This window comes from Zeugodacus cucurbitae, chromosome 5 (genome assembly GCF_028554725.1).
Source record: "Zeugodacus cucurbitae isolate PBARC_wt_2022May chromosome 5, idZeuCucr1.2, whole genome shotgun sequence".
In the NCBI taxonomy this organism is placed as follows: domain Eukaryota; kingdom Metazoa; phylum Arthropoda; class Insecta; order Diptera; family Tephritidae; genus Zeugodacus; species Zeugodacus cucurbitae.
Genome location: NC_071670.1, coordinates 12,822,121 through 13,347,788, shown reverse-complemented (window position 1 = coordinate 13,347,788; position 525,668 = coordinate 12,822,121). Strand labels below are relative to the sequence as shown.

General features: G+C 33.1%; 14 protein-coding genes and 2 pseudogenes across 24 annotated transcripts; 9 read left to right on the top strand and 7 right to left on the bottom strand.

Moving 5' to 3' along the window:
- Positions 1–16,086: 16,086 nt before the first annotated feature.
- Positions 16,087–109,254, bottom strand: LOC128919772 (uncharacterized; annotated as a pseudogene).
- LOC128922378 (serine protease persephone-like) lies at positions 41,257–44,936 on the top strand. The gene is made up of 6 exons (XM_054232667.1): positions 41,257–41,395; positions 43,347–43,559; positions 43,970–44,010; positions 44,126–44,343; positions 44,402–44,543; positions 44,600–44,936. The coding sequence occupies exons 2-6, from the start codon at positions 43,369–43,371 to the stop codon at positions 44,860–44,862; spliced, it is 855 nt and encodes a 284-aa protein (XP_054088642.1). The 5' UTR covers positions 41,257–41,395; positions 43,347–43,368; the 3' UTR covers positions 44,863–44,936.
- LOC128922376 (serine protease persephone-like) lies at positions 46,828–153,707 on the top strand. Of its 2 annotated transcripts, none has more exons than XM_054232655.1 (10): positions 46,828–47,391; positions 151,514–151,744; positions 151,814–151,846; positions 151,927–151,980; positions 152,070–152,102; positions 152,190–152,255; positions 152,708–152,748; positions 152,865–153,079; positions 153,138–153,279; positions 153,336–153,707. In XM_054232655.1, exons 2-10 carry the CDS (start codon positions 151,536–151,538, stop codon positions 153,623–153,625), a joined length of 1,083 nt encoding a protein of 360 aa, XP_054088630.1. In that variant the 5' UTR covers positions 46,828–47,391; positions 151,514–151,535; the 3' UTR covers positions 153,626–153,707. The 2 variants fall into 2 exon arrangements, with proteins under 2 accessions (XP_054088630.1, XP_054088631.1); XM_054232656.1 differs by lacking the exon at positions 46,828–47,391 and adding an exon at positions 150,323–150,380.
- On the bottom strand, positions 118,176–140,567 carry LOC128921943 (arrestin homolog; annotated as a pseudogene).
- LOC105218042 (serine protease persephone-like) lies at positions 141,589–146,527 on the top strand. 6 transcript variants are annotated; one of them, XM_054232659.1, is made up of 11 exons: positions 141,589–143,093; positions 143,200–144,470; positions 144,538–144,570; positions 144,677–144,721; positions 144,817–144,861; positions 144,949–144,981; positions 145,058–145,123; positions 145,579–145,619; positions 145,723–145,940; positions 145,999–146,140; positions 146,197–146,527. In XM_054232659.1, exons 2-11 carry the CDS (start codon positions 144,283–144,285, stop codon positions 146,280–146,282), a joined length of 897 nt encoding a protein of 298 aa, XP_054088634.1. In that variant the 5' UTR covers positions 141,589–143,093; positions 143,200–144,282; the 3' UTR covers positions 146,283–146,527. The 6 variants fall into 6 exon arrangements, with proteins under 6 accessions (XP_054088634.1, XP_054088635.1, XP_054088636.1 ...); XM_054232660.1 differs by having other exon boundaries at positions 141,589–144,470; positions 145,999–146,137; XM_054232661.1 differs by lacking the exon at positions 144,538–144,570 and having other exon boundaries at positions 141,589–144,470.
- A 7,594-nt stretch (positions 153,708–161,301) lies between the features above and the next one.
- LOC128922379 (serine protease persephone-like) lies at positions 161,302–163,265 on the top strand. Its single transcript, XM_054232668.1, has 9 exons — positions 161,302–161,330; positions 161,437–161,481; positions 161,577–161,621; positions 161,709–161,741; positions 161,818–161,883; positions 162,339–162,379; positions 162,481–162,698; positions 162,757–162,898; positions 162,955–163,265. Exons 2-9 carry the CDS (start codon positions 161,438–161,440, stop codon positions 163,044–163,046), a joined length of 681 nt encoding a protein of 226 aa, XP_054088643.1. The 5' UTR covers positions 161,302–161,330; position 161,437; the 3' UTR covers positions 163,047–163,265.
- A 20,223-nt stretch (positions 163,266–183,488) lies between these two features.
- On the top strand, positions 183,489–186,847 carry LOC105218043 (serine protease persephone-like). Its single transcript, XM_011193377.3, has 10 exons — positions 183,489–183,515; positions 184,652–184,882; positions 184,952–184,984; positions 185,074–185,118; positions 185,208–185,240; positions 185,328–185,393; positions 185,848–185,888; positions 186,005–186,219; positions 186,278–186,419; positions 186,476–186,847. The coding sequence occupies exons 2-10, from the start codon at positions 184,674–184,676 to the stop codon at positions 186,763–186,765; spliced, it is 1,074 nt and encodes a 357-aa protein (XP_011191679.2). The 5' UTR covers positions 183,489–183,515; positions 184,652–184,673; the 3' UTR covers positions 186,766–186,847.
- Positions 186,848–192,468: 5,621 nt separating this feature from the next.
- LOC128919740 (ovochymase-2-like) lies at positions 192,469–200,123 on the top strand. Of its 2 annotated transcripts, XM_054232657.1 has the most exons (9): positions 192,469–192,511; positions 198,045–198,269; positions 198,338–198,370; positions 198,474–198,518; positions 198,607–198,639; positions 199,103–199,143; positions 199,260–199,477; positions 199,536–199,677; positions 199,737–200,122. In XM_054232657.1, the coding sequence occupies exons 2-9, from the start codon at positions 198,067–198,069 to the stop codon at positions 200,018–200,020; spliced, it is 999 nt and encodes a 332-aa protein (XP_054088632.1). In that variant the 5' UTR covers positions 192,469–192,511; positions 198,045–198,066; the 3' UTR covers positions 200,021–200,122. The 2 variants fall into 2 exon arrangements, with proteins under 2 accessions (XP_054088632.1, XP_054088633.1); XM_054232658.1 differs by lacking the exon at positions 198,607–198,639 and having other exon boundaries at positions 199,737–200,123.
- Positions 200,124–203,543: 3,420 nt separating this feature from the next.
- On the bottom strand, positions 203,544–205,904 carry LOC105218044 (uncharacterized). The gene is made up of 4 exons (XM_011193378.3): positions 205,751–205,904; positions 205,539–205,662; positions 203,843–205,415; positions 203,544–203,780 (listed from the first exon to the last, which is right to left on the bottom strand). The coding sequence occupies exons 1-3, from the start codon at positions 205,902–205,904 to the stop codon at positions 205,313–205,315; spliced, it is 381 nt and encodes a 126-aa protein (XP_011191680.3). The 3' UTR covers positions 203,544–203,780; positions 203,843–205,312.
- Positions 205,905–214,788: 8,884 nt separating this feature from the next.
- On the top strand, positions 214,789–215,552 carry LOC128919712 (uncharacterized). Its single transcript, XM_029043916.2, has 3 exons — positions 214,789–215,031; positions 215,090–215,213; positions 215,307–215,552. Exons 1-3 carry the CDS (start codon positions 214,926–214,928, stop codon positions 215,410–215,412), a joined length of 336 nt encoding a protein of 111 aa, XP_028899749.1. The 5' UTR covers positions 214,789–214,925; the 3' UTR covers positions 215,413–215,552.
- Positions 215,553–220,465: 4,913 nt separating this feature from the next.
- Positions 220,466–221,415, top strand: LOC105218046 (uncharacterized). The gene is made up of 3 exons (XM_011193380.3): positions 220,466–220,685; positions 220,754–220,877; positions 220,952–221,415. The coding sequence occupies exons 1-3, from the start codon at positions 220,580–220,582 to the stop codon at positions 221,160–221,162; spliced, it is 441 nt and encodes a 146-aa protein (XP_011191682.2). The 5' UTR covers positions 220,466–220,579; the 3' UTR covers positions 221,163–221,415.
- Positions 221,416–221,833: 418 nt separating this feature from the next.
- Positions 221,834–336,066, top strand: LOC105218040 (putative GPI-anchor transamidase). Of its 4 annotated transcripts, none has more exons than XM_054231932.1 (9): positions 221,834–222,025; positions 222,090–222,601; positions 222,676–222,793; positions 222,902–223,012; positions 223,071–223,231; positions 223,306–223,554; positions 223,624–223,720; positions 277,755–277,889; positions 335,763–336,066. In XM_054231932.1, exons 1-6 carry the CDS (start codon positions 221,951–221,953, stop codon positions 223,406–223,408), a joined length of 1,080 nt encoding a protein of 359 aa, XP_054087907.1. In that variant the 5' UTR covers positions 221,834–221,950; the 3' UTR covers positions 223,409–223,554; positions 223,624–223,720; positions 277,755–277,889; positions 335,763–336,066. The 4 variants fall into 4 exon arrangements, with proteins under 4 accessions (XP_054087907.1, XP_054087906.1, XP_011191678.2 ...); XM_054231931.1 differs by adding an exon at positions 301,345–301,649 and having other exon boundaries at positions 223,306–223,720; XM_011193376.3 differs by having other exon boundaries at positions 223,306–223,720.
- Tx11_3 (Venom toxin OcyC11) lies at positions 225,868–228,741 on the bottom strand. Its single transcript, XM_011193375.3, has 3 exons — positions 228,505–228,741; positions 226,718–226,841; positions 225,868–226,612 (listed from the first exon to the last, which is right to left on the bottom strand). The coding sequence occupies exons 1-3, from the start codon at positions 228,605–228,607 to the stop codon at positions 226,501–226,503; spliced, it is 339 nt and encodes a 112-aa protein (XP_011191677.1). The 5' UTR covers positions 228,608–228,741; the 3' UTR covers positions 225,868–226,500.
- On the bottom strand, positions 231,513–233,359 carry LOC105218038 (putative nuclease HARBI1). Its single transcript, XM_011193374.3, has 4 exons — positions 233,019–233,359; positions 232,807–232,949; positions 232,552–232,732; positions 231,513–232,493 (listed from the first exon to the last, which is right to left on the bottom strand). Exons 1-4 carry the CDS (start codon positions 233,187–233,189, stop codon positions 231,828–231,830), a joined length of 1,161 nt encoding a protein of 386 aa, XP_011191676.2. The 5' UTR covers positions 233,190–233,359; the 3' UTR covers positions 231,513–231,827.
- On the bottom strand, positions 250,119–285,397 carry LOC105218037 (hormone receptor 4). The gene is given in 7 exon segments (XM_054231930.1): positions 250,119–255,849; positions 256,555–256,676; positions 256,760–258,394; positions 258,483–258,631; positions 258,701–261,491; positions 282,049–283,528; positions 284,043–285,397. Coding segments are annotated over 6 exon segments (7,761 nt in total). The 5' UTR covers positions 283,178–283,528; positions 284,043–285,397; the 3' UTR covers positions 250,119–253,914.
- Positions 317,550–525,419, bottom strand: LOC128919790 (putative uncharacterized protein DDB_G0285031). Its single transcript, XM_054231934.1, has 6 exons — positions 522,321–525,419; positions 520,956–521,995; positions 462,716–463,123; positions 422,692–422,716; positions 379,271–379,316; positions 317,550–323,869 (listed from the first exon to the last, which is right to left on the bottom strand). The coding sequence occupies exons 2-6, from the start codon at positions 520,979–520,981 to the stop codon at positions 323,808–323,810; spliced, it is 567 nt and encodes a 188-aa protein (XP_054087909.1). The 5' UTR covers positions 520,982–521,995; positions 522,321–525,419; the 3' UTR covers positions 317,550–323,807.
- Between the last annotated feature and the right edge of the window lie 249 nt (positions 525,420–525,668).

Genomic DNA, 525,668 nt, shown 5'->3' with positions numbered 1-525,668 from the left:
CGCGCTGTGTAAAAGGTCACACCTTTTGTAAATAATTGTTCTCTTTCTTTTAACCGCTTCACCTCAGGCATTTGCACTGTCTGTGCGCCACACAAAGTTCACGTCTACAAAAGTTTATAAAAGTATTTGCTTTTAATTCATTTGTTAAGACTTCAACGGAATACATTTCATTACATGCTATGCTTTAGACAAGAATTTTTAAATGAAGGACAAGATGGTGTTGTGTGTTTAAAGATAAAATATTTCAAGAGAAGTCATTGCTTCTGCTCACGTCGAATACCATAAAAGCCGTCCGAATAGTTTTTTTGTGGTTTGTTATCAATATTGATTTACCACCACATTCGACCTGGATAACGGAATACGGAGTGAAATACCATGTAACTAATAATTACAGATAAAAGACAATACTTTAAGCAAGATCCTTTTTAATCCAACCCAGTACTAAACATAATATACAAAAAGTCTTGAGATCGATTGACAAATTATTTTTGATTTCTGCTAGTAAATCCCTAGTCCTAGAGATGTTCACAAATTCTCAATCTTCGTCTGGGAAGAATTATATAGCAAGATACCAATAGCTTCCTAAAATTAACGCCACGGTAATCGATTCTTGAGAACTTTTTATTCCTAAATAACGATCCATAAACTATGATTTTAAAGTTTATCTATCGCACGGTTTCCGACCATATTTTTCATAATTGACTTTTCTCCTGCAACGTAGAATTGAATTCAGTTTGTGTCTTCAAATAGAGACTTTGAGGGTTCAAAAGGTACCCAGAAAGCTAATATATGTTTTCAACGTTGTAAACCGCAAATCGTCCTATTGTCTATATAAGTTGCAATAAAAAAATTTCATTTAATTGACACTCATGCTTGAAATTCTCAAGAAGTTTATATCAAAAAGGTTTTTCAAATCTACAAATTTGTATATTATATTAACCTTTTCGATAACAGTGAAAATTAAATTATTTACTCCATTCTCATGTATGCTTGGAATTCTCAACAGGTTTATGTCTAAAAATAGTATACCACTATAGTTTATCTCTATATGGAATACAAAATGTGGTTGCTCTCTACAGATGAAATCGCCTACCAAATAGAAAATTTGATGCCAAAGGGTTTATAGAGTGACATACTATTTTTATATTCATCAAGTAAGCATAAAATGTAAAAATCTTTACTTTTATTATACATTTTTTTATTTAAATTGCCTTAAAAACTATATTGAATTCTAAAAAATGTAGAATTGAATTGAGTACACTCTATGTGCCTTGGAAAAAAATAAAATATGTAAATATAAGTGTTTTCAATGATTTTGCTATTTGCCGTGTCTGAAGCTAATAAACATAAAGCAACATAGAAATTGGTCTACCAAGTGGCTAATTATTTTGTAATCTATTAAAATTATATGTAAAATTGAAAACCTTCCGTTCATCAGATGTCTGTAGGTTAAGTCACTTTAGACACTTTGATGAACTTAAATCTCTACGACCCATCTCTTTCTATTAAAAGGATTGAAAAGTTTTGAAATATGATATTTGTTTTTTTTTTAACTTTCCTTTCTTGTTTTTATTTGCTTCTAATACTTTTTTCCCGTAGCTTTGCAAATTAGTTTTCAACTTTTCCTCGCAAGTTTCATTTCACAAATTCCTACTTATTATTTAAAATATCTAACCACGACTTTGTTGTTATTGCTTTCAATGTTTTTCTTATTTTTTATTGTTGTTATTATACTTATGGTTATTGGCAATAAAATTTTTTATAAAATGTACCGCACTCTAGACATTTCCTGCTCTGTGGTGAGTAAACTTTGCAATAGGCGGAGTGTAGATGGGTTGGTATGAGTGTATATACGAAAGTGTTTGGATATGTGTCTATGATTTAAATTCTGTTTTACACGCGTACAGACAAGTTTCTGTTAATAGTCACACTTTTTAACATTTTAAAATGACTAACGAGACTCTTAGTAACTGTCATTCAGCTTCTACACATTGCTCCCTATATATTTAGGTATGTACTCTTGTGTACTTTTTGTAGTCATAAATGCGTTAAATGACGCTTAAGATGGTTAAAAATGGAGTAAATAACTCGCCACTTCATAAATATTCACACATATTGTTATTTGCATTGCTTTTTATAGTTGTTGTTGTATATTATTTGGATTATGTACATATGTATGTACCCACGCAGTTGCAAATTGCCCATTCACGTAATTCGTTTAACAGAAAAATAGAATTTTACATACATGATTTCAAAAAAATTGGGAAAAGCTTAGATTACAATATAATAGAGTTGTGGACTTAAGCTCTCATATATGCTTCCTTCGTGCTTTATTCGCAGTAACTATACGGAGAAGTGAAACTTTAAACCAACTTTCTAGACGAAACCAACATAATAACGCCCGTTTTAACTCATAACCCTTACAGTGTTTTCAGTGAGCTCTAGGTACATGCTTCTATCTGACAAAGTTTATCTGTCAGCAGCTTTTTAAAGTTTATCAAAATCAGGAATGTTTCTAAATAAAGTGGTTTGTGTCATAGATATTTTTTATCCAAATCTTATGAACACATTCAGTCTAAATCATGTAGGATCTCAGAAGAGGTTGGACTGATACACGATGTACTTTAGTTTAAACAATTTGAAAGCTACTTGTTGAGTTAAGTATTTAGAAAGGAACACCGAACTTAATTGCTATAAATCTACACACCTTTACAAGTGTACTCATACTTTCATCACACACTGTTCATAAATGCATTTGCGTGCATTCGCCAATGTGTTATATTGTAAACACAGAAGAGTACTTAATTTCGAGATAATCACTTCAAATTAACGAGTTTTCATAATCAACGGCCACATAAATGTGCGCATTTAATATTATTAACTTACAACAGTACATACTATACATCATCAATCATTTGTATTCACCTTTAGAGTTAAGATAGATATACATATTATGTGTATATATGTATATGTCCACTCGTTTTCTTATATTAAACGTCCACTAAGAAGATATTAAATCAATAAACTGGCAGGAAGTCGTAACAAAGATTGAATTAAACCAGATCACGTTCCAAGAGTTTCTTGTTTGAAGCTAAGAAACTGTATGTCTAAACCTCAGTGAGGTAAGACAGTTGAAGCACCATTGCTCTGAAAATTATTTCTAGGGAATATAACGTTATGATTAGATCGTTACAGTACGAGTATAAACTAAGACTAAGTTCCTAGAAAGTCATCAGCCTGAATTTGAACACGAACTCATATTTCTACCGGTCTGAAAAACTCGTTTTCAAATCAGTAACTGACCGCTTCTTAACACCAGCTATTAATTGATCGATTTAAAGCTCAAAATTAATAGAACTAATATGATCGCTTAGAATCCTCTATCTGAGTGGTTTGGAGTAACGATTGCGAAGCCGTAGTTACTTAAACAACGTTTCCTATTGTTGACTCTTCAGCGAACAAATGGTAGATATGGTAGATTGAACTTCTCCATTCGACAGCTGGATGATGTATCCACAGTGAAAGTAATTTTTACTTGGTGTCGGAAGTCCACTAAATGGTTTATACTGTCTTTTAAGTAACGTCGATCATAAGTAGATATTATTTCAAGCATTTCGGATTTTTTCATGGCTGTTATTGAACTACGAATGGCTAACTTCGAGTTCGAGTCGAGTAAATTTCGAATTCTATTCTAACTACAGTTGAACTTCCATAACTCAATCAACATAATCTAAAGAAGCCTCAAATTGGAGAGACTTCGAGTTATGTAAAGCAAGTTGTATGAAATTTGACTTCTATTGCCGATTCAAGCGTTAGAGTTATGGAGAATTTCGAGTTATAGAAGTTTGAGTTATGGAAGTTCAACTCTATTTACTAAGGACACTATGTTTTTCGAGCACTGGGGTCGCATTTGCTGCGGATAGCGAACAAAAATTGAAATCGTAGCTGCTGTTCTCTTATTCTTCTACTCTCTCTTCAATATTTTAGCTTTATAATGACTTGATCCGTTATAATTTCGTAGTCGTGTGAGAAAATATGCGAGTTAGAAGAGTACTTAGGATCAACAGACAAAACAAATGGCGATTCATTCTAAACAACATTGTCTAGACTATAATTTTACTCGATATGATACTCGCTGTGGTCACATAATTTACTAAAAGACATAAAACAGGCAACGCTAAAATAAAATGTGTAATCAAAAGCGAGCGAAAAAATGATTTGTGCTTCACAGAAACACGAGAGAAGGCAAACAACTAAAAGACCCAAATATTTCAACAACAATAAATGTTTTCGGGTTCTTTTCTATGTAAAATAACAAAAAGGAATTACACATAAAAATTATTTAAAAACAATAAGAACAAAAAGTGGAAACATTGAGCGTGTAATAATAAAAACAAAAGCTTGGGTGCTCGTAAAAGCCACAAAACTCAAAACAAAACAAGCAACAACAATTACAACGCTCAGATCACCACGCTTAAACTACATAACTTTCTACTTTCACTTATCTAGCAACATACTACCACCTGCTGCCACCGCTTACACCACACACCGCTAGGTGGGGGTGTTTTGCGGCGCAGAACTTCATTTATTGCCATACTGTGGCAACGTTGCGCTTATTTATTGTCTATTTTGGCTTTTATTGCTGCCACGGTTTGCGTTAAGTTTTGCATATTATAATTTCCTTCCTTCCTTCCTTCATGCGCGCCATACATGTATTTATATTATGGGTACTCATATGCATAATGAACGTGTGCGGTATGCTCGTAAAGTTATGTAGAATTTTGATTATTATATTTAGCTCAGAGTTTAATTTGGAAGAATTAAACTGAGAATACTAAATAAAATTAAGAAAGCTTATGAAACGGACGGTCACTTAAGTTAACTCGACGTAACTTAACTAAACTTACCCCAATGAAACTGAAAATACTTTAGGAAGTTAAATTAATTTATCACAATTTATTTAATTGAACTTAACGTTACTTAACTTAACTAAATCACTGAAATAACTCAACAATAATTTCGAAGTATTTCCTATAATTCTTTTTTGTTTGACTTAACTTAACTTGACTGAACGTAATTGAATATAACTTAATGTAACTTAACTTGACATAACGTAATTTAACTGAAAAGAACATAAGTAAGCTAAATTTAAAGGTCTGGGTCATTTTTTATTAGCTTAACTTAACTTAACTTGACTTAACTTAACTTAACTTGACTTAACTTAACTTAACATGACATGACTGAAAAAACTCAATAATTCAAAAACAAGTTTAAATAATTTATTATATTTAACTTCATGTAATTTCACTTAACTTTTTATCATAAAATAACATAACTCAATATAACTGCAACGAATGAAACTGATAGTTTGAGCCGAACGGATTTACGTTTTCAACGAACGGATATATTCAAAGATATTATTTGTTTCAATGTACTCTAGCTTAACCTTCTACTCAGTAATCCGCACCACTAAGGACGTCTTATCTAAAATATCTTTACAAACTGACGCAGCAAATATGTACTTTCAAATTGCGTGATAACAACAAACGCCCACTCCTTGTCTAATCGTCATGCCTTATGCTTTGTTGTCGTTACTTATCTTCTTCATGCATGTCCGTTAAATTTTTTCAAAATTTCTGAGCACTTATAATGCTCAAAAATATATATATATCAGATTTATTTGTGTATGTTCGTGTGTTCAAACTCGCTTTACTTAATCGCTTCCTGTTCATTGTGTCCTTCCTGTGATCGGATAAACTACACAAACAATCAAAAGGTGTGGTTTGGAGGTCTTCACATATACGAGTACGAGTGTATATTGTTAGTCTGGTAGCGTGGCTTTGTGTTGGTGTACTACAAATTAAGCTGTTGCTGTTTACTATACTCTCTACTGGTGATATACACCTGTCTACCACGCCTTTACGCCCACAATATGCAGATTGGTCCATGGTCATTCCAAGTCAACGCCTGACATATTGTTGCTGTGGCTTTCAATGTTGATTGAGTCTAAATATTTCTAGTATCTCTGTTATGCTTTTGTTGCTGTTGTTGTTTTATTTACATTCCGTAGATGTGCTTTAAGTCATTATTGTGGAATTATTTTGTTGTGATTTTTGCTTTTTTTAATTTTTGTAATTTTTTAAAATTATTACGTACTTGAATCTAATCTACGTAATAATTTTAAATAAAAAACAAAAACCAAAAAAACAAAAAAACAAAAAAAAAATTAAAAGTTGAAAAATACAAAAAAATTAAAAAAAAAAATATTAAAAAATAAAAAAACAAAAAGGGATTAAATGTATGCTACGTCCACGTCGTCAAAGATGACATGATACGAAACTCTTTATTCTGAGAGAGCGCTGTAAAAATCCACATTTGTTATAACATTTGACAATGATCCCACTATATAAAAAAAATAAATTGGGCATTTTAGAAATAACTTTTGGGTATTTTAACTTTTAGATATTATTTTTAAATGATTTGTTCCTATTAGACTTATATCATATAATATATATTTCATATATATTTTTGCTATGAAATATTATTTAAAAAAAAAAGTCACACGGTGTTTTAAAATCTGTTCATTAGTTTTAAAGTTATGGCGGTTCGAAAATTTGTTTACAAAAAACTTTGGCCTCTTACAGTATGGCAACCCCGCGTTACACAGACCTAACACCATATGTTTTATTTTAGGTTTTACATATACTATAAGATATATCATTGCCAAAGAAAATAAAGAACTTTTTTTTCAAGTGGCTTTTTTCCAGAGAATGCCTCATATATAAGAATACAAGAATATCAGTCCATTTTATTTTATTTTATTTTATATTATATTTTTTATACATACACATACAACAATGTGTATAAAACATATAAACAAATAAATTGTGCACGATTGTAAAATAAATTAACACACACTCAGTCGCACTTGACGCCAACAAAGTTTACGTTCTAACTTAACACATGGCTTTTCGATATGGAACTGATTATACGTTATTTATTTACCTTTTGCTTTGAAACAAACTGAAAATTTTTGCTACCGAAAATTATTTCATGACGAAAATATATTGATGAGTACAGCCCTATATATACATATGTACATACATATTTACCGTTATCAGTGGCTATAAATTCTGTGCACTATCTAAGCGCTGATTAAACGGCTAATTGCCACACTAATTAATATGAAAATCAGTTATGTATGTATGTACACGCATTCGCACTTCAAAATAAACAAACACACGAAAAAAAGCTGAGAGTTAGACTCGCTTGAGAGCAGCTGGTGGATTAATGTTTTTCTGCTCGTCGCTTGAGAAAAGTTGAACTGAAGTAATTTTACACTAACAACTACTGGTGGTCAAGCATTTGAAATACTCCCGCTTGTTGCTTCATATTTTGAAAGCTTTCTTTAAATGTGCTCTCTTCTACACTTTCACTTGTTTATATTACACATTTGCTGTCGCCGCAGCCTTTTCATGAACCACTTTTATTTTTATTTAGACTTTTTTTCCTTTTTTTCTCAGATATTCAAAAAACCACAAGCGTTCGTTCTCCGTTGTACAACCGTTACCGGCGCGAGTTTAACAGCAACTGAGTTCGGAAAATCGGCGATGTTGTTATTTATGGCCAGACCGACTGTTGAACTAACATTTCGCTGTTACGATATGAGATATGCAACAGCGCTAGGTTGATAATTGGATGTTCGTCGGTGGCGGCGATGTTTTCGTACGACACTGTGAGGTCAAACGGCGGTTGGGAAACAACATACTTCGTGGTGTGGGAGCTCGCGAACTCAGCAGTGCAGGTATTAATATACATATATATTCATATATATATTAGGTAGATATATTCATATATATATTCTATGTTTCCACGTATACCAGCTGAAGAGCAGTCCAATCAATGCAACTATTTGTTAAGAGCGAATTAAAGAGTTACGCTGGTTAGTAGGTTAGTAGTTAAGCATTTAGTAGCGGTTGTTTTAACAGAAAACAGTATGGAAAGAGCACGCAATATACCTTATCTATGGAAGATGCCGTTCAGTCTTTGACTACACTTTTATTTCAACCTCCAATAAATTAGTAAAGCTGGCATCTCTGAAAAACTACCAATACTAAGTAAGAAACTTTTTCATTTATGAAATACACTCAAGTCTCAAAAACGACCGATCGAAGAGACACAAAGCAATAACAACTTTTTAAGCGGTTTTATCCGAATTTCGGTTCTTATGCTCATGCTTTAGTATATATGTATTAGTCCTAAATGATTCGTCTGAACTCATGGCTTTGCGAATACACTAGAATTCGTACACTGGATCCATATCTCGCTATATAATATGATGTATATACTCCTTCATCCGTTCGAGCTTATGTTTTTTTGAACACAATGAAATCCAATTTTTAGATTCACACCTTACTCTCTAATCAGATCCAAATCCGTGCTAATACAAGCGCAATACAATTCCGAGTATACCATTCCGACTCTTACGAGCATCACGGTTCATAGAAGGAAATAGTTAATAAGTGAGCACGAGACATTGAGCTCGCTTAAGGCTTTATTCGCTTTACACGATCCCTTCAGCTGTCAAACCAAAGATAATTTAATTGGAGAATGAGTAGGACAACATCTCAATTTATCAAGTGACCCACTAAGATGCCAGAAATAATATCAAAACCGAGTTTATGTCAAAAACTATTGGACCGATGTCTCTACCTATACAATCTAGCTGAGTGGTGGCCAGCGAACTTTAAAAGCTGATATCTAATATTAAAACAATTGACAGATATGATTTGAGAGGACTATATGGTTGAGAATTCGCTCACATAGTCCAAGTCCATTTTGATTATGTAGACCCGACATTCGCTGGAAAAGTTAGTTTATGCTCATAGTCAAAGATCCAAAGCAAATATTCCTGATCTCCAACGTACATACTTTAATTTCTGAATCATAACTTAAGCAGCCATTCTCTGCTGGTCCACGAAAAACAGCTGGTAAACAAACTAACATGCCACTGTTAACGAAAAATGTTATCAACAGCAGTAAACAGCGGCCGAAAATCGCCGAATGTAAACACTGTTAACAGTTTGCAGACGCTCTGTTAATGAGTCGATTTCACTAATAGTAATTTGTTTGCGCCGGGACATTTATAAAACTTCTCAAATGTAAAAAAATGCTTTCTATATAAAGAGAACCAGTCCATAAGTTTGTAACTAATTCTACTATATATGCTCCCAAAAATACCACTTCCATATATAACACACTAAAATTTAAACACAAAACCGTTTATGATGTCCGAATACGAGAATGTAGAAAGAAAATTATGGATAATATCCAGTATTCGATGAACCCATTTTGGGTATAACGTGAGATATGATCTATGCGAGCAACCATCTTTTGAGGCTAAAAACTAGCTGTTATGTGGACTATGGAATTTATTTTGGGTGAATGCAAACTCTACAACTCTGAGGAGTTTTCATTGTGACCCTAGCTAGTTTATGTATGGTCACAGATTGTATCATGAAGACCAAATGGAGACTTACCTGCTAATTCGTACTCTAAGATGACTACCACGGTTTGGTAGGTTAGAAACAGGTCTTTTACACCAAATGTTGCCATCAACCAAAGTATGAAGAACAAACCTACCAAAAAATTTTTCCCATGCAACACTTTGATTTTTTAGCGTAATATCGAGTAGAACTAAATCTAATCGTATACGTGAATTTTGAACGATCAAACATAACTGAAATCGATAAGTTGTCGGTGTTTAAGCTACTCTCAAATCTTTTGTAAAATAAATCAGTGTAACGTTCACAAATGGTTTAGCCTTATTACAGTTTCTAAGATAAAAAAAAATCAAATGACGGAGGGGTTTGATTTAATTGTTGGAAAATGGATGGTTCTCGGAGGAACACAACTGTTTTGGACACACGCTATTTTTCTCAAAAAATTACGACTAGGGTGAAATTCTTAGTTTCTGCAGGGTATGTTGTGAGAAACCATGTTGGCACTGATCACATTAAAGTCTCCAAAGACGTCCATTATTATGAGAAGGTATTAGGTCTACAACTTTGCTTCCGCCGTTTTCCAATAGATGTCTCTAGGGTCAAGCACTGGTCGATTAAATCGATTAAATTGTTTTATATCGATCTTGGAAATTTGTGTCAACATTAACCCAGCAAAATATTTGTAGAGATCTGTTTGCATCCCAAACTTATTCTCAACTGAAAATGTCACTTTTTGAGCCGAATTCTCGACATTCTCGAGTAGCTAGCGATGGCCAATATTTTGAATAACATTTTTGTAACCATTTTATACAAAAACAGCCTTAAATTTACAAAAAAAAAAAAAAACGACGGAAGCAAAGTTGTAGACCGCATGTGTCATTCCAATATTTTGTGAGCAGTGTGGTTTAGCGGAGACATAACTGCGAATGATTTGTTAAGCTAAAAGTTCTACTGAACTCTTTCAGGTATCGAATTTATCAACTTTCGTAACAGATGTATGAGAAAATGGAGCTACATACAACAATAGATTGTGGGTAAGAAGAGCAAACTTTGATTAAAAACGTGAAGAAGTAATTAGAGATTATTTGTTGAACTGCATGACTCGATTAGCTGTGTCCTGTGATATACGATACGATACATATTAATATACAAAGAAGTGTATGAATGTACAAACATGAAACAAGAATGTCGCGGCCTTTGCGTAGGTGACATTAAGTATCGACTATTGCAAAAGTTGCTAACAAATTGTTTAACTTAGCTAAAGCTCTTCAAAAGATATTGATGACGATAACCAGAAGACTAGAAGACGAACTAAGATGCTGCGTTTATACTTATAGACGGAATATTTTAGTGCTAAAAATATGTAAGTGAATTTATAGATATGGCTTGTGTTTGTTAAGCTCATCTGAGTGTTAATTAAAAATGAAGATGGATAGAAATTAATAGTGAAAGAACTTTGTTGCACTCAAATTTTGATAAACAGTTGCTTTTCAAATGGTTGCTTTAATTGGACTTCAGAGGATAAAATTAATTTTCACAAGTTAATGGTATAAAAATATTGGCTAGCTGATTAAAGAACTAAATACTTAGAAGGTTATTATGAATATGCGTATGAGTATAAAGATGAGTGTAAATACAAGTCTGAGCATTTGTTGGTTGAAGGCTAAAAATATGGAAAAAAGAAGAATATCTCGAATATAAACGATAGTTCAAATATGAATATGTGTACTAAAATGAATTATAACTGCGAGTATGAGTATTTGTATTACTTACTGGATACTAACTATATTTCAATAGCTGCGAAATAGTGCACAAGAAAGAGCTTTTGATAGTACCAGTTGTAATAGTGTCTCATTAGCCTTAATGAATCCTTCAATTAGTTGGTTTGTGTATTTTTAAAAGCGCAAAGAGGAGTGTATGTAAATAACTCATAAACAAAGACAATTCCGAAAGCGCCTTCGTTTTACTCTCAAACGAAGTGCTGGCATAAGCGCCTATTTTAAAGGCGACAACATTAATGTAGACGAATGACTTTTTTTTTTTTAATAAAATTATTAAGCTCCACCTCGCTCCTCTAATCGTGTTTAGTAGAACCTGCTCACCTACTTGGCGTTTCAGCTTCTGGTGTCATAACATTACACATAATGGCACATAATGGATATTAAATTTTCAAACTAAAAAGCTAAAGTGAAAATATTTTTATTTATTTGATATTATTATTATTTTTGATTAATAACAGGCAAAATTCAAAACTCAAAGCAGGTGACCTCTTTAATATTTAGTGTTACACGCTTTCGCTTTAACAACGTTAATTGTAACTAACACCGTTTGCTTATTATAATCTCTCTTCTTTGTAGAATTCCCTTTTTTAGCTTTCGCAATTAGTTTAGATTATTAAAAATTTATTTAGCTTCAATTCAACTTACCGGTTTGCCTCAGATATTTTATAAAACATATACACACACCTTTTCTCTACACAAAGAAAACTGTATAACAACAGTTGGTAGGATTAACTTGAATAAGCGCTGTCAAACAAAAGAATGTGCAACAAAGAGCGTTAAGCGTAAAATTTTAATTGCGATAACCTGATTAAAATTGTAAAATATAACACTGGTTAAAAAATATTTAGCTTTTTTTGTCACATGAAAAATCATATCAAATTTTGAATGTACTAAGGTCACCAAGCAATAATAATTGAACGAAAAAGTATTGACACGTCAAAGTTTCTCTTGACATCGAAACATACTTTTTCTTAAAAATTATAAATGTTGGCTACATTTAGGGAATTATTGCTTAATATTATTTAAATTATGATTATTAAGTCTTAAGATTTTCGTGAATATTTGGCTGCTGAAAGGTTTTTTCAAGTCTCCAGCAATTGTCTGCTAGTATTCCCTTGATAGTGCTTCTCCATTGAGAAATTGTTCTGATGGTCTTGTTCGTCATTTACAGAGCACACAAATTTGCCGGAAAGAAATCCAGATGAGATTGTGGCAGTTCAGCATTTCATATACTATTTTTATACCCTCGCAACATGTTGCACGGAGTATTATAGTTTTGTTCGCACGGTTGTTTGTGTCACCAAGAAATAAGAGTTAGATATGGGGTTATATATATATAAATGATCAGGATGACGAGTGAAATTGAAATCCGGATGTCTGTCCGTCCGTCTGTCCGTGCAAGCGATAACTTGAGTAAAAATTAATATATCTTAATGAAACTTGGAACACATATTCTTTGGCACCCTGAGGGGGTTGCTTTCGAAGATCGGCAAAATCGGTTCACTGCCACGCCCACAAAATGGCGAAAACCGAAAACCTATACAGTGTCATAACTAAGCAATAAATAAAGTTATGAAAATAAAATTAGAACATAGGATCGCATTAGGGAGGGGCACATTAGGATGTAATTGTTTTTGAAAAGTGGGCGTGACCCCGCCCCAAATAGATTTTTTCTCTACAGTCGTTTCTTTTAGCCATTTCCTTATACAGTCCAAAAATGAAAGAAATCGGATAATAACTACGCCCACTTCTCATACAAAGGTTAGGTTGAAAATTACTAAAAGTTGGTTAACTCACTAACGAAAAACGTCAGATACACTAAATTTTACAGAAGAAATAGCAAAAGGTAGCTTCACTCCGATTTTTTTACAAAATGAAAAATGGGCTTGGCGTCGCCCATTTATGATTTTCGAAATCGCACTATAACTTTTCAAGGCCCCGGATATCTACATGAGAACTCAGTGCTTATGGGTAATTTTTCACAGAAAATATCAGCAAATCTTTCAGATATTTTAATTTAATTCAGAGGAAATTGTTTTATTCTAATAGTGTTTCTCAATTCCAAAAATTATTAAAATCGCGTCATAACATCTCCGAAGTAGCTCCCGTATACCTAATTACAGGTTTTTCAAAATTACGGCGGGCTTTATACCGCATATATCAGTTAATCTGTGAAATATATTAGCATGGATATAGTGTATCTTGCTGGTGAAAATGAATAAAAACGGCTCAGGAATTATCTCAGCCCGCATATCTATATATAACGATTTTCGTTATTCTATTAAACTTTATGCCGAATTTATGGGGAAATTTGTGTGTTATCTTAATAAAATTTCTGCAATAAATTGCGAGAGTATTATATGTTTGGTTACAACCGAACTTAGCCTTTCCTTACTTGTTCCTTTGTTAAATTATAGAATATGTAACGTATATATATATGTATGTACGTGTTCAATGTAATTTTCCATAACAGAAAAATTAATTTTTTTGGAACCGCCTTTAGTTTCCCATATACCAAAATAATACACACATATTTTTCTAACAAGTATTTACTTCCGCAGACTAGTGTACAGCTGCCTTCACTATCGTAGACAAACAAAACATAATGATAACCTTTATAACCATTGCTCACAAATTCTTATCAAACTCTCGATGTGTTTACCAGTATTTTACCTGCCTCAACTTGACATTGAAATATGCTGTCAGCTCAATGCGACATTTTGTCGCGCACACACACACTTATCGGTTTTTAACGCCTCCTTCAGTGCATGCGCCTCAATGTATACTACACTTTGGAGTATTCAAGGTATGACATTTGTTGTTGGTTATTTTCCGCCTCGTACAATTGTTGATTCGCAGATTTTACAATTTACCGTTCGCTTGAATATGTCAAGGAAATTGAATTTTGCAAACTTTCCAATTCTACAGCTGTTGAGTTTATGCGATTTGCCATTTCTATTTTACATACATACTTACTAACAGAGTGTAGGTAGCTGTTTGCATATAATAGATTTTAAGGCTCTTTTCCTCACCCACTCGTACTTGTGTGGAACAAACAAGTAAATGTGATTTATGGTTAACCACAGCCTGTGTGAACAAGCTATTGGCAAGGTTAAGGTGATTTGGTTCAGATTAACATACTTCTTACTTTTGATGAAATATTACACTTTGTATGAGATATAGATTAAAGGTGAAGCAGTGTGAAACATTATGTCACAATATATCCTTTACAGCGCCATTTACGTATGTAATTCGATTATGGAGTTCAAATCTAGTAAGGAAAATTATATCTGAAATAGTGGTTGTCTTCGAATTATGATATTAACTAAATCGAAATATCAGCACCATATTATACCCTGCATAGTAAAGCCTTTGGCCGCCTTTTAATGCCAGATGGCGTTTATATTTGCTTTCACGTGATCCCAATATTGAAGATATTAAAAATACTTTACCTTACTCGACCAGAATTAGACTTGCAATCCACAGAGTGTGGGTATCCAGCTCTCTAGATACTATATGGAAAATCTTTAATATTTGTCTCGTTTTCTTTCTTATCATGGTTATCATGTTGACTTCTAATGTAGGGTTCATTGTGCTTGCATAAATCTGCGCATAAATCTGCGATTTATTAAAACAATTAAAAAGAAATCGTAAACAATGTCCTCCCATTTTCTGACTCCAGTGGATCTTACTGTAGTGTTTGCTCATATTTCGTTCGAAATTGGCAGTTGTTCGTATTATTGTCAGATTTTCTCGAATCGCTGTGATCTTAGCTTTTCAGCTACAGAAACTACTGATTGTTGTTGTTTAACGTTCCCTATTTGTCCACCAAACTCAGTGGTGTAGTATAAATATTTGTGGAGTAGCCAGGTTAAAATTCGTGCAAGATGCATCCAATATGCACCAAACTATATTCTTTATCGGCTTAATTTGCTTATTTTTACGCCATTAAACACTTTCAAAGAATTCCAAACCATTTTGACGATTTATTTATATATCTTTTTTTTTAATTTTCGCCATTAACTTAACTTTTTATTTATTTAAAAACAACAAGTTACAATCTCCAATTCTTAACAACAATAATAAATTATCATTTTTTTCAACAAATAGAATATATATAAAATCTTGTCATTACTTTAACATTACATTAAATAAATTAAAAGTACTACCATTACGTTCCTAACTCATTTATAGCATTTTTCGAACTGCATGAAAACATGTCCCAATTGTTTTATTGATAAAGAAGAGTCTCATCCGTCAAGCCACTTTCACGACACGCAACCGGGCCACATTACTGCAAAGGTGCATCCAGAAGAGCATATATACTGAATCTTCAACTCTCTGCTACACAAAGCGCCACCACTAAAAAGAGAAAGCGAAAAATTTAGTTAATTATTTTCAAACACTTCTTTAAATGTATTTGAAATATGGATTTGAAATATTTAATATTTGAGTATGCAATAGTTACCTGGCGATATTCAAGACTCCATCAGCGGTCCAGCAGCAAGAAATAGCAGCCTTGTGTAATACATTTTGTAGTCTGCGCGTGCGATCTTTTTCGGCGACTGACATGCATCAATAGATTGCTGCTCATTTCAGAATCACGGCGCCTACGAAATAAGTATATATATAATAATAATATTATACTTATCTCACATCGAAATTCAGTTCTTAAAACGCAGGTAGATGTATTGAAGAAGCAGATATTATTGAAGAATCAATATTTATATGAAATATTAAATATTTACTTACTGAAACTCAACTTTTTTCTTTTGTTTCATACCAATTCAATTTCATTGAAGTGACCTATGTGCTTATATCTCTATTATATAGATTAGATGAATTGAGATCGAGCATCCTATCGTCCTATGGCTTTTCCGGCTGTACAGTTTCCTTCACTTATTTTTCAGTCTCCTTTTGCTGACATTTCACCGCTTCTTTTTCAGTGCCCTCCGCTACATGAGATTGTATTTGCACAATGTGAACTTGTTCCAGCTCTAGACTTTTATTCGCAAAATTTTACTCGTTACGAAGCGGAGCTGTACGCGTTTCCGCCTCTGTTTGCTCTTCTATATCGTCATCCACATTTTTAGCTAAAGTTTCACTTTGCACCAGCTTAGGTTTTCCGGTGGCAGCCGGAACAGTAGTTAGCATGGCAGTCTCCGGTTTCGACAATCGTAACTCATCGTCCACCAATTCGATGTGATCGAGGCGTTGCGAATGCGGACATCCGCTTCCATCTTTGCGTGCTGTAGTCCCTGTTACGCTGGATGCCGACGTGGCTACACCACCGTTTGTTTTGTAGCCATTAAGTTTGCCAGTCGGCACATATTTCATAGCCAGCCGCTCCAATTTGTGCTCCTCGTTTGGTTCTTCGACATGCACGAGCACCAAGGGACACATAGGACACATAAATGGCAAAGGCGTTACCCTCCATAACCGCTCGATTGCGGTATGTCCACAGCAGGACTAAGGCAGTGGTTCATGATCTGCCCGGGCGCTAGTATAAGATTTGGTGAGCGTATCGCCGAGGCAGCAATGACGTCTGTGATCACTTCAGGCTCCGTGTTGCGCTGCAGCGCGTCTTCCAGCGCAATCTAGTTTTTCGTTTGACCGCGTTGTGGCTTGAGTATGATTGTGGTGTTTAATATGTACGTTCCCGGGCGAGCTGGTGTCCGAGTCGGCGACGATATTTTTCAATTTGCCATTGTTGAACATGCAGACGTCGACAAGTTGAATGGCGCACACCTGGAAATAAAAGAGAATGGAAGTTGGTGGTTAAGTAAAATGTTTGGGACCTGTAAATCGCAGCTTAAAACTAAATTTCAAAATAGGAGAACGGATTGCTTTATAAGAATGATACAGATTTAAATTTATTTGTAAGTTCTTAGAGAAAAGCTTTTTATTGATAACCAAGCGTTTCAGATATTCACCGATATTTATGGAGACCTTGAATAGATAAGTTACTGTTCCACAGTCTAAATTTCTGGCTAAGTCTACTTTGTAAACCCAGAAGCTTGAGTTTAGTTACTTGCTTATGAAATCGGTGGATAAGGAATATATTGTGGAAAATATCTAAGAATTAGAAGGTTCTTATAGAGACGGATTTGGGTTTGCTTGATGCTTCGTTGAAATAAACCGAAAGACCCTTTATGCTTATGTGAACACGATCTTATTGGCCAGATGATTATTCTTGTGAAACATAATTATATGTATTATACACATGCAAGTAGTGGTTGATGCTTCCGACAGTGTGTCTAATACATGCGATTTTGTTACTGGAATGCTTGTTTTTCAAAGGAAATCATCTGTTTGATCTCAAATCATGTGCTGAAACAACAACATTTAGTGAAAACAAATGTTCTGAGGGTTCTGACAACAAACCTAATCTCAAAATTCAAACATAACCTCTATATTCATTTGGAACAAATATCATATTGTGATGAAACTACATGAATTAATCCTCCAAAATGACCATAACTTCAAAATTGATCAACAATAATAACAACAAAGCCGCAAATGCAAGAGTAAGTCAAACCAATATTGATGAAAATAATATATTTTTAAATACAAAAACCAACAACAATACTCAACAACAAACTCCTGTCAACAAAAGGATTCAATCACAAAATGATATAACATGCGGTTAAATATCACTAAATCAACAGTCACATAAAAGTCCTGGTCACAAAAACAATATAAATGTATAGGAAACTACGTTGGTCTACAATATAACCACATATGCGAGCGCTCAATGCAAGCCTGTGTGTGTGTGCTTAACATGTTACAGAAATAAATGCGAGATGGAAGAAAAAGAAAAGAATTTGCAAATCAACAAACATCAACGACAAGCTCAATTTCGGTTTGCCCACTTAGTTTTGCGGAATTCCGAATGATTCAATAAATAAGGCAAATGACCCGACAGGAAATTTACTGCATCTAACTTTTATATGGCGATAGAGTTAATTATGTGGATGACTGATACTTGAACTGTCATAGGTTCAAAATCTTGCTGAAATATAGTATTTTAGAAAAATATTTATTCTAGGAGCGATCGAAGTCAATGATTTCAAAGAAATTTTAACAAGGATGAACTATAGAAATTTTCGACGTCGAATACAAAAATATACTCTATTGGCTATGGCTGAGGAATCTTCAAGTGACCATATTTTTTCATCTCAGCACCAAATTTCTAGTACTTAAAGGTAAATTAAATATCATTCCAGTAAAACCTTATGCTGAGCTCAGAGTGGAGTGAAGCAACAATTAAAAAAAAAATTAGAAGTGAATTCATATAAAATACCATAAAAAAAGCACGTGCACTCATACAATAAAAATAGTTAAACTCATTATTTCATGTTCAACTATGTGCTTAGCCCAATGTGGCCATGAGAATTTGGTTTGAACTAACATATTTTTTGAGAGTTTCGATATAATTTGATCTAATATAAGCAGTCAATTTGTTCAGATCAAGAAACTTTGACTTTGCTTAAAACTTGGTAAACTTTGCAAATCTTAGTATAATATTAGTTAAAATTTTAGGCTAACCACATAGTGAAGTGAAACTTTATTATACAATGAAATCAAAGGTTCAGTTCTTTTTTTCCAATCTTTTAATATATGTATATGTATCTGTCGATGTAATTCAATTGTGATTCTATGTGTTGTTTCAGTTTACACTCTATACTTAATCTTAGACTATGAGAGTATTGCACTGAAATAACCTATTGTTAGTAGCAGTAGATGTTGTAGACATTTTTCTCACCGTTTGAATTTTCTGCACAGGGAATAGACTGCGAGCCATATTTATCGTTGTATTTATTTATTTATTTTTATTGCTTTCGCCGTGTTGCTACATTTATTACATACACGATTTGTCTTCCTAAATTACTTTTACGCCATTGCCAACTCATGCATAGCTTATGAGTAAAGGCATACAAAAATAATAAAAATAGGAAAATGAAATATCGCATGATATTGATTTGATTTGTGTTTTGACTTGAATGCCATATGCAGGCTGTACTATTGTTGTTTTTGTTGCGCTTAGTGAAAATACGTCGAAATTGACTCAGGTGCTTTGTGCAATCAGAAAATTTTAATGCCGCTGGTTTCTATATATTCTCTACAGTCCTAGGTGGGCATTATATTCAGAAATCCATCTGTCTTGAGGAATCCTGTAAACAACTGTATAAATTCAAAAAATTTCAAAGCCTAATGTAAAAGCTTCTAGTCGAAAAAGCCAATCCTCAGAAATCAGTTTAGATATTTGCTTTATCTTTATCTTTGAATTTTCCTTATACAATCTCTCCACAGAATCCTAAAAATTATTGGGTGACTATTTTAAGTTATAACAGCAATAACAACAAAAGCTAATAAGCACATATCTTTGCTTGCTCTACTTATAATTTGTTTGTTTCTCATGTTCGTGCCAACACACGGCATACACATACCCAAGCACTTACAGCCGGACATGTATTGTTTTTTCTATTTTTCGTTTCCGTTTTTCATTGGTGTCAATCAATGAATTAGAAATCATTGTTTTGTTACATCCATGTTTTGCTATGTGCTTTCGGCAAACAACAAACTACAAATGAGAAATGAAAACGAGAAGCAATAATTTTCACTACGAATAATAAAGAAATGTCTGTGGCGTCGAAAGTTATGCTACACATGGTTTCAATATTCGTATGGGTTTAATGGAATTATGGGGGGGATAATTATGAAAGCATGTTGCCAACTTAAAATTATATTTCAATATAGGGATTTGAATAAAAAAAATATATATGAAAATAATCTTAATTTATAAAATATTATTAATTTTTCATATTATAATTATTTTCCTTAGATATGGTTAAAAATATTTTTGGAATATTGGGTTGCCACCTGTATACAAATAATTAAGTAAAATTTCGCGAAATGGGTTGCAAAGGTATACTCTAGTATATTTTATACAATTGTTGATTTTAGATTAGAATTAACAATTAATAAAAATTAAGTTAAGTTTACAAATGTTAAGAAATTCACTATATATAAGAACTTGTGAAAATCTTATAACAATTAGTTTAAACATATTTATTCAGACATATTTTTTGTCCATTTTTAATTTTATTTTCAAGAGATCTGGAACCATATTTGGCAAACTGTCTTATTTTCCATATTTAAATTTATTATATTTCCTTAAATTTCCATTCGTTTTTCCTTCTTTTTTATTTATTTTCCCAACTTCCTATCTTCGCTCGTTGTCAAACATCACAATGCCCGAAAGCAGTAAAATTTTAAAGAAACAAAAACAACATCAAACTTAGCGAAGAAAGTTGTAACAATAAGAGCACTTGCCCTCACCAAGTTTTCGCATACCTTGGCACACAGAAACTATATTGGAGTACTTTCAAGTGGCGGAAAGAGTGTGGAAAACTATGCAATAATGGCAACAAGAATATTTTCGAAGTACAACAAGTTTGGAAGGTGGAAAAAAGTATGTTTTTTTGTGAAAAAAACTAAGGGCGAACAAAAAAAATGGCGAAGATAAAAAAAGCAAAATGTGAAAAATAAAAATTCGTAATGCTCATATATTATATGGCGTAATTAGTGGAACAAAATACTGCTATAATAAAAAAAATATATTTTTTAATATAACAAAGAAATTAAAAGTTTGTGATAGAGTCTGTTATAATTTCATTAATACGCTTAATGATGGTAGAGCAATATAAAGTATTTTCTAAAAAGTGTATATAAAAAAAAAAATTGTAAACATATTTAACCGAAAGACATTCTAAAAAATTATGCTTTTTAATTGTTTTTTCTGTGAACCATTGCATTGCTTAAAAACTAACTTAGCAGGTGCACTTCAATAAGCTGAAATATGAAATATAAAGTGTTTGAAAGCCAAAAAATGAAGAAAATTACCCGCCAACAAATGTTACATATTTAAAAAAACTGTGTAAAAACTGTGTTGTGCAATAGTTAATTTGTAAAAGCTATTTGAAGGAAATTTAAAATATTCATCATACGCCCTGGCGCCGTAATTATACTAGTAAATATAAATTATAACAAACAATTATTTAAATATTCATTTTTTTTTCTGAAAACTGATATAAGTATATATAATAATAATGATATAAATGAATTAATTTCAATAAAACTAAGATTAATAACTTTATTATTGCTCTATAAGAGAGAACTATGATTTATATAAAAGCCTTAAAAAAACAGAAAGTATGATTTACTTAGAATTGCTATTTAATTTGCATTCAACAAATATTTTCTACGTTTTTGCTAAGGGTGAATAACCCAAAAATTTTATTTCGAATCCCGAAATTTCTGAATTTTGTAATAGTAGTCAATTGATTTTTGAGTTTTGAACAATCACACCATATGCGTAAATAAATGCTTCCTATGCGTGTTTCAGCGGCATGCGGCTATTTAATGAGCGCCATTTCTGAGCGGTTCATTCTTAAAGGGGTTTATTTCTGAGCGGCGCCGCTATGTCTCTCAAAAATGTCGCTCACATAGCGTTTCATATGTTTTAATCGCAGCGGCTCACCATTCAGCTACTCGCTGCTTTGCCGCTCATTGCGTGGCCGAGGCCAACGTTTTATGATATTATGATTTAATACTATTTTTTCTTGGTCTAATGTAATATTTTTTACAAAGGGTACAGTTTATTAATGCCGAGACTTTTTTCGCGAACCCAACATTTCGCGATTTTAAAATACATAGTCTACAGCTAGTTATAATATTCCACATCCCGAAAGTTCAAAAGCGAATTCTAAGGTTAAAAAGAGAAAATTAATTACTTTCCTCCATATCAGTGAAGTAATGCTCTGAAAACATTTTTCTTCTACTGTATGGTTATATATTTTATATACAAATATAGAATTTGTTTTCGATAAAAATACTTAATTTATTTCTTAATCAATTAAGCTATATAAACTAACATACTTTTAGGGTGAAATTAATATAATTAAATATATTTGAAGTCTAGTAGTACCACACTAATCATACTTCAGCTTTTATTCCATGCGAAAAATAAATTGAGCATTTTACTTGCCAGTGAAATGTAAATTCTAATCAGTTTCGAAGTATTTATAAGACGTTTGAGATTACAATACAAAGAAGCCAGAGGAAGCAATTAATTTAAGTGAAATCAATACTTAGAATGCTCCAAAACTACTCGTTAATTCCAAAAAATGGTTTTTCTATTTATAGAAATCCAAAGAAGATAGAAAGCGTCCAGTGGATTAATACCATTTAATTTCTTTGCTACCTGTCAATGCAATGCCACCCTGCGCCTTTAAATAAATAAGTGTTTCTCACGCCACTCAGCGCGTTTAAGGCGTTCCAAAATGGCGTATGCGTAAATTGGGAGTGAGACAGTGTTTTATGTTTCAGCAAACTTTCTGCTGACACGCATTGGCTAACTAATAAACTCAACTCACACCATAATGTTGAATGAAATGCGTTTCACTTAAAGTTCTCGCCAACGTTGTGAAAGTTCTTTTAAATTTCATTGCGTGAAACTCAAGGAAACCAACGTCACGCAGTTTATAGCATATGATGAGGCGCTACAGCTCGAACATTTGCTTGAGTAATAGGTAAACGGACCAAAAGGAAGTGCGTGAATTTAATTAAAACTTCTACGACGAAATATTAGTTTAGCATATGTTTGGGCGGTTAGATATAGTTATCGTTATGGTTCTACACATCACGCAGGAGTGATTTGTGCCTTTTTGCGTTAGTATGCTTTTATATAATTGTGTGTTTCATACTACGCGGATATGCCTACTTATGGGAGTAATTATTTTAATAAATGGTGGTAGAAGATAATAATATTTCATACAAATTGCATATTCTGATATTATTTTTGTAACCCTAAAGGTGTGCAACAAAAATCTTTGACAGGAGCTGAATTATTGCATACTTTTAGGACTTTAACTGCATGGCATCACAATAACAACCTAATAAACTTTTTGGACCCTCTACTACTAGAATAATTTATACTGCATATTTTCGATCGGAAATATATTTTTTTTATTTTCTTTAATTACCTTCTGTTTTTGTTGTGAAATGTAATGTGTTATGAGTGCACTCCTATGCATACTGAACAAAAATTAGTATAGTAATGCTGAGTCTTTGTAGCACACATAATAAATCAAACAACGGAAACTTCTAAATGATGAAAGAGCATGGATGCCAACAATATGAATTTATATATTGCTAGCAGCATCATTTCCAACTTCTATAAATGCGATTAAAATATGGAAGTAAAATTATGTTAGCGCGCTTAAAAGTATGCAAAGAAATGTTGAAATTTAATGTTAAAATAGGAAATGTTTGATTTTTTAAATATATTTTGACATTAATGCAGGGTTTATAAAAATAAAAATGTTTTAAATGTTTAATGTATTAAAAGTGTGTAAAACAGGTGTTTAAAATGCCTATGATTGTACTTTTGTATAATACTTATACAGACATATTTTCAAGCGCAAAGACCATAAAATATAAAATTTTGTGAGAATTTACTTTTAAAAATTGCAAATTCTAGGATTTTTTAAGACAACATGCTCTGCTGGTAGGAACTTGTTATAGCCTTTTCGCACAGCCAATTAATTGATCAATTAAAATTTTAAATGAGAACCAGATTTTGCACTTCGCACTGCCGGCTACTCAACAAATGATCAGCTGTTACACATTTTTGTTTTTGCTTTCCATAAGAATTTGTTAAGTTTTCGATAGCCACCAAAATTATTTCCAGCAGCGACATCTACCGTCGAGTAGTATTGCTGCAATTTTATCAAAAAGGTAGCCAAAATTACAGTGTGAACAAAAACTAGCAGACATAGAACGTATGTATATGTAATTACAAATAAGTTCTTTCTCGTAAAGTTGCATTTCATTATCAACTCAATTAAATTTCTATTTAAAATCAATATAAAAAATTTGATTATTATTTTGTTTGGTAAATCGATCTAAATCAGTGCTTTAATTGAGCAAAATCCGGTTAATTGATCAATTAGCTCCTGTGCGAAAAGGCTATTATGCTAAAGTAATATTAATATTAGTGTGCTCTGCCCAATCCATAAGAAGGGAGACCCCACAATCTGCGCCAACTACCGTGGTATAAGTCTCTTCAATATCGCATATAAGGTTTTGTCGAGCGTATTGTGTGAAAGACTAAAGCCCACCGTCAACGAACTGATTGGACCTTATCAGTGTGGCTTTAGACCTAGAAAATCGACAATGGACCAGATATTCACCATGCGCCAAATCTTGGAAAAGACCCGAGAGAGAAGAATCGCTACTCACCATCTTTTTGTCGATTTTAAAGCTGCCTTCGATAGCACGAAAAGGAGCTGCCTTTATGCCGCGATGTCTAAATTTGGTATCCCTGCAAAACTAATACGGCTATGTAAGCTGACGTTGAGCAACACCAAAAGCTCCGTCAGGATCGGGAAGGACCTCTCCGAGCCGTTCGATACCAAACGAGGCTTGAGACAGGGTGACTCACTATCGTGCGACTTCTTCAATCTATTGCTGGGAAAAATAATACGAGCTGCAGAACTAAATAGAGAAGGTACAATCTTCTACAAGAGTGTACAGCTCCTGGCGTATGCCAGTCAATATCATCGGAAGCAACAACCGCGTCGTTTGTTTGCGTTTTCCAGACTAGATAAAGAAGCGAAGCGTGGTGAATGAGGACAAGACGAAATATCTCCTGTCATAAAACAAACAGTTAGCGCACTCGCGTCTTGGCTCCCACGTCACTGTTGACAGTCATAACTTTGAAGTTGTAGATAATTTCGTTTATCTGGGAACCAGCATTAACAACACCAACAATGTCAGCCTTGAAATCCAACGCAGAATCACTCTTGCCAACAGGTGCTACTTTGACTTAGTAGGCAATTGAAAAGTAAAGTCCTCTCTCGACGAACCAAAATCAAACTCTATAAGTCTCTCATTATTCTCGTCCTGGTGTATGGCGCTGAAGCGTGGACGATGACAACATTCGATGAGACGACACTTGGGGTTTTCGAGAGAAAGGTTTTGCGCAAGATTTATGGACCTCTAAACATTGGCAACGGCGAATACCGCAGACGATGGAACGATGAGCTGTACGATTTATACGACGACATTGACATAGTTCAGCGAATAAAAAGACAGCGGCTACGCTGGCTAGGTCATGCTGTACGGATGGAAGAAAACACTCCAGCTCTGAAAGTATTCGATGCAGTACCCGCTGGAGGAAGCCGCGGAAAAGGACGACCTCCACTCCGGTGGAAAGACCAAGTGCAAAGTGACCTGGCTTCACTTGGTGTTTCCAGTTGGCGCCAAAAAGCAAAAAGGAGGAATGAGTGGCGCGCTCTGGTGGATTCGTCTATAATCGCTTAAACGCCAAATATATCTTCCTACGCCAAATATATATAATATTAACTAATTTTTGAGATATATTTCGGCTGATTTAGATTTTAATTTATGCAATGGAGTTCAGTTCAGTGGGATTGTACTAGAATCTTCCACTATAAATGAACCATTTTCAAACAATATAAAGAAGAATAAATGTGTGTTGCAAAGCATATATGAAGTAAATTGTATAATTCAAAGTCATTAAAATCAATTTTAAGCTAAAGAGGATGCAAAAATAAATAAGTTGTTAAATAAGTTGAGGGAAAAACATGCATAAGCTTGTTTCAAAAGTTTCTAAATGCAAAATTAATAAATAAAACTATTTTGTTGCTACCACGCGTCTTGTGAGCTGTTTTGTATGAGGTATATTTACAGAGGCATATGAAATAATTTTATGATTTTAAAGCAATTAGAAATAAATATTTATGGAAAACTGCATTTATAACTAATAAATATATTATATATTTATAAAAAAAATATTCGATAATTGTACAATCTTTTAGTGATAAGTTGTCACACAAATTCACTTTATATTTATGATTTATCTCCGTTTTAAGGTAATATAATATAAACTGTGGCATACTTTGTGCCGCCTGTTGTGCTAAATCTTTAAATATCACATGTTACTTAAAAAATTATAAGACTATTTGAATTCTTTGTATCAGCATACTTGGCGAAAAAGCAGTTCGAGAGTGAGAGCGTGAGTTAAAGAGAGGGTGTGAGATTTTAGTAACAAAAAATTTTGTGAAAGTGAAAGAAAGAATATAAGTGAGCGAGTGCGTGCGAAAGTGTGGCTGCGGCATAAAAATATTAATGAACAACTTTCGCATTTTAGTGCTAAGTCGAACGCGTAAATCTCACTTTTTTATCGTCACACTTGCTGTGAAAATAATTTTTGTGTCGCTGCAGCTCTCTTTCCTTAGCGCAGTTGGGAATTTTAATAAATTTCTAGATTTTTAATAGCGACGAGAGTGGTTGTAAAACTTTTACCAGCTATAACATTGCAAATGTGAGAAGAGCTTCGGTAATTATCATTCAAATATTTCCCAAACAATTACGGAGAACACAAATTTTCATAAAATTTTTATAAAAAGTCAAAAATCATTTTTCACAAGTGTAAGTTCAACATTAGATTAATGCTGTATGTCAGTCAAGGGTTTATTTTAAAATAATTACTTTGGTTCTGTATCGCTTATTGTATAAAATGATGATTTTATATGAAAATAGTTAGACTGGACAGAGTATTAAGCACTCAGCTACACATCCCTTTAACTGGAAGTCATTTTGAAGAATCATACAATTTCAAAAATTTCCTTTAAATATAAAAATATGCACATAACAGCGATTAATGCCATAAAGAATTTTAAATATATATTATACCTTAGAATTCACTTTTTGATTCTTTTTCCACTGCGTTAACGAGCACTTCACCTGTCTTCAGCAACAATTACAACAAAAATAGCCAGCAACACAATGCCAACTACAACAATTGACTGTCACAATAGTATAACATCTCAAGTTTTACGCACCATTAAATTTTACTGAAGTCACACTGTCAGAGCGAGTGCTCTGCTGCGAGTGTGTCATGCCAGCTGTGGCGTATACGTAACATTTGTTCAATACAAGCAAATCGATGTGGTATGGTGGTGAGGACTTCGCAAGCAGTTTGACATCTTCGAAGGAATGCGTGAATATGTGTGCGTATGTATGTATATGTATGTATATGTGGTTAAGTGTGTATTTCTGTAAATATTTTAAGCCGATTCAATAAATTGAAATTAAAGTCATATAAGTTAAATGTAGCCAAGTAACAATATAATGTGGCAACACTGACAATTTCATAAGGTCTGTTCGATTGCTGTTGTCTAACGTAAATAAATTGTTAAGGCTTTTAATCAAGCGAAGTGGTAAACTTGAATATAGATAAATCAAATGAAATTGATAAGTGTTGGGAAAATTAAAGGATTCCATTCATGCTTACGCCCTTTTCCTTCCAAGCAGGTGCTGTATATGAAGGTGCGTGCAGTAACATGTACTTTTATTTAATTAAACCTAAATAATGAAGCAGATTGTAGTGAATATACTATCTTTATTGAGCTAGTCCAAATGCGTTCCATGTTAACTAAATACAGCGATATCGGTATTAAAATAGTAAAAGAGAACTGAACATCAATACAATTGTAGATTACAAATGGCTTGTGAGTGAATTTATGCTTTTAGTTTAAATATTTTGAAGTATTTTGGCGACAATGAAAACAAATAAAATAAAAAATTTCAATAAAAAATCATTACTGCAGCAACAATTTTGCATGAAAACCCAGCATGAAACCCTAAAAAGATAACTAAAAATATTTATATGACTACTCCTATTAAATTCCATTAGTGAAAAAGTGGTTTAAAGTAAACTAATTGCACTGTAGCAAGTGAATTGTGCGTTCAATGCATCAAAAAAGTTTTTATAAAGCTAAAAAGTGTGGATAAAAATCTTAAATTATCAAAATATGCACAAAGTATTATATTATGTGGGACGACTAAATGTTTAGTTACCGCACATGAAGAAAGTAATGTGTGACTAAAGCACTCGAAATGAAAATTTGGTTGATTTTAGTGCGTAGTCATTTTAATGCAAATTTAAATAATTTAATTTTTTTTAAATGCATTTTGCGCTTTTATTTTTAAATAATACGATTTCGGCATGTTCCATTCCAACTCGTTCCGTGTCATTTCAATATAAGCCGTTCCATTCCACATCGTTTTTTCACTATTCTTTTTATGCGCTCATTTCACAGGTATATTCTATAGTGCTTTTTTGCCATTGTTGTTGTTTACAAACATCCATCCATAGCATTCAATTCAATATTATGCATGTTACTCATACGCCATGGTGTACTTCATTTTCTTTTTTGCATTAAGTTGCGAAGCAAAATATTTATAAGCATTTTTTTTTTGCAAAAAATTAGTTATAAGAAGCCCGCTAATGCTGTTTGTGTAAACTTACAAAGCCAGCGAAAGTTTATTTAAGAAAGTAAGCAGTTAACTATGTATATGGCATCTATCCTAAGTTCCTAAGTGAAGTGAGATATTCCAAAGTTCGCCGCGCTGCAAAAGTTTTTGAAACTTTTACTAAAATAGACTAAAGTGAACTCAAGTAAGCGCTAAGTAGACACAAAAGTGCCCTGTTACTAGACGATATACATGTGGCTACTCAAGTGCTGCTGTGAGTCCTTCAATGCGAAACGCAAGCACATTAACTATTCATACCTGTGTGTATACATACATTGTACACAGGAAAGTTCGTATTGATTTTCAATTTAACTCTACGCTTTTATTGTGTTTACACGAAAAATAGCCAACAATGTGCAGAACGCTGGCTTGTCAGGTGTGTACATACACATGCGTATGTGTGTGTGAGAATATGTAAAATTTACACTTTCTTAGTTGCATTTCTGCTACTGTTACATTCATGACAAACTTTAAGGTTATGCCTTGACGCTTTGGCGAGCAAATCAACTTGTCATTCGGTCGCTTGAAAGCTCGTAATGCAATTTTATGTCTATATATTTGCTATTTTTGTACCCATTGGCTTTCAATATAATACACGCACACACACACATACCTAATTGATAGTGTTCTTCTACAAATACAAGCAATACACAGCTAATGCTTGCTCTTGATAAGCAAACACTCACAAAAGCGGCACTTATGAGCGATTTCCTTAATGAAAGTGTAGAATTATTTCTGCTAACATGATTATGTGCATGTATGGGGATTCTAGTTCACTTAAATATGTGGGTGTATGTTTTGTATACTGTCTAGCCATTAAATACCATTGTTGCTGCTGACAAATGTCGATTATTATAGTGGTTAAATCGCAATCGATAAGTGGTTAACAAAGTGTGCAAACAGAAATAAAACCAAACTTTTGTATACGAAAAGTATCAAGTATCGATATATGTATGCATGTGTGAGTATGTGTATATACACTATCAGTCATTTCAGAAAAAAAAATAATACGATTAGTATCTTAATAAAAAAGTTAAAAATATAAAAACTAGTATGTAAAACAATGAAATATAAACATATCAAAAGAAACGAAACGTAATGGAATGGACCGGAAAAATGGAAACGGAACGGAACGAAATGGATAAAAACTAATATGTAAAACAATGAAATATAAACATATCAAATGAAAGGAATCGAAAGGAAATGGAATGGACTGGAACAAAATGAAAATGAAACGGAACGAAATGGAATTGAAATGAATTAAGCGAAAATGAATTGAGCACAATATAGTGAATGCGAATTGTATGAAAGTCATGTTATAAGGTTATAAAACTTAATCCAAACTCAATTATTCCTTTTTGAATGTTCTCTTTTTCTTACCATTCGAAAACTATTAAGAGTTGTATGTATGCTAATAATAGCATATTCGAGAACCCCTGCGACTTGAAGGACTGGCATAGTGCCCATAGTATTTCGTCCGCATAAAATATAAGTAGATCGTTCAGGCAACAAGATCGTAAGGAGTTCTTTTGCTTCTAAGATGAGATATTCTTACCCTTGTGGGTTCAATTTTAATCTTCGAAAAGTTGCATAACCATTAAAAAACGGTAAAAAGTTAACATATAACTGAAATTATAAAATACAGCAAAATATGAGCTCTCCGTTATGTACCAATGCGATTCGTTTAGATTATTTCCAAACATATGCCCGTTAGGTATAATTTTTGCAACGTTTTTCATGTACTGTATTTGACAAGTGTGTTAGTATGTGAATCACATTTCGCTTTGTGTCATAATAATTCAGTAAAGAAAGACTTTATGCAACTTCTACATCAAAGAATCGAAAATATTTCAACAAACTTTCAAATTGAGTATATGATAATAGGTTTGCCTTAGAAACCCATGTTTTGGTTGTTCCTAAATCATACAAGTAGAAAAAGAAGTTTATGAAAATTAAGAAAATACCTTTTAGAGCATAAAAGTTTGTTAGAGATATAGAACAAAACTGCAATTGCTAGAGAGAGAACAATAAAAAATTTAGTTCATAAACAATAAATAATAAAGGGTTATGAAGGATTTATAAGAAGTCCCTTTGAGTATTGAACATCAATCTAGTGGCTCAAATATTTATAAAGTGAACAAAAAACGTCCCTAATATCTTATTAGAGATCACATGACATCATCACATCACAATCACATCCTGAGTATCTGAAGTGTGTATAAAATAAAACCATACATTTAACTCTTTAGAAAGCATAAATCAACCGAAGGTAAAAAATCGTAGTTAACTACGGCTAAGGTGAGTCTGAGTTTAATGGAGTAATTGTGTACATATACTAACACGCTCTATAAATAATTTACATGGACAACTAGTTGACTTACGGTGCGCACACCACCGGGCATATACGCAACATTCAATATGAAATCAATGCTGACTACAAGACACACCACGACATATTATAGGATTGCTGCAATTGTAGCAATTACTACAAAGCTTCCACCACCGTAGACATGCACACTCACATATATACATACATACAATGTAATTTTCACTTTTGCGAATCAATGTCACTCATACGCCACGTACAACAGCTGCTCCTTTTCTACAATTGTAAGTGCTAGCGCTTTATCAGCACAAATATTGTTGGCATTTTGAATTTTTTTCACATTTAACTTTTTTGTACTGCTTAACATTTATTGGCATTGTTAGTGCCATACTGTGGAATGTCAAACGTCGAGCAGCGTTGCGGAATAATTGCGAAGTGCGCTTTTTATGCAATATTCATATATAACTGACAGTTAGTTATGTTCTAGCACATATGCATATGTACTAGTTGATCCATTATGCAGATATAAAGCATTCCCCAGGAATGTATGCACACAAAGACACCGTCTAGTAATATCTCTTTGCTGACAAGCTGATGAATTGCGCCAGTTGACTGCTGTCTGGAAGTCAATTGTAGATAGTAAGGCGGTCGTTTTATGGAAATGAAGCGCTCTTCTTGTACACAAATTTCAATTTTTTGCCTTGAATAAATGCATTAACTTGCCGGTGTGCACATCCATACATATTGAAAGCATAATTTAGCAAGCATTTTTTATTCAAAAATGTATCTATTAAGGTGTAGTGTGCAGAGATTTGCGAATTTAAAGGGAAATTAAGTAGCTTACTGCATCACACCAAAGCACTAGTAGAAAATAGTATTAGTTGAGATAAATAGTAGCAGATTGTCATTTCCAATAATTTAAAATTAATATTTTATAACAATTTCGTACAAAAATTTGAAACCTTGCTCAATGTATGAAGTGAGTCATTTCTGTCAAAATTTTTCAATGTGCTATGCCACCAAGCACTCCCTTCGACTATATATATTAGCAATGAAGTTTCAACTAATGACTGTCCCAATAAGCGCTTTCCTGATTAACTTCACAACTGAAGGCTCTAACAACAAAAATGCAATAACTGCTGACGGCAAAAATTAGCTGAAAGTTTCCATTCAAATTCATTACACATTGCTATTAGCTTTAGTACTCACCCGCACTTTGCGCACCGTCCTCACCGTGTGTATACCAAGCCTTATCGAGGCTAGCCCGCAAGCCGACACGTCCGTCCTGCAAAAGAAATGGCTTGTCCACGGCACGCTGTGATCCACCGCCGACCGTACAGCCTCCGCCGCCACCAGGCGAGACAATGTGTGGTGCGCCACTAATGTCCACCAACGCTGACAGCGCCGATGCCGCCGGCAATAGCAGTACACTCGTACTGTGAGCGAGCGATTGTTGTCGGTTGGATTTGTGAGATTTCATTTTATTATGAAGTGTTGTTGCGGAAGAGAAATAGAAAATGGAAAAGGAAATTCGATTAATTGCTCAGTATTAGTATGCCTCACTGGTCGTTTATCTGTTTATTATTTATTATTTATTCTCATTTTTCAACTTGTACGCATCCTAAACTGTTTACACTCCCTCCTCTGTCTGTACGACATACTGTCGAGAGTCCACGGTCCGCTCTCCTTTTCCAGTGATATTTGGTGTTTGCTGACAACAGATAAATACATGAAAGTTGACTTAGTACTAGGTTGGTTTACTTTTGATTTTTTATTGGCTCTCATTCTTATGTCGGCAAATATTGGCTCGGTTCAACTGCGATTGGCACTTTTGTTAGCCTCTCATCCGCTCTGGGCTCTATCTTCATTATTTGCTTTATGTGTTGATGCTTGTGTTTTCTTATTTATTAGCGCTTGCAAGTGTACTTACATGGTGCTGCTGCCCTAGTCAAGAGATTTAGATTAGTTATATATATACAGATATAGATTTTAAAATATACAGGGGGACCCAGCAATGTTGAATTTATTGAGAGAAAAAAACTCAAACCAATAAGCGCCCCTTCATCTACACATAACCTCTATTTCCTTTCAATAATATAAAATGCTTTTTCATTTACAAACAAATTTAAATAAGTGAGGTTAAGATGTAAACAGCTTGCTACTATGAACACAGTTTTAACAGGCTAATCTGTTCATTATATTGTTTATGGTAAACGTTGTAAAGCTCCGTTGTAACACTTTTGCCGATAGAGACTAGATTTTAAAGTTTGCTGCAGGGTGTCCTCAATAGAAATGGAATTAATGTGAGGCAAAAAAAATCAAACCATATGTGTTATACGGTGAGCCAGAAGTAAAACGCCACTTCGTTTATAATCACCTTTTCTATAATGTTGTTAAATATCCTGACCACAATTTAAGATCTTCAAGCAATCAAGAAGAGATTTATAAATCTCAAAACACTACTGAAAGATTTGAATTGTTATTTAGTGAGGTCTGCCGGTCAAAATAACCCCAACACGAGTAATATTGAAACAGTTACCAAGGATTTTTGTTAATTACCACTCATTATGACATGAAAATTAACTTTAACAATGAGTACTGCGAATCCTGAGATCCCTTAATCCATTATTTTCTTTCGTTTTGGACAAGATTCTGCACTCATGGATACTCAGGAAACCTTTCATTAATGAGATTAAGTCTAAAGTGGGGAATCCGTTTTTATATTGGCCGCACTTCGAAAAAGTATCTGCCCTATTAGTTTCATCTCCAAGAATTACAGCAAACCTGCGTTAGTTACACAAAATCGTCATACTTCCAGACGTTATTTAATTTCGATTGTAGATTGAATGCATACAGTGAATGCCAAACAATTTCCAACAAAATCTCGAAAATAATAACTTTGAATACCTCGCTCGAGGACTAGGACAATACTCCAGGTGTGTCAGTATGAAACAACCATTTGGTTAGTTCGACATTCGGTCGCTCTTGAATGTGAGGCTATAGATGGCCATCGCACTCTTTTCAGACTATATAAAATTTCCTAACGTCAGAAAATATCCGTAGATGGGTACAGAGCTGTATGAGTACAGATTAGCCAAACGGGGAGACTATAAAGTTTCTAAAGCGGCAAGTCCAACTAGAGACCACGTTCATACGTTTAGTTCTGCTGAGTTCTTCGGTGAGTTAAGAAATGTATTCAAAAGTGTTTAACCTCGATAAAAGATTTAAGGTCAAGTTAAAGTTTGATCGGAGACATATGGAGGCTCTTAGATATTTTGCATAACATTTGTAGAACTCTTTCAAAGTCCATTTCAAGTTCCATTTGTAGAAAACAACTACAACTGCAAATTATATTCTATTCGAGTGTGTTTCTCATGTTAAGTTCAAGGGCAGTTATTTGGCACACGAGATGACTCTGCTACCCGAGTTCTCGACAGAGCAAGATATAGGGAAAGATGTATTAAGCAATCTCAAACCATTTGCTGTTCAAAGATCATTCAAATATAGATCATTTGATTAAAGAGAATCAACAATCTGTGTACTGGGACTTAAGGTCCATTTATTTACATAATGATCCTCATGAATTCTGCAGAATATTTTCAATCACGACGAGATTATAGTCGTCGTGGCGTTTTGAGTTGAACATAATGAATTAACAAAGCTCGTACTAGAGCATCGTACAACAAAAAACCGTGATCAAACACCTTGCCATGGACTCGATTTCAAAATACATTTATAGGCTCTTAGCTCTGAACTTTCATATCCGACCGAAATTTAACTTATTAACCGTCGCAGTTTTGTAGTCTTCGTACGTTAGTTTAATTTTGTGATAATAGCATACTGTCATCTTTCTATTTTTACTCACCTCCTGTAACGATTTACTATAATTGTAGACGGATCACTGGGACACTTCTCAATTTCGCTTTTACTACGTTCAAAACGACCGTTAAAGCGGAGAGACTTCGGCGAGAGGCGCAGTTTGGGAAACGAATCACCACGTTCCGATTTACGCGACTTGGCGTGGCTCTGTGTGGTTGATGGTATGCGTTTACCACCACCAACAGCAGCTCCCCGCCAGCACCAGACGTTGACGGCACCGTCAAAACTCGCATTACTATCTGCGCTGCCACCACCGCCCAGCATCGTTTACAACGCCGATGTTGTATTGCCATCGTGGGCATTAGGTACGCCAGCTGGCGGCGAAGTGAGCGCAGCGGTCGATGGATGTGAGGCTCCCTGATTGTTGATGAGCGTGGCGAAATTCTCCGGCCCGTTGGACTGCTTATACACATCGGTGCGATAGATAACGTGTACGCCCATTTTAATCTTCATTCATTCATTTCTCATCTGTTTTACCCGCTGAAAGAAAACAAAAAAATAATTTTGTAAAATGTCTGCGCTATAAATAGGTTAAGTGCAGCGTGTTGGGTGTAAGTCGAAAGTAATCGATAAGTGTAAATCAATTGCTGCGCTGCAAAGTTACTCCAGCGCCTTGGGGAACACAAGAGGGTGTTTGTTTAAGATAATGATAGTTGAAAAAGTAAAATTAAATTAATGGGGTTTTAAACGGCTTGCGTCTACACACCGTAGCCGTTCTCCCTTTACTTTTCTATCCACCAACCTACCCAAGCATTAATGCGTTACAGGAACCATAAATATCTGTACCACTCGAACATTTGCGGTCTTCGGCCACCTGAGCTCTGGCATTTCGTTACTTTGGCGGACGCACACTGCATGCCACCACAGCGCCGACGACAATTTCGTGTTTCTTTGTAGTCGTTTTCAACACTTTTTGCACAATATTGCTAGGGAGTCGTTTCAACCATACTGGTTGTAATAGTGTGCTTGTATCCTGTATAATTGCCGGTAAATCGGCAAGATGTTCTCATGTACTAAATTTGAAGTTTGTTTTCCCCAGAGTGCAATTTGGTTAATTACCCATTTTTTATGCTTTGGACCTTAATTCAGAGATAAACCGTGGTGCTAACTATTATTTCAAAGGGTAGTAAGGTTTGATATTGGAATCTATTATTTGGGAAATACTTGGTTAACTTGGTTTAGGACTAGCCTAGTTGTTCATTTTAGGTGAGATGGACTAAGCTTGAGTAAGTTCGAGCTTGGTATGGTTAAGTTAGGTTAAAAAGATCTAAGAGATTTAAGAGATCTAAGACTTTTGATATCTACTTCCAAAGTTGAGACAATTTCAGTCATAGATAACGGTACTTTTATAATTAGAGGGGGAAAGTTTATCAAACCGTTCAAACTGTGACGGAAAGCTCATCAACCAATATTTGACGGGTATTGAGGTGGAAAAAGAAATATAACAAACTGTGACCCGTTCGTAAGCTAAAGTTTAAGACGTCTTAGAACTCTAAAATTGAAGTCTAAAGCAAACATAGGTAACGATACTTGGAAACATTAATCAAAAAGCTCATAACCCTTTCGGAAGCTCTTGTGGGCGGATTATATACATACTTGAAAACCAAAACAAATTCGCGGTTGTCTATGTCTGGGCCGAATTTAAAAGACAAATCGCTCATTTACTTGAATAGTGTCACAACTCAAAAAACACGATTTTTGAGCTGAGTATGCAGAAATGTGCGCAATTTCAGCGTCCATATTGTATAAAAATTTCATTTCGATGCGTAGAAAAATAAACCGTGAAATAGGAATGTGCCGTTAATAAACTTGTTATATTGGATTATTTTTTAACTACAATAACGACACTTCTCAGTTGTGCCAGAATTATGCATGGATTTTTATCTGAAAGAGAGACATATTTTGTGTTACAACACATATTGTCATAGAGTTAATTTGGTTTTCTTTTCAGAAAGAACGACATATTTTGTATTACATCGATATTGGGGAAAAGTAGTTAAATTTTTCGTATTGATTTTTTTCAACAAAAACGACACATTTGACTTATGATGGCGGAAAAGAAATTGAATATCTCTGGCAATGCACATTTTTTTACTTGTGGCAAAGAGTTCACTTTATAATTTCAATTTTCTATGGCAAATACCAAAAAATGGCAACCCTATTCGAAAAGTATTTAAAATCTTTTATTTTGATAACTGTGATACAATAATTCTTAACTATTTCGATTATTTTATATATTTTTAGACCAGTGACAACTCTACACAAAACTTATTTCTTATCCTAACAGCCTTCCTTAAATAAAAGCGTTGGCGGAACTTTTTTTACCGCCCCCCCATTAACGTCGATGCGCCATCCCCAAATAAAAGCTGCAACTTTACGTCAAATATCAAGATTTTTACTTGAATTGTTGTTGTGAAATTTTATTGTACAGAGAAACTTCGTTTTTCACAGCCAAATTGAAATTTTCAACCGCTCAGCCTCGCCGTCACGTTTTTTAGGTATGCGCCATACAAATTATATGGGCTTGAGAATTTTTTGACATTAATTTGCCGCTACCGCTTTTATTTAGGGAAGACAGTAAAGTTGTCGGAATCTCTTTAGTCTAATATCTGTAGTGTAGTACTTGGTTTATCTAATTTCTTTAATTTACGATTATTTATTATTTTCAGAGCAAACATTATTTTTAGTCTCTTACATATGTATTTAATTTAAACACTCTTTTAATAGTTAGTAGGGCCGCCAATAAAAAATATTTACTCTAACCACATTTTTAGCCTTCGCTCGTTCTCTTTTAGTTATATTTAACTGTATTGCAATAGTTTTTATAAATTTCATTTAATTAATAATTTTTAAGTAAGTGGCAACACTCTTCAAGCACTCCTCTTTTATTTCTAACTATTTAATTTCATATTGAAGACAACAACAAATCCTCTTTCGAACTCAATTTTAAGAGCAAATTTAAATAAAATTAAGGTTTTATTTATTTATTTTATTGTGTTCGACTCACCTGCAATGGACTAAGTGACTCACGCGCCGGCTCCTCATTCCTTGGCCAAACTTGATGTAACGACATTATAGCCTCATTACAGAAACGCAAACCCATCACTTCTCCATCCTCGCGACCGTAACTATAAAATGAAGAGGAGAAACAAAAGAAGATTAACAAATTTTTATAGAATTCTTAAATGAAGAACGGCTATTATAATTTATAAGAATGAACGTCCGAGCTTGAGGCAATTTTAGGAAGAAGAAATCAAATTCGGAGGGATTTCTGTATAATTAAGGTCTGGGTATTGTAAGAATCTTGAAAGTCTTCAAATGGGTCACAGAGCATCGGTAGTTGTAAAATTTCACATTCTGTACCTGAAATAAACGTCATCAACGCTGAAGCAACAATGAAATGCTTTCTCAATGGAAAGACATTCTTCTGAAAAACTTTTACACAAGATACCTACAATCTACTCAAGCCTCTCTGCTCTGTCGTCAATAAATTGCCTTTGCAGTTGTTGTCCATCAATAAATTAATGATCAAAAAGAGATATATTAGAATCTGAGTACTGATTTATTCAATGAGGTTTTATCTCTTGAGCACTTGTCAAATAAAGAAGCCTCCCAAGATCAAATAAATCGGCTTTGTGAAAAATGAAACATCTACACTATAAAAGAATGCAGGGTAATTAAGTACCGTTAGCTCTCCGACTCTCCGACTTTCTGAATCCTAATCTATCTACTCCTCTCTGATACTAGCATATTGTATGTGAAATTCTTTGTGCGTTACACATGCATGTGTATAGAATAGCATAGTACTCACCGAAATGTCAATGTCAATTGAGCATACACCCTGTAACCTTGTATCGCCTTTGGATCCACATAGATTATACCACGCAATATGGCCAAATTATTGCCGGAGAGTGTGATCTCACGCGAGGGTAGATACAGTGTGAGCACACAATTGGGTGAAGTCTTTTTGTACACACGTTGCGTGCCGAACTCATCCTTGTAAGCGCATCTAATTAGGAAGAGAAGCGAAATTAAATACATGAAACTCAAGTGTACTTGGAAATTGGTTTTTTTAAGGTTGGATTATGAATTCTCAAGTACTTAGCATATTCTAACTAATTCTTACAAATCAACAGTGATATCAATTGTTAGCTAGACAGTAAATATAAGTTGTTAGCTGGCGAAAAAAGATAGATTCATGGAAATTTTATTGAGTATTTTATTTTTATTTATTTATTTTTATTTTTTGGTTTTTGTGTTTTTATTTATTTAATTGAATAAAACTAAATTAATATTTTTTATTTTTATTAATTATAATTTTTTAATTTCTAAATCAATGTGAATGCTGAGAGAAGAAATAAATGATGTATGAAATAAAATGTCATTTTTTTTACTTAAACGAACCCACAGTACCTCCACGAAGCTATTAAAGCTTAATATCAGTCGCTATATATAAACTACTTTGGATCCATACGAAGCGCACAAAAGAAGGCGGTACTGAGCCTCCTCCCTTTTTGTTTCTTACAAGTGTTTGTTATGTAGTGAGCTAACTAATTCTTAGTAAACGAATGCTTTCTATATCTATATCAATGTTCGTATGTATGTACAAGAGCAAACCATCCAATGAGAAGTGTCAGCGCTAAAATATGCTCATTCATTATCTAAGGATAGAAGTATACATGTCCATTTGCCCACTAGATTGTTGCTTCCAAAATTTGAGTGAACACACATTTGCGAGTGGGTATGGGCGGAGCCTTATTATATGCTTGGAGAACGTAAGTGATCGCACCTACAGAGATAGTCTCTCTCACGAGTGTACAGAGTGCGAGAAAAGAGCATTCAACATGGGAGAAAGCGATATTAAGCTCTTCGGAGAGCATGTGTACGCAATCTCCGCAGCATCGGAAATGTCAACAAAGAACATAAAATCATGTTTGATGTCAATAGGTTATCTATATATTCAATTCAACCGAAATTTCAAAATATATTTTATTATTATATACAGTGGTGTTCATATTAATAGCATTGTGTGATGGAATTACTTGAATGCAAAATGCCATTCCATTCGCTATAGCGTTTGTATTTCCTCTAAAATAACTATTTACTTACCAATATATTACCAATATTACGAAACTGTGCTAAATCTCTTTAGTATTTGAAGTATTCTGAATACATTTTCCATCTAAATTCAAGGTCCTATCGTTAACCATTTCTTTGGTCAAATTTACACATTATTTAGGACAACGTAATATATTTATAAGAGATCGACTTTACTATCAACTGCACTGTGGGTTCAATAAACTTTCAGTATAAATTATTTTTCATTCACAGCAATTATACACACAAGTTGATAATTTAAAACAACATAAATTCTTCTGAATTTTACAGTATTATTCTCCGTCATAACTATAGTCGGGACTGGCTTGTTTCTGAATTTATTGTCTGAGTGAGAGATAATACAAAACGTGCTGATAATATATATTTAATTGAAATATTATCATGGAATATACATAAGCGCACCAACGTAATGACTGATCCTTGTTGCATAACTTTTGGCCGACTCCATTGCTATATTAGTATTACCATAAATTCTTGTGTAATTTTCCTCAGACACTCTTACGATGGGAGACATTTAGCAGTGTGTTCTTTGTGTGGTACACTGTTAATATTCGTAGTTAACAGTTATATGCAGTTAAACACACGATTTTGCCTTAAAGCATATTCCAGCACGCAGTGCTATTTATTTGAACGCAACTGTATATAATGAATTAATTAGAATGGATTGGCAATTTCAGTTGAATTGAATATAAAGGTAAGGCAGAAGCATTCAACCGCCACATGCCAAACATATTGACAACAGCGATGCTATGAACCATGGCACTGATGCTCTCTGAAGAATTTGTTGTCACTTTGTCCCATGGTAACGGCGCATTTTCGCTTAACGTTTCCTGTTGAAAGAGAAAGTACGTGTGATCGCTTACGCTCTTGAAACACATATTGCTTAAATTTTATTTTAAGCAACAATTTCATTGGCAAATATTCAACACATATAATGAGATGAGAGAACATACTTCGCGCAACTCACTCTGCTCAGATCCCGTGACAGAGAGGCCGCAAAGAAATTGTGGTGATCTACATTCTTATCTTTCATGGATTTTTATGTTCTCTTTTTTGCTGGGAATATATTTGAATGAACATATGTATGTGTGCGTGCATGACTGCCCTGACGCAACCATATTTCTATTTCAGTATTTCTTCTACAATTTCTCTCAGTTGCCTAGCATTTTCTTTGTTGTTTGGGAGAGTTAAATTTTCTCATGCTTTGCGTGAGAACGGTAATATTAGCTTTCCAAATACTATCGCTAGAATGGCTGTGATGCTCTTGCTCTTCTCTTAATATATAAGCATTTCGTGATCAGTGACTGAATATAAAGCGAAGCAGAAATTAATTCAGTATCATTTCTGTGCTGCGTCTCTTTGGAGAAGGACTAAGGAAGAAGGTGAGTGCAGAATTTAATATATTATAATTTAATTATAATAATTACTGTTGGTCAAATAAGGAATAAGGATGTGAAAAAATAAATAGTGAAGCTATTTATTTTGACTATGCGGTTATCTCATAAAAATTTATATTTTATTGTATTATTATTTTATTAATTCAACAGGCTCGTACAGCCAATAAAAAAATATAATCAAAGCTGCGATTCACCACCTTCGGGGGGGGCTTATAAATAATAAAATTCTCTGCGATTCACCACCCATGGGACCCTCCAGAGAATTATAAATTCAAAATATAAATAAATATAGGCTTGTACAGCCAATTACTTACTAAAAACAAGAACCGCGATTCACCATCTTCGGGGGGGACCCTCCGGTTCTTTATAATTAAAGTTCAACTCTGCGATTCACCACCCAAAGGACCCTCCAGAGTAAAAGGACAACTAACATAAATATAAAAAGCAAGCAATGGCTATGCGATTTCTCAGGTAATCCACCTGAGAGAAACGTCGAAACACTACGGCAACCTTAAAGATCATTAATTTGCTTTATTATTATTTATTTCTTGAATATTTGAAAGGGTTGACCATTTCAAGTATGCGGACTGTCTCGCACGTAAACCACCGCGATAGTTCAAATTTAATATAGTAAAAGATTACGGTTTGTGCCACAAAAAAATAATTAATTTTTTCTAATATTTATGGTTTTTTTTAATAAAAATCGTTCAAGGGGGTATTCTGGTCTAGACGCATGAATTTTAGGCATTTTTTATACGAAGATAAAAAAAAATTAAAAACATTTTTACTATCCACTTTTGTATATGGTTTTTATTGAGATTTTAATAATATAAAAAAATTGTCGAAATACGGGCCGGTGGAGTGGGGGCTTCAGAAAAAGGTGCGTCCTGGTTGACCAGAACACCCCCTTAAAATTATATATATCTGTGTATATTTCAGTACATAAAAGCAGTAATGCATAAAATAACTTTGTTGGAGAATTTCGTTCGCAGTAAATATATTAAGCACAAATTCAAACAAAATTTCAATTAATTTACAATACTTTTAAGCCTGTACCTAGGGAAGGTACTTATGTATTTGAGTTTACCAATTCCTGGCATCTTCTTAACTGGCGTAGAAACCGCTTACGCGGTTATAGCCGAGTCCACAACAGTGCGCCACGCATCTCTCCTTTTGGCGGTTTGGCGCCAATTGGTAATACCAAGTGAAGACAGGTCCTTCTCCACCTGGTCCTTCCACCGGAGTGGAGGTCTCCCTCTTCCTCGGCTTCCACCAGCGGGTACTGCATCGAAAACTTTCAGAGCTGGGGCACATAGAGGCACATTATTACCAGTGAAACACGCCATCTGAATTCCTTTAGGATATTTTGTGAGAGATTTGCCGATATTTTCGATAAAAGAAATAGTTGCATACACTGTGGTCCTCATGTTCGACATATAGGGTTTTTGTAAACTGTGATCCGATTTTGTCTATGTCAAGAGTGATGCTACACTCTGAATAAATTATTTTCCTTAAGCTTCATTTCAATATCTTTTTTTATTGTAAAGCGAGGAATCGGATGATATTTCAAATAGCGTTATTTTTAAAGTTGGCGTGGTAACATCAATATACCAACGAAATGTTTCATAACACTTTTCGTTCAAACTGGTCAAGTTATAAGTGTACACCTAAGATATTGTGATTCTGTGGTTTTGCGTGAGGGAGTTATGAACAGGTAGGTTTTAGGTAAAGAAACAACAAGTTGCGAGAATATTAAAATAAAATTATGCTAAACGGCAAGATTTTCGTGATATTCGCTAAAGTGCGTCCATAATGGACTTACTGCTCAAATATAATGTAGGCGACATTTTTATGGGAGTCAGATATTGGAGTGTACTCCGGTTATAACAATATTAAATATATTAAGAACACTTCTTTCTATTTTTTCTATTCACAGCTATTTGAAGTTATTCTGAAAAATGAAAAATAAACCGATATTATTTGGACTTTTCTTCGCGCTACTCCACGCAACGAGCACGAAGGGGGCTGACCCTGATGATGGGTCTTTAACAATTAATGTGGACGCGGTAAAGGATACAGACAGTTTTTTAAGTTTATCCAAAGCAATCGAAGGAAAGCAAAGTCTAATAGATGACCAGCTTGCCAAAAGGTAATATAATAAGCATTTTAATTTAATCATAAAGTCGACTAATTCTTTTAACTCGGATCGATTAACTGTTAAGTCAGTGAGTCAGTAGTTTTCGAAGCTTAAGCAGGTAATAACACTTGCAATTGAATTATGAAAATAACACGATGACACTTTAGAATTTCGAAACTTTTTCGATATTCCAGTGCCACAGATTTTATTAGAATGTTTGAGTATATAATTAGAATATATTCTTTATTCACAGGTAGTTGAGAATAGCGGGATCATAATGTCCGTACGTCCAAAAATGGTTAATCGAACTTCGCTTAGTGTTGACCTCTTTAAATTAAGAGTTCTTTGCAAGAAACTACTACTCACGCACTCGTATCGCCATTTCTTTCGTTAACATTTGTTTCATTTCTCTTTACTTACAGTACAGCTGTTGCCACACCTCAGAAACGCTCAGCAGAACTTGGTAAGTTTCGCATTGTTTTGAATTGCATGCTTTATATTGTAAACAAAGATCTTATGAACGGTGTCTAAAACATACTTTTGTTGCTAATTGTTAATGGAATTTTACTTTTTTTAAGCTTGTGAAAAAATAACTAATGATTTGCGATCGATTGGAGAGAGCACATTTGATGACTTACCCTACTCCGTCCTCGGCCTTCATTCTGATAACCAATCTAAATTTTGCAGAGGCGCTTTGATTGACAAACGTTTTATAATAATGGGAGCAAGTTGCGTATCAACTCACAATGTTGAGGGAGTATCATTCGACTTCGATTTAGAATCGAAGAAAATAAAGGTAGTTATGAAGTTAGAAACTTTAACAAATTATCTTTAAACTTATTTCGACTTTTCAGGCAGTTCACATACATCCCGATTTCTCTTCAGAAACACCTTTCCTTAACAATATTGCCTTGATTGAACTGGAGAGTGATGTGGCTTACACTTCCAAATGGTATCCAGTGTGCTTATATACATCTCAAGTGAATTCAGAGCGTTGTGAGTTTTGTATTTGATTTGCATCTACTTTTATTTTATTGTACATATTTTAATAGATTTTATGGGATTAAATGGGGGAATTCAGATTGTAGCAGACACTGAATGTTTTAATAAGACCGGTACTCACCTGAAGCCTTTGAAATATCATCGCATTTTGTCTGGTAGATCAATATTCGTAGTTCAAGAAAATTTTCCCAAACGCAAATTGTTCGGACGTATAGCAACGGATTCTGTCAATGTTGAATCTTTTGTGATAACAAAAGTGTTTGATCACTTGGATTTTATAGAAAGCATTGTATGGCCGAAGAGTGGCAATTGAATTTCGAATGTAGTAATTTTCAATAATCAAATATACAAATAAAGTTAAACCGCTTATTCAACATATTTACGAATATGTAAAAGTTGTGCGTTGTTATTATTGTTGTTTTTTGCTTCGTTTAGAAAACAAATCACGATGGCGTATACGCAACTTCGCTTATATTGATTATCGTTTATTGTTGTTGTATTTTCGATAAATGGTATATTTTCTCCAGTTTACTGGAGCTGTTAACACAATCACCCCTCTTGCGTGGGTCTCTTATATAAATACAAATGATATTAGGTCTACAACTTTGCTTCCCCTGTTTTTTTTGCAAATTTTAGGCTTTTTTTGTATAAAAACGGTTACAAAAATGTTATGCAAAATATTGGTCGTCGCTAGCTACTACTTTTGACCATCTTTCTGGCAGCAAGCGTATTCCGTGCAAATGTCGAGAATTCGGCTCAAAAAGTGACATTTTCAGTTGAGAATAAGTTTGGGATGCAAACAGATCTCTACAAATATTTTGTTGGGTTAATGTTGACACAAATGTCCAAGATCGATATAAAATGATTTGCTTGATCAAGATCATATTTGGCCGATTCTTAGCCGATTCTTTCTACTTCTTTCGGAATATACTAAAATACATTATTTTCTTTTTTGATTTCTTTAGAGCATAAAATTTTAATTCTTCTGTTTACCATATAAAATACAGTGAATCACATTTGACTAAACTAACAATTCATCATGGTGATAATTTAAGTCTAGTATAAAGAAATTCAACAACACTGCTAGAAACATCCGATGTATGTCAAATATGTACAGTTTTGTTTAAAGTTGTTGAGATTTTGAAGATAATGTCATAAAGTCACTATTATAGAAGCATTCGTAACTAGGTTAATTTATTTTTAAAAGTTTGCCATAGACAGGGTCACGTAATAATCACATGGTGCTGGCCTGGACTATAATAAGGTGCATGGAAAAGAACCTCCCAAACAAGCTTTCGAAGTTTCTATTGAGTCACTATCATTATTTGCCGCCTTTGTGAGATATAAATGGCAAAAGTCATCTCTTTGAAAATAACGGATTCTTTATACTAGACCTACTATTTTCGAAAGGGGTAACCCAGTGTAACCCATGAAAAATTGGCGATTTTAGTGAATTTTTTTTAAAGAAAGTACTCGGTCGAATGTTTTGAAGTTGGACATAATAAGGTGTACTTTCAACTATATTTTAACATTTTTATTTTACAAAAATTTTGAAAAATAAAGGAGTTATGGGTTGTCTTGGGGGGTGCCAAAAAAAAAGTTGCTGACATGATTTTTTTGTGAAAAGTATTTTCGAGAAAAACGCGTTTAAAGTTTCGACTATAGCGGCTAATACATGAGAGCGATTGCTCTTTAGAACGTTGCCATTCAAAAACTATTCAAGATACGACCTTACCTTTCACAGGATATTTTTGAAATTATAATCTTTCGAATAAGCAAAAAAATAAAAAATCGATTTTTTGAAAATGTCACACCGGTATACCCCCTTAAAGGAAAAAAGCTATATTGCTGATTGCAGATTCGCTTTGAGAAAACGCTAATAACTTATTTGTTATAATATATAATAATAATTTATTTAGTTTTGAATATTAATTAAATCACTAAACAACTTCATATTTACATATGAATTGAGTTGTTTACCTATTTTGTGATGTTATTTGTTTTTGTTTTTATTTTGTTATCATACTAATTTACTAAATAATGTGGTTGATGAAAGAATCGGCATCGGCATCGGCATCGGCCAAAATTTTGGTATCGGTCGGACACTAACGTCAAGTCTATGGTCTAAATATATGTATATATATACCTATACGTAAAGGTGAGTGAAGCATTCACTGGTAATTACTTGGTTAACTCACTAGATAACAAACACTGAAAAACAAATACGAGAAACACTCACTCTTTGTTGTATACAAAGAAAGTTGTCTTATATATACATATAATTTCTGAAACTGATTATCTATTGTTTTCAATTAATTCGTCCTTTTGAACACTTTTCAGCTAATAACTATCATCAAAACTAAGTATGGGAGGTATATGTGTATATATGTATATGTACATATGTACAATTTTTGAGCAACATGTTGCGAGAGAATAAAACTGTGGTGATCTCTGTTCTGATCATTCGTAGAATTATATGGATTTTTATATTTTATAAGCAACAACAAAGCAAGAGTGCCACAAATAATTGAAAACAAATGTGCTGAGTGTTATTTTAAATAACATGTATGTATGTGTTTCATTGCTCTAACAATACTAAATTTCCATTACAGAGTTTCCCCTCCTTGATTTCGCCCAGCTTTCTATACGTTCTTTGTGTGCGATTGGGAGAATTCCAATTCAGAATACTGTCGTTAGAGTGACTATGCCTCTCTATTCATTGTATTTTTAATTTCATGTCAATATATGAGTAAATCACTCTCAATTATTAAATATAAAGGGTTTCAGAGATGAACCCAATTTGATTTCTGCGCTGTGCACCGAAAGATTCGCTTCCAATTATGTAAGTACACTTGCAGATGTCAGCTAAATTACATGTAAATATTAAGGCAAAATTTTTATAAATTCGTGAAGTAAACTCTTTTGATTATTGTATAATGAAAAAGTGAAAAGACTCGAATAATGTGACGCGAAAATATCCGAGTGTTTTTTATATAAATAATCGGATCGTTTATCAACAAAGTTGAATATGAACTGAATGAGATAGGGCTGTGTTGTGATTACTTCAAGTCGTAATTGCTTTTGTTGGTGTCCTAGGTTTTGTGAAAATCCATCGTGGAAACCAAAAAAAAATGTAAAAGTGTGACGTAATATTTTGTTATGCAACAACCTGGTTGGCAAATACTTATATATGTATATGTATGAAAATCAAATGAATCAGCATTTTTCCGGCCGATCACTCTGTTCATTCGTGTTCTACTGAGTGTATGTATATACGTACCTAATTACTCATATATACAGTTGAGTTCAAAATAGTAACAGTGTCCATATAGAAATGCGAAGAACAAATGCGTTTTCATAAATAAGTGCAATTCAGTTTTGAATATATTTGTTTGTGGTTTCATACTCTCAAGCAATCAGCGGTACGGATTGGTTAACCGCCCTCATTAATTGAGCTTAGACACTCTTTCTCTCTCAACTCAGTCTCGCTCTCCTCTTAAATGTAGACGCGAATCCAGCATTTGTCTCAATTTAAAATTCAAAAGAACGCATTACATGTAGAAAAATTATTTAGGTAATATTGTGGAGCAGAGAGTCGACGGGCGCATATAATCAGCGGCATTTCTTGAGCGCGCGGAAAATTATCATTGTCAATGTCAATGTGGCTGTTCGTTGATAATTTAATAGCTGGAGACCGCGCCCATGTGCAACATAAGATTCGTTACATTGGACGATCACTGTATTTTAATAAATTAACGTAAACTATAAATAAAAATAAAAAAGTTCTTGTTGGCAAGACTAATAGAGCAACTGCTACATATCAATCTGAGTAAAAAATTCATTCTTATAAAACACATCCACTATTTGCAGCTGCTCCTTAAATGTAGAATCATTTCTATAAGAATGTTCATACACTACATATCATAAATTTAAGAAAAAGGATCACATACATACGTTAAGAATATTCCAACTTTTTTATTCCCAGCCAATTAAAGTTGTTTTGTAAAATGAGAGAGAAATAAAGCTGTGGTGATTCGATACAGAGTTTCTTTCCCCTCCTTGATTTCGCCCAGATTTGTATATGTTCTTTGTGTGTGATTGGTAGAATTCAGATTCAAAATACTGTCGTTAGAGTGAGCTAGAGCTACTAAACACATCCAATACCTAGCCGTTTTTTTACAAATGGTAGAGAAAAGCTGTACTAAGATTGATGTACTCGTAAAAATTGGACGATGGGTGTGACGTCGCCCAATTATGGGTCAAAATCCATATCTCAGGAACTACTCCACAAATTTCAACGGTTCATGCCATCTCATTGACATTCCAATGGTATAGTTTGAAAATGGGCGAAATCGGTTAACAATCACGCCTGCTTTATATATAACAAAACCCTATCACGGTCCCAAGGAACATGTGTTCCAGGTTTCATTAAGATATCTCAATTTTTACTCAAGTTATCGCTTGCACGCACAGACGGACGGACAGACATCCGGATTTCAACTCCACTCGTCATCCTGATCATTTATATATATATAACCCCATATCTAACTCTTTTATATTTTGGTGACACAAACAACCGTTATGTGAACAAAACTATAATACTCTCTTTAGCAACTTTTGTTGTGAGAGTATAATATTGATATTTTATGAAAATTCCGAGAGAATTTTTTTTCTAATAGTGAGTCACTGTACAAAATGGTCAGAACTTCGCCTAACTCCCATATATCTACAATTAGGACTTTCAAACATCCGGTGGGCTCTGTACGTATATGTATATCGGTTAGTAGGTGAAATAACTTATCAACATTAGGTGTGTGTATAGTCTTGGTACACACGTATTCAATTTTATGTGAGAGTTGTGCGTAATTTGAAGAGCATCCCATTCATCACCCACTGCCAACTGAGCATTGCATTCCGACGCATTACTATTTAATGGGCGTCATTTCGTAAATGCGTGCTAATTTGCGCACACAAAAGTATGCTAGGCATTTTGTGCGATAATGATGTTGATTACACATTGCAATTGTCATTGCCACACGCGCGTATAATTTACATTACTCCATACACAGAGTTGAGCGGTGATGAGCTAAAGCACAACTCATTTGTGTTTTGATATGTTACATTCGGTTTAAGCGCCTAAAAGCATGCCAATGACAATTACGTAAGTCGATACGTTGACATTTGTGATATTGCATTCATTGCAAATATATTTGGTAAGTGCAGAGGAGAGGTGATTTTTGTGGTAAGTTGATAATTGATTTAAATGCTTAGTATTATCAAGTAACCACAAATTTAAATTGAGGTGCTTTTAGACGTGATTGAAGTAAGTAATGGAATTGTGGTTAGTATAGCTAAACATATGACAGATTCAGAAGACCACTGAGAACTTTATTGGTATAAATAACTAACATATCTCTAAGATTAGCTAGAAGGGCACTCCGACAATTCAAATAAATCATCCGTAAAAAGTGACAGAAGCCGAGGAAGGGGAAGGCCTCCACTCCGTTGGAGGGACCAGGTGGAGAGCGACCTGGTTACACTTGGAATCTCCAACTGGCGCCGAACTGCGAAGGAAAGAGAGGAGTGGCGCGCTCTCATCGATTCGGCTATAAGCGGCTAAATAGTTGAACGCCAATCACATAAGCTAATAAAGATCCCACGGAAATTGGTTCCATGTTACCGGAACCAATCTGGATTTACAACAAAAAGTAATAAGCATAAGTACTGAAATGAGTCTCGGATACGTAACCTCAAAAAAGAGAGAAGTTAGTTTTCAACCTTCCTACAGAGACTGCACTTGTTCTGAGGGTTCTTTGAAGTTCTCTAGACATATTTATATAGTTTTCAGCGATAAAACGATCAGTTTAGATAAAAAGCTAAGACTGACCACAAGACAATACAAGAAGCACTATTTCATGTACGCAGCAATATCGTCTTCTTACTGTTCAAAATGGTGATATGAATAGCGTATTGTCAGGGTAGAGACATATATATAAAGAAAATATTAGGTGGAAGTCAACCAGCGGAACTACTGGGATTGATCTCGATATAAAGTAAAATGTTCAGAAGAAATGCAAAAGGCCATACATTGAAGAAAAGGAAAACTGTCAAGACAATGAGTTCGTCTCATGGAATCAAAATCAAAATTTTAATGAATTATGATTTATTTTCGATTTATCGAAGCCAATAAAGCATAGCAAATTATATAGATATTTAAAAGAGAAGCTGAGTCAAATGAAATCAACAGTTAATTGACACAATAAAATAAGACACTTTCGAGGAAAAATACGCTGGATCACCGCTGTAATTAATAGACAACTTAGAAATTGATTTTCAACTTCTTATGTACAATAATGTTTCTTATACATATCACTATTTTGTATTTTCGATCAGATGGCAACACCATTAAGTCATAATTTGTTAATAATTGCGGCTAAAATAAGAAATGCATAAATATACTTTTTTTTTGAATTTTTGAATTAATTATCGTGTTCTTATTCAATAAGTGTGGCAACCTTGTACTAACTTTTATTTCATTTTAAGTCTCAGATAATATTTAAGTACTTGTGCCCAACCTCAACCTATATTTTCTGTTTGCTATTTTTTACTATATTTATTTCATATTTTCTTAATCAGGTGGCAACTCCTTAAAAATTAGTTTTGCAGTAAAGCAAATTTTTAAAGTTTATTAAAATTTTATATTACTTAACATTTTTTAATTAAAAGCATGTGGCAACCTTTTAGAGTTTTTCTTAAATTTAGTAAGGAAATCGAGAAAAGGTGAAGTTGAAGGTATTTCAAAATTTTATGTTTTTATTTTATATCGATTAGTTGTTGTTATGACAGCCTTTAGTTGACTGTAAAGATGGCATAAGTGCTGGTCAGTGCGTTGAACTTCTCCCAATTAGTGTTCTTAGGTCGTAAAAAGAGAGGTAGTGAGATCCTAACATTAGTTTGGCTATAATCCAGATAGAGGATGACTGAATATTGCAGGTTCTTCATTTCGTGATTACTGTACCAGTGATAGAGTACCAGTGCTCCGATTATAGTCCCCTATTCAATATAAATTCGAGTTCTCGCAAGTTAGCGAATACTTGTCTCTCCTGGAAAACATTCACGATATATGAACCGAGATTAAGTAGTTTTATTCAAAATTTGCATCACATATTCCTCTAAATATTTATATCATTTCGGATTATTCCTTTGTCTTCTGAAAAGAGAAAGTGCTTAAAGGTTTTTTTATTTTTAAATATTTTAGGATTGGTTTAAGTACTTTGCAGAGTATGAAATTCGGTGCTACAATAGTTTGACCTTCCGTTAATTTTAAGGTTAAACTGCGACAAAATATATTTCTATTTTCATATATTAGAGAAACATGTTAGTACACGATTTGAAGCTTTGTCAAGTAGTTTAATAGTTTTAAGCGTTCTAAGCTTCTAGATCCCTATCTATCATGTGTTTGACTTCTTGTTTATGGTAGTTGCCACCCGGCTTATATACGTTAAGTAAATGGTAAAACATCGTGAATATTTCAATGTCAAGACCTCCGCATTAATTAGTTTCCGCGACTTCTCGTATAACTTCTCCTTATAACTAATTAGCGCACTGTCCACAACCTCATTATTTCAACAGTACAGATTGATTTATATTTTGTAAAGAGCCATTAACATTCACCATTAGTTCTCGCGCACCTTCCACCTCCCTACTAAAACACAATTAAGTCACATTTTAATTGCAACACTACTCTCAATTAATTTCAATTAAACGCTGCAAAAACGTAAATAGCATCCACAAACCATGTAAACAAAGTGCTTGAGGGACTCACATAAGAATATGCCATAATAAAGTAGACGAAGAAATGAGGGTGAGGGGGAAAAAGAGCGCCATTAAAACAATGTACATAATTGGTTGCGAGTGGAGGCTGGCGTTGGTAAGAAACCGTGACGTAGAAGTCAAAAGATGGACAGAAGGCGTTTGTGAGCGTAGTATGAGAGGAGAGTAAATAAGTATTTATATGTATACACGTATGATAGATGAAATGACAATAGATATACAAAAAAAAAAGAAAACAAAGAAGGAAACCAAAACAAATAAGCCCACAATTGAATTACTTGGACAGCGCTGTGGCTTATATAAGAATTTAAATGGGAGAGAGAGAGTGTATAAAGTGAAGGTGCGTCAATTACAGCACGAGTTACTAAGTGGCATTGAGATTTAAAAATAGCATGAAAGAAATGAAAATATTTACAACAACAGCAACAATAGTTGTCATATCTGTCGTTTCGCACTTATCTCAACGCCACTTATCTGCAGAACCCACAAGCATAGAACAGAGAAGCTTTTTGATGGATAGATCTAACTGGTCCATGAGGGTTCATTTTTTTCTATCTGTTGCAGCTTCCTTAGGTCCTACATTAGCTTGAAGTATCGTAAGGCCTCAATTTCTGCTTTCCTGAGTTTCGATCTGCCTCATAGTTCATTTCATTCCAGCTTTATTGGCTGCAAGTTCAGCCGAAGAATTTTTGTTGGACGTCCTCACTCTCAGCTCTAATCTAGTCTGGTTCTTTGTTGTTTTCTATAGAGTCGATTCAACTAACTGTGAACCTTTCATGATCTCTAATGAATTGTTCAATTTTAGTCCAATGTTCTCAAATGTAATCAAGTCTTTCGAAGTTTGTAAAGATTGACACTCACCGACAGAGAAGTTCAATTTAGATTGCTGTGGCTGAACTCTGTATGCTTTATGACCTCGGTCGTATTATATGGCTCCATTTGTAAGCAGCTATAAGGCATCTTATGAAACTTGCATTGGATTTGCCACTTTTTGGCGAAAGGATTCATCCGTGCTTGTACATCGCTTTAATTGTATGTTTCATTTGAATGTTTTTGAGTACTATTCCGGCAATGGTTTCACATGTTCAATTTCGGTATCTCGTAATCTAGGCAGAATCTGCCGTTTTTCGAGTTTATATCAATATACAATTAGTTTCATATATTTATTTTGGTCCACAGATGGTTATTTTTAGATAGCTTAGCTTGTGTAGTCCAATTTTTGGTATTTTGTTTAATCTCCAGCAAGACAAGTCATCATTGCTCAATCAATATGTTGGATCAATATTTGGACGGCAGTTACTTTAACCAATAAAAATCATTATTTTCGATTTTTCGCTTTGAACTATTTTGCTTTGCGTTGTTTTCATGAGTATGGAGTACTCCTATTGCGGCTTGCCTCAATGTCTTATCGAACACCCCTCGTATTGCCTACTAAAGCTTAACAATGTGAAGTGCTAATCCGATTATCTTAGCTAACAAACACAATACTCAGTTCAATAGCAGCAAAATACAGACGTCACTGAGGCATGCAACACCCAAATTACCTCCTGATTCGACGTGGTCTTGAACACATATAAATATTTATATATGTACATATATGTATATATGTGAAAATGATTTGTGTATTTTGTGTCATTTGCAGTTGATTTGCCACTATCGTGGACCGTGCTTCTATTGACCCATAACTTGATAATCAAAATTATACTATAACTCTGTTGTAGTGGAGGCAAGAGTGGTGTGCTGAGTTCGCCATTAATGTCACTCACTCTTGACGTTGTTCAAATAGTCGGAAAATTAACACTTTTGCAAATAGTGTTGGTAAACAGTGTGTGGCATGTGGCACTTTGTGGTAGTCGATTAAGTGGGGTTATATAGTATCGATAGTTTATGCACTACACATACAACTTCTGATCGTCAACAGAGTCAGTTGAAATAGGGAATTTTAAATTGATTCTTTTGCACTATTCTTTATAAGTTTATGTATTTTAAGTCTCTTTTTTTCGGACACGAACGCGATAAATTGAGTAGGTTTCGATGATTAGCAGTAACCCCAAGGTGGTATGGCCGGTGTTGATAAATTTTGCTTAAAATTGCTCAAATATTTTCGACAAAATTTAGTCATCTGGTGGGTTTTTTTTTTAATTTGGTAACCATTGAAGAAAGTGGAGCTAAATTTCGTTTGAAATAATTTTTGGTAAATCATATTTTTGTAATTATCTAAGAATTTTTCAAATTTTGCTCAATTAAGTACGCAATTTATTCGCACAATTATTTACACAGCAAATAGCGCCATATACATACTTATGTAAATAATAATGACATTCACCTGGAAATGAATTTCTAATGATATACGCCGGAGTGAAATCAAAAATTCAATAAATAATTGTATTCCAATGTTTATAGAATTTTAGTATGTTTAACTGGTAATTATAAATACATTCTAACCTCATATTCGATGTATTTTAAGAAACTCCTACGAAATTTAACGCGTGTTCCACAGTTGTGCCTTTGTTTGTCTATCTTTGTACCCACATATCCCCTTAATTACCACCTAACTCTCCTAAACAGTTCTATTTGTTTGTCGAACGCTCGCTTTAGTCATTTAATAAAGAAGTTTTGTAGCATGAACCTCAACCACTTTGTGATATACATACTGGTGGCAACTAAAAAGTTTTGACAGTAAAACTAGCTAACCAAGGAAAGTGTCTAAAAATACACCGAAAAAGAGTGTTAAACATAAATGCATTGTGGGGAAGGGGGAACACACACTCGGGTAAAACAAAGTACAGCTGACGCACTTGGAAGAAATCCTGTTTGCTGTTAACGCGGGATTCAGCGACGAACCGAGCAACACAGATTGACTGCCTGGTTGCTGCGTGGCTCTCGTTGTTGGTACTTGATTCTACTGACTTTTCTTTTTACTTTCAAAGTTCGTCTGTCTTCCACAGTTGTTGGCGTTTGTGCCAGCCATGCAGCCAGGTGTATCGATTTTATATTTATGTACGTTGGTAATATATTTTTATTTGAAAGAAAGTAATACATTTTCGAGCAGAAAATATGTTGGCAAGTCTGTATTATTTTGATGCTTGAAATAGTGGAGAAACATATTTAAAGGTATTTGTATAGCGACGGTAGCGTCTAAAATCAAATATTTTTTTAAAATCGATTAAATCGTTTTATATCGATCTTGGACATTTGTGTCAACATTAACCCAACAAAATATTTGTAGAGATCTATTCGCATCCCAAACTTATTCTCAACTGAAAATGTCACTTTTTGAGCCGAATTCTCGACATTTGCACGGAATACGCATGCTGCCAGAAAGATGGTCAAAAGTAGTAGCTAGCGGCGGCCAATATTTTGAATAACATTTTTGTAACCATTTTTATACTTAAAAAAACCCTTAAAAAAAACCCTTGAAAAAAAAATGATTTTTTTTTAAATAAAAAAATTTAATTTTAAATAAAATATTGGTTTTTCTAATAAAAAATAAAAAAATTAAATTTTTAAATGTGAATTTAAATTTTACAAATAATACAAATTTAATAATAGCCTAAGCACTTATTGAAGGCAATCCGCAACAAAAATAATTTAAAACTTTTAATATTAGTGACAGTTTTCCAAAAAAATTTTCAATCATATAGTTGTAATTATCTGAGAATTTTCCAAATTTTGTTCAATTAAATACGCAATTTATTTGCACAATTATTTATATATGTACATACATATGTTATAGCGACATTCACCTGGAAATGAATTTCTCATGAATATACGCCGGAGTAAAATCAAAAATTCAATAAATATTTGTATTCCAATATTTATAGAATTTCAGTATGTGTGCAATTCACACATTCATTAAGGCGATAGAAATGCCACGCAAAACTCGCTGTTCATAATTGGTTGATTGGTTTGCAGAAGCGGAGCTGCAGCCGACGGGACACAATTTGATAATTAATTTTAAAAATATTATTTGTCCTACAGAAATTTTCAAATATTATAATAATTGACGACAATTTCATTATTTAATTAAAAATATTATTATATTTTATTTCTACACAGGTGGCAATCATGTAATTTGGCAGGCACTAAAAATGTGTTACCTATTATATACAAAATTTGAAATACTTTAAATTTTTATTCGATTCAGACTCAGGGCCGCCTTTTATATCATTGTAGTATTAGACGTAGAGACGTAGTTGACGTAGAGACGTCTAATACGTGCGTAATCTGTTTTAGGGTATGTCGTGGTAAAGACAACTTTTTTTCAGAGTACTCATACTTCTATTAATTCCTTTCGAAACCTCTAGATGTAGATAGAAGCAGTTTAAATGTTTGTAGATGGCTTAAATAACTACGAATTTCTAAAACACAGGAAAGTCTATAACAACATCAATCAGCTAATGAAGCCCAGATTTAATAATAATTTGGAACGGACGAAATTATTTACATATTAGGAAACTGAATAAAACTTGAAACTTTTGAATGACTGAGGCTTTGATATGTTCGTTTCTTTCTTACAAGTGTTTTTGCAGAATACTAATATGGTAGATGTAGGATCTTGCAATGGTTCCCTACCGGATTCCCCTACCGGAGTTCGATCGAAGGAATGATTTTGTATATAGAGAGACTTTAATAGCTTAGCGTTTTCTTAAGCAATCCAGTTCGCTGTTCGCTTTTTGTGATATTTAGCTTAATCCTCAGCTAAACTCGGACAAAATGTTGAATATCTACAAGGACTGTTCCTACTAAATTTACTAATAATTTCAAAAAATTAGTCCCTAAATTGATTTTTGTCTCACAAAGCCTCTTGAGCATACAAGTTAGTATGTTTAACTGGTAATTATAAATACATTCTAACCTCATATTCGATGTATTTTAAGAAACTCCTACGAAATTTAACGCGTGTTCCACAGCTGTGCCTTTGTTTGTCTATATTTGTACCCACATACCCTCTTAATTACCTCCCAACTCTCCTAAACAGTTCTATTTGTTTGCCCAACGCTCGCTTTAGTCGTTTAATAAAGAAGTTTTGTAGCATGAACCTCAACCACTTTGTGACATACACACTGGCGGTAGCTGAAAAGTTTTGACATTAAAAATAGCTAACCAAGGAAAGTGTCTCAAAATACACCGAAAAAGAGTGTTAAACATAAATGCGTTGTGAGGAAAGGGGAACACACACTCGGGGAAAACGAAGAACAGCTGACGCACTTGAAAGAAATCTTGCTGGCTGTTAACGCGGGATTCAGCGAACCGAGCAACCCAGATTGACTGTATGGTTGCGGTGTTGCTGTGTTGTTGTTGGTATTTGATTTTACAGATTTTTCTAATTCTGTTTCTTTCAAAGTTCGCCTGTCTTCCACAGTTGTTGGCGTTTGTGTGGTGCGTGCGAGGTGGCAGTCAGCCATGCAGCCAGGGGTAACGATTTTATATTTATGTACGTTCTCGGAAATTACGTCAGGTAGAAGTTTTGAAACAAAAAAACATGTAGGATATACATGGAAACTGCTAAGCTCAAGTAAGTTGCAGTTAAAGTTGAGAATTTACATTAAAACTTTCGAGGAATCTCTGTTCTTATTAAGTTGTAATGTATGGGCCTTTGCATTCATTGAGGAAGAGCTTCCGAAGCATTTGTGATTTGAGCAAATCACCGAGTTGACGTGAATTCGCAATGGCTTGCTTTTTGAGCATTATTTGGGACTAGGAACAGAGTTTTAACCCAAGTGTTAAGTACGTAGTTCTAAGTGTAGAAAACGGATCTCTAAAAATCTTTCCAGCTCACATAATTGGGGTTGTGCCTTGAAAGTAGCTTTAAAGGGAGTTCCACAACCATTTGTGGAGAAGACTCTCTATCTATCAATACTATTAGCCGAAACTTCGGATCCCATGTTCATTCTATTCTCGTTCTGTTCTATTCACAGCATAAGTGCGAGTGTTCGTCAGAAGATACGATGAATAATCTGATTTAATATTTATCAGGAATAAACGATTTTACTTGATTTTCTCTAACCAAGATTGTAACAGTTGAAATAACTAATATATTTTGCAGTTACTTGAGTGGCTTTAACAAATCGTATGAAGCCAGAGTTCGAACAATGAATATATATTCTAAGTGGGGAAGAACCAATGTTATGAATGCCACCGACAGTCTGTCTTACAGGTTTGATTTAACAAGTCTGTGAAGGGCTTTTACTATTTTCATGAACCTATAACTAAGCGCTATTTCTGTAGATAGAGAAGCATATTCAAGTTCGAAGTATACTCGAAAGACTTGAGATCATTTCTCTGGAGAGGATTCTTTCCGGAACTATACTTTTGTTTAAAATATTGATTGGAAAGTTTATAATCAAAGCCAGTATACTCAGCTGCTCGATAACGGTATTAACAACATTGTTGTGAATTGTTAATTTGAGAGAGGGCGTACATCACTGGTACATGTATTTGACTCTCATTCCACCGCTGTTTTTATCGATACAAAATTCAATCAACATTTCCACTTTACAAATACTCACTTTTGCTCTCTTTATTAACGCAGGAGATACGAATTGATTGGGGAATACGTGCAAAAGCGCAGCGGACAGACAACATGACAAAATATAAAAACGCGATATGCTTGAATGGATACTTGAGTACTTAGGGAAAGTGAATAAGAGCCGAAAAAGAACTTGGAATAATAATAAAAATAAAATGGAAAATAATTTTAGAAATCTTGAAAGAAAAGTTAAGTGAGAATTGTAGAAAGAGAAACACAAGTGACAAGTAAAATAAAAGTCGCTGTCAGCAATAAGTGCGTTTAATAGTGACAAAATGAAAGACGAAACAAAAAATTAAAAAAAAATAAAAAATGAATAGATAATCGTATGGGTAGCTGTAGCTTTGAGACAAAAACCAAATAAGTTTATGAAAAGTGAAATAAAAATGGAGAAGTAAGAGAAGTGGTGAAGAAAACAATAAATAATAAAGACGAAATTCTTAGTCTAAATAAAATAATTTTGGAAGGAAAATTTTGGGGGAAAAAATTAAAAGAAATAACAACCCCGAGGGAATATTTAATTTGTATGAATATGCCAGACTACAACGCATTAGCAAACTTTACAAGATGAGAAATAATATTGAAAACCCGGCAACATTGTCTGTCATTGCGAGTAGTAGAAAGTGAGCTTACGTGATTTTCGGGGAAGCTGAAGCACACGACCCTCATATCAAGTTCTGAAAGAATAATCCAAAATTCTCATAAAATTGTGCTAAAAATGAAATTTTGAGACAGTAAAAGGAAGTAAATAAAATATAGAGAGTGAGAACGAGAGAACTAAAACATGAGTGTATGAAGCATTTACATGCGAATACTTGACATACAGAACGTCAGTGACAGCGTCCTTTCATAAATTGCCACACGCGGCAGTTAAACTTTTTATGCTTAACCATTTTTCTTAAGAGTAAAAATAATAAGTTATTACAAAAAAAAATATTTACTCCCTTGGTTATGCTGAAAATTTTCTTGTGGTATTTATTAAATGCCTTAATTTTTTATAAAGAAACTTTATTTAATACTAATTATGTAAACACAATTTTCTAAGATCCTATAGGGTCCGGAAAGAAAAATATCAGCTGTTCGAATTTATTCGATAGAGTTTGTTGTAGTTCAGATATTCAATAATTATGTTCGTGGAAAGGAGCTGAATCAAATTTGGTAGTAACGATTTATATATCTAAAGTTTTCTATATTTTTTTGAAAGCCATTGTTACACTAAGATATAAAAGATAATAAACTTTCTTGATCAGCATCCATAACTGGTATATCTTCTTTCGAAGCAGCAACAGTACTCGACATTTATGTAACAAAAATTAGACCAAAAATACAGCCCGACACTCATTTGTGGCCAACTTAATGGAATAATTAAAATAATTATTTAATTACTTAATTAGCTTGTTAGATATCTGAAGGTGACGTGAAAATTAAAGAGGCACCGCTGTTTGTATTTCCATTATAATGCGTTTAATTTGCTGGTGTGGAAGTGTCAGTCATACTCACAAAAATGCAGAACATTTCAGTTTTTCGCGTAACACTGCTTGGTTTCACACAATTTTCGCTTATTACACATTTGCATTATACTTTTAATTCTTCTTTTCGTATAAAATTGCTTCTTCTCTTTTGTGTTTTTCGCACTACAATATTCTTGCGCTGTCAAGGTAATGTGACTGCTCTAGGGACTGCCAGCGAAGGCTACTCTCAATTCCGTTTTTGATCAGATAAGTTGAGAAATTTGAGAAATGAAGATAGAAAGTTATTTAAGTGGTGGGCGGAAGAGACAGATGGGCAAGCAATATCTAAGGTATTGTAGCGAAGTGCAAAATTATGTAGCAAAGCGATTAGTTTGACTAACTTCGAATAACTGTACTTAGACTTCTATATATTCATAATTCAAAATTAAGAAGATTCCAAATAGCTTTTAATTAAGTTTGACATACATATCTACTTCGTTTGTCCGCTGTAGTTATTACAGCTGCGAGCTCCCGAATTCCTTTTATACATAATGAAGACCGGGATGTGTCGGTAGTTGACGTTAGCAAATAGACACATCAGCAGTTTTGTATGGATTCAGGTTACATGTATTATTTCAGTTTGTAAGAGACGTCCATTAGTCTGAAGCTCTGGATCTCAAACCAGTATTTAAACTTACTTTCACGACATACTTACTTTCAGACATAACTTTAGTTTGAGGTTGGGGGACACGGAACTGGTCTTGTCCCCGGTATCACATTGGAATAGAGGATACAGAAGGAGAGGGGGAAGAATATCGATCACCATACTCTAATAACTAATAAGAGCTCAACTGAATATTGCTCTAATATATTGCGACTGACACTCCTACTTGAGCTTATATTCTTCGGGCGCAATATTTCTTTTAGCAAATTGTGGATTATTTTTTTGGAGGTGTTTTATTGATGTTCCCCTCTCTCTTGAGCCATTGGTAGATATGTACTTGGTCTTGCTACGAGACTCTAAATCAATAGCAATATCAATCTGCTTGAGTTCAAAGTTGCATGCGAGAGTTGTCTATAACAGTAGGTTGTTAAATCGAAAAAGAGATTGGGTTTATGAAGGATTGGATAATGATTTTACAAACATTTATGTATCCTCAGACTTTAGTACTTTATTTTAGGAGGGTTTAAGTATTGGATTCAATATTTTAAGCCCTCGATAGGGTCCGAAGTGGCATTACCTTTCTTCTTCTTGAACTTTTAGAGCTTTAGCATCGGTGAGGCGAGCCTGATGTGCTAGAAATTCCTTAATGACGTGGTATATTAAGTATTGGGAAGTCTTAAGATGTTCTACTAATGCGACAAGTGACAGTGGAAATTGGTTGGTAAAAACGAATGACTGGCTCTACAGTAGCTTCAGATCAAATATAGTCTTTCGTTACGTCGCTATTGTGAAGACGAATAAGAGAGCTGGAACGTGAAGAAGAGTAACATCCTTTCTGTCCGAGAGGAGGAGGACTGTTTTTGAACTCGCTGAGTGTGTTCCACGTGAGATCAGCTAAAAATAATTATTCCTCACTGCTGTGCCGGTTTTTGATAACAGAGAAGTAGGGATGTCAGTCTACGTTTGGAACTATGACATGTCTGAATTATTCTCTGAAGACTGTCGAAGTCTTTCTAGTGGTTTCAGCGGCAACAAGGCAGATATATTATGGAGAGAAAACAATCGTTGCAGGATAGTACAGGTTCGGGTGCTTGTTATTCAGAATGTGTGAATAGTATTCAAATTTGTTGGATTTTCTTAAGTTTAGGATCGCTTTTATAATTTGATGTGAACTATTTTTAATATTTGTTGTTACACCTTAGCTCTTTAAAGCCTCTCTTTCGATTGTGTAGCCCTGCAAACCGACTCACATTTAAATACACACACAACATGCAAGGGCATGCATTACACCAGCTGATCTGACCTTTCATTGTAGTCGCTTATTTCCCCAGTGTCCATGTCCAGCAGCAGTATGGCGCTCTGAAAGCTCGCGCACACCGTGCGATAAAATGTGTTGCGACGCAACTCCTCGCTGGCCAACAGCTGTTTTTGTTGCTGCTGTAATTGTTGTTGCAGGTGCGTAGCTGACGACAGTGTTGTTGCCGTGGCTGACGCTGAGGATGAAGAGGCCGATGAGGCGATCGAGGGCGTCGGTGTTGTAGCCGACGTGGTGGGACTGAAGAGGCCAGTCGCACTGGCGGCCAGCGGCATAATGGGCGTGGTCGCTAGTGGCGTGGCGGTGGGTGGTGTCACCGATGGCGAGTGCGCAGTTGAGTGCGTGGATGTTGGATGCAGCCAGTGACGCGCATTAATTTTGGCCATCATGCCACCGCTGCCAGCTGGTGAGGCAACATTCATCACGGCCGCATCTGAGGTGCTGCCAACTGCTGCCACTGTGTGTTGCGTGTGATGCGTGGCCCATTTATCCGTTAGCAAACGTGTCAGTCGCCGGATTCTGTGACTGGAATTTAATATTCAATGAAAGCAAATGTAATGAAATATTTCAGTACCCAAACTCATTTGGAAATTCACTTTTTGACTGTATTTGTGTCTCGTGCACACACATACACACATATGTTGTAATGTACGTGTGGCAGCGTGCAAATCTCTATGTCTGTTTAGATTTCAAATGCGTGTGTGATTTATTTTCAATTTCAAATTCACCATTTGCATTCCATACAAGTCCTCGTAACGAGCTCAATCACAATTTCCGTATATATATGTGTATATATACATATATTATTTTCTTTAAGCTAATGTACATAAGTTTGTATGTTGATGTTTCTTACGCATGCCAGGCAATAATTCAAGTAACATACATATTTATTTGAAATTTATGATTTTTTACAAAATGAAATAAGACTTTTGCCAAAATTTCAAAGATTTGTTGGTCTATTTTCACTCTTAGCTTGCAGAAAAACGGCTTGAAAATATTTTCATAAAATACCAAAAAAATTCATCTTTGTATTATATATATATCTCTTTATACATTTACAAGAAACAATATATTTTTTTTTATTATTTAGGAAAAGTAGTTATATTCGTAAAAGGGAAATTTCTAAATAATATGTATACCGAAGAAAAGAATAATTCCTTATTAAATAAAGGAATGACAAAATGCTTAAAGTAGAGTACATTCATATAGTGATCGTATTAACGCTAAACAAAAAAAATCGCCAAGAGACCGATTGAATTTATGTATATTTTAGGGTGATCCTAAAAAAATTAAAAATAATCGAACTAACCACTTAATCTGTATCCAATGGTAAAACGCACTAAATTTGGCGAATTCAGTGGACACAACTTCTTAAAAGATTCAGTGTCCAAATACAATACACACTAAGAATACTTAGAATTGTCAGTTGAAAAAGTTTTTTAAGCGCCAAAATAAACAAAAAGTTTAAAATATGGTACCTTAAAAATACTAGTGTTGACTCGAGGTTTGAAATTACAAAGAAAATTGCGACAAAAATATTCAGCTTGGAGTTACGAACAACCTTTATTTTATACACAAACACTTTTATCGCTTATCCTACTTTTCTTTTATGGCTGTTATCATACATTATATTTACATTTCCTTTAATATTTATCACATTTAAGTACAATAAGTTAATATACAAATGCGTACAGATATCATTTCCCATTACAAACAGACATAAACAGGCACAATGGAGTAAAATGATTATTATTCTTCACTTGTATGCCTTTCTTCTCGCTGCAATCAAAAACAAATGCACTCAGCTCTGAATTGTAAAGTGTAAAGCTCCGAGCGTCTACGCCTATACAGATTAAGTTTTTACATATGTGAAGGTAATAAAATTGTCCTGGGAGAAATGCCTAAAAATATGCTACATTAAATTAATAGCTACAAACGCTTCAATGCAGACAGCAATTTAGATACAAAACAATACAATTTGTTATGGCAGACGAAAGACTCTGCGAAAGGCTATTAGTCTCAAAGCATTTATAAGGGTATATATGCCAAAAATATATATTATATTCACAAAATACACAAGAATTTGCTGTAAATTTTGATGAAACATTTTTTGAGGTTAGGTTCGAAAAACTGGCACTAGTAGCACGACAGCTGCTGCACACGCTTAAGGCAGAATCGCAAAGAAAAATATATTAACTGAAATTAAATGAAACTGAAATTGCGCTTTTCGCAGCCAACGAAAGGTAAATAAAAGTCTTTTCATTGCCTACCTTCAGGCGCTATGCTAATATTTTTCTGAGCACAGCATGAGATGGGTATTCAAAGGTAACATTTCGTGCGAATTGAAGGAAACTGAAATTGAAAGTTTTAAAAATTGTGTTTATATCTTGCAGCAGTCAAATTTGAATGACAAAACATATTTAATTTTGCTACACAAACTGGCTTCAAGTATTTTTACGTTTCGTTTGCTTTGCACACAAAACACCCACACATATGCACATAGAAAATCGGCAAAATTTACGCTTCAACTTTTATGATTTCTTATAAAGACGCAAGCATGCGAATGAGTGGATATATGTAGATCAGGACATAGTATATACAAACATAGACACATTTGTTCATATAGCCGCTTTCTTTAAGTGTGCATGTGTGTGTGTGAGCAATGTATCATTTGCTGCTTGCTCAGTCAACATTGCTTTGTGTGTTGTCATTGTTTTAGCTGGGTTATGGGCAGCAACATTAAATGTAAATCCATCCCATTAAACGCCTATGGGTATGCTTTGTTTACACGGGTATGGGTATGCTTTGCATACACGCCTGTACATTTACTTGTAGCACAAAGTACATATATACGAAGAAATAAAGAGAAGTGTGGTGAAAAATAAACGCAAATATGTATTTTCAAAATAAAGTAAATTAATGAAATCAATAATATGTTCATATAATTTAATTTAAAGGCATTGAATTTATTCTTAGCACTTGTCATATGTCACTTGTCAGCTGTCAACACTCAGCAGCTTTAGTTTTTAGACGAGTTCTAAACTCTATAACAACTTACTTAGAAGTTTTTGTGTGTTTTTTGTTTGTTTACCAACCCCATACATTATATTTTGTTTTGTCATCTGTCATTAGTCAGCTGTCGTGAAAACCAATTTCTTTAAACCACTATGATTTCTCACTACTATATCTAATTATATAATATATATATTACTCTCTATTATTAATTCATTATTACTTGCGTCTGCTAATTTGTAGCTGTTATCAATCAAGTATCAGCTGTCAGCTGCATTTTCACTGTTGCTACTTTACTTCAATGCCGTTTATTGATTTTATCAAGAAATTTTCATTTACTTTATTTTGTGTTCATTTCAGCTCCTAACACTTTGTTTATATGTATCTTCTAAGACTGTTGTCATTAGTCATGTGTCAGCTGTCATGACCATTAAATTTAACTATACACCTTTTGATCAATTTTCAAGCCACATGAGTTATAAAATATCAATATATACTACCCGAAATGGCTGAAAAAAACAAATGTATACTTTAGTTTGGTATAACAATTCTAGAATAATATAAGTATCAACTTAACACTAATGTTTGTAAATAAATATCTTGTCAGCATTGTTGTGATTAGGAAGCATATAATTATGAATTTTTATGCGACATATGTGACTTGTCTGCCTTCAGTCTTAAATTACTATGTCTTTCATATAAATTATGAATACACTGCCTTGCCATTTGTCTACTTAGTTATTAGTTATTCTATATCATCCCAAGATTGGCCCTGTCGCATTAAATTATAAACAGTTTAATGTCAAGTAATAACATGTATAAGTTATTTATTTACATCAAGTATTTAGTATGCACTGCAAATTGTATATAAAATAACTCTACTTCGCCTAAAGGTATACTAAACTTTTTGTACGATCTTCGTTCTCAAGGCTTACGCAAACAAAATATGTATCTTCATGTCAACTATTTGCCACTTTAAGGCTCTTGAAGTTTAACTAAAACTTATGCTAACAACTGTTGAGCGCCTAAAAGTATGCCAATAGTTGTTGTGCGGCGGACGTTCTATTTATAACAAACAAAAGCTAGACAAACAAAGTGCAGAAAAATATAACAAATTTATCAAAAGCCATGCTACTTGTAGCTGGTTAGTCAAAGTACATTGATTGTGAACATAAGTTGACACTTACAAGAAGATGAAATTGTGCTCGTAATTATGATGTGCTTGGTGAAAATCTAAGTGATGAAATGTATGACATTTTACTAGTATTAGTAATATTTAAGTAGCCTTTGATAATATTTAATCAAGCTGACAGCTAATAGCTGTTGACTTATTAAGGGCGGCGCCTTAATGTAGTGATTAGTTACGAAAACAAGGTATACTTCCGATTGAAATGCTGTATTGTTATGTTAGCTGTTCACGGCCACATAATTTCATATTTAAAATTCAAATATTTATTCACTTTGCAAGTTTATTTGAATTTAAATTTATTGCGCCTAAAATGATGCTACTAAAATGTATATAAACTTTGATTTGAGCACGAAAGGAAACCGTAATATTTTGTAGCTCTTTCAACTATCTTTCATACTCACTAAAAATATATATTTATACACATCTTAATGACATTTCAAAGACATCGACCCGCCAACAATGTTTACTTCAGTAAATCAATAAAATTTCCATTGCCGCTGCCAATGGCAACACCGCGGTATAACAGGACTACTTCGCCTGCACTTTGTAGTCTCGTAAAACTAAATATTTTCGGAAATTTATAAATTACTCAGTCGCAATCGTAAATTGGTTGTTAGCGCGCCTTAAGTTATGCAATGAGACAATTTGACCATTGAGTAGGTGCAGCTAAGGATAATAGTACATGTATGAATTACGTGCATAGAAACCTGCAGGCTACGGACGCAGATTTTAAGAAATGTTTTATAAAAGGATATTGAAGCTGGAATATTGAATATAATAATTTTGCGCTTGTCAGATACTTAGTTATTTGTGCATGAGGTGCTGCTGTTAATAAAATTAATATGAATAATTCCTGTTATGTCTATCGACAGCTAACAGTTGACAGATGGTATAATTTTAATTTTAGCGATATATCAAGTTACAGTAATCATATGACAGTAAGTATTATACAGAAAATGACTTCTGATTACTGAATCCAACAGATGAGAGGTGACAACTGACGATATATAAAGCCTAAAAGACAGCAACAATAACTTAAAATAATTTATCCAAGGATTGATGTGTCTGAGAACTTTATTAAATAAACAAAATATTTAAGTATTAATGTATATGACAGCTGACAATTGACAATTGACAATTAACAGAAGATTGACCGAAGGACTAAACATTTTTTGACACTATCGGAATGCAACTTTTTACTAAAATTTATAGAAGCTGTCTTCTATCATTTATTGGTCATGATTCTATCAAAAAACATTTAGGTTGCAAACAACTGTTATTTATCATTCAAAAGAAACAAAATGGATTGGAGGTATATTCGTGAATAACTATGAATAGCTACCTTGGAAATTACAAAGGGTAAAAACTAAATCAATTGTCACGAGTAATTTTGTGTTCATAAATTTTTAAAAATAAAGTCAGCTGTCATTTATCACCTTTCATATATATTCTCATTGAGATATATCTAAATGTTTAAATATTATACAAGTTGTCATGCGTCATGTATCACATATAAGTTTCAGCCGTTTAGTTGTCAAATGTCACTTACGGTTATATAAAGTTTTATAATATTTTGTTGCTTATCAGAACTAATTGAGCTAAGATAATTCAATTAATCGTCAGAGAATGCTATAGCGTTATACCATATGTGAGTTATAATATTTAAAGTCTGTGAACGAAAGTTCTCATCTCTCAACTAATGCTCGTAACATGGCCGAATGATTTGATGAATACATGAAGTAAAACTGTCATAAAAGTACATGAAATAAAAATGTCACATGTCAATTACAAGATTCGACATAGTTAAAGATTATGTCACTTAGATTATAGAGAAGTATATCAGCTGTCACCTGTCACAGTTATCACCGTCGGTGTTTAGCACTGTGGTTTTTTAAATAATGAAGAAATGTTGTACATTTATTAATGAAGAAATTATAATATTTTTTGGTATTATAAAAATATTGTCACAATTAATTCTAAGTGATTATGCCAGCTGTCATATGTCACTTGTCATTTTCCTCTGTCACTTATCACTATTGACATGTAGTAGTTATTGTTTTTGCCTAAAATGTTGTTAAGTTAAAAAGATATGACAATATTTTTGATGCTGTAAAATTATTGTGACAATTACTTAAAGGTAATAAAATACGAACAAATTAAAAGAGATTTATATTCTTCTATTCTTAATTCAGGACTAAAGCTACACACCAAAAATCAAATTGCATATATTGTCAGCTACTTAAGCAAATTAGTATGATATAAGCAGGCCGATTATGTGACAACTTGTCAATTAAGTTATGCGTACACGTTTTCTAAACATAGACAACTACATGTCGAATCGAAGTTTTGGGTATGTTTAGTGTATGTATATCAGATTTATAGTCATATGTGTTATGAGCCACCGGCATATGGTCGAAAACTATCAAATTATCCTGCACACTGAAGTATGTAGCTGTGTGTATGACAAGGTTATTACAAGTGGCAGGCAATGACAGTGTATATGTGGAAATATATGTAGCTTGAAGACATTAATGCTGATAAAACCAATTTGACAAAACAGCGTTTTGAGGTGCCGCAAGAAATACGCCAGTGTGGGTATTTGAATATAGTTGTATGTATATATATTTAGATATATATATACTTCTGATATGCAATTGCAAGGAAAGTGGTATGCGGACACAAGATTTTGACTGGCTTTACCAGATGGGCTGTGACAGGCTCGTGAGTAGCGCACAAACTGATACATATATGAACACACACCATAACATATCTTCTTCTTCTTCTTCTTCTTCTTGACTGGCGTAGACACCGCTTACGCGGTTATAGCCGAGTCCAAAACAGCACGCCACGTATCCCTCCTTCTGGCAGTTTGGCGCCAATGTTTGTTTGGCTGTTTTTTTATTCGCTGGACTATGTCTATGTCGTCGAATAACACATACAGCTCATCGTTCCATCGTCTGCGGTATTAGTCGTTGCCAATTCTTAAGGGACCATAAATCTTCCGCAAAACCTTTCTCTCGAAAACTCCTAGTGCCGTCTCATCGGATGTTGACACCGTCCACGCTTCTGCACCGTAAAGTAGGACGGGAATGATGAGAGACTTGTAGAGTTTGGTTTTTGTTCGTCGAGAGAGAACTTTACTTTTCAATTGCCTACTTAGTCCATAGTAGCACCTGTTGGCAAGAGTGATTCTGCGTTGGATTTCCAGGCTGACATTGTTATTGCTGTTAATGCTGGTTCCCAGGTAGACGAAATTATCTACAACTTCAAAGTTATGACTGTCAACAGTGACGTGGGAGCCAAGACGCGAATGCGCTGACTGTTTGTTTGACGACAGGAGATATTTCGTCTTGTCCTCGTTCACCACAAGACCCATATGCTTCGCTTCCTTATCCAGTCTGGAGAAAGCAGAACTAACGGCGCGGGTGTTGTTTCCAATGATATCGATATCATCGCCGTACGCCAGTAGCTGCACACTCTTATAGAAAATTGTACCTTCTCTGTTTAGCTCTGCAGCTCTTATAATTTTTTTCAGAATCAAGTTAAAGAAGTCGCACGATAGTGAGTCACCTTGTCTGAAACCTCGTCTAGAACGGTTCGGAGAGGTCCTTCCCGATCCTGACGGAGATTTTGGTGTTGCTCAACGTCAGCTTACACAGCCGTATTAGTTTTGCGGGTATACCAAATTCAGACATCGCGGCATAAAGGCAGCTCCTTTTCGTGCTGTCGAAAGCAGCTTTAAAGTCGACAAAGAGATGGTGTCTGTCGATCCTATTTTCACGGGTCTTCTAAAAAATTTGGCGCATGGTGAATATCTGGTCTGTTGTTGATTTTCCAGGTCTAAAGCCACACTGATAAGGTCCAATCAGTTTGTTGACGGTGGGCTTTAGTCTTTCACACAATACGCTCGATAGAACCTTATACGCGATGTTGAGGAGGCTTATCCCACGGTAATTGGCACGGATTGTGGGGTCTCCCTTTTTATGGATTGGGCAGAGCACACTGAGATTCCAATCGTCAGGCATGCTTTCTTCCGACCATTCTTCAAAGAAGCTGATGCAAGCACCTTATCAACTCTTCGCCGCCGTATTTGAATAGCTCGGCCGGTAATCCATCGGCACCCGCCACCTTATTGTTCTTCAAGCGGGTAATTGCTATTCGAATTTCTTCACGGTCGGGCAATGGAACATCTGCTCCATCGTCGTCGATTGGGGAATCGGGTTCGCCATCTCCTGGTGTTGTACTTTCACTGTCATTCAGTTAGTCGCCGGATCTTTTCGTAAAATTTTCGAGCATTACCCCTTTCGACCAGCTTGTCAAGCTCTTCATACTCACGCATTTCGGCCTCTTTCTTTTTTTGTCTGCAAATGCGTCTCGCTTCCCTCTTCAGCTCTCGGTATCTTTCCCATCCCGCTCGTGTTGCGGTCGATCGCAACATTGCGAGGTAGGCAGTCTGTTTTCTCTCCACTGCGAGACGACAATCCTCATCATACCAGCTGTTTTTTTGGCTTTCCCGAAAACCAATGGTTTCGGTTGAAGCTGTACGTAAGGAGTTTGATATGCCGTCCCACAGCTCCCTTATACCGAGATGCTGATGAGTGCTCTCAGAGAGCAGGAGTGCAAGTCGAGTAGAAAATTGTTCGGCTGTCGGTTGTGATTGCAGCTTCTCGATGTCGAACCTTCCTTGTGTTTGTTGGCATATACTTTATATATCACATGTAAGTAATGACATATTATATAATAAGTTGTCATGTTCACAATATTGCAAGCGCCTTATTAGCTGTCGAAATTGTCAGATACACGTGTGCGTCAGTCGACATTGCATAACATACGAAATATGTGCGTTATAGCGGTTTGTTGCCAGTAAGCAAACATTTGATTAGTTAAAAAGATAACAAGTTTATGATGCAGATAAGTGACGGCTTCGAATGAATTATAAGCGCGCGAAATATGAAAAGAAAATCTTGGAGGACTTATATAGGAGTTAGAGGAGTGAATGAAGGGTTGAGAGGGGGAATGAGCGGTGAGAAATTAAAAAAACTCTTTGCAACAGCCAGAATTCAACCAAAGTGAGCTTGTAAAAAAATGAAACATAAAAATAAGAAAGGTAGGGAAGCGAAAGAGAAGTGAAAGCGAAGCTTGGATACAATCTAAATTTATAATAAATTGAAGATCCCTGTAAAGGGTGTGAATTTACCGCTCATTACTAATTAAAATTTTGAATCATTTCCAATAATTCTTACAGTAGAACTAATTAACATTATTACTCATATGCTTACTTAATTTCACATTTCATTAAAATATCTGAGTAAACATTCGAAATATTAACTTTAAATTCGATCAAACTCACTTTAAAGTCGACCTAACTGAATGAAATCCATATGGTGAGTAAATGAAAATATGAAATCATTAATATATCTTGGGAAAAATGCGAAACGCTCACTTTAAAGTCGACAAAACTAAAGAAATAAGTAAATTCACCACATGGTGAATAAGTGAAAATGTGAAATCATTAACATATCTTAGTAATTATTCGATATATTTTTTTAAAGTCGACCAAACTGGATGAAATCAGTATGCTCACCGTATGGTGGCTAAGTGAAAATTTGAATTAATTTCAACAATTTTTATTTCCTTCAAATAATCAATATATCTGTTATATGGGTACGAAGAAAATGTCTTCACCAATTTTAGCAATTTTTAACAAAAAGGTAGAAAATGTTAAAAATAAATATGTTCATTTAATTTGAATCAGACATCCCTTGTATTGTTCGAAATATAGGGTGTTAAGACAACCGAAAGTTGTCGACAAAACTAAAGAAATAAGTAAATTCACCACATGGTGAATAAGTGAAAATATGAAATCATTAACATATCTTAGTAATTATTCGATATATTTTTTTAAAGTCGACCAAACTGGATGAAATCAGTATGCTCACCGTATGGTGGCTAAGTGAAAATTTGAATTAATTTCAACAATTTTTATTTCCTTCAAATAATCAATATATCTGTTATATGGGTACGAAGAAAATGTCTTCACCAATTTTAGCAATTTTTAACAAAAAGGTAGAAAATGTTAAAAATAAATATGTTCATTTAATTTGAATCAGACATCCCTTGTATTGTTCGAAATATAGGGTGTTAAGACAACCGAAAGTTCTATATCCATGCTATTAGCTGTATTAGGTCTAGAAAAGATGTGCAACTAATTCACTCTTTTTAGATACTATGTCGTGTTATACATATCAAAATGTTGTAACCAAATATTATTAACCACAACTCCACCACTAACCGATATTTATGGTATAAAGTGAGTCAGTAGTTCGAAAATCATTATATTGGATATATGAAAGCTAAAATAATCTCTTGATCGACTTAAATTATTTGAGTCAATAATACCGCTATATGGATGATGGGCTTTGTAAAGAGTTAATATTGGCACATAAATAATAATTAAATTTTTAAGCATTCTTTCTGTCTATCTCTTAATATATATTAAATTATTGCATTTTTTAATTGTGATCTCTATTGAACTCTTAAAGACAACGAACTGCTCCAAAGCCAATGACATTAACCACTATTCATTAATCGTAAGTAATGATAAAAGAAATTAAAGCAGACGACAACTTGAGTCTAATGAATGCACATAACTAAAGTGTCTAACTCGGTCAAACAAAGCCAAAGCAACTTGTGCCCATTGAGTCACAAAGCAAAAAGCCACAAAGCTGAATAAAGCTGAGTAAAGGCAACTGCGTACTAAAACGAGCAACAACAACAGCAACACATTTTGAACCATAAATTATGCAATGCGCTGTGTTTAAGCCAACAGGCGTTTATCGGCGCACATCAAAGGGAGCAGGTGACTGGAAAAGCTATATGTGTGTTGTTATTGTTTGTGCGTTAGCAAATGGCAAAGCAAGCAACGCAAATACAAAAAACAAACTTGACCGCCTCAACGTCACTTTCAACCAAGTTGAGTAGTGTGCTGAAGCGGAGCATGTGTGCCAGTGAGCGCCTATGGGTCACGTATACGCCATGTTGACCCAGCAAAGGGAGCACATGGGTACGCATTAAAATGCCGTCGAAGCCACAAAGCGGCAAATGGTGTATGAGTATAAGCATGGAAAAGCGGATTTCATCCAAAGTGAAGCATCTCTACGGCAAATGTTTCAACAAAATCAATAAATATATGTGTGTGCTAAGGAGCGTATGAGAGACGAAGTGGTGTGTAAAATCATTAGCTGAATAACATTATTTACATATTGGTTGGCGATTAGAGGCATAGCAGACCTTTGTTGCTTCGCAAATGACGGCAGTAAAGTAGAAAAAGGCAAGGCAAATCAAAGTCAGGCGAGCAATTCCATTTGAGTTATGCAATCTATGAAAAGGAAATGAGAGATTTCGGTCCCCAAATAGTCGAAGTTGTGTGTGGAGAACAGCAGCAGTTGCGCGTAAGTATTTCACAAATGGAAATGGTAATCAAAGCGCATACAGATAATTACTTATGTATTGGACAATATTTATGCGGGAATAAGTAAGAACTTTGCGATTTATTAATGATGATGACTTGTTTGACGAGTATTTGTTAAATTTGTTGGTGAAGCAAGTGGCAGAATAGATATTACATATTACGTAACGAGTGATTAAATTGGACGATATAATGATGTTCTTTTAGTTACGGAATTTAGTAATAATTTTCTTCCTGAGTTCGCCACTCGCTAAAAGTAAACAAAGGTTAACTTACTCACACCTCGTAGAGTCTATTATTTCATCTGTGCATAGATGTATAAGTGGAACTAGTTGGTAGAGTCGAAAGTCGTAAGTCGTCCTAGACCGTCCCACCGACAGTTCGACCTTTCAACATATCGATATCCCTGCCTGTCCACTAAATCCGGTGTTACTAGCTGATTGTTATATCAAAGGAGGTCTCATGCTTTTAGAATCACAAGTTATCGGACTAGTTTAGCTCTGTAAGAGTACCTCTTCTTTGTTCGCTAAATCCGTAATATATTTAAGTAGACCGTTGCAATGACAGTAGTATATGGAAAGATTCGCTGACTGAGAGTTCGGCCCTGTAACCATTCATCTATCTCTTTGACTGTTCCCCAAAATCCATAGAAATTCCGCTATACCCTTCCAACAACTGCATCTGCACCATCTCGGTTTGATTTCCCATCAATGATAGTCAAGCCCGACAGAAACTATTTGGCGACCGTTTTATGACACTACATTTACAAAACAAAAATATCCGACAAATAGCAAATAAGAAGCCTTCAGGCCACTCCACTGAGCGTGTCACAATCCGTGAAAACCTACAGTTGCTGCTGTTGAAGATCAAGAATAAGTTCTGGCTGTCAACATTGATAACACGCAATTCGAAATGACCAGTAGCTGTGATAGATCACGAGCAAGCTATATTCTAAAAGCCGATCATTGTGTAAGCTGGTTCAGTTCACTTCTAGCTGGTTCGTTATGAAGGTACACATTATAATTATAGCTAAAGGACATGGCAGTAAGCTTTTATATCCAGTTCAGGTTCTGGTCCAAAACACGGTTATAAGGTTTTCCTTCAAAGTTATCAGTCCAAAATAACTATATAGACGACTTTCGAACGAACGGATTTTAGTATTGAGCTCATCTGGTGCAAACTCGAGGAACTTATTCTTGTTTTTCTTGACTTGAAGTCAAGTCAAGTCTTCTCTTTCATCTCTGTGCTGTTCGGTGAGAGTCTCAAAGTAAAGGCTTTAATAATGGTAGATCAGGAAGGAGGTTTATTTAGAAGCTGTAAGAAGCTCTACCTACTGTTTGGGAGCTGAGTTCATCTTTGACTCATCTGCACAACCAGAACGCATCAGTAATGGACTTTTGTGTTACGGAAATGGAATAGAAGTCATCAGCAACAGTCTTTTGTGTAAAGAATTCTACACCGTTCAATATTTATACATTTGGGATTTGTGATCTCATATCCATCACAGGAATATCACAAGATCTTTATGTTTTTCTAGACAAACAAAATATCACATATTCTATCGCTCTGGTGTCAGGGTCTGTCTCTTACTTATTTTGCAAAAACACAAATTATTTTGTTGTTATTTTTCTTCTCAAGAATACACAAAACATACACTGATACATATTAAATTGCCTTCAGACTGGCGAGTGCCGGAAAAATGCCACAAATCACATGGGGCACAGCTGCGAAATGCCAAACGCAACAAAAACCAGTGGTGCGAACCGTATATGCATACAATATCGCAAAACATAACGGACATGTGCATGTGTTGCAACAATATGTGAGCAACATGTGGCATGCAAATTTTACGTAGCAGTTACCTAACAGTATTTAATACCATAAGCATACTTACCATTTGCTCATATTCGTGTGTGAATGTGTAGGTGCTTTCGAATTCCTACTGCGCTTAAGTGTTATCTTATATGTTTGAGTGAACTGTGAGTATTTTATTAATGTTGAATTTTCCACGAGCAACTTGACAAAAACAAATATTTCCACTGCTAAGTTGCAGTTACGGTTGCAGGCAACAACTGTGTTGTGCCCTACATTCACGCCCATATCTAGATGCTGCTGTATTATACTTCGCTTTGGTTGCTGCTTCGGTTGGTAGCTTAGAAAATACTCGTTTTCTGCTATCATGAGCTTAAGCACATTAAACAATGCCACGCAAGCAAGCTTTGTGAGCAGCGAGTGCAAGTGAGTCTGCAGTCGAACGTGTTGGGGACCCAACTGCCAGTTGACTTCCTGTGGGTTCGCTTACCAGTTGGGAAAAGTAAACTCTTTCGGTTTTTATGTGGTTTATTATCACATATTTTTTATTCCAAAAACCTTTTTTCATAAAATCCAACAATGCGTGGAAAGCTGAATAATTTCAAGGTCGATACCACAACTTGCTTCTACTGTATCTCTCAGTAGCGAGATCGAGCCGTCTTTATAATGTAAAAAAATGTTATATTTAAAATGTAAAAAACCTTCTTCCCTTACTTCAACTGGCTGTAGATGACTGCACAGAGAACCAAAAATTCATATAATACTTAGAAAATGCCCATTTTCGTTGGTTTTTATAAGTGAGAACACGCTATCAACAAGTCTCCATTAGGGAGCTCCACATAAATAATTTGAGAATAACAGCGCAGGTTTTACTTTTTTCCACAACCTTTGCGACTTAAAAACAATCAACGGCAGCAGTTTTGTTAATTTTTTATTTCAAAATCAAGCCAAAATTCCATCACAGAATTCATTAGAGAACCTTTATTTCGTTTTACCTCGATACATTTCGAAGAAGCACTTCATTGCTACGACTGTTCGGGTTGAGGAACTACCGTCGCACATTTAGAAAAACTTGGAACAAGTAATCTTTGCTGTTAGTTTATTTTGTTATGTTAATACGATTTTTCTCAGTCTTCGTCTGGAATTTGCATTTCGAGAAGAGCGGAAGGAGTTGAGAGATGGAGATAGATAATTTGCGAATCCGATACCAGAGGTTGTGCAGAGCTGATGCATTTGGAGCTCTGTTTAAATTACGATAATGATTCAAGATGACTCAACGTCCATAGACGTTCGAAGAAATTCGAAGAAGGGTATATTCAGAACTCTTTAGTCAGAAAAAGAAAGCAATAAAGCTTCAAGAGTTCTATGAGACAGTTTGAGTGTTGTACTTCCTATACAAATACAACAATTTATTTTTCAAAGATTTTAGCACCGATACTTCAAGATTGAATCTCTCGAAGAAACCAGTCTTCTTCTACTTACTTTACCGGCTCGAACAATGAAGTTTTGTATTTTAACGAAACTAACTAGTTCTTGAGTGCCAGATAGTGTACGATAGCAAACAACAAATTCGACAACAACAATTATTGATATGACTGAGTCTAAAGTGAGTATTCTTATAAAGCACGAAATGCCGTAAGTTGACAAAGGCTATTATATAACTTACTAAGTGTCCAAAACACATGAGTGCGTTGGTTTTTGAGAACTTTTGCTACAACAACAACAACAATAAATTATTTTGCGTTAACCACATTCTGAAAATCGTATCAAGCATTTGTAAATGTTGACAATATTTACCGCACTCATCTTTATACTATCACTCTTCTCTTCTTTATTACCATACTTCTCACATATTTTTGCCGTAATGATTATGTTCTCTCACTCGCTACAAGTTTATCTGGATATGGGATACATTAATACTTACTCCCCAGCAACAATTTGCATTTTAATGCACATACACCTGCCTTGATGAGTGCCCATACGCCCTGGTGCGTCATAACCGGCATACATACATACATACAAACACAATGTGAAACAAATATAGATGTGTAAACAATGTATGAAGGAAAAGTGAATGTCAAATGGCTGTAAGGACGATGAGTATAAGTTACGAATAGTAGTATGTGTTGTTGTTGTGGTGCAAGGTTCTATTTATTATTATTGTGCGGTGTTGTTTTTTGTATTGTTGTTTTTGTAGTAGGTAGCAGTGAGTAATAAATGACACTTAACCGGAGTGAGTGGAAAAGCGCAATTACAAATACTATGAAGCATACTTTAAGGCGCATAAAGCACATGAATATGCGATTCACGTGGAAGTGGCTGCAGCATACAAAAACTAAATACACTTATGTGTGTATATTAGTGACCGGTATGTCTATTTGCACACCTTTAACCATAAGGATATTACTACTAATAACACAAAGGCGCTTGAAGCTTTAAAAGCACTTTGGACAGCACTTCAGGTTACTCTTAGTATCAAAGTATCAAAGTTGTATTTTTAGTTTAGAAAATGTGCGAGAGTCTTATTCTAACGCACTCAAACTCTCACACCCTTACTCCTTCACTTATATTACAGGTATGCTTGTCGGAATGATTTGTATAATCCTTGAGGGTGCTATGGATAGTCTTGCAGATACGAGTTGAACCAAAGATTTTTTTTTTTAATTTGGGTTTTTTAAGACCAATTAACTGTTGATTTTTTCCCGAAAAGCTAGAAAAAAATTTCCTGAGGCCGCCATTATTTTTGAAAAAAAAACTTCCATCAGGCCCAGGATTATCTATTTATAAAACTAATATTTTTTATCCGATTGATTTTAGATGAATCTCCAAGGACTTATGATTGTCACCAAAGACCTTTTTTTAAAACTGGGTCAACACAGACAGCTATAACTTTGGAAATTATAATTTTTTTTTTACAAATTTGCGTGACTTTAAGTCCAAACATTTTATAATAATGCCATATTATCACTTTTGCAAAATAACATGATTTAATAGCAAAAAAAATTCTCATTTTTTCGTGTAACTGACCACCCCTAACTCCTTAAGTAAAGGTTGGAGTCTTTTAAAGACGTATATTACTACTATAGCTTTGAGGATGTAAAATATACTCAAATAGTATAGTATTTGCTAGAATAAAAATACCTGAATTCTAGTTTTCAATGAAAATTGGGTGCGAACTCTGAATTAATTTCTTTCACTCTACCGCTTTTTATTGGACTGCGGTACTTAAAAATAATATACAACAAAAAGCAAGCTTTTGTCTTCGCCTCTCGCAGACTCGCTCACAGTAATTCATGAATTTTAAAATTCATCTGAAAATTTTCATTTCCATATGTGGTACTTTTAGTTTTCTTTTACACGGAATTCAGCGAGGACATTCAAGGGCGATCAGAGCTGGGAATTGTATTAATACACGTTGCGGACGGAGCATCACGTAGAATTGTTGGCAATGTCAATAAGCGCAGCAATGCATGAAAAGCAACTTTATTTACAGCTGTGTGTATTAGGGTGGTACTTAAGTGCAGAAAGGAAATTGCATGAGACAATTTAATCATTTTAGGGCAATATAAGAGTTTATATGGGTCTTGGACTATAGTAGTGTATTTTAAACAAACAAAATTATTTTTTTCTCATATATAGGGTGCTGTTAAAATACGAAATAGAAATCGTGCGAGGCAGATTAAGCATATTGGGGCAATATAAGACATATAGCAGTGTCGATTCTTTCATATTTGAAATTAAGAAATTATTTTTATTTAGAAAATAAGCTGTGCGAAGCAGGTTAAACATCTTAAAGCAGGAGAACAGCTTATATAGGTTGTCATCTGTTTTATTAGTGGCAATTTTTTTATAATTTAAGCAAGTCACGTGTTTCTTATATTTTTTAGGGTCATCTAAGGGCCGCCTTAACTATCCCCAAGTGGTAAAAAATGTTTTTCTTTTTATCTTGAACATGAATAATACGTGATGTTAGTAATATCAAATATATTTAATTTTAAGTCTTGAGTACCACCCTAATGCATGTAAATATGCGTATTGTAAGTATACGTTTGCACATCTGTTTACTTTGCGTGTTTCTGGAGTATTGTTTCATATTTTTTACGCTTATGGCAACATCCATACTACCTCTGGCTCATAAAAACCGCAATGCTCGCAAAAAATTTCATATGTATTGTATATATTGCATAGAAATTGCATTGTATGTATTGGATATGCCCGATTTCGCATGAATTCTTGTACGTATGCAGCGTTTTTTCTCAAACACATGTCCTTAAGCTTGCTGGCTTACTAATATCAATGAATGAAAATGCGAATGAGACCATGGATTTTGAGCTTTCCTCTTTGATTTATGTTTTAATTCATTATTTTTTTATGTTTTCGTGTCCAACATATTTGGTTTTCTTTCTCAGGCAAACATTTACATATGTACCGCTATATTTTTGTACACAACCTCAAAAAACTATTTACTCAGCAAACCCAATTTGAAATTTTTAAAATGGTGATTTCGTGGAAATGCCTCAATTTTGTTTGAATAATTTTTTATTTTCTCCAAGGAAATCGGCACATAGGCATTAAAAATATATATGTTACGGACATCTTCGACTGGTGCACATTACTTTTTGCGGGAGTAAGTTTTCTCTTACTTGATACATAAAAGACCACCCTAATGGTTAGATAGTTATATGAAATTTCCAAAATTAAAAAGAAACTCCACTCATATATTATGCAATAAGATCTCAAAACACACGTCGATATCCCCGAATTAAATTTCATACAACCCTAATATTTTTTCTATATTTCGAAACGGAACTCAAAAGCTGAACATTTTCTAAGCCATATTGTTGTTGTAGTGGCTGGTTTCATAGTTATCAATAGGTTATCTTGTGCATACATATAAATATGTTTGTTTATTAATAGTTGAGTGCATGCGTGTTGCATATAGATGCATGCATGCCTCATATAAATGTATGTGTGTTGCATATATGCGTGCCACATATAATTGTATGTTTGTTGCATATTAATGTATATATATTTATGTGTTTATTTATATATACATATTTATGTTTCATAGCACCTCGGATTTGCCAAGGTTTAAAGGGAATGCATGTTCAATGATATTTGAACATATTGCCGAGGGAAAGAAATTATTATTTAAGATTAGTGGACTGTATCTGTTCTTACATATTTCTATTCTTATTCTTTATATGTAGTATAATAAAAAACTAAATATATATATAATATATTATTATACCTGAAAAAATAATAAAAAAGTATAAAAAAGCTATATGAAAACTAGAGCTGATAGAACGGATTTTTTAATTTTGTCGGGCTGTGTTATAATCGAGTTGAAAATGCAAGCAACCCTGCACAAAGAACGTATTCTTAATTACATTTTTGTTTCTTAATACTCGACGGTTGATATCGCTGCTGGGAATAAATAATAAAATAGCAATCATCTGAAGAAACTTACCACCTTCTTATGAAAAACAAAACAAAAATTTATATTAGCTGATCGATTATCGATCAATTAAATTGGCTGTGCGAAAAGGCTATTAGTGATATTTAATGAAGTTAAGTTTAGACCAGTCAATTTAAATTGTATGCATGTGATTGGCGTTGCAACCGTTAAGCCGGTTATAGCCGAATCGATGATAGTGCGCCACTTCTCTCTCTCCTTCGTAGTTCGGCGCCAGTTGGAGATCCCATGTGTAACCAGGTCGCTCTCTACCTAGTCCCTCCAAATTAAGTTTAGTTTAGTAAAATTGAACGTTCGTTCTAAATTAAGTCTCAATTAACTTACTATGGCATTAATTTAATTTTGGATTTGTGAAAAAAATTTTCTAGGCAGTTTACTCATAAAAATTATATAAATTAGTTTCAATTTAATTATTATGTTGCTTATGTATGCTTTATTAAGTTTGTTCGAACTACTTGAAGACGTCTTGACACAGAGCGTTCCATGGCAGTATTAACTATCGCACTTAAAGAATTTCTTATGGTACCTAAAGATCTTTTAGCGTCGGTTATACTTCCAGATGTTTGTAATTAGGAAGAATGAATCAGAATTTCATTCAGTTTTAATAAATTTGGTCTAGATTTCTTCCGATTTTATGTGCTCAGCAGGTTCTAAGAGAGTACTAATTTGTTTTTAAATAGATCATGTGCAATCTAAAACATCTTTATGGACGTTTGTAATAGTTAATTGCGGTTTCAATATTGATTTGAACTTTTCTCGAATTTTTTGCTTACATTAACCTGAGTTTACTTCCATTTTTTCATACAGAAGTCTATCCTTTCCTTTCTATATCCTCTAACTCATTTTCATTCACCACAATATATTTAACTTTAATAGAGCAACTTCTTCATGGTTTACGGCTTGAAGAATTAAAATTTCCTCAAATAATTTAAAATTTATATTCTTTAAACTCTCCCAAATTGCATGCACAACACTATGTGTAACACCCTCGTAAAAGCTAATCCTTCAAAGAATAATTTATGAACCCGGTGTTTGGTCAACACATCACGCCGCAGGACAAAGGTACACACCCACACACTGACGCATACACAGCGAAAATAAATACAAATTTGATTATGCCCACATGCACAACAAACGCTGCGAATACCCTATGGTGACGTAGCTTAGCCAGCAAAATGTTATTTTTAATCAAGTTTTCTAATTTACGGCAACGTACGAGAATTTGTGTTTGTTTTTCAGCATTTTGATGAGCTGAGCTCGCTGCGTTAAACGATGGCAGACTGATTATTCAATTTTATTTTCTTTTACAAACACACGTTTCCTACACTCAACAATGTAAATTTCATTTATCAGCTGCGTGTATGTGTGTGGAAGATTAGAAGTGCATAATAAACGGGATCGGTTGCTTAGTGGGCTAATAATTCCATAGCTTTGAGGCACGTCTTTATCTTTACTTAGCTGTGGGAGTTTGCGGTTGACGGGCTGCCTTTGTTTTGATAAACAGTAAGTTACAGAAGAGAGAGTTGCCAACTTGTTTTATGAAACCAATCTTGTCTTCAATATTTTAATCACGGAATTCGCATATTATCATGCCTACAAAGTATATTTTACTAAATAGGGTTGCCAAATATTTTAACAAAGAAATTGAATTGAATAAATCTGTAGAAATATTTCAATAAAAATTTTATGAATTCTTTTTCATTCCTTTCCTTCCAATAAAGTTGGCGAAGCCTCTGGCTAACAGTGGTTTACTGTGTGTTTCATGAATACATTTTTTGTGTCTGCCTTCTTTACAATACAGTGGTAGGACAACTATGAGTACAATTATCCCAGCTGAACATTCGGCGCCTGACAGGGATTACATTTTTTTTCTCATACTTTATTTTCTTTCTTCTCTTTACAAAGGTGTATTTTTGTACTCTTGTGTATATGTATACACCGTCGTATAAACACAGTCAGATGTATGCCACCTGAGAGGTTACTATTGTTGTATTTTGTATATATATCCAAATATGTGTGTATTCACCAGTGGCATGCAGATAATAGATGCGCTAAGGCGCATACGCTAGCGACATTTTTTTTTTGGCAATATTCCAGCTTGTATGACAAACACGGATTAGTTTTTTATGCAATCTGGATGTCCAATTTCAACCTTTGAAACAACATTATTGCTTTTACTTTACTTCCACTACTTTTGTAGTGCTAAAGAAATTGCTGATGAATGCAACTTCAAGTGCAATGAATTTGAGAAATGACAAACTTGACAAATTAAAATCAAAAAGTGGAAATCAAATTATATTTGTGGATGCTGATTCTAAATCTGTTATGAAAAGGCAAATTCAGTTGCAGAAAAATGATGGAATAATAAGGAGAATTATTGGATATAGCATTTGTAGTTAGTTAGTTTGTGTATATGTCTTTTAAAGGTTTTCATATTTTACATTATTCTCACATATCATGCTGTTCATCTGCTTAAAGAAAAGAGGTCACTCATACGCCCGGTACACCTTTATATATTACAGGTATGAAAAATAACATTGCTCATACGCCTAGTACGCCTTCACAATAAGCATGTTTTTTAAATAAAATAAAATAAAATAAAATAAAATAAAATAAAATAAAATAAAATAAAATAAAGTATAAATAAAATAAAATAAAATTAAATTAAATAAAATTAAATTAAATTAAATTAAATTAAATTAAATTAAATTAAATTAAATTAAATGCAATAAATAAGAATTAATGCAATAATAGAATGCAATAATTTATTAATTACCTTTGTGTATGAGATTCTATTAGATTTCTATTAATTTATTACAAATACATATATTTCATGACATAATTAAAAAAATATAAGTTTAATTAAACCTTCTGAAAAAGTTAGGATAACCTAATATTTGTGCTTTTATTGAATTGAGTAAATAAAAAGCTTTTCTAAAGACTTTATCGTCGACAAAATAAATAATTTTTTTGTAATGTACACCGAACCACTTTATTTTATTTTTAGAAAAAATTATAAATTTCAAAATTAGCTTCACAATATTTGATTTTTTGACATCTGTCAGAAACAAATAGATTCGTAAAAACCAATTGCGATATTGAAAACAGGAAAATATTAAATAGAATAAAATAATTTATAAAATTTTATCCATTACTGCAAACCAGCGTGAAACTGCTATTTATGATCCCAACTAAACTATTTTCAGTAAAAACTACAGAACAAAGATTTATTTCCGTTCAGTAGAGCATAGTAAAATAAAATTTTGATTTTTTACACTTCCCAATTTGTGGCTTGATGCTTTATGAACAGACATTAAATGCTTCCCTCATATCTGCTGAAGACAGCTAAATAAAAACGATAAACGAGCTGCAAATTTTATAATCCTCCTCCTTCCACATAACTACCCACTGTCGTACTAAATCCCATTACACCCCTGCGACAAAGCGCCACTATTTATTAACAAGCTACTAAAGGCACCGCTGCTGGCGATAATGTCTCTTTTTCCATGTTTAATGAACGGCGCAGTGGGAAACATGCTTAATATCCCTGTAAACTTTGGCAGTCGAAGCAAAAAATGCAGATATATTAAAAATAAAAATACCGACAACAACAATGTGCTCTCTTATTTGTCTGTGTATTTGTTTGTGTTTATAACTAAAGTAACAACAAAGACAACGACAGTATAAACGCGCACTAACTAACGCAGTTAAATCACTGCACGCAGCGGAAATCAAGCAAAACATTAAATGTCACAGCAGCAGTTCACTCGTGAAGCAACTATTCATACATACACACATACATACATACACATAGATATAAATAAATACACGCTCATTGCCACACGTTGACTTCCTCGCTCAATCACTATTTATGCTCATTACTATGCAGTGCTTGACACTCATATTAGAAGCGCACAGTAATCATACGCCCTGTTGAGCCAAGTAAGCATTCGGTGATCGGTCGGTGGTCTGCGCGCAATTCCAACACAGATGCACATAGTTGTTTTTGTTAAGTGCTTCAAAGTGTTAGCGTTAGTGGTGGATAGCGAACAATTTATATGGCAAGTTGGAATGTGAATACGCCTTATATAACGATACTTTATAATGAAAATTAATAATATAAAAATAAATGCAATTTTCAAATAAAGTGAAACATTAAAAAATAACTTTTAAAAATTATAAAAGAAGGTAAAGATATTGAAAATATTAATTAGAATATAAATTATTTATATAAAAGCAGAAAATAATAAACTTCACCAAACACAAAATATGCTTAAATTAGAAAATTAAAAACTGGGAAAATTCTGTGAATTATAAAAATATATAATGATAAGGAAACAAGTATTATATAAAATTAGATATTTTACATGATAAAAAGTAAAAGCGATTATTTCAAATAAATAAACAAAATGTATGGAATCATATAAACTGTTTTACTAATAGGCCATTATCGAAAGGAGCTCAGACAAATTATAAAAAAAAATATTTATCAAAAATATAAATATAAAATATAAAAGAAATTATTATTATTATTAATAATTAAAGAATAAAAATTATTTAAATAAATATTTTTTTTAATCTAAAATAATTGTTTGTTTCAAAAAATAACCAATGTTATAATTATGTTTCCGAAAAAAAAGCAAATATAGTATATCAGAATTTATAATTTAAATAAAATAGAAATAAATAGTTCAATTACTAATACTATTAAAATGATAAAAAACATAAACTAAATAAGTAAAACTTCAAAAAAAAAATGAATTATAGGCAATAAAAAATAAAAGTAATAATTTCTACATTAAAAGCATTTCCATCCGCAAACCATATGTTGACATCGACGCACACATACTATTCAATAAGGCGATAACCATTTACTGCTTCTTCTCCAATTGATCAATGCAATTTATCAGTTTTTCTTCATCAAGTGCAGTCAATTTAACAATGCAACGCCATAAACCATGCAATAACCGAAACACATTTGTATGTGATTGGCGTTGCAACCGTTTAGCCGGTTATAGCCGAATCGACGATAGTGCGCCACCTGTCTCTCTCCTTCGCAGTTCGGCGCCAGTTGGAGATCCCAAGTGTAACCAGGTCGCTCTCCACCTGGTCCCTCCAACGGAGTGGAGGCCTTCCCCTTCCTCGGCTTCCTCCGGCGGGTACTGCATCGAACACTTTCAGGGCTGGAGTGTTTTCGTCCATTCGGACAACATGACCTAGCCAGCGTAGCCGCTGTCTTTTTATTCGCTGAACTATGTCAATGTCGTCGTATAACTCGTACAGCTCATGGTTCCATCGTCTGCGGTATTCGCCGTTGCCAATGTTCTGAGGACCATAAATCTTGCGCAAAATTTTCCTCTCGAAAACTCCTAGTGTCGTCTCATCTGATGTTGACATCGTCCAAGCTTCTGCACCGTAAAGCAGGACGGGAATGATAAGCGACTTGTAGAGCTTGATTTTGGTTCGTCGAGAGAGGACTTTACTGTTCAATTGCCTACTCAGTCCAAAGTAGCACCTGTTGGCAAGAGTTATTCTGCGCTGGATTTCGAGGCTGACATTGTTCGTGTTGTTGATGCTGGTTCCCAGGTATACGAAATTATCTACGACCTCGAAGTTATGACTGTCAACAGTGACGTGGGAGCCAAGACGCGAATGCGCCGACTGTTTGTTTGATGACAGGAGATATTTCGTCTTGTCCTCATTCACCTCCAGACCCATTCGCTTCGCCTCCTTATCCATGCGGGAAAAAGCAGAACAAACGGCGCGGTTGTTGCTTCCGATGATATCAATATCATCGGCGTACGCCAGGAGCTGTACACTCTTGTAGAAGATTGTACCTTCTCGGTTTAGCTCTGCAGCTCTTATAATTTTTTCCAGCATCAGGTTAAAGAAGTCGCACGATAGTGAGTCACCTTGTCTGAAACCTCGTTTGGTATCGAACGGCTCGGAGAGGTCCTTCCCAATCATGACGGAGCTTTTGGTGTTGCTCAACGTCAATTTACACAGCCGTATTAGTTTTGCGGGGATACCAAATTCAGACATCGCGGCGTAAAGGCAGCTCCTTTTCGTGCTGTCGAAAGCAGCTTTAAAATCGACAAAAAGGTGGTGTGTGTCGATCCTCTTTTCTCGGGTCTTTTCCAAGATTTGGCGCATGGTGAATATCTGGTCAGTTGTCGATTTTCCAGGTCTAAAGCCACACTGATAAGGTCCAATCAGTTTGTTGACGGTGGGCTTTAGTCTTTCACACAATACGCTCGATAGAACCTTGTATGCGATATTTAGGAGGCTGATCCCACGGTAATTGGCGCAGATTGTGGGATCTCCCTTTTTATGGATTGGGCAGAGCACACTGAGATTCCAATCGTCAGGCATGCTTTCTTCCGACCATATTCTGCAAAGAAGCTGATGCATGCACCTTATCAGTTCTTCGCCGCCGTATTTGAATAGTTCTGCCGGTAATCTATCGGCCCCCGCTGCTTTGTTGTTCTTCAAGCGGGTAATTGCTATTCGAATTTCTTCATGGTCGGGTAATGGAACATCTGTTCCATCGTCATCGATTGGGGGATCGGGTTCGCCATCTCCTGGTGTTGTACTCTCACTGCCATTCAGCAGGTCGGAGAAGTGTTCCTTCCATAATCCCAGTATGCCCTGGACATCGGTTACCAGATTACCACCTTGGTCTCTACATGAGGATGCTCCGGTCTTGAAACCTTCGTTAAGTCGCTTCATTTTTTCATAAAATTTTCGAGCATTCCCTCTGTCTGCCAGCTTCTCAAGCTCTTCGTACTCACGCATTTCGGCCTCTTTCTTTTTTTGTCTGCAAATGCGTCTCGCTTCCCTCTTCAGCTCTCGGTATCTATCCCATCCCGCACGTGTTGTGGTCGTTTGCAATGTTGCGAGGTAGGCAGTCTGTTTTCTCTCCGCTGCGAGACGGCACTCCTCATCGTACCAGCTTGTTTTTTGTCGTTGCCGAAAACCAATTGTTTCGGCTGCAGCGGTACGCAGTGAGTTTGAGATGCCGTTCCACAGTTCCCTTATACCGAGATGCTGATGAGTGCTCTCAGAGAGCAGGAGTGCAAGTCGAGTAGAGTATTTCGTGGCTGTCTGTTGCGATTGCAGCTTTTCGACGTCGAACCTTCCTTGTGTTTGTTGACGGGCATTCTTTGCTGCACAGAGGCGGGTGCGTATCTTCGCTGCGACCAGATAATGGTCCGAGTCTATATTTGGTCCTCGGAGCGTACGCACGTCTAAAACACAGGAGACATGTCTTCCGTCTATCACAACGTGATCGATTTGGTTCCGCGTGTTTCGATCAGGAGACAGCCAAGTAGCTTGATGTATTTTCTTATGCTGGAATCTGGTACTACAGACGACCATATTTCGGGCCCCAGCGAAGTCGATCAGCCTCAGGCCGTTTGGCGATGTTTCGTCATGGAGGCTGAATTTTCCGACTGTTGTGCCAAAGACACCTTCTTTACCCAACACATTTATTGTCCACAAAATGGAGCACAACAAAAACCGCAGAAGCTTATTATTGGAGAAGTGAATGAAGTGAAAGAGAATCAGCGCAGTGGTGCTAGTTATAAGAATATATTTTGTGCTATAAATTGCAACAATGTAAGCTGTTGTTATTGTTGTACAGTATCAAGTATGGCTCGCGGCAAAAGCACTTAAATAAGATGATGCTCAAAGTGGAACAAGCACTTGTCGTAGTAACAGCTGTGAGAAATTAAGTGTTCAAGGCGAAACTACAAAGGTGAAAAGTGGCAAATAATGAGAAAAATTATGTTAATATTGCATAACACTTCAATAAAGAGAGATAGGAAATAGTAAGAAGACATTATCACCGCGATGGAGCTTTCTGTGATTGATCTCACATGTGTAGACTTTGAAATGTATTTTGGACGTAATAGTTTGGTCAGATATTTCAATCACCTCCAAAACAATTAATAAGTTTAAAAATAAAATAAAATAAAATTTGAAAAAAACACGTATATAGTCCCGAAAAGTCTCACAACTCATGTTTAAAGCGAAGTTGAAAATTAACTAAGTGTAAGAAAAAATTTTAAGTCTCATTAAATCGGAAAAAATATCAAAATTTCGTAATAATAAAATTCCGACGTAGTGCCGAAAGAATTACGTATAAGATTTGTTAAATAATATTTAAAAACGACTAAATTGTTTTCAAACTAATTTCATTAAATATAAACAGAACAAATAATAAATTCAAAACGCCGGTATTGTACCGAAATGAATTACAAATTAAACATGAAACATGAAAATGGCTAAAAATCGTTAAAATATTTACAAGAAAACGTTCTAAAAATGTGGGAATTATAAAATTTCAAAATCATGAAACAGTCCCTAAATAACACCGTGACAAATTTATTAAGTTGTGGAAAGGTTAATATTTCCAAACCCGTTGTAGTCTCGAAATAAAACCGTAATATGACCAGAGGTTGATGAAAAGCATTAACGGATAATTATCAAATAAATCACCTAAAATGTGGGTAAAATTACAAAATCCAAAACAATACAGAAAATCCCGAAATTATGAACTATCCACTCTTTTTGCACGTCACAACTTTCGTCCTTAGTTATATATGTATATTATTCAAGAAGTCCACTCATGTCGTCCTCAACATTTCCATCCTCTAATTAACTGTGAAAAAAGTTTTCATATCCAAACACCCAAAGGATAATTAATGCATAATTTGCACGCCATTAGACCATAACTTTCTGAGTGTCAAGGGAAGAAGAAGGAAAAAAACAAATTAACTAAGAAATTTGTGTCGAAGTGATAATTTAATTAACATTTGTAGCAATATATACGTATTTACTTAAATGGATATACATAGGTAGGGAAAAGGCGAAATATATTAAATAAAAGTGAGAGTCAAAGCTTAAGTGAACAGTGAGAAAGAAAGTTAACGAAAAAACTATAATTGTTTTACGAAATTGCGTTTTCTTAAGATTTTCTTTATCACTCCTCCTCTTTCCTCAATCTGCATTTTATACTTTTGTAACCTTCGTTCACACAAAACCAAAAGCAATAAAGACGCCATCCTTTCTTCCAACGCTTATCACCATGGACAACAACCGTCATCATCAATTCACCGCAATCCTTTTGCGCATTTTCCTTCCGCTTTCCATCCTGCCAATGACGTTAACAAGCTAATTAAATAAAATAAAATATTTTTCTCACACAATTCACTTATTAACAAGCCTGTGTATTTGTTAGCCAGTAGAGGGACTCGACTCAGCTCAGAGCCGCTCAATTCAATTGAATTCCTTTCCACACAATAGTTGTCTCTCCTTGTGTCTGACACGTTTAACCCGTTTTCATCCATTCCTTTAGCCACACGGCGCGAGTCCATCTTATCACTTCATTGTCTGCACCATTTATCTTCGGCATGCTTTTGACTTTCCTTTTGTTCTAACACAATCCTTTGGAGAGCATTCATTGGCACTAAGAAATTACCACACCCGTGACTAATGAGTACATCAGATATAGGTATATAGTATAGTATGTGCCCGCCTTGCTCACGAAAATAAAAAACTTTTCAAGTGTTTTCCTTTTCTCCCACAATTTACAAGTTACTGGATTTTGCACTCAGTGCTTTGTGTGTACATTTTCACATCACTGCCTGCTTATAAGCCCTTTTGTTTGTACTCATAATTTTTCTTGGTCCGGTTATATGTTCGCTAGAGCTTTCACTAGTTTTGGTCCTTCATTTGCAGGCTTAGCGGTAAAGTCTACGCACCGCTTTCGTCTTCCACTCTAATATTCCTAGATTCATCTCCCTGCAATTTTAGCTGTCAAAACCCTTCATTGGCAGACCCTTCACCATCTCTTTCTGTAACGGCTCGTCTCGATTTCCTTGAATTTCACTACCCTTTACGCTACTGGAATTTATAATCGCATTTCCTTGCATTTATTATACCCTCGTCTATTTACCGTGCATTAAGCAAATTTGTCAATAATTTTAACATCCTCTTTCGGTATTCAGCCGGCAACATGCTTAGTGAGTTGTTAAGTGCTTTGCTAGACTTTATAGGTTCTTTTAGGTTTAAATTTTACTGCTCAGCAATGTAGTACCACTTTTTGTTGTCAACAGCCAGCTTTTGCTGTCATTTCAAACTGAGTTTGAGTTTATAATTCCTTTGACTTTCTTTTACCAATAAGCCTTCATGAGCACGCCGCAGCATCCATTTTCTCATTGCTTAAATTTTACTTATCAATTGCACATATCATCAGACCTTTGTTCTTGAATCTTCCTCAATTTACCGTAACTAATTTATATGCTAAGCTCATGCCGACCTTCTTGTAATCATATATTCTTTTTTTACTTTTGCCAAATATCCCTTCGTGGTGACTTTTGTTTCCATTTTAAAGTATATGTTCCTAGCATTAAAGTGAAACTCATTCACATAATCACAGTTAAAGTTTTTTCTAAAACAACTTATTTTTGCTTAGATACTCAGTGACCTACGACAAGCTTTAAGGTTCTGTTAGTGTAATCTGCCGAATTTTTATACAGTAATCCCCGCTGTCGCAAAATATGCTCACTTAAGCGGGAAAGGTACTTAAACGGGGGCACTTAAGCGGGAATCACTGAACTAACCATAATAAAACCGAAAAAATGTCATACCCAGAGAGTGGGAAAGAGCTTGCAGGCAGATCAGCAAAGTCATCTTTAGAAACAAATGAAATCTAGGAGGAGTAGTAGAAAATTAAAATTCTCAGAAAGAACTTCCTCAAGGCAAGAATTTGTCATCCGATAAATAAATCATCAAAATCCTCACTGTGCTTACTTTCAGGGAACACCTATTAGATAAAAAGATACAGCAGTGACCACGATGTGCAATTCCGCTTTATAAAACTCTAATGTATAGAAGTCAGTTGGAGACTTACAATAATAACCCATAAACAATTCGATAGCCTAACATACTCTAAACAGACGGTTCTACGTAAGCGGAACAGATCTTGATACTTCTCCGGAAAGACTGTCAATACGGCACTACTTTCTCATAAGAAAGGAGGGACACCTTATATCGCAACATAGTTATCACATTCATGCCATCAAAACCTTAGCACAACCGGAAACAACATAAAGACATCTATTAACTTTACTATAGAGGCACGCTCGAGACTTATTTTTTCTTTGAGGTCGATAGACTGGCGGCATAATTTTGTTGGGTCTTCTCAACTCCTGTTCATTATAGCCTTGGTAGGTGCTTTGTCACTAAGAAAAACGATCGTTTTTGTAACCTCTAATGGTAGCTTCCTCTTTCTACTATGTCAAACAAGTTCAACAGATAAACTTTTGACTTAACTCAACTCGACTTTTCACTTAGCTACCAAGCCTTACCTTACTAATTTAAAACTAGTTGAATCAGGGTTAATTACTTTAAAAGATTAATTCCTTTTGTACCGTAACCTTACCATCTGGTGTACTATTCAAATTTAATTTTTCTGATTTTTGTATTTCTCATTTTTCGCTGTTACAACCCTGAGTAGACTTCAATCAGCACGTTATTTACATTCGTTCCATTATATTCACGCTTTCTGTTGTTACAGCATTTGTAGTCATTAAAAAGTTGTTAGTTTTCATTTCTTGTCGATTTCGTATTTCATCACTCATCTGTACGTACATTGATTATGCCAGTATACTGAGAGCTCTAAAGTGCTCGGACAGGAAAGGAAATGATTCCGTATGAGAAACTCAACTAATTCGAAGGGTTGAGTAGGGAAATGAACGAAACTTCTGAAAATATAAGCTCAACTACACTTTCAGTGTTAATTAAAAGCTCATCGAATCCTACAATTTCTTGGAAACATTCGTTCAAAGAATAATCTCAGTAGAATTCTGAAATTTATCGGAAAGAAAGAGGATTTATGAAAAGTGTTTTCTGTTCGACTATACTAAGAGATGGCCTCAAGGAAATTTATCCGCTTCACGTCATAAGTTTGCTTTCTAAGACGTGATCCCAAGAAACCAGTGAAATGTTTACCTTCGAATAGTTGACATCTTATTCATCTCTCGAAGAAATGAAACTATCTTAATATATTTCTTTCGAGTATACTTGCAGAGGATCTGTGCATATTAGATATAGGTGTTACTTCGTCTAGAGCGAAGAGGTCTTACAAAAGCAATTCAACAATTCAAAACATGATGGTTACGGCTAACGTTCAACAGTAAAATTTATTTAAAAAGTTCCGAGAGCATTTTATAAATAATCTCACTTGATTCAGATGTAACTCGATATTGATAATGAGGTAATAAAGATTCGATAAAATATTACAAATACTTGTATGTATAATTTCACCTCAAGAGCTCATTTATTTTGAACGCAAGGAGGATGCTCTTTCGAGGTAGTGGCGCCAAAAGAAGGTAATTAGTCTTTTCCATAAATAAAATATCTACGGTAATAAAGTCCACTGGTGTCCACTAAGGTGCCAAACTGACAGTACCAATGGTTGGAGTTCAATTGGCCTCTCTATATGATCAACAGACTTATTACTGCATTTCACATAAGTTAGTAAATTAGCTCGAAGATAGCCCACGATATCGAAAATGCTAGAAGGGTGATATAATAGGCGTGTTTTATTTGACCACCACAAGCTAATAGCTAAATCATGGACCAATAAAACGCATTTAGCTTATTTCATATCTTCGCTTAAAAATGAATTGTGTTGGCAATGCGGGCCCGAACTCTCAGCTGAAATGTAATTTATTTGAAAAAAAAAAAAGTTGAATTTATAATTCAAATTTCCTTTTGTTTACCGCTTTTGTATAATATTCTGAGCTTTTAAGGAATCTACAATCATTATTAGATCCGGGATGGTCTAAATAAATATGGATAAAGTTCGATAGAATTTAAAATTTTGGTTTGTTTACATTTTTATCTGTCAAAATGGGGTTTCTCGCTATTGCCAACTACATTTTTTTGGAAAAACCCCAACTATTGTGAATGAAAAAAAACGATGAACTGGCAATGCCTCTAGTTCAATATACAAGCTATGATAGCTTATGACAAGCCAACATAATTATGTTGGCTAAGTCTTCCATACAAAATAAGCTAATAGCTTAATTTGCTGGTCAAATAAAACACGCCTAATATTAATCTGGAAGGAAAATGGTACTTCGAAGAAACTCGAGTGGATTTACAAAAGAAAGTTTGTTGAAGTTCTTGTTCAATCGTCCACTGTAAAAAGTATATTTTTGCAATATCTCAGCTGAGGATTGATAGATTGCTTTCACAAAAAATAATGTGAACTGTTAAAAGAAATTTAGAAATGTTATTTCGAGTTTGTTGCTTCAATTGAAATAGATAAGGATGAATAGGTAGTGATAGATGGATCTCTAAAAACATCTTCTCCTCTCGGTTTGCTAGGAACTGAGTTCGATTTAATACAACAGTTCTTCGACATATCGAGATTCAGTAGCTGTTCCCTTAAAAATTGTTTTTCTATTATTGTTGTAACTCTAATATGATCTTGTGATGTGGACTTCTGACTGTGACGTGTCAAGTAGATTTATTATTTCGAGAAATCATATCGTATTCTACTTCTGTCTCATTCTTGGGTGTATAATCACTGGATATATTTCCTACAGGGCTTTTCGCATTTCGAAAGCTTCGATACACGGAAGCCAGCAAACTTTGGCTGATTATGATTAATCACGCAGCTGATTTGTGGAGTAAAAGTTCTTCTCGCACATACAGAAAGAGCAAAGTTACAGTTTAAAGCGAAATAAAACGTAAAGCTTTAGTGCGCTGCGCTGTAAGTGCAGCTATGCGGATTATATGCTTTGTATTCTCATGTAACTGTGTGTGTCTATTGTAGTTGAGATCCATTTTAAGTGGGTGAAGAAATTTATAAAATTCTGTAATACTGCTTCATAAGTCTCTTTTTAGACGAGCAAATCCATTTTGCTTTCATAAATATTATTGAATTTTAAATGAAGCTTTTGTATCGAAAATCATTTTTTATTAAAAATAACTTTCTGTCTTTGACTCGCCTATAAGTTTGAGCATTAAAGAGCATATTTAATGGGTTCAGGGAAAAAGTGAACATAATGTATGCAATTGGGTATTGGAAAGCGTTAATAAAAGGAGTATGGGTTTAGGGCAATTAAAATAACTGTGATACATTTATTATTTATAATTTATTATCAAAAAATAATAAAGTGATGTAAACTTGAGTGGGAAATTAAAGCAAAAGAGCGAATTTTAAAATTATTACTAAGGCTGGGTACATATTGGAGCAGCAAACAAGACAATACGTAATCTGAAGTGAAAGCTTAAACAAAATTGCATATTTTAGAATAAGAATGGGCACATAGCGGATTAACAAATAAGACAAAGAACAATATCGAGAGAAAAGAAAAATTAAATTGTTAAATTAGCACTAAGGCTAGAGACAAAGTAAAATAACAATAAATCTATATACTATATATATGTAAGTTCAGTAGCATATATAAGTTCAGAGCAGAATAATTCAATTGAACGAATTGTTACTTTCTGAATATTGATTATGCTTTTCTGTTCTTCATACGCTCATCTTTGCTTTTCGCATCAATCCACTGTGTACAATACCTTCGAGATGTTCATTTGGAACGGTTAGTAAACACTTTTACAAGATTTCAATGAAATGTCTAGAGAAACGTGCATAAGGGTATGTCTAAAATAATTCTAGACCTAATTAAATATACGAAATGACTAGAAATTTTAAACTTAGTTTTCCAACGAAGAATTTATTAAATATAATTATCGATGTACTGATTTCTATAAAATATAATATATAAGTGTCAGTGCGGTTATATATTTTATGCTCAGTGCTCAGTTAAGCTTTCCCGATTTCCATATTTTACTACAATTAACCATATAAGTTATGAATATCTTAATAATATAGGACTAGAATGATGATACAAATAGCTTTTTCAGACTTATGTATGAAGTCAGTACGAAGGGCGCCATATATCATATTATATGGTAGTTAGTAGTTAGGCCAGTATTTAGAATTGTAAATTGCAGGTGATAACCTTTTCATCGCAAAAATATATATAATTGAAAGGTCCACGAGTAATTTCTAGGACGCTCAAATGGAATATTTTAGAGTCTTAATTAAGTCACCCTAGAAAACCTTCTATCGAGTATTATCTGAAAATAAATTTAGACACATTTTGGAGCATGGTTGCCACATATCGTTAAAATACTGCAAATGTGCTTTCAAAGTAAGAGGCTTAATAAAGTTTTTGATTAAAGCATTTAGGACAATTAATTCATAAATAAATAGAAACAGAGTTGTCATTCATTGAAAAATTTTAAAATGTGTAAAATGATTAGAAACGTATAGCTTCAATGTCATCGAAATAGTATTGGTGACTGCCAATAGATTTAAACAAATTTTGCCAGATGCCAAAGACGTAAGACAACTTTTTCTTACTATCCTCATGTATATTCCAATGTATTGTATATACGAGTATATGTATGTAATTCCTCAGAAATTGATTACTGACTCTCCATTAACTAAATTTAGCCAACCATTTGTTGAGTTTATGTTAATTTTCCAGCATTTTTGGCTTTATGACATTAGCAGCTATTAATTTCCACTCATGAAAATATTGCTAATGCCGAGGGGATTAGGCGACTTAAGCACAAACTACAAATGTAAGCCGATAGTGTGGGTAGTTTGTATAAATTTAGAATTGAATTTATAAATGATATATGTATGTAGATATACAAATGTATAATCATTTGAACATGAATAAACATGTATGTAAAGATTGTTTATGCATAAGTATATCACAAATAAACGCATAAACGGAACTGAAATTACTAATTATTGGATATTGACGCTAATTTAGGATGCCTAATTATGTGTGTGAGCGTATATTTCAGAGTGTATATCATTTTATATCAAGGGTATAATATTGCTGGTACAGTTACCTACTAGAAATTTTATAATTTAAACCCAAATTGGTATAAAAAATTACTCATCAATAAATAAATAAATTTTCATTAAAACCAATTTGAATTTCATAAAACTTTAAATGCGAAATTGTTCAAATATTTGCTGAAATATGCTAAAAATATAATTTCCTGTGTTTGCTGTTTAAATCACGTCATATTTACCATAATACATACTATATTCTATAATTTATAATTTCTTTTTATATTTTTTTTTGTCGCATTCTACTCTCTACTTCACCACAATAATTGCGTAATTGCCTTTTTATTGCTCAACTATATTATTTTATTTCACTGAAATGCCAAGCAGTAAATTATTGCGTACTAATTAAACAATTTCATTAATTAAATGACAACAGCACTCAGCAATGAAGCAATTATATAAAAACTGAAATTTAATATGAATGCTATGCATTTCTGGCTATTAATTATAATTATATTTAGTATTTATATACTAAATAGTATTTAATTTTTTTTTCAAGATTTTAGTGAATAGTCGAGGTATTAAATTTTAATTAAGCAATTAAATCTTAGTTAATGCTAAATTTAATAAGAAGTAAAAACATTTCGGTATTTCGTATGCAAACTAAAACACATTATTTGCTAATATCGCTTTATGTATGTGACATTGGTAAATGCGCCTGAATGTAGGCAACGTTTCACTGTCATTGTTTAATTGCGGTTGAGATTGAAAACCAAATATATGTAGACTCCTATGTACACAGTGTGATTTAGGACATTTCAGAAAAAGTAGTAGCAGAATAGGCTTGTTAATTTGATAGAAATTAAATTGTATTTCAGAAAAATATTAATTTACTGACAATTAAATACTATTTGTGAGCAATAGTTTCTCTTTGATCAGATTTTACATACTTTCGGGTTTGCTATAACTGTGTCGATTAAACAATAGAGTAACGATTTTAATATCGATTTAGGTATGTGACTTCGCTAAAATTTAGCCTAAATGTAGGCAATGTTTTACTATTATATAAGTGAGTATAGTATAATAAAGCTTAATAAAAACCCAATTAAAATGTTAGCTTCCGAAAAGGCCATAAGCAACATAATTTCTTAAAGTTCAAACAAGGCGAAGTTTTATACTCCTATAAATAACTACATGTTTCTGAGCAATAGCAGTCTAACCTTGTACAATGTTTGTGTTTTTTTTACATAATGAGTAGAACCGAAAGCTGGTCATACAAAATGTTGGCCATATGTTAAACAGAGGATATATCTAACATGTAATATAGACTTTCTTTCCACATTTGGTTTATTTTAGGTATGCGAGTTTGCAAAATGAACCCTAAATGTAGGCAACGTTTTAATGTTTAAAAGTTTTTGTGCTGTCATTTGAAATTATTTGGAACTAAACAATTAAAATATAATATTTTGATTCAAAAAATAGGAAAAATATGATTTATGAAATCCATAAGTGTAATATTATATTTTTTGTTCGCCACCATACGGTATAGAGTGACTCTTTTGAAATTCTGCCTCGATAGTGAAATTTTAAATTTTGTATTATGTTCTGGTATGAAATTTAACTTCTATTGCCAATTCAATAGTTCGAGTTATGGAGAACTTCAAGTTAAGGAAGTTTGGGTTATGGAAGTTCCACTGTATATTTGAAATTAACGCTTTTAATGTTCTGCTATTGTACCAAAAATGTATGTTACTATATTACACAGTAAGTTTGGCGCAAGCACCATGCTACACAAACAAACTGAAATTTTAATATCAAATATAATTACTATGGGCCCCACAACAACCATTTCCATTTAGAATATAATTTTTATCAATTTTATTTATTTCCTTTATCAATTTACGCTCGACTGTGTGTCCTTGCCCTTGTATTTATTTTCAGTGCCGCTACTTAATGTCAACCAAGGTTAATCCACTTAGACGACGAACTATAGTCGCATGCCTGTAAACAATTTTCTTTTAAATTTTGCGAGTCAACGCGGATAAAAAAGGCACAACGCGAAATTGAGGTGAAGTTAAATGAAAAAAGGTTCTCTCAGCTATAAATCTTCTACATACAATATATGTACATCTTCTTAATGTAATATATCTATGTAGACTTAGATAATATATACATAAAATAAAGCCACTCACGCAGATAAGTTTATTAAAACGTATCACTTGGCTTAGACAAAGCAGTCATTTGTCTTTTCTTGACGGTTACACATATGTACTCGTAATATATATAAATATGTATACGATTTCCCCCAACTTGTATAAACAACAACGTGCAGTCAGGCGGCAGGCCAACATACACACTTTCAATTTTGTATGTATAGACAGAGCTTGAGCACTTTGTAAATATATATTTTTCATATTTATATACACACAACATGGTTTAAATATTTATCAAATACAGTTATGTTTATATGTGTGTCTCGTGCTATACATAGTCATTTTTTATTGCGTTCTCTCTCATTTGCCACACTTTCACACTCACCTGTCATGCGGCGCTTTATCCTTTTCTCCTTCATGTTGCGTATCCGCCAGCGCGACTGTCGTTTCGCTGACATTTTTCTTATCCTTCGGTTTGATGTTGTTACCATCGCCGCCGGCAGTTGTGCTCTGGCCTTGTGCGTTGTTGTTGTGACTGCTGGCAATTTCTGTGCTGTCGCCACTGCTGACGGCGTGTTTATCCTTGTTCTCGGTCATGCTGTCGATCGCTAGACGCTTAAGCTGTTTGCTGTTGTTGTTGTTTTGGTATAAAATTTCTTGTTGTGTATTTTTTATGCACCTATTTTTATTTAATTACGTTTAAGCCACACTCACGCACTTGCACAAATTAGCTTCATTTAATTAGTTGGCGCTGTTGCGCTTATATAATCACTTTAATAATTCGCAATCACTCTTTGAACTGGTATTTCAGGTGTATGCTGTGGCCTATAGCCAATATAGATAACACTCAATCACTTTTTGTAGTTTTTATGCCTTCGCTGCTGTTGGTAATTTATCATATGTATACCGCTGGTTGGGTGGGGCGTATGAGCAACGCATTTCAATGCATTTGAAAGGTTTTCAGAAATTTCAGCTCACATTATTCTTTATTAATTATATAGTGATTAATTATTTTTCTCAAAGACGATGTATCACTTGTTGGTCGAATTTCAAAAGTCTGCCTTTGAATGCCTGTAAAAAAAATAAAATAATAAAATGCTAAATTTTTTTGTAGAATTTTTCGACATTTATTTATTTCTTTTTATCTTTTCTATAACTCCAAACTATGCTTCTAATTAATTAGTTCGAAAAAATTAAGTTCAATATCTTTTCGTCGAATTATTAAATAATTATTTATTAAAATATTTTAATTTATCAAATAAAAATATCAAATAAATTAATTGTTTAAAGTACACTTTTCTGCTTTTAATCCTTCCCACAATCAGAGTGATTGCTACCCACTCACTACCTACTCTCATTTACTAATTTATTTCGCGCTATATAAAAGGTCACACCTTTCGCAATTCATTACTCGTTATTTTGCTTTTAACCGGTACACTTCGGGCATTTACACTGTCTGTGCGCCACCCAAAGTTCACGTCTACAAAAGTCTATAAAAGTATTTGCTTTCAATTCATTTGCTCCGACTTCAACGGAATACATTTCATTACATGCTTTAGACAACAATTTTTAAATGAAGGACAAGATGGTGTGGTGTGCTTAAAGGTAAAATATTTCAAGAGAAGTCATTGCTTCTGCTCACGTCGAATATCATAAAAGCCGTCCGAATAGTTTTTGTGTGGTTTGTTATCAATATTGATTTACCACCACATTCGACCTAGATAACGGAGAGTTAAATACCATGTAACTAAAAATTACAGATAAAAGACAATACTTTTAGAAAAACCTTTTTTAATCCAATCCAGTATTAAACATAATATATAAAATCTTGAGATCGATTGATAAATTATATTTGATTTCCCTAGAGATGTTCACAAATTACAATCTTCGTCTGGGAAGAATTATACAACAAGGTACCATTAGCTTCCTAAAATTAACGCCGCGGTAATCGATTCTTGAGAATTTTTTATACCTAAATAACGATCCATAAACTATGATTTTAAAGTTTATCTATCGCACGGTTTCCGACCATATTTTTCATAATTGACTTTTCTCCTGCAACGTAGAATTGAATTCAGTTTGTGCCTTCAAATAGAGACTTTGAAGGTTCAAAAGGTACCCAGAAAGCTAATATATATTTTCAACGTTGTAATATTGAATAATATTGTCCACATAAGTTGTAATAATACGTTTTCATTTAATATCCACTCATGCTTGGAATTCTAAAGAAGTTTATATGAAAAAGGTTTTCCAAATTTACAAATTTGTTTATTATATGAACTTTTTCGATAACAGTAATTAAATTAATTTGTTAGTTCCATTCTCATGCATGCTTGGAATTCTCAACAGGTTTATAGCTAAAAAATATTATATACCGCTATAGTTTATCTTTATATGGAATACAAAATATAGTTTCTCACTAAAAATGAAATGGCATACCAAATAGAAAATTTGATGCCAAAGGGTTTATAGAGTGACATACTATTTTTATATTCATGAAGTCAGCATAAAATGTAAAAATATTTACTTTTATTATACCTTTTATTATTTAAATTATCTTAAAAACTGAACTGAATTCTTAAAAATGTAGTATACTCTATGCGCTTTGGAAAACAAAATATATAAATGAATATATTTAATTATTTTACTATTTGTCGTGTCTGAAGCTAATAATATCAAATAAAAATATAACATTGACCCACCCTAATGTATCATATTTTGTACTCTATTAAAATGATATATATAATTGAGGGTCTTCCGTTCATCAGGTGTATGTGGGTTAAGTCACTTTCGACACTTTGATGAACTTAAATCTCTACGACCCATCTCTTTCTATTTAAAGAGTAGACAAGTTTTGAAATTTGTTTTTATATATTTTTCTACTTTGTTCTTCTTGTTTTTATATGCTTTTAATACTTTTTTCCCCGTAGCTTTGCAAATTAGTTTGCAACTTTTCCATGCATTTTCATTTCACTAATTGCATTTATTTTTTAATATATCTGGCTAAATGAGTCTCAATCGGCTAACAAGACAACACATTACACGTAAACACCATACCAACACCAACACCTGAGAAGCTCTAATCACCCTGGACACACACCATTTCCACATGCAAATACACATCACTAACACGCTACATTCAGCACACTCACCACATCACCACTTACCATCCACAACACTCAAGAGCGCGCTACACATCAATACTACACATCGATACACCAATACACACACATACATCAAACCGATAACAGCACACACGAGGACACCACACCGGCCACACAATCTCATACAAAAGGGATCGCAACAGGAGATCTCGCCCCTTCTTTTCGATACGCCGTCGAGTACAAGTTGTCACGTGACGCTGTTCTAAATCGCAATTTTATTCCATCCCTCCTCATAATTGTACTAATTGCCTATTAATTTAAAATCTGTTGAATAAAGATCCTAAGTTTGAAAAAACCAGAAATTACGAAGTGAATACTCGTTTGAATAATTGGTTAGTGTGAGTGCAAAGCTAAAAGGTGAGTGCGGAACAAATAAAGTGTCTAATATCTAAACTCGATTTTTTATTAAAATTTTCATTGTTTTTCTTATTGTTGTTATTATATTTATGGTTATTAGCAATAAAACTATTTTATAAAATGAACCGCACTCTTGCCATTTCCTGCTCTGTGGTAAGTAAACTTTGCAGAAGGCGGAGTGTAGATGGGATGATATGTGTGTATAAGTGTTTCGATATGTGTCTATGATTTAAATTCTGTTTTACACGCGTACAGACAAGTTTCTGTGAATAGTCACACATCTATTTATTGAGATGTTTATACACAAATATATGGATATATAACCGTAATGCGTAATGTAAAAATAAAATAACTAACGGGACTCTTAGTAACTCTTCTTCAGCTTCTATACGTTCCTCCTTGTGTATGTATATATGTATATACCCTTGTGTACTTTTGGTGGTCATAATTGCTTTTAATGTCATTTAAAGGAGGTAAAAATGTAGTAAATAACTCGCCACTTCATAAATATTCACACATATGTGTGTGTACATGTTTTAATTGGTTTTTATTGATGTTGTTATATATTGTATGTGCGGAATATATATATGTACGCACGCAACTGCAACTTGCCCATTCACGTAATTCGTTTAATGCTGCAAATACTTGAACACGCGAAAACAAGTTCATAACAGAGTGAGTGAAAAAAATCGTATAGAAGAAGAGAATTTAACATAAATGATTTCAAAAAAAAATTGGGAAAAGCTTAGATTACAATATTAGGTCTACAACTTTGCTTCCGCCGTTGCATCCGAGAGCATTCGATAAGCCTCAGCCGCATTTTTCTTGGAATTAAAAATAAGGCAAAATTTGCCGCAAATGTCATGTATCCGGCTGAAAAAGTGACATTTTCAGTTGAGAATAAGTTTGGGATGCAAACAGATCTCTACAAAATTTTGTAGGGTAAATGTTGACACAAATGTCCAAGATCGATTAAAAACGATTTAATCGACCAGTGCCTGAACCTAGAGACATCTATTGGAAAACGGCGGAAGCAAGGTTTCATATATACTTACTTCGAGCTTTATCCTAAGTATTTAAGTGAAACTTTAAACCAACTTTCTAGACGAAACCAACATAATAACTCCCGTTTTAACTCGTAGACCTTACAGTATTTTCAGTAAGCTCTAGGTGCATGCTTCTATCTGACTAAGTTTATCTGTCTACAGTTCTATCATTTATGGAGGAAGCAGCTTCTTAAAGTTTATCAAAATGTAAAGGTATGTTTCTAAATAAAGTGGTTTCTGTCATAGCTATTTGTTATCCAAATCTTATGGCACACTCAGTCTAAATCATGTAGGATCTCGGAAGAGGTTGGATGTACTTTAGTTTAAACAATTTGAAAGCTACTTGTTGAGTGAAGTATTTAGAACACCGAACTTAATTGCTATAAATCAAGACACTTTTACGAGTGTATTCATTCCTTTATCACACACTGTTCATAAATGCATTTGCGTGCTTTCGCCAATGTGTTATATTGTAAACACAGAAGAGTACTTAATTTCGAGATAATCACTTGATATTAATGAGTTTTCAAAATGAACGTGTGCAATTTAAAATTACTTACATACAACAGTACATACATCGAGCATTTTAATTGACTTGCAGAACTAAGATAGATATATCACTACTTTCCTTATATTAAACGTCCACTAAGAAGATATTAAATCAATAAACTTTCAGGAAGTCGTAACAAAGATTGAATCAAACCAGATCACATTCCAACAGAAGAGAGTTAGTGAGGTAAGTCAGTTGAAGCACCATTGTACAGTACGATACAGTACGAATATAAACTAAGACTAAATTCCTAGAAAGTCATAAGCCTGAAATTGAACACGAACTCATATTTCTACCGGTCTGAAAAACTCGTTTTCAAATCAGTAACTGATGGCTTCTTAACACCAGATATAAATCGATCGGTTTAAAGCTCTAAATTAAAAGAACCAAAATGATCACTTACAATCCTCTACCTGAGTGGTTTCGGAGTAACGATTGCGAAGCCGTAGTTGCTTAAACAACGTTTCCTACTGTTGACTCTTCAGCGAACAGATGGTAGATACGGTAGATTGAACTTCTCCATTCGACAGCTGGATGATGTATCCACAGTGAAAGTAATTTTTACTTGGTGTCGGAAGTCCACTAAATGGTTTATTCTGTCTTTTAAGTAACGTCGGTCATAAGTAGATATTATATCAAGCATTTCGGATTTTTTCATGGCTGTTATTGTACAACGGATGGCTAACTTCGAGTTCTTCGAGTAAATTTCGAATTCTATTCTAACTACAGTTGAACTTCCATAACTCTAATCACCATAATCCACAAAAACACTTCGAATTGGGGAGACTTCGAGTTATGGCAGGTAATTTGTATGATATTTGACTTCTATTGCCGATTCAAGGGTTCGAGTTATGGAGAATTTCGATTTATAGTAGTTCGAGTTATGGAAGTTCAACTGTATTTACTAAGCACACTATGGTTTTCGAGCACTGGGGTCGCAGTTGCTGCGGATAGCGAACAACAATTGAAATATTAGCCGCTGTTCTCTTATTCTCCAACTCTCTCTTTAATATTTTAGATTTCTAACGACTTGTACCGTTATAATTTCATAGTCGTATGAGAAAATATGCGAGTTGGAAGAGTACTTAGGAGGCTACGCTTTATTCAAAAATACGAATAAGTGGCGATTCCTTCTAAACAACATTGTCTAGACTATTATTTTACTCGATATGATAGTCGCTGTGGTCACATAATTTACTGAAAGACATAAACCAGGCAACGCTAAAATAAAATGTGTAATCAAAAGCGTGCTAAAAATGATTTGTGCTTCACAGAAACACGAGAGAAGGTAAACAACTAAAAGACCCAAATATTTCAACAACAATAAATGCTTTCGGGTTCTTTTCTATGTAAAACAACAAAAAAGAATTACACATAAAAATTATTAAAAAAAAAAAATGCCGTTACTAACAGAAATAAAAACAATAACAACATAAAGTGGAAAAAATTAGCATGTAATAATAAAAACAAAAGCTTGGGTGCTCGTAGAAGGCACAAAACTCGTAACAAAACAAGCAATAACAACAATTACAACGCTCAGATCACCACGCTTAAACTACATAACTTTCTACTTTCACTTATCTAGCAACATACTACCACCTGCTGCCACCGCTTACACCACACACCGTTAGGTGGGGGTGTTTTGCGGTGCAGAACTTTATTTATTGCCATACTGTGGCAACGTTGCGCTTATTTATTGTCTATTTTGGCTTTTATTGCTGCTACGGTTTGCGTTAATTTTTGCATATTATAATTTCCTTCCTTCCTTCCTTCATGCGCGCCATACATGTATTTATATTATGGGTACTCATATGCATAATGAACGTGTGCGGTATGCTCGTAAAGTTATGTAGAATTTTGATTATTATATTTAGCTCAGAGTTTAATTTGGAAGAATTAAACTGAGAATACTAAATAAAATTAAGAAAGCTTATGAAACGGACGGTCACTTAAGTTAACTCGACGTAACTTAACTAAACTTACCCCAATGAAACTGAAAATACTTTAGGAAGTTAAATTAATTTATCACAATTTATTTAATTGAACTTAACGTTACTTAACTTAACTAAATCACTGAAATAACTCAACAATAATTTCGAAGTATTTCCTATAATTCTTTTTTGTTTGACTTAACTTAACTTGACTTAACGTAATTGAATATAACTTAATGTAACTTAACTTGACATAACCTAATTTAACTCAAAAGTACACAAGTAAGCTAAATTTAAAGGTCTCGGTCATTTTTTATTAGCTTAGCTTAACTTAACTTGACTTAACTTAACTTAACTTAACTTAACATGACATGACTGAAAAAACTCAATAACTCAAAAACAAGCTTAAATAATTTATTATATTTAACTTCATGTAATTTCACTTAACTTTTTAACATAAAATAACATAACTCAATATAACTGCAACGAATGAAACTGATAGTTTGAGCCGAACGGATTTTCGTTTTGCTCAGTCGATATTCAAAGATATTATTTGTTTCAATGTACTCTAGCTTAACCTTCTACTCAGTGATCCGCACCACTAAGGACGTCTTATCTAAAATATCTTTACAAACTGACGCAGCAAATATGTACTTTCAAATTGCGTGATAACAACAAACGCCCACTCCTTGTCTAATCGTCATGCCTTATGCTTTGTTGTCGTTACTTATCTTCTTCATGCATGTCCGCTAAATTTTTTCAAAGTTTCTGAGCACTTATAATGCTCAAAAATATATATATATCAGATTTATTTGTGTATGTTCGTGTGTTCAAACTCGCTTTACTTAATCGCTTCCTGTTCATTGTGTCCTTCCTGTGATCGGATAAACTACACAAACAATCAAAAGGTGTGGTTTGGAAGTCTTCACATATACAAGTACGAGTGTATATTGTTGGTCTGGTAGCATGGCTTTGTGTTGGTGTAATACAAATTAAGCTGTTGCTGTTTATTATACTCTATACTGTTGTTGTTGCTCTCATTCACAAAATAAAATGATATACACCTGTCTACTACGCCTTTACGCCCACAATATGCAGATTGGTCCATGGACATTCCAAGTCAACGCCTGACATATTGTTGCTGTGGCTTTCAATGTTGATTGAGTCTAAATATTTCTAGTTTCTCCGTTATGCTTTTGTTGCTATTCTTGTTTTATTTACATTCTGTAGATGTGCTTTTAGTCAGTATTGTGGAAGTATATATATTTTGTTGTGATTTTCGCATTGGGTGCTGATGGTTATTGTAGATTTGTGAATTTGAAAATTCTCTGAAAATATTTATTTATTTTTGTCTCCATTTAATTTTATTGCATAAATAGTTGCTTGTCATTGATATACTCTTCAGACTATTAATTATGGTTTTCTGTGTAAACGGAAGCTGTCAGAATGTATTAATAATAAATACAATAATCAAAAAATTCAATCAAGTAGATTTAACTACGCATTGAATCCATGGCAACTAAAAATTAATTCCGATTTCCACATAAAATTTATATAATTGTGGCATAGTGTTGCAATTTAATATTGAATTGCATTTAAATGCGGTATTTATTATTGAAATACGAGATTTTTTAATGAAAGAATGCAATATCAATAAGACGTTTTCAATAAATGGCAAATATTCCCTAAAAAATTTAAAAAAAAAATTAAAAAAAAAATTAATTCTAATTAATTCAAATAACGTATTTTTATACTATACTTGATTTTGTTTCAGTTTTTTAGATTTAAAGCCTAATATATTCTAACGTTATAGAAGTTTTATGATTTAAAATAATTTCTCTATCTCTAATGAAGCCAAGCGAAAAGACTTTCGTTTTGTATTATAGCACCCAACTTCCTTTCAATACTTTAATGTTTCCGAAGATTAAATCAGTCTAGCATATCATTATATTTTATTTTATATTTTATTTTATTTTATTTTATTTTATTTTATTTTATTTTATTTTATTTTATTTTATATTATTTTATTTTATTTTATTTTATTTTATTTTATTTTATTTTATTTTATTTTATTTTATTTTATTTTATTTTATTTTATTTTATTTTATTTTATTTTATTTTATTTTATTTTATTTTATTTTATTTTATTTTATTTTACATTACATTATTTTATTTTATTTGAGTCGCACTCGACGCCAACAAAGTTTACGTTCTAATTTAACACATGGCCTTCCGATGTGGAACTGATTACACATTATTTATTTACCTTTTGCCCTGAATCATGCTAGCTTCCATAAACACGCGTACACAGATAATTCGTTTTTTTTTTGCTACTGAAAATTATTTCATGCCGAAAATATATTGATGATTATAGCCATATACATATGTACATACATATATACCGTTATCAGTGGCAATTAATACTGTGCACTATCTAAGCGCTGATTAAACGGCTAATTGCCACACTAATTGATATGATGTATGTACACGCATTCGCACTTCAAAATAAACAAAAACCCGAAAAAAGCTGAGAGTTAGACTCGCTTGAGAGCAGCTGGTGGATTAATGTTTTTCTGCTCGTCGCTTGGGAAAAATTGCACTGAAATATTTTTACACTAACAACTAGTGGTGGTCAAGTATTTGAAATACTCCCGCTTGTTGCTTCATATTTTGAAAGCTTTCTTCAAATGTGCTCTCTTCCACACTTTCACTTGTTTATATTACACATTCGTTGCCGCCGCAGCCTTTCCATAGACCACTTTTATTTTTATTTAGACCTTTTTATTTCTTTTTTTCTCAAATATTAAAAAAACCACAAGCGTTCGTTCTCCGTTGTGGAACCATTACCGGCGCGAGTTTAACAGCAACTGAGTTCGGCCAAACGGCGATATTGTTATTTATGGCATGACCGACTGTTGAGTTAACATTTCGCTGTTACGAAGTAAGATGCGCAACAGCGCTGGGTGGGTAACTGGATCTTCGTTGGTGGCGGCGATGTTTTCGTGCGACACTGTGGAGGTCAAACGGCGGTTGGGAAACAACATGCTTCGTGGTGTTGGAGCTCGCGAGCTCAGCAGTGCAGGATGGATAGATATATGCATATATATATTCCATGTTTCCACGTAAACCAGCTGGAGAGCAGTCCAATCCATGCAACAGTTTGTTAAGAGCGAATTAAAGAGTTAGGCTGGTTAGTAGTTAAGCATTTAGTAGCGGTAGGTTTAACAGTGGACAGTATGAAAAGAGTACATACTATCCTTTATCAACCTCCATTAAATTAATAAAGCTGTCATCTCTGAAAAACTACCAATACTAAGTAAGAAACCTTTTCATTTAAGAAATAGACTAAGACTAAAAACCGGTTGAAGAGACACAAAGCAATAATAACTTTTAAGGCGGTTATGTCCGAATTTTCGTTCTATTAGAGTACACTGCATCCACATCTTACTATATAATATCAAGTAGGCACTCCACCATCCATCCGAGCTTGTGTTTTTTTGACCACAATGGCATGCAGATTGCAGATTCACATCTCACTCTTTGATCAGATCTAAATCTGTGACGATACGAACGTAATACAATTCCGAGTATACCATTCCGACTCTTTTGAACTTCAAGATTCATAGAAGGAAATACTTAAAACTTGAGTACGAGAGATTGAGCTCGCTTAAGGCTTTATGCGCTTTACATGATTCCTTTAGCTGTCTAACTAAATGTAATTTAATTGGAGAAAGAGTGAGACAACATCTCAATATGTCGAGTGACCCGCTGAGATCCCTGAAATACCATCCAAATCGAGTTTATGTCAAATTCTAGTGTTGGAGTTGATGTTTCTACTTAAACAGTACAATCAAGTGGTTTCCAGCGATTTATAAAAGCTAATATCTAATATTAAAACAATTGACAGATATTTTTTCTGAGGATAATATGGTTGAGAATTCGCTCACATAGTGAAAAAGAGATATTTGTTTATTTAACTAATTTGTAAATGGTACTCTCTCTAACGGTAAAATCCAAGTCCGTTTTGATTATGTAGACGCGGCATTCGCTGAAAAAGTTAGTATAAGCTCATAGTCAAAGAGTCAAAGCATATATTCATGATCTCTAACGTACATCCTTTAATTTCTAAATCATAACTTGAGCAGCTATTCTCTGCTGGTCCACGGAAAACAGCTGTTAAACAAACTAACATGTTGCTGTTAACGAAAAGTGTTATCAACAGCAGTAAACAGCGGTTGTTAATGCTATTCAGGAATTACAAGGACACGTATGTCACAGATAGAGGTTCAATGTTGACAGCATAGAGACGTATATTTATATATGCATGTACCAATATGTTAATGGCTATATGTAAAGTGTGCTTGGGGAGTATTATACGTGCACGCATAGTAGAGAGTCTGCAAATTTACGAAACTGCTAATCAGACATAACAGTATGCGAGTGGAATGTATACACATTGTTTGGAAAAATATTTTTTGTTTTTATTGAGAGTTTTTAAGTGTAAAAAATTTAAAACAATAATTTATTTGATTTTGTGATATGATAATGCTAAAACAAAAAAAATATAGACTTATGTATTTATTAAAAAAAAAGTATTTGGAAATTTTTTTAACTGAACAAATTATTTTTTTTGTATTTAACCTTTGTCTTATTTTAATAACCACTCAAATATATGTACAGACGTACATACAAATGTACATATGCAGGTATGTGTAACACCCATCACTGGCTAACCTCTTATCAATTATCAAAGCGCTAAGATGTGTTTGTCTCTAACACATGAACCAGATAATGAAGTGATTCACTTAATTAACCAATTAATTAGTTTGATTAGAGGCATAGAAGCATGTGTCGGTAAATTATCTAATTATGTACTGTTATATTTCATATGTACAGAAACTTACATATGCGTATGTTTGTATATGAAGACAAAATTAAACAAATTAATCCAAAAGGGGTTGAAAACATATACATACATATGTAAGTATACACACTTCAGTTAAAAAGGAATAGTTAATCTTGTACGTGATGCTATTGGCATTATGTAGTTGTTGCGGTTTCTTGTCTCGCAATAATTCGACGAAAATAGAACAAGTTATTTAAGGTAAACCAGCAGATAGATAAGGCTTGAGGGAATTTAAGAGAATTTCGTTTGACTTAGTAATAAGATCCTTTATGATATTTCAGCTGACGAATTCTACAGTATTGTGCACCGAAATGGGGAAATCTAAATTTTAACTAACGGAACATCGATTTCACTAATAGTAATTTGTTTGCGCCAGGACATTTATAAAACTTCTCAAATGTAAAAAAAATGCTTTCTATATAAAGAGAACCAGTCCATAAGTTTGTAACTAATTCTACTATATATGGTCATAAAAATACCACTTCCATACATAACACAGTAAAATTGAAACAGAAAACCGTTTATGATGTCCGAATACGAGAATGTAGAAAGAAAATTATGGATAATATCCAGTATTCGATGAACCCATTTTGGGTATAACGAGAGATATGATCTATGCGAGCAACCACGTTTTGGGACTAAAAAACCAGTGCTTATGTGGACTATGGAATTTATTTTGAGTGAATGCAAACTCTACAACTCTGAGGAGTTTTCACTGTGACCCTAGCTAGTTTAAGTATAGTCACAGATTGAATCATGAAGACAAATAATACGTACTCAAAGACGACAAGCACAGTTTGGTAGGTTAGAAACACGTCTTTTACACCAAATGTTGCCATCAACCAAAGTATGAAGAACAAACCTACCAAAAAATTTTTACCATCCAACACTTTAATTTTTTAGCGTAATATCGAGTAGAACTAAATCTAATCGTATACGTGAATTTTGAACGATCAAACATAACTGAAATTGATAAGTTGTCGGTGTTTAAGCTACTCTCAAATCTTTTGTAAAATAAATCAGTGTAACGTTCACAAATGGTTTAGCCTTATTACAGTTTCTAAGATAAAAAAAAATCAAATGACGGAGGGGTTTGATTTAATTGTTGGAAAATGAATGGTTCTCGGAGGAACACACCTGTTTTGGACACACGCTATTTTTCTCAAAAAATTACGACTAGGGTGAAATTCCTAGTTTCTGCAGGGTATGTTGTGAGAAACCATGTTGGCACTGATCACATTAAAGTCTCCAAAGACGTCCATTATTATGAGAAGGTATTAGGTCTACAACTTTGCTTCCGCCGTTTTCCAATAGATGTCTCTAGGGTCAAGCACTGGTCGATTAAATCGATTAAATTGTTTTATATCGATCTTGGACATTTGTGTCAACATTAACCCAGCAAAATATTTGTAGAGATCTGTTTGCATCCCAAACTTATTCTCAACTGAAAATGTCACTTTTTGAGCCGAATTCTCGACATTCTCGAGTAGCTAGCGATGGCCAATATTTTGAATAACATTTTTGTAACCATTTTATACAAAAAAAGCCTTAAATTTACAAAAAGAAAAAAACGACGGAAGCAAAGTTGTAGACCGCATGTGTCATTCCAATATTTTGTGAGCAGTTTGGTTTAGCAGAGACATAACTGCGAATGATTTGTTAAGCTAAAAGTTCTACTCAACTCTTTCAGGCATCGAATTTATCAACTTTCGTAACAGATGTATGAGAAAATGGAGCTACATACAACAATAGATTGTGGGTAAGAAGAGCAAACTTTGATTAAAAACGTGAAGAAGTAATTAGAGATTATATGTTGAACTGCATGACTCGATTAGCTGTGCGCTGTGACATACGATACGATACATATTTATGTACAAAGAAGTGTATGAATGTACTAACATGAAACAAGAATGTCGCGGCCTTTGCGTAGGTGACATTAAGTATCGACTATTGCAAAAGTTGCTAACAAATTGTTTAACTTAGCTAAAGCTCTTCAAGAGATATTGATGACGATAACCAGAAGACTAGAAGACGAACTAAGATGCTGCGTTTATACTTATAGACGGAATATTTTAGTGCTAAAAATATGTAAGTGAATTTATAAATATGGCTTGTGTTTGTTAAGCTCATCTGAGTGTTAATTAAAAATGAAGATGGATAGAAATTAATAGTGAAAGAACTTTGTTGCAATCAAATTTTGATAAATAGTTGCTTTTCAAATGGTTGCTTTAATTGGACTTCAGAGGATAAAATTAATTTTCACAAGTTAATGGTATAAAAATATTGGCTAGCTGATTAAAGAACTACATACTTAGAAGGTTATTATGAATATGCGTATAAGTATAAAGATGAGTGTAAATACAAGTCTGAGCATTTGTTTGTTGAAGGCTAAAAATATGGAAAAAAGAAGAATATCTCGAATATAAACGATAGTTCAAATATGAATATGTGTACTAAAATGAATTATAACTGCGAGTATGAGTATTTGTATTACTTACTGGATACTAACTATATTTCAATAGCTGCGAAATAGTGCACAAGAAAGAGCTTTTGATAGTACCAGTTGTAATAGTGTCTCATTAGCCTTAATGAATCCTTCAATTAGTTGGTTTGTGTATTTTTAAAAGCGCAAAGAGGAGTGTATGTAAATAACTCATAAACAAAGAGAATTCCGAAAGCGCCTTCGTTTTACTCTCAAACTAAGTGCTGGCATAAGCGCCTATTTTAAAGGCGACAACATTAATGTAGACGAATGAATTTTTTTTTTTTTTTTTCAATGAAATTATTAAGCTCCACCTCGCTCCTCTAATCGTGTTTAGTAGAACCTGCTCACCTACTTGGCGTTTCAGCTTCTGGTGTCATAACATTACACATAATGGCACATAATGGATATTAAATTTTCAAACTAAAAAGCTAAAGTGAAAATATTTTTATTTATTTGATATTATTATTATTTTTGATTAATAACAGGCAAAATTCAAAACTCAAAGCAGGTGACCTCTTTAATATTTAGTGTTACACGCTTTCGCTTTAACAACGTTAATTGTAACTAAAACCGTTTGCTTATTATAATCTCTCTTCTTTGTAGAATTCCATTTTTTAGCTTTCGCAATTAGTTTAGATTATTAAAAATTTATTTAGCTTCAATTCAACTTACCGGTTTGCCTCAGATATTTTATAAAACATATACACACACCTTTTCTCTACACAAAGAAAACTGTATAACAACAGTTGGTAGGATTAACTTGAATAAGCGGTGTCAAACAAAAGAATGTGCAACAAAGAGCGTTAAGCGTTAAATTTTAATTGCGATAACCTGATTAAAATTGTAAAATATAACACTGGTTAAAAAATATTTAGCTTTTTTTGTCACATGAAAAATCATATCAAATTTTGAATGTACTAAGGTCACCAAGCAATAATAATTGAACGAAAAAGTATTGAAATAATTGAACGAAAAAGAAAGAAATTTTCTCTTGACATCGAAACATACATTTTCTTAAAAATTATAAATGTTGGCTACATTTAGGGAATTATTGCTTAATATTATTTAAATTATGATTATTAAGTCTTAAGATTTTCGTGAATATTTGGCTGCTGAAAGGTTTTTTCAAGTATCCAGCAATTGTCTGCTAGTATTCCCTTGATAGTGCTTCTCCATTGAGAAATTGTTCTGATGGTCTTGTTCGTCATTCACAGAGCACACAAATTTGCCGGAAAGAAATCCAGATGAGATTGTGGCAGTTCAGCATTTCAAATACTATTTTTATACCCTCGCAATATGTTGCACGGAGTATTATAGTTTTGTTCACATAACGGTTGTTTGTGTCACCAAGAAATAAAAGAGTTAGATATGGGGTTATATATATATAAATGATCAGGATGACGAGTGAAGTTGAAATCCGGATGTCTGTCCGTCCGTCTGTCCGTGCAAGCGATAACTTGAGTAAAAATTAATATATTTTAATGAAATTTGGAACACATATTCTTTGGCACCCTGAGGGGGTTGCTTTCGAAGATCGGCAAAATCGGTTCACTGCCACGCCCACAAAATGCGAAAACCGAAAACCTATACAGTGTCACACCTAAGCCATAAATAAAGTTATAAAAGTAAAATTTGGAATAGAGGATCACACTAGGAGGGGCATATTTAGATGTAATTTTTTTTGGGAAGTGGGCGTGGCCCCGCCCACACATCGGTTATTTGTATTTAACTCGCAAACCAATAAAGCTATATAAACCAAACTTTCTGCAGTCGTTTCTCTTATGTACCCCACCACACACCATGAAAATAGTTGAAATCTGATAATAACCACGCCCACCTCCCATACAAAGGTTAGGTTGAAAATTAAACAAAGTGAGTTAACTCACTAACGAAAAACGTCAGAAACACTAAATTTCAATGAAATTCGGTATATAATATTTTCTTGACACCCTGATAATACGGATAAAAAATGGGCGAAATCGGTTTACAACCACGACTATAACTCAATTTTGAATACCATCTTCTTCCTTCACTTTATAATGTAAACATAAGAAAAAAATTGTCGAAAACGGACTAAAACTTTTCAAGGCCCCAGATATCGAACATGTTGAACTCAGCGCCTAAGGGTAAATTTTAACCGAAAATATGGGTAAATCTCTCAGAAAATTTAATGTAATTCAGAGGAAATTGTTTTCTTCTAATAGTGTGTCTCTGTTCCAAAAATTATTAAAATCGCGTCATAACATCTCCTAAGTAGCTCCCGTATACCTAATTATAGGTTTTTCACAATTACGGCGGGCTTTATACCGCATATATCAGTTAATCTGTGAAATATATTAGCATGGATATAGTGTACCTTGCTGGTGAAAAGGAATAAAAACGGTTTAGGAATTATCTCAGCCCGCATATATATATATAACGATTTTCGTTATTCTATTAAACTTTATGCCGAATTTATGGGGAAATTTGTGTGTTATCTTAATAAAATTTCTGCAATAAATTGCGAGAGTATTATATGTTTGGTTACAACCGAACTTAGCCTTTCCTTACTTGTTCCTTTGTTAAATTATAGAATATGTAACGTATATATGTATGTACGTGTTCAATGTAATTTTCCATAACAAAAAAATTTATTTCTCTGGAACCGCCTTTAGTTTCCCATATACCAAAATAATACACACATATTTTTCTAACAAGAATTTACTTCCGCAGACTAGTGTACAGCTGCCTTCACTATCGTAGACAAACAAAACATAATGACAACCTTTATAACCATTGCTCACAAGTGTATTGAATTCTTATCAAACTCTCGATGTGTTTACCAGTTTTGACTTGCCTCAACTTGACATTGAAATATGCTGTCAGCTCAATGCGACATTTTATCGCACACGCACACACTTATCGGTTTTTAACGCCTCCTTCAGTTCATGCGCCTCAGTGTATACTACACTTTGGAGTATTCAAGGTATGACATTTGTTGTTGGTTATTTTCCGCCACGTACAATTGTTGATTCGTAGATTTCACAATTTACCGTTCGCTTGAATATGTCAAGGAAATTGAATTTTGCAAATTTTCCAATTGTACAGCTGTTGAGTTTATGCGATTTGTCATTTCTATTTTACATACATACTTACTAACAGAGCGTAGGTAGCTGTTTGCATATAATAGATTTTAAGGCTCTTTTCCTCACCCACTCGTACTTGTGTGGAACAAACAAGTAAATGTGATTTATGGTTAACCACAGCCTGTGTGAACAAGCTATTGGCAAGGTTAAGGTGATTTGGTTCAGATTAACATACTTCTTACTTTTGATGAAATATTGCACTTTGTATGAGATATAGATTAAAGGTGAAGCAGTGTGAAACATTATGTCACAATATATCTTTTACAGCGCCATTTACGTATGCAATTCGATTATGGAGTTCAAATATTGTAGGGAAAATGATATCTGAAATAGTGGTCGTCTTCGAATTATGATACATTGCAGACAGCTCAAGGATTGGCCTCATATATTCAAATTATATATGAACTAAAATAGTTCATCGATGAGTCCAACGAATTCTCACAATCCATAATAGTCGATTGAGATCATATGATATTTTTATAGAAGGGATACCTGATACCATATGCAGTTTAAAAGTATCGCTCGGGCTATTTCAGTAAAAATTATAATAGTAATAATAGTAAGTTTTATCCAACATAGGACTGTCAATTCGGCAGCATTATTTACAATTATTTTTATTGAGGACATCCGTTCGAGTGATTAAGGATATTATATAAATCGAAATATCAGCACCAGCTATTATACACTGCGTAGTAAAGCCTTTAACCGGCTTGTAATGCCAGATGGCGTTTATATTTGCTTTTCTCTAACAGATATACACAAAAAGCTTTCACGTGATCCCAATATTGAAGATATTAAAAATACTTTACCTTACTCGACCAGAATTAGACTTGCAATCCACAGAGTGTGGGTATCCAGCTCTCTAGATACTATATGGAAAATCTTTAATATTTTTCTCGTTTTCTTTCTTATCATGGTTATCACGTTGACTTCTAAAGCAGGGTTCAGTGGGCTTATACGCATAAATCTGCGATTTATTAAAACAATTAAAAAGAAATCGTAAACAATGTCCTGCCATTTTCTGACTCCAATAAATCTTACTGTAGTGTTCGCTCATATTTCGTTCGAAATTGTCAGATGTTCGTTTTATCGTCAGATTTTCTCGAATCGCTGTGATCTCAGTTTTTCAGCTACAGAAACTACTGATTGTTGTTGTTTAACGTTCCCAATTTGTCTACCAAACTCAGTGGTGTAGTATAAATATTTGTGGAGTAGCCAGGTTAAAGTTCGTGCAAGATATATCGGGCCAATATGTACCAAACTATACTCTTTATCGGCTTAATTTGCTTATTTTTGCGCCATTAAACACGTTCTATGAATTCAAAACAATTTTGACGATTTATTTATGTTTTTTTTTAATTTTCGCTTTTATTTAATCAATTAGCTAAAATTTTTATTTATTTAAAAAGAACAATTTACAATCTCAAATTCGTAACAACAATAATAAATGATCACATTTTTAAATAGGCAATACAATTTCTTCATTACTTTACCATTACCCCTCTTCAACTTTTTCAAGTTCACTTTTCGAACTCCATGAAAACATGTCCCAAATGTTTTGTTGATAAAGGCGAGTTTCATCCGTCAAGCCACTTTCACGGATCAAGGACCGGGCAACATTCCTGCAAAGGGGCAACCACATTCACATATACATCTGCAACTCTCTGCTACACAAAGCGCCGCCACTAAAAAAAGAAAGCGAAAAATTTAGTTAATAATTTTCACAAAGTTCTTTAAAGTTATTTGAATTAAGGAATTATTTCAAGTTGCACTCAATACCAGAAGGCATTTTTTACAAAATTTATTGTTAACGTTTTTGAAATATTTAAGATTTGCGTATGCAATAGTTACCTGTCGATATCAAAGCCTCCCTCAGCGGTTCAGCAGCAAGAAATATCAGTCTTGTGTATAGCCAAAAGATAGCGTACTTCATTATGTAGTCTGCTTGTGTACTCCTTTTCGTCGACTAAGCTTCATCGATAGATTGCTGCTCATTTAAGAGTCATGGCGCCTTCGAAATTAGTATATAAATAATACTATATATTATTGTTATCATACATCAAAAGTCAGTCCTTTAAACACAAGTACATTTATTGAAGTAGCGGATATCAGAAGCACGATCTCTTTCAAAAACCGCGACAGCATGCTAAATATCGAACTACCCAAGAGATCTTGAACCTTGAAATCCTTCTCCGAAATATTTACTTGTCGAACGACATCGATAGATACACCGGATTACCCACTTGACCTACCACATAGTAAATATTTAAATATGGGTGCTAGTTTCAGTTCTATCTAACTTGCGCAACTCTCTTCATATATTTCTATGAAATATTAAATGTCCACTTACCGAGCTAACATTCACTATATCTTCCAAGTCACCTACCTAAGAGTCCAAATTTGAAGTGATCTATGTGCTTGTATCTATATTATCTGTATCAGTTGATTTGATTTGAACTCATATCTTCCAGTTATCTTTACCTAACATCAAGTTTTGTTATTGTAACGCGAAATAAATTTTATGAGATCTTCCTGGAAATCATTTACTTACTTGCGTTAGATAGCTTGAACTGAACAACTATAGTAATTATTTTATTCTAATCTTAATATGACTATTTATATGTGGAATTCTTAGAATGTGAATTTGTTTTCAAAGCTTCTTATCGTATCTTACTTTTAGAATCAGCTTTCATATACAGGTATTTTCTATTACTGATCCTTCTTGATGACTCAAAAACATTGCTTTCTTACGTTCACTTCTAACCATCTACGTTTCTCTTCTTCTCTTTTAAAACATACTTTCTCTATATTTTCATTTTAAATAACGACTAATTTACTTAGGATCTAATTTCTGATGAACCATACCGCTCAGAAACCCGCATCACATATAGGAGAGGCGAAGGTGCTACTGAACGATTTTAGGGGTCTTTACCGCGATCGGCTTCACCTCCATCTCCACAGCGGCAGCTTCATCATCATTTGCTGGTTCACCTTGTGGCTTCAAATCATCCTATGACTTTTCCGGCTGTACAGATTTCTTCACTCTTGCTGACATTCCAACGCTTCTTCCTCAGTACTCTCCGCTACATGTGAGTATATTTGCACCATATGTACTTGTTCCAGTTCCACACCTTCATTCGTCAAACTCTGCTCGGTACTAAGAGTAGTTTTACTCACTTCTGCCTCTTCTTGTTCTTCGATTTCATCATCCAAATCTTTCGCTAAAGTCTCGCTTCTCACCAACTTATCGTATTTCATCGTCCACCGATTCGATGCGATCGAGGTGCTGCGACTGCGGATGTCCGCTTCCATCTTTGCGTGCTATAGTTCCAGTTACGCCGTTCGCTGACATGGCCGCGCCACCTTTTGTTTTATCGCCATTACGTTTGCCAACCGGCACATCGCACAAAGCCACCCGCTCCAGTTTGTGTTCCACTTTTGGTTCTTCGACCGGTAGCTTTAGTGATAGTTTCCCACGCATGCCACTCAAAGTTAATTTAACCTTCATATAGTAGGACACATAAATGGCAAAGACGTTACGTTTGTCACTCTCCACGCCGGACACGCCGTGTCCATGATAACCGCTCGATTGCGGTATGTCCTCAGTGGGCGCTAGTATAAGATTTGGTGAGCGTATCGCCGAGCCAGCAATGACGTCTGTGATCTCTTGGGGTTCCGTGTTGCGCTGCAGCGTGTCTTCCAGCGCAATCTAGTTTTTCGTTTGACCGCGTTGTGGCTTGAACATGATTTTGGTGTTTAATATGCTACCGGGCGCTACTGTACGATCCACGGGCGAGCTGGTGGTATTTCTTAATTGCCATTGTTGATCATGCAGACGTCGACATGTTGAATGGCGCACACCTGGAAATAGAAGATAATTAAAGTTGGTGGTTAAATAAAATGCTCGGGACCAGTAAATCGTAGCTTAAAGCTTAAATGTCAAAATATGAGAGCGGATTGTTTTATAAGAAGAACTTTAGACTTAAATTTATTTTTAAGTTCTTAGAGAAAAGTTTTTACTAATGACCAAGCGTTTCAGATATTCACCGATATTTATGGAGACTTTAAATAGATAAGTTACTGTTTTACAGTCTAAATTTCTGGATAAGTCTCCTTTGTAAACCCTGAAGCTTAAGTTTAGATGCCTGCTTATGGAACCGGTGGATAAGAAATGGATTGTGGATAATATCTTATTATTGGATGCTTCTTATAGAGTCGGATTCGGGTTAGCTCTACGTTTTGTTATAATAAATGATAAAAATATCCATTATGCTTATGGGAACTCTATTTTATCGGCCAGATGGTTATTGTTGAGAAACATAGGAAGTATAATACATGCAAGTAGTGGTTGAAGCTTTAGACTGTGTGTCTAATGCATGTGACTTTATTACTGTAATATGCTTGTTTTACCAAGGAAATCATTTGTTTGATCTCAAACCATGTGCTGAAACAACAACATTTAGTGAAAACAAATGTTCTGAGGGTTCTGACAACAAACCTTATCTCAAAATTCAAACATAACCTCAATATTCATTTGGAACAATATAATATTGTGATGAAACTTCATGAATTAATCCTCAAAAATGAGCATAACCTCAAAATTGATCAAATAGCAGCAAAGCCACAAATGCAAGAATAAGTCAGATAATAAATAAAGAGTATTCAAACCAATACTGATGAAAATCATATATTTTTAAATATAAAAACCAACAACAATAAATTGAAGTCAACAAAACGATTCAATCACAAAATGCCATAACATGCCGGTAAATGTCACTCGAACAACAGTCACATAAAAGGTCGTGGTCACAAAAAACACAAATGCTGTAGAAAACCACACTGGTCTGCAATCTCACCACATATGCCAGCGCTCAATGCAAGCCTGTATGTGTGCTTGACATGTTAGGGAAATAAATGCGAGATAGAAGAAAATAAAATAATTTGCAAATCAACAAACTTCAACGACAAGCTCAATTTCGGTTTGCCCGCTTAGTTTGGCGGAATTCCGTATGATTCAATAAATAAGGCAAATGACCCGACAGGAAATTTACTGCATCTAACTTTTATACGGCGATAGAGTTAATTATGTGGATAACTGATACTTGAGCTGTCATAGGTTCAAAATCTTGCTGAAATATAGAATTTTATAAAAATATTTATTCTAGGAGCGATCGAAGTCAATGATTTCAAAGAAATTTTAACAAGGATGAACTATAGAAATTTTCGACGTCGAATACAAAAATATACTCTATTGGCTATGGCTGAGGAATCTTCAAGTAACCACATTTTTTCATCTCAGCACCAAATTTCTAGTACTTAAAGGTTATCAGTATTAAATATCATTCAAGTAAATACTTTCACAAGATTTGCTTAGGAAAAACAATGACTTTGGAACGTATATTTTTGGTGAAAACCTTATGCTGAGCACAGAGTGGAGTGAAGCACAATTTCAAAAAAAAAAAAAAACTATAAGAAGTGAATTCACATGGTATTTTAAACACGTAGACTTATACAATAAAATTAGTTAAACTCATTATTTCATGTTCTACTATGTACTAGTGCAAGAAGGCAAGGAGAGATTGTTTTGAACCAACATAGTTTTTGAGAGTTTCGATATAATAAATCGATATATCTAATATTAGCAGACAATTGTTTAGATCAAAAAACTTTGACTTTGCTTAAAACTTACAATGAAATCAAAGGTTGAGTTCTTTTTTTCCAATCTTTGTTGTTTCACTTTACACTCTATACTTAATCTTAGACTATGAGAGTATTGCAGTGAAATAACCTATTGTTAGTAGCAGTAGATGTTGTAGACATTTTTCTCACCGTTTGAATTTTCTGCACAGGGAATAGACTGCGAGCCATATTTATCGTTGTATTTATTTATTTATTTTTATTGCTTTCGCCGTGTTGCTACATTTATTACATACACGATTTGTCTTCCTAAATTACTTTTACGCCATTGCCAACTCATGCATAGCTTATGAGTAAAGGCATACAAAAATAATAAAAATAGGAAAATGAAATATCGCATGATATTGATTTGATTTGTGTTTTGACTTGAATGCCATATGCAGGCTGTACTATTGTTGTTTTTGTTGCGCTTAATGAAAATACGTCGAAATTGACTCAGGTGCTTTGTGCAATCAGAAAATTTTAATGCCGCTGGTTTCTATATATTCTCAAAAGTCCTAGGTGGGTATTATATTCAGAAATCCATCTGTCTTGAGGAATCCTGTAAACAACTGTATAAATTCAAAAAATTTCAAAGCATAATGTAAAAGCTTCTAGTCGAAAAAGCCAATCCTCAGAAATCAGTTTAGATATTTCCTTTACCTTTATCTTTGAATTTTCCTTAGACAATCTCTCCACTGAATCCTAAAAATTATTGTCTACTTTAAGTTGTAACAGCAATAACAACAAAAGCTAATATCCACATATCTTTGCTTGCTCTACTTATAAATAATTTGTTTGCTTCTCATGTTCGTGCCAACACACGGCATACACATACCCAAGCACTTACAGCCGGACATGTATTGTTTTTTTCTATTTTTCGTTGCCGTTTTTCATTGGTGTCAATCAATAAATTAGAAATCATTGTTTTGTTATATCCTTGTTGTGTTGTGTGCTTTCGGCAAACAACAAACTACAAATGAGAAATGAAAACGAGAAGCAATAATTTTCACTACGAATAATAAAGAAATGTCTGTGGCGTCGAAAGTTATGCTACACATGGTTTCAATATTCGTATGGGTTTAATGGAATAATTGGGGGATAATTATGAAAGCATGTTGCCAACTTAAAATTATATTTCAATATAGGGATTTGAATAAAAAAATATATATGAAAATAATCTTAATTTATAAAATATTATTAATTTTGATTATGATTTTATGATTAAAAATATTTTTGGAATATTGGGTTGCCACCTGTATACAAATAATTAAGTAAAATTTTGCGAAATGGATTGCAAAAGTATACTCTAGTATATTTTATACAATTGTTGATTTTAGATTAGAATTAACAATTAATAAAAATTAAGTTAAGTTTACAAATGTTAAGAAATTCACTATATAAAAGAACTTGTGAAAATCTTATAACAATTAGTTTAAACATATTTATTCAGACATATTTTTTGTCCATTTTTAATTTTATTTTCAAGAGATCTGGAACCATATCTGGCAAACTGTCTTATTTTCCATATTTAAATTTATTATATTTCCTTAAATTTCCATTCGTTTTTCCTTCTTTTTTATTTATTTTCCCAACTTCCTATCTTCGCTCGTTGTCAAACATCACAATGCCCGAAAGCAGTAAAATTTTAAAGAAACAAAAACAACATCAAACTTAGCGAAGAAAGTTGTAACAATAAGAGCACTTGTCCTCACCAAGTTTTCGCATACTTTGGGCACACAGAAACTACATTGGAGCACTTTCAAGTGGCGGAAAGAGTGTGGAAAACTATGCAATAATGGCAACAAGAATATTTTCGAAGTACAACAAGTTTGGAAGGTGGAAAAAAGTATGTTTTTTTGTAAAAAAAAACTAAGGGCGAACAAAAAAAAAAGATAAAAAAAGCAAAATGTGAAAAGTAAAATTTCGTAATACTTATATCAAGTGGCGTAATTAGTGGAACAAAATACTGTTATAATAAAAAAAAAATTTTTTAATATAACAACAAATTTAAAGTTTGTGATAGAGCCTGTGGTAATTTCATTAACGCTTAACCGAAAGACATTCTAAGAAAGTACGCTTTTTAATTGCTTTTTCAGTGAAGAACTAACTTAGCAGGTGTACTTTAATAAACTGAAATATGAAAAGTAAAGTGTGTGAAAGGCAAAAAGTTAATTCCAAAAAAGTGTTATATGTGTAGAAATCTAATGTAGGTTGAAAGCGTCTAATGGATTTATACTATTTAATTTCCAAGCTAGCTACCGACTTTGCAATGCCACCCAGCGCTTTCAAATTAAGTTTAAGTGTTCTGTTGACACGCATTGTCTAACTAATAAACTCAACTCACACCGTAATGTTGAATGAAATGAGTTTCATTTAAAGTTTCTGCAAACGTTGTGTAAATTGCATTGTGTGAAACTCAAGGAAACCAACGATTCATACAGTTTATAGCATATCATGAGGCGCTACAGCTCGAACATTTGCTTGAGTGATAGGTAAACGAGCCAAAGAGGAAGTGCGTGTATTTAATTAAAACTTCAAGGGCGCAAAAATTAGTTTAGCATATGTTTGGGCGGTTAGATATAGTTATCGTTATGCCTCTGCACATCAAGCAGGAGTGATATATAACCTATTGAGTTAGTATGCATTGCTGTGACTGTGTGTTTCATACTCCGTAATTATTTTAATAAATGGTGGTGGAAGATAATAATATTTCATAGAATGCCGTTCGAATTGCATATTCTGATATTATTTTTGTCAAATTAAAGGTACGCAACAAAAATCTTTGAGAAGCGCTGAATTATTGCATACTTTTAGGACTTTAACTCATTAAACGCTAGTGTTACATATATGTAACGCTCCGATCTTTCACATAAATCTACGACTTTTTCGAAATGCAATTTTAAATGTTCCATATTATAAATTAGAATTGAAGTGAAGTGAACAAATCAAAGAATAAGTGTTCGCTATATTTTGCCTTTTCCGTTTAGTGTAGCAAAATTAGTAGCGCAGTGAACACGAAGACGATTTCATACACCTAAAAAAACTATCGAAATGGGAACACGTTGTCGGTAAGTACGATTTTTAATAAAGTGTCACCGATTTATGTGAAAAGAGTGTTTTGTATATTTTGATAGTGTTTGAAATGTTATGCTAAATAAAAAAAAATGTAAAATGACTGTATTTGTAGCTTTTTTTTTCGTCTTGTGTAGCTGTGACATATATGTCACGTTCACGGGTTCACCTTATGAATTGTATAACTATATATAATATACATATTTATGTGCGTGTTCTTCCGTTATTAGGGCAGAAGTTTGCGCAGCTTTGGACGAATTGACAAATAATGAAGAAGAAGAGGTGGAAGCTATATATATAGAGGCTCCTGACGCGGGTGCTCTTTCAGGTGATGTTTCGTCAGATGAAGACGGCGGTACTTTGGAAAACTTGTCACATACACAGCTTGTCGAGGATTGTAAAATTGTTACAAGAAAAAATACCGACTTTGATATGGACACGGTTGTAAACAATTTATTAGAGGCAAACCGTTGAGATTTGGTTATAAAATGTGGTGTCTAAATACGCCTTCCCGTTATCTTCTAAACTTCGAGATGTATCAGGGAAAAAACCCTAGGACGAACGAAGAGTACGCTGCAAACTATGGAAAGAACGCTGCTCTGTTGTTTTCAATGATCGATGAATTCGATGAAACGTGGAAGCCACTTCCATTTAAATTTTTTTCGATAATCTCTTCACTTCAATACCTGTTTTGGTTGGATTAAAAAAAATGGGATATAAGGGAACTGGAACAATTCGGTAAAATTCAATACCAATCTCTTGCCCTTTGCCACTGAAGGATAAGTTGAAAAAAAAGGAACGTGGTTATATGGTTAGTTCCCGGATTTCTGAATGCGATATTACAGTCACGAAATGGGTAGACAATGCAGTAGTTTCCGTTGCATCAACTTTATTTGGGAATGAACCGGTAGGGACAGCTGGAAGATACTCTAGGGCAGAACATGCTCGAATTCAGGTTCAAGTTCCCAATGCTATCGTAATGTATAATAAGAATATGGGCGGAACAGACCGTATGGACCAAAACGTTATCGCTTACAGGATTGGAGCTAGAGGGACGAAGTGGTGGTTCTCAATTTTTACCTGGTTGGTTGATGTCTCCATTCAAAATGCTTGGCTCTTACATAGAAAAGGCGGACACGGGCTAACCCAGCTACAGTTTAGAAGAACCATTGCTAATCACTTTTGTCGTACTTATGGACAAGTCCGAGGACCATGGGGATTTAGACGTCCGGATTCGCAAATTGAGCTTGATGCTAGATATGACCTAATTGGCCATTTCATAGTTAGAAATCCTACCAGGAGACGCTGAGGGAAACAACTGCCAGCGATCAACAAACACCAAATGTATAAGGGTGACGTAGGTTTGTGTGTGGATTGTTTCTACAACTTTCACTTTAGACCAGTTTGAGTTTTCTTTCTCAACCAAAAATTGATGAATTTTCATACGTTTGTACTTGTTTCGTTTTCTTTTTGTAAACTTTATAATTAAAATAATAAAATTGATGAATTAAATCCAATGGAAATATTTATTTACATGTTAGTATCAAACATTGTATTACATAACAGAAACCCACCAGCGTTACATATATGTCACGGGTCGTGCAGACCCCCCGGATAGGGGTCGAAACTTTTGTTTGTAGTTTTGTGTACGTATCAACCCTTGTAGTATCCACACAAAGTTTGGTTCCTCTATCTTTGCTATTTAGCTTTCGCGTTTAATGGGTTAATTGCATGACATCACAATAACAAACGAATTAACTTTTTTGAGCTTCCACTACTATAATAATTTATGCTGCGCACTTTCCAGCGGAAATATATATTTTTTTATTTTCTTTAATTACCTTCTGTTTTTGTTGTGAAATGTAATGAGTTCTAGGTGCACTCCTCTGCACACTACGCAAAAATAACTATAGTACATAGAACTAACTCTTCCTGGCACACATAATATATCAAACAACAGAACCTTCTAATTAATGAAAGGCTGCCTAAATGAAAGAGCATGGATGCCAAAAATATAAATTTATATATTGCTGGCAGCAGCATTTCCAACTTCGGTAAAGCGATTAAAATATGATTAATTAAATTATGTTAGCGCGCCTAAAAGTATGCAGTGAAATGTTTAAATTTAATGTTAAAATTGAAAATATGTGATTTTTAAAATATATTTTTACATTAATGCAGAGTTTATAAAAATTAAAATAGTATTAAAAGTGTGTAAAACAGGAAAAAAGGTGTTTGAAATGACTATGATTGTACTTTTCTAATATATACAGGCATATTTTCAGCCGCTAAGACCATAAAATATAAAATTTACTGAGAATTTGTGTTTAAAAATTGCAAATTCTAGGATTTTTTAAGACACATGCTCTGCTGGTAGGAACTTGTTATAGCCTTTTCGCACAGTCAAATTAATTGATGAATTAAAATTTTAATTGAGAACCAGATTTTGGACTTCGCACTGCCGGCTACTCGGTAAACGATCAGCTGTTACACATTTCTATTTTTGCTTCTCATAAGAATTTATTAAGTTTTAACAGCTGATTGCTATTTTCTAGATAACCACCACAATTATTTCCAGCAGCGACATCTATCGTCGAGTAGTATTACTGCTATTTTATCAAAAAGGTAGCCAAATTTACAGTGTGAACAAAACTAGTAGACACAGAACGTATGTATATGTAATTACGAATAAGTTCTTTGTCGTAGAGTTTTTTTCATTTTCAACTCGATTAAAATTCTATTTAAAATCAATATAAAAAATTTGATTTTTATTTTGTTTGGTAAACTGATCTAAATCAGTGCTTGAAACGAGCAAAATCCGTTTAATTGATCAATTATCTCCTGTGCCAAAAGTCTATTAATTTAAAGTAAAATAACTAATTTTTGAGATATACATTTAGGCTGATTTAGATTTTAATTTATGCAATGAAGTTCAGTTCAGTGGGATTGTACTAGAATCTTCCACTATAAATGAACCATTTTCAAATAATATAAAGAAGATTAAATATGTGTTGCATAGCATATATGAAGTAAACTATATAATTCAAAGTCATTAAAATCAATTTTAAGCTAAAGAGGATGCAAAAATAAATAAGTTGCTAAATAAGTTGAGGAAAAAAACATGCATAAGCTTGTTTCAAAGGTTTCTAAATGCAAAATTAATAACTAAAAATATTTTGTTGCTACCATTTGTCTTGTAAGCTGTTTGTATGAGGTATACTTACAGGCGCATTTGAAAAAATGTAAAGATATGAAAGCAATTAGAAATAAATATTTATGGAAATATTAATATATGACAAAATTTATATATTTTATAATTATAGTAGGGTTTTAAGATGCTTCTACAATTTTTAAGTTAGAATTTGTCACACAAATTTTGTTTATATTTTTGATTTCTCTCAGTTTTTAAGGTAATATAATATAAACTGTGGCATACTTTGTGCCGCCTGTTGTGCTAAATCTTTAAATATCACATGTTACTTAGAAAATTATAAGACTTTTTGAATTCTTTGTATCAGCATACTTGGCGAAAAACAGTTCGAGAGTGAGAGCGTGAGTTAAAGAGAGGGTGTGAGATTTTAGCAACAAAAATTTTGTGAAAGTGAAAGAATGAATATAAGTGAGCGAGTGCGTGCGAAAGTGTGGCTGCGGCATTAAAATGTTAATAAAAAATATTCTCATGTTAGTGCTTAGTCAAATGCGTAAACCTCACTTTTTTATAACCTCACTTGCTGCGAAAATAATTTTTGTGTCGCCGCAGCTCTCTTTCCTTAGCGCAGTTGGGAATTTTAATAAATTTCTAGATTTTTAATAGCGACGAGAGTGGTTGTAAAACTTTTACCAGCTATAACATTGCAAATGTGAGAAGAGCTTCGGTAATTTTCATTCAAATATTTCCCAAACAATTACGGAGAACACAAATTTTCATAAAATTTTTATAAGAAGTCAAAAATCATTTTTTACAAGTGTAAGTTCAACATTAGATAATGCTGTATGTCAGTCAAGGGTTTATTTTAAAGTAATTACTTTGGTTCTGTATCGCTTATTGTATAAAATGATGGTTTTATATGAAAATAGTTAGACTGGACAGAGTATTAAGCACTAAGCTACACATCCCTTTAACTAGAAGTCATTTTGAAGAATCATACAATTTCAAAAATTTCCTTTAAATATAAAAATATGCACATAACAGCGATTAATGCCATAAAGAATTTTAAATATATATTATACCTTAGAATTCACTTTTTGATTCCTTTTCCACAGCATTTACGAGCACTTCACCTGTCTTCAGCAACAATTACAACAAAAATAGGCAGCAACACAATGTCAACTACAACAATTGATTGTCACAATCGTATAACTTCTCAAGTTTTACGCACCATTAAATTTTACTGAAGTCACACTGTCAGAGCGAGTGCTTCTGCTGCGAGTGTGTCATGCCAGCTGTGGCGTATACGTAACATTTGTTCAATACAAGCAAATAGATGTGGTATGGTGGTGAGGACTTCGCAAGCAGTTTGACATCTTCGAAGGAATGCGTGAATATGTATGCGTATGTATGTATATGTATGTATATGTGATTAAGTGTGTATTTCGGTATATATTTTAAGCAGATTCAATAAATTGAAATGAAAGTCATATAAGTTAAATGTAGCCAAGTAACAATATAATGTGGCAACACTGACAATTTCGTAAGGTCTGTTCGATTACTGTTGTCTAACGTAAATAAATTGTTATGGCTTTTAATGAAGCGAAGTGGTAAACTTGAATATAGATAAATCAAATGAAATTGATAAGTCTTGGGAAAATTAAAGGATTCCATTCATGCTTACGCTCTTTTCCTTCCAAGCAGGTGCTGTATATGAAGGTGCGTGCAGTAAAATGTACTTTTATTTAATTAAACCTAAATAATGAAGCAGATTGTAGTGAATATACTATCTTTTTAAGCTAGTCCAAATATCATTATTTAAAATTTTTATTGCAGTCCACACTTTTTTTTCAATATTATAACATATCGATATGTTTCATTCCCATTCGTTTCTTTTCATTTCAATATATTCCGTTCCATTCCATGTCGTTTTTCCACTATTCTTTATATGCCCTATTTTCACAGATGCATTCCATACTGTTTTTTGCCATTGTTGCTACAAACACCTATGTATCTATATGTAGCATTAACCTCATTAATGTGCACGTTACTCATACGCCATGGTGCACCACATTTTACTCCATTAAGTGGTGAAGCAAAATATTTCCAAGCAATTATTTTCAACACTAGTTATAAGAAACCCGCTAATGCTGTTTGTGTAAACTTGCAAAGCCAGCGAAAGTTTATTTAAGAAAGCAAGCAGTTAACTATATGGCATCTATGCGGATCTAAGTTCCTATAGTGAGATATTTCAAAGTTTGCCTCTCTACAAAACTTCATGAAACTTAAGTAAACTTAGCTAGCGCTGACTCAACTAAGCGCTAAGTAGACACAAAAGTGTCCTGTTACTAGGCGATATTTATGTCGCTCCTCAAGTGCTGTTGTGAGTCCTTCAATGCAAAACTCAAGCACATTAACTATTCATACCTGTGTGTATACATACATTGTACACAGGTAAGTGAGTATAAATATATTGATTTTCAATTTTACTCAACGCTTTTATTGTGTTTACACGCAAAATAGCCAATAATGTGCTTAACGCTGGGTTGTCAGGTGGGTATATACACATGCGTATGTGTGTGTGAGAATATGTAAAAATTTATGTTTGTTTGTGTGTTTGAATATGTACAATGAGTAAGCGGTTACACTTTCTCAGTTGCATTTCTGCTACTGCTACGTTCATGAGAAACTCTATGGTTATGCCTTGACGCTTTGGCGAGCAAATCAACTTGTCATTCGGTCGCTTGAAAGCTCGTAATGCAATTATATGACTATATATTTGCTTTATGTCTGTATATTTCCTATGATTGTACCCATTGGCTCTCAATATAATACACGCACACACACACAAACTTAGTTGATGGTGTTCTTCTACCAATACAAGCAATACACAGCTAATGCTTGCTCTTGATAAGCAAACACTCACAAAAGCGGCACTTATAAGCGATTTCCTTAATGAAAGAGTAGAATTATTTCTGCTAACATGATTATGTGCATGTATGGGGATTCTAGTTCACTTAAATATGTGGGTGTATGTTTTGTATACTGTCTAACCATTAAATACCATTGTTGCTGCTGACAAATGTCGATTATTATAGTGGTTAAATCGCAATCGATAAGTGGTTAACAAAGTGTGCAAACAGAAATAAAACCAAACTTTTGTATACGAAAAGTATCAAGTATCGATATATGTATGCATGTGTGAGTATGTGTATATACACTATCAGTCATTTCAGAAAAAAAAATAATACAATTAGTATCTTAATAAAAAAGTTAAAAATATAAAAACTAGTATGTAAAACAATGAAATATAAACATATCAAAAGAAACGAAACGTAATGGAATGGACCGGAAAAAATGGAAACGGAACGGAACGAAATGGATAAAAACTAATATGTAAAACAATGAAATATAAACATATCAAATGAAAGGAATCGAAAGGAAATGGAATGGACCGGAACAAAATGAAAATGAAACGGAACGAAATGGAATTGAAATGAATTAAGCGAAAATGAATTGAGCACAATATAGTGAATGCGAATTGTATGAAAGTCATGTTATAAGGTTATAAAACTTAATCCAAACTCAATTATTCCTTTTTGAATGTTCTCTTTTTCTTACCATTCGAAAACTATTAAGAGTTGTATGTATGCTAATAATAGCATATTCGAGAACAACTGCGACTTGAAGGACTGGCATAATGCCCATAGTATTTCGTCCGCATAAAATATAAGTAGATCGTTCAGGCTACAAGATCGTAAGGAGTTCTTTTGCTTCTAAGATGAGATATTCTTACCCTTGTGGGTTCAATTTTAATCTTCGAAAAGTTGCATAACCATTAAAAAACAGTAAAAAGTTAACATATAACTCAAATTATAAAATACAGCAAAATATGAGCTCTCCGTTATGTACCAATGCGATTCGTTTAGATTATTTCCAAACATATGCCCGTTAAGTATAATTTTTGCAACGTTTTTCATGTACTGTATTTGACAAGTGTGTCAGTATGTGAATCACATTTCGCTTTGTGTCATAATAATTCAGTAAAGAAAGACTTTATGCAACTTCTACATCAAAGAATCGAAAATATTTCAACAAATATTTCAACAATATTTCAAATTGAGTATATGATAATAGGTTTGCCTTAGAAACCCATGTTTTGGTTGTTCCTAAATCATACAAGTAGAAAAGGAAGTTTATGAAAATTAAGAAAATACCTTTTAGAGCATAAAAGTTTGTTAGAGATATAGAACAAAACTGCAATTGCTAGAGAGAGAACAATAAAAAATTTAGTTCATAAACAATAAATAATAAAGGGTTATGAAGGATTTATAAGAAGTCCCTTTGAGTATTGAACATCAATCTAGTGGCTCAAATATTTATAAAGTGAACAAAAAACGTCCCTAATATCTTATTAGAGATCACATGACATCATCACATCACAATCACATCCTCAGTACCTGAAGTGTGTATAAAATAAAACCATACATTTAACTCTTTAGAAAGCATAAATCAACCATTAGGTAAAAAATCGTAGTTAACTACGGCTAAGGTGAGTCTGAGTTTAATGGAGTAATTGTGTACATATACTAACACCCTCTATAAATAATTTATATGGACAACTAGTTGACTTAAGGTGCGCACATCACCGGGCATATACGCAACATTCAATATGAAATCAATGCTGACTACAAGGCACACCACGACATATTATAGGATTGCTGCAATTGTAGCAATTACTACAAAGCTTCCACCACCGTAGACATGCACACTCACATATATACATACATACAATGTAATTTTCACTTTTGCGAATCAATGTCACTCATACGCCACGTACAACAGCTGCTCCTTTTCTACAATTGTACGTGCTAGCGCTTTATCAGCACAAATATTGTTGGCATTTTGAATTTTTTTCACATTTAACTTTTTTGTACTGCTTAACATTTATTGGCATTGTTAGTGCCATACTGTGGAATGTCAAACGTCGAGCAGCGTTGCGGAATAATTGCGAAGTGCGCTTTTTATGCAATATTCATATAAAACTGGCAGTTCGTTATGTTTTAGCACATGCATATGAATTAGTTGATCTAAAATGCAAATATAAAGCATTCCCCAGGAAGATGTGCACACAGAGACACCTTCTAGTAATCTCTCTTTTCTGACAAGCTGATGAATTGCGGCAGTTGACTGCTGTCTGGAAGTCAGTTGTCAATTGTGAGGCGGCCATTAAGTGAATTCACAGCTTGCAAGTGCTTGCAATTTCTTGTATATAAATTTCAATTTATTCATTTGAATAAGTGCGGTATCTTACCGATGTGTACATCTATACATATTGAAAGCATAATTTAGCAAACTTTTTTTATTTAGTCGAAGAACGCAGAGATTTGCGAATTTAAACGAAAATTAAGTAGCTTACTCCACCACACAAAAGCACTAGTAGAAAATAGTATCAGTTGAGATAAATAGTAGCAGATTGGCATTTCCAATCATTTAAAATTAATATTTAACAACAATTTCGTACAAAAATTTAAAAACTTGCTCAATGTATGAAGTGAAGCATTTCTGTCAAAATCTTTCAATGTGCTATGCCACCAAGCACTCCCTTCGACTATATATAAAAGGGATTAGCAATGAAGTTTCAACCAATGACTGTCCCCATTAGCGCTTTCCTGATTAACTTCCACAACTGAAGCCTCTAACAACAAAAACGCAATAACTGCTGACGGCAAAAATTAGCTGAAAGTTTCCATTCAAATTAATTACACATTGCTATTAGCTTTGGAACTCACCCGCACTTTGCGCACCGTCCTCACCGTGTGTATACCAAGCCTTATCGAGGCTAGCCCGCAAGCCGACACGTCCGTCCTGCAAAAGAAATGGCTTGTCCACCGCACCCTGTGATCCACCGCCGACCGTACAGCCTCCGCCGCCACCAGGCGAGACAATGTGTGGTGCGCCACTAATGCCGCCAACGCTGACAGCCCCGATGCCGCCGGCAATAGCAGGCAGTCGTATTGTGAGCGAGTGATTGTTGTCGATTGGATTTGTGAGATTTCATTTTATTATTTTGTTTTTGCAGCCATGAAGTGTTGTGTAGAAATAGTAAAATCGATTAGTTGCTAAGTATAAGTATGCCTCACTGATCGTTTATTTGTTTATTAGTTCTCATTTTTCAATTTGTATACATCCTGAACTGTTTACACTCCCGCCTCTATCTATACGACATACTGTCGAGAGTCCACGGTCCGCTCTCCTTTTCCAGTGATATTTGGTATTTGCTGACAACAGATAAATACATGAAAGTTGACTTAGTACTATGTTGGTTTACTTTTGATTTTTTATTGGCTCTCATTCTTATGTCGTCAAATATTGGCTCAGTTCAACTGCGATTGGCACTTTTGTTAGCCTCTCAACCGCTCTGGGCTCTATCTTCATTATTTGTGTACAAGAGTACTTACTTGTTGCTGCTGCCCTTGCTAAGAGATTTAGAGGCTAGATTTTAAAATATACAGGGTGACCCAAGAATGTTGAGTTTATTGAGAAAAAAAATCAAACCGATAAGCGCCACTTCATCTACACATAACCTATATTTCGTTTCAAAAACATAAAATGCTTTTTCATTTACAAACAAATTTAAATAAGTGAGGTTAAGCTTGCTACTATGAATACAGTTTTAACAGGCTAGTCTATTCATTATATTGTTTATGGTAAACGCTGTAAAGCTCCGTTGTACCACTTTTGCCGATAGAGGCTAGATTTTTAAGTTTGCTGCAGGGTGTCCTCAATAGAAGTGTAGTTAATGTGAGGCAAAAAAAAAATCAAACCATAAATGTTATACAGAGAAGCAGAAGTAAAACGTCACTTCATTTATAATCTCTCTTTCTATAATGTTGTTATTGAAACAGTTACCAAGGATTTTTCTTAAGTACCACTCATCATATTATGATATGAACCTTAACCATGAGTGCTGCGAATCCTGAGATCCCTTAATCGAGTTCAACAAGGTCCAGCTCTCATGGATACCCAAGAAACCTTTCATTGATGAGATTAAGCCTAAAGTGGGGAATTCGTTCTCATATTTTTCGCACTTCTGCTGTATTAGTTTCATCTCCAAAAATTACAGCAAACCTGCGCTAGTTACACAAAATCGTCATTCTTCCAGACGTTATTTAATTTCGATTGTAGATTTTATGAATACAGTGAATGCCAAACAATTTCCAAAAAATTCTCGAAAATAATAATTTTGAATACCTCGCTGGAGGACTAGCACAATTTGATTAAAGAAAACAACAATCTATGCACTGTGGCTTAAGGTCCATTTGTTTTACATAGTTATATTCATGAATTCTGCAGATTATTTTCAATCATGGTGGGGTTACAGCCGCTGTGTCCTTTGAGCTGAACAGAATGAATTAACAAAGCTCATACTAGAGCATCGTACAACAAAAAACTTTGACCGAACACCTTGTCATGGACTCGATTCACCGAGTTCTTAGCTATGAAGTTTCATATCCAACTTTGATTGAGAAAGCAAAAATCAAGCCGTAAAAGTAGTTTCTTAGCAGCATTTTTAATTAAAAAATAAAATTGTAGTTGTTTCTGGTCTGTCACGTGTCAGCTGTCACTTACCAAATTCAAAATATGTATGATTTCAAAGACCAATAAACAGCATGAAAAAGTACAGTTATTGAAAAAAATAAACAATCCTAAAAAAAATCAAATTTTTTGGGCTGTCACTTGTCAGCTGTCACGCGTCAAAGTTCGTATTTATTGCTATTTAATGAAAAACAGCTGTATAAGTAATTAAGAAACAACAGTTTATATAAAAAAAACAAAAACATAAAGATGTTTGGTCGTCACTTGTCAGCTGTCACGCTTCAAGTTCTGAATTCGTTTATAAAAACAATTTAAAATACGTATATTAGTGATTAGGTATTACAAATAAATAATTCAGTTATTTTATTTTACAAATTGAATTTTGTTGAATTAAACACCGATTAGATGCTCCTCTTACATAATCGCTTTTGTTGTCAAATTGTTATTTTAACCAAAAGTATTTTATATGCAAATGATTTTACCGTTGCCAACAATAATGCGAAAAAGCAATCAACAGCTGCACTCAAAAACATTGTTCATATGTTACTTAACTTTACTACTTTAACTAGTGTTTAACTAACACATACAACAACAAAAACAACATTTAACAATAACATAACAGGGTCGTGAACAAATTATATTATGTTTACTGACAGCAAAATGTCAGTGTTGACGCAAATGCCACGCGTGAGCACACAACAACAACACACACACATATTTGGAACACTTTGTAAGGTGTGGAACGTACGCGTGTGTGTGTGTTAGCGGTGCAGTTAAACGCATTTTCGCATAAATATTGCATACAACTAGGCGCATATGAAATTGTGGTGGCGCGAAGAAATGGGCTCGCCTAGATGCACCGTTATGAGATACCAACGCGCAGGATATTCAATTTCCGGTTTAATGGAATTGCGCTAAGGAAAAACCAATAGAAAATGTTTAAGTGTTGGTGAGTGCGTGAGTGTGAACGCGAAAAAGAAATTGAATATCTCTGGCAATGCACATATGTTTGCTTGTGGCAAAGAGTGCACTTTTTAATTTCAATTTTCTATGGCACATACCTCACAACGTAGCAAGCCTATGATTCAGTTAGCGTTGCGCGTATTTTTAATATGATTAGCGTGTATGAAATGGTCTATGCGTGTCCTTGCAATAAGTGGGCAATAATAACTTTTGCAATTATATCCTCGAGAATGTTTTTTCATTAAAAAAAAATTTCTGACAACTCAAACGTTTCGAAATTCTCTAAAGCATTTCTGCGCACAATTCTTCTTTATTTTGCTTCTTAATGCCGCTTTCAATAACACTTTCTCTCTTTGCCTTCCACACTTTTTGTTTTCTGTTTTTAATTCATGTTTCTGGTCTCATCATTATTGTTTGCTGTTTTTAATATTTTCCACTTACCTATAAAGCAGCGCACATCATAGCTGGTGCCGAACGGTGCGCCGTAGTAACGTTTGGCCGGCACTAATTGTACGCTCGGCGGCGCTTGTGGCGTTAAGGTGAGTGTGAATGGGTGTGCACCAACGCCAAGGCGTTTCACTAAGGCTTCCTGCAATGAGAAATGGTAGACAGATTTTTAGTATTATTTATGTACGAAAATTTGCCTTACAGTTCATACATCAAATGTTTAGCAAACTTCTGGGCTTTCAAAGAAATCTAACGGTACAAATCAACAGTTATACCAGTTGAATGTGAATAGTTGATAATAGCAATTGTTGCGAAATTATTCTTAGATATTCTGTGCAATTAATATATTTTTTAGTAGATGGCAATCTCTTTTTTGGCTTTCTGGATTTATTTAGTTTAAGTGGTATTGTAGTAAATGTTATTCATTTACACATTTCGTTAATTACATTTAACCTGGTGTCAACACTGCTCGCAAATTCTTTTGGGTTCTTATTAGTTTGATATCTGTCACTCAATAATAATTAAACGTTATTATACCCTGAACAGGGTATATTAAGTTTGTCATGAAGTTTGTAACACCCAGAAGGAAGCGCCGGAGGCCCTATAAAGTATATATATAAATGATCAGTATGCTGAACAGAGTCGACTTAGCTATGTCCGTCTGTCTGTCTGTCCGTCTGTCTATCTGTCTGTCTGTATATATAGTATACTAACTAGTCCTTCAATTTTTAAGATATCGTTTTGAAATTTTGCAGATGTTATTTTCTCTTCAAGAAGCTGCCCATTTGGCGAACTGCCAAACTATACCACGGACCACTATATCATATAGCTGCCATACAAACTGAACGATCGGAATCAAGGGCCTTGTATGGAAAACTTCCGCATTTTCCTACATATCTTCACGAAATTTGGTGTAAGTGTTCATAGAAATAATTTAAGCTCCGAAAAAATTGTTCAGATCGGTTCACTGTAGCATATAGCTGCCATACAAACCGTACGATCGGAATCTATGGCTTGTATGGAAAATTATCGCATTTGACGTGGTATCTTCACGAAATTTGACATGGATTACTGCTTAAGGTAATAATATAATATCCGAAGAAATTGTTCAGATCGGTTAACTATTTAACCTTAATGTTTCAAGCAAACAACCCGGCTAAAAATAATTAGTAAAATGTTTTCTTTTTTTTGTCAAAATTGAAATTTCAACCGCTCAGCGTCGCCGTCATTATTTAGGTATGCGCCATACAAATTGTATGGGCTTGACAATTTTTTGACATTAATTTGCCACTACCCCTTTTATTTAGGGAAGACAGTAATGTTGTCGAAATCTCTTTAGTCAAATATAATTTATTTAATTTACGATTATTTATTATTTTCAAAGCAAACTTTTTTTAGTTTATTACTTATGGATTTAATTTAAATACTATTTTAGTAATTGGCAACCCCACTCATAGTAAATATTTACTCTAACCATATTTTTCGACTTCGCTCATTCTCTTTTAGTTATATTTAACTGTATTGCAATAGTTTTTATAAATTTCATTTAATTAATAATTTCTAAATAAGTGGCAACACTCTTCAAAAACACCGCTTTTATTTCTAACTATTTAATTTGATATTGAAGACACCCACAAATTCTTCTTCAAACTCAATTTGAAGAGCAAATTTAAATAAAATTAAGGTTTTATTTATTTATTTTATTGTGTTCGACTCACCTGCAATGGACTAAGTGGCTCACGCGCCGGCTCCTCATTCCGTGGCCAAACTTGATGTAACGACGTTATAGCCTCATTACAGAAACGCAAACCCATCACTTCTTCATCCTCGCGACCGTAACTATAAAATGAAGAGGATAAACAATAGAATATTAATAAATTTTTATAGGATTTTTAAATGTAGAACGGCTATAATAATTTATAAGGATGAACGCCCGAGCTTGAGGGATTTTTAGGTAGAAGAAATCAAATTCGGAGGGACGTCTGTATAATTAACGTCTGGGTATTGTAAGAATACATCGAGAGCTTATCTTGAAAGTCTTCAAATAGGTCACAGAGCATCGGTACTTCCAAAATGGCACATTCTGTACCTGAAATAAACGTCATCAACGCTGAAGCAACGATGAAATGCTTTCTCAATGGAAAGACATTCTTCTGGAAAACTTTTACACAAGATCCCTACAATCTACTCGAGCCTCTCTGCTCTGTCGTCAATAAATTGCCTTTGCAGTTGATGTCCATCAATAAATTAATGACGAAAAAGAGCTATATTAGAATCTGAGGACAGATTTATTCAATGAGGTTTTATCTCTTGAGCACTTGTGAAATAAAGAAGCTTCGTACGATATAATAAATCGGCTTTGTGAAAAATGAAACATCTACACTATAAAATAATGCAGGGTAATTAAGTACCGTTAGCTCTCAAAATAGTAGTAGTTTACCTGACTTTCTGAATCCAAATCTATCTACTCCTCTCGTGATACGAGCATATTGTATGTGAAATTCTTTTTGCGTTACACATGCATGTGTATAGAATAGCATAGTACTCACCGAAATGTCAATGTCAATTGAGCATACACCCTGTAACCTTGTATCGCCTTTGGATCCACATAGATTATACCACGCAATATGGCCGGATTATTGCCGGAGAGTGTGATCTCACGCGACGGTAGATAGAGTGTGAGCACACAGTTGGGTGAAGTCTTCTTGTACACACGTTGCGTGCCGAACTCATCCTTGTGAGCGCATCAAATTGGGAAGAGAAGCGAAATTAAATACATGAAACTCAAGTGTAATTGGAAATTGGTTTTTTTAAGGTTGGCTAGTGAATTCTCAAGCACTTAGCATATTTTAACTAATTCTTACAAATCAACAGTGATATCAGTTGTTAGCTAGACAGTAAATATAAGTTGTTAGCTGGCGAAAAAATTTAGATTCATGGAAATTTTATTGAGTATTTTATTTTTATTTATTTATTTTTATTTTTTGGTTTTTGTGTTTTTATTTATTTAATTGAATAAAACTAAATTGATATTTTTTATTTTTATTAATTATAATTTTTTTAATTTCTAAATCAATGTGAATGCTGAGAGAAGAAATAAATGATGCATGAAATAAAATGTCATTTTTTTTACTTAAACGAACCCACAGTACCTCCACGAAGCCACATCTACTTGTCTCTATTAAAGCTTAATATCAGTCGCTATATATAAACTACTTTTGATCCATACGAAGCGCACAAAAGAAGGCGGTACTGAGCCTCCTCCCTTTTTGTTTCTTACAAGTGTTTGTTATGTAGTGAGCTAACTAATTCTTAGTAAGCGAATGCTTCATATATCTATATCAATGTTCGTATGTATGTACAAGAACAAATCATCCAATGAGAAGTGTCAGCGCTAAAATATGCTCATTCATTATGTATGTATAGAAGTATACATGTCCATTTGCCCACTAGATTGTTGCTTACAAAATTTGAGTGAACACACATTTGCGAGTGGGTATGGACGAAGCCTTATTATATGCTTGGAGAACGTAAGTGAACGCACCTACAGACACAGTCTCTCTCACGAGTGAACAGAGTGCGAGAAAAGAGCATTAAACATGGGAGAAAGCGATATTAAGCTCTTCGGAGAGCATGCGTACGCAATCTCCGCAGCATCGGAAATGTCAACAAATAACATAAAAACATGTCTGATGTCAATAGGTTATCTATATATTCAATTCAACCGAAATTTCAAAATATATTTTAGTATACAGTGGTGTTCATATTAATAGCAGTGTGTGATGGAATTACTTGAATGCAAAATGCCATTCCATTCGCAATACCGTTTGTATTTCCACTAAAATAACTATTTACGATATTACCAATATTACGAAACTGTGCTAAATCTCTTTAGTATTTGAAGTATTCTGAATACATTTTCCATCTAAATTCAAGGTCCCATCGTTACCCATTTGCGTTACCCATTTCTTTGGTAAAAATTACACATTATTTAAGACAACGTAATTTATTTACAACAGATCGACTTTACTATCAACTGCAGGGAGGGTTTAATAAACTTCCAGTATAAATTATTTTTCATTCACAGCAATTATACACACAAGTTGATAATTTAAAACAACATAAATTCTTCTGGATTTAACAGTCTTATTCTCCGTCATAACTATAGTCGGGATTGGCTTGTTTCTGAATTTCTTGTCTGAGTGAGAGATAATACAAAACGTGCTGATAATATATTTAATTGAAATATTATCATGGAATATGTATGCACCAATGTACTGACTGATCCTACTTTCATTACTTTTGGCCGACTCCATATTAAATTCTTGTGTAATTTTCCTCAGACACTCTTACGATGGGAGACATTTAGCAGTGTGTTCTTTGTGTGGTACACTGTTATTTTGAAAAAAATCCGTATTAATATTCGTAGTTAACAGTTATATGCAGTTAAACACACGATTTTGCCTTAAAGCATATTCCAGCACGCAGTGCTATTTATTTGAACGCAACTGTATATAATGAATTAATTAGAATGGATTGGCAATTTCAGTTGAATTGAATATAAAGGTAAGGCAGAAGCATTCAACCGCCACATGCCAAACATATTGAGGACAGCGATGCTATGAACCATGGCACTGATGCTCTCTGAAGAGTTTGTTGTCACTTTGTCCCATTGTAACGGCGCATTTTCGCTCTCCGTTTGCTGGAGAAAGAGACAATACGTGTGATCGCTTACGCTATTGTAGCACGAAGACTTCGCCTAACCTCGCTCAATGATTGTTGATTACTTAAATTTTATTTTAAGCAACAATTTCATTGGCAAGTAATCAACACATATAATGAGATGAGAGAACATACTTCGCGCAACTCACTCTGCTCAGTTGCCGTGACAGAGAGGCCGCAAAGAAATTGTGGTGATCTACATTCTTATCTTTCATGTTCTCTTTTTTGCTGAGAATATATTTTAATGAACATATGTATGGGTGAGTTCATGACTACCCTGACGCAACCAAATTTCTATTTCAGTATTTCTTCTACAATTTCTCTCAGTTTGCCCAGCATTTTCTTGTTGTTTGGGAGAGTTAAATTTTCTCTTTTTTTTGCGTGAGAACGGAAATATTAGCTTTCCAAATACAATCGCTAGAGTGGCTGTGATTCTCTTGCTCGTTTCTCAATATATAAGCAATTCACTATCAGTGACTGAATATAAAGCAAAGCAGAAATTAATTCAGTTTCATTTCTGTGCTGCGTCTCTTGTATACGGATTAAGGTGAGTGCTTTTTATTAAGTGTATAATATAATAATTACTGCGAGTGAAATAAGGAATAAAGATGTGAAAAAATTAGTTAATTACTATTATTTTATTAATTCAACAGGCTCCTATAAAACTAAAAATTGCCGCAACAGGAATTGCCTGTGTGAAAGGGCTCTTAAGAGTGTGTACATCATCAATATTTATAACAGCGTGTACTGGGTAGGCGTATGAGTAACAATATTTTGTATGGAAATGTAAAGACAGAAGAACTAAAGTGAATATCAGAAAATAATAAATCTGAATGAGAAATTAACAATCTTTTTAATAAATCGTTTAAAATTCAAATCATTAAATACACATTTATAAATACCTGTGTATAGTTATAAATATATTTTATACAATGTTTGAGTACATTTTTATTCTAACTCTTATTAAAAACGTAATGCAGTAAATGTATTAAGCACAAATTCAAACAAAATTTTATTTAATTTACAATACTTTTAATCTAAAATACTTCTAGGTGTACCTAGGGAAAGTACTTATGTACTTGAGTTTACCAATTTCTGGCACGGTGTCACACTACTATCAGTGAAAGACGCAATCTGAATTCCCTTAGAATATTTTTTGAGAGATTTACCGCAAAGAAATAGTTGCATGCAGTGTGGTCCTCATGTTCGACATCTTGGGTTTTGTAAACTGTGATCCGATTTTGACTATGTCTAGAGTGATGCTACACCTTGAATAAATTATTTTTGTTAAGCATCATTTCAATATTTTTATTGCTAATTCATTAAAATATATTGTAAAGCGAGGAATCGGATCAAATTCAAAATAGCGTTATATGCAAAGTAGGCGTGTTAGCATCAATATATCATGGAAATATTTCGTAGCATTTTTAGTTCAAACTGGTCAAGTAGTTCCTCAGATATGGGTTTACACCTAAAATGTTGTGCTTCTGGGGTTTTGGGTTAGGGAGATAGGCTTTAGATGAAACAACAAGTTGCGAGAATATTAAAATAAAATTATGCTAAGCGGCAAGTTTTCGTGATTTTCGCTAAAGTCGCCCGTAATGGACTTACTGCTCAAATATAATGTACTCGACATACTTATGGGAGCCAGAAATTAGAAAGTACTTCGATTGTAATAATATTAAATATATTAAAAATACTTCTCTATTCACATATATTTGAAGTTATTCTGTAAAATGAAAAATAAACTCATATTATTTGTACTTTTCTTCGCGCTACTCCTCGCAACGAGCACGAAAGGGGCTGACCCTGATGAAGGGTCTTTGACAATTTACGTGGACGCGGGAAAGGATATAGATAGTTTTCTAAGTTTTGCCAAAACAATCGAAGGAAAGCAAAGTCTAATAGATGATGCACTGAAAAGGTAAATAGAACCAATCTGAAATAAAAAATAGTACATATATCACTAAGAAAAATTTCAAAAATTTCAGCCTGTCTTCGGAAATAAAAGCATTAAAAGAAAGGTAAAATTAAACACGAATAATAACTTACTTAAAATTTAATGTTAAACTACTATTTTCATATGATCTACTACTAACATTTGTTTTACAAAAATATCGAAATTTTCAGAATGACCGCGGAAGCCAAAGCAACCGAGGAGAGATGGACTCAACGGTAATTAATACTTTATTTTCAACCTTTATATGTATCTCCAACTATTTTCATTAGACTAACTAACCTTTGTTTTACAAAAATATTGAAATTTCCAGAATGACCGCGGAAGCCAAAGCATCCGAGGAAAGGTGGAATCAACGGTAAATAATACTTTATTTTGAACTTGAGTATCACCAACTATTCATGAGCTCTACTACTAACTCTTGTTTTATTTTGGAAAATTTCAGAATGTCAGAGAAGAAAAAAACAGCGCAAGGAAGGTAGCATTAATCATGAATACGATTTGGTTTTTAATATTATTATAACAAAATTTGTTAATTTTTCCTTATTTTTTAGAATGCCTGCGGAACTCACACGGTTGAATCCAAAAGAAGTTGAGTTAAGCAACCAGCTTGCCAAAAGGTAGTATAATAAGTATTTTAATGTAATCATAAAGTAGACAAACACTTTTAATGAAGACCGAATTATTGTAAAGACTGTAGTTTTCTAAGCTTAAGGCACTCTAAGTACGCTCTAAGTAAAATCACTTGCAATTAAATATTAAATATAACGCAGTAAACTTAAGAATTTCGATGTTCCAGTGCCACAGCAATTTTCGGCAGTAAATAAAGCTTATAAACCGTTAGATTAATTCTGTGGAATGGTTTCGTGAATAATTAAGAGAGATTGTGTATAAATTGGTAGTTTCGAAAGCAGGATTCTAATGGATCTTGGATGTGCGCGCCAAAAAATGGTTAATTGAACCTCGCTTACTGTAGACTGCTTTTAATTTAAGAGTACTTGCAAGAAACTACTATTCACGCACTCTTATCGCCATTTCTTTCGTTACTATTTGTTTAATTTCTCTCTACTTACAGTACCGATGTTGCTACACCTCACAAACGTCCAGCAGAGCTTGGTAAGTTTCGCATTGTTTTGAATAAACTTAGATCTTATGAGCGGTGGCTCATTTGTTATTAAATGTTAATAGGATTTTATATTTTTTTTTTTGTTTTTTTAAGCTTGTGAAAAAATAACTAATGATTTGCGATCGATTGGAGAGACCACATTTAATGACATCGCGTACTACTCATTGAGGCTTTATACTTCTAACATCCTAGCTGGCCTCTGCAGCGGCAATTTGATTGACAAACGTTTTTTATTAATTGCAGCAGAATGCGTATCAACTGGTAGTTTTACGAAAGTATCGTGGGACAATTCAACGTCGATTAAAATAAAAGTAGTAATGAAGTTAAGTTCTTTAACAAATTATCTTTAAACTTATTTCGACTTTTCAGGCAATTCACATACATCCCGATTTCTCTTCAAAAACACCTTCCCTTAACAATATTGCTTTGATTGAACTGGAGAGTGATGTGGCTTACAATTCCGATTGGTATCCAGTGTGCTTATACGCATCCGAAGTGATTCCAGAGAGTGGTGATTTTTATATTTGATTGTTATCTACTTTTATTTTATTGTATATATTTTTATAGATTTGATGGGAGCATACGGAAAAGTTCAGATTGTGACAGACGCTGAATGTTTTAATAAGACCGGTACACACCTAAAGCCATCATAAATATGTGCACAAAATTTGCAATTTGAGCGCACTCAGACTGGCTGGGCAATATACGAAGTTCAAAACAATTTCCCCAAATTTTTTTTTTTTGGAATTGTAGCAAGGATTCTTACAATTTTGAACCCTTTGTGATAACAGAAGTGTTTGATCACTTGAACTTTATAGAAAGCATTCTATGGCCGAAGGGTGGTAATTGAATTTCGAATGTAATAATTTTCGATGATAAAATATGCAAATAAAGTTAAACCGCTATTTTAACATATTTACGAATATGTAAAGGTTGTGTGTTGTTATTATTGTTGCTTTTTGCTTCGTTTAGGATATTAACCACGATGGCGTATACGCAACAAAGTAAGATTGCCTCAAATAATTGAAAACAAATGTGCTGAGTATATATTTCAATTGGCATCTGAGTATGTATTTCATTGCTCTGATACTACTAAACTTCCATTACAGAATTTCTTTCCTCTCCTTGATTTCGCCACGCTTTCTATATGTTCTTTGTTCCGATTCAGAATACCGTCGTTAGAGTGGATAAGCCTCTATATTAATTATTTTTTTAATTTCCTGTCAATATATGAGTAAATCACTCTCAATGATCAAATATAAAGGGATTCAGAGATGAACTCAATTTCATTTCTGCGCTGTGCACCGAAAGATTAGCTTCAAATTAGGTAAGTACACTTGAAGATCTCAGCTAAATTCCTTGTAAATATTAAGAAAAAAAACTTTATAAATCCAAGAACTAAACTCTTTTGATTATTTTATAATGAAAAAGTGAAGAAACTCGAAGAATGTGTCGTGAAAATATTCGAGTATTTTTTATAGAAATAATCGTATCGTTTATCAACCTGAAGTGAAGTGAATTATATGGATGTGATGTGATTACTTCAAGTCGTAATTGCTTTTGTTGGTGTCCTAGGTTTCGTGAAAATCCATCGTGGAAACCAAAAAAAAATGTTGAAGTGTGTTGCAATAGTTTGTTATGCAACAATTTGGTTAACAAATACTTATATACATACATATGTATGTGTATGTGCGCATATGTATATCTATATGCATACACAACTAAATCAGAATCATTCCGAATTACTCTGTTCCTTTGTAGCTGCGTGTTCATACATACGTATCTAATTACTGATATATATACAGTTGTGTCCATAATAGTAGCACTACCCGAGAAGAACAAACAGCTGTTTATCTCAAATTGAAATTCGAAAGAACGCATTTCATGTAGCAAAGTGAGTAATGTAATGATGTGGAGCAGAGGTTAGGGGGCGGATAGTATCAACGTCATTTAATGAGAGGGTGAAGAGTAATCGTTTGCAGCAATGTGAGCTGGAGACCGAAACTAGAGAAACAACTGCAAAATATCAATTTGAGGATGAAAACTAAATTCTTATAAAAAACATCCACTTTTTATAGTTCCCCTGAAAGTTGAAACATTCATTATTAGAAGAATGTTCACATTACATATAATAAATTCAAGAAAAAACATCGCATATATTATGCATATTTAAACATTCGGTTACATTCTCGAAATGTTTCCACTGTGCTTATACGTTTCTCAAATGAATCCAGAGAGTGGTGAGTTTTGTGTTTGTATTAATAAGAGCGGTAGTGACCTGAAACCATCTCAAAAATGTGCAAAGTATTTAGAAGATGTATGTATGCAGTTTTCTTGGTGACCCTTTATTTGCAGTCGTAGAACAGATTCCCAATTAATTAATAAAATTTATTATACTTTCCAGCAACATTTTTGTTCGCATATATGCAACATATATATATATACTGTTATATGTACATATGTACATGAAAAAGCCTACTTCGCAGGCTCACTCTGCTTAGTTGTTGTGAGAAAGATGCTGTGAGAGCACCAAATAAATATAAGAGAAAAATTGTGGTGATCAAAATTCTTACTGTTCCTAGAATTTATACCGAATTTCATGCTTTTATATTTTGCTGAGAATATATTTCAATGAACATATATGTGAGTGTTTGACTGCACCGATACTACTAAATTTCTATTTTTGAATTTCTTCTACAATTTCTCTTATTATGCTCCGCTCTCTCTTTGTTGTTTGGAATAGTTAAACCTAGCTTATGTTGCTTGTGTGAGATCGGGAAAATTCGGAAAGAAAAAAGTAACAAATTAGAGTGCATATTATGTTCGGCGTACATTCAATTCACACAAAACTTGGAAAGTGGAAAATAAACAAAATAAAAATCAAAATAGAGAAATCATGTAGCAAAGTGAGTGATAAAATATTGTGGAGCGGAGGGTTTGTAGATGATTTTTAATTTGATTAAATTTTATTTAAAATATAACGGTAATTTTTATAAAATATTTTTAAAGGTGATAAACTTAAACTTGGTGAATCTTTCTTAACTACAAAAGTACTTTTATAATGTTTTATTCCAAAATGGCGGTGGTGCCATACTGCTCAATTTATTACTCATCATTGAAACGAAACCAAAAAAAATTAAAATGGTGTTTTTTAGTATATATTAACGAAAAGGATAAACCAATAACATTAAAAAAGTGTACAACTGAATCAAAAATAAGCCTTAAGTCAGAATTAAATTTGAACCCCAAACATGTACGCGAAAATCATCTAAAGTAAAGGCTTCGGCAATTATTAGCCAAATTGGTCAATATCTTTTTGAGTTACAATTTTTTGGTTTTGGAAAAATTTTGTAATCGTTTGAACTCCCATATTAAGGTCTTTTCTTCCTCTGCATGTTGCAGCATCACCTTCTCCTTTTTATTATATCAGACCAACTCCCGAGGCGGAAAAGCATCCCCATAACAAATAACAAGACATAGCTTACACCATATTTGACTGTTTTTATGCTGTGTTTATGATCGAAGGCAGTGTTTTCCCATCAGATCCAAATAATATATCAGAGGGACAGTCTTTTAACGATGTATTTTTTTTAACTTACTTCAAAATAAACTCGGGAGAAAAAATAGCAGAACCTCTTACTCTTAGTTTGGATCCAAAGAATGTTGCTCCACTTATATACTATATATGTATGCATATAATTTCTGAAACTGATTATCTACTGTTTTCACTTATTTCTTCCTATTTTCATTAAAAGTTTTAATCCAAAACTTTATTTTTTGAACACTCTTCCGTTAATAACAAACATCAGAACTAAGTATACTAAATATGTACATTTTTTTAGCAACATGTTGCGAGAGAATAAAACTGTGGTGAGCTCTGTTCTGCTCATTCGTAAAATTTATATGGAATTTTATATTCTATATACAACAACAAAGTAAGAGTGCCACAAATAATTGAAAACCAATGTGATAAGTGTTATTTTAAATAACATACATGTATGTGTTTCATTGCTCTGACAATACCAAATTTCTATTAGAGCCCTTTCACACAGGCAATTCCTGTTGGGGCAATTATTAGTTTTATAGGAGAGGGGGCGACGAGGAGAGGAGAATCGCGCCGAGTCCGCTGTGTCTTCTTATTCGTAACAGTTCGCTACTACGTAACAGTGTTGCATTTGCGCACATTTTAAAATTAATGTATACAATATATTTGAAAATTTGAATTATATAGTTTAGTTTTTGTATGTAATTTGCAAATATATATAGAAATTTGCATAATATAATTAAAGTATGTTAGAAATTGGAGAATAACGATAAAAATTAGTTAATAAAATATATTTTTTTGTTTGAAAACGATGCGTACAAGAAGTTGAGAAAATGATATGAAAGAGTATGGGAGAAAAACACGAACAGAGTTGTCGAACAAGAATTGCTCGTGTGAACGCAATGGGCACCAGCAAAAGAGAATTGCCCGAGAATTAGCAACAGGCGTTGCCTGTGTGAAAGTGGTCTTACAGAGTGTCCCCTCCTTGATTTCGCCCAGCTTTCTATATGTTCTTCGTGTGCGATTGGGAGAATCCCGATTCAGAGTACTGTCGTTAGAGTGGCTAAGCCTCTCTATTAATTATATTTTTAATTTCCTGTCAATATATGAGTAAATCACTCTCAATGACTAAATATAAAGGGATTCAGAGATGAACTTAATTTCATTTCTGCGTGCGCTGTGCACCAAAAGATTCGCTTCCAATTAGGTAAGTACACTTGAAGATCTTAGCTAAATTTCTTGTAAATATTAAGAAAAAAGTTTTATAAATTCGTGCACTAAACTCTTTTGATTATTGCATAATGAAAAAGTGAAAAGACTCGAAGAATGCGTCGCGAAAATATCCGAGTCTTTTTTATATAAATAATCGTATCATTCATCAACATAGGTGAAAATGAAGTGAATAAGATAGGGATGTGATGTCATTACTTCAAGTCGTAATTGCTTTTGTTGGTGTCCTAGGTTTTGTGAAAATCCATTGTGGAAACCAAAAAAAAAAAACTGTTGAAGTGTGATGCAATAGTTTGTTATGCAATAATTTGGTTGACAAATACTTATATATGTATATGTATGAAAATCAAATGAATCAGCATATTTCCGACGATCACTGTGTTCATTCGTGTTCTGCTGCGTGTTCATACATATCTAATTACTCATATACATACAGTTGTGTTCATAATAGTAGCAGTGTCCATATAGAAATGAGAAGAGCAAATGCCTTTTCATAAAAAGTCAATTCGATTTGTTTGTGGTTTCATACTCTCAAGCAATTAGCGCTACGGATTGGTTAACCGCGCTCATTAAAATTCATAATTTAGCCAAGACACTCTTTCTCTCTCAACTCATTCTCACTCTCCTCTTAAATGTGGACGCGAATCCAGCGTTTATCTCAATTTAAAATTCAAAAGAACGCATTACATGTGGAAAAATTATTTAGGTAATATTGTGGAACAGTGCGTCGGTAGGCGCATATATTCAGCGGCATTTCTTGAGAGCGTGGAAAATTATCATTGTCAATGTCAATGTGGCTGTTCGTTTGACAATTTAAGAGCTGGAGACCGCGCCCATGTGCAACATAAGATTCGTTATATTGGACGGTCACTGTATTTTAATAAGTTAACTTAAACTATAAATCAAATTCTTGTTGGCAATACTAATTGAGCAACTGCTACATATCAATCTGAGTATGAAATTCATTTCATATAAAACATATCCACTATTTGCAGCTGCTCCTCAAATGTAGAATCATTTCTATAAGAATGTTCATACACTACATATTATAAATTTAAGAAAAAGGATCACATACATACATTAAGAATATTCCAACTTTTTTATTCCCAGCCAATTAAAGTTGTTTTGTAAAATGGAAAATAAACTGTATTATAAAATACTGTTTGGACTCTTCTTCGCGCTCTTTCAAACGTATAGTGTGGAGGGTGCTGACTCTGACCATTCCGCTGATGATGGGTCTTTGACCATTTTCGTGGACGCGGGTAAGGACATAGAGAGTTTCTTAACTTTGGCTAAATCAATCGAAAGAAAGCAAAGTCTTATAGATGACGCCTTGAAAAGGTAAATAAAACCAGACCGAAAAAAAATTTCAAATTACTAACGCCTTATTTATTTTTTTTTAATTGGCAGAATGTCAGCGAAAATCGGTGCGTTGGAAGAAAGGTAGGATAAAGAAGAATAATATTTAATTTTGAACTTAATACAAGATCTACTAACATCCCTTTGTTTAATACAAAAATCGGAATTTCCAGAATGGCCACGGAAGCCAAAGCAACAGAGGAGAGATGGGCCCAACGGTAAATAATATTTTTTTTTAACCTATATGTCACAAACTATTTTCATACGATCTATTATAAAACTTTATTTTATTTTTGGAAACTTTCAGATTGACAGAGGGGATAAAAACTGCGGAAGGAAGGTAGTATTAAACATAAATATGATTTTATTTTAAACTTTTTATAACATGTACAACTAAAATTAGTTAATGTTTTCCCTTACTTTTAAGAATGCCAGCGGAATTTCAACGGTTGAATCAGAAAGTAGTTGGGTTAAGCAACCAGCTTGCCAAAAGGTAGTATAATAAGCATTTTAATGTAATCATAAAGTAGACTAACTTTTTTAAGTAAGATCAATTTATTGGAAAGTCTTTAGTTTTCTAAACTTAAAGCACTCTAAGTAAGCTCTAAGTAAAATCACTTGCAATTAAATACTGAATATAACGCGGTAAACTTAAGAATTTCGATGTTCTAGGCCACAGCAATTTTCAGCAGTGAATAGAATTCATTTACCGTTAGATTAATTCTGTGGAATGGTTTAGTGGATAATTTAGAGTGATTGTGTTTACATAGGTAGTTTCGAATAGCAGGATTCTAATGGTCCATACTTCCAAAAAATGGTTAATCAAACCTCGCTTAATGTATACTTCTTTTAAATTAAGAGTTCTTGCAAGAAAGTACTATGTACTCATCCAATTTGATCGTTCTTTCTATCATTACTATGTGTTTAATTTCTCTCTTCTTACAGTCGAGACATTGCCACCCCGCAGAAACGGCCTGCAGAACTTGGTGAGTTTCGCATTGTTTTGCATTGTCTGCTTTATTTTGTAAACCCAGATCTTATGAGCGGTTTCTAAAACACACTGTTGTTGCTAATTGTTAATGAAATTTTAATTTGATTTAAGCTTGTGATAAAATAACTAATGATTTGCGATCGATTGGAGAGACCACATTTGATGGCATGCCCTACTCCGCCCTCAGGCTTTATTGTTCTGATAACCAACCTAAATTTTGCAGAGGCGCTTTGATTGACAAACGTTTTTTAATAACGGCAGCAAGTTGCGTATCAACTGACAAATATGCGAAGGTAGAAGTGGATTCAGTGATGAGAGGAGTAAAGGTAATTAATAAGTTAAGAACTTCAACAAATTATCTTTAAACTGATTTCGACTTTTCAGGCTATTCACATTCATTCCAACTACTCTTCAAAAACAGCCTCCCTTAACAACATTGCCTTGATTGAACTGGAAAGTGATGTGGGTTACACTCCCGAAAGGTATCCAGTGTGCTTATATACATCACAAGTGAATCCAGAGAGTGGTGAGTTTTCAATTTGATTTGCATCTACTTTTATTTTATTGTATATGTTTTTATAGATTTGATGGGAATATACGGGAAAGTTCAGATTGTAACAGACGCTGAGTGTTTTAATAAGATCGGTACTCACCTGAAAATATCACAAATATGTTTAAAGAATTTGCAATTTGGACTCACTTTCTCTGGCTGGCCAATATACGAGGTTCAAGAAAATTTCCCCAAATTTAAATTGTTTGCAATTGTAGCGAACGAAACGAAATCTGACCATTTTGAACCTTATGTGATAACGAAAGTGTTTGATCACTTGAACTTTATAGAAAGCATTGTATGGCCGAAGAGAGGCAAATGAATTTCGAATGTAATAATTTTCAATAATCAAATATACAAATAAAGTAAAACCGTTTATTCAACATATTTACGAATATGTAAAAGTTGTGCGTTGTTATTATTCTCGCTTTTTGATTCGTTTAGAAAATGAACCACGATGGCGTATACGCAACTTCACTTATATTGATTATCGTTTATTGTTGTTGTATTTTCGTTAAATAGCATCGATGTGATTGATTTCCCAATGACCCTTTTTTCGTGCGTCTCTTATATTAATAGAGAACAATTATTCTTCTAGCCTCCAGATGTGACTATGGCTGGTTTCATACCAAACTCATTTATGTTGGTTTTCCCCGAAGTGTGATGGGTTTTGGAACTGGTTCGACAGGTAATGCAAACTGTTGGAAAATACGACAGTTCGGTCGTGAATTTTCGCAGGATAAAACTATAGCGTCAGACAAGTGTTTAGTGTAAGCAGAAAGTAACTGTTTTAATTTGAGTGTCCGGTTGTAAGCTGCTAATCATATTTGTATTTGAACGGCAATTTCTTTCAACAAAATTAACAAATCTTTGACTTGTTTCACAATTTTTAATTTAATTAGGTTTTTTTTTTTGTGAAAATAAAAGATTAGAATTGTATGAAAATTTTTATTTCTACGCAGAAATAAAAAATGTTCAATCGTTTAAAGAAATTTATCATAATTTTATATTTTTCTTGTGTCGAAAATATATTTTCTCTTTGCCGTAAATTTTCTCTTATTAAAAAAAATATTTTAACAGAAATTTTATACAAAATGTGGCTGCTAGGCAATTAAGTAGGTTCTGCGTATTTAAATGCAACATTTGAAAAAGAAAGGAAATTTAGAAATCTTAAATATTTCGTAATTGAAAATTGAGCATCTCAAAGGGATTTTTCAAATTCTGATTTAATGGCAACTACAAAATTAATTCTCTTATTTTTGAAATGGGCCATTGCAGTTCGTTTGAATGAATTAAATTTTTACTATAAAATTGTGTGCATTGATGGGTGTGTTAATTGTAAATATTTTCTTTTTGAATGGGATTTTGGAGAATTTATTATCTATACTACTATTATAAAGCGGAAAGATTTGTATGTATGTTTGTAACGAATAAACTTGAAAACTACTGTGCCGATTTCGAAAATTCTTTCAGCATTGGAAAGCTACATTCATCCCTAGTAACATAACCTATATTTATTGCTAGAATCTCAATTTTCTGGAAATAGTTCCCAGGTGAGAGTGAGGGTGTCACAAAGACTCCGTACAAGTCAATCTCTTCGCATCTTATAACTTTTGAAATGTTTGTTTAAGCCCGTGCGAAGACGGAGTGGTCTGCTAGTTACCGAAGTAAAAACAAAAAAAATATTTTAAAAATGGTACAAAGCCCTTAAATAAAATAAATACAGTTATAAAAATATATAATATAATATTTAATAATATAATATAATTATTGAATTAATTTTAAATCTAAAATTCTAGGTTCTTTCAGTAAAATAATAAAGCAAATCTATATAAACATACGTTTCATATCATACTAGACACACTCCTCAACTACTGAACCCATTTCACTGAGATTTTGTACAATGGAGCTGTCTTATTAAACTTGAGAGATAGCATGGTTTATATCTGAAACATAAGCCGCGATGGCTAATGTCCATTCGTGCTAGCGATGACTTAAGTAAAATCTAAATGTCTTGACAAAACTTGATTAACCCTTGGTACTATGGAAGGATTGGTGGTGGGACGAAATCGAGGTATTGCAATGACCTCAAAGTGCAGTTAAGCAAAATCCAAAGCAGTGAAAACTAAGCCAAAAATTAAACTCAAATCAAATCCAATTTGATGATACTGAGAATTTTAGTACGGAAGCGCATCATGGGTGTAGTGTCGGCCTATATGTGAACCATATTTCACCGAATTGAGCAAACAGACGAATGCTCAAACATAGACTACACGGCAATGTAATGTAATTTAGTTATTGTTGATCGAGAATTTAGTTTTTAATATCAAGTTTACTACACAACTATAATGGTAAGCCAGCAGCTGTTCGGTTGTCCACCGTCTTTGTTAACAATGATTCAAAATCAGAAAAAAACAGTGGGACTATATGTTTGAATTGAATTTATCGTTGATCCTTGCAAAGATTCGGTCGATATACAATATTAAATTTTTTTAAGATTCTAAATATTTTCTAAGAATGAAGGTCAAAAATTGACAGGCGCATGGCAAGAGTACAGCTGCTGATTTTACCGAATAAAATTATTAAAGGAAAACAATTTTAAATACAAAGTATGTATATACCTACTAAAAATCAGTTATATTATTACACAAATAGCATAATGCGTCGAATATTTCGCCTTTGATCAAATGTTTCTAATTAACTGTCTCACCTTATGCGCCTTGTACTCAGTAACGCTTGTAATGTGCTGGAAAATATTAAAAGTATTTCAATTGCACAACTACAAAATTAGGCACATTTAGTAGCAAATCGAGTAGCAAAAATTTTGATTTGATTTGATTTAGAAGGTTTGAATCTCATATATTTGAAAAATAGTAGTTCTAATAGAAAAAAACCGTTAATTTTCAAAGAGATGAATTCAGTAATTTGTATCTCGTGCTGAATAAGTGCGATCGATATTTTTTATGATGAAGCATTGATGGGTGTCACACCAGTTTACGCAAAACTTCATCAACCGATTTTCCATCTGCGACTAGCGGCAGAATCGTAACCAAATCAATACATTTCTTAAGTAACCATCTACTGTTGATGAAAAGTGGTGCATTAACGAAAACGTCAAGTAGTAGAATCGCGGCGAGACTGCGCAAACGGTGGCCAAGTGGTCAGACAATAGGAGAAGAGATATTGATAAAGATTTCGGGAGCTTGTTTGGAGGGTTTTTTTACATGCACCTTATGTTCCAGACCAATCATTTAGTGTTTATTAACTGTTCCATTCCACGGCGAATGATGTTGCTTGTGAAAAATTCGTTTCAAGAGAAACTTTTAAAAATCGACTATCCAAGATTTCTATAGCAGTAGCATTATAAAAGTATTTTCAACCTCTTCACATTTCATTTTAATGCAAATATAATAATTTCTTTATACTAAAATTTATATTATTATCGCAAGGTATGATTGGTTCACTCAAATACCAATCAAAATGTGCCTTAACAGGTGAAAATAGCATAAATTCAAAAATTCACATTTCAAGCTTTAAAGAAATAAAATAAGCAAATAACAAAACTTAGATTTTAGTGACATTCGAAAGAAGTACATGAGCCAATACCGAAATTTTTTATGACGACCATGCACACATACACATACAAACATACAAATAATCAATCATTCAGAGATATTTTTTTGAATTATTTTATTTTATTTGCTTTTTCTAACTTAATTGAATTAAACTGAATAAATTCTTAATTTTCTTGTAATTTAAATCGTGAGTGAGAATTTAAATCGTGATAATCTAAATAAGTTAGTAAATTTTCCATATAAAATAAAATCTTAATTTTTATACTTAAACGAACCCACTGTACTTCCACGAAGCCAATTCAACTATTGTCTTTAATAAAGTTTGGGAGCAGAAACATAAAAGTCTTTATATAAAATATGTTTTGGATCCACACGAAGCGCACAATAGAAAACGGCAACGATCTTCTTCTCTCTTTGTTTCTTCCAAGTGTTTGTTATGTAGTGAGCAAACTAATTCATAATAAGTGAATGCTTTCTATATCGATAATATAGATTCTATATTAATGTTCGTATGTGTGTACAAGAACAATACATCCAATTAGCAGTGTCAGCGCTGAAATATGCTCATTTATGTATGTATAGAAGTATGCATGAGTATTTGCCCTCTAGGTTGTTGCTTACAAAATTTGAAAGAACACACATTTGTGAGCGGCATGGGCGGAGCATTCATATATGCTTCGAGAGCGTAAGTGATCGTACGCACAGATATTGTCTCTCTCACGAGTGAGAGAGTATGTGAAAAGAGAGTTTAGTATGGAAGAAAGCGACATTAAGCTCTTCGGAGAGCATGTGTACGCAATATCCGCAGCATCGGAAACAGAGGACATAAAAACGTGTCTGATGTCAATAGGTTACCATTATATTCAGTTCTACTGAAATTTCAAAATATATTTTAATTAATATATTATATACAGTTATGTTCATATTAATAGCAGTGTGTGATGGAATTACTTGAATGCAAAATGCTATTCCATTCTCAATAGCGTTTGTATTTCCGCTAACATAACTGTTTACGATATTACAAATATGACGAAACTAAATCTCTTTAGTATTTGAAGTATTCTGAATTTAGGGTACATAAACATCTTTTAGGTGATCTTAACCAAATTCAAGCTTCTATCGTTACCCATTTCTTTGGTAAAAATTACACATTATTTAAGACAACGTAATTTATTTCCAACAGATCGACTTTACTATCAACTCGGTGGAGGGGCCATTGATATATCAGTATAGATTCTTAGATTAAATAAATCAAGGGCCCAACAATCACCACAAACAACATAATTCTTGTGAATTTTACAGTATTATTTTCCGTTATCAGCATAGTCAGGACTGGCTTGATTCTGAATTTCTTGTCTGAGTGAGAGATAATACAAAACGTGCTGATAATATATTTAATTGAAATATTATTATGGAATATACATAAGCGCACCAATGTAATGACTGATCCTTGATTCTTTATTTTGTGCCCACTCCATTGCTATATTAGAATTACCATAAAGTCTTGTGCAATTTTCCTCAGACACTCTTACGATGGGAGACATTTAGCAGTGTGTTCTTTGTGTGGTACACTGTTATTTTGAAAAAAAAATCCGTATTAATATTCGTAGTTAACAGTTGAATGCAGTTAAACACACGGTTTTGCCTTAAAGTATATTCCGCACGCAGTTCTATTTATATGAACGCAACTGTATCTACAGCATTAATTAGAATGAATTTGCATTTGCAGTTGAATTGAATATAAAGGTAAGGCAGAAGCATTCAACCGCCACATGCCAAACATATTGACGACAGCGATGCTATGAACCATGGCACTGATGCTCTCTGAAGAGAAAGAGACAATACGTGTGATCGCTTACACTATTGTAGCACGAAGACTTCGCCTAACCTCGCTCAATGATTGTTGATTACTTAAATTTTATTTTAAGCAACAATTTCATTGGCAAGTATTGAACACATATAATGAGATGAGAGAACATACATCGCGCAACTCACTCTGCTCAGTTGCCGTGACAGAGAGGCCGCAAAGAAATGTGGTGATCTACATTCTTATCTTTCATGTTCTCTTTTTTGCTGAGAATATATTTTAATGAACATATGAGTTCATGACTGCCCTGACGCAACTAAATTTCTATTTCAGTATTTCTTCTACAATTTTTCTCAGTTGCCTAGCATTTTTTTCTTTGTTGTTTGGGAGAGTTAAATTTTCTCTTTTTTTGCGTGAGAACGGAAATATTAGCTTTCCAAATACAATCGCTAGAGTGGCTGTGATTCTCTTGCTCGTTTCTCAATATATAAGCAATTCACTATCAGTGACTGAATATAAAGCGAAGCAGAAATTAATTCAGTTTCATTTCTGTGCTGCGTCTCTTGTATACGGATTAAGGTGAGTGCTTTTTATTAAGTGTATAATATAATAATTACTGCGAGTGAAATAAGGAATAAAGATGTGAAAAAATTAGTTAATTATTATTATTTTATTAATTCAACAGGATCGCACAGCCAAGCACTACGGCATCCTTAAAGATTAATCATTCATTTATTTAAGTAATATTTATTTATTTAAAATTTAAAAGTCTTGGTTATTTCAGGTAGGCTCTCTCGTCCCGTGTAAATCACACTGAAATATCACAATATATATATATTTATAAATACCATAGTCGGCTACTTAGACCACTTTCAGACATGTCAACTCCTGTTGCTAGTTCTCGGGCGATTCTCTCTTGCTGTCGCCTATTGCGTTCACACGTGCGATTCTTGTTCGACAACTTTGTTCGTGTTTTTCTCTCATTCTCTTTCATATAATTTTCTCAACTTCTTGTACGCATCGTTTTCAAACAAAAAAATATATTTCATTAACTAATTTTTATCGTTATTCTCCTTTTTCGATAATAACATATTTTAATTATATTATGCATATTTTTATATGTAATTGCAAATTACATACAAAATTTAATGATTAAATTCAAATTTTCAAATATATTGTATACATTAATTTTAAAATGTGCGCAAATGTAACACTGTTACGTAGCAGCGAACTGTTACGAATTAAAACTCAATGCGTGTTGCCCGACTTCTCCTCTCCTATAAAACTAAAAATAGCCGCAACAGGAATTGCCTGTGTGAAAGGGCTCTTAAGAGTGTGTACATCATCAATATTTATAACAGCGTGTACTGGGTAGGCGTATGAGTAACAATATTTTGTATGGAAATGTAAAGACAGAAGAACTAAAGTGAATATCAGAAAATAATAAATCTGAATGAGAAATTAACAATCTTTTTAATAAATCGTTTAAAATTCAAATCATTAAATACACATTTATAAATACCTGTGTATAGTTATAAATATATTTTATACAATGTTTGAGTACATTTTTATTCTATCTCTTATTAAAAACGTAATGCAGTAAATATATTAAGCACAAATTCAAACAAAATTTTATTTAATTTACAATACTTTTAATCTAAAATACTTCTAGGTGTACCTAGGGAAAGTACTTATGTACTTGAGTTTACCAATTTCTGGCACGGTGTCACACTACTATCAGTGAAAGACGCCATCTGAATTCCATTAGAATATTTTTTGAGAGATTTACCGAAAAGAAATAGTTGCATGCAGTGTGGTCCTCATGTTCGACATCTTGGGTTTTGTAAACTGTGATCCGATTTTGACTATGTCTAGAGTGATGCTACACCTTGAATAAATTATTTTTGTTAAGCATCATTTCAATATTTTTATTTGCTAATTCATTAAAATATATTGTAAAGCGAGGAATCGGATCAAATTCAAAATAGCGTTATATGCAAAGTAGGCGTGTTAGAATCAAGATATCATGGAAATATTTCGTAGCACTTTTCGTTCAAACTGGTCAAGTAGTTCCTCAGATATGGGTTTACACCTAAAATGTTGTGCTTCTGGGGTTTTGGGTTAGGGAGATAGGCTTTAGATGAAACAACAAGTTGCGAGAATATTAAAATAAAATTATGCTAAGCGGCAAGATTTTCGTGATTTTCGCTAAAGTCGCCCGTAATGGACTTACTGCTCAAATATAATGTACTCGACATACTTACGGGAGCCAGAAATTAGAAAGTACTTCGATTGTAATAATATTAAATATATTAAAAATACTTCTCTATTTACAGTTATTTGAAGTTACTCTGTAAAATGAAAAATAGTCTGATATTATTTGTACTTTTCTTCGCGCTACTCCTCGCAACGAGCACGAAGGGGGCTGACCCTGATGAAGGGTCTTTGACAATTTACGTGGACGCGGGAAAGGATATAGATAGTTTTCTAAGTTTTGACAAAACAATCGAAGGAAAGCAAAGTCTAAAAGATGATGCACGGAAAGGTAAATAGAACCAATCTGAAATAAAAAATAGTACATATATCACTAAGAAAAATTTCAAAAATTTCAGCCTGTCTTCGGAAATAAAAGCATTAAAAGAAAGGTAAAATTAAACACGAATAATAACTTACTTAAAATTTAATGTTAAACTACTATTTTCATATGATCTACTACTAACATTTGTTTTACAAAAATATCGAAATTTTCAGAATGACCGCGGAAGCCAAAGCAACCGAGGAGAGATGGACTCAACGGTAATTAATACTTTATTTTCAACCTTTATATGTATCTCCAACTATTTTCATTAGACTAACTAACCTTTGTTTTACAAAAATATTGAAATTTCCAGAATGACCGCGGAAGCCAAAGCATCCGAGGAAAGGTGGAATCAACGGTAAATAATACTTTATTTTGAACTAGAGTATCACCAACTATTCATGAGCTCTACTACTAACTCTTGTTTTATTTTGGAAAATTTCAGAATGTCAGAGAAGATAAAAACAGCGCAAGGAAGGTAGCATTAATCATGAATACGATTTGGTTTTTAATATTATTATAACAAAATTTGTTAATTTTTCCTTATTTTTTAGAATGCCTGCGGAACTCACACGGTTGAATCCAAAAGAAGTTGAGTTAAGCAACCAGCTTGCCAAAAGGTAGTATAATAAGTATTTTAATGTAATCATAAAGTAGACAAACACTTTTAATGAAGACCGAATTATTGTAAAGACTGTAGTTTTCTAAGCTTAAGGCACTCTAAGTACGCTCTAAGTAAAATCACTTGCAATTAAATATTAAATATAACGCAGTAAACTTAAGAATTTCGATGTTCCAGTGCCACAGCAATTTTCGGCAGTAAATAAAGCTTATAAACCGTTAGATTAATTCTGTGGAATGGTTTCGTGAATAATTAAGAGAGATTGTGTATACATTGGTAGTTTCGAAAGCAGGATTCTAATGGATCTTGGATGTGCGCGCCAAAAAATGGTTAATTGAACCTCGCTTACTGTAGACTGCTTTTAATTTAAGAGTACTTGCAAGAAACTACTATTCACGCACTCTTATCGCCATTTCTTTCGTTACTATTTGTTTAATTTCTCTCTACTTACAGTACCGATGTTGCTACACCTCACAAACGTCCAGCAGAGCTTGGTAAGTTTCGCATTGTTTTGAATAAACTTAGATCTTATGAGCGGTGGCTCATTTGTTATTAAATGTTAATAGGATTTTATATTTTTTTTTGTTTTTTTAAGCTTGTGAAAAAATAACTAATGATTTGCGATCGATTGGAGAGACCACATTTAATGACATCGCGTACTACTCATTGAGGCTTTATACTTCTAACGTCCTAGCTGGCCTCTGCAGCGGCAATTTGATTGACAAACGTTTTTTATTAATTGCAGCAGAATGCGTATCAACTGGTAGTTTTACGAAAGTATCGTGGGACAATTCAACGTCGATTAAAATAAAAGTAGTAATGAAGTTAAGTTCTTTAACAAATTATCTTTAAACTTATTTCGACTTTTCAGGCAATTCACATACATCCCGATTTCTCTTCAAAAACACCTTCCCTTAACAATATTGCTTTGATTGAACTGGAGAGTGATGTGGCTTACAATTCCGATTGGTATCCAGTGTGCTTATACGCATCCGAAGTGATTCCAGAGAGTGGTGATTTTTATATTTGATTGTTATCTACTTTTATTTTATTGTATATATTTTTATAGATTTGATGGGAGCATACGGAAAAGTTCAGATTGTGACAGACCGGTACACACCTAAAGCCATCACAAATATGTGCACAAAATTTGCAATTTGAGCGCACTCAGACTGGCTGGGCAATATACGAAGTTCAAAACAATTTCCCCAAATTTATTTTTTTTGGAATTGTAGCAACGGATTCTTACAATTTTGAACCCTTTGTGATAACAAAAGTGTTTGATCACTTGAACTTTATAGAAAGCATTGTATGGCCGAAGGGTGGCAATTGAATTTCGAATGTAATAATTTTCGATGATAAAATATGCAAATAAAGTTAAACCGCTATTTTAACATATTTACGAATATGTAAAGGTTGTGTGTTGTTATTATTGTTGCTTTTTGCTTCGTTTAGGATATTAACCACGATGGCGTATACGCAACAAAGTAAGATTGCCTCAAATAATTGAAAACAAATGTGCTGAGTATATATTTCAATTGGCATCTGAGTATGTATTTCATTGCTCTGATACTACTAAACTTCCATTACAGAATTTCTTTCCTCTCCTTGATTTCGCCACGCTTTCTATATGTTCTTTGTGGGCGATTGGGAGAATTCCGATTCAGAATACCGTCGTTAGAGTGGATAAGCCTCTATATTAATTATTTTTTTAATTTCCTGTCAATATATGAGTAAATCACTCTCAATGATTAAATATAAAGGGATTCAGAGATGAACTCAATTTCATTTCTGCGCTGTACACCGAAATTTTCGCTTCAAATTAGGTAAGTACACTTTAAGATCTCAGATAAATTCCTTGTAAATATTAAGAAAAAAAAACTTTATAAATCCAAGAACTAAACTCTTTTGATTATTTTATAATGAAAAAGTGAAGAACCTCGAAGAATGTGTCGTGAAAATATTCGAGTATTTTTTATAGAAATAATCGTATCGTTTATCAACCTGAAGTGAAGTGAATTATATGGATGTGATATGATTACTTCAAGTCGTAATTGCTTTTGTTGGTGTCCTAGGTTTTATGAAAATCCATCGTGGAAACCAAAAAAAAATGTTGAAGTGTGTTGCAATACTTTGTTATGCAACAATTTGGTTAACAAATACTTATATACATACATATGTATGTGTATGTGCGCATATGTATATCTATATGCATACACAACTAAATCAGAATCATTCCGAATTACTCTGTTCCTTTGTAGCTGCGTGTTCATACATACGTATCTAATTACTGATATATATACAGTTGTGTCCATAATAGTAGCACTACCCGAGAAGAACAAGCAGCTGTTTATCTCAAATTGAAATTCGAAAGAACGCATTTCATGTAGCAAAGTGAGTAATGTAATGATGTGGAGCAGAGGTTAGGGGGGCGGATAGTATCAACGTCATTTAATGAGAGGGTGAAGAGTAATCGTTTGCAGCAATGTGAGCTGGAGACCGAAACTAGAGAAACAACTGCAAAATATCAATTTGAGGATGAAAACTAATCTCTTATAAAAAACATCCACCTTTTATAGTTCCCCTAAAAGTTGAAACATTCATTATTAGCAGAATGTTCACATTACATATAATAAATTCAAGAAAAAACATCGCATACATTATGCATATTTAAACATTCGGTTACATTCTCGAAATGTTTCCACTGTGCTTATACGTTTCTCAAATGAATCCAGAGAGTGGTGAGTTTTGTGTTTGTATTAATAAGAGCGGTAGTGACCTGAAACCATCTCAAAAATGTGCAAAGTATTTAGAAGATGTATGTATGCACTTTTCTTGGTGACCCTTTATTTGCAGTCGAAGAACAGATTCCCAATTAATTAATAAAATTTACTATACTTTCCAGAAACATTTTTGTTCGCATATATGCAACATGTGTATGTACATATGTACATCAAAGAGCCCACTTCGCAGGCTCACTCTGCTTAGTTGTTGTGAGAAAGATGCTGTGAGAGAACCAAATAAATATAAGAGAAAAATTGTGGTGATCAAAATTCTTATTGTTCCTAGAATTTATACCGAATTTCATGCTTTTATATTTTGCTGAGAATATATTTCAATGAACATATGTGTGAGTGTTTGACTGCACCGATACTACTAAATTTCTATTTTTGAATTTCTTCTACAATTTCTCTTATTATGCTCCGCTCTCTCTTTGTTGTTTGGAATAGTTAAACCTAGCTTATGTTGCTTGTGTGAGATCGGGAAAATTCGGAAAGAAAAAAGTAACAAATTAGAGTGCATATTATGTTCGGCGTACATTCAATTCACACAAAACTTGGAAAGTGGAAAATAAACAAAATAAAAATCAAAATAGAGAAATCATGTAGCAAAGTGAGTGATAAAATATTGTGGAGCGGAGGGTTTGTAGATGATTTTTAATTTGATTAAATTTTATTTAAAATATAACGGTAATTTTTATAAAATATTTTTAAAGGTGATAAACTTAAACTTGGTGAATCTTTCTTAACTACAAAAGTACTTTTATAATGTTTTATTCCAAAATGGCGGTGGTGCCATACTGCTCAATTTATTACTCATCATTGAAACGAAACCAAAAAAAATTAAAATGGTGTTTTTTTAGTATATATTAACGAAAAGGATAAACCAATAACATTAAAAAAGTGTACAACTGAATCAAAAATAAGCCTTAAGTCAGAATTAAATTTGAACCCCAAACATGTACGCGAAAATCATCTAAAGTAAAGGCTTCGGCAATTATTAGCCAAATTGGTCAATATCTTTTTGAGTTACAATTTTTTGGTTTTGGAAAACTTGAACTCCCATATTAAGGCCATTTCTTCCTCTGCATGTTGCAGCATCACCTTCTCCGTTATATTATTATATATCAGACCAACTCTCGGGGCGGAAAGCATCCCAATAACAAATAACAAGATATAGCTTCCACCATATTTGACTGTTTTTATGCTGTGTTTACGATCGTAGGTGTCATATTTTCATATTTATTAAGTTTTAAATAATTAATTGATGTTGCATTTTGATTAATATTCAAAAACACGATTTGGAATCGAGTTCACTAAATGTTTCAGTTTCGAATGATCAAAATCTTTCAATTTGAGCTCTTATACAGTCCAATAAACGTGTCCTTGGACTTTTTGATCATAGATTTTGCGCGATATGTTCCCCTAAATGTTCTCCACTGAATTCTAATTAGGTCTGCACTCTGGGATATTGCGCTCCTCAAATCATTTTAAAGACTTCTTAGAAACGTGAATGGCTGCGTTATCCTGTTGAGAAATGGTATCTTCATCCATTTTGTCATCCAAAAATTAAATGAGAGGATGGTCCACCACTTTGGTGTATGTTTTGAGTCCATTTTCGGCGACATAAAGCATAATTTTACTTTACCTCTCGATTAAAATGCCTCCCAAACCATAACGCTGCCTCCACCAAAGTTTTTTTTTTGACAAATCGCGTCAGCAACAACTGTAAGAGTCTGGACCATCTAAATTTAATATTTTTTCATCGGAAAACACACCATCATTCATCTCAGTTGTCCTCTGCATGGGTTTCCGGGTGAAATCTAAGTGCACTTGTTTGTGATTAGGCTTCAACCAGACTTGCACACGGGTTTCTTCCATTTTCTGTAATGTAAAATGTGAGCAGTATGCCTGGTTGTCACTGGAAAACCCAAATTATCTTTTATTTTTTTTTTGCAGTTAAAATTTTTTTTTAGTGATTTGATGTTTAATTTGATTTATCTGGCGAATATTCAGTTTTACATTGTCCTTCATTGGATTTTTCACACCATAATTTTAACATTTCTTTTTTAAAATGCTCACGACTGCATCTGATCTGTCAATTTTGTGTCCGATCCATAGATTTCTATAACCTTCCTTATTGCAAATATTGATTTGAACTTTTTTGAGTCATCGAGGTATTTTCCCTCTAGAATCGTGATATAATCTTAAACATGTATATAATGATAAAACAATTTTAGTCTTAATTTACCTAAAGACCCAATTATTTAATTTACGTAGCCATGCAGGAGTTTTTTCCAATCAAAACAATGTTTTCGCCTTCTTAGCCAAGGTGCGTTTAAACGAATGTCTACCCCTTTTTTATCAGATTATTAAAAAAATTTGCATTAAAATAACAACAACAACGAACCTATGTTTTTGAACTACAAACAAATTCCCGTTAGCCTAGCAAGCAATATAACATAGAAGGCTAAGGCTAAGTTCGGGTACAACCGCACATTTTATACTCTCGCAATTTATTGATGTAATTTTATAAAGATAACACAGTTCGACCCATATATTCGGCATAAAGTTCAATAGAATAACGAAAATCATCCTAAATAGCATATGGGGACTGAGGTAATTCCTAAACCGATTTCGCTAGTTTTCACCACCAAGATACAAAATATCGAAGACTATACGCTCACTTAATTTTATATTACCTATAATTAGGTATATTGGATCTGGGGAAGTTATGCCCCGATTTCAATTATTTTTGGTACAGAGACAAATTGTTATAAGAAAAAAATTCAGAGGGCATAAATTATATTAAAATATCAGAGAGATTTACCGATATTTTCGATGAAAAATTACCATTAGGCACTTAGTTCTTCATGTTCGATATCCGGGGTCTTGAAAAGTTGTAATCCAAATTCTACAAATCTTCCACAAGTGAAGCCACAGATGATATGCAGTATTTATATCAAATTTTATGCCGCTATCTTCATTGGTTCCTAATGTATATATTATAAAGTGAACGAACCAGATGAATTCAAAATTGAATTATATGGGAAGTAGACGTGATTGGGAACCGATTTCACCCATATTCCACCCGTGTCATCAGGGTGTCAAGAAAGTATTATACACCGAATTTCATTGAAATCGGTTGAGTAGTTCTTGAGATATGGTTTTTGACCCATAAGTGGCCGACGCCACGCCCATTTTCCATTTTGTAAAAAAAACTCAGTGCATCTTCTTTCTGATATTTCTTCTGTAAAATTTTGCGTTTCTGACGTTCTTCGTTAGTTAGTCAATGCACTTTTAGTAATTTTCAAACTAGTTATTTTCTCAGGAGCCTTTCCTTTAGGAAAACACTTACCACTTGGCGACCGTTTAAACAAGTATGAAATGGAGGGTATTTTTGATTTCACAACACTTGGTTTGAATCCTTTATTAAGGGATATATAAAAGATGTGGCTTGACAATATTTTAAAATGTTTTGGTATAAAACCGTAAAGAAGGAAAACGCGCGGAAAACTGCCTTATGTTCTCGACGATGTGTGACGAACTGATGAAAAAAAAAATGACTGTCTTCTTCCTTCGCTTTCTGTGTCCTCATGTGTACAGTTATGGGTTTGTTGTGTAGATGTGTATCGGTGTGTAGTGTTGATGAGTAGTGTGCTCTTGAGTGGTGTGGATGATAATCGGTGGTGTGGTGAGTATGGTGGATGTAGCGTGTTAGTGATGCGAGTTTGAATATGGTGAGTGTTGTGTCCGGGATGATTAGAGTTTTTTCGGGTTTAAGTGCTGCTGTGATGTTTGTGTGTGATATGTATGTTAGTTGTTTGTAAGAGGACAAGGCTCATTTAGCCATCCCGGCCCCCCTAGGCGAATATTCAGCCTAGCAATCGCTGGAGTTGTTGCAACGTGGCTACCACATTGCTGAGGCCGGTTGGGCGGCGGAATGGTGACCTAGTCCTGTGACGCCGAGTGTTTGTCGAGTTGTGACGGTGCCTCGAATAGGGTTCCTCTATATGGGTAACTTGCCTTCGTGGTTGCTGTCGGTGAGGTCGTACGTTACCCCCGTGGTTGCGTGGAGTAGGGTGTCGCCTGGCTTCGTGGCTGGTGGTGCGGTGCAGCATCGTGTGATGCGGTAGCATACATATCTGGCACAGACAGCCGGACGTACACTCCTGCGTGGTGTGTGTAGGTGCGAGGCAACTCAGGCAATGGCCATGGGCCTGGGCGACTCGCTGACGTTGCGGGGGTGGCATACCCTTAAAGATGCTACAGTGTGACAAGCGGTGTGGTCGACAACAGAGGGGACATCGTGTGCGTTGTGTTGGTGTTTCATTCGGTTGGGATGCCGTAGTTGGTCGTGTTGCATTTCGTGCAACGATTGGCTGCGGTGTCGCTGTGATGTTTCGGGGAGCTGGAGTAGGACCAGTGCGTGGCACGGTGATGGCCGAACGAATAGTTGGCACTGGTGCTGCAGGCATATCCGCGTCCATATCAATCTGTATTGGAGAGAGTTATTAATATAATAAATTTCTGGCATGTATATGAATGCCTCGGAATGTGGCAAGAGTGGATCGTCATATGATCGATCAATTATGACACTTTGTTGGTGTTCGCAGATATTCATTATTTATTTATTTTCGTTATTTATTTATTATTTTGTTATTTATTGATTTTCGTTCGGTTTTTCTTCGGTTTTTTTTGAGTTTTGTGCGGTTTATTTGTTGCGATTTTACGTTTCGATGTTATCGGCGGTCGGCAAAAAGCATAGTTTAACGAGCGGTCTCGTTAGTATTCCGGTTTGTGTACGCAGATCGACTACGCGAATATGACCGTCGGAGCCGTAGTGAAGCTTCTCTATGCGACCAAGCCGCCATTCTGTGGGGGGAAGACAATCGTCATTTATCAAGACACAATCCCCAAGCTGTGGCGCCTTTTCTGGGGTTTTCCACCGGTACCTTCTGTGGAGGTCCTTTAAATAATCTTCTTTCCATCGGCGACTGAATTCATGATGGAGAATTTTAATTCTTTCCCATCTGTTTAATAAGGAGAGCGTCTCCACGTCTGGCTCAGGTGTGGCCAGAATGGGCGCTCCTTTAAGAAAATGCCCTGGAGTGAGGGCAGTGAAGTCTGAGGGATCTTGCGAGAGTGCTGCGAGAGGCCGTGAGTTGAGGACGCCTTCGATTCTAGTTAATAATGTGGTGAATTCTTCATAATTAAATTTGTAGTTTCCAGCTAGCTTCTTGAAATGAGATTTGAAGCTTTTAACGGCTGATTCCCATAAACCACCCATATGAGGAGCGCTTGGGGGGATAAATTGCCAATTAATACCTTGAGGAGCGTATTTTTGGACAATGTCCGGTGAGACTTGTTTTATAAAATCCACAAATTGTTTTTCTGTAGCTCTTTGAGCTCCGATGAAGGTTTTGCCATTATCGCTCATGATCTTTGATGGGAAGCCCCGTCGTCCGACGAAGCGTGCAAATGCCGCGAGAAAAGCCTCCGTTGTCAGATTAGTACATAACTCTAGGTGTACCGCTTTTGTCGTGAAACAGACAAAGACAGCCACGTAGCCTTTCATAAGGGTAGGAGATCTTAGCATGGACGCCTTTATCTGAAAAGGCCCAGCAAAATCAACACCTGTTGTGGTGAAAGGCAGAGCGAAATTGCAGCGTTCAGGTGGAAGTGCTGCCATAATCTGCTTTCGCATTTTCTGCTTATGCATGGTGCAGATCTTGCACATGAAAATACACTTCTTTATTTGGGGCTTAAGTCGGGGTATGTACAACTCTTGGCGGACCATATGTTGCACGAGGCGATTTTCGGCATGGAGCATTAGAATGTGGATGTAAGTGATAAATAGGGTGGCAAATGCAGACCTCTCGGGTATTATTATAGGGTGGCGCTCATTATAAGTTAGGCTTGAATTAGCAAGCCGACCATTTGCACGAAGGAGACCTTTCGAGTCTAGAAATGGGTTTAATACTAAGAGTGAGCTCTTTTTATCAATCGGTTTCGAGTCTTTTAATAATGATATGTCGCGGCTGAAGTAGCGCGTTTGGGTTGATGCGATAAGAGCGACCTTTGCCTTTTGTAAGTCTTGGTGCCCCAATGTATCGCATTGGAGATATGATGCTCCTTTAACCTTGAGTTTAAGTCGCTCTATAAATTTGAGCATATAGGCGACTACCCTGAGTGCTCGGGGGTACGAAGAAAATCGTTCAAGGATGTCAGTATCATCCAATGTTGTATGATAAGTGTCGATTTTTCGACTTTCTGGTGCAATTATGTTGCGCATAGGCGATTGTGGCCAAGAATCAGGCGATTCTGTTAACCATCGGGGACCATTCCACCAGAGTGTGGTGGTGGCGAGATGTAGGGGTTTGCATCCTCTTGTACCTAGATCAGCAGGATTATCAGCACTGGCTACGTGTCGCCAAGTAGCTGATCCCACTAGGTCAAGTATTTGAGACGTTCTGTTTGAGATATACGTTTTCCACGCATGTGGTGGTTTTTCTAACCAGGCTAAAACTATTTCGGAATCGGACCAGAGATATAGTTTATATTTCGTCATGTTTAAATTAGACTGCACCATGGATACTAGTTTGGCTAGTAGCAATGCGCCACAGAGTTCAAGTCGTGGTAGACTTAGCGTTTTTAGAGGAGCAACTTTTGCTTTTGCTACTAGTAAGTAACTTGTAGTTGCTGTATCGCTTTGTGTGCGCAGATATACAGTGGCACAGTATGCCTTTTCAGAGGCGTCGCAGAAGCCGTGTAGTTCGACTTTGTATTCGGGGGAATAGTTTACCCACCGTGGAATTTGTATCTGCGAAATATCGTTCAGATTATTAGCGAACTGGGACCATTTTTCTAAGCGAAGAGGTTTCACTTGTTCGTCCCAGTCGGTTCCGTCTAGCCATAATTCTTGGATCAGGATTTTCGCTTGTATCATAATTGGCGAAAGCCATCCTGCGGGGTCGAAAAGTTTTGCCACAGAGGATAAAATTTGTCTTTTTGTTGTAGCTGATAATGCGGATATTGACTCTGTAGTGTATGAAAACTGGTCAGTTATCGCATTCCATTGTATGCCTAGTGTTTTTGTTGTACTTTCCTTTTCGAATACAAGGAAATTGGTATCCAACAAATTGGCTTTTGGTATATTTTTTAGAATATTTGGGTGATTAGCAGTGATCTTTTTTAAAGGAAACCCTGCGGTGTTGAGGGCCTTTATTACCTGTGATAAAGATTCGTATGCTAGTGGAAGACTGTGGCTTCCAGACAAGATATCGTCTACATACGTTTGTGTTTTTAATACTTGTGTTGCCAGAGGAAATTCTGACTTTGTGTCTTCTGCCAGTTCGTGGAGTGTACGAATGGCTAAGTATGGAGCACAGTTTACGCCAAAGGTAACTGTTTTTAATTTGAAGTCGTGTAGTGGACTATTAGGAAATTTTCGGAAAATAATTCGCTGAAAATCTTGATCATCTTTATGTATAACTATTTGTCGATACATTTTTTCTACGTCCCCATTGAATACGTATTTGTATATACGCCAATTTAATATGAGGAGCATTAGATCTGGTTGGAGTGTGGGTCCCGTAAATAGAATATCATTTAGGGAATTCCCCGAACTAGTTGATTTTGAGGCATTGAAAACCACTCTAACTTTTGTTGTTTTTTTATCAGGTTTTACCACTGCATGATGGGGCAAGTAGAATGAGTGATATTTGCCTTTAATTATTTTTTCGCAGGGGCATACCTCCTCCATGTGATCTAAATGGAGGTATTCTTCTAAGACACCATCATAATCTTTTTTAAGCTCACCTTTTCTAAGTAGGTTTTTTTCCATGCTTAGAAACTGCTGTATTGCAGAGGTGCGGGAGTGACCTAAGGCGAGTGTGTCAGGAAATTGTTGTTTTCGTGGTAATCGTACGACGTACCGACCATTTTCTGATCGAGTAGTTGTGGCTTTGTAAAAGTCTTCACAATACTGATCTTCTGGTGTTGTAATCGATATGGGGGGGAGTTCTTCTAACTCCCAAAATTTCTTTAATTGTGTATTAAGGTATTCATTCGATATTTCTGCAACTTCAGTTGTCATGGTGGAAACTGTTTCAGTAAATAGTCCACTTAGTATCCAACCGAATATTGTGTTTTGAGCTAAAAGGGTGTTTGAAATTTTTTCAACACCTTCTAGTATAATTTGCGGTATAAGGTCGCTGCCTAATAGAATGTCTATTTGAGCTGGGGTGTGGCAGTTGGGATCTGCTAGGTTGAGGTGTGAAACCTTATCCCAATGCTTGCTCTTTATTTGATAGCTGGGAAGCATGTTTGTGAGTTGCGGTAAGACTATAGCTTCTGCTTGGATACGCTTATCCGCTTGGGGGGAAATTAGGGTAATGTGGCAGATTTTGTTGGAGTTTTGGATTACTCTTCCGCCCATTCCCGTAATTTCAAATTTAGCTTGCTTTGTGGGCAGTTTTAGTTTATTTTGTGCCTTAGACGCTATGAATGATCGTTGTGATCCTTGGTCTATTAAGGCTCTAAGTTTGAACAGTTCTCCTCGATGTTCGATGGAAATGACTGCTGTGGGTAGTAAAACCCTACTTTGAATTTCGCTGTGTAGCGTTTGTGTCTTTTGTGCCTTTGAGCAACATGGTGTCTCTTGGCTAATTTCGGGATTTTGTATTTCGGGAGTTGCTGTTGCAACTAAACCCGTGGCTCTATTTGTATAAGAGCTACTCTGGGGTGAGTTGGGAGATATGTTATAATGTAACATAGAATGATGTCTTTTATGACAATATACGCAATTGAATTTGCTTTCACAATTATTAAGATTGTGTGCGTGGGACAAGCAGTTTGTGCAGAGCCTTTTTGACCTGACAAAGTTGTTCCTTTCATTAATATTTAATTTTTTAAACTTCTCGCAAGTTTTAAGTTTATGCCCTCCTGTACATAGTTCGCATGACGTATGCTTGTTCTGTTCAGATGTGAACGATTGTGTTTTGACAAAACTCTTATTTAAATTGTTGTTGCTATTGGCTTGGGGTCTAATGAAGCTTCTATTCAGGTCGTGTTGAACGTTTTTTGTTCTGACTACTTTTTTATCTACCCTTTCCGCAATTTCATATTGGGTAGTTAAGAAGTCTTTCATTTGCTGCCATGTTGGGCAGTTTCTTCTTGATGAGAGCGATTGCTCCCAGAAAATTACTGAGTTTTCTGGTAATGCTGTGGTGCATATATTTACCAGAATAGGGTCCCAATTGTCTGTGGGAATATTTTGCGTCGATAGAACCGACAAACAATTTGAAACAGTGGATTCTAGTTTTATGAACTCTTCACTCGTTTCTTTGTGAATTTTCGGTAAATTCATAAGTATTGATACTTGCTTGTCGACCAGTATTCTTTTGTTTTCATATCTTGCTTTCAGAGCTTCCCAAGCCAAATTGAAATTGTCGTCATTTAAAGCGAACTGCTTGACTATTACGCCTGCTTGACCTTGAGTTTTGTATCTGAGGTGATACAATTTTTGCGCTTGCGATAATTTTGGATGGTTTATGTACACGGCTGTAAACATATCCCGAAAGGACGGCCATTGTTCATAACCTCCATAAAATATTTCTGTATCGCATGCTGGCACATTGAGATGAATGCCTGAACTTGCTTCTTGAGTTTGTATTTGTAGCAGCTCTACTGGCGACTTAGGAGTCGGTGCTTTCATAAGTTTTAATTGGTCTGAGATCATAATTTTTATGTCTTCATACTGGTCTAAGCAGTTTATAAATTTGGCGTAAGCCGAAGATTTAAAATTGTCTGGTAGATCTGAATCGTCAGTTTCTACTATTGTGTCATATACACCTTGGAGACGTGTCCAAAAATGTTCCATTGTCTGACTTTTTACTTCTAGTGCCGATTCAGAATTGTCTTGCATTGGCGAAGCAGCAAATCGAGTGAAGTATCTAATTAGATTGTCACTCTCTGAAATAAATTTGGTATATAAAATGTCTTTCCCCCTCTTTTGTTTGGTAGCACCTTGCTTAGAGCGTGTAGCTTCTGCAGGTGCACATGGACTCTTATCGTCAGAAAGCATTTTGGGAATTTTTAAAAATTGAGTAGCTTCAGAATATTTTGAGTCTATGTTCATTTAGAAATGTTATTTAATAGAAAAAGTGTATATTTACTTTCCGAATAAACTGAGAATTATCGTAACCGCAAACTCTTTTTAAATAAATAAGAGTGTTTTTTATTTTTTTTTCGAAAAATTATAAAATACCGCGATATTACGTATTTATTTATCACGTTTTTATTTACTTGCGTTTTTTTTTTTTTTTTTTTTTTTTTTTTTTATTACGGAATTATCCGTATGACCTTGTATATGAGCGCGCTCGTAAGTAAAGGGGTCAATGCCTTTTGTACATATGTGTGCACGATATGTGCTTATTTATCTGAATATAGTTATGCTCTTAATTTTGTATGCAGTCCTGCTTGTTTTTGTAAGACAAAGAACAAGGGGAACAACGTGAAAATCGCCAATAAGGACTTTGAATATATATATAAATATATGTACGTAGAGGTTATTACGCCAAATATGAATATTGTGTTAAACCGATTTTTATTTTATTAATTTAAAAATTTGTAACCGTGTTTTAATTATCCCGTAACGTTTGTTGATCTTCGATGGTAGAAGTATGATTCTTCGAAATTAAAAATATTTTAGGATTTATAAATATTAAAATGTCTCCTATGACTAATTGTAGGGTACTTAAGCATAGGCAGAGAGAAAGGCAGAGCGCGGCCAATGTATGTATAAATGTTCTTTTGTTTGCGCTATAAGAAGAGCACGAAAACGAAAAACAATTAAGTGCAGGTGATTCGTCGACCACACTTGTGTATATGTATGTATATCGTTCTTTTGTACCGTATAAGATATTGTGGAAAAGAATAAAATATGGAAACGAAATTGACAGAGTGCAGGTATTTCACCACTGCACTTGTATATCGGAAGATATGTGAGTGTGAAAACTTTTTTATGTTATGGTGATTGTGATGTAGTATGTAACTAGCAATATTAAGAAAATATGTATGTTTAGAAATAAAATAAGCATGAAAATTATATTAAGCAATATGTATGTTAATAAATGAAAATGCAAAAAATTAGGTAAGTATGTATATGTATTTATATTTATTTCTCTTCCTGATAATTCCTTTATTTTTGTTTTTATGTTTTTTTTTTTTGTTTTTTTTTTTTAGCTGAATTTTAAGCACACATAGGCGAATGATGCTTTATTTATCGATATATATATAAGTAGATATATATAATAGGTGTATATGTATATAATGGGTGTAAATTATAAATATATATAATTTTTTTTTTTTTTTTTTTTTTTTTTTTATATATTGCAAAACTGTTTTCCATTACCGGTATCTTTAAATTTACCGTAGTTTAAGATTTTGATGTATCCGTTTTAATAAAATCCTTTTTTTTTTTTTTTTGTTTTACCGCTTATATTGGGCCACCTCGTATTTACATAAATATGTACATATACGTAATAATAATAAGGAATGGATACACTCACTTTATTCCTCTCAAGGGTTTAAAGGGGGGAGATATTTGTGTGGCTTTCTTTTACTGTCTGCTCCTACTCCTGTTCGAATGCTACTTCTTGGTTGTTGTACGATTGTTGTTGTGTTGATTAGTCCTTTTGGCAATTTGTTTCGCACTTTTTGTTGTGTTGTAATTAGTTTCGCGCCCGTTGGTTTTTTATGTATTTTTTGTTTTTGGGTCTCGCGCACGTTTTGTTATTTTTGTTAGTAGAATTTTGTATGTATTTTTAGTTTAGCCTGTTGTGTTTTATGTTTCACATATGTATATATCCATAACTGCACTTTGCCACTTATTTAGGTCACCAATTTTAATATTTTTTTTTTTTTTTTTTGATATGTACTTTTTCTTGAGTTATTTGGTGGTTATGTATGTTTTATTTGTTCACTGCACTATTTGTTTTTTATGCATCTTTTATAGCATTATTTGCTATGTATTGTTTCCAGTGGTGCCTGTCTCTTAGGCTCGAAGGACCATAGTTATTTTCTCAGGAGCCTTTCCTTTAGGAAAACACTTACCACTTGGCGACCGTTTAAACAAGTATGAAATGGAGGGTATTTTTGATTTCACAACACTTGGTTTGAATCCTTTATTAAGGGATATATAAAAGATGTGGCTTGACAATATTTTAAAATGTTTTGGTATAAAACCGTAAAGAAGGAAAACGCGCGGAAAACTGCCTTATGTTCTCGACGATGTGTGACGAACTGATGAAAAAAAAAATGACTGTCTTCTTCCTTCGCTTTCTGTGTCCTCATGTGTACAGTTATGGGTTTGTTGTGTAGATGTGTATCGGTGTGTAGTGTTGATGAGTAGTGTGCTCTTGAGTGGTGTGGATGATAATCGGTGGTGTGGTGAGTATGGTGGATGTAGCGTGTTAGTGATGCGAGTTTGAATATGGTGAGTGTTGTGTCCGGGATGATTAGAGTTTTTTCGGGTTTAAGTGCTGCTGTGATGTTTGTGTGTGATATGTATGTTAGTTGTTTGTAAGAGGACAAGGCTCATTTAGCCACAAACTAACCTTTGTATGGAAGGTGGGCGTGGTTATTATCCGATTTCTTTCATTTTTGGACTGTATAAGGATATGGCTAAAAGAAACGACTGCAGAAAGTTTGGCTTATACAGTTTTTTTGGTATGCGAGATATATAAAAAAACCCTATTTGGGGGCGAGGTCACGCCCACTTTTCAAAAAACAATTACATCCAAATGTGCCTCTCCCTAATGTGATCCTATGTTCCAAATTTTATTTTCATAGTTTTATTTATGGCTTGACACTGTATAGGTTTTCGGTTTTCGCCATTTTGTGGGCGTGACAGTGAACCGATCGCCCATCTTCGTAAGCACCCTCCTCAGGGTGCCAAGGAATATGTGTTCCAAGTTTCATTAAGATATCTTAATTTTTACTCAAGTTATCGCTTGCACGGATAGAGGACAGATGGACGGTCAGACATCCGGATTTCAACTCCACTGATCATATATATATACTGTATATAACCCCATATCTAACTCTTTTATTTATTGGTGACACAGACAACCGTTATGTGAACAAAACTATAATACTCTGTGCAACATGTTGTGAGAGTATAAAAATAGTGCAATCAGCTCTATACCCAAACGCTGATTTTTCAAACATAACGGATGTGATTATTGACACAAGCCCTTCTAACAGTATAACGGAACTTAGCAAAATAACGGACATTGCAAGACTATATAGACTAGGCGATTTCTCAATTATTTACTTTTTTAATTGTCGGCGACTCAAAAGTGTGAACATCATCAATATTTATAACAGCGTGCACTGGGTAGGAGTTACACCAACCAAATCCCTGTTGTTATATGTAGCTAGGGATGCAAACGATGCATCGATATTTTTGAAACATCGCTGTTTTTAGATGCGAGACATCGATGTCTCTATTTGGATACGCTTGGACAATACTGCGGTTACTTTTATGAATTAGTTCTACAATTTAATTCTGGCGTAGGCTACTACGTTAGACCAGAGATTCAAATTACTGCATTTTAAAGAAGCTATGGCTAAAAGAAATACTTTTTTTGTTTCATAAAAAATTCAAAGAATCGCGCTGATACAACAGAATCTTCGGATGAGTGTGAAACAGAATACTCGTTTGATATTTGAAACCAGAATAAACATTTGGTCCACCAAAAGGTGAAATGTAAACTGTCAAATTTATCTACAATTACAGGGACGGAAGGTTGAAGAAAAAATGTATCACGGCTGTTACCCCTACCAATCAGAAGCCAATAGAGTTTGGGTTGCCATGAATACTGTGTTTCCGGAGTTGTATAAATAGGCTTATTAATATTTACACATTGTGGCCACTTCAGTGCCCAGTAAACGACCGTTTTCTAAACCCACGGCAACTATCACGCGGAAGTAAAATCGAAAAGAAATAACAGTGAAAAAACTTTCTATGTAGTTGTTTTGAAATTCTGTTATTTATTGAGAAAATACATTAACAGACATATAATGCTAAGTGAAATAAAATGTATAAACTTAAGACGTACTACATTTCATTTATTTAGGCTTCTGCTTCTGTATCACTTAGCTTTTCACACTAAATTTAGAATAAGTTAAAAAAGTTCAAAAATACATTGATGTTTCGATGTATCGATGTTTTAATGGACGATGTTTTTGATTTCGATGGGTTTTGAAGAAACATCGATACATCGAACCATCGATGTTTCCTTTCACGATGTTTGCATCCCTATATGTAGTACGACGTGACGTATGAGTAACAATATTTTATATGGAAATGTTAAGACAGAGCTAAAGTGAATATCAGAAAATAATAAATCTGAATGAAAAACATAACAATATATTTAAGAAACATAACAATATATTTAATTGAAAATTCGAATCATTAAATACACATTTATAAATACCTGTGTATATAGTTATAATATATTTTGGTACATTTTTATTCTATAAAGTAATGCATATAAGAACTTTGTTTGAGAATTTCGATCGCAGTCAATATATTAAGCACAAAGTCAAACAAAATTTCAATTAATTTACAATACTTTTAATATAAAATACTTCTAGGTGTACCTAGGGAAAGTACTTATGTACTTGAGTTTAGCAATTCCTGGCACAGAGACACTTTACTTTCAATGAAAGAGGCCTTCTTAATTTATTTAGGATATTTTGTGAGAGATTTCCCGATATTTTCGATAGATGATCCTCGTGTTCGGCATCTTGTGGTTTGTAAAGCTATGATCCGAATTTGACTAGGTCTAGAGTGATGCTATACTTTGAATACATTATGTTTGTTAGATTACATTTCAATATTTTTATTTATTGTAAGAACCAGATAATAGAGTGTACTCCGGTTATAACAATATTAAATGTATTAAGAATACTTCTTCCTACTTTTTCTATTCACAGCTATTTGAAGTTATTCTGTAAAATGAAAAATAATCTAATATTATTTGGACTTTTCTTCGCGCTACTCCACGCAATGAGCACGGAGGAGGCTGACGCTGATGATGCGTCTTTAACTATTTATGTGGACGCGGGAAAGGATATAAATAATTTCCTAAGATTGGCCAAAACAATCGAAGAAAAGCAAAGTCTAATAGATGATGCACTGAAAAGGTAAATAGAACCAATCCGAAATCAAAAAAAAATATTATATCACTAAGAAAATTTTCAAAAATTTCAACCTGTCTTCTGAAATAAAAGAATGGAAGGAGAGGTAAAATTAAACACGAATAATAACTTACTTAAATTTTAAAGTTAAACCACAATTGTTACAAAATCTACTGCCACCCTTTGGTTTAAAAAAAAATCGTAATTTACAGAATGATCGAGGAAATCAAAGCAACAGAGGAGAGGTGGAATCAACGGTAATTAATACTTTATTTTGAACTTAAATATCTCCAACTATTTTCATAAGATCTACTACAAAACTTATTTATTTTTGGAAACTTTCAGAATTTCAGAGGAAATAAGAACAGCGGAAGGAAGGTAGCATTCATCATGAAAACGATTTGGTTTTTAACATTATTATAACAAAACTTGTTAATTTCTCCTTATTTTTTAGAATTTCTGCGGAAATTACAAAGCTGAATAAGAAAGTAGTTGAGTTAAGCAGCCAGCTTGCCAAAAGGTAGGATAAAAAGCATTTTAATGTAATCATAAAGTCGATTAATTATTTTAACTCAGATCGATTAACTGTTAAGTCAGTGAGTCAGTAGTTTTCGAAGCTTATGCAGGTAAACAATTGCAATGGGATTATGAAAATAACACGATGAGACTTTAGAATTTTGAAACTTTTTCGATTTTCCTGTGCCACAAGATAGTGAATAGAATGCATTTGCCGTTAGATGAATTCTGTGCAATATTTTAAAGGACAATTAGAACAGACCATTATTCACAAGTAGTTGAACAATGCGGGATCATAATGGTCCGTACGTCCTAAAAATGGTTAACGGGCGAACAGCTTAGTGTTGACCTCTTTTAAATTAAGAATACTTGCAAGAAACTACTACTCACGCACTTTTTTCGCCATTTCTATGGTTACTATTTGTTTAATTTCACTCTACTTACAGTTCAGACGTTGCCACACCTCAGAAACGTCCAACAGAACTTGGTGAGTTTCGCATTGTTTTGCATTGCCTGCTTTTTCTTGTGAACTTAGATCTTATGAACGGTGTCTAAAACATACTGTTGTTGCTAATTGTTAATTGTATTTTAATTTGATTTAAGCTTGTGAAAAGATAACTAATGATTTGCGATCGATTGGGGAGACCAAATTTAAGGACATTCCCAACCCCGTCATCTGGCTGTATACACCTGAAAACGAAATAATTGGGTGCTATGGCGCTTTGATTGACAAACGTTTTTTTATAACTGTAGCAAGTTGCGTATCAACTGACAAATATACGAAGGTAGAAGTGGATTCAGAGCCGAATAAAATAAAGGTAATTAAGAAGTTATGAACTTAAACATATTATTTTTAAACTGATTTCAACATTTCAGATTTCATCCCGATTTTTCTTTCAAAACACCTTCCCTTAACAATATTGCCTTGATTGAACTGGAAAGTGATGTGGGTTACACCTCCAATTGGTATCCAGTGTGCTTATATACATCCCAAGTGAATTCAGAGTGAGTTTTGTATATGATTTGTATCTACTTTAATTTTATTGTATAATTGTTTATAGATTTGATGGGATTAAACGGGAAAATTCAGATTGTAGCAGACGCTGAATGTTTTAATAAGACCGGTACTGTCTTGAAGACATCACAAATATGTGCGAAGAATTTGGTATATCATCGCACTTACTTTGGCTGGCCAATATACGAAGTTCAGGAAAACTTCATCAAACATAAATTGTTTGGAATTGTAGCAACGGATTCGAAAAATTTTGAACCTTATGTATGTGTTTGATCACTTGAACTTTATAGAAAGCATTGTATGGCCGAAGAGTGGCAATTGAATTTCGAATGTAATCATTTTCAATAATCAAATATACAAATAAAGTTCAACCGTTTATTCAACATATTTACGATTATGTAAAGGTTGTGCTTTGTTATTATTGTTGTTTTTTGCTTCGTTTAGAAAACAAATCACGATGGCGTATACTCAACTTCACTTATATTGATTATCGTTTATTGTTGTTGTATTTTCGATAAATAGTATCGATGTGATAGATTTTCCTCAGATTACTGGAGATGTTAATCTAACGCAATAGCACCTCTTGTGTGTATCAATATCTTTAGAAGTTTTTAGAACAGTTAATGGCCGATACAATGACATTCGATAGAAGACAATAACCATTGGGACTGGTAAAACTTTTCTAAAATCCTCCTTTTATGATCCTTGGTAAGATGCGGTCAAAACGGAAAAAGCCTTGGCAGTTGAATCTTCGGGCAATGCACCCAAGCACATTACAAAATGTTCTGGTGCCATCAATTGAGGAAGACCCAAATCAGTCTCTCACACGTCGTTCTCAAGCGTTGGGCATCTCTGTGACGTCGTTGTGAAAAAGTTTGCGAAAAGATCTTAGCCTAAATCCTTTCAAGATTAAATTGACGCAAGAACTGAAGGCGCTTGAACATATATTTTTGGCCCGAATTGGATGATATGGACTTGGAGAATATTTGGTTCCAACAGGATGGTGCCACAAGCCACACAGCGAATTTCACAATCGATTTATTGAAAACCATGTTTGGTGAACGTGTTATCTCACGAAATGGTCTAGCCAATTGGCCGCCTCTGTTGTGAGATTTGACGCTGTTAGATCATTTCCTGTGGGGCAACGTCAAGTCTATGGTCTATGCCAACAAGGCAGCGACGATTGATGAACTTCGTACGAATATTAAACGTGAAATTGCAGCAATATCGTGCCCGTGGTGAGCATGCAAAAGAAATTTCATGAGAATAAAAGCGCTCTTATTGAAACAAAATTTAAATGAGCATAGTTCTCTCGCGGTCTGGGTGGGGGAGCTGTGCGGTTATGAGGGCTGGCCGTATTCGGGAATATCACTGAATATACTATACATATGTAACTAGATATACCTTTGCGTAAAGATGAGTGAAGCATTCGCTGGTAATGACTTGGTAAACTCACTAGATAACAAACACGTACGAAACAAAGAGGAGAAACACTCACTCTTTATTGGATACAAAGAAAGTTGCTCCTCGTATGTACTTTATATGTTTACATATAATTTCTAAAATTGATTATGTTCTGTTTTCACTTATTTCGTGCTTTTGAATATGCTTCCATTAATAACTATCATCAAAGCTATATATGGGAGGTATATGTAAATATATATGTATATATTTCTGAGCAACATGTTGCGAGAGAATAAAACTGTGGTCTCTGTTCTGATCATTCGTAGAATTTATATGGAATCTTATATTTTATATACAACAACAAAGTAAGAGTGCCACAAATAATTGAAAACAAATGTGCTGAGTGTATATTTTAATTGACATCTGAGTATATATTTCATTGCTCTGATACTATTAAATTTCCATTACAGAGTTTCTTTCCCCTCCTTGATATCGCCCAGCTTTCTATAAGTTCTTTGTGTGCGATTGGGAGAATTCCGATTCAGAGTACTGTCGTTACAGTGGCTAAGCCTCTGTATTAATTACATTTTTTAATTTCCTGTCAATATATATGTAAATCACTCTCATTGATTAAATATAAAGGGATTCAGAGATGAACCCAATTTCATTTCTGCGCTGTACACCGAAAGATTCGCTTTCATTTATGTAAGTATACTGGAAGATCTCAGCTAAATTCCTTGTAAATATTAAGGAAAAAGTTTTATAAATTCGTGCACTAACCTCTTTTGATTATTGTATAATGAAAAAGTGAAAAAGACTCGAAGAATGTGTCGCGAAAATATCCGAGTGTTTTTTATATAAATAATCGTATGGTTTATTAACGTAGGTGAATACGAATTGAATGAGATAGGGATGTGATGTGATTACTTCTAGTCACAATTGCTTTTGTTAGTGTCCTAGGTTTTGTGAAAATCCATCGTGGAAACCAAAAAAAACAGTTGAAGTGTGATGCAATATTTTGTTATGCAACAACCTAGTTGGCAAATACTTGTATATGTATGTATATGTATGAAAATAAAATAAATCAACATATTTCCGACTCTCACTCTGCTCATTCGTATTCTGCTGCATATATGTATATACGTACCTAATTACTCATATATACAGTTGAGTTCAAAATAGTAGCAATGAGAAGAACAAATGCGTTTTCATAAATAAGTGCAATTCAGTTTTGAATCGATTTGTTTGTGGTTTCATACTCTCAAGCAATCAGCGGTACAGATTAGTTAACTGCGCTCATTAAAATTCATAATTTAGCTAAGACAGTCTTTCTCTCTGAACTCATTCTCACTCTCCTATTAAATGATGACGCGAATCCAGCTGTTTGTCTCAATTCAAAATTCAAAAGAACGCATTACATGTAGAAAAATTATTTAGGTAATATTGTGGAGCAGAGAGTCGGTAGGCGCATATATTCAGCGGCATTTCTTGAGAGCGTGGAAAATTATCATTGTCAATGTCAATGTGGCTGTTCGTTTGACAATTTAAGAGCTGGAGACCGCGCCCATGTGCAACATAAGATTCGTTATATTGGACGGTCACTGTATTTTAATAAGTTAACTTAAACTATAAATCAAATTCTTGTTGGCAATACTAATTGAGCAACTGCTACATATCAATCTGAGTATGAAATTCATTTCATATAAAACATATCCACTATTTGCAGCTGCTCCTCAAATGTAGAATCATTTCTATAAGAATGTTCATACACTACATATTATAAATTTAAGAAAAAGGATCACATACATACATTAAGAATATTCCAACTTTTTTATTCCCAGCCAATTAAAGTTGTTTTGTAAAATGGAAAATAAACTGTATTATAAAATACTGTTTGGACTCTTCTTCGCGCTCTTTCAAACGTATAGTGTGGAGGGTGCTGACTCTGACCATTCCGCTGATGATGGGTCTTTGACCATTTTCGTGGACGCGGGTAAGGACATAGAGAGTTTCTTAACTTTGGCTAAATCAATCGAAAGAAAGCAAAGTCTTATAGATGACGCCTTGAAAAGGTAAATAAAACCAGACCGAAAAAAAATTTCAAATTACTAACGCCTTATTTATTTTTTTTTAATTGGCAGAATGTCAGCGAAAATCGGTGCGTTGGAAGAAAGGTAGGATAAAGAAGAATAATATTTAATTTTGAACTTAATACAAGATCTACTAACATCCCTTTGTTTAATACAAAAATCGGAATTTCCAGAATGGCCACGGAAGCCAAAGCAACAGAGGAGAGATGGGCCCAACGGTAAATAATATTTTTTTTTAACCTATATGTCACAAACTATTTTCATACGATCTATTATAAAACTTTATTTTATTTTTGGAAACTTTCAGATTGACAGAGGGGATAAAAACTGCGGAAGGAAGGTAGTATTAAACATAAATATGATTTTATTTTAAACTTTTTATAACATGTACAACTAAAATTATTTAATGTTTTCCCTTACTTTTAAGAATGCCAGCGGAATTTCAACGGTTGAATCAGAAAGTAGTTGGGTTAAGCAACCAGCTTGCCAAAAGGTAGTATAATAAGCATTTTAATGTAATCATAAAGTAGACTAACTTTTTTAAGTAAGATCAATTTATTGGAAAGTCTTTAGTTTTCTAAACTTAAAGCACTCTAAGTAAGCTCTAAGTAAAATCACTTGCAATTAAATACTGAATATAACGCGGTAAACTTAAGAATTTCGATGTTCTAGGCCACAGCAATTTTCAGCAGTGAATAGAATTCATTTACCGTTAGATTAATTCTGTGGAATGGTTTAGTGGATAATTTAGAGAGATTGTGTTTACATAGGTAGTTTCGAATAGCAGGATTCTAATGGTCCATACTTCCAAAAAAAATGGTTAATCAAACCTCGCTTAATGTATACTTCTTTTAAATTAAGAGTTCTTGCAAGAAAGTACTATGTACTCATCCAATTTGATCGTTCTTTCTATCATTACTATGTGTTTAATTTCTCTCTTCTTACAGTCGAGACATTGCCACCCCGCAGAAACGGCCTGCAGAACTTGGTGAGTTTCGCATTGTTTTGCATTGTCTGCTTTATTTTGTAAACCCAGATCTTATGAGCGGTTTCTAAAACACACTGTTGTTGCTAATTGTTAATGAAATTTTAATTTGATTTAAGCTTGTGATAAAATAACTAATGATTTGCGATCGATTGGAGAGACCACATTTGATGGCATGCCCTACTCCGCCCTCAGGCTTTATTGTTCTGATAACCAACCTAAATTTTGCAGAGGCGCTTTGATTGACAAACGTTTTTTAATAACGGCAGCAAGTTGCGTATCAACTGACAAATATGCGAAGGTAGAAGTGGATTCAGTGATGAGAGGAATAAAGGTAATTAATAAGTTAAGAACTTCAACAAATTATCTTTAAACTGATTTCGACTTTTCAGGCTATTCACATTCATTCCAACTACTCTTCAAAAACGCCCTCCCTTAACAACATTGCCTTGATTGAACTGGAAAGTGATGTGGGTTACACTCCCGAAAGGTATCCAGTGTGCTTATATACATCACAAGTGAATCCAGAGAGTGGTGAGTTTTCAATTTGATTTGCATCTACTTTTATTTTATTGTATATGTTTTTATAGATTTGATGGGAATATACGGGAAAGCTCAGATTGTAACAGACGCTGAGTGTTTTAATAAGATCGGTACTCACCTGAAAATATCACAAATATGTTTAAAGAATTTGCAATTTGGACTCACTTTCTCTGGCTGGCCAATATACGAGGTTCAAGAAAATTTCCCCAAATTTAAATTGTTTGCAATTGTAGCGAACGAAACGAAATCTGACCATTTTGAACCTTATGTGATAACGAAAGTGTTTGATCACTTGAACTTTATAGAAAGCATTGTATGGCCGAAGAGAGGCAAATGAATTTCGAATGTAATAATTTTCAATAATCAAATATACAAATAAAGTAAAACCGTTTATTCAACATATTTACGAATATGTAAAAGTTGTGCGTTGTTATTATTCTCGCTTTTTGATTCGTTTAGAAAATGAACCACGATGGCGTATACGCAACTTCACTTATATTGATTATCGTTTATTGTTGTTGTATTTTCGTTAAATAGCATCGATGTGATTGATTTCCCAATGACCCTTTTTTCGTGCGTCTCTTATATTAATAGAGAACAATTATTCTTCTAGCCTCCAGATGTGACTATGGCTGGTTTCATACCAAACTCATTTATGTTGGTTTTCCCCGAAGTGTGATGGGTTTTGGAACTGGTTCGACAGGTAATGCAAACTGTTGGAAAATACGACAGTTCGGTCGTGAATTTTCGCAGGATAAAACTATAGCGTCAGACAAGTGTTTAGTGCAAGTATAGTGTAACTGTTTTAATTTGAGTGTTCGGTTGTAAATTAGCTGCTAATCATATTTGTATTTGAACGGCAATTTCTTTCAACAAAATTAACAAATCTTTGACTTGTTTCACAATTTTTAATTTAATTAAGTTTTTTTTTGTGAAAATAAAAGATTAGAATTGTATGAAAATTTTTATTTCTACGCAGAAATAAAAAATGTTCAATCGTTTAAAGAAATTTATCATAATTTTATATTTTTCTTGTGTCGAAAATATATTTTCTCTTTGCCGTAAATTTTCTCTTATTAAAAAAAATATTTTAACAGAAATTTTATACAAAATGTGGCTGCTAGGCAATTAAGTAGGTTCTGCGTATTTAAATGCAACATTTGAAAAAGAAAGGAAATTTAGAAATCTTAAATATTTCGTAATTGAAAATTGAGCATCTCAAAGGGATTTTTCAAATTCTGATTTAATGGCAACTACAAAATTAATTCTCTTATTTTTGAAATGGGCCATTGCAGTTCGTTTGAATGAATTAAATTTTTACTATAAAATTGTGTGCATTGATGGGTGTGTTAATTGTAAATATTTTCTTTTTGAATGGGATTTTGGAGAATTTATTATCTATACTACTATTATAAAGCGGAAAGATTTGTATGTATGTTTGTATCGAATAAACTTGAAAACTACTGTGCCGATTTCGAAAATTCTTTCAGCATTGGAAAGCTACATTCATCCCTAGTAACATAACCTATATTTATTGCTAGAATCTCAATTTTCTGGAAATAGTTCCCAGGTGAGAGTGAGGGTGTCACAAAGACTCCGTACAAGTCAATCTCTTCGCATCTTATAACTTTTGAAATGTTTGTTTAAGCCCGTGCGAAGACGGAGTGGTCTGCTAGTTACCGAAGTAAAAACAAAAAAAATATTTAAAAAATGGTACAAAGCCCTTAAATAAAATAAATACAGTTATAAAAATATATAATATAATATTTAATAATATAATATAATTATTGAATTAATTTTAAATCTAAAATTCTAGGTTCTTTCAGTAAAATAATAAAGCAAATCTATATAAACATACGTTTCATATCATACTAGACACACTCCTCAACTACTGAACCCATTTCACTGAGATTTTGTACAATGGAGCTGTCTTATTAAACTTGAGAGATAGCATGGTTTATATCTGAAACATAAGCCGCGATGGCTAATGTCCATTCGTGCTAGCGATGACTTAAGTAAAATCTAAATGTCTTGACAAAACTTGATTAACCCTTGGTACTATGGAAGGATTGGTGGTGGGACGAAATCGAGGTATTGCAATGACCTCAAAGTGCAGTTAAGCAAAATCCAAAGCAGTGAAAACTAAGCCAAAAATTAAACTCAAATCAAATCCAATTTGATGATACTGAGAATTTTAGTACGGAAGCGCATCATGGGTGTGGTGTCGGCCTATATGTGAACCATATTTCACCGAATTGGGCAAACAGACGAATGCTCAAACATAGACTACACGGCAATGTAATGTAATTTAGTTATTGTTGATCGAGAATTTAGTTTTTAATATCAAGTTTACTACACAACTATAATGGTAAGCCAGCAGCTGTTCGGTTGTCCACCGTCTTTGTTAACAATGATTCAAAATCAGAAAAAAACAGTGGGACTATATGTTTGAATTGAATTTATTGTTGATCCTTGCAAAGATTCGGTCGATATACAATATTAAATTTTTTTAAGATTCTAAATATTTTCTAAGAATGAAGGTCAAAAATTGACAGGCGCATGGCAAGAGTACAGCTGCTGATTTTACCGAATAAAATTATTAAAGGAAAAAAAATTTAAATACAAAGTATGTATATACCTACTAAAAATCAGTTATATTATTACACAAATAGCATAATGAGTCGAATATTTCGCCTTTGATCAAATGTTTCTAATTAACTGTCTCACCTTATGCGCCTTGTACTCAGTAACGCTTGTAATGTGCTGGAAAATATTAAAAGTATTTCAATTGCACAACTACAAAATTAGGCACATTTAGTAGCAAATAGAGTAGCAAAAATTTTGATTTGATTTGATTTAGAAGGTTTGAATCTCATATATTTGAAAAATAGTAGTTCTAATAGAAAAAAACCGTTAATTTTCAAAGAGATGAATTCAGTAATTTGTATCTCGTGTTGAATAAGTGCGATCGATATTTTTTATGATGAAGCATTGATGGGTGTCACACCAGTTTACGCAAAACTTCATCAACCGATTTTCCATCTGCGACTAGCGGCAGAATCGTAACCAAATCAATACATTTCTTAAGTAACCATCTACTGTTGATGAAAAGTGGTGCATTAACGAAAACGTCAAGTAGTAGAATCGCGGCGAGACTGCGCAAACGGTGGCCAAGTGGTCAGACAATAGGAGAAGAGATATTGATAAAGATTTCGGGAGCTTGTTTGGAGGGTTCTTTTACATGCACCTTATGTTCCAGACCAATCATTTAGTGTTTATTAACTGTTCCATTCCACGGCGAATGATGTTGCTTGTGAAAAATTCGTTTCAAGAGAAACTTTTAAAAATCGACTATCCAAGATTTCTATAGCAGTAGCATTATAAAAGTATTTTCAACCTCTTCACATTTCATTTTAATGCAAATATAATAATTTCTTTATACTAAAATTTATATTATTATCGCAAGGTATGATTGGTTCACTCAAATATCAATCAAAATGTGCCTTAACAGGTGAAAATAGCATAAATTCAAAAATTCACATTTCAAGCTTTAAAGAAATAAAATAAGCAAATAACAAAACTTTGATTTAAGTGACATTCGAAAGAAGTACATGAGCCAATACCGAAATTTTTTATGACGACCATGCACACATACACATACAAACATACAAATAATCAATCATTCAGAGATATTTTTTTGAATTATTTTATTTTATTTGCTTTTTCTAACTTAATTGAATTAAACTGAATAAATTCTAAATTTTCTTGTAATTTAAATCGTGAGTGAGAATTTAAATCGTGATAATCTAAATAAGTTAGTAAATTTTCCATATAAAATAAAATCTTAATTTTTTTACTTAAACGAACCCACTGTACTTCCACGAAGCCAATTCAACTATTGTCTTTAATAAAGTTTGGGAGCAGAAACATAAAAGTCTTTATATAAAATATGTTTTGGATCCACACAAAGCGCACAAGATAAAGCGGCAACGATCTTCTTCTCTCTTTGTTTCTTACAAGTGTTTGTTATGTAGTGAGCAAACTAATTCATAATAAGTGAATGCTTTCTATATCGATAATATAGATTCTATATTAATGTTCGTATGTGTGTACAAGAACAATACATCCAATTAGCAGTGTCAGCGCTGAAATATGCTCATTTATGTATGTATAGAAGTATGCATGAGTATTTGCCCTCTAGGTTGTTGTTTACAAAATTTGAAAGAACACACATTTGTGAGCGGCATGGGCGGAGCATTCATATATGCTTCGAGAGCGTAAGTGATCGTACGCACAGATATTGTCTCTCTCACGAGTGAGAGAGTATGTGAAAAGAGAGTTTAGTATGGAAGAAAGCGACATTAAGCTCTTCGGAGAGCATGTGTACGCAATATCCGCAGCATCGGAAACAGAGGACATAAAAACGTGTCTGATGTCAATAGGTTACCATTATATTCAGTTCTACTGAAATTTCAAAATATATTTTAATTAATATATTATATACAGTTATGTTCATATTAATAGCAGTGTGTGATGGAATTACTTGAATGCAAAATGCTATTCCATTCTCAATAGCGTTTGTATTTCCGCTAACATAACTGTTTACGATATTACAAATATGACGAAACTAAATCTCTTTAGTATTTGAAGTATTCTGAATTTAGGGTACATAAACATCTTTTAGGTGATCTTAACCAAATTCAAGCTTCTATCGTTACCCATTTCTTTGGTAAAAATTACACATTATTTAAGACAACGTAATTTATTTCCAACAGATCGACTTTACTATCAACTCGGTGGAGGGGCCATTGATATATCAGTATAGATTCTTAGATTAAATAAATCAAGGGCCCAACAATCACCACAAATGCACACAGAAGTTGATAATTTAAAACAACATAAATTCTTGTGAATTTTACAGTATTATTTTCCGTTATCAGCATAGTCAGGACTGGCTTGATTCTGAATTTCTTGTCTGAGTGAGAGATAATACAAAACGTGCTGATAATATATTTAATTGAAATATTATTATGGAATATACATAAGCGCACCAATGTAATGACTGATCCTTGATTCTTTATTTTGTGCCCACTCCATTGCTATATTAGAATTACCATAAAGTCTTGTGCAATTTTCCTCAGACACTCTTACGATGGGAGACATTTAGCAGTGTGTTCTTTGTGTGGTACACTGTTATTTTGAAAAAAAAATCCGTATTAATATTCGTAGTTAACAGTTGAATGCAGTTAAACACACGGTTTTGCCTTAAAGTATATTCCGCACGCAGTTCTATTTATATGAACGCAACTGTATCTACAGCATTAATTAGAATGAATTTGCAATTTCAGTTGAATTGAATATAAAGATACGGCAGAAGCATTCAACCGCCACATGCCAAACATATTGACGACAGCGATGTTATGAACCATGGCACTGATGCTCTCTGAAGAGTTTGCTGTCACTTTGTCCCATGGTAACAGCGCATTTTCGCTTTACGTTTGCTGTTGAAAGAGAAAGTACGTGTGATCGCTTACGCTCTTGAAACACATATACTCCGCCCATCCTCGCTCAATGATTGTTGATTACTTAAATTTTAGTTTAAGCAACCATTTCATTGGCAAATATTTAACACATAAAATGAGATGAGAGAACATACTTCGCGCCAATCACTTTGCTCAGTTGCCGTGACAGAGAGACCTCAAAGAAATTGTGGTGATCTACATTCTAATCATTCGTGGAATTTTATGTACTCAATTTTGCTGATAATATATTTGAATGAACATATGTATGTGTGAGTGCATGACTGCCCTGACTCAACCAAATTTCTATTTCACTATTTCTTCTACAATTTCTCTCAGTTGCCTAGCATTTTATTTGTTGTTTGGGAGAGTTAAATTTTTTTTCTTTTCGTGAGAACGGTAATATTAGCTTTCCAAATACTATCGCTAGAGTGGCTGTGATTCTCTTACTCTTCTCTCAATATATTAGCAATTCGCGATCAGTGACTGAATATAAAGCGAAGCAGAAATTAATTCAGTATCATTTCTGTGCTGCGTCTCTTTGGAGAAGGACTAAGGAAGAAGGTGAGTGCAGAATTTAATATATTATAATTTAATTATAATAATTACTGTTGGTCAAATAAGGAATAAGGATGTGAAAAAATAAATAGTGAAGCTATTTATTTTGACTATGCGGTTATCTCATAAAAATTTATATTTTATTGTATTATTATTTTATTAATTCAACAGGCTCGTACAGCCAATAAAAAAATATAATCAAAGCAGCGATTCACCACCTTCGGGGGGACCCTCCAGCTTATAAATAATAAAATTCTCTGCGATTCACCACCCATGGGACCCTCCAGAGAATTATAAATCCGAAATATAAATAAATATAGGCTTGTACAGGCAATAACTTACTAAAAACAAGAACCGCGATTCATCACCTTCGGGGGGACCCTCCGGTTCTTTATAATTAAAGTTCAACTCTGCGATTCACCACCCAAGGGACCCTCCAGAGTAAAAGGACAACTAACATAAATATAAAAAAGTAAGCAATGCCTACGCGATTTCTCAGGTAATCCACCTGAGAGAAACGCCGAAACACTACGGCAACCTTAAAGATTAATCATTAATTTACTTTATTATTATTTATTTCTTGAATATTTGAAAGTGTTGACCATTTCAAGTATGCGGACTGTCTCGCACGTAAACCACCGTGAAATATCACAATATATACATATTTATAAATACCGTAGTCGGCAACTTCATCATTGACATCGTTAATATTTATAACAGCGTGCACTGGGTAGGTCTCTGTTATTATAGTTCGCCATGTCGTATGAGTAATAATATTTTTTATGGATAAAGATTTATACAAATTTAATATAGCAAAAGATTGCGGTTTGTGCCACAAAAAAATAATTAATTTTTTCTAATATTTATTTTTATAATAAAAGTCGTTTAAGGGGGTTTTCTGGTCTAGACGCATGAATTTTAGGCATTTTTTAAACTAAGATACAAAAAAGGGGCGTCCTGGTTGACGTGATTTCAACCCTTGTAGAGTTCTAAAACACAAAAAAACAAGAAGATTCTTCATTAGTAAGGATGTCGTTATCGTTTTTTTTTGACCCGATTTTTTCGAATTTTTTTAAAATACTTCAAATCACAATTTTTGGAAATCCCAGGCAGACACGATAGAGCATTGTATAAAGAAGATATATACCAAATTTCAAGGAATCGGTTAAGTAGAACTTGAGATATCATGTCAACCATATCAAAAAAAAGTAGTTTCGAGAAAAACACGTTTAAAGTTTAGGAGACCGCTCGGCCAGCTCGGACGCCACGTCACAAAATCGGCTGTATCTCCGAAAATAAGTCTAATTTTGAAAAATCCTTCCAAGGTCATATTTTTAAAAGTCTAAACTTTCAAAATATGCAAAAAAAACTCGATTTTTTCAGAATCCTAGACCAGAATACCCCCTTAAAATTAAAATTAAATATATATTTAAGAATATCTGCGTATATTTCAGTACATTTTTGAATATCTCTTATAAAAGCAGTAATGCATAAAAGAATTTTGTTTGAGAATTTCGCTCGCAGTCCATATATTAGGCACATATTCAAACAAAATTTCAATTAATTTACAATACTTTTATTCTAAAATACTTCTAAGTGTACCTAGGAAAAATACTTATGTACTTGGGTTTAACAATTCCTGACACAGAGGAAAGACGTTATCTGTCACTGTGATCCTCATGTTCGACATCATGGTTTTTTAAACTGTGATCCGATTTGGACTATGTCTAGAGTGATGCCACACTTTGAATACATTATTTTTGTTAAACTTAATTACAATGTTTTTATTGCTACTTAATTTACATATTGTAAAACGAGGAACCAGATGATATTCAAAATAATGTTAAATGCAAAGTTGGCGTCGTAACATCAATATATCACCGAAATATTTCGTAGCACTTTTCGTTCAAATTGGTCAAGTAGTTCCTCAGATATGGGTTTACTCCTAAAATGTTGTGTTTCTGGGATTTTGCATTAGGGAGTTACGAACATATAGGTTTTAGGTGAAGAAACAAAAAGTTGCGAGAATGTTAAAATAAAACAAGTAAGGAAGGGCTAAGTTCGGGTGTAACCGAACATTTTATACTCTCGCAATTTATTTATATTATATAATACACAATTTTACCCACATATGCGTCATATATATTGTATAAAGTCCATTGAAAGTTGGACACCCTAATATTAGGTTAGAAGCACCGAGGTCCTCATGTTCGATATATGGGGCCTTGAAAACCTATGGTCCGATTTCGGCGATTTTTAGAATGGGGCTGCCACACTATAAACATAGTATTTGTGCAAAGTTCTGCACCGATATCTTCACTAGTGCTTACTTTATATATTGTAAAGTAAACGATTCAGGTCGTCTTAAAATTCTGGTATATAGGAAGTAGGCGTGGTTGTGAAGCGATTTAGCCTATTTTCACAACATATCATTGGGATGTAAAGAAACTATTACAAACCAAGTTTCATTGAAATCGGTCGAGTAGTTCTTGAGATATGGTTTTTGACCCAGAAGTGGGCGATACCACGCCCATTTTCCATTTTGTAAAAAAATCTGAGTGCATCTTCCATCTGCCATTTCTTATGTGAAATTTAGTGTTTCTAGCGTTTTTCGTTACTGAGTTAACTCACTTTTAGTAATTTTCAACGGACGATGTGGCCAAATCAAAATCATGCTTGGCGATTTTAACGACAGAGTGGGTAAAGAAGGTGTCTTTGGCACAACAGTCGGAAAATTCAGCCTCCATGACTTAACATCGCCAAACGGCCTGAGGCCGATCGACTTCGCTGGTCGTCTGTAGTACCAGATTCCAGCACAAGAAAATTCACCAAGCAACATCGCTGTCTTCTGATCGAAACACGCGTAACCAAATCGATCATGTTGTGATAGACGGAAGACATGTCTCCAGTGTTTTAGACGTGCGTACGCTCCGAGGACCAAATGTAGACTCGGACCATTATCTGGTTGCAGCGAAGATACGCACCCGCCTCTGTGCAGCAAAGAACGCCCGCCAACAAACACTAGGAAGGTTCGACGTCGAAATCGCAACAGACAGCCACGAAATACTCTACTCGACTTGCATTCCTACTCTCTGAGAGCACTCATCAGCATCTCTATATAAGGGAACTGTGGGACGGCATCTCAAACTCACTGCGTACCGCTGCAACCGAAACCATTGGCTTTCGGAAAAGTCAAAAAACAGCTGGTACGATGAGGAATGCCGTCTCGCACCGTAGAGAAAACAGACCGCATACCTCGCAACGTTGCAAACGACCACAACACGTGCGGGATGGGATAGATACCGAGAGCTGAAGAGGGAAGCGAGACGCATCTGCAGACAAAAAGAGAAAGAGGCCGAAATGCGTGAGTACGAAGAGCTTGAGAAGTTGGCCGACAGGGGTAATGCTCGAAAATTTTATGAAAAAATGAAGCGACTTAACGAAGGTTTCAAGACCGGAGCATCCTCATGTAGAGACCAAGGTGGTAATCTGGTAACCGATGTCCAGGGCATACTGGGATTATGGAGGGAACACTTCTCCGACCTGCTGAATGGCAGTGAAAGTACAACACCAGGGGTTGGCGAACCCGATTCCCCAATCGATGACGATGGAATAGACTTTCCATTACCCGACCAGGAGGAAATTCGAATAGCAATTACCCGCTTGAAGAGCAAAGCAGCGGGGGCCGATGGATTGCCGGCCGAGCTATTCAAATACGGCTTCGAAGAGCTGATAAGGTGCATGCAAAAGCTTCTTTGCAAAATATGTGTTCTCTACCCAATCCATAAAAAGGGAGATCCCACAAACTGTGCCAATTACCGTGGGATAAACCTCCTAAATATCGCCTATAAGGTTCTATCGAGCGTACTGTGTGAAAGACTTAAGCCCACCGTCAACAAACTGATTGGACCTTATCAGTGTGGCTTCAGACTTGGAAAGTCCACCATGGACCAGATATTCACCATGCGCCAAATCTTGGAGAAGACCCGTGAAAAGAAGATCGACACACACCATCTGTTTGTCGACTTTAAAGCTGATTTCGACAGCACCAAAAGGAGCTGCCTTTATGCCGCGATGTCTGAATTTGGTATCCCCGCTAAACTAATACTGCTGTGTAAGTTGACGTTGAGCAACACCAAAAGCTCCGTCATGATTGGGAAGAACCTCTCCGAGCCGTTCGATACTAAACGAGGTTTCAGACAAGGTGACTCACTATCGCGCGACTTCTTTAATTTGATGTTGGAAAAAATAATACGAGCTGCAGAGCTAAATAGAGAAGGTACAATCTTCTACAAGAGTGTACAGCTGCTGGCGTACGCCGATGATATTGTTATCATCGGAAGCAACAACCGCGCCGTTAGTTCTGCTTGGATAAGGAGGCGAAGCGAATGGGTCTGGAGGCGCACTCGCGTCTTGGCTCCCACGTCACTGTTGACAGTCATAACTTCGAAGTTGTAGATAATTTCGTATACCTGGGAACCAGTATCAACAACACCAACAATGTCAGCCTCGAAATCCAGTGCAGAATCACTCTTGCCAACAGTACTGAGTAGGCAATTGAACAGTAAAGTCCTCTCTCGACGAAGCATCAAACTCTACAAGTCGCTTATCATTCCCGTCCTGCTTTATGGTGCAGAAGCTTGGACGATGTCAACATCAGAAGAGACGAGACTAGGAGTTTTCGAGAGGAAAATTTTGCGCAAGATTTATGGGCCTCAGAACATTGGCAACGGCGAATACCGCCGACGATGGAACGATGAGCTGTACGAGTTATACGACGACATTGACGTAGTTCAGCGAATAAAAAGACAGCGGCTACGCTGGCTAGGTCATGTTGTCCGAATGGACGAAAACACTCCAGCTCTGAAAGTGTTCGATGCAGTACCCGCCGGAGGAAGCCGAGGAAGGCGAAGGCCTCCACTCCGTTGGAGGGACCAGGTGGAGAGCGACCTGGTCACACTTGGAATCTCCAACTGGCGACGAACTGCGAAGGAAAGAGAGGAGTGGCGCGCTCTCATCGATTCGGCTATAACCGGCTAAACGGTTGAACGCCAATCACATACATACAGTTATGACACTTTATGTGTTTTCGTCTTTCGCCATTTTGTGGGCGTTGCAGTGGTCTGATTTTGCCTCAACCCTCTCACGGTCCCAAGGAACATGTGTTCCAAGTTTCATCAAGATATCTCAATTTTTACTCAAGTTATCCGTTGCACGGACGCACGGACGGACAGACAGACATTCGGAATTTGACTCGTCGCGTCACCCTGATCATTTTGATATATATAGCCCTATATCTAACTCGTTTAGTTTTATGAAACTATAATACTCTATTAGCAACATTTGTTGCGAGAGTATAATTATGCTAAGCGGCAAGAATTTCGTTAAAGTGCGTCCATAATGGACTTGTTGCTCAAATATAATGTGGGCGACAAACTTATGGGAGCTAGATATTCCAGATATATATAGTGTACTCTGGTTATAATAATATTAAATAAATATATTAAGAATACTTCTTTCTGCTTTTTTCTATTTACAGTTATTTGAAGTTATTCTGTGAAATGAAAAATAAACTCATATTATTTGGACTTTTCTTCGCGCTGCTCCTAGCGACAGTGTATGGAAAACGGAATGAGCCTGATCCCTCTATAATCGATGAGCCATTGAAAATTAACGTAGATGCCGGAAAAGAGGGAGACAGTTTCACAAGTTTGGCTAAAACAATCGAAGGAAAGCAAAGTCTAATATATGATGCACTGAAAAGGTAAGTAGAACCAATCCGAAATCAAATATTATATCACTAACACTTGATTTATTTTTCGAAAATTTCAGAACGTCAGCGAAAATCGAAGCATTGGAAGAAAGGTAGAAATAAACGAAAACAATATTATATTTAGAGCTTAAATATCGCCAACTATTACAAGATCTACTAACATTCACTTGTTTTATAAAAAAATCCAAATTTCAGAATAACCGCTGAAGCCAAAGCAACCGAGGAGAGGTGGAATCAACGGTAAATAATACTTTATTTTGAACTTGAGTATCACAAACTATTCATGAGCTCTACTACTATCTCTTGTTTTATTTTTGGAAATATTTAGATTTGCAGAGGCGATAAAAACAACAGAAGGAAGGTAGCATTAATCATGAATAATAATAAGTATTTTAATGTGATCTTAAAGTAGACAAACGCTTTTAATGAAGACCGAATTATTGTAAAGTCTGTAGTTTTCTAAGCTTAAAGCATTATAAGTAAGCACTAAGTAAAAACACTCGCAAATAAATTATGAAAATAACGCGGTAAACTTAAGAATTTAGATGTTTTAGTGCCACAGCAATTTTCGGCAGTTAATAGAACACATTTACCGTTAGATTAATTCTGTGGAATGGTTTCGTGGATAGTTAAGACAGATTGTGTATACATTGGTAGTTTCGAATAGAAGGATCCTAATGGTCCGTACTTCCAAAAAATGGTTAAACAAACCTCGCTTGGTGTATACTTCATGTAAAATAACAGTACTTGCAAGAAACTACTATTCACAACCTCTTATCGCCATTTCTTTCATTACTATTTGTAAAATATCTCTTTACTTACCTTACAGATGTTGCCACACTTCACAAACGTCCAGCAGAACTTGGTGAGTTTTGCATTGTTTTGCACTGCCTGCTTTACCGTGTAAACGCAAATCTTATGAGCGGTGTCTAAAACATACTTTTATTGCTAATTGTTAACGGAATTTTACTTTGGTTAAAGCTTGTGATAAAATTGCTAATGATTTGCGATCGATGGGAGAGACCACATTTAATAACATGCCCTACTCCGGCTATTGGCGTTATATATCTGAATACGAACATAAATGGTGTTATGGCGCTTTGATTGACAAACGGTTTTTAACAACTGCAACAGGTTGCGTATCAACTGACAATTTTACGAAAGTATCATTATACGATTCAGAGCCGAAGAAAATAAAGGTAGTTCTGAAGTTAAGATATATAACAAATTATTCCTAAGCTGATTTCAACATTTTAGGCAGTTCACGTACATCCCGATTTCACTTCAGAAACACCTTCCCTTAACAATATAGCGTTGATTGAACTAGAAAATGATATGGGTTACACTTCGCACGTTTATCCAGTGTGTTTATATTCATCACAAGTGAAACCAGGGAGTGGTGAGATTTTTATTTGATTTGCATCTACTTTTATTTTATTGTATAATTTTTTTTTATAGACTTGATGGGAGTTACAAGGAAAGTTCAGATTGTAACAGACGCTGAATGTTTTAGTAAGACCGGTACTCACCTAAAGCCATCACAAATATGTGCAAATGATTTGCAAATTGGGCGCACTTTCTCTGGCAGACCAATATATGAAGTTCAGGAAAATTACCCCAAACATAAATTGTTTGGAATTGCTGCAACAGATTCTAGCAATTTTGAACCCTTTGTGATAACAAAAGTTTTTGATCACTTAGACTTTATAGAAAGCATTGCATGGCCGAAAAGTGGAAATTGAATTTCGGTTGTAAACAATAATTTTCAATATTCAAATATACAAATAAAAAAATAAAGTTAAACCGTTTTTTAACGAATATGTAAAAGTTACATGCTGTTATTATTGTTGCTTTTTGATTCGTCTAGAAAATGGACCATATACTCTCACAACAATTTGGAAAATACTCTTTTTTATTTTTCCTTTCTGTAGTTTTGTTGTAAATAGTTGTCACTAAATGACTTAGATATGGAGTTATATATATGAAAATGATCAGGATGACGAGTAGAGTGACTTCTTTTAGCTGTTTCCTTATACATACAAAGGTTATGTTGAAATCGACAAAAAATTCAATATGAAAAAACACCAGAAACCTTAAATCTCATGGTAAAGATGACACACAAGGGCTGCACTCAAATTTGTTTACAAAATTTGAAATGGACATGGCTTCACCCACTTATGGGTCAATAACCATATCTCAGAAAATACTGGACCAAGTTCAACTAAATTCGGTTCAAACCATTTCCTTGACAACCCAATTCTATAGTTTGAAAATGGGCGAAATCGATTCACAACCACGTTTACTTCCTACATACCACAATTTGAAGTCCAACTTATTCGTTCATAAATACTGTTATTCTAGTGTAACATAGCCAGTATAAAAATCACCGAAATGGGACAATAAGTTTTCAAGGCCCCACTAATCGGACATGAGGACCTCATAGCCTTTGTCTAATTTTTTATCGAATATATCGGGCAAATTCAAAGGAGATGTGTTTCTTTTCATAGTGTGCCTCTGTACCAAAAATGGGCAACATCGCACCAATATTTCCTCTAGCCTCCATATACCTTTTATACGCATTTTCAAACTTCCGCTGGACTTTATACCGCATATATCGGTTAATATGTGAGATATCATAGCATTAAAAAGTGACCGTATAATGATGGATATACTGTAGCTCAATGATGAAAATGAGTGAAACCGGTCCAGGAATTACCCGAGCCCCATAACGATTTTCCGCATAACTACTAAGCATACATAAATGTTTAAACACACAAGGTGAATAACATTTTATATAAATTTAAGTAAACGAAAAGATCGGTATGCTGTTCTTATTTGTACTTTTATATACAGTAAAACTCTTTATTCGCGGGGTATATGTTCCATAAATATGCCGCGAATACAGAAACCGTGAATACGGAATGGTAATTTATATGGGATTATAGGGGATATGTTCCTGTGTGACAAAAAAAAAAACAAATAGGTATATAAAATAATGGTTTAATTGAAGTTTTTGAACATTTTAACTAATTATCTTAAGGCTTAGGCAATGGTTTGAAGAATTTTGTAATTTTTTCTTGTTCGCAGTTTTCAAAAGCTTCTTTAATTCAGACTGATACACAGCAGTCGCATTAGCAATTTGTCTCTTAAAAATTATACTTCGTTCCATAGACGGATCAATGTTCATAAAGAAATCGCAAAGGTCATTTGCCATTCTTAAACCTTCACTAAGATTTTTCAAATTGAATGTCACGTTTCCAGTGCTTGTTAAAGCCTCTTCTTCAATAGGTTGTGTTCAGCTTCATGTGATCCCCTTCTATATGGAAATATTACCAAAAGTTCAAAAATATTGCGAAAATATGGAATATTTAACATTTTCTTGTAATAAGATCTATTTTACTTTTTTATTAGTCCATTTGACAAGAATATTGGGTTGGATACCTATTGGAATAATTTTATTATTATGTATTTGCTTATTAGATCCGCGAATAAAAAAATTTTTAGTCGCGAATATAGAAATTAGGTCTCATTTTTTTAATCCGCGAATAAAGGAAGCGCGAATAAGGAGCTTTTACTGTACAAACTCAGACACATCTCCCAACACTTGCATAGCATTACTAATTAACAATTTGTCAAGCCTGCGACACCAACGCTAACTTCTTATCTGGAAAAGAAATCGCAAACTTCGATTGTGCAGACTGCACCTACAATATCTCTACAACGAGAAATACCATACAACCAGCCTTTGCAGTTATATAAATATGTATGTACATGCGACTACGCTGTCTTAATCGCTGCCTATGACTGGTTATTGGTTATCCACAAGAAGTTCCACTTTGCACGTCTGCTGTGCTTAGTAGAACCTGCTCACATGCAAAATTACAATAACTGACTTCATAGCTTTATTTAACACTTGCACTTAATTAATATCAAATCACAATATTTAACACTTATTTTTCATGTTTTGTTTAATATATTAAGTAATTACTTTATTTGAATATCAAAATTTATAGCTTCAATTCACAAATTCAAATTAGTTTCCGCTTTGACAGCTCCGGTGATCAGGTGTTGCTTAAGTGAGGAGGCGCACAGGGTGCTTCAAATGCATGTGTTAATTTTTGCAAACAGTAAAAGTAAAAAGAAAATATCTTAATTTATATTCAATTATTTTTTATTATTAATTAATAATGGATCTAATTCACAATAAAAATCAGATTGCCACATTTACGTAAGTTATTATTTGCGTTTGGTCAAGTTATATTAATTATAACTAATACCGTTACATATTAACATAACTGCTGGAGTGATTAACTTGAATAACCGCTGTCAAAGAAAAGAATGTGAAGCAGACATCATCAAGTGGAAAATTTTAATTAATTTGTATACTATATTTATATTTAAAATTAAATAAAAAATAAATAAATAAGTTCATAAATCAAAAAAATAAAAATAAAACAGTAATATCCCAGCAAGTCATGGGTACTGAAACTCCAACACATTCAAAGAAATTTTAATAACACCACTACATACACACATACACAACAAAGGGTAAAATGTGCATAAACATTTAACTCAACTCTTCTCTCATACAGCACCCTGAATGATAGAAAGAAACAACCAAAGTTCTGGTGTTTGAACAAGTTTTGTTTTGAGCTATATCATGGCTGCTTGTGAAGTATTATTTTGCGTGTTTTATTTAATTCAGTGATCTGCAGCCTAATTAAAGTTTAAATTTTTCTAAAGTTTTCTAAAGCCAAATATGGAATTGAAGAGGGTGATACAGAAATACTTCATTGCATTGTCAATTCGAAGCACGCAATAGAAGCTACGCCAACAATGGTCAACATAAATGGCGAAACCATCTAATACGTAAATAATTGTTGATTATAATAATATTATCTTGCCTTAAATTCTAATTAATTTTCCACACAGATATTTCAAACCACATATGGCGCGTTAAAGGTTCGCAAACTTATTGGCTACAATAAGTGAGCAGCGTAGAACTTTCGAAGCGATGGAATATGTGCTGCAAGCAAATCCAAAAATATGGACGCAAACGCTGCTACATGGAACACAAATCATTCACACACCAGATATTACGTTTAATGTCACTTTTTTGCGTGCAATTAAACCTTTTGTTCAACACAAGCACGAGAATTGGAACGACATGGCGTGTGTCAACTGGGTTTTGCCAATGAGCTAGAGGGCAAAGCAGTTTCAGTATCTTTGAACTTACCGGCACTTGGCCGTGCCATTAGCAGCTAAAACACAGAAATTAAAGGGTAAATTTAAGTGAATGTTTGTGCTCATAGAAATTTAAAAACTTTTTGTATGTTTAATTAGGAGGACTTTTTTGATTGATTTTCACCTTGTATTGAGGAACCATAACGTTGTAGTATCGCTTTACAAGGACATAAATTCACCGAAATTAGTTCAATGGAAATACTACAGCAAGAGCATGGATGTTAAGACTTGAACGGTGCCGTGTTAGATTTAGAATTCCTGAAACATAAGGAAATTATTACCAACTTTTATTACAAACTTTATAAAAATTCAAATTTTACTTTATATTTTATAGAAACCCTCCTCCCAGATGAATCTAGTACTCGTGAAATTAATGAAAGAACAGATCTTATAAAAACTCCGAAAGAAACCAAAAGAGACCTCACATAATGTGCGCAGCTTACACTTCCAGACCGCACGGGGTATTTGACATTTTCCACTCTTCCTCCAGCCTTTGTCCGATAACAAAATTTGTTCAAATATTTATTTTCACCTACTTTATACATATGTATATAGTGTAGTACGATAATATATATATAAAGTAAACATAATAAACAACTAAATTGCATGATATTTTCAATAAATATGTAATATAATTAATGATTTTGTTATTAAATTCTCATTTGGGATTTTGGTAGAACTAACCGAAAACAGAGGGTATAGTTTCTAGGCTTTTGTGGGTCGCAGTACTGAAAGTGCACGTGGAGTTTTGGTTCGCAGTATTGGGTCTTTCATCAGTGATTGTACCAATACCATTCCCCAAATTGTGCAAGAGGTATATATACATTGCTAGATGATGAATGTAATGTGCAAGAAAGGGATGAACGATCACACGTACACAACAGTTTCGGGTACTTTTGTCAATTCGCCCTTAAGCATGGCATAGAAACTTTCATTGAAACTGCGGGTACCGCTCCCTGGCATTTCACCGGTGAATTCGCCGGTACCTGTCTTGTCGGGATGTTTCCACTTTGAGCACCCTGTGAATTTGATGTTGCGCAGCTAATAACACTTTGACATTTACTTTGGAAGTGAATTGTGAGCAATTGCAATAAATAAATTCAAAGCTATAATACATTTATAATGTGTTAAGTGCTTATTGAATGAATATTGTCAAATAGATTTAGAAAATAGTTATAAGACAGTATGTGTGTAAATTGTGAAAAAAGAGCCAAAGAAAAAATTTCGCAGAAGAAGGCTAGAAGTCACTTCTCACTTGGCACTTTAGTCAATGCAGGATTGTAATTGCATTCCTTATAATTGTAAAATCGCAGAGGATCTGGTAAGTAACTCTTGATTTCAAATTTGTAGTGTTAGAGATGACTTTACATATGATCGTATTATACTCGTGCTTGTCGTCGTACAGCTTACATTTCCGGCAAAGCTTTCAATTCCATAGACGTTGCTTTATTTCTCTGAAATAGCATTCCAGTTTTGCAATTATGTAAAAGTGGCTTTCCGCTCTTAACACTGCTCTGATATTTTTTAGGAATACAGAAGAATATATGGTTGAATATTGCTTCAGGGTGCTCTAGAAAAAAAAACAGCTAAAGGTTAACTTAAACCGGATGTGAGCTTAACGGAAATCTGCTTTGTATTAAGGCCTGCTTCGTGTTCGATAAAAATCAATGTACGATATTTGCGATAAATTGTTGCTAGTTATACAAAGTCTTATATTGCTATGAACAAAAAACGTAAAAATAACTTTATCACATTTAATTAACCAAATATCAATGTCATTCTTTTGCTTCCTAGTTGCAGATCAACTGACGCTCACAACATTCCGGGTACGTTGCTTTCTCCTTCACAGGATCACCCCATTCGCAGCCATCTGGTGTATCAACAGCGCCGCAACTAAAAATGAGTATGAGAAAATTATTATTAAAATTCTACCTCAATGGGATTATGCTAATCTATATAATTTATATCATTCGAACTAAAAGAACATTAGTTGTAAAATTAGAATTTTGTACTCACCTGGAAATTTGGGTAAGACCCTTCTCGTTTTCACATGTAAGTCTCCCACAAATGTCTGGCGAATGCGCTGTCTCACCTGGTGATATTATAATTTTCTCACTGATCGTACATTTTCCGGGATGCGCTGAACGCGTTTGGAAGAAAGGTAATAATATATTTAATATGATTTTTAACTTCTTTAATCTATATACATATGTATTGAATTGACTCACCATCGTCATAATAGTCGACATACCCCACGGAGGCCTCTGTCAATGACCCACCAACAAGTAATAGCAACCCTGAGCATAGTCCAAAAATGCCGTAATGCATTTTGTATTCTACATGTGCACTTTTTTCGAAGCAAATGCGACGACTGTTGCTCATTTTATAGGTAAGATGTCTATAAATCACTTTTATAATTATACATAAACTTTATACAGAATATGATACTATGTAATGTTTATATAAGATCAACAGTTAGCATTTAACGAGTGAACGATGGCGTAGACATAGATGAGAGTCTAACGATGATGAGTGCTAATCGCGCATTCAAATTAAATCAGAAATTCGCGAGAGAGAGAAAATGTTTAATTGAGTTTAGAGTGGCTTACCATTTACAGCTGTTAATTATAGGCTCTACAGCGCACTAATATATTTAATAATATATTTAATAATATTTTAGATTTTTGCATTTGAAGTTAAGTTATAATATTTAATAACGATTAATTATATATAACCCTTTGTTTTTCATATTTATAGCTACTTGACGCATATATCTAAGGTTTACTGTCTTTCTAGCTGTGTAATTCTGTTAATATTTGTTGGATCCGGTAAATTTTCAAACTTTTTTTTCTTCCACAAGGGACTTACGACCCACAATATCGAGCTACATAATCAAAACATTCCACTGTAGCATTAATTATTTTCTTTATCAGCTTCAAACGTATTCCTTAAACATTAAAACTGTCCTAAAATTTTTAATTTTTTTTCAACAATCATCTCTCATATTAATTTTATCGAAATATGTTATTCACCATTTTAATAAGTAGAAAACTTTGATTATACCCGTATTTTGAATTTTTTTTGGTAAGTCACACTTCGTCGAAATTCGAAATTTTTTGAAATTTCTATTAATAATAAAATTGTAATTTGAAATATTAATTTATATTTGAATTTGTGTATACTTCAGAAAACTTTTTAAAATAAAAATATTAAAAGTTATCTGATAAAATGATTTGACCCACCCTAATGCATATTAACTTGATAGCTTTCTGGTGTAGTATTTCTTGATTTTTCTCGTTTTAGTAGTTGAAATTTATTTTATTTTTGCATATTAAAAAGTGTATTTTTTCAGATTTTTTTTTTAATTTTGACAGCAAACTGTATTTTTATAATTTATACAAAACAGTTGCAAATCGTGAATGCAATTGGCAAGACAAAGACATTGTTATGTAAATTTATGCACATACGTGTTTGGAAAATAACGCTCTTCAAAGCTTTCAAATGACAATTTTTACGTCTAGTATATTTTTATTTTATTCATAGATATATTCTCTCGTCTTGTCATATACTTATATATACTTATATAGTATAGTATAAAATATTCAATACTACATATGTACAAACATATATGTATGCGTATACATGAATAATTATACCCTGCCAGCCAAAAGTGGTGAAAAAACTGGTTAAACCGAAGCTTTTCAAACCCACAAAAGTTAAAAAAGTGAGTCTGTCATAGGCCAGCATAGCTGCTTGTGCAGCTTTTAACCACTATTCCTCTCACGGGTACGTATACATGTGATCATAGAACGTCTCTGTTGCGCTCATGTAGCAGTATCATATAAATTATATACATAACAAGTAAGGAAAGGCTAAGTTCGGGTGCAACCGAACATTTTATAATCTCGCGATTTATTGAAGAAATTTTATCAAGATAACATACAAATTTACCCATAAATTCGGCATAAAGTTTGATAGAATAACGAAAATCGTCATATATAGTATATGAGGGCTGAGGAAATTCCTGAACCGATTTCATTCATTTTCACCGCAAGGTAAACAATATCCAAGACTATACGCGCACTTAATTTTGCTAAGATATCTCACATATTGACGAAACTTGGCACAAATATTCCTTGGCACCATAAGAAGATCAAGTTCGAAAATGGGCAGAATCGGACCATTGCCACGCCCACAAAATGGCGAAAACCAAAAACACATAAAGGGTCATAACTAAGCCATAAATGAAGTTATAAAAGTAAAATTTGGAATAAAGGATCACACTAGGAGGGGCATATTTGGATGTAATTTTTTTGGGGAAGTGGGCGTGGCCCCGGCCACACATCGGTTATTTGTATTTAACTCGCAAATCAATAAAGCTATATAAACCAAACTTTCTGCAGTCGTTTCTCTTATGTACCCCACCACACACCATGAAAATAGTTGAAATCGGATAATAACCACGCCCACCTCCCATACAAAGGTTAGGTTGAAAATTACTAAGAGTGGGTTAACTAACTAACGAAAAACGTCAGAAACACTAAATTTTGCAGAAGAAATAGCAGAAGGGAGCTGTACTCAGATTTTTCTACAAAATGGAAAATGGGCGTGGCATCGCCCACTTATGGGTCAAAAACCATATCTCAAGAACTACTCGACCGATTCGAATGAAATTCGGTATATAATATTTTCTTGACACCCTGATAACACGGACAAAAAATGGGCGAAATCGGTTTACAACCACGACTACTTTCCTTATAACTCAATTATTAATTCCATCTTATTCCTTCACTTTATAATGCAAACATAAGGAACCAATAAAGATAGCGGAATAAAACTTTACACAAATAGTGCAAATCATCTCTGGCTTCACTTGCGAAAAAATTGTCGAAAACGGATCATAACTTTTCAATGCCCCAGATATCGAACATGTTGAACTCAGCGCCTAAGGATAAATTTTAACCGAAAATATGGGTCAATCCCTCAGATATCTCAATTTAATTCAGAGGAAATTGTTTTTTTCTAATAGTGTGTCTCTTTTCCAAAAATTATTAAAATCGGGTCATGACATCTCCAAATACCTCATTGTAGGTTTTTCAAAAGTATCTTCTCCTAGCTCCCATATACCTAATTATAGGTTTTTCAAAAATACGGTCAGCTTTATTCCGCATATATGTATGGGTTAATATGTGAGCTATCTTAGCAAAATTAAGTGAGCGTATCGTCTTGGATATAGTGTACCTTGCTGATGAAAATGAATGAAATCGGTTCAGGAATTATCTCAGCCCTCATATAATATATATGACGACTTATGGGTTAATTTGTATGTTATCTTAATAAAATTTCTTCAATAAATTGCGAGAGTATAAAATGTTCGGTTGCACCCGAACTTAGCCTTTCCTTACTTGTTTATTTTGTAAATAATCTGTGTGCAGCTTCCTTCTGCTATTTCTTCTGTAAAATTTAGTGTTTCTGACGTTTTTCGTTAGTAACGAACTTTTAGTAATTTTCAACCTAACCTTTGTATGGGAGGTGGTTATTATCCGCAAATTTGGTGTTGGATTTGTGGTGGGAGAGATACACCGTCGTCGGGTCCTGGCATTTACCCCGGTGAATGAACGTCTAACCACAATCCGCATAAAAGCGAGGTTCTTCAACATATCGCTTATTTGCGCCCAAGCCCCAACGGAAGAGAAGGACGATGTGACCAAAGATACTTTCTTTGATCGCCTAGAACGCACCTACGAGCGCTGCCCCCGCCACGATGTCAAAATTGTGCTTGGCGAATTTAACGCTAAGGTGGGTAAAGAAGGTGTCTTTGGCACAACAGTCAGAAAATTCAGCCTCCATGACGAAACATCGCCAAACGGCCTGAGGCTCATCGACTTCACTGGGGCCCGAAATATGGTCGTCTGTAGTACCAGATTTCAGTACAAGAAAACACATAAAGCAACATGGCTGTCTTCTGATCGAAACACGCGTAACCAAATCGATCACTTTGTGATAGACGGAAGACATGTCTCCAGTGTTTTAGACGTGCGTACGCTCCGAGGACCAAATGTAGACTCGAACCATTATCTGGTTGCAGCGAAGATACGCACCCGCCTCTGTGCAGCAGAGAATGCCCGTCAACAAACACAAGGAAGGTTGAGGATTGCCGTTTCGCAGCGGAGAGAAAACAGACTGCCTACCTCGCAACGTTACAAACGACCACAACACGTGCTGGATGGGATAAATACCGAGAGCTGAAGAGGGATACGAGACGCATTTGAGAAGCTGGCAGACTGAGGTAATGCTCGAAAATTTTATAAAAATGAAGCGAATTAAAGAAGGTTTCAAGACCGGATCATCCTCATGTAGAGACCAAGGTGGTAATCTGGTAACCGATGTCCACGGCATACTGGGATTATGGAGGGAACACTTCTCCGACCTGCTGAATGGCAGTGAAAGTACAACACCAGGAGATGGCGAACCCGATTCCCCAAATAATGTCGATGGAAGATGTTCCATTACCCAACCAGGAGGAAATTCGAATAGCAATTACCCCCTTGAAGAACAAATCAGCGAGAGCCGATAGATTACCGGCGGAGCTATTCAAATACGGCGGCGAAAAACTGATAAGGTGCATGCATCAGCTTCTTTGCAGAATATGGTCGGAAGAAGGGATGCCTGACGATTGGAATGTCAGTGTGCTCTGCCCAATCCATAAAAAGGGAGATCCGACAATCTGTGCCAATTACCTTGGTATAAGCTTCCTAAATATCGCCTATAAGGTTCTATCGAGCGTACTGTGTGAAAGACTAGAGCTAAATAGAGAAGGTACAATCTTCTATGAGAGTGTACAGCTTCTGGCGTACGTCGATTATATTGATATCATCGGAAGCAACAACCACGCCGTTAGTTCTGCTTTTTCCCGCCTGGATAGGGAAGCGAAGCGAATGGGTCTGGAGGTGAATGAGGACAAGACGAAATATCTACTGTCATCAAACCACGTCACTGTTGACAGTCATAACTTCGAAGTCTTAGATAATTTCGTATACCTGGGAACCAGCATCAACAACACCAACAATATCAGCCTCGAAATCCAGCGCAGAATCACTCTTGCCAACCAACACTCGACGATTTTTAGAAGAGTCACACTATAAATTCACTAATGCTTACTTTATACATTGTAAAGTAAACGCCTCAGATCTACTTGGAGTTCTGGTATATAGGAAGTAGACGTGGTTGTGAACCGATTGGGCCTTGTTTCTCAACATATCATTGGGATGCAAGGAAAATATCACGAACCAATTTCCATTGGAATTTGTCGAGTAGTTTCTGAGATATGATTTTTGACCCATAAGTGGGCGGAGCTACTGAATACCAATTTGAGTGCAGCTCTTCCGTACCTTATTAATAATGAAAGTTAAGGTTAATGAAATTTAATCTGGTGTTTTCTCTTACTGAATTAAAGCATTTTTAGTAGTTTTCAACATAACCTTTGTATCGGGGGTAGGCGTGGTTATAATTTGATTTCCTCCATTTTTGGACTATATAAGGAAGTACTTGATATAGCTTTAGTAGTATACGAGATATAGTAGTATAGTAGTAGTATAGTTTAGTAGTATACGAGATATGGCCCTCGCTCTCTAAAAAAATTACATCCACATATGCCCCTTCATAGTGCGTCCTTTGTACTAAATTTTACTTTCATAACTTTATTTATGACTTAGTTACGGCGTTTTTTGTGTTTCCGGTTTTCGCCATTTTATGGGCGTGGCAGTGGTCTGATTTTGGCCATCTTCGAAACAACCTTCCAATGATGCCAGGAAAAACGTGTACGAAGTTTCATCAAGATATCTTAATTTTTACTCAAGTACAGCTTGCACAGACGGACGGACAGACATATGTACATCCGGATATGAACTCCACTTTTCACCCTGATAACTTTGGTATATATAACCCTATAATAACTCGTTTAGTTTTGGGTGTTACAATTAACCGTTATGTGTACAAAACTATAATACTCTCTTAGCAACTTTTGTACGAGAGTATAAAAAGTGAAAATAAGATTAATATCTGGAATAAAATATATAATTTATTAAAATAAAGATTAATATCTTAAAAAAGAATTAAGAATTAAATTAAAATAATTATTATATTGGAAAAATTAAAATATTAATAATAGCCGAAAATCCTTTTGCGGTGTCATATGCGCGCATAATATACCCTCACAACCAACAGCCGACGTAGGTAATCTTACGATATTGACGCCATACGGGAGCTTTGAAGCGATGTCTTGTATGGTCTCCAAAGTTTCACGCTTCTCCTTGCAAGGAGTTAACAGCGATATCGCGCAGCATTTATCGCTCCTACGAAAATATGTTAAAAATGGTGGTCACACCACAAAGCGCTGATCGATTGGACGGCATTCAAAGAGCTCTTGCAGAGGCTCAACAATATCACATATTTTGCTATAGATAATATCACTGATGGGTTGATGCGCACAGCCACATCGTATACGCCTTTCGCACGCCAAGCGTCCAATAGTTGTGATTGCGATTACGTACATGATTATTTTCGACGCAAGTTGCTTGAAATCTATTGCGTAGCAATGCTGCAGAATACTATTACTAAATGAATTAATTAAATATAAATCATATTAAAAATAACAATAAATCCATTCGACTTACCTGTTTTGTTGACCGCAAATGAGGGTTTTTCAATATATTTTTTTTATTTCACATTTTGGGATTTTTTGGCAATAATGACAATCGAGTTTTCTTATTCGTACTCATTCAATAAGAACAAGAAATGAGATAACCAGTTTTCTTTTGTTTGGGAATCGCGTTTGGCTCATCCGCTCAGCTATTAATAACAAATATTCTCTTTAGATAGGGTTGCCAACAGACAATTGCGCATACATTACATATCAAACAAGTCTAATGGATTTTGGGATATAGTTGAATACAACTCTAAACCTATAAATAGGGTATAAAGGGTATTTAATTCTTTTTTTTAATATTATATATAATCTATATATCATTTAAACAGTATTTTGTGTTATTTTTTATTTACTAATTCCGAAAACTTTTACTAATTTTTTTTACTAATTCCAGAAACAGCTCATCATAATTCATGATTGGTTTATCTAAAAACAATAAATCAAAAATATTTCGATAAAAAATAAATAAATCTAGTTTGGAACGAAGGAAAAAAGAATATATTAATTTAAAATTTTACATTCATACTGTTGGCCTGATGGGCTTCCAAGGGGTATATATCTCTTAGAATATTACTTGGATTGATTTGATATATTCTGATAATATTTTAAACATATTGCGCTATTTACTAAACAAATAGACCTAACCGCTTAAGCGAGTTGAAAAAATGTTTGAAAAATAAAACTAACTTTTTAACAAACATAAACTTATCCGCGTAGAAACCCAAACTCACTGGAATTTAAATTCTCAAACGTTGAAGAAAATATTAATTTTCAATTTGAAGTTCAACATTTATGCAATTTGAAAGACAACATTTTCTCAAAGGTTATTTCTCAAATCTGTTTCCAACATTTTACAATTCGAAAGCCAACATTTTCTCAAATATATGACATGCCGCTACATTCCTTTCAATAATCAGTCAATCATTTTTCAAAAAGCGTTCATAACAAAACAAACGTGGTCGTGGAATGCAACAATTTTTGGTGATAAAAGTGAAAAGAAGTATATTATTATAAATTTTGATTATTATTGTGATATTTCGGATATAATATACATACAACAAAGAAAATAAAAAGTGAAGTGAGGCAGATTTTGTTGACATGATCACAGAAAGTGTTGTAGAAGGGAAATATAAAAATCTGGAGATGTTTTTATATTTTGCACTGAAATGAACTTTTTGTTTGTTTTGTTCTCGTTAATTTAAGTTAGAAAATTGATTTTAGTTGTATTACTGTGTTATTTACTGGTTAATAAAATATATGTATATACATACAAATGTACAATTTTATAAATTTCAAAACTTCAAAACTTAATTTGAACAAGTTCTTATTTTTAAATCAGTGGCAACTTCATTAAATCCATTCTCATATTGAGAACAAGGCAAATTTCATATTAAAAATGTACCTTTTTGTTTGAGAATGGCTTTGTTTTCAAATTAAAATGCATTTGAGAACAAACGTGTGAGGTTTCAGTTTTAGGTTGATTCTATAACTCATCTTAATTTGAGAATCAACGAAAATGATCATTGGGAAATTACATAATTTTGAGCGTTTATAGAGTTTTAATGCAGACATATAGAATTATTTTGACTCTCAATCTATATGCATATGTACTAGAGCTCTTGGTATTCGACTAATCGACTAACCGAATTAACCGGATAGGTCATTATTCGAATAATAATATTCAGTTTGCACTATTCGGATAGTCGTAAGTTGTTAACTATTTGATTAACCGCTCATTTGCGAATATCTGGTTAATTTTTCGTTGGCGACTATTCGAATAGTGCAAGTTCATTAAATTTCTATTTTTGTTGAAAAAAGTGAAAATCACGAAAAATGAGCTCAATTGACATTTTCGCAAATAAAAACAAACAAAAATCAAAAGCTGCTTCGATTTCAAACATTTTTCATTTATTCAAATGCTCGCAGCAGAGCAACTATTCGAATAATCGTAGTAGAACGACTATTCGAATAGTCGCAATGTTATGACTACTCGAATAGTATTAATCGGTTAATATTCATACAAACGTTTACAAACCGGATACTCGAATAATTTTAGGAGCCCTAATATGTACCTATATAAAACTAGAAGCTGATTTCAAACTAAACACAGATTTGATGCGATTATAAAGCTTTGTAAGATATATAATAGTAAATCAGTGATAATTAGTTCTGAAGATTAGTTCTAATACACAAGCTTTTTAAATATTTTTGATAAAAAACAAGTGAGCATTCGGAAGATAATGCTGTGGAGATGGAACTCATACAAATATAACATGTATAGCCTTTCCGATTTGTTTGAACAAAAAAACTGTAATGAATTATATGTTTCATAACAAAAACTCAACTGATCTCTATATATGTATAATAATCCTGTATTATATTCAAAGCATTGAAGTGTAAGTTGTGAAGACACAAAATTTGGGTATTTTCAAGGTATTTGTGCCGCAATGCTGGCAACCCAGCTAAATTACACATGTTGCTCACAAACCGTCGTGCTCCACAGCTGCATGTATGTATTAAATATATTTTTACCAATTTTGTATGCTATTTGTTGCTTGACGCATGGGATTCACACAATTTTGGTAGTAGAGATAGAAAAAAATTGAGATTTATAAGGTATGCTCCAACTGGTCGCTTTCAGTCGCTGCCAGCGCGTTATTAGAGAAGCATTAATTGGTGATATTGAATATTGAATAATGTGTTGGCACCTGAAAACTTTACTGTTATTTACGTTGCTAGTCTGCCTAGGCAGTGTGCGTCAGGTGGCAGCATGGCAGGGGTTCGGAAATTACCATGATCCCGGTAAGTCTTGCATTTTGTTCCAGTTACCGTTATTAAATAATTTTTTTTTTCTGAACAGCTAATTCCGGTAAATGCACAATCAGCAAAACAATCATAATTTCGCCCGGAAAGAAAGTGAAATCACCGGGTATGTGTGCAGAAATACATTGCAGCAATAAAAATGGTGACGCCACGATCACTGGGTGAGTGTGTTGGTGATTAGTTTTAGCCATTTATTTACTCATCCACTTTCAATACATCACCATTAATTGTTTCTTCGCACATTTAAATTTTAGTTGTGGCGCCATTGGTCCTCCGAATGGTTGCAAATGGGGCGATTATGTAAATAAAAATGCCGACTTCCCCGCGTGTTGTAAGCGCAATTTGAAGTGTGTTGGATAGTTATTAACTAATTCAACATAACGTATGTTTTTATTTAAAATATTTGTTTTTAAAATATTAGATAATGACACATTATAATAACAATAACGTACTAATTAAAATATTATGCACATAAATCTGTAATTATCATAAAAACAAAAAATAACAAGTAAGGAAGGGCTAAGTTCGGGTGTAACCGAACATTTTATACTCTCGCAATTTATTTATTTAACTTTATTAATATTAATAATACACAATTTGACCCACATATTCGTCATATATTCCATTGGAAGTTGGAAACCCTAATATTAGGTTAGAAGCACCGAGATTCTCATGTTTGATAAATGGGGCCTTGACAACCTAAGTCCGATTTCGGTGATTTTTAGAGAAGTAGGCGTGGTTGTGAAGCGATTTGGTCTATTTTCACAACCTATCATTGGGATGTAAAGAAACTATTACAAACCAAGGGCTAGCTCCGTCTTCTAGGGAACACTTAGACATTTACATTGGAAGTGAATTGTATTATAATTATTATATAATGTGTTAAGTGCTTATTGGTAGGTGTGTAAATTGTGAAAAAAGAACTAAAGAAACAAGTAAGGAAAGGCTAAGTTCGGGTGCAACCGAACATTTTAGACTCTCGCAATTTATTTAGAGACTTACCTTTATATGAAAAAATACCCTTAGGCACTGAGTTCTTCATGTTTGATATCAGGGGCCTTGAAAAGTCATGGTTCGATTTCGATACTAAACGAGGTTGCAGACAAGATGACTCACTATCGTGCGACTTCCTTAACTTGATGCTGGAAAAAATTATAAGAGCTACAGAGCTAAATAAAGAAGGTACAATCTTCTACAAGAGTGTACAGCTCCTGGCGTACGCCGATGATATTGATATCATCGAAAGCAACAACCGCGCTGTTAGTTCTGCTTTTTTCCGCCTGGATAAGGAAGCGAAGCGAATGGGTCTGGAGGTGAATGAGGGCAAGACAAAATATCTCCTGTCATCAAGCAAACAGTCGGCGCATTCGCGTCTTGGCTCCCACGTCACTGTTGACAGTCATAACTTCGAGGTCGTAGATAATTTCGTATACCTGGGAACCAGTATCAACAACACGAACAATGTCAGCCTCGAAATCCAGCGCAGAATCACTCTTGCCAACAAGTGCTACTTTGGACTGAGTAGGCAATTGAACAGTAAAGTCCTCTCTCGACGAACCAAAATCAAACTCTACAAGTCGCTTATCATTCCCGTCCTGCTTTATGGTGCAGAAGGTTGGCACCATAGGAAGCGATGTCAACATCAGAAAAGACGACACTAGGAGTTTTCGAAAAGAAAATTTTGCGCAAGATTTATGGTCCTCAGAACATTGGCGACGGCGAATGGAACGATGAGCTGAAAATTGACATAGACAGCGGCTACGCTGGCTAGGTCATGTTGTCCGAATGGACGAAAACACTCCAGCCCTGAAAGTGTTCGATGCAGTACCCGCCGGAGGAAGCCGAGGAAGAGGAAGGCCTCCACTCCGTTGGAGGGACCAGGTGGAGAGCGACCTGGTTACACTTGGGATCTCCAACTGGCGCCGAACTGCGAAGGAGAGAGAGAGGTGGCGCACTATCGTCGATTCGCCTATAACCGGCTAAACGGTTGCAACGCCAATCACATACATACATACATATGATTTATATTATTCGAACTAAAAGAACATTGGTTGTAAAATTAGAATTTTGTACTCACCTGGAAATTTGGGTAAAACCCTTCTCGTTTTCACACGTAAGTCTCCCACAAATGTCTGGCGAATGCGCTGTCTCACCTGGTGATATTATAATTGTCTCACTGATCGTACATTTTCCGGGATGCGCTGAACGCGTTTGGAAGAAAGGTAATAATATATTTAATATGATTTTTAACTTCTTTAATCTATATACATATGTATTGATTTGACTCACCCTCGTCATAATAATCGACATATCCCACGGAGACCTCTGTCAATGATCCACCAACAAGTAATAGCAACCCTGAGCATAGTCCAAAAATGCCGTAATGCATTTTGTATTCTACGTGTGCACTTTTTTCGAAACAAATACGACGACTGAGCTGCTGCTTTTATCGATAAATGTTATTCACCATTTTAATAAGTAGAAAACTTTGATTATACCCTTATTTTAAATTTTTTTGGTAAGTTACACTTCGTCGAAATTCGATGGAAAAATGAATTTTTTTTTCGAAATTTCTATTAATAATAAAATTGTAATTTGAAATATTAATTTATATTTGAATTTGCGTATACTTCAGAAAACTTTTTAAAATAAAAATATTAAAAGTTATCTGATAAAATGATTTGACCCACCCTAATGCATATGAAATTGATAGCTTTCTATTGTAGTATTTCTTGATTTTTCTCATTTTAGTAGTTGAAATTTATTTAATTTTTGCATATTAAAATATTATTGGACCAATAGTCTTCCTTTCCTGTCTGATATTAATATATATTATTCCAAATGCTTCGAAATTTTTGCAATTATTTACAAACCTGTATTTCTTCGCCATGTATTAATTCGGCTACGCAGCTCGTCCGGTGTCAGGGAAACTCCGTGCTCCTTTCCCAGCTGTGTGCACATGTTAGCGTAAATGTAGCTATTTTTTTGAATGCCACGCAATTTTGGGTTAAATTGTGCCCACACTTCAATTATTTTTTTATTCCAGCGTTTCCAACGTATTTTTTCCTATTTTTTTCCATGTTTCAATTTTCTTTGGTTTTGAATTTAAATTTGTTTGTTAATGTCCAAATGACAGAAAACATATGATTACAAGAAAAGAGCTTAAAGCTTTCGGTGTGTTCAATGCATTCCTTTGTAGTACATTTCACAACACCATAAAATTTCAATGGTTTCTAGAATTCTATTGTAGTACGGAACACCATTTGCTTTCAAACAAAATTCGGAAAACCGGTGATACACATATGGTTTCTGAAGCATACTACAATAGATACTACATGTCTGTCTCAGGTATTAGGCATTATGTAAATTTATGCACATATGTGTTTCGAAATAATGCAAAAAGTACTTTTTAAAAATCTCCAAAGCTTTCAAATGACAATGTTTACATTTATATATTTTATTTTATTCATAGATATATTCTCTCGTCTTGTCATATGTCGAAAAAGTCACTTATAAAGTAATATAAAATATTCAAATCTACATATGTATGTACAAATATATACGCGCATACTTATGTACATACCGACAATTCATTTATTTGTTTATATTAAAATGTTAGAAATACTGCTGCATAGTCTTTTTATACTCATATATTTTGAGCATGTTTGTATGCACGCGTAAGCGTAACTGACCGCCCACACTTTTCAATTTTGTCATTGGCGCTAACCGCGCTTGACTCATCCACTCAGCTATTCAATAGCACAAATATGCTCTTTAGTTAGGGTTGCCAACAGACAATTGCGCAATTCATATCAAACAAGTTTAATGGATTTTGGGATATAGTTGAGCACAACTCACAGCCTATAAGTTTTTAAAGCAAAATCTCCGTTTTGAATCTCAATGAAATGTCATTGAACAATCAATTAAGAGGGAGCAAAAAAGGTCTTCCAGTGTACATCCATAACTTATGGTTGGTTCATCTAGAAACAATAAATCAAAAATATTTCGATAATAAATAGATAAATCTAGTTAGTGAACGAAGGAAAGAAGAATATATTAAAATTTGAATTTTGGCAGAACTTTAATCAAAAAACTTGCTGTTTTGTTCAAAATTTCAGCATATATTGGCTCGATAAAAATAGTTGTAATAAAAATAACTAAAACTCCTTCGTTTATTAACTAGCTAGCAATGCTGTTTTAAAGATGTGTGCAAAATTGTAAGAAAATCGATTCATAACTTGTCGAAAAATCGTGTCCTCCGACTTGAAAAATTCAGTTTTGAAATAAACGCGTTTAAAGTTTTACATTCATACTGTTGTGGCCTCATGGACGACATTTCCAAAGGGTACATCTCTTCGAATATTACTCGAATTGATTTGATAATTTTTTAACATATTGCACTATTTACTTGACAAATTTTATTTTTTTTTTTTTAATTTAAAACCCACCTAATCCCTTAAGCGATTTAAAAAAAAATTAAACATTTTGATCCGCAATCTACATGAATATATAAATTTCAATCAAAATTCACATTCAATTCGATTATATTGTAAGCACTGTAGTGTAAGTTGTGAATACACAAAACTTGGGTATTTCCAAGGTATTTGTGCCTCATTGCTGGCAACCCAGCCAAATTACACATGTTGCTCACAAACCGTCGTGCTCCACAGCTGCATGTACGAGGGCTGCTATATATATTTCTGGCCTAGGCAACACTAAGTCTTGCCAGGTGCAATCTGACATTTCCATTGGAAAGTTTGACATTTTTTAGCATAACATCACTCAGAACGTTTTTTAATCGTGAATTGTTTTATTTACAGGGAATTCAAAAATTCATCTCGACCAAAAAATGGAATTAACTCGTGAACATTTTCGTGCGATCATTTTTCACAACTTTCGACGTGGATTATCGCGACAAGAGTGCATCGATGAACTAAAATCTTTGTATGGCTATGAAGCACCATCCGCTCAAAGACGAATTCCGTGAAGGTCGTCCAAAAACAGCCGTTGTGCCAGAAAACATCGATGCCGTACGTGAACTGATAATGCAAGACCGTCATGTAACATACCTTCAGATAGAGGCGTGCCTATGCATTTCTCCCACCAGCATACATTCGATATTGCATGAACACCTGGCCGTAAAAAAGGTTTGTTCTCGTTGGATCCCGCACAATTTGACAATCGCTCAAAAAAAGGCTCAAAAAAAGTGCTTCGAAAATTGGTTTGAGCGCATGCAAAAGTGTATAAATCTTGATAGAGAATATTTTGAAAAACAATAAAAACCATTTTCGTTGATAAATATTCCTATTTTCTTTATTAGTACAGAAATATATGAAGCAGCCTTTGTATGCTTATATTTTTACCAATTTTGTATGCTATTTGTTGCTTGACGCATGGGATTCACACAATTTTGGTAGTAGAGATAGAGAAAAATTGAGCTTTTTAAGGTATGCTCCAACGGACCGCTTTCATTCGCTGCCAGCGCGTTATTAGAGGTGCATTAATTGGTGATATTGAATATTGAATAATGTGTTGGCGTCTGAAAACTTTACTGTTATTTACGTTTCTACTCTGCCTAGGCGATGTGCGTCAGGTGGCAGCATGGATGGCGTTCGGAAATTACCATAATACCGGTAAGTCTAGCATTTTTTTCCAGTTACCGTTATTAAATAATATACTATATATATATTTTTCTAAACAGCTAATCCCGGTAAATGCACAATCAGCGAAACGATTATCATTTCGCCCGGCGATAAAGTGAAATCGCCGGATTCGTGTGCAGAAATACATTGCGGCAATGAAAATGGTGACGCCACGATCAGTGGGTGAGTGTGGTGGTGATTAGTTTTAGCCATTTATTTACTCATCCACTTTGTTTCTTCACACATTTAATTTTTAGTTGTGGCACCATTGGTGCTCCAGATGGTTGCGAATGGGGCGATTATGTGAATGAAAATGCTGACTTCCCCGCGTGTTGTGCGCGATATTTGAACTGTGTTGGTGGTTTGAATAATGAAACGCGTAGTTATCAGGAAAATGTTTGGGAAATGTTTTCGCCTAATCTGAAAATTACAGGTTTAGAGGGTGCCTCAGCAGCGAAGCAGCAATAACTGGCGCAATGTGGCTGTTGTATTGTTATAAAAAACATTAGAAAAAGAGATTTTAAAGAACTATTAATACATTTTAATTCAAATAGACAATAACTTGCTGATTTTCTACTAATAACCTCTAAAATATCACACGATGTTCGACATGACATTGTGTTGACTTATCATATGATGTGATGTTGTGATTAGCTTTGTAATGCACTAGTGACAATATTTGTGTTTTGAAATCGCAAATTATCTATATTTTAATGCTCAAGTACACTAAAGTAAGTTTAATTTTAGAGAATAAATAATTATGAAAAAAACATGCATGCCATTGATTCAGCATAGTTCCAGAAGTGATGAGATGCGATATCATATCATATGCTGGGTTGTAAAGTGATGTAAATTTGATGAAATAGAATGCGACAACTTGGAACAATTTAGCAATAATTGAATTGTTTTCTTTAAAATCTTAGATATAGAAATGCAACAAAAAATTATTGTATTAGCAAAAGATTTGGTACGATTTTTTTTAATTTTATTTTAACCATAAGCAATTTTATAATATAATAATATGATATAATTTAATATAATAATACATATTAATGTGCACCCTGCAACTTGTTTGCACATCCATATTAATTGTGACACTCTGTACCGCAACAGCATACGTTCTACATTTTACGTTCATCGCAAACAGCTGAGCGCCAAAACAGCTGGGCGTGTGTGCTGTCACAAAAGTTTTCTAAGAATTTTTCCAATTTGTTTGACGCTATCATTTTCCGAATTTTCGCAAAACAAATATAAAAATGAGCAAAATGCGGCAGGCGCTGCTTGTGATCTGCATGCTCTTTTGCATTTTCTCCCAGATAACTAGTCAAGAGGTAAGTTTATTGCTTAATTAAAAGAAATCAGAATTTTTTCTCAGTAAATATGCTATGTTGACAGGTTAATACTCAGTTACCCGAAAAATATGTGGAATCCGTGCAACGTTCAACACACACCAACAATTGGGCGGTGCTGGTCGATGCATCACGCTTTTGGTTCAATTATCGGCATGTTGCCAATGTGTTGAGCATATATCGTTCCGTGAAGCGTCTTGGCATACCCGATTCACAAATCATACTAATGCTGGCCGATGATATGGCGTGCAATGCACGCAATCCACGCCCCGGTCAAGTGTATAATAATGCAAAACAACATATTAATGTGTATGGTGATGATGTGGAAGTCGATTATCGTGGTTATGAAGTGACAGTGGAAAATTTCGTACGTCTGCTGACGGGGCGTACGCAAAATGGTACAGCACGCTCAAAGAAGTTGCTTACTGATGCGGGTAGTAATGTGCTAATCTACTTAACGGGACATGGTGGTGATGGTTTTCTAAAATTTCAAGATTCCGAAGAGATTACCAGCCAAGAATTAGCCGATGCTGTTGAGCAAATGTGGGAAAAGAAACGGTTGGTATAAGCAGTGAAATATATACGAGTATAAATATATTAATTAATACATGTTTATTTTTTATATTTTCCAGTTATAATGAGCTCTTTTTCATGGTTGATACATGCCAAGCTGCATCGCTGTATGAGAAATTCACTTCACCTAATGTATTAGCGGTGGCAAGTAGTTTGGTGGGCGAAGATTCGCTGTCGGTGAGTATCTTCTTAATTTGTTAGTTTATAATAATATAATTATAATGAACGAGACATTTCAAATGTCTCCTAACCTAACTTTACAACTATTATTTGTTTATTACTTAGCATCACGTTGATCAGTCCATTGGTGTATATATGATCGATCGCTACACTTATTATGCTTTAGAGTTTCTGGAGCGCGTACAACCAAACAGTAAAAAGACAATGGGCGAATTCGTAAGTCAAATAGTATAAATATGCTAACCTACATTATAATTATTTATACCACTTTCAGCTACAAGTGTGTCCCAAACGCGTTTGCATTTCAACAGTTGGCGTGCGTAAAGATCTTTATAGGCGTGATCCCAATAAAGTGCCCATTACTGACTTTTTTGGTTCGATACGTCCCACACAAATTTCAACTGGGCGTGTCAATATCACCTTAGAAGATGAAGAGTAAGTTTTGATATTTCTAGCCAAGTTATAAAAGCTTTTAGCTCATTTTGTATTTCTTTTATTTTTTTGTTTAGAGATTTCATTAATGCCGCTATTGCCGCGGAAGAGGAGGCAGCGAAGCGTAGCACATTTAAAGTCGAATTTCCATCGCAATTTCCAACAGAATTGTTTAAATGAATTGTACGCACTGCTGTTTTAGACTGAAAAGTATTACATAACTAATTAACGCTGCTTATTTTAAAATCTACTCCACGTATTTTTAAGACTTTTTGGGCAATATAAGCTAAATTTCTACGACAAAGAAAAAATGGAAAAAGGAAAATGTATGCACCATAATTTTTATTTTTTTACATATAATATTTAAATTTTTTCTATTCTGCTTATATTCATAGGCATTTTAAAATGAAATCAAGTATTCCATTCAAAATAAAACGGAGTGTGAAGTAAATATATGAAATATGATTGAATGTGTGAAACAACTTTGTATGTGTAAGTTTACCTTTTCCGTTTTTTAAATAGTAGTGCTTAGATATATTTAGTATGAATGTGTGATACATATGTAGATAATATTTTTTGTTTTACACATAACTTAAACTTTATTTCATGCTATCTGAATGGCGCTGGGAGTAAGGGTGTCGATGCGCCCCTCAGTTGGTATATGTGCCAGAATTTTGCTCGTGCTTTTGTGAAGTGCTATAGATTCTAGTAGTAGGTGTAGGAGAGATCAGCTTCCATGTCACAGTTGCGACAGATTTGTGATGAGACCAAGTCCAGATTGTGTAGATGTTTCCTGAGTTTACAGTGGCCCGTGTATAGTCCAACCAGTACCCTTAGTTTGCTTGTTGGCAGGTTTCTTTCTCTTTCATGTTTTGTTGTTTTAGCCCCCCCAATAAGCATTTTGATTGTCGTAATACTGCCGCCAGTTACTCTCAAGGCAACATGAGACTCCCGGAGCGCGTCATTCACGTGGAGAGAATTGATAAAGGTTTCTAGGACCGTAGTCATCCTCAGGGAATCCAGATAACGTTCAATTTTTTAATAATCTTGTTGTTGTAACGGTTACCCAGGCCTGCCTGAAACGACAAGCCTAGCCTAATTGTCATAGAAGTCATCTAACGGGAGGTCCATGAAACGAGCTGTTTCGATGAGGTGGTTAGTGTCATGCGGGGACTCTTTGCATACAGGACATATGTTGAGTATGTGAGGGTCTAGTCTGGATAGGGAGGAGTTTAGTCTGCTACAATATCCAGAACAAAGTTGCGCAAGGGTCACTCTAGTTTCGCGAGGCAACTCGAGCTCGGTGTCTGCAACGGTGGGTTTTGTTTCTCCAAGTACGCCATTCGCGTATAGGGAGTCAATGAAGGTGTTAATAGCTCCTCTGTGAATAGCGTTCAGTGCTTGTCTATAGTTTGTCGCGGCCGAAGTCCTGTCGGTATAGTATTTTAAGTCGTCGACATATTTAAGGAAAGTACTCCTGATGGCTCTGGGAGGCAGCTCGGCTTCTAGCAGGTAACTGCAGGGATGATTTCTGCATCCTAACAAAAACTGCTTGGTAAGCATTATGCTATGCTCCTTAACAGGTTGCTTGCGGGCCTCATTGGGAAAGTGCTCGACCGGAGTCATCAAGAGGCAACCTGTGGCTGTTCGGAAGGCGGTATTTTGACAAGTCTGAAGCTTCCCCATCTGTATTGGTAAGTTCTTTTAATGATCTCTTTCTGTTTGGTATAACTGTTTGCTATTGGTTGTTTAACGGTAGTTTATAGTCTTTTGCCTAATACGAATTGTGGATATTCCGATAAACATAAAAAATTTCATTAAACAGTGCTGACGAATCTCTCTTGGGAAAGGATTTGATATAGTTTTAAAGGCAGTTTACAGACTTTGAATAGGTTTTAAAAATTTGATTGTGTTTCGGATTCGTAGAACCGCTTGTCGATCGTCATAGGTATGAACCTGTGGAATGATGGTTTATACTTCTCTACTTAAATGGCGGCCACACTTTTATTCTCGATCTGTATCTTTATTAGGTTATAGCTCTACTATATTCTAGAGATCTTTAAAAGAAGTGGTAAAGAGATTTCCTAGTAAGAGTAGACAAGTTTGAAAAGCAACTGAGCTTCCTTCGTTCTTGTTGTTGTTGTTGTAGCGACATAAAACATTCATCAAACAATTTGTGAGGATTTAATTTTGACAAAAGCTGCCCATTTGACAGTCTTTGGTCGGATAAAAATCCGGGTCCATTACGTAGAACCGACAGTCGTGGGAACGGCCTTTCTTCTCTGTCTTTAGTGCATATAAATTGAAACAAATATTTTTTCTTTTACTTGAACAATGTTTTATAAACTTTTATTTTTATTCTTATGAAAGTGTGTGGTTATGTAACAACAAAAAAATAAATAAAAAGTACAATGAGTATAACATAAAATACAAGAACAAAAGTGAACAACAAAATAAAATAAAATATAAATAAAAATAATTAAAAAAAAAGAAAAAAAAATAAAAAATAAAATAAAATAAATAAAAAAGTTATGCAAAATTATTAACTAATAAATTGTGAATAAAAAAATCAAAACATGAGTGCGAAATAAACGTTAAAAATAAATAAAAACCCAGAACCAAACAGTGCGCGCTATGAGTGTGACAATAATAAATAAAAAAGATGTGTAAAAAGAAAACGAAAAAAAAAAAATTAAAATTAAAATCTTAAATTATTATACTAAAATGACTGGCGACTGCGTAGCTATACGCCGCCACGGAAGTCACCAGAAAGAATGGCAGGGATATGCTGGTTCTCTAGCCGGTTGCGCTAAGCTGAACTGGGCTGGGCGTGAGCACAAGCAGAACAGCTGAAACTGGCGGCCGGTATTGCATGTTGTACTTTAAAAGATGAGCGTGTGACTGACTAAATGGATTTGTGCGTGTGTGTGTGCATGTGGCGTGTGTTGAGCTGACGCCGCACAAGGCAAGGCGTGTTTGCGACTCGACGCACACCTCAACGGCAATGAGGAAGCAAATGGCTAAATGACTATGATGACACTATGTAATTGCCGATGAAGAAGTATGATAAAATACGAAGTAAAAAATATGACGATGCAGGTATTCCGTTGCTGATGATTGTGGTGTGTAATAATGCCATGTGTGTGTGTGTGTAGATATGTGGATGATCTGCTATTCGCAAGAATTTTTGTTTTTTGCTTTTAGTATTATTCCTGTGATTTGTTGTTGTTGTTGTTGTTAAGCTTATTGTTATTCACCGGCATTCTTCGCACTTAAAAGCTGCGCGTACATTCGTAGGCGCGTTCACAGCATGCCGGATAGGGCCGATTGGCGTTGACGAAGTCACGTTGCTTGCAGCCTTTAGGTGGCGCCACAGCAGGACAGCTAAAATGAAATAAAATGGCATAAACAATCATATAATTTGGTATTTGTCAGTGCGTCAAAAATATGGCATGCGTTTATTTCCGCAAAAATAAGCAGATTACTCACGTTGTGAATTCCACGGTGCCATTGTCCAAGCACTTGATGTTGGCGCAGGGATTGTTCGGTGCCTTGCCGCTTTGACCGGGCGAGAGTATTAGATCGCTGCTGATGTAGCATTTGCCGGGGTAAGCTGTGTGGTGGGAGGAGGAATGGTTTAATTATTATTTTTTTTTAATTTAATTATTATTTTTTTTTATTTAATTATTATTTTTTTTAATTTGATTATTTTTTTATAATATGTAATTTTTAATTTTTTTTAATATAAAAATGTTTAAAATAAAATTTAAAAAAGTATTACATAATTGAATAAATAAATGAAATTTTATAAAACTTATCAAGTAAATGCATTTTATAATATTTAATACAGCGGAACTTCCATAACTCGAAGATCTCTTGAATTGGCAATAGCGTTTAGAAATCAAATTTAATACAAATTTCCTTCCCTAACTCGCAGTTTTTTTTGTGGATTATGGTGATTCGAGTTAGAGCAGTTCCACTGTATATTGAAAAAAGTATGAAGAAATTAAAAATAATAACTAAAAGAAATATTAATTCTTAAATCTATATTATTTGTTGAAAATCGCTTCAACAAATTCTTAATAAAATCAAATATAAAATGCGAAATTAAAAGTCTTAAAAAAATTTAAATTAAAATAATTTACGGAAAATTTAATTATACTGAATAGCAAATAACAAAACTTAATTTTTTTCAAATTTATAATACAATTGAACTTCCATAACTCGAACTGCTCTAACTCGAAGTTCCCCATACTTGGAACTATTGAATTGGCAATAGAAATCAAAATTGATACAAATTACCTTCTGTAACTCAGAAGTCTCTCTAAGTCGAAGTTTTCTTGTTGATTATGGTGATTCGAGTTAGAGAAGTTCGAGTTATGGATTTCTTTAAAATTTGAATTTTTTACTAAAAATTTTCTAATAAATTGTTATTATCTACATTTATTAATTTTTTTAAACACTAGAATCATTTTAAATTTATTTAATCAGTTAAAGGTATTTCTTTATTTGATTTATTTTCATAATTTTTTATTTAAATATTTAATAAAATAAGTAATTTTAATTATTATTCGAAAACTTTACGCTGTCTCAAATGAATGCGTTTTATCTAAATTTTCCTTGAAATTTGTTATTACAATGTATTTGTTTAAAATTTGCATGAAATATTTTATTTCCACTTTTTCAAAATTCTTTTCTATTTTTTATTTTAATTTTTGGGTTTTATTTTTTTTTACCAGAAAATTTTTTTATAATTATTTGTCATATTGTAAAAATGTTGTGCCAAATAATCGCTTTATTCTTATCATTTCAAATGTTTCATTTTTTATTGTTTTATGATATTTTCTTCAAATATTCTAATAAAAATGTCTTGCCATTAAATTTTTTTTTATAAATTTATACTTTACAAAAGAATTTAAATTATTTTTTTTATGTAATAAAAATGTTGCATCATTTCAACACTTTATTGAAATCACAATATTTAATCTGTTAAAAAGTATTTTTTAATATTTTTTTTTTTTTTTATTTTAAGATTTTTGAATTTTGAATTTTTATTTTATTTAATTTTTATTTTATTTTTTTTTTATTATATTTAATTTTTTTATTATATTTATTTTTTTTATTTTATTTTATATTTTAATTTATTTTATTTTTTTATTTTATTTTATTTTTTATTATATTTTATTTTTTTTTATTTTCTTTTATTTTTTTTTTTTTAATTTTGAGACAGTTTTTTTTTCTTGTCCGTTCATCACCTTTGACCCTCGCACACTCACCTGAGTTCTTGTATTGGGCGCGTGCCACCAACGCCTCGCTCATCGCGCACAAGCTGGCGAAGACAACAGCAAAAACAGCAATAACACACACGTAGAATTTCATTTTGTTTACGTTTATTGTTTGTCGGACGAAATGTAGCTTTTAAGCAAAATATCTGTTTTCAATTGATTCACTTTAAATTACCAATGTGTACGCACAACGGAGAGTGTTCGACTGATGTGGAATCCAGCTGCGTTCAGCACTTTTTATACAATGCCAAAGCGCATCGGAAGTGCCTGGCATCCGGTTGTTCTTAGGCATTTTTTTTTGCTGTTGTTGTGATGTGATTCTGTAGCACTCCCGCACCGCAAACACGCTGTGCCCGCGTTTTTTGTTGGGCGAGCCAGTAAATTAGCTACGTCTTCTCATCATGTCTCATTGTTGTTATTGTTGTTGTGTTCTTGCCAGTCGAATTTCGCGTCTTCGTATTTGCTTCGGCAAGCAGCGCGTATTTACTTTTGTGTTGTTGTTGTGGTTCGTGTTCTCACTGTCGTTGGTCAATCAGTTTTAATTTTTGCTTCAGATGCTGTTGACTTTTGAGTCCATTGTTTGTCGGTAATCGGTCATTGACAACGATTTTGCTTTCACTTTCGTTTGCGGGGAAAGCGGGCGGTGAGCGTGTACTGATACTAAGAAATTCAAGTGCAAGACCAAGCTTATCGTTAGCGTTGTTTTACTTTTGCCGATTAAAAAATTATTTAATCTATGGCCCACATTCGTTATTTATTTATATTTTGTAGCGAAAGGTCAGCGGGTTACTTAGTAGAGAGATATATTTTCGAAGCTCAACTTGAAGATTCTAATAAATTTGAAAGATAGAAATGATTCTTGAAACTTCAATGTTTAAAATAATGCGAAGAATACCTACTTTATCCTATTGAGACCTTATGAGTTGCATAAAATTTTATGCTAAATTACTGATTAAGAATAGTGCTCCAGTCGAAAGCCGCCGCCAAAATGAGTATCCAACTACACTTTCAGAGCAAATCAACAACAAGACAACGGCCAGTCGAGTTCTTTATTTGGGCACTGTTGTTCTCAATACCTTATCTTACAATGAATAGGTCTCAGTACAAGAGCCAATCGGTTTATTTATTTGGGCAGTTTTGTTCTCAAAACCTTAGCTTACAATGCATAGACTTCAGTCGTCTACCGATGTCAATTTGATTCTATGAAGTTCTCGGATTAACATTTGAGGGCCGTTGAGCGACTTTTTTTAATTAAATATACCATAGCGTTTTCTTTTCTCGTTGAAAATAGTGCCTCATTATGTGGTAAAAATTTTTATATTTTTAGATGAACAAAAAACAAATGCTACCAAATCATGGATCAGCTGTTCGGTTATTTTCGTTTATTCAGAAAAAATATATAGAAAAGACAAATAGATAAAAATAAAAATTAAACAAGTAAGGAGGTACTAAGTTCGAGTGCAACCGAGCATTTTATACTCTCGCAATTTATTGATATAGTTTTATTTAGATAACACACAATTTGACACATATATTCGGCATAAACTGCATTAGAATGACGAAAATCATCATAAATAGTATATGGGGACTGAGGTAATTCGTAAACCGATTTCACTCATTTTCACCACCAACTTACACTGTATCGATGACTACACGCTCACTTAATTTGGCTAAGATATTTCACATATTAACTGATTATATACTCAGTCCATCATATTTTTGAAAAACCTATAATTATGTATATGGGAGCTGGGGGAGGTTATAACCCGATTTTAATAATTTTTGGTACAGAGACACACTATTAGAAGAGTAAGATTTCCTCTGAATTACATAAAAATATCTGAGAAATTCACTGATATTATCGGTAAAAAAATACCGTTAGGTACTGAGCTCTTCACGTTCAATATCCGGGGTCTGAAAAAGTTATACTCCGATTTTTACAAATTTTCCGTAAGTGATGCCACACCTCATTTGTGTAAAGTTTTATTGCGCTATCTTCATTGGTTTCTAATGTACATATATGTATATATATTATAAAGTGAAGGAATCAGCTGAAATACAAAATACAGTTATATGGGAAGTAGGCTGTGAACGAATTTCTTATATTGCATGGTTAATATAAGGTTGTCAAAAAATATTAAGTACCGCATTTTATTGAGATGGCCGAGCAGTTTCAAAGATATTGGTTTTTACCCTTAAATTGGCGACGCCACAACCAATTATATTTAAAAAAACGCCTAAAAAATTACATCCAATTATGCCGCTCCTTAGCATGATCCTCTGTACTAAATACTACTTTTATAACTTGATTTATGTGCCAATGCTTCGATTGCGCCCCATTCCACTGGTTCGAGGAACATGTGTACCAAGTTTCGTCAAGATATACAATTGAACTTCCATAACTTGAACTCCTATAACTTGAAGTACTCCATAACTCGAACCCTTGAATTGGCAATAAAAGTCAAAGTTCATACAAATTACCTTCCATAACTCGAAGGCTCTGTAACTCGAATTTGTTTGTGGATTATGATGATTCGATTTAATGAAATTCAACTGTATGAACAGACGAACTGATGAGAGTCAGACAGACATCTGGATCTCAACTCATTTCGTCACTCTGATCATTTGGATATACAGTTAAACTTCCAATCAACATAATCCACAAAAAAACTTCGAGTTAGATAGACTTTCGAGTTACGGAAGAAATTTGTATGAAATGTGACTTCTATTGTCAATTCATGAGGTCGAGTTATGGAGAACTTCGAGTTACAGAAGTTTGAGTTATGGAAGTATGTTATGAGTTATTTATATCTAACTATAAACAACACAGGACAACACTCAATTTGCTTCTTTGAATTTATCAACTGATTCTAGTTAATTTGGGTGCGCTGAATTCAAATCTGTAATCATTATGGTTATACTAAGTACCCTTGCTCTGGGATAGCAGATCCAAGCAACAACATTACAGCAAATAAAAAATTTTGATGAAAAAAAAATTGGAGAACATAAGTGGAGGGTATAAAAAAGCTATATCATGAAAACTAGAGCTGAACTGAGCTAGAACTGATTACAGATTTGAATTCAGCGCTCCCAAATTAACTAGAATCAGTTGATAAATTCAAAAAATTCAATTTTGTCGGGCTGTCTAATCTATATCTAACTCGTTTTTTTAATGAGATACAAACAACCGTTATGTGAACAAAACTATAATACTCTCTTAGCAACATGTTGCGAGAGTATAAAAAAAATGAAATCTGACGAAATGGTAGTTGGGTTTAAGTACGTATATTAATTAATTTAAAATGAAAATAAAGTTAATTATCTTTACTTTCGGCGTACAGCTGCTCCTTAACAGCAATGCGCTTAAACTGACCCATTTCTGAAAGTGATTGTTCACCACTGTCGTCTACTTCCATGGCAATGTTTGCCACCTCCGCACAAGTAAGGCTTTGGTCCAGCAAGTCCTCCTCACCGCTATCGATGCAAAGATTGTGCAGCACACAACAGGCTAAAACAAATTTCACTATCGCCTGTACATTGTGGAAATCTAAACGGTTTAGCTGACGAAATCTTGATTTCAACGCTGCAAAAGCATGTACAATTTGCACCCGAGTCTGTTGAAATTTCGTGTTGTACAACATTTCAGCGGCTGTCAAAGTGCCAACATCACGGTATGGTGTTAATAAGTATTCACTCAGTGGATATGTTGCATCTCCCAATAAATGGTATTGGTTTGGTGCGCATACGCACGACAATTCCTTACCAACGTCGGATAAGCCGTACACGCTGTCATCATGCATTTTGCTAGACATCCCTGTGTATACGTGCAAAAAGCGTAATTTTGCATCGCACACACCCTGTAAAGTAATATAGACACAATCGTGTCGCTGGTTGTCTTTAGCGCCTGTTTTATGTTTCGGTTTACGGCTTGTGATGTGACATGCACCAATGCAGCCCAAAACATTCGGAAACCCGGCCAACTGCAAAATCATAAATAATTTATATTACTTACATTCAATATATACAAATAATACTCACATTGGCGAACTCATTAGCGTTAACTACTTGCTCATTGTGTTCTTTTGGAAAGCGTATTGCCGCAGGCGCGACATCTTTGACGAGAAAATTCAAAACCGCATTAAAGGTGTTGTGAAAATTTGACAAAGACATATCGTATAAGTTTGCCACTTCTCTAAAACCGGTTTTATTTGCAGCGAACCTAAATTGTAGAGGACGAAAGAGTTTCTTATTAACATTTTGCTTATAAAAATTTCATTTACAGTTATAGCATACCACAGAAATGCAAGCACGTGCGTTTCGGCTGGTCTTTGCATTCTACCGCCCTTATAGCTTCTTTTGATATACCATGTACTTGCGGCGTATTTCTGCACGAGTTCCTTATAGAGTACACGACTGATACGAAATTGCTTTTTAAACTGTAATTGAAGTTTATAATGAAAATGGCCAGACATATTTTTTGAAATAATTTCTATAATTTCTTTTACCTCGGTTTCTGTGTAAGCGTTCACAACGTCTTCTACGAAACTTTTCTTTTTCGGTTGAGCAACTCTTTTAGGCTGTAGTATTTCCATTTCATTTTCTGTTGAGGACGAGCTTGAATCCACCAGCTGCTGTGCAATTTCCAATATTGTGCTTAATAAAATTGAGCGTTCCATTATATTTAGTGCAATGGAAATAGTTTATTAAAAAAAAAAATACTATCAAACAATAATTAAAAAAAAAAAAATATTTTCTGCTGTGCAACTCTCACGCTTACTTTCGTTCAACAGGAGTGTTGAACATGTTGCACTGTTTTCTGTTTAGAATGTAACATTTCGAGAAAAGAACAAACGCACACATAAAAAAATATTGAGAAAAGAACACGCTGAATTTGACAGCCCAAGTACAGGGTAGCAAAAATGAAAAATTTTTGTGAGAAAAAAAGTCTTAAATAAACATAAATGAGGGGTGTCTTTTCAAAAGTGGATATCTACAACTTAACTTTTTTTCACAAAATAAGAAAACGTTATAAGGAAATATATGCAAATCTACTGAAAAATGGTATTTAAGTTCATTACAGAATTCTAACTACACAGTTTGACAAAAATTGGACCTTACCATTTCGAGCTACAGAATTCTAAAAATAAAACAGAACATTCCCTTTTGACACGTAATTTTAATAATATGTCCATTTGTTGTATAATAATAACAATATAATTGTAAATATCCCCTTTAAGTTAGGTTAGGTTAATTTGGTAGGCTAAAAAGCCACACATAGACCAGTTTTGATCCTTTGCAATACCAGTTGGAGTGCTGCCACGTAGTTAATAAGGAGTAATCATCCTTTAGGATGCCTCCGTTTGATGCGAATTTCAAAAGGCTTTGTGGCTTCACTAACGAAATCTCTTCCAGATTAAAGTATTGTGTAGCCCCCAAATGCTGAAGCCGTTGTCTTGATAATGCAGAACACACACACAAGAGGTGACCAGTGAGTATGCCGACCATATTCCTACATTTGCTTCTATCGAGCGGCAATAGAACTCTCGTGTCGTTCTTATCTACCGCCCTACTTATAACTTTTACGGTTTTGCATCCTGGTAGATTCTTCCAGCGCCCTTTGAACTTTTTTTTATCAAGTTTCTGTCTAGGTCATCATATAGACAGTGCATAGGTTTATCTACGTTGATCATGCTTTCAGATGGCAGTTTTACGTCTCTTTCGCAATCTCGTCCACTACCTCGTTACCCTCTATACCCTTCTGGCCTGTGGCCCCCAGTGTAATTGAAGTCGCCTATTTCTCGCGACATCCTCCACCGCTGTCGTACCACACAACACCTCCGCTTGAAATATACTGCCGTGATCCGGTAGTTTGAATGGTTGCTCCGGACAGTATATCCTCGAGCCATCCGTAAATATGTTTAAATTGCTGCGTGCAGGTGATATGCCTTTACGCCAGACTTTTCTTTCTAAGTTTACTTTGAACCTTCTTTCCCATTTGAAAATTGGAGTCAGGTAGTCGGTGTCCACCAAACTGCCATTACCCACTCAGCTATGCCCGAAGCCCATAAGGCGTCCCACCTATTTTGCCGCGCTGTCTTCAGCAAAGCAATCTATAGGCGGGCAGGTTTAGTATTATTTCAAGAGCCGCCGTTGGCGTGCTCCCGTTATGGAAAGCGCCGCAAGCCGCTGAAGCCTTTCCATTGGCTTTCGATACGCCTCGCCACCACACTAGAGCACCGTAGAGCAGAATCGGTATTACCACTGCTGTGTAGCACCAGTGCATAAGAGAGAGAGAGAGAAAGCCCCCAGGTAGTGCCAAGCATCTACCTGCACGCATATTAAGCATTGCCTGCCTTTCTTACTCTCTCCTCTACATTGTACTTCCACAGCCACAGGTTCCACAGATACTTAACGTGGTCCTTGAGAGGGAGTTCTGTCTTAATTTAGCGAGGGGTGTCTCCATGTGTGAATTTTGTACTTCTTCGTAAAAAGAAGCAAGTCAGTTTTCCCCCCCAAACTTGCTTGCGTTGCCCAATTCTGTACAGTAAATATTCCCTTTAGTTTTGTACTATGTTATAAATACGGTTGAACTTCCATAACTCGAACTCTTGAATTGGCAATAGAAGGTATATTTCATACAAATTACCTTCAGTCTCTCTAACATGATTTTTTTTGTGGATATGGGTTGGATTAAAGTTGTCGAAAAGTGCCTATTATATTAAACTGCCTTACAGAGACGAGGCATATATATGATTAGGCCTTAATAACGGTTTTTAGGTATTTCTTCCTTCACTATTAAAGTTCGCGATTATTACCTTGTTTGGCTTTTCTGAATATCACCCCATAGCACAGGCCAGGGCATAACCTTAATCCCTATGATACGTAACCACTTCTTGACAGACTTGTATGTTTCGGGTCATTATCCTGCTGGAAGGCCTATTTCAGAGGTATTTCGTATTGAGTATAAGGTAACAGGATGCTATTCAAAATATCAACTTAAACATATTGATCTATGACAGTGTAGATACGATATATGGGCCTAGCATCGTCAAAATAAAGACAAGCCCAAACTATTATTTTTGTTCCTCCATGTTTTACCGTTATCGTAGTGTGTCTAGTGGTATTCAGTCGTCAGTGGACGATGCACATACTGTTCATAATATATATTTTTTTACTACATCCAAATTATCTATAATCAAAGGAGTTCATTAGGCCTTTTTAGTAATGAAATAGGTTGTTCTGTACCAGATTCAAATCTATAGTTTTCATAAGCCTTCAATTTGACTGTGGTTGACCGACGAACCACTTTTAGAACCAGTCTTCTCCTGGTACTTTCTTCATAATATGTAACCGTAGTATGTACACCTTCTATGTTATGAAATGAAGAAAGCTACATATTTCTTTATGTGTCAAAATATCCCCTTTTGAAATGACGAAATTTTGCATATTAGAACAAAGAAAAACACTGCATACGTACGGCCCTATTCTGTGCACTTGAAAAAATGAAAAAAAAAAAATGAAAATGTATTCAGATTTTTATCAAGTAAGAAAGACTAGATGTGAAGTTCCTGAGAATTCGCAAATATTCCATGCTCCGAATCGGGCATTATTGTTCATGTTAAAGTTCGTTATTTTGATTAGTGTTTATTTTAACCGAGTCTTTTTAATGTGGCTTCGTGGTTAAGTGTGGTTTTTATACAGATGATAAGGTTATAACGCTTTATTCGGTCGCCAGAACCTCATTTGCTAACCATACAGAGGGTGCCGCGCGTAGATAAGGTTGATAATCGGATGGCAGTGCTATATCTGCGTTTTTCAATCCCACATCACCCGTCATCATCTTTTGCTCCCACGCGGAGTTCTGTCGAAATCTTTCAGTAGTGCTCTTGACTTCGTAGCCTATATGATGAATTACACGTAGCGTTTGTTATTTAATTTCTCCTTACAATTAATTGTGCTAAAACTATAGACAAGCCGTAATATGGTTCCCAAATTCGAACGCTTGAGTTTAACTGCCAGGTTGTAGGGTTGTGCTGAAGTTTGGTAGCCACTGCAAGTCAGTATATAAGGTTATAGGGTTTGCGTTATCTTTCAACAAACGTCATTCTTAGCATGTGACTAGCTATATTTTCTTATCTATAAAGACTCTTCAAGCATGTTTGTGGTCGCCAAATGCGAAAAAACTAGTGTTGAAGCCTCATAAATCGCATAGTTGGTTGTGGGGTCAATGTAGAAGTTTTACGTTTTGAGTATTTCGTCGCAGTTTCACATAATTTCTTTGAGTTTTAACATATCGTTGACTCAGTGACGAGTATCGAGTTTGCATATGATCCCAAAATGTAAACATATGACATGTAGCGCCTCAAGCAGAGTTCAAAATCCTGCACTTGCGCGAAATAACATTCACACCTGCAGTGAAAAAAAATATCGAAAACGATCGGCGATTGGCCTGTGAACCCACGCAACAACGAAAACGGTTGTTTCAAAACAAAAAAAAAAATGTTTTTTATAAAAATTTCTGAACTGTTGACATCAAAATGTTATTAACCAAAATTTTTGTCAATATTTTTTTTTTTATTTATTTAAAAAAAAAAATATTTTTTCACTTAAAATTTTTTTTATATTATTTATTCCCGTTTGCGTAAAACGTGTGTGCATTACTCATTTTTACACGAAATTCGCGCGATGAAAAAAAAAATGCCAAAAATTGCGAGCAGTTCTAAATACCGGAATAAGGTGCACTGATTAATCAGAAATCATTACGAAATTTTTATTGTTGTTGTTGTGTGGCGGTAGAACTAGTTTTTTATTTTATTTGCTTTTGTTTTTGCTTTACAACACAGCGCGCTGCTTGCTTGTGTGCATATTTGCTGTTGTTAATGTTATTATTATTTTTTGTTGTTGGTACAATTGAAAAAAGTTGAAATGTATCGATGACAGCTGATCTGGCTAGTAAAGCAGACGGCAAGTTCGTTGCAGCGCCGCAGAGAGTGCAACAACGTGTGAGAGTGCAACTTACTTAATTGTAGATGTACATGAGTATTTGGGAATTTTGTATACTATATTTCTTGGTTAATGTCATTTAACCAAGTTTAATTGCTTCCGAAAGTATGACAAATACTTTTTGTGTGAATTCTTTGGTGCAAATGAGCCGTTTGATGGAAAGGCCTACTCAGTGATTTGTTGTAATTTGGTTTGCGTAGGTTATAGTCAGTAGCGAGGCGGAAGTAGTTGCGATGATGAGTAACGGATAGTACAAAATAGAGTATATCAAATAGAGAGAGAGAGAGAGAGAGAGAGAGGAAAAAGAAAGAGACGAATCTGCTTACTTGAAAATAAGTGAGAAAAAAAGAATGCGAAGAGCGTAAATTGGGGAATTGGAGAGAGTAAGAAAAAGAAAGAGATAGAGATAATACTCGAGAGAGTATTTCTTCTGATCATTAGACTGGAAGGGCGTATTTTATGTATGTATATTGTATTTTAGCACTATACATCATGAAAATTCAGTAGTTTTCCGAAATAACGAACACATTAATTGTCAGACCTGTTCGTATTATCGAATTTTTCGTTAATTCGAGTACTCACTTAGACGTATGTTTTTCAATAAAAATGAGTTAAATATCCGTAAATTGCAGTTTAATAAATTGTTTTATTAATTAGTTGTTAAAAAATGTAAAATCCTAACAAAACAATTTAAATCAAATAAATTCTTTACTTATACTTCCATTTGGTACTGATCAATAATTTTAAGCTTTTTTATAAAATTCAACATTTTTTCAATTTGCACATTTCTTTTGATTTTTTTCAAGTTTTATTTTTAATTCTGGTTCGATGCCATATGCTTTTTTTCTCTTTCTTCATATGTCTTCGTCATGTTGTTCGTTAAACCGAGTACTTACAAATCTCCGATGTTCGTTATTTAAGGTACTCAATGTAATAAATTTGCATGTTCGTTATAAGCGGTTTTCGTTAAAGCGAATATTCGTTATTTCGAAAAACTACTGTAGTTGAAATCGTATAATAACCACGGCCACGTCCCATACAAAGGTTAGGTTGAAAATTGCTATAAGTGCGTTAACTCACTAACGAAAATCGTCAGAAACACTAAATTTCTCAGATTTTTTGTACAAAATGGAAAATGGGCGTGGCATCGCAGGAACTACCCGACAGATTTCAATGAAATTCGGTATATGATATTTTCTTGACACCCTAATAAGACGGATGAAAATGAGAGAAATCGGTTCACAACCACGACTACTTTCTATATAAGTAAATTTGGGTTCCATCTGATTTCTTCACTTTATAAAATATACATAAGGAACCAATGAAGATAGCGAAATAAAACTTTACACAATTACTGTATATCGCCTTTGGCTTCACTTGTGAAAAAAATAACTTTTCAAGGCCCCGGATGTCGAACATGAAGAACTCAGTACCTAAGGGTACTTTTTCACCGAAAATATCGGTAAATCTCTCAGATATTTTAATGTAATTCAGAGGGATTTTATTTCTTCTAATAAGGTTTGTTTCGTCGAAAAAAGACCTTTTTTCATGACTTTTTTAGGAAAAAATTATTGCTGTAGGTTTATTTTACTTATTATTATATGAAAGTACAACAAATTGAAATTTTTTATCGAAAAATAGCGAGGAATAACGGATTTATCGTCGATCTCTGCAGGCACCTCGAAAAAAAGTGTTTGTGCGGTGACCAGCCTACAGCATCGCTGGATCATCCGAAACCAAAAAATCAAAATGCTTTCTTTAGTTTATTAGTTTATCTTTTAATTGAAGTCGAGTTTTTTTTAATTTTTAATTTTTTAAATTTTTGGTACCATTTTCATTGGTGACTAGCCTACAGCATCGCTGGATCATCCGAAACCAAAAAATCAAAATGCTTTATTTAGTTTATCTTTCAATTGACGTCGAGTTTTTTTTAATTTTTCAATTTTTGGTACCATTTTCAAGCCAAAATGACGATTTTAGACGAAAAAATCGACCTATTTGTTATTGTAAAATTGTTAGTGATTAAAATTTTTGGAAAAACTCGACGTCATTCGAGAGCTATATATACATATGTAGAATATTTGTTCAAAATTTCAAAACGATCGATGCAGTCGTTTTTTCTGTAGGCTGGTCACCGACTTTAAAAATGACATATTTGGGAAAATCGATTAAAAGTTTTGTACACTCAGCGCAGGTAGCTGGAATGACCTAAAACTTTAACACAATATTCTTGAGATATTGATGGTTCAGAAAAAAAATAATAAAAAATGAAAAACAAAGTTGTCAAACCTTACCCTCTCCTTAAGAAATATAAAATGTTTTGCACCCTTACTTATTCATCTTCAAATTATATAAATTCTCTTGCCTTGATAATTCTTGTTGCGATTAAAATCGACTAAAAATCGTTTTCTTTACGATTTGATAATTTTACCACTAACAGTCGCTTAATATCGCAACTTGTTGCAATTTTCAATCAACCTAATTGGATGACAATAATAGCCGATTGAAAGTTTGTAATTGATTTTCGATACTTTTCGAATAAATAAATTTATATGTACTGGAAATTTTGCATATTTAGTTTAATTGCACAAAATATTAAATTTATTTTGAATAAATATTCAAAAAACCGATATTTTCTGGTGACGACACATTTTGTTTCGATATAAATCGTTTAAATTGAACCGATTAAGAATTTTGATTTTCGTTATTTTTCAAAGAAAAATTTTTGAAATATTTTTTCTCTACGGAGTGGCATTATTTTCTGTTAGCGATATATTTTATTTTGATACAAATCAAAAAAAAAATTTTTAAATATGGCATTTCAACATTTACACAGCCGAAACTCAATTCAATTCTTGTAGTTATAATAAACAAAACTATTAACTGCTCTTTTTTATTAAATCTTTATTTATTTCATCATTTTTTCTCATTATAATAATAATAATAATAAATGTCATAATAATATATTAATATTAATACAATTCAATAATAAATTTAATCATATCATTCTCTTGCGTAAATACATTTTCCAGCTTAATTCATATTTCTTAAATGTTATGCTTTATATATATATATAATTTTATAATAACTTTTTCTTTATTTCATTATTTCATTTAAATATTTCTTAAATTATTTTTAATTTTTTTTTGGATTTATTATTTGCTTATAACTAACAAACGTACTACTCTGCGCAGTTGCATTACAAAATTGTTTGTTTCTTTTTTTAATTTAATTAATTTATACTTTTTATTCCATTATTTACTTTTTTGCTACTATCTTTAAATGTGTGTGTGTGTGCAAACATTTTCTAGCACTTATCATATATTATTTTGTTTAATATTGTTTTTACTTAACATATTTTATTTATTTTTTTAATAATTTATGTTGTTTATTTTTTATTTTTTTTTTGTTTTTTCTCAATTTTTTTGTTTGTGTAATTTCTTAAATAAAGTTGCATATTTTTGTTTAAAAAATTAGTATTAACGTTTACTTACATACATATTAATAATTATTTATTTATTTAATGGCTAGTTAAAACGAAAAAGCATAAAGTAAATTATATATAAATTTAAAATTATTTTATATAAAGTAGAGAAAATTTTGTTTTATATTATTTATTAATTTAATATTATTTTATATTTTTTATTATTTATATATTTTATAAATATATATTATAATTTTATGTATTTATATAATATTTTATACTTACTTATATTGTGTTATTTTATAATTATTTATATTCTTTTGTTATATAATATTTTTTAAATTTTATTATATTATTTAAATTTATTTTTTTCTATGAGTTTTTTATTTTTTCTTTCAACTATTTTCAAGATTTTTTCTTTTATTATTTAATAATATTAATTTTGTATTTTTATAAATTACTTTTTTACTGTTTGAATTTGTCATTTTATTTATTAATTTTAAAAATATACTTTTTTTATCTTCTATTGATTTGTTATATTTTTTTCATCAATTTATCATAAAATTTTCTTTTTATAATATTTTTATATTTGTTATATTATATTATTTTATATTTTTCATATAATTTTATATATTTTATTTTATTATATTTTTTCCATTAATTTATCAAAAAATTGTTTATTACATTATTTTATATTATTTATAGTTTTTTTTAGATTTTTTATATTTTATTTTATCTTATATTATTTAATTATATTTTTCCATTAATTTATCAAAAAAAAAATTATTATGTTATAATATTTTTATATTTTTTATTTTATTTTATTATATTTTTCCATTAATTTATCAAAAAAAAAAATTATAATATTATTTTTATATTTTTTATATAATTTTATATATTTTTTATATTTTTCTATACCATTAAATTTTATTTTTTACATGTATATATTATTTTTTATTTATTTTAAAATTAAACACTTACACACTTTTAAGCTCTGTCGACACCATTTTTGCCAATTTTTAATACAAATATTTGCTTTTATGCATACTGTACTTGCACGCGCGATTTGTTCTTTTAAAAATTTAATATATTTGCACTAAAACGGTTTTCGTTAGACATACATATTTTTTTCCCCCAATATTGCAAAAAACGCCTTAATTAACAATAAAATTACTTTAACAAATGTTTAAATGCGTTTTGATGTAAATTTACTTAAATTTTGTAAATAAATTTATAAGTAAATATTTTTAAAAATTGCTATTAATTAGTTGTTATTTTATTAATTATATTTTTAAAATAATTTTAAATTTTATTAATACTTTTTGCTACCACTCACCACTTATTTACAAATTACCATTGCACTTACAAACATAGGTACTCAAATATATTATTTAGCTTACAAATTTTTATATTTTATTTTAGTATTATATTTATTTATTTAATATTTATTTATTTATTTTTTATTTATTTATTTTTTATGTTATTCAAATAATGTTTTTCAAATAATCAAACATTTGTATAAATGCATTGTGATAGTTTAAGTGAGACTTACAAATTTGCCGCATATTTTCGTTCAGTGTAGTGCATTTCTCTATAAACTCTAGTGCGCTTATATCACCATATTTCATATTATGCAGGGTTGTATTTATATATATTTTTAGCATAATTTTTCCCCTTTAATTTAGACTATATATTGCGTACATATCGCACATTATCATCAGTCATATGAGTGATCTCTTATTATTTCCATGTACTTTGAGTAGCTACATTATAATGCCCCATTTGCAGCAATTAAATTATAGTTAATTATTAATGTTATTATTTAATATATTTTTAGTTACTAACTGTAATATTTTTGCTATTGCTAATTTATTTTTGACAGTGTGGTGTATGTCTATGTGTATGGTTAGGTGTGTGTCTCTGCTAAATGAGTAGCATTGAGTGAATTTAGCGCTCAATGAGAGCTCCGAGAGAGATTGTTAAATGTAAATGAAGCGTTAAATGAGATACTAAGTATTTTAAGTAAAGTAAAGTAATAAAATAAAGTGTTGTCTATATTTTCTGAAAAAAATAACATTCGGTAAAAATATGCATAAAAGTCTAATCATACAAAATTTCATTTATCTCATTCATATATAGTTCATCCTGATTGAAATGCTCCACTCTCAGTTAAGAGGTTAGATGAACTTCAAATGTTGAAAACAAGAGCAATTTTACAATTTTTTTTTGATATATACAATAATATATTTCAATTAAACAATTCAGCATATCAAAGATACTACATATTTGAAAAGTATTTTGTGATATTTTTATTTAAAAATTCCAAAAACTCAGTCGATGTCTAAAAAAAATGATTTTGCCGTGAACAGCATAGCTCATTATTGGTTCATCTAAAATCTATGACTCAAATATATTTCGGTAGTAAATGGATAAAACTAGTTAATGAACAAATGAAAAAATATATATTAAAATTTGAATTTTGGACAAACTTTGCACAAACAAACAAATTTTTGTTGTCATATTTTTGCCATATGTTGGCTCAAATAAATTAGTTTAAATAAAAATAAAATCCTTCATGCAATAACTATATAATATTACTATTATTTAAACAAAATCGCTTCACAACTTTTCGAGAAATCGTCTTCAACAACATAAACAAATTGAGTTTTGAGATAAACACGTTTAAAGTTTTAAATAAAAACTGACGTGGCCTGTTGGTCGGAACTTCGTAAGCGTCTACCTCTTAGAATTGTACTCGTATTAATTTGAAATTTTTGTATAATATTTTAAACATATTGTATTATTTAACAAAATAATGAATTTTTTTCCAATATTGAAATTTCGAAACCCACCTAACCCCTTAAACACCGCTTAAAGAGCACTGCTGCACGCGCATTGGTCAGCTAGCTTTTCGTTAGCGCGCAAAGAGTTTTAAAGCGCGCTCATTGGTCAGTACATTTTAAAAGCGCATCTCTACGCTCAGTTGCGTTGTTGTGTGAGTTTTATTATTCACATTGTTAACATTTATTTTCAGTCAGTAACAAAAGCTTGCAGCTTGTAAATTACGTAAAGTTCTCAAAAATTAATTATATATTAATTTTTAACTAAAGAAAAAATTCTCCTCTTTGCTACTCATTTGACTTTCGCGATTGCTTTCAATGACCAAGGAAATTATCTGTGGTGTTGTTGTGTTATTAACTAGTTGGCTAAAACTGTATTTATACAAAAATCTACAGTTGTTGTGTATTTACTTCAGTCCTATGCGTAGTGCTTAGCAATTAACTGTATATATATAATTATAATTTTAGTTGCGCTTAAATATTATATTATATCAATATTTTTTTTATTTATTATTAGTAAGTATTTTTTATTTAATTTTTTTAATTTTTTTTTTAATAATTATTTTTTCTTTATTTATAATTTAATTTTCTTTTATTATTAATATTTATTTATTTTTTTATTTTTTCTTAATAATTACTTTTAATATCGCGAGCACCAATTCGTTTAATGTCTTAAATCTATAAGTAAACTTATAACCGAGCTTGTTTGAATGCATTTACTATTTGCTTATAATAAACTTGCGCTATGTTAACTAATTTTTTTTTATACAAATATTTTTCCTCTGTTCTCTTCAATTTTGTTTATAAATAAAATCATTACTATGCTAAAATTTTGCTATCTATTTTGCTTAAATTTACTTATTTTAATGCAATTTTATATTTATTTTATTGTATATTATTTACACATTTCAAATTGTTTATAATTTTTATAAATTTCTCTAATTTTTTTTTTTACATTTTATGCTTAATTTTTTTTTACATTTTATGCTTAATTTTTAAAATTTTTGTTCTTAAATTTTTTTTTTTAATTTTATTCTTATTTTTTTCTTTATAAATATTTCTTAGTGTTATTTTTTTATATATGTGATTTTTCTAATTTGTTTCTTTGCCAATAACACTTGACGCACGTTTTGGTGGTAATCTACAGTAAATTTTACACAAACAATTAAATGCAAGAAATTGTTTTAATTAAAGTGATTTACAAATATTTATTTCTAATTACAATTTACACACTCTCAACGTTTGTTGTTTTGTTCTTTCAATGTACTTCAGGTGCGTGCGCCGATAATGGGTTCATGTCTATGCTAATAATGAGTAAAATAGAGGAACTTAAATGTTCTCAAATGTTGGTGTAGTGCGTAAATTGAGTGTGATTGGTATTTATGCAATTTAGATTTCGTATTAAAACCATATTTGAAGTAAAATGCTGATAATTTAGCGCAGAAATAAATATACTTATTTAATGCCATAAATATATTATATTATTATAGGTACTAAACACACTTGTGCACAAATAAACGCTGAAATGCCGTTAGATGTATGCAGTTATATGTACATATGTAGTAGAGCGTTATTGCTGCCACAAATGCTTTGCTGGCAGTTAACAATTACTTGCTTTTAATTATAGTTGTATTTTACATATTTATTTAAATTTTTTTATACTAATTTTTTGCTAATAAATATTTGTTCTGCATATATTTTTATGTTCCGTGCCTAATATCCTTAAATACAGTGCTAAATTCATATTTTTTTGGTTTCCAATTCACATGTTTTCTACTATTTTCTCAGTGTATTCGAATTATGTTGGTGCTTTTATTTAAAAACTTGTCAAGGCATTTATATATCAGACTCTTGCTTTTACTGTGTTCATTATATACATACATACGTAATTTATTGTATGCTTTTATGTAATTTCTGTTTTAATATATATTTTTTATATTATATAATCTGTTTCTCAGTTTATTGCATATTAAATATATAATTTTATTTGCTTTTTATTATTTTTTTCCAAGTAATTTTTATTTTTTTAATTTAATATTTAAAAAGTGAGAGTGGGAGATATTTTACTGTTAGAAGCACATACATTCTAAGAGAAAAATTAGAAATTAGTTAGCTGTCATTGCTTAATATGTAAGCTACTAAAGAGAGAAACTGGTTGTGAGCTGCGCTAATTTTTGCTTATGCTCAGTTGATGAGCACGTTGAAATAAATTTTATGTAACTCTTTTTCTTAGAGGTTGAGAAAATTTAAGTAGAAGTATATACATAATAGAAACTTTAGTTTTTATTATATATTTTTTTAGAATTGCCACCTGTTTTGAAATAAAAATAATTAAAAATAAAGAAGCTAGATTTAAAAGTAAAAAAAAATAACGTGACTGATTTTTAGCATATCTTCCATTTTAAGCATATCGCCTTTACGAATTAAAAAAAAAAAACATTTTTAATTAATTAAAACATTATTGACATCCAAGAAAATATTTGTACAAAAATTATTATTTATTGGCGTTGCCACAATTTTGAACATAATAATAGCCCAACTAGATAGATATACTATAAATAAATGTATGAAATTATCACTGAAACTAGCGCAAAATACTTTACTTGATAAAAGCGAAAAAGAGAGAGTGAGGGTTACAGTGAAAGTGACATAAATAGAGATAGAGATAGGTAGAGAAGTTTAGACAATGACCGCTCGCGGTAGTTAGAAAGTGATATAAAAAGAGCGTTAAAATGAGCGAGATGTAATGTTGGCTAGAAAGAGAGAGAGAGAGAGAGAGAAAGGGAGTGCGTAGCAGTTGTAGGGATTTAAGAATAAGATTTAAAAGAGAAACAAGACATTAATTTGCATATGAAGTACATGAAATTCATTAAAATAAATTATTAAAAAAAATATAATATTAAAAAAGTAATTACAAAGAATCGTAATTTTGATTTAAAAATTATTTTTCATTTGTATATTTACTACAACAATTTTTCTATATTAAATGAGGTTTAGAAAATTGCAGTACGGTAGTTAGAAAGAGATATATGGTGAGTAAGAATTAGAGAGAGGAAGTGAGGGCTAGAAAGGGAGTGTGTAACAGTGGTAGAGATTAAATATTAAGATTGAAGAGAGAAGCGAAACATAAATTGAATATGAAGTACACGAAATTCATTGAAATAAATTATTTCAAAAAATTATAGTGTTGAAAAAGTAATTACAAAGAATCGTAATTTTGATTTAAAAATTATTTTTCATTTGTATATTTTCTACAACAATTTTTCTATATTAAATGAGGTTTAGAAAATGGAAGAGCGGTCGTTAGAAAGAGATATATAGAGCGTTAGCATTACCGAGATGAAGTAGGATATAGAAAGAGAGGGAATGTGCAACGGCGATAAAGAATGGAGTGATAATTTAATAGAGAGGCGAAACTTAAAAAGCGTTCATAAACTTCATATGAAATAGATGCAATTCAATCAAAAAAATTTTGATTTTGAAAATTGGTTCTCAATAGATTTTTTTCTTCTACAGTTCTTCTATTAAATAAAGTTTAGAAAATGGGATGGTAGTTAGAAAGAATATGCATATACGGAAAGAATATATATATATGGGAGTACGAATGAGAGAGATGAAGTGGGATCTAGAAAGGGAGAGGCAGTGTGTAACAGTGGTGGAGAAATGAGTGAGAATTTATGAGAGAGGCGAAATATAAAAAAACGTTCATAACCTTCTTTTTTCATTAAAATAAATTTGGTATAAATAAGCATTAAATGGTGTAAGAAATGCACTTTCGTTGTTAATGTTTTTTTTTTTTTATGACCTTGCAACATGTTGCTCAGCAACTAAACTTTCACTCACTGCTTCTTTCGAAAAAAAACCAAATAAAAAGTTATAAAACTACTTTTTGAGCTGAAATGAAGGTTTTTCATTATATTTGCTCGAAACACATATTAAAAAAATAAATAAAAAAAATCATAATTTTGATTAAAAAAATTGGTTTTCATTTGTATCTACTACATTTCAAAAATAAAAACACAATGCAAATAAACTTTGTAAAAAGTACATTTATTATTTTTTCACTTCAATTTTTTTATTATTGTTGTGATTGTTTTTTTTGTAAAATTTATAGAAATTAAAATACATACACACAATAATCAGCATAGAGTGGAAACATAATTGAAAACATAATATTTTTACAAAATACAGTAAAAACTTAAAATAATAATTCAAAATATAATATTTTAAATACAGTACAAACTTAAGGCGTGGCTAAAACAGCTACCACAGTAGCAGATTTTAGTAGAGTTTTAGAGTTTTATAGTAAATAGTAAGTGTCGGCTGCTCTGGGGCGCTGGGTGTAGCGAAAGCGTTGAAAATGAGTAACGTAAGAATTATTTGTAGAATGCGGACTAGTGTTGTAGTGAAAATGGCTTTCAAAAATTTTATAAACTAGCTTGGTCGAGAGTGAGTGGCGTAAAAATGATTTGTGCTTGCACTAAAGAGTGTTAATTATGACGTTTGGAGGTTGTGACATTGATTCATTAGGAGCGTAGTATGTTTGAGCGCTGAGTGTATGACAAGCTATGAGATGAGCGTTTAATTGAAATTAAAATTAGTTGCTTGAAATGGGTTTCAAAGGTTTATCGTGTTATATGAAAATTATGAGAGTATATGCGAGGCAGCTTACGTTAGACAGACTTGTAATGATAGTCAGACTTTATAAATTTGAGATAGAAATCAAAGGTGTGCACTAGTATAATTGTAAGCCAATGAGTTTTCATTAACAATTTGTTATAATACTGTATTTATTGAATTTTGTTAAACTTCCATGCTTCTGTGGAAGCTTTTGATTTTTTTTTATTCGAAAAAAGTTAGAATTTTTCACTTGGTTTCATGTTTCAAAATTTTCAACGAATGCAAAAACAAAATTTTATGAATTACTATATTACTATTCAAGTATTATTCCATATCTAGAGCTTTCATATAGTTAAAGCTTTGCATTTGTTCTATCTGCTCTTCTTTTCACTCAACATAATTTGGTTTTGGTTTTAAAAGCTTTCGTAATATTTTCAATTTGAGCTTTCATAAAGCTTTCATGTTTTATAATTTTCTTGTGCTTTCATCACTCCAGCTGTGTAAAAAGCTCCTTGTGAAAGCAACGAATAATAAAAGCACATATATTTTAAATTTGAGCTTTCATAAAATTGTAAGCTTTCAATATTGAGTATTGATTTAAAATGCAAGAAAATTTTTAAAATATCTAATATGGTAAAAATTAATTTCAAATGCAAGAAAATTCTCGAAAAAATCGGTCTTTAGAAAAAGCTTAGATAAATATATATATTTTTTTAGTTCGAAGAAATTTATTTTGTTTTAACGAAATTGAGTATTATTTAATATTTAGATAAACTTTCTAAGCAAAGTTATAACAACATTATATTAAAACAAAAGGCGTAAAATATTTTATAACGCCAGTGAAAGTGAAAGTCCGAAAAGCTCTAAGCGTAAAAATGTTTGCATATATTCGAAATTTTAAATCCTGCTGAATTGATTGTTAAATATGTTCATCAAATTGAAAATACAACAACAACCAAAAGCGAAGGCTCAATATTACCAAAAGCTTTCACAAGCGGTTTTTTGTAGACAAGACAAGGAAAATCATGAATGTAATGAAATCTTCTTAACAGTGTTGAAACTTTTAAACAGCAATGAAAGTTTCTTAAAAGCGCTGAAACTGTTTAACAGTAATGAAAACTTCTTAAGAGCGCTGAGACTGTTTAACAGTAATGTAAGCTTCTTAACAGCGTTGAAATTTTTAAACAGTAATGAAAACGTTTTAACCGTGAAAGTTTTTTGGCAGCTGTGAACACTTTCTAACATAAGTGAAAGCTTTCTAGCAGTAGTGAAAGCTTTCTAGCGGCGGTGAAAAGTTTCAAGCTTCAGCGAAAGTTTTCTTCTAGCTGCAGTGAAAACTCTTTGGCGGTTCCTAACAATAATGAAAGCTTCTCAATAATAATGAAAGCTTACTAACAACAATGAAAGCTCTAGCACTATTTTAGAATTCAGTGAAAGCTTGCAAGCTTACTAGTTTATGGCAAATTTTGTTTTAGCGCACTAATACACCCACCCCGACACCGTTGTTTAATTAGACAAATGAAGTGCTTAAGCAAAGTTTTGGTCATTAGGAAGGACAAATCTATAAAGACTAAACGTAGTACATAGCTAAGTATAAGCACATGTACATATATGATAAGTATGCAATTTATATGTATGTATGTATGTAATGTATAGTGACAGAAAAAAATGCTTGAATGCAATAGGTTTTTGTTTCTTTTTTTTCTCATATAATATGTATGTATTTAGTATGTATTTAGTATGTATTTTATGTATGTAGGTATGCACATGTACTATGTATTTCTATGTATGTAAGTAATGACAGACATTTAAACAATTAAAAAATACAATAATTTTAATTAAAAGCAAACACTTAATTAACTACAACACTTTACACAAGAATACAACATAGGCGGCATTTCATCAGCTTAAATTTGTTTGTTTTTTTTTTGTTTTAATCTTAATTTGCTTTTGTTTACTTAATAAAAGGTATATATGGTAATTCTTTATGTTCATATGTTTGTATGTATGTATATATAATATAACATAGTATGTATATGCTTCAACACAATTAACGGTTAGCTTAAATACATATATATATTAATAATTAAATATAATTATAATTACAATTAAAATGCATGTTTGTATGTATATATGTGTGTGTTTGTAAATTTCTATGTATATATATGCATAATTTTTGCTTACATATGTTAATATCTATATATGCACGCTTATGTTTATGTAAATATGCGCTTACATGTATGTATGTATGTATGTTTATGCAATTATTAATTAATTCATTTTCTTTTTGTATGTGTGTGTGTGTGTGTGTTTGTAGGCATTTACTTAATATTATATGCGCTTTATGTATGTTTGTATAGTTTATTCTTTACACTAAATGCTATAGATGCATATTGGTGTATAATGTGTATGCATGTGTGTGTGTGCATTTAGTAAATAGGAAAGAAACACGCTTAACACACTAAATTTATCAGATGAATTACATTGCTATGTATATATAATTACAATTGGCATACACACACAACAACAACTACATACATACATATGTAATATTATAATTAAATGTATATGCCAGCATACATACACTTACTCTATGTACATATATGCAGTTACTTATATACATACATTTATGTACAAACATATATAACGGCTTGTGTATGCATACATTTAGGCATGTGGGCGTGGTTTAGCTGGTTCTAGCTTACGGCTCTGCACTTTCGCTCTCCAATAAACAAAAAACAAAAACCAAAAAAAAAAAAACGAAACAACGACAAACGCTTAGTGAAAAGAAACGCTCAAGTAGTATTGTACAAATGCTTAGGTTACAAATACAACGTTTTTTGCTTAATTATTTATTTGCTTTTAAATATGCATGTATGGTATTTATATATGCTTGCAATGCTTACTGGCTAATAATTTTCCATTTACTTTCTCACCTAACGTACATACAAATAACAAATGACAGTGTACAGCATTTAATTGCATACATTTGGGCGCTAAGTGCTTTTTAAACGTTTATTTTTTTACATAAATCAATTTTTTTTAATACATAATTTATTTTTAAAACAAATATTACATTTACAATTGTTATTTATAATTTTTTATGTAAATCAGATTTTTTTTTCATATATTTTTTTAACAAAAATTTCAACATTTTTTTATAAAAAAATTTTAAACTTATTATTTATTTTTATTTGAATTCACATAATTTTTGTTGAACATTATATTTTATAGTATTTTTTTGCATAAATTTTCTTACTTAAAAGTAAATTATTTTTTTCTTAAAATTATTTTAATTTTTTCTTAAAATTTAATTACAAATTTAATTAATTTTTTCTTAATAATTATTTTAATTTTTCCTTAATTGTTCTTAAATTTATCATTTTTAACACTAACAATTTTCTGCACATAATCAATTTTTTTCACTTTCACATATTTAAAAACTAACACAAGTACATTTTTTATGCGTTCTGCTAGTTTTTATTAAATTATAATAATTGCAAGTCACTAAAAATGAATTTTTTTTCTTCATTATAATTTTAACTCCGCTTATGCAACTGCTTTTCTTAATTATACTTTTACTACATTAATTAACATTGTTTTACTTAGCAACTATTTTCTATGCTAAATAGACATAATTTACTGTTATATTTATTTTATTTCTTCCTACAAAAAGTGAAAAAAAGCTTTTTTCTGAAAATTTAAAATATTTTCCAAAATTTTGTTTTTATTTTTTTTCCACTTTTTCCACCGATACTCTTGGCATTTACATATGCATTTATGTATATATTTAGTATAAAAATTACACACTATTTTCTTATTAACATTTAAAAAGTCCATCTGTCCTTCACCGCAAAGCCTGTGTGGTAGTTTGCCACGACTTTGCGGTTTTATTTGTTTTATGCTTAAATATTATTTTTAAAAATAATTACACTGAAAAGTCCATAAATTGCTATTTTTTTTTTTTGTAAAAAAAGCATTAGAATATACTAAAAGTCAAAGTTTTGCGCAATTTCCAGCTGTTTATGTGAGCCAGCAAGCAGATTTGTAATTGTTTTTTGTATTTCAAAATGAGGAAAATATTTTATTTTGACTTAACCAGAAGCAAAAACTCAATTTTATGTCTATAAGATTTTCTTTCGTTCCGAAAAATAAAAATTTATAAATTATAATTTTTAGAGTCTGGAGCATAAATTAGTTTGCAATATTACAAAAAAAAAATATTAATGGTGCATTAAAGGGAAAATAATTAAAATTTTTCGAAAAAAATAATATATTCTATTAAATTATAGAAATTAAATAAAAATAAATATATAAAATAATATAAAAAATAATTAATAAATATATATTAAAAAATATAAATAAAAAAATTATAATATATAATAAAAATAATAAAAATTAAAAAAGTTTCAGAAAATAATAATGATGACGGTTTAAAATAATTAAAGAAATTAAAAGAAACTCAAATTAATTTTTTCAATAACATAAAATAAATAAAAATATTAAAAAAAAGGTTTAAAACAATTATTAAAAAATTAAAATATTAAAAAAATTAATATTTAAATAATTAAAAAAAAATTGGAAATACCTACATTAATAAATAAAATATCTCCAAATAACTTGTTTTTTAATAATTAAAATAAAATAAAAATAAATTTAAACTTAACAAACAAAATAATAAATGTAATTATAAACACTCAAAAGAATTTTTTATTTTAATAAATATATTTTTTTTAATAAAATTAATTTTTAAAATAAAAAACATAAAAAATTATAAAACTAAAAAAAAATTTTAAAACAAACTCCAAAAGCTCTCTATAATCTCTCTCTCAATTTGAAAGTAATTTTTACCTTAAAAAGCTTTGAGAACAGCTGTATATAAAATTTCAAAAACTAACTTTTCAAAAGAAAAAGAAAAAAAGTCAAAAATTAATTTTTTTTTTAATTTTGTTGCAAGAGACTTTGAAAAGATTTTTGTGCAGCTTTCATGCAATATTTTGAAACTTTCTATTTCAAAATTTATTTTAAATATGTTAAAAAAACTGCCGGCATGAATTTAATAATAATTTCAGATACATACAAAAACTAAGAAAGCTTCGGTTAAACTACTTTGCTGCTTTCACTTGAAACTTTCATCTATATCGCAAAGCTTTCTCAATGCTATTATGAGACACATTTTCTTTCCATGAGAGAGAGTTTTGCAGTTCCAATAATAGTGCAAACGAAATTTCGCTCCAAACCCAATTGCAAATCCCCTAAATACATCAAATAATAGGTATATGGATTCTTTAAGCTTTCATTACTAATGTGCATGCATTAGAGAAGGACTTTCAATAGGAGCTGTGGTGATGCTTAAACGCTACAACATATATGACAATTATCTATAATTTTCGTAAACAAAATGGTTAACGCGATATTACGAATGAAAAATCTTACTTCGTATGTGGTGAGCTTTCTGCAAATAAAAAGCTGTTTCTCTTTTGCTTTGCTAATAATTAAAAAAAGTTAATTAATTCAGTCATCAGGTAACAATGTTTTAAAAACAACAACAGTAACAGCTGTGGAGGGCGGGGCAGCGGTGGCAGTGACTGTGGCAGTAGTTGTGGGCGGAGCGGCACTAATCGTGTGCGCATTCGTTGTGTTGGCAGTAACTAATGTGGTTTGGCGTTGTGGCGAGACGCGGCGCGTCGCAATCGACGCTTGCGGCGGCAGTGAGAGCAATGTTGTTGCTGGCGCGCTTGTCATTGCTTGTTGTTGTTGTTGTAGAGCAGAGCTTAGCTTGCGCGTGATTACATGGCTGCTTGCCGTTAATGCGTGCAACGTTGTCTGTGCACCGCTTGTTGTTGCTGTTGCAGCAGTGGCGGCATGCATTTCGTCGGTTTGCGTTTGCGTCGTCACCGTCGCTGTGCGCACTGTTGGTATTTTTATGGTTTGTGTGGCGATCGCTTGACAGCTGTTGGCAGCATTTTTCGTATTATTGTTCTTGCTTGCGGTATCTGTGGCGCATGCGCTTCGTCGCATGTTGTTTACAAAAGTGGCAGTGGAGCGTGTAGTCGTCGCTGTTGTTGTGGCTGTTGCTGTTGAAGTGCAACGCAATACGCTAGCGCCACTCGCGCCCGCGCTTATATTATTTAATACGAACTTTGTTGTGGTTGCAGCGGCATTTGCGGCTGAATTGGCAGTGTGGTTGTTGTTGCTGGCTTCCACTGGCAGTATAGTGATTGTATTCGGGTGCTGCTGCTGTTGTTGTTGTTGCAGTAACGTAGCCGCTGTCGTCAACATGCTGCATGTTGCAGTTAGCTTTTGTTGCAGAAAACTCTTCTTCTTCTTCAATGGCAGTGTTTGTTGTAACAATAAATGCTTTTGCTGTTGTTGCTCGCGCAAACGGCGCTCTTCCTCCTCCTGCTGCTGACGCGCTGCCGCAATTTCACTGAGACTTGCTAGCGTAACTGCGGTTTTCAAAACATGCGGTGGCGGAGCGGTTTGTATGCCTGATGCGCGCATAAATTTCGGCGGCAGCGGCGTCGGTGGCGTTTGTGACTGTGGCGGCCGCTCACCCATAAGCGCCGTTTGCAATATGGACTTATAAGGCATTGTGGGTTTGGGCTCTTGCTGTTGTTGCTGTACTTGTTGTTGTTGTATTTGTGGTTGCTGTTGTGCTTGCAGTCTTTTACTCTCTGTCAGACTATTATCCGCCACCGGCGTTTGCCGTCCAGTCAATGCCCGCGCGCTCACTCTACCACCATGCGATTGCGGCGATTGCGCCTTACGATTTACCTGCTCAGCGGCTGCCGTCAGCGTTGCCAGTGTTGCGGCCGCGCCTGCCAGCAATGAGGTCTTCAGTATCGATGTGGTTGGCTCCATCAAATGCGTTATTGTTGGTGATTTCATAGGTGTAAACTCGTTGGCGCTTTGCTTCTGCTGTCGTTGTTGTTGTTGCCTTTGTTCCATATTGCGTAACTCCTCTTCTTCCCCATCCGTATCGGCTTCGTCCTCATCCATTGAGTAGCTCGGTTGCTGTTGCACGTTGTTCTCCACTTTGATTCTGGGTAACTCCAACATGGGTAGGCAAAATCTTGCTGGTTGTTGTTGTTGTTGCTGTTCCGTTGCTGACTTTTGGTTTTGCTCTCGTTGTTGCTTTTGTAAATCCTCTTGCTGTCTTTGCTGGCGCTCAGCCATTTCGGTTGCAGCACGTCTACGCGCTTTCATTAAATTACTCGAATGTTGTTGTTGTTCTACTTTTGGCTCTCCTTGCTCATCTTCATTCTGCTGTTCTCGTTCTTGTTGCTGTTGTTGTTGTATAATCATCAATCGCTTCGGTTTAGGCGGATCATCATCGATCGGCAGTAGTCCACGTTCAAGCATTTGCTACCTTATGCTGGCCGAATTCAAAACGAAGGGAACGTAGAACATCTTACTTTCGAGCAATAGACTAGCAGCAGCTTGAATCTAGTGGGGTTAAGAACAAGAAAGAAAGGGGTTAAATAAAAATGTGCTATTTAAGGTGCGTATATCGAGTTTATAAAGGGTCTCGCTAGTACGATCAGAATAACATTCCCAAAAGAGAAGGATGTTTAGACATGCAAGCTTTGTATGAACCAAAAGAAATAGATCAACGATTAGACTACGTATCATCAGCGGATAGTCCATAAGGAGCTGAATAATACTTCAAAATACTAGATTTGGGAAGCTTGTTTGAGGGATTAGCCCCAACAGTCACTGTTTCTGCAATACTGGACAACCCCCTGCGTTGTAGAGCTGAAAAATTTTTCTAAGGGCTCGACATCTAAAGTATCTATAAATGTGCCTGTTCTGCAGCATGGGACAAAACCTTTGGGTCTAGAGTTCTTGTCTGAGGGGTCGACATCTCAGAAGTCCCTATCCTAAAGCCTCCCGCTAGAAGTGATTTTTACTTCGCTTTTGGATCCATGGATATACCAACTGAGCCCTAGATTTATGAAGCTTGTTTAAAGAATATAATAGAAATAGAAGAATAATATAATATAACTGCTAAAGCATCAGAAGGAATCAACCTCTCACTAATGTCTACAAGGAGATGGACGGCTCCCGCTAAACGCGGCATAATTTCTGATTCATAAGACCATTGACATCGGTATGCATGGGTATTGCAATGGCTTCTTGCACTCAACTCACCTCTGGTATGTGCGACAACAGTTCCGTGAGACGGGCTTGTGGATTCTGCGGTGAAGAGTGTTGTAAATACGTGCGTAATACCTGCACATAACGCTCCTGTATGCTCTCCAATTCCACTTCTGCTAAAAATGGAAAAATATGAGTTAAGTTGTTATTGTAGTACCTCTGATGCAATTCAAGAGAAAATCTCACCACTACAACTCACCTTTATTCAACAAAATGTACACTTTCAAACACACATATTCCTCCATTTTGAGTTTAATACGCCGAAACATGATGGTGATCTGTGTCATTTTATCCACCATATGACCGACGTCCAACTTAAGCTGTTCCATAGCAATGGGCTGACCCATCAGTGTGGTGAGGCACGTTTGCAGCGTCAGCAGATGAGCATTCACCTCATCCACAAATTCGGGATCCTCCTTCTGTAGCGGTGGCGTTGTAGTCTGCATTTGATGATGATGATGCAGCTGGTGTGGCAAATTCAGACTACTGCTCGTGGCATGCGGTGAGCCGCTCATATGATGCGTGTGATGGTGATTGTGATGATGATTGGCTGAGGCGGGCGAATGTGGTGTCGCACCTACGCTAGACCGACCACCGCTCGAGCTGGTGGTGGAAGAAGCATGCGCTGTGGTTGACCCACCGCCACCGGGCGTCGTTGTGCTGGGTGTCGTGCGCTTGCCGTGCAACGCCTGGTACGCCGCTGTGGTGAGTATGAGTATCTCATGCCATTTATCCGTCAGCAATTTGGTGTGTATCTCAACGGGTATCTCCAAGTAGAAAGGCAATTTCTTCGTCCACGATACCAGCTTATGTACGATGGAGTCACCGATATTGCATAATTTTTCGCTAATCTCCGATTTATCCTCGAGAAATTCGGAGAAATGTGGCAATGTGGCGATATCTTCCATGGCATCACAGTCGATCAGCGTTTGGATCATGGAGAGCGCATGCTCATACGAGATCTGGCGATCCTTTGACGAGCTCACGGCGGAATCGAGCCGATGTCGTAAATGCACGATTTCGCTGGGATTCGTTAGGGCAGTCTTAAGTATTGTACCGTTAACCAAATGCGAGGGCAATTTGATGGCAGTCTCCTGTAGCTGCGTCGCCTGCACATGCTGCTGCTGTTGTTGCTGATGCAACTGTTGTGAGTGCGGCGGCGCATGTGACGCGTTCGCTTGCAGATGATGCGCATGCGCTAGAGCATGATGTGGCGAGTGCAGCGCATGGTGTGATTGTTGCTGTGAGCTGCTGTTGCTGCCTCCCGATGAAGCCGACGACGAGGATGAGGATGAAGAGGAGGTGTGTGGCGGTAGAGAGGGTGGTCCATGAGAAAGCGGGCTGTGCAGCGCGCTGGCCGCTGAGTGCGGCGGTAACGCGCCATGTGGCGAGCCGTGCAACGTGTGGTGTGGCGAATGCAGCTGCTGCTGATGTGGCGAATGGAGTTGGGCAGCCTGCTGTTGCTGCTGCTGCTGTTGTAGGTGCTCCTGCTTGATGGATGGACCCAAGAACATTGGCTTCAACTCACCCTGTCCCAGCGTGGCGCTCATAAGCTTCGAGTGTTGATGCTGCGCGGCGGCAGCGACTGCGGCGGCTGCAGCCAACTGTTGCTGATGCTGATGCAGATGCTGTTGCGGCGAGAGCAGATGCTGTTGATGATGTGGTGAGAGCGGCGATTGATGGTGTGGTGAATGCATATGCTGTTGCTGTGATTGCTGCTGTTGTTGTTGCTGTTGTTGCTGCTTGGACTTTTTGTGTTTCTTATACTTGACCTTGTAGAGGTTGTAGACGGCGCCGCTATTGCGTCCGCCCGGCATGCGATCCTCGCGCACGGCTATGTGAAGAGAAATAAGAAATATTTTTAATTTTTTTTTTTAATTTTATTTACAGTTAGATGTATGTAAGTATGTAGGCGCACGTACCTTGCAACACCATGCCCTGTTCGATGCACTTCTTAAATCGACAATACTGACACCGGTTGCGCTGCGCTTTGGTTATTTCGCACGTGCCATCGGCTACGCAGGTATAGACGCGTCTGTTCTGCACGGTGCGCTTAAAGAAGCCCTTGCAACTGTGAGGAAGAAAATATAACAGTAATATTATTTAAAGAACTGCAACTCATTGAGTTAATACTACGCACCCTTCACACGTGATGATGCCATAATGCAAGCCGGTCGCCTTGTCCTCACAGATCATACAGACCAGCGGCTGATCATCCTCGTCCGTAGGCTCGTGCGGCACATCTAAGCCGCGATTCATGCCCGTCGCATTCGTGCTACCCCACTGCTGTTGCGCGCTCAAGTTGAGCGCGTGTATCTGGCCGGGTGGCAACTGCGAGTAATCGCCCGCCCACAGTCGCTCCATATTGAGCGCATGTGGCGTACGAAACTGGTGCGGTCGCGGGCGCACATCCTGTATGCGCGTCTGACCCAGTGAAAGCAATAGTTGCGCGGCCTCCTCATTATTTTGCGGCGACGGTCCGGGCGTATGCGTTGGCGTTATGGAGCCCGCCGATGGTGAGGAGGCCGACTGCAGTGATGACTGTGATGAGTGATGTGACTGTTGTGAGAGCGATGACATAGAGGAGGGCGGTTGCTGATGTTGCTGCTGTCCGTGTGGATGTTGTGGCGTTGAGGGTGGCGTCTGATGCAGACCACCACTACCACTATTGCTGTTGCCGCCATGTGTAGGCGATGGACCGGCTGTTGGTGCCGCGGGCTCGTATCCCCACACCATGGTGCGCACCCCACAACTTTCGCCCATGATAACTGTGGGTGTACCGCGTGGCGGTGTTTGTGAAGGCGTTTGCGGCGACAGCTGTGAAGACGAGGAGGATGAAGAGTGATGCGGCGACGGCGATTGCGCTGGTCCACCCGGACGTAAACCGCCCAGTGGACCGCCGATAACCTCCGGTTTAACGCCGTTTATGCGCGCATTCGAGACCCAGACCATGCGTTGTGCCGCAGCGGCTGCGGCAGCAGCAGCGCCGGGTTGCATAAGCTGCGCGGCGGCCACTTTCTGATGCACTTCGTTCTTCACATGAAAAAGTATGGCCGCTTCGCGGTTGGGATGGCGTAACTGCAGCGAAGCGGGATGTATCAGCTGTGCAATATTACCTAGCGCTTGTGGCGGCAACTGTGGTGGCGGCTGTTGTTGTTGCTGTTGTGGCGATGATGGGTGATGGTGATGTGGCGAGTGTAAATGACGTTGCGCACCACCGCTGTTGCCCAATAAACTGCCCGCGGCGGCGGCTAACAGTTGCGCTGGCTCTTTTTTAATGCGTAAATGCTGTTGCTGTTGCTGTTGTTGTTGCTGTTGCTGGTGATGATGATGCTGCTGTAACAAATGTTGATGTGGCGATGAAGCGCTCGACTGATGCCGCGCGCCTGGCGATGAGCTAATGGCATTCGGCGACATCTGCGTCGGGCGCTGTGACATGGCGGCCGCCTGTTGTAACAGCTGCAATTGCTGCTGTTGTGTCAAATGCTGCATGGATTGGTTGAGTAAATGCTGCTGCGGCAGTCCCAGACCAGTTGGCGGACTGCTCTTACGCAACTGCGGTTGTGTGAGCTGTTGATGTAGGTGATGCGTCTGCACGATGGGCGGTGGCGGGTGATGCAGGTGTGGATGATGTGCCGCTGCGGCGGCCACCGCTGCTGCTGCCGCTGCCGCCGATGTTGGCAATGATGTCGGCGATGGCGAACTTGCGTGCAATGCTGCGGCACTGGAGCTAGTTGTGGTAGTCACCGCGCCGGATGTCGATGTCGCTGAACTGGTCGCACTCGATACAGACGTTGAGTAAGCCGGGTGGTGCGCAAGATGTTGCAGCGATGTTGGCGGCATTTGCTGCGCATGCTGTTGCTGTTGTGGTGATAGCTCAGACTTAATGCGTGATGGCGTCACCAGCACGCTAACATGCTGCTGCGACTGCGTGTGACCTTTGGATTGCGTTGGAGATGGCGCGGACTGTTCGTGCTGCTGATACTGCATTTGCTGTTGATGTTGGTGATAGGAGAGCATTTTCGTAGGCGAGGCGGCGATGCGCTCCTCCTTCACAGAGCGTATGACACTTAAATTGCTAACGCCACACTCGGAGCTTGCAGTATTTTGTATACAGTCACCACCAGCGCTGCTGTGTATACCATTTGTGGACATCTGTGTGCCACCCGTTGTGGTTGTGGTCGTTGTAGACGGACGCTCATCCATCGAGTCCGGTGAGGCGCGACTGCTGCCACCACCATTACTGGTGCCGCAACTACTGCTCGCATTGCCATTATTATGCGGTGGTGTAGGTGTAGCGCGTGTTGGCGTCGCATTGCTGGGTGTACGACGCCCTGCCGGTAGGCTCAGATCAGTCGCGGGCGCTGGTGACATGCGCACTGTTGTTGTTGGCGGCGGTGACATCACAGACGAGGCGGCTGCTGCGCTCACAGTGCCGCTGGACGAGTGAATTTCAGTCTGTTGTTGGTGTTTCTGTTCAGCTTTTATGGCTGCCGCTTTGCCAGCGGACACAACCACCGTAGTGGTGGCATTTGGTGGTGTTGCTGTGCACACATTGTGACCGGAGTTGCTGCTGGGGACAGTTGGCGCACTGCTGCTCGAGCAGACAGTGCCAGCTGCGGCAACAGAGACGGGCGCAATGGTAGATGTTGCCGTCAAGGTGACGACGGCGGTGGGCAACGGTAGGGAGGAAAGCGCACCGCCGACGCCACCTCCATGACCACCACCACCGCCAGCGCCTGCACCGCCGGTATCGCACATTTTCGGCGACATCGGTGCTAGTAGATCGGGCGAGGAGGTGGAGGTATCGGCTACTGATTCGCCATCACTGCTGCATCTTGAATCGAGTTTTCGTCGTTTCAGTTTTAGATCCTGAAAAAGGCTCATTTTATCGAGCTCGCTGTACGGGCCACGGCTCAGTGTCATAATTCCTGGAAAGAGGGAGAAAGGGGAAATAGTGTGAATTAGTTTACGTGTCTGGGAATTTGAAGAACGATATGTTGAGATATGTAAAAATTCCATAATAAACAATAAATTATTGCGCTCTGCAACATGTTGCTAAGCAAATTGGTACTAAGCTTTGCTGAAAGTGAATAGTGTTGGGAAGATTTTTATTTGTTGATTAATTTAAATCTTTCCATTATGCGCATATTATTTCATTTGCTTTAAAAAGTTTCGTTTTACATTTGTCTACTGTTTACTTTTTTCTACTAAAGCAATGTTGCTAAAGCTTAAATTTGCTTTAATGGTTGCGTTATCCTCGGAAATAATTTTTCTAATATAATCCTAATTGAAAAGCAATATTCGAAATTCTTTTTAATAAGTAAAAAATAATAAACATGTTGCTGAGTACTGCTATAGATACATGTTTGCAGAAACATGTTAGTAATATACTAGCAAATACCAAAAATTTTTGTAATGTTGCTATTCCAAATGTTCCAAATTAAAAAAAAGCATTTAATATGTTTGCCAAAAATGCATATTGCTGAAAGGTGCAAATATATAGGCATGTTGCTGACACATGTTGCTAATAGTATAAAAAGTCTAAAACAGAATTATTTGCAAATTTTAAGGAATTTGGTAAAAATACTGGATAAATAAATTGTATCATGTTGCTGAAACGTGTTGCTATCAGATTATTTTTTTTAATTTGAAGAATATTTATATATTCTGCAACATGTTGCAAGGAGGATGTGTTACTAATAAACAACGCCTGCAACATTGGCTTCTTTCAAGCTTCTCATATTAAGTTCAGCTCAAATTTTATTTTCTACTTGAATCCGAATGTTGCTGAGGAGGGTAAACCGGTTGCAGGTTACATATGCAAAAAAGTTATATGCCTTTATTGCTATGTGTCTTGAATCTTGAACGAAATTGAAGGATTGTGACTAAAAAGCAGTAATTCTTTTCCATAAAAAAATTAATAAACTTTATATATATATATATATATATATATATATAATAATTTATAATAAAAAAAAATTAAAGAAATGACAAAAAAAAAAAAATATATATATATAAAATGATAAAAAATTTAATTTCTATAAAAATATAAAAAAAATTTAAAATTATTTGAAAAAAATATATAAAAAACTTGCTTGTAATGACGCTTTCACACCTCCCAAGTGGTTGTAATTTAAATGAAATTTGAACCACTTGACATTGACAACTGTTACCCAGATATAAATATATACATACATACATATTTACATATGCATAATGGTGAGAAGACATTTTTTTTTCACACACATATATACAGCTCCTTTACTATTTTATGACACTCCTTTCACACTATTTGTTGGCATAAAAAGTGTAATTATGCTTTTGTTGTTGTGTTTGCATTATGCTTACTGGCGCCAACTGTTACACCATTATGCTGGCGCTATCAAATTACCAAGCGTTCAATATGGCTTTAATGCCGACTTCTGTGGTTATAAATATCAGTTTGTGCACCGATTAAGAATGCAAAATGAAAAGGGGAAAATTACAACAACATACATTAAAGTAATTTGACTGTGTGATTTTTTTTTTAAATCGAGAAAAATTAAAATTTATAATTTTTTAAAAGTAAAATTTCCAAAACTCATTTTTTTCAAATATTTTTTTTTTTAATTTCCAAAAAAGTTAGTTCGTTTAATAATACAAAAATAAATGTTATTAAATATTTCGAAATTTTTGGAAAAATATAGTTTGAATTGAAATAATGTTTAAAAAAATAAATTCTATAGAAACAAAATTTAATTTAAATTCCATAAAAACCAAATTTAATTATTTTTCGTTTTCATTATAAACAATTTTTAATTTTTTTTTAATTTGATAAAATTTAATTTTCAAATAACTTTTTAATTGAATCTATTTCTATACTTATATTTTTTATTTATATTTTAATTTATATAATTTGTTCATAAAAAAGTGTGCAATATTAATACTTTAAAAAAATTTTATTTAACAAAATTTAATTTTTTAAATTATTATTTTTTATTTAAATTATTTTGTATATTTTTACTTTTTTATTTATATGTTTACGAGTAAAAATTTTTTAAATGAATTTTTTGAAACTTTTTTCACAATAAAAATTTTGTATTTTAAATTTTTTTTAATGTAAATTTTGAATGCCTAGCAACAAATTTCTCGCACATACTGGGTGTATAACTAAGTAATTGCCGACACCCACACGTTTATTCTTCAACTTGAACCTGACATTTAATTTAAGAAAATGCATACAATCCGCGCAATACCACTAACAACCACATAAACACATACTTTGACTGTATAGAATGCTATTTAAGCATTTCCTTAATGAATACTTAAAAGTTTATTAACTTATTTGTCACATTCTGGCTGAAAACAACGCACAACAATCGCCATGCAGTGCGTGTGTATGCATGAAACTATATGCTAAATGCAGAGCATTGCATAAAACTTGGCTAGAATTTTCGCAAAAAAGGAAAAATTTTGAAAAAAATTAAAAAAATTGATCAAATTAAAAAAAAAATATATTAAAAAAAATATATTTTGAAAAAATAAAAAAATATATAACGAAAAAAATGTTTTCAAATAAAAAATTTAACAAAGAAAAAAATTTAATTTTAATAAAGGAAAGTATAAAAAATATATTATTAATAAATAAAAATACAAACAAAAAAATAATTCGAGTATGGCAGAAAACGCTTTAAGTGAACAACAAGCTATATCTGCTGCCCCTACAAAGCTATGTAGTGGGTGTGTATGCACACAGTTGAATTTAATATATGTATAAAATCGCAAAGCATGCTACGTTGGTGTGTGTATGCGTCATTTTAGTCAAACTCATTAGACAAGTTTTACAGTTTTCCTGTTGACCTTAAAAATAAAATAAATTTTATGCACGCTGCTGCTATACAGACATAAATGTATAAGCATAAATTTTTGCAAGCAGACATACATACACACATGCATAGATATGTAGTTATGCGAGAATTTATTCTTTTTACTATATTTTACTGCATGAGCATGTTTTTATTGCTGCACATGCTAATATGCATATATGTATGATTGTAGAAACGAATATTGGCGCATACATATATAAACAATTTATGGTTTTAATAATATTATTTCTTAGTAATTATTATTTTACGCGCTCAGGTGATTTATATGAAATATAGATTATATGCACTTAAATATACATATACATATATATATATTATATTATGTATATAAAGAAGTATATTTAACGGTTTGTAGAATGCAAAAAACAAATAAATGCACACATAATCATAAAATAATATATAAAAAAATAATAAAATAAAATAAAATATATAAAATTAAACAAAAAAATGGTATAGTATAAAAAAATAAAATTAAAAAAAGCAAAAAACAATTAATAACAATAATAAAAAAATTTCATGTTTAACAAAGTTAATTATTTTTAAAATTATAAAAATTTTTTTTTATATATAAAATTATTAATATTTTTTAAATTAAATTGTTAAAATTAGTGTAATTTAATATTATGAAGAAATATTTTTTATATCTTTAATTTTAAATGTTATTTAATTTCATTTAATTATTTTTAACATTTATGTATATATATAATTTTATTATATTTAATTTTATCATATAGTTAAATTTTTTATAAATTTTTTCGTATTAAATTTTTTGAGTTATTTTTTTCTTAAATTAAATGTTGAGAATTACAGCTACAACATATAATGAACTTTTAAATTTCACTGAGGGATTATTATTTCTTTTTGATTTGCAAATTTATATTTTTTTTAAGTAAATATAAAATTTTTTCAAAACTACTTTTTTTCAAAATTAATTTTTTTTTTAAATCTCCATAAAAGTTTGTATAATATTTATTTTTTTTATATTTATTAAATTTTTGAAACATATTAACTGTTCTAACATTTATATATTTTTTTGATAAATGGTTTTTTGGATTTATTTTTATCTTGTAGTTGAATTGTTTTATAAATGTTGTTTTTGTTTTATTATATTAGTATTTTTTTTTAAACTTTCACGAAATGTATTTCTTCTGACTTTAATAAATTTTTAATATTTTTATTTTTATATATTTTGTACATATTTTTGTCTAATTTTTATTTTTGAATTATAATTTTTATTTTTTACTATTTGAATTAAATACTCGTTTTTTAAATAAAACAATACTACAATATTTTTTTGTTAAAATTTTTTAATTAGAATAGGCTTTTTTATTTTTATTATTTTTTCATTATTTCATTCATTTGATTACTGACGAAACTATTTTTATATATGTGACCTGGTCTACGGAAAGGGGGCTTGGCTTAGGTGTCAAAAAATCAATTTTCACTTTTTAGTTGATTCTGATGGAAGATGAGAGTTGTTTATTTTTAACAGCTGTTTCCCAGAAAACTAGTTTTCGCACGTTAGCTCCCTTTTCGTAGACCAGGTCACATATAAGTATTTAATTTTATTTTAAAATATTTGTTCATTAAGAAAGCATTTTTTTATTTATAATATATTTTTGTAATTTTGATCATATATAAATATATTTTTTAATATTTGTATTTTATTTTATTGTATTTAAAATATTTTTGAAATTCTATTTTGCATCTGCCAAACTATTGTCACTGTAAAGTGTGACATTCACAACCTTAAAGACACACGCCCACTTTTTCCACTCTCTATACACACATACATACATACTCACATTCATATTCATCGCTATAATTATAATGAAAAGACGAATAACTCGGAAGTCTTCAGTCAATATTTCGGTTGACCAAAACAGTTGCTTAAAGCATTGCCATAAATGGCTATAATTTATTAATGAATTAACAAACAATAAACTGATTTGCAAATTTTATTAATGAATTAAGTGCGCAAGCGCCAAATTGTGTCATAAATGCATTAAGAAAAAAAGTAGGTATAAATATAAAAAGTAGAAAAAATAAATATTTAAGAAAAATTTTAAAAAATTTTATACTTATTTTTGAACACAAACTTATTTTTGAACACTTGAAAAAAAAAAATAAGATAATTTTTTTAGTAATATGTATTTTTCAATTTCATAAATATTAATTTAGAGAAATATATTTTTATATTTTTTTTTATTTTTGTTTAATTTTTTTATATTTTAATTTACATTTTTTTTTTAAGAATAATTTTTACTAATTTTCTATTTTGTTTTTGTTAATCTTCTTGCATTTTTCACAATCTCACAAAAATCGCGAAAATGCAGTTTCATTGCCCACAAAGGCGACACAATCTGCATTGCTGACTCACACAAATGGCGCGTGCTTGAAAATCCATTAATAATAACGGTAAAAAGTGTTAAAAATATATAACACCCGTCAAAGTATGCATATTTTCAAAATACTTGTTGACTGAACGTTGCTTTGCGCAGCTGCGGCATACACCACAAGACGTCCAAGGGGCTAAGCTAACTGCTAGTACAACAACACAAGTTTACTGCAGCATGCCATTTTAGCCACGGACACACACATATACTTGTGTATTTGCTTGAATTTATGTATATTAATTTGTGTTAATTTTTTAGTTTTTATTTTATAATTTTTTCTTGAAAAAAAAAAAATATTTTTACTTTTTTTTATTTTTTTTTTCCTTTTTTTTAATTTTTATTTTATTTTTTTCATTTTTTTTTTCTAAATTTATTTTTATTTTGTGACGTTTGCCTCGTTGACGAATTCGCTCATTGCCAAGGTTCAGCTGGTGATTTTCGCATTTTATTTTGCATATTTATGGACAGTTGTTATTGTTGTTCATATCTCTAGATCTCTGTTTATATATGTATTTTTTTTTACAAATTTCAGCAATTTGTTTAGATTTTGCGCATTTTGTTGTTGTTATTTTTTTTGTCTAATCACTAATGCTAAAATGCCAAAAGTAAATAAATGCAAATATATGGTAAAATGCGCGCAAAACAAGTTTGTTGCTTAAGTCTTTTGTTTGTATGCGCCAATTGACTTTGTTTGGCTTGCTGACTGTTTTTTTTAATTTTTTATTTTGTTTTTTTTTTTCGCAAATAATAAGCCAACAGCTGTTAACTGCTTAGTTAGTATCGTGTTTATTTTTAATTTGTTTATATTTAGCATTGTTGTTGCTGCTGTTGTTAGACGCTTTGACTTTGCTTTGCTCGCCTTAATCAGCGGCGGCGCACGCGTCTTTGACGAATTCGCACGTTGCGGAAGACTACGCGGACTTTGAAGGTGATTCCCGTCAACGGTAAAAAAAAAAAAAAAAAAACAATGTTGTTTTTGTATAATTTGTGTATGTGCGTCTAGTTGTAGTTTTGTTCTTTTGCTGAATTTTATTTAAAAACAAAAATCAAATGAATTAGTCTTATTTCAAGGTATAAGCTGACGTGTTGTCCGTCTGATTGTTATTTGATTAGCGAAATAAGGCGGAAAGCAGTGCGATACTGCAGCAGAAGCGCACGTTTTTTCTTTCAATAATTATATTGAGCATGTTTAGGCTGTTTGGCCGGTGGCAAGCGTTATGCTTTACTTAGAATCGATATGAAGGTTGTGCGTGTAGTTTGAGGCTTATATAGCATTTCGAGGTTGAAACGTTGAGTTTCAAATACGAGTTGATAATGAGAATAAGTCAGAAAGTAGTAAGTTCAGAATCAATAGAAACCTTGGTAGAAGATTTCTTTGCATAATTAAACTTTCTCTGACTTAGTTTTAGACTAAATGCAACTGTGAAACTAATATAATTTTCAAAAAATATTAATTTCAACCAGGAAAATTCAACCTAAAACACACCATAACTAGGAAAACTCACCATAACCTAAAGAAAATAAAGAAAATTCACAATAACCTCAAAACAAGTATGAAAACTCAAACTAACATATCAAAATAGCAGATTTCATGAAAAAGCTCACAAAATATTCTGAAAAATTCACCTTAGCCTTGAATAAAAAATAGGAAAACTCACCATAACCTAAAAAAAATTAAAGAAAATTCACCATAATCTCAAAACAAGAATTGAAACTCAAACTAACATATCAAAATTGCATATTTCACGAAAAATCTCACAAAATATTCTGAACAATTCACCTTTGCCTTAAAAAAATGGGAAAACTCACCATAACCTAAACAACGTGGAGAAAATTAAACCTAACCTAAAAAAAAAAACAATAAAAAGTCGTCCTGACCGATAGAATAGCAGATTTCATGACAAAACTGATCAACTTTTCGAAAAAAAACACCACCGTCACCTTAAAAAAAGTTGGAAAACTCATCATAACCTCGAAAAAGGAAGGAAAACTCGTCCTAACCTATATAATAACAGATTTAAAAACAAAACTGTCAAATTTATCCGAAAAAAATTACATGGAAAACACTATAACTTAAAAACGTGGAGACAATACACTGTAACCTAAAAAATTTTATAAAATTCGACTTAACCTATAAAAGTGAAAAAAGGTCACCCTAACCAATAAAAATGCAGAAAAATAATTTGATTTCATAACAAAATTTCCCAACGAGATTCGATAAATTGTTCATGTGATCCAATACTGGTTTTCGAAAATGTTAAGTAAACTCTCCAAATGAATTACTGAATATAAAATCTAACCTGAAAGCAAAAATTAAAAAACATCATCATAACCTAAAAATTTAACAACCTCTTAGTGGATGCCTGGAACTTATGGGATCTTTAATACTTTCGTATATTTTCACATCAAAAAAAAAAAAAAAAAACGGAAGTTCTACCAATAATACACACGTAATGAATTTAAAATTTTAGCGGCTATAACCGGCTAAACGGTTGCAACGCCAATCACATACATACAATGAATTTAAAAGTTTAGTATGGACCTTCCCAAGTTAGGCTGTTCTAAAAAATGTGTACAGTTTCAAGTATTGGACTATGATATAATCTACTGTATTTACGCCGAGATCTGAGGTGCTGATGGGTTTAGTGGACAGTTTTGCCTGATCAGAAATGCAATTGAAAGCTAAGAAAGGAAATGAACTATTAGAAGAAGGGTTCTAGAGATTTGACCCACAAATTACCGATTGCTCCAAAGCTACATAATGTATGGATCTGACGCCATATAAAACACATATTTTTCTAAAACACTACACAAAACTTCGAATAAGGCGGACAAATTCTGGAAACTGATTGAAATAGGCGGGTAAAAAAAAGAAGAAAAATTCAGAAACTCTATAGAAAAGAGAAAAAAATTATGAAAACAATAACAAAATCAAGCTTACAACAACAACAAGTAAATAAATTTTTCAACAAAAATCCGCTTGAGCACTCACCTAAGAGAACTTATTTCATATTTTTTATTTGTCTACATCGGCATTCGTCAGTGAGGCAGTGGGCCACAGCACTCACTTTGTGCCACACGAAGTCAACTTCGCACTCGAATGCACTGCCAGGGTTGCAAGTGTATGCAATCAAAAACAAAAAACACAAAAAAAAAATGAAGCAGACGAAGCAGCGAAAAAATGCAAGCATAGCTACAGGCGCACAAGCATGTTCAACGAAGCAGCCGACGAGGCCAACCACCCTTGAGTTGGCGCAGCACAACGCTGACCGCTTTAATGCAACTTTTGCACCACCCACACGCTATCCTCCAACACATTTTGCGCACTGTGAGCGGCAGGTTGTGTGGGTTTTCAGCGTTGCAACTTGACGCTGTCGGTTGGGGTTCAGTCTGCAGTGTTCAAATTGCTGAGTTGAAGTTTTTGCTTTTGTCTTGCATGAACGCTAACTGTGCCACAGACAGCTTGGTTGGTTGACTGTATGGCGCGCTGACTGTGCGACTGTCTGCCACATTGTCGTGTATTGTGGGGGAGAGACAGTGAGCGAGGCGGAGCGTTATTTGTAATGAAAGGGTTACAAAAGCGCGCAGCAGCTGTTGTTGAAGTGCGCCGTTATGTATGCAATGCTGTTTGCATAAGCAGCACACATACACTCAAATACACGGAATGGCGCCGTCAGGTGCTTAGTTGTAAGTGTACAATATGTATGTGTGCGTGTGTGTGTTTGTGTGTGAGGATAAATGCGCATAGTTCAATGCACGGCAAAAAGGTGAAGGAAACTTTACTCCACTTATGTATTTGCGGGCATTTATATTTAAAACGTTTCGACTTAATGGCGTTGCTATGAGTGCCACACATACATGCATATGTAAATGTGTATATATATGTATATAAGCACATATTTTCAGCAAGCAATGTCGTCATATGCGCATATAAGCTTGGCTTTTCAACGCCTTTGATGACTGCTTGCATGTACTTGGCACTTGTCAACTGACAGGTAAATAAAAATGGTGCGGCAAGCGGTACAAGCCGAGGTGTATATGTGTAGCAAGCGTGCAAATGTAGTTGCACATACTTCAACAAGAAGTTGCTTGCAAATAATGCAATAAAGCAAGCAAGTCAGTCGGCAAAGCTATGCATGTTTTTCATTAAAAATAGTCAGCAAAGCGGTTCAATACATGTAAATATAGATGTGGAAGTATTCACGAGTCAAATAAGGCTGATTCTATAAATTGTTATATGAAGTTATGCTCCGAACTATTATGAAACGAGCACTTGCAATTGCATAAGTATGTTGTATATGAGCTGAATATATAGGTAATGACGTCACTTTAGAGTCACACAGAGTTGCAGTTATCAGAAAATCTTAACAAATCATCAAAAATAACAATCAGTTCGAACTGATGCTGGATTAATGGCGTGAGATTTGTATTAAAATAATAATAATTTTTTTTTTTAAATAAGCGTGAAAGACACACTTTTGACCATTAGCGTTAATAAAAAAAAATCAAAATAAAATTTTTACTGTGCAGATGATCAAATACAGCTGAAAATACCAATCGCAGTGGAAATTACCTTAAAAGTAAATAAGTCGAGTGGAGTGGTTAAAAATTAAAATTTTTCGAAACTGCTGCTTGCTGTCACATCTTAACAAAAGAAGAGGTCGAAACTACATATTGGAAAACTTATTTTGTAAATATAACAAAAAAAATAATTAAAAAATTAAGTATAAATTAAAAATAAAAAAAAAAATGTTTTCTATTATTAATATACACATAGGAATGTTCACTTCAAATATTTAACATATTTTATCTCAATAAAGTACAGATAAATTTTTAAAAAATTTATTTGAAAAAGAAGAGAAAAACTTTTTCTCTTAAAAATTTGACTGAACGTAAAAATATATGCGATTTAATTTAAATTTTTAGCTAGATTTTTAATTTACAACATAAATATTGCATACATACATACCTACATGTATGAATATTTTTTTATTTTAAAATATTTTCAAAAATGTATTTAAAATATTTTATTTTAATAATTAAAATTTTTTATATGATTTTTTTTTTATCTAATTATTATTTTTTGTTTTTTATTTATTTATATTTTGTAATTAAATATTTTTTAAAATCCTCTTTTTATTAAATTTTATTTATTTATTATCTTTTTTATTTAGTTATTTTTTTCAATTTTTATTTTTATAACTTTATTTATTTTTTTTTAATCTAATTATTTTTTTTTTTATTTTTTATTTAATTATATTTTGTAATTAATTATTTAAAAAAAAATTTAAATCCTCTTTCTATTAAATTTTATTTATTTATTATCTTTTTTTTATTTTAATATATTTTTTAAATTAATTATTTTTTTTACAATTTTTAAAATATATTTTATTAAAATTTTATTTATTTATAAATTTTTTTAATTATATTTTTTAATTGTGTTAGTTAATTATTTTTTAACCATTTATAAAATCCTATTTTAATAAAATTTTATATATATTATTTTATTTAATTATATTTTTTTAATTAATTATTTTTTAACAATTTATAAAATCCGTTTTTAATTAAAATTTTATTTATTTATTCATTATATTTTTAAATTTTTTTAAATGAATTATTTTTTACAATTTTTAAAATTCTTTTCTTATTAAAATTTTATTTATTTATTATTTTTTTATTTTTTAATATTTTTAATTAATTATTTTTTAATAATTTTCGTTTAAAAAATAAAAATTTGATAAAAAATTCTAATTTTTATTTTTGGTTTAAATTTTTTTATTTTATTTGTTTCTGTAGTCTATTTTTATTTCTTAATTATTATTTTTTAATTCTTCTATAAAATTAATACTTTTTAATTTATCACATTTGTTTATTATTTTTACTCAAAATATTTATTTTAAAACTATTGACTTTTTTTTGTACTTTATGCCTACCCCCTGTATTCTCCCTCAAAAGCAAAGTCTTATTAACAGTCTGCAAAAATATTTATTTCCATAATTATATCCAGCAAAATTATATGCATCTATATTTTTAACAACGACTCTATCTTTCTATAGAAAATTGTATATGACTGTATGTATGCATGTGCTCAACTACACATGCATCGCAGCGCATTTCAATGCGGAAGCATTAATGTCATGTCCTAAATGTAGGCCAACCATTTTCACCCTAACACTCTACGCAATATTTGTTGTTTTTGTAAGTTGTTTTTTTTTCAATTTTGTTTGTGCAATTTTTCATTAGAGTGCGCTATAGCTTCTCGACATTTCGCTCTTCTTTCTAATATTTTTTTTGTCTGCCTGGCAACTTCACTTCTTTATTAAAAGTATTCACCACACCACTACATGTGCGGCTGTTGCTTTGGTGGACTGCTCATTATTCTTTAGTTCTTTCCTGCGCCGTGTGTGTTTGTAGTTATATGCATATGCATATATATTTTTATAGGTGTGTATAAATTGCTTTCCGCTTATGAAAAGTTAAAAGTGCTTGAAGTTTCTTTGACATTTTAACAGAGGGGTGAAGTAGTTCGTTTCTGTATGTGGTGCGTGGGGTTGGAAATTATGAAAAGAATAGTTAAAAGGCAAGCCTTTAAAAGGTGACTGGTTTATTTATATACTTTATATTCATAATTAATATAAAAACAAACATTGAAAAGAAAATGTTTACTTTTTTCGAAATCTAATTTTTTTAAATAATTTTTTTTTGATCAATACAGCTTTTTTTTCGAAATTTTGAATTTTTCGAAGAGAATTAATTTTTCGAAATAAGTTGTTTTGAAACAAATTTTATTTTTCGAAGTAATATATATTTTTTTTGAATATTTTCGAAAAAAAATTTTTTTTTTATAATTTTTTGTGTTCAATATTTACTTTTACTATTAATATAGCTATTTTTCGAAATTAAATTTTTTTCGAAGATAAATTTATTTTTCGAAATTAATTTTTCAGAAACGAATTTTATTTTTCGATGTAAAATTTTGTCGATTCGCATCGGAAAACTGATTTAGTAAAGATTTCCACAGACATCACTCATACGCACTATAGCACATAAGCTCTCCAATAGCATTCCATAAAATAAATGATATAAATGAAACTATAAACAATCAAATGTGCTATTAATTGCACTGCTGAAAGTTTTGGTAATAAAATATTTTCATCATCTCTAATAAATAATAACAAAAAAAAAATTATTAAAATTAAACAAAAACTTTAATGAGCAGCAAATTCTATATAAAAACTAATTTCGAACATAAAACTACTGAATCCCACGCATTTCATTTAATAAAAAGAACAATAAATTTCTCCCACTAACCATGAATAGAACATAGAACAACTCTGCAAATAGCCATAACAGACCAAAGCATTGTCAGCACGCGCTCAGAGAGCACAAAGCATTCGCCTCTTATTTTGTATATCTGGTTTTTATTTAAAGTGTGCTTTCATATTTGCTCTCTAGTTTTTGTCTTTGCCAAAAACATCCCTGCTTTGCGAGGAGCACACCACAATTGAACTTAAGTTGCGGTAGGTCATGTGCTTGACGAGTATAACAGCAACAACAAAAGCAACGAGGGAAATAAACAAAATAAGTAATGTCTGTTAGGGGCTTATTTAAGTGGGAATCATAAATAGTGGCTGTGAAATTACTGTGAAAGCAATTTACAGAGATGAGAAATATATTTGGATAACTAAAGAAGTTTAAATTAATATTTACTAATTTTAAACAGAGCTTTTATGGCAACATGTTGTTTTATATTCGGAGGTGTATTGATGTTAAAGAGTATTTTTGCTATTTTACGTCAACAACAAAAATTTAATTATAAAACAAATTAAATTAAAGTTATAGAAAAGCTCCAGATTCCAAAAGCTCTCGGAAAATTTTAGAAAATCTTCAACATTTTCAAAAATATATAATACTATTTGAAATAAATCAGAACAGTTCGGATTACAAGGTACATTTATTTTAACTTTGATGATGCTTGAACTGTTTTCCTAAATACAAAAGCTTTTCGAGAGCCTTTTAGAATTTGTAAGAAAATTTCTTTGAAATATTTTTTTTAATAAACATTCTGACTAAATCTTACATAAGCTTTATAAAATCTTTATTTTCTTTAAATAAATTTGAAAATTAAATAGATAAATGTTCGACTATAGTATTTGTTAAAAAAATAAGAAAAAGCTCCTAATTGCGAAAGCTTTTCTAAACATCTCACTTTTTTTAAGATTCTACTGTCGAAATATATTATGTACTTGATTGAAAAAGCTTAAATTCAGCACCAAATCTTGCTGAAAGCTTTTTAGAGAGATTTTAAAATTTGTTTGAAAAAGCTCAAAATTTAAAAATGTATAACAAACAGTTTTCTTTAATTCCCATAAACATTAAAAATATTCAGAAAGCGTTCGAATATAATATAACTATTTCCAAAAGCTTACATTAATAAAAATGTTTTTGTTTTTTTTTCAATTTTCTTTCTGAAATTAGTGTGTTCATGTGGTATGTCTATATGTACATTTGTAAATATGTACTTACTTACTAGGCCTAAGCAAATAAACTAATCAAAAAATATGTGTCAACTTCATTTAGCTACTTAACTACAATAACAACGACAACAACAACAACAATAATAATAACTTGGAGCTACACTCTATTAGCAGAGGGCACTGGAGCTTTTATCAGATGAACTCAAAATGTACAAACGATTGCATAAATACGAATATACATATGTATGTACAAGAGCTGCATATACATACATACTAAGTATGAACATGCATACATATGTTTGTATTTATGCAGACCCTCATATATGCCTATACATTCATTGTCATTAACAATGCTGCGGAAATACGTAATGTAGTGAGCAAAAGAAAGAAATGTTAAGTTAGAAACATTTTTAAATTTAACAAAAAAATCATTAAAAAAAATATTTAAAACTTTTAACAATAAAAATGTAAAAAATATTTACAATTTTTAACAATAAAAATTTAAAAAATATTAAAAAATTATAAAAATTTATTGTATATTAAAATAACTAAAATTTGAAATTTTTTAGCTACAAACGTAATTTTAAAATAAAAAAAAAATACCAAATATTACAATTTTTTCAACATATTTTTTATTTTTTATAAATAAATTTTTCATTTTAATTAAATTCTTTTATTTTTTTTTTCATTCAAAAAACTAAAATGAACTGATATGAACATATTTAAAAAAAATACTTGAAATCCTATAAAATATTACTAATATTTTTATGTTTTTGTTTTAATTTTTTTTTATTTGATTTATTTATATAAATATATTTTGTTTTATTTTGCTTTTAATTATTAATTTTTTTTATATTATGTAATTAATTATTTTTTTTTTTAGTTTTTCATTAAAATTTTATTTACTTTTTTTAACTTTATATTAAATTTTGACTTCTTAAATTAAATTTCGCCAAAATTTTTACTTCCCAAAAATATTGTTTACAACTTTTTACACTGCGTCATTATTTGCTTCCCTTTAATATTTCTTTCCCAGCACTTTCTTCACACTTTCCTACCACTTATTACATATTTTTTACTTTTATCTTTTGCTTTTCTATTTTATCAGCTGTTTGCTGGCTTCACCTTTTTACGCCAAACGCATTATTAGCTTTGTTGCGTAGTTGTTGTTGCCGAAACAAAGTTTCTACTCATTCATCAAATTTGAATTTCTTTAATCGGCATTCATAATAATATACATACATACATCTATGTAAATATATACATATGTATTTTGGTGTATCTGTCAGCTTGAAGTGTTTGTATAATTGTTAATTGTTTGTCAGTTTGTTTGCTTGTAACACTTTATGCAGTCTGAAATATTTATTTCCTTTTGTTTTTGTTAATTTTTGTTAGCCTACACATATACATGTATACAGTCACACTTATGTAAGTGTTTGTATATTTACGCTAAGTTACATTTCGGGCAGCATATTGGGAAAGTTTCTTTTTGATAAAATTTCAAATTTTTCCTTGACAAGTTCATTCACCTTTTTTTACTTTGTTAATTCAGAGCTGAGCTTGAAAATTTGAAATTTATATGCACTCTAGCAAGAGTACACTGTAAAGATTCCAATTTTTTAATTTTAAAAATTTTAAAAGTTTTTTGGATATATTTAAAATGTTTTAAAACATTATTTATTATCAGAAATGTTATGTAAAATTCACATTGTTGTTGTACTAAAATAATATACAAAAATGTATATCTAAAAAATTTTTAATTTTTTAATAAATAAATAATAAATTCTAAATTTTTGGTAAGATGAAAAATTTTTTGAATAAAAAAGTATAAAATACAATTTTGTGAAACAATATTTTTAAAATTTCATATAAAAAATTGTGTAGGTTTTGAAAATTTTATTTTTTTTTAAATTAAGAAAACATTAAAATCAAGAAGACCTTCAAATATGTATGTATATTTTCACCCAAAAGTGCTTGTAAGTTTTCAAAAATTTAATTTTTATATAAATCAAATAATATTTTTTTGAATGTAGATTTTAGATTTCAATTCTCACTCCAAATTTTTTGTATGATTTTATTTTTATTAAATCTGGAAATATTTATTTTTAAATTTTTATTTATATTTATAATATATATAATAAAATTATTAATTTTAAATTGTTTATTTGATTTATATTATGCATTTTCATACACAAGTTTTTAAAAACTACCAAAAAAAATATCTTTAAATTTTAATTTAATTAATTTTTTTTTTAATTCATATTTAAATTTCAACCCACAAATTTTTAATTTTTTTTATAAAATGCGCAAATTTTTTTGTTTTATTTTTTTTTGTAATTTATATATAAAAGTTTTCAAAAATTTAATTTTGTTTATAAAATCCAAAAGTATTTTTTTCCAATTTTTTTAATTCAACATTTTTTAAATTAATATTTTCCTTTTTTTTCTTGTAGATTTTTATAAAAAAAAATCATTCATTCAAGCGAGTTTCGTACGTACGCACTTAAATTCCCACTCATCAGCCAGCACCCAGCAGCTTTACAAAAATAACAACAAATTGGGAAGAAAGCAAGCATAAAATAAATAAGGTATGTATGTCTGTACATATGTATATATATATATAAATATCTTCACTTGCACAGTCAAATCAGCAGAACTGTGTGTGGTATTTTTTTTTGTTAGTCAAAAATATATAAATGAGAAAAAACTAACAAAATAGAAATGTTAATTCAACGTTGACATACTTTTCTGGAGCAAAGGCACACACAAAAATAACAACAACAGTCAGCAAAATATTGAAAATAAATGGAATGGCAAGAATAAACGCACAACAGTATGTATGCATAGAAGCTGAGTGGCACGCAGTCATACTCACATACACATATGTATGTGTGTATATAGATTTACATATATATACTAAGCATATATATGTTTTATATCTGACCACACATATACAATTTGTTGCATAAATCAAAATCTTATTTTTCATAATTTCTTTAAATTAGACTAGCAGACAGCGTCTAAAGTTAGTGGGAAGCATACATACATATGTATGTGTATGCATGTATGTATATATGTATGTAAATACACATAAATCATGCATTTGATGGATGTTATTTTTGTTGAGCTTAATGTCATGTTGCAGCAGATGCCCTTTGTAATGCGCTGAGTATTGAAAATGCATACATACATACCTTTGAATAGGTTACGCTTTATTTATATGTTCTTTAAACTCATATGTATGTGCATTATTTACTTATTCTATATAATTATTCAATCAAAAATATCCAAATTTTAGTATTTTTTGAGAGAAAATCGATTTTCTTTACTTTTAATATGTGAAATTAACAAAATATGCAAAAGCGCGCAACTAAAAACAACTAGTTCGATTTTGAGACGATATTCATCAGGTTAGGATGAGTTTATAATAAAAATTTGTAAAAAGTAAATAAAATATGAATATGCAAAAGCAATCGACTAGTTACAAACCACACCTAAAACAACTAGTTCGATTTTGAGACAATATTCATCAGTTTAGGATGAGTTGACAAAAAATTTTGTAGTAAGTGAAATATGAAATATGCAAAAAAAATTAAAAAAATTATATTTTTTATTTATATGTGTCTGTATGTAATGAGTTCATTACTAGTATCTTACTATTTACTCTAAAATGTTGTATAACTATTTAGAAAGTTTTTAGATATCAACTTCTTGAACTAAATTACGCATACTGTAGAGCGTGATCAGCTGCAGAGCAAAGGCAAGCTAGGCGCAAACCGACAGAACTCTGCTAATATACATACTTATGTACATATATATGTATATATATATAAAAATATATATATATTATTGGTATGAATGAACATAATTCCCGGCGCTCGGCAATTTACCGCATACTCATTCCCACAACACAACGTTATCTAATTTTCTCAATACAAATACAAAGCGCTCTCTTGCAATGACACACACTTTAATGAGACTCTGCGCGCGCTGCTGCGTTAATTTAGCCGAATATGCGTGTGCGCTATGTACTTAGCGGGCAGCGCATGTGTCCAAAAAAATAACGTAAAATATGTACAAAACTGCAGCGCTTTTATTGTACAACAACTATTATTTTCTATTATTTATTTTAGCCCCCCATTTTAGGCCTGCCACAGCGCGACGCGCAGTGCGTTCACATTCGTGCTCAGGCACAACGCTCTACGTTTTGCGCGTGTGCGTACAGCTATGTGTTTGCTTGTATGTATGCATACATATACGTAATTTGTTGTTTTTATTGTTTAGAATAATCTTGCGCTTGATAATGAAAATAGGTCAAATTTTAAAAATACTTCAGTGCGCAACAACAACACACGCTGGCGGCGCAGCGTCAGAACAAATAGAATGATTGTGTGTACATACATATGTATGGTTGTATATATTATATATAAATATATACATTTATTGCGTTAATAGACAGTCTAGCGACTGAAGACGCGTATAGACATATTGTATATAGGCAGATATGGAAAATTATATCGCCGTAGATAAATAATTTTAGTGTTCAAATAAATACTATAGACGGCACATTACCTTTGTATATAATATATACATATGTTTATATAAATATGATGTCGAACATTATGTAAAAATACATCATTTATGATTTCAGTACTTTTTTTGTTTTGTTTTTCGAGGAAGCTCAAATTTTGGTACCCTCTATGAAGGCACTTGCTTTCTTCAATTATGCAGCTTCTGTATAAATACAGAATTACATATCACATTTCTAAAATTTCTGAACATTTTTAAACATCCTCCGTAATAAATTTGTCGATTTTTACGATATAAGCACACATAATTGGCTTGCTTGGCGCCTAAAAGTAGGCAACTCGGACAAAAGTTATATATTAGAGCGTTTTTAGACAGCCAAATAAATTGATCAATTTAAAATTAAATCGGAAAACCCTTTTTTGCCGTTTATACTGCCGGCTACTCGATTTATGATCAGCTATTATACATTTTTGTTTTTGCTTTTCATAAGAAGTTGGTAATTTCACCAGCTGATTATTATTTTTCAGCAGCGCCATCTACCGTCTGGTAGTATTAATCCTATTTTATCAAAAAATACAGCCAATCGCAGACAAAGAACGTATATCGTACGGCTTTGCCGCAGAGTTGCAATTGATTTTCAAGTCGATTTAAATTCAATTTAAAATAAATGGAGATTTTATTTTGTATGGTAAATCGATATTAATAAGCATTTAAATCGAGCAGAGGCCGGTAAATTGATCAATTTGCTTCTGTCTAAAAACGCTATTATTTTGTAAAAAATTATTAAGTAGCCATATTTGCATATTCAGTCGTTTTAGATAACAGAAATATATAAATATGTGGACAGAAAAAATTTGCATCAACCATAATGAAAGCTTAGTAACCGTAAGTGATCACCCATAGTCGCTCGATTAGTGAGCAGAGCATTAAATTTAAGTAGAAGTTAATCCGCAAACACAAATAATTTATAGATAGCTATAACATGTCTTATTTGCCTAATCGCACAAAACTTTTCTATCAGCTTTGCCATTAAATTCAGCTAAAGCTCCTGGAGCTTAATTTATTTATAATTACCGAGACATACAAATAATATACGATATGTATGACACTAATTTAAAAAAAATCTAAAATGTAATTAAACACTTTATAAGAGCCAAAAAGCTTTCAAAAAGCACGTTCCTCAAAGCTTCTTATAAGATAAACTTCAACAAAGCTTATTAATTGCATTAGACAACATTTAAGTATTAAAAGTGTAAACGGTATATAGAGAAAAGCTCTCAAATAGCATGCAAAGCTTTCACGCAACTTCGAAAGCTTCAAAGTACTATAAAAGCTTACACTTTTAGAAAAAAAATTGCGAAAATATATTAAAGCTGACACTACGAAGAGACTAAAACAGAGCGCAACGAGGCTTATTGAACACTAAGTACCCAATTACACGTGTAATAGCATACTAAGTAAGCAAAGCTTTCATATATAATTTTATAAAAAAAAGTATTGAGAGTTAAATGTATACGAAAATGTTTTATGCATTACGTATATGCTTAAATACTATATAAAAATGTTTATATTATTGTTTATATAAAAATAATTTTTGAAATATAAAATAGTCAAATAAATTGTCTCAAAATAATAATATTTTCTTTGCCAATTTACCTATGGAAGTCATAATTTTGTTCGTTCAAATTTCGACTAATTTTGCCAAATTATATGGTTTTTAAAGTTGTGTCTCGCAGTCACAGTGCTTCTTCAATTTAGTTGCATATTTTTGTAGTTTTGTTGCGAAATGTCCAATGCCAATTGGGGGTGTGTAAATTTCTTTGTTGAATAGTGTGATTTATTATACTTAGATTTTTAAATTATTGTTTGTAAATTTGTACCATAAAAAGTTTGTCTAAAATTTTAAGTAAATAAAAAATTAATATTTGAATTATTTTTTTTCAATAAATTTTTTTTAATAATTTTTTTAATAAAATTTTTTTTAATACTGTTTTATTAAATTTTGTTGGCCAATTTTTGTTGGTGGTTTCGTTTTTGTGTAGCACTGTCAAAATTTTATTTTGAAATTTTGTTGGACAAAAATCAGTCTTTGTATATTTTTTAAAGAATTTCGAGAAAAAACTATTTTGCCAATTACTGTTACAGTAAATTGCTTGCGATGACAAAATAAATATATTATGTAAAATTCAGTAAAAAATATTTTGTTGTTATACTAACGGCAAATCGGCATGCGCGACTTTTTGCGATAGTAACAATTGTAATTGTTGTAATGTATATTATTGTTGTTGTTGCATTTGCTACATTTCCCCGCATTGCTATCGCCGACGCCACTGTCTGCTGCAGTTGTTGTTGTCGGCGTTATGGTTGTTGGCATTTTATGCAAGAACCCGCACGCCGATGTCGCGGAGGTATGCGGCGGTGAGCCTCCCTCATCGCCGCCATTAAACGACGGCTGCTCGGCCATTCCATGCGGCGATAAGTGCTGCTTTTCCAGCTCGTGCTCCTCCCTGTCGCTGCAGTTGAGCGCAGATTCGCTGCTGGCAGCGCAACATGACGCTGTGTCATATGGACTTGCAGTGGCGACATTGCCGCTTCCATAACCCGGTCCTTTGCCATTGCTACCACTTCCATTTCCGCTGCTGCTACCGCAACTTAGCGCGCTGTAGCTGCTGCAGCGCTTCAACAGCGTCTTATTGAGTGGCGTTTTTATGATGGTCGCGGTGTGTAGACGTTCAAAATCGTCCTCATCATTGTTGGACGTAGCGCGTTCTCTGGCGTTTTCATGCGCCGCCTCATCCGTGTCCTCCGCGTTCTCCTCGTGGCGTTGTTTGCGCGCTGCAGGCGAATCTGCGTCACTTTCACGCTTGCTGACGCTGCCACCAACATTTCCACCGCTGCTGCTGTTGCTGCTGCTGCTGCTGCTGTTATGTCCCGACTTTTCGCCATTTACGCGATGATGTTGCTGCTGTTGTTGTTTAGGTGGCTGCTGCGTCCAGCTATTTATTGGCGTCTCCCTACCATCTACGCGCTCATCACTAACCCTACATTGTCCATTCTGCTTCGGCTCATAATTGCCACTTTTGCCGTTGTTGTTGTTGTTGCCACCAACAGCGCCACAATTGCTGCCCTCATCATTTACATCCGTTTTACCAGCCGCGACACTTTTCAATTGTTTCGCGATTTTTTCATGTTTCCCACCCAAAACACTTAGATTCATGGATTCGTCTGCAACATCTATGTTGCTGTTATCATTAGTGCTGCTGCTCTTGCTATTGTTGTTGTTAGTGTTGCCAGTTGTGATCGCTGTTCTCGCTGCCACTTCCGACGCCAATTGATTGGCATTCATTGGAGTTGGTTGTGTGTTTTGTTGCTTTTGTTAAACTTTATGTTTGTTTAAATGCGTTGAATTTGTTCGAAGAAAATGTTGCGCAACATGTTGCTAAGTGTTGTTTGACGTTTGCGGCGACATTTTTAAGTGGGATAACACAGCAATGTGGAGAACATTTTGCGTGATTTGTATTTAAGTGGGTTTCGAAATTGTTTGAGAGATTTTTTTTTCAAAATTTCAGATTTTATAAAATGTGCTTATAAAGTTTTCTTTTGTTATTTTTATTTTTTTAGTACACTTCAAGCGGCAACAATATATGCTTAAGGCAGTTTTTGGTCTCAGTCTCTGATTTATTTAACTATACATTTGCTGCGTGTTGAGATTTTGAGGTTAGGTTTAAATTGGTTTCATCGAAAGTATGGTAATTCAAAAATAAAATTTTAGGAAAACAAAATATAATTTTATTTATGAAAAGAATACATTTTATTTAATGGACAAATCATTTGATATTTTTCATTTTCTCAAAATATAAAAATGGTACGAAAAATATATATTTTTTAATTTTAAAATATATTAAACTTTTTTAATAATTTTTTTTTATTTAATTCTTAAAATTTTTTGTCAGTTTTTAATTTTCTCAAAATTCCAAAAATTTTTTGAAAAATATTTTATTATAATATATATTACGCCTTTTTAATAATCTTAATTTTTTAAATTTATTTTTATTTAATTCTTAAAAATGTTTGATGTAAAGAAAAATGTAAAAAACGACCTTCAGAAATTTGTTTTCTTTGTTTTTATTTTTTTATTCAAAATTTAGTATATATAAAAAAGTTTAAATAAAGGGTCTTAAGAACTTTTCCCATAAATTATTATATTTTACCTTCAAACACATGTTTGCACTCAAAATACTCAACAAATTTTAGAACAAGACTTCAATAAATGTATCCCTTCTCAAACACAGTTCATTTATTTTTTATTCAGTCTTTAATTTTTTTTTAATTTCTTTTAACACCTCACTTTTTCGAAAACTCTAGCAGTTATTATTAACTACATTTTATCCATTATTTGTCTTCAATTTTGCTTGATTTATATACTTTATCGATATTGTTCTCTCTGTTGCACTTTCGCTTTCCTTTCAATGCACACACACTCTCCGTCTCACTCTCACACTCGCTTATAACTTGCTGTTAGTTCAACAGCACTCATATTGAGCTTTCGCTTCTTTCAGTACACACTCACTTTAAAATGTGTCTCTCTTTTTCGCTGTTGCGTTACTTTTATTTACCGTTAAGTTCTCATTTTTAGTAATGCTCACGAATGATTCGTTTTAAAGCGAGTTTTTATTATTATTTATTTCAGTTTATATGCAATAATATTATTTTTCCACTTTTAGCGCTTAATATTTACGTTTAATAACTATATATGCTTAATGTGAGAATTGCACTTGTATTCTGTCTATGAAATGCACTTTACTGTTAAAGTATTTTTTTTTTAATTGTCAGTCTTTCACTTTACATATAAAGATCGATCTTCTTAATTTTTAATGGTAATACGTATAAAAATGCAAAATCGTTATAGCGATTTGTCTTTTTCGTCACTAAATGCCGTTGCGTGCCACGATTTACCGCTGCCGAATGCACTCAATTAACTTAAAGAACCCAGTGCTCAGCGACTCAGGAGTGTCGCTCAGTAAAGTGGTTTAACGCGCGCAAAAGCTCGTGAGCACTTCTGGATTATTCGAAAAGCTTGGAAAATATTTTTTGTTGCATGTTTTCTGCTCAAAATTTGAGTTTGAGTGTTTTTTTTTTGTTTTTTTTTTCTTGCAGAAAATGCTTTGTAAAATGCAGTCTTTTTACTTCCCTCGATTTTAGTTTGTAAACGATTTTTTTGTTACTACAATTGGGACGTAGGACGGATTCAAAATGGGTTGCTGATTTTTCCACTGTAAATATTCCATATTTTATTGAACACTTGTTTTCTAATAAATTTGTTGTTATTTCTTAGAAATTTTCACTCCGAAAATTCGGAAAAACTATTTTTTCACTTTCTTTTCATTCTTGACACACTGTAGTTAGCGAATAAGCCACAAATATTTTATTTTAAAATAATTTTTCATTTCATTGTTGTTGTTCTAATAATTCTGTTTGTTGATGACAGCAAAATTATGCAATTGTTATAAATTTCTGTCTTTATTTTTATGAGAAAAAAAATTATTCGAAAATGTTGAATAGAAATTGTTTTGTTGGAATTTTGAAGCATTAAGAATTATCGATTCATATTTTCATAAAAATGAAAATAAATTGTAAATTTTTTTTTTGATACATATTTTAAATAAAAATAAATCTTATTTTTTTGTTGTAATTTTGTAAATAAAAATAAAATATTTATTTTATGTTTTTAAATTTTTTAATTTAATTAGTTTAAATAAAAAATATTTTTGTTAATATTTTATTTAATATTTGAAAATATTTTTTTTATTGTAACAATTTATTTATATTATTTATGAAAATTAATTATATAAAAAAAATTTTATTTTGATATTTTGAAATTTTTGCATAAATAATAAAATTTTGCAATAATAAATTTAAAATATTAAACCAAAAATTTTAAAGATTTCATTTTTTTTTCAATCTAAATTTTATTTTTAATTTTTTTTTTATCACTTTATAAATAATTTCACCATAAATTCTAATTAATATGATTATTAATTTTTTTTAAATTTTTAATAAGTCTTTTTTCTTAATACTAACCTCAAAACAAGTCGACAATAATACTAAATTTTGTAAATGTTAGTAATACAATTTAATTAATAATTATTTTTATAACAACTGCTGTCCTTGCCAGAGTTCAATGACTCATGAGAATATGACTTGACGGTAAAACAAAGCAAAACAAAAATAAAACCAACAAAAAAAAAACGCAACAAATTGTGCAACTCCAAAATTCCAAACATATGAACAATTTGTATTTGTGCCGCAAAGTCTTTCTATGTCGTTGTGAATATTTGATTTAAGAGCAACTGCTATTGCGCCACAACAACAAAATAACTGATGCAACATAAGTGTTGTTGGTAAAAACACAAAATAAAATACTAAATAAAACAGCAACAACAAATTGTTGATTGCTGTTTATCGTTGACCGCATAGAATATTGTAGAAGCGCAGCGTAACACGACGACGCATATATTTTTTTGAGCACACATACACACTCATGTGCAAATATTTCCAACACTTTTATGGTAAATTAGTTGCGCTCAATTCATTGTCGCAATTTTTGCATGTAATTGCATCAGTTTGTATTTTTAAATTATTTAATACTAATAATATTTATTATAAAGTTAATTCTATTATAAAATAAATTGATTGAAAATTTAAAAAATTTCAATTTGAATTAATTTTATTTTTTATTTTTTAGTATTAACTTTCACTTTATAGTTCATTTGTTTAATAATTTTATATTTTTGTTTTTGACATTTTTAATCACTTTTTTTTTAGATTTTCTCAATATTTTGTTTGTGAAATAAAAAAAGTGTCGTTTGCGAAAACTTATTTTTTGTTTGTGATTTTTCTTGTATTTTAATAATATTCTTACTCCAATAACCAATATATTAGGCACAAAGCACCAAGAACTTGCTATGCAAAGTAATCAATATTTTAATTTTGTTACTGCATTTGCGCACTTTTATCATACTTTTGATGTAGGAAAAAATTAAATCATCATTTTTGGTTATAAATTTTTGTTTTGTTTTATAATAAATAGTTTTTTGAATATTTTTGAGCGTTTTTTTTTTTAATTTTTATATTAAAGTAATATATATTTGGTTATTTTTTGTAATGTGTATATGAGTATAATGAATTTTATTAATATTTTTTAATTAATTATCTGTTTAATATTTATTTTTATATTTTATTTTCAAAATTTTTTTATTTATTTTTTTATTTAAAAATTTTTTTCTTTAATTTTTTTAAATTTTTTTATTTTATTTAAAAATTTTTTTTTATTTTTTTATTTTTAAATTTCTATTTTATATTTTAATTTTTTTGTTTATTATTATATTTCTCTCATTAGTATATTATTTCTGATATATTAATTTTTGGGCCTTTTTATTTCAGAAAATTTTATAATTGTATATAATATATATATATTTTTTAATAATATTTTTTTATTTAATTTTATTTTTGAGTGTGTGGTTATTATTTTGATTTTGTTTTTTAATTATTTGTTATTATATATTTTTCTTTTATTTTCTCTTATTTTAAAATTTTCAAAAAAATGACCACTAACAACAACAAATTCTTGACAAAAATATGCTCTTCGATTTTTATTTGGCAAGCAAATAAATTTGTCAATTCATCACATAAATGACAACTTCCGTATTTCCGTTATGCGACAACTAAGCGCATGAAGGCAATCGATTTGTATTAGTAGGGATTTCCGGTTGGCAAGCTATCGATTAAATTGTATAGCAATTTTATAGCTTTAATATATATTTTATAGTTTTAAGTGCAATATTATTGCTTTCGATTTCTTGATTTTTTGATTTTCTGTATTTTTAATATTCATTTTAATTTTATGGATTTTTAAGCATAATAGTTTTAAACAACAAACTTCAGTAAATGTTTTTTATTCCTTTTTTTTATATAAAACTGATTGAATAAAGTTTAAAAATTTTTATTATTAAATTATTACAAAAAAAAAAAAAAATTCTGTATTTCCATTTTTTAATTTAATTTGATATTTTCATTGATTAAATTTTTTTTAATTATGTATATGTGTATAAATAATACATTTTTTAAATTAGATTAATTTTATTTTGTTATTTATATTTTAATCAGAAAAAAATTATTTGACATGAATTTCTTAATTTTTTGTTTCCCATTTATGGTATTAAATATCTATTAATTTTAGTATAAAAAAATATTTTTTTATCTTTTAGTTTAATAAATCTGTTCGATTGTCATTTCCTTTTGTTGATTTAGATTTTATTTATATCTTATTTTAAAATTACTATTTTATTATTGGGATTATTTTATTATTATTTATTTATTTATGTTATTTATTTAAATTTTTATTTGAATTTTTTTGTTATTTTATTTTAGTTTTTTTTTCAAATTTAAATTTTTTGGTCATTAGTTTTAAACACATTTTTTTTGCATTGCTTTTATTTTACAGACAATTTTTAATTTTTTTATAAATATTAAAAAAAAAAATATTTTCTTTTAAAAAATCACTGTTTGGTTTTGATTTTGAAAATCTTTTATTTATTATTTAATTTATTTCAAATTTTTTAATGTAATTTTTTTATTTTGTTTTAATTATTATTTCATATGTTGACCAATTCCATTTTTTTATTTTCTTATTTAAGAAAATATGTATAACCATTTGTTTTTAAGTTTTTTCCAACATAATTTTTTATTTTTATTTATTATTTACTATTTTTTAAAGTTTATTTTCATTTTTAAAATTGTGTCTTTACTTTGTTCGGCATTTTTATTTACTTATACACTTTATAATTTTCATTTTCATTTTCCATTTATTTATTTCAATTATTTACTGCCATTATTCACCTTCTCACATCCTCATACACAACACTTTAATCCACCGCAATTCCAAAAATGCTCAGCGCCGCTAATAATCCCCGCACATATTTTGCATTGCAACACTTATTAATTAATTTTTTGTTTGCTTGCAATCAAACACTCAGTGCCACACATCGGAAACCACCAACAAAAAATAACACCACATTGCCAAAAAACAAAAAAAAAAAAACAACAAAAATCAACCAAGAACAACAACACACCGTATAAAACTTTGACTTTTACTTTTCAAGTTCTCGAGTTCTTTGGCGATGCCACCTGACGACGTTTGTTCTTGACTCGTCACTGTTGGCTAATAGCTGGTTGCGCTTACGCTAATTGCGCTAACGTTTAACGTTGTAACGGTATTTTGGCGGCTATGACGAACACGATTGCCGCGACGCGCAACGGTAAAGAGTTGGCGGCAAAATGAAACCGATTGCATGCCGCTACGAAGAAAACTTGTCCGCGTTCACGACGTCACTATTGCTGCGATATTGGCCACATAGAGCCAGCGTCGAGCTGAAGAGTTGGAAATCAGCATACACTCACAAGCGTATAGATAGACAAGTATGTATGTAAGTATAGATTCAAAATTCGAGTTGTAGAGCGACGGCGGCAAGCGTCGTAGGTACTTTCATCTAGCTTTTACAGCGCGGAGAAAAACCCAACCAACAACAACACGCACAAGCGTCAGTGCGGGACGCGCGGTTGGCTGGTGAGAGAGCGCGCGCTGCGCTTCAATACGATTCTAATGTTGCGCGCTCAGCCGTAAGGGGATCGCGCGTACAAGAAATGACCGACCGACCGACCAACCGTTAGACGACTGTCCGTTGCACGTACGCTCCACACGGAACGCTCTTCGTTTGTTTGTTTATTTAGCTAGCTAGCTAACTGACTGACTGACTGGTTGGTTGGTTGGCTACTCCGCGCCCAACGTGCGTACATACGAACGGAATAAAGTGAAATGAAAGGAGTAGATGGAAGAAAGCGGCCAACAAGCGCCAAAAACTCTAACGAATGCTGCCGCCAACGACCGCTGCCACAGTTGCTGTTGCCGCTGCCGTGAGCGATGACGACAACAAATAGCTGAGCTAGCTTGGCTAGCTAGCGCACTATTCAAACACATACGCAGACACATAATAGTCGTTTCTATAGGCGGCAACAACAAAGCCAACAACCAGAAACGAAAGAAGCATGAAAGCTCACCAATACCGAAGCACAGTGGGGCACACCGATGTGCGCGAATGAATGGCAAAAGATAAATAAAAATATACACAAACAAAAACAACACACATGTGAGCGGTTAAACTAACGAAGAAACTAGCAACAACAGCAACAGCACCAGCTAGGTAGCATGAAGAGCAGCAGCAGCAGAGCAATAACAACTACCAGCGCTTTGCCGAGCGACTGCATTAGCCGACATACTCGGCCAACGAGTCAGCATACGAACGCGCGGCGCGCGCTTACACATGAACTATCTGGCATTCGTGTATTACCGCTATGTGACTTCGTGTGCTTTTCGTTGCGTCTGTGTATGTGTGTGTGACTTTTATTACAGTTAGCTATGTGACTGCAGCGCGCGCTTGCTCAGCACACTAAGGCGGCAGCAACCGGAAAAACTAATGCCAATGCATGCAACCACAAAAACAACAAGTAAACAAAATGCACACACACACACACAAAACGGTGGGGTAAAATTTATGCGCGCACCAACAACAAAAAGTGTAGCAGCATATGGCGACAGGCAGTAAAAGTAATGTGGAGTGATGGCAGCGACGCGCGGCAGATATCGCGGTGTAGTTGAGTAGGAGAAAAGCATCGAAAGCCATTGCTGACATTTGAGAAGTTGGAGGAAGGGTGCTGATGGGACTAAAGTAATATGTAATATTGCGCTCAGCTGAAGTTGCATGCATAATTATGCGCTATAGAGATTGCATATACACACATACTTAAATGTATTTGTATTGGTATTTTGTGGTGAACCGAAAGCTTTTTGCATTTGAAAAGCAGGAAGCGCATAATAATCGGTATTGCATATACATACATACAGATTGATATATGCTCAAAACTTCGCTTCGGTATTGTAAATGCAGTGAGAGTGAAATGAGAAAGCCTGTTAGCATAAGTGAGTGCAGTAACAGCAGCTCACTTGCCATTTGCTAGGCAGAACTTTTCGGCTGCATTTGAAAGCGAAATGTTGAAAAGCTTTTCTAAAACTATCGGACATATATAGTGTGTACATATGTTTGTTATTCAAGTGCAGCGATCCAAAGGGAAGCTCTAATAAATTATTATTAATTTTGTTTCTAAATTTTTTACTTAATTTTTGCTTATAAAACTTCTTTTTTTTAATTTTTTTTAATAGTTTAAAAAATCTTAAATACAAAAAGTTAAAGCAAATTTTTTATGTTAATTTTAAAATTTTGACTATTTTTATAATGCGAATTTTTATAAAATTAACATGCTTTAGTGTAAAATATGGTTTGAAAAAAAATTGTTTTCTTACAAAAATAAATAAAAATGTTGATTAAATTAATTTATTTTTATTTTTTATTTATTTTAAGGAAATTAATAAATAAATAAATTTATTTTTATTTTTTATTTATATTAAGGAAGTTAATTTATTTTTATTTAATTAATTTTTTTTTTAATTTTAAAAATTGTTTATTAAAAAAATGTAAAAATTGAATTTAATTTAATATAAACTATACCAAAGAAGAACGACTGAAGCAAAAATGCTATGAGCTTATATTCGAAAATATTTTTTTACTACACAATTTAAATTTTTATTCTATAAAAAAAAAGAAAACATTGAACAACAGAAATTAAATTGTGTAGCAACGTACTTAATTCATACTTTTCAATAACAATTCCTTCAAACACGCATTTTCTTCTTACGTTTTTTAAATAACTATTACTATTTAAAATCGGTTGGCAATACCATGAAATAATATTTGTGTAACAAACCTTTCTTAAAAAGTTATTTTTTTTATATTTCTATTGCATTTTATATAGTTTTTAAAAAGCAGTTTTTTACTATGTGAAATCAGGTGGCAGCCCAAATACCTTTGATACCTAGATAGCAATTAATTCACTATTGGCTGGCAAGCTATAACTTATACCTAAAGTCAAGTCTTTAAAGGGCTATACCAGTGTGACAATCATTTTGAAAAAGCTATTTATTTATATTTTGCTTATTCGATAGTTTATACTTTCAAAAATATCCCGTGAAAGCGGTAAGATCGTGATTTTGAATATTTTTTGAATGGTAGCGTTCTAAAGATCGACCGCTCGCTGGTAGAAAATACATTGACCGATCGACTTCCAATTTAAACTGAGTATTCTTGAATATATTTACTATACAATGATCTACGATCTTTTGATTGTTTGAAAATACTCAATTTGGCATTTAAAAAAGACAATTTTTTTACCTAAAAAAACGATTTTTTTTTCAGAACTACGCTATTTTGTCAATTTTTGATATTTTTCAAAAATCCTAGGTCCATTGTATAGGAAATATATTTAACTTTAATATCCATTTTGATTTTTTTTTATTTCAGCAACTCATTCGGTCGGAATTATGTCAGCACTTTTGGCACCTCCGAATATAGCATATAACTCAGTATTTTTTAATATTTTTGTAAAAAAAAAATTTGAAGTGTAACTGAAAATATGCCTTATTATGTGCAAAAATCTTCGAAACAATCGATCGAGTACTTTCTTAAAAAAAATCACGAAAATCGCCTAAGTTATTAACACATAAAGGAAGGTTTTTTTATTTAATTAATTTATTTTTTTATTTAATTGATATTTTAATTTTATGTCTTTTTCTTTTTTAAAATCCATATTTTTTTACCAATTAACTAGGTGGCAACGTCATAAAGCCTTATTGTTTTTAACAAGACTTGAAATCGCTCGCTTAAAATGCTTCAAAGCATTTTATGCCATTTTAAAATCTTGAAATTTGATATCCATTTTGAAATGTTATAAAAATGGCAGAACTGTCTCAACTTATACTTAAACTAATGTGTTTTTAAAAAAATAATTTTCAAGAAATGCGCTTAAAATTGCAAAAATTAATGTGATTATGTATTTTTCAGCAATTTAATTTTAGTAAGATAAATACAGGCAACGCCAGGGTATATATAATATGTTTTTTTCCGAATATTTGTTTTAATAATTTTCTGATTGCATATTTTACAAATTTAAATGGTTTTAAGAGTCAGTTTTTTTATTTTTAATTTTTCCAAAATCAAAAGACTATTTTTTACTTTTTTTAATTTTAAGCTATTTATAAATTATTTTATTTTATTTTGTTTTATTTTATTTTATTTTATTTTATTTTATTTTATTTTATTTTATTTTATTTTATTTTATTTTATTTTATTTAATTTTATTTTATTTTGTTTTGTTATATTTTATTTTATTTTATTTTATTTTTCTATTTCTTTTATTTTATTTTATTTTATTTTATTTTACTTTTATTTGATTTGATTTGATTTTATTTTATTTTTTTATTATTTTTTTATTTTATTTTACTTTTATTTTACTTTTACTTTTATTTGATTTTATTTTGTTTTATTTTATTTTATTTTATTTTATTTTACTTTTATTTTATTATTTTATTTATTTTATTTTATTTCATTTTTATTTTACTTTTACTTTTACTTTTATTTGATTTGATTTTATTTTATTTTACTTTTATTTGATTTAATTTAATTTAATTTTATTTTATTTTATTTGATTTTTTTATTTTAATTATTTTATTTTATTTTATTGTATTTTATTTTATTTTATTTTACTTTATTTTATTTTATTTTATTTTACTTTTATTTGACTTTATTTCATTTTATTTTTTTATTTTTTTTATTTTATTTTATTTTGTTTTATTTTATTTGATTTTATTTAATTTAATTTATTTTAATTTAATTTAATTTAATTTTATTTTATTTTATTTGATTTTTTTATTTTATATTATTTTATTTTACTTTTATTTTAATTATTTTTATTATTTTATTTTACTTTTTATTTTTTTTTTAATATTTTTTTTTTTAATTTTTCATTACTGTATTTTAATATATTTTTTATATACAATATAATCATACATTATAACCACAACACCACTACCGGTGTGCGCCATATAATGCTCCCCATTTGGTCTCTCTCTAAAACGAAAGCTTTTAAAAGTGCGCAAAAAATTATGCATGCACTCATTCTCTATGGACTTGCTGCTCTCATAATGATTGCAGCTCTCCCTACTCACTCTGGCATACTCTCTTTCTCTCTCTCTCACTCTAGCGCGACTTTCAAACAACTTAACATAAATGCGTCCAACAGCAATGACCTTTAACAGCAGTTTATCGAACGTCAGTCGAGTTCTACGCCAATGCTCAATGTTATTTATGGTATTGCGGCGCTGCCCCCGGTGCCAATGGCTGGCTGTCTGCGTGCTTGTGCCACTGCACCGTTTGGCGGAAAGTGAAAATGAAATTGAAATTGTACACCTTTTAACTTGCTCGTCGCATGGCGCTCTTCACAAGCCATTGCTCTCTCTCGTTTTGTGAAAATTATGTGGTCGCGCTACTCTCTGTTGCTGTTATGAAATTTGCAATTGCAGCTAGAGGCTAGTGCAGGCGCGTTGCAATTTTGCATAAAATATTTTGTTGTTGTTTTTGTTTGCATTTGTTTTTGTCTTGCTTTATTTGACTTTGTTTGCTACAGTGCCCCAGTGCACTGCGATAATTATGTATGTTGACTAATTTCAATTGTGTTGTTGTTGTTTCTGCTGCTTTTTATGTTATTATACAAGTAGGAGTGCATGTATATAGCTACACATACACAGTAATATATGTATGTGTGAATACTTTTTATGTGTTTCTGTTATTGTTGTTGTTGTCTGTGTTGCATTCGCAATTGCATTGCCAATTGTGGCTGCTACTTCTCGCTCCGCGCCCAACAACTTTTTTTATAACATAATTATTTTATGCTTATTGTTTTCGTTTCTAACTGCAAATGCAAGTTTGTTGTTGTGATTGTTATTTTTTTATTTTGCCTTTTTTGGATTGGCATTAATGGTCATTTCTTGGTATTGAATAACTTTGCAAAGTTGATTGACTGACTGAATTTTTGTTGTTCAACTACGCTTTGTTGTTGTTGCTTTTTTTTGTTTTTAGTTGGTTGCTTTACATTCGCATACTTTATATTTACAAATGCATTTTTTATGTGTGCATATACAGTGGCATAACTCTACATATACATATAAGAATATATGTTTGTATGTGCAATACGTTTGCATATCTATTTGTATGTATGAATGTACATATGTCTGTGCAAGTTTCAATTTCATTGCAGCCGCAATGCGGGAAAAGTAGGAAGTATTTTTGGATGCACATTCAATATGTCAGAAGTAGGTTAGATTATGTGAATCACAGTGATGCGGAGTTGTTCGATAAGTTATATACATATTTATATGTATGCACATACAGTGGAACTTCTCTAACTCGAATCATCATAATCCACAAAAAAACTTCCGAGTTATAGAATTTTCATTAAAAAATATAATTTTTCAAAAGGCAGTAAAAATAGATTTATACCCAATTTTATTTATTTAATTCGCAAAAAGTTGTATGTCCATACGTTAAAACATGTATTCTGTAATTTTTTTGTTGCAGTTTGGTATTTTTGGGCTCTTAACGTCTGTACTATGTCTTTGTTACATGATTTATGCAATCTATAAGTGCAATATCATATTTTTTGTTCGCCTCCATACGATATAGAGAGACTCTTTTATGATTCTGCCTCGATAGTAAAATTTTAAATTTTGTATTATGCCCTTGTCGAAAAGTTCGATTTATGGAAGGAAAGTTGCCTTCTATTGCCACTTCAAAAGTTCGAGTTATGGAGATCTTCGAGTTATAGAAGTTCCACTGTATAAGCAATTTTCAAAATACATATATCAAAAAAATATTTATAAAAATATATTTTTGTAAAAAAATATAAAAATATATAATATACATGTACATACATATATATATATACATATATTTAATTTATTTGATATTAATTTTAAATTATGTGGCAACTCTATCTGGAGAATTCTTACGAAATGTGTGCAAAACTATTTTTAAATTATTCATTAACGCGGTAACCATATTAAAAATCTACAGATTTTTTTTTTGAATTTCAAATAAAAACGCAATTTTTTTAAGTGGCAACACTAACCACACTTTTTTCAGAACTACGTCATTTCGTTAATTTTTGATATTTTTCAAAAATCGTAGGTCATTGTATAGGAAATACTTTCAACTTTAATAACCTATTTGAATTTTCAGCAGTTGGGGAACTTTAACCTCCAAAGACAGCAAAAAACTGCATTCATTTTAAATATTTTTGTAAAAAAAATCTTAAAATATGGCTGAAAATGTACCTTATTATGTCCAAAAAACTTCGAAACACTCGATAGAGAACTTTCTTTTAAAAAATTCACGAAAATCGCCTAATTTTTTATGGTTTACACTTGCAGAAATTTAAAAGTCTGGCAACCTTTTTCAAAAATATGCACATCTTATCAAATTTTCCATATTAAAATATTTTCAAACAATTTTAGTCTAGAATTTTATTGAAATTTATTCATAACCGAAATGTTACTCATACGCCATGTACAACCATGAAGTATACATGCCGCCAGCAACATAATGCGAAAACTATACAGAAATAATAGCATTCAGTTGTTATTCAAATTCAGTTTTATACCAAAAAATTACTATTTAGCAGGCAATTTGAGTATACATAATCCATAAGGCGGTAATAGTATGAAATATTCAGTTGATAATATTAAATACTCTTATATATTCGATCACATAGCCTTTTCGCATAGGAGTCAATTGATCAATTTAGCGGCATTTGTTCGAGTGAAGCGCTTATTTACATCGATTTACCATGCAAAAGAAAAATGTAGTTTACTACATTAATTTTTAATCGTATACAAATCGAGTTGAGCCTGGAATGCAACTCTGTTGCCCACGCTGAAAATTTTGTTGTCGATATTGATGAAGTAGCAATCAGCTGATGAAACTAACCAACTTCTTAAGAACAATAAAATCAAAAATGTAACAGCTGAACGTTAATCGAGTAGCCAACTGTGCGAAAGGCTGAAAGTGGTCTCAATTATGATCTAAATTAATTCAATTATTTATTAAATTAATTTGGCTGTGCGAAAAGGCTAACAAAGCGCTTGAATAAAAAATTTACTGCAAATATTTCATATTCCAAAAAAAATTTACAAATATGTGCCATAGAAGTATATGAAGTATGAGCTATGCTTTAGTACATATGTGATAAATGCGGTTGAGAGGATAATTAATGTGATCTAAGAGTAATATGTTGCTTCTAGTATTAAACTAAATACTGTCTTGTCACCTTCTTTAAACTAATAGTCAATGTATAGGCAAAATTATATTTTTTTCTTTTGACGGATGAATCTGTTGTCATCCTAAGATAATTCAAAATTGAACTGATGTTATTATTTTCTGATAACAAAAATTCTTTTGGATCCAAAAGTTGACTAAATGAGTTTATTTCGGTCGTTAAAAGGTTAAACAATTACTCGTACGCTAAATTGCGTACACAGCATATGAACATCTGAGAACGGAGCCAATATTAAAAGTAAATCCACAAAATTATTTTGGTTGATAGCAAAATGAAGTTGATGTTCTGACTGAATGAAAAATGTGGTTAAATTTCTTCGAATTACTTTCATATATGCTGTATAAAGCGATTTTGAACCCCGACAACCATTATCTGTACTTAGACCTTAATAAAATGGTCAATGGAAATGATTAAAGTACGAAGGGCTAATTACCGACTTATTTTGATTCAAACAGTATTTTACTTCAAGTACGAGTATAAAAAGGGCATGAACAAGTTAAAAGTTCTATATATACCGTGTATCGGTCCCTCGATTCTAATATCAATAGTGACTTTTGACATCTTGCTAAGAATACTAGATTTTTAAATGAATGCCAAATTTTTGGATTATTTATCTAAATGGATTAAAAATTATGGCTATATTATTAAGATATATACAGTTAGTTTTGATATCAGACGAAGAAAAGCTACGCTACTTTTGCCCTCTTAACAGGCAAAGTCAAATCTCTAAGAGATCAAGATATCACAGCAGTTGCGGAAGACCCAACAAAGTTCATCGAATGAGATACAGATGTACACAACAATTTGAAACAGAGAACAGGCAAGAGTGTCTGGTAAAAACAAGAACGAATATTTAATAACCTGTCTAAACGTCTAATAATGATCATCTAAATCGTTTTAATATATTTTTTTCTTTTTAGTGATCGTTTGGAGGTATTAAAATAAATAATCATAAATACTAGGCTCGAAGATCGGTTCCCTTATAGACTGCATGTGTCTCATAAACTTAAACTTAACTTAAAACAGTAGTACGTCTAACCTAACTTAAACTCTAGACTCTTGTAGTTCAAATAACTAGCGCAACACACTTCAAATAAAGTTGTTTCCCATGCTTTACTGATAGTATCACAAAAACAACAAAATTTCTTTACATACTCCGCATTACAGACCCAGCTTTAAAACGAGTCAAATCGAAAAAAGCCTGACTAAGCACTTCTCAGCCAGACAGTCACACGATATTTCTTTCAACTACAACATCTTCCTGTGTCATTAATTTCGCCGTTTGCATTTCTCTTCCGCGTGCGCGCTCTGTCACACTGCTGGCGGTAGAGCGCGCGCTCCCGTATGTGGCACAAATACAACAGGTAAATGTGAGAAGAGATTAAAGATAGAAGAAAAAAAGCTGATTGATTAATAAATACGGTAGCTTGATTTAACGGTGGCTTAAAGCGAAAGAGCGCAGACGGCTTAAATGAGTGTAATGAGTCAAGCGCGCGCTCTCACTCTCACAATCTCGCTCACTTCAAACAGTAGTTGAACTACAAAGCTCGCATCTCGTGAGCGCTGACTCCGCTTGGCAAGATCATTAACCGCTAATGTGACAGCAGCACCCTCCCGCCCCCTCGGCGCTCTTTTAGTGCGGCTGCGCGCTCGTTCGCTGGCAAGCGTTTGCTCTGATTGCGTCGCTGTTGAATCATTGAGCAAACGGTGTCATGGACGGGCCGCCGTAAAGAACTTTCACTTGTGCAATAGCCAAGTGCCGGCGCTGGGCGGCGTCAGTCAACCCGTGTGAGTGTGTGTACGAGTTTAGTTCGCACTATTTCTGTCGAATTCGAATTTCATTTCGAACAGCTGCCAGTGTGCAAAACTCGTTTGCAAAGCTCAAGCAATTGGAGTTGGCTGACAGATTACTTGGGTATGACTGTTTTTTTTTTCTTACGCTGCGGGAATATTATATTTTCGTGCGACCTGCTTTGTAACTTTATCACACTCGCTACACACAACTACTGATATAGATGTATTATTGTTGCTTTCTTTGTGCGCCATAAGGAAGTGAAATATAATAGCAAGTGCGGGAAAAAGGAGTGCAATTGCATGCTGCACGCTTTGCTTTTGCTTTAGCTGCTTTAGCTGCTTGGCCAATTTGCTGTTTGGTCATCTTGTGCTTTCGGCTGCCAAGTCACAGCTCAACTTGGCTTTGATTTTTATTGCGCTGCCGCTTGGCTTACAACCAATTTGGCATATAAAATAGCACAAAGCGGAAAATGTCGGAACGAGCAAAAGTGCAAGTAATGCGAGTACTTAAAAATGTAATGGTCATTTGAGTTATTTTTGGAAACGTAGTGGAATGAAAGAATTAAAAAAAAATTAAATTAAATAAATATTTTTATTTTAAATATTATTATATAATAATAATAAAATAAATATTTACTTATTCAAAAATTAGATATGAAGAATAAATCTAAATTTGGTAAAAAACAATTAATTATTAAAAAATAAATGTATATAAAAAAATATAATCTAACAAAAAATATATGAAAAAAATATAATAAATTTGAATTTTATACATATTAAACAAATTGCTATTAAAAAATTAATAATTTCAAAAATCGGAATTAAGATAAGTTTACATTTTATAAAATACTAATTAATATTTTATAAAAATTTTATAAAAACAAATAATATCAATCAATAAAAAATAAAAACAAAATTTATTTAAAAATAAAATTAAATACATTAATAAATCTGGTATTAATTCGGCATAATAAATTTAAAAATATGAAATTTTGAAACAAAAAAATATATATAAAATTATTAATTAAAATTAAAAAATAAATTTATAAATTATAATAAAAAATATCAATTAATTTAAATAAAAAAATTAAAATGAAATAAATATAATTAAAAAAAATGTTTACAATACAAAAAATTAATTTTTGTCAAAAAAATAAATTGAAATGTAAAATATTGTTTTAAAATTTTTAAACAATAAAAAATAAATTAAAATTTACAAAATTATTAATTAAATAAAAAAAACAATGAAAAGGTAAAATTTTTAAATTAAAAAAATATTAATTAATTAAAATAAAATTAAATGAATATAAATTTGTAGCAAAAGATTTGAGATTAAAAAAATTTATTTATGTAAAGAAAATGAATTTAAATAAAAAGTATTGTTATAAAATGTTTAAAATTAAAACAAAAAATGAGTAAAATGTATGAAATTTTAAAACAAGAAAAAATTAAAAAAAAAATACTAAACTCTTCAAATGCATCAATTATAATTAAAATATATTTAATTTCTTTAAGTAAAAAAATGCTAAATTAACAAAAAATAAATACATAAAAATAATGCCATACAATTATTAAATGAAAAAAGTAATTAATAAAAATAAATTAGCAAGAAAAATTATAATTATTAAATTTAACTTAAAAAATAAAATAAATCCAAATTCATAGAACTTATTCATAAGAAATAATGTATGCTGAAATATTTTAAAAATAAATCATATTATTTTAAAAATTTTAAGGAATCCAAATTTTAGCAAAAATAAAATAAAAATAATAACTGATATCGCCTAAAAATTAATTAAAAATTAAAATAATTTTTGTAAAAATAAAATTTCGCGAAAAAATACAAAATTGGAAAATATGTGAAATACAATTTGATTAACAAAAACATAAAAAATAGTACATAAAAACTAAAAAAATGGTAAAAAATATTTTTTTTTAAATTATTTATTAAAATAAAATTTTCAATTCGTTTAATTAATTATTATTCGATTCGTTAATTTAAATTTTAAATCTTTATAAAACCAATACATCAGAAATATGTAATATATTTGGATTTATCGTGGAATATTTTCCAATTTAAAAATTAAAGTAAAAAAAATACAAACACTTACAAATCGAATAATAATCATTTTAATTGAATTAAAAAAAAGTATGTAATATTTTCGGAACAATTAACCAAAGTAATTTAACCGAAAAAAATTATTATATAATTATTTACATTTTTTTTATAAAATTTAAAATTAATATATACATACATAAATAAATTTGATTTAAATTTCGAAAACCTAGCGCGAATATTTTTATTTTTCAGTTTTAATTTTAAAATATTTTGATTTATTTCAATTGAGCGTGTTGCTACGAGCACACTTATTTTAATTTCAGACGATTTCGAGTTAGTTTTTCATTTCCATGCCAGCATTATTTCCGTCTCAAGTCGTGATTTGAACTCAAATTACGAAATTTCTTTTAGTGCGAAGTACGCTATTGGCCAACATTAGTCGAAGAAAGAAAACTATGTGAAGAGTGGAGACACAACGACAGCAGTGACAGAAAGAAGAAACCCAGCGACAACAACAACAATAACAACAACGGTGGTGAAGCGCATGATTGACGATGGCGCAATCGCGTAATGCAACAACAATAGCGAAACTAACTGTGCAATGGCAAAGAAAGCAAAAGTGAAAAATGTAAGTTAAGGTTGAGGGGCGTTCAAATTGGCTTTTACTGTTATAAAAATATATAGAAGGTGACTGAATGTACATACTTTGGTATTTGGCCGTTTTTGAGAATTGAAAAAAAAAAATCACAATAAAAAATTAGAAAATATTTAAAAAAAAATATTTTTTTTTGAAAAATTTTACTATTTTTTAATCAGAAAAAATCTTAGGAAATATTTTCAAAAATAAAATATTTCAATTTTTATTTTGTAAAAATCTTCAATCAAAATCATAATTGTAAATTGTTTCCAAATACTTATTACTATAACTATAATTAAGTAATTCATTCAACAGCACTCTATTAGAAAGAAACCCACTTTTTTCATTCTCCCATTTAGACGCTTGAACCTAACCTCAATTTCAAAATCAAATCCGCAGCTTGCTACTCCACACAAACAAGTTACATTCAATTATAAGCAGTATGCATGTGTTGCATATGTGTTTTTATGTTAATTAAATATCATCGAAAATTATTTATGTGCTCTTCTATTTTAATTTCGTAGTTCACTAACCCCGAAATTGACTGAATTTCGAGTGGCTCTTTCTTTTTTAACGACGCACTTTCACTTGACCAACGCACATATTTTATTTTTTTCACGGCCAAGTCTACGGCAGTCGACAAACACACAAACGTGTGTGTACAATAGTGTGGATTTGCATGTGAAAGGGCAGAAGATGATTTGGTTAACTGACTGACTGACTTTCATGGTGAAGTGATTTTTAGAGTGAAATAAAAAATTAAATAGAAAAAAAGATAAAAATTAATTGAATAGAAAAAATAATTCAAAAAGTATTAAAAAAAAACAACAAAAAATAATAATAAAAGTAATATTTTTTTTTTAATTTAACACAATTCGGCCCATATATTCGGCATAGTCCAATAGAATAACGAAAATCATCATAAATAGTATATGGGAACTGAGGTAATTCCTGAACCGATTTTACTTTAAAAACCCTATAATTAGGAATATGGGCTCTAGTAAAATTATGTACCGATTTTAACCATTTTTGGTACAGAGACAAACTATTAGAAGAAAAAGATTCTCTCTGAATTACATTAAAATATCTGAGAGATTTACCTATATTTTCGGTGAGAATTTTTCCTTATTCACTGAGTTCTTCATGTTTGATATCCGGGGCCTTGAAAAGTTATTGTCCGATTTCGAAAATTTTTCCACAAGTTAAGCCACAGATGATATACAGTATTTGTGCAAAGCTTTATTGCCTATCTTCATAGGTTCCTCATGAATATATTATAAAGTGAACGAATCTGATGAAAAATAAAATAGTTATGAATATGTAATGTAGGAGTGATTGTTAACCGATTACGCTCATTTTTCATCCGTGTTATCAGGTTGTCAAGAAAATATTAGATATCGAATTTCATTGAAATCGGTCGATATTCTGATTTTTGGAGCAAATTAAAATAAGTAGAGACGTTAAGTATATATATTTTTGTATTTCCTTGCAATTAGATTTTAATTTTTTTTTTTTTTTTAATTATTACTCCAAAAATGTTAATTGAGTTGCCAAATATTGCTATATCAGTGCTCTCTTTGCTCTTTAACGCAATTCTTATTTTCGGGTACTATCCAATTTCGTGGAAAAAGTCGCAGATCATCATGATAGATAAACCTGGAAAAGACTTAACACAATCATCTTCCTACAGACCAATAAGTCTCTTACCATGTCTTTCCAAAATATTCGAAAAAGTTTTACTGTCAAAAATGTCTCCTTTCCTCCACGAAAATAACATAATACCAACCCACCAAATCGGGTTTCGTACTAAGCATGGCACTATAGAGCAAGTAAATAGAATTACTAACGAAATCAGGAAGGCATTCGAGCACAGAGAGTACTGTTCAGCTATTTTTCTATAATATAGAAGGCTTTCTATGAAAAATCAAAACCACTTTACCTTACGAATTGCATAAAACATTGGAGTCATATTTAAGAAATAGAAAATTTACAGTTAAAGTAGCAGATTTTATATCAGAAGAACGAACAATAAGGGCCGGTGTACCTCAGGGCAGTGTATTAGGCCCCACTCTGTACATAAGATATACAGCAGACATTCCAATAGCTAATAACGTATTGACATCCACTTTTGCGGATGACACAGCCATAGTAAGCCGAAACAAATGCCCCATTAGAGCATGAAGAGTATTAGAGGAGCACTTAACTTGTGTCGAAGAATGGCTAGCCAACTGGCGTATAAATATTAATGAGCAAAAATGCAAGCATTTTACATTTTCTCTAAGACCAGAAACATGTCGGACAGTTAAAACAAACAATGTAAAACAATGTTACTAGTACCCCAAGCGAATGAAGTAACTTATCTTGGGATTCACCTGGATCGAAGGCTTACGGGGCGGAAACATATAGCGAGTAAAGTAACTTGCATGAAGTTAAGAGCAGCAAATTTAAATTGGCTTCTAAACAAAAATTCTAAACTTAGCCTAGACAACAAAGTCCTGTTATACAATGCAATCATAAAACCGATTTGGATGTATGGTATTCAACTGTGGGGTACGACCTGTGCAACCAACATTGATATAATTCAGAGATTCCAATCTAAAATGCTTAGAACAATAACGGGTTCACCATGGTACATGCGTAATAAAAATATCCATAAGGATCTTGATATTCCTATGGTAAAGAAGGAAATAGAGGACAGCAGAAAGAAATATATTTCTAAACTTCGTGAACATCCAAACAGCAACGTTCTGCCAAAAAGCTCAAACACATTCTTGAGCTTACTTAGTTGTAAATAGATTTAAGATTTTAATACTTATTGTTAGGCTTTAAACAAAGCAGATTCAATAAATAAAGAAATATTGAAAAAAAATTAAATAAAAAAAACATTTTCTTAACGAATATTTATTTACGTTTAAAATTAAATATATCAATGGTTTTTAATTATTTTTCCATTAAAATTTTTTTATTATAATTTTTTATAAAAAATGGTTGTAAATAAAAATTAATTAAAAAAATAATTTTTTTTTTTTTAATTTGTATATATTTTTATTTTTCTTCTAAGTTCACTATCATTTAAAAGTCAGACATGAAGATAATTTTCTTTTTTTTTAATTTAGATAAAAATTATTTCGAAAAAAAAAATGTTTTTATCAATACCTATACAAATGTACATGTTTATACAAATTTCAAATAAATTTTTTTATTTTCTTTGTCATCTTTCTACTTACCCGACCACACCGCCGGGCCAGGCATAGTTTGTGTTTCTCTGGATACTTTATGGGACGTAATTTTGCTGCCGTTTTTGGTGATTTTGAGCTTTTTGCTGCTGACCAGCTGATTGTTTTTTAGTATTTTTTGTTGTTGTTGGCTAAATTCAAAGCTATTACAGCACTGCTTTTAGAGATCTTTCGACAATTTTTCTAATTTTTCATTACATAATTTAGCACTCAGTGCACACTTTTTAGCAACCTTTCTTCACAATTTCATCGTAACTTTCTTTTCGACATTAATCCACGTAGCACGTTTAAACTGGCAGATTTTTATGAGGACTTGCAGCACATTTTTTAGTTAATCGCACTGTTTATAAATTTTGACATTTTTAACGCTTATTCTTTTTTACTAAAAATTATTTTAAAAAATTTATTATTTTACACAAAAAAGAAAAAAATAACTACTTAAAAATTGATATTGTTTGTTCACAATTCATATAGTACGTTACACTGTATTTGGGTAGTAAAAAATAACGATATATTTTTAATTTGGAGTATTTTATTCATGATTTTAAGCACTTTTTAAGGCAGCTCTTAACTTCTTTAAGTAGACTTGTCTCAAACATCTTGAGAAGTTCTTGCGCGCGCATCTTCCATCATTTCTTCGTTTCTGAATGTAGCTTAATCAACGCTGTCAAGATGATAATACTTTCTAACTGACATTGAAATTTCCACCTTAGTTAAAAAAAGCTCGCAAAGCTTTCTTGATTTTCAAATTATATTATATTGGTTCGGATCATTTTATCTTGCCATCTCTTTGGATCTTCAAATTTAAAGATATGTATTAAGAGTATGGATATATTTTGCCCGTTGAAAAACAAGCTAACTAAGAATATTGGTAGTCCGTCTAAATATATTAGTTCTCTCACAGTGACTCGATATATTACTATAGCTTTAGTAATGGCATACCGTTTTATGCGAATTTTACTCGAGCTGAAATAAGTTGTTTGAAGATAAAGCTTTTCACTACTGTCTAAAAAAGCTTTCTACAGCAGCTTTTTAAGCTCAACAAGACTATATGCACCATTTATTGGTTCCGAAAAGACAGAAAAAAAAGGAAATTATTAATTTTATGAAAGAGTGTTAAACAATAACTGATGTAAGAGAGGCAAGAGGAGCAAAGCGAAGTTTATACAGCTTTCACTGAAGCTTTCGGGATCAATTGTAGACCAAAATAACAAAATATCGCTTAATAGACATCAGAAACCGTACTTAAGAAAGAGTCTATTAAGAACATGTCTCAAAAAGGAAAGCTTTAAGCGCAAAAGCTTGATTTAAAGCTTTTAAAAACTCGTTTAAACACCAACAAAAGCAGTTTAGTAGTGATAAAAACATAAAATTGTTTACGATTCTTGAGTGTTAAGTTAATTTAAAGTCATTAAAGACGCGCTCTACTATCGATACCTTTCAAATATCGACTATATGCGCCGATATTCCCATGCAATGCGATTTTAGTGTGTGCAATTAAAATGATTATCAAACCTCATAAACACTATTTTTATTAACAACTGTAAATATATGCAAACATCGCTTACAAATTAAGCGTCCAACACTATGTATATGCAACAGCGCAGTAACATAGGCTTACGAGTGAGATAGAGGGTAAGATAGGGGGAGGGCGGAGGGGAGAGCGACTGCAACACAACCACACAAACGACCTTTGAGTTTGAGTTCATTGAATGATTTCATATTTACTTTGTTATTATACAAATTCTTACGATAAATTATACAGTGTGGCGTGACGTACAGAAATTACAACAATTACAACAAAGAGCATAGTTAGCAACAACATTGGAGCTGCGATTCTAATGAAATCGTAGCCTAAAAACCAGTCTCACCAGCTCAATGCAACAGTGTGTGGCATGCAGCTTCGGCTTTGCTTTGCATATTTATATATGCATGGGGGTGTGTGTGTGTGTTTCATTTTTGTTACTTATTAGTTTTGTTTGTTGTAATTAGATTTTTCTTTGCTAGTGTTTTTGTTGTTTTTTATATAGCATGCATGCAACTCGGTCGTTCGGCTAGACACAACAAATATTGCCTTTGCTGCAACAACAGGGCAAAAACAAACTGCAACAAACTTGAAAACACAAACACACAAACACAAATATAGAGACGTGTACACTAATACATGCGTGCAATATCAATACACACACATCCATCTATATATATTATATATACAAATGCAAGAGATAACATTCAGCGCAAGCACAACAATTTGCAGAGCTGTTGTTGTAAATACAAAAATTTGAAGCGTGGTTTGTAAAAATTTGATTTTTTTTTATGGAAAATGTTCTTTAGAAATTTTAGTTTTTTTTTATGATAAATATTATCATGATTCAATTATAAAAGGTTTGGTAAGTAGTGACAGCTTAGATTTGACACTGCGTTACAAAAGGTTGTATTTGAGAAGGAAAGAAAAACGGGAAAAAAATATTCGTTTTCTTTTGTGAACGTAGTTAAAAACATATTTTAAGTAGTGTAAAATATACTACTATTCTAGATCCAAAATTAATAAGTGGCAGGAAAACATGTCCGATTTTCTTCTAATAATTGTTTGAATTTTTATTTTTTGTATAGGTAAGTCATGTCCAGTGCAGAGAGTTAATATCTATTTAATATTAAGTTATAGAGAATATAAAATTTAAAATCCATCGACTGGAATTTCTTTGGACTATAGATTAGTTTTTCTGCAATCGTACATACCGAAGCGGTTAAAATATTTTTTACTGAAACATTTCATTTTATCAAACAATTTTTCCGTTTGCGCAATGTAAAATCAAATGCCAATAAAAAAATTCGAAAAAACAGATAAAAATGAAACAGTATTGCCTACCCCTTGTATTGGTAAATATCTGCTACTATTTACAAATTTTTGAACAATTTTTTGAAGATATTTCGAAAAAAAACATTATTGTTCTGCTAACGCAGAAGGGGTGTCAAAAAAGAGTGAGAAAGCTGCTTACTTATCAAACCTTTTATAATTGAATCATGAAATATTATTACATTTCAAAATTAAATTATACTTTAAAATTTTTTTTTTTTTTGAAAATTTTGTAATTTATATTCTGCTGTTTTCTATATATTTTTTATCTATTAATATGTGATGCTAATTTTTAATTTATCGCATGACAGTTTTTTTATTTTTGTGTCAAATTTTATAATATTTTTAATAATACAGCGTTATTTTTTTGGAGTTTGTTCAAAAAATTAATTTCGTTAAATTTTTTTATACAGATTGGGTAGGTTTCTTAAATTTTGTTTCGAAAATTTTTAGAAATTCATATTTTTGGATTTTTTAATAATAATTTTTTAAATATTTTTTAATATAATTTAAACTTATCTATAATTATATAATAAGATCGTGTTATTTATGCAATTTATTGTTCAAAAACTACTCGACATTATGATATTTTGTAAAACTTTGCTTTACACATAATTGTAATAAAAAATATAAATCTTTAAAAAAGTAGTATTTCCATCGTATGTCCAATATCATTTAAATGATTGAGATTTAGACGAAGTACACAGTGCTAGACGTTAAACCAATTCAGTCAAAATAAAATACCAAAATAAAAAGTTCATAAATATTTTTAAATTTTCTTCTACTTTTTTAATAAAATTCAAATTATTAGGTCTACAACTTTGCTTCCGCCGTTTTCCAATAGATGTCTCTAGGGTCAAGCACTGGCCGATTAAATCGATTTTTTTTGTATCGATCTTGGACATTAGTGTCAACATTAACCCAACAAAATATTTGTAGAGATCTGTTTGCATCCCAAACTTATTCTCAACTGAAAATGTCACTTTTTGAGCCGAATTCTCGACATTTGAGGGAAATTTTGCTTTTCTTTTTTAATTCCAAGAAAAGTGCGGCTGAGGCTCATCGACATTTGTAACCGTTTTTATACAAAAAAAAAAGCCTTAAATTTACAAAAAAAAAACGGCTGAAGTTTTATTTATTGTTTTTATTTTCTAAATTATTCTTTAATTTTTTTTTATTTTTAATGTACTATTATTATGATTTTTTTTTTTTAATTTAGATTGTCATAAAAATATATTTTTATAATTATAGTATTATGTAAATTATTTGTAAGAATTGAATTTTAATTATGAAAAATCTAATTTTTATTTTAGTTACTCAATTAATTATTCAAATTTTTTTTTATTTATTTTTAATAATATTTTGATTTTTGTAGTTTTAAATATTTTTATTTTTAATAATATTCTGAAATCATATTAAGTAAAAATTCAATCAAATTAAAATTTCAATATTTTTCGCATAATTTTGTATTTATTGGGCTTCAAAACTAACAATTTTAGTTGTTATAGTTTAGTTGAAATGTTATAAAGTAAAATATTAAAATTTCAATATTTTTCGCATAATTTTGTATTTATTGGTGTTCAAAACTAACAATTTTTATCAGTTTTAATCATTTATTATATTTTTTTAATTTTGAAATATATTTTTAAATCGTTGTTTTGAAATGCTATAAAGTAAAATATTAAAAATTTAATAATTTTTATAACTTTCAATATATTATTGATTTTTTTTTATTTTTCAAATAATTCTAAATTATTTTATTTTTGAAAGGTTATTAATTAAAACATTACACTCAAAAATTTTTTTTGCGTTGTATTTGTTGTTTTTTTTTTAATAATATTTTTGTATAATTTTCAATTTATAATGCATTTTTTTTTTAATTTTTAAATTATTGTTTTAAAATGTTAAATTAAAATTTCAATATTTTACGCACAATTTTGTATTTATTGCTGTTTTTGTTGTATTTATTTATTATTATATATTTCATATTATTTTATATACTGAACACTTGCTTAAGGGGCGCTTTTTGTTGTGCTTAACAATTCAGGTATATTTTTTTATTATTTATTTTTAAAGTTTATTTCACTACACTAACAAAACCACAAGTTCTAACACATATGTATATAATACGTTTTTTTTTTGTTAATTTTCCACTTTTTTAATTTGTTAAAATTCATTTAAAGCTTTCATATTTATTGATATCATATTACATACTTTTTTTTAACTGTATATTTGGGGTATTTAATATATTTTCGTTTAATTTTTTATTTTTATATTTATTTTTTATTTATTTATTTTATTTTTATTTCTTTAATTTAAATTTTTTTTTTCAAAGACACATTATTCATATTTTTTTAATTTTTATTACTGAATACTTTAATAATTTATTTAAAATTATTAATTAATTTTTAAGAACACACTCATATATTTTTAATTACTTTTATTCAGATGTTCTGTCACTAATTTTTATTTTCATCAATTATTATTATTATTATTATTATATTATTTATTTTATTATATAATTTTTTTACTTTTAATTTATTTTTATTTTGAATATCAAATCAAGAATGAAAAATTTAAAAAAATCCGCATATTTTTTCTACCCAAATACGTATTCAAATTTACAAGAATTTTCAAACACCAATAGCGTTTTCAAAATAAATCATTCAAAATCAGTAAATTGCACATCTTTACCACACTCACATATGCACACTTCTTCACAGCTGACTCCGCCACGCTACTCCCGCGCTGGCTCTTTGCGTGCGAACTAATGCAATATGGACGTGAACGCATACACAATACAATATTGCATGCAATTTTTTAAAACATTTGCAATATTTTCAAAATCACACAGCGCAAACAATTTTCTACATTTTCAATTAATTTGTGATTTTTTCGAATTTTTTTTTCGCCAAATTTACGCTCACGCGTTGCCGAAAAAACACGCCTCGATACACAACGTTTTCGAAACTATGAATTCTCGCTACGACGTTTGCGATGCGATCCGTGGCGCGATGCGGTGCACTCCGGTCCGGGTTCAGATTTTTTGCAAACGGAAATTGCAACTGACGCAGTCAGCACAAACTCGACTACAGGCGCAACACAAAGTGGCTGCGACGACGGCGATGGCGACGCGCGCAGCGGCAGCGAGACCAACTAACGGCAGCAGCACGAATCATATGCAATAAGTGACGAAGTAACAATAATAAAAACAGCAAAAACAAAAGAAATATGAGTAGTGTTGTTTAGTGGCAGAAAACGATGTTAAACGAGAAGAATAAGAAGAAGCAGAAGCAGCAGCAGTGGCAGCGGCAGCAGCTGCTTGTTGTTGCTTAGCAAGAGCAGCCGCAAACAGCAGAAGCAGCAGCAACATGTTCTGACACTCTGCAGCTGTGGCGAGCGAGTAGGTGGCTGCTGACGCTACTACCTTTTGTGCCACTTTTCTGCTACCTTTTCGCGCTGCACTCAGCTGTTGTGCGGTCAGTGCGAGCGCACGCTTTTTGGGGGCTCAAAAAAACCTGCTTCTTAACCAACAACAACACTGCGTTGCGTAGCAGTCACAATGCATTCTACTACTACGAATACTACTATGCGCCACTTTTGAGTTGTCAGTGCGGCCGTCGACGCCGCCGCCGCCACAGGTGCGCTGCCGAAATTCTGAACAACAAATTTGTAACGACACACAGCGAGCAACGCGTATATGCGCTTGTGTTTTTGTTGCTGCTGTAGGCTGTGCTCAATTTTCGCACAGCATTGCAGTCGAAGACGACGTCGCTGCTAGCGTCACTGGCTGCACAAACGACATCGACAGCGCCTCAATTCGGCTCAGCTCGTCAACGTCTCCGTACTCTTGGCGCGCGCGTTACGGCGCTCTCGGCCAGTCGGCCAACAACAAGTCGACCCGTACGCAGCGCTCAGCTGCACACCCCCCTCCCCATCGAACTTCATGCGGCGCGCGTGCATCGACTGCCTACTCAAAAACGTTGGCTACTTGTCGTTGTTGTTGTTGCTGCACGAAATGCAGTGTTGCCATTGTGGTCGTATTTACCGTTAACGTGTTTGTTGCTATTATGGTCCGCATTCGCACTTTTACCCAAAATCGTCTGCCGTTGCGTCTCAACGCTGCTAACATAGCACAGCAGCAGCAGTAGCAGCTCGGTCGTTCGTTGGCTTCCTGTCATCCTTACTCTCCCGCGTTCTTTGTCCCCCGCTCCTCTGCCAGCTAAACGCTTATGTCACTCTCACTCTCACTCACTGCTGACTGCCTAAAATGCTGCGCTTGCCCGACGCTTTCACATTGCTGCCTGGCGGCCCTTTTTTGCATTCGCTGCTCGGCTCGTCCATTGTCGGCTCCCCGCCATTGCCGTCGTCCGCGTAGAAAGTGTGTGAATGCACTCTGGAAGGTCAGGTGTACGTTATGGGCCGCTTATCCTTGAGCTACAAATGTGTTTTTCGTATGTACTACTTGCTACGTTTGCTCGACACTCTATGTACGCTTCCATTTCATACTTTCATATTGCATTTCTATCTGGTATTATTGTTGTTGCTGCTGTTATTGCGGTTTATTGTTGTTTATCACATTTGCTTTGCAGTGAAAGTGTATGTCGCTGCTCAGCAGAAAAGGGTGACATACATTTTTCGCTTGCTACATTAGTGGTAGAGACGAAAAGTCGTTCGAGACGCTGTAAGTTCCGTTAATCAGTTGTTTTTGTGGTATGAGTGGCACTAAGGAAGGCAGTAGTAGAGTTATCGCCATTGAAGAAAATGTAGTTGAATTCGATATTTCAGATACTTTGAAGACCTATGCAGCTTTTATAACAAGCTTAATCGTGTTCTCTGATAAAGTTGCTCTGGAAAGCTCGTTAGCTTCGAAAGCATTTTTCTTCAATTGATTATCTACAAGCCATCTTAGTCACAAAACTTTCAGTTTTCAGAACACGAAGTGTTTCCTTAGCACTTTTTCTGTAACCTCAACTCAACTCAAGCAATTTTCTGAAATCCTCATCGTGCTACTTATTGTGATAAGGTCCTTGAGCTTTGATATCTTTATTCCCAACGACTTTGAGAGATCTAAATTGTCCGATATTTTGGAACGATCTCCATCTCTCTGAATCTTGATTGAGTTTGATTAAAAAGACCACGATTAGAACTCACTTTTGACCAAATGCATAAACGGATCTGGATCTAGTAAAGATTTGGTGTTCCATTTATTTTTAAGTAGCTTTTGATAGAAAACGCATAGGTCTGTTTTTAAAAGTTATTTTTGGATCTCGACCTTTATTGAATGTAATTGCAATTCTATTTAACTTCCGATCTAGTATAATAGTATTGAAAATCTATCACAGAGCCATCTAGATGGTTCTACTACCGTTTCTTGAACCTTTGTTGACAACAGCTCTCCAAGATCCGGATCAGTACTGTACATCTCTTAATAGAAATAACTATTTAATATAATTCTTGGATCACTAATCTTGGTAAATCTAAACAGAATATTCAACGATTAAGGCACTAAAATGTATTATCAAACACTACAAGGAGAAAAAAGTTCCGCTGAAGCTAAGGTTTGGTTAGGTTTAGTTGAAGTCTACCTACGCACCTAAGCCTCTAGTAGGCCCATTGTGAAATCACCGGAACTGTAATCTCCTCACACTATTATGAACTCTCTGAACCCACCCGTGGTCCGGATAAATTTATATAGTTCACCGGTCCCAAATAGCTCTTAACAGGATCGCCAGGATTGCCATTGATCCAAGCTTTCAATGAATACGGTTGTTGGACCTATGTAGATCTTCATTGAATACCTTTTACATGAAGATCGATTTCGAACCACTGAACTCTAACGCCAAGCAATCTAAGCTTTTTCTAATGCTCACCCGCCAACGTATTGCGTTCGTTGGCAACTCTGTCACGTCGCAATTGCACCACATTGCACATTGCACTACGAGGTTGAATTTGTATATTTGTATCTATATATATACAAACATATGTGCATAGACACAAAAACTGCATAGAAACTGCAACAACAAAGCTCGGTTCAACAACACTTTTCCACAAATCCTTGAAATTCATTGAAATACAACGAACGACCTAACGAACAAACTGGCGAGCGAATGTAACAAACGAACATGCTTATTACATACATACACACATACACACATATATAAACATACACACTGACAAGCGCATTATTTAGTTTATAGATAGAAGATAGACGGCGGCGAATGTTGATAGAAATATTCATAAACAGAACAACAAAAACACTAGCAAATAATACAACACCATAGAATAGCAGCAGCAATAGCAACAACAATTATAATATCAACATAATATTGCATAGATAGCAGCGGCAGCGGCAGCGACTGACGCTTACTCGCTTCGCATTAGCCATAGAAATAGAGGGCGGACCAAGGCGCAAGCAGGCAAATGCAAGCGCGAGAATGCACGTGGCTGCCGTGCTGATTCGTTCGTGTGTGTGAGTGTGCATGTATGACGCTTGTGGCTGCCGTGGCGGGTGCCGAGGTGTGTGTGTGAAGTGTCGAACGGCGTAGTGTTGAAAATGTCAAGATGACAATTAGTCCGAAAGTGCAGTAGCATTTTTGAAGGCAATATTGCAAAAGCAATGGCAAAAACAAAATTTGCAATTGAAATCAAATTGAAAATAAACAAATCTAAATAATGGCAAAGTGTGTGATGAATAAATGCATTGGAAGTTGGTGTGAGAAAATTAAATAAAAAAATTAGATGCAATTGAAAAAATATGTAAATAAAATAAATGAAATCAAGAATATTTAAATTAAAATAATTAAATAAAATAAATTAAAATTGAATAAAATTGCACCAAAAAAATATTTAAAAATAAATAAGAAAATATTAATAAAATAGAAAATATAAAAACTAATAAAAAATCAACAAAGATTAAAGTTAAAATAATTAAATAAAATATATTAAAATAAAATTTAATTAATTTATAATTAAAAAAATCAAAATTAACAATTAAAACAAAAAAATAAATTGAAATAAATTTTATAATTAAATTAAATAATGAAAATAAAATAAATTCAATTCACTTCAATTAAAATAAATAAAATAAATGAAATTAAATTAAAATAAATAATAAGTAATCCAAATAAATATAAATTAAATTAAAATAATTAATTAAATAATATTTATTAAACTGTACTCGTAAAAGCAAATTAAACCAAATTAAACAAAAATAAAATTAAAATAATACATAAAAAATAAAACATTTAAAAAATCTAAATAATATATCACAAATTAATTTTGAAATTATAAATAAAATTAATAAAACAAGTGAATCACTTAAATTTGAAAGTATAACTATAAATCACATATGCTAACTGGTATAATTAAAAAAGAATAACATACTAATTATGTATGCCATTTACCACATACTCTCTTGTAATGAAAAAAATTATATTTGCTTACGCTTGTAATTTGTTTTTATAAGAGAGTAGAACTCTTGACTAGCGAGCAATGAGTGGCGTATCGAAGACGTACAATATACAATTAAACGAGTAATAATTAAATAAAAAATAAACATTCGAAATACAGAAGAAAACGAAATCAGGAAATATACATATAGTGAAAAGGTAAGCATGGAAATCGATAAAGCACTATTATCGAAAAAACGATACTTTGCCAACTGGGAAATCGAACTCGTTTATTGTGGATTATAGAATTAATAATGCAAATTAAACATAAATACGATTGAGTTGACTTGGAATTGGCTAATTTATTGATCAGTTTCATGGAATGGGAGTATAATATTTTTAAGGATCAAAAAAATTATCAAGAGTGAACAACAAGGGGCTCATGGAAAATGTGTGAAAGAGAGTGGACGGTATGTTTCAACTACTGAATATTAGTTGGAACGACTGAAGGATAGGGTATAGGACCCACAAAGATTCATCAAAGGTTAGGTTAGAGTAGGTTAATCTGGTAGGCCAATGAGCCTCACATAGACCGATGTTGGGTCCTTTGCGATATCAGATGGATAGGAATGGATGGAATGCCGTCACGTAGTCATCCTTTAGTATGCCTGCGCTTGACACGAATTTCAAAAGGTTTGGTTTCACTAACGATATCTCTTCCAGATTATCGTACTGTGAAGTCACCAAGTGCTGAAGCCGTTGACTTGACACTGCAGGACAAGCACATAAGAGATGTTCCATTAGCTGTCATCGATTGGCTAACTGCTATAGACAAGCTAATCGAACAAACTTTCCAAATTTCCATACAAACTGGCAGCACTGAATTCGAATTGTATATACTTGGTCGCACTGAACTCTTCAACCACCGTCTATGTCTAACGATTTCTGCAACAAATTTAATTTTTATTAAAGTTTTTTATTTAATAAATTCAATACCAAAATACTAACGATTTATCTTCACCTGCACTTTTCAATTTCAAATTTGTGTATAACAATTTTTATTATTTTGACAGTAATTTGTGTTTTGAGCCGTTCACAATAGTAAAATGGTTCTAAAATGAGTAAATCAAAACATGGTAGCACTGCAAGCGACTATTGAAATTTTAATGAGGTATTCGCATACTCTCCAGCACGAATTCAACTAGATATCTTTGTTGTTGCTTTCACATGTAAAATTTTTGACAGGCGAGCAGCGCCCAAAGATAGCGAGCAGAGAAGTGACCAATCGATGGCAGCTATTGTTTCTCTGGTACCTTGCTCCTGACATTTCCTGCATTCTTCGCTTTCTGTCAGCCCCACTTTGTAGGCGCTCGCCGCCACCAGACGCTGACCATGTTCCTACATTTCCTTCTATCGAGCGTCAGTAAGAACTTCATAAAAATGTCAGCTTTCAGCAAAAGCTGTTTTATGAGACTTAGAAATATTAACCTCAAAGTCAATGGACGTTAGTCGTAAGCAGTAAATATATGTATGACAATAAACTAATAAGCCTTAGGCACCTAGTAAGGTTTACATAATATAAAGCGTCAACAAAAGCATCAAAAAACCCTCGACAATTAGTGGAATTATAAATATAATAGTAACAACAACGCTACGATTGCCTGTGTCAATATTTTGTTGCGCTGCCTATTTACACTGCAACAAAAACAATAGCAACTTTATCAACCTTACTGATAATAGCAACAATACACAAACGTCTGCCAAGCGCTTATAAATTACATATGACGAATTCATTTGTGAACGCTTTGCAGTTGTTGTTGTTGGACAGGCAAATGTTGAAGTGTATCCACGAGCACGACATGTTGCACTAGAAGAGCGCACAGTTAGCTGCCAAATGGAAACGAACGAGCATTTACAATTCGTGTGTGTTACTGTGGGACAAAATGGTTGAGTTTCATGGATAAAAATATTCAAAGTCAATTTAAAGTTAAAATAATTAATAATAAATATAAAAATAAGTAAATATGAAGAAGTAATTATTAAACAAAAATTAAAAATAGTTTAATAAAAATAAAAAAAAAATTAAAAGCAAATTCAATAAAAATTTGAAAACAATAATAATAACAATAAAGACACAAATTGTTGATAATACGAAAAAGTTCATAGTAGAAACAAAATGTATGTCCTTGACTTATTCGAAAGTGCTTAACTTTTTATATTTCGAACTTTTTGGCAAAATCTTAGAAACAAATAAATATGTATCAATAAATTGTGACACATTAAGATTTTCATACGAATAAAATTAAAACAATGATTTCCAAAATATTTTATTTTTGATACAATGTTTGATAATAACACTATTAATAAATCCTAATAAACTACAATGTTGTACTTTAAATTTATTTTAGTTCAAATTTTTGATATTTATTTTGATTTATATTGATGTGTAATTTTTGCCCAAACTAATCCACTGTTTACTTTACCGAAAATTATAAAAAATTACATTTTTATTATAATATCCGTATTCTAAGATTTTCATAAAAAAAACCAAAACTGTTTGCCACATTTTGTTGGAAACAGCCCATTTTAATTGAAATCATAAATTCTTTTAAACGAATATTTATTCTTTATATTCTGATATTTATTCATATTTAAATTTTAAATTTTCAATGAATAATAAAAATTGTAATTTCATAATAATTTGCGATTTTCGACTGTTTTCCAAAAAATGTGTGCCACTTTTTGATGAAACCAACCCATTGTCCACTCTATTCAAAATCATAAATGCAAATATGATTCTTTGAATTTCGTTTATAATTTATTTTTCCCATTTCAAATTTTTTCTATAAAATTTTTGTGCCACTTTTTACCGAAACCTACCCACTGTAAGACACACCGAACAGCCGTCGTACGAATACTCGACATCACGACTAATACGTGCGCACGAAGATAGTGACGATTGCATTGTTTTTGCTAGCTAAAGCGCTCAAGCGCCAAAGAGGTTGGACAGGGGCAGGCGCTTGAAAATGGGGGCGCAACAAATGCACTTTTATTTTCAACGATAACGTAATGCAAAAGCGACATTAACGCTATTAATAAAAAGAACAGCTAAAGAGCGTGAGAGACCACAGGCAATCAATAAATGAGTGAGTGAGTGGGAGCCACGAGTATTTATTGAGAGCAAGTTAATAGCATAGAGAGAAGCTAGGAGGAGGTGTTCGGCTGCAGTGCTATTGTTATCAGCATTGCTGGCGATTCACTTTAGTTGGTTGTTGGGAGAGCGGTTAGCAGCAATTGTTGGGGGTGCCAACAACAAGGCAATGCAGGAACTTGCTACTGCTCACTTGCAACCGTTTACGTTGCTCTGGGGGAGCGGGTGATGTGATGTGTAGTGGCGGCAAGCGCACCGTAGACGACACCGTCGAGTACAACGACCATTGTATGAGTTTGACCCAGAAATGGAGGAGCTCGAAAATGCGTACGAGCAGAACGTTGCAAATCGAAATATGTACTAAGTGCAATAAGAGCGAAACAGATAATCGAATTATTTACACAGCAGCAATGCAGAATAATTTAAATGCGTAAGAAAAGTGTGGTTGGCGGGGAGAGGAGATATCGAAAAATAAAACCAATCGTACAACAAAAGTTGGTCGAAAAAGTCATGGTGATGTAGAAGTCAAGTGCAAAATTGATGATACCAGAGGCAATATTGACATATCTGCTGCTGATTAAGAAAGTAAGGTGAATGTCTTGCTGAATAATACGTCCTTAAAGAATATTCTAAAGGCCATGATAGGCATTCTGGACTTTGAAAATATATTTTTTTCAGTGGCAGTTTCAGAGAAACCATTTACAAAATCAGGATGACGGTAAAATATGAAATCTCTGAAACATCTTGATCTCAACCAAGTTCAATGAAGTAAGAATCGCACAATACGTACGCCTACTCGCAATACTCGTATAATTACATTTCCAATATCACCAGCTCATATTTAGATTTGTACTTGTAAATCATTATTGTTTAAAATTAAAAAGGCAGCTTGTTTTAACTTGTATAATTTTTAATGCTCGTCAGTGAATTTGACAAACTCAATTTAAATTATGTGGATCACCTAAAATTTTATTGCCTGAATTGATTTGGACTATTGGTTTAATAAATATTTACAGCTGGTTAGATTTTCGGTTCTATTTTTCATGTTTATACTACAGCCTAGATACAAATTTTTGGAGGAGGAAGACGACTTGATCGAAAGGGATGCCAGAAAAAAGTAGAATAATGGGAAATTTTATTTTGAATATCTGATTTTGATTTTCCAGTTTAGAAAATTTTTCGAATTTCAATAATGAATTAAAAAAAAAAATTGTGGAAATTTTTTCCTTCCTCTATTATTTCTGTAATTCTGTTTATTTTCAATTTCAAATTCAATTAATTTGCGTGATGCTGATGAAAGCGAAAATACCATGGGATCTTTAATGGAAGGGTCGCCACAAAATTTTGATAGACGATTGAAAATAAGATAATAATTTTAAAAATTAAAAAAAAAAAAAAACGTAAACTGTTTTTTGAAGTTGGTAGTTTGGTAGATTTTTCGATTGTAACGTTGTATAATTATACTCTCGCATCAAAGTTGCTAAATAGAGTATTATAGTTTTGTTCATATAACGGTTGTTTGTGTCACCAAGAAATAAGAGTTAGATATGGGGTTATATCTTAATGAAACTTGGAACACATATTCCTTGCCACCCTGAGAAGGTTGGAATCGGACCATTGCCACGCCCACAAAATGGCGAAACCCTATACAGTATCATAACTAAGCTATAAATAACGTTATGAAAATAAAATTTGGTACAGAGAATCGCATTAGGGAGGGGCACATTTGGATGTAATTTTTTTTTAAGTGGGCGTGACTCCGCTCCCAAATAGTTTTTTTTATATATCTTTCAAACCAAAAAACTGTATGAACCAAACTGTCTGCAGTCGTTTCTTTTAGCCATTTCCTTATACAGTCCAAAAATTAAAAAATCGGAAAATAACCACGCCCACCTCCCATACAAAGGTTAGGTTGAAAATTACTAAAAGTGGGTTAACTCGCTAAGGAAAAACGTCAGAAACACTAAATTTCACATAAGCAATGGCAGATAGAAGCTGCACTCAGATTTTTTTACAAAATGGGAAATGGGCTTGGCGTCGCCCACTTATGGTTCAAAAACCATACCTCAGGAACTACTTGACCGATTTCAATGAAATTGGGTATATAACACTTTCTTGACACCCTGATGACACGGATGGAATGGGCGAAATAGATTCACAACCACGCCTACTTTCCATATAACTCAATTTTGAATTCCATCTGATTCGTTTACTTTATAATATATACATTAGGAACCAATGAAGATAGCGGAATAAAACTTTACAAAAATATTTGAGCCGTGACATCACTTGTGGAAAAATTGTCAAAATCGGACAATGACTTTTCAAGGATCCTGATATCGAACATGAAGCACTGAGTGCCTAAGGGTAATTTTTCACCGAATATATAGGCAAATCTCTCAAATATTTTAATGTAATTCAGAGGGAATTTTTTTCTTATAACAGTTTGTCTCTGTACCAAAACTGGTTTATACCTAATTATATATACCTAATTATAGGATTTTTAAAAATATGATGAACAGTTAATATGTGAAATATCTTAGCCAAATTAAGTTAGCTTGTAGTCTCCGATACGGTGTATGTTGGTGGTGAAAACGAGTGAAATCAGGAATTACCTCAGTCCCCATATACTATTTATGATGTTTTTCGTTATTCCATTGGACTTTATGCCGAATAAATGGGTCGAATTGTGTTATCTTTATAAAATTGCATCATTAAATTGCGAGAGTATAAAATGTTCGGTTGCACCAGAACTTAGCCTTTCCTTACTTGTTTTTAAATTTATTTTTAATGTCAAGAATTTTTTTAATCCAACATTTGATATTTTTGGAATCTGTTTCGAAAATATTTTGTTATTAAAATCTAGAAATGCACGATTTTTTAAATTTAGTTTTTAATATTAATTTTTTTTAATAATGTTTAAATAACTTAAACAATATTTAAATTTTTTTTTTTCGAAAATAGTTTTTATTTTAGAATTTTTATTCATAACTAATTATCTTTTTTTTTTTAATTTTTTCAATTCCAAAAAATTTCAAGTTTTTTTTTTTCCGTTACGTTCTTTCGATATTTTGATATTAAAATCTAGAGACAATCTTTTTTAAATTTATTTTTTAATATGATTTTTTATTCTTTTTCAAAATATGCAGCTTATATTTTCAGATTTTTTTTTTTACTTTTTTTAATAACTAAATATATTTTTCTTTATTTATTTATTTTATTTTTAAATAATCTGATAATATTTTTTTCTACTTTTATTAGTAAGTTGTTCTCAAATAGTCTATACGCACCAGACATACTAATACATATCCATTAATACATCTCATAAAGAACTGTTTTTGCACATATGTTCATGTCATTCAAGGCACCTCCCTAAGTCGATGAAACTCATGTAATTGAGCGAAAGCAATCGCAAAACAATCTAATAACAATTAACTTTAAACGACAATGTTGTATTACACCGTTATTGGATATTTATAATGCACATACACACTCACATATGAGTTATTATTCCATGTTTACATTGCGATTGAAGCAATTTTCTTCAGAATTGAGACAGAACTGATTAGCTAGATTTGTACTTATATAAATAAATATATATACATACATACATAAAAGTATATAGATGTATTTATATATGTACATGTTTTTTGTACCTACATATATAAAATGTATATAATATAATATATGTAAAATGTACTCAAGTATATGTACATATGTAGTTGATTAAATCTCACACATAAGTATCTCCTATATGCATCACCTCCAAGTATTATTATTAGCGTTTATATTTTCAAACTGCATTTTTTATTACCCCATATGCTTCTTACTCGAAGCGATTGTAAACCTCGAGATTTTATGTTTCACATAATCCATAATTTTTTTTCACTCTTCACCGCTGAAATGCAAATTTCGTTAGTCGCCGTATGGCGTCCACAAATGCATAAAATTGCAACAACATAAACAATTAAAACAACAACAAAAACAAGTATTTAGCAAAAACAAATGCTTCCGCTTACGCAACTGTAATAGTTGTAGATTGTAGACAGTGAGTATTGTGAAAGGTATTTATTTGTTTATTTATTTATGAAGTCTGACAGTGGTTACACCTTACTAGTGAGACAGACACCCACATGGAATATTTAGATATTTTATTTTATAGAATTAATCGTATATATGTAAATAATTAAGTATGGAGAGAAGTATAGTGAACTAAAATCCATAAAGTTTTTTTTTAAACTGGTTGAGAATTACAAGCAGTCGCTGAGGGAAATATAATATCTATAGTAGATTGCAATACTCTATCTATCGCTTTCACACATATACTTAACAGTTGGATTGTCAAGTCAACTATTAACACATATTTTTACGAAAGAACTCTAGTAAAAAAATAATAAAATTGCTTAGGAAAGCAAAATAGAAGTCTGAACAATTGGGGGTATCAAGCATTTAAACTTGATAAATGAAAATGAATGTGGAGCACATTTTTTGAAAAAATAGAATATATATTTTTTTATATTATAATATATAATAAATAAATTACAAACCAAAAAACAGTGTTGCCAGATTATTAAATTTTTTAATTGCTTTAAAATATTTTAAATATTAAACTATATTTTTTACTACAAGCATGTGGTCGAAAATACACTTCATTTTATAATTTCGAGTTTATTTAACAGTTTAAACATTTAAAAATCTAAGTGAAAATGATCAAAGGAAAGATTTGCAGTATAAATATGATTTACCCCGATTTAAAGTCTAGGTCTACAACTTTGCTTCCGCCGTCTCTAGGGTGAAGCACTGATCGATTTTATAATTTTTTTTTTATATCGATCTCGGACATTTGTGTCAACATTAACCCAACAAAAGATTTGTAGAGATCTGTTTGCAGCCCAAACTTATTTTCAACTGAAAATGCCACTTTTTGAGCCGAATTCTCGACATTTGCGGGAAATTTTGCTTTTCTTTCTTAATTCCAAGAAAAATGCGGCTGAAGCTCATCGAATGCTTTCGGATACGGTTAGTTGTAGACCTAATAGTTTGAAATCATTTTTGTTTAAATTTAATCGAAATTTGTTAAGTTAGGGTTGCCATTGGTGGGAAATTAAGTACATATAATTTATAAACAATTATTTAGTTTAATGGAAACGAAAATTTTAACAAAAATCTTACAGATAGCATTGAACAGAGTTGACAACAGTATAGAGTAAAAAGACAAAAACAATTTTAAGAAAACTAGATTACCAACATAATTTAAGAAAATGTCAACCGAATAGAAGGGTTTAAATAAAACTGCATATGGCGAAAATATTTGCAAAGCAATCAAGAGCAATTCAAGTAGAAGCATAATTGATGACTCAAACAGACGCTTCAATGTTTTTAAGAATGTTCTAAATCAGACGACATTTTTTTTAGGTTTGCCAACATAGATTTCAATAAAATTTAAAAAAGCTAAGCACAAGTGACGACTCAAACAGATATTTGTATTGCGCTTAAGAAAAATTATACAGTGACTTACCTTATAAAAAGAAAATCCAACGCTGCAAAAGAAATGCCCGCGTCATTACCCAAAAGGCCTGTAAAAAAAGAAAGATTGTAGATTTAGTTTTTTTAGAATAATAAAATTGAATTAGACAAGGTTCTGAACTCTTGTGGGAGGAAGTAAAAATTACTCGAAATATAGTGTGTTTTGGAAAGGTTGTTACAAGAAAATTAAAACTTTGGAGAAAGAAAAAAAGAAATGTGGAGTCGTGGAATGTATGCGTTATGTACCAAACGCCTTGAAAATTTCTTCGTTTTTGCTAACCTTCTGAAGGAACTGGAATCGTTCACCGGTAGCAAGAGCTCTACTATCTATCATCAAGAGCTCTCTAGCATCCCTAAAACCACTTATGTATGTTATAAAACCTTTTCTGGGTTGGAGAGATGCTGCTGACCTTGAGGTTTTTGTATGATATACGATGTTCTTTTGCAATGATAACACCCAGTCGAGAATGATTTATAGCGAGAGATCGTGGGATTAGTACGTCTTCAAAGAATCCGAATATATCTAATTTAGCTGAAGGTAATTGAAACGACCTTCCTTGAAACGAGTTGATAACACAAACAACTTCGCGCGAACCAGGTTTTAGCGATCAGATAGACGAGGAAGAATTATTTTTTAAAACACAGATCACTTTTTGAAAACACCAAAATACACACCCTTTGTTTACAAACAACAACACGAACGCGCGAAAAACGAAATACGAAATACGCAAAAAAAAAAACAAATCAGACGCGATGCGTGCGAAAGTGCATGCAAGAAATTCACCAGTTAAGTTAATGGAAAGCCGCGTTTAAATGATGTGAAAATAGCGATAGACGCATTTTGTGTTGAGGCGAGAAATATGCCATAAAGAAAGACACATATACGATAGAGAGAGAGAGAGAGAGAGAGAGAGAGTGTTTATTAGAGTGCAAGAGAGCGAGCGCAATGAAAGCACAGCAGTTAAAACAACAATCAACAATCAGAAGCTTTGCGAGCTAAAATAACAACAATGCTAGCCGGCTTGCGAATCGATAGCGCAGCGTTTAGTATGCGCATGCGCGAATGCTAAATGGAAAATATTAACTTTTGCGCGACGCAATTAACCGTGCGCTTGGCGAAATAGTGTAGAAACGTGTGATAGCGTACTTGTAGTTGTGTGACGGCTGGGAGAGAGCGCGCCAAGCGATTAAAAGTAGAAAATCGAATAAAACCGTTGCGAACAAGTAAATAAAATGCAAAAAAAAAATTATGGAAATTCTTAGAAGTCTAGTAGACAAGTTGGCAAAGCAAAAAAGAAACAACAAACGAAAACAACAAAAACGCATGCTGTGCTAGAAGGCGAGCGCGCGCTTACAGCAACAACACACGGCGCGCGCTGAAGGTTGCATACCAAAGTGGCAACTAAGCTGACAACAACAAATTGCATGTGACAGCCGCAGCGGCCGCGTACCATACTAATGTATATGAATGCATGTGTGTGTGTGCGTGTGGCGCGCGCGCCGCTAGTGGAATTGAAATAGCGGCTGTTTGTGATGTTAGCCATAAAAAATAAATTAGCAGCCAAGTCCAAGGATACTGTCGGCGTTGACCACCAACCAAACAACAACAACAGCGCGTCTAGTAACAGCGCATAAAGTCAACTTGTGCGCAAGCGCCTTAACATATGCGGGCGCGGGTGAGCGCAAGCATAGAATAATTCTTGTTAGTACGAGAATGCGCGTCATGCAACCGGCTTGGCCATAACAACAAAACAGGTGCGCGCTGCGCGCCAATCGGCAACATTCGATCGCGATGTCGACTTTGTGATAGACTGATTGACTGTTGCTGCTGCTATTGTTGTTGTTTTGTTGTTATTTATAGTTAGACTACTGCACTTGTGGCGCTGTGCACGTTCTTAGCGGGTGGCTATGCATGCTAATCCTTAATTAGTTGTCGATTAGCACGAATAACGGTACATCGTATGCAGATTTGCAAACATGCTTGACAACAACCATTCGACGCAACAACAATAATAACAACGACCAGCAAGTGTTGTAAGAAAACTAAAAGGGCGTCAAGCATTAAACGGTTGAAATGATTTTTATTACAATTTTAATATACAGGGTGCGGCTTTTATTGCCGTTATTTTGTCGCCAATCACGCTGAGCATATAAAAGCATTATTACAAATACATGTGTACAAATGTATGTATGTATATGTATGCATGGTTTATGTTGTTATGGTAAATTTCAAGGTTGTCGCTGCGCTAATGGTTTTCATGGCCTTATCTGCAATCGCTGTGATTGTTGCAGGTGGCCAATTCGGTTAGGTAAGAGCTAAATGTGGATTGTCCGTGTTAAATAGAAGACTTAGCATGATCTACACAAACAGATATCTGTAAAAGTCCATAACTAAAGATTTAGTGTAGAATTTCCATATTTGGTTTCGAGGCTTCAGTTCCTGCTTGATCGTTGTAAAACTGGGAACGCCAAGAAGGTCAAAGTTCGTCGAACTCTTAAGAGTTTAGAATTTATATTGACAGTTCGATCGGTAAATCGATCTCTTATCTCTTGCTTGCACTGTAAACTCTCTAGCTGCATACGACATAGACCTATAAGGTTCAACGACTTTTTCGTACTATTTATGCATCTCTTTTTACAGTTTCAGAAATCTTGTCGAAGTAAGAAACCGCATTTGAACTGATAGTCTTTGGTTTTTCGCAGATCGATTGTACATTTAAGACATGCTGGTTATCTAGATCTAACTCACTTCAGCTTTTCGATCTCACATATTGAATACAAACATTTATTATAAGTAGGGTTTGCTTAAAGTCTAGCCAAAGGAAATAAATATTGGCTACACACATTCTTGATCAGCATTGCTTAAGGACCTGATAATATCAGTTCATTTTTTTATGAAATTTTATGGATGAACGTCAATCAAGATTGGTAATACCGACGTGAGATCGCTAAATGTATCTTTTCAACTGAAACACAAGGGATTTTATACTTTCATGTTACCGGGCGAGTTGGCTGGAATCCAAAAAACAACCTTAACAAATAGCTGTTAGGTTCTGGACGCTTATTCGATGTGAGATCTCTGGGTCCATAGCTTAAATTTTGTATCTCATACCTTAACAAATAGCTGTTAGGTTCTGGACACTTTTTCGATGTGAGATCTCTGGGTCCATAGCTAAATGTTTTGTATCTCAAACCTTAACAAATATATGATAGGTTCTGGACGCTTTTCCGCTGTGAGATCTCTGGGTCCATAGCTAAATGTTTTGTATTTCAAAGAATCAAGCTTTCTCTTGTGCAAAGATTCGCGAGGCGGAGATCGGCCCGAACTGACTTAGTTAGACCTAAACTGAATTTGAATACCATCCAAGTATATTATTCCCGAACTCTTTTTTGAAATACATCATTTAAGTCGAAGTCTTGGAAGAAAGAAAAACAATTACTTATAGTTCTGCCCTTAATTTCTATGAAAGAGGAGCGTCTACTTTTAAAGCTCAATCCAACTCAAGCAGCGCTACACATATTAAGCCACGCTTATACCCCACTCAATCTCAACAAAACCTCTTCTCTCCGCACAAAGCGTATCTACAAACATAGCTTTGCGCTTCCTCATCTGCCGCACAATAATTTATGACCAGCCATTTGCTAAGCGAACAAAACAAAATAACATATAATGAAATACTTCACATTACTATACCGTTATGTTAATTGGTACAGCTTTGACATTGAAAATTATAATAAATTTCTTATATATATTTTTGCGAAATTGTTTATAGAAAATCGACGTTAAAACCAGCTAAATCAAGTAAAGAGTAATGAATAGCTGTGCATAAACAATATTAGACAACAAAGCCGCCGGAGTCAAAACACCAATAAAGCAGGTATTGAAAAGGTGCGTAGTAAATCTTATAAGCGCGAGTGAGAAATCATAAAAGTAATTTGTAATAAATAAGCAAAGATACATGCGACGGAGATCAAGCTACATTTATGCGACTTTTATGACAGAAAAGCCACTATGCATTACCCCCCTCTGTGGGAGGTCAGGGGAAGCAGTTGAAAGAGCGCAAGAGACGTTGAATACTCAAGATGTCCAATGCAAGAGTTCGAGAATGAAATAGAGCCAAACGCTTGAAATATGTCAAATATGATTAGTCATGAGAATTAGCATTTTCTCGCTGCTTTAGAACCTATGAAAATACAACCCTGCTTTTCAACAGAATTTTAACATTGGAAATACGTCACCTAACCTTAAATTAGAGAACATGACGCAGCATTAATTTGTTCGAAAGGAATATGAAAAAACCGAAGTAATATCGAACTCCACTCGAGACAATCGAACCTTTAGGCACTAGTTCTTTAATTTAGGAACTTAAGATGGAAAAATATTTAAGACACGGCTCCACAATTTCACTCTAGATTCAAATAGACAGACATCGGTCTAGACTTCAGGCAATGAATCCAAGGATTGAAATGACACAACAGTCAGTTGACAAAGGCATTTTTATTTTGAAATAATAAAGCGTTTTTGGAAAGTAAGAAGACAGAAAACGGCTAAAGAGAAAATGTCGCGAATCTATGGCAAATGACACGGATTCACCATATCCTACGAAACTCTTTTACCTGTTATCAGATCTTAAAACGATGCTAAGTGGTAAAATGCTTCTTATGAAAATAACAACAATGAAAGGGAAATTCTTAAATATTCGTGATCTTTTGAGACGAAAAACACATTATTTTATCTAAAATTTATATCGTCCAGTTGGATGATCACGATCTTTTCCAATGTTTTTAAAAATAAAATCGAATTTTGATCAAAAAAGAGTTCCAAGGAGTTTCGGTACGAAACAGATATCTTTACTGTCGAAAAAATTCCGAAATGTTTCGAATAAAGATTATCAATAGAACATAGGTCTCTTTCAGATGATATTTCGCGCAAAATTCATCGTTGTTTCTTATTTGATTTTCGTTATTTATACTTTCTAAAAATTAATTCAGTATAAAATATATAGATTGATACTATCTGATTATTGATCTATATATTTTATACTGAAAAGATTGATTGTTTGTGTTCCGAAATACTATCAAGGACTTCGGAGACAAGAAACATCACCAATGTAATGAAAAAAAAGTTCCGATCATCCGTATGTGATCCAAATATTGTGTTCTATGGAGAGTGACTATCTGAGAAGGATATTCAGTGATCTTTGTGAACTTAAAAACACCGAAAACAGGCATCTTGGGTCAAAAACATTTTGGATCCACTTCCAAATGTGAAGACCGTAGCGGATATTTCTAATTTTTCCGATGAAACTATTCCAAGAAAAATACACTAATACGGCTACATTGTGACCACCAATAACTCGGCACAGCTGACATACTTTCAGCCGTCGTAAACAACTCAAAACCCATTAAAAAGAGATATTTCAGAAAAAAATATCGATGTCATGGCTTTACGGTGAATATTTCAATAACGTTTCGAAATAAGATTGATTTCTGAAAAAATGGGGAAAAAACTCTCTAAAGCACACCTGAATATTCGTGTGCGGTGCGATGACTAAATAAAGACGAAGCAGAAGAAGAATACGAAAAAAACAGCAGCGAAAGAAAGCAAAGGTGGGCGACTGCATGTGGAGACACAGTCAGAACTACAGCGTAGAACAAAATTACAACACCAGCAACACTTAAATACGAGCGCTCGCCCACACGCTGAAGCAAAAAAAAAACCGAAAAAAGAACAAAAACAGCTTACAACAACAACAATATTTTTTCGTTTATTTATTTACGTTCCACATTTCTGGGTCAATTTTGACAGTTTGCTTTTGCAGCAAGAACAAATAAGGGGGAAATACAAATACAAACACAAATACGCGTATGCATGCTGCGATCAGCAACAACAGCAACAACAAAAAATACAACAACAACGAGAAGATAACGAGCGCGCTACAAAAACGTGCTGCTGCCTGACAACGAGCAAAGTTGCCAAGAACTTGAAAAGCTGCTTAAGCGATGGAACCAAAGCCAGAATGAATAAAAATAAATAAAAAAAACGGAAAATAACAACAACAAACCATAAGCGTGTGTGAACGATAACGTAGAGTTCTTAACACAAAAAAAAAAATTAAGAAAAACTGGAAAATTGTTGGAAAAACTGTGAAAATAAAGGTGTTGTTGAGTGACAGCAAGATCATGAGTACAACAATAAAAGCTAAAGTTGTTGCAGCTACTTATATATAATATATACATATGTAAGTATGTATATGCTTGTGAAAGAAAGCAACAGTAGTGCGACCAAAGCATTCTAGACTGCATTAACAGAATGAAAGCACCGCACGCTGTCACTTTAAGTGGAGCATTTCACGTCGAATTAGGCAATCGACGCATATCCAAAAAGTCACGACACAGCATATTGTTGTGTATTTATATTTTACTTTTCCAATGTTTTTATTGTTGTTTTTTTTCTGTCGAAAAATAGCCATCAAAATGACAAATTGTTCTAAAGTGTAGAATTTGAACGCTAGTCACTTCAACAATTACAATAACAATAATATGTTGGGAACAACAACAAATGTTGCTATGAAACTGGGCCAAATGTGACACTTCACACGAAGAATTATTGACATTTTTTGTTGTTGTTGTTTGGCTGACTGATCACTTAAGCGCGGGTATATACAGATCTATGCACATGGATATCTAAATACATATACATATTAATATATACATACATATGTTCATAGAAATCATTCTATATGCATCTCTATATACGCATTAATCGCTCACCCACTGCGCTGTCTGAATCCCAAACTTTCTTGCAGAGTGTCGATTGCAACATGCTGGAATTTCTTCCTATACTTTCATACAAACCGACTTCCTCTATATAAAACACCACGCGTTTAAGGCTGATTTTAAAGCATTTAAAGATTATTCGGAGTTTAGTGAAAGAAATAATGCTAATTATAAAGATACTAAAACTGAAAATTCTAACAATGAATACCACAAATTAATTTTTGTTGACTAATTTTAATAATTTGATACTAAAAAATTTTCGAAGTTAATTTCGAAAATTCGAAATTAAAGAAAAAACTATTTTTCGCATCGTTAAAATTAGTTTTGCTTACTAAAATTAATTCTTAAGCTTTTATTTTGTATTTGCGAAATTGTGAAACCATTTTCGAATCAAGAGCATCCAAGTAATGGTGTTTACAATGCTTTTTCAATGAAAGTGTGATAAGAGAAGACTATATCCAAAACACTGATTCTTCACACAAATACCAATTCTTCTTATCTAAATATAGTTTTTTTAATACGTTGCTTAGCACCTTTTTTAAACTTACCCCACAAAAGCCATTAACCTAATTTTCTACAAATTATACACATTAGTAGTTGTTGGTAGCATAGGCTCGTTAATAAAAGCGCCAGACAAAGTATTTAATATAAACAAAGGCATATATTAGGGATAGAAAAGCATTAATGGACATAAAAATAATGGAGATAGAAGGAAGGCAAAAAATGCTTGTTCGAAAATTTAAAATAAAAAAACTAAAACAAAATAGGTAATAAAAGAAATTTGATAAAGTTTTATGTATTTTTTAATGTTAAATACATATGTATGTATGTTTTTGACTATAGAAAGTATAAGTGGTAAAAAAAAGAACGTATAAAGAATAGCTAATTTGAAACTGTGTTATCAGAATTTAAATTTACGTTCAAACGAACAAATTTCCGAATATTTAAAAAAATTATAATTTATAATGTTCAGTATGAACAAAAAACTTATTTTCGGCAATTAAATATTTTTCGAACTTTAATATCAAAAAATTCGAAATTCCCAATATTTCATAAAATTAAAAAAATTAAAAGTCATACAAATATTTGAGAAACGCAAATAATTTTAAAGAATTTTGAATCTTCGAATACCATGACCGTAGCTTCTAAAAATAGGTTTTTATACAATTTAGTTATCCTCTGATAAGTACTATTGTCGTACAATGTGCAATGCTACACATAACCGCCAAAGTTTGATTTTAGACCATCGGTAGACCTACTATTAAAATTCGACAATTTCGAATATATAGGAAATAAATTGGGCGAATATGGATTATGATTACCGAATTTTCCATGAATAACATACATAAGTACATATTTGCGATGCGTACACAATAAGAAATGTTAAAAAATTAAGTTCGAAAGTTAACTTCGAAACTTTCGAAAATTAAAATTGTGCAAAAATAAATATATTTTAGTGAAATATAAATATTGAATTACGCCAAATATTGCTTGTATGCAATAACTTGGCTCGAAATATAATTTCGAAATTTTCGATAATGAAAAATTCCATTACAAAATAATTTTTTTCTCGTTTTCTTATTTTTTTCTTTTTAATTTAACTTTTGCTGCGCTTTTAATATATATAATTGAATTAAAAATTTAACTTCGAAATTTTCGAACATACATTTTTTTTAATTTTTTGAGTTTGTAACAATTAACACTTAAAGAAATTAAACTTTTCTAAAAACCAAATATGTGTGCTGCTAAAAAAATATTGTCCTCTCATTTTTCTGCTTTTGGCCCCTAGTCTACTTTCAGCGCACACACTTTTCAGCTGTTCCCATTTCTTTCAAATACCGATCGCGCGTGCTATTGACTTTGACATATGTTTTGAGTCATCAAACATACATATATGCATGTATCTATATACTTATTTATCATATACATACATATATATGTACATATATCATAGATGCGCTGTGTTCATAATGTTCGAATGTAGGTCTCATATGCTCATGCTACATAAACAGCTGTGTCTACTAAAAACTACTTCAAAATACATATTTATGTGGAAATATACATATGTATATCAGCGAAAACGCATGCACTCGCATACATATTTCGCCTTTTATGCCTACACCGCGTATACGCAATCAACGCTGTAAATGGTATCCCTGGATACTAATCAAGTTGAAGGTTTACTTTTGTTTATACGCTGCTGCCCGCTATCAGAGCAGAGGAAAGTGGTAACAAAAAAAAAAGGAATACACCTTGTATGTATAACTGTATATATTAATGCTTGTATGTTTGTATGTCAAAATGATGCCTAATTGACTCGGGCTACATAAGTACCACAACATATGCACATACAAGCATCGAAAAAGCAAATAAAATTTCGAAAATGTTTGTTTCTTTCCATACGCTTTGCTGTTGAATTCAAACATTTATTTGTTTTTAACTTTTTTTTCTACAATTCTAATGAAACAAGCGTTTCGTGAGCAGTTCTTTCTAATCTTATCGTTTCGCACTTGGTAGGAATATGCTTTCAACAACAACATTGCCTAGCAATATCAGCGTGTTGCCGCAATCATCATCATCAGCAGCAGCGGTGGTGCTTAAGTTTTTCAGTTGATTTTTTGAATTTAGGTCAAATGATTAGTATTTTTGTTTGGGTTTATTTTTGTTTTCGATTATTTTTTTTTTGTATTCAAACAAATTTTGTATATAAAAATTTTACGGTGCGTTTTTATTTGGTTTATTTGCTTTTTTATTGTAAACAAATATTAATTTGTTTTTGTGCCCTCAGGACAGCTGCTTAATTTATATGCATTTGATCTGGCTAAATAGCATTTCTGCTTTGAATTTTTCGTAGTAGTATTCAATATTCTGAAGCATAAAATATGTTTAATAATTAATTCACAAATAGTTTTTGGAGAAAATATTAAATTATAAATATGTATATATTGAATTAATTATAAACTACTGAATTTCGAATTTTCGATAATTAAGTTCGAAAGTGGTATAAGTCTCCTCAATATCGCATATAAGGTTTTGTCGAGCGTATTGTGTGAAAGACTAAAGCCCACCGTCAACGAACTGATTGGACCTTATCAGTGTGGCTTTAGACCTGGAAAATCCACAATGGACCAGATATTCACCATGCGCCAAATCTTGGAAAAGACCCGAGAGAGAAGAATCGATACTCACCATCTTTTTATCGATTTTAAAGCTGCATTCGAAGCACGAAAAGGAGCTGCTTTTATACCGCGATGTCTGAATTTGGTATCCCTGCGAAACTAATACGGCTATGTAAGCTGACGTTGAGCAACACCAAAAGCTCCGTCAGGATCGGGAAGGACCTCTCCGAGCCGTTCGATACCAAACGAGGCTTCAGACAGGGTGACTCACTATCGTGCGACTTCTTCAATCTATTGCTGGAAAAAATAATACGAGCTGCAGAACTAAATAGAGAGGGTACAATCTTCTACAAGAGTGTACAGCTCCTGGCGTATGCCGATGATATTGATATCATCGGAAGCAACAATCGCGCCGTTTGTTCTGCGTTTTCCAGACTAGATAAAGAAGCGAAGCGTATGGGTCTGGTGGTGAATGAGGACAAGACGAAATATCTCCTGTCATCAAACAAACAGTCAGCGCACTCGCGTCTTGGCTCCCACGTCACTGTTGACAGTCATAACTTTGAAGTTGTAGATAATTTCGTTTATCTGGGAACCAGCATTAACAACACCAACAATGTCAGCCTTGAAATCCAACGCAGAATCACTCTTGCCAACAGGTGCTACTTTGGACTGAGTAGGCAATTGAAAAGTAAAGTCCTCTCTCGACGAACCAAAATCAAACTCTATAAGTCGCTCATTATTCCCGTCCTGATGTATGGCGCTGAAGCGTGGACGATGACAACATCCGATGAGACGACTCTTGGGGTTTTCGAGAGAAAGGTTTTGCGCAAGATTTATGGTCCTCTAAACATTGGCAACGGCGAATACCGCAGACGATGGAACGATGAGCTGTACGATTTATACGACGACATTGACATAGTTCAGCGAATAAAAAGACAGCGGCTACGCTGGCTAGGTCATGTTGTACGGATGGAAGAAAACACTCCAGCTCTGAAAGTATTCGATGCAGTACCCGCTGGAGGAAGCCGCGGAAGAGGACGACCTCCATTCCGGTGGAAAGACCAAGTGCAAAGTGACCTGGCTTCACTTGGTGTTTCCAGTTGGCGCCAAAAAGCAAAAAGGAGGAATGAGTGGCGCGCTCTGGTGGATTCGGCTATAATCGCTTAAAGCGGTTCCTACGCCAAATATATATATATATAAGTTCGAACGTTTTTTATGCTGTTATTTTGTTAAATAGCAATATGTATTTAGAAATTATGTAATTTTTATAGTTTTGATGAATTTCGAATTTTCGAACATGAAGTTCGAAAGCCTTTTATGTTGCTAATTATTGTTTGCTAACAATATTTGTGCAGAAAATATGTCATATTTATGGTTTTAGTATATTTTGAGTTTTCTAACATTAACTTCGAAAATATTAAAAATGTATTTTCATAAAAATTAATTATATAATGTAAAATCAGGATATCTGAAAAATACGTGAAACCTTTGAAATGAGCAATGTACAATCTTCTAAATTTATAAAAAAATATATATATTATGACACATTATGTGATAAATTTAATTGTTTATGGAGAAAAAAATTAATTTGCGTATACGCTCTGATAATTAAGTGAATATATTGCCAAGATCGTATACAAGATCGTTGAAAAACCTAAGTAAAATTCATCTGAAGCATTTGTAATTTTCGAACATAAATTTCGAAAATTCGAAAATTGTAATTCATAAATATTTTTTTTGTTAAAATGGCGTTAATCCAATAAAATTATTTTTTTTTTTTATAATTTCGCATACGATTGTTTATCTTTCGAACTTATGTAAACTCCATCTTCGACATTTCGAATTTGATTTCGATTTGCAACAGACGTGACTGAATGCAAAAGTATGCATTACATAATACATATTAGCTCAAATTTATTAGTTTATAAATTATTTCCCTTTCAGCGAAGAACTTGCTGAGCAACATTTCATGTAGCTTTGTTGTTTTATTTTTTTCCTTCTTTGCAATAGCAATATCCATTATGTATTCTATTAATTTAAGGTTTCGCAAATGATTTGGTCTGCATTTGAAATGACATGTCTTCGAACGTAGCAAACTGGACTGCCTTGAGAGGAAATGAATGACCGAACTGTGGCAGCAGCCTGCCGCCATTAAGTGAAACCATGGAATCAATATACGAGTATAGCAACAACAACAGTCGGAAAAGTCAAAGCGCAGCGAACGTTATAAATACCAATAAATTGTTTATGCATTGAAATCATGAATTCGTTACAGCAAATTGTGCAAGCGCGAAAAATGCAGCAAAAAAATAAACTAAAGCAAAAAAAACAATTTCCATACAGAACCCAGCAGTGTTGTATTTATGAGTTAGCACTTCTATGTAGTTGCATATGTGTGTATGTGCGAAGTTATTGTAAGTCGGCGCTTGCGGCTTAAAAGTGAATTGAGAAGGCCGGGTGATTGTGCGGACACGATAGGCGCGAACGGTGGTGGCTGCCACCGGTTTTTTGACCCGATTGTCTGCAGTGTATTTGTTGTATAATGCCAAAGCTATAGCGTGGTATAAACAAATAGCTGAAAGGCATATGCATAAATATAATTCAATAAATTTTTTACCAATAATTTGCTGAAATAATAATAAAGAAATTAAATTGTAATAAATCGTATCAATTGAAAAAATCTAAATTTATGATATTAAATGAACCCATTGTGTGGCTGAGAAAAGGAAAAGACCAGGAAAATTAAACTTTTGCGAATTACGAATTTTCGAACATGGCGTGAATTGTATATAAATCAAATTAGATTAGCTTCAGTTGATTACATAATGAATCCATTATGATTAACTAATCAATTATTTACCAAAATTGTATTATTTTCGAATTATTAACTAATTTTGGTATATTGAATATACGATTTTGTCGTAAAACTTGCACAGCAATTGCAAAACTAATTCTCATTATTTGACCGAATATTCGAATTTTTGATATAAAAATATGAACAAAATCAATTTCATTGAATTTCGAAATTTTCGAAGATTAAAAAATCAGTACTTTTCTAAACATTCTGCATTGTAAAAATTGAAAACTGTAGTAATTAAACCAATATTTTAATTGTCACCCTACAGAAAGTACAAATACAACACAAGTGGATACACGTTATGAATTCAGTTAATCTTCAAAATGGAAAAAGTACGAGAAAACTATAAAAATACAATATAATTTGTTGCTTTAATCAATATATTTTGAAACCCATATTAGCACATTTATCATTTTTGTTGAAATGTATTTAAAGTTATGACTTATTTCTCTCTAGAAAGTAGTTACACTATGAGTTTTGAGTGTTTAATCTGCCAGAAAACATAAAAACAAATAAATATAAGTGAAAATCAAAAATATTTATCAAAAATAACAATTTTGTACGAATTTCGAAAATTCGAACTTAACTTCGAAAATTTAAAAAAGACGGAGCATCGTTTTGTTTGTAAAAAAATGGTTTCTGATTATTTTTTGTGTTTTTTTTATTACATTTGAAGGCTTTCAAAACTTAAAAAAAACTGTACTTAAAATTTCTAACTTGAAAAATTATAGAAAACTTCATACAGCACAATTGTTACCATAAAAGAAAGAAAGAAAAAAATTTTATACATATGGTTAAACTAAAAATATATAAAAGTAATCTAAAACCCTGCATCAGTATTAACAAGCACACTCAATTAAATGACAACTATCAGCCTCCGGTTCACACGCGTCGACGGCCTATTAAGTGCAACAGCTAACACTACGCGCAAGCTCATAGAATAATTGCCAATACAAAGCAATTATCAGCGGCAAAATTGTTGGCCATGACTTTAAACCTTTGTTTTTGTTGTTTTTTTATTTTTAGTTTTGTACTTTTCTTGGTTTTTCCAACTATTCATGAACATATTCGAAGTACTACATTTTATATTGATTCTAACAATTTCCATAGCACTAGAATTTTTACGATCACTTGCTCGTTAATTGTTGCAAACTTTTTATTTAGCAAGAAAGTTTTTATGTCTTCATTAAGTTGAAATGGGATTTACAAGTTGGTTTTAGAGAGAGGTTATTAAGAATCAGTTTGTTGATCTTATGTCCGGTTGTTTGATTACTATTTATTAAGAAATTCTGTCAGAATAAATTGTGATTAATTGTATGATGAATTTCTGGAAAAACCCAGTGTAGAATATGAACTGTATGATTAATGTTTCATAGAAGAAATTTCGTTTCTCTGGAATTTAAAAATTATGATGGTAATGCGTGGGAGAATATTGGTAAAAGCTGGATCAGCTGTTTGATCGTGTTAGATCATTTACACGAAGTAACAGTCAATGAGAGCATCAAATTTATCACGAGACATATTCAGTTCTCATTGAAATGGATACTCTGATCTCTCAATGAGCATTACATGGATTAAGAGAGATTTGCTGATGTCTTTGAACTGTTTTGATACAAAATAAGCATTATTGGAACAAGAGATTCTCCGATTTTATTACAGTATTAAACTCATAGTACTGATCGAGGACCTAGGGTAGGCTAGTGCCAAAAATATATTAAGTATTAGAACAAAGAGAGTACTAAGAGACAATTCCTCCGTTATAAATTAAAAAAAATATATACTGATTAGCAATAAGAATAGCTCGGCGCCCGCAGCGAAGTATAACTTAGCTTTGCGATTTCTTACAAATTCCTTCTAAGCTTTACAAACTTTATTGAGAATAAAGTTACAAATCCCATTATTGTGTGTATGTATGCGAATATTGAATAAAAAAACAACAAAATGTAACTGTAAAAAAGACATAAAAAAATATATTTATTCTAATCTTGATCATTGCCAGGTGCGTTTAATGCACTTTTGCCATTCGAATGCACTTAAGGTCTAACAATAGTTGGGCACTCCCCTGCCACACTTTGGTGGCAGGCATGCGCGCTCGCAGTCGTTGCTTGCAACTAGTGCGGGCGGGTGTAGAGAGTTGCGACTGTGTCTTGTTGTTTAAAAGAGCAGTAAGAAAAATCGTAGAAGAGTGAGTGTTGGATATGATAAATATTTCGCTGTTGAATTATTTTTTTAAGTAAACATTTTACAAAATCGGGATTAATTTCTTTAAATTATTTTCTAAGGAATATCAGTATTAACATTTTTTTTGTTAATTATTTACCATATTTCTATATATAAATTTGTTCAAAATGTTTTCGTGTTTGTAGGCATACATTTCGGGATTGAAATCTAATATTTATTGGTTAAGTCCTCTTGGGGTAGGTGGTTAGTGTTTAGTATGAGGAAAATGCTTAAAATAGTTCGAGGTCATCGGTCCGTTTTTTGAGAACATACTTTTTAAGTGATATTGTATAACCATTGTATTGTATTACAAAAAATTAAGATCTGATCTCCGTTACCAACCTTAACAACTTCGGGATTGGCGAATAATTTAATATTTTTATAGCAAAATATCTCCTTTGATAATGTCATAATTTTAACTATTAGACTATTTTGGGCACAAAATATTCGAGATTATCGGGACTGAAAACAAAATTAAAAGCAATGAAGTAAAATAAAAACAGGATGGACAAGGTAGAAAAGAAATAAAAATGAAAGTTGAGAATAGTGAAACCAAAAATAAATTAAAATTTCAAATAAAAAATATTTATTTCTGGAAAAAAAAATAATTTTGAAATAATTAAAAAAAAACAAATTTACAAAGTCCCATTAAATCTTTGAACCTTTTTTAATGTATTTAAAAAAATCAATTTAAAGTAATAATAATTCTATAAAATAACAGTTTTAACATTTTTTTATATATGTATAATATTGTATATATATGTAGGTAGGTAGGAGGGCTGCCATACTGGCTTAATTAACGCTAGATGCGCCATTTTGATACACTATTTTGAGACCTTTATAATTTGCTATCTCGTTACATCGTCAAACCATTTGGTGCTTTCAATGAAACTAGTTACTTATTTCCATAATACTATTTGTGGACATCCATCCGAGGTTGTGGTGCTTGATGGATTCCAAGGGGGTTTATGACTGGTTTGTGATAGGGCTGGGCAGTCGCAGTGGAAGACCGATTCCTTATTCCCTTCTAATTTGCATGAACGACAAATATCGTTAAAGAGTAAATCCATTTTCAGCGCATGTTCTCCGAATGGCCAATACCTCGAATGCGCTTTCTGGATCTATTTAATGGATCCTTGGTTCTTGCGCTGTCATATTTAGGCCAAATTTGTTTTGTTATTTGGCATTTGGTTGTTAATTTCCATCTTTCTTAAGCAATCTGCTCATACTGTGTGTGAAGATCTCGCTTCATATTTCCTGACGGGCATGGTATTTGCTATGCTTCGGTTTCTTCCTGACAAGCTACTCTGCCTTTTCATTTCCTTATTATAGACAGGTGAAGTTTTTCTGCCAGAGAGCTCAGAGCCTTCCTGCAGTTGCTGACTGCTCTCGAATTAATCTTTGGCGACGCCAGTGCTAACAATGCCGCCTGACTGCCTGTGTAAATGTTTACTTTCTCTATTCTCTCTTACTGATTCAATATGTATATATACTTTTAAAGAAACTTTTGTTTTAAAATTTTATATTAATGAAAAATAAATTTTAGATACTTTAACCCGAATCAACCAACGCTTACAATATGGTAACGCAAAATTTTTCCCTATATGTTCATAAATAACTTAAAACTTTCACTATAAAACTACAAACTACGCTGGTTTTTCGCATATTCCGGAAAATTCATATATTGAATATAATGATTCGCAAAATAGACTTCATTTTCGTGCTCAAGCGGTCAAATACATAGGTGTATTTCATTTCAGAAAATTGTGAAACATAAAAATTTCTGGCAAGTACCGGGTTAATGAAAAGCAATTTATAATTTAAAACAATTACTAAAAAAGTTTTTATTTATATAAAAAAAAATAAGTAAAAAAAAATTAACCAAAAAGAATTGTATACACAAAATTAAATAATTTAAAAAATATTAGAAAAAAGTATATGAATAATATTTACAGATTATTTATTTATAATAAATAAAGATATGTTTAAATAAAAAAATTAATAAGTAATAATAAAAAGAAAATTAAAAAAAACATAATAAATAAAACTAATATTAGTTAAAAAAAATATATAAAAATATTTGTTTTAATTATTAAATATTAAAATTTAATAAAAATGTTACAAATATAATTAAAATAGTAAACAATATTTTTTCTATTTTATAATTTTTTTTAAATGTTTGTATTAAAATATATTTTTTTATATATTTTTTTTAATTTATTTAATTATTATTTTTTTTTTTATTATTCTTTTCCCTTTTTTCTCAAGAATACCAAAAAAATATTGAAATTCAAATAAGGAAAAATTATGTAAAATAAAAATATTAAACAAAAAAAACGTATTGTATATATTTTTTAATGAGCATAAAAAAATTTAATAATTTTATTTATTTTTTTTCCAATTTCTTTTACTTGTAAAGCAACAAATAATATCTTACGCTAAACACCAGCTACAACTACAGCATAAAGAACTCGCGACAACACATTATTCATGCACTAATTAAATTGCATTTGTGTGCGTGATAATGAATTGCACTTAAACAACAAAATATAATATAACAACAAAAATAATTAAATAAATTAAATAAAAACTAAAAATAATCACATAAAAATATTTCAATGTCAATTTATTGCCGGTATGCAACGCTAAAGGCTACGGGCTTTGCGTGCGCACAGCCACTAATAGTTAGCCTAGACCCCGGACACGGTCCTAAGTTAAGAAGCTGAGAATTTTCGCATTTATTTAGCCAAACCAACTGAGCCAACTCAGCGCTTACTATGCTTAACGCTTACACAATAATAGATATGTTAGCGTATAGAACAAGTTTAGAACATTTGCCAGCCAGCCAGCCAGCTGAGCGAAAAAGTGACGGAGAGCGGGAGAGTGGCGGTGAAAAAAGGCAGCGGAGCGCCACAACGCGGCACACACACGCCGCACCCGCGCATGCAACGCTGCCAATTTTCAAGGATAGCAGGTTGAGGTTGTCTATTGCACTCGCGGTGACAGCGACAGCAATAGCAGCCGCGCAACTGTGCTCACCCGCTCCGCTATGATATGCGCGCGTATTGCATTGCGTCCTCTCACGCCTTGCCTCGCTTTGCTTTATTATTATTATTATTATGAATTTCCGCCGCGGCATAAAATATGTTATTGCTATTGTTGTTGCTTGATTTTATAGCCAACAAATGCGCACAAAATTAATTAACTATCAATTACAAATTCGCAGCGCTCAACGCAAAGAAAGCCAATTTATTGACTGACTAGCTAAGGCGACTTGAGAGAGCTCGACCAAAGCGTTGTGCTGCGAATGTATGTACATATGTTGTTGTAAACATGTAAGCCATATGCATTGTTGTTGGAGTTGGTGTTGCTGTTGCTGGTGGTTGGCGAACACGATGACAACGCATGCGACTTAAGCGCTATTTAACGGTATTTTATGCAAATTTTGACATTGAACTTAAGCGTTGAAGAAAGACACAATTACACAGCAGAAATGGCAAACAACTTAGAAGAATAACAATTATTACAACTGCTATGCGGGCATTACAACAACAAAAAAAAACCAGCAACAACTAATGTGTAGGAACAACTGCACTGAGTGGTGAGTGGCGAATGCTGGCATTTTATTGCAGCAAAAGACAACAATAACAAGCGACAACAAAACATAAGGCGGATGTCAGACGTATTGCTGTTGTTGCTATTGCTATTGTTGTTGTTTGTTATTCTATTAACACATACATAAGTGGTTATGCGCAGGCAAACATGTCATTTTAGAGGTCAACTAGACCATACACTACGGCAAATTAGAAATATCAACAATTAATGCAACAACAACAACAGCAGCAATGAGTGTAACAACAACAACAACAAAAACAATTGACCAACTCTACAATTTATGCATAAATATTGCAAGAATAGCAATGCAAGTAACTGTTGCTGGCAAATTGAAATGTAACGGTACTTGGCTGGTTGGCATTGAGCGGCAGAAGCGCCAACGTGTGGCAGACATGAAAATATGTACATACATATATAACTGTTATGATTTTCCCACACAGCTGCTTGCTGATGACAAAGATTTATAATAGAAAATATGAGCATTTAATTAAAAACGCTTATAGCATACAGTTCAACATATAATATAAGAAAAGTGTGAACAATTAGACTAAAAATATATGCAGACATTGAAATAGTAGCGGTTATATAAATGTAATAGATAACAAACACGTCAGCAGTACATACAATACATAAGGCTTAAAATTAAAACATTTGCACTGAAAAATAAACTGTTCCCAAAGCTAAAAAAAGTGTTTTCAGTTAGATTTACTGCTAGTATTTCATCAATTTTGACTAAATCAGGCTCACTCACTTCAAATCAAAGTAAAAAAACTGTTCCCATAAACTGTTCCCAGTTTATGAAAACTGTCTATACAAAAATATTTCAAGTTTAGTTAATGCGTAAAATTAATTCAAGCAAGGAAAAACGAAAACAAACTGTTCCCACTTTGATTTTTTTATGTTTTACTATTTTAATGCTAAATAAAATCGTTAAAAGTACAACTCTGTATATTAAATGCAGTTTTAATAAAAAAGTTCTTCATATTTGAGTTACGCAATAGTGTAAATACGGGCATCAGAACCCGAGTTGAATTTTGAGCAATCATCACTTATGTGAGTATAATTTCACCTGACTTTGGATTTACAGAATTGTCCGGATGCATTATTCATGAAGGTCAGAAACTCAGGGGTATTTGATGAAGTCTGTAGATTCTCACTGTCACTCATGATAGTTAGTAGTATTATTATTCGGAATCATTACACATGAAAGGCACGAACTCAACAGTCTTTGGTTAAGCCGTCTGTAGAATTGACCAGTACTGGTAGTCAGAAACACATAATTATTCGGAATCATCATTCATGGAAGTCAGGAACTCAACGGTGTTTGGTTAAAACACGTATGTGGTATTGTCCGAACTCATCACTCATGGAAGTCAAGACCTGAATGGTTTTCGTACAGTACACGTGGTTAGGGAGCATAATTGTCCGGACTCATCATGTCTGGAAGTTAAGAACTCCGTGGTCTTCGAATAAGTAATGACAGAATTAACCCGATCATGGAAGTCAGGGTTTCAACGATCGTTGAATAAGCCATATATCTGGATCCATCACTCATTTAAGTCAAGAACTCAATAGTATTTGGTGAAGTAATCTCCAGAGAATAGCTAGCTCAAGGCAATGAAGAACCTGATGATCTTTGGTTAAGTTAGATTGACAAAATTGTTTAATAAAATTGCAAATCTATACCTTTGCCAGACAGAGCTTGATGTCTCAAATACAGAGGTTTCGGGTTCTGCGAAATTTATTTGGAATGATATCGATCTTAACAATAATAGCACTCTCGCCTCACCTCTTCATATTCCGAAGTACCGAAGCATGAGCTTCCACCTTTTCGCGCCACTGATTCCCCACTCTCACCACGCTCCAAATATATTCGCATTATTATTCGCACATTTTACCTTCAACAGTTTTACGACAGTTCAATGCACTGACCAGCGCCAGATGAGCATCGAGGTCATCCAGAACATTCCAGCGAATGTATGGAGCGCATACATTTTGAGTCATATGCACATACAGTATAAGCAGCGTTGTGCAGATTTCTAATGTGGAACAACGCCCTATAGGTATGTGGAAACTAGTGTGGATTGTAAAATTGCAAATTTCTGTGCGCACAACAACAATTGAAGCATCACCGAACTGGTAGTTGGCTATTGAACTATGACCTTAATTTCGAAAGTGTTGCGACAAGCGAACAGCTGAGCTGAGCTCATGAGCTGGACAAAGCTTACGCAATGCCAAAATGAAGTAGGGATGAGTTGTATTTGGTTGGCAGATGAATAAGGTGGGCTTAAAAGAGGTTACAACGCGTGGAAATTGGGGGAAGAAATCACATTTGTTTTTGTAGAATGCATAAATTTGCAGACAGACGAGCTATATTTGTTTACTTCTATACATACACGCAGCGGTCCGTCCGTCTGCGCGCTGCTAAGTCGCTTGCAGAAGCTGTGCAGCTGCAAAAATTTGGCAATGACATTATCCCCGGGACTGGGGCTAAAGCGTGTCTGCGTGGGCCGAAGTAATGCAGGGAGGCAAGCGGCAGGCGGCGCCATAGGATGCAGGGATGCGGACAGAAGAATAAAGTGGGACCGTTAGAGGATGGCGCACAGATTGAACTTGCACTTGCCAAAAATCGCTGAATGCTGCCGCAGCAACAACAATGCGGACCGCACAACGTGTAGATGTGACAATTTAAAGCGCATGCAACTGCAGTCGCATGCTTCTGCAAAGCAGGGTTGCATTGTAGCGCAAAATAACAGTAGTAAATTGATGAAAGCAGGCGATGCAAATTTGTGTGAGCTGAAAATGAGCGGAGTGAGAGCGGTAAGGCAACAAAAATTCCGAGAAGCAACAACGGCAAGCGCGGGCGTAGGGAGGGAGGAAAATGCTAGAGAAGTAACACTCTGCGAGCAATGCAGCGCGCGCTGGCAGACCAAGCGCATCGTATAGTAAAGCGCTAGGCAGTTGTTTGTTGGTGTAACAACAGTGACTGTGTGTGTGTATGTGTAGGCGCGCCAGCCAAACCCATTCACACTGACCTGCTGCAATGCGTTTGATGTTGCGCGCCACTGCCACTGAGCGCGTGTAGGGTTGCAATCGATTTGCTGGCGTCGTCGACCACCCTATTAACTACGACGACGCCACCCACACAAGCGTCGCATAAATACGAAAGCGTCTCAGCGCGTAGGAGATCGACCGTTGGTGTGAGGCACATCAAATGCAGCGCGGCGGGCGCGATGGGTTGCCGCTACTGCCGCAGATAGTCACATTTCCCAAGGCAACGTGCCACATGAAGTTCAACGGCCGAGTGTCATGTACCGTTGCGAGTCCAAGGACACAAACAAACTGGCGTGGAAGCGCGCACACCAATACATAGCGTATATCGTGTGGCATACTGGCAATTACGCGCATCCTGGCAACTGAATATGCGCATGGATGTGTAAGTGAGTGTGTCCGCCAGCAGTTTTACGCTTTCACAATTCAACTGTTATCCTTTTCTGCTATTTTGTTTATTGCGCCAAGTGCCAAGTGCATGTGACTGTAAAGGCGCGCGCCTGTGTGTCTGTGTATATGTGTGCGTATCCTTTAAAACTGGGTCAGTGGTGAAAAATATTGGCGTCACTTGGCTTTCGCAATCGATGCGAATGACAGGCTACACATACATATAAAAAATAATAACACACACACACACATATTTATTTACTCGCTTTACTTGTATGTGTTACAGCTCGCATTCGCTGTTGCTTGTGGCACGATGACTTGCATTGGCGTCTATTTTGGTGCAATGCTCGGTGTCATGGCAAGTCACGCTGTATTACAACCGCACACAAACGCAAATATATATACGCATTAGTATGAATGTAAGTTGCTTGCAACGCCAATAACACTCCATGCAAGGTATTATGTGGGAAATCACCAGCAAGCGCATTAAATGTATGCCAATTGGAACGAAGCGTTTAGCAGAAATTGATGAAATTAGGAAGTTCACTTATATTTTGGAAGCGCAAAGGAAGTTGTGGTGGTATAAAGAAATGAGATTTATGTAAAAATTATGCATAAAATTGCGAGTATTCGTTGTACTGTGATTTGAAGTGGGTTAAAAAAAATATAAATATTAAAGACTGAAAAAGAAGCAGAATGGGAAAAACTTTTGTTTTTTTTTTTTTGTAAATTATGTATTTCTATTTTATAAATTCTAATAAAAATATTTCATTTTATATTTTTATAAAAAAAAATTAAAAAAGTTTTTTCTTTAATTTATTAAAAATTTATTTAAAGAAAATACATTAGAAGTTTTTTCGTATTATTAATTTTTTTATAAAAATGTTTTAACATAGAAATTTACAGAGAAATTTTAAATACAAATTTTCCTTTACATATTAAAATGCTTTAAGTATTAGTACTGATTAGTATTTTTTTATATATTTTATTACATTTTTTTTTTTTTGGAAAAATATGCCAATTAAAAAAAAAACAAAAAAAAAATCCAATTTTACATAAGAAATTGCAAAAATATTCTGTTAAAAAATATAAAGATATTTTAACAAAAAACTTTTATGAATAAACAAACAACTTATTTCAAAAATAGCAATTTCTTTAAAAAAAATAAAAAAAATTAATTAGATATATACTTTGACTAAAAAAGTATCTAAAAATGTTATTTTTATTAAAAAATAACAAATTTTCAACAAAGAAAAATATTGGCTAAAACATTGTAATCATTATAAATTTTTGGAACGTTTTGCGATTGTCACTAAATATAATAGAACTTTCTAAATTAATTAGAAAAAAAATGGGACAAGTAATAATAATATTAAAAATATTTAGAAAATGTCCAAAAATATTATTTTATATTTTTATCGATATATACATTTACACTAGTGATGAGCGATATGTCACTACCGGTGATTGTTTCACTGTGATTGAAAAATCGCTTATAGCAACTGCGATCATTTTTTATAAATAGCAGTAAATTACAATCGCAATGGCAGGTCAATAATTTGAGTTCGATCACAGTGCCTATAGAGAAGCTCAGTGGTTTTGTTCGATCACTGTAGCAATAGCAATCCAGTAACAATAACAGTTCAGCGATTCTAATTCGATCACTGTAGCAATAGCAGTTCGGAAAGTAACAATTTTAGTTGCGATTTCGATAAATTTGGGTGCGGTGATTACAAAAGAAGTTAAATTTACCCAAAATTAATTAATTAGTTAATTGTGATTACAAAATCAGGTAAATTTTGGATATTGTCAAAATTAATGAATATGAAAATGTATTAAATTAAAAAAAAAAAATGTGGAAAAATTCGTATTTTTTTTGTTAGGGATCACAATAGCAATAAAAAATCACAGTGATTTAAAAATAACAATATCGCTCATCACTAATTTATACAAAAGAATTTTTATATTTTTTGTTTAAAAAAATCTCAAAAATTGTTAGAAGCATTTTATAATACAAATGAAATATCAAAATAAAAAAAATACTTTTCAAAATAATAAAACTATTCTAAATAGTTTGAACACTTATTCAGATTATTTATTTAATAAAATACTCAAAATTTATTTATAATAAAAATCGAATAAGAAAAAACGATTTTATAAAACATCTCAAAATTTTTAAAAAATATAAATTTTCAAGGAGAATTTAAAAAAATTATTGAATTTTGAAAAAAATTTCCAATTTCAAAATAATTTTTATCTGAATAAAATAAAGTAATATTGCCAACCAACAGAGAAGGGCTGCATTTGCAGCTTGCAGAAATGCATACAGAAATTTCAACTAATACATACATAGATTTCAAATAAAGTTGAAGTCTGCGTATACAACACGCACACACACACACACAAACAAATATGTGTGCATAAATGCTCACTCCTATCAGCTTATGTATCACCAACTATACATACAGCTGCATATAATTGAGTGCACAAATATATATACAGTTAGCATATATTGCATTTAGTTTGGCGAAGGACAAAGGTCCAATACACTGACTCAGGGCCATCACATTGCTCGCAGTGCGGTCGGATGTTAGGACAACAGCACGTAAACAACGGCGCTGACTCTGTGCCTCGGTGCAGTATATATGTGAATGCGTAAATACATATACAACCATATTTATGCAGCTGTATATGTGTGCTTACTTGTAGGCTTCTGCGCCAATCCTTGTTTGCATTTAAATATGCTAAATGTCACTGGAGGTAGCATAACAATTAATGCGGTATGTGGCATGTGGTAGTAGAAGCCACCAATGGCAATGTAATATTTATGGAATAATTAAATAAAGTAGCAAAGTAAATATATTTTGGTATTTTTGAAAAAAAAAAATAATTTTAATAAAACTGCATTGGTTTTTGTTTCCATTTCTAATAATAAAAAATATGCATATCAAATTATATTAAAAAATGAATATAAAACTGAAAATTTTGCTTTTTTTTAATAAAATTTTTATTTTTATTTTTTTTATAATATATTATTATCCATTACCTTTTTATATCAAAAATATTATTTCAATTATAAATATTTTCATTAAAAATTCTTAATTTTTTTTTAAAGAATTTTTATTAAAGTCTGAGTTTTTTGTATTATAGCTTTTTTACACAAGAGCTAATTGATCATTTAAGCGGCCTCTGCTTGATTAAAACGCTTATTAAGATCGATTTATCATACAAAAAGTAAAATCTACATTAATTTTTCATTAAATTTTAACCGAATTTGAAATGAAAGCAACTCTGCGACAAAGTCTGTATATGCAATTATATATATACGTTCTTTGTCTGCGATTGGCTGTATTCTTTGATAAAAAAAAGCCACAGTAGATGTCTCTGCTAAAATATATCAATCGGCTGATGAAACTCACCAACTTCTTATGAAAAGCAAAAACAAAAATGTGTAACTGCTGATCGGTTGTTGTGTAGCCGGCAGTGTAAAAGGCAAAAAAGGGTTTCTCAATAAAAATTGTGATTGATCAATTAATTTGGATGTGTAAAAACGCTATTAGATATTAAAATTTTTATATGAAAATGTGATTAACATTTTTATTTTTATTTCAAAATTAATCTTTCGTTTTTAATTTTTTTTTTGTTTTAATACAATAGCTGTCTTCGATTGGCTAAGCGTTACAGAGAAACCAATAGAACACACTATCCCGTAATTCAAACAGACAGGTAGCACTTATGTTGCAAGCCTGCGCTAAAATGTCCTCTTAATCATGCGCAATAATGTTGAATAATTTCCTTAGGTGGAGAAATACTTAAATCTGCGCAAAAATATTTCTTGTAACCCTTTGTTTCGAGCAGCGCCCAAAGTTGGCAAGCAGAAAAGTGACCAAATGTAATGTTAATTATGTATTCAATATTTACTTAAAAAAAAATCAATTGTATTTTAAAATTTTAATTTTTGTTTTTTTTTTTTTAATTTTTTAATTCATATTTAATTTTTAAGTTTTAATTACTTTTAAGTTTTATTTTTTCAATAATTTTTTTATACGTAGATACATTTTTTTATGAAACAAAATTTTCTTCAAATTTTATTTTTATATCTTCTAAATTTTTTTAAAAAAATTTTTTGGTTTCTTACATCATATATTTTACAATAAATAATAATAATTATTATATTTTTTATTAATAACCTCTTAATATTTTCCAATATTAAATTTTTGAATGGAAAACTGATTAGTTCGATATTTAATTATTAAAACTTTCGAATGAATAAAATTATAATAATTATTATTTTTTAATTTTTAATTTTATTATTGCTTTATTTTTTATTTTCATTTCAAATTTTATATTTTTACATTTTAATTGTTTTAAAATTTATAAATTTATTAAAAAAAATTGTATATGATTTTTAGAATATTTTTGTTTCTTATTTCTTTAAAATTAATTTTTCTTTATAACATTTTTTTGTTTTTATATCAAATATTTTATAATAAAATTATGTTAATTAAAATTAAAGTTTTGTAATTAATTTTTTTAATGAAAAAACTGATAAATTAATTTTATATAGTGAATTTTAAAAATTTAGGATTAATATATTTAAGGCAATTGTTAATATTTTTATTAAAATAAATATATTTATAATTTTTATATTTTCATTTCAAAATTTATTTTTATTTTTACTTTTAATTGATAATTAGTAAAAATCTTTTTTTTTGTATTAAGAATAGTATTTTAAATTTAAAAAAATTTAATTTAAAATCTTCAAAATTTTATTAAAACAATGTTTAATTAGTATTGTGAAATTTCTTTAGTATTTAGTTCACTTGAAATATTATTACTGAAACTAATTTTAAAACTTTTCATTCTTTGTTATTACCTTTTTTAATACATATTTTTTATAATTTTAAATTAATGTTTATACTTATTTTTTTTTTTCAAAAAATGTTTTTATTTTTTATTTCTCAAGATTTATTTTTATTTATTTTGCTCTAATAATATGAAATTAAAACGAATATTAGTCGTTGATACATACTAAAAAAACACTTTCAGTTTTGAAAACTCGTAGATTGAATAATTTAGATAGGCAAAATTTTTGAAATTTCGGAACCTTTTAAATCGATTTCTACAGAAATCAAGAAGTGAAATGACATTATAGTATTTATTGTTTACTTTTACTTTATTTTTCATCTATATTCCTAAACCCATTAATTCGATTGTTTTTCCACTGAAATCGGTCAAGATTTGTGCGTTACAATTTCTGACGGAAATTGTGCGATTTCGAATTTAACAAAAACCAATTTAAAAGACATTTTTTGACAGCTGACAAGCGGCCAGCTTCGCCTGCTTTGACATATTACCATAACAGTACGAAAAGTGACAGCCACACAAAAGTCAAAACGCATTTTTGCAACGCTGTTACGTCATACATTTATCCTAGTACATTTATAATATCACTAATTAATACGCTAAGCTTGAAAGCAGAAAAAAAATATTCGAACAAACGTGTGCACAATTTTGACATTTCCCGCCTGCGGGTGTGAGTGACGTTAACGCCAACTTAAAACTCTCAAAAATAATGAAGTGCTTGTCGAGTGGCGCGCACTAAATGTAAATAGTTAACGACTGCAAGCCGCAGGAGACCGACTCCGCCAACACATTTGGTCTTCCTTCGCAGGCGAACTCTAAACTCTTGCGAGTCGCTTTGTTGTTGCTGCCAGTAGACAAGAGCCCCAGCTGCTTCCTGTTTCCTGTGCGAGCATGCGCACACGACACGCTACAGCGCTAACTATCTAACTAACGGTAACAGCTGTCAAACCACATTGGCGGTGAACGATAAAGCGCAACGAATTACATAATTTCCTTTCAGTGTCGCGGTTTTATTTGTGGGAAAATGAAAATGTCAGCGGCGCGAATGAGGTGGGGAAGCTGTTAAAGCGTCTGATTAGACAAGCAAAATAAATTAAGGAAGAAATTGGCGCAGCAGCCAAATGGTGTTTATGACAGCGTTACATTTCGCGTGTGCGCGCATGCGTAGGTTTTCTTTGTTTTCATTTGCGGCAGCATTTTTTGGCTGCGGAAGTCTGGCATGCGCCAATGGCCAAGTGAAAGGAAAACAAATGCGATTTCCGTTGTTGGTGTTGGAATGGGAGGCTGGCAGGCCGACGATACATAAAAGTCGCTGTCAACAACTGTGGATGAATGCAACGCTGTGTGTGGAAGGAGTTGTAGAGAGGTAAGTAAGTTAGAGATCTTATATAACTTAAGGAGTAAGAGTGTGAGGATACTTTAAAATCTGAATATAAAAAAATGTCTTCATCATAAGTCAACCTGATACTTTTGGAGCTTAATCGAGTGTATTGGCTGACGTCGAACGAACCCAAATATACTATATTTATGGCTTAAAACGCTATTATTTACTTTAAATCTAATTCTGTCGACTAATTTTATTTCTAAAATATTGCCACCAAAAAAGAAGCGATTTAAGTGAAAATTGAGTATAGAACCAATACAAGATTTAACATATTTTATGAAAAAGTATGCAGAAATGTAAGCGTTCGTCCCCAAATTCAGTATTGTCGACTAATTTTAACTCTAAATTATGCTCTCCATAAAGTAAAATAGTTTAGTTGAGAAATAGGTGCACCTACCTAACCACATTTTATATTTTCATGTATTTTTTATCTACACTTTTAGTACTGTCGCTCTTTTTTATCAATAAAATAATGGCTTCAGTAGAAATTGAAATTGCTCGAAAATCGAGGATACATCATTTATTACGACTAATATTTTGCTGAGTAGTCGTGTGTATATATAAGCTATCGAGTTGAAATTCAGCACTGTCGACGCTTTTTACATCTACATAGTTGTCTTCAAAAAAGAAGACGATTGGATTACAACTAAGTTTACCTACCATATGATTTTATGTCATTTTATGTGTTTATTTTCATAGATATAGAGTTATCACGCTAAAATTCGATTTCGTCGACTAATTTTATCACTTAAATAATGTCTCCAAATATAAGCGTGATTGAGTCACAATAAAGTGTACCTGCCATACAAATTGTGGTATTTTTATGAACTAACAAGCGTAAATGTGAGTCTGTCGTGTTGGATTTTAGAACTGTTGAGTCTTTAAAATTAGTAAATTAGTCCGAAAATAAGTAAAATCCCCAAAACTGTCATACTACTAGTTAAATTTTTATGAAATATAACCTCACTGACCACGAAAGTTACTTTCTTGCACAGATATCAAGCTCAACTCGCATTCAGTTTCGGAATTATAACTCTTTTGCTTACAGCGCTAGGATTTAGCTTCTTTTTTCTTACATTTTTATGACATTGCATCCTAACCTCAAAATTGTTTGACTGACGTATCTCAGCAACCCTGCTACGTGTTATTTACACCTATCGAGCTGTATACGATCTCTTACAGGTTTACAATGCTCACGTGTTAAACGTGATGCCTGTCTCAAGATAACCAACACTAACCGTGAAATAAACACAGCTGAGATATGGCAACGCTGCAAAACAAAACACAAAACAAGAAAGCAAACACAACGCCATAACTGACAATAGACACAACAACAACAAGTAACTGCAGTGGGTGTGCGCGCAGCATTAGGTGTGATGGCGGCAAAAAGCAAAAATTCGCAGCACAGTGCAAGCGCCAAAAATGGATGAGAGAAAATGGCGCAAAAAAGTATATGTATGTCCATAGATGTCTGTGTGTGGGTGGATGCACAGTCGCGCCGCAACGTACATTTTTGGGTGTGCTGCGCCGCCTGTGACATTGTTGCCAACGACCGACATTGCAGATCTGTCGTTAGGAGAGCGAAAAAAAACGACAGAGAACCCAACAACAAGCGAGTCACACCAAACCTTAGCGCGACAGCAATATCTGCAAATGCAACAACAATAGCGATTGCTTGGCGGTGCGCGGCAGCACATCGCAATTTTTTTTTCAAGTGACGCTGTTGTTGTTGTTGCTGCATGTATTCATGCGCAAAGTAAAGTGAAAGTTGTTTGAATGCGATTACCGTTGTCATTGTTGTGTAGAGCGCACTTACCCAGCGCTATGTACGAGGCACACACACATCCATACACATACATACATACATAAATTTTTTCGCATTACTAATGCATTGTTGTTGGCGTTATCATTATTACAGAAATTTTTATTGTTGTTTTCATTTTATTGTCTATATTGCTCTGCTTTGTTGTTGCTATTACAATTCACACACACACACGCAAACACAGACATACAATACAATACGCGCATGTTCAATTAAAAACGGCAAACTCTAATGCGGTAATTGTACCGGAAAATAGTCTGCTGACCGTTCGTATGCTTTTTGCGCGCACTTTACCCCACCTTAGCGACAACAACAATACATTGCATTGCTAGCTAAAAGTGATTGCTTTAATTTTGTACACTAAAATTTGTGACGCTTTTGATATGGAGCAAGTAGGAGCGTGAGATTGTTAATTTATTAGGGTGGTGCTTAATTGTGGTAAGAAAATTTTTGCAATAGAGTTTTAAAGTTTGTATGATATATTTTTGATTTAAATATCGTTTTCATACATCAGATAATATGTGTTAGATGTGGCCTATTTAGTACTCTACTGAAAATGTAACAACCATACAAATGGTTAATTATTATTTTTTTGATATTTTAGAACCACCCTAATGTCTAAAATTTCAGTTTAACGCAAATTTTAATTGCAAATCGACAACTTAGTTTCCTATTAAGAGTGTAAAACGAAAAATAATAATATTATTTATATTTTTGAATTTTTTAGAACCACCCTAAAGGCTAAATTTTCAGCTTATCGCATTTATTGTAAATGAAAATTGACCATTTAGTTGACGCTCGAGCGCAAAACAAAATAATAATTATATATTTTTTAATTTTTTTTAGAACCATCTTAATGTTTAAATTTACTGTTTATCGCATTAATTATTGTTTGAAATCAGTCATTTAGTTAACTTCTGAAAAATAATAAGAAAAATAATCTTATACGAATTTTTAATTTTTTAGAACTACCCCACAATAAAAGTTTGCTGTTTATCATATTGATTCTAGTGCAAAAATTTGTCATTTGGTTTACTTCTGAAAAATAATAAGAAAAAATAAACTTATAATCTAAATTTTTCATTTTTTATAACCACCCTAATTTGAAAAATTGCCAATATTTGTTTATCGCATTTATTTTAATTGAATAACGATTTGAAAACATTTTTGGCCACAACTAATTCAATTTAATACATTTTATACAAACGCGCATTGGTCCAACTGCGAAATTATTTCATTAACGGTAATTATGGGTAATATAATTAGTAACATATGAGCTATTGTTTGTATTATAGTATTCATACAATACCGTAAATTGCATAAATTGGCGTTTATTAATTAAAAAATAATATTAATAGCATGATATTGTTGTACTAAAACAGAAGGGTTGTATTTCTGCTCAAAATCATAGTATAGCTTTAGGCGTACATAGCAATCATCGAGTAGTTTGGACTACGCAGTGTTGCAATTTCACAGCCAGGGAAGCTCAGCTCTTAACCTAGCAATCATTAATACATTATCTCGCATCTATTTGAGGTTTTTTTTAATAAAGTCTTACTAATTTTTACTTCCATGGATCAGCCCTTGGAATTGTACCCTGACCACATTACAAGACACCTAAAAATGCTATGTTTTACTACTCGAAAGCAATATACCTTACTATTATAAACATCTCAAAGATCTGTTTTCGGATGCTATAAATCTATAGTCTTTAAGGGCTTTCGGCTCAAATAAAGCATTTGATTGTAAAATTCCCTGTTCGTCAATGAAGAAATGAAGTACCTACATGATTTTCAATTTATAATAAATCCCGTTAAATCCTTACAAAGATATTCCAGAGAGCTTTTTTGTTCCAAAAAGCTTTTTACAAAACTCCGCAGGAATATTGAACTACACTTACTATTACACATTTTTAAAATATTTTTTTAAGGTCTAATAGTACAGTAATAAATATATTTATCGCACCCAAGAGCTTTCGGCTCAAATAAAGCTTTTGATAGTAAAATTCTCTGTTCGTCAATGTTAAACGCTTCAGAAATGAAGTACCTACACGATTTTATATTTATAATAAATCCCGTTAAATCTGTCTCAAAAAGCTTTTTACAAAACTCCGAAGGAATATTACCCATTTCTAAAATATCTGTTTTTTAAGGTCTAATAGTGTAGTAATAAATATATTTATCGTCGGTCCAAATAGTGAAATTCTCTAAATATTCCTGAGAGCTTTTTTGTACTAAAAAGTTTTTTAGAGGCCACCGAAGGAATATTGAACTAAACTTACTAATAGTGCAGTAATAAATATATTTATCGTCTCCAAGTGCTTTTGGTCCAAATAAAGCTTTTGATAATGAATGCTAATAGCCTCAAAAATGAAGTACCTACATGATTTATATTTATAATAAATCCCGTTAAATTCCTACAAATATATTCCTAAGAGCTTTTTTGTCCCAAACAGCTTTTTACAAAACTCCGAAGGAATATTGAACTACACTTACTATTACACATTTCTAAAATATCTGTTTTTTAAAGGTCTAATAGTGTAGTAATAAATATATTTATCGTCCCAAGAGCTTTCAGTCCAAATAAAGCTTTTAATAGTGAAATTCTCTGTCCGTTAATGATAATAACCTCAGAAATGAAATACCTACATGATTTTATATTTATAATAAATCCCGTTAAATCCTTACAAATATATTTCTGAGAGCTTTTTTGTCTCTTAAAGCTTTTCGCCAAAAACTTTTTTGAAATGAGGTCCATGTGAAGCAATGTGTCACTAATATAAGCTATATAAACAGACAGTGATAATGATTTACTATTAACTATAACTGTACTATAACTACAAAGCGTTACAATAACAACAATTTCCTTCTCACTTGCGTAACGCTTTTCTCAAGTGGTTTTCTTTTTTCTCTTTCAATTTTCCGTTTTTACAACAACTAGCAAAAATGATTATCTCACTTTGTCTACGGTTAATATGATTGGTTTGAAAAAGTTATATATTTATGTGTATACATATATACATATGTATTTTTACATAGACCGATATATATATATATATATGTATATATATATATGTGTATGATCTAACAATATGTAGTTGTTGTGGCTGTGCGCTTGCAAGTTGCAATTTTCCTTTCGATCGCGCAGAGACAGTGAAAAAGTGCAACAACAACTTTAACAACAATAAAAATAATAAATAATTGACAACAACAACAGCAACTGTTGCCGCAAACAACATTGCATTTTTCCACGTAATGTTGCACATTTATATTGTGTGCCTTTGCTGGTTGGTGTTGTTGTTGCCTGTTTGCATTTGCTTTGGTGTTTGATTGCAATTGCTGCTTGCATGCAATTTGTTGTTGCTGTTGGTTTGGCATGCGGTTTGACTTCGTCGTCATCGTCTTCTGCTTTTGCATCTATCATGACTTTATATGTATGTTAGTGTGTTGTTGTTGTTACTTTTGTTTGTCATTGTTGTTGTTGGCTTGTCACTTTTCTAGGTTTCCTGGCTGGTGTTGATTGGCTTTTAGTATGGCTTATTGCGGTGCGCTTGTTGTTGTGCAGCATTTTTCATATTGTTTGTTGTTAATGTTGTAATGTTTGTATGTCTTTTGGCGTCAGTGGGTAAATGTTACGCAATTTTCTCGTTTTTACTTTTGCCAATTTTTGTTTTTTTTGCTTCGTCGTTTATCTTTGCTGTTTAAAGTTTGGTTTGATGTCATGTTTGCCATTATTTTTGTTGTTGTTTCTCTTTTTATTGTCAACAATTATAATTTTATGTCTTTGTTATTTTGTTGTGATTGTTGTCTAATAAAATCGTTGTAATTTAACGGTATTTTTTCATTTATTGTTGAGAACTATCAATTGTGAGTTTGAGGCTATAAAAAGTTTGGTTAGGTTCGAAAATGTTGTAGAGTCTATAGGACTAGAAATTATTTGGTTATTGCTGATTTATAGTTCTATACATAACACTTCATCCTCCGAATTTCAAAGGGTAAACTCAGTTTAAAAACCCAGTTTAAAACTACTCGTTCAAACTATATTTCTTCCAAGTAATCTGGTCCTAAAACTGGAACATTTTGACAAAGCAAATCGTAAACTACGCTAAAGCTAGGAAAATTATATATATTATGAAATAATTATATTGGGGAAAATATTGAGTGCCTCACTGTTTACAGACTAACTCACTACAGTAACACCAAAAATACTACCCTAATCAAATTTCAGAAAGCAACTCCGTATTGAATTCGCTATTTTTAACCACTATACAAAGTATTCAGAAACACAGTATCCATTGAAAACACACAGTATTCTCGAAAACTTACACATTTTCTAAAGAACTATTTCTTAAGCAGTAATATTTCGCATTCTTAAACAACATCCCGAACATGGAACGACACTAATTGTATCAGCGTGGGAGTTTTCAACAATCTCTTCTCTGTCGAAGAAACTCGGTCCGAATTTCATGAAGATGAATAACTTTATCTACTCATTCTCTTTTTTTAAATGTAAGTAACTAGTATTTATAGAACCTATCCCATAATATCCAATACAGTTTTGACAAACTCGGATAGTATTTTTTTGGAATATGAAATGAATACTTCTATCCGCTTTATTGGTGAAATGATGGAAAAAAAAACTTTGATCAGAGATCAAAACACCACTCCCCATCTTCTCAAAACTAGGAAGAGTTTACCTAGTTTTTATAACAACCATTTTGAAGTGACCCCAAGATCTATGTTTCAACAGGTTTGTAACGTATTTCTGAGATATAATTGAGACCTTTAACTTTAGAGGGGCACCGTATCTGTTTACTTGTTGAAGCATCTAATTTTAGAGAGTTGAAAAAGCTGACTTAAGATTGATTGAGATTAATGTTTCTCCATCGTTTTCGTAAGTTTAGGATTACCTATCCATATGAATTAACATTTTTTAAGTCTATAAGTCTTTTGGTTTTATAAGCTCTCAGCAAATTCAAGATCAACCGTAATTATTGTTTTTACTACGAAAATAAGAAGTAGTGCTATTTTATACTGTTTTCTGAACACTTTTATGATTTATGCCATTGTTATTTCAAAGATAATAGCTTAATGTTTAGTTTTAGCGTAAAAATTCTCAAACTATCGACGTTCTTTCCTTAAAATTCTGATCATAGACGATATCTTAAATGGTTCTATTGTTTTATAAAATATGTATTATTAATATTTATATTATAAACGAGTTGAATTTTGAATATGTTCTCAGGCAATTTCGGTTAGTAGCTATCTAGTAGTCTTTTGCAGAGTTCGTAAATTCCGTAAATTTTTGTACTAAAGACTAAAAATTATTAGTCACCACAGATATGCTTTATATGAGACTAAATAATATCTTAATACAAGAAATTCGACCTAATCTGGTCTACTATTTGGCCCACGTAATTTATGTTACCCAAGAGTTCATGGGTTTATGGGTTTATGGGTTTTTACATGCCTTCAGTCACCTATAATGGTTTCGGTAGGTCCATTATAGGTTTTGAATTGTACGAATATATATTATACTTTTTAATTGCAAGAAAATCTACACTCGGAAGGCTTGTCATTATTAGCAAAGAATGTTATTTTGACAATATTGGGATTCGAACCAGTGTTTCTCAAATTTTTGGTCACGCACGAAATACACTTTTATACTGAGATTACCAATACTAAATTAACAAAGAAAGCTGCATTTTTTATTGCTAAACTTTTTTTCACCCACTTTTACCACCAGGTGGCAACCACCGATACATTATGCTTTTCAGCAATTATTATTAGAAATTTCTTTACAACAATTGTACATACAAATTGCGCAAAAATAAACAATGTTGTAAAAATGTGCGACTACACCTTCACACAGCCATATATATGGACATTACATATGCATGCACAAACAATACAAGCATTTAAAAAGCAATAAATTAATTTTATATCTTTCACCCAAATTCATGGCATCGTGACAACGCAACCATTGCTACAATTACACCCGCAAGCAACAATTGTTGGGTGTTGGGAAAGTAAGGCACAAGCCATACAAAAGTAGTCACACACACATACACATGTGGTATACACGAAGGTTGATATTTATATGGCAGTTGAGTAAATGTCAAAAGTAAAGTTCAATAACCGCACTCTTATTGTAAGTATTGTAAGTAATATTATTGCACGCTTGCACTCTCGATTGGGCTGCTTGCACAGCTGCTGGCCATATTACAAACACACACCCATACGAACGTAATGCGTTGCCACACGCGCACAAATGCGCGGTAATTACGCGTCATAAAAAGGTTTTCAGCATTGTGCTGTGCCGTTTCGTTGAAGTGCGTGAATAAATATTTATGAATTCGACAATTGGATGAGCTTTTATGTGTTGCGTATGCCTTGTTGTTATTGTTGTGTATTTTTTTTTTAACTGGAGTGATAAAAAATAGTGTATCTAGGCATAAGCGAGGGCAGAGAAAGTGAGTTGAGAGTGTTATTTGTGGATTAAATTTAGTTTTTGAAATTTTTTGGATTTTATTTAATTTTAATTTTACCTAAATCACTAAAATTTATAATTATTTTCATTTTTTTATTTATGGGCAACTAAATCTTTTTTTAAATATAATTTTTAAGGTATTTATAATAAATAAAAAAATATTGTTTGGTTAATTAATTTTTTTATAAAAAATTATTAATTATATTTTTTATATTATAAAAATATATTTATTTTAAATAAAAAAAATTATTTAAATCAAACTAAATAAATAATTAAAAAACAAAATCATTATCAAAATTGAAAATTAATTTTTTTCTAATTTGTTGTTTGTTTAAGTATTAATTTCATTTAATTAAAATAAAATAAATAAATTTTTGGAGTTTATTTTGATTTAAAAATATCAAACCAAATATTCCATTATTGAACTTATTTTTTTTTTTTAATGAAATTGATATTTTATTTGATATATTTTTTGTATACATACGTATAAATATATTAAAAATTTAAATAAAAATCTTAAACAATATTCAAATTAAAATCAGGATTAAAATTGAAAAAATTAATATTTTTAATTAAATAATTGAATTAACAAATAATTGTTCAATACTCGAAATTTGTTTAAATTTATTTTAAGATTAAATTACTGGAAATATTTTTTTGGCTTTCATTTAAAACAAAAAAAAAAATAAAAATTAAAAAAAGCTAAAAAAGAGATTGTAATTTTAAAATTTTGCTTGTATTAAATACTAGTAATTATTTTACTTTTCAATTTAAAACTAAAAACTTAATATATTAAGTCTACAACTTTGCTTCCGTAATTTTTTTTTTTGTAAATTTAAGGCTTTTTTGTATAAAAACGATTACAAATGTCAATGAACCTCAGCCGTTCTTTTCTTGGAATTAAAAAAGAAATGCAAAATTTCCCGCAAATCTCGAGAATACCGCTCAAAAAGTCACATTTTCAGTTGAGAATAAGTTATGGATGCAAACAGATCTCTACAAATATTTTATTGGGTTAATGTTAACACAAATGTCCAAGATCGATATAAAAGAAAAATCGATTTAATCGACCAGTGCTTGACCCTAGAGACATTCCCGAAAACGTCTAGAATTCGGCTCAAGAAGTGACATTTTCAGCTGAGAACAAGTTTGGGATGCAAACAGATCTCTACAAATATTTGGTTGGGTTAATGTTGACACAAATGTCCAAGATCGATATAAAAAAATTTAAAAAAATTTAAATTTAAAATCGACCAGTGCTTGACCCTAGAGACATCTATTGAAAAAGGTAGGAAGCAAAGTTGTATTGTAAAATTATTTTATATATGATTTTTCTTAAATATTAAATATTATATATTTTGAATTTTTATTTATTATTTATACATGTTATATATTATCGAATTAAATTTTTCAAATTTTTATTACATTTGTATTAATACTATTATTATTACTATTTATTTCTTGTTTAAAAATTTCATATAAACTATAAAGTCATAATTATTTTATTTTTACTGTAATTGTATTTGAAATAATATTTAACTTTTGATTCTTCAATTTTTTTAATATATTCAATTTATATATAGTTAAACTTCCACTACTCGAACTTCTATAACTAGAAGATCTCCATAACTCGAACGTTTGTATTGCCAATAGCGTTTAGAAATCAAATTTCATACAAATTTCCTTCCATAAATCGAACTTTTCGACTGGGGTATAATACAAAATCTAAAACTTTGCTATCGAGGCATAATTTTATAGGAGTCACTCTATATCTTATGAAGGTGAACCAAAAATATGATATTACTTTTATGTATGTATGTGATTGGCGTTGCAACCGTTTAGCCGGTTATAGCCGAATCGACGATAGTGCGCCACCTGTCTCTCTCCTTCGCAGTTCGGCGCCAGTTGGAGATCCCAAGTGTAACCAGGTCGCTCTCCACCTGGTCCCTCCAACGGAGTGGAGGCCTTCCCCTTCCTCGGCTTCCTCCGGCGGGTACTGCATCGAACACTTTCAGGGCTGGAGTGTTTTCGTCCATTCGGACAACATGACCTAGCCAGCGTAGCCGCTGTCTTTTTATTCGCTGAACTATGTCAATGTCGTCGTATAACTCGTACAGCTCATCGTTCCATCGTCTGCGGTATTCGCCGTTGCCAATGTTCTGAGGACCATAAATCTTGCGCAAAATTTTCCTCTCGAAAACTCCTAGTGTCGTCTCATCTGATGTTGACATCGTCCAAGCTTCTGCACCGTAAAGCAGGACGGGAATGATAAGCGACTTGTAGAGCTTGATTTTGGTTCGTCGAGAGAGGACTTTACTGTTCAATTGCCTACTCAGTCCAAAGTAGCACCTGTTGGCAAGAGTTATTCTGCGCTGGATTTCGAGGCTGACATTGTTCGTGTTGTTGATGCTGGTTCCCAGGTATACGAAATTATCTACGACCTCGAAGTTATGACTGTCAACAGTGACGTGGGAGCCAAGACGCGAATGCGCCGACTGTTTGTTTGATGACAGGAGATATTTCGTCTTGTCCTCATTCACCTCCAGACCCATTCGCTTCGCCTCCTTATCCATGCGGGAAAAAGCAGAACAAACGGCGCGGTTGTTGCTTCCGATGATATCAATATCATCGGCGTACGCCAGGAGCTGTACACTCTTGGTGAAGATTGTACCTTCTCGGTTTAGCTCTGCAGCTCTTATAATTTTTTCCAGCATCAGGTTAAAGAAGTCGCACGATAGTGAGTCACCTTGTCTGAAACCTCGTTTGGTATCGAACGGCGCGGAGAAGTCCTTCCCAATCATGACGGAGCTTTTGGTGTTGCTCAACGTCAATTTACACAGCCGTATTAGTTTTGCGGGGATACCAAATTCAGACATCGCGGCGTAAAGGCAACCCCTTTTCGTGCTGTCGAAAGCAGCTTTAAAATCGACAAAAAGGTGGTGTGTGTCGATCCTCTTTTCTCGGGTCTTTTCCAAGATTTGGCGCATGGTGAATATCTGGTCAGTTGTCGATTTTCCAGGTCTAAAGCCACACTGATAAGGTCCAATCAGTTTGTTGACGGTGGGCTTTAGTCTTTCACACAATACGCTCGATAGAACCTTGTATGCGATATTTAGGAGGCTGATCCCACGGTAATTGGCGCAGATTGTGGGATCTCCCTTTTTATGGATTGGGCAGAGCACACTGAGATTCCAATCGTCAGGCATGCTTTCTTCCGACCATATTCTGCAAAGAAGCTGATGCATGCACCTTATCAGTTCTTCGCCGCCGTATTTGAATAGTTCTGCCGGTAATCTATCGGCCCCCGCTGCTTTGTTGTTCTTCAAGCGGGTAATTGCTATTCGAATTTCTTCATGGTCGGGTAATGGAACATCTGTTCCATCGTCATCGATTGGGGGATCGGGTTCGCCATCTCCTGGTGTTGTACTCTCACTGCCATTCAGCAGGTCGGAGAAGTGTTCCCTCCATAATCCCAGTATGCCCTGGACATCGGTTACCAGATTACCACCTTGGTATCTACATGAGGATGCTCCGGTCTTGAAACCTTCGTTAAGTCGCTTCATTTTTTCATAAAATTTTCGAGCATTCCCTCTGTCTGCCAGCTTCTCAAGCTCTTCGTACTCACGCATTTCGGCCTCTTTCTTTTTTTGTCTGCAAATGCGTCTCGCTTCCCTCTTCAGCTCTCGGTATCTATCCCATCCCGCACGTGTTGTGGTCGTTTGCAATGTTGCGAGGTATGCAGTCTGTTTTCTCTCCGCTGCGAGACGGCACTCCTCATCGTACCAGCTTGTTTTTTGTCGTTGCCGAAAACCAATTGTTTCGGCTGCAGCGGTACGCAGTGAGTTTGAGATGCCGTTCCACAGTTCCCTTATACCGAGATGCTGATGAGTGCTCTCAGAGAGCAGGAGTGCAAGTCGAGTAGAGTATTTCGTGGCTGTCTGTTGCGATTGCAGCTTTTCGACGTCGAACCTTCCTTGTGTTTGTTGACGGGCATTCTTTGCTGCACAGAGGCGGGTGCGTATCTTCGCTGCGACCAGATAATGGTCCGAGTCTATATTTGGTCCTCGGAGCGTACGCACGTCTAAAACACAGGAGACATGTCTTCCGTCTATCACAACGTGATCGATTTGGTTCCGCGTGTTTCGATCAGGAGACAGCCAAGTAGCTTGATGTATTTTCTTATGCTGGAATCTGGTACTACAGACGACCATATTTCGGGCCCCAGCGAAGTCGATCAGCCTCAGGCCGTTTGGCGATGTTTCGTCATGGAGGCTGAATTTTCCGACTGTTGTGCCAAAGACACCTTCTTTACCCACCCTGGCGTTAAAATCACCAAGCACGACTTTTACATCGTGGCGGGGGCAGCGCTCATAGGTGCGTTCTAGGCGCTCATAGAAAGCATCTTTGGTCACATCGTCCTTCTCTTCCGTTGGGGCGTGGGCGCAAATCAGCGATATCGCACTTCTTGGATGGCGGTGATGTCAGCCTTAAGTCGTATGAGGACATCAACCAGCTGGGCAGAGGCACCTTCCCAATTAAGGGTCCGGACATTCCAGGTGCATGCCCTTATATCATTATCCTTAAAACGTTTGCAGGGGTCGTCATCAAAAGGGGGGTGTCTCATCCGAGGCTTTCGTAGATTTTTCATTGGGGGGTGTTTTTATGTGGTGGGTCCCAAACCCTACGCACAACCGCATAAGCGGGCTTCGCCTTCTCACTTTAGCTCGCCTTCAAACGGATGTCTGTTGGCTACCCAGAGGATACTTGGTCTAAAACCGGAAGTCGTGAGCTGCTTGAACCATGTGGAGAAGAATCGTTTCTGGCCACTCCCAAGTGAGTGACAATCAAAAACTTTCCTCACTTGCGTGAACTTCTACACATGATATTACTTTTATGGATTTCATAAATCATGTAACAAAGGCATGGAATACAGACGTCAAGAGCCAAACAATAGGAAACTGTAACAATCAAAATTACAGAATATATGTATGTTCTAAAGTTGGTGCATAAAACTTGGTATAAATAAAAAATTTACAGTTATTAAAAAAATGTTACGTTTTAATGAAAATTCTATAACTCGACTTTTTTTTGTGAATTATGGTGATTCGAGTAAGAGAAGTTCAACTGTAATGAATTCTGAATAAATAAATATTAATAAATTTATTATTTATGAATCTTAATTATTCACTTTAACTATTTTTTTATTTTTTAATAAATTTACCCTTTTTAATTATTTTTTAATTATTTAAAAAAATATATAAAAAAAAATATTTAATTATTTAAATTTTTTAAAATTTTTAATTATTTAAAATTTTTACACATTTTATTTTCAGATTAAAATCTATGTAGTTTAATTATACTTTTACATAGGGCCACTCCTTGCAGGAGTACAGTAACTAATATATAATATATACTTTTACTCATAGTATTTAAATTTAAATCAAATTTCAGTTTTAATATTGACTTACTTTTCATTTTGTTATTAATTTTAATTGAATTTTTTATTAAAACTTATTTTTATTTTATTTTCAGACATAATTACATTTTAATTAAAAAAAAAACTTTTTTATTTTGTTTTTAATTACAGTATCAATTAAATTTTATATTAATTTTTATTTTTTTCTTATTACTTTGATTTATTTTAGTTTCAATTTAGTTATGTATGTACATATATGTATTGTTATATAATTTATTTTTAATTTTAAATTATTTTTGACCTAATTTTCGAAGTTTTTTAATTTAATTTTGATTTAATTTTTCATCAAATTTAAGTTTATATTAGTATTTATTCTTATTAAATTAAATTTAATTTCGATTTTCTCCCTGAGTTGAATATATCTATATAAACTATTTTTTTTTAATTTTTATTTTAGTTTTGATTTAAAATTTTATTCTAGTTATTATTATTATTTATATTAATTATTATTTTTAATTTAATTTAATTTTATCTTAAATTTTTCTTTCAATATCAATTTTAATATTAATTTCAAAATTAATTATAAATTACCATTTTATTTTTTTATTATCAATTCAGTATAATTTTTAATTATTATTTCTATTATTTCACTCTACCCATAAAACGTTATTTCCGTTTCCATCCCCTCCCGCGTAACATGCGCTGCTACATTTCAGGGTACGGTAAAACAAATTACGCTTACAGCTTGTCAATGGCCACAATAATATATTTATAATAATAAATAGAAAGCGCCCCGCAAGCACCACCCTGCCTCACTGCCAACAACCTGGCTGACTTTCTTGTAATGCTTTTTTACGGCAATTGAAATGTCAAAGAGGCTACAACATACATTAACAACAGCCGCTTTGAATGGCTGGCTGTCTGTCCGGCGGCGCAACAAAAGGTGAAAGTGAAACTTATCGATAAAATCACAAAAACGGCATTAAAAAAACTGCGAAACCTTCTTCATTGCCAACTCGCGCATAAACATTCACACATTTGTATGTCTTGTATGTGTGGCTGTCACTGTAAGTACTTATGACTTTGTGGTACAAAAATATTTACACTTTATTTTAATCACTTTATTTGTTTAAACAATTACCGCGTACTCAATATGCATGGCACATCACATTCACATAACAAAAAGGTAGCAAAAAAAAAATAATAATAAAAAACAAGTGGCAACGATAAACATTTAACGTTTGTACTTATATATTTTCGCCATAAAATTTTTCGCTAAGTTCAATGTGAACCTTACGTAAACTTAACAATATTTGGCCGAAGCCGTAGTGGTTGTTGCTTTTGTTGGTACGAAGTAATTTAATGTCAACAAAAGGTGTATAATACTATGAAAGACCCATTACAATACAAATGGAGATGACGTGAATGCGCGAATCGTGACAAAACTGCCTGCGGATAGCTCAAGTGTGTATGGGTTGGAGGAGAGTAGAGGCGCTGCGAGTGTTTAGGCTATCTGGGACAAAATGTTTAGGTCAAAGAGCGTACAGAAAATATACTGGCATCCTAGCTAAACATACGACGCTTTAAGGTGCTCCATTATGCATTAGGATCCACAAAATAAACACGAAACACAAGTCTTTGTAGATTTTAGAAACTTCGGGAATCTAACCTCCTTTGGAATTTTCTAGAAAGGTATCTTGCATACTTTGAACTGCATACAGCACTGAGTTTCAGTAATTGATAGTCTTAAGGTTAACGATTTTTATCGGTAGAAAGAAAATAACCTCCATTCGATGTCATTCGGGTAATACTCAGCGGTTTTTCGAAGTGTTACTTGAATATATGTATCTTTGATCTTCAATATGGTTTGCAATCGAGTCCTCATCAATAGCCAGAGAGAGAACTGGAAGTTAAAAGAGCTTTATCTATACCTTGGCCTTTTTTTTTTGAGTTCAACTTGTACTTTGGACTTCCAGTAAAAGGCTCTTTGTAGAACCTGGCCACATATGTATAAATCCAAGTCCTTTACATTAATGTACTTTTGTTTTACATAGAGGCATGATCGCTTTGAGTGATATCCTTCCGAGCTTTGATTACAGAGGGGGATATTCGATCGATTTAACTACCAAGACTATAACTTTTTTACAATAAAGTAAAAGCAAACCAGTTTTACTGTTCTAAAATAAGATTCCAGAAAAATTAAATCCAAGAGTAATCGGAAACCACACATGGAAAGAAAACTATCTGTGGACCACCTTCGTAGGATAAACTTTATTGGTTCCAGGCATCCCGTGTTAAAAAAGTAATACTGGCGTCATTTTGAGAGATATCGTAATCTCAAAGTGATCCCCACTAAGCTAAGGTTTTGAGTAAACCATGATCCTAGAAAGCTTTTATGCGATAAGTCTGGTCGATTTAAGTTTAAGAATCGACGAACTCGTGTAAAACTCGTGGGGATCTACCACGATTGTACTACCCTAACTTCTAATGAATTTAATAACCAAGACTCCAGTTAGGCACAAATTATTACACAGCTCTCTACTAAAACTTTAAAAGCTCTAAAAATTCACTTCCTGTAATCGAACTCCACGGTCTGTCTTCAAGTTACCTCATCGCTGCCAAAGTTCAAAAGCTTGCATCCGCCTAAGTCTTTATAAAGTTCAAAGCAGCAAAGCGCAAATCACCTTCACTTTCCGTAACCCCATTGCGCACTTCCTTAATGCACTCAACCCACGCAAAAGACAAAGCGCACACTAAAAAAAAGAATACACAAATAATATAGCTGACCATTAAGTCAAATTGGGTTAATTGCCATTGAACGGGTGGCATTTTCTGACCCTGCAAACGAGCTGTGTGTATTACCACAAACTTCTTCCTTGCGACCACACAGGCATAATACGAACTACAACCGTTATTTGAGACCCACCAACCGCCAGGCAAAACGAGCCAAACTCCAAACGAGCTCGTAGGATGTGAATAGTACATAAATCAGTTAAGACGTCGTCAGTCGCCCATTCGTATGCCTTGGTCTTCCTTTTTTCGTGTCATTCATACTTCGTTTGTTTTGTTTCTGTTGCTTTGCGCTTCGTGCTTTGTTTGGCTTAGCTGGGCTTTGCTGCACTTCGCACTCGAACATTTGAACATTTGGCGCGTCGACACGATTTCGAGCGCAAGTTTGAAAGTGAAAACGATGGCATTAGGATGATAAAATAAGCTCAGAGCGAGCACCGCTTGCGAAGGTGGGGAGTTGGGCGACGTAGGCAAAACAAGTTGCTCGTGAATGAGCGTTGGCTGACTTAAACCGAAACAACTGTTAGTGTTTTGCGGTAGTGAATGGCCATGCTATTCGATCAAGCCGCGTCTCGTTGTTGTGCGGCAGGAAATGGGCTCGATCGTCGGTCGGTCTGTGACGGCAGCTGTGCGATTCCCTACTTCGATGTTTGTCGGCGCTTTGGCGGACGTCAACACTGCAAGCACTTCAAATCGCACAAATGCTCCACCTTTCACCGTTTCCTCCGACATGCAGCGCAGTCGATGCCAGCTGCAGCGTCACTAGAGATACAGTCGTTTCAAGTTGATTATGTCATACAAGGAAGCGAATGCGCTTTGCACGAACGAAGCCGTTGCATTGCATTGCTGGAAAATGTGGCCGTTGGGCGACGGCAGGGAAAATATGCATGAAAAGCGTTACATTGTTGTTAACAAAAAAAGACAACAACAACTACTGCTGTAATGAAAACCTGTATACACCACCACCAGCTGTGTTACTACTGCCTTCGTTTTCTTTTTGGCGGTTTTTCTTCCCTTTTTCGGTGTCGGTTGCACTCGTCGTAGTCATCAGTGAGTAAAATTTGCAATTTGAACGCGAATTTCGATTGTGCAACGGTAAATTGATGAGTTGCAAACGTAACGAATTTTCATGCCATCCATATGTCTTTTGTTTTTGGTCTTAGCTTATGGCTGGTGTAGGCAGTGAGACGCCCATGAATGTAAAAAGCCGTCGATATGCAAGCTGTAAAATATTTTTTTTTGCGCTTCCAATAAAATTTTCAATTAAAATTTTTATACAGATTTTGTGCAATATATTGACAAAAAAGAATGGATTTGGTAGTTATTAATAGTTTTGTTGCTGAAAAATACTTTCGCTTAAGCAGAAACTCGAAATGGACTCTAGCTGGGTCTTCGATATTTCAATACAGTTGAAAATTCATGATGGGAAATTTTAATTCCATCGAAGAGCTCAAAAAGGATATGAAGCAAAACATTAATTTCTAGATGACAAGTCGCATCAGGGCCAGAGATATTAGGTTTTATTAAGGTGCTTTCAACGAAACCAAATAAGCTCAACTTGCATAAGTAGATATGTATATGGAGAGAGATAGTGAGAGATAGATAACTATCGATAGAGGGAGATAGTTAGAATAAGAGAGAGTGAGAAGAACAGATTGACAGAAATAGAGAGAGAATGAAAAAGATTGATCGACATAGAGAGAGATGGAGAGAAACCCATGAGTTGATTGCATTTTAACCTCATAAGGATGTGAAGGAAAGATGATCGATACTGAATTCTGCCTTCGAGTTTCAGAGCTTAAAGCTTGCTCATTTTTTTCCTAAATCTAAGCAAACACCCAGAAGTCATACCAGGAATAAATCAAGACGAAGAATAAATATATAAATAAATAGACAGGAATAACTTCTAAACTACGGTAATTTCAAATCAGAAACTGATAGTATAATCAAGATTCATTTGGGGTATAGATTTCTGCAGTCTATATGATTCGAACTCAAAGAAAGCCGCATACAGGTCGAAAGCCATGTAATATTTGTAACCTAGGGGATACCAACCCTATCTTTTCTAGTTTTGAGAAGAAGGTTTTGATTGTTGTTGTTGTAGCGGTTACCCAGGCCTGCCTGAAACGGCAAGCCTAGCCTAATTGTCATATAAGTCATTTAACGGGAGGCCCAGGAAACGAACTGTTTCGAAGGGGTCGGATCAAAGGCAAAGCGGTGTTAGATGCGTAGCGTTAACGGGGACTCTTTGCATGCAGGCCATATGTAGAGTATGTCAGGGTCTAGTCTGGATAGGTAGGAGTTTAGTCTGCTACAGTATCCAGAACGAAGTTGCGCAAGGGTTACTCTAGTTTCGCAAGGCAACTGGAGCTGGCCACATATTGATCCAAATCCCTTGAATTAATGTACTTTTGTTTTACATAGAAGCAGGATCGCTTTGAGTGAGCTTTGAGAGGAGGATATTCGATCGATTTAACTACCAAGACTATAACTTTTTTACAATAAAGTAAAAGCAAAACAGCTTTACTGTTCTAAAAACAGATTCCATAAAAATTAAATCCAAGAGTAATCGGAAACCACACATGGAAAGAAAACTATCTGTGGACCACCTTTGTAGGATAAACTTGATTGGTTCCAGGCATGCCGTGTTATAAAAGTAATACTGGCGTCATTATGAGAGATATCGTAATCTCAAAGTGATCCCTACTAAGCTAAGGTTTTGAGTAAATAAGGCGATAAGTACACTATTCAATAACATTTTTTACTAATCTCATAGAAACCATGATCCTAGAAACCTTTTATGCGATAAGTCTGGTCGATTTAAGTTTAAGAATCGACGAACTCGTGTAAAACTCGTGGGGATCTACCACGATTGTACTACCCTCATTCATTAGAAGTTAGGGTTACTCTAGTTTCGCAAGGCAACTGGAGCTCTGTGTCTGCAATGGTGGGTATTGTTTCTCCGTGAATGGCGTTCAGTGCTTGTCTATTGTAAGTCGCATCCGAAGTTCTGTCGATATAGTCTTCTAAGTCGTCGACGTATTTCAAGAAGGGACTCTTGATGGCTCTGGGAGGCGGCTCGGTTTCCAGCAAGTAACTGCAGTGGTAATTTCTAAGAAAGCATCACAACAGAAACTGCTTGGTAAGCCCTATGCTATGCTAGAAGGTTTTGAGGTTGAATATGGGTTTTGGTTTCAACTAAAATTTTTATTTCCTTTGTTAGTTGGTTCCATAAAGTAATTTTATTCTTATTAAGCACTTCTTATAAAAGCTGGAGGAGATTTTGGTAATATGAACCAAGCTAAGGAGAAATAAAAAGTTTTTAAACTTTCCCAATAAACCGGCTCCCAGGCGCAATCAAGGCGATGCAGTATATAATTTTTGGTCCTCGAGTCCCAAAATATTTTAGTATGTTTCGAGTTTCTTCCTTGCCTTGATTGCCTTATTACGTAACAAAAAGATCTAGTATAGCCCGACATTTATAAAAAGGTCTTCACTTGTTTCGAAGTTCTTAGGACTATAATTTGCTTATAAAGCAGATTACGACGGATTATGCGTCTAAACTTTCATATTAAAAGTGTCATCTCCAGGGTTTCGCGCCAACCGATCAGGTTTCGAGTTGCTTAGACTTTATAAAGTAATCAAGAAGTCTAGACTAGGTATGAATTTTTATACCTGCCTCCAAAGTTTGGATTTTCTCACAGTACTTTATTGTCTTATAAAATTACAAAATGTCTAGAACTGGCGCGATGAAGAGTTGAAATCTCCATTTATAAAGCGGCTTCTCGACATTCGATTTTCTTGAAACTCCAAGTTGTCTAACAACGCCTCCTCATTACCTCTATCGCAGTTTACTTGTATTATTTGCTGTCTATATCAGTCACCTAAGCCGCGATCCGCTGATCTAACATCGTCACATTCGTTTAATTGCAAACGAGTCCACTCATATGTGCACCAGCGTGAGCCGCATAGAAAAAGTATTGACTTATCTAACACCACACCACCAAGTGTAGTTGCAATTTTTATTAGAGTTTAATGCAAAAAGTTGCATAACACCACCAGCAGCGCTGACTGTAAACGTAACAGTAAAAAAAAAACTGCAAATAAAAGTGCAACTCAGCAGTGTGATTGGCCAAAGAAACAAAGAAAAGCTTTATTGCAACGCGCAGTGAAAATTATGTGCACACACTTGCGCCGACGAAGCAGTAGAATCGGCTATAACGGGACAAATGTATGAATGAACCCAGACGACGCGACGGTCGGGTGTGAGCGGGAAAGAAATCGCGCTGGTGAGTGGTGTGGCTTGCCAACAGCCATCCGTATGGCACATATACGCTATTGCAACAGCGGCAATGCAACGAGCGGCCAACGTCAAAGCCAGAAACCACATGATCATGCAACAATTGCAACAAAATGTAACCTAATAAAGTGAAAATGCAAATGCAAATGCATGTGCACTGTGCAATAGTTTTTTGCAATTAATTTCTTTTTCTTTCTTTTTCATTTTTTTGCATGCCACCGCACGCCGCTTGCCTTGCCGCTGGCGATTGAGTAATCAGCAGGCAACTTGTAATGCATCTAACTTGCTTGTAGCCGGCAATCAAACACTGGCATACGGTACATATGTATATAAGTAGGTGTACAACTTTATTACGCGCCAACCGACCAGGCGGCCACGTACACACTCATAGCAGCTCTTGCAACACACGCCGCTAACACCATGCTGTCGCCTGTTTCACGCTTGCGGCACATTTTTCACTTTCATTTGGCCAATGTTGCATGCTTTAGAACAACAACAACAATTAAGCCACAAAGCAAAAGCAAAAAAAAATCGTAATACAACAGCAAAACCGCATTGCAACAACAAACTCGCATTACAACAACAAACTGATAATGCAACAACAACAATGTGAAATTACAACAACAAATTCACATTACAACAACAAAATCACATTACAACAACAAACTGATAATGCAACAACAACAATATGGAATTACAACAACAAATTCACATTACAACAACAATCACATGGCACTACAAAAAATCGCCATACAACAACAAATACGCTGTACAACAACAAATTTTGCCAGTACAACTTTATTAGTTGCATTTAGTTGCTAATGTGCTTTGTGGCAACAACATTGAGACCCACTTTGCACAACCACACATACATACAAACATATATATGTATATGTGTATTTGCTATGTGTTTTGTTATGTAAGCGCCAGTTACATGTTGCAATTTTCTTGTTTTCTGATCTTGTACGGCCAGCAACAACGAAGGCGAGCAAACAAAGCAAGCAGCAAGGCAAGCAGGCGGGAAACCGTTAGTCGGACAGCCACTCGACCTAACAACCAAGCTACCCATTTTCTATTTTTCCTACTTTCAATTGTGTCTTGTTTGCTGCTTATTTGATTTTATTTATCGCCTTCTCAAGCATTCAACATGTGGCATGCGACTGCAACTTGCACGATCTTTCACTTTGTTGCTTCGATTTTTTATTTTTTGCATTTTGTTCGACATTACGTGTTGCAGCCAGCTACGGTTTTGCTGCAAATTTTGAACTCGTTTATGCAGTAGTTAGTAGTTGTTGTTGTTGTTGTTGCATTTGTTTGTTTTTCTTGTTGGCCGTTTGGTTTTATAATCGTTGCAGAAAAGTCTGGAAAATGTGTGTGGAAAACTCGTTCTACAAAATGCGGCGATTACGTGTTGGCGATCATGGCAGCTGTAAATGTGGCATAAAAATATGCTGAAAAAAAACTGTTAAATATAAAATGTGTGTGTTGTTGTTGTTATCGTTGGATTTATGACGCTGCACGGGCTGTTGCGCCTTCACGCTTGCACTTCAACTAGGCGCATTCATTTGATTTAATCAACGGTTTGACTGCAAGGAAACAACAATAACAACACGTAGCAAACTCCTGCTGCAACAGCAACAACAACAACAACAAACGTATTATAAAAAAACCACAACAAATCAGCTAAACCGCCTTTTACAATCCTTTCGTAAGTTTCGTTTTCTGTTTGATTGTTGTTATTGTAGCAGCAGTTTGCATTACGTAACAATTTGGCGTTGACTTACAGTTATTTGGGTAGCGTTTTCGTCGTTTTTTTGGCTAGCGAACTTTTTGGCTGTCATTACGTAAAAGACCTTATCCATTGACCTTTTCTGTGTGTGAGTGCGGTCAAAGTGTACATTTTTACTTTGCTTGTTTTGTGGCAAGTAGAAAGAAGATGGTGCCTGTGTAGGAGCGGTGTGTTGTTGTTGTTTTTCATGCGAAATTTATTTAAAAAAAAATTGTTGTGCTTACACAGGCTTTTTAAATACCAATTTGGTAGCAATCAAAGTAATTTCTTGTATTTATTTAATTTTTTTTTAAAGAGTGGCAACTCTAAATTTTTTTCTTCTTTTCTTTCGTGATATATATATATAATTTATTAAAGTTATGAAAGTAAATAATAATAAATATTAAAAAAAAATATTTTCTGGTGGCAACGCTGTGCAATGGCAATGAAGTCATACCATAGTGGTGCTGCAAAAAGGACTGGAGTCACGCGACCCGTGTCGAGGAGATTTCTTCCTTCGCCTTAGGCTCAAACTGAGCTTAGGGATGCCTGGCGCCCTCCGCAATAAGATACCCTTACTTGCGTAGCGGGGACTATGCGCAAGTGGACATACTCTACCCCACACTCGTGGTTTAAAAAAAATTAACACATTAAATAAAATAAATGACACACCAGGGGTGTCCGAATCTCCCCAAAAACAACCGGAAGAAGCTGATTGCAAAGAGAGCAGCGTTCTCAACGACTTCTAAGGCAGCCAGCACGAAGACAGAAGCTATGCTTAGTCTGAATGAAAAAAAAAGCTGGAGACACAACTAAGCTTACCTCCAGTAAGGCAACGGAAACAGAGGCAGTCGGATCCAAGGCTAGTAACCGGAGTCTGGCTACAAGGCAGAAGGCGAAGGAAGAAAGACAGCAGTGAAATCGCATCTTACAAGGATTAGTCTATCTTTACGGTAGAAGACCCGTCAAAAGCGAAGCATGCGGAAAAGCGACGCGCTGCATACTTATTGAGAAAGATGCAACCGCAGTCACCAACAAAGTAGGAGCTCGCAAAAGTGCTCCAAGAATGCATCGAGTGTGCGAATGGGGTTCTATCCAATTTTAGGATGGAAGCGCTTGTAGTTGTGGCATAGCGGCAGAGGTCAGCTGAAAAGCCTAAGCTGTCATCTAAACGGCCACATTATCATTGGTGTGCTGCATGAGGGTGATCCCGAAGGCAGAATCCCCAAAACCCAGTGTGAATAGGACAAGGTCCTCTGGCTTTTAACTATTGAAATTGATGATAAGGATTGGTTTGGTTGGATTTTAGTAGTTTTAGTTGGATTCACGCAATTCTGCTATTCGAACATACGTACACATTACCGTAATGTCTTCAGTCGTTATAAAATCGTGGACGAGAGCTTATTAGAGATGGCATTCCCAAAATTCTTATATTATTTACTTTAACCGAAAACGACATTGCCGAAATCGATAAAATTAAGTCTGAAGACAAAGTTTGGACACATTTTTCGAGAAGTAAGTAGCCGAGTATAACAGAGCTTTGATAGATCTTTTACTCTTCCAAAAAGACGTTCAAAGACAAAAGACTGAGTTTAATCACTTTCTTTATAAAAGAAGATTCTAAAATTAATTACGCTAGAGATCTAAAATCTAGAGCATAAGGTCCTCTAACACCTTTGAAGTTTCATTCGGTCGGCTCTTGAGACCTCCTGTCACTGTTTAGATCCAGTTGTTTAACCAAGCTTCATATATATACTTATATTCATCCCCCTAGCAATTTTAGCTAATCTCCAAACGGGTGCAAAGAGAGTATTTATCGCATTGCTCCCACTCGTATTGCGCAATCTACAGTCACAGGCCAAAGACAACACAAAAGTCTCAAATAAAACGTAAAAATAAATTCAAATAAAATATAATGAAAATAAAAAAAAATTACAAAAACAAACACACCACCACAACATCAGAAAAATTGCAAGCGACAAAAACCACAAGATAACGGCGAGAAAAGAAGTCAAACGCGACGAGGGAGGGCAAAATGAATGATGGAAAATTCATGACGATCATCGTCGTTGAACGTGAAAAGCGGAAAAGTTTGCAAAAGAGGACAACAACAACAAAACGACTGAGTTAACAGTATGTAATAGCATAACAACAACAACAAATAATAACAACTACAAAAACTATTGCCAAAGCAAGCCAATAAAACCTGTACCACATGAAGGCGACGCCGCGACAGCGACTCTAGCAGCAGCAGCGAACGCAGGAGTAAGGCAAAAGCACTCGCTGTGGATACTTGGTGAGCTCATAAGATGAATGGCTGTAGTGCAATTTGAAGAGGAAAGCATGCGCTTAACGACGATGAAGCGACGCGTTGGGAGGCGGCGGACGGTGGCGCACCGGTGTAAAGTTGCAAGCTGTGTGTGTGTGTGGCGTTTGAAGTGGTTTGTGGCACAAATTCGTGCGATGCAGTTACTCAAGTGTGCATATATCTGTGTGTGTTAGTATGCTGTTAAAGCAGTGCAATGAGTCCGAGGAGCAACATTAGAGACACTAATGCCGGCAGGCAGCTCAAAGCTACTTCAAAGCAAAGAAATGCACGGGACAGATGGAGGGCGGTGAGAAGTGAAGTCTATATTGAATGCATGGCGTGGTGTTTGCAACTTCAATTGCGATTACGTAAGAGCGTGTGCAGCGAAATTGCAAGCGCTTTCCGGCAACAACGGTAATAATAACAACAACGGCAAGAGTAATTGCACATCGTTATTTCAGCGCTTTTTATTTGCAACTTCACTTTTTATATATGTAATTTTACAAAAAAAAAAATATATAAAAAATTAAAAAATATATTTAAAAAACTTAAAAAATATTTTACAAATAAAAAAAATTTCAAATATAAAAAAAATTTTATTAAAATAAAAAAGTTTTATTAAAAAAAAATTAATTAATTTTTTTAAAATTTTAATTCTAAGTTAATTAAATTTTTTTTTTAATTAAAATTGTTTTAAAACTTAAAAAACGTTTATTTTTAAATATTTTTTAATTTATTTGAATTTTTTTTTAATATTTTTTTTTTTTTCAATTTCCTTTTACTCATTTTACTCTTTCTACCCCACGAAATGCTTGCAATTTGCAGCTTTCTGCGCCAGCAGTGTAGGTTGTGCGGCGAAATGTTGCACAATAGCTGCACAGCTAACGAATTGCATGTACGTCCGTCCGTCGCGCCGTTTGTCTGTCGATTACATAGAAAATGTAATAGTTGCGCGAAAATAAAACGCAAAAAAAGAAGTGAAAATGCATAAAAAGAAAATCACAAGCGTATGTTGCATGCCGCAGCAGCAGCGCATTTGGAGTTCAACTGGGGCAAAGTGGGTGAGTGTTTTTTTTGTTTTTGTGTACAGCAAATGTTCACTTGCATTGTGTGGCTTGATTAGCACAGCCAGCCTTCGCTGCCTTGGCGCGCCATGCATAACCTCTTCCGATAATTTGTATGTCATGCCACATGAACGCGGCGCTACACATTTTTTGGGGGTCTCGAACTGGCATTTTTTTTTTTGTATTTACTACTGCGACTTGCAAATATACACACATATACTGTGTTGCATGTAAATATATTTCCTTCTTCACATTTCATTAGTTTTGTTGTGGCGCTCGGCTCGGCTACAATGTTGCAACACCATTTCTTTAACTTTAAAAAAACATTTTTACTATTGTAATGTGTTTTGCTTTGTTTGTTTTTGCATTTGCTTTACTTGTGTATAACTTTGACCGTATTGGCTGATTTATTAAGGAAGTGATTTTTGTATAGCGCTTATTGTTGCATGCTACATATAAATAAGGTGGGAAAAACAATAAAGATAAGCTTCAGTGCAAATTGTACTAATTTAATAAGGTAAACAAAAATTTTTCTCATAACGATTTTCAATATTTTTTTTTTTTCAAAAATAAGTTTTTTCCAAAAAGAAGCTTTTTTTTAACAATTAAAATTTTTTTTAATAAAATTCTTTTTCCAAAAAAAGTTTTTTATTTTCAAAAATTAAATTGTTTTTTAAAAATTAAAATTATTCTCAGAAATTTTTTCGAAAATTAAAATTTTTTCCAAGATTTAAATTTTTTTTATAATTTTAAATTTAGAATAAAAATTGTATTTAGATTTTTTGAATTCAAAAATAAAATTGTTTCTTACTTAAAATTTATACCGGAAATTAAATTTTTTCGAAATTAATATTTTTGTTTTAATTTTTTCAATTACAATTTGTTTTCAAATTAAAATTATTCTCAGAAATTACTTTTTTTCGAAAATTAAATTTTTTCCAAGATTTAATTTTTTTTATTTCAAATTTAAAAAAAATTATATTTAGATTTTTTGAATCAACTTCAAATTCACCAAAATTAATATATGGAAATAAGATCGAATACATCGTAAATAAATAAAAAAAAATGTAAACCTATAAAATAAAATAAGTATATATGCGAATTATATAGATATACATACATATTCTCAATTAAAAAATTATTTTCAGTAAAAACCCAAAAAAAAAAATTACATTAAAATTTTTAAAATAAAAAAAATTATTTGGTACTCACTTAATATTGTTGTTATTGAAGCTGTTGAAGTGACAGGTTGACATTCCTAAAAAGATAAAGAGAATACACATATTAGTAAAAAGAAATTAAAATGTAATAAACAAGTTAGAAATATCAAAAGCTATAGACACTTTCCAATATTATTAAAAAAATAGATTTTATTTTAGATATTATTTTAAAAAGAGTTATAAAGCAATACGTTGCCTACAATTAGGCGCAATAAATTTTCAAGTTTTTAAAAACTTAAAAATATATATTCTGTAAGTTTTTTTTATAGTTTTTTTGTTTTAAATTTAAAATAAAATTTTAATTTTAATTAAAAAAAATATTGTTGGAACAAAATTTCTCCTTAAATCAGTTTTCAATATATTTGTATATCTTTTATTTATTTAAACATATTTCCAATACCTTTTTTATTCACTTTCAAAATATTCAGATATTCAAAACAGAATTTTCAAATCATATTTAATTATTTTTATTTAACATCTTTCAATTTTAATTTTTAGCTTCATGATTTGGTATGAAATCCAACTATGTATGCTTTAATACGCCTAATTGTAGACAACATATTTATTGAATATATGCAAGCAAGGAAATGCCAGTGAACTTGAGTAAGGTGAAGGTCCTCCTTAAATAAATAAATTTATATATTTGCTGGTGTTCAGTTTCTCAGAATTTATTATTGAACAGTTCTCAAGTTTCGCTTTTTATAATTTATATAAATTTTTTTTTTTAATTTTTTATAATTTATCATTTTTTCAAAATTTATTTTCTTTTCAATATTTTTAATTCTATATTATTTAGTTATTAAATTTAATTAATTTAATTAATTATTTTATAAATTATTTCTAAATATTTTTTATTTAATTTAATATTATTGTATTTAGTTTAATTTATAATTTTTTAAATTATTTAAAATAAAATTTTAATTTAATTTAATATAATAAATAATTTGAATTTTGAATAATTTTCCATTTAATTTTATATTATTTGTCTATTTATTATTATTTTCATAATTTTTTAGTTATTTTTTATTTTATTAATCTTTTATATTTTTTCTTCTTCCTTTCTTAATTTTCATTTCTCTCATTTGAAAAAAAAAATTATATGAAATTTTCACATACTGTAAAAATACAATATATTTGTTGTTTTATGAACATCATCTGTTATTAAACCACTCTCCATTTCAGTAGTAATAAGCAGGAAGAAAACAATAACAACAGAATTTTACTGAGATTCATTACTTTACAGCTTTAAAGTTTACAAACAGACTTGCTCTCTCACACTCTCTCGCTCTCAAACACAAAATTTCAACCTCAAATGCATAATTCAGAAATCGTAAGCTGCCCCAAAGCTCCAGCTAAGTAAGCACTAACGCCGCTCAACTGCATTCAAAAGAGTTATAGTCAGCATGTAATCACAACATTTTGCAGTCGTTGCAGTTCTGTAATGTTATACACGTATATGCAATGTTAATAGTGCTCACATCATATCTAACATAACGTCATCGTGTTATTCTACGTTGCTTGTTGACTATTGCACATTCTCAAGCACATACACACAGCTAATGAACTGCTGCCGTCATTGCACCGGTGCTGAAACGACCTCCTGCAGGTCTTTGACCCAATGTATAACAGTGAGAGCTAGAGAAAAGTTAAAACAGCCAAATAAAATGCTTCTAACATTGGCGCTCAGCGCTGATGGTTGAGTAAAAGTGCAAGCGAATGAATGAAAAAAATACTAAATAAAAAAAAATTTGAAAATAAAAGCAAAAGCACAATTCCCTCTCTTGCAAGTGCCCACAGCTGTGTCTGCCGCTCAGAGTACGTAGAATATTGCAATATGCTCTCTGTGGAGTTTTTATGCTGTGGCTTAGTGTTAGCAGCACTTTGGAATATTTTGAAATCAGTGATGCAATGCAGAATTTTTGAGGAAAGTGAAATTTTTATGACTTTGGCACTTTTATAAAATAAATTAAAAAATGTTGTCTACATTTAGGCGAATATTTAATATTTAATTAAAAGAGAGTAGTAGAGTCATGACAGAGAACACAGAAGCTCAAATGTATAAAGTAATGAATAATAGCCATTTATTTTTAGTGGGAGTCGAATACAAAAAGGAAGTGTAAGCTAATATAAAAATATTGCCTACATTTAGGCGAAGGACGGGTCCCAATATCGTATATATATCGTATATATAAGGCAACATTTTGGAATATTTTAGAAACAGTGATGCAGTGCAGATTTTTTAAGGAAAGTGAAATCTTTAAGACTTTGGCACTTTTATTAAAAGAAAATTACAAAAACGTTGCCTACATTTAGGCGAATATTTAATATTTAATTAAAAGACAGTAGTAGAATCAAGACAGAGACAAATGTTTAAAGTAATGAATAATATCATTTATTTTTAGTGGAGGTCGAATACAAAATGAAAGTGAAAACTAATATAAAAATATTCCCTACATTTAGGCAAGATCGAACCCTAAAATATTATAAATAATAACCAATGACTAATATTATTAATTTTTAGTTAATATTATGGCAGAAATAGAGAGACTATAGGTTTTTAGTACTTTCTACATTGCCGAAATGAAAAACACACAGAATATGTTGCCTACATTTAGGCTGATATTGAAATAATAGACTTATAACATTTGGAGAAACTCAAATTGATATATGTATATTAATACATACAATTTATTTTTAGCTGATATCAACTGGGACTCTACATTTAGTATGTAGAAAGTCCCATTTACCGATTTATATAATTGATATAAGTCAATACATACAGGACTTGAAATGAAGTTGTGTGTAGATATAGTTTGCTTCGCGGCTCTTTTGGTTTGTTTATTTATACACATTTATTTAGCATAGCTCTTCGATGCCATCCTTTAAGCAAACAGATAATTTGTTACGTATACGCCCTGTATGCAATGGATGCAAAATATATAAATCGCTATGTACATATATGTGTGTAAATTAATGCATATAAACATTGTTTGTTGTAATTTTATGTGAGTTTTAGGCATCTGTTAAATTTTCTTCGTACAACCTTCCACATTTCTTCCAAGTATTAGGTAGTTGTTCATATACATAAATACAAAATGCAATGCAACAATATACAATAACTTTAATAAACGTATATTTTTTAAAAATAATAATCAGTAGATTAAAACCGATTTGAGATGAAACTTATTTATCGATTATTTTGGTAAAATCGATAACTTTTTCGATAAATTTTATTGAACTTAATACAAAACTCGATTATTAATAATAATGTATTAAACATATTTTGCCTCAAGCGAATGAAGTTACCTATCTTGGTATTCACCTAGATAGAAAGGCTTACTTGGAGAAAACATATATCTAGAAAAATAACGTGCATGAAGATAAGAGCTGCAAATTTAAATTGGCTTTTAAATAAAAACTCTAAACTTAGCTTAGACAACAAAGTGCTTTTATACAATGCGGTCATAAAGCCGATTTGGATGTACGGCATTCAACTGTGGGGTACGACCTGTGCAACTAATATTGATATAATACAAAGGTTCCAATCGAAGTTGCTTAGATCAATCACGTGCTCACCATGGTACATGCGCAATGAAAATATCCATAAAGATCTTGGCATCCCTATGGTAAAGAAAGAAGTAGAGGACAGCAGATTGAAATATTAATCTAAACTCCGTGATCACCCAAACCCATTGGCTAATGCTTTAGTACATTCCTGCGATCAAACACGCCTAAAAAGAAGGAATATGCCTGCGTACTAAAGAGCAACGTTTCACCAATACAGCTCAATCACTTGGTTGAGCTTGTCTAGTTTTTAAATAGATTTAAGATTTTATAACTTGTTGTTAGTATAAGCAGATTCCATAAATAAGGAAATAATGAAAAAAAAATATTTTCATGAATATATCGATTATTAAAAAATATGTATCGATTATTGATTTTTATACTATCGATAATTTAATTTTCGATTATTATCAATTTAATTATATTTTAATAATAAATGTAATTTATTATTTTATTTTCTTTAACCCTTTCGAACCTGAAAGCAACCAGCAGGAAACTTCCTGATTTATTGATTACTATAGCTTTAGTATAGGTCTTAAAAAAATATTTTCATGAATAAATTTTGAAGTGGAGTCTCTACCCCCTCTAGGAGGGCCTAAGGGGGGTGGGACATATGTGTCCATTCCGTTGTTTTGAGCGGGACGTATAAGTCCCGTTGGGTCTCTATATCACATAACTCAATAAAAACTAAACAATATGTTGGATATTTTTTTATAAACTAAAAATCATTTATTTCATTTATTTATTTTGATCAATGACGTCTTCTTACGACGTAACTCTGAATATATTATCCATGAATTTACAACAGACATCATCAAGAGGCGATAAAAAACTTTTTTCCACCACTTATTGGATTTTCGGTTCAAATCATATAAGCCAGCCATTTGGTCCAGTCTATCGACTCCTCCCATAATCTCGCGATGAGCGTCTTCTGTTCACAATTTTAGCACAAAAAACACAGAACCGTTACCTGAACTTCAAAATACCAGACGGGAAGGTTTTAAATGAGTTTAAATGGAAAATTAAGAATTTAGTTATGAGAAAACTTTTTCTGGGATGTATGTGTCCCAACAGGTCCGAAAGGGTTAATGATAATTTTGATTTTTTCAATCCTATTTAATATCGAAATTTAGGATTTATAGATTGCGATTTGTTCTTGTTTGAGAATATCGATAATAATTTGGCTAATAACTAATTGTTAATAAATAAAATTATCGAAATAATTCGATATGGTAGATTGCAGGAAAACTTTAGTGAATTTTAATATTTTTTACACTATATATTTTTTAATTTAATAGACTAAAACATCTGCCATGTGATATCCTCACCTTTCCCATTAAAACAACATTTCTATCTTGTGTTTTTTTCTTACTTTTACTCTGACTCTACTCAAACACATACATATGTATATATGTAAATTCTCTAATGCCACATTCTCTAAAACATGTGCTTCATGTCTGCAAAAAATAAAGAAAACAATAACAAAAACGACAACATAAAATCACTACTGTCTACATATGTGCTCACGCCTGTTGTTATTGTTTTCGTATTTTCATTTACAACAGCTTGTTGTTTTTATTGCCGTTTGTCATTGCCTTTCCGACCTAATTTCAGTGGCTATTTTTATATGCCTCAGCAACCGGGACTAAGTTATACAAAGCTATTGGAAGCAAGCAAAGTCTAAAGCAAATGTAGCCGGTTGCATTGGTGATTTGTTGTTGCATTGCTAGTTGGAATGGCATGCAGAGTTGCATTGATAGATAAACTAACATGTGAACTTATTTGTAAGGAAAAAGTACTGTATGTAGAGTAAAACAACATATTATAAATTTTTTTATAAAAACAAATCTTTATAAAAGGAAATATAAATTTAAATAATATACATAGGTATATAAAAAATCACTTTTTACATATACATTTTTTTTATTTTAAAATTTTAAAAATAAAAAAGCACCCTACAAATAAAACAATATTTTTAAAACATTTAAGAAAAATATAAAAAATTGATAAATTTTTCTTTATTATTCAATTATATAATTATAAATATTTTTTTTTTTTAAAACTTCCAATTAAAAAATAAGTAAAAAAATAAAAAATATATATTATAATAAAAAAAATTAAAAAATATATTTTTTATATTAAAAAAAATTATATTTTTAAATTAAAATTTATATTAAAAAAATTATATTTTTTTTATTTTTTCAAATTTCTTCTGATAAATTTTCATTTAAAAATATATTAAAAATTAATTTCAAAACTAAAAAAAATATTTTTTTACATATTTACCATTCTATTTTAATTTAAATAAAATTATGTTTTTTTTTTTCAATTACGATTATGACGTGATGTGATTGGCGTTGGAACCGTTTAGTCGGTTATAGGATTAGGTATCGAAATATGTACATGTATTAAAAAAAATTATGGACTTGAAAACATAGAAAAATATGAAAAATGCACAACATAAGAGTTAGCATGCTTTTTATTTCTAGGATGTCCAGTGATTTTCCTAAATTTAAGTATAAAATATCAAAGAATATTGTTTAATCAAATACTTTTTTCATGACATAAATATTTTAATATTTTTAAAGTTAATTTGACATTTTTTTGCAGAATAATTTTTTACCAAATTTTTTTTGAAAAATTTTCAAAGTTGGAACAAAAATTACAAACAAAGCTCTTAATTTAACTTTATTTTCGAAAACATATAAATTACAATTATTTTCAAGTTTCTCGGACGAATTTTTAAATTTAAGAAAATTGGAAAATATTTAAAAATTTGATTTCTTTGAATAATTCTGAATTTTAATAAAAAAAAACTGAAGAGTGATAAAAAATAAAAACAAAAAAATATTTTTAATTCCTTAAATATATATACAATTTGTAGTTTTTTAATTTATTTTATACTAAAATTACGAATCAAAATATTTGTTTTCTTAATAATTTTTAATTTTTTTTTAAATATCAATGAAAATATTTTTAAAAGTATTTCTCATATTTTTTTTAAATCTCAATCTTTAAAAATATTTTTTTTTTATAATTTTTTTTATATTATAATCGAATTTTTTTTAAATATTTTAATCGAGTTTACTACGGCAGCCCCCTGAAAAACAGAATATATGACACAGCATGCATTTAATTTCTAGAAGCCAAGTAAACGCTTGATCACATATAACACCATTTTTATTAGTAAAAGTCTTCTCTCTGCTTTGTATGAATGTATACATACATATATAGTATTGATATAACTATAGTATTTGTATAAGTATAAGCATTTGTTTGCCACCATTAAGCTGCACCGCCATTGCATTGCACTTGCCACAATATGTCACACAAACGTGTAGAAAATCGTTTTATAGACACGCATAAATCCCTCAGCCTGACATTCCAGCAAATCAAGTGTCACTGATAAGAACGCCAGCAACGACAACATGAAAATTGGGGCAAGTAGTGCGCCAAAGAAAAATAGAAGTAGACGCGACTAATTGGTATTAAACTAAACTCCACTAAAAAGATAGAAGTCAAGTGTGAACGTAAGGAGAATGAAGGCACAAGCACACACACAGTTACATGTATATGAATATATAAGTAAATAGTTTCAGATAAGTGAATTGTATTGGTGTATGCAACTAATTGCCGCACACACAGGCACTCAAACACTTTAAGCACGCAAGAGATAAGGCAACGACATATTTTTTTTTTTCTTTAATTTATTTTATTTTATTTTTTTGTAATATACTACCGCTGCTGCTGCTTCTTCTTCTTCTTGTACTTAAGTATTAGAAGTGCATGCATAAAAGTGAAAACACAACAAGAGCCTTTAATGCTGCAACGCGGCAAGCGATTGAAAGTGTTGATATGCATCTAAGTATGTGTGTATTGGATCAAGCGGTTTGTTAGTGGGGGTCTAAAGGAGGCAGAAAGCTATATGCTTATATATACATACATATATATTGTAAATACTTTGACTGCCATTGAGCGCGTCGTCGCTTTGTGCAAGTCCACAAAGGCATAAAAGTGCGTCTCCACCTTCGCCTTCTTCTACTTCCACCCCACACGTCTTCCACTTCAATGGCCGCCTTCTTCACACCACACTATCTCCATCTGCTAGTGTATATGTGCTTTTAATTATCTGTGCTGTGCTTTTAGTACAGTTATATGTAGGTGCCAGAGACACAGCGTTGCATTCTACATACTAATGTGCATGTGTACAGTTATATTTATCAGCATTGCATTTCGCCTTCACCTCCAACGACTAGCTAAGCAAAGAAGTGCACATTTTGTTCTAGTTGTTATTATTGTTTTTGTTATTTCATATCGCCTTCAACTGTGCGCATAATTGAAGTTGAACGCGTACAGTGCCACAAAAAGCGCCTTGAACCATGTGTGAATATAATTTGCAACAACGAAATTTGTTTCGGATTTGTTTTTCGTATTTGATCGTATTTAAAACTCCCGTCTTTCTAGGCTTAGTCTTGGCACTAATCTAGGTTTAGTCTTAGTCAAAATTAAAGTCTCAAATTAAGTCGTAATCATAATTGTTAGTCTAAGTCATAATCTTTTGCCGATATCCTAATAATAGTCCCAAACTGAACCGAAATATTAGACTAATCTATATTTAGGTAAATCACAGTCAGTAAATCAAAATCTTAGTTTTGAAGTCAAATGTTAGTCTTAATATATATTTCGCTAGTCATAGTCCTAAGCCTAAATTTTGTCTTAATTTAGTTAATTATAGTATTATTCACAATTCTAGTTACAATTGAAGTCAGTGTTAGTTTCAATGTTTGCCTAATTTTAGCGTTAGTCAGAAGATTAGTTAACTGTAGTCTTAATCATAAGTTCTCGCTGCGTTCTAAATATAAATATTGATTATTGTGTATACATTAGTTAATCTAAATCTTAATCTTACAGTCAGTGTTAGTAGTCTCAGTTCAAATATTAATCTTTATATATAATTTAGTTAGATGTGATCTCGAATGTAATCTTAGTTTTTATCACAGACTACGATATAATAAAATTGAAACAAATTTTATAATTTAGTTAATTTTTTAATATTAATCTTCATTTCAATGTTTATTTTAATCTATAGCCAAATATTAATCTTAGTTATTAAGAAAGATTAATTTTTAGTCATTAGTAATTTTTTTACACCCAAAAATAATTTTACCAGTACTCTTGTTCAAATTCTTGATTTTAATTTAGTAAGTTTGAGCCTCAATATTTCTAACTTTATACTTTAGATCTATTTTTAGTTCATAATCAAAATAATCTTAGTCTCTGTTGTAAGCTTAATGCTACAATTGGTATTAATCGTATACTAAATACTGATTAAAGCGTTTTACTTAAGTTAGTTTGAGTCTTAAACATAGTCTTAACGTCATCGATAATCTAAATTTTACTACTCATATTGAACTAGTTAGTCTCAGTGCCTTAGTCTTAGTCATAGATTCACAGTGAGTTTTGTATAAATCTGAAACTAAATATTGATAATAGTTGACTTATGTATTGAAATTGACTTATAAATGTATTACATAAAAATAAAGATATCCATATTGCTCAGTGGTTCTTAGTTCCAAATTGTGTCTAAATATGGTTTGTAGTCTTTATTCAGTTAGAATTAATCTCAATCTTAGTAGTTAAATTAATATTCGTCGAGATATGTCTTCTGAAATTCCAAATTATTGTTGTTCATAATTATTGTTGCGATATCATTTAATTTTATTTTTTAACAAAACTTATTTTATAAAAAAAAATTTAAAAAATTAACAAATAATTGTAAGAAATTTTAAATTTAATTAGTTTATTTGTAATTAAAACTTTAAAAAGCTTATTCATTTCATCTTTATCAATCTTTAAAAAGCAAAATAACTAAAAAAGATAATTAGTTAAATAATTTAAAAAATAATGATTAAAAATTAATTAATTAGATAAAGGCTTTTATAATAGAATATATATTTTAAAATTTTTTTTTTATTTATGAAAAAAGGTTAAAATTTGTTTTCTAAACAACTTTTTTTAACACGTTATGCATTATTCTTCAAATAAAATTTATTACTGAGATTATACTTCAGAATTGTTTCAAAAAATTGTTCTATGAATTTGCTATTAATATTCCAATCACTTTCTTTTAAGACACTTTTGAAGTAATGTTTTTTTTATTTATGAAAAAAATTATTTCTTTCAGATTAAATACTAGACATGAACATCAATTTTAGTTGTATAAGAAACATTTGTTTTTTTATATTTTTTAAAAAATATATGTATATATTTTTTTAGAAAACAAAAAATAAATATAAAAAATTATATCATATAATTAAAACAATTATATTTATATAAAAAATTTAAAATAATTTTTAGAAAAAAATTTATAAAAAATATTTTAAGAATATTTTTTAGATAATTTTTATAAAAAATATTTTAAGAATATTTTTTAGATAATTTTTAGAAAAAATTTATAAAAATTATTTTAAAAAACTTTGTTTTTTATTTGTTTTCTAAAAATTATATATTTTTGTTTTTGTAGAAAAATATTTAAAAATAATAATTAATTTTCAAAAGAATTTTTTTCTTTTTAAATAAATATAAATATAAAGAAATATTGCTTATATTAATTGAAGTGCTTCAAGCCCACCTCATACACATACTTATATGTAGATATTAATATCCACATAGTTATGACAATATGTAAATATATAGAGAAACACATTCAAATACATATATTTATGTAGTTCTATACCCAACTAATATATCACAGCGCTTTGAAAGCAAAACACTTTGAAAGACATTAAAAAGCAAAATATTAAAAATAGTCTCAATAAGCAAAAGGCAGCTACATAATTAACACACAAGCGATAGAATCACACATACATACATATGTACATATAATATATATTTGCAGCCATATCTCTATGTACTTTTGTATTGTAAGTATGTAAGGCCATCAATAAAAAAGTACATAAATTGTGCGAGTAAATATAACTAAGCTCTTGGCTTTTTTTCTTTTTTCACACAATTTCTAAGCAAACACACACACACAAATGAACATGTTTATGTATATATGTAAGTGTATGTGTGCTTTTGAATTCTATGAAGTTGCAGCGAAAGCGAAAATAAAGCAAAAGCAAGCGACTAAGGGAAGAAAAGGAAGAAAAGCAGAATGCATTGAAAGCATAAGAAACGCATTTGTAAGTGTATTTGAGCGTATTTCCAACAAATGCATGTGATTGAGTGTACATCATATATGTTTGTGTGTGTGCGTGCTGCTGTGCGTTGTAAATAAGACGCAACAGAAATGGGTTAAAAGTTTATGGCAGCTGCTGTTGGCGTAAGTTAGAAGTTTTGAATGCAATGCTATACCGCGAAGACGCACAGACACATTAACATACATACATATATGTATGTTAGTACAAATATTTAAAATAAATATATTTTTTATCAGGTTCTATGCGTGTATATATGTTTTCGTGTATTTATTTATATTTATGCACACATTAATATAGTTGTATGTACTGTTACATGTCTTCGCGCGCATTTTTGTTTACTCTGAAAGAAATTAGCTGTGTAAATAGCGGAAACACAAGGCGTTGGGCGAAGTTTCAGCCTTTTAACCTGATAAAATAAAAGGTGGGTTCTAGAAGCTTTTCAGTTTTATAGAAAATATTTTCAATATTTAAGAATGAAAAAGTTACAATTTCATGGGAAAACAATATTTACATATAAAAGAATTAATATTTTTTTTTAATTAGAAAAAAAAAGTATTATTTTTTTAACAAAAAATTTAGGAAAAAAAAGAAAATAGAAAATAAAAATTATTATTTTTTTAATAAAAAAAATTATTATTTTTTTCAATAAATTATTATTTGTTTTTAATAAAAAATATACAAAAATTTATATTTAAATAATTATTTTTAATCAGTCTGATGAAAATAAAACTAAATAAAACCATTATTAAGGACAATCTGCCCTTAACTAAGCTTTTTAACCTATCTCTTAAACAAGGTATTTTTCCGTCAATGTGGAAAAACTCTTTTATATTACCTTTGCATAAAAGTGGAGTTAGATCATCTGTTGAGAACTATAGGGGGATAGCTAAAATGTCAGCTATACCCAAACTTTTTGAAGCTATTGTCACTGACCAAATAAATTTCTTAATCTCTCCTTTAATTTCATTTTCTCAGCATGGATTTTGTAAAGGGAAATCTACAGTAACAAACTTGCTTGAATTTGTAAACCATGTGCCAATGGGTTTTAGGGATAATAAGAATACTGATGTTATATATACAGACTTTAGTAAAGCATTCGATAGAGTAAACCACTCAATTCTTTTGCAAAAACTGGATCTTCTTGGTTTTCAACCAAGACTTCTTGAATGGGTATCCTCATATCTTACTAACAGAAAACAACAAGTTTTATTTAATAATACATTATCCGATTCAATTAGTGTCACTTCAGGGGTTCCACAGGGTAGTCCTCTCGGCCCAATTCTGTTCTTGTTGTTCATCAATGATAACCTTCAGTAATTAAGTTTTCAGAAATTTTATTATATGCGGATGATGTAAAACTTTTTAAATCATATACTTCTCATAACGAAAGGATGCAACTCAGTCGGAGTCTTAGTTTACGGATTTAAATAATTTAGTTACTTGGTGTCACAAAAATGATATGCCACTGAATCTTAAAAAATGTAAAACGATGTGCTTTTCCCGTAGATCTTTCCCCCAATGTAATAAATAACTTCAGTTTAGAGCAAGTTTTTAGCTTTGTTGATTTAGGAGTTAATATGGACCCTAAACTAAGTTTTAATTCTCATGTAAATTCAATTGTCTTAAAAGCTAAAGGTGCTCTTAGCTTTGTTAAACGTTGGTCTAAAGAATTTAGTGATCCGTATATTACTAAAATTCTTTTTACAACATTGGTAAGGCCTTTATTGGAGTATGGTTCTGTGGTATGGAATCCTAGCTATCAATCCCATTCTGATAGGCTTGAGTCCGTTCAAAAACAATTTTTACTTTTTGCTTTAGGCCACTTACATTGGGTTTCAAGATTGAATCTTCCCCCGTATACTAGTCGTTTAAAACTTATAAATCTTCCCACACTCACTAGTCGCAGAGAAATGCTAGGTATAATTTTTCTAGTAAAACTTCTGAATGGTTTAGTTTGTAGTTCATTCCTTTTGTCTGATATTAAGTTTAATGTCCCATTGCGTTCATCCAGGCAGTTTAGACCATTATTTCTAAAATCTTCTAGAACAAATTTTGAGTTAAATAAACCATTCTGCCGAATATGTCATGATTTTAATTCGCATTCCAGCACATTTGATCCATCTGACTCAATATTTAGCATCAAAAAAACTATTTTGTCTTCTCTTAATAAGTAATATTCAGAAATTTTTAACTTTTTGTTTTTATAATTTTTAATTCTCAGCTGTTGAAATGTTTGTTTCTGTAGCTGAGCAGTTTGAGAACCGGACGCTTAAAAATCTCTTGCCTTTCTAGACTCGGCAAATTCCGCTCGTATGCGGACTGCGCCCCACGCGTCGGTTGGGCGGGAGGAGGGTAATCGTTTGGGTTAATAATAATAAATTAATAATAATTATTAGTTTTTGCTTAATTATAACTTTTTTTAATAAAAGCTTGTTTGTATTATATTTTTAATAAGTAAAAAGTTTTAATTGAATTAAACATTCATAAAATAATAAAACATTATTTTCGTCAAAAGTTTTCATACGAAGCAAATAATTGAAAATAAATGTTTATAATAAATTCTTTCAAATTATTATTTATATATATTTTTTATATAAGAGATGAATTAAAAAAAAAAGTAAAAAAAATAATTAACTAACATATAATTTTTTTTCGAATTGTTTAAAACTAAGTTTTTTAATAAAATTTTAGATCTTAAATCTTAGATCTTAATTTTTGGAAAATTTTATTAAAAAAAAAAGTTTTTTTTTTAGAAATTGAGCAACAAGTTTTTAATGTAAGAAACAATTTAAAGAACTTGATAAAAAATATACAAGAAAAAAATTCAACATACTCAACTTCACAAACTAAAAACAGGAAAGTTTGTTTTTGTTTAGAACTTTGTTAATAAAAGAGTTAAAGGAAAAACAATCATACATATTTAAATATAAGAGAATTATATAATTTTTGAAGTACCCTCATAAATTATCTCTAGTTCCAAAAATGTTGTTTACTAAACTAACCTAAAACAAGTAAGGAAGGGCTAAGTTCGGGTGTAACCGAACATTTTATACTCTCGCAATTTATTTATTTAACTTTATTTATATTATATAATACACAATTTGACCCACATATTCGCCATATATATTGAATAAAGTCCATTGAAAGTTGGAAACCATAATATTAGGTTAGAAGCACCGAGTTCCGCGTGTTCGATATATGTATGGGGCGTTAAAAACCTATGATCCGATTTCGGCGATTTTTAGAATGGGGCTGCCATACTATTAACATAGTATTTGTTCAAAGTTCTGCACCGATATCTTCACTAGTACTCACTTTATATATTGTAAAGTAAACGATTCAGATTGTCTTCAAAATTCTGGTATATAGGAAGTAGGCGTGGTTGTGAAGCGATTTGGCCTATTTTCACAACATATCTATACTATAGAACTACATATTTTCCAAAGATCTTGAACGAAATATATCGACCAGTGCCTGATCTTCTGGGACATAGAATTATTCCTAACTGATCTGAGATCCGATTATTTGTTGTGTCCTGGTTCAAGGCAGCATAATCACTATGTTACAGACAGAAAAGAGTACTGATTTCTACGAAAGACTCTGTATACAGATCGTCCTAAAACAGGAAATACACAGCGGACAAGCTTCCAAGCATGTAAAGTCTTAAAATTCTTTAAGAAAAAAAAAGAAAACTCTAGTAGAGCTCCTTCAATTTTTGCAAGAAGTAGCAACGTAAAATAAACTTTTACCGATATTAATAGTATAATATTCTTGAAGACAGGTACGAAAGGTGCTGTTAGCATATTCTGATGAATGGGCTTCCGTACAGAGATTTCAGAACCAATATCAGAAAAATTAAAAATATTAACGAACTTGTATCTGATTTAAAATTGTTTTTTTGTCAAAGGGGCTGGAGCCTCTCACATATAAGGACTAATCTGATCTACCTCAGAACAATTAATGCTGTAACCAGCCTAGAAATCAACAGTCTACAGCTGCAACGCTAAAGAATCTCTAACTTCTGGCATGAAAACCCTGATAAACTCAGACTCTAACTAATTAAGCACTCAATTCGAGCAAATGCTCAGCAAACTCCACACTTTTCCAAACAAAACAACATGCTTACAACCTATAATAAGACAATCCAAGCATATTTATGTACATTGACTGGAAACAAATGCATTCCTTTCTATTTCCAGCTGAAAAGTATCTTCATTAAGTTGCATTAGCCAAACACTCCAACAACAACAACAGCAATAAATATATACTTAGTCGCTGATAGATTGCAGCTGCCCCATTTTCATTCGCACCATTGACCGCTGTTTGCTAACGCTGTCGCTTGGACACAGCACTGAAAAATCATAGGCGCTCCCTTCATCACTTGTGACGGGTGAATAAACATAAATAATAGCGCCGACTAACATTAATAATATGAACAACAACAACAACAACAACAACAGCAGGAGTAGCAGTGTATATTTTTAATGAGAAATGATAATGCTTACATAAAAACAAATCAAGTAGTTATGTAAGTGAGAAGAAGACACTTACTAAATATGGGACGCCAGACTGAACGACAGACCGCATGACTGAAGAACGGACCAACTAAGCGACTGAATCGAGCGGGTGACGCGGGAGTAATGTAAATAGATCGTTGTGGAAGTGATATTTGAATAGGTGAAAGTAAATCCTGTTGTAGACAGCGTAGTAACTGTACTAATATTATTCACCGGTTGATTCTGTGAGCTCTAGTTCCCACTCTTCGACCTATTAAAATCTTTTAAGATAATTCGTTATCTAAAAGTCTTATTGAGCTTCCTAGATGCTTCGTATTGCCGTTCTGTGAGGGAACATCTCAGGCTAGGCTAGACCTAATCTAATTATACCCTCTTTCCTGAACTGTTCTAAAGTTTACGTAATAAATTAATGGACTTCAAGCGTTCGTTAGGACTTAATATAGTGTCTAAGAGTTATTGAGTTTATCAAGCTTGTCTTAGAAGTCTAGCCTAGTCCAACTATACCTTCTTTCCGGAACTGTTCTAAATTTTACCTAATAAGTTCGTGGACTTCACGGGTTCGTTTGGCCTTAACTCTTATGTACTATATAGTGGACGTCTAAGAGTTATTGAGTTTACCAACCTTTTAATATCTCAAACAATATGAGCTTTGAGATGTAGTACAACGTAATTGACTTAAGTCCTAACTGTTTTGAAGCTATACATCGTTGATTTTATTGAACCGAAAATATTCTTCTCTGAGTCCACACATTGAACTTTCCATTTTCCGATGAGTCGGGTAGCTATTGAAAGTTCTGTACAAACAATTGTTTCTTGCTCGAGTTCTGAGTATAAATAAGAACTATAAGTGGTTCCACAGTGGGAAAGCACAATGTAAAAATTAAATCCTCATATTTTAGCTCGTATAATCATCGACTCTTTGCATATATTGGCAAGTTTCGCCCTTAAATGGTGCAGAGCTATATTGTCTTATGAGTGAAGAAGAGATGCGGATCAAACACAAAATTGGAATTGTTTATGTCACGTAACTTCATGGGATATCGAAAGAGAGGCAAATCTGCTTCAAGGAAATATCAATACTCTTCAGACAGGCACTGTACTTAAAAAGTCAGCAACTTAACTATACAAAAAATATATTTTATAGGGTCCCAGCATACAGTACATGATATATAAAGTAATACCCAACATTACCTCACTAAATATTTGTCATATCCACATTAGCAAATCTCTCATTTACCCTCCAATGACTCCACTTATACAAATTACTTTCCTAATTAACCTCAATTCAAATGTCTCACGTTTGCCCCACAAAAATTACCAAACCCAAAACTTACACTTTGTGGGCGGAAATATATTTCTGCACAAATCAACTTTTTAAAACTTTCCAATTCATCACCTAGATAATAGTTTTTCAAGCATAAAAGTTTCAAAATTTCATAAAATATTTACATTTAATATACGCGCTCGAGAAATACTATTTATGTTACACGAACTGATAAAAATAAATTTAAATTTAAATTTGTACAAGAAATGTGAATATTTTAATTATGCAATTACAAGGTGTTTAATTATGCATACGAGGGTTGGTTGAAAAGAAATGTGGATGAGTATTGAAGTATGCGAACTCTTGGCAATATTAACAGCGATTTTGTTGAAACTGGACTTTTCAAAAACATGGTAGATTAAGAGTGAGATCTCCCTTGGCTTAGAAATAAACACCTTGTTTGTCTTCAGATTTATTTGTATATTTTAATTTGAGACAAAATAGTCTCCTATTCCGTTCCACCTCGAAGTCCAACATCAGTCCAAATTTAAATATCTCTTCTCTAAATCGATTGCATATTTGTGTTCGCGCGCTTCTTTCACGAACTGATTTAGAGTTTTTGATTAGACTTCAAGACATATAAAATCAAAGAGTTGTTATTATTCACAAGACCAAACATTTAAAGTATAAAGATCTGACTGGCTGGTCGAAGACAAAGCTCTTGTACTATTAAGATACCTAAATATTATTTCTTTATTTCATTTCACAGTTATAGACATGGAGAAATTTTGTTTGTTCCTTGAAAAGTCAGTCATTCTTAAAGTCTAACTATGACGACTGGACTGTGTTCCTGTGACTGGCTTATTAGGACTCGTAATTTCTGATTTCGATTCATAAAAAAGAGGAGAGAGGTTAGCGTAAGAAGAATCAAAACTTGTCACAAAATCTAAGTTAAGGAAAGCATTTTCTTAAAAAGCATCGGTTTTCATGCATCGTTTAATCGAGATCACTGAGATCGGATTACAAAATTGAATCGATGCCCACAGAACCGAGGGATAGGTCGGCTAGCTGGACTGGCAAATGTGTAATATAACTTTAAACTCAGTCTCGATAGTACAGGAGATCTTAGACGAAGTATAGGCACATAAAGAGGTCTATGAAGATGAGAAAAAGGACTTGGGTTTCATTGCTTTAAACTCATTTGTTTCAATGGATAAGACAACGCCTCAATTTGCGTATATTTTTGTAAAACAAAGTAGTGGCTTTTTGAAGAAAGCCTAATATCTTTAAAAAAAATAATATGGATGAAATCTTAAAATTTATACCCGAAGATCATTGGCCATCTCAACAGTGAAAATGTATAAAGTTCAATTATTTCTTCACACACCCTCGTAAATATTTTTTGCATATTTTTCCCCAAACCTCCAAAGTGCGATTGTCACGCAAAGCTGAATAACGGAAAGTGCGAGAGATGAAAGAGTGCTACAAAGATATAACAAGTAATGAAAATGTCAGCAAAACTGATTTATCATTTCTTCAAAATTAAAGAAGAAACAAAAAAAAGAAGCAAAAGAAGCAAAGCAAACAGTAAAAGAGTAAATATGTATATGAGCGCAACAACAACAAAGTACTAAAAATAAATTGTCAAAATGTGTAAAAAATTTTGTAAGAAATGTATGAAATAGGTAAATAATTAATTAATACATATTTTTTTGAATATTTGTGTAGCTAATTAAGGAGCAGCCTCGCACCGATATAACAACAGCGGCCGCAACCAACGAAAGTGAAATGTGGCAACAAAGCAACGCTGCCAACGAAGGGCATGCAGACGTTGGTATGACAATTGTGAAGTTGGTCGCAGTTGGCGTATGTAATGTGTATGTAAAACCGTTAGCATTGCGTGCGCATGCGTAGCGCATGTTGTTGTTATTGTCATTACTAACCGCGCCGCATAGCGCTCGAGTGCGTGTACGTGCCAAGCGAAAGCTATTGTTTATACGATTTTCGAGTGAATTTGAAAACAACAAAAAAAAAAAACCAAAACAAATTGTATAACGGTAGAGCAAGGAAGGGCTCTGCGGAAGCGCAGCTCAGTTACTTGCCGCTGATGTAAGCGCGCGCCACTCCAGCGTGTATTTGCAGCGTTTGTGTGCGCTTTGCGAGCTTTTTCACATAGACCTTCAACGATGGCATTAACCTTTCTCTGGCGACCGCGGACGTGCGTGTTGTAATAGCGCGTTCCACACAGTTGCTGCCAAAAGCTGCGGAAATGGTCAGGCACATTTGGAAATTAGTTCATTTGAAATTCAATATTTCTTTGATGGATAACTACAAGCTCGCGAACAACAAAATGAGGTTGTGGTGAATTTGAATAGAAAGAGAGCAAATATTCGAAAGACGATGGAGAAGACGATTGAGACTAACCATTGGACTGTTAGGTCCACCGAAGTTGTGGAACCTCTTTACATAAAGTACAACCATTTGCTGTAGGAAAAATGCCTCGGGTTCCGTTATTTGCAGTCTTTTGGACTGATGCCACGACGGATTCCGCTTCGAAAAAATGGGCTTGAAAGATTTAGTTTTCAGAAATTGTACTCAAGTGTATTCGATCAGAGAGATCTCATTATATAGGCCGCTTTTGTAAAACACTGTAGACTCTGTACTTGGTGTGGATCCATCTACTAGGTTTTTCATTAAAAATTCCATACAGAACTACGATTGAAAAATATAAAAAAAAGTTCCTAGTTGAAAGCAGTAGGAACTGTCGAGTGATTAAAGAGGGACTTATAAGTTATGTATTTCTTATAATGAAGTATTTAAGGCATGGAGAGGTTTAAGATGATACCGAAAACTGTTATAATTGAATAGATAAACCGTTAATGGGCATACTAGAAAGACTTCTAGAGAAAACACGCTGTGAAAGCTCAAAGGTATGTAAGTTTCTTACTATGGTTTGTTTCCCCTTGAAAGCTTTATCCAACTGACTATTTTTGTCGCAAGAAAAACCGCAGAGAATATAGAAAGAATGTGTTCAAGTTGCACGAAATCTTCACACATATAGTAGCTTTAGAAAGAGAGTACAATTGCTATAGAACCACTTCGGAATCATTAAAATTTTTGCAATCGTCGAAAACTTTTATTATATCGATAAGTAATGAATTAGAAGGCGTGGAGCTATCAGAAGGAATTTACATTGTTGGTAAAGTTGTACGACATTTTGGAGTTAGTAGAGGTTTTGGAGCTGTCAGAAGCTTTTATAGACAATTGAAAAGTGATTTTGTATGTATTTGCGGTGTCTACGGATCGGAAGAAGTGGAGTGTTTTGAAAGTGAAGGTTAAACACAATTTTTTGGTCTTTTGAAAGCGCTACAGTGAGTCGGTTTGAAGCTTTTATGAAAGCTCTTAACGCTTCCCGGAAGTTTCAACATTCGAGAGCTACAGTAAAGTTCGGAGTGAGCTTCGAAGGCTTGGTCTATAACTAGTAATTTTTTTTTTGTTCTCTTCGTAAACAAAAATTTTACTTTCAACGCCTAAGCAAGCCATGCACACCACATTTGATATTGTACTTGCGTGAAAATTTGCTGGAGTGCAAAAATTTTCTCAAACGCCATTTTCCCTTTCACACATTATGGAAACAACGCGCCTATGAAAAGCTATGGCAAACAAGCGCCACGCATTGTTAGCTTTCATATGTACCCCACACCCTTCTCACCACACCACACCACATGCTGCACTTTTATGCTGCGCACTGTCATGCATTTATGCGAAACTCCACTATTCTATTCTACACTCCGGCTATCTGCCGTGACGTGCCCAAGTGTCGTCTGCGTGTGCGTTGCATGCCACTCGGACAAACTATTTAAGCGGTCATAGTCCCATTAAACTTTTTCCGCCACACAATCGACAGTTAGGCAGTCAGGCGTGTGAGTTGAGTATGTACACAGATGTATTTGTGGATATCTAACCGCTGCATGGCGCCCACCCAAATGAAAGTTCTAAAGCATTCAATGCCCCACGCCTGTGGGGGGTTTGGCGTGCTTCCCTGCTCTGCATTTGTGAAATTATATTCTTTTTTATGTACATTTTGCGGAAATTTTAGAAAATGGCGCCGCCTTCACCGTATTTATAACAGCACATTTGTGTGGCATTATGTGCTTAACAAATATTTGTGTATGCTCGGTATACAAAGATACAAGTTTTACATATTGGATAGGAAATTGTGTGTGCATACATTTGTGGCCAGGAAGATGCCCTGTAGGGAAAATTATAACACAATTTTTGAAATATAATTTTTTTTTTAATTTTTTCGTAGATTCAGTTATGTTCCTATATAACATCTGTCATGTAAGCTGTACCAATAACTGTAATACACCATTGAATAAGAAGAAAACTTTGTCTAAATATTCCTACTTTTTGATAACTTAATAGTGACGCTTCCATAATAAATTTCAAATTTCGAATTCCAATATTCCGATTTTGGAGGTTAGCTTCGAAAAACGGAGATATATGTACGTATTTTTACTTATATCTCAAACTCTCCGAAAAATTTGATTTGGTACAATACACAGTTAAAAAGTCAATTTTGTCGTATAGCGTTATTTATGGTGCCCACTAAGGTCAATTTTGAAGGCATATATTTCGATTTCGTAGACTAACTTCGAAAATCTGAGAAATTATTAATTTTTATTTATTGTTATGGCTCAGTCTTCCTACAAAAAGATTTGGTCCAAAAACCAGAGACAAAGTTGATCTTGTTCTATAGTATAATAAAAAAGAAATAATATAAAATTATCATAAAACAATTAAATTTTTATATACTTTTTTATTTATTTTAATTTTTTTACTTTTATTTTATTTTCTTTTTTATATTTATAATTTTAATTTTTATTATTATTTATTTTAATTCTATAATTTTTTATTGAATTTATTTTATTATTGATTTTTTTAAAATACTTTAAAATCTCATTTTTTATTTTTATGTTGAAAATAATTTATATTTGATTTAATATTAAAAATATCTTAATATTTTCATATTTTTTGTTTTCTAATATTAAAAAAAATCAACTTCTAACATTTTTGAAAATGTTTCCTTATTTTTTTCCTACAAGGTTTGTACTTACAATGCAGTTAGAATGCGGCCAACAAATGCCAACTCTCAATGGACAAGAGCCAAGTGCGTGCTGCTACAACACTACACACAGATATGTACATATATATCATAGATATATAAGTATGTACATTGCTGCGTCTATATTCCTACATATGTACTTAGAGACCCTCATCTACCTATTAATGTAGATACAAATTTAGATAGATTATTATGCACAGATATTATGATATTGTTAGTTTATGTTGAGAAGGAAAATAGGAACTGTAATATTTGTTTTAAACACTATGGAAATAAATACTATGTAAATTGACTTTATGCATACTGCCTTCCAAAGGACCTGAAAAATCAAAACATTTTCTCAAACCGAAAACATTAGGAAGACCCACCTTCATTGATTATCCTTACGCTGAACTCTTAGGTCTTAAAAATGGCTTAAGAAAAGGGTCTATATATACGTGTATACTTAACTACCAATCACCGAAATCTACAGCAAAAAATACCCACAGAAGAGTCATAAAGTCATGGGTAAAAAATATATGTATATGACTACTGCTAGTATCTATTAATATATGTATATGTACATATGTATGTACTTAAAAGAGATCATGAACTACAGATCATAGAAAAGGAAGCCACTGATGAATTAGCACAAGCGTTTTTCTGGTCTGTCAATGGTGACATCAATATATTCAGTTGTACACGTGACACCTCTAAGCGATCTTATTTACCATGGCTTGAGGAAGATGAAATGCTTTATAAAAACTTCTTCTAATATAGATAAGTGGAATCGATTTCGATTTGGAGTTTCATTGGAAAGTTTGAAGGCTAAGTGACCTTGTAAAGAAAAAATGGCGGTCTAAGAAAGATAGGTTGACTCCACCGTGCCACCTTTCCTAGTACACTATCTTGTAGTAAGCACCATTGTTATTCGAAAGTTAAAATACAACCCAGTTTAGAAGCTTCCCTGACCTCTCTACCTTTAAAACGACCAGTGAGTTCCATTCCTTATACATTTTCATATTAGCTCAACAATTCTTTGATTGATAGAGACAACACAAATTCCGATGAACTCCAATCTAAGAACTTGAATTTATCATGAGGGTATAAAATGTTAGGTTCTTAATCACGAAAGGAAGAGGAGCACAAGAAGAAGAAAGTATAATAAACCAGTAGATGGTAGATGGATGGCTGTGGCCATATGGGAGCAGCTCATAGTGGATGATTCCCTTCCAATCCCTCAAAACACACAGCAAAACCTTACTGACCGTCAATCCCGGCTTGGCCACTGTTTGGGACGATTCACCGACCTTCGACCACGACCGTTTTCGCTTGTTATTGTCGTATGTGATCCATTTTTCGTTGCCAGTCACCATCCGCTTCAAAAATGGGTCGAGTTCGTTTCGTTTCAGCAGCATATCGCAGGCGTTGATTCGGTCCAGAAGGTTTTTTTGCGCCAAGTCATGCGACACCCAAACATCAAGCTTTTTTGTGAATCCAGTCTTCTGCAGATGGTTTAAAATGGTTTGGTGATTAAATCCCATCTCTTGGGCGATGTCACGAGATCCCACATGCCGGTCTAACTCGATATTTTCCATGACTTGATCAGTATTCGTCGTCACAAGTCTTCCGCCAGCTGGCTTATCCATGGTGTCGTTTTCACTCTTCGCTCTGAATCGTCGAAACCATTCCTCCGCAGTTCGAAGTGATAGAGTACCATCCCCCAAAACACCATTAATCGCACGGAAAGTTTCTCTAGTGGATTTGCTTTAAACTAAGAAATACTTTAAAATTTCGGCGTTAGTGAACTCCATGTTTACACGTCTATAACTGTTGAACGCATTATCCAAACTAATCATGCATAGCGTCGTTTTGTAGATTATGTCAAGACCTTTCAAAGACGTATAGTATTGCCAAATACGAGCTCTGTAGCGCTTTATACATAGCCGCGAAATTCAAAAGACAAAAAGGCAGAAGGGACATACATGCCAATCTAATATTAAATGTCTTGAGTTTTTCTTAAATTTCTCGATACAATTATTTTAAAACTTAGCATTTAGAGCTCAGTATTTGACCGCGCAGCGCTATTTTAACGTCACGAGTTTGACAGCTTGACATTTGGCACTCTGTAGCGATCAAAGCAGCACGTTTATGACGTCACAAAATTATTGTTAACGGAAATTAAGTTCATAAAAATCATTAATATTTTCAACAATTAATATCTATTTTTTTAATTTGGATTTAACTAAATCAATTTCCAAAATACTGTTAGTTGAGTAAATTATGCAATCAAAAGGATTAAGAGAGTGGGAAAAAAGTGCAAAAATCGTAATTGCAGCGCATGAACGACGCATTCCGCAAATGCAATATGATACTTTTTTACAAATGATTATTACGACTAAATGTGTGCATTGTTACTGTTGTTGTTGTTTTAGTTTTTTTTTTTTCATTTCGATTACATCAGCAAAACTAATTAATTAATTAACTAATTACAACAGCAACTAGGAAAAACAAAACATGAAAAATGAGAAAGCAACAACAACAACACAGCAGTACTTGCATAACAATAACAACAATAAGTGTTGCTATAATACAAGTAGAGAAGGAGGGCAAGAGAAAAGGCAAAAATGCACATAAAATTTGCAGAAATTAACACCAGCCAGCCAAATGCAATGCTTGCATGCAAAAATGCAACTGCATGTGTATGGGTGTGTGTGTGTAGGAGCTACAACAACAACATCACGTGTGTGTTTGTGTCTCAATTAGCAAGAAAAGTGCAAGCAGCTCGTCGAACAACACAGCTCAAAGCCATACTACTCGAAGTCGTAGTGGAGTGCAGTAGGCGCCGCCAACGGTAATTAGTTGCATGCAAAAAAACAAAACAAAAACAACAACAATAAAGAAAATAGTGTGCAGAACTCTTACGGGTGATGGCGGTGTGTTAGTTAAACCGCTAAGAAAAATATGCAATGAAACAAGTTTTATGCAACAATTTCACAGTCATAGTCACAGTCATATTTGATCAGATGTGCAATATATTATCATATGAGTACTCATATAACTGGATATTAACTGGACAGATTTGCGAGTAAAATATGATATCGCAACACAAACACAAACAAACAAATTGCATTTAACATTAAAAGCTGATTTTAGCACTTCTCCGAATGGGTTTCTCTGCCCGCTCCCCACTACAAAAAGTAAAAAAAAAAAAACAAAATGTGTGGTAGCTGGAAAAGTTGTCGATTGCTGCTGACGAAATGTGTGGAAAATTACAATAAGTAAGCTGTTACGTCACAGCAGTAAGTAACTTGCATAAAAATATGATATTCGTCAATAAAACCAAGCGAAATTACAAGGAGTTAAGGGGAGTTATGCTGTTATTGAGTAGCAAAAAACCATAAGCGAGGTGTGAGGGCGAGCGCGTTGATGAATGATTGCAACATGCATATGAGGAAAACAGTTAAATGAAGCGATGGTGATGAGTTGTTGCAAGGGTTGTGGGAAGCGCTTATAAGTTATGTTTGCGGTGGGAACCATTATTTATGGGTGATGGAACGGACAGGAAGAAGAAGGCAAGAAAAGCAGAAAAAGCCTCAAAAAAGGAAGAAGTCAAAACAACATTGCTGCAATTAATATGAAAGCAAGCAACATTAAATAATAACTTTTAGTTAATATATAAAAAATACACTTAAATAAAAAATAAAAATGTTCGGAGATTAAAATTGGTCAGATTCAATAAATATTGAGAGTTAACGAAGAAAGAAAACACATAAAGTGCAAGAAAATACAAAAAAATTATAAATAAAAACAAAAAACTACATAAGCAATCAAAATAACGTGGTAAGGAACAAAGTGGAATAGAACGGAACGATTGGAAATGGGTATAAATTGCAGGGAAATACAAAAATGCATGAATATATACAAAAAATTAAACAAATTTGTAAAAAATTATTAGTTAAGGAACGAAGTGGAATGGAACGGAAATACTGGAAATTGAAATAAATTGCTAGCAAACACACAAATGCTTGAATATATATAAAAAATTAAACGAATAAGTAAAAATTATGAGTTAAGGAACGAAGTGGAATGGAACGGAAATAATGGAAATTGAAATAAATTGCAAGCAAACACACAAATGCACAAATAAATACAAAAAATTAAACAAATATGTAAAAAATTATGAGTTAAGGAACGAAGTGGAATGGAACGGAACGATTGGTAATGAAAGGTAAGAAGTTTCAGTATAATAAAACGAGCGGAGCCTTAATATATGTTAGACAAAAGACACAAATATTTATTTATTATATGAAACGAAACATATTAGAAATGAAACGAAACAGAATGGAACAGTCGAAGACTCGATCTTCCTACATATCCAAGGAAAGGAACACTTGAGTACGCTAAAAATGCGAATACAGTGGTACCTCGGCATACGAGTTTAATTCGTTCCGCAACCTTGCTCGTATCTTGAATTACTCGTATCTCGAAGCAAATTTCCCCATACAAAACAATTGAACTACCATTGATCCGTTCCAACCCCAAAATGTCACCCCAGTTATTTTTGTTACGTGGTTTTGAATAATAAAAACGTATTTATAATATCAAATATTTATTACACAAAAACAAAAAAGAGAATGTAAAGAAATAAATTAGATATCTTAACTGGTCTTTGCCTTTTTCGCTACATTTTTCTCGCTTTCACCTGTAGGTCGTTTAGAAAAAAACATTTCCAAGGTGGTTTGTTTCTTCCTCCCTCTCAGAATGTTCCGGAAATGAGTTAGGTCAGATGCACGACCTGTTGCAACTTTTTCTGGGAGTTTTTTTCCACGAACTGTGAAACTCTCTCCCACATTCCTAAGATTTCCTTTATCTCTACTGCGTGTTACTACGGAACCGGACTCGTATCTCGAATTTCGCTCATAACTATAAGCAAAAAATCACTTGCTCGTCGGCTCGTATCTCGAAAAACTCGTATCTTGGGGCACTCGTATGTCGAGGTACCACTGTATAACAATAATCATCTTGATCTGAAGTGAAGCAAATTAGAATTAGAGCTCTTCAAGAGATGGGTATGAAACGATACAAGTTGGAATGAAATGAAATGTGAAGAGGTACGAAATTAAACGCAATGAGCACAAATACATACATACATATTTATAAAATGAAAAAACTTGATATGAAATTAATGATATTAGAAACGAGCGAAACAATAACAACTGAAATGAAACAAGCTGTAGTGAAACAAAATGAAATAAATTCGAATAAAACGAATGCGGAATGACTGCTTGAAAAGAAAGAAAACAAGTAAGGAAAGGCTAAGTTCGGGTGCAACCGAACATTTTATACTCTCGCAATTTATTGAAGAAATTTAACCAATACATATATGCGGAATAAAGCTCACCGTATTTTTAAAAAACCTATAATTAGGTAAATAGGTGCTAGGAGAAGATACTTTTGAAAAACCTACAATAAGGTATATGGAAATGTTATGACCCGATTTTAATAATTTTTGGAAGAGAGACACTCTATTAGAAGAAAACAATTTCCTCTGAATTAAATTGAGATATCTGAGAGGTTTACCCATATTTTCGGTTAAAATTTATCCTTAGGCGCTGAGTTCAACATGTTCGATATCTGGGACCTTGAAAAGTTATGGTCCGTTTTCGACAATTTTTTCACAAGTGAAGCCATTGATGATATTCACTAATTGTGTAAAGTTTTATTCCGTTATCTTCATTGGTTCCTTATGTTTACATTATAAAGTGAAGGAATCAGATGGATTTCAAAATTGAGTTACATGGGAAGTTGTCGTGGTTGTGAACCAATTTCATCTATTTTCCACACGTGTCATCAGGGTGTCAACAAAATCTTATATACCGAATTTCATTCGAATCGGTCGAGTAGTTCCTGAGATATGGTTTTTGACCTATAAGTGGGCGTTGCCACGCCCATTTTCCATTTTGTAAAAAAAATCTGAGTACAGCTCCCTTCTGCTATTTCTTCTGCAAAATTTAGTGTTTCTGACGTTTTTCGCCAGAAAGTTTGGTTTATATAGCTTTATTAGTTTGCGTGTTAAATACAAATAACCGATTTGTGGGCGGGGCCACGCCCACTTTTCCCAAAAAATTACATTCAAATGTGCCCCTCTCTAAAGCGATCCTATGTTCCAAATTTTATTTTCATAACATTATTTATGGCTTAGTTATAGCTCTTTATGTGTTTTTGGTTATCGTGTTGGGGGCGTGGCAGTTTAGTTTTAGGACTTACAAACAACCGTTAGGTGAACAAAACTATAATACTCTCGTAGCAACTTTTGTTGCGAGAGTATAAATATTACAATGGGACGAAACGAACGTAAATGCTCCGAAAATAAGGGTCTTGAGTTTTCACTAATCATCTTTGAGAATCGCCTTGGGAGAGCAATAAAGGCAACGACAATATATACTACGTTGAGTATCTACCAGACTTTTCCTATGGTTAAATAAAGGTAAAGTCGAATTTAAAACCTTTAACCTTTAATCTTTTATATCTTAATGAATCCCTCTACAGGCTATTATTATTAGTTTTCTAAAGAAAAAAGTTCCCAACTTTTCTGACGTTTCTGATTTGTTCAAAAAATAACGGGAATTTGAAAAATTGCTGATCTTTAAAGTTCTAATTATTTATTATATATAGGAAAAACTCGCGCGGAGCCAAGTCTGGCTAATATAGGGGCCATCGTTACAATATTGCTTTTGGCCAAAATCAAAAATCGAAATACATATTTGCCTTCGAATTTCGAAAAAAGGCGTTTGGAAAATCAAGATTATAAATTACAGGATACAGTTGCTAAAGAATCAAAAATATGGATATAAACTAACCTTCCCTATATCAAGCTCATGTGGAAGATGTTATAAAATCGAAAATGTATGTTCGAAAAAAAAATAAATTATATTTTTTGCAAATACTCTCTAAGAGTCTCGTTAATAACACTGTACTAGGTATTGGACTAAGCTATTTTTTCCGGAAGATTGAGCCATTAAAAGATATTCACATGTTTGGGCAGAAACTAAAAAGCTAACGGAATTGGGTATTAAAGTCTTTGCTCATTCGCTCAAATGTCTGTAATTCTCAATAGGTTTATGAAACACTGCAAAGAGCCAACATTTTTAGAATAAAGTTACTTATTTATTTTTCTTACAAGGTTAATTCAACTAGACTTAAGGAAAGCAATATGGAAGAGGTAGATGAAAAGTATCATAAAAGAAGTAACATTGTTGTTCATGAATAATCACTGCATGCCCTTCAAGCTTTAACTTTTTTTCAGTTCTTTTTTTATATCGCATCTCCCACCGAAGAAACTTGAAACGGGCCAAAGTAAAAGTGAACCGGCAAGTTCAAGTTTATTTTTCATTTACTACCAAAAATTTACAATGCAACAACAATAAAGCGTTGAATAAAGAAAGGAAAATTAAGCGTAAAAAAACAATACAGTACGCAATAAAAGTGCAATAACAACAGAGAAAAGCAGGAAAAAAGAGTGAAAAGGTAAAAACTGAAATTTTGGAGTAAATTATTTTGACCCTTGAAATTTTTATATTATCTCTTATTTTGTTTTTTGACTAACCGGTTCGCCAAATTAACATTTTTTAATGCTGACTGCAACGCTGTGCGTGTGAGTGTGCGTGGCATAATGACTCGTGAAACGAAAGCACGAGACGCACTACGGTTCGGAGGCGCAACAAAAGCCATGACTCGGCAGCGTAGAACGAGAAAGCCACTGTTACAGCGCGCCCTAAACCTCACACTACCTTATTAATATAATGTAACGCAGCTGCTAAAGCAACAACAACAATGTGGGGTTTTGTAAAAACTATAACAACAACAACATGCGTTAGGTACGCTTAATAGTCTAAAAGCAGCGCCAAAAGCTTAAAACAAAAAGTTTTACAGAAATTTGTTGTTGCTTACACTCAATGCGTCAATCAGCAGCCACGCATAAAAGAAAGTGCGCGGTAGCGTGAATAAAATGAAATTTCGACCTTTACAACAACAACAAAAGCACATACACACTTCGTTTTGGAGTTACCAGTTTTGGGCTTGGCGTAACGGTAGCCAGCGACAGAGGCAAGGCCAAAACTCATTAAGCGTACATTGACATTTTGTGGCGAGCTGTCGAGCGGGCAATTGGTTGATATTCCAAGTGGAGCTTTTACATACATAAAAATCTATAAATGTACCTTTCGCAGAGATTTTCGTAAATTTCAAAAGATTCGCGGTGAAAAATTTGGGTTGAATGTGCGTAGTCCACGTAGAAATTAAGCCGCTCCCAATCTGAGTAATATTAATGATATTGTTTGGTGATCTCTTGGCTAAGGAAAGGCAACTTCGAAAGCTTTTCTATCAGATTATATAATATTAGAATTTACAAGAATCCTAAACTAACCGAGAAAGCCGAAAATTGAATTTGAAGAACCATTCTCTTAAGTTCATCTCCAAAACAAATCGTCTGGCAAGTCGATCAAATATCAAGCTTTTATAGCATTTTCGGTTCCTGAACTCTATATTTTGAGTCCCTGACAAATTATTTCTGTACGAATTTCGAGATCCTTTGTAATATGGAATGTCAATTGAAACGTGTTTAAGCTTTGAATTCAAAATTTTCATCCATCGCCCTTAACAATTTCAGGCGGTAGGGCCTTTCCAAGCTTGCGGTTAACTCGCACAAGACTAATTACGGAACCTTAATCCATTACGTTGCATTCCATACATGAATCAACTGACCTTTTGAGGCATATACCTTTCAGCTGTATAATCAAAATTTTCATTTCTGATTCAAGTGCTGATCTTGAGGACCATTAAACAACATAGAAAAAAGACGATTAAAGTTAAAGTCTCATGAGTTTAAAGGAATTTATTTAAAACAATTTGTTGGACTACTAAAAAGTTTCAAAGAGCCATAAGCCGGTAGATTGATAGAAAAGTAGATTAGCTTGGACAGTGAAATATCCAAAGAGTGGAACAGGCACTATGCTAGTCTTTCACAAATATGGCTTAAGTTTAGATCAAGCTAAAATGTTTGAATTTTCGAACTTTTTTACTTTGGATATTACGGTACTTCTTCGACTTCATACTATGTCGTTTAAAATCGGATGCCTAATTTAAACATATGAAAAGTTCTCAAGCAGTAAGAAAGTACGACGAGCTAAACTTATCGAGACTTGTATGAAGACACATGATCGGGATAATCGGGGGAAAGGCTTTGCAAAGCTTTAAATCCGAAGTGATGTTATCTACGGAGCCGACACTTTACGGAGCGATTCACCACGATCACTTCTTTCCGTGTCTACTATTAAGCGCCACATAATTATTCAATAACCATATGGGACGCCTTGGACAAACGCACATCTTTCGCATTGACCTTGCCGCATGAGCTGAGCTTTAACTATTTGCTTTGCCATAAAACCTTGTGCCACTTCTTCAGCTTGTCCGAAAAATTTACACATATACTCCAAGTACCGTTATTTATGTTTCACGTAAGCAAGTAATTGGCTAAGGCACATTTGAATGCAAGTGCGAACATGGAAGCTTGTCAATTCGGTTACTCGTGACAACGAGTCTAGTTTTTGTTGTTTTTGATGCCTCTTGCTGCCTTTGCTTTAGCATTTTGTCTGCTTTTCGCGTAATTTCGGATGCGTATTGTTTTTTTTTTGTATGCGTAAAAGCAACAGCTCATGCCGAAGTGTGACGGGTATACGCATGTAAGAGAGCAGGTGTAGTTCATGCTACCTATTTTAAAACCTTACTTTTATCGGTGTAGTTCGATGTGTGTTAACTTATGTTATGTGGATTTTTTTCGTACTTTTTTATTTATTTTTGATTTTTTTTTTTAATTTTATTGTTGTACTATTTTATTGTTTAAAAACTTGTTGTTGTAATTTCTTTTTTATATTAAATTTCATAAATTTTAAATAAAATAATAATTTTAATATAAAATATTTTTTTTTTTTAATTATTTTATGTAATGGTTATTTTATTTTTGTTGTAATATTTTTATTCTTTAAAAATTTGTTGTTATATATATTTTTTTTTAATTTCCAATTTCATATTTTTTTTTCAAATTTATTATTACTGTATATTTTATTTTTGTTGTTCTATTTTTTGTTTTTGTTGTAAACTTTTAACTGTTTAAAAGTTTGTTGTTATGTTTTTTATTTTAATTGATTTAATTTCATTGATTTTTTTATTTTATTTAATTTCATTGATTTTTGTACTTTTTTAATTCAATATTTTTGTTCGATTATTTTTTGTTGTTGTACTTGTCTTATTTTTGTTGTAATTTTGTTTCCATTAAATCTTTAAATTATTAAAAAAAAATGAATTTTTTTCTTTTTAATTTATTATTGTTTATTTTCAAAGTTTTTCGTAAATTTTTATTATTGTTGTTGTTTTCCATTTCTTTCTCTTTTCTCCAGCTACTGTGCGTCTGTGTGAAAGTGAAATTTCTTGAATGCGTATTTTTTCGAGGTCTTCCACTTAATTTGTTTACCATTATTATTGCAGTCACATACACACACTTTCGTTGGTAAGAGTAATGTGACAGTTGTTGTTGTTGGCATTGTTGTTATTACGCGCCTCATTGTTGTCGTCTGTTATTTTTTTTCCATATGTACCTGCCACATTTTTATTGCTGGCACTTATAACTTTTCGCCATATTTACTTTAAAACACAAAGAAATTTTTTTGTTGTTGTTTTTATAAGGCAGCTTTTACTTGTTTGTGCAATTATGACGACCATAACCTTAAAATTATGTGTACTTACGCATTGTAAGCGATTCGTAAAGGTTTATTGCGAAAAAAATATAAATAAATTGAAAAATTACGAAAAAACAATAACAACAACACGAAAGTGAAATGGTGACTTGGAAAGTAAAAACAACAATATTTACACGCAACCCTGTGTGTGCGTACACGGATGTCATAATTTCTTATGCACCAACTTGTCATGGCAACCAGTTAAGAGAAAGGTGTAAGCGCTCATCATAACTGTAATCGTTTTGACAGTGACAATGACTAAAAGGTCGCAATGAAGTTTGGCGTTGAACTGGCACTTCCCCATTAAAATGATGGAAAGGTTAAATAAATAGTAGACGTGTGAAAATTTATAAGGGAATTTGGAAATAGAAAATGTCAGAGTAAGATCTACGAAAGTTTGTTTGAAAAGGCTAAAACTTGTGAGACCCGACTGTCTTTTTTCTTATTTTATTATCGGGTCTTCATAAATACAAAATCCATTTCAATGTTGCTTTCTTAAGAGTTTCTACAAACCAAAGAAATCGTCTTCAAAGGCCGGATCCAAAGCAAAAGAGATTTTCCGTATTCAAACTACTTAAAATAATATCTTTTCAATATTTTAATTTGGTCTACAAAGAGTTCTGTTTCCTCAAAACTTTGGAACCGTGGATCAGGTAAATACTCAACGATCTCTATACATTGAGTTTTATAAGAATTCTTCATCCATTTGACTAGGAACCGCAAGAATGAACCGAAAGTATACTCATTCTATCAATTCCCGAATATGTAGGGTATTGATCTAACTTTAAGTTTAGAGCTCTAAAATATTAAATGAACCTTACGAGATATTCTGTTATTGTTTATTATTAAAACGGGACTATAACTGTATATGGTTTTGCTATAATCTGAACTGAACCAAACACCGGTTACAACAATGAGAATCCTCTGGTTTACCCCATCAACTATTAGAAGCTTCCAGTCTTTCAGCAAAAACCTGCTAATAGACCGTCTTTAGACAAATGTCGAATGGAGTAGATTGGAATGTGGATCCTCCATAACTTGAGGCACGAGATATGTATATTTTGTTGTTTCATACGGATTTCGGAACAGTGCCATCTATAGTTCATAATTCAATGTCACTGTAAAATCATCTCAAAGCATTAGTATATGATTTCATTCGTCATCCTAAATTAGAAACGAGGATGACATGTGACTTTAGTAGAATCACGATAAGATCCTGAAAACTGACTCCCTGATGAAAATTTTACATGGACTCTATCTTTGAATGACCTCTTCTCGCAGAAGGCGCATGTATTGATATCTAGGAATGACTGCCTCTGGTAATGGGAACGCGTATCCAGTTCTTTTCGGTTATCTGAAAAGGGAACGTGCATAAGTTCCAGGGATTTGTCTCATTCCTATATTTTTTAGGTTATCTGAGACAGCAGATCTCATTCAATATTAAAAACAAAATTGGAGTAAATAGAAAACATAGCTTTTTTTCTCTCGGCCCCAATTCAAGAATCCTCAAACGCCATCTATCGGCATCTCACTATTTAAATGTAAATTTCAAATATAGAAAAACTGATCATGGGCCAAAAATGAACTTTAATGCCGCCGAAAGACTCTTTTACAGCCTAATATAACCACGAGAAATTATACATGTACATATGTATGTATGTGATTGGCGTAGAAACCGTTTAACCGGTTATAGCCGAATCGATGATAGCGCAGAACTCCTCTCTTTCCCTCCAGTTGGAGATCCCAAATGTAACCAGGACGCTCTCCACCTGGTCCCTCCAACGGAGTAGAGGCCTTCCCCTTCCTCGAATTTCTCCGGCGGATACTGCATCGAACACTTTCAAAGCTGGAGTGTTTTCGTCCATTCGTACAACATGACCTAGCCAGAGTAGCCACTGTCTTTTTATTCGCTGAACTATATCAATGTCGTCGTATAACTCGTACGGCTCATCGTTCCATCGTCTTCGGTATTCCCCGTTGCCAATGTTCTGAGGACCATTAATCTTGGGAGGATGGGATCATGTGTAGAAGTTCACGTAAGTGAGGAAAGTTTTTGATTGTCATTCACTTCGTTCAAGCAGCTCACGACTTCCGGTTTTAGACCAAGTATGCTCTGGGTAGCTAACAAACATCCGTTTGGAGGCGAGCTAAAGTGAGAATGCGAAGCCAGCTTCTACGGTTGCGCGTAGGGTTTGGGACCCACCACATAAAAACGAAGTACCAATGAAAAATCGACGAAAGCCTCGGATATTATGGTCCTCAACAATTATACCTGAAAACCGAAAATAATAGAACCACCCTAGTAATATATAAAATGCATAAATTTAACGCTGTAGCACCTAGTATGTATGTATGTATGTATGTTTTTTTAGTTACACAAATGTAATAAATTTCCACAAATCCCACTGTCACTTCCGACTTTCAGCACGCACATTCACAACACCGCCCTCTATACGTCAACATATCAATCATGATGAACTTAGTTAGACCAATTGAATGTCAGTGGGGGACATTGAGGGGGAAAGTGTGGAGTAAAGCAGCGTATTGAAAGCATAAAATTGAGACTTGTTAAAAGTAAATAGAAAGTATATGTATGTTTGTATGAAAAAAGAGCGTGATCTACACTAATCGGCTAATCTGTGTGGAACCAAATGATATGCTTTATATACATAAGTATGTAGTTTCAAGTACTTGCTTAGCAAAAGAAAATATTTTGTTCGCGTCTCTGTTATGCTTGTTTCATTATTACACACCCTTTGGTCTTCAAAAATACATAGTCGCAACTCACCACTCACACAACCGGCTAACGATCATGCTTCTCCATCTGTTATACATACATATGTAGCTGTGTTGCTTAGAAGCTTTCAAAGCATACGATGACTTCTTTGGACTTCGTAGACTCATTAGAGCATATATTTTTCGTCTTTACTTTACTTCAAAAATATTCCGCTTTTCTTCCCCTCTCCCATCTATATACAATGCTCAAGTACCTCAGCACCGCACATGTGTCTGCTCGACAAGCTTTTCGTACCCCACTTCCCATCGTATTTTTGAAGTGCTTTTGACTTTTATTCCTGCTGTTTTATTTATTTTGAATTTTAATTTAATTTTTAATTTTTATTTTAATTTTAATTTTAATTTTAATTTTAATTTTAATTTTAATTTTAATTTTAATTTTAATTTTAATTTTTAATTTTTTAGAAAATTTTTTTTATATATTTTTCATTAACATTTTTTCATTAAATTTTTTTTCGAAATTTTTTTTAATTTTAAATTTTTTAGAAATGATTTTTTTTTTAATTTTCACTTTATTAGATGTTTTTATTTTTAATTTTAATTTTTTTAAAAAATAATTTTTTTTAAGTTTTTGATTTTTTTTTTTCAATTTTCATTTCATTTTCCCATTTACACTTTTTCAGCCATGCCTTGCTTTTGTTATTATTTATTTATTTATTTGTTGCGCTCAACATCGTATAATTTCGTTTTTTCTATATAAACAGCCAGCCACTACAAACATACACACACACTCAAACGCATACACATTTAAAATTCAACGTGGTTGTCGTTTGTGAAATTGGGTCAGCCATTGAACCCGTTGCTACTTCGTTGGCGTTGCCTGTTCGCTGTTTACTCGGCAATTGCTGTTGTTATTGTTATTATTTCAGCCATTGTTGTTGTTATTTTTATATGTAGCACTCAATGGCGCTCAACGGTGTAACGCTCTTCTTTGCTGCCAACGCGACGCTGTATCCACCACAGTCTCTCAGTGGCAGCGCAGTTGCTGCGCTGTTGACGTTGACTTTACTTTACATATTTAACGCGCTCTCACTCTCTCACGACTGCTGCTGTTGCTTTCGTTTCATTAATATTGCTCACCACATGGTTTTGATTTTGCCAATGAGCAATGCATTTTGTGCTGTTGCAGTCTTTCAAGCTTTCAAGCTCTCAATTTGACTCTACTGCATACATACATATCATATATAGTTGTTGTTTGTGCAGAAATGAGCGCGATTTTAAACATGGTTACTCTAGTTTTTACTCCGGAAATCATACGGAGCAATCTGAGTCTACATAATAACTTATTTAATAATGCAACCTCGGAAATCACGTTACGCCATCTCGTAGAGAGACTCAATTTATGACTTTGATCGCTCATTCTCCGACTCTTTAGTGGAGATCAACGGCATAATTCTTCTATAATTATGTTCCCTATAAAAGCTCGATGGCTCTTCACTGCAATCTGCTAAGCTTTCGTTCAACTTTTGAAATACTGAAGATGTTTTCAAAACTGTGGAAAACTCCGTCGTCTATTAAAATTAGACACCATACACGATAATACAACGAAGATCAGTTTCATATGTCTGCTGTGAGAAGGATTTGTAGGACAGATTTTAAAGCGTAAGTTTGTGATTTCCACACCGCCGTAGAGCATTTATCGAAGACTGCTTTTTTAAATAAAAAAGTTATGTAATTGCCAACTCTGTGACAGAGTTCAGCTCGTAACAGTGGTCAGAAAAAGAATATCGAAGACAGTTTCAACAATTCCGCGGAGATGGCGTTGAAAAGTATGCAAACGTTTCTTAACACTGAGAACAATTTTCAGATCGAAGGAAGCTGTAAGGGATCCCCCAATTCTCAGAGTAGACTTTTTACGAATTAATTGGATCAAGTTAGTTACAAGATAGCCACCAGTTTATGGATCAGAAAATGTGCGATTTTAAGTAATTAACATTGAATCTTAGCCAGCCAACTAACTCTTCAATAGAATTGAGCCTTACGAGTATCAATAAGAATGTTTCTTGGACCATATTAGAAGCTTAAGCTCAGAATTTTCACTCATCATCAACCGGGTCCACAAAAGAGCCATGTCAAATTGAGATTTTTGTAAAATTCCGGGACGTCTTTAGGGAAAACAGTGTTTTCTCGTTGTACCTGATCTTCGAGCCTCAGAAGAACTATAATTTCAAAAGCTTCGGGTTTGGCTAGTCATTAGTTGAATCCAACAAATTTCCCTCTGTTTATTCTAAAATTAGGTAGGAATCTCAGGAGACTTTGAACAGTGATTGATCTTTGAAGCTTAATCTCTTAATATCTCCTGATAATCTCTATTGATAAAACGATAAAACCTCCAACCTATCAGAAAAAGAAAAAGAACTGTGGAGCCGTAAACGTACCACCCACCTAGCTATAGTCACTAAAAGATGTAATTACAAATTATGTAATCATCAGCAGCTTGAGTCACAATTGTTTGTCAAACGCACCGCCAGCCAGGCAGCCAGCTAAGAAGGTAGTAGGTCACTGGTTAGGCAGCCAAGCGGTAAAGCCTACGAAGCAACGCAATCTCGCTGAGGCCGACAAACAGCTGATGGCAGTCAAGCAAAAAAAAACTTAAAAAAAGAACGCCAAAGTGAATGACAACGAAATTGGTTTGTTAAAAATTTTACAATTTTATAAAAAGTATTAAAACGACAATAAAATTCTTTATGAGCCACTCTAAAGCTAAAGCTCTTCATGCAATTCCACAAATTCTTATATTTTACAGCAGCGGCCGCTCATTTGCAAAATCACATTTTTTTTTATTTTTTGTATCTTTTTTAGGCGCTGTGTCAGCCATTATTAAACGCTTTGAAGTTTTAATCTTACCGTTAGCTGTATTGCTACCGCTTTTTGGCTACCGAATTTATTGTATTTGCTTTTCGCACTTTGTAGGCATGCGTGCAATTGGCACCTTTCTCTTTTGCCACGGTCGACGGCGACTGAGTGACGCCTAGCAGACGCACTTCTCGCATAATATTATGATAAATGGTTTGTGGTATAGTAAAATATCATGCGATATTACAGTAAATAATTAAAATCCTATTATTGAACTGGGTCTCGCATAGACAAACACCACGAACCTTAATGTTAGTAGGTTTATATCGAATAAACTTTTAAAACTATGAATGGACAAGTGTAATGATCCAAAAGTCGGCGAAAACAAGTTATAACAGACCCGCCTCGTAGATACATATTACATATATAGAGGCATTATTCAGAACCCGAAAATATGCGAGAACTCCCTAACGACTCCCCAATTGACAAACATAAAATATTCACATATAGAATGCATTTCGGTTAAACAAGTTTGGTTTGGTTTCAGAATTATGGGCGTGGCAGTGACTACTTTTACAAGAAACCAATTTTAACCAATTGTGGTGGATAGCATTGATAACCGCTCCCTTGGTAAAACCTGAAATTGGATAAGTCCAAGCCTGACTCCGAAAAGTATGCCTGACTAACGATGAGTGTCTTCCCAAAATCAGAGAATTCCACTTATATGCGCTTCAGTCGGTTAAGAAGGGGCACCTTCCATGGCTCCCAATACTCAAATCTACATAAGTGAAATTGGGCAGATGGAATGGCAAAAACTTCGAAGCTTCATCACCATTCGATCGAGATGTTTACGTGACGCTTATCTGGACACTCTTTAGGAGCACAATGGACCCAATGACCGCTTGCGTTCAGTCCACCTTGGCAACCCTTTCCAACCAACTTATATATTCCCGGAGTTCTTATATACGAGATATAAGCTTTCCGATTCTTCCTTATGACTTCATATCGTTTATAACGAGTACTAAGTGAGATGTCTTGATCTCCTAGCATCCATATATAGAGAATGATCTCCTTCTCTTCAATCAACATTATAAATTATTTATCAGGAGACGGAAGTTTTCTAGAAAATTTAATGATGATTTGATACATTGACGAAAATTTATGAAATCGGTTCCAAATTTCTATTACCCTATCCTAGTTTGGACTTTATCATGAGGGTGCCTAATTCTCGGCTAAGCTCACACTGGCACCAACTCTACTCATTTATAAATTTTAAAATTGATTTTTATAACTTCTGGTATATTTTAAGTATTTAATAATTCTAAGTTATGTTGCACTATGTTATGTTTTACTATGCTATGCTATGTTATGTTTCGGTATTATGTACTATGTTTCATTATACCATGTTCAATAGCACTATTTTCTTTTGTTATGTTTTGCTATGCTATGTAGTGACATGACATGTTATGTTTTAATATGTTATGCTATGTTAAGTTTCGAAAATAATGTTATGTTATGTTTCACTAGGTTATGTTTCGCTATGCTATGTTATGTTATGCCATGTTATGCTTTGCTATTGTGTGCTATGTTTCATTGTACCAAGTTCAATAACACTATTTTCCATTGTCATCTTTTAGTATACTATGTTTGGTATGTTTTTCTATGATATGCCATGTTTTTCTATGTTATGCTATGTCAAATTCTACTATGCTATGCTATGTTATGTTCGATACTAAAATTTTCCAAGCTAACAATTACCACGTGTTTGCCTCTATCGAAACTTGTACAAATTTTCCACGCTACATCAAAGTGCATTCAACACAGCCTACCATAGATTACAAGCCGCACGCACCCCACATGGCCTTTATGATAAGTTTTATCTGCACAAAATCGTCGGTCACCGCGCTACTCCCCTAACCAACAAACACTTTCGTATTACACCAATAACAATAACTCTCTTTGCGCTCACGATGTCGTCCAATATGGCTCACCATGACTTCAGCGCTGCACTGCTTTGCGCTTCAACTCTTCAAAACCTCATTATTATTATTATTGTTGTTGTTGTGGGCTAGCATAGCATACGTGCACGTACTAACTTATGCGCCTAGATATGTAACACCTTACCAAGTCTATTTGTTTAGTGGCTTCTGTTACCAATACACGTTATGCTCGTTGTAGTTGTAATGACTGTTGTTGTTGTTGTTTTTGTCGTTACGTGAAAGTTTGTTGAACTTTCGTTTTCATTGCAGTCCATCAACGGCGCAGCACAGCGTCGCATTCGTATATGCTAACGGCGTTTGTTGCTGTCACATGTCTCGCATGCATTTGTCGCTGGCGCTTTTATTGTCTCTTTTTCACATTAACTTTTTAACTGTGTTTTTAAGCTTTTTCTCGTAATTTCTGCAGCTTTGTTTTTTTTTTTCAGACCATTATGTGTTATGCAGTTGGTTGCATTTATCTGCGCTTTTTTCCTACGTTTTTCATACAATTTTTTGTGTCAGTTTTTGTCATTGCAGTTAGTGAGCGCATTTTTTGTGTCCGCCACTCGGTCAACGAGTCAATGTTGCACTAGAGCGAGCAAACAGGCGGGTGTCATGGCAGTCGTTTAGTGGTTTCGCAACGTTTGCTTCCTGGTTTGGTATGAAAGCTTTGATTGTGGGTAGTTTACAAAGCTTAGTGTACACAAAAATTCATTGACAAACAGAAAAGTATGGAAGGTGACAAGCCTGATAATCTCGGGTTAAAGATTTGATTTCGAAGAAAAGTTAGAACGCTAAATTGAAAACATTACGAAATTTTTGGACGAATTTCTTTTATAAACTCTTCGATTTACTTCATATTCTTTTTCAAGACCATTGATCCATTAGAGGATCTCGAATAGACTAGACTAGTCTCAATTTAGTAGTTTCAATAAGATGATGTATGAAAGCTTTTTCGACGAAGTCTACAGATTGGATTCCAAAAACAGTTTTTTAGAATTTTTAAAACAATTCGATCCAGTTCCAAGGCATATTTAGCCTCCAGAACCCATAATCTTAGGTCTCAGGCAATTACATTACATTCATTGTGTTTTCAACACTCATTGGATACGGAGTTATGTGTAATACCAAAAGTAAATGCATGAAAGAGAATTGATGTTCGTCCAAGAACCTATCGAGTAATAATCCGCAGGATTAACCTTTCGAGCTTTTCCAAAACAAAACTTAAATGTTATTCTTCTGGTTAAGCCTGTTTTAGAACTTAGATGAAACTAATCTTTCCCTCATTTTTGTCGCAATCTATTAACTATCTAAGCCAATACTGGAAACTCTAAGACCTTTCTATAAGGAATGTTGCACATCCAGTCATAACTATTATAATAAATATATATGTTAATTGAACACGAAACAGCTTTCAAATTACTAGATCTAGTATTTTTGTTTTTTTAACAAATCTACGGAGATCTTTCCTTGTTACGAGATAGTGTTTCAAATTTAATAAGCTCTTGAGAACTGGTCCCTCGTAAGATCTTCTTGGACATCTTACTAAGAATAATACCTTTGTTGAGCAATGACAAACGGCAACAACTTGTGAGAACATCATTCAATTTGCTACAAAAACTTACCAGAGCTTTTTGGAACTAGAATATTAAATGGGGATATTGAATTAAGAGTCGACTGCCTTACCTGCCGCTTTGCAAGCTTCTGAAATATATATTTTATCGTTTCATTGTTGTTTCCTACTCAAATTCACCCAATTTGGCGTAGCGTCTCTCATTTTTGTCCGATCCCGGAAAATATTTTTCTCAATTGCTTACTATTTAGCCGTGTTTACTAGCTTTTTCTTGCAGGCTTTTGTGCCATTTTATTGTCTCTTTCAGTTTTTATGCTCTCGCATCCTTTGTAAGTATTCCAAGCTAGTGTGCTATGCACTGCATGCAGAGATTTTCCTTACAATTTATTTGGTTTATGTATGTAGAACTAAATTCACAGATTTTTACATGCTTCTTTATTTATATACTCCTTTTTCATTTTGTTTCGCTTATAGCTTTTCATATGGCCACTGCCAGGGTGTTTGGTGGTCGGTCAGGAGCCCAGAAAATTGGCAGTGCGCCAAGTAAGTCAACTCATTTAACGGTCAACACATACGAGTGTGTACAGCTACACAAAGAACCCATGTGTATGGGGATGTATGGCATAAAACTTCATGATTGCATTTGTAATGACTCTTCAGCGATTATATAATGCAAGCGCTTATATGTGGCTCTACACATGACTTCCGTCTATTCACACGCGCGCTACTCGACGTTTACTTTCATAAATTGCTCGACCCTATTTCATGCTATATTTTCTTCTTTGCTTTCCCGAAAATGCTAATGGTTACTTGCACTTCCTTGTTGACTCTTCAGCGCCATTAGGTTTGTATGGAAATATGGCAACCCTACTCTGCTAAAGCTTTGCACAAGCTCACCTTCTTCAGCATTCCCTTTGTCTTTCTATTTTACCTTTTTTTATGCTAATGCCGCTCATTCACTTTTCATTCTATGACCATCGAGTTGACAGCCTTCGTGTTCTAGTCAGGGCATTGGCACAGTTTCGAGGTTGTTTCGCTGCACTCCATTTGTCTTCCTAACCAATTGCTGTCGCCATCAGCCGTCTATGCATTTCTTGTCGCAAGAACTCACGTTTCTGCACTTGGACAGTGCGACAATTGCAGTGAAATTGTAGTGAAATGAAGGGAAGTCGATGGATTTGAATTTATTCGAAATAAGTGACTTTGGGCAATGAGAATCTTTTATCTCTGGAACCCCGGTAGATATAATATATACAATATATTTTAGATGGTTCTAAATAGGCTAGCTACAATGTGCTTTAAGTTTAATCCATCTCTTGAAGCAAACTTCTCTAAGCAGATGAATAATACCCTTCAGGAAGCAAGTTATGTTTCTGGAAAGGTTTCATCAAATTAAGCCATTTGCTAATGTGTCGTAATTCGAGATATGAGAAATAAATTTCGAAATCTAAAGTTCTTAAAATAGATCACATTTAAGCACCTGTAAAGCTCTCTTATACGGATTTGGAATGATCAAACACCTTTCGAAACTCTGTGAAGTAAATTTTAGTTCTAAGGAATGTCTTCTGGAAAAATACTCTGGATCATTACGGCTCTAAATTTTCAAATTAAGAAAATGACAAAGGCTTTAAACAGCAAAACTTAGAATATTTTCCTAGTTGCCTCTAGGGAGTGATTACTTGTTTTGTATAGTTCTTAAAAATAGTTATTCTAAAGATAGTAGCTTTGCAGGATCCAAACTTATAGTTTGAATTTGGAATATTAAAAAAGAAATAATTAAAATAGAAATAATTTTAAATAAATATTTCGCAGGACTCACCGTTGCAGCGACTAGAGATCGTAAGCTAGAAGGAGAAAAGAGAAAATTTTATATTAAAATTTTTGAAAATTATTTTTTGCTGTGAATGCTAATTTTAAAAAAGAAAATTAAGATTTTGCTACTCATATTAAAACTAGGGTTGCCATATATTTTATATTATTATTTTATTGAATTGAGGTGCCGAATTATTAGATTTTTATAATCATAATATTTTTCATAAAATTTTTATAATTTTTTTTTTAATTTTTCACTTATATCTTGTGTAAAGGAAGACGTGTTCAAAATTTATGAAGAGGGTTGCCCTCTATATAGTTTATTTGAAATTTTTTGGAATAATTTTCAACTGGTGTTCATTTACAGCTCATATACATATATCTAAATGTTCATATATACTATGGAAGTTGGTTTAATGTAAAAACAGGGTTGCCATATAATTGTTATATTTTAAAGTTGATTTCTTAGGGTTTGTAAATATATTGTCTGTATATCAAAAATCCCAAATAAATTTAATGACATCAGCAGTGTTGCCACATTTATTACATTCATTTAAAATTATTTATAAAACTAAGTGATAAAATTTTTAAGGGTTGCTGTATTGTTTTATAAAATAGAAAATTAAAAGGGTTGCCAACTAATGTTTATTGGTAACAAGAGATGTATTGCATAATTTCGATAGAAAAAATGAAAAGGGTTCCCAACTTCAACAGAAATTAAACATATTTTCTTTATAAACTTAATAACTTTTTATTTTTGTAAAATAATTTTTGTTATTATTTTTTAAATAATGTGTTTTGGTTCATTTCATTTCCATTTTCTACACAATAGGAAACTATAATTAAAATGGGCATACATTTTCTTTTACATACCATTGTATATATATCAGTATATAAGTATATACATATATGTATGTATGTAAATATATTGTATATCTTTAGTCTCCATTTGCACGATATTGTGTTTGAATTTGTAAGGCAAAAGTTCAATCGCCTAGTACCTTCGCTAACAAGGGCTGTAGTTGCACATATATATATATATGGATATTGTATGTACTATCTACAATGGGTTTAGGGGAAAAACTTAAGCATTAGCACACACATAAACAACATACCCACGGAAGGTTGAGGACTTAAGCTCTTGAAGGTATATATACTTATTCTCGCATGCATAAGTAAAAGTGATGTGTGGTAGCAAGACAATAAAAAAAAAAATATAATAAAAAATTATTTATTAAAATTTAAACTATAAAAATAAAATTTAAAAATTTTATTACACATAATGTTGCAAAAAAATAATAGAGAAAAAATTATTTAAAAAAAAAGTATTTAAAAAAATATTAAAAAATAATAATAATAAAAAATTATTTCATTAGGGTGGCCCTTATTTTCCAAAGTATTCCGATTCTCGATGGCACCCCCTAGAAATATGCGAATAGCCCAAAAACTAGTATATACAAAGTTTTGGGTCAATCAAAAAAGGTTTAGAGATTGCGCAAGGAGCTTGAAATCCTGAAAAAATAAGAATTTTTGCCATTTTTATGTCTCCATATTTCAAAGCCACACTATCTGGTTTCCATACCGTAATAAGATCTGCATTTTATTACCTTTCCAAAATTACCACAATCTTAAAAATCGGTCGATTGATGATAGAGTTACAGAAATACAAATATGAAAGTAAATTTAATGTGGTGCATTCCTAAGTGATATGCCGTTATAACGGTTCTAATGTTATTCTGATTATCTTATTACGGTATGGAAAACCAGTAAGGGATAGTGTGACTTTGAAATATGGAAGTCTGAGACATAAAAATGGCAAAAATGCTTAATTTTTCAGGATTTCAAGCTCCTTGGGCAACCTCTAAACCCTTTTTGATTTTTTTTACTATTTTGTGATATTTAAGTATTTCGACGTATTTTAAAAATACTAAATTAATGTTAATATTCTGCTTAATGTTTATATGTTTAAAAAAATTAATTTTTATTTTAATTTATAAGTATTTTTTATTTTAATCATATTTTTGATTATTTAATAATTGTATTATTTTTTTTTTATTTTACATTTTTAAATACAAAATCAATTTTTTTTTATATCAAAATAATTTTCCAATCCTCAAACATAATATTAAAATTCATTTGGCAACCCTAGCCTACCTCAATGTGCCTTACATTAGGTTAGTAACAGCAAGAGAATAACAAATGCTATAATAAAATTGCTTTACAACCATCACAACTCATACACAAACACACACATTAGTGCCAGTCATGGCAGCAGCAGTTCAAAAGCATTGGGAAAAAATAAGCTCACTGTTAATATGCGCCCGCCTTCATTTCCACCAAATTCGCGCTGCATTTGCAAATAGACAAACACACACACATCCGCAGACGTGCACCCATAAATAACCAACGACAGCGCCATGCCATGCAATGGCGAGGCAATGTGTGCAAAAACATGCACAACAACAATCGCAACAACAACAAAGTTGCACATACAAGTATATTAGAATTGCATTAGAAAAGCCAACAAAGCCGGTGCAAGGCTGCGATGTCAGTGACCGAACGAACGCCTTGGTGTGCGGCCACAGCCACAGCCGCGCCATGCCATGCCGTGCGACGAGCGACGCGTTGCGATGCGACGTGACCGATGCGGTTGGTCGGCGCGGCGACGCGTTCGAAAGGACGTGAGCGCGCAAGGCTGAGAGGTGAGAGAGTGTGCGTGGTGAGGTGTTGAATGTGTGGGAATTTGAAAATGAGCTGCAGCAAAAGAAGCACGTTAAAGGTGCGAATTTGTTGGCATGAGTAATGCGGTGGGCAGGTTTTGTGGAACTTCTACATAACATGCATATGGTACGCAGAAGTTTACCGTTACTGTGTCGCAGAATATTTACGTTTTACGAATACTACAACTTAAAATTATTAAAAAAGCTTCCAAAAAAGCTCTTAACAGCTTCATTTAAGAAGAGTTATACTTGTGTAAGCTCTGAAAGCTTTTCCGTTCCAATAATATTACCAATGTAAAAATTTTTAAACATCATTTACGTAAGCTCTCTTCAAAGTTCCGAAAAAGCTCTTAAAAGCTTAATAGCTTTACTTTTAATAATCAAGTTTTCGTTAAGAGCACTTAAAAGTTCCGAAGCTAACAAAATTTTAATTTAAAAATAGCTTTATCTGCGAAAGCAAATTATAATCAAGTCTTCGTTAGAGAAATATGTATTAGCAAAGTAAATATTTTCAAAACAATTTTTATGAAACCAAGATCACTTCCAAAGCTCCGGAAAATCTCAAAAGCTTTAGTTATCCAAATTCTAGACGCCAAAAAATTAAATATAATGTATTTCACATTAGTCAGAAAAAATTAAAGCTTTAGGATTATTATATTGTTGTTGTTGCTAATAAGTCAACTTGAGCTTTCAACCAATCGTTTAACCTCCAGGTTATTTATAAATTAATTTTTGTAGAAAATAAAAATAAAACCAAGATTTTTTAACAAGTTCAAGTTCAGTGGCCTCCTACAAAAGCTCGCAGCAACCGAAAGCTCGAAAGAAATGCTTCGAGATAACTATTTGAGCTTATTAGAAATCTGAGCAAATAAATATAACTTATAAGCTAAGCGAATCAAGTGCTTTCGATCAATAAAGCTTTCACAAAAACTACAGTAATTCTTTTAAATTTTCTAGAAAAGAGTGGACTTATATTTTTTGCTTCCATTCTCAAAAGTATTTTTATGTTTAAATGCGTTACAATATTTCTCTGAAAGCTCTCTTCAAGTGAAAGCTTTAGGCATTGAATTTCAAATCAATACAAAATTATTCAAAAATAAAGGAAACTTTTATTTAATTTTAAACAATATCAAACTTACATCTCCTCCCAAAGCTTTGTGGAAGTGAAAGCTCTACTCAAAGTGAAACACAAAAGCTAAGCGAAAGCATAACCACATCTAAATAAAATTATTTTTTACACCTGCTATTTCACAGCTCAAAAATTCAGAGAGAATTTAGGAGAAAACAAACAAGAGAGAGAGAACCAATAAAACCACATTACTGAGAGAGTGAGCTCTCTTCTGCCTAGAGAATCAACTCTAAGCTGCTACGAAGAGCATAAAAATAGCAACTAAGCACGTTGCAACGACGTCAGTCGACATAAGAACACCTACAAACACAAACAACTACAACAAATTTGGCAACAACAAGCACATTTTACACGCTTGCCAGCCACCGTCAACGACATGGCGACATCCACCGTATGCATCCAAGGGCGTTTATTGCCATATGGGCATATGTCACCCGCTACTTGCTGCCGTTGTTGTTGTTGTTGTTGTCGCTTTGACTCTGCACGTTGCAACAGCAATGTTGCCACACATTGTCAATGTAATCGTTTCAATAATGAACCACAACAACAACAACAAGTGCATGCATACATGTGTATAAATAGTTACTACCCGGTTGCTGTGACGGCGTCTGACTGCTTGGCAACAGCAGAAGAGCTGAGACCAACAAAAAAAAAATGATTGCCAATGGAAATGCAATTGAATAGCAAATGAGCTAACTGGGCGAATAGCCGAGTGTTTTGGGCATATATGAGTGTGTGACTACAACAATAATAATAACAACAACAATTATTATAATAAAAACAAAAACAACAACAACCCACTAGTGCATTGGCACATTGGTGACCATGCAATGCCAATAACAACATTTACAAAAACAACACCAACAACACCAGCTTTGTAACTGCAGCGCTTCACGCTGGCTAAGCCAATTTATGCGCAATAAACATGATTTGTACCGAGTGGATTTTCTACCGCCGAAGCAACTAAGTTGCAATCTGTCTCTGTTCATGTATATATTCAATTAGATATATATATATATAGATATTCAATTTTGTTTTTGTTTTTATTATGTTGTGCATTGAAATATTCTTAAGAGTTCGAGTACACAGCGCATGCTGTTTTCGTTAATTTTAACTTGTTCACAGTAATTCGATGTTGTTCTGATTTCTATCTCACGCCTGAACTTCAGGGCAAAAATTATCGCCACCGTGAAGTTTGAAGGACGTTCTTTAATATGTATGTTGGTAGTTGTGTTTTACCGTTTTGTTTTATTTTTCTTTTTTTTCGACTTAGCTGACAGCATTGGCTTTGGTGACCTCAAGCGCCGTTCTAAGCTGCAGTTTAGCTGCTTTTGCTTTTGTTGTGCTTTTTGTTGTAAAATGGAGTTTGATTAGTGAGCTGTTTGATAGAGTTGAAAATTTGTGGAACTGTAAACATGTTCTGTAGTTATGGATGTTTTTTATTTCAGATCTAGTGACACATTGCCTTCCATTCTAAAACTCTCCACAAGTTAAAGCTCCATAAACAAAATACGAAATATATTTGTGTAAAGCTATACTGAGCTTTTGACTAATGAAGCTTTCACGAAAATTATTTTTTACATTTTTTGACTCTCATAAAGCTCTCTACAAGTGAAAGCCCTTCAGTGATTAAATGAAAGCTCTATAATTAATAAACAAGAACAATTTGTGTAAAGCTAAACTGGGCTTTTGACCAATGAAACTTTCACAAAAATGAAATTTAATATATTTTACGCTTTTTAGATCTCATCACAAGTGAAATGGTTAAGGGAAAGCTTCAGAAATGCCTAACAATACTTATTTATGTAAGGCCAAATTGAGCCTTTGACTAATGAATCTTTCTTAAAAAGTTTTTTACATTTTTTAAATTTTCTACAAGTAAAAGCTCCACAAAGATCAAGCGAAAACTTCATAAATATAAATTTCTTAAAACTTTCTACGAGTAAAACCTCCACAAAGATCAAGTGAAAACTCCATAAATAAACAGCAAACGATATCTGTTTGTGTAAGGCTGAGCTTTTGACTAATGAAGCTTTCACAAAAATGATCTCTCCATAAGTGAAAGCTCCACAAAGATCAAATGAAAGCTCTGTAAGCAGCAAACAATAACTATTTGCGTAAAGCTAAACTGCGCTTTTTTTCAATGTAGCTTTCTTAAAAAGTTTTTAAATTTCCTAAGGCCATCTCTAAGTAAAAGCTCCACAAACATCAAGCGAAAACTTCATTAATATAAATTTCCTAAAGCTTTCTACGAGTAATAGCTCCACAAATATTAAATGAAAATTCCAAAAATAGCAAACAATATCTGTTTGTGTAAGGCTACAATGAGCTTTTGACTAATGAAGCTTTCACAAAAATTATGGTTTATATTTTTTTATTTTCTAAATCTCTCTACAAGTAAAAGCTACACAAAAATCAAATTAAAAAAGCTTCATATTTGTTTGTGTATCGTTAAATAGAGCGTTTGACTAATGAAAGCTTCGCAAAATTAAAAACTAAAACATAAAAAAACTGTAATAGGTTATCTTGTGAAACTAATATGAGTAACTTGATTTAATTTTTGAAAGAAACCTAACCTCTTTAATATTGAAAATTATTTATTGTCGACAATAAAAAAATCGAAACAGACAATAATTGTATTTAATTCTTTAGTAATATTATATAATTAATTAATATTTTTAACTTCGTTTTAAGAAAAAATAAATTTTAAAGCTTACATATATTTTAGTTTGGAACTAAAAGTATTTTTTTCTTTTCTGAATTTATATTTTCTATTTTTTTCACAAAAGTTCTACATTTTGTTCCACAGTGCCGTAAAACACCTTTAACCCGAACACATAATATCACCTTCCCAGTCTTGCAGACAGTTGTATCAATAGCAGTTTACGCTATCAGCTATCTATTTATTATATCTTTCAACAGAGAATGCGAGCAAACAATTGCAATGAAATTTCTATTTGCTGAATGTGACAGCTCCACCGACATACGGCAACCTTCCTTTTCAAATTACTGGAGCAGCTTCCAACGCTGCAATCGAATTTTATCTGTTGTTGTTGTACTTAAATACGGCGATTAACAAGAGAAAAAAGAAACATAAAAAACATTCTATAACTTAAATCAGCAGCGCAGACAGCTCATTTGTCTGTCAAAATGCAACACTGCTGCCTGCTTATTTGCGCAACTGTCCAACTGTCAGTGAGCGGTGAATGACTTACAAAACTACAGAAGAATATGCATACTGAAGATTTGCTATGATATTAAGAAATCATTAATTTTTTTTTGTTTTTGGTAATTTTTTGTTGCTCAAAAAGAAATAGAAAATCGAAGAGAAAATTCTTACAGCCAAAATTAAGTATTTAATGAAGAAAAAAAAAGAATCTAAAAAATGCAGTTAAGCAATAGCGACGTCAACAGCAACCAACAAAAATTACAAGAAAACACAAACAAAAACAAAAATTCTCAACTATGTAAGCATTAACAAAAAGCAAAAACAACAGTAACAAAAACAACAACACAGTCTGCCTTGGTCGTATGCTATAAACAAAAGTTTTGAAAGCGCGTAAAAGTAGGTGAAAGGTTGAAGAACTGCCATGATAAAAGTTGCAACACCGACCAACAACAACAACAAGAACAGCACAGCACACCTCACCACAGATATGTATATGCAGCGAGTAAACAACTATAGCAGGCATTCAATGCAGATATATATAAATATAGATATATATGTATGTATGTTTGTTTGTATGTCTCTGCTTGTAGTTGCCACCTGTTTGCACCCGCCACCCGTTGCTCGTGCGGCAGCCATAACCACAATGCCTCGATGAAAGCAGGAAAATTCAACGTCTGACGCCAACAACTACAACAACAACAACAACAATGCATACATTCCTTTTCGTCTCGTATGCTTCGCTGCAGCCTTTGTTGGCTCTAAGTGACCCAGTAGGAAAAAATTTGAAGAAAAACGAAATTATTTATATTATGAAACTAGTTATCAAACTAGTCCGTATATAACTAGTTTATTATTAATAAGGATGTTAAAATAGCTAAAAACTAAATTATTGGAAAATTCAAAATTTGAACACCAGTAAGAATTGAGTTATATTCAGTAAAGCATGCCTGACGATTGGAATCTTAGTGTGCTCTGCCCAATCCATAAGAAGGGAGACCCCACAATCTGCGCCAACTACCGTGGTATAAGTCTCCTCAATATCGCATATAAGGTTTAGTCGAGAGTATTGTGTGAAAGGTTAAAGTCCACCGTCAACGAACTGATTGGACCTTATCAGTGTCGCTTTAGACCTGGAAAATCTACAATGGACCAGATATTCACCATGCGCCAAATCTTGGAAAAGACCCGAGAGAGAAAATCGATACTCACCATCTTTTTATCGATTTTAAAGCTGCATTCGATAGCACGAAAAGGAGCTGCCTTTATGCCGCGATGTCTGATTTTGGTATCCCTGTAAAACTAATACGGCTATGTAAGCTGACGTTGAGCAACACCAAAAGCTCCGTCAGGATCGGGAAGGTCCTCTCCGAGCCGTTCGATACCAAACGAGGCTTCAGACAGGGTGACTCACTATCGCGCGCCTTCTTCAATCTATTGCTGGAAAAAATAATACGAGCTGCAGAGCTGATATTGATATCATCGGAAGCAACAACCGCGCCGTTTGTTTTGCGTTTTCCAGACTACATAAAGAAGCGAAGCGAAGGGTCTGGTGGTGAATGAGGACAACACGAAATATCTCCTGTCATCAAACAAACAGTCAGCGCACTCGCGTCTTGGCTCCCACGTCACTGTTGACAGTCATAACATTGGAGTTGTAGATAATTTCGTTTATCTGGGAACCAGCATTAACAACACCAACAATGTCAGCCTTGAAATCCAACGCAGAATCACTATTGCCAACAGGTGCTACTTTGGACTGAGTAGGCAATTGAAAAGTAAAGTCCTCTCTCTAAAAAATTTACAAGAAAATTTGACATTCTCTGAAAATGCCGTTATTTTTTCGAAAGTTCGACATTCTCTGAAGATACCGTTATTTTTTCCAGCGATTCTACATACTAAGAACGGACCTCATTTTATATGTGCTTAAAGACTGTAAGCTCGACTGAATTATTATTCACCTTTTCCTTGGACTTCGAACAAAACGCAAAATTTTGGTAAAAGGAAAGCCTAATATGCCATTCTTGGCTGTATTAATTTCTTATTAATATCTTATTTTTACATTTTTATTTAGCACAGACTCGGTCTACACCCTAATAGTTTTCGAATTCTATGTTGTGTTAAAATCCACAACCCCTGGGGTAAAAAACAATATTCTCGACAAACCACCATTAAAAGCAATAATTCCTGCAGGGCATATGACAGCATATATCACAGTATATCCGCTGCAATTATAAAAAAAAAAAAATGTCTATCTGTTTTTTTTCACGACAAAGCAAAACAAAAGGATAAATAAAAGATGGGAATTCAAAATGGAGTTGCTGAAGATGAATGAAAGGAAAGCATTGAAGTATAAGGATTTACAGATGTTATGAAATAAATGGGCTCAGTAATATATGAATAGTTCATGCCCATGACAAAAAAGAACATCTTTTACATAAATTTGAACCTTAAGCGCCGAATTTTTTACTTCCAGTTTAATTTTGAATAAACAGTGTTTATAAACCATAGGTCCAGCTAGCTCTCAATCCAGAAAAGTAAGATCTAAAATATAAGTATCGTCTTCAAATACAATTTTTGAATTATAACAGACTCTGGAACATCCTCCTCAGAACAATTTGTCTAAATTTTATTCTTCACGTTCCACTTTTTAAATTTCAAATACTTCCATAATTCGAACTTCTATAACTTGAAGTCTCTCTAACTCGAAGTTTTTTTTTGGGATTATGGTGATTCGAGTTAGAGAAGTTCCACTGTATATTCTAGCTCGACTAAATTGCGTATTCAATCTCTAGAGAATCTTGAACCGGATTATATTATTAGGTATACTCAAGGAGCTTACAATAAGTCCACATACATTTTAAAGACAGCGCTTCAATAGACGAGATTCGTAATAATTCAGCTTCGATGATTCAAAGCAAGATCTCATTTGATTTCGAAACTTCTATGACTTGAAAGAACGAATCATTCAACCAAGCCAAATTTTAATGAAATTGGAATAACTTTTTCAGCTTATAAGATAGCTGATTTCGTAGGGTCTCGAAACCACTCGGCGTTAAGAGTTTGAACGGTAGAGTGGAATCAGATTAACTCAGTTCAAATAAACCAAGTAGAGCTAAGGTTCGTACGAAGTTCGGTTAGTTGATTTATTAAATGTAAAATCAGATTATGAGAGGATAAGCTAGTTTTAACGATTTTAGATTATATCGAGCTTAATAAATTAAATTGGAAAATAATAAATCTAGAATAAGTAAAGTTGAGATAAGTTTTTGTCGTACGACATCAACTCTGCTGGATTAGAGCACTCAAGCGGATATACCCTTTGAGATAAATATTCAGAAATACTGACGACATCCGCTCTCTCCTGATATATTTTAATCTCCACATAGGTCATGTTCTTGACTCAAGAACTCACCGTAGTGATCTTCCTCTAATATATATAGTTTCCATTAGCGTGATAAGCTCGTGGGAATCCCTCTGACGAACTAAAAGAGATTCATGGCAGATCCTGTCTCAAAATTCATTTAAGCGTGAAAATGTGTCCAGAAGACATGAGTATGATAAAAAAAAGCACAGTGATAAAATCTATCATCAATCAATCAATTTTAGACAATGTAGTTGCAGTTATAAGGGAAATTAACGGATAATACTAAGGTAAACCACTCGTTGAGACCCTTGCCTACTTCTGTGTGGTTGGCTACGTGCATTCGGCACGTTTTCTTCAAAAAATTTTCGAATAAAATTATTGTTCATCGATTACGTGCAGCTTAAGTATGTTTCTTAATTTTTATTTGTGGTAAACAATAATAATTGCAACATACCGCCGACGTAGAGCTGTGCGCACTGAGGGAGAATTACATAAAAAGAAGTATATCTATGAGTGTAAACAGCGTCTTCAAGTAGCCACGAGTAAAGTATGCAGACATACAGCGCTCCACCTGCCCGCGCGCATACCATCGTCTCGGTTGTCTGCGGCTAGAAAATGGGCCAGTGGGTGAATCATATTGACAACCGAGAAAAAAAAAATATTTTGAATTATCTAGATTCTAAAATAAAGCTTCGTTAATTGCTTATTTTCAATATTGTTGAGTTTCGACATTTATTTTCTAATTGCTGTTGACGCTTTTATCATTTCTGCCCTGTACTTGTGTGCTTTCCTAGTTTTATTTTATTATCTTTGGTGGTGCCACTTTACTTCTGCTGTTGCTGCTAGCCAAGCGCTTCTCTTTTTTTCTAATTAATATTTTTATAGCTTTTGAATGCATGTTGTTTTTGTTGTTGTTGTTACGATAAAATGCTACAACGCATTGCAGTGATTTGGAATTTTCCATCGGAAAATTGGGTGATTTCCTAATAGCAGCCATGAAAAGTGGGACGCCAGGCCGCTGACGCATAAGGTAAGTGGTAAACATAAAATACGTAATATATATGTATTGATGAAAATGTGTAGGTGTGCTGAAATTTTATTGTTCTTTTAAGACATTTACCTTTTAAATTTTTTTTTCAATATAAGTTAAAAAAAATATTAAAAACTATGTTGAAATATTAAAAAAAAATATTTGTAGTTAAAAAAATTAATTAAAAATTATTTATAATTAAATTTATTTTAATAATTTATTTTGAAAATAAATATATATAATATAATATATATATAATACAATATATTTATATTGCCATTGCAAGAAATATATTTAAACATATTTGTTTAAAATTTTTTTTTTTAATGTAAACACTTGCCAAAAGTATTTAATATTTCTTCAAATTAATTTTTTTTAATTAAGTCAATAAAATACCGAAATAAAAAAAAAATGTATTTTAAAACTTTGGAAATTTAATATGAACTTGAGTAAAAAAAAGTTTAAAAATTTTACTTACAAGAAAAATTTTTTTTTTCAAAATTATTTTTTTTATATATGTATATATATATTTTTTTTTCAAAATAAAAATTTAGGAAAACTGAGAACTATTTTTTTGTCGAAATCAAACAAATGTATTTTAAAACTTTGGAAATTTAATATGAATTTTAACTTGAACTTTAAAATTTAAAAACTTTACTTGCAAAATGGACTCAACATTTTTTTTTCAAAGTTTAATTTTTTTTAATTAACTTTTTATTCCAAATAAAATTTTAGCAAAAACTGAGAACTATTTTACTTACAAAATATTTTCAAAATATCAAAATTATTATTTTTTTAAATAAAAAAAAAACAAAAATGATTTTTCAAAATTAAAATATTTCAATAAAACTATTTTTTGCAAAATTTATTTTTTTAATGTAATTTTTTATATATTTTTTTTTGTAATTAGAATTTTAAAAAGTATGAACTTTTTTATGTTACAAATATTGCAATAAATATATAAAAATTATAACAATTATATAAAAATATTTTTTTAATATAATAATTTTTATTCATAATTTTATCATTAAATTTATTTATCAAAAAAAAAGTCATTTTCAAATAAATAAAATATATAATTGATATATTTGTTTTTAAAATACGTTTTGAATTTTGCAAATTTAAATTTTTTTTGTTAAATTTATTTTGCCAACTGTGTTTATAAACTTTAAAAATTTATAAAATATTTTTTAAGAATTTTTTTTTCAAATTTGTTTGCAATATTTTTAATTTTTTTTAGATATACATACATATAATAAAAATAACTTCATTCAAAAAATGACTAAATCATGGTATTTATAACTATAAATTACTTCATTAAAAATATTTAAATTTTTTTATAAAAATTTAAATTAATTATTTATTTATATATATTTATTACAGTTTTTACGGTTTTTTTATTTAATAAAATTTTAATTTTTTGTTTTTCATAACATATAAAAAAATTAAATAAATTTAAAAAAATATTTTATTCATGATTTTTATTAAAAAAAATATTATAAATAGAAATTATTTCATTAAGAATATTTAAAATTTTTTCTATAAAAATCAAAATTAATTATTTATTTATATGTATATGTATTTATTATAATTTTGACGGTTTTTTTTATTTAAAGAATTTTTAATTATTTTTTTATTGATTTCTTTAGCAATATATCGAGCCTCCGTTGCAAAATCGGGTACTTGACCGCATTACGGGGCTGAATTTAAATTCAAGTTGTTTGCACAATGCAAATGTCAAGTATTAAAATAATATAGAACACAACAGATACATATGTATATATATATACATATACATATATGTATGCCAGAATTGAAAATTGCAACCTTGCAACTAGTTTGCGTCACAAAAACAAAAAGCAAAAAAAAGAAAATAAAAATCAATAAAAAATAAGTGGGACATGATTTCTGGATATATTTTATTGTTTATTTAATTACTATTTTATTTTTATATTTTACCTCTTTTTTTGTTTTTTTTTGTTTTGTAATTTTTCGAGAACAAACCAAAAGTCATTGCTTCAGCGAAATTTAGCCACTAAATGAGGTGAAGGCAAAACTGGTGGACAGGTCATTGAGCCATCGATGACAATTTAAATAACGGCACAAATAAACATAAACATACAAACAACAAATATATAAAATATATTTACAGTTGCACACTTTACAGCGGTGTCTAAATACCTCAATAAACATACATAAGTTTGTGCATATATATACATATATATATATGTAAGCAAAGCAATCAAAGTCAAAAATTATTGAAAATTTGCTGATATAACAACAACAATAACAGCAGTGAACAAAATTTGGTTCAATGTTTGAATGAGTGTGTGTGTAAATGTTGTTGCTTACACCTTAAAATCAGAATACATCTACTTAAGTATATATACTTACACATACATAATTACGTGCATATATATTTTAGACACCGAAATATGTATATATGAACTATAACTGTACACACTTGTCAATCAGAAATTAGGTTAATTGCGCATAATTGTCAATGGAAAGTGAGATGAAAATTGCAGCCATTGCAAAAGGTAAATATTTTTCAGTTTTTTATAATTTTTTCTTTTGAAATATATATTGATATGTATTCGAAATTTATAAACAAAATTTAAAATGTGCATTTAAAAATTAAAAATTAAAAAATAAAAAATAAAAAAACTGAATAATAAATAATTTTTTGTATACCAAAAAGACATTTTTAGAAAAAAATTATTTTCATTAACTTGAAACATGTATTTTAGGAAAATAAAAGTTTTGTAAAAAAACAATTGTGAGCTCAACCTAGTAGATATACTCGACTATTGCATATACTAATTTACTAGACTTGATATTTTTTTAACACTATCAGGCAGGTTCTGTAATCCATTAGAAAGTGAAAACTAAAAAGAAAGTGGAATTTGAAAATCGAAATTCAGTACACCAAATATCGGATTGAAAGTGAATTTGCATGAATTTCACTCGGAAGTGAATTACAGAACCTGCCTGTATATGCCATTGATTAGCAACAACAGTGTAATATTAGGTCTACAACTTTGCTTCCGCCGTTTTCCAATAGATGTCTCTAGGGTCAAGCACTGGTCGATTGAATCGATTTGTTTTTATATCGATCTTGGACATTTGTGTCAACATTAACCCAACAAAAGATTTGTAGAGATCTGTTTGCATTCCAAACTTATTCTCAACTGAAAATGTCACTTTTTGAGCCGAATTCTCGACATTTGCGGGAAATTTTGCTTTTCTTTTTAAATTCCAAGAAAAGTGCGGCTGAGGCTCATCGATATTTGTAACCGTTTTTATACAAAAAAAACTTAAATTTACAAAAAAAACGGAAGCAAAGTAGACCTAATAAATTAATTAATTTTTAATAAAAACAATAAAGTACTATAAAAAATAATACTTAAAAAATAGGAAAAATAAATTTTCAGAAATAATTTTTTTCCCTAAGTAGTTTTTTTAATTTTTTAAATAAATAAATAATTTTTAAATAAATACAAATTGTTTTCAACAAAATTGAAAGCATGTCTACTACTAGGACCTTGTTATTTTAATATTAATAATAATAGTCAAAATCATTTTAAAAAAATTTCACATTAAAAGATAATAGCAAAAAAAAAAAAATTACTAAAAATTCTCATTTTTTCGTGTCTCTGATATTTTAAATAATAATATATCATATTCATTAAAAAATTTTAACACACAAATTTTTCCACTAAAAACAAAAAAAAAGTAAACCATTACTATTTCCAAAGGAGAAATATAAATATATTTGTTCCATTTAATTAAAAAAAATATTTTTTTATTAAAATCTATTTTTGTTACCTTTTTTTATTTTTTTTCATATTTTTTTTTTATTCCATTTGTTTTATTAATTTAATTTTATTTTTAATGCCATTAAACCTACCTCAATATATTTCCGAGAAGAACCCGTCAATCACTGATAAGCCCTTTCAAAACATTTGAAATGAGGTTACATTGTTGCTGCTGTTGTTGGCAGTAGCCTTATTCAGCGCGTATTTTTGCAACAAACAATAATACGAGCTAGATAGGTAGTTAGATTTATAGAAGGAATATTCTAAGTGGAGCAAAATTAAAAAAAAAAAAAACAAAATATAAATAAAAAACAAAAAACAAAAACAATAAAACAACAGAAAAAAAATCGCCCACCGACTTTGCCGATTTTTTTTTGCTAATAGCAGACGCACATTTGTCCTTGAAATAATTTAGTGATAGGGAATGTTGTTGTTGTTTTTTTGTTTTAAATGTTGTACTTATTCTTTGTTGATGTAGTTAAATGAGAACAATATAGAGAAGCCGCTAGCTAAAGGTAAAATGAGCACAACGAAAATAATTACAACAAACACACTAAAAAAAAATAACAACAATAACAACAACACAAATTGTAGTGCAAAAATAAAAAATTGTTTATCTATCATATATTTTATCGTTGTTGTTTTTATTGTTGTTATTATTATTTTTACTGATACGTCGTCGGCGAAATGGGGTCAACTAAATATAAATGCTTCTATGTATGTACATACGTATGTGTATATTTGCGTACTAAATTTGTTGTTATTGCATTTGTGCAAACGCGTGTGATTTTTATACTTGGTGTGTGTATGTATGTATATAAAATATTTTTTTTTTAATTTTTTTGTTGTTGTTTTTCACTGACGCATTATTAACAATGAAAATTCGATTTCATTATCAGAGAGCGACCGCGAAAAAATTTTAATGAAACAAGGCGCAAAGAAATCGAAAATATACAAACATACATATATACAGTTATACATGTATGAATGTATGTATGTATGTCTGCATTTGCACAACGCAATGATCGGCCGAAACGTGACGCGGGAGAAAGCGAAAAATAAAATTTTTAATTTTTTTTTCGTTTCGCTCAAATTGATAAGCAATCAGCCGCTGCGCAACAGGGGTACGTACTGTGCGCTCACTCGTTTGCTCTTTCTCTAGCACTGTGTCGTAGCTGGATGAAGCGAGCGCGGGTGTTCGTGACCTCAAAAATGAAGCAGCGCGCAGCGTGCTAATAAGAAGCGTAAATACGAAAATTAGCAAACAAAAATGTGACAAATGCCAACAATGTCAAGATTATGGCCTTTTTTTCGCTCACACTTGCCTGCCTGCTATCGCCTTTTGTATGTGAGTGTGTGTGTGATGTTTATCGGCGCTACGGGGCGTATGAGTGATGCGCAATTCAGCAAGCGTTGCGGCGTTATTTGGTAGCGGGTGGTGGAGTGAAACGATTACTTTTGGGATGGTAATCGGAAAGGAATGGATTTTTAGGATATTAAAATAAATTCATATTTTATTGTTAAAAAATATAAAGGTATATAAATAGAAAAAAAGTTTATTACTGATATATTTCAAATAATTATTTTAAACATTTTTAAACATAAAAATCTTTATTTTAAATTTTTAACTTTTATGAAATTTTTTTAATGAAATTTTAGGTATTTGTTTTGAAGAAAGTAATATTTTAAATAAAATTTAAATAATGCTTCATTATATTAAAAAAAAACTCGTACAAAATTAATTTAATTGAATTTATTTACAAAAAAAAATAATAAAAAAAAAATAAAATAAAAAAAATGTATCTTCATTTTTACAGAAAAAATAGAAAAATAATTAAAAAATAAATTTTTTTAAATATATCTTTCAAATAATATAATAAAAAAATTATATAAATAAAAAAAGTATTTTTATTTTTCAAGAAAAACTAATAAAAATTATTGTAATTAAAGAAATATAAAAAAATTTTAATGTAATTAAAAAATAAAAAATATATATAAAAAATATTTTAAAAAACTATATACATATATTTTAAATGAAATGAAAATACTTCAAATTAAAAATTTTATTAAAAAATAATAATTTTAATTTTTAATATTTTTTATTAAACCAGAAATTTTTATTCAAAACAATACATACTTGAAAATTGTTATTTAAATCCTAAACTGAATAACAAAAATTATAAATTTTTCAAATTTAAATATTTTTTAGTAATTTTTCAAATTAAATTTAAAAAAATATAATATTCTTTTAAATTATTTTTGAAATGCGGAGGTAACCTATTCAATTTTTTTTTTTTCAAACAGATAAATTATTTAATTTTATAACAATTAGTATTTATTTTTGATTTTTATATGCTGTTATTGTTTTCAAGAAGTATTGCAAAAAAAAATATTTTTATATATTTTTTATTTTTCAATTTTTATAAATTAATATAATAATTTTAAATTTTATTTTTATTATTTGTTATTTTTGTATTTTATTTATTTATTTTTAATTTTTAAATTTTTATAAAAAATAATATAATATCTAATTAATTTTTTTTCTCCTAAATTTATTTAACATTAATAGTATTCGCTCATCATTAGCAGCACTTTACACATTTTGTAAAGCATACATACATACATATATCTATGCACAAACACACAGCAAGCGACGTTTATCATGAATCATGCATCTGCTGCCATTCAAAACCGCCCAACTCAGCGCTGGGCTCCAGAATCAAAGGCAATAATTTTCTATATTTTGTTTTGCCGCAGTCAGCCATTTTGGCGGCCTGCCTGCTTGTTCAGTGCTGTCAATCAGCACCGCAAAAGTTCAAAATTTCATAGTTCAATTTGCAAACAATTTCGTGCGCCTGCACGCCCACAAATAAATAGTTTTTATTATTGTATAGATTTTTGATCACTCAATTCCCGCTGGTAAATTAGACAATAAACTTTCAACAATTGCAGGCAGCGTCAGCAAAAAAAAGTGGATTTAAAATAAAAAGTGAAAATTTCGCTAAAATGCCATAAATCAGTTAATGAACTTTGTGCCAAATTTCGTATATTTTTCTCTGGATACTCTTGAATTTTTTTGGATAAAAATTTTATTAAAGAATTTTGAATAATTTAAATAATTTAACAATGAAAATTAAATAATTTTTTTTTTGTTAAAATAATTTAAAAAAATGTATGCAATATTAAAAAAAAAAAAATTTAATTATTTTTTAAAATTAAGTAATTTATTAATTAAAAATTAAATTCAACTTTTTTTGAAAAGTTGAAATACTTAATGAAAAATAAAATAAAAATATTTATTAAAGAGTATAAATTTCACAATTTTATCATTAAAAAAGTATTAATAAAAGATATACAAAAATTTAAATTTTTTTCTAAATTAAAAATTACATAAAAAATAATTTAATACAATTTTTTTTTTTAAATTAAAATTTTTTTAACGACTTCAATTTTTAATTTAAAATTAAGTAAATTATTATTAAATTAATTTATTTTCTTCAAAATTATTGTTACAAATTCCATCCACTGTACCCACTACACTCACCAACTGCCAATCATCTACACAAGCAAATCACTCAAACGCCGTTCAACGGCTCAGACAGAGCGGCAGACGGATGAGTCGACTACTCAAAACAATTGAGTTAGTGAAAGTTTTTCTTCCGCATAAAATTACACAAAAAAAAAACAAAAAAAACACAAATATGTGCGTGTCAAATGCTTTTGTTATTAACCAAAAACCAACGAAAATTGTTGTTGTTACATTTTTCGCACTACTATTTTTCTCCAACTGCTATCTTTCTCCAACTGCTATCGATGCTCGGGCTATTGCGACTCGAATGTGCCTTTGGCACTAGCGTAATGCGCGTAAATGCTTAGCGTTTAGCTTAAAGGGAGATATAGTGCGAAGTGCAAGCAACAACAAATACAAAAAGATTTGATAACAAAATAATTGCGTGAAAATATTGATAATTTTTTAAAGAAATTTGGCAAAAAGTAAATAAAATTAAAAAGTAAAGCATATACAAAGGCGTAGTCTTGGATTTGTTATTACTAAATACTTTACACTACTGTATGTTAATGATTTTTTTTAATAATATATTCAATGTTCTTTAACTTAAAACTGACAATAATTTATTACTAAAAAGTGTTATTTATTAAATTATTAATATCTTAAATTATTTAATCAAAAATAAATATAAAAAATTAAAAATAATATTAATTTTTTTAATAGAAAGTATAATCAAATAGTTGTAAATATTTTTATTTACAATTAAAAAAGGCAACAAAAAATTAGCCAATTTTTTCTGAATATTTAATTTTTCCTTAAGGAATTAATTTTTTATTTTCATAAGAATTAATTTTTTATTTTCATAAAAAAATTTATATATTACTTTTTAAAACATCTGAAAAGCATTTTTTTATTAAAAAAATATTTTTTTAATTTAATTAAAAAAAAATTAATTTTATTTATTAAAAAATTTATTTTTTATTAATTTTTGTTCTAAAAATGTATTTCTCTTTACATGTATTTTTTTTTAATTATGTATAATTATTACATTAATTTTTGATAAAAAAAAAAATAAATTGAAAATACATAACTTAATTTTTTTTCTGAATATTTAATTATAAAAAAATAAATACAAGTTTTCCTCAAAGAATTAATTCTTTATTTTAATAAAAATTTTGATTATTCATTATTAAAACTTCTGAAAAACATTTATTTTTTATTGAAAAATAATTTAAATTTTTTTTATTTAATGTTTTTTGATATTTTTAAATTAATTCCTTTTTATTAAAAAATCTATTTTTTTACTAATGTTTGTTCTAAAAATGTATTTTTTCGATAGATTTTTTATTTAATAATGTTTATAATTATTACATTAATTTTTGATTAAAAATAATAATTAAAAAAATTAAGAAAAATATTAAAATATATTTCAAATTACAAAAAAAAATTTACCATATTTTTATTAAAAAAAAAATAATAATTTTTTTATTTCTTATAACTAAGAAAATACTTTCTTTTAAATGTTTCGAAAAATTATTATTTTTTTTTTGGAAATTTATTTAATTTTTTTTTTCCAAAATTTTGTACGCCTTATTAAATAAATTGAAAATACATAGCTTAATTTTTTTTCTGAGTATTTAATTATAAAAAAAAAAATAAAATTTTTCTTCAAAGAATTCATTTTTTATTTTCATAAAAAATTTGATGTATTCATTTTTAAAACTTTTGAAAAATATTTATTTTTTTTGATTAAAATATAATTTTTTTAATTTTGGTGATATAAATTCTTTTTTTAAATTAATTTTTTTGTTATTAAAAAATCTATTTTTTTATTAATTTATATAAAAATCTATTTCTTTTCCATAGAATTTTTTTTTCAATTGTTTATAATTATTACATTAATTTTGTTTCTGAATATTTAATTATAAAAAAAATAAATACAAGTTTTCCTCAAAGAATTAATTCTTCACTTTAATAAAAAAATTTGATTATTCATTATTAAAACTTCTGAAAAACATTTATTTTTTATTAAAAGATATTTCAAAACATTTTTTTTAAATTTTTTATTTAATTTTTTTCAATTAATTTTTTTTTTATCAAAAAATCTATTTTTTTACTAATGTTTGTTCTAAAGATGTATTTTTTCAATAGATTTTTTTTAATATTGTTTATAATTTTAATAAAAAAAATAATAATCTAAAAAAAAATTAAGAAAAATATTAAAATATATTTTAAATTAATTTTATTAAAAAAATTTAATTAACAATTTTATTGAAAAATAACCATTGTTTTATTTCTTATAATTAAAAAAAATACTTTCTTTTAAATTTTTTGAAAAATTATTATTTTTTTTAGAAATTTATTTAGTTTTTTTTTTTTTCAAAAATGTTGTACGCCTTGCTTTCAACGCCAACGCAAAGCTAAATTAAAACCAAAAGAATACAATAATCCCGCAGTAAGCCAGTCAGCCTGTCAACCGTCAGCCAGACTGTCGACTGCTGATCCGCCTGGCCGACTGACTTAGTTGACTTCGCCGACAAACTTAACAGTCTGCTTTTTGCGCTCCACTGGCAAGCGGACTGGCGCTGCTTGATCACTTTGTCTGCATTATTGTTTGTTTTTACATTTTGTTATATTTGTTGTTGTTGTAAGTGTTATTATTAACATTTTTTGAAGTATTGTGTCTATGCGTGCCCATTGTTTTTGCTTTCCAGCACTGAGTCGCACTTTTTTTCATAATTTATCATACTTTTTGTTGTTAACCCCCACAAAGTGTTTGTTGGTTTGTCTATAAGTATTTATGTGTGTTTATGTATGTTTGTTTGACTCGTATTGTATGAAAGCATGCATTTATTATTCATTTGTGTTTGTTTTTCGTTTTTTGTTTTTGTTTTTACGCTTTGTTTAACGCTTACAATGACGCCTAACCCCAGTTTGAGCTGTGCTGCGCAGCGCCGACGCAATTTCCGTATTTCGCTGCGTCGGTATTAACTGCGGTCACTGACCCAAAAAACACCGACGAAAAGAAATTGGTGAAATATTTCGTTTTCTATTTGGTAGTATGTATTACTCAGCGGCTTTGTTTCTATACTTTTTGTTGGGTTTCAACTTTTTTGTAAATTTTACTTCAGTGAGATCTTTTAAAGTAATTCCTCAAAATTATAATAAAAAGTTGATTTTGATTTCTGAAACAGCTCAAGATCCAGATATCCTAACCTAACCCAACCTATAAATCCCACTGTTTTTCTTAAAATAGATGGTCATGTTCCATGGATTGTTATGAAAGATAGCTTTTTCTGAGCTTTGCTTTTTTTAGCTTCTAATGATCGCTCACGCAGTCTGATAGACACCGACTATTTAAGCTTTTAAAAGCTCTGCCAAAAATATATTTCTGTAGACTCATATGGAATTCCCAACATACACCAAACGACGGCGAATCAAATATATGATTGCATTTTTAAAGCTCTACTCGAAAAAAGCTTCTTCTTCGAAAGCTTTTCCACTTTTATGTAACAAAATATCCTTTAATTCTTAGGGTCGATGTCAATATGGCGGAAGATCTGGCAGCGAATTAAATTTTTCATTATTTACCTCGATTTCTGCCGAAAAAACAATGATCACCGTCTAAAAGTATACTACATTGCGTGCATCTATTTAAAGTACCTATCACATCCGGTTAAACAAAAAATCCACCGACGAAGGGTAGATTGTCAGCATGTCACCTTCAATTAAGCGCTCAATGTAACGTAAAATGAAAGTAGAGATCTAGAACCGACACCAAGAACACTTTGAACGAGTCTCTGAGATTATTCGAACTTTTTAAATGTCAGCCTGGGATTCTCAGATTATTACACGCTCAATATCTTTTAACTACTTATCTAGAACTGAGTTGGCGAAATTCCGACTCTTCGACAGTTCCTTTGAAAGTGCTCCAGGTCCCCGATTCAAACTTCTAGCCGGACAAAAACGACAAACCGAGATAGATATCTGAAACTTTTGCAATACTGTAGGGGGAGAGGATTGAGACTATTTTACTATTAATTGAAAGTTATGGATCCAGATAACTTTGACGTTTCTATAAGGCGGCGTAACAAGAGAAATAAGCCAAGAGCCCAGTTTGTTGAAATAGGTTCGCGAAGAGGATCCAGCAATATAGTGCGACATCAGTCAGATTATTTGAATTTGCTGTTACTACAACTTGATAATTATCATGACATTTGTATATAGAAGTTGATTAGATTGCGAGAGAAACTTAGACCGGACTCAGTCTTCATTTTATGTTGTAACAGCGCCAATAGTTTTTTTTTTTGGGAAACGCAGCCGGGTGTGTCATGGAAACAAAAGGAGTAATTGAAAACAACTGGGTCATAGGTCAATGTATGACTAGGAACTCGAGAATAGTCTGTAAAATACAAAAAACCTGGAAATGTGTAGGTGACAGAAGATCAGTACCGATCAATGACGTAACAGTGTTTTTTTTAGTACAGAGAGTACTATGTTGTGAGTTATGCCGATCCTACAAAATATTTAACATACATATGTATTATACAAATCTACAAAAGAAAGCTTACGATTAAATAACGGTACTTAATAGCAAAAAACGTGAGCAGATCATTTGAGCGAATGAATAAAAATTCACTCTCTGCTTTTCAACAACAAAAAAATTTAACACAAAAGTAAATGCCAAAAAGCTCCAACCACCAACAGCTGTTTCTGCATTAGCGCTCAGTAAATATACCGTAAATATATTTTACAGCGACCGTGTACGCTCCAACTGTTATGGCAACAGCAACGGCTCTTCGCTCAACTCACTGCATTTTACACTTTTTTTGCTGTTAAATTCCCCAGAGCTTTCGCTGCTCCCATCTACCAACAGCTGTCTCACACCTGCCTCACACATACTACATTGTTGCTCTTCCTCATGCACTCACTCACTCTCTTGCATTTTCGTCATTGCACACTCTCTTGTTGGCTTCGTGTCGGGCGCTGTTGTTGTCACTGTCGCCGTTTGCCAACACGCTGAAAGTCTTTTTCGTTAGACAAACGGCAATGACAGTGTTCGCCGTAGTTTAAGTTTACTTTTGCTTAGTAGGTCAAATAAAATTCCGGCCAATGGCCTTTCGCTTTCGTTGTGTCGGTGTCGGCGTGTCGGCGAGCGAGCACAACAACAGCAACAGCAACAACAATAAGCGTACGACGACGATAGCGATGATGTTAATAATAATAGCAATAGCAACAACAACGCCAAGTGGTGTTTTATGACGACGCTGCCGTTGTCGGTTGTTGGCTGTTGGCTAAACGATGATGTCTGAACAAATGCACGAATGCAATGCACGAATGGCAGACGAGTGTACGTATGTGCAATATAATAGACAAGAGCAATACAATAGCAACAACAACAACATGTAGTGTTTATTTGCGTTTGTTGTTGTTGTTTTTTTTTTTACTTTTTTATTACACTGATCGACTGCTTGTTGTTATTGTTTTAGCATATTTATGCTATCATTTAGCGGCGTTTGTTGTTGTTGCTGTTATTTAATGTCGTAATAGACCAGTCGTGGTTTTGTAGGTTGCCTGTGTCTGTACATTGCAGTCATGGCGTACATCTGAGTGGGCGAGTAGTGTGCGAGCGACAGCTGACGAACAGACTGTCTGTTGGTGGGTGATTAGGTGCGCAGCGCTGTTAGCGTCGGCAGCGCAGCATTGACGGTGAGTTCATGTTGACTTGCAAGCATAATCGTACGCATGTGGTGTGTCAAAAGTGTGGACCTAACGTCAAATGATCTAACTGAATGATCGTGTAACGCATTTTAGGGTTGCCAGCAGTAATATATTTTTTTATTTTATTTTAATAATTTTGAACGAGTTTTTATACATCAGATATTTTCACTAAATGATCAACTGTAAAACTATGCGATTTTAGGGTTGCCACCTAATTTTTTAATCCACATAATTTAATAATTTATGTCGGATATTGAAACATCGAATGATTTTACTAAATGATCGACTGTATAACTATGTGCGTTTTAGGGTTGCCACCTTATTATTTTTTAATTCACTTAAATTTTTTTATAATATTTTTTGTAAAAAATTTTGATTTATACAATTAAATAATTTTAAATAGTTAATAATAACCCCTTTTAATATAGAAATATTTTCCGACTAAATATCTCCCAAACGAAAAAATTTCTGATATTACAAAATATAAGTATTAATTAATACTAAAAAAGTTCTAAAAAATGTACATTAATGAAAAATTATTATATTTTAATTATTTTTTTATGGAATTACTTCCACTAATATTTATTTCTAGTTTTAATTCTCCAAATTTAAAATAAAAATATTTTTAAAATAATTTCATTTAGCGCATATATTATTTTGTCAGGTGGCAATCTTTACTAAACATAATTTGTAGGCTACATGGTAGCTTAACGCTTAGCCTGATCGGCTGACGGTTTACTACTTTTTTAATTTTTTTTATTTTTTTCCGTTTTATTTTGTTATACTTACATTAGAGTTGTAGAGTCATTTCGCTTTTATTTCCGCACATATTTTTTCAGTATACATACATACGTAATCATATATGTAATCATAGTACATACATTTATTTATGTATGTGAGTTGAACTGTTATTCATACAATTTCCATTTCATGTACACTCTGCTTCACTTGCGCTAAGCTTTTAAAATACATCAGCAAGCAAAACAGTAAAAGAGCGCAAGAGAATGTGGCGGAGTGTGTTTGTTTATATCAAAGCTTTGAGCAGAAGGTGAGCTTTTACATTTTAGGTAAATTTTTAGCTCTCTCTACTTCTCTTTACTGCTCACAAACTGTCCAGTACATGTTTGTTTGTATTTAAATATATTTTTGTTTACTGAAACATGATCTTGTTGGTTTGCTGCTGTGAGTGAGTATGCAACATGTTGCTGAGATATGTTGATACAAAATTATTAGTGGCATTTGAGTTCATTAAATAAGAAAAAAAAAAAAATAAAAAATAAAATAAAATAAAGTAAAATAAAATAAATCAAAATAAAATAAATTAAAAATAAAAAAAATAAATAAAATAAAATAAATCAAAATAAAATAAAATAAAATAAAACAAAATGAAATAAAATAAATCAAAATAAAATAAATAAAATAAAATAAAATAAAATATAATAAAACAGAACAAAATAGAATAAAATGAAATAAAATAAATAAAATAAAATAAATCAAAATTAAATAAAATTAAAATAAAATTAAATAAAATAAAATAAATCAAAATTAAATAAAAATAAAATAAAATAAAATAAAATAAATAAAATTAAATTAAATTAAATTAAACAAATTAAAAAAAATAAAATGAAATTAAATATGAAATTAAATACAAAAAAATAAAATAAATCTCATGTTATTATAAATATAATATATTATAACGCAAGATAATAATTTTGAATAAAAAAATAAATATTAGAAAATTACTGAAAATAAAAATTTTGCTTGAAATTTAATTATATACATTTTTGATATAATTTAAATATTTTGTGGCGAATTATTTTAATTATTTTTTTAATATAGAATTAATATAATTATTTTTCTTAATAATAATTCTTAATAATAATAATAAGTAATATTCATTTTTATACAATTCTTATAAGAAAAAAACCATGTACGTTTTATTATAAATATTTGAGATATTGTTTTTAAGAACAAATCATTATTTTTCTCCAATTTCATAAATTTTTGAGAAAAAAAACTATGATTGTCTTGTTCCAATTAATCTACATATATATTATCCCAAGCAGTTCGTCGCACGCCATGGCGTATGAGTGACATTTTAATATGACACAAAAATCATTGTTGTTATTGCTTAATAAATTACACAAATACTTGTGTAAACTTAATATTAAGTAACAGACCTCGTCGACTGGACAAAAATCTATTTACAGATCGAGAAGGTAACCCACTGTTATTGAGGTATTTCAACCTCCAAAATATCACTCATACGCCATGGTGTCATATGACAATGTGTAAATTCAGCAAAAATAAATAACATCATTAAAAATGGTTAATTATTTTTATAATATATAAAGTAAATTAAATAAAATTTGAAATAATTTAAAATTTTATTTTTCTTAAAATTCAATCAAATTGTCAGCAAATCATTAAAACAAATTGGTACCGTTAGCTCCAGCCATATCACATAAATAATAAACACGCCTAAACACACACCCTACCACAAGAAGCACCTCCGGTAATCCACTATCAACCCCCCAATTGTCGCCAGCCACAAAGCACGCCGAACGCCATAAAATATGCAACATAAAACAACAACCCGCATAACCAGGCAACCATTAGACTGAAGAGCACTATCAAGCGCACTCCAACGCTGCCCCTCACACTACCCTCGAGCACTTTTCCACATAAAACTCCCACGATTGCAACGGTGTTTGTGTATGTATTAAAAAGCGACGAGCAAACACAACTCGGTTGGTTGGTTGACTGACTGTCGGTGAATACCTGAAGCATATGTTTTATAAACAGCGGCATTACAGGCATTTCACACACACACCCAAGTCTGTCGGAGGCCTACAATGAACCGAAAGTGTGCCAACAACCTCCATGGCCGTTGCCATCGTGACTCGCTGCCGCCACTGCCGACATGCGTCGCTACTTACTAACGGTAAATCGCAAACTTTTTTTCTCTTTTTCTTGTTGTTTTTGTTCCTGTAGCATTGCAAATTTGCCCCTCAACTTCGCCCAGCCAGTGAGGCGCACAGTAATCGTCAGTACATGAACCTCAAGTGCGTCCGAGGTGGCGTGCGACCTAACTGTGCGCGCGTGAAGTGGGTCTGTGTTGTGGCTGCTTGAATGATTGGTCGCTTAAGGAACTGACTGGCTCACTCAACTAATGCGCAGTTTGACAAATGACTTACGAGATTCACAGCAAGTCGATATTAGCTCTCAGCCTGTGATAAGATTCAAAGCTTTGGAACTAATTCTAAGTCAGGCCCTACTCTCTGCCTATAGCCTCGTCATAATATTGTTTATTTTCGAAATTTTCTTATCACATGCTTCCAAATCCAGTTGATCGCTTATTTATTTCATCAAACTTGTGTGCCTGTTTAACTGCCTGCGCTCTATAAGCGCATACATTGCTTTGGTGCATACTCAAAGCGTTCGCTGCCTTTTTCGTTGTGTTGTTTCTCTCTTTTTCGCTTTTGCAAACATTTTTTCTTGGATTGCATTTCCACTTTATGTCGTCCTTGCCCTCTCATTCGAATCTGTGGGGTCTTTCAGTTTTGCGGCGCATTTGTGCAAAGTCATGTCTGCGCGTCTACCCAGTGGGATGCTTGGACGGTCGCAATGCGCTCGATCGTTGTTTTGTGTAGACTTCTTTTCTACTGCATTTGGCTTTTAACTCCGCACTAGCTTTCACAGCGCTTTCCTTATCCGCCAACCGTCCCTTGACAATGGCTTTTTACAACAACTTTTCATTTTAATGCATTTTTTTTTTTTGCTTTTTGTTCACCCTTTTTATGTTTTTTCTTCAGCGCTCCATTTTTTTTTTTACTCTTCTTATATATTGCTTACATTCTTTTGTTTCTTTTTTAATGCTTTCACCGAGCAGCTCCGCAAAGTCAGTGAAAATGACTTGTTATACTAACTTCATGTATGCTAGGGCGCTTTGCGGTTGTTTGCGACGTTCAGGGACTTTCCTCATGTGGCTTTGCTTCATGAGACGTTGACTGCAACGGGAAATGACTGACAGTGAAAGAGTTGAGGAGTAAGCTCTTGTACCGGAGGCGGAGTTATAAAAGTATATTGCAGACTTTGAGGAGGCGTCCGAACAGTGGGTCGAATTATAATAATAATAATTAATTTAATGGGTTCTGGAATCCTAGGGATAGACCCAAGTATAACGAAACAAAGAAGCGACATATTTCCTCAAATATTTTACGTGTTTATAAGGTTATCTTTGACGATCTTCCGTGAGTTTTTCATGAGAAACATTGGGAGACATGGGTGTGAGGGATTTAGATCGAATAATACTTGGAAGAAGTCTTTGTATTTATCTGGTACGTTATAACTTTAGTCCGTTAGTAGTAGATTAATTATGGTCATTCAGTGAGGATTGCGGACCGAGAACTTATAGATAGCGTCGCAAAAAATAATAATACATGCTTAGTACAAAAACAAGCTTCATAAAGAGAACTATCTTAAGGAGAGCTGAACGTAACCGGAACGGACCCAGATTTTTATCCGCCCAAGGACTGTCAAATCGGCTGCCTTCCTTAAAATTATTTTGGAAATGTTTACAACATCTGTCTTATAGTTATGTAGAGCGATAAGAGTTTTCTTTGTGCTCCGGTTTAGCATAGAAATAACATAATTTTCTCCCTTTATCGATGAATATACTAAATTTAATATAAATTCTCAAGCACAGCGCTGACCTGAATAATGATATAGTTGATTAAAGATACTTTGGAGAAGACTACAGTGATTAAAAACAGCCTAAAGCGCTCACTAATATTTTAGTACCTTAAAGAACTTATAAGAACGTTACATTTGATTTTTAATTCAACGAAATTTGGAAGACACCGGTACTACAGTACCTCCTAAAGTCAAAACTCAAATCAGACAAAGAATCTCAGGCACAAAGTAAGCATATTCAATAGAGTATACATATGTATGTATATATATGGGTAGCAGTGTAATATAAAAGATATCAGCGTCCCAGCAAAGCATATGCATAAGTCAATATAGAATTTTATCGTTGTCTATATGTATATGTAAGCACGTTTGCTTCGGCTTGCAAAAAATTAACCTACTTTCTGAAAGCAGACACTCTTTTTGCTTTTCTCCAGCTATAAAAGCGTTTATATGTAATTTTTTCACATAATTGCTTACGCCATAGTTTGCACTAATATATACTAAATATGTAAGTAGGTATAAACATAAAAGCTTACATATAAGCAAACATAAACAGGAATACACAAATGCATATATATATGAGTATGTACATTGCGTGCATGTGAATATACTCAAAGAAAAACGAAAAAAATGCAAAATAAAAAATCGTTGCATACTTTCAAGCGTAGCAACAGCATATTGAGGAGTTAGTATTGTTTGATTGAAAATAATTGTTTTTTTTTTTATTGTAACACATATTTTTGTTGTTTTAAATATGTATTAAAAGATTGTTGTTTTATAATAAAATGTTTATTTATACATATTTTTTCTACATCAACATTATATAAACAGTTCTGCACGACTCCCTGTTGGCAACAGACGCAAAATAAATGGCACAATGTCCTCTAGACTATTGACATGAACATGCCGTTGACAGGCACACAGAAAGAGATAGCAAGCGTACAGCAGCAGCCTGTGGGAGTTGCATGCATTGCAGCCGCTGAGATGCGGCCAATGCAAGGTGAGACAGTGTAGATGGTGGAAAGGACTTCGAATGGGGTGAAAACAAAAACAAAAAGAACCCATATTTCCATTAGAAAATAAATAAAAAACATATCTTAAAAGAAATCATTAATATTTTTGAAATTGTTTCTTTGGCTTGTGGGCCAAAAAGTGTACTTCTACAAACAGGAGATGAAGAAACTCAACACATCGTGGTAAGATTTCTAAACGAATTCATAAAGAAGTACTTTAAAATGGAAATAAATCTAAAAATTTCTTTTAAAAAAATTTCTCACCACAGTGTGGTGAGTATAAATATGATAATGGTTAGTTTGGTGAACGAGATTTGTAACGGTGTGCGCGAGAATTTCAATTAATTTTGCATTAACCGATAAATAAAGTAGTTTAACCTAAAGGTAGGCTTCCAAATTCTCACCTATCGGTGGTGAGTAGCAATATGGTAGAAATTAGTAAAGTCAGTAATCACATATATAAAGGAATGCACAAACAGCTGGATTACTTTATAAAAAACATTGAGAAACCACTTTTATTACTGGCGACTAATTACTTGATTACTTTCAGATTACTTTTCTTTTTTTTATCCTGATATACATATAAAGACTTGTTAAGAAGTCAGCTAGCTAAAATCCACAGCAGAACCTAAAAGACACACACACCTTTAATCATGAATAAACTTGTATGAAAAGCTCGAAAGCAGGAGAGCAATGCAAATTGTGGAGCTCAAGAATTCAATGAGAGCTCTCACTTCAGTGTTATTTATAGATCCCTAACTTAGCTCTTATTAGACCTCTATCTAACTTGGAAATCCTCAGATTATTCATTTATGAAAAAGCTCGAAAGCTCATTTCTTCAAGATTTTAAGTATAAGGAGTTCTTCGAAAAAAATGTGCAAATAAAAGCTCTTTAAATTTATACTTGATGACCAGAAGAAACTGAGATTGAGTAAAAAATTTGTTAAAAAGCTTTTTGGCTTAAAAAGCTGAGAAAAAACTAAACAATAATTGTTTAAGCTTTTTAGAAATATATTAAAGCTTTACTGATATCCCATCAGAGCTTTGAAGTTTTTAAAGACAGTATATTTTTTTAAATTTTGTACTTAAGTATCACTGACCCTCTCGCCTTGAATATAATTTAATATGAACCCAATTATTTTTACAATTTTTAATGCTTTCAAAGCCTAGCAGCGAGCCCACATTGCATACTTTCAGGTGCACAAAAGTTCATGTGCGCCATAAAGCTCAACGAAACACCATACACAGTGTTCAACAAACCCACACCATCCACTTGTAACACGCTTTCATTATTCATAATTTTTACACAGTCGAATAGCGCTGAAGGATAATGACTTTAAGTGGGTTAACAAGCGGCGCGGAAGCGAATGAAGTTGATGTTGAGTGCACTCACGTACTCTCATATCTCTGTGTGTGTGTGTAATGAATAATTGCATACAAATTGCAAAAATGCAGAGAATAAATGGCTAGAAATGCGAGTTAAAAATAGCATGAAAAGTGTGGCAAATTAAATTCGCGTTATTGAAGCCAAACCATTGGAGGCAAAGCTAACCATGGAAAAGAGAAGCCGCGCAGCCGCGACCAAACCCGAAGGTTGTCAAAGGCGTACACTGACCACTGAACCTTGCCTCAGAGTTTGTTGGTGTAAAGCAAAGTGGTGAATGCAAAAACAACAACAACAACAACACTTTAAGCTGCAAAGAAAACAAGCGTATTGAGGTTAAGGAGAATTTATTTATTGATGCGCTTAACAAACGAAAGGCGGAGTGGATTTGGCGCGAAATTTTGTGGTGAAAACATTATTAAAGCGCGACAAAATGCCATGTGTAAGAGCGAAGCGAAAAGTGCCAAAAAGGAGTTCAAGTGCTTAAAATGGTAATACAAATTGCTGATAGAGTGAAGCCACTGACATGTTGAGCGCCCAAAAGGCGACTATGAATAATGTAGCGCCAAAATGTAGGCAACATAATTGGAAAGTGAATGAATGAAATTGGAATGAGCTGTAATTTGAAATAAAATAGATTGTTTTTATTAAAATATTTAATTTTTTTTTATAAATAATTGACGAAGTTGCCATATATTTAAAAATACTTTAAAAAATTTAAAATTAAAAATTTCTGTAAAAACAGTTCAATTAAACACAAATATACAAAAAAAAATTAATTTAAATATTTTTTTTGAAAATAAAGTTGCCACCTGTCAAAACGAAAATTGCATTTTTAATAATTTCAGTACTGGTGATACAAATGCAGCATTTAATAATTTTTAGAATATAATTTGCATAACATGGATATACATATATTTCTGACCTGAAGTTGCCACAGATTTAGAATTTTAGTAATTTATTGCAGTTTAAAACTGATTAAAGGGGTTTTAAGTTTTTTCACTGCACATTATCTTAGTTTGAAACTAACTTATTGAAAATAAATTATAATGAAATATTTTACAAGAGTTGCCACTTATTTGAAATTATATGAATTAAGTGCTTTAATTTTTTAACTTAAAAAAATAGCCATATTTGAAAGTTTATCTAATATACACTGTTAATAAAGTACTTTTTTAATCATAATAATCAAATTTATTTATTTCCAGTGTTGCCACATATAAAAAATTTAAAAATATTTTCAAACATTTGTTTGTTGGAAAATTACAATTAAAATAGTATTTGTGATTGAAAACGATATTCAAGATTTTTTTCGAAATATATTTTTGAATAGGGTTGCCACATAACAAAAAAATTAAAGAATTTATTTATTATATACTGAGTTAAATAATATACTAAGTAAATAATATTTATAATTGTTGCATCAGAAATAAAATGACAAAATTTGTATTAGGGTTGCCACTATTACGAGCACAAATATAATGATTTAATTATTATTAAGTTAAATTAGGCACATAAAATATTTAGATGTGAGCGAAAGAAAATTTTATCACTACTATGTACATAAATATTTTGGTAGGGTTGCCACACAATAAAAAAATATCAGATTTTTTATTATTGATTTGAAATATATTTGACATACAAAAAAAATATTTTTTCATATTTGAATACACTAAATTTATTTCAATAGTGAATTAAAACCGATTCGGAACATTTTATTCCTTCATTTTCCAAACACCAATGAAAGCTCAAGCTTTCATTCACCAACGACTATGCACATTTCTCCTTTACCTAGTTGCCGTACAACAACCTTTTTGCCTTCACTGTGTGCAACACAGTGTGTTGTAAGTATGTGCCAACGTGGCATGCAACAAACTTTCGCATGCGAATTTATGCGCGAAAACGCTAAAAAATCGAACAGCGGTATGTATGTATGTTCATACGTATAAATGCAAATATTGCAAAAAATCAATAGAAAATTGTTTCTGGAATGCGTGCTGCGTGTTGCGAGTGCGTGTGTTTGTGTATTTGTTGTGCAACTTAATGTCACAGGCGCACAGCTGAGCGCAGGTTGTCGATGCAGACAACTCACGCAACTACTGGCCGCACACTTCATACCCTGTGTTGTGTATTAAATGCTAAAAACAAGCATAAAACCCACATAACAAGCGGAAGTTGCGCGAGGTTGCGGTTATTGTGCTCCTTTTCAAGGAGCAACTTCGCGTGGATTCGGTTTGCATATTTCACTCGAACAGTACATACAGATAGATGTATGTATGAATATGGTATCTATAGTCGGTGTCGAGAGGGATGAAGAGTCTGTAAGAACTATGGTCGGAACAAACATTCAAAATAATACTTTATCAAGAAGGGGTAAATACGTTAATGGAATTCTAATGTAGCGAAAAAATAATCGAAGAGCAAAAAAAAAAACTGAAGAAATATACCCTAACACGGCTTTAAGTTTAGCAACTCCATATCGTATACTATCAATTTAAAAGTTTCTCGTTCCACAAGTCCAATTACCGAATACCAAATATTTTGCGTTTTAACAGAGAAAGAAATGTGTTTTGACCCTTATATTCTTGTTGAACATTGTGGAGTCTCTCAGTACATATGATCCGTAGCTTAGCCTCACGTCCCTTGTCTACTTTTCATTTCATCTCATTTGTTATGATATCGCTTAGTTCTAACTGATCATGATTCGTCTCGCTTCGTTAGGTCTCGTCTCACATCACCATATGAATCATATCTATACAGTTGTCGTTTCTATCTCTGCGGATAATCTCAACTTCTCCTAACCTGATTAGATATCATATTCCTCTCTTATATATTCTCAGTTATTCTCCAGTCAGTTTTATAGTATTGTTTTCTCAAGGAACACTTCCTCCTCATTTGCACATACTTTAACAAGTAAGGAAAGGCTAAGTTCGGGTGCAACCGAACAGTTTATACTCTCGCAATTTATTGAAGAAATTTAACCAATACATATATGCGGAATAAAGCTCACTGTATTTTTGAAAAACCTATAATTAGGTATATGGGAGCTAGGAGAAGATACTTTTGAAAAACCTACAATGAGGTATATGGAAATGTTATGACCCGATTTTAATAATTTTTGGAACAGAGACACACTATTAGAAGAAAACAATTTCCTCTGAATTAAATTGAGATATCTGAGAGATTTACCCATATTTTCGGTTAAAATTTATCCTTAAGCTCTGAGTTCAACATTTTCAGATTTCGACAATTTTTTCACAAGTGAAGCCAGAGATGATATGCACTATGTAATTGTGTAAAGTTTTATTCCGCTGTCTTCATTGGTTCCTTATGTTTACATTATAAAGTGAAGGAATCAGATGGAATTCAAAATTGAGTTATAAGGAAAGTAGTAGTGGTTGTGAACCGATTTCGCCCATTTTTTGTCCGTGTTATCAGGGTGTCAAGAAAATATTATATACTGAATTTCATTCGAATCGGTCGAGTAGTTCCTGAGATATGGTTTTTGACCCATAAGTGGGCGATGCCACGCCCATTTTCCATTTTGTAAAAAAATCTGAGTACAGCTCCCTTCTGCTATTTCTTCTGCAAAATTTAATGTTTCTGACGTTTTGCGTTAGTTAGTTAACCCACTTTTAGTAATTTTCAACCTAACCTTTGTATGGGAGGTGGGCGTGGTTATTATCCGATTTCAACTATTTTCATGGTGTGTGGTGGGGTATGTAAGAGAACCGACTGCAGAAAGTTTAGTTTATATAGTTTTATTAGTTTGCGAGTTAAATACAAGTAACCGATTTGTGGGCGGGGCCACGCCCACTTCCCCAAAAAAATTACATCCAAATATGCCCCCTCCTAGTGTGATCCTTTATTCCAAATTTTACTTTTATATCTTCATTTGTGGCTTAGTTATGACACTTTATGTGTTTTTCGTTATCGCCATTTTCTGGGCGTGGCAATGGTCCGATTCTGCCCATTTTCTAACTTGATCTTCTTATGGTGCCAAGGAATATTTGTGCCAAGTTTCGTCAAGATATCTTAATTTTTACTCAAGTTACAGCTTGCACAGACGGACAGACATCCGGATTTCAAATCTACTCTTCACTTTGAACACTTTGGTATATATGACTCTATATCTAACTCTTTTAGTTTTTGGTGTTACAAACAACCGTTATGTGAACAAAACTATAATACTCTCGTAGCAACTTTTGTTGCGAGAGTATAAAAATGGATAATCTTTTCTTCCTGTCTCGTATCAACATATCCTTTTACTTCTGATTCCTTAAAGTTTCGTGTTTTATTTTCATCTTCGTCTCGTAATTTTATTATGAGTACCTCATAGGTTGAAGATCGATCATTAGCCCTATTCCTTTCCAACCATCGCGCCTGAAATCATCTATCAGGTCATTTCAAATTCACAAATTATATAGTTCTTTCAGTCTTTTTTATGAATATTTTATACTTTTTTTGCTATGTTTTCTTATAAAATACTTATCTATCCAAGTCACCTATTATTTAAGCTAAGTTTTCTACCAAATTCAGCAAAGTCGCATACCAAATTTTTTAGCAAATTTTAAAATTAAAAAAATACATAAATATAAAAGTTTTAATTGAAATTTATATAAAAAGTTATCCTAGAGAAATATGTATATATTTTATTTTACTAATAAAAAAAAATAATTATTAAAATTATTTGAAAAAAAAATTAACAAAATTTTAATTGGAATTTTTTAAAAGGAGTTGGTTTTAAGAGAACTTTTCAAAAATTTTATTATTTTTTAATTTTTATAGAAATAATTAAATTAATTTTTCAAATTATTTTAATTAAAATTTATTTAAAAAGAATTGGTTATAAAAGAAATTTTTAAATTTTTTTTAATGTTTATAGAAAAAAAATATTTTCAAAAATGTTCAAAATTTAATATTATTTGAAAAAAAAATAAATAAAAAAAATTGAATTCAATGAATTATTTAGAAACAAATGTATTTAGAGTAATTTTAAGAAAATTCATTAATTTTTTAAATTTTTGTATAGAAAAAGAATATTTTCGAAAGTTCTCAAAATATAAAACTATTTGAAAAAAATAACTAACAAGATTTTAATTGAAATTTATTTGAAACTAATTGGTTTGAAGAGAAATTTTGGAAAATTTTATTTTATTTTTAATTCGTATAGAAAATTAAATAAATCAAAATTTCAAGTTTCAAAATTATAAAATATTATTGAATATTCTCATTTTCACATTTTATTATAGAAGGTTTCGAAACTATATTTTTTTAAATTTGTATAATACATTAAATTTTTTCGAAAATTATCAAAAAATAAAACTATTTTGAAGAAAATAACTAACAAAATTTTAATTGAAATTTATTTGAAAATAATTGGTTTGAATAGAAAAATTTTCGAAAATTTTATTTTTTTAATTCGTATAAAAATAAATTATTATTTTCGAAAATTCTCAAAATTTCAACTGAATTTTCAAAATTTTAAAATATTATTGAAAATTCATTTTCACTTTTTATTAATTCAAAATTTAAAAAAATGTTGCGTTAAAAACAATCCCCCGACTGTAGCGCCCACGCTCGCGCCAATGCACACGAACAAACGCTTTCGCCGCAGCGCTTCCTATACAGCGCTTTTTTTTTGCTTTCTATTTTTAAATCTCTCATTTCGAGCGCAAAACGCAAATAAAAAGCGAAGTACACCTCTATTGGTGAAATGTGCAGCGCATAGCATTGCATGACACAACCACAAACACAAGCGAGGCAACGAGCAAAAGCACGCAAAGAACGAAACTGTCGGCGTTGCATGCCTGCACTCTAAAGTGGTTGTTGGCCCAATTAAGGGTCATTGCTACGGCTATGGCAAACGGCAACGACTGAGGCTATATGCTGACTATGACTCTGCCACTTGGTGCTTGCTGCTTGGTTGTTGGCTGTTGGTCGCGGCCATTGCACGACTTGTCAGTCAGCAGCATTGGCGGCATGTGGCGGCAAACGTGCAAACGTTGTATAGCAAATAAAGCAGATGCAGTTGCACAAATGTTGAGCTTGTGAAAATGGGTGTATCTGTGTGCATGTAGTAGTTGTGTGGAAAGTAAAGCAAAGCTGTGTGTAGCGCATTGCAAATAGATTTTTACAGAGAAAAAAAATACAAGAAAAATTACAAAACCGTAATTGGCGGCATTTCTTTGTTTGTATTTGTGTATAAACTAATAGCTCTCATATGCTGCTATGCGCTTTTCTGTTTGCTTTTGTATGCATTTGGCTTATGTATGACACGGCGTATTAGTAACAAATAAGTTCACTTTTAATTTATGGTCAACATACAAGCGCACATGCGTGTTTGAAACGACACAAAGCAACAACAACAGCAATAAAAATATAAAAATATATATATATATTCATTAAATAGCTGTCACAGTTCTTATCGAGTATATGGATTTTGTTATTGTATGCGTGTGCATGTATGATGTAGAACATATAGTTGCCTGCAACTCCATTGCATTGCAAACCTTACATAACTAGATAAGTTTTTGAGGGCAACGCGATTAGTTCATCCATAAAATATGCTGAAATACACAACAACAACACACAGTATATACATTTTATATTTAGACACACATATACACATACATACAGATATGAATAAAGGCATGAGCCTCAACAATGTTACAAAGCGTAGCTCTAATGAAAGTGGAAATAGACATATGAAGGTTGTAGGCTGGTTGTTCCAATAATATTGAATGTGTTTAGGGTAGGTAGTTAGAAAGTTAGTAAACCGAAGTAAAATATAAAAAAGTGTTCTGTGAGAAGTAGCAATCACCAGAGAAAACATTTTATTATTAGAAAAATTGTTTTTGGAAAAAGTTGCAATTCCGAAATTTCGGGATCCCGAAAATTATTATTTTCGAAATATATTTATTACTAGCAATTTTATTTAAACTCTAATAAAAATATTATCTCAAGTTGCAATCTCGAAATTTCAAGATACGGAAAATTATTGTTTAAACTTTTTTTAAAAATAGTATTTTTTATTTAAACATAATTAAGGTTTTATTTAAAATCGCAATATCGGGATCCAAAAAAATATTAAAATGAATACAAAAGTATTTTCAATAGAATTATGTACATAGTTTATTTAAAGCTCATATGATTTAATTATTTTATGCAGTTGTCTTATAACTTTTTTCGAGTTATTCAAAAATTCGGTTTTCCATTATATTAATATTTTGAAAAACAAAGCAATTTTTTAAATAGGATTATTAGAAGATAATTTTCAAATTCCGAATATTGAATAGAAAAATAAATTTAAAAAAAAATCTGAAATTTTTGGAATTTCGGAGTTAAAATTAGAAATTATGTTTCACAATAACAACTGAAGTGATAACATTAGTTAAATTTTATGTAAAATTTGAGCTTTCCGAAACCATTTAAGCAAGATTAAGAGTTAAAATTTCAATTCGGAATTACTCCGAAATTTCGGAGTAAATGTACTCTGTAAATGTACATGATTTCTGCAGAGAAAATGAAAAAAGGCTTATGAAAAACCATTTCATAGTACATTTTAACTTTAATGAGATTTAAAAATATTCCGAAAATTCGGAGTGAATATACTTTTTTCAAAAATACTCACTGCAAATAAAATCTTTTTATTGAAAATATAGTCTTCGATATTTTAGACGAAGTAAAATAAATATTTCCACTTTAATTAAATTTAAAAGTATTCCGAAAATTCGGAGTGAATATACCTTTTTCAAAAATACTCACTGCAAATAAAATCTTCGGTATTTTAGACGAAGTAAAATAAATTTTTCCACTTTAATTAGATTTAAAAGTGTTCCGAAAATTCGGAGTGAATATACTTTTTTCAAAAATTCTTATTGAAAATAATGTATTCGGTATTTTAGACGAAGTAAAATAAATTTTTCCACTTTACTTAAATATAAAAGTATTGAATATACTTTTCTTCAAAAATACTTAGTGAAAGTAATGTATTCAGTATTTTAGACGAAGTAAAAATATATAGTTTAGCTTTATTTAGGTTTAAAAGTATTCCGAAAATTCGGGGTGAATAAACTTTTTTCAAAGATACTTATTGAAAATAAAATCTTGTATTTTTTGGACAAAGTAAAAATATATTTTTAGCATATTCAAGCTTTAATATAAAATTCCAAGTAAAATGCAGCTGATAATTTACCCCTTAATACACCTCTACTACCCCAAATGAATCCCACTACAGTGTTGCCTGTGAGAAAAATAGCAAAAGTGGCGCTGAAAAGGCAACCATTGCGAACAGGAAACCAGCAGCAATGGACAGCTGCCACAAATAATAACAAAAAACATGCGACGAAAATCAAGTGTGGCACAGCATTGCGCCAATAACAGTAAAAATGAAAAATTGAGGTAAGTAAAAAGCGGAAAAGAGTATATAATCTACAAATATACAGGTATAGATGTATGCAACAATGGCTGAGACTTACCCCATAAAATGGTCGGGTTGGTCAGTTTTACTGCTTTTCTTGTCGTTTATATTGTTGTTATGTGGTATATAGTTCTTGTTGTTATTACTGCTTTGCTGTTTATATGTATTGCAATGTCTTTGTCTACAATCACTAGTATTGCTGCTTGTTTTGTGTGCAATTTTTACATTCACGCTTATGGCAAACAACAACTCACTCACTTCATTTTTTGTAAACTTTGCTGTTTTTGCTTTTGTTGTGTCAATTTGTGTCGCCTGCGATTTTCTTAGCACTTCTGTGCGCCTATACAATACTGCTGCCGTTGAGTGATTAGCTGTTGGCGTTGAAGTGTCGTCAACAAAGTTGCTGTTATTGCTGTTGTTGTTGTGGTGGTGAGTGTTTGCCAATTGTTTCAAGTTGTATGGAAAACTGTAAGCAGAAAAGTTAAAAATTAGTTAACTTGAAAAGTTTAGATGAACATACAGAAAGCAAAAGCACGAAGTTTCGTCAAATTCGGCATTTCTGAATTACCGAAAAGGATCGCGGAAATGTCCGCGTATTATTAGTATTTCAGAATGAAATATAGAAATTTTTTTAAAATATGCATAAATTAGAATTTTTGGAGTTTTTATTTATATTATTCTGAAAACTCGGTATCCCGAAATTTTGCTTATTTTTATTTAATTTTGTAGAATATTTTAGAGTAAAAATAAGAAAATGATTAAATATGCATAAATTAATATTTTCGGAGTTCTTGTTTTTTTTTATTCCGAAAATTCGGAGTCCCTAATTTTTCTTATTAAATACTGGTATTTAATGCTTTTTTGTAGTTTAGAGTGAAAAATAGAAAAATATCTAAATAATAATTTTCGGAGTTCGTAATTTTATAATAATTGAATCTTAATGTTCTTTATGATCCCGAAAACTCAAGATTACGAATATATTTTATTGTTAATTAATTTTGTGGAACATTTTAGAGTGAAAAATAACACAATTTTAAAATATCCATAAATTAGGAATTCGGAGTTAAATATTCCGAAAATTCGGAGCCCTTAATTTTCCTTATTAAATAACGTTATTTAATTTTTTTCGTATTTTAGAGTGAAAAACAGAAACATGAGTAAATAATAATTTTCAGAGTTCTTAATTTTATAATTCCGAAAATTCGGAATCACGAATTTTATATTAAATATTTTTATTTGATTTTATAGAATATTTTAGATTGGAAAATTAAAAAAATTACAATAAGCATAAATTGGAATTTTCGGAGTTCTTATTTTTAGGATTTCAAAAATTCGGAGTACTGAAAATTTTGTATAAAATAATATGATAATTTAGTAGTAAGAAATAAAAATATTTCACAATAAAGAAAAATTAGTATTTTCTGAGTTCTTAATTTTATAATTCCGAAAATTCGGAACACCGAAATTTTTGATTAATAATAAGTTTTGATTTTTTTACAACAATTTAAGGGTTTAACAGATGATCTCTCAGCGATAACAATACCGATTCCTGAAGAAGCACCCTTAACTCCAGATAACTTTATAATATGCGCAATCTCACCTAAGAAAATTTCTCCGAACACAATTTCCAGCCATCACAATCAAAAATAACGGCACATGTGGCTCTCTAAGCGCCACCTAACGGTCGATAGCTGCATTAAAGCGTTGCATACTACTGCATGACAAGCACTCAACTACAGCTGTCATATTTGTCCAAATGCAACAGTTGCAGCGCTGGCAACAAAGAAACGACAGACAAAAACAGAAACGAAGAGAAATTGGAGCACAAAACAAACGTCAAATAAAATGAAAATGGCGCGAAAGTTGTTTTCCTATTCCACTTTCCACGTGCTTTCGCATTTATTGAGCTGCTTTTGTTGGGGAAGAAGGCCGGCTGTTGCAGCAAAGCTGATATTTGTAAGTGCAACGGAGTAGAGTAGCGAAAAGCAGAAATACGGAAATTGCATTGTCGGAGGGGGAGAGAGTGAGAGAGAGCGATATAGCTAGGCGCTTACAAGAGCAAAACAAAAAAGCGAAATGGTCGTGTGAAAGAAAATGCGGAAGTGTTTTTGCTGCAACATGCGCGCTGTTAGCTGGGTGTGAGCAGCACAAACAATGCGTTTGTTGTTGTTATTTAAGTCTACAGCAAGCAAACGCTGCGCTACGGGAAGACGATAAAGTATAGAGGTTGTTGGTATTTACTAAAATGCGTTGGCTCGGTTGGGCGTTGAGGTGGAGGACGCAATCCGTGCTGTTTGGGTGAATGCATGCAAACGCGTTCACTTTCAATTGCTAAGAGCGGTTAGTTCAAGGAAGAGTATAGCGAAGAGAGAGGTGTAAGAGTAATCTTAAGAGTATATACAGAGTGTAGAGAGCAGAGTTTTTTAAGAGCAATTTTTATAAAAAGAGCATTCTAACGAAGAGTATTATTAAATTATTAAAAATAAAAAAAAAGTTTTATCTCCATTGCAAACACGTAAAAACCGCAGTAAAGAAGGCATAAAATCGCTTCAAAGATTACAAAAAATTAATAATTGAAATACGAAATGTGGGTGAGAACCAGGTATGATCCGACAAAGTTGAGAAAAGCTTACATTATAATTATACTCAAGCTAAATATACCCTTGATTTCAAAGCAATATCTGCGACTCCTTAAATATAGGACTGACTACATTTGGATCCACATATTGGAAAGCTTCAGCGAAAGTCGGGAATCTGGCTGATTTGGAACCTTCTGTGGGATTGCTATAGTTCCAAATTAGTTGAAGAATCGATTTGGTCGAAATAGTCAGCAACGCAGTATACTCAAAACCCTTGCGAAAGTCTCACGGTTACCTGGATTGATAAACGGAGTCTACAATAGTTTCTTCAAATTTAGGAATAATATTCTTGAACCAACAGGAACCTAACAAAGCTTTAATTTAACTTTATCCTTGCCCCTGACGTACAAGATAAGGTAAGGTCCGGACCTGGGTCTAATCTCAAAGTAAAACTTTTAGATGACTGTTATTGAAGTCCGTCTTCTTATGAAGCAGTAAGACACCGAAAACAACATTTTTTCATTCTTTCGATTTCTTTTTAAAACTTTTGTGCTCTTTAGTTACTCTGCACATATCGTTTTCAACTTACTTCCTGCTTTGCCGCTCGCTATATATAAGAAACCCCTTATAGTTGCTCTTCAAAAACATAAATCTGTCGCTCTTTAAATTCTCCACAAATACTCTTTCGTGCAACGCCTGCAACTATTCGCAACAAATGACTGCTTAATGCGAGGGCATGCGCCTCTTCAAGCACACACACACACCAACATACATATTTATGTGTATTGGTGTCGTTGTCTCGCCGCTGCGTCAACGGTCTTGGGTCTTCCTGAGTTCGTTGTTCCATATGGGCCGGTCGCATTTGCAGTGTTGCATTTTCTGTGCCAATCGGTTTCATTAACCCCAACAACAATAGCAACATAACACATAACACATAACAAGCAGCCCATGCACTGCACAATAGCAAGACTAACAACAGCAAGCAGTGAAGCAGTGTAGGTAGCAATATCGGTGGTTAGCAATGTTGACGGGTCGTTGCAACGTCATCATCATCGGTGGCCAACCTCAACTTGAAAGGTCAACAAAGTACGCATTGACAAAGAGGGCGCAATGCACGGCACAAACACACACACATAAATGCATATATAAAAATGTATATGTATAACATGTAGGGTCTTCACACACATATAGTAAGTTTCTGTATACATTTTTGCAACGCTTGCAGTCGCTCCTCGTCCCTTGCTCTGCTCTCCTCTAGGCACTCGTCTGCACAATAATATTATAGTAGTCGTCTGTTAGTTGGTTCGCCGGCCTCTAGCCGCATACCACAGGCTCCGCGTATTTCCCTCCCATGGTGGTTATTGGTTTCTCTGCACAGAGTTTTTTCTTTTTCTTCTTAATTACTTCTGTTCTTTAATTGGATTTTGTTTACGTTTCGTGCAATTTTTCATCGCTTTGCTGTGTTGCTTGGAATTTTCAATGTTTTTTTTTTGTTTTTGTTATTATTTTTGTAAAGATTCTCTCCTTACATTGAATTTTAAACTTCTGCTGGCAACACGCCTAAAATTAGCTGGAAATCTTTAAAGTTGCTTCAGAAATAGCTGCATAGTTTTAGGCGTAGATGGCCAAATATATATTGTAGCTCATTTTATGGGCTACGTAGACTTTAAATTTCATGCTGGTCTTTAAATTACTCAGCATTGAGGTATAAGGTGCTCATTACTCAATTAGAAGTTAGTCTCCATGACCTTTAATTTTCAAAAGCTCTCACACTTCACTTCTATAAAGCTTCACTAAAGTCATTTCTAAGGTCTTCTACATTGAGTGTTATTGTTGGAATGTGGTTGACTCGAGGTCCACATTTTTCCATTAGAAGTAAGTCTTCACCTTCACCTCTAGATTTCAAAAAGCCACCCACTTCACTTCTATAAGACTATTTCTTAAGTCTTCTACACTAAGATCTATTTACAACGTTGTACGACCCAATAAACCTCATCTCTTATCTAACAGCTCTGATTTGCTCTGACTCCGACTCCTTATGTTCTGCTAGCGACACTCCCACAACAAACTCTCTATCTTTATGCCGAAACCTGTTTAAAAAGTCGCTGAAACCCCTTCTAACTCTCTTACTAATTACTAATCGATAATTTCTACCCTATCTTATTGAGTCTCTTACTTCCAATAAAGTTCCTCAGAGTCCACAGCATCCACTATTTAAAGTATATTTTCAGCAATCAATCCCGATCTTGACATTGGATATCAATCACTGAAGTTCGTCCTCAATAACACCAAAAAATAATAGGAATACTTTGTTCATAACCACGACAGACGACTCTACATAATCAGTATGGACTCATACGGCCAAAGGCCTGTAGATTTGGCAGTACTTTAAAAATATGCACGTTTTGTGAAAGTATTTCTGTATATAATTGTTATGTTGGTAGTGCCTTAGTACTATTTAGACCGGATTTAGAAACTCCGAGAAACTACTGAACAAGAGAAGCAAGCTCTGGCCAATAGAAAGGGAGGATGCCCTAGATCTTAATACATATGAGGGTCAATAGAATCCCTAAAAGTCCAATCGGCTCGTGGAACCACATGGAACCACAAATACCATACGCTGTGAATTTATCACAGGAAGTCTTTGACACCGACCAGTTTGAGTTACTAACAAACGTTTCACAAGTTCTTGGAAGATAGAAACTCAGCCGCTGGCTATAGTTATTAGTCGGTATGAACTCGGAAGACTTGTAGTGCAACTAGAATTCAGTGACTTCCATCAAGGAGTAGAAAATCGGTACCTTTTTGTTCTACGAGATTTCCAGTCTCTGTGACTAGTGCACGAAATTTCTGTATTTGGCAGTAATTTCATTTTAAGTTCGTTTATATGAAATTCGGAATCTGCTTTACAAGGCCCAGGGGAAACGACTCAACGATGTTCTGTTCCGAGGTCCAGTAAGGTGTTTAGTAGGATATTTTGTATACTTATTGCTTTGCGTGTCACAGGTAGATAAGGTTTACGATTCAGCTTAACTGGAATACCTAACTTAGCTTCACCAACCAATAAGCTTTAGGATATTGGAGTAAAAGGTTTATAACAGTTTCAATTTCGATGATCTGCATGTATTAAGAAATGTCCAAACTTAACTTAGCAGAAAAGGAAATCAATCTTAATTAGAAAAGTTAAAGATTTCAGTTGGGTTCTGGAGCCTCGGATTAAGTTTGAGGGCTCCAGCCAGTGACCGAATATCTGGAGATTTTGAAAAAGTAATAGTAATCCAATTTCGAGGTTCGAAGTTTTCAAGTTTGATTGAGCTCAAGAGGTTCTGCAGTCCAAGATCGAGTTTGAGTGCTCCAGCCAGTGACTGCAGCGCTCGAGTTGACTACTAAAATCCATAATGTCGACCTGGCGTTGGAAAATCTATGAACTCAAGTACTGTTTTAATATAAAATATCGAAACCCGCAGAGGCAGAGGAAGTAAAAAGCTCATCTGTATTGCTTGATAAGCTTCAAATAAGACCCACATCACGAGCTATGAACTTCCGCTGCACAAACTCATCGCCGCACACACATTAGCATAAATATTTCACTATAATTTCCAACACAAATCGGAAATTGTCAACAGATCACTGACCGCCAGTCAATGATTGATGGACTTAAAGGAAATAATTAAATTGCATATAAAAGCAGCAGAAAAAAACGGCAAATAAAATGGATAAACGGTAAATAAATACATGCAGGCATTCGTGTCTATTAAAACCTTACATGTGACTATATGTCGACAACAACAACAACAATACAGAGTGTTGTCTGCAACAATTCTCAACATTCAAGCAATTTGCTTGACAGCGTGTGCCGAGGGCCTAGCCGACCCACCCACCGCTACGCCCGAATGATAAATGCCAACAAGCAACAACAACAACATGTAAGCTATGCAATAGAAGAACAATAATAACAACAAGTGTAGTGCATCAACATGTAAATAAGGGTGTACAAAGGCCATCGGCAGGATTACAATGCGGAAATCCGTAATGACAACAAACACACACAATCAACCAAGCAACGAAACAACGAAACAAGCAAGCATGCAAGCGAGTTAGCATGGTAGACAGCTAGGGCAGGCGCGCAGACAGCCTAGCTAGGCAGCAATAGCAATAACAACAACAATAAGAGCGCTCCACTAAAACAGCCGCTGTCAGCAATCAGCCGCTACTGGTTGCAAGCAACCGGCAACAACAGCAACAATTTTTGCATATTTATAACAACAGCAGCGACTCTGTGGCAGCAATAACAACAAAACAGCAAAAGGTAACAGCAGTAACCGTAGCAGGCAACATGTTGTTAGACGCCATGGTTGTCAAGCAAGTGCTAACGCCAGTCAACCAGCCAGCCAGCCAGCCGGGCATGACAGTTGAGCAATAATAACAACAACATCACTGCAATGACAACAAACAGCAACAACAACAACAAGTTAAAGTATCTAATTGTTGTCAGTGCTGGCACATGCTCCCCGAGGTGATGCAGAAAGTAGCAGCGACAGAAATAGAAGAAGCTCATGGAGCAACCTTCAGACCAACAACCGCAGCGGCGAGGAGCATGTGATTCAAATTACTCGACTCCGCTTGAAGGTATAGATGAGGAAATGTGTCGGGTGAACAAGAGAAACACAAGCGATTAGGATTGCCAGAGCAATCTTAAAACGTGAAACATTCGAGGGTTTTAAAAATTTATGAATATTCGGTTGATTAAAGTTTTTTGTTATTTAGAGGAAAATAGGAAATAGGGGAAACCTTTAAAATTTCCTCACTCGCACACTCTTCTTTCAAGCTATATCTAAATTGGGTGCGAATCAGTTGGACTTCAAAATGGTGGAATGGGAAGTAGGCGTGGTTGTGAACCCATTTCGCCCATTTTGAAATTGTAGAACTGCAATGCCAAGGAACTGGTTCGAACCAAAAGTCGTTGAAATTGGTCAAGTAGTTTCTGGATATATGGTTTTTTACCGATAAGTAAACGGAGCCATGCCCATTGCTCCCTTCTGTACCATCTTTATAATGAAATTTAAGGTTTCTGATATGGTCGGAAGAAAGCATGCCTGACGATTGGAACCTCAGTGTACTCTGCCCAATACACAAAAAGGGAGACCCACCAATTTGCGCCAATTACCGTGGGATAAGCCTCCTCAACATCGCGTATAAGGTTCTGTCGAGCGTATTGTGTGAAAGACTAAAGCACACCGTCAACAAACTGATTGGACCTTATCAGTGTGGCTTTAGACCTGGAAAATCAACAACAGACCAGATATTCACCATGCGCCAAATTTTGGAGAAGACCCGTGAAAATAGGATCGACACACACCATCGCTTTGTCGACTTTAAAGCTGCTTTCGACAGCACGAAAAGGAGCTGCCTTTATGCCGCGATGTCTGAATTTGGTATCCCCGCAAAACTAATACGGCTGTGTAAGCTGACGTTGAGCAACACCAAAAGCTCCGTCAGGATCGGGAAGGACCTCTCCGAGCCGTTCGATACCAGACGAGGTTTCAGACAAGTTTACTCACTATCGTGCGACTTCTTTAACTTGATGCTGGAAAAAATTATAAGAGCTGCAGAGCTAAATAGAGAAGGTACAATCTTCTACAAGAGTGTACAGCTACTGGCGTACGCCGATGATATCGATATCATTGGAAACAACACCCGCGCCGTTAGTTCTGCTTTTTCCAGACTGGATAAGGAAACGAAGCGTATGGGTCTGGTGGTGAACGACGACAAGACGAAATATCTCCTGTCGTCAAACAAACAGTCAGCGCATTCGCGTCTTGGCTCCCACGTCACTGTTGACAGTCATAACTTCGAGGTCGTAGATAATTTCGTATACCTGGGAACCAGCATCAACAACACGAACAATGTCAGCCTCGAAATCCAGCGCAGAATAACTCTTGCCAACAGGTGCTACTTTGGACTGAGTAGGCAATTGAACAGTAAAGTCCTCTCTCGACGAACCAAAATCAAGCTCTACAAGTCGCTTATCATTCCCGTCCTGCTTTACGGTGCAGAAGCTTGGACGATGTCAACATCAGATGAGACGACACTAGGAGTTTTCGAGAGGAAAATTTTGCGCAAGATTTATGGTCCTCAGAACATTGGCAACGGCGAATACCGCAGACGATGGAACGATGAGCTGTACGAGTTATACGACGACATTGACATAGTTCAGCGAATAAAAAGACAGCGGCTACGCTGGCTAGGTCATGTTGTTCGAATGGATGAAAGTGCTCCATCTCTGAAAGTATTCGATGCAGTACCCGCTGGTGGAAGCCGAGGAAGAGGTAGACCTCCACTCCGATGGAAGGACCAGGTGGAGAGGGAACTGGCATCGCTTGGTATAACCAATTGGCGCCAAACTGCCAGAAGGAGAGGAGGAGCGGTGCCTACGCCAGTCAAGAAGAAGAAGATGTTTAGTTTTTCTTAACTGAATTAAAGCATTTTTAATAGTTTTCAACATAACCTTTGTACGGGAGGTAGGCGTGGTTAAAATTCGATTTCTTCCATTTTTAGACTGTATAAGAAACTGCCTAAAGCAAACGACTCTAGAGAGTTTGGTTGATATAGCTTTAATAGTTTACGAAATATGCCCACAAAACCAAAATTTCTCCAAAATATTTTTTGAGAAGTGGGGATCACCAACTGACAGAAAAGAAATACTTCAAATCTCTTACAAATGTGCTGAGATCTGGCAAAAAGTGACCTCGGACTCCTTTTTTTTGGCTCGAGCCACAACGGATTAGTCAAAAACGTCTTTGACTAATAACACACAAACCTAAACGTATTCTGCTCTAACCCACACCAAGCGTTTTTATCTCGTCTTATTCTGTGTGTGTTGTCGGATATGAAGCTATGGAACGTTGTCGTATCAGACAAGAAAAGACGTCTCGTCTAATCCGGCGTAGGTTGAGCCTTTAGGAGACTCGAAGTTCGAGCCTACCATGTGATATAGTAGCTCTTTGAATTTCATGGTATTGGAACTAAAGTACTCAAGTATTAAAACTTTTGGTATTCTGGAGTTATTATTCCAAATTTTTTTTAGAATTTAAAACCATTCTAAAAATTTTCTCAAAGTCTCAAAAATCCAATAAATATTTTAAAAATATTTAGCTAAAAATAATTATCTACAGCAGTAATAAAATATTTCTTATGACGTTGGTAACCCAGCTCTTAATTTAGCGTTGCGTTTTTAGTAAATTTTTCACCGACGAGAAAACTCATCTCTGTACTAATTCGGACACAAGGCAACGACTTATTATTTTTACAATTTTTAATGCTTTTAAAAAGTGTTTGTGCATTTATTTCTGCGGCAACCCTGTTATTATTTATGTGGACTCTCCGAAACTTAATAGTTTCAATGTCAAATTTAGTTTAATTCAGCTTATTTTAAGGAAACTAGAAAATTCATATTTTATTTTTCCAAACGCTTGGCAACTCTATATTTGTGAAAATTTCGACTATTTTTTTATTAATTAATTGATTAATGAGAATTAATAAATTGATTAAAAATAATTATTTAAATTAACCACCTTATCGTTTTAATTTATTTCAAAGTGTTACTGCTTACATGGCAACTCTACACCATGCAAATTAGCACCGAACAGTGAGTGAGTAACTCGTAAGCTCGCGCTCTCTGTTTGTTGTTGTACGTTGCTCCTACAGCCGCTAAGGTGCTAACAACATACTGACAACCAGCAGCAAACAGCAACAGCAACAACAATAACAACCACAATAGAAATGTACAACAAAAACAATATGCCAAAAGGGCCAACGAACGTACGAATAAACGAACTAACACACGAAACGAGACAAACACGAAATGGAACTCAAGTGTGTGTGTGTGTTTGTTGTATGCAGAACATAAAAATAGATTTTTCTCGGTATATGGGATAACGACCATCAACGACCCCGGCAACGACGGCGACGACTCAATGATGAAGTTCGTGTTGGACACAAGAAGAACAAGATGATGTTTAATGAAGTTCACTGCTGCTGACGAAGCATGTGTGCTCGTGAATGAGGGCGGTTGGGCGCAATGTGACACGAATGTGATAATGAAGTCGCTTGCCGATTGCTGCTTGCTGCTGCTGCTGTTTGTTGTTGGCGCTGACGAAAGCGACGAGACGATTCATTTTCATTTGTAAACTATCGGTTCGTTGTGCGCACGACTACATTTGAATGAACGACGAACGATGATGACGACAGCAGGGTTAGTATAGATACATATAGGTATATACATTTAGATATATATATATATATATATGTGTGTGTATGTATGTTTGTTTGATAGCCAGCTGTGTGTGCGAGCCGAATGGGGGTTGCTGACCTCGCTCAGGGTCGTCCAAGTTCATTGAACCCGAGCGCTGGCATTTCGCATTCGGCTGGCGCTTCGTGTGACGGCTGATTCGGGTGCAGCGCTTAGAAGTACACACACACACATACAGTTATATTTTTTGGTTTTCTTTCATTATTCCTGTCGTTAGCAGTCGTCGTTTACATATTGCTGACGATGTTGTTGTTGCTGTTATGCATTTGGGGTTGCATTTACTTCTATTTTTTTGGTTCCGCTTTCGCGAAATGTGTGCTGGTCGTTGGTCTTTGCGCCCATCACGTCACGTTGCGCGCGCGTCCTTCGCTCGCCTTCGGCTTGTTGCAGTTCGTTGCATCGTTTGTAGTGTGTGTGTTGTTGTTGTTAGGCAAATAATATGTGTATACATATGCAGTTTTATGGCATTGCCACATCCTTTGGCATGTCGGCGATACAAACAGATGTTATTTGTTGTTGCTCGAATTAAATTTTTTTCGCATTTTTTTTTTGTATTTATTTTCAGAATTTTTTTGAGTTGTATTTCAACAGCAACAGCTGCAATTTTTGTAGACAACTAGACTCGTGCGCAAATTGTGTGCGTCGTCCCAACTGGCGAACGCACTCGCTGACATAGCGGTAGACAACACATGTGTGGCTTTAAACGTGACTGCATGTTGTTGTTATTTTGTTGCTGTTTTTTTTTGTTGTTGTCATTTGTCGTTGTTGTGCTTTAAAAACAAAAAAAGGGGGCTGGCATTGCGACACAACAATTTTGCAAGGCACGGCAGCATTGTCTGAGGTTAGGCACATCAGTGCAACGCAGCCAAGCACAAATACACAGATATCTACACATACAGCTATGAATTTCTCAAATTCACGAAGGGTAGCAACGTACGATTTAATCGGTATTTAAATTATTTGTTGCATGAAATTTAAATTGTATGCGTCGAAGTAGAGCAGTGGCTTTAATTCTTGTAGAGTTTTGCATGCTTTTAGAGTTAAAACTTAATAGAACTCATATAGCGGTAAATTTCAAAGGAACAATCAATTTTTACACAATTTAACCACAATGATGTTTGGGAGACAGTTTTGAAGCCTCGGAAATGTGTCTTCCCATAACAAGTACCAGTGTTTAGTAAGTTTTATGATTTAACTGAGCTTACTTAATCTTCAAAAAAGCTTTAGAGATGAAGATAAAGTTTCGAAAGTATTCCTAATACTGCAAGGAGTTCCATAAATTACTAACGCTTCTCGGTAGAAGCATGTGTGACAATAGAAAATCAGACTAAACTTTAGAAGCACTCCTTCAAAATAAGAGCTCCAAAGACTTTAAATTTTAGAAGGCGATTTAAGCTATTTAGGTTATTTTAGTCCCAAAGCCTACGCACAACCGCATAAGCGGCCTTCGCCTCCTCCCTTTAGCTCGCCTCCAAACGGATGTCTGTTGGCTATCCAGAGGATACTTGTTCTAAGACCGGAAGTCAAGTCTCTTATCATCCCCGTCCTGCTTTATGGTGCAGAAAGCATGGACGATGTTAACATCCGGTGAGACGGCACTAGAAGTTTTCGAGAGAAAGGTTTTGCGGAAGATTTATGGTCCTCAGAACATTGACAACGGCGAGTACCGCAGATGATGGACTGATGAGCTGTATGTGTTATACCACGATATAGACAGAGTTCTGCGAATAAAACGACAGCAGCTACGCTGGCTAGGTCATGTTGTTCGAATGTACGAAAACATTCTAGCTCTGAAAGTGTGCTATGCAGTACCCGCTGGTCGTAGCCGAGGAACAGAAAGGCCTCCACTCCGTTGGAATGAAAAGGAGAAGAAGGACTTGGCTACACTTGGGATTTCCAATATGGCGTCAGACAATCAAAAGAAGGGGAGAATGACGCGCTGTTGTTGACTCAACTATAACCGCATAAGCGTTTCCTACGCCAGTTAAGAAGAAGAAGTACATCTGCGACTCCAGCTGAATTTGGAAGAAATCTTTTGCGATAAACTAAGCTGATCTTGTGCTCTAAATACACTTTCTGGCGATGTTTGAAAGACATAAACCCAATACAGTTTGGACGGAAGAATTTCTCTGTATTTAAGATGAGTGATTAAAGACCTCTTTTAGAAGATCTAAGCTAAACTTTTTTCGTATATAATATAATATGATATATCACAAATGATTCTGATCCAAAATGTCGAGATACAATTAGTGGTTCAGGCATTATTATCCAATCCAATAAGTTCCTGAGGTTTGAAAGTCCTATAAATTAATACCAGTTGATATTCTTTTGTTCCGATGTCAAGTTGAAGAACTAACCTAAAATAACTGAAGAAAGAAAAACTAAGTCTGGCTAATCCGATATTGGCACAATATCTGCATATCAGCATGCCTGAAAAAGACGAAGGACTACTTCAGAACAGAAAGAAGACCACTAAACTCAGCGAGTTCTTCTTCTAAAATAAAGCTTACTCAGCTTTTGAATAATTAGCCAAAAGCAATTGAAGATACTGCACACAAAAGGGTCATAAATGACGAGTCAAACACGTTAGGAAATTATGTTCTGAAAAGTTTCGTCGGTTTCGAAGCCTTACATTTATATAAATGTCTAAAAGCACACCAAAACTTTGGAGAACCTAGGAATCAGAAGCAGTTCGTAGTACTAAGTAAAGTAAGGATAAGTCAAAGTCTTAATAACTTGACTAATACTTCAATATACGAGGATTGGGCACAGAGATCCAATAGGTCTTCGGTAGTTCTTTCTACTCAAAAATTAGATCAAAAACTTGGTTTTTGGTGAGTCCCTATTAACAAAATAGTTTACTACAAAATTAATTATAAAGCTCGAAATTGAGATTATATCTTTCATAACAGTGCTGGAATTGACTAGAGTCTATTTGGTTCCAGTATATGCTAATAATCCATAAAAATAGTCTATACAGTCATGTACTGCATGTACTAAGAGCGGAGCTGACAGCAGCGTTTGCATGGTGAACGCACGCTCGCGGCGTGGTTACTCAATCCACTTGATGGTGTTCGATGGCGCTTATCGCATTTTACGCGTGTATTATTGTTATCGGACAATGCACCGAGTAGCTGAGAGCAGCGACCCAGCAACTGCGGAACACATATAAAATAAATTAATTTAATACGCACACGTCACCCCGCTGCATTGAGCTAGCTGTCAGTGGCACGCAAGAGCTTATCAACTTCTTACGGCGTTAATAGTATAAACAATTGTGTATGTACCGTTATTTTTTGCTTCCTTTTAACACTTTTCTTATTTCAATATTTACCAACTTCACTGCGACAGCTGTCGCGCATCTTCGCGCATCTTCGGGCTTTTGCTTCTTTTCTAAATATTATTTTTTCCTGCTTCGCCTTGGACGTGATTGCCATTGTCATTGTCATCCTACAATAATTTTGCCGTTATCAATAATGTGTAAGTTTTTCATATGAACGCCATGACCGTGAAGTTGAATGCCCTCGACATCCTAGGCGGCCTATCACGCACTCACACTCACACAAGCACCTCGTGCTGTGTCACACGCGCTGAGTCACACTGCGGCGCTCACTCACGCTCCCACTCTCCCTCGGGCTACCACTCGCCCGCTCGCACGCTACTCCTCCTCCACTGTTATGGGTTCAATAGCCGCTTACGCACTCTTACGCATTTATTTGTTCGACAAAACGCCCGCGCCCACACTTGCGCCCCAAAAACCTTCGCTTCTTCTTTCTCTCTTGCGCTTCAGTTTTTCGGCAACTTTGGTGTCATCGCCACTTTTTGGCAAGTTGCTGTCAAAAATAAATTTATTTCTTCCCATTTTTGTTGTTGCTTCATCCCACTCACGCGTTTGCGTGATGACGCTTACGTCGGCGTTTGACATTGAAATTTCATAATCAAGGGCTTGGCCGGTCTTTGACCGCTAAACAGTTGCCGGTTCTTTTACAAGCTCGTTGTCGCCCCTTTCTCTTTTATGCCTCCACTTCCGTTTGGAGTTTTTCACCAATTTGCATTTACTAGCGCTGCTCGGTTAGGCGCTTTTTAATAATGACAGCTGTATGTCATGCGCCGCTGACTAGCTCACATGTTGTGGTTTCAGCGAATGCGGTTTCAATTACAACCAGACACTGTGAGTTTGTGAGTTTCCCACTGCGGCACGCCTACTTTTCTGGCATTAAACTTTCTTGTGTTTTTCTGCCAAGTTGTTGTGTATTTTATTTCCCATACATTAGTCTCCACTCAGTAGCTAACGGTGTATTTACTTCTGTTATTAGTCACTGACATTACTCTGGCTATGAGCGCTAGTACATGACGATCATGCGAAGTCTCGTGAACTTGGTTTCTCTACTTTCATCAAATATAATGTAAAGAAAGTCTTCTAAATATTTTTGAAAAACAAATCTCAGGTTCAAAGCCATCACTGAGAATTTTATTTTCTAAAGATTTTTTTTAAATGGAAACTTCCGAAAGAAAGATTGAGATCGAAGAAAGCTTTTCTAAAGATTGTTTTGAAAAGTTCCGAAAGAAGTATCATGTACTTATGTACATACCTCATTTCACAATAATTTCGACGAACCTCTGTAGTAGAAAATAGGGCTTTGATTTGAGTCCAACAAAACTCTTTTATTTTCTTGGTTCTAATTTGGAGGATTTCAACAAAAATGACTCTATCCAACTGTTTCAAAAGAAATAAAACAGATGACTCTATCTTGATCGATCTTGACTCTAATTTCAAAGTCATCTTCGAAAGCGTCGTTCGCGTTTTGATTTTACATTTAAGCTGGGTTTCTTTTTCCATCATAATCCACTATATTATTACCAAATGGAAACCTTCGAATAAGGGTTTCATGCTTTTAGTATCATTTACTGACATCGTGGGTTATGCAGCTCTATTTTTTTATTTCAATTAACGAAAGCGTTGCATTAGTAGATGGATCCAGTATTCCAAGGCTTTACTTGTAATTTGTTCGAAACAACAGGACAACAAGAGAGATTCAAAACCCTTCAAACAACGCGGTCATGATTGAGCTCAGTAAAATCTTTTGGAATGATGCTTACCAGAAATAATATAGTAGATTCAATTAATTAACCAGAGGCAACTTCACCTCCAGCAAATATTTAAGGCTACAGTCTTTCAATCGGGTGTTGTCCTCAAATTTAAGGAGACACTAGTATCCGACTATATAAGGTATGACTCCGAGGCTCAGAAGCTTCATCGAGATTATGGATTTGTTGACGCAAAAAGAGATTAAGAAATATTTGTTTTAGAAGTAATTAGTATAGACCTCCGTTAAATTACTTCTAGCTTGGGGGATAAGAATCTTTAGTGCCTATACAAAGGAAAGACATAAATTAAGCAAATCCAAATTTGTTCTATCAGAAACCGAGCTGAAGGTTATACTAAAAAGTAAATACTACCAAGGAAGAGAAGGAGAGTTTCTTTACAATTACACGACTGGTATAATTCTTTGTAAAGGTCTCAAGATGTGTCTTCTGAATCACTGGATATTTTCATAAGACGAATATTATCTAAAGATAATCGAAATATATTCATTTTGAAAGATCCTCCAGATCAAACCAGAATCACCAAGGCGTGGCTAAAGGTAGTATAAACCACACATCACTACTGATCAACACATTTGAGAGTAAAACAGGGAAGGCAGAGTGAGTACTTCAAGCAATGCCTGCGAAAGAATATGATTGGTGACAGCAAAGCAAATATGTGCTAATTGCATAGAAGGGGGTTGAGATAAGAAAAGCTAAACTAAAAAAGTTTAGTGACAGACAGAATGAACCCTTCGCAATGTAGACGCTATTGACATAGGGCAGGAATGCAGGAATATGAGTTTCCACCCTTACTCATATAGTAGACTATAAGAGAAAAAGATATAGAGAAAAATGAAAGCTTAGATAATGGATTGAGAGGGCAATAAGTTGGCATATAACGGAATGAAATATCTGATTATAGAATAAGTTTAGTCTAAGAATCATCAAAAGGTAATGTGAAATTGACGCCAGTCTTCAAAAAAGTAGCAAGAAAACGTAGCAAATTTTACGAAAATTTCAAGTTGGAGGCTACAATATGATAGCACTTCAACTTCTTTCAAGATTAAGATCGATCATACGACTCCTGCTGATTGGATTTTAAAAGTGATCTGTTTAATCCACGATAATAGATATTCGGCTGTCTGGAGTACATAGTAAGACGATACAGACCAACTCTATTTGGTATACTGTAAACAGTGCTTATTATAGAACATCAGATCTGAGAAGATATCGAGAATAATGCAGTCCTAGAGAAATATGTGGAGTAAATTCAAAAATCACTACGCATAGGACACGATGAATATCACTTGGGATCTTACGAAGGTCTGAACTATATAACATCTGATACAAAGTCCAGACAAACAAATTAGTCAGCGACTAAGGTAATTAAGACAGGTTGTTTGAACCGAAGCTACATCATCAAACACTGAAAGTATGCGATACGATACGAGCTGACGGTCTCAAAGATGTAGAGAGCTTGGTACTTGGTGGATTTGGTTTAACTTGATTTTTAGAAATTCAAAGGACTTAATCAATTCGAAATATGTATGCGAGATTCGAGTCTGAAGAGCGCTTTATCCGCGATATTAAGAAATCATTCTCTATTCACAACTAAAGTTCAGTCAAGCTGCACTAAATAGGATATGCAAGCAGGGGTAAGGCGCACAGGATTAATAGTGCAGCACTCCTATTTTTTATTTCAGTTTGAAAATACGTACAACAACAACAACAATAATAACTAGTTATGGCAGCTAAAGTGCGATATATAAAGTGCAGTTGGCATAAAGTTCAAGTGATTGTTGTAATTGTTGTGCTTACGGTAGCGCTGCATGGAAAGGATATGAGCGAATCTATGAGTATTGGTTGCAATGCATACATATATGGTAGATGTGTGGGTATATGATGAAAATTTGTCTGAAGACACAATGCTAAATTGTAAACGCTTGAAAATAGTGTGGCGAACAAAAGCAAACGGCATATGAATTGGATGGAGGGATAACACAAAAAGGAAGAAGTAGCAGCAGGAGGAGGAGGAGGTAAAAATGCATGCAAGCAATGAACAGGATGATGTTAGCGGACACAAAGACAACCACAACAGCAAACAACAGCTCCAGCAAAAGTAGGAGGAGCTGCCGCATTTGAAACGAATATGGTTGGCTGATTGGTACTGGCGGTTGGCTTAAGAAATGGCAGGTAGCATGCATACCTGCAAATAATTTTTCAAAAATCGCATGCATTTATAGTGGAAGAATATGAATGGCGACATGATTGTTCAATGAGAAGAAGGTTTTTTTTATGTTGAAAAGAATTAAAATGAATCGAAAAAAATCAAATTGAAGATTTTTTATTCATTTAAAGAAGCTACTGAAATGCATTCCCACAACTCAACAAAGAAACTAGTGAAACACACAGGCCTTTTCAATAACATAACCTCAATGATTTATAGAAAGCCTGCACTACGTAGCTTCTTTTTGTTTTTTTTTTTAGAATATTATAGAATAGAAATATTTTTTTTAACTTTCTTATTTCATTCAGATCTTTTTCTTTGCAGTAATCTTATCCTGTTGACCTAAATACCATTGCAATGTGTTTTCAATGCATTTCGGACTTCTTTTATATGAAATTTCTCAGGCTTACTCTACAAGCTTGTTATAGCCTTCTAAAGGACAAAAATTACAAAGCTGCATTTCATGTTTATTTCCCAGAACTCGATTGAATAATAAAAAACGGGGTATATATTGCCACCTCTACTCCTCTTAAAACTGCAGAAATGGAAGATTAATTCATGGAACATGAATTGGCCGACATAAAATCGGGTCTACGAACTCTACTGCATTAATATATGCTACGAAGGTTTCCAAAATTGTTGAGAATTTCAATCGAACAAGTTAGGTCAAGAATAAAGTCCAAAATCGATCTATTTAACAGTTATACAACACTTTCAAACCCTCTAAAGCTCTAAAAACTCCAATAAGACGTTCCGTATAGTCGCTTTCTCAATTATATACTATGTCTTACTCCTGAGAACGAAGATTTATATCTTCACATCTCGGATAAGTTCGGGTATTTACGGAATGTGAACACTACTAAGACGAAGTTCCAACAAAGCTCGGAAATATTCAATCGAAGATGATAACATTGGTTAGAAAAGACAGTAATCGATCTCTTCAAAACTTATAGAACTCATTCAAACATCTCTAAAGCTCAAAAACACAAGTAATAGAACACATTGCATTTTCTCTCATTGGATACAAATCTTGGTCACCGGAAACACTGCATCTCCTCAAACAGAATCCATCGCAATGATAAAACTTCAACTCCAGTTAAGTCTACGACAAGCTTTTTGTACCAAGAAACGACTTATGAGTTGCAAGGTTCCTTGTCTAGCACCATCTTCCTCGTGTTATTGTCCACCGATCTGTTTCTTTATACAATTTATGTGTCTGAGCATATTAAGCACATTCTACTTGGAAGCCGGTTTCGACGAAGAATTGATGGGAAACTTCGAAATTATCTCACTATGGACGATCTCTGTCATAAGAATCATTTTTTATAGAAAAAATAATTGTCGATGTAGACTAACAAAGTGCGGTCCAACTTCTAGCAGTGCTGGAGCAGAATAAGGCATGGGATGTGTGAATTAGCTAATTGTCTTTAGACATCTTCCAGAGTCTTTAAACTCTAACCGACCAACTAATTTTTGATGTTATGATAAAAAAAAGAATACGCACGAAGTTCAAAAACTGGTTTCTGCTTTTATCGGTTGTATCGAGTAAACTTTGCAATCAGGTCCACACATATGACAGTCTAATGAAGTCGTACACAATTTTAAGACCCCACTTATGCTTATGTAGTTATTTAGTCGACTTCGAACTGCTGTTGGAGTAATATGTTGGTATTTAATGGAGTACTACGAGTTCCAGAGCTCACTTTCATGATAAATGATTACAAAAGAGAGTCTGTAGTTTTCAGGAAAGTGTCAATCACTATCGAAAATGGTACGAATCTTTTATTTCAGTATGCCGCGAACTTATGGTCTAACTTAAGGTTCCGAACCATACGGGTATGTTAGGACTTAGTGTCTATGGAATACTAGGGTTTATTAAGACCAACTATCACGATAATTTGCTATACTTTAGATACTAGTCACACTCATCTGTCTTCACATTTAACGCCTCTTTATATTGACTATCTTCTGCTCTTAACGCAGAGGAGTCATCTTCGTTTCATTATAATTTTTGCGCGCGAAATGTGCTATAATCCGTTTTCCACTTGAGCGCAATTTGCAACCCTATTTTAAGGGTGCATACACACACACGCGAATAAATTATTTAATAGCAAATGAAAACAGAGCAACGCACTGCGTTTGTGCCCCTAAAAACTAACCTTAGTCAATAAGTTTTGCATTGTCGACGACATCCTGTCGTTGATGGCCTGCACTTTTCTTGCCTGTTGTTATTGTTGTTGTTGCACAAGTTGTTGCTTCTTTCGCCATTTGTACGAGAGTGTTGACATAATGCGCGCGCATTAAAAAACAAAAAACACACACAGCAAGGCAAATGGATATTGGTATAATGCAACATAAGGACATGTAAAATAAAATTAAAAGGAAAAATCAACAGAAAACCAAAGCAAAAAGTCCTTGAAATGTTGGCTTTGCACAAATAAATGACCAAAAAGTCCGAGAAAAAATGCAAAAAATAGAGCGTGAAAAGAAGCTGTTGCATGTGTGCGTGTGTTTGTGTGGCACAAAGCATTGCAACACTGCAACAGCAGGACAGCAACAAGCTGCAAGTAGCAGCAGAACAACAAGGATCGCCAGCAAGGACATTGAACTTCAGCTGGCAGCTGGCGGTTCGTGAGCGACTGTTGCGCGCAGCATAATGTGAAAAAAAAAATAATTTTATTAGTTTTGTTGTTTTTGCTGTTGTTGTTATCGTATTGCTGTGCGCTGTAATTTAATGCCAAAGTGCATTATATTTACCCTTTTACATGTTGAACATTCTATAATGGCTGGCAATAAAAACAAATGAAATTAAAGCAAGAAAAAATGCTTACAACAATAACAACAACAACTGGGAATCCTTAAAAAGGAAGTGCATTGAAGAAGCAGCAGCAGCAGCGCACGAAACAAAGCAGCATATCGAGTGCTTACAAAGCTGCTGCACCACAAATTAAAGGGTGTGTTCAACTCAGCGGCAAAAACAAAACAAAAAAATAAGGATTGTATTTAAGGCGTGTATATCCTTTTTATCGATAAGCGAATATGAAAATGCTTACTAAGCTTATATATATATTACTGTTCGACCTGCAAGGACCATAGCTCCACAGTGAAACAGTTCTAACCATTTCTGTCACATGCCATACTCTTTATTTCGCCCCAACTTTTTCCTGTGGGTCCGAGGTCAGCGTCCAACTGTCTTCTCCACGTATGAGCAGGTCTGCCAACTCGCCTCTGTCCAGGCGAAGGTATAAGATATATGAATATATGAAGGATAAAGCAAAATTCGATTACTGCTTGGAGACCACAAGATCCAAAAAGTGTAAGTCTAAGTGAGTATTGGAAGTATGTGAAGTAACATAGTGGAAGACCAAAGCAACAGTTCATTCCGTGAAGGTTAGACCAAAAATCTAGTGTGCATCGCTGAAAAGTTTTGAGAAGACGAATGAAAAAGTCGTTGACGTCCAGCGTTAGATAAGTTGATAGTTTATTTGCGAAGAAATCCTAACCAGAAAACCCGAGTCTCAATAATCTCACGGCGAAACCATTGTAATGTCTGTCCGTTGTTAAAAAAATCAAGTAATTGTTGTAAGAAAAGCTTTATCTAACACCCATGCCGTTATTGACCGAGTTCTGAAATCAACTCGGGAGATGCTACTTATAAAACAATTAGCTTTGGTTATGTTAAGAAGTCTTCGGTGTTTCTTAGTTAGGAAGCTTCTTTAATTAAGTCTAGCTGACTCCGGGAAATCGAAATAGTAACCACCTTCTTTGAAATTGCAACAAATGATACCGGTCCCTTGAGTTTTTAGTTCTGATTTTCTGTGAGCTAAGGTAGCTATGATTGTATGTGGAGGGTCCTTCGGCAATTCGTTTAGACTTTCACAGAAGAAAATCGTTCTTACTGACATAAGCAAGTTGCATTTATATATAATATTGTTAGCCCGACCTTAGTATTACTCGAAAGTCACAGGCCAGCGATACTGTTTTAGTTGAAATCGTTCCATAAAGCTGCAATCCAGTGACGAAATTTTAAATCACGGATTGCGGATTATGAGATCGCTCACATAAGCAAAGGGGAACTTTTAGATATCATTGTTAAACTTTACTGAATCACTGTAATAACAAGATTTTAAAAATTAGGCAAAGTCATCTAAAACCTCAGTTTCTTAAATGAGTCCAGGAAATGTCTGACAAAGTTCCTAAAGAAAAAATGATTTTGTCTTCAATTTAGCAAATTGAACAAGATATTGAGTAAAATCTATTTCTTCAATAGTTTTAAGCTGCTTTCAGACGTATCTAAAGCTCTAAAAACTCTAGTAAGGAAATTGTATAGTCTATTCCCTCATTAGATACAATATTTTACTCCTAAAACCGAAGATTCATATCATCACAGGTCGTATAAATTCGGGTATTCACAGAATTCGAGCCCCACTGTGATACAGTTCCATCAAAGGTCTCAAGGATGTTGAAGTATTCAATATATAATTATATAGCCCGAAAAGTGTCCGACAAAGTTCTTAAAGCAAAAATTTAACTCCAGTTGTGACTTTTTTTCTTTAATTAAAAAGAATTATTTGAGTGTAGAAGAGATATGATCTTTTAATGATCTTGGTTAATCAAAGTAGCTTTAAAGCTCTTAATTACTGTGTCTGGAACTGAAAATTTCTAATTCTAGAGTATCTTCTGTAACGTACCCCGAGGCTAGTTTGGTCAAGAAGACTTCAAGCTCCACTTCGACCACTTAGTGAGATCTCATCCAAAGTACTGCCCCACCCACACGATTCTGACGAAATACCAAATTAAAATATATATACCACTAAGATATCACAGATTTTGTAGTAATGAACCTGGCACTCCTACTCTGACTTACTAGTAGGATCACATTTTGGCTATCGTATTTGAACTTTATATTGAACTCTAAGTGGTAGAGAGGGAACTGAGTATAGTTTTTCGACTGGACTCAAACTAGCAAATACGATTATTATCAATCTCAAGATGACTGTGTTAAGTCGCGAATCGCTTTCTGAGATATAAAATTGGAGTATAAATCTTTCTTGATATTGGTCAAGCAGCTTATTTTTTTATTTGTGGTCTGATAATGAAGATAGTGATTATGAAATGATGTTAATGAATGGTTGCTATAAATTTTTGAACCGTCTTTAAATATTATACATTGCGATATTTTTCTATGGTCACTTTTGAAGGCCAGGTGCTTTGAGATTTGTGATTCTGTGTTTAGAAAATGAAGCTCACTATGAGAATTCCTTTAAGTTGAACGAAAATTGGCTTCGGAGCCAAATAGAACCGTCTCCAACAGCTACTAGCCATTAAGCTCTGAATTTCAAAAGAAATATAAGGGATCTGAGACCTCGGAACTCATGGAGAGTGTTAAGAAAAATATTAATTTTGTAAAAAATTTTAAATTTTTTTAAATTAATGTATGTTAAACTGTTTAATTTCTACTGCAACTTACTCAGCTTGGCAGCAGTTTTCGTGCCAAAAACAAATGTGTTTTCCACCGAATTACACTTAATATCAACGAAAATGAATTGTCATTTACCTGCAAAGAAAGAAAAAACAACAAATATGTTATGATTAATGGTGGATCGGTGAAAAATGAATTGTTTAGAAAGCAAATGGAATTCATAACAAAAAATATTTCATAATTTATGAGGCTCACGTGCGCGCCAAGCAAGCAAATTGGAAGGGAAATAAAAAATTGAATGAAGTAAAAATATTATTAATAGCAAATATGCATGAAATCGGCAAGTCATGACACAGTGTCTATATATATTTTCTTATACATATACATATATATGATATGGAGTCACACACAACAGCCGAAAGAAAGCGTAAGACCCGCAACTCGCCTAGTTACCAACTGGGCAGCTAATTTGAAAAATATTATATATAACGTAGTAAATAAATGTCGATATTAGTTTATATATATATGTATTTATAGATATATGTATGGTGAAATCTCAAGTCAGGCAAAAACGAAATTAAACCGTTAAAGCATATTGTATAAATGAATAATACTCGTAAAGCCGAAAACGCAAATGTATTCGCCGAAAGTCGCAAAACCGGCGCTTTTAGCGCTTCGACATTCGCTGATCGTTTATTAAGTTAAAGGTAGCAATATATACATACATACACACATACATATATACATACACCACATATATAAATATGAGTTTGTTTTTATTTGTTTGCCTCATCTTCGAAATATTTTTGGCTGCCTGTTTTACGGTCAATGAACTTGTGCTGTGCAGCTGACTTCAAGCTGATTGCTTTCGAATTCTCGTTTTTTTTTAATATTTTATTTTTATTTTTACTTTTTTCTTTATTTTTTTATTGTTGTATATTGCGTAGTCTTACGGTATACGCCCCGAAAAGGTAAGAAGTTGAAATTATGTACGTAGGTAGACATGATGAGCGCATATTGTGTAATAGCTGAGATTTCAGCAAGGCAGACAGACACATATGTATGTATGTAGATATATCATATGGACAAATAAGACCTTTTGATAGTCTCATAAAATTATCTCACTTATTGTCTAATGATAAGCCTATCGGCAGTATAATTCCTATATAAGAACTGGCTGAATTGTGGAATTAATGTCAGCCATTTTTGGGGCCAAATATCATTCTATCAAGTCCAATCTTAATTTTATGAAATTAGATATTTCATAAACTGATTGACATTTCGCAGATGCAATTAACCAGAAGTTTGGAACATTTTTGGTACCACATATCTTTAAACTAGTTCTAAGGACTTCACACAATTTCACGAAGTTATATATACGCCGATGATATTGATATCATCGGAAGCAACAACCGCGCCGTTTGTTCTGCTTTTTCCCGCATGGATAAGGAGGCGAAGCGAATGGGTCTGGGTAGGTGAATGAGGACAAGACGAAATATCTCCTGTCATCAACAAACAGTCAGCGTACTCGCGTCTTGGCTCCCACGTCACTGTTGAGAGTCATAACTTTGAAGTTGTAGATAGTTTTGTCTACTTGGGAACCAGCGTTAACAACACCAACATTGTCAGTCTCGAAATCCAACGCAGAATCACTCTTGCCAACAGGTGCTACTTTGGACTGAGTAGGCAATTGAGAAGTAAAGTCCTCTCTCGACGAACAAAAACTAAACTCTACAAGTCGATCATTATTCCCATCCTGATGTATGGCGCTGAAGCGTGGACGATGACAACATCTGATGAGACGAATCGTGGGGTTTTCGAGAGAATGGTTTTGCGCAAGATTTATGGTTCTATAAACATTGGCAACGGCGAATACCGTAGGCGATGGAGCGATGAGCTGAACTATTTATACGACGACATTGACATAGTTCAGCGAATACACAGACAGCGGCTACGCTGGCTAGGTCATGTTGTCTCTCTTATCTCTTCTACTGAACATAATGAATCTGGTCAACAGTGATCATTGGATCCGGTATATAGAAATTTGGAAGGACATTATATGGGAAGTAGGCAGTTTGACTTGTTCTTAAACTTTTTATAGATAACGTTATAAGAATATGTTTAACATTTTCTAAAATTTCTTGGATTGTTTGAGAGATATGAAATTTTGACAATAAGTGGGCGAGACCACATCTATGGTCCAATTTGTATATATTTCTGTAATATATCGATAAAATTATATATATTTGGAAAGGAATTGGCATTCTTTTAGCATATTTTAAAAGTACCGTTATACGGCAGGTGTGTGAGTGTGTGGTTAATGTCCGATTTTAATTATTTGAAAACTATAGTAGAGAATGTTATTATACAGAGTTCTCACTGAGCTTGACTGATATATCTCTAGTAGTTTCTGAATTATGTGTATTGACTCTAAAGAGAGTTGGTATACACTGCCTTAAGGGGTAGTCAGGATTTTCAAAAATTCAATTAATTTTTATTACTCTAAAGAGAGTTGGTATACACTGCATTAAGGGGTTAGGGGTAGCCAGGATTTTCAAAAACTCTGAAAATTTGAAATTTATCCGATAATTACTTTTCGAGTTATTCGACAACTAACAAAGAGCGCTCGGGCACTCTAAAATGTTAATGTGAAACTTTAAACTTCTGAAAACTATGTTTTTTAACTGGTGATAACTGTAACTCGAAAACCGCTCAGTAGATTTTAATGAAATTTATAAACCTTTTAGAATACACAATAATACTGGGTCTGAACGAAATTTTGTCGCTTTTAATTTCGATTTTTTTAGACGAATTAACCGTTGATTTTTTCCGAAAATCTAGAAAAAATATCTGAGGCCGCCATTTTGTTAATTTTTGTTATCCGATTGATTTTAGATGAATCTCCAAGGACTTATGTTTGTCACCGCAAAGGCTTATTTTCGAAACTTTTTTTCAAATTTTCGTGACTTCAAGTTAAAACATTGGTAAAACAAGTGGCTATACCAGTGTAACATTTTCAAAAAATCGATTTCTTTATTTCTTGCTTATTCGATAGTTTATACTTTCAAAAATGTCCTGTGAAAGCGGTAAGCTCGTATCTTGAATAGTTTGTGAATGGTAGCGTTCTAAAGAGTGACCGCCCGCGGGTATAAGCGGCTATTGTCGAAACTTAAACTTTTAAAATTTAAACAGAGTATTCTTGACTATGTTTACTATACAATGACCTACGATCTTTTTGATTGAAAATTGTCAATTGGCATTTAAAAAAATACAATTTTTTTACCGAAAAAAAACAAATTTTTTTCAGAACTACGCCATTGTGTCAATTTTGAATATTTTTCAAAAATCGTAGGTCATTGTATAGGAAATATATTTAACTTTAATACCCTCTTTGATTTTTTTGTTTCAGCAACTCATTCGGTCGGATTCATATCAGCAGTTATAGAGCTTTTTTTGGCACCTCCGAATGGAGCTTATAACTCCGTTATTTTTCAATATTTTTGTAAAAAAAAATTTGAAATGTTGCCTTATTATGTGCCAAAAACTTCGAAACTCCGATCGAGTATTTTCTTTTAAAATAATTCACGAAAATCGTCTAATTTCTTAAAGGTTACACTGGTATAGCCCCTTTAATGCAAATAAAAATGACTGAAAGTTCTCATTTTTTTGTGTCTGTGACTACCCCTAACCGCTTAATCTGAGAGAGAAAGTATAAAATAAGTTATTATTGAAGCATAGCAACATTGTTTTATCTCTCAGAACGATTTCTGAGACCTAGTGCTATAATATTCAATTTGGGTTCAGTTCCGCAGCTTCTACTGTGGACTTCTCTTTTCTGGAGGAAAACTAACTAAACTTAATCTGAGAGAGAAATTTATTATTGAACCATAGTAACATTGTTGTATCTCTCAGATCGATTTCTGAGACTTAGTGCTATAACATTCAATATGGGTTCAGTTCCGCAGCTTCTACTGTGGACTTCTCTTTTCTGGAGGAAAACTAACTAAACTTAATCTGAGAGAGAAATTTATTATTGAACCATAGCAACATTGTTGTATCTCTCAGATCGATTTCTGAGACTTAGTGCTATAACATTCAATTTGGGTTCAGTTCCGCAGCTTCTACTGTGGACTTCTCTTTTCTGGAGGAAAACTAACTAAACTTAATCTGAGAGAGAAATTTATTATTGAACCATAGCAACATTGTTGTATCTCTCAGATCGATTTCTGAGACTTAGTGCTATAACATTCAATTTGGGTTCAGTTCCGCAGCTTCTACTGTGGACTTCTCTTTTCTGGAGGAAAACTAACTAAACTTAATCTGAGAGAGAAATTTATTATTGAACCATAGCAACATTGTTGTATCTCTCAGATCGATTTCTGAGACTTAGTGCTATAACATTCAATTTGGGTTCAGTTCCGCAGCTTCTACTGTGGACTTCTCTTTTCTGGAGGAAAACTAACTAAACTTAATCTGAGAGAGAAATTTATTATTGAACCATAGCAACATTGTTGTATCTCTCAGATCGATTTCTGAGGCTTAGTACTATAACATTCAATTTGGGTTCAGTTCCGCAGCTTATACTGTGTACTTCTCTTTTCTGGAGGAAATTCAGTGTTCTCTCAAATTCGAACTATTATGTAACAAATATAATTATTCATCAAATGGAGAGCCAACGGAAGGAAATATCAAATCACTTTCTGATATGATTAAGACTCGCATAAAATCTAGTAACTGTTCGACAAAAGCATATAATCCACCATTTGAACGCCAATTCAAAGCCAGTCCCTATCGCTAATGCTAACAAATGTATTAGCAACAAAAACATATTTAGACAAATTTTTTGCAATAATAAATATGTTATGCAATACAAATTATCACATACAAACACCAGGACAGAATGCTGATAAAATCCACGCTAATTAAATACAAATTTGGAGCAAATTTTCATGCGCTGCCGCGTCTTCATGTGTTTACGCGCATTCGGCCATGTTCGTCGCTCACCCACACAAACACGCACAAAAGGCGCACGTACAGCTGTGCGCTCGTCGTCGGAAGGCACACGCTCGCTCAACTTGACCTTGACTGTGACTTTCGTTGCTGTGAATTTTTATCAGCTGAGTGTGTGGCGTATTGACGCCAATCGGACTGCGGTCAGTCAATCAGCAAAGTATTAATATTTTGTACTTTATGCTTTCTTTTATCATGTTGTTGTTGTTGTTGCGGTTTTCTCAGCATTTTCTTTGCTCTTTGTTTTTGTCTTTGTTTTGTTAATATTAATCACTCTGCGGCATGCTTAAAATAAATTCATATCAAGAAAGTCAGTTCATTGCTCTTAGCGTGTGACTATTATTAGAAGACTGCTGTAGATCGCGAAATTTGTAATTATAATGCCATTTGATTCATAAATTTGGAACAGCTGGTCAGTTAGCGGATGGGCCCGCTCATTACAGAAGAAATTTCAAGATGATCAGGTGGAACGGAGAACGTACTGAACGCCTAAAGGTATTACGAAATGATTCTATCGGAGAAAGAACTGTTTTCTGGCAAAGTTCTTACTAAATTCTTGGAGACCGTTTTGTTGCAGCTAACAGTGTTACCAGGTTGAGAATTTGAGAGAGCTTAATCTAAGTTAGAAACTAATAGAGACATATAATGAAAGAAATCCACTGAATTCTCGCATTGAAGTTCTTTACAGATACTTGACTATCAACGTCTCTGAACTCGGTCAACTTCGACCACAAAACAACACTAGGGAGCACAGCAAGAATACGAGGGCTGGCATCTAAAGAAGTTACTACCATCCACAGTTACAAAACAACATAAAAAGATCTCAATAGTGTACAAAAATGGGTATGCAGGCTTACTTCTTCAGTCGAGAGGGACTTGAGATCTCAAGCTGCGAAGACTTTACAATTATTGTCGAACAGTTCAGATCGTAGAGACTAACGTAGGTCATGGATGCTCGGTTTGATGTAACGGAACAGAAACCCGTACCAACCGAGTTATGGAAACTATAGATGACAATCCAAACGACCTTTATACTCCCAAACCATTCGTCTCGTTTTTATAGTCTGAGATTTGGAAAAGCGCAAGGAGTGATTAATTAAGTCCAAAACACGAGGAAGCCACTGATATCTCTGGATGAAACCTAAAATATCAATGGTTTCATCCTTGGATCATTGGATAGCTCCAGATGCGCGAGTGAGAAATAACGAAATCAATGTACACTATCTTTAATCTTTAAAGATCTTGCTATACTAGTAGAAATTCTAGTATACTGTTAGATATGAAGCTTTGAGATTACTAGAATAAAAGTTTTCAAACAAAGCTACCAGAATTTAGTACATCCAGCAGTCCACTGTTGTAAACCAAAGCGATACCAAATAAAGTTTTGATACTCCATTAACTTCGTCGGTATGCTAAAGAAAAGTCAAGTCAAACCTAAAGAGAACTCATAATATTGAGAGTAAGTCCAGGAAGTGCGATCTCGAAAGTTTTACTAAGTCTCGACCTTTGTACATATAACACATTTGTTCCAGAGAGAATTGAAGTCTTGGTACCTCAAGAACTACCGACCAAAATTACGACACCTCACTTTGTGATGAAAAATTATTTGAAGTCATCTTATGTAATGACATTGTATTGAGTGAAGAGGTGATAAAACGTCACATAAATCAAACCAAACCCTCCACCCACTCATATGACGGACAACTTTAGTTTACGTAGCTAAAAATCAGAATCTGTCAATGAACAAGAAACGTCAAAAGTGACCGTTTCAAAAACACAAGTGTAACAAAGTGATGGCATTAAAGCGACACGTAATGTAACTAAATACAACGCTGAGTCAGTAAAAAGAAGACATCGACTTAGAAAATAAATAATACTGACGAATGACAAATACAAGAAGTTGTAAGAATAAGAAGTAGCAGCAGTATAGAGGTAACGGAAAGAATGTGCAGAAGCCCATGCTAGCGAGTGACTCATTTGAATGGGATGCTGAAAACGTTGACTAAAAGCAGGCGGCTTGCGTGTAAGAATGAAATATTATTTGCGCTAAGAATAGAGGAAGTGGCAGAAGAAAACAGTGTTGCCGCTTCTAAGACTTCTTTTCACCTACCGTGTAGTACTTAAGCGCCCACTCGCGAGCGCAAGACAAACACATACATAAACACGCTTACGCTCAGAACATCCACTCTATCGTACTGGCGCTGTCTCTCCGACATACCAAACAAATAAACAAATAAAAATTAAAAAAGAACAAATCACAACAGATTTGGTGAAAAAACAAATGGCTAGGTCGGTCGTTCACCCGATAACATGAACACTCGTTCACTCAACTCGCGGCACACACATATACGAACAACAACTCAGCCAGTGAGTGGCGCTGCTCTGCATGGGTTGGTCTGCAGAGCTCGAACGCTCTCTCTTTCTCAACGGTCCCCTAATCGGTGGAGCAAGTGGAAGTGGGGAAAAAGAGAAAATTTATGAGCCACTAGAAATGTGCAGAGCAAGCAGGAACTGCTGCAAAAGCTGTGTGTGCCATGCGGTTTGCAGCGCGGTGAATGACATTTTCAGCCAAGCAACCGGCAAATGCTTGATTACAAAAAAAAATAAAAAAAAACAATGCAAAGCAAAGAAATTTAAATCAAAATAAAAACCAAAAACCGAAGCAAAGAAAATGTTTTCAAGCAAGCAAACAGGAAGCAAATGTAGACTGAAGATGCGCAGAAAACCAGACACTAACTGTTGGAGCGCGACCAGAGCGTGCGTTTTTCGGGAATCTTTAAGCGGTTTCATAGCCTAAAATTAAGTTTTTCTAGAGAAGACCGGCATACCAATATCAGAAAACCGGGTTCGACGTCTCAAACTAGAAATCTTGAAGGATGGTCCGAGAAATCAAGAATTCAAGAGATTCCAGCATTGGCTACAATGCTTTAGAAAGCCGAATCTAGAGTCTGAAACTACAGAACTTCAATGAATGTTTTGGGAATCCAGGATACGAAGCAAGATCGATCCATTGGATGCGTTTGGGAAACGAAAGGAAGCATATTTGAGCTCTCAAAAAACACCACTTCATCATTCCCTTGAGGTCTACAATTCAAATATTAAACGAAGTCGAATTCGTGTTTCTGACATCTCTAAGAAAGAGAAAGTCTATATTGTTGCCTTGCAAAAACGTAACGGTCACTTTGGCAAGCGCGCGCTCACAGCGCTGGTAAGAACGAAGAGCGCACAGTGTTGTTATTATTATTTATTACTTTTTTTTTTGCAAAGTTAGAACTCTTGCGAAATAGCATCGCACAAACTTTTGACTTTTGCACACTCGCTTTTACGCTCTAGCTCTCTTGTTCTCTAGCGCGCTGTTGAGCTGAACTGTCAGTTGGCGCGCGCGTTTGTTATGCTCTCGTTTTTTGCGTTTCTTTTTTGGTTTTCTTTACTTTTTGCTTTTTGTTTTGCCCAGACAAAGTTTAATGACATTTGCTTTAGATTTGTTATTGCTTCCTGCTACACCTACTGACTGTTGGCGTTGTTGCCGCCGCTTGCCGCGTGCTGCTGTTGCTGCTTCTTCCCGTTTCGTTTTTGTTTATATCGCGCGCGACTTGCGGGTGACGTATCGCACTTGCTTGCGAATACTTGCTTGCGTTGTTGTTGTTGTTTGCGTGTGTGTGCATATTTATTGGTTTACGGTTTATTTTTATACCCATCTGGCTTTATTTTAAAATAATGCCAATAGCATTCTTCGTTTTTTTTGGCTCTTTTGTTTTTACGCTTCGCTCAATATAAATTTCGTAATAATGCGTTTTTTGTGTTCATTTTGTCATGTTTCTTCCTCAGCGCTGTGTGTCATTGTCCTACTGACAAGCAGTCATGCTTCCGCCAACAAATGCTGGCACCTTTTTGCGGTCATGTCAAGTTGTTGTTTTTATTCGTTTGACAGTTGGGCGATGACAAATTTTTGGCAAATATGCCGAAAAGTTGCTAATTACCGTTGTACGAGTCATATGATCCCAGCGCACATGGTCCTAAATTAATTTATTGCTGTGTGAAGTTGTTGCTTTTGGTGGGTGAGTATCCTCTACACATTTCACCATATCAGGTAATCAGTCAGATTAAAAAGTACATTTGAGGTTATGTTGTTACAGATCCCATCACATTCTCATCAGCTTTGGGGATATTAAATTGAAGTATTCAAACGCACTTCTAGTACTTGAACTCAAAAATCTCCCACAACAAAATCCAACAGAAAACAGTATACTCATAGCTTTCGAACCTCGTCAAAGCAGTACAGCTTATAATTGAAAATGTCTTCAATCTCAATAATACATATAGGAGAAAACGATCACCCGAGTTAATAGAGCAGAGCAGACAGACAGAACAGATCTGCTCTTATTACATTGTATTTCAAGAGATAGCAGCTGTTGATAAATTGACTCTACATATCCCGTATCGAAGATCTAGAATCAGTTCTACAAGTTATGTTAAAGGTTTTCGAGATACTGAAGGTTATCCAATGTGTCTCTCTGTATTTTTGTGAGCTTTTGCCAGTTGAACAATAAAATTCCATGTTACTCTATCCTTTGCTGTCTCTATCCAGTTTTCAACTTGGAGTTTCTTCAGATCTTAATTTTATTCGTTTTTACATTTACATCATTACTTGCCTTTGAGTTCTTGAATCGTCCATTCTTGTAACTCTTTCTTTTATTGTCTCTCTCCAGTTTTCCACTTGGAGTTTCTTCAGATCTTCATTTTATTCGTCCATACATCTTGGACTTGGCCTCCTTTTTACATTCCTTACTTGCCTTTGAGTTCTTGAATCGTCCATTCCTGTAATTCTGTCTTTTATTGTCTCTCTCCAATTTTCCGGTGAAGGATTCGCATCAATTACTTTCCTTCGAGCTCTTGAATCCTCTATTCTTGTAACATAACCTAGTCATCTTATTTTATTCTTTTTAATAAATCGTACCAAATTTTTGGTCAATTACGTTATACCATTTTATCCTTATCATCTCCATCTTTTCTTCATCGGTTTCGGTCCAATTCTGACTGCGCCGAAATTTTTACCAGATATTTTTTCGAATGTCAACAATTTTCTTTTATATTGTTTGTTTCGCTTACCAAATGGACAGTCCATTGATATAGTAGTAAAAGCTGTAAGAGCACTCATGATCAGCTGGAAGTTATTGATTTCTTCACAGCCATTTCAGTTTGATGGTGTGTTAAAAAAAAGCAAGTACGAGACTCTTACCGAGATCAAAAGTGATCGAAATTATAATATGACGACTTAGTGGTTAAAAAATAATCCTCGCAGGAATGGTTCAAGATAATAAGTATAGTTGTACCAAGTAGCGTACTAAGAACCAATCAACGGAATTTTTTTGTACTAAAGACAGATAACTAAAGCACAAGTCTAGTCCAAAAGCTAGACCGCCGTAAGAGTCTCAATTTATTGTAAGACTTATCTTGGACCGAATATAACCCTTAGGGGTACTAATTAAGTAAACATCAATTTCAGTGAAATCTGTCGAGCAATATATCGAATTATTGAAATATTTACTTGCTACGATGAAAATTACACCTAGCTAACCTATATTTTTACTTAATTTGTATGGAATAATTTTCACATTAAATAAACTAGCGATGTGAAATTGATTTTTGTCGAACCTTTTAGCCACACCAAGAAGATATTAAAAAATTTACTCAATCGGATGAAAACTAACAACACCTAGCCTATAAAAAAATGTTATTTTTATGTATTGACATGCATTAATATGAAGTTATCCAACTGAAATTTCTTACTGTCGATTAATTTTACTATTAAATAAGCATGCCAGATAAATTGAGTTGATTATAGAAAAAGTGGGCGTGGTTCACGTATTAAAATTCGCTATTTTATCAGCTGACATGTAGAAATAAGAAACTAACAAACTGAAATTTGTTGCAATTGACGCTGCTGTACAAATTTTGCTTTCTTTTGTACTTCCACTATTTTTTAATTTTATTTAATTTTATTTTTTTAATTTTTTTTTGTTTTTTTTTTTTTATTTTTGATTAACTTTATCACCTTAACAACACCAGAGTGTGCGCATATCTCTCTAGCGCGCAATTTTTCTCACTTAACCAGCGAGTTTCCAATTACCCAACACGATTTTTTCAATATTAAAAATTTTTTTTTTGCACACCCGTTAGCGCCAAATTCAACTTCCCGCATTTATTTCAGTAAATTTTTACAACGCTATTTTTTTTTGCTTTCTTTCAATTTTTTTTTTGGTGGACAATTTCGCGTTTTTTACCACTTCACTTTGTGTGTGTGCTTTTTGTGCCACAACATGCGTTGGGAATTTCAACGCGCGTATAAAGGAAGTACACTCGCTCCAAATGCTCACGTTGCGCCTCGCCGTACGCACATAACTGCAAGTGCTGGCTGTCGGTCGTTGGTTTGCCTATTCGCTGTTCGTTTTCTTTTTCCTTTCTTTTTTGTTTATTTTGTTTACTCGTTGCTTCGCACGTACACGCACATACACATTTACGTTCGTTGATATGCTCGTTCTCGCTATCGAATGTGTGTTAGCCGCGGTCATTCACCGTACGCTTCAACGCTTTTTCACGCACACACACGCACACAGAAACAAACAAACGCACCGTAAAGTGGGCCCTTTCGGCGTTTGCCTCCCATCCATTACTATGCTTTCATTTCGCTCTGTTACGGCCTTTACTACCGTTGTTCGCTTGCTTGCTGATTTGCTTTTATTGCTTCCTTCTTCTACTATCACTGAACTTCGTCGTCGCCTTTTCCACGCTCAGTGTTGTTGCTGCTGTTGTTGTTCGTTGCGTGTGCGTAATAAACTCGCTTGTATATTGACTCTCTCTCACTCAGTGGGTGGCTGTTCGTCTGGCGTTTGGGGTGAGAGTCGCGGTAGTAAGTAATGTAGAAACGCTCCGCTGTTCACTTCTTCTAAGCGCTTCCCAGCAATTCGCATTTCGCCTTGGTATGTAGCATTGTGGGTGGGTGGCTGGCTGGTGTTGTCACGCGTTAGAATCATCTGTTTTCGACTTCACCTGCCGCCCATTCGACTTTGCTATCGGCTTCCTCGTGCGACAACCAATTGCATTGCTTAATTCATTTGGCCGGAGATTAAATTACATCAGCGTCCGCTTCTAGTTATTTTTGTATGCTATCGTTGCTTGAAGAGTGTACATGTTTTTTTGTTAAGTTGATTGGAAATAGATGGGCTCTTGAAGTGTAGGCAGTTATTGGCGACATTTTAAAAGTGTAAGTGAAGTCATTTGAGTTCATTGCGTTGTTGTGGGTCTCCGTAGTTACAGTGCACCTAATAAGTAGTGTATTTTTGTTGGTTGAATATATTACAAGGATGGGAAGCTTCTTACAGCTCTCACACAAACCTCATCAGACGCTTCTTAATAACAATTAAGCCTTTCCGAAGAGAGAAGGTACTAATTTTCGAAGAGAGAGAGAGAGGTATTTCTTGTTTCCTGATTCTCGAGCTGACGTTCTGAACATTCATGCGACTTCCATACTGATGACAAAAAAAAATTACAAAACTCTTAATTATAGAGAAACCCTTGTGCTCGATCCCGTTCACCATTTATCATAAGAGATCCACAACTGATCACCACGGTTTTTACATACTTCATTTCTATTTCTCGATTATGTGGAGATATCTAGAGAGATCTTCATATAGTCTGCGTTAAACTCCGCCTTAAACTCTGTCTATTTGTCTTCCATTTTTCTCGCAAACCATTATAAATATTACGAAAAGAACCGACAAGTATTGGAAGATCAGCATTCAGCATCAAGACATCACTGGTTAGAGTCAGTAAGAGTTGAATAATTTATCCAACGTAGGTATTGAAAACTAAATATTTGAACTAAAATGGGTTTTGGTGCTATCGAGTACAGTCCAGTCTTGGCCCGTCCAAATACCAAGTCAGCAGTTTCGAAGTTCGAATGGTCGAAGACTGTCGTTCATAAAAAAAACAAAGACTACACATTCAAAAGCTTAGTCGATCAAAAAGAAGAAAAAACGAAAACGAATTATGCACAGACTGATTTCTTATGAAGTAGTCTCCAGTGGCCAGACTTTTGGACTTACAAATTCTATTAGAACTATAGAAAGCAGCAACGTAAACTACGCTTGAGAGAAATAACACTTAAGGGAGTTAAAAGCGAAAAAATTACAGCAAGTTTAGTGAGGTGGCTCCAACTGCTCGTCTTCTCTTCTTTACAATCAAGTTTAGATATCAGTGGGTAGCTTTTCGAACTCAAACCCAATCTACTCAAAACCAACCATTTAAATTGAGGTGATTGTAGCTTCGAAAACATTCACCTGCCAAAAAATTAATAATAAACTGTGGAAAAGAAAGAGTTTAATGACTTTCTCACCACTACCAGAACCATTAAACTTGACCTCTGGAAAAGAATTCAAACTAAGAAGCAAAGTGTAAAAGTAAATGGCGAAACCACGAAACGAAAAGCTGAGTAATTTTGGTAAGAAAGCTAAGTGAAAAGCACAAACAGCCAGAACTAAGTCTACTGTGGAATTTACAAGCTGAGTATAATGAAAAGTAATGAACTTAACTGTCATTAGTACATTTGACTACACATTTTTGTTGTAACTTTTGTTAACTGCCAATGCTACAACAAATTAATGACGTCAGCTACAACAACACTAAAGCTTTCATGAAACTTGAAAGGAATTCACTGCAAATGCTACAAATCAGTATAAAACGCTCAAGCGTCAGTATAATTATTACTTCTGCTTCTTGTTTTGTGGTGAGAAAAAGCAAATTGGTGAAGGTAAACGCAAAAATTTAACGGTTTCTGCGCACCGAGCAATTAAGCGCTGGCTGAAAGATAATTCGAAATGGATTTAGGTGTATGTCTGGTTACACAGTAGAAGTTGTAAATTTCATTTTGAAATCTCAGCAGAAATTGGCCTGCGCTGTTGTTGTAGCACGAGACATTAACCACACCTCACATGAGTTCCACATGTGAAATTGTTTAACCGCATACTTTGATACAAATGCATCATTAGCTGCAACAATGTTGCAAAAGCAATGAATCACTGTAGATTTTAGAAAAAAAAAAACAATAATAGAATTCCGTGATGTAATGAGAAAAGTCTTCCGCTTTCTCTTCTTTCCTTTTTGCTCTCTAAACCGAGCTGGCCATATAACCCGATTGGATGCTGTCTGGTTTAGGTTTTGAAATTCAAGTGAGTGCTCTCCAAGTAACCCCGGCTCTCAGTCAATGGATCCTTAATTGATCCTTTTATCTAATTGATATTGGGGTCACTTTCGGAAGTTTGGATGAGTCTTAAAACGCATTCAAACTCGTCCATCCAATTAAAAGTTGACCTAATCCATTAAACCGAGTACACATCTTCTAAATCTCGGCCACAATAGCGGTATTTTCCTTCTACGGTAACATTTATTGATTTCTGAAGTAAAAGTGTTGTGGAAAAGATCTAAGTTCGAGAAAAGTATAATATGACTGAGGGAACGATCTCCTTGTTCATATGGAACTATAGCGGATCCAAATTAATATGCATTTTTTGACTAGGGATCTTAAAAACGTAGACTATGTAAGGGCCACAGATATATTAGTGAATGTTTTCATCAACGTGTTATGAATTGGATATCTTTAAGCATTAGTATTAGTCCATATTATATTTCAGAAGATCTAAGTGATACCACTGATTTCGTCACTAGACCTCTCTAACGCCAAGGACCTGTGAGCACCACAAACGCATTACGAGTTTTTTTTATGAAACCCAGCACCGAACTCGCAGAACATATCGACTTCGAGGACTATTATGGACTATCTATTTTAAAAATGTGGTCCTTACGTGAATCGACGAATCGAACAAAGAACTAATATAAAATAAATATAAATTTTTCGGAAACTTTAGATCCTGCTTTTTCCTTAATTTCGAAATTAGCTAACTAAGTGAACTCTGCAGAACCCTCACTATTGAATTGCATCGCTAGTTCCATTGGTATGTGTCACCTACCTATACATATGACTGTATTTATATATTTTCTTTAGTTTACTCATTTGTTTGTGCCGAAAATCTCGCACAGTCAACACTTCCCAATTATTACAGCTTTTAATTAATTTTATTATCTCCAAAAAATACCAGTCTCAAGAATGATCTACTCATACACATATACTGCACACTCAAATATTGCCATAAAAAGTAATATTTTCGGTAAGTGAAAAAATGCCATAAACAATTTTGACAGCTGCCAAAATGAATTGTCATTTACATCTGTTTCTTTGCAATTGTCATGCAAAAGAAAAAGAAATTTTACCAAAAATTACAGTAAATATAAAATGCAACTTGCAGACTTTCTTTGTTTCACGCTGACATGGCAGCGACAATGAGTAAGTAAACATTTCATTGAAATGTCATTATTGACAATTGACACATGCAATTATAAATATGTATGTGCATACGTGTGCTTGAACATATGTACTTTTCGTTGCAGTGGATGCTGAATCATTTTTAAAGCGTTACAAGAAAATTTTTGCAAGTGACAAGGGCGGAGAAAATATGGTGAATGGGTTCAAAATGGAAGAGAAAGATTGACATTTATTTATTTTAACTTTTATTTCTTATATTTATTCGTATAATCAAGTTAAAAAATAGGTGGCAACGCCAGCAGTTAGATGACAGTATATTTTCTGAGGCGTGATAACCAGTCTAAATCTCGGATTGGCTTATAAATCAGTATTGGCTTAGAAAGCTTGAAGGCATAGGAACTTGATTTGTTGGAACTGGTTGGCAACACTGTCACCCCTATAACGATTTATATGACAGTTCTATCATTGCTTGACGCCTGTCTACCAACCTTAGGATTGATGGAACCAAATAAAATTCGCTACAAATGATCGATGAAGAGACGCCTTTACAAGAAAAAAACACTGGGAAAATTAGGAATACAAGCCATTATAGCCACTCGAATGCATCGATTACTAAAGCTGCAGTATATAAGTCTAACTTACCAGCGCAATATCTAATTTTCCTGAAGTTCCCTTGTAGAAAATATCCGACAAATATATACAACAAAGCTACATGCAAGAAGAATTTAAGCAAGTCTTACTTCGACTGATTTTCACTTCTTCTATTTCACTTTTGAAAAAGCAGAGCTGACTGGTCAACAATCAGTGGAACACTGACATATTTTCTACTTGTGTGGAATATAGTCTAAAATGAGTATCTGATATTCTGAAATCGTGTAATTTTCAAGCGTTGTGATCTACGATGGCAAACTGAGTCTCTCAAGGAACCCTACTAGATTTCCTACAATCCCCCTTATAGCAATTTGACTGAGTTCTTCTGTAACTCCATTGAGGTTGACCGGAGCTAGTTTTTTATGGATAGTTAAGATTGGATTTTGATACGAATTTACAGTGAACTTCCTTAAGAATTTCCATGACTCGTAGTTGGGTGGGTCTGAGATCTTCATGAATAGGTATTTCCAACATGCTTGAAGACCTAATGAAAAGCAAATAGTACAATACTAAAGTTCTAGACACTCAATGAATTTAATGTAATTTTTTCTCTTGCTACCATAATACAAAGACAGCTCGAGTTAATCCAACTGTCTATTGCAAACTACAAAGCTTACTACAGCTGCATCGTGTAATCTTCACTTGAAGAATAAAAATCCTTGCTTCACTCACACAACCATAGGAACAGTGCGTGACTGTGGAGGCACGAAAGTACAGTTGGCAATGTTTTTTAAACCTATTTGGGCTGCTGTAATTTGGCGTAAACCAGAATTTCAAGCAAAATAAAGTGAGCATGAAAAGGAAAATATTATGAGAGTATGTAAAATAATAACAACAAACAAAAGACTTGGACACTGTACGCCGTAAAAACCAGTTTTGAAACTTCAAAAATCGTATTACAAATTTAAGAAAGGTGGCAAAGGACAGAAGAAAAAGGTGAAAAAGAAAAATGCAGAAAGGTGAGAAAGTATACAAATACAAAGAAACTAGTGAAAGGGTTGGTGAGCAAGCGGGCGAGCGGAGCACATGTGTGCAGCAATGAAAGCAAAAGGAAAGTATATTATAGAGTGAGTGGGTAAGTTGTAAGTATATAAAAAAACAAGAGAAATATAGAGTATTGAGAATAAAATAAAAGCTATGTTGACTACAATATGTATGTATGTCTGTATGAAAAAAATATGGAAGCAAATTTCGACCATTTGCTAAATAACGTTGTTCTACTCCAATCGCGCCGAAATTCAATTTTGTCGACTAATTTTGTCTTGAGTTTTTTATTACCAAATATGAGTATGATTGAACAAACATTTCGATTACTTGCCATGCAAAATTTATCTTTAATTTGTGTTAATCATCATAATTATTCAAATTTTGTCCTGATTTTCGGTATTGCCAACAAATTTCGTCTTAACTTTTTTTTAATTCTTGCAGTGGAATTTGCAAGCAAATTTCCACCACTTTCCATGTAAGGGTTATCTTTGATATGCGATGTTTATATTGTAATATCGCTTTTATTCTCGGTATGGTCGAGCAATTTCGTTTTCTCTATATTACTTCTAAAAATGATCGCGATTATATGAAAAATTGAACAAGTTGCCATATAAGATTTAAATTTTGAACGCTATATTTTTTACATATGTTAAGTTATCGTTTTAATATTCAATATTCTCGACGCTTTTAATCATTAAATAATTTCGATGAACAGTGACCATAAACGCCTTTTACGTATATAACAGTTATAATTTTTATAAGCCAGTTAACACAAATTTGAAGTAAACGCTTCAAAATTTAATTTTGTCGACTCATTTCGGCTTCTCTTCCATATATGCAAATATGAAACAGATTTTATAAAAATTTCGACCACTTGTCTTATGTGTTATTTAATAGCTCCAAAGTTTTAACGCGCTGCAATTTATTTTTGTCGACTCTTTTTGTAAATTAAATATTGTAACAAAAAATGGGCGTGGTCAGATACAAATTACGCTTACTTCTCATATATATTTATATTTTAATACTAATTTATTAAGGCTTACATTAAGATAAGAAGCTGAGATTAGCTGAGCAGTTACAATCACTGTTTTAAAACAATAGTTTTGATTCACCACTAATTAAAGATATGAAGAATGTTAATCTGAAATTCCAATTCCCCAAAATGTCTCGTTTTTCTTGTTTATTTTTACCTTTTATCTTCTCAATATACATAATATTTTCATATTTTCTTTAGGCACCCTTATATAAATTGCATACACAATAATTTATATGCGGTTGCATGCCGCACAATCGATTGACAATGTGCATAAGAATAATATAAAATAATAATAACAACAACAAAAAAGGTTGCAACCACCCAGAGCGCTGCACGAACTTGAAATTCAGCGCGGTAGAGTGAGTTTTAATGAAAGAAAAAAATATAAAAAATAAATTTGGGTATGGGCCGTCAACTGCTAACAGACCGCACACAGCATTCAAGTGGAAACCTTCAAAACGAGTTTCAATGTCATGGCAAAAATTATATATTCACTTACAATGTGCACGCATCGTAATGTAATGCATTACAACAACCCCCAAATTGATATGACATTGGACATAAAAAGACAACCATACATACTAACATATATAACTGTTATATACATATATGTAAGTGTGTCCGTGTGCGATGAAATGCCAACGCACCCTGTTGGCAATACATATAGATATATAGCTGAGAGGGTGGTTAGGCGCTCGTTGACATTGCAACCCCCAAAAATAAGCCATTCTACTATTTTGTGTTTGAACAAAAGTCTTCAAACTTAACTTCAGCTTCAGCTAACGGTGTTTTATGTGATTATATGAGTATGTGTGTGTATTTGTCATGCAACATGCGTATAATTTGAAATTATAAACTTAAAGAAAGGTGCCACAAAGGACATAACACTGCTAAGGCAGAGGAATACTGATGAGCGCTAAGCGCTACGTATCAAATAAGACAGTTAACGGAGGCGAAAATGGAATTTGCTTTTATTTCTAAATAATAAATTGCATGGATTCTAAGAAGGATTTGAAAAACTGGAGAATAAAATTTTTAATACGAGTATCATCTAGCTCATAAGACAAAAAAAAAAGCCAGGTCTACCTTTATTTGACAGTACAATTGATCACGAAAATCTAGAATAATCATGAAGCTCATCTAAACTCACTGACTCTTAGAGATCTATTAACTCGACAACAGTCTCAACTGAAGATTAACTTAAATATGTTTAAAGGTGTAAAAGCTCTCTCAGATACCCACTGCCTTATCTGAACTGAGTATGCTACAATTTTCAAAGTTTCTACTTTTCGAAACATAGATCGGGAATATATAGACCATCTTCTTAAATATCATCAAATATTACTTGTATGTGCCGAATTTTAACACTTGTAGCTTTTTATAAAGCCACCTGCCAGTCTATCGATCTAACAGGAAGATTCCTTGATTTTATTTTCACTGTTTTCGACTATACAAATCTTTAGAGAAGGTCACAGGACAGCCCGAACCGGATCTCTGCATTCCCGTTTCAAACCCGCAAATGACTAGAAGAATCTTTTACAGAAACAGAAGTATCTAAACACCGCGACAACTAACCCTCTAATCACTCTATAGGATCCTCTAGGTGAATTTAAAAAATCCAAAATGTTTAAGATCTGGTCAAGAGTAATTATACACATTATTTTGGGACCAAGAATGGAAAAGAACAAAAGAATTGTATTCCAGAAACACATAGAGAGTCTTAAATTGCTGAAAATTTCTCTTAAAAGATGGAATTGCTTTCTCCAACAAACATGCATGAGACATGAGTTTTTCTATTATTAGCCTGCTGCTCCATAAATTTACTTCGTCACTAGTCTCCGAGGCAAAAAATAAAACCAAAAAACTCTGTTCATTAGCATTTATACCACCCAAAAAAAGTGCCTGATAATCATCCAAAACACCCGCCTACACATTAAAAGTGACTTAGGTGCACATACATACTTACATACATATACATGTACATACTTATTTATCTGTAATATCTAAATATGTAAATGCGTTGAGTTCAATGAACCTGCAATGAATATATTTGCCCACTTTACTTTCATAACCGTTAGGCAGAAATTTATTACTTTCTAGCGATTGCTGGGCACGTTTTGTAGTTACATACATTTATATACATAGATGAAAGGTATATGTCCAAATAAATATGTACAATGTTTATATATTACATACTTGCCAGCGATGCATAAACGAAGTGCTAATTTTTTTATGTTACATGTAAACATAACTTAGCGTAACCTAATGTGACACGACACAATATAAATATAAGTAAACAACAATAAAATATAATAAAAGTTAAGTTAACATAACGTAACTTAACGTAGCAAACTTAACATAGCCTTACTGCGTTAACCTTAAGATGACTTAACATAAAACGACCTAAAAAATAGAAACAAGATTAAACAACATTATGTAAGATATGGAGAAATGTAACTTAACGTAACGTAACATAATATAACAAAACATATAAAACTTAACATAGCGTACCTGGCATACCTGGCATACGTAGCATATGGGTGACTTAATATAAAACGATCACAACTTAATGTAACTTATCACAACACAGCATATAATACAGATAACTTAACATAACTTAATACAACATAATGGAAATTAACAAAACATATCATATCTTCACTAAAAACCCAAACGTAACTTAGCATAATTTAACATAACTTAGAAAAACATAACGTAACTTAACATAACGTAACGTTACTTAGAAAAACATAACGTAACTTAACCCAACGTAACGTAACTTAACATAACTTAACTTAATAACCATAACGTAACTTAACGTAACATAATTTAACACAACAACAAAAAAATTATAATGAAGCTGCCGCTTTCAACTTTTCACACCCACTTGTCAAATGCCTACAAAAACGATTTGTCCGTACGTACGTACGTACATAGTATATACGGCAAACAAATTTGTATTAAATCGTCAGCGTCATTGTAGGCAATTTTGCTTGTGATATTTGCAAAACACACATAAGGCGGAAGACTAGTATTTAGTTAGCAGCAGCAATAAAACACGAAAAAGTTTATTGTACATTTTGCCAGCTTTAACCGCTGGGAATATGCCGAAAGGACATTCAACTCGCATTAGAACTTAGAAATTGTAGGCGGCGAGGAGGGTGGAGCGTGGAGCAAGTGCTGCGAAATGGTGGTGAGGCCGTGCATGTTTACGCACTTTTCGGCCAATTCAATGATTTGGGCCCAAATAGAGATTAATGTGTAGCGGAAAGTGTGAAATAAATTTCATTTTATTGAACCTAAAGTAAACTTGAGAAATTTGCAGAAATGATGGGTGATGATGAGCAAATATTTGTCACGCAGTTGATGTTGGGAGATGTGAGAGGCGTTGACAACTGACAAGTGACAGCTTATGGCTGAGGTCGGTGGGATTATAATGGATTTTAAACGAAAAATTTTAAATTTTAATTTTATTACTATTAAATTTAGTACTGTTATGTTTCATCTACTCATTAAGACATATATAACTTGAAGTCAAAACAGCCCTTTATAAACAAATATATATATGAACTACATTTTTAGTATAAATATTAAAGAATTTGTTTATTTTAAACCGCACGGTGATTATCATATATCACACCAATGAATTCTAAGAAATAAAATTCCACATAAACATATATACAATACATATATAAGCAAGCTTAGCTTCACTTTGAACTTTCATCTCCGCAAATCACAAATTTCTCCACGTTTGTCATGTTAAACAAAGGATATCTGTATGAATGTATATATGTATGATATATAAATTAATACTTGTAAATATATACATATATATATACATATAGACAAAGAACATATAGACCTCAACACTTCCTTATCAGGCAAATATGGGTATATAAAGGAGGTTTAATAGAGTGTGAGTCACAGCGAACTATAGAATAATAAAATAATGACAAAAGGGACATAAGTAAGTAAGAGTGAATAAACTAAAATAAATTTTAATTATAATTTTTTAAATATTTTATTTTTTTCGATTTCAAATTAAAATATTTTTTAATAAAAAAATTATTTTAATTTTTCAAAGTAAAACAAGTAAGGAAGGGCTAAGTTCGGGTGTAACCACACTATAAACATAGAATTTGTGCAAAGTTCTGCATCGATATCTTCACTAGTGCTTACTTTATATATTGTAAAGTTAACGATTCAGATCGTCTTCAAAGTTCTGGTATATAGGAAGTAGGCGTGGTTGTGAAGCGATTTGGCCTATTTTCACAACATATCATTGGGATGTAAGGACACCATTACAAACCAAGTTTCATTGAAATCGGTCGAGTAGTTCCTGCGATATGGTTTTTGACCCATAAGTGGGCGACGCCACGCCCATTTTTCATTTTGTAAATAATCTGAGCGCAGCTTTCATCTGCCATTTTTTATGTAAAATTTAGTGTTTCTGACCACTTTTAGTAATTTTCAACCTAACTTTTGTATGGGAGGTGGGCGTGGTTATGATCCAATTTCTTTCATTTTTGGACTGTATTAGGAAGTGGCTAAAAAAACGGCTGCAGAAAGTTTGGTTTATATAGCTCTATTAGTTTGCGGGATATGTATAAAAAACTTAGTAGGGGGCGGGACCACGCCCACTTCCCCAAAAAAATTACATCCAAATACGCCCCTTCATAATACGATCCTTCATAGCAAATTTTATTTCCATAGCTTTATTTATGGCTTAGTTATGGCACTTTATGTGTTTTCGGTTTTCGCCATTTTGTGGGCGTGGCAGTGGTCCGCATTTTCGAAAGCAACCTTCCTATGGTGCCAAGAAATAAGTGTGCCAAATTTCATTAAGATATCTTAATTTTTACTCAAGTTACAGCTTACACAGACGGACAGACGGACGGACGGACAGACAGACATTCGGATTTGAACTCCACTCTTCACCCTGATCACTTTGTTATATACACCCTATATTTAACTCGTTTAGTTTTGGGTGTTACAAACAACCGTTATGTGAACAAAACTATAATACTCTCTTTAGCAACATTTGTTGCGAGAGTATAAAAACAAATATTTGTAATATATTTCGATTTCAATTTAAAATGAAACAAAATATATATATTTTAATTTTTTAAAGTAAAAAAATTTAATGTTTTAAAGTAAAAAAAATTAACTTTTTAAAGTAAAAATAATAATTTTTTAAACTAAAAAAATTTATTTAAATAAAAAAAAATATTTTTATCAGAAAATAAATCAAAATTAAATATTAAATAAATTTTTAAAATTTCTAAAAACAATAAATTCGAAATTGTTGAGAAAAAAATAATTTCAATTTTTTTTAAATTAATTTGAATTAAAAAGTTATTCAAAACATAAATAAATTAAAAAAAAATTTATTTTTTATAAATTAGAAAAGTATTTTAAATTCTCAATTTTCTTACAAACTAAAAATATTTTAATTTTATCTATTGTTGTTACATTAAAAAAAAAAAAAAAACAAATTATTCTAAAATTTTTAATTGTTTTCTCATGTCAAAATTTTAATAATTAGAAAAATTAAAATTTTAGCTAAAAAAATAAAGATTAATTTGTAAAAATATGGAACGGGTGTTGAATGAAAAAAAATCTAAAACAATGAAAAAAATTTAGTAAATTTGTTATTTTTTTCAAAATGGTATTAATAACAAATAAAAATTTTGATTTTTATTTTTCTACGTATTTTATCTTTACACCAGATGAATGAAAGAATATTTTCAATTTTGATTTCAAAGTGTAGAAAATTTTACATACATTCATATAATTATATATACATACATACATACATACATACACACGTACATATGTAGATATATTTCTGTATTTATAAGAATAGATATGCCATAAGCCTTTATATAAATTCTATAACAATTTAACAATAACTACCTCTGATATGTAGATGACACAGGTAATAATAAATATGTATGCAAGAATATTTCTACTAAGATATACGCAGTATTTACAGGGATACTTATGTATATCGGAAAGTTTTTATATAAATATGCCTATATACATACATATGTACATACATGGCAATATATTTTATTTCACGCACCCACCACATTTAACGCGCTATCGTCATGCGTGCGGCTTATTGTTATTGTTGTGTGCTTTTTTTATTATTATATCTGCTTGCCTTGCCATATCTGCAAAGTACAATTCTTACTGCATAAGTGTTTATTTGTTTGTATGTGTGTTTGTGTGCTGCTTGTTCCCGAAAAATTTCAATAGCAAAGTTCAATGAACTCAAAACGCACACCGCAAATACGCACGCATTTCATATGTATATGCGGCACACGCACACTAAACAAATCAAACGCACAGGCACACACACACACACACACTAACATTCACGCATACAAACGCACTAATTTTTTGGTTTTTGTATCCCCATTCACACGCACAGCTGTCCATTTTTCCAACTCGCCCCGCAATTTGCTGCTTTTCCACACAACGTATTCCCACCATTCTCTTCCATACCGACACACACACATGCAAACACCCTTCAAGTGATTTTAGCTACAATCTTTAACTGACTTCGTTGGTGCTCGCTTCGAAATTTTCGGCAAATAGCCGAAATTGCTTTCTTCATTTGAAACAAAAAAAAAATAGTACATGTATACTTCCATATCTCATACGCTTATAATGCATTGAGTTGATGCTTCTTCTTCTTCTGTTCTGTTTTGCTGTTGTTTAAATCAAATGGCAGTGTTGCCGCACAAATTGAGTTTGTTGAGAAAAAATTAGTATGTAAATAAAAACATAATTTGTTTCCCAATTTTAAAATTTAAAGAAATTAAGTTTTAAAAAAATATTGTTTTTTAAACCCAAAAATTAAATTTTAAAAATTCAATTCGTTTGCATTTATAATTTTTAAATAATTTTAATGAAATAATTAAAACATAATTAAAACATTATTTAGTAACAAATGCAAAAATTCAAAATTTTGACAATTTCAAAATTTTCGGGTCAAATATTTAGATTAATTTATTTTTAAATATGTACATTTTTTCAAAATTTGGTTTTCGAAAAATTAAAAGTCTAAAATTTTTTAAATAAAATATGAACCTTAGTAAAAAACGGTGTTTATTCAAAAATTTAAAATAAAATTTCAATTGTATTGTTTTCAGGTAAAAAAACAATCATTTTTTTAATATATAATAATAAAAAAAAAATTTTAATATAATATATTTTATGTTTTTTTATTATTTTAATATACAATAAAACAAGAAAAAACGTTAACTTCGGCTGTACCGAAGCTAATATACCCTTCACAGGTGCATTTCTTTTAGTAGCTATGTGTTTAAGCAAATCTAAAGACGTAAGAAAAAGTAAGTAAAAAAAAAGAAAACATTTTACTAATTCTTTTTAGCCGGGTTGTTTGCTAGAAACATTAAGGTTATATAGTTAACCGATCTGAACAATTTCTTCGGAGATTATATTATTACCTTAAGCAAATTTTTATTACCATGTCAAATTTCGTGAAGATGCCACGTCAAATGCGAAAATTTTCCATACAAGCCATTGATTCCGATCGTTCGGTTTGTATGGCAGCTATATGCTATAGTGAACCGATCTGAACAATTTTTTTGGAGATTAAATTATTTCTATGAACAATAACTCACACCAAATTTCGTGAAGATATGTAGTAAAATGCGGAAGTTTTCCATACAAGCCCTTGATTCCGATCGTTCAGTTTGTATGGCAGCTTTATGATATAGTGGTCCGATATCGGCAGTTCCGACAAATGAGCAGCTTCTTGAAAAGAAAATAACATCTGCAAAACTTCAAAACGATATCTTAAAAACTGAAGGACTAGTTCGAATATATATATAGAGAGACAGATGGACGGATAGACAGACGGACATGGCTAAATCGACTCAGTTCAACATACTGATCATTTATATATATACTTTATAGGATCACCGACGCTTCCTTCTGGGTGTTACAAACTTCGTGACAAACATAATATACCCTGTTCAGGGTATAAAAATTAAATATTAAAAAAAATATATATTTAAATGAAATAAATAAAAGTTTATTTAATAAAAAAATTCAAGATTTTCAATAAACCTAAAAGATATTTGTTGTCAATTTCAAACGCAACTTTTTAAGAAAAGAAAAATAATATTTTTAAACAATATGTTATATGAATGTATGAACAGATAAAATTGTTTTTTAAAACGATTTTTTTTAATTCGAAAATATTTTTTTATAAATAAAAAAGTGACTTTTATGATTTCTTAAGTTTTAAAAATTTTTTAATAAAGAAACACAAATTCTAATATTAATACATCAGATTGTAATACAATTTTAATTCAATAAACTTGAAAAAAAAGAAAATCTATTTTAAATTTTTTCATTAGTTTATAAACTATTTCACTATACTTTAAGGCTTAAACAACTTTTTCAAATAAAATTGTATAAATTTTGAAATTCTTACAAAATCAGTTTAATTTTTATTCAAATTTATAACAAGATTTTTGTAAAACTAAATATTGATTGTGCGATAAATAGTATTAAGTATTAAAAAATAATACTATGTATATTATTAATTACAAAATATTAAAAACAATAATAATTAAATAAACAAAAATCCAAAAAAAAATAGTTTTGAAAAATTCTGAAAAATTATTATTTCTTTAATTTTAACATTTTTTCTAATTACTATTAGGCAATTCACAAGCTTTGTTGTATGTCTTAAAAAATTAAGAAGACAGAAATGCTATATATCCGCGATAAAAAATCATCAATATATACATATATGCGATCATCCGATTTTGGCCTTAGCAAAAAAAAAATAAACATAGCGATTTATGATGAGACCAAAACCAGATATATGTCCGTATTTTCCAGATATATACAACGTGCGGTATAAATCGGTTGAGAAGTGTTCGGGCAGAAGGGCACGAGCAAAACCGACCACTGACCGACAAAAAAACGGGTTTTCACAGAAAACCGACTACCTACTCGTCGAAGTTTTGTCCCAAAACGCCCCAAAGCCCCACCCACCGACCGCGCACACTGCCACGAGTGTGTCCCAAAAAAATCCGGTTCCAAAAAGTAACCGGTTACTGCAGTACTAGGCATATGCCGCAAAAAAACGAAAAAAATCAGCAGCAAGTGGGTAGGGGTATAGAATAGCGATCTCAATAAACATAGCACGCAGTTTGTATCAGTCATATTTTAATTTTGCATGTGAAACAAAAACAGTGTTGGTATGACAGTCATAAATTGGTCAGTCTTTTGGTGAATTCAGAAGTTCCTAGGATCTGTATTCCATCTAGAAACTATGGGAATATTTATGTATATACTAGGCTCTATATAGTTCTTTATAACATAGTTGCTAAACTAGTCAGTGTTCGTTTTGCAACTCGTTAAAAAAATACAGTCTATAGTAACAAAAACCGTTAGAGAGCCGAAAAAAATATTTCAAATTTCATGAGAAAAATAACAAAATCGGCAACACTACCGGCATTTGAACGCTGTCAACGTCATTTTGTGTAAACAGAGCGTTCTATTCGCAAAACGCGTACTAGGTACTCACGCTCTTTGCAGACATAAACTCAAGCGCACAGTCACACACACGCATAAATACGAAATATTTTGACGTAGAATATACAAATGTAGTGGCTCCAACAACCGTGAATGGTGGAGCCAATAATACGAGTATGAACGGCTGCTACCTAGCGAGTGGGAGCTGAAGCTCTCTTCTTCACACAAACACGCACACTCTCGCTAAGGCGCTCCAAGAGTAGAGTGCGATTTGTGCTGTTTGTAGCTTTGTTTTTCATTTCTTTTTTTTTCTAATTTTTTTCTCGTTGCTTATTTTTGCTGCATTGTTTTTGCGCTCTGCTGTAGTTAGTTATGTGAGTGTGTGTGCCATAGTAGGAAGCATTTGTGGCATTATGATGTAATACATGCTGCGTTGCAATTAAATAGCTGCAAATCCACTTTTTTCTGCTTCATTTCCCTCATTGCTTGCACGGATATGTATTACAATGAACTCTGTGCGGTTCGAGCGAGTTCAATTGTTGGATTGGCGAAAGCATGGAAAACTCGAAAACAAAATGTGCAATGGGTAATTTTCGACACTGGGGTGGGGCAAATAATGGCAAATTTCCGAAATTATAATATTTGAATGTACGTAATGTTGTTGGAAACACCTTGGAGGAAGTTCCAAATTAAATGAAAAATATATTAAATGCCTCTTTAATGTCGTATATTAACCAAAACTTTAATGAAAATAACTGTTAATATGAGAATCGAATATATAATATCCCTAAACCGTATGATTACAAAGAGATTTAACAAAATTTCTACTACAGCGCCACCTAGCTGATGAAACCAATAACGAGAATAATATACTTCTAACTCGAACTCTTTGCTTTACGTTCTCCCGAAAAATTCATTAATTCTAGATGTTTCGATAACCGAGCTCTATATAACCTATTTTTAGAAGGCGAAATGGTTCGGTAACTAGCAGAGCTCAACTAAATTTGTTTCGACAAAAGAGAATTATGTGGAAAAGGTTAGAAGTGTCATATTAATTAGCTTCATCTGTCAAGATCAGCCATAGAACGATTAATGGTCTATAGGCCTTACTTGTGAGATTCAGCTTTATATTCTTATACAAAGAAAACGGATTCAAATTGTGGTATGGACAGTTTCTTCAAAGTATAAATTTACCGGGAGACATCACCAACAAAAATCTTGAGCCAATTGCTATTAAAAAACGAAGCTTTAAGCCGTCCGAATTATGTGCCATTTGAGAACCACGATCACCAAAAAGCAAGGTCTTACTTCATAAAAAATTCTCACTAAAGAAAGTCAGAAGTTAATCTCGGGAGTTCCTAGATGGTCTCAATGGCGGCTTTCCTGTACAAAAATTGTTCCGAGTGTTACAACTAGAGATTTTGCAGCGCTCTGTAAAACAGGAATGAAATGATCTGATTTATTCGACTGTATAAATACCAGTCCTTTGAAGTGATCTAGATGTAGACGATGAAGCATGATTGAGTCTTTGAATGAAAACTATGAGTTTGGCATACTTTCTGGATGTTTTGGTATTCTTACTTAAACCTATCGGAACATTTGGAACAAGTATTTTTTTATAAATAGCTAAACGCAGTTAAATTCAGAAACTGGTCCGTCAGAACAAACATGATAAAATCGTAAAGGAGGAACTCAAAAGGTTTAGAGACTATTCCAATTGATTAAGCGGAAGAAATAACGACACGAAGACCGTTAAATTACTCTAGTTCATGTTTATCTGCAATTATGTTGTCTACTTTGATCTTTATCTTATCTAAATGCGTCTTTACGATTGATACGTCTGACTAAATTTTATTTTTATCGGTTTTATCTCTTTCACTCGACACTCTCTCTCACACACGCTTACTTTCCACATTGCGAATGGAGCACAAGTTTATTGAAAGGGAGAAAATTTTTGCGCCGATCGCACTGTGATCTTCAAATTGCTTTTGTTTTCTCATTGCTTTCTTCTACAAATTTAATGGCTGCTTGTTGTTATTATTCTTGTTATCTACCAGTTTTGCCAGAGCAACGCTACTTTTGTTACAAGAGTTGATTGCAATTGCAGTCTCTCGCGCGGCAGACGACGTTGCAAGATCAGCTATATCTTTTTGCGCTTTTTCTCAAACCTTACTATTTTTTTCTTTTTTGTATACATAGAGATTCATATATGTATATACTAGCCAAATCCGCTAGTCTCACGGCAAGTTCAACTGATCATGATCTTTATTATTGTAATTGTAGTTGTTTTTGCTTTTAGCTGATATTCCTGCCTAATGCAGATGTGGTTTTTCCAGTCTTTTTACTTTCATTTTCTTTTAGTTGCTGCTTAGAATGCTCAGCATAACTTGTAGCGGCTAGCTGACTATCTGGCTGGTTGGTTGTTTGACTGGCCGATCTCTCTAAGTGAAATCAAGTATCATAAAATAGTCGACTCATAGTAAAGTACGACAAACTTAGCGATAAGATTATAAAAGCAGCGATAGATCGATCGGTTTATATGATTGTGTGCATGTTTATGTGGGACTCTACACGGAATTTATTTTTTTTTGTTTGCCCTTTGAAGTGATCAGTTCTTGAGCAGTTGTTGGGACTGGCTGTTGGTATGTATAGTATGGTTGATAGTTTGTAACGAAAGTTGAATGTCTGATAAGATGCAATACTCTATAATACATATAATACATACAAAGGTAGCTCGGATGACTATATATTTTCAGTAAAGCACAACTATAAGCGCATGTGAAGTGACCACTTAGTCTCTTGTGATTCTACAGGCAAATGTATTACGTTTTTTGAAGAACTATACCTAATGATTTTCCAAAAGTGAAGTTGAAGGAAACTTTATTTTGCTAAGAAAAAGTGAAAAAGTTTCCCAAGCGGCGTTCTTAATAAGTAAAACATAATAAGCTTCCCTCTTAATCTTTTTCTCTCGAGTGTAATTACTTAGAACTCAAATCAAACTGTGATATCTAGTGAGAGATCTGAGGCCACACAGGTCAGGTTTTGGGTTTTCAGTAAAGCACATATATGTGAGATAACCAGTTAAGCTCTTATATTATTATATATCCACATATTTGTCTAAAGAAAAATGCAATTTCTTAAGAAACAGTAAAATAATTTAAGAAACGAGCTTCTTACTAATCAAAACAGAAAAAACTTCTTTATATTTCAACTTCCCTCGAGTTTAATTACTTATAACTCATATCAAACTGTTATATTCAGTGAGAGATCTAAGGCCTTAAAGGTTTTGAGTCTTTGGTACATGAGATAACCTTTATGAAATCAATGAGAGATAATCAACATGCTATGAAAAATGTCTCTTCACGGTGGTCTAAGAACTCTTATAAGTTTTTCAAACCTCACAAAAAACTATAGACTAGCGGAGTCTCCTACAAACTGCATTTAACACACTGTAAACATTATTATTATTGCATAAGAATTATTATACCGACGAAATCACAGTCCACACGAGGTGACCTGCCTCAACTGAATGAAATAATAAATGATTTTATCATTGATTTAGAAAAATGTGTTGTGCAAAAGCATGCGAATAAAAAAGACGAACAAGTAAGCAACAGCAAATAAGACATAGAAAAAAATTGCATTTGCTGCAATAACAACAAGAACAATATGAATGAACGACGCTCAAAAGTGTGAACCGCAAAAATTTTGCAGTAAATTTGCAAAACACAAAGACGCAAACAGTTTATGAGATACACTAACATACAAACATACACAAATGGATGTGTCATATGAGTCTACAAATTGTCATATAAATATTTATAATATTTCGCTGCGCAGTGCAAAGCACTCTTTTGTTATTACTACAAGCATTTTAATTTTGTTGATGGGATGAGTTTTGTGTGTGTGTGTTATTTGTTTTTATGACAGTATGTTTAAATAATTGTTTATACAAAGAGGAAGTGCAAAGCGGCAAAGTCAAATTTGTATATTAATGAATAAATTTGTACTGGTCCAAGTGTAACTAGTATGTAACTAGTTTTAAAAGGATGTATATGTATTTTTAATTTCTAAATTCCTACGCGCTAAATTTGGATTCTCTGAGCAAAAGTGTATTGATAACTATTACTATTTTTTTTAAGAACTACCACTCAAAAGTGGTTTCTAAGCTAATTTTTCGAGTTCCAGTCAATTGTTTAAGCGAGATCTTGAGATTAGCACACTTATTTCAGTTGAACTTTAAAAACTTTTCAGATTTTTAGTGACATATAGTTTAATTATATTGTGTATTGGTCCAAAAATTACTGGTTTATAACTAGTTGCATACTTATAGAATAGTTGTTAAACGAAATGTCTATACTTTAAAACCTCAAATAGTTACTTATATGAAACTAGTTGGTTTGAGACTGCTTGCTACAGCTCTTCTACTACATAGACACACATACATACTTATTTATAATCATACATACATACATCTACATGCAAGTCTCTGAAAATTAACATTTTACGTTACTTCCTTGTCTGCACCGGCAGCAGCAGAAATGCTACGACAACACCAACAGCTATAGTATATAAAACAACAACAGCAACAAAAAGTATAATGTTTTTGATATAACAACAATAAATTGCCTGCTTCACTTGCTCAGCCATAGCAGAATAAATGAAGCTAAAACAAATCAAAAGCGATAGGTATGCATACGCAAGCGTACATAGTAGCTGACAACAACAAAAGACAACAGATATGAAGATTTACTAGTGAACATAATTGAAAAGAACAAATTGCAAACTAAAAACTAAACAGTAGCAGAGCAAAACCTGCAAAGCAACGACCACCGACTGTCTATGACAGCAGCTAGAGATCGTTAAAAAATACATAATAATATGGAATAAAAAAAATAAACCAACAACAATTGTGTCGTTCGGCGACAACACGCGTCGTCAAATGCTCGCCAATTGCCGCCTGCAATAGTTAGCAGTCACTATGGTTTTGACGTTACAGCCAACTTAATTAAATGTAAAAGCTGCAACAGCAGCAACAACAAGCGACACGACGTCATGTTGTTCTGTTGCAGCATTGAATTTGTGCAACAAGCAGACAAATACATATATAAAACAGATATTGTACATAAATATATATGTCTTTATGCAACGCCAACGCTCACGCCAAACTATTCGCATTATTTGTATTATTTGCTTTCGCCAACCGCACGTTCGCGCACTCATTGACGCCGTGAGGGAGGTCATGAATGTGGCAACTATGCGGCAATTTAATTGAGAAATGCAATTACATACATACAATCACACACTCACAATAGAGTGCATTAAGCATATAATACAATTGCTTTTGTTTTTTGTTATTGTATTTAATATGACAAACTGTTGATGAGAGCGGAACTTGTGAGAGAGAAACAAAGACTCATCGATTTCCTTCATTGCTTGTAAAGCGTGAAATTCTTAACTGATTTATGGAATGCTTATGAAAACATATTTTTAGTTAAAAATGCTGCAGAAAAGCCAAAATAAACAAATTAAGACTTAAAAAAATAAATAAGTCTTACAACACTTCTTATCCAAAAGAGCAGAAAGCCTTAGTGGAGCTTTTGAAGTCTCCTACTCCCAAACTGCTGTTGCCGAAATGTTGTAAAATTACTTAGAAAGTTAGAGAAAGAAATTGCAAGTGCTGTTCTGAGATAAATTGTATCTGTCCAGTATTTCAAACACTTAATATGAAGCAAATATCTTCAGATCTCTAAATACCAAGAAATTCAGTGATGTTTTAAGAAAAAAATTTAATCAAAGTGCAGATAATCTTGGGTTTGGGAGTCAATATATGTTTCACCAAAATAATGACCCCAAACATACAGCGCTGGATACTCGTCTTTGGATCTTCTACTCCTGTCGATTTTACCTAAAAACAACACCGCAAAGCCCAGACATAAATCCAATTAAAAATGTATCTATCCAATTAAAAATGGTCTATCGTTAGAAATGTCTGGAAAATGGACAATATTAGGGACAAGAACAACTTTGTAAAGGAAATGCAAGAAGTTATCCCCAAAACTTACGAAAAAGTTGTGGAAATAAATGCAAAGGCGATTGTACGAAGTTATTAAACAAAATAAAATCTCATTTAGTACTCATTTTAATTTATGCTATTGATTATAGGTATCAGTTAGGTGTGTACGAATATGGATTTTGCGTGTGTTTATGCTAAATGTTTATTTTTTGTGGAGATATTATTTACGTTTATATAAAAATCAATACGTTTGGTATTCTGCGGTCATTTTTAATCCAAATCTAGTTTTAGTTTTCATAATTGGTTTGAAAATGTATATTTTCGCTAAAAAAATAGGGTGTACGAATACGGATTTTGCATACTGTAAATGGATCCAAACTAGAGGAACGAGTGTGTAGTGTTGTATTTTCAGAAAAATTAGACATCAGAATCGCCTTCCGACTTCTAGATCAAAAGATTACTGTCTTCCAAGCAGAGATTACTGCAATCAAAGAAGACCTTATAGACAAGAAATATATTTATTTTTTCAGACAGGCATGCCGCCTTGACGGAACTAAAGTCTCTTAGAGTCTCATCAAAGATACTGAAAAAATACCTTCAGCTATTAATATGACTATCTTACAACTTCAGGATAAACTTACAATGAGTGCCAGAACCCAGAGACATTCCCTACCTTGCAAATTAATTGCGCTAAAGACGAAATATACATGTCTCTGACTACCAAAGCAGATCATTTATCTCTCTTCTAAAATTCTACCTCGATAGAAAAATTTTAAATTTTGTATTATGCCCTGACCAAAAAGTTCCATTTATGGAAGGAAATTTGTATGAAGGTTGCCTTCTATTGCCACTTCAAAAGTTCGAGTTATGGAGAACTTCGAGTTATAGAAATTCGAGTTAGGGTAAGAAATTTGTATGAAATTTGCTATCTAAACGCTATTGCCAATTCAAGTATTCGGGTTATGGAGGTCTTCGAGTTATGGAAGTTCCACTGTATATTTAAATAAATGTCATATATAGTCAAATATATATAAATATTAGTAAATTAAATGTGCGCTTGACACTCACCTCGTTTGTTCATCCGCAAACAGCATCTTCAATTGAATTCATCATTTTTCGTTGAATTAAATTTTCTTTGTGTTTTTAACAATTTTTATACGAGCAACTCATCGAAATTGTGATGATTGAACAAAGAGACAACACACACTCATATGCACTTAAATGCCATATATTTTTATATTTTATATATAGAGATTTTTACTTTTTTGGTTGAAACACTTTTATCACTGCTTGTTGTTGTTGTAAAAATAATGACGAATAAAACGAAATTCTTTGCTGTTAGTAACTTAAAATTTTCGTTATTTCGTAAGAAATATTTTTATTAGCAAAGAACTGCGCTTAACAACGCTCTCAAACACACACACACATATGCTTATAAGCACTTGCAGCTTACAAATTTTGCACGAAACACTCAGGCGTTTTATATGCTGATTTTATAATTTTTATGCACTTGTTGTTGTATTTATACACTTTATGCGTTGATTTTGTTAATTAGTGACATTTTTTATGTAACAATTAATTGATTTTTCGTTGAATTTTATGCAAATTTCTTTTCGCGTTTAACTTCGTTTTTTATCGTTTTCAAGATGCAGCTTTCGGGTTTGTTTGGTATATTTGTATTGAAACTCCTTTCATTTACTTATTTTTATTTTTACGTCGTTATTAATTTTGTTGTAATTTTAATGTATACACTTTTTAACACTATTTTTTCGTAATATAATTTATTTTTAATAATAATTTCTTATTTATTTATATATATTTTTAGAAACACTTTTAATTATAAATACTTTTTGCTTTAGTGCGAGATTTGAACACAATTGGGTATCGTGGCGTTGCAATTTACAAATTTTTCTTAAATTATTATTTTTTATATAATTTTCTTATTTATATATTTGCATACATATATTTTTATGTATGTACATATGTACTATATACTTGTATTTACAATTTAAACACTAATAAATCACTTTCAATTGACGCGATGTTGGGATTTTTTATTATACTTTCTATATATTTTATTTTTAATGAAGGAGCATAAGTTCTGTCACCTAAAAAGAGAGCAAAAAATAATTATAAGATTATTTATATAAATAGTATAGTAATAATTACATTAATAATAAAATATGTAAATATAAAATAAATAAATTACATCAGTTATTATTATTAATTAAATTTGTAACAATTATTAAATTTTAAATTATTATTAAAATTGAATCGTTCGAAATTACTCCAAAGCCTGCAGAAATTTTCCTGAATCATTAAAAAATGTATATACATATTTGTAGCTCCCATCGAAAATTTAAGAATTTAATCTGTTTTAAAAAAATTTTCAAAATTAATAGGAAATGTTTTCAATATGCATTCAGTACTTACTTCTCGAAGAGTAATCCAATCACGGAAGAAATGTCTCACTTGTTGATAAAGTTGTATAAATGCTTATTTATGCTCGTTAAATACACTGATAATCCCAACAATACAATTGTATTTACATTTGTTGGTGTATATGTGGTTGAATAAACTTCAGAATTTTATTGCATATGGAAAATTTTTTGAAAAGTTGCCGTGTTTGAATAGCGATTTACTATATATTTTCTTTAAACACATATACAATATGTTGGTTATATTTTAATTGTATTCTTGCCACTATTGCTTTTATTTTAATTGAAAAATATTTTCTTTTTCACTTGTTATAAACCAAAATTTTAGTTCGTTATTTTATTATTATTTTTTTTTAAGTGCTTGTATTAATATTTTTGTTCACTCATTGTATTTTATATTTTCAAATTTCCGTCGTAATTTCTGTTTCAATCCCGTACTTTATACATTATTTTTCACAGTATTTCACACTTGAACACAATTTCTGTCACTAGTTTCCAATTTCCTCACTTTATCTTTGTTAGACTTAGTCTTAGTTTTCTCCATTTTGACAGAGATTTTGAAAAATTTTCACAAAGGCTTTGAAAAATATTTTCTTTCTTCGGCGCATTTAGTTGCAAGTTGTTGTGTGTGGTTTATTTAATAATTTTTTTCATTATAGAAATTATTACACTTATTTGCCAAAAATTTGCTGCTGTTGGGGGCTGTGTTATGTAAGCTTTTGTAGCGAAAATTATTATTTTATTAACTAATTTTTGTTTATTTTATTTATTTTTGATATTTTTTGGTGTAATGTTTGAAGTTATATAATTTAATTATTTTTAAATACACTTTCTGGCTATTTCCTTAAAATTTTAAGTACACTTTTCTTACTTTTTTACTCACTAAAGTTGCAGCAGTTTGATAAGTTTTATAATTTTTGTCACTTTGGAAACTTTTTAAAATAATTCACTGCTTTCAGTATGTGTGTGTGCGATAAATATTTATTTTTTCATCATTCAGCGTAATATTTTGAAACCACAAACTTCTTAAATCTTACCGAAATTGCATTTTAAGCTTTTGAAAATTTTTACAGCTCTTTTAATTATTTTTCTGTAATTTTTTCTTGTGTATAAACTTTTGAAATTTTATTTTATGTATATATGTTTACATTGCTATTAATGCATATAATGGGCTTTCATCTAGGCTCTATAATCTGTCACATTATCACTTTCTCGCACTGCTGTTTACATTATTTGATTTTAATTTCTATATTTGTTTATAAATATTTTGCATTTTTGATTGGATTTTTACACTAAGTCAACTTTTCGCTGCATAAAGATTTTCTTCTGTAATTCCAATAGCCGCAGTACTGTTTGGCAAGTTTAAAACATATGAATATTTTAATAAAATATTTGAACTCAAAAATAGCAACGCTGCCGACTTTTAAAGTTAAATAACTTTTATAGTTAACTAAAACACATTTTTTATCTATCCAATCTAGCGATTTTTAATGCATTTAGTTTAGATTTTGAAATTATTTTATAATTTTTCACGTTGACTTTTACAGATTTTGTAATGGTTGTATGTAATTGCTTAATTTACATGCTCTTTTATGCTGCTCAAACAACGCAAACACGTCACACTCATCTGCATTTCATGCAAATTCAGTTTTCTTGCAAAAAGTATATTATTTTTTACAATAAACGCATTTGTATTACTTAAATTTCCTTGAAACCACGTTTTGTTTGCTCCAATTGTGTGATTAAAACATGTTACAACATGCGCGCATACCAGTAACTGTGTGTTATGCTATTCACCTCAGCTTTACACCTCATGTAGGTGGTTTGTTGCTGCATTGCACTGCACTTTCTTTGACAATTACTCAGTGCACAATGAAATTCACTACATAAACTTTATTTATTACAATTTTTATGCGTTGCAACAATAATGTTACCACATGAGTACCGAAATTACTGATTTACAATATTCTGTGTTGGAACTCTTCACATTTTAGTAAAATTTCTTATATTTTTTCAGGCTCTCACTGCTTTATACGACTTTTTGCTTTATTAATAATTAATTATTAATTTTATTGCAATTAATTTACGCACTTGGAAATTCTGCAAATTGACACGCGTGTCAGTTGCCAACGAAATGACGCTACAAAGTGGCCACGAAATGTGTCAGCTGACTGCCGCTGGAACCATTTGTCCAAAGCGTTTTACTTCCTATGCCGTTAATGCACTAAGCAAACACACACACTCACATAAACGGTGTTGGCTTTTTTATGCCGTTAATCCACTTCGGCAATACCACCGACGCGCACACCTTTTGCACTGAACTAGCGCCCACAATTGCCGGCGCAACACAACAGCTTCGACAAAATCATTTCAACAATAAATTTACCACACTTTGTAAATTTATTAACAATTTTCACAATTTCTTTTCGCTTTCTTTTTCGCTATTTTCGACAATTACAAAATTTCAATAATTAGCGTTCACTCCAACACAACAAGCACCGTGGAAAGAAATATTTCCGCGTTCACGTACAAAATCTGTGCACTGCGCGTACTTAGTGGTGTCGGCGGTAACGTCGTCGGCAAATAACAACAGTAATAATAATAATATAATATAGCGAAGAGACGGAGACAACGGCAACCGTTTTGACGACGGCGTGCACAAGCAGAAAGCGACAACAACGACCGATACACTCGTGCAGCGATTTGCGGCGGCAAAGTAAACACACGCGCTCTCTGTTTGGCGTTTGTTAAGAGCGCGCACATTAAGCGGTGTGTCCGTGCAACGTGAGCAACAGTAATGACAGCAATTGTGATCGCAACAGACCGTGCGCTTGTGACGTCGTCAGCAGATTTGTTGCTCGGCACCAATTGGACGGTTTTGTGTGTGCTCTTTGATGTTTCTTACGTTGCGTAAGAGCAGTAGTGTGAGCGCAAAATTATAAAAGGCAGAGAAGAAAGTAGTGAGTGTGTTGGCAAGAGCGCGCTGTGCATTGTATACGTTTGTGTGCTTGTTTGGGCGCACATTGAGTATTACGTATGACAGCGGAAAGCGGACAAAAAACAAAAACAATAAGAGAAAAGTTCATTCACCGTTTGGGGGCAGTGGATGAAGGGCCCACATTGTAGTATACAAACAAACAAATTTATATGCATATGCATACATACATACATACATACATATACAAAAGTATGTATATATTGTGTAAAATTATGTATGTAAGCGCATGGATACATTGTTGCTGCTGCGGTTTACTGTTGTTGTTGTTGTATATGTAATACTGTTTGGTTGCTTTATTTTAGCTGCTTTCATATATACAACTCACTGGCATACATACATACAACT

Excerpts from the sequence above, each read along its gene's own strand:
- Tx11_3 (XM_011193375.3), bottom strand. The coding sequence starts at position 228,607 with ATGAAATTCTACGTGTGTGTTATTGCTGTTTTTGCTGTTGTCTTCGCC. Across the intron at positions 226,842-228,504 it reads CGCCCAATACAAGAACTCAG|CTTACCCCGGCAAATGCTAC; the intron begins GTGAGTGTGCGA and ends CCCACCACACAG. Across the intron at positions 226,613-226,717 it reads GGCACCGTGGAATTCACAAC|CTGTCCTGCTGTGGCGCCAC; the intron begins GTGAGTAATCTG and ends ATTTCATTTTAG.
- LOC105218044 (XM_011193378.3), bottom strand. The coding sequence starts at position 205,904 with ATGAGCAACAGTCGTCGCATTTGCTTCGAAAAAAGTGCACATGTAGAA. Across the intron at positions 205,663-205,750 it reads TGTCGACTATTATGACGATG|CGCATCCCGGAAAATGTACG; the intron begins GTGAGTCAATTC and ends AAACGCGTTCAG. Across the intron at positions 205,416-205,538 it reads GGTCTTACCCAAATTTCCAG|TTGCGGCGCTGTTGATACAC; the intron begins GTGAGTACAAAA and ends ACTCATTTTTAG.
- LOC105218040 (XM_054231932.1), top strand. The coding sequence starts at position 221,951 with ATGAGCAAAATGCGGCAGGCGCTGCTTGTGATCTGCATGCTCTTTTGC. Across the intron at positions 223,013-223,070 it reads AAAAGACAATGGGCGAATTC|CTACAAGTGTGTCCCAAACG; the intron begins GTAAGTCAAATA and ends TACCACTTTCAG. Across the intron at positions 223,232-223,305 it reads ATCACCTTAGAAGATGAAGA|AGATTTCATTAATGCCGCTA; the intron begins GTAAGTTTTGAT and ends TTTTTTGTTTAG.
- LOC105218042 (XM_054232659.1), top strand. The coding sequence starts at position 144,283 with ATGAAAAATAAACTCATATTATTTGTACTTTTCTTCGCGCTACTCCTC. Across the intron at positions 145,124-145,578 it reads AGCAACCAGCTTGCCAAAAG|TACCGATGTTGCTACACCTC; the intron begins GTAGTATAATAA and ends CTCTACTTACAG. Across the intron at positions 145,620-145,722 it reads CAAACGTCCAGCAGAGCTTG|CTTGTGAAAAAATAACTAAT; the intron begins GTAAGTTTCGCA and ends TGTTTTTTTAAG.
- LOC128919790 (XM_054231934.1), bottom strand. The coding sequence starts at position 520,981 with ATGCTGTTTGCGGATGAACAAACGAG. Across the intron at positions 379,317-422,691 it reads GATCTCTAGTCGCTGCAACG|GAATGTCAACCTGTCACTTC; the intron begins GTGAGTCCTGCG and ends TTATCTTTTTAG. Across the intron at positions 323,870-379,270 it reads TTCAATAACAACAATATTAA|GCCTTTTGGGTAATGACGCG; the intron begins GTGAGTACCAAA and ends CTTTTTTTACAG.
- LOC105218038 (XM_011193374.3), bottom strand. The coding sequence starts at position 233,189 with ATGGAACGCTCAATTTTATTAAGCACAATATTGGAAATTGCACAGCAG. Across the intron at positions 232,950-233,018 it reads ACGCTTACACAGAAACCGAG|TTTAAAAAGCAATTTCGTAT; the intron begins GTAAAAGAAATT and ends CTTCAATTACAG. Across the intron at positions 232,494-232,551 it reads ACGCTAATGAGTTCGCCAAT|TTGGCCGGGTTTCCGAATGT; the intron begins GTGAGTATTATT and ends ATGATTTTGCAG.
- LOC128922379 (XM_054232668.1), top strand. The coding sequence starts at position 161,438 with ATGACCGCGGAAGCCAAAGCAACCGAGGAGAGATGGACTCAACG. Across the intron at positions 161,482-161,576 it reads GAGGAGAGATGGACTCAACG|AATGACCGCGGAAGCCAAAG; the intron begins GTAATTAATACT and ends TGAAATTTCCAG. Across the intron at positions 162,380-162,480 it reads CAAACGTCCAGCAGAGCTTG|CTTGTGAAAAAATAACTAAT; the intron begins GTAAGTTTCGCA and ends TGTTTTTTTAAG.
- LOC128922376 (XM_054232655.1), top strand. The coding sequence starts at position 151,536 with ATGGAAAATAAACTGTATTATAAAATACTGTTTGGACTCTTCTTCGCG. Across the intron at positions 153,080-153,137 it reads CAGTGATGAGAGGAGTAAAG|GCTATTCACATTCATTCCAA; the intron begins GTAATTAATAAG and ends TCGACTTTTCAG. Across the intron at positions 153,280-153,335 it reads ACAAGTGAATCCAGAGAGTG|ATTTGATGGGAATATACGGG; the intron begins GTGAGTTTTCAA and ends ATGTTTTTATAG.
- LOC128922378 (XM_054232667.1), top strand. The coding sequence starts at position 43,369 with ATGAAAAATAAACCGATATTATTTGGACTTTTCTTCGCGCTACTCCAC. Across the intron at positions 43,560-43,969 it reads GATGACCAGCTTGCCAAAAG|TACAGCTGTTGCCACACCTC; the intron begins GTAATATAATAA and ends CTTTACTTACAG. Across the intron at positions 44,344-44,401 it reads TAGAATCGAAGAAAATAAAG|GCAGTTCACATACATCCCGA; the intron begins GTAGTTATGAAG and ends TCGACTTTTCAG.
- LOC128919712 (XM_029043916.2), top strand. The coding sequence starts at position 214,926 with ATGTGTTGGCACCTGAAAACTTTACTGTTATTTACGTTGCTAGTCTGC. Across the intron at positions 215,032-215,089 it reads CGGAAATTACCATGATCCCG|CTAATTCCGGTAAATGCACA; the intron begins GTAAGTCTTGCA and ends TTTTCTGAACAG. Across the intron at positions 215,214-215,306 it reads GGTGACGCCACGATCACTGG|TTGTGGCGCCATTGGTCCTC; the intron begins GTGAGTGTGTTG and ends TTTAAATTTTAG.
- LOC105218043 (XM_011193377.3), top strand. The coding sequence starts at position 184,674 with ATGGAAAATAAACTGTATTATAAAATACTGTTTGGACTCTTCTTCGCG. Across the intron at positions 184,883-184,951 it reads ATAGATGACGCCTTGAAAAG|AATGTCAGCGAAAATCGGTG; the intron begins GTAAATAAAACC and ends TTTAATTGGCAG. Across the intron at positions 185,889-186,004 it reads GAAACGGCCTGCAGAACTTG|CTTGTGATAAAATAACTAAT; the intron begins GTGAGTTTCGCA and ends ATTTGATTTAAG.
- LOC128919740 (XM_054232657.1), top strand. The coding sequence starts at position 198,067 with ATGAAAAATAAACTCATATTATTTGGACTTTTCTTCGCGCTGCTCCTA. Across the intron at positions 198,371-198,473 it reads ATCGAAGCATTGGAAGAAAG|AATAACCGCTGAAGCCAAAG; the intron begins GTAGAAATAAAC and ends TCCAAATTTCAG. Across the intron at positions 198,640-199,102 it reads ATAAAAACAACAGAAGGAAG|TACAGATGTTGCCACACTTC; the intron begins GTAGCATTAATC and ends CTTTACTTACCT.
- LOC105218046 (XM_011193380.3), top strand. The coding sequence starts at position 220,580 with ATGTGTTGGCGTCTGAAAACTTTACTGTTATTTACGTTTCTACTCTGC. Across the intron at positions 220,686-220,753 it reads CGGAAATTACCATAATACCG|CTAATCCCGGTAAATGCACA; the intron begins GTAAGTCTAGCA and ends TTTTCTAAACAG. Across the intron at positions 220,878-220,951 it reads GGTGACGCCACGATCAGTGG|TTGTGGCACCATTGGTGCTC; the intron begins GTGAGTGTGGTG and ends TTTAATTTTTAG.